The sequence below is a fragment of the Ranitomeya variabilis genome, chromosome 7 (genome assembly GCF_051348905.1).
Source record: "Ranitomeya variabilis isolate aRanVar5 chromosome 7, aRanVar5.hap1, whole genome shotgun sequence".
Lineage (NCBI taxonomy): Eukaryota > Metazoa > Chordata > Amphibia > Anura > Dendrobatidae > Ranitomeya > Ranitomeya variabilis.
This window is the reverse complement of record NC_135238.1, coordinates 237,383,299-237,960,014: the sequence shown is the minus strand read 5'-3', so window position 1 is coordinate 237,960,014 and position 576,716 is coordinate 237,383,299. Positions and strand designations below refer to the sequence as shown.

Sequence of the window (576,716 nt, the reverse complement as noted above, 5' to 3'; positions counted from 1 at the left end):
AAAACATAATGAACACTGATAATCAAAAAATGATCAAACAAAAACTTAGCTTGTCTTGGAGAGACTGGGAGCAAGGTAGACACACGGAATCTGAAGAGCACTGAATACATTGATAGCAGGCAAGGAACTGAGTATCCAGGTGAGCTAAATAGGAAACCAACCAAGGATAACGAACCAGCTGATGCTGCCAACCTGCAGAAAGACAACACTACACAGTACCGCTTTTGGCCACTAGAGGGAGCCCAGAAATAGAGTTCACAACACTCACCTTCATGAAAAACCTCAGCCCATCTTGCCCAAACACACTGCACAAAAAAACTTCAAACGCTTCAAAAAACTATTTGCTTTTTATCTTGTTACTCCTACTGATTTCGGGGGTCATATCCCCAAACCCTGGTCCCCCATCCCCCAACCTCAACCGCTACGCTACCTCATATCAAAACCATACTAACCTTATTAATATTACTTGCACTCCCTCATCTCTCCCTTTCAATTGTGCCCTTTGGAATCCACGGTCTGTATGTAACAAGCTTTCTTTCCTGCACAACTACTTTGTGAACAACTCTCTGAATCTGTTGGCTCTCACTGAAACCTGGATCCAGGACTCTGACACTGTCTCCCCTGCTGCCATTTCCCATGGTGGCTTACAATTCTCCCATTCCCCAAGACCCACAAATAGACCTGGTGGTGGAGTCGGCTTACTCTTGTCCCCCCAATGCACGTTCCAGGTTATACCCCCAGTTTCTTCACTTTAATTCCCTTCTTTTGAGGTCCACACCATCAGGCTCTTCCGTCCCCTCTCCCTCAGAGTAGCGGTCATATACCGGCCCCCAGGCTCACCCACCCACTTCCTGGACCACTTCTCAGCCTGGCTGACGCACTTCATGTCCTCAGAACTACCAACCCTTATCCTGGGAGACTTCAACATTCCCATTAACAGCCCCACTTCCACATCTGCATCCCAGCTTCTATCACTAACCACTTCCCTAGGCCTCTCACAGCTCTCAACCTCTGAAACACACAAAGATGGTAACACCCTGGACCTGGTCTTTGTCCGGCTCTGTTCAATCTCCCACCTAGATAACTCACCACTTCCCCTCTCTGACCACAACATTCTCTCCTTCACACTCACAATCCCTCACCCACCCCAGCACTCTCCTACCTACCACACATTCAGAAATCTACATACCATTAACCCTCACTCCTTACACTCATCACTGTCCCCAATCTCATCTCTTTCTTGTCCTGATCTGGCTGTACATCACTACAATGACACTCTTAGAAGCCCCCTAGACCAAGTAGCTCCCCTCACCCTCAGAACCTCCAAACACAGAGTGAAACAGCCCTGGCTCACATCGCAAACCCGATTTCTCCAGCGATGCTCTAGGAGTGCTGAACGCTTATGGAGGAAAACTCGCACCCCAGAAGACTTCACACACTTCAAATTTATGTTAAGGACCTATAACTCTGCCCTTCACCTCGCCAAACAGACCTACTTCACCACCCTGATCTCCTCACTATCCAACAACCCCAAGAAACTTTTTAACACCTTTCACTCCCTCCTCAGGCCAAAAGCACAAGACCCTATCACAGACATTTGTGCTGATGACCTGGCCTCCAACTTTATAGAGAAAATACACATTATCCGTCAGGAAATCCGCTCCCAGACACCAAGTGCAATGACTCCCATCCCTCCCTGCATCTCCCCTGGCTCAATCTCCACATTCAATCCCATCACAGAAGAAGTCTCAAAGCTCCTCTCCTCTTCTCGTCCGACTACATGCACCACTGACCTCATTCCCTCACACCTCCTCCAGTCACTCCCTCCAGTCGTCACAACTCCCTATCTACAATTTTTAATCTCTCCCTTACCTCTGGCATTTTTCCCTCCTCCTTCAAACACTGTATCATTACTCCATTACTAAAAAAACAAACCCTTGATCCATCCTGCACAAACAACTACAGACCGGTCTCCAATCTCCCCTTCATCTCAAAACTCCTGGAGCGCCTAGTCTACTCCCGCCTTACCCGTTACCTCTCTACTCATTCCCTCCTAGACCCTTCACAGTCCGGGTTCCGCGCCCTACATTCGACAGAAACTGCACTCATCAAGGTGACCAATGACCTTCTGACAGCAAAATGTAACGGTGACCACTCTCTGCTCATTCTCCTCGATCTTTCTGCAGCTTTCGACACTGTTGACCACCCTCTCCTACTCTCTAGGCTCCAGTCACTAGGCATTAAGGACACTGCTCTCTCCTGGTTCTCCTCCTATCTTTCTGACCGCTCCTTCAGTGGTTTGTTTGCTGGCTCCACTTCATCTCCTCTTCCTCTCGCTGTCGGGGTACTTCAGGGCTCAGTCCTTGGCCCCCTTCTCTTCTCCCTCTACACGGCTCCAATTGGACAGACCATCAGCAGATTTGGCTTTCAGTACCATCTTTATGCTGATGACACACAACTATACACGTCATCCCCTGACCTTACCCCCGCTGTACTACAGAACGCCACTGACTGTCTGTCTGCAGTCTCCAACATCATGTCCGCTCTCTATCTGAAACTCAACCTCTCCGAAACTGAACTTCTTCTGCTCCCGCCTTCTACTAACCTCCCTAAATCGGACATTTCCCTCTCCGTGGGTGGCACCATAATAACGCCCCGGCAGCAGGCACGCTGTCTGGGTGTTATGTTTGACTCCGATCTCTCCTTCACCTCCCACATACAATCTCTTGCCCGCTCGTGCCGCTTACACCTAAAGAACATCTCTAGAATCCGCCCTTTTCTCACCATGGAGACAACAAAAACTCTCACTGTCGCCCTAATCCACTCCCGCCTGGATTACTGTAATGCTCTATTAATTGGCCTCCCCCTCACGCGACTTTCCCCTCTCCAGTCTACGTTACACCGCGGCTATGCGCTAAACGGACTGCCCTAACGCAATGTGACCCTAGCCTTAATGCAGCAGCCAGGGTCGTCCATCTGGCTAATGATTACTCGGACGTGTCCGCTCTTCGCCAGTCGTTACACTGGTTGCCCATTCATTACAGGATACAATTCAAAGTACTTGTTCTCACCCACAAAGCTCTCCACAGTGCGGCACCCCCTTACATCTCCTCCCTCATTTCTGTCTATCGGCCTAACCGACCTCTGCGCTCTGCAAATGACTTTCGACTAACCTCTGCACTAATCCGTACCTCCCACTCCCGACTCCAAGACTTCTCCCGTGCTGCGCCAATCCTCTGGAATGCTCTACCCCAAGACATTAGGACCATCCACAACTTGCATAGCTTTAGGCGCTCGCTCAAAACACATTTGTTCAGAGCGGCCTATCACGTTCCCTAATCAAACTCATTTTATGTTTTTGTGCGTGTGTAACCCATTCACTACTTCCATCTACCCCCACCCCCGGAAGATGGCTGGACCATCATTGTAAATACATCACTGTAAATACACACCTGTACTTTGTATCTCCCCACCTCATTGTAGATTGTAAGCTCTCACGAGCAGGGTCGTCTTATTTTGTCTTATTTTTGCTTTATTACTGTATTGTTAACGTTGTTACCTATGACTGTTGTGTTTGAAACTGTTAAACTCTAAAAAGCGCTGCGGAATATGTTGGCGCTATATAAATAAAGATTATTATTATTATTATTATTATTATTATTATTAAGTGGGAGGGGATGGGGTCAAGCGCACAGGTGGTGAGGTGCAATTTGGAAAGGAGGTGAGTAACCTCTCTTTCAGTGATGATGGAGAGGGAGGTTATTAGGGAAGGGCAGAGGTCTGGTATATGGAGTGGTTGGGGTGGTGGACAAGTAAAGGTTTGCCTTGTTTGGTCGATCTTGTTTTTGAAGTAGGTGGCAAAGTCCTCAGAGGAGATGAGGGGAGTTGGAGGTGGCAGTGATGGGCGGAGGAGGGAGATAAATGTGCTGAACAGTTGTTTTGGGTTGTAGGATAGTGAAGATAGAAGGTTAGTGAAATAGGTCTGTTTAGCGGAGTTGAGGGCTAGTTTGAAGTCAAATGTAGCTTGTTTGAAATCTGTGAAGTCGTCTGGCAGGCGTGTTTTCTTCCAAAGTCGCTCTGCAACCCTGGATGCTTGTCAAAGTTTTTATGTGAGATTGTTATGCCAAGGTTGCCTATTGGTTCGTCGCACTTTGCCATGCATGAGAGGGGCGACTGAGTCTATGGCTGTTGTGAGAGTGGAGCTATAGAACGCGGTGGCGCTGTCCGTGTTGTGGAGTGAAGATATGGAGGACAGGGGTAGGAGAGAGTCTGAGAGTCTGTGAATGTCTAGATGTGCGAGGTTTCTGCGTGGATGTGGTAATGGCCTGAAGACCCTTGTCACCTGAAATAAAGTTAAACAAAACAAACAACAATATCCCATACCTTCCGTCGTTCAGTCTTGTCCCACGCTGTAAATCCATCTGAAGGGGTTAAATCATTTTACACCCAGGAGCTCTGCTAATGCAGCTGTGCTCCTGTCTGTAAAACTTGGGGAATGAATGGAATGCAGGGGAATGTACTGAAGTTACCTCGAGTCGCGGTGATGCGCCCTCTGCTGGATGAACTCATATGAACTCGAGCCTGGGAAAACATTCTGAAAAGTTCCCACTTTTTAATAATGTGTGTGTGTTTTATTAACCCTTTCATACAATTGGATTAATAATGGATAGGTGTCATAATTGACGCCTCTCCATTATTAATCTGGCTTAATGTCACCTTACAATAGCAAGGTGACATTAACCCTTCATTACCCCATATCCCACTGCTACACGGGAGTGGGAAGAGAGTGGCCAAGTGCCAGAATAGGCGCATCTTCCAGATGTGCCTTTTCTGGGGTGGCTGGGGGCAGATGTTTGTAGCCACGGGGGGGCCAATAACCATGGTCCCTCTCTAGGCTATTAATATCTGCCCTCAGTTACTGGCTTTACCACTCTGGCGGAGAAAATTGCGCGGGAGCCCACGCCAATTTTTTCCGGGATTTAACCCTTTAATTTAATAGGTAGAGACCCCAAATTTTACACAGAGACACTTGTTACATTAGTAAAAAGGAACATGTAATAACAGAAGGGATGTGAGATGGTTTTCTGTATGTAAACCATGTCTCATATCCTGTCGGGTTTGTGAAGGAGAAATGAAAAGCCGGCAATTGAATTACCGGCTTTTCTGCTATCTAGCGCTGAATTAAATATATATATACGTGTCTCACTGACATATATATATACCCCTATACTATGTGTATACATTTATTCTATCTATTCTATTCTGTCAGTGTGATTTTACTGTACACCGCACTGAATTGCCGGCTTTTCTATAGAACGCCGCTGCGTATTTCTCGCAAGTCACACGCATGGTCCGTGTGTAATCTGTAATTTTCTTGCCCCCATAGACTTTTATTGGCGGATTTTTTGCGCAATACGCTGACAAACGCAGCATGCTGCGATTTTCTACGCCCGTAACATGCCGTATATTACGGATCCGTAATATACGGCAGATAGGAGCTGCCCCATAGAGAATCATTGGGCCGTTGGCATTGTGTATTTTCTGCGCTCATACGTCCGTAAAACTCGCTAGTATGACGCCGGCCTAATTCCGAGTGCGGTGCATAAAGCATCAGCTCTTCTCCCTCTGTTTCATGAGAGCCACGTATATGAGGGCCACTATCCTAATATAAACTGATAAATTTTATTCTCATCAGTTTTTTCATCATTCTTACAATAACAGCGCCACCCCTGACCATGGGCCGTGTGTGGTATTACAGGCTAACTACAGTCGCATAAATGGGGCTGAGCTACAATATCAGACACAGCTCACTGTGAGGGATGGAGATGGAGAGGTCTTGTTATTTAATCAAGCTGCCATGCATTTTTTTTTATCCCTTTAATTAGAAAAAGCACAAAGTAAAAATATTTCCTGCATTTATGACAGAACAGAAAGTTGCAATTTTCAGACTTTACAAAATGTAAAAAGTTACGTTTTGCAATTGACACAAACGACATTAACCTCGTGGTCACTTCAAATAAACCCGTGAGTTCATCCTCATTGACTGTTCTCATTAACATCCTATTATCTCCCTGATATAATAACAGGGTTATGGGATAAAATGAGATATTTCACGTTATTTCTTACACAGACTGGAGAATCGGAAATCATCTCTCCATTAAAGTTCTGCCTCTTCCATATTCATCATTAATAAATAGAAAATGTTTCCATGATGTTGTAGAACAGAAAGGAAATGATAAACTTTATGAAATTAATGTTAAAAAAGTGCGGACATTAAAAAGAAACAAATAATTAACATCCTGGTAAATCCCCATCAACCAGTAAAATCCTCTCAATGGAGATTTTCACTAACATCCCAGTATGACCCATCTTTACGTGTTGTAGACATTCACATTGTGTCTTCATCCTCTTTATCATTTTTATCTTTTCACTTCTTTAGTCTTTTCTTCTTGAACTAAACTGTAAAACAACCAGGAGAACAATTGGAAAATGTCAGAAAGGAATAAGGAGTATTCTTTGTTTGCTTCAGTGTTGTAGTCAGTAAATTGTTACTTTGTTTTTAGTGAGAGTTGACAATTGTTACTTGTGTGAAGCATTTTCCATCCAGCGAGTTCCTGAATCATGGTCTTATCTGTTCATCTCCTGACACTGACACAATCCGATCTTCAGCGTCTCTTATCGTGTCATCTGATATTCCATTTTTTATATTATTTTACTCCTTTCCATTCCATTTTCTGAGATGTCACCGCTGTTATCGCCGCGTCTGGGAATTTATTCAGTAAGCTGCGGAGGTTACCGAGGAGCGGTCATCTCTATAAACAAGGAGAAAAAAAAAAGAATGTGAGTGTAAATGATGATGTGACTCATGTTTGCCATAAAACAGAGCTGGTGTCAAGTCTTCTCACAGATGAGCTTTTAGTAAAGTGTTTGTCTATTTTCCTGGAATTAACTGGAGTGCAGCTGACATCTGTCTGTCGCAGAAGATTGAGGCAGTGAATGGCTTGGGTTATTTATGCTTACTTATGTTCTTGTTTACTTAGGTATTGTTTTATTTGCTTATTTGTAATATTTCTAAAAAATAAATGTATTTGGTCTTTTTCTGTATAGGAATGCACCATATTGTAACCATTAAGGACCATAACAAGCACTTGTGTTAATTATTAGTAAATAGTGAGCAGCACATTTTTACAACGTTTTTAATGGCCTTCGACTCGATCTGGAGACTTGATGGATGAGCGCTCTGTAGGAAGATCGATCCCGAGCAGCTAGATAGGTCACCAGGGTCTTCTCCATAGTTATCTTGTATCAAGCCATCAGGTCGCTGATCTTCCTCTTTGCCTTGTTCCTTTTATTCTTCCGACAATGATGTTCTCCAGTGATTGCTCTTCATATGATGTGTCCACAGTAGACAAGCCGTAGCCTGGTGATCCTTGCTTCCAGTGACATGTCTGGTTTCATTTGGTCCAAGATCGATTTATTTGTTCTTCTTGCCATCCTTCAACAGTTTCAATTTGGCCAGAAAATTCTAATCGCATCAAATTTATTGGATTCAAAATAAATATTTAATTAAACATTCAGAATGCGAAAAATAATAAACGTATGTAAAAATAATATACATCCATACTCACCTGTCTCCTTTGGTCTGCACACTGGTTTGGTCGTCACTGGGCATCTTCAGCGTTTTTGGCATCTTCAGCTGCACTGATGAGATGTGACATCACGACTTGCAGTCTTTTCAGTGTCGGGGGTGCTGAAGATGATGAAGTTGGCCTAGTGATGACAACACCTGTGACCGGTCCAAAGAAGACAACTGGACCGGATCAGGACAGGTGAGTGACGGTGAGACAGGTTAGGGCAGGGGCCAGGGGGCCTAGTGAGTTGTTATTTTTTCTTAACCCCTTTTCAGCAAAATTGTGAACAAACAAAAGTTTGCTGGATTCTCATGAATTAAATTGCATCTGGCAAATCCAATTTTTTTGTGATTCTCAAAGTGAATTCAGTTTGTCTCAAATAAATGTATCGTCTTCTATGTTTGTGATAACAGAATGATCAGAAACCTTCACTGTTCTTACATAAGAGCATTGAGCAAATCTCCGGGAATTTGATTTAATTCAAATTTGCTCAATTAAGGGGGAAATTTAATAATTAGCATTAAATAACTTCAGGGCAAATCAAATCTGCCAAGAAAGGAATAAAATCTATTGCATGGTGGGGGTCATTATGATTAGCAGCTTGCAAAAACTGTCTCTGGCACTATTTGTGGGTGCTGTACTTGGCAGTGTATGGCGGCATTATGTCTGGTGCTGTGATTCCACTGTATGGCGGCATTATGTCTGGTGCTGTGATTCCACTGTATGGCGGCATTATGTCTGGTGCTGTACTTGGCAGTGTATGGTGGCATTATGTCTGGTGCTGTGATTCCACTGTATGGCGGCATTATGTCTGGTGCTGTGATTCCACTGTATGGCGGCATTATGTCTGGTGCTGTGATTCCACTGTATGGTGGCATTATGTCTGGTGCTGTGATTCCACTGTATGGTGGCATTATGTCTGGTGCTGTGATTCCACTGTATGGCGGCATTATGTCTGGTGCTATACTTGGCAGTGTATGGCGGCATTATGTCTGGTGCTGTGATTCCACTGTATGGTGGCATTATGTCTGGTGCTGTGATTCCACTGTATGGCGGCATTATGTCTGGTGCTGTGATTCCACTGTATGGCGGCATTATGTCTGGTGCTGTGATTCCACTGTATGGTGGCATTATGTCTGGTGCTGTGATTCCACTGTATGGCGGCATTATGTCTGGTGCTATACTTGGCAGTGTATGGCGGCATTATGTCTGGTGCTGTGATTCCACTGTATGGTGGCATTATGTCTGGTGCTGTGATTCCACTGTATGGCGGCATTATTTCTGGTGCTGTGATTCCACTGGATGGCGGCATTATTTCTGGTGCTGTGATTCCACTGTATGGCGGCATTATGTCTGGTGCTATACTTAGCAGTGTATGGCGGCATTATGTCTGGTGCTATGCTTGGCAGTGTATGGCGGCATCATACAGGGTCACTGTGGTTTCCAGTGCATTTTGTCTGACACTGCATGGAGTCCCTGGGATTGGCACTGTATGAAGGCCTCATGTGTACTGCCGTGTTTCTGCTGCATGGCGGTATTATATCTCTGCAGTGGTCAGCAGCACTTTGGCCCGGATTGCATGGGGCATTATCTCTGGCATTGTGTGGGGTCACTATGATTTCTAGGGCATTATTTCTGGCACTGTGCCTGATGCTGTATGGGGGGTCTGTATACAATAGGACATCATATAGGACAGTGTGCCTTGCACCATATGGCTCCAATGTGGCTGTTGCTGTCAGTCTTGTATCTGTTACTCTATTGAGTCACCAGTGGGATGAAGTACTGCTACAATGGGGTAATATCATCCACGCCACAGCCCACATACACCCGCCGGGCCTCTTCATTTCTCCTTTTAGGGTTTATATTTATTTCCTTGGAAGCTGCCGAAAGGGAATCGGTCAGAAAAGGCAGAAGCCATATTGGTCCCAGATGAGCACTTTGTACGTCAGTCTTGATGAGGAGTGAGCTGGAATAAGATGCACGGACTTCATTACTATCCGCGCCGCTCGGCATGATCACCTTCCAGCGACTCTCAGCAGCATCACTGCTGCAATACATCGCTTTCATTTTTAGGCCATTTTTCAGATGTAAATGATGATGAATTTATTATCCCTGATTGGCCATGGTCCGTTCACCAATTTTCAAAAAGTTTGTGTAGATGACAGAACAGATGTAAAAACAGCAAAAGTTGCAACATTTTAGCACAACTTCCAGTTGCACTAAACGTTTGACACATTTCAGTTTTAGGGTGAAAACGGACAATGAATTGGGGCATTCAGCAAAACAGGGAGAAATTATAATAATTATATCTTTATAGCACCACACATTGCGCAGCACTTTACAATAAGCACGGACATCTACAGACAATAAATACAACACAAAGTAACACATAGTTCACCTCCAGTTACAGACGTGAGGGTCCTGCTTGTTATGACCCCAATGGCAGAGGGTCTCAGGAATAAATACCAAGTCTGCAAACACAAAAAACCAGCTCATAGGACAGTGGTAACTGGGCTGACCATATATCTAATACTAGCACCACAAATAGAAGCAGCCGGGGAACGTGCCTACGTTGGTTCTAGACGTCTCGCGCCAGCCGGAGAACTAACTAACCCTAGAAGGGAAAAGAAAGACCTTTCTTGCCTCCAGAGAAAAGACCCCAAAAGTTGGATACAAGCCCCCAACAAATAATAACGGTGAGGTAAGAGGAAAAGACAAACATAAGAATGAGCTAGGTATTTAGCAAAGAGAGGCCCACTAGCTAATAGCAGAATATAGTAAGATGACTTATATGGTCAGCAAAAACCCTATTAAAATATCCACGCTGGATATTCAAGAACCCCCGAACCGTCTAACAGCCGGGGGGAGATGTTATGGTTCTCAATGGCAAGAGAACATAGCCCAGCAAACATAAGAACTAGCTCTTGGAAGGATGGAAACTTAAACTGACCATGAACTAAACCTGCCGCACAACTAATAGTAGCCGGGTAGCGTTGCCTGCGTTTTATCCCTAGACGCCCAGCGCCGGCCGGAGGACTAACTAATCCTGGCAGAGGAAAATATAGTCCTGGCTCACCTCTAGAGAAATTTCCCCGAAAGGCAGACAGAGGCCCCCACAAATATTGGCGGTGATTTTAGATGAAATGACAAACGTAGTATGAAAATAGGTTTAGCAAAATTGATGTCCGCTTACTAGATAGCAGGAAGACAGAAAGGGCACTTTCATGGTCAGCTGAAAACCCTATCAAAACACCATCCTGAAATTACTTTAAGACTCTAGTATTAACTCATAACATCAGAGTGGCAATTTCAGATCACAAGAGCTTTCCAGACACAGAAACGAAACTACAGCTGTGAACTGGAACAAAATGCAAAAACAAACAAGGACTAAAGTCCAACTTAGCTGGGAGTTGTCTAGCAGCAGGAACATGCACAGAAAGGCTTCTGATTACAATGTTGACCGGCATGGAAGTGACAGAGGAGCAAGGCTAAATAGCGACTCCCACATCCTGATGGAAACAGGTGAACAGAGAGGATGATGCACACCAGTTCAATTCCACCAGTGGCCACAGGGGGAGCCCAAAATCCAATTTCACAACAGTACCCCCCCCTCAAGGAGGGGGCACCGAACCCTCACCAGAACCACCAGGGCGATCAGGATGAGCCCTATGAAAGGCACGGACCAAATCGGAGGCATGAACATCAGAGGCAGTCACCCAAGAATTATCCTCCTGACCGTATCCCTTCCATTTGACCAGATACTGGAGTTTCCGTCTGGAAACACGGGAGTCCAAGATTTTTTCCACAACGTACTCCAACTCGCCCTCAACCAACACCGGAGCAGGAGGCTCAACGGAAGGCACAACCGGTACCTCATACCTGCGCAATAATGACCGATGAAAAACATTATGAATAGAAAAAGATGCAGGGAGGTCCAAACGGAAGGACACAGGGTTAAGAATCTCCAATATCTTGTACGGGCCGATGAACCGAGGCTTAAACTTGGGAGAAGAAACCCTCATAGGGACAAAACGAGAAGACAACCACACCAAGTCCCCAACACAAAGCCGAGGACCAACCCGACGCCGGCGGTTGGCAAAAAGCTGAGTCTTCTCCTGGGACAACTTCAAATTGTCCACTACCTGCCCCCAAATCTGATGCAACCTCTCCACCACAGCATCCACTCCAGGACAATCCGAAGATTCCACCTGACCAGAAGAAAATCGAGGATGAAACCCCGAATTACAGAAAAAGGGAGACACCAAGGTGGCAGAGCTGGCCCGATTATTGAGGGCAAACTCCGCTAAAGGCAAAAAAGCAACCCAATCATCCTGATCTGCAGACACAAAACACCTCAAATATGTCTCCAAGGTCTGATTCGTCCGCTCGGTCTGGCCATTAGTCTGAGGATGGAAAGCAGACGAGAAAGACAAATCTATGCCCATCCTAGCACAGAATGCTCGCCAAAATCTAGACACGAATTGGGTACCTCTGTCAGAAACGATATTCTCCGGAATACCATGCAAACGGACCACATTTTGAAAAAACAGAGGAACCAACTCGGAAGAAGAAGGCAACTTAGGCAGGGGAACCAAATGGACCATCTTAGAGAAACGATCACACACCACCCAGATGACAGACATCTTCTGAGAAACAGGAAGATCCGAAATAAAATCCATCGAGATGTGCGTCCAGGGCCTCTTCGGGATAGGCAAGGGCAACAACAATCCACTAGCCCGAGAACAACAAGGCTTGGCCCGAGCGCAAACGTCACAAGACTGCACGAAGCCTCGCACATCTCGAGACAGGGAAGGCCACCAGAAGGACCTTGCCACCAAATCCCTGGTACCAAAGATTCCAGGATGACCTGCCAACGCAGAAGAATGAACCTCAGAAATGACTTTACTGGTCCAATCATCAGGAACAAACAGTCTACCAGGTGGGCAACGATCAGGTCTATCCGCCTGAAACTCCTGCAAGGCCCGCCGCAGGTCTGGAGAAACGGCAGACAATATCACTCCATCCTTAAGGATACCTGTAGGTTCAGAATTACCAGGGGAGTCAGGCTCAAAACTCCTAGAAAGGGCATCCGCCTTAACATTCTTAGAACCCGGGAGGTAGGACACCACAAAATTAAACCGAGAGAAAAACAACGACCAGCGCGCCTGTCTAGGATTCAGGCGTCTGGCGGACTCAAGATAAATTAGATTTTTGTGGTCAGTCAATACCACCACCTGATGTCTAGCCCCCTCAAGCCAATGACGCCACTCCTCAAAAGCCCACTTCATGGCCAAAAGCTCCCGATTCCCAACATCATAATTCCGCTCGGCGGGCGAAAATTTACGCGAGAAAAAAGCACAAGGTCTCATCACGGAGCAATCGGAACTTCTCTGCGACAAAACCGCCCCAGCTCCGATTTCAGAAGCGTCGACCTCAACCTGAAAAGGAAGAGCAACATCAGGCTGACGCAACACAGGGGCGGAAGAAAAGCGGCGCTTAAGCTCCCGAAAGGCCTCCACAGCAGCAGGGGACCAATCAGCAACATCAGCACCCTTCTTAGTCAAATCAGTCAATGGCTTAACAACATCAGAAAAACCAGCAATAAATCGACGATAAAAGTTAGCAAAGCCAAAAAATTTCTGAAGACTCTTAAGAGAAGAGGGTTGCGTCCAATCACAAATAGCCTGAACCTTGACAGGATCCATCTCGATGGAAGAGGGGGAAAAAATATATCCCAAAAAGGAAATCTTTTGAACCCCAAAAACGCACTTAGAACCCTTCACACACAAGGAATTAGACCGCAAAACCTGAAAAACCCTCCTGACCTGCTGGACATGAGAGTCCCAGTCATCCGAAAAAATCAAAATATCATCCAGATACACAATCATAAATTTATCCAAATAATCACGGAAAATGTCATGCATAAAGGACTGAAAGACTGAAGGGGCATTTGAAAGACCAAAAGGCATCACCAAATACTCAAAGTGGCCCTCGGGCGTATTAAATGCGGTTTTCCACTCATCCCCCTGCTTAATTCGCACCAAATTATACGCCCCACGGAGATCTATCTTAGAGAACCACTTGGCCCCCTTTATGCGAGCAAACAAATCAGTCAGCAGTGGCAACGGATATTGATATTTAACCGTGATTTTATTCAAAAGCCGATAATCAATGCACGGCCTCAAAGAGCCATCTTTCTTAGCCACAAAGAAAAAAACGGCTCCTAAGGGAGATGATGAAGGACGAATATGTCCCTTTTCCAAGGACTCCTTTATATATTCTCGCATAGCAGCATGCTCAGGCACAGACAGATTAAATAAACGACCCTTAGGGTATTTACTACCCGGAATCAAATCTATGGCACAATCGCACTCCCGGTGCGGAGGTAATGAACCAAGCTTAGGTTCTTCAAAAACGTCACGATATTCAGTCAAGAATTCAGGAATCTCAGAGGGAATAGATGATGAAATGGAAACCACAGGTACGTCCCCATGCGTCCCCTTACATCCCCAGCTTAACACAGACATAGCTTTCCAGTCAAGGACTGGGTTATGAGATTGCAGCCATGGCAATCCAAGCACCAACACATCATGTAGGTTATACAGCACAAGAAAGCGAATAATCTCCTGGTGATCCGGATTAATCCGCATAGTTACTTGTGTCCAGTATTGTGGTTTATTGCTAGCCAATGGGGTGGAGTCAATCCCCTTCAGGGGTATAGGAGTTTCAAGAGGCTCCAAATCATACCCACAGCGTTTGGCAAAGGACCAATCCATAAGACTCAAAGCGGCGCCAGAGTCGACATAGGCATCCGCGGTAATAGATGATAAGGAACAAATCAGGGTCACAGAAAGAATAAACTTAGACTGTAAAGTGCCAATTGAAACAGACTTATCAAGCTTCTTAGTACGCTTAGAGCATGCTGATATAACATGAGTTGAATCACCGCAATAGAAGCACAACCCATTTTTTCATCTAAAATTCTGCCGTTCACTTCTGGACAGAATTCTATCACATTGCATATTCTCTGGCGTCTTCTCAGTAGACACCGCCAAATGGTGCACAGGTTTGCGCTCCCGCAGACGCCTATCGATCTGGATAGCCATTGTCATGGACTCATTCAGACCCGCAGGCACAGGGAACCCCACCAAAACATCCTTAATGGCATCAGAGAGACCCTCTCTGAAATTCGCCGCCAGGGCGCACTCATTCCACTGAGTAAGCACAGCCCATTTACGGAATTTCTGGCAGTATATTTCAGCTTCGTCTTGCCCCTGAGATAGGGACATCAAGGCCTTTTCCGCCTGAAGTTCTAACTGAGGTTCCTCATAAAGCAACCCCAAGGCCAGAAAAAACGCATCCACATTGAGCAACGCAGGATCCCCTAGAGCCAATGCAAAAGCCCAATCCTGAGGGTCGCCCCGGAGCAAGGAAATCACAATCCTGACCTGCTGAGCAGGATCTCCAGCAGAGCGAGATTTCAGGGACAAAAACAACTTGCAATTATTTTTGAAATTTTGAAAGCAAGATCTATTCCCCGAGAAAAATTCAGGCAAAGGAATTCTAGGTTCAGATATAGGAACATGAACAACAAAATCTTGTAAATTTTGAACTTTCGTGGTGAGATTATTCAAACCTGCAGCTAAACTCTGAATATCCATTTTAAACAGGTGAACACAGAGCCATTCCAGGATTAGAAGGAGAGAGAGAGAGAAAGGCTGCAATATAGGCAGACTTGCAAGAGATTCAATTACAAGCACACTCAGAACTGAGGAAAAAAAAAAAAAAAAATCTTCAGCAGACTTCTCCTTTCTCTCCTTTCTCTGTCAATTAATTTAACCCTTTTTGGGCCGGTCAAACTGTTATGGTTCTCAATGGCAAGAGAACATAGCCCAGCAAACATAAGAACTAGCTCTTGGAAGGATGGAAACTTAAACTGACCATGAACTAAACCTGCCGCACAACTAATAGTAGCCGGGTAGCGTTGCCTGCGTTTTATCCCTAGACGCCCAGCGCCGGCCGGAGGACTAACTAATCCTGGCAGAGGAAAATATAGTCCTGGCTCACCTCTAGAGAAATTTCCCCGAAAGGCAGACAGAGGCCCCCACAAATATTGGCGGTGATTTTAGATGAAATGACAAACGTAGTATGAAAATAGGTTTAGCAAAATTGAGGTCCGCTTACTAGATAGCAGGAAGACAGAAAGGGCACTTTCATGGTCAGCTGAAAACCCTATCAAAACACCATCCTGAAATTACTTTAAGACTCTAGTATTAACTCATAACATCAGAGTGGCAATTTCAGATCACAAGAGCTTTCCAGACACAGAAACGAAACTACAGCTGTGAACTGGAACAAAATGCAAAAACAAACAAGGACTAAAGTCCAACTTAGCTGGGAGTTGTCTAGCAGCAGGAACATGCACAGAAAGGCTTCTGATTACAATGTTGACCGGCATGGAAGTGACAGAGGAGCAAGGCTAAATAGCGACTCCCACATCCTGATGGAAACAGGTGAACAGAGAGGATGATGCACACCAGTTCAATTCCACCAGTGGCCACAGGGGGAGCCCAAAATCCAATTTCACAACAGGGAGAACACCAGCCCCCTAGAGCTTCCAGCAAAGTCAGAAATCACATTTAGTACAAGCTGGACAAAAATAGAAGCAAAGCAAGTAACTCAAAAAACAAAGAAGCAGGATTTAGCTTAATTTTGCAAGAGCCAGGAACAGCAGACAGGAGCAACAGAAGGAACTGATAACAACGATGCCAGGCACTGGACTAAGGATCCAGGAAGTTTATATAGCGACACCCCTGGACTAACGACCCAGGTGAGAGCCAAACTGAAGAAAGACAATCCCAGAGTCATATCACTAGTGACCACAAGAGGGAGCCAAAAAGTCTAATTCACAACAGTACCCCCCCCCTTAAGGAGGGGTCACCGAACCCTCACCAAGACCACCAGGACGATCAGGATGAGCAGCGTGAAAGGCACGAACTAAATCGGCCGCATGCACATCAGAGGCAACCACCCAGGAATTATCCTCCTGACCATAGCCCTTCCACTTGACCAGATACTGAAGCCTCCGCCTGGAGAGACGAGAATCCAAGATCTTCTCCACCACGTACTCCAACTCGCCCTCAACCAACACCGGAGCAGGAGGCTCAACAGAAGGAACCACAGGTACAACGTACCGCCGCAACAAAGACCTATGGAACACGTTGTGAATGGCAAACGACACCGGAAGATCCAAGCGAAAGGACACAGGATTAAGGATTTCCAATATCTTGTAAGGACCGATGAAGTGAGGCTTAAATTTAGGAGAGGAGACCTTCATAGGAACAAATCGAGAAGACAGCCATACCAAATCCCCAACACGAAGTCGGGGACCCACACCGCGGCGGCGGTTGGCAAAACGCTGAGCCTTCTCTTGTGACAACTTTAAGTTGTCCACCACATGATTCCAGATCTGCTGCAACCTATCCACCACAGAATCTACCCCAGGACAGTCAGAAGGCTCCACATGTCCCGAGGAAAAACGAGGATGGAAACCAGAGTTGCAGAAAAATGGCGAAACCAATGTAGCGGAACTAGCCCGATTATTAAGGGCAAACTCAGCCAACGGCAAGAAGGTCACCCAATCATCCTGATCCACAGAAACAAAACACCTCAAATAAGCCTCCAGAGTCTGATTAGTTCGCTCCGTTTGTCCATTAGTCTGAGGATGAAAGGCCGACGAAAACGACAACTCAATGCCCATCCTAGCACAAAAGGATCGCCAGAACCTGGAAACAAATTGGGATCCTCTGTCAGACACAATATTCTCAGGAATGCCGTGTAAACGAACCACATTCTGAAAGAACACAGGAACCAGATGGGAAGAGGAAGGCAGCTTAGGCAAAGGCACCAAATGGACCATCTTAGAAAAGCGATCACATACCACCCAGATGACAGACATGCCCTGAGACACCGGGAGATCTGAAATGAAATCCATGGAAATGTGTGTCCAAGGCCTCTTCGGGACAGGCAAGGGCAAGAGCAACCCGCTGGCACGAGAACAGCAAGGCTTAGCTCGAGCACAAGTCCCACAGGACTGCACAAACGACCGCACATCCCGTGACAAGGAAGGCCACCAAAAGGACCTAGCCACCAGATCTCTGGTGCCAAAAATTCCCGGATGCCCTGCCAACACCGAGGAATGAACCTCGGAAATGACTCTGCTGGTCCACTTATCAGGAACAAACAGTCTGTCAGGTGGACAAGAGTCAGGTCTACCAGCCTGAAATCTCTGCAACACACGTCGCAAATCCGGAGAAATGGCTGTCAAGATAACTCCCTCTTTAAGAATACCAACCGGCTCTGCGACTCCCGGAGAGTCAGGCACAAAGCTCCTTGAAAGAGCATCAGCCTTCACATTCTTTGAACCTGGTAAATACGAGACCACAAAGTCAAAACGGGAGAAAAACAATGACCAGCGGGCCTGTCTAGGATTCAAGCGTTTAGCAGACTCGAGATACATCAAATTTTTGTGATCAGTCAAGACCACCACACGATGCTTAGCACCCTCGAGCCAATGACGCCACTCCTCAAATGCCCACTTCATGGCCAACAACTCCCGATTGCCAACATCATAATTCCGCTCAGCAGGCGAAAACTTCCTCGAGAAAAAGGCACAACGTCTCATCACAGAGCAACCAGGGCCTCTCTGTGACAAAACGGCTCCTGCCCCAATCTCAGAAGCATCCACTTCAACCTGAAAGGGAAGTGAGACATCAGGCTGGCACAAAACAGGCGCCGAAGTAAACCGGCGCTTCAACTCCTGGAAAGCCTCCACGGCTGCAGGAGCCCAGTTAGAAACATCAGAACCTTTCTTGGTCATATCCGTCAAAGGTTTAACAATGCTAGAAAAATTAGCAATAAAACGACGGTAGAAGTTAGCAAAACCCAAGAACTTCTGAAGACTCTTAACTGACGTGGGTTGAGTCCAATCATGAATAGCTCGGACCTTGACTGGGTCCATCTCCACCGCAGAAGGGGAAAAAATAAACCCCAAAAAGGGAACCTTCTGTACTCCAAAGAGACACTTTGAGCCCTTAACAAATAAAGCATTCTCACGCAAAACCTGAAACACCATCCTGACCTGCTCTACATGCGAGTCCCAGTCATCAGAAAAAAACAGAATATCATCCAGATAAACGATCATAAATTTATCCAGATACTTCCGGAAAATATCATGCATAAAGGACTGAAACACTGAAGGAGCATTAGAGAGCCCAAAAGGCATCACCAAGTACTCAAAATGACCTTCGGGCGTATTAAACGCAGTTTTCCATTCATCTCCTTGCTTAATGCGCACAAGGTTGTACGCACCACGAAGATCTATCTTGGTGAACCACTTGGCACCTTTAATTCGGGCAAACAAGTCTGACAACAGAGGCAAAGGATACTGAAATTTAACAGTGATTTTATTCAAAAGCCGATAGTCAATACAAGGTCTCAAAGATCCGTCCTTCTTGGCCACAAAAAAGAATCCTGCACCAAGAGGGGAAGAGGAAGGACGGATATGCCCCTTCTCCAGAGATTCCTTGATATACGAACGCATTGCGGTATGCTCAGGTACAGACAGATTAAACAGTCTCCCCTTAGGAAATTTGCTACCTGGAATCAAATCTATGGCACAGTCACAGTCCCTATGAGGAGGCAGAGCACTGGACCTGGACTCGCTGAACACATCCTGATAATCAGACAAATACTCAGGAACTTCCGAAGGAGTAGAGGAAGCAATAGACACCGGCGGGGAATCACCATGAATACCCTGACAGCCCCAACTTGACACAGACATTGCCTTCCAATCCAAGACTGGATTATGAGTCTGTAACCATGGCAAACCCAAAACGACCAAATCATGCATTTTATGCAGAACAAGAAAACGAATCACCTCCCGATGATCAGGAGTCATGCACATGGTTACCTGTGTCCAAAACTGCGGTTTATTTTCCGCCAATGGCGTAGCATCAATACCCCTCAGAGGAATAGGATTAACCAACGGCTCAAGAACAAAACCACAGCGCTTGGCAAATGACAGATCCATAAGACTCAGGGCAGCACCTGAATCCACAAACGCCATAACAGGGTAGGAGGACAATGAGCAAATTAAAGTCACAGACAAAATAAATTTAGGTTGCAAATTACCAATGGCGACAGGACTAACAACCCTTGTTAGGCGTTTAGAGCATGCTGATATAACATGTGTAGAATCACCACAGTAAAAACACAACCCATTCTGACGTCTATGATTTTTCCGCTCATTTCTGGTCTGAATTCTATCACATTGCATCAAATCAGGTGCTTGTTTAGACAACACCACCAGAGGATTAGCGGTTTTGCGCTCCCGCAAACGTCGGTCAATTTGAATAGCCAGCGCCATGGAATCATTCAGACTTGTAGGAATGGAGAAACCCACCATCACATTCTTAATGGCTTCAGAAAGGCCATTTCTGAAATTTGCGGCCAGAGCACACTCATTCCAATGGGTAAGCACGGACCATTTCCGAAATTTTTGGCAATACACTTCAGCTTCATCCTGGCCCTGAGAAATAGCCAGCAAGGCTTTTTCTGCCTGAACCTCAAGATTGGGTTCCTCGTAAAGCAATCCGAGCGCCAGAAAAAACGCATCAATATTTGCCAATGCCGGATCTCCTGGCGCTAGCGAGAAAGCCCAATCCTGGGGGTCGCCCCGCAAAAAAGAGATAACAATTTTAACTTGCTGAGCTGAGTCTCCAGATGAACGGGGTCTTAGAGATAGAAACAATTTACAATTATCCCTGAAATTCCTAAACTTAAATCGGTCTCCAGAAAACAGTTCAGGAATAGGTATTTTAGGTTCAGACATAGGACTACTGGTAACAAAATCTTGTATGCTTTGCACACGAGCAGCAAGCTGATCCACACTTGTAATCAAGGTCTGGACATTCATGTCTGCAGCAAGCACAAGCCACTCAGAGGTAAAGGGGAGGAAGAGAGGAGAAAAAAAAAAAAACTCAGAATTTCCTTTCTTATAATCCCACTTCTGCAATGCATTAAACATTCAATGTGTGCCTGGCATACTGTTATGACCCCAATGGCAGAGGGTCTCAGGAATAAATACCAAGTCTGCAAACACAAAAAACCAGCTCATAGGACAGTGGTAACTGGGCTGACCATATATCTAATACTAGCACCACAAATAGAAGTAGCCGGGGAACGTGCCTACGTTGGTTCTAGACGTCTCGCGCCAGCCGGAGAACTAACTAACCCTAGAAGGGAAAAGAAAGACCTTTCTTGCCTCCAGAGAAAAGACCCCAAAAGTTGGATACAAGCCCCCAACAAATAATAACGGTGAGGTAAGAGGAAAAGACAAACATAAGAATGAGCTAGGTATTTAGCAAAGAGAGGCCCACTAGCTAATAGCAGAATATAGTAAGATGACTTATATGGTCAGCAAAAACCCTATCAAAATATCCACGCTGGATATTCAAGAACCCCCGAACCGTCTAACGGCCGGGGGGAGAACACCAGCCCCCTAGAGCTTCCAGCAAAGTCAGAAATCACATTTAGTACAAGCTGGACAAAAATAGAAGCAAAGCAAGTAACTCAAAAAACAAAGAAGCAGGACTTAGCTTAATTTTGCAAGAGCCAGGAACAGCAGACAGGAGCAACAGAAGGAACTGATAACAATGATGCCAGGCACTGGACTAAGGATCCAGGAAGTTTATATAGCGACACCCCTGGACTAACGACCCAGGTGAGAGCCAAACTGAAGAAAGACAATCCCAGAGTCATATCACTAGTGACCACAAGAGGGAGCCAAAAAGTCTAATTCACAACACCTGCTGCTCACAAGCTACAATCTATGAGGAAATAGAGGGACAATAGGTAGAAAGTGCTGCCAGGTACAGTCCGGCCATCATTATAATAAATAGGGTTCATGTATGATCCGGTCACCGGCCAGCGTCTGTCTGTGTACATGTATGATCCGGTCACCGGCCAGCGTCTGTGTACATGTATGATCCGGTCACCGGCCAGCGTCTGTAAATGTACATGTATGATCCGGTCACCGGCCAGTATCTGTCTGTGTACATGTATGATCCGGTCACCAGCCAGTATCTGTAAATGTACATGTATGATCCGGTCACCAGCCAGCGTCTGTAAATGTACATGTATGATCCGGTCACCGGCCAGTATCTGTCTGTGTACATGTATGATCCAGTCACCGGCCAGTATCTGTAAATGTACATGTATGATCCGGTCACCGGCCAGCGTCTGTCTGTGTACATGTATGATCCGGTCATCGGCCAGCGTCTGTCTGTGTACATGTATGATCCGGTCACCGGCCAGCGTCTGTCTGTGTACTGTTAATAAGAGCTATTGGGTGCAAGGAAGAAGTAGAGACAGATGAATAGGAGGGAGCAAATTCTGATTAACATTTGGAAGGAGGGAACAGGGAAGAGTTCGTTTAGTGAGTTGAGGCGATCGGCTTGTCTAAATAAATGGGCTAAATGTGTTTTTAAAGCATGTTTAAAAACCTATGGGCTAGATGTTAGTCAGATCGTCCATGGTAGTGCATTCCAGAGAACTGGCGCAGCATGAGAGATATCTTGGAGACAGAGGTGGGAGGTTGTTGGAGAGGACAGGTATGGTGATAGATGAGGGAGGAGATGAAAAGTGGTGCAGAACTGTGGAGAGTTTTGTGGGTGAGAGATAAGTTTGCATTGTATTCCGTAGCAAATGGGCAACCACTGCAATGACTGGCACAGGGTGGAGGCATCAGTGTGAGGGCTGGACAGATATATTATTCTGACTGCCACATACAGGTCCGATTGGAGAAAAGAGAGTTTGGTTAGAGGGAGAACAAGGAGGAGACCTAGGACTGAACTCTGAGAAATCATAACAATAAGAGGAGGGATCAAGGACTGAACCCTAAGGAACTGCAGCAGTAAGAGGAGAGGAACTAGGACTGAACTATGAGGAACCCCGACAGTGAGAGGAGGGGACCTAGGACTGAACCCTGAGGAACTGCAGCAGTAAGAGGAGGGGACCATGAACTGAACCCTGAGGAACCCCGACAGTAAGGAGAGGAGACCTAAGACTGAGCCCTGTGGACCCATGACAGTAAGGAGACAGGACCTAGGATGGAGCCCGGAGGAACCCTGACAGTAAAAGGAGGGGACCTAGGACTGAACACTGAGGAACCCTGACAGTAAGAGGAGGAGACCTAGGACTGAGCCCTGAGGAACCCTGACAGGAAGAGAAGGGGACCTAGGTCTGAGCCCTGAGGAATCATGACAGTAAGAGGAGACCTAGGACTGAACCCCGAGGAACCCTGACTGTAAGAGGAGGAGACCTGGACTGAACCCTGACAGTAAGAGGAGGAGACCTAGGATGGAGCCCGGAGGAAACCTGACAGTAAGAGGAGAAGACCTGGACTGAACCCTAACAGTAAGAGGAGGAGACCTGGACTGAACCCTGACAGTAAGAGGAGGAGACCTAGGACTGAGCCCTGAGGAACTGTGACAGTATGAGGAGGGGACCATGAACTGAATGCTGAGGAACTCGGACAGTGAGAGGAGGAGACCTGGACTGAACCCTGACAGTAAGAGGAGGGGACCTGGAGTGAGCCCTGAGGAACTGTGACAGTAAGAGGAGGAGACCTAGAACTTAACCCTGAGGAACCCTGACAGTAAGAGGAGGAGACCTGGAGTGAGCCCTGACAGTAAGAGGAGGGGACCTGGAGTGAGCCCTGAGGAACTCTGACAGTAAGAGGAGGAGACCTAGAACTTAACCCTGAGGAACCCTGACAGTAAGAGGAGGAGACCTGGAGTGAGTCCTGAGGAACTCTGACAGGCAGAGGAGGAGACCTAGAACTTAACCCTGAGGAACCCTGACAGTAAGAGGAGGAGACCTGCAGTGAGCCCTGAGGAACTCTGACAGTGAGAGGAAGAGGAGCCTGAAAAAGATCCAGTGAAGGAGCGGTCAGAGAGGTAGGAGGAGAACCAGGAGAGAACGGTGTCCATGAGGCCGATAGAGCGGAGCACAGTGAGGAGGAGCTGGGTATCTGGTGAGGAACTCTGAGCAAATCATTATAAGGAAAACAGATTTTCTTGTAATCTTTTCAATACCCTCCCTCCAGTAACCCGTCTTTTCCAGTGCCGGGGCCTCCATTTCTGCCACTTACCTTCCTGTGAAACAGAATAGAGTCAGTCTGTATTACTGTGCAGTGAGTTATTTAATGGCCGTGTTTAGCAGATGGTAAATTAAAGATTCCCTCCATCTCGTCCTCCAGAGGACGGCAGTGTATAAGACAATAGCCCTTATACCACCACCATTTGTGCTGCGCTGGAAACAGACGGCAGGTGAAGGAAAATCCTGAAATTTGCTCCATAATTAGATGTAACTCATCAGTGGTCACTGGATGACATCCTGGGGCTGCTCCAGCAATGAGCCCAAGACACGTATCATCTGGATGATTGGAATAAAGGAACGTTTACAATAATGTGGAGGACACTGATCCTTCATTACGGGTCTGCACCCCGCAGATCTGTTATTTGTAATGCTTAAAGTCGGGGCACAGAAGGGAAGGGAACCATCACGGAGAGGCTCTCTGGGCTTCCTGCCCATCGTGGATCTTGTCTTTGTTACCATCCACCTCTCGTGTCTCCCCTTTTCCTCATAGTTTGTAGCTTGCGAGCAGCAGGGCCCTCAGTCCTCCTGGTATCTGTTTTGAACTGTGATTTCTGTTATGCTGTAATGTCTATTGTCTGTACAAGTCCCCTCTATAAGTTGTAAAGCGCTGCGGAATATGTTGGCGCTATATAAATAAAAATTATTATTATTATATTATTATTATTGTCTTATCTCAAGTTCTTGATTGAAATTTCAAAGTGCTTGTAGAAAAAAGCAGCGTGTCAAATCACCGATTATTAAAAAGCCTCTCGTTAATTCTATTGTGTACGTCTTGTTGCGTAGGTTGCACTCCATCTTAGTGTCCGTTTTCATAAACATTTAGGGTCTGTGCACACGTTGAGTATTTGGATGCTGAAATGTCGGCACTATTTCTGCAACTCTTGGCAGGAGAGATGCAGTGGCAAAAACTCATGGTTTTCCCACATTTTTTATGTGTTTTCAATGCGTTTTTTTCACCTGCGCTTTTCTAGTATTTTTGAGCAGCAATGAATGCTATAGAGATAGACAGACATAGAAATATAACCGAACAATGTCCCAACGCATTATAAAGTTGCACTCTGTGGAGCTTATTGGACAGCTTATGATTAAATAAATAAATGAAAAAGATGACATGCGCTGTCCTGCTCATCACCCTCCGTCCTGCTCATCACCCTCCGTCCTGTGCACCACCCTCCGTCCTGTGCACCACCCTCCATCCTGCGCACCACGCCACGTCCTGTGCACCATGCTCCATCCTGCGCACCACCCGCCATCCTGCGCACCAGACTCTGTCCTGCGTACCATGTACTGCATACCTCCCAACTTTTGAAGATGGGAAAGAGGGACAAAGTTTGCATTCACAATTAGTCACACCCATATCCACGTCCCAACCACACCCATTTAGCACTGCTGATCACACTGTTTCATATACAATAATTAAACAAAAAAATATGGCCACACAGTGCTCCATACCGTATAATGGCCACACATGATGCTCAGTACTGTATAATGGCCACACATGATGCTCAATACTGTATAATGGCCACACAGTGCTCCATACTGTATAATGACTGCACATGATGCTCCATATTGTATAATGACCGCACATGATGCTCCATACTGTATAATGGCCACACAGTGCTCCATACTGTATAATGACCGCACATGATGCTCCATACTGTATAATGGCCGCACATGATGCTCCATACTGTATAATGACCGCACATGATGCTCCATACTGTATAATGACCGCACATGATGCTCCATATTGTATAATGACCGCACATGATGCTCCATACTGTATAATGACCGCACATGATGCTCCATACTGTATAATGGCCACACATGATGCTCCATACTGTATAATGACCGCACATGATGCTCCATATTGTATAATGACCGCACATGATGCTCCATACCGTATAATGACTGCACATGATGCTCCATAACGTATAATGACCGCACATGATGCTCCATACTGTATAATGACCGCACATGATGCTCCATACTGTATAATGACCGCACATGATGCTCCATACTGTATAATGACTGCACATGATGCTCCATATTGTATAATGACCACACATGATGCTCCATACTGTATAATGACCGCACATGATGCTCCATACTGTATAGTGACCACACATGATGCTCCATACTGTATAATGACCGCACATGATGCTCCATACTGTATAATGGCCACACATGATGCTCCATACTGTATAATGATCCCACATGATGCTCCATATTGTATAATGACTGCACATGATGCTCCATACCGTATAATGACCGCACATGATGCTCCATACTGTATAATGACCGCACATGATGCTCCATACTGTATAATGACCACATGATGCTCCATACTGTATAATGACCGCACATGATGCTCCATACTGTATAATGACCGCACATGATGCTCCATACTGTATAATGACTGCACATGATGCTCCATATTGTATAATGACCACACATGATGCTCCATACTGTATAATGACCGCACATGATGCTCCATACTGTATAATGACCGCACATGATGCTCCATACTGTATAATGACCGCACATGATGCTCCATACTGTATAATGACCGCACATGATGCTCCATACTGTATAATGGCCACACATGATGCTCCATACTGTATAATGACCGCACATGATGCTCCATATTGTATAATGACCGCACATGATGCTCCATACCGTATAATGACTGCACATGATGCTCCATACCGTATAATGACCGCACATGATGCTCCATACTGTATAATGACCGCACATGATGCTCCATACTGTATAATAACCGCACATGATGCTCCATACTGTATAATGACTGCACATGATGCTCCATATTGTATAATGACCACACATGATGCTCCATACTGTATAATGACTGCACATGATGCTCCATACTGTATAGTGACCACACATGATGCTCCATACTGTATAATGACCGCACATGATGCTCCATACTGTATAATGGCCACACATGATGCTCCATACTGTATAATGATCCCACATGATGCTCCATATTGTATAATGACTGCACATGATGCTCCATACCGTATAATGACCGCACATGATGCTCCATACTGTATAATGACCGCACATGATGCTCCATACTGTATAATGACCACATGATGCTCCATACTGTATAATGACCGCACATGATGCTCCATACTGTATAATGACCGCACATGATGCTCCATACTGTATAATGACTGCACATGATGCTCCATATTGTATAATGACCGCACATGATGCTCCATACTGTATAATGACCGCACATGATGCTCCATACTGTATAGTGACCACACATGATGCTCCATACTGTATAATGGCCACACATGATGCTCCATACTGTATAATGACTGCACATGATGCTCCATATTGTATAATGACCGCACATGATGCTCCATACTGTATAATGGCCACACATGTTGCTCCATACTGTATAACGACCACACATGATGCTCCATACTGTATAATGATCCCACATGATGCTCAATACTGTATAATGACCCCCCCTCCTGTATGCATGGCTCATATTCCCCCCCTGTATACATGGCTCATATTCCCCCCCTGAATGCATGGCTCATATTCCCCCCCTGAATGCATGGCTCATATTCCCCCTTGAATGCATGGCTTATCTCCCCACCCAACCCCCCCCCCCGCTCCCGCCCCCGCTCCCGCTCCCATCCTGCATGGCACGCCGGCTTATGTCCTCCTTCATCCCCCCGTCCCCCCGTCCCCCTGTCCCATACTCACCTGTGCCACACTGCACAGCCGCGCCGACATGCCTCTCTCTCTGTCCCAACTCCCGGCACAGCACCTTCTTCCTGCGTGAGCGGTCACGTGATACCGCTCATTAAGGTCATGAATATGCACATATTCATGACCTTAATGAGCGGAACGACGTGACCGCTCATTCAGGATGAGCTGTGTATGCCGAGACCAGGCATCGCTGGAGCAAGGTGAGTATCGTTTTCAAGGAGGGCGGGTGGGAGGGAGGAAGGCAGGTGGGTGAGCGGCTGGGGGGGGGCGCGGGGGGGGGGGTTGGTCAGTCGGGAGGTGACCCAGGACTTGGCTTAACACAGGGCTGTGGCTTAACACAAGGGGGCATGTCGGTTCGCTTTTCCTGCTGTCTGCGGGATCAGAGCGTCCCGTGCGGGACTGCGGGGCAAAGCATCAAATCCGGGACAGTCCCGCACAATGAGGGATGGTTGGAAGCTATGTGTACCGTCCTGTGCACCATGCTCCGTCCTGCGCACCACGCTCCATCCTGCGCACCACGCCCTGTCCTGTGCATCATGCTCCGTCCTGCGCACCATGCTCTGTCCTGTGCACCATGCTCCGTCCTGTGCACCATGCTCCGTCATGAGCACCACACTCCATCCTGTGCACCACGCTCCGTCCTGCGCTCCATGCTCTGTCCTGCACAACACTCTCTGTCCTGCTCACCATGCTCCGTCCTGCACACCAAGCTCCATCCTGCGCTCCATGCTCAGTCCTGCACACCACACTTGGTCCTGCACACCATGCTCCGTCCTGCACACCACGCTCCGTCCTGCTCACCATTCTCCGTCCTTCACACTGTAAGAGGGTGGTGCTGTTATGGACAGTAAGAAACACACTGTCCCTTTAAGAGACAGCACCCCCTTGTCTGGTGTTATGGAATGTTCTGCTTCTCCCCTGCAATAGATTGTGTGAATGAGCTGGACTGTGTAGATGGCAGTGGTGAAGCCTGAACAGCCTGTGTGAGCTGAAGCTGCTGCAGAGAGAACTTTGTGCTGTTTTCTGCAAGAGAGGACCCCCAGCCTGTAACGGAGTGAACTTGTGAAATTTGACAGACTTTTCCAGGTGCAGCGAGAGTGGCTGTCCTGTGTGAGTTTGAGAAGCCACGAAGATACCGAGAAAGGGATTTACAGTTTCCAGGAGCACCTCCAGGACCCCGAAGCAAGGAGAAGACCACGTTTCACAGAGCTGGCAGAAAGCCGTGCATACCACCGTACTAGACTGTTGGGGGCCCCCTGGGACTGGATCTGAGTCCCCAACATCACCGTGAGTTTGTTCCTGTATTGTGCACATGTTAGGGCCTAGTGTAGGCTGCAATCGTCAGAACACGGGAGCCGCGTGGCCTGCTTAGTAAAGGCCAGGGAGGTTATACGTAGAGTAGCATCACTATTTATTGTTTGCATTTACTTGTGTGACGTATGTTGATTCTGTAACAGTTGGAGCACCGTGCTATTTTACGGACAAGCTAAAGAATATAACTCTTGTAAATTATCTTTTGCCATTGCATACCCGTTTGCATCTTCCTCATCCACTTCATTCCTTGCCTTCCAAAAAATCTACCCATTGTTGTATGCAGCTCGTATTGTGTACGGTAGTCCTCCTGCACCATGGTGGTCCCCCGGCCATCGCTTCAACACCACACTTGGTCCTGCTCACCATGCTCTGTCCTGTGCACCATGCTCCTTCCTGCACACCATGCTCCGTCTTGCTCACCATGCTCCATCCTTCATACCACACTTGGTCCTGCACACCATGCTCCGTCCTGTGCACCATGCTCCGTCCTGCACACCATGCTCCGTCCTGTGCACCATGATCCATCCTGCACACCACGCTCCGTCCTGTAGGGCACCACCAGCTGTACGTCTGCATCTTGGTGTAGTGGAGTAAGAACGTCTCCCCTGTGTGCAGGGGATGAGGACAGAGGGAATCAGATAAGATAACTATAAACATTGTTTTATTTTGGGGTGACACAAGCTTAGCGTTACCCCCTTTTCATTATTAGGGGGCGCATTACGTGCCTTGTCCCAGGCAGCCCCGGCGATGCTGCTTTCTGCTTATGGACGAGCGGCTGCAGCCGTATTTCCCCCCAGATTCATCACCTCTCCGGAACGATCTCTTTATGGCTACAATGTAACAATGTCAGTGGAGATAAGATGAATGCGAAGCGATAAACACATTTTATGGATCTGGGAGGGAAACTCCTGTAATATTGTAATTATAATTTAGCGCCTGTTCATTCTGTTAAATACATAATTGTCTGGATCTATTTCTCCTAGCACAAAGCTTAATATGATGTATCACCCAAGTAAAATCCCCGGCAGGAGCCAGATCAGCGGGGAAGTGCGGAGAGCAAAGCACCAAAGAAAGGAAAATCAGATCTGAGCTCAAACATTTACACCCATTGACAAATTAATGATTTCATTATTACATTTAAAAGTGAATCAGTGATCATTATAATGGTGGCCGCTTTTAATTTGGGCTATTTATGACTTTCTGTAATGACACCTGGCTTAGATTTGTCCATACATTATGTATCCCACACCGATGCCAGATCGTTACTGCTAGATGAGCGGTGGGCGATGGCTCTTCTTGATATGACCCCTGGAATAATGGTATTTATACAAAAACATCATATTCCAAAGCGAATACTGGGCGAAGCGAAGAACAAATGTCATTAAGCTGCAAGTACCGGAGCGCGGCGTCTCCTTCTACCTATCTCATCATAGTTTATACTCCAGTCACATCCAAAGCTGCATTCACTATTCTGGTGGCCAACATTTATTAACATTGTGCAGTGATGGATCGCACTTCTCTATCTGCTTTGTACCCACTGTACAGATGGTGGAGGGGGATAACGCTATGTACTGTTATCAGGGGGGCCGCGGACCCTCAGCTCCAGTGATGCGAAATCTTACTCTTCAGCACAGGACATTGTGGACAATTGTAGCTTCAGCTTTGTGGGAACAGTTTGGGGAAGACCCTTATCTGCCCCCCAAGACTGTGCCCGGTGCACAAGCTCCATACAGTCATGGAGGGGAGAACATGAGCTGCCGCACAGAGCCCGGACCCCCAATTCCATCCTCCACGTATAATGGAGATTGTGAACTCGGTCTCCCCCGAACTTGAGGGTCAAATGAAGGAGCAAAGATCCCCACAGACGCCTCCACAATTTTCTAGAAATCCTTTATCTGCATAGGGGCTGCCTTCATGGATGCGGAGAGGGCACATACTTTCTCTCCATATCTGGTACATATGTAGATAGAAAGACAGAGAACAAGCAAAACTGCAGGAATAGGAGGAACAGGTCCCAACCTACCAACCTATGGCACAAGCATGAAAAGTGGGCATAAGTTTAACGCAAAAAATGGGGCATTTATTGGCCCTTGTGAACAGGTGGCAAGGCTGCGGCTCAATAGTGAATGATTCTTGGTCAAGTTTCTAGATAGATAATAGTTAGGTAGTTCATCTATTCCTCCATCAATTAGTAAGTCAGAAGGGAGTTCCGAGTGCTGTAAGAAGGACAATCTCTGATCCTGTGTGTAACGTCCTTTTTTCTATTCCTGAAGGTTAAGACGTCAAGCTGAATTCTGATCAGAAGTAACAGTGACGCGGGACGACGGAGGATGCAGGGGAGGACGATGAAGGATCAGAGGAGGAAGACGGAGGATCAGGGGAGGACGACGAAGGATCAGGGGAGGACGACGGAGGAATAGGGGAGGACGACAAAGGATCAGAGGAGGAAGACAGAAGATCAGGGGAGGACGACGGAGGATCAGGGGAGGACGACGGAGGATCAGGGGAGGACGATAAAGGATCAGGGGAGGAAGACGGAGGATCAGAGGAGGACGACGAAGGATCAGGGGAGGACGACGGAGGAATAGGGGAGGACAACAAAGGATCAGAGGAGGAAGACAGAAGATCAGGGGAGGACGACGGAGGATCAGGGGAGGACGACGGAGGATCAGGGGAGGACGACGGAGGATCAGAGGAGGAAGACGGAGGATCAGGGGAGGACGACGGAGGATCAGGAGAGGACTAAGGAGGATCAGGGGAGGACGACGGCGGATCAGGGGAGGACGATGGAGGATCAGGGGAGAACAAAGGAGGATCAGAGGAGGACAACGGAGGATCAGGGGAGGACAACGGAGGATCAGGGGAGGAAGACGGAGGATCAGGGGAGGACAACGGAGGATCAGAGGAGGAAGACGGAGGATCAGGGGAGGACGACGGAGGATCAGGTGAGGACAACGGAGGATCAGGGGAGGACAACGGAGGATCAGGGGAGGACAACGGAGGATCAGGGGAGGACGACGGAGGATCAGGGGAGTACGATGGAGGAATAGGGGAGGACGACAAAGGATCAGAGGAGGAAGACAGAAGATCAGGGGAGGACGACAGAGGATCAGGGGAGGACGATGGAGGATCAGAGGAGGAAGACGGAGGATCAGGGGAGGACGACGGAGGATCAGGTGAGGACGACGGAGGATCAGGAGAGGACTAAGGAGGATCAGGGGAGGACGACGGCGGATCAGGGGAGGACGATGGAGGATCAGGGGAGAACAAAGGAGGATCAGAGGAGGACAACGGAGGATCAGGGGAGGACAACGGAGGATCAGGGGAGGAAGACGGAGGATCAGGGGAGGACAACGGAGGATCAGAGGAGGAAGACGGAGGATCAGGGGAGGACGACGGAGGATCAGGGGAGGACAACGGAGGATCAGGGGAGGACAACGGAGGATCAGGGGAGGACGACGGACGATCAGGGGAGTACGATGGAGGAATAGGGGAGGACGACAAAGGATCAGAGGAGGAAGACAGAAGATCAGGGGAGGACGACAGAGGATCAGGGGAGGACGATGGAGGATCAGAGGAGGAAGACGGAGGATCAGGGGGGAACAACGGAGGATCAGGTGAGGACGACGGAGGATCAGGGGAGGACAACGGAGGATCAGGGGAGGATGACGGAGGATCAGAGGAGGACGACGGAGGATGAGGAGAGGACAACGGAGGATCAGGAGAGGACAACAGAGGATCAGGGAGGACAACGGAGAATCAGGTGAGGACGACGGAGGATGAGGAGAGGACGACGGAGGATGAGGGGAGGACGATGGAGGATCAGGGGAGGACGACGGAGGATCAGGGAGGACGACGGAGGATGAGGGGAGGATGACGGAGGATGAGGGGAGGACGATGGAGGATGAGGGGAGGACGACGGAGGATCAGGGAGGACAAAGGAGGATCAGGGGAGGACAAAGGAGGATCAGGGGAGGACAACGGAGGATCAGGGAGGACAACGGGGGATCAGGGGAGGACAATGGAGGATCAGGGGAGGACAACGGAGGATCAGGGGAGGACGACAGAGGATCAGGGGAGGACGACGGAGGATCAGAGGAGGACGACGGAGAATGAGGAGAGGACAACGGAGGATCAGGAGAGGACAACGGAGGATCAGGGAGGACAACGGAGAATCAGGGAGGACAACGGAGAATCAGGGAGGACAATGACTGTGGAAATCTGCATGTTCCCTTCAGGCAGTCATCTTTATAAATCTCATTGGAACGACACCAAACAAAAGTTCCAGCATCATCACCTTGCCCAATGCAGATTCACGACTCATCACTGAATATGACTTTCATCCAGTCATCCACAGTCCACGATTGCTTTTCTTTAGCCCAGTGTAACCTTGTTTTTTTTCTGTTTAGGTGTTAATGATGGCTTTCATTTAGCTTTTCTGTATGTAAATCCCATTTCCTTTAGGCGGTTTCTTACAGTTCGGTCACAGACGTTGACTCCAGTTTCCTCCCATTTGTTCCTCATTTGTTTTGTTGTGCATTTCCTGTTTTGGAGACATATTGCTTTAAGTTTCCGGTCTTGACGCTTTGATGTCTTCCTTGGTCTACCAGTATGTTTGCCTTTAACAACCTTCCCATGTTGTTTGTATTTGGTCCAGATTTTAGACACAGCTGACTGTGAACAACCAACATCTTATGCAACATTGTGTGATGATTTACCCTCTTTTAAGAGTTTCATAATCCTCTCCTTTGTTTCAATTGACATCTCTCCTGTTGGAGCCGTGATTCATGTCAGTCCACTTAGTGCAAAAGCTCTCCAAGGTGTGATCACTCCTTTTTAGATGCAGACTAATGAGCAGATCTAATTTGATGCAGGTGTTAATTTGGGGTATTGGGGTTAATTTGGGGTGAATCCATAATTTTTCCCTATGCTTGGTTAAAAAAACTAACCATTACTGACTACCACATTTTTTGTTCTTGATTTCTTTTAGTGTTTCTTAAAGCCAGAAAGTTGCCATTTGAAATGACTTTAGTTTTGTGCCATGTCTGTGATCTGGTGGTGATTCCATAATTTTTGCCAGGGGTTGTATAATAATCTGTGACCCCAGATGCGTCTCCATAGTCTCACTGCCCTGGAATAGATACATGGAAATCAGTCAGAACGTTCTCTGTATCTGCGGTAAAGTGATTATTACCCATTAATACAAGTGTGCGAAAGACGAAACCTCTGCTGGAACGTTAGAGCAGATGGAGACACACGACAGCAATTTCTAATAGAAATGAGTATGAAAACTAGACAAGACTTAGGCCCCGTTCAGTATTCGGTCAGTATTTCACATCAGTATTTGTAGCTAGCAGTGGGTGATAAATACAGAAGTAGTGACGAGTTTCTATTACACTTTTCCTCTGATCGTTCCTCTCCTGGTTTTGGCTACAAATACTGATATAAAATACTGACCGAATACTGAACGTGTGAACGTGGAGTTAGCAAGTTGTCAGGAAGTCACAGGGGTCACAGAGTTTAAAGAGAACTCAGATTTCCCGATTTATTCTTTTTTCTTGAACGTTGCAGCAGCTTCTTCCATTCTGAATCCGATCATTGAATCCTCTGCTGAGACGCCTCTGTCTGTGGAGCCAAATATAGCAGCTACTACTGCATCTGTGCCGTGTGACAGGCGCCATCGCACCTCATCCCTGCGACTAACGCTGCAATCATCCTGTCAATCATCTTCATCTCTGCTCGGGCTGACAGTTGCTGCGGTTCTTCAGGGGAGACTGCGGCCCGCGCTCCACCGCATCACACTAGATAAAAATGGAACAAAAACTTTCTTTTTCCTTTCAAACTTTAAACTTGCAATATCAGGATTCTGCCAGGAAAATGCTCATTTTTCTCCACTTTTTAACCCTTTCCTGTTCTTTTGTTTTTCCTCCTCTTCATCTAAGAACCATAACTTCTTCTTTATGTGTCCATCACCATCTCCGTACTAGGGCTTGATTCTCACTGGACCAGTTTATGGGTTTTGTTCAATGTGCTGTGATAATGACCTGGTAACATGATTCTGCAATGATCCTCCGGATCTCTATACTTGTGGTGATACATTTTTTATTATTTAATTCCTTAACGACTGCTGATACACATTAAAGCGATGGCTCCTAAGGGGCCTCATTCCCTCATCAAATGGGAATCAGGAATATGTGAAAAATGCCCCCATCCAGAGTCCAAAAATCTCCAGGGTCTCAGCTGCGGGGGGTAGCTGAGACTCCCAAAAACAATCAGGGACAGTTTCTCCGGTCCCCTCCAATAACGTAAAAAAAAAAAGTGTGATCTGCTGTTAAAATAATTTCTCTCTCTTCTGACACGATATAAAATGTCAGAGCAGAGCTAAAGGACGTCCTCGAGCCCCTCCCTGGTACCTTTTCCTTCAGCCCTCCCCCTCCTCTTCATGAAGAAAAATGGTGGGTGCATGTGTAGTGCACTCACAGAGATTTGTCGACAGCAGCAGGGATTAATCTTATTGGTTCCTGACTATTGATCACTGTGACAGATCCTATCACAGTGATCAAAAGCCCAATAATTAGTAAATCAACCCCCATGTCATCCCCTTAGTCAGATTAATATTTTTTATTTTATAATTTTCTTTCTTTCACTTTTTGATGCTAGGATTATAGTTGGGCTTAGGGTTAGGTTTAGGCTTAAAGTTGGGGATGGACTTAGAGTTAGGGTTGGGCTTAGAGTTACGGTTTGGTTTAGGGTTAGGGTTGTGCTTAGAGTTATGGTTTGGTATAGGGTTAGGGTGGTGCTTAGAGTTACAGCTTGGTTTAGGGTTAGGGTTGGGCTTAGAGTTATGGTTTGGCTTAGGGTTTGGGTTGGGCTTAGAGTTATGCTTTGGTTTAGGGTTAGGGTTGGGCTTAGAGTTATGGTTTGGTATAGGTTTAGGGTTGGGCTTAGAGTTATGGTTTGGTTTAGAGTTAGGGTTGGGCTTAGAGTTATGGTTTGGTTTAGGGTTGGGCTTAGAGTTACAGTTTAGTTTAGGGTTAGGGTTGGGCTTAGCGTTATGGTTTCGTTTAGGGTTAGGGTTGTGCTTAGAGTTATGGTTTGGTTTAGGGTTAGGGTTGTGCTTAGAGTTACAGCTTGGTTTAGGGTTAGGGTTGGGCTTAGAGTTATGGTTTGGTTTAGAGTTAGGGTTGGGCTTAGAGTTATGGTTTGGTTTAAGGTTAGGGTTGGGCTTAGAGTTATGGTTTGGTTTAGGGTTAGGGTTGGGCTTAGAGTTACGGTTTGGTTTAGGGTTAGGGTTGGGCTTAGAGTTATGGTTTGGTTTAGGGTTAGGGTTGGGCTTAGAGTTATGGTTTGGTATAGGTTTAGGGTTGGGCTTAGAGTTATGGTTTGGTTTAGAGTTAGGGTTGGGCTTAGAGTTATGGTTTGGTTTAGGGTTAGGGTTGGGCTTAGAGTTATGGTTTGGTTTAGGGTTGGGCTTAGAGTTATGGTTTGGTTTAGGGTTAGGGTTGTGCTTAGAGTTACAGCTTGGTTTAGGGTTAGGGTTGGGCTTAGAGTTATGGTTTGGTTTAGGGTTAGGGTTGGGCTTAGAGTTATGGTTTGGTTTAGGGTTAGGGTTGGGCTTAGAGTTATGGTTTGGTATAGGTTTAGGGTTGGGCTTAGAGTTATGGTTTGGTTTAGGGTTAGGGTTGTGCTTAGAGTTATGGTTTGGTTTAGGGTTAGGGTTGTGCTTAGAGTTATGGTTTGGTATAGGGTTAGGGTGGTGCTTAGATTTACAGCTTGGTTTAGGCTTAGAGTTGGGCTTAGAGTTATGGTTTGGTTTAGGGTTAGTGTTGGGCTTAGAGTTACGGTTTGGTTTAGGGTTAGGGTTGGGCTTAGAGTTATGGTTTGGTTTAGGGTTAGGGTTGTGCTTAGAGTTATGGTTTGGTTTAGGGTTAGGGTTGTGCTTAGAGTTACAGCTTGGTTTAGGGTTAGGGTTGGGCTTAGAGTTATGGTTTGGTTTACGGTTAGGGTTGGGCTTAGAGTTATGGTTTGGTTTAGGGTTAGGGTTGGGCTTAGAGTTATGGTTTGGTTTAGGGTTAGGGTTGGGCTTAGAGTTATGGTTTGGTTTAGGGTTAGGGTTGGGCTTAGAGTTATGGTTTGGTTTAGGGTTAGGGTTGGGCTTAGAGTTATGGTTTGGTTTAGGGTTAGGGTTGGGCTTAGAGTTATGGTTTGGTTTAGGGTTAGGGTTGTGCTTAGAGTTATGGTTTGGTTTAGGGTTAGGGTTGTGCTTAGAGTTACAGCTTGGTTTAGGGTTAGGGTTGGGCTTAGAGTTATGGTTTGGTTTACGGTTAGGGTTGGGCTTAGAGTTATGGTTTGGTTTAGGGTTAGGGTTGGGCTTAGAGTTATGGTTTGGTTTAGGGTTAGGGTTGGGCTTAGAGTTATGGTTTGGTTTAGGGTTAGTGTTGGGCTTAGAGTTACGGTTTGGTTTAGGGTTAGGGTTGGGCTTAGAGTTATGGTTTGGTTTAGGGTTAGGGTTGTGCTTAGAGTTATGGTTTGGTTTAGGGTTAGGGTTGTGCTTAGAGTTACAGCTTGGTTTAGGGTTAGGGTTGGGCTTAGAGTTATGGTTTGGTTTACGGTTAGGGTTGGGCTTAGAGTTATGGTTTGGTTTAGGGTTAGGGTTGGGCTTAGAGTTATGGTTTGGTTTAGGGTTAGGGTTGGGCTTAGAGTTATGGTTTGGTTTAGGGTTAGGGTTGGGCTTAGAGTTATGGTTTGGTTTAGGGTAATGCTTAGAGTTACGGCTCCGCTCCGTTAGGGCGTTAGGACCCACTACGAGGTTTGACGTGAAGGGGCAGTGGGCTTCATACAGTCTGATCAGAATGTTAAACTGAAAACCTCATGTTCAGTATTTAAATTTTTGCCTAGCGGCTTTAGATCAACGTATGATTTTGGGATGTGCGGTTCATGCTCTTTTTTTTCTTTTTGCACATAGCATGTACTTGTCTTTTTTTGGACCAGCACTCCTCCCATTTGGCTCAGGTGATTTTAATTAGCAGGAGACTGCAAAGTAAGGGGTCTAGCCCATTTTTGCTCTCACTGAAAAGCTGGAGGAAGGTGAGTTTAAATGCTCCTTTTCATTTTGGTGCTGGTGCTGTGTGGCGGCCATTGTTGCTGTGGCTTTGTGCTGGTGGGGCGGCGCGGTCTGGAGTCATGGGGGCTCAGTCTCGCAGCATGGGTGCTGTGGGGCAACAGGCCGTCCGCCCTGCTGGTGCATGGCCGCTGCGGCGGTGGTCTGTTGTGGATTCTGTTTTTGGGCTCCCTCTGGTGGTTACGGCTGGTACTGGGTGACTTTGGTGGGTTGCGGTCTCTGGTTTCCACCTGTCCATCAGAGGCTGGGTGTTTCCTATTTAACCTGGCTTTCCTGTCATTCCCTTGCCGGCTATCAATGTACTCAGATGTGCTCAGTTTGGTTCCTGACTACCTGCTCCCAGATCTCTCAGGATAAGCTAAGTTTTGTTTTTCAGTTGTTTGGTTTTTTGTCCAGCTTGCTAATTATGACTCTATGCTAGCTGGTAGCTCTAGTGGGCTGAGGTTCTCCCCATGTGCCATGAGTTGGCACATGGGTTCTTGTAATCTCAGGATGGTTTTTGATTAGGGTTTTTTTTGCTGACCGCTCAGACCCCTTTTGTATCATTCTGCTTTCTAGTTATAGCGGGCCTCATTTTGCTAAATCTATTTTTCATCTCTATGTGCGTGCCTTCCTCTCATTTCACCGTCAATACATGTGGGGGGCAACTATACCTTTTGGGGTTCATTCGTCTGGAGGCAAGCTAGGTCTTTATTTCCTCTGCAGTGCTAGTTAGCTCTTAGGCTGGCGCGTGGCGTCTAGAATCAACGTAGGCACGCTCCCTGGCTATTTCTAGTTGTGTTTGTCAGGAGTAGGGCAGCGGTCAGCCCAGGTTCCATCACCCTAGAGCTCGTCCGTTATTTATGTTATTTTGCTTGTCCAGTGCGATCCCCAGCCATTGGGATCCATGACAGTGGTCGCCGCACGGCTCCGCTCCGTTAGGGCGTTAGGACCCACTACGAGGTTTGCCGTGAAGGGGCAGTGGGCTTCATACAGTCTGATCAGAATGTTAAACTGAAAACCTCATGTTCAGTATTTAAATTTTTGCCTAGCGGCTTTAGATCAATGTATGATTTTGGGATGTGCGGTTCATGCTCTTTTTTTTCTTTTTGCACATAGCATGTACTTGTCTTTTTTTGGACCAGCACTCCTCCCATTTGGCTCAGGTGATTTTAATTAGCAGGAGACTGCAAAGTAAGGGGTCTAGCCCATTTTGGCTCTCACTGAAGAGCTGGAGGAAGGTGAGTTTAAATGCTCCTTTTCATTTTGGTGCTGGTGCTGTGTGGCGGCCATTGTTGCTGTGGCTTTGTGCTGGTGGGGCGGCGCGGTCTGGAGCCATGGGGGCTCAGTCTCGCAGCATGGGTGCTGTGGGGCAACAGGCCGTCCGCCCTGCTGGTGCATGGCCGCTGCGGCGGTGGTCACCGCACGGCTCCGCTCCGTTAGGGCGTTAGGACCCACTACGAGGTTTGCCGTGAAGGGGCAGTGGGCTTCATACAGTCTGATCAGAATGTTAAACTGAAAACCTCATGTTCAGTATTTAAATTTTTGCCTAGCGGCTTTAGATCAACGTATGATTTTGGGATGTGCGGTTCACCAGAGTTATGGTTTGGTTTAGGGTTAGGGTTGTGCTTAGAGTTACAGCTTGGTTTAGGGTTAGGGTTGGGCTTAGAGTTATGGTTTGGTTTAGAGTTAGGGTTGGGCTTAGAGTTATGGTTTGGTTTAGGGTTAGGGTTGGGCTTAGAGTTACGGTTTAGTTTAGGGTTAGGGTTGTGCTTAGAGTTACGGTTTGGTTTAGGATTAGGATTGGGCTTAGAGTTGCGGTTTGGTTTAGGGTTAGGGTTGGGCTTAGAGTTATGGTTTGGTTTAGGATTAGGGTTGGGCTTAGAGTTACGGTTTGGTTTAGGGTTAGGTTTGGGCTTAGAGTTATGGTTTGGTTTAGGGTTAGGGTTGTGCTTAGAGTTACGGTTTGGTTTAGGGTTAGGGTTGGGCTTAGAGTTACACCTTGGTTTAGGGTTAGGGTTGGGCTTAGAGTTATGGTTTGGTATAGGGTTAGGGTTGTGCTTAGAGTTATGGTTTGGTTTAGGGTTAGGGTTGTGCTGAGTTACGGTTTGGTTTAGGGTTAGGGTTGGGCTTAGAGTTATGGTTTGGTTTAGGGTTAGGGTTGTGCTTAGAGTTACAGCTTGGTTTAGGGTTAGGGTTGGGCTTAGAGTTACGGTTTGGTTTAGGGTTAGGGTTGGGCTTAGAGTTATGGTTTGGTTTAGGGTTAGGGTTGGGCTTAGCGTTATGGTTTGGTATAGGTTTAGGGTTGGGCTTAGAGTTATGGTTTGGTTTAGAGTTAGGGTTGGGCTTAGAGTTATGGTTTGGTTTAGGGTTAGGGTTGGGCTTAGAGTTATGGTTTGGTTTAGGGTTAAGGTTGGGCTTAGAGTTATGGTTTGGTTTAGGGTTGTGCTTAGAGTTATGGTTTGGTTTAGGGTTAGGGTTGTGCTTATAGTTATGGTTTGGTATAGGGTTAGAATGGTGCTTAGATTTACAGCTTGGTTTAGGGTTAGAGTTGGGCTTAGAGTTATGGTTTGGTTTAGGGTTAGTGTTGGGCTTAGAGTTACGGTTTGGTTTAGGGTTAGGGTTGGGCTTAGAGTTATGGTTTGGTTTAGGGTTAGGGTTGTGCTTAGAGTTATGGTTTGGTTTAGTGTTAGGGTTGTGCTTAGAGTTACAGCTTGGTTTAGGGTTAGGGTTGGGCTTAGAGTTATGGTTTGGTTTAGGGTTGTGCTTAGAGTTATGGTTTGGTTTAGGGTTAGGGTTTTGCTTAGAGTTACAGCTTGGTTTAGGGTTAGGGTTGGGCTTAGAGTTATGGTTTGGTTTAGAGTTAGGGTTGGGCTTAGAGTTATGGTTTGGTTTAGGGTTAGGGTTGGGCTTAGAGTTATGGTTTGGTTTAGGGTTAGGGTTGGGCTTAGAGTTACGGTTTGGTTTAGGGTTAGGGTTGTGCTTAGAGTTACGGTTTGGTTTAGGATTAGGGTTGGGCTTAGAGTTATGGTTTGGTTTAGGGTTAGGGTTGGGCTTAGAGTTACAGCTTGGTTTAGGGTTAGGGTTGGGCTTAGAGTTATGGTTTGGTATAGGGTTAGGGTTGTGCTTAGAGTTATGGTTTGGTTTAGGGTTAGGGTTGGGCTTAGAGTTACGGTTTGGTTTAGGGTTAGGGTTGGGCTTAGAGTTATGGTTTGGTTTAAGGTTAGGGTTGTGCTAATAGCACCTGTCTCCTGCTCTGCTGTGAGCGTGATCCGAGTGTCAGTGCTCTGATTGTCTCGAATTAGTGAATTGAAGCATAGATGCGAAGGAGAAGGAGAAATTAACTTCTCCATCTCCTTTGCTGCCGGAGTCGGTGGGCATTGCATTGCACTTGGGTGATATCCAAGTGCAGTGTGATATTTCACAAGCACCTATAGACCTATATGGGTGCATGTGAGCCGATTCTTGCAGCCATTCACAGCATGCCAAATAAGCTTTGGGAAATAATCGCAGATGTGCGCTGCCCCATAGAATAACAGTTTTTTATCAGATTTCACTCGTCCGAGTTATTCACTCGGTTAGCAAGCCCTTAGGGCTGGGCTTTTTCCAAAGTTAAGAAATAAAATGATGACAATATGATGACCTAGTGTTATCAAATTCTGCATAGTTTCTTTGGTTTCCAAATCCTCACTAGCCCTGGATAAAATCCTTGAGGGGTATAGTTTCCAAAATAGTGTCATTTGTGGGGGTGTCTGCTGTTAGGCACTGTAGGGGCCCTGCACATATGACATGGTGCCGCCGTCTCTTTCATTCTAATTTGTGTTCCAAAATTCAAATATTGCTCCTTCGGCTCCAAGCCCGGACGATTCTCCAAACAGAACTTTCTTTTTGATTACGTGTGGGGTATTGCTGCCCACGAAAGAAAGTTGGTAACAAATCGTGAGGTCCACTTTTTGGTGTTACCTATTGAAAAAGTGAAAAAATTGGGGCTGAAGCAACATTTTAGAGGTAAAATTTAAATGTATTTTCTTTTATTCCACTTTGCATTAATTCCTGTGTAGCATCTAAAGTGTTAAAAAAAATCCTGAAAACAGTTTTGAAGTATTACAGGGGTGCAGTTTTTAAAATGGTATCACTTTTGGGGAGTTTCTAATATATATCGGCCCTTCAAGGTCCTTTGAAATCTGAATAGGTCCCTAAAAAAACAGGTTTTGTAAACATCTCGAAAAAATGAGAAGTTGCTGCTAATCCTTTAACCCGTCTAACATTCCAACAAAATAAAATAATGTTTGAAAAATGATGCAGATGTAAAACAGACATATGAGAAATGCTATTTATTCATTATTTTGCACAGCATGACTGACTGATCTAAGGATATAAAGATTGAAAGTTTAGAAATTGTGATTTCTTTTTAAATTTTAGCCAAAATTGTGATTTTTTTTTTTCTACAAATAAACTCAAGTCATATTGAACAAATTTCACCACTCTCACAAAGCACAAAATGCCACAAAAACCAGCCTCGGAATCACCGGCAGACGCTGAAGCGTCCCAGAGATATAACCACATAAAGCGACACTGGTAGAATTGTAGCATTTGGCCTGGTCACTAAGGGGTTAGCTTTAAGTATAGAGGAAAAAAGTTATTTTGTGTTGCCATTTTCTGAGATTTGTAACATTTTTTTTCTTTTTTTGGAGTTCTATTAGGGCTGGGTTTTTATTGTCTTACAGATTACAATATTGGGGAATGTAAAAAGTTTTATCTTTTTTATTGTATCTTTGCAGGATGTGGGGCTAAATACAGACGGTCAGGTTTTGTTTTGCTTTGTGGTTTTTATGTATAGGTTAAATAATTTTATATGTTGACAGATTGGACTTTTATGGGAGCAGAAATAAAAAATGTGGTTATTTTTTATGTCCTGTTCTATTTTTAATGTTCCCTTTAATTGTAACTTTTTTATGATATTTGAATTCCTCTCAATTAAGTTATGATGTCATGACTTGAGATGGAGAACTCTATGGGAAAATATACAATGTCCGTAAAGGGTTAATGGGAGCCGGTCAGCACTAATGAGTGCCCAAAGTAATCCCAGTCCCTTGTTAGGGACACAGTAAAGATATAGGAATCTGTCAAAATTTGAATTTTGCAGATTGCTACAATTAGGGAGCTGGATCAACCCGTCCTTTCGTCCACATTTTTTTAACCCTTTTTCCCGGCCCTCTAGAATTTAGCAAAATTATGTAAGGTTGGAGGCAAATTCAGTCCTCGAACCAAATCGCTCATCTCTCGCACGTAGCGCTAATAATATTTGTGCATTTAGTGATTTAATTCATTGCGGGTTTTGCTCCAAATGTTTCTTTATTCAGATATGCTAATGAAGTGCGTGGTGCACCCTGGGCGTGGCCGAGCACTTGCTATAGGTGTGAAGGTGCACGGAGCTGCGAGGGGGCACCGAGCAGATATGGAAAACGTTTCTGAAAGTCATCAGTGGAAGCAGGAATACATTGTAACAACGGCTCGGCGTTCATTATCCTGAGCGCATTACACCCAGAGCGCAGAGATGAGCAATTCTCCATTCTTTGCTCATGAAGAATGACAATGTGATAACGCCGTCGCTTCAGGGAGCAGAACACACCGAGATTTCCAAGGCGGAAAATTGCAGCCACCGTGTCACGAAGGTTAGAATTGTTTGTGCTGGTAACCGCGAGGCGAGATTTACAAGTCTGCACGAATCGCTGAGAAGACTTTATAAATTGGGAACATGAGCTGCGAATATGCGAAGAGCGCAGCGCCGGCACGTGGGTGATCTCCGCTAACGAGATGTTCCGCCATCAATGAGCAAGTCTCACATTGGTTTCCTTCCAGAGTATTATTGTATCATCTGTTCTGAAAAAAGCTGAAGGTCGCACAAGGTCGGCTTTACAGAGAATGGATCTCAGTACAACAGGTATAACATTCACCACACGTTCCGCCATTTTCAGAAATGTTTCTCATTATTCTATCCCAAAAAATGCTACTGAATTATTTGGGTTAGAAAAATAGCCCCCATAATACTGCCATATAGTCCTAATATAACATGGCTATATACAAGATACATAATATTGCCATGTAGTGCTAATATAACACTGACATATACAGCCCACATAATATTGCCATATAGTGCTAATATAACACTGACATATACAGCTCACATAATACTGCCATATAGTGCTAATATAACACTGACATATACAGCCCACATAATACTGCCATATAGTGCTAATATAACATGGCTATATACAAGATACATAATATTGCCATGTAGTGCTAATATAACACTGACATATACAGCCCACATAATATTGCCATATAGTGCTAATATAACACTGACATATACAGCTCACATAATACTGCCATATAGTGCTAATATAACACTGACATATATAGCTCACATAATACTGCCATATAGTGCTAATATAACACTGACATATACAGCCCACATAATACTGCCATATAGTGCTAATATAACATGGATATATAAAACCCACATAATACTGCCATGTAGTGATCAAATAATATACAGTCTCCATATTTTACCCCAATAAAGAGCCCGGACAATAATGCCTATGTGATTTGCCGGTGTAGAGTGACGTCAGTGACATCAGAAGGGGCTGATAACAGAGGACAATAGCTTGCACATCATTTTCCCAGAATGTGGCGCTATACTCAGGGATAATGGTCTAGGACACAGCAGTGCGGATGATCCTGCCGTGAGCCCTTTTCTCTATAAATGCACAGCGGCTTCAAAGCTTTATCTCATTTTCCTTCCATCTGAGAAATCCCCTCGGGACTTTCTCACATAAACAGACGGATTTATTACGGCTTCTAACAAGGAGATTTCCGGAATTCCTTCCATTTTCCATTTCAGTTACACGATTTATTGTTTCAGAGCGGCAGCGACACAAGGTGCGAGCGCCACGGTGCGTTTTACGGGGCGATCGCCGTCTGCGCTGTCACCACTGGGAACATTCATCTGCGTGATGTCGTCAACCACAGACATGGAGGGAACGCTGAGACTTCTGTGCGAGGAGCACGATGTGACGGGCAGCGTCCTGGACTCTCATGTGAAGTCAGGTGGCCTCTGATAAAGTCAACAATAACTTGTTACAAAGTTTTTCTGTTTCTTTGTGAAAGTCTAATTAAATTTGTTACAAAGAAGAAGATGGAAAATCTATAAAATCAAAGAACCGCAGTAGCAGAAAACGCCGCAGAGGTTACTTCTAGACTTCCATCCATCGGGGTCAACTACAGAGGCCACGCAGCCTCACAGGAGCATCACACATTTGTATGATTCATTTAGGAGTATGCATTAAAGGGGTTGTCCCCACATACAATATTAATGACCTACCCTTAGGATCAGGACGCTGGAGGTCCAATGGCAGCCGACTTTACATTTTACTTTTATGGCTATAGAGAAACCAAATCTGATTATTTCTTACGTTTCTACCTACTGTGGCCCATGGGGAAGTACCACACCCTACTTAAACTACTGCTAGTTTCCAGATATTTCCTGCTTATTCCGTGTTCTCTAGTGTTACTTCTACAACCCCTGGCAAAAATGATGGAATCACCGGCCTTGGAGGATGTTCATTCAGTTGTTTAATTTTGTAGAAAAAAAGCAGATCACAGACATGGCACAAAACTAAAGTCATTTCACATGGCAACTTTCTGGCTTTAAGAAACACTAAAATAAATCAAGATCAAAAAATGTGGTCGTCAGTAATGGTTACTTTTTTTAACCAAGCATAGGGAAAAAATTATGGAATCACTCAATTCTGAAGAAAAAATTATGGAATCATGAAAAACAAACAAACAAAAAAAACACTCCAACACATCACCAGTATTTTGTTGCACCACCTCTGGCCTTTATTACAGCTTGCCGTCTCTGAGGCCTGGACGTAATGAGGGTCACACAGGACTCTTCATCAATCTGGCTCCAACTTTCTCTGATTGCTGTTGCAGATCAGCTTTGCAGGTTGGAGCCTTGTCATGGACCATTTTCTTCAACTTCCACCAAAGATTTTCAATTGGATTGAGATCCGGACTATTTTCAGGCCATGACATTGACCTTATGTGTCTATTTTCAAGGAATGTTTGTACAGTTTTTGCTCTATGGCAGGACGCATTATCATCTTGAATAATGATATCATCATCCCCAAACATCCCTTCAATTGATGGGATAAGAAAAGTGTCCAAAATATCAACATAAACTTGTGCATTTATTGAAGATGTAATGACGGCCATCTCCCCAGTGCCTTTACCTGACATGCAGCCCCATATCATCAATGACTGTGGAAATTTGCATGTTCTCTTCAGGCAGTCATCTTTATAAATCTCATTGGAACGGCTCCAAACAAACATTCCAGCATCATCACCTTGCCCAATGCAGATTCACGATTCATCACTGAATATGACTTTCATCCACAGTCCACGATTGCTTTTCCTTAGCCCATTGTAACCTTGTTTTTTTCTGTTTAGGTGTTAATGATGGCTTTCGTTTAGCTTTTCTGTATGTAAATCCCATTTCCTTTAGGCGGTTTCTTACAGTTTGGTCACAGACGTTGACTCCAGTTCATTTGTTTTGTTGTGAATTTCCTGTTTTGGAGACATATTTGTTAGGTGTCAAGTTCCTGCCTCTGCACAGGGGGAATCTCGAGCCATCTCCGCTGCGGTCTCCCATTCTTCTCCAGCTGCAGTGGAGCCTGCTCAGCGGAGACGTCGGTCCCAGCGTCTGGCTCAGGCAGATACTCTGCGCCTGGTTACTGCTGTTCTTCCAGGTTCTGCCATTATAGCCAGTACTGGTCAGCGGCAAGCAGACGTCTCTGGGACTAAGTCCTGCTTTTCCCTTTCTGAGCATGCCCAAGGTAAGACCTCTCATTGGAGGTCAGGGGGTCACATGCTCAGGTACTGCAGCAGCTCCCGTTGGTTCTCTAGGAAGGTCCTGAAGTTGCTACAGCTATAAAAGATTTGCATGGCCGCATGACCATGCGCTAGTATCAAGATGTGTATGAGCTTTGCTATTGTGGTCACGGCTGTATGTGGACAGGGTTTGGCTGAAATAAGCCCCTAGAATACCGGCACCTCTGGTGAGGAGTTTTGTATGAGTGTATTCAGGGCTGGCTCATAGCCTCTAGAATTCCGGTTCCACCGGAGAGGAGTGGGCTTCTCTGAGTGCGAGACCACTGACTGCCATCAGCTCAGCAGTTACCTGTGTTCCCCTGTGACGTTAACAGGGCACAGCGTCTTCTTTCTGTGCGACTCTGTGAAGTAACAGAGTTCGCTTATACCGCCATATAGTGCCATCATTTGCTAGCAGCAGGTTCCTCCGGCACGGTGGACCCCGGGCTGCGCACCAATAATAACATCTATATTTACTCTCTGCGTTCCGCTAGCCCTAACAATATTGCTTTAAGTTTCCGGTCTTGACGCTTTGATGTCTTCCTTGGTCTACCAGTATGTTTGCCTTTAACAACCTTCCCATGTTGTTTGTATTTGGTCCAGATTTTAGACACAGCTGACTGTGAACAACCAACATCTTTTGCAACACTGGGTGATGATTTACCCTCTTTTAAGAGTTTGATAATCCTCTCCTTTGTTTCAATTGACATCTCTCCTGTTGGAGCCGTGATTCATGTCAGTCCACTTGGTGCAACAGCTCTCCAAGGTGTGATCACTCCTTTTTAGATGCAGACTAATGAGCAGATCTAATTTGATGCAGGTGTTAGTTTTAGGTATGAAAATTTACAAGGTGATTCCATAATTTTTCCTCAGCATTGAGTGATTCCATAATTTTTCCCCTATGTTTGGTTAAAAAAAAGTAACCATTACTGACTACCACATTTTATGTTCTTGATTTCTTTTAGTGTTTCTTAAAGCCAGAAAGTTGCCATGTGAAATGACTGTAGTTTTGTGCCATGTCTGTGATCTGCTTTTTTTCTACAAAATTAAACAACTGAATTGAACATCCTCCAAGGCTTGTGATTCCATCATTTTTGCCAGGGGTTGTATATCTACTTCTGATGGGTTTATTAATCAGTGATACTTAGATAAGATGATACAATAGATTTGCTGTAGTCTTGTGATATGGAATCAATGCTACATCTAATATAAACTTATATTTGTTTTCTACTTTGTTTCTTTTTCTTACACTTGGAATCTACAATGTTCGGCTTAATGAACAACTAGTGTAAATCTATGACCTGTTTGCTTCATTCCAAGTCCTAATAATCCACTATCTTCATTTACCATAAGTGTAATAATCTCTTCATCAATGCTGAAATGTGGATGATACTAACACGAGAGCGGAATCAATACCTGAAGTAATCAGCCGCGCAGAAGCTTCGTCCCTTTTACACCCAATAGACCTCAGCCAATTAATACCAACATGTCGGAGATTAGCATCACTTAGAGGAAATGTTCATCTCTGAGGACAAACATGAACCGGACTTAATTAAAAAGTGACAATAATAGATCAGTTGTACATTTACAGCAGCCATAAAGGCATTATCATCAATAACGGGGGGGCATAGCACGGCGTGTAGGGGAGATAAGCAGATAAACGCATGGGAAGTGGAGAACATTGCGCCTCACAGATTTACTGAATATATAAAATATGCAAGAACATAAGAGTTCATTTTCTGTACAAATACCAGTAATATCTGCCACTGCTGGGAGGGAGTCTGGGCTGTGGGACTTTAAAGGGGAACTCCATCTACATTTCCTGCCTAGTGCTGAACCGAAAATCTCTGAGGTTTGACTTCTTACCAGTAATTTTTGCTTATTGCTGATCGCCCATCAGAGTCCCGTCCTGAATGGGGCACATGCTGCACCTCTGCTCCATTTATGGTCTATGGGACGTCCATAGATATCGGACCACTGACGTTCCCCTGCAGGCCAATAGACAATGAGTGCAGAGGAGGATGAGTACCTCCGCGCCCTGATCTCAGGATCGCTGGGGGTCCCAGCAGTCAGACCCCAGTGTTCATCAACTTATTCCATACTTGATGGATAGGGCATAACTTTATATTTCTAGAATAACCCTTAAAGTGTTTGAAACCCTTCTTCACTCCCTAATGAGTTCAATGGCTAAGGATGCATTGCAGAGAAGAAGAAAGAGCCGAGAGCTCACCGTGATAGCAAAAGTTACGTCTCTGGTTAGTTGTATTATTTCTCCTATTTCTGGACAGTTCTTATCTTCCCCATCATGGTAGAGGAAGGAGTAACATTGACTTCAGACTCTTTCCCATCATGTTGATGTGATTGTATACCTAAGAGAGGAAGCATAGGAAGGGGAAACCAAATGTGAGAGGATAAGGATAAACATACAAACCGACTGTACGCAGCAATCTACAGAACCAACTCCAAAACACTGAAATTGGTCTTTCACCACCAAACCAGGAAGTAGAACTATCACTGGCAACTCCCAAGTGTGTTGTGAATTTGGATTCTGGGCTCCCCCGGTGGCCGCTTGTGGAATTGGACTTGTCATCCTCTTTCCTGTTTCACCTGTTTCCATCAGTAGTGGGTGTCGCTATTTAAGCTCATTTCTCTGGTGGTTTCTTGCCGGTCAACAATGTTATCTGATGCCTCTCAGTGCTTGTTCCTGCTTCTGACAACTACTAGATAAGTTGGACTTTTGTCCATGTTTCGTTTTGCCTATTTGTTCCAGTTCACAGCTGAAGTTTTGTTACTGTGTCTGGAAAGCTCTCGTTGATCAGGGATTGCTACTCTGGCGTTATGAGTTAATGCCAGAGTTTAAGGTAATCTCTGGATGGTGTTTTGTTAGTGTTTTTCTGCTGACCATGAAAGTATACTATCTGTCTTCTGCTATCTAGTAAGCGGACCTCAAATTTGCTAAGACTATTTTCCTGCTGCGTTTGTTGTTTCATCTGAACTCACCGTCATTATATGTGGGGGGCTACTGTCTTCTTTGGAATATTTCTCTAGAGGTGAGCCAGGTCTTATATTTCCCTCTGCTAGCTATTTAGGTCTTAGGCCAGAGCTGGGCATCTAGCAATAAATAGGAAATGCTACCTGGCTATTTCTAGTTGCGCGGCAGGCTTAGTTCATGGTCAGTATAGTTCCATCTTCCGAGAGCTTGTCCCTCTATAGGCTTGCTATGATCTCTGCCTGCAGAGATCATGACAGTTTGACCGGCCCATAAAGTGTTAAAGAACCAGGTTGAGAAAGGAGAGTTATAAGAAGTCTGCTGGAATTTTTTTTTTTTTTTTTTTTTTTTTTTCCTCCAGTTTGCCTTGCTGCAGTCTTTTTTCTCTCTCTCCTCCTAATCTCTGTATGGCTCTGTGTGCACCTGACAATAATGGATCTTCAGAGTGTAACTGCGGGTTTGAATAATCTCATCACGAAAGTACAAAATTTACAAGATTTTGTGGTACATGCTCCAGTATCTGAGCCGAGAATTCCTTTGCCGGAGTTCTTCACAGGGAATAGAGCTAGCTTCCAGAATTTCCGAAATAATTGTAAGCTTTATTTGTCCCTGAAGTCTCGTTCAGCTGGAGACCCTGCTCAGCAGGTTAGGATTGTGATTTCCTTGCTCAGGGGTGACCCTCAAGATTGGGCCTTCTCATTGCCAGCAGGGGATCCTGCGTTGCGCGATGTGGATGCGTTTTTTCTGGCCTTGGGCTTGCTTTATGAGGAACCTCATTTGGAACTTCAGGCAGAAAAAACTTTGATGGCACTATCTCAGGGGCAAGACGAAGCTGAGGTTTACTGCCAAAAATTCCGTAAATGGTCTGTGCTTACTCAGTGGAATGAGTGCGCCTTGGCGGCAACTTTCAGAGAAGGTCTCTCTGATGCCGTTAAGGATGTTATGGTGGGGTTCCCTGTGCCTGCAGGTCTGAATGAGTCCATGACAATGGCTATTCAGATTGATAGGCGTCTGCGGGAGCGCAAACCGGTGCACCATCTGGCGGTGTCTATGGAAAAGACGCCAGAAAGTATGCAGTGTGATAGAATTCTGTCCAGGAGCGAGCGACAGAATTTTAGACGGAAGAATGGATTGTGCTTCTATTGTGGGGATTCTACTCATGTTATATCAGCATGCTCTAGGCGTACAAAGAAGCTTGATAAGTCTGTTTCCATTGGCACCATTCAGTCTAAGTTTATTTTGTCTGTAACCCTGATTTGCTCTTTGTCATCCATTGCCACGGACGCCTATGTTGACTCTGGCGCCGCTCTGAGTCTTATGGATTGGTCCTTTGCCAATCGTTGTGGTTTTGATTTAGAGCCTTTGGAGACTCTTATTCCTCTGAAGGGGATTGACTCCACCCCATTGGCTAATAATAAACCACAATACTGGACACAAGTAACCATGCGTATCAATCCGGATCACCAGGAGATTATTCGTTTCCTGGTGCTGTATAATTTACATGACGATTTGGTACTGGGATTGCCATGGTTGCAGTCTCACAATCCAGTCTTGGACTGGAGAGCAATGTCTGTGTTGAGCTGGGGATGTAAGGGTATTCATGGGGACTTACCTTTGGTTTCTATTTCGTCGTCCATTCCCTCTGAAGTCCCTGAGTTCCTCTCTGATTATCAAGACGTCTTTGACGAACCCAAGCTTGGGTCGTTACCTCCGCACCGTGAGTGCGATTGTGCCATAGATTTGATACCGGGTTGCAAATATCCAAAGGGTCGTTTGTTTAATCTGTCTGTGCCGGAACATGCTGCTATGCGGGAATATATAAAGGAGTCTTTGGAAAAGGGACATATTCGTCCATCTTCTTCTCCCTTGGGAGCTGGGTTTTTCTTTGTCTCAAAAAAGGACGGCTCTTTGAGACCATGTATTGATTATCGGCTTCTGAATAAGATCACTGTTAAGTACCAATACCCATTGCCATTGCTTACTGATTTGTTTGCTCGTATAGAGGGTGCTAAGTGGTTCTCTAAAATTGATCTTCGTGGGGCGTATAATTTGGTGCGGATCAGGCAGGGGGATGAGTGGAAGACCGCATTTAATACGCCCGAGGGCCACTTTGAGTATTTGGTCATGCCTTTTGGTCTTTCTAATGCCCCTTCAGTTTTCCAGTCTTTTATGCATGATATTTTCCGCGATTTTCTGGATAAATTTATGATAATATATCTGGATGATATTCTGATTTTTTCTGATGACTGGGACTCTCATGTCCAGCAGGTCAGGAGAGTTTTTCAGGTTCTGCGGTCTAATTCTTTATGTGTGAAGGGGTCTAAGTGCGTTTTTGGGGTCCAGAAAATTTCCTTTTTGGGGTATATTTTTTCTCCCTCTTCCATTGAGATGGATCCCGTCAAGGTGCAAGCTATTTGTGACTGGACTCAGCCCTCCTCTCTTAAGGGTCTTCAGAGATTTTTGGGCTTTGCCAACTTTTACCGCCGATTTATTGCTGGTTTTTCGGATGTCGTTAAACCACTGACTGATTTGACCAGACATGGCGCTGATGTTGCTAATTGGTCCCCTCATGCTGTAGAGGCCTTTCAGGAGCTTAAGCACCGTTTTGCCTCTGCCCCTGTGTTACGTCAGCCTGATGTGAATCTGCCTTTTCAGGTTGAGGTTGACGCTTCGGAGATCGGAGCTGGGGCAGTGTTGTCGCAGAAAGGTTCCGACTGCTCCGTCATTAGGCCTTGTGCCTTCTTTTCTCGCAAATTTTCGCCCGCAGAGCGGAATTATGATGTTGGGAATAGGGAGCTTTTGGCCATGAAGTGGGCGTTTGAGGAGTGGCGCCATTGGCTGGAGGGGGCTAGGCATCAGGTGGTGGTATTGACTGACCACAAAAATTTGATTTATCTTGAGACTGCCAGGCGCCTGAATCCTAGACAGGCGCGCTGGTCTTTATTTTTTTCTCGCTTTAATTTTGTGGTGTCATACCTACCGGGTTCTAAGAATGTTAAGGCAGATGCCCTTTCTAGGAGTTTTGACCCGGACTCTCCTGGTAATACTGAACCCACAGGTATCCTTAGGGAGGGAGTAATTTTGTCGGCCGTTTCTCCTGATCTGCGGCGGTCCTTGCAAGAGTTTCAGGCGGATAGACCGGATCGTTGTCCGCCTGATAGACTGTTTGTTCCGGATGATTGGACCAGTAGAGTCATCTCTGAGGTACATTCTTCTGCATTGGCAGGTCATCCCGGAATTTTTGGTACCAGGGATTTGGTGGCAAGATCCTTCTGGTGGCCTTCCCTGTCACGAGATGTGCGAGTCTTTGTGCAGTCATGTGACATTTGTGCTCGGGCCAAGTCTTGTAGTTCTCGGGCTAGCGGACTGCTGTTGCCCTTGCCTATTCCTAAGAGGCCTTGGACACACATCTCGATGGATTTTATTTCAGATCTGCCTGTTTCCCAGAAGATGTCTGTCATCTGGGTGGTCTGTGACCGTTTCTCTAAAATGGTCCATTTGGTTCCTCTGCCCAAGTTGCCTTCTTCTTCTGAGTTGGTTCCTCTGTTTTTTCAGAATGTTGTCCGATTGCACGGTATTCCTGAGAATATTGTTTCTGACAGAGGTACCCAATTTGTGTCTAGATTTTGGCGGGCATTCTGTGCTAGGATGGGCATAGATTTGTCTTTTTCATCTGCTTTTCACCCTCAGACTAATGGCCAGACCGAGCGGACTAATCAGACCCTGGAGACATATCTGAGGTGTTTTGTCTCTGCTGACCAGGATGATTGGGTTGCTTTTTTGCCATTGGCAGAGTTCGCCCTCAATAATCGGGCCAGCTCTTCCACCTTGGTGTCCCCGTTTTTCTGTAATTCGGGGTTTCACCCTCGATTTTCCTCCGGTCAGGTGGAATCCTCGGATTGTCCTGGAGTGGATGCGGTGGTGGAGAGATTGCATCACATCTGGGGGCAGGTTATGGACAATTTGAAGTTGTCCCAGGAGAAGACTCAGCGTTTTGCCAACCGTCATCGTCGTGTTGGTTCTCGGCTTTGTGTTGGAGATTTGGTGTGGTTGTCTTCTCGTTTTGTCCCTATGAGGGTCTCTTCTCCTAAGTTTAAACCTCGGTTCATCGGCCCTTATAGAATATTGGAGATTCTTAATCCTGTTTCTTTCCGTTTGGACCTCCCTGCGTCCTTTTCCATTCATAACGTTTTTCATCGGTCGTTATTGCGCAGGTATGAGGTACCTGTTGTACCTTCAGTTGAGCCTCCTGCTCCGGTGTTGGTTGAGGGTGAGTTGGAGTACGTTGTGGAGAAAATTTTGGACTCTCGTGTTTCCAGACGGAGACTCCAGTATCTGGTCAACTGGAAGGGTTACGGCCAGGAGGATAATTCTTGGGTCAATGCATCTGATGTTCATGCTTCTGATCTTGTTCGTGCCTTCCATAGGGCTCATCCTGGTCGCCCTGGTGGATCTGGTGAGGGTTCGGTGCCCCCTCCTTGAGGGGGGGGTACTGTTGTGAATTTGGATTCTGGGCTCCCCCGGTGGCCGCTTGTGGAATTGGACTTGTCATCCTCTTTCCTGTTTCACCTGTTTCCATCAGTAGTGGGTGTCGCTATTTAAGCTCATTTCTCTGGTGGTTTCTTGCCGGTCAACAATGTTATCTGATGCCTCTCAGTGCTTGTTCCTGCTTCTGACAACTACTAGATAAGTTGGACTTTTGTCCATGTTTCGTTTTGCCTATTTGTTCCAGTTCACAGCTGAAGTTTTGTTACTGTGTCTGGAAAGCTCTCGTTGATCAGGGATTGCTACTCTGGCGTTATGAGTTAATGCCAGAGTTTAAGGTAATCTCTGGATGGTGTTTTGTTAGTGTTTTTCTGCTGACCATGAAAGTATACTATCTGTCTTCTGCTATCTAGTAAGCGGACCTCAAATTTGCTAAGACTATTTTCCTGCTGCGTTTGTTGTTTCATCTGAACTCACCGTCATTATATGTGGGGGGCTACTGTCTTCTTTGGAATATTTCTCTAGAGGTGAGCCAGGTCTTATATTTCCCTCTGCTAGCTATTTAGGTCTTAGGCCAGAGCTGGGCATCTAGCAATAAATAGGAAATGCTACCTGGCTATTTCTAGTTGCGCGGCAGGCTTAGTTCATGGTCAGTATAGTTCCATCTTCCGAGAGCTTGTCCCTCTATAGGCTTGCTATGATCTCTGCCTGCAGAGATCATGACACAAGTGCCAGTGCTTAACATGTATACCAGAGGGGAGTGACCAACACAGAACAGCTGAGACAATTCAGGATGGAGAACTACAGGAGATCAACTGAAAGGATTAACCCTTTTTATGACAGAGCAAAGGAAAAAAACCTGCACATTTTAATAGGATGGTGAAGCAGTTCTAATCAGTAGGGGAATTTGTGTGACCAGACGCCACAACCTTCTGGCCCCTCTCTGGCGTGGTATCCCTGTGACAGTACCCCCTTCCTAAGAGCGACCTCTGGAAGCTTAGAACAGGTTTATCTGGATGTGAACAGTGAAAAGAAAAGACCAACCTTATTGCATGAGCTTCAGATGCTGGTACCCACATTCTCTCCACAGGACTGTAACCCTTCCAATGTTCAAAATATTGAAGAGACCGGCGTACAAAGCGATAATCGATGATCCTCGCTATCTGGAATTCCAGATTCCCACCAGCAATGACTGAGTAAGGTGGTGGTGGAGATCGTTCAGAGGAAGCAATATATTTTTTGAGAAGTGATTGGTAAAACACTTTATGAAGCTTAAAAGTGGGTGGCAAAGCAAGGCGAAACGCTGCAAGATTAACAACGGCAACTATCTTATAGGGGGCGATGGACCTGGGCCCAGTTTCTAAGAAGGAACAGTGAACTTAATGTTCTTCGAGGACAACCACTCCAAGTCACCAACACACAAGTCCGGACCAGCAAGCGTCTCCGATCAGCCACACTCTTATACTTGGATCCCATCTTTTCAATTTATTAAGAACACCTTGCCACACTCATGTAATGGATGAAGAAAACCTCCTCAGGTACTCCTGAAGAACGAATCCGATTGAAAGAGCAAAATTGTGGATGAAAACTGTAAGTCACGAAGAACAGGGACTTACCAGTAGACTCATGATAACGATTATTCACAGCAAACTCGGCTATAGGTAAATAAGAAACCCAATCCTCCTGATTCTCAGACACAAAGCACCGAAGATAAGTCTCAAGATTCCTGTTCACTCATTCAGTTTGCCCATTAGACTGTGGGTGAAAGGAGGATGAAAATGAAAGATGAATCCCTAAGAGAACACAAAACACCCTCCAAAATTTGGAAATAAATTGATTAGACTTAGCCAGAGAAACATGGTAGGGGTCATAATAGATAAGACCCAGAGCCAGAAAAAAATCCTTGATCGTGTGAAGCGCCTGGGAATCAAAGAGGAGAGAAAATGCCCAGGCTCGAGGGTATGAGGATCTCCACCCATTGTCCCTTGGTACTCGAGGAATGAGGATGTGCTCTAAAATAAAGTTTGCAGGCCTCCCTGAAAACCAAAAACTTAGCACGACCCACAGAGAACCTATCTGGCAAAGCGATGAGGGGCCGAGGTGTATAGGAAAACACTCACCAGACAGACAGGGGTAAACAGACAGGGATAAAAGACAACTACAATCATACAAATACACTCACAAAACAACAGAGTGGGAAACAGGGAAGTTATAGGAAGGGAAAACCAATCGTGAGAGGTTAAGGATAAACACGCAAACCAACTCCACACAGCAATCTCCAGAAAAACTCTTCAACCGGCAACTACAAACACTGAACTTTCTCCTTCCACACCAAACCCGGAAGTAGAACTATCACTGGCAACTCCCAAGTGCCAGAGGCAATCATATATACCAGAGGGGAGCGGCCAAAACAGAACAGCTGAGACAGTTTAGGATGGAGAACTCAAGGAGATCAACTAAACTGATTAACCCTTGCAATGTGAGAGCAAGGAAAAACCTGTACTGTTAAATAGGACGGTGAAGTAGTTCTAATAAGCACAGGCGCTCGTGTAACCAGATGCCTCGATCTTCTGACTCCCTCTGTCGTGGTATCCTCGTGACAATATTGGTTACGACTGTTACCATCTGCTTACCTGTAGACACAAATGGTGAGGACACCAAGGCATTATTAAGGCTGTGTTTGCGTTAAAGAGCTTTACAAGGGTTGGATTCAGTTCTAGGAGACCTCAGAGGGTTACATACGTCGTCAGAGCAATTGGGGGCTAATTCAAATTGCCAAAGTTTTGCTCATCACTAGACGTTATGAAGTAACGGCACATATTAGTATTCATATACAGATGCTTCCTCTGCGCAGAAGTAAATTTTACAAGTCTTCTCGGCACAATTCCGACGCCCTGAGCGCTGATTACACTTGTGCTGCAGATATCGATTTCTGCTTGTTTCAGGAAATTGCGCCTTTCATCATTGATTATAAGACTCTTATAAATTTGGGAAATGAACAATTTACATCGTGAAGAGATTTTACTCCACTTGTTTATTACGTTGTACAATTCCTGGACCCACGGCAGGAAATTACATGTTATTCTAAGGAAGGAATACTGCACATCTACGGTGATGGCGGCTTCCTATGTCTCTGGTCTAATTGAATGACAGTGCATTATAAAGAGAGGCAGATGTAGGGAGCATAGACGTCAGATTTATAGACTGTGGATACAATGGTGGAGCCACGTATTACATGGCCACAGTCAGAGAAATAAGAGGTTGGGAGGAGAATAAGCACAAATCCACATGTCTCTGCATAAACCATCCAGAGACTGGAAAACTGGGTGACATCCCTGATAGGAACTGCGATATCTGTCTCCATATTTGCCTTACAGCATCTATTATCAAACCTAAGAGACCGGAGATATACAGGCAGCTCTGTATGCGGGGCTGGAAAGACGGGTCTCTTGGGTGTGGTTTAGTGATGCCACCCATTTTATCTCTCCTCGTGAGGTGGATTCTCAGTGAGCTTCGGTCTGACTTGGACAGGTGATGGTGCTGCAGATTAGCACAGATGGAACTACGAATACTGTACCAGCGGGACAGCAACAGGAGTAGCAAACATGGAACCATGGAGACCGATGAAGCAGAGTTGTAATCCAGAAGGAGGAAGAGCAGACTCAGCGTTACTCACCTGTCCCAGGTCTGGAGTCTGCTCCCTTCACCCTGGTCCACTAAACTTTATTGTGCTCCACGTCAGGCATTGCAAGTAATCTGGCGTTCTGCTATATGATTATCTGCCTAAGCCTATATAAGCCCAATAAGACACACACCTTTGTCTTGATATTAGGTCTCTTAGTTTGTCGGTGCACCATGACCTGTTTCTGGCTTCCAGTACCTCTGCTGCCTGTCTGTGGTCCCCAGGACGTCTCCTTGAGGCATCCATTACCTATGCTACATGTCTGAATTCTCTAGTTTGCCTGCTACTTCCATTACCACTGCTACTTATTTGCAGTATCCAGTACCTCTGCTGCCTGTCTGCTGAATCCAGGATGTATCATGTCAACCAAGAGGAACTAGGACTTTGAGGATCCACCTAACCTAGCTAGCCTGACTCTCAGTTATGCAGTTGAGCTGTGTTTGCAGAAGAATCCAACGTGGAGCTGAAACCATGGCATAATAGATCAGCAGCAGAGCTCAGTTTGTCACAGAGTCCAATGCATGGCTGATAAGTGGAACAGCAGAGTCCAAGCAGGATAGGTTTGTCACAAGGTCCAAGCAGAGTTGACTACAGGAATAGATGTGATATAACAATGTAGAAGAGCTGGGTTTGTTAGGAAGGTATAATAGTATAGAAAGAAAGTCCATGCAGCGCCCCAGAGTCCTGGTCGTTGCAGTACTGTGGCTCCGCCACTAAGGGGGGCTATGGTACGTCTGACGACACTGAAGGAGTTCATCTGACCAGGTATCACAGACACCAATACATTTCACAGTCGGGCCTCCAGGGGGAGCTAAGGGTGCTATTCATTAGGCCACTCCTCACATACTGGTAAAACTGGGGGTCAGGCAGGAAGTTAGAGAGAAAGCTGACTGGGTTGGAACCAGGCAACACCTTGTGGCAGAGGGTGTTGTAGGGGAAGATTCGGTAGGGTCCCTGTCAGGGGTGGGATCCTGACAGAGGCCTGGCAACTTGAGAGAACGTAACGGGACCGTGCCTGCTCAGTATAGCGGCGGTGCCCAAGGAAGGATTAGAAGCGAGATAGATTGTGCTGAGTGAGAAACGAGATCAAAGCAACAAGGAGAAATACCAGTAGGAGTCGTGCTGTAAGACCGAGGCAACATCCTACTGAGGCGCACAACCGGTGGCCGGAACGCCGAGGAAGTATTTATAAATTCAGCTTCAAGCAATACTTCAAACCAACGGCAGGACAGTCAGTCAAAGGCGGGCTGTCTCATCTAAATCACCTATGCAGTCTTGGGGGGCAACTTGTGGAGAGGGGCGACTCTAGGGTCCCGGAAGAGCTCCGAGCCTACCCGTCAAACGGGTGCCGTCCTAACCGTAACATCAGGGAGGGACGGAGGATTAGTAGAACCTCATCTAATCGAGTTGTGAGGGAACACGAGAAACAGACACAACAGTTGTGGGGACTTTCCGTAAGCACAGCAGGGAAGGACCGCAATACATAGCGCAAGCAGGAAGGCACAGATTTCCACCTGCAAAGAGAACTCTGGAGGTGCCATTGGACCGGCCGGACTTGCGCAGCCTGGGTATCCGGAATCCAGACTGAGGACCCAGAGATCTTCAGTAAAGGTAAAAGAGACTGCACCCCTGTGTCCTCGTTATTTACCCGCGTCCGGCACCGCACTACTGCCACCATCCACATCCATCATATCATTTGACTGTGCGCCCCTCGGCAGGGTCACGGACCGGGGCCTAGCCACCGTGACAACCCCAGAGCAGAGACTCAGAGGCCCGGTACCGGGTACCCCTCGGCCCTGCGGCAGTGGGGGCGCTGCATCCACACCAGCAACTATCTGAATACTCAGGTAGCTGACCATCATCTGAGCCAGCCTCTAAGGTCTGCTGATGTCAAAGTTGCCATGAAAACCCAACTCATTCATAAAAAGTGGGAAAGAGGAGGAGGACAGCGCCAGTGCTAAATTCCAGGAGAGATGGTTAGCATAATTGATAATTCATTTCATGCCTCCAAACATTGGAGTCTCAAAACATCGGAGATAGAACAAATCACCAAACTTTCTAGAAATGGCCCCATTTATGTAAAAGTGTATACATCCCACCTATTTGTTGACCCTTTTATTAGACAGTCCACTCCATGCAAATCTGCCAGTAAAGTAGACTTAGAGATAGACGGCCCCTTCCTAATATCATGCCCCCTCATTCCACCCCAACGTCTATATTATATTTTTATCTGACACTAATGCAGTCTCTATTCTAATAAGTGACCTTGTTCTACAAATTTCTAAATAAGAGGTCAAATATGTTGCTAAAGCATTTTTATATGTTTCACCTTCTTGTAATCACTGCTCATTAGTAGGGTCTAGGTCCTGAGACACCCACCAATTACTGAGGCGAGCAGAGCGGTGTACAGACGTTTATAGGCGATGCACTGAGCCTCTGTAGGAACGCCTCTGACCTATGGTTTCACTGATTAGTGGGGGTCTCAGGACCTGGACCCACAACAATTATTAAAAATGGTTTCAAGGTTTATCTTCATTGATCATGATGTCATCTGCTGTCGGCTGCGCCCGATGCTCGGGGCCGCCCTTCACCCTTGACTGTAGGAAGTTGCTGAACATATAAGCAATTAAATCCTTTACTGAAAGTTACAATGAAACAAGCAATGAACGTTCGTCAACTCCGCTCTTAGCTGTAGGGAAAATAAGAAGGAATAATGTCGAGTGAACGAGCCGGCGATACAGAAGTCATTTCATTCCAGAGCCACAGACGCAATCGTTCCCCAGACCTGGAGGGCGAAACAATGCTAGAGAATTAATATTTAACCCCTGGCATTCAAAAACATTGAAAATAAACAACAATGTATCAAATCCTGCTACATATTGATAATACAGCGACACTTTGCTTTCTGCCGTATCGGTGCAGCATCGCCGTTGGGGGCGTCCTCTATTCTAATGACAGGAATTCCCTGTCGGAGAGCAGATTCACCTCTCGGTGCCAACTCCAGAGCCGACGTATCACTCACGCTCCGGATATGCAAACCGCAGAATGTATAATTCATGCGCTGAATCCTAATAATCCGAGATGGAGCAGCACAAAAGTTTCCAAGTTTTATAAAGTTGTGCAGCGTCCTACTAGCGATTCAGTGTAAACTGGAGGCTGGGAGCAAATAAAAGAATAAAATGTACCACCGGGAACTATTAAAGGCAAAAGTAAATTGTTACAAACTCAGTTTTTCATCTCTCTTCCCTTCTCAGTTCTATGAAGCCGGAGCTGTCAATCAAAGACGAGGGGGGTGGAGGGAAAACAACTAGGTGGGAAGGTGCACTTAAATATCGGCTGCTCCATCATGCACCGAGCGCCTGGGCTTCATTTCAACAGTCATTCCCTTTAAGAGGCATAAAGTAGGTAAAATTGGTTAACAAGAATAAAGGAAAAGGCTGCAAATTTATGTTTCAAATCTACTCACAGCAGAAGTTGTGGCAAAAAAATGCAAAAATTGCCAAAACGATCGCAACTTTGTCACCTTAACATTGTGATATTACTGGATAATAGAACTTAACACGATTACTGTTTCATGAGGATTAATGACTCCAGACTTATTAATTCCTCTGCATATTAAAGTCAGATGTAAAATTAGGCAGCACAGAGGATTGTCAGCAGCTCGCAGTGACCATACATCAGACATAACATCTGGATTAGTACTCGGCAGCACACTGCGACTATGGGATCACTTACAATTCTGCCAGGAGCTGAGATGTTTCTCCATAATGTTCTTCATTTCTACAGAAAGTTGAAATCTTATCTTTAAAATCCTTGATGAAGACTTTAGAAATATCAGTCTTGTCCCTATAGAAACGATATGATTATTGCAATGTAAAGTAGCAGAACCTAAGGACTTGTATATTCGCCATATTAAGTTCCTCCAGAACTTATGAGAACACAGAGCTGCATGTTGTATCAGACAATATAATATGGAGGTCTCGTAGCCTAGAATCTGCTATACATAGACACAATGTAGCCACACATGTGGGGCCGATGACAGAGGTGTATCTAGCTCTTCCTGCACCCGGAGCAAAGGATCAGTTTGCCCCCCCCCCCCCCTCAAATTTCTGCCTCCTATAATGTCCTCAGATTTCTTCTGCCCCATAATGTCCTGATTCCTGCCCCCATCCCCTCCCTTCCCGGGTCCAGTTGCATGTGGTGGAGAAATCTGAGGAACATATGGGGGGATGGGGGCAGAAATCAGGACATAAGGGGGGCAGAAGAAATCTGAGCACATTATGGGGTCAGAAATCAGGACATTGCGCCCATCCAGCCCCCTGGCCTTGCTTCAGTTCTCACATAGTAGTATACTGCACAGCCCACACAGTAGTATACAGCACAGCCCACACAGTAGTATACAGCACAGCCCACACAGTAGTATACAGCACAGCCCACATAGTAGTATATAGCACTGCCCACATAGTACTATACAGCACTGCCCACGTAGTAAATAGCAGCCCACAGAGTATATATCAGCCCACATAGTATATAGCAGCCCACATAGTAAATAGCAGCCCACATAGTATATAGCAGCCCACATAGTATATAGCAGCCCACATAGTAAATAGGCCCCTGGCATAGAACCGATGCGCAGCACTTTCTCTGAGCTGGCTGTCAAATTGACAGCCGGCTCAAAGAACGGAAGAATCTCAGTGTGGGGGCGGCAGAATTCTGCCGACAGGGAGCCTTCTCCTTGGACCGCCGCTGCAACAGGTGGCCTGCTGGCGCCCCCCTGTCGGCTGCGCCCGGGGCACATGCCCCGGCTGCCCCCCCCCTGGATACGCCACTGGCCGATGATTCTGCAATACAGAATCTCATGGATGCCGCATTCAGGCTGCATGAAGAGAGAATTACATGAGCATGAACTGTTAAATAACAAAGGATGGAAACCAAAGTAAGATGTTCCCTATGACTTCCTCCCATCCTTCTGAATAACCCTTATCTTATGCTGACTACATCCTTATATCATCAAAATCAATAAGATCCATCAAAATGCAAATGGCACAATCATGAGAATAATTTGGACTCGTCTGTTACATCTTTGCAAACTACAGTCTCTAACATTCTCTTTTATTCTCTATCCGGCCCTGACCACCATGACGTTTAATTCCAGCAATGGTATAGTTCAGCAGAGGACGTCTTTGGATAGATAAAAAGATATATATAGATAGATAATAGACAGACAATTAGATGAATAGATAGACAATGGACAGATGGAAAAAGGATAATCATGGCAAAAAAAAAAGTTTTCTGCCAATTAAACTTTTCTTCTTTATTTGTCTCAACTTCAGCAATTCCTTTGAAACTTTATTGGACATAAGAACATGAAAGGCGACTTGACAGTAGCAGGTGGAGAGTGTGCACAAACCTGATAAGAGGAAAGGTGTGCTAAATAAAAAATATGCAATTTCTAAAGAAAAATTATGTTTTGCTTAAATTACAAAAATTTTCCAAGTTTTCAATTCTCAGAACATAAATAAATAAATTTACATTATCGCCACAAAACACAGATAAACTAGGAGTAGCAGGAAGACACTACTAATTATACAATAGGTACTACTAAGAACTCTCCTAGAAATTACATGAATCTATAAAAATGCAAAAAGACATAAGTACTGCGCAAGAAAGAAGAAGGAGCTCTTATCACTACTGCTGAAATGCAGAAAAAAAGTATATTTTACTCACCAGAAATATAAGAGACAAAACCAGAGAAAACATTGAAGTATCCAAACACCGATGCAAAGACACCGATACAAAGTATCATAGGATGGCAACCAACATAACCTGAGCGCTTATTTACCAAGATAAGGTGAACACTACAGCCACATATTAGTACATGAATATGACCAAGTGATTAATCTTCAGAGGACATCTCATGTCTAACACCTTCAAGAGCTAAGAAGAGAAAAATAATGATGAGTATTCTTAATCTACACTCCTCAACACTGAAATGATAGAGAATGTGGTGGAATGATGAAATCACAGGGCGAAGACGTCACTGATCGGTAAGTGATGGAAAACATCTCGATTTCTCCAGTCTGGAGTCTGAGCCACGTGCAGAAATCCCGGCACCTCCGGCCTCGTTTGCCATCACCGAGGTTATTAATGGTCATCTGAGGAAGGTTCTGCCGCTGAATGTACAAATCATCAGGATCCGCTGCCGGCAGCTCCTGTGTAAGCACCGACCAATGATGTCCCCGATGTGCCTGATGGAGACAAGTTCGGAGACACTGCCAGCAGCTCCTGTGTAATCACCGACCAATGATGTCCCCAATGTGCCTGATGGAGACAAGTTCGGAGACACTGCCAGCAGCTCCTGTGTAATCACCGACCAATGACGTCCCCGATGCGCCTGATGGAGACAAGTTCGGAGACACTGCCAGCAGCTCCTGTGTAAGCACCGACCAATGACGTCCCCGATGCGCCTGATGGAGACAAGTTCAGAGACACTGCCGGCAGCTCCTGCGTAATCATCGACCAATGACGTCCCCGATGTGCCTGATGGAGAAAAGTCCAGAGACTCTGCCGACAGCTCTGTAGAAATGGAAGCAAGACTGGAAGACGCTGCCAGGCGCTCCTGTGTAATCACCGACCAATGATGTGCCCGATGTGCTAGATGAAGACAAGTCCGGAGACACTGCCATCAGCTCCTGTGTAATCACGACCAGTGACATCCCCAATGTGCTCAATGGAGGCAAGACTGGAAGACGCTGCCAGGAGCTCCTGTGTAATCACCAACCAATGATGTGCCCGATGTGCTAGATGGAGACAAGTCCGGACACACTGCTGGCAGCTCCTGTGTAATCACCGACCAATGATGTGCCTGATGGAGACAAGTCCGGAGACGCTGCCGGCAGCTCCTGTGTAATCATCAACCCATGATGTGCCCGATGTGTTACATGGTGACAAGTCCGAAGATGCTGAAGACAGCTCCTGTGTAATCACCGACCAATGACGTCCCTGATGCGCTTGATGGAGACAAGTTTGGAGACACTGCCAGCAGTGTTGTGAATTCTGTTTTTGGGCTCCCTCTGGTGGCTACTGGTGGTACTGACTGACTTTGGTCTTGCACCTGTTTTCATCAGGAAATTGGGAGTTTCCTATTTAGTCTGGCTTCTCAGTCATTCTAGTGCCGGCAATCAATGTTATCAGAGCACCTCTGTTGCTTGCTACCTGCTCCAAGTCTGCAATTCAGCTAAGTTGAAGCTTTGGCTTTTTTTTGTGTTTGTTTTGTCCAGCATGCATTTATATTTCTCGTGCGGCTGGAAGCTCTAGTGATCTGAAATTACTACTCCTGTGTCATGGGTTGACAACGGAGTCAAGGTAATTTCAGGATGGCTGTTTAGGGTTTTGAGGTAACCGCGAAGTCCTCTTTTGTATTTTCCACTATCTAGTTAGAGGGCCTCGCTTTGCTGAATCTATATTCATACTGCGTTTGTGTTTTCCTCTTGACTAACCGTTATTATATGTGGGGGGCTACTATAACTTTTGGGGTTTCCCTGGAGGCAAGCCAGGTCTGTGTATTCCTCTAATAGGGGTAGTTAGATCTCCGGCTGGCGCGAGGTGTCTAGAGATCAACGTAGGCACACCCCCTGGCTACTTTTAGTTGCGTGTTAGGTTCAGCATCGCGGTTACCTGAGATACCATCTTCCTAGAGCTAGTCCGTTTTTGCCTGTGTCCCTGCCATTGGGAATCATGACAGTATTGCCGGCCTCAATTTATTTAGGTATTGGCTGAAGAAAGAGAGGAAAAAGAAGTTTCTGACACTTTTTTTTTTTTTTTGCTCAGAAGTTCTGTCTAGCCATAATTGCAATCTGCTGACTTTTTTTTTTTTTTTCCTCTCCTCTTAACCCCTGAACGGCAGAATTATAGGCGTAAAAATGGGTTGTGCTTTTACTGTGGTGATTCTGCTCATGTTATATCAGCATGCTCTAAACGCACAAAAAAGGTTGATAAGTCTTTTGCAATTGGCACCTTGCAGTCTAGGTTTATTTTGTCTGTAACTTTGATCTGTTCATTATCAACTATTACTGTGGATGCCTATGTGGATTCTGGCGCTTCCTTGAGTCTTATGGATTGGTCCTTTGCCAGACGATGTGGGTTTAGCCTAGAGCCTTTGGAAGTTCCTATCCCTCTGAAGGGTATCGACTCCACCCCTTTGGCTAGGAATAAACCACAATTCTGGACACAAGTGACTATGTGTATGACTCCTGACCATCGGGAGGTGATTCGCTTCCTTGTGTTGCATAACTTGCATGATGTCTTAGTGCTTGGATTGCCATGGTTGCAAACTCATAATCCAGTCCTTGACTGGAAAACAATGTCTGTGTTAAGCTGGGGATGTCAGGGGGCTCATGGGGAAGTACCTTTGGTTTCCATTGCTTCATCTACTCCCTCTGAAGTTCCGGCATTTTTGTCTGACTATTGTGATGTTTTTGAAGAGCCTAAACTTAGTTCTCTTCCCCCTCACAGGGATTGTGATTGCGCTATAGACTTGATTCCGGGCAGCAAGTTTCCCAAGGGTCGTTTGTTCAATCTGTCTGTGCCTGAGCATGCTGCTATGCGAGAGTATATTAAGGAGTCCTTGGAAAAGGGACATATCCGTCCATCCTCATCCCCTTTAGGAGCAGGGTTTTTTTTCGTGGGTAAAAAAGATGGCTCCCTGAGGCCCTGTATTGATTATCGCCTGTTGAATAAGATTACAGTCAAATACCAGTATCCTTTGCCACTATTGACTGATTTATTTGCTCGTATTAAAGGGGCTAAGTGGTTCTCTAAGGTTGATCTTCGGGGTGCGTATAATTTGGTGCGGATTAAGCAGGGAGATGAGTGGAAAACTGCATTTAATACGCCCGAGGGCCATTTTGAGTATTTGGTAATGCCTTTTGGTCTTTCTAATGCCCCTTCAGTCTTTCAGTCCTTTATGCACGATATTTTCCGTAAATACCTGGATAAATTTATGATTGTGTATTTGGATGATATTTTGATTTTTTCGGATGACTCGGAGTCGCATGTTCAACAGGTTAGGAAGGTTTTTCAGGTATTGCGATCAAATTCTTTGTTTGTAAAGGGTTCAAAGTGTATCTTTGGGGTTCAGAAGATCTCCTTTTTGGGGTACATTTTTTCCCCTTCTTCTGTTGAGATGGATCCTGTCAAGGTTCGGGCTATTTGTGATTGGACGCAGCCTACTTCCCTGAAGAGTCTTCAGAAGTTCTTGGGCTTTGCTAATTTCTATCGTCGATTTATAACTGGGTTTTCAAGTGTTGCTAAACCTCTGACTGATTTGACTAAGAAGGGTGCTGATGTTGCCAACTGGTCCTCTGCGGCTGTGGAGGCCTTTCGGGAGCTTAAGCGCCGCTTTTCTTCTGCTCCTGTGTTGCGCCAGCCTGATGTTTCGCTCCCTTTTCAGGTTGAGGTTGATGCTTCCGAGATTGGAGCGGGGGCGGTTTTGTCACAGAGAAGTCCCGATTGCTCAGTGATGAGACCATGTGCATTCTTCTCTCGAAAATTTTCGCCCGCCGAGCGAAATTATGATGTCGGTAATCGGGAGCTCTTGGCCATGAAGTGGGCATTTGAGGAGTGGCGTCATTGGCTTGAGGGTGCTAGACATCAGGTGGTGGTCTTGACTGATCACAAGAATCTGATTTACCTTGAGTCTGCCAGACGTCTGAATCCTAGACAGGCGCGCTGGTCATTGTTTTTCTCCCGGTTTAATTTTGTGGTTTCATACTTGCCGGGCTCAAAAAATGTGAAGGCAGATGCTCTTTCTAGGAGTTTTGAGCCTGACTCCTCTGGTGATTCTGAGCCTACGGGTATCCTTAAGGATGGAGTGATTTTGTCTGCTGTCTCCCCAGACTTGCGACGTGCTTTGCAGGAGTTTCAGACTGATAGGCCTGATCGTTGTCCGCCTGGGAGATTGTTTGTTCCAGATGAGTGGACCAGTAGAGTCATCTCAGAGGTTCATTCTTCTGTGTTGGCAGGCCACCCTGGAATTTTTGGTACCAGAGATTTGGTGGCCAGGTCCTTCTGGTGGTCTTCCCTGTCCCGGGATGTGCGTACCTTTGTACAGTCTTGTGATGTTTGTGCTCGGGCCAAGCCTTGCTGTTCTCGGGCTAGTGGACTGTTGTTGTCCTTGCCTATTCCGAAGAGGCCGTGGACGCACATCTCTATGGACTTTATCTCGGATCTCCCGGTTTCTCAGCAAATGTCCGTCATTTGGGTGGTGTGTGACCGTTTTTCTAAGATGGTTCATTTGGTACCCTTGCCCAAATTGCCTTCTTCATCGGAGTTGGTTCCTTTATTCTTTCAGAATGTAGTTCGCTTACATGGTATCCCGGAAAACATCGTTTCTGACAGGGGATCTCAATTTGTGTCTAGGTTCTGGCGAGCGTTCTGTGCCAGGATGGGCATTGATTTGTCTTTTTCGTCTGCGTTCCATCCTCAGACTAATGGCCAGACGGAGCGGACTAATCAGACCTTGGAGACTTATTTGAGGTGTTTTGTGTCTGCTGATCAGGATGATTGGGTCGCCTTTTTGCCGTTGGCAGAGTTTGCCCTCAATAATCGGGCCAGCTCTGCCACTCTGGTTTCTCCTTTCTTTTGTAATTCAGGGTTTCACCCTCGTTTTTCATCTGGCCAGGTGGAATCTTCGGATTGTCCTGGAGTGGATACTGTGGTGGATAGAATGCATCGGATTTGGAGTCATGTGGTGGACAATTTGAAGTTGTCTCAGGAGAAGACTCAGCAGTTTGCTAATCGTCATCGTCGTGTGGGTCAGCATCTCCGTGTTGGAGACTTGGTGTGGTTATCTTCTCGTTTTGTCCCTATGAAGGTCTCTTCTCCTAAGTTCAAACCTCGGTTCATAGGTCCTTATAAGATTTTGGAGATTCTTAATCCTGTATCTTTTCGTTTGGACCTTCCAGCATCTTTCACCATTCATAATGTCTTCCATCGGTCGTTGTTGCGGAGGTACGAGGTACCGGTTGTTCCTTCTGTTGAGCCTCCTGCTCCTGTGCTGGTGGAGGGTGAATTGGAGTATGTTGTGGAGAAGATTTTGGACTCTCGCATTTCCAGACGGAGACTTCAATATTTGGTTAAATGGAAGGGATACGGTCAGGAGGATAATTCTTGGGTGACTGCCTCTGATGTTCATGCCTCTGATTTGGTTCGCGCCTTTCATAGGGCGCATCCAGATCGCCCTGGTGGTTCTCATGAGGGTTCGGTGCCCCCTCCTTAAGGGGGGGTACTGTTGTGAATTCTGTTTTTGGGCTCCCTCTGGTGGCTACTGGTGGTACTGACTGACTTTGGTCTTGCACCTGTTTTCATCAGGAAATTGGGAGTTTCCTATTTAGTCTGGCTTCTCAGTCATTCTAGTGCCGGCAATCAATGTTATCAGAGCACCTCTGTTGCTTGCTACCTGCTCCAAGTCTGCAATTCAGCTAAGTTGAAGCTTTGGCTTTTTTTTGTGTTTGTTTTGTCCAGCATGCATTTATATTTCTCGTGCGGCTGGAAGCTCTAGTGATCTGAAATTACTACTCCTGTGTCATGAGTTGACAACGGAGTCAACGTAATTTCAGGATGGCTGTTTAGGGTTTTGAGGTAACCGCGAAGTCCTCTTTTGTATTTTCCACTATCTAGTTAGAGGGCCTCGCTTTGCTGAATCTATATTCATACTGCGTTTGTGTTTTCCTCTTGACTAACCGTTATTATATGTGGGGGGCTACTATAACTTTTGGGGTTTCCCTGGAGGCAAGCCAGGTCTGTGTATTCCTCTAATAGGGGTAGTTAGATCTCCGGCTGGCGCGAGGTGTCTAGAGATCAACGTAGGCACACCCCCTGGCTACTTTTAGTTGCGTGTTAGGTTCAGCATCGCGGTTACCTGAGATACCATCTTCCTAGAGCTAGTCCGTTTTTGCCTGTGTCCCTGCCATTGGGAATCATGACACAGCAGCTCCTGTATAATCACCGACCAATGACGTCCCTGATGCGCCTGATGGAGACAAGTCCAGAGACACTGCCGGCAGCTCCTGCGTAATCATCGACCAATGAAGTCCCCAATGTGCCTGATGGAGAAAAGTCCAGAGACTCTGCCGACAGCTCCTGTGTAATTATTGACCAATGACGTCCCCGATGTGCCTGATGGAGACAAGACCGGAGACGCTGCCGGCAGCTCCTGTGTAATCACCGACCAATGGCGTCCACGATGTGCCAGATGGAGACAAGTCCGGAGACGCTGCCATCAGCTCCTGTGTAATCACCGACCAGTGACATCCCCAATGTGCTCGATGGAAGGAAGACTGGAAGACGCTGCCAGGAGCTCCTGTGTAATCACCGACCAATGATGTGCCCGATGTGCTAGATGAAGACAAGTCCGGAGACACTGCCATCAGCTCCTGTGTAATCATGACCAGTGACATCCCCAATGTGCCCAATGAAGACAAGTCCGGAGACGCTGCCGGCAGCTCCTGTGTAATCATCAACCCATGATGTGCCTGATGTGTTACATGGAGACAAGTCTGAAGATGCTGAAGACAGCTCCTGTGTAATCACCGACCAATGACGTCCCTGATGCGCTTGATGGAGACAAGTTTGGAGACACTGCCAGCAGCTCCTGTATAATCACCGACCAATGACGTCCCTGATGCGCCTGATGGAGACAAGTCCGGAGACACTGCCGGCAGCTCCTGCGTAATCATCGACCAATGACGTCCCCAATGTACCTGATGGAGAAAAGTCCAGAGACTCTGCCGACAGCTCCTGTGTAATTATTGACCAATGACGTCCCCGATGTGCCTGATGGAGACAAGTCCGGAGACTCTGCCGGCAGCTCCTGTGTAATCACCGACCAATGGCGTCCCCGATGTGCCTGATGGAGACAAGTCCGGAGACACTGCCATCAGCTCCTGTGTAATCACCGACCAGTGACATTCCCAATGTGCTCGATGGAAGCAAGACTGGAAGACGCTGCCAGGAGCTCCTGTGTAATCACCGACCAATGATGTGCCCGATGTGCTAGATGAAGACAAGTCCGGAGACACTGCCATCAGCTCCTGTGTAATCACGACCAGTGACATTCCCAATGTGCTCGATGGAGGCAAGACTGGAAGACGCTGCCAGGAGCTCCTTTGTAATTACCAACCTATGATGTGCACGATGTGTTACATGGAGACAAGTCCGAAGATGCTGAAGACAGCTCCTGTGTAATCACCGACCAATGATGTCCCCAATGTGCCCGATGGGAAATATGTCCATAGATGCTGCAGCCTCAGGAGCAGGTCCAGGCCAAGCAGATGGCTTATAGTAGTATAAAGAACATGCACCCTGGTGATATCATATGGAAAAATAAAGCTCTTGGGACATGTTGGAGAAATGGCTGCACTGCTGGTTCTGAGGGTCAGAGAAGACTGAAAAAAATGGGAAAAAATATTTTACCTCCTTATTCCTCTGTTGTTGGTCTCCTGTTTCATTGTTATAGCTTCTCTCCTCTTCCTTCCCAGCTGACAATATTGCCATTCTTCCATAGGTCCTATGATATCCCGTGGGGCGCGGTGCAGGTCAATGATGTTCGTCCGTCACATGTGCCGTTTAGGGCCTAATGAAGGATGTCACCATTTAGACCTGGAAAAAAGAAGACAGAAGAGCTGATTGGAGGCCTGGCGGAGGCAAGGGATGATGAGGGGCGAGTATAAAGGTATGTGCACACGTTGCGGATTTCTTGCAGAAATTTCCTGAAGAAAACCGGAAATTTTCTGCAAGAAATCCGCATTTTTTTTTTTGCTTTTTTTTGCGGTTTTTTTGCGTTTTTTTTAGCATTCTGCAAGCGTAATTAGCTTGCAGAATGCTAAAGTTTTCCAAGCGATCTGTAGCATCGCTTGGAAAACTGACTGACAGGTTGGTCACACTTGTCAAACATAGCGTTTGACAAGTGTGACCAACTTGTTACTATAGATGCAGCTTATGCAGCATCTATAGTAAAAGATAGAATGTTTAAAAATAATAAAAAAAATGCTTATACTCACCCGCAGACATCAGATCTCCTCACCGGCGTCCGTTCCTATAGCTGATGTGTGCGCGCAGGGCCTTCCACGACGTCACGGTCACGTGAGCGGTCTCGGCCAATCACAGGACAGTGACGTCATTCGGCAAGGTCCTTCACCGCACACCAGCTACAGGAACCGAAGCCAGCGTGCAGCGGAGAGGCGGGAAGACATCGGGGGCCATCAGAGGGTGAGTATAGGACTATTTTTTATTTTAATTCTTATTTTTTGACCACTTATATGGTGCCCAGTGCGTGGAGGAGAGTCTCCTCTCCTCCACCCTGGGTACCAACCGCACATAATCTGCTTACTTCCCGCATCGTGGGCACAGCCCCGTGCGGGAAGTAAGCAGATCAATGGACTCCTAGGTGTGCGGAATCCCCTGCAATTCCGCATTTTAATGAACATGTTGCTTTTTTTTCCGCGATGCGATTTTTTCGCGGAAAAAAAGGCTACATTTGCACAAAAAATGCGGAATACACTGAAAATAATGGGAGGCATATGTAAGCGTTTTTTTCGCGTTTTTATCACGTTTTTATAGCGAAAAAACGCGAAAAAAACGCGAAAAATACTGAACGTGTGCACATGGCCTAAGATTTGTTTTAAACCCTTCCAAGCAGATTTTATTCTTGCTGAATTTATTCAATATGAATCTAATTTTCTGGCCAATTTCTTGTGAATCTGCTAAATTATAATTTCATCAAATTCACTCATTAGTCTAGTACCAAAGACCAACAGAAATGATAAAAATCTGTGATTACAGGGGAAAATAGAGCAACGTGAAAAGATGTGTAGTTACAGACATGCAGGAAGAGATCACAAAGACGAAGCCAAGGAGGGTGGGAAGAACAAAAACCCCTGAGGAAGCCAGATAAGTTCTGGGGATACACATGGGGCCCTGTCCACTATGGAACTGTAGAAATCGCTCTGAACTTTAGCTTTAAATGGATTGGTATCAGTATCGATTTTACATCCTGCATTCTGTATACCAGGAGCCCGGGGTCCTCGGAGGGGTCTGGCCTTCTGTAATCAGCTGTGACTGCTGGTCTTACGGAAAGTCACCAAATCAGGTCAATGAAACATTTTTTTTCACTACATATAAATTTCAAGGCCACTTGATCTGATGATAAATGTTTCTTCATATCTGCCCCGAACATAACAAAGAATCCACATCTATAGAAGTAAAAGACAAGTGACATTACAGATATGAAGTACTAAGATACAAAGTGTCTCTGTTGCTATAGAAACTGTATATAAATATATATATATATATATATATATATATATATATATATATATATATATATATATAGTATATAAAGTTAGATCTGGTTTTCAAGTGAACAGAAGGCAATATAATTACTAAGTAAATGCCAAGGAGCTAGGACAAGGAAAAAGGAGGAGAATAAATGAAAGATAAAACAACAAGAGATAGCATAAAAGACATGAATGAAGGAGGAACAAAAGAAAGGGCAAAATGAAGGATGGAAGGAAGGGAAGGGATGGAGGAAGAAAGGAAAAACAGAAGGAAAGGAGTAAGTTAGGGAAGGATGAAGAAACAAGGACGGAAAGGGGGAATGAAAAATGGAAGGAAAGAAAGGAAGGAAAGAGGAATAAGGTGAAAAAACGAGAGGGTGGAAAAATGGAGGAGGGGAGGGAGGAAGGACGGAGGAAGGAAGGAAGGAAGGAAGGAAGGAAGGAGGGAGGGGCAAAGGAATTATGGAAGGGAAGAGGGGCAGCAGAATGGAGGAATGAAAGAAGGAAAGAGGGAAGGAAAGGAGAGACAGAGGTAGAGAGGAAGAAAGAGAGGAACAATGGGAGGGAAGAAGGAAAAGAGAAACAAAGGAAAAAACAAAGAAGGAAGGGACCAAAGGCGAAAGGAAGGAAGGACAGAAAGTAGGAAAAAATTAAGAAAAGAAAGCAGGAAAGAATATAGGAAAGAACAGAATAAAACTCAACTTAATATTTGGTTGCACTCCTTGTGAATAAATAAATGCAATCAATCGCTTCCTATAACTATCACAAGCACCTGTTACTTTCCACAGGTGAGTGTGAACGAGCATCACATGCTGGAAACAAAGCTGTTACCCATAATTGTGGAAAAGTGCCAACAATTGTCATGCCCATTTTGGGGGTTTTGTGTGAAATTATGTCCAATTAGCCTTTTTTCTCTGTTTTTTTCTGTTGTTACAATACACACAAAGAAAATAAACTTGGGTGTAACAAAACATTTGTAATTGGGATAACTAGAGATGGGCGAACCCGAACAGTAAAGTTCAGTGTAAGTACCGAGCACCTACTGTTTGGAATCGGACACCAAACATGGAATTCTCCAAAAGGTCAGTGTTACTGTTTGGGTTTGGCCCCCGAACACCAGGTTGTTATGATTTTCCCAATGGCAGGGAAATCAAAATAACAACGGACTAGCTCTCGGGTGATGGGAACTAAAGTGACCGTGACCTGAACCTGACACGACACTGGAAGTAGCCGGGGAGTGTTTCCTACGATGCCCTAGACACCACGCGCCAGCCGGAGATCTAACTACCCCTATCAGAGGAATATACAGGCCTGCCTTACCTTCAAAGATGAACCCCAAAAGGAGATAGCAGCCCCCCACAGATATTGACGGTGAGTCAAGAGGAAAAGACATACGTAGGATGAACAGCAGATTTAGCACAGTGAGGTCCGCTTACTAGATAGCAGAAGTACAGGAAAGAGTAACTTCACGGTCAACTTCAAAACACTACTCAAAAACACCATCCTGAAATTACTTTAAAACTCCAGTGACAACTCATGCCACTGGAGTGGCAATTCCAGTCCACGAGAGCTTCCAGCTACAGAGAGTCACATTGCAAATAGCTGGACAAAAATAGAATAAACTAGAAACAAAATTCAACTTAGCTGAACAGGATCTTGAGGCAGGAGAATGCAACAGAATGCTACTGATACATTGTTGGCCGGCATCAGACCAGCAGCCAAGCAGCCTTAAATAGGAAACTCCCCTAATGGGTGTCAACAGGTGATCAAGGATAGAAGAAGGCAAATAAGTGGCACTACCATAAAACACCACCGGGGGAGCCCACAAACAGAATTCACAACAGTACCCCCCCCTTAAGGAGGGGGCACCGAACCCTCACCAGAACCACCAGGGCGATCTGGATGAGCACTATGAAATGCACGAACCAAATCAGGAGCATGAACATCAGATGCTGTCACCCAAGAATTATCCTCCTGACCATAGCCTTTCCACTTAACCAGATACTGAAGTTTCCGTCTGGAAACACGGGAGTCCAAGATCTTTTCCACCACATACTCCAACTCACCCTCAACCAGCACAGGAGCAGGAGGATCAGCAGACGGAACAACCGGCACCTCATACCTCCGCAACAATGACCGATGAAAAACATTATGAATAGTAAAAGATGCTGGGAGGTCCAAACGAAAGGACACAGGATTGAGAACCTCCAGAATCCTATAAGGGCCGATAAACCGAGGCTTAAACTTAGGAGACGAGACCTTCATAGGAACAAATCGAGAAGACAACCAAACCAGGTCCCCAACACAAAGACGAGGACCGACACGCCGATGACGATTAGTGAACTGTTGAGTCTTCTCCTGGGACAACTTCAGATTGTCCACAACCTGTCCCCAAATCTGATGCATTCTATCAACCACAGCATCTACTCCAGGACAATCCGAAGACTCCAATTGACCGGACGAAAAGCGAGGGTGAAACCCTGAATTACAAAAAAATGGAGAAACCAAAGTGACAGAACTGGCCCGATTGTTAAGGGCAAACTCTGCCAATGGCAAAAAATCAAGCCAATCGTCCTGATCAGCGGACACAAAACACCTCAAGTAAGTCTCCAAGGTCTGATTAGTACGCTCAGTCTGGCCATTAGTCTGAGGATGGAATGCAGACGAAAAAGACAAGTCGATGCCCATCCTGGCACAGAACGCCCGCCAAAATCTAGACACAAACTGAGTACCCCTGTCAGACACTATATTCTCAGGAATACCATGCAAACGCACAACATTCTGAAAAAATAGAGGGACCAGCTCAGAGGAGGAGGGCAATTTGGGCAAAGGTACCAAGTGAACCATCTTGGAAAAACGGTCACACACCACCCAGATGACGGACATCCTACGAGAAACAGGAAGGTCAGAAATAAAGTCCATAGAGATGTGCGTCCAAGGCCTCTTAGGAATCGGCAAGGGCAACAACAACCCGCTGGCCCGGGAACAGCAGGGCTTAGCCCGAGCACAAACATCACAAGACTGCACAAAAATACGTACATCTCGAGACAAGGAAGGCCACCAGAAGGACCTAGACACCAGATCCCTGGTGCCAAAAATTCCAGGATGACCTGCCAACGCGGAAGAGTGAACCTCCGAAATAACTCTACTGGTCCAGTCATCAGGGACAAACAATCTACCAGGCGGACAGCGATCAGGCCTATCCACCTGAAACTCCTGCAAAGAGCGCCGCAGGTCTGGGGAGACAGCTGACAATATCACCCCATCCTTCAGGATGCCAGTAGGTTCGGAATCACCAGGCGAGTCAGGCTCAAAACTCCTAGAGAGGGCATCCGCCCTCACATTCTTAGACCCAGGCAGATATGAAACCACAAAGTTAAATCGAGAGAAAAACAACGACCAGCGCACCTGTCTAGGATTCAGACGCCTGGCTGACTCAAGATAAATTAGATTTTTGTGGTCAGTCAAGACCACCACCTGGTGTCTAGCACCCTCAAGCCAATGACGCCACTCCTCAAATGCCCACTTCATGGCCAAGAGCTCCCGATTTCCAACATCATAATTTCGCTCAGCGGGCGAAAACTTTCGAGAGAAAAACGCACATGGTCTCATCACAGAGCAGTCAGGACCTTTCTGCGACAAAACTGCACCTGCTCCGATCTCGGAAGCATCTACTTCAACCTGGAACGGGAGCGAAACATCAGGCTGGCGCAACACAGGAGCAGAAGAAAAGCGGCGCTTAAGCTCCCGAAAGGCCTCCACAGCCGCAGAGGACCAATTAGCAACATCAGCACCCTTCTTGGTCAAATCAGTCAAAGGTTTAGCAATGGCAGAAAAACCCGCTATGAATCGGCGATAGAAATTAGCAAATCCCAAGAATTTCTGAAGACTCTTTAGAGAAGTAGGTTGTACCCAATCACAAATAGCCTGAACCTTAACAGGGTCCATCTCCATAGATGAAGGGGAAAAAATATATCCCAAAAAGAAAATTCTCTGAACCCCAAAAATACACTTTGAGCCCTTCACAAATAGAGAATTAGCTCGTAAAACCTGAAAAACTCTCCTGACCTGTTGAACATGAGATTCCCAGTCCTCCGAAAAAATCAAAATATCATCCAAATACACAATCATAAATTTATCCAGATATTCACGGAAAATATCGTGCATAAAGGACTGAAAAACGGAAGGGGCATTCGCGAGACCGAAAGGCATTACCAAATACTCAAAATGGCCTTCAGGCGTATTAAATGCGGTCTTCCACTCATCCCCCTGCTTAATCCGCACCAAATTATACGCACCACGTAGATCGATCTTAGTGAACCACTTCGCCCCCTTTATGCGAGCAAAAAGATCAGTCAGTAAAGGTAACGGATACTGGTATTTAACTGTAATCTTATTCAGAAGTCGATAGTCGATACAAGGTCTCAATGAACCATCCTTTTTACCCACAAAGAAAAACCCTGCCCCCAGTGGAGACAAAGAGGGGCGAATATGACCCTTTTCCAAAGATTCTCTGATATACTCCCGCATAGCAGTATGTTCAGGTACAGACAAATTAAACAAGCGACCCTTAGGAAATTTACTACCGGGAATCAACTCAATAGCGCAGTCACACTCTGTGAGGAGGGAGAGAATCAGTTTTAGGCTCCTGAAAGACATCATAAAAATCTGACAGAAATGCTGGGATCTCAGAGGGAATAGATGAAGAAATGGGAACCAAAGGTGCATCCCCATGAATCCCCTGACATCCCCAGCTCAGCACAGACATTGATCTCCAGTCCAAGACTGGATTATGAATTTGTAACCATGGTAATCCAAGTACTAATACGTCATGTAGATTATATAACACAAGGAAACGAATAATCTCCTGATGGTCTGGGGACAGATGCATAGTCACTTGTGTCCAATATTGTGGTTTATTGCTAGCCAAAGGTGTAGAATCAATACCCTTTAAGGGAATAGAAACCTCCAGAGGCTCTAAATCAAACCCACAACGCATGGCAAAGGACCAATCCATGAGACTCAGAGCGGCGCCAGAATCCACATAAGCATCCACAGTAACAGATGATAAAGTACAAATCAATGTCACGGACAAAAGAAATTTAGACTGCAAGGTACCCATAGAAAAAGATTTATCAACCTTTTTATCAACCTTCTTTATGCGTTTAGAGCATGCTGATATAACATGAGCTGGATCTCCACAATAGAAGCACAACCCATTTTTGCGCCTGTAATTCTGTCGTTCGCCTCTAGACAATACACTATCGCATTGCATATGCTCTGGTGCCTTTTCAGAGGTCACCGCCAAATGATGCACAGGTTTTTGCTCAGAAGATACCGCCATATGGTGCACAGGTTTTTGCTCAGAAGATACCGCCATATGGTGCACAGGTTTTTGCTCAAAAGATACCGCCATATGGTGCACAGATTTTTGCTCAGAAGATACCGCCATATGGTGCACAGATTTGCGCTCCCGTAAACGCCGATCAATCTGGATAGCCAATTTCATGGCATCATTCAGACCTGTAGGCACAGGGAACCCCACCATGACATCCTTCACGGCATCAGAGAGACCTTCTCTGAAATTAGCTGCTAGAGCGCACTCATTCCATTTAGTAAGCACCGACCATTTACGAAATTTTTGGCAGTATATCTCAGCTTCATCTTGCCCTTGAGAAAGAGCTATCAAGGCTTTCTCAGCCAAAATCTCTAAATTAGGTTCTTCATAAAGCAACCCCAAAGCCAGAAAAAACGCATCTACATTTAATAACGCAGGATCCCCTGGCGACAATGCAAATGCCCAACTTTGTGGGTCACCCCGCAATAGAGAAATAACAATTTTAACCTGTTGCGCAGGATCACCAGCAGAGTGAGATTTCAGAGACAAAAACAATTTACAATTCTCTCTGAAATTCAAAAAACGGGATCTGTCTCCGGTAAAAAATTCAGGCATAGGGATCTTAGGTTCAGACATTGGAGCACGTATAACAAAATCTTGTAAGTTCTGGACCTTTGAAGCCAGGTTATTCAGACCTGCAACCAAACTCTGTGGATCCATGATTCAAACAGGTGTAACCAAAGCCATTCAGAGATTAAGAGGAGAGGAAAAAAAAAAAGGCTGAAGACTGCAGTTTAAGCAAGGAGTACAAATAAGCACTAAGGTGCACTTTCCAAACACAGAAGGAAAAAAAAACCTTTTCATATCCTTTCCTGCTTTAGTGCATAGTTTTAACACATGTTGGCCGGCCAAACTGTTATGATTTTCCCAATGGCAGGGAAATCAAAATAACAACGGACTAGCTCTCGGGTGATGGGAACTAAAGTGACCGTGACCTGAACCTGACACGACACTGGAAGTAGCCGGGGAGTGTTTCCTACGATGCCCTAGACACCACGCGCCAGCCGGAGATCTAACTACCCCTATCAGAGGAATATACAGGCCTGCCTTACCTCCAAAGATGAACCCCAAAAGGAGATAGCAGCCCCCCACAGATATTGACGGTGAGTCAAGAGGAAAAGACATACGTAGGATGAACAGCAGATTTAGCACAGTGAGGTCCGCTTACTAGATAGCAGAAGTACAGGAAAGAGTAACTTCACGGTCAACTTCAAAACACTACTCAAAAACACCATCCTGAAATTACTTTAAAACTCCAGTGACAACTCATGCCACTGGAGTGGCAATTCCAGTCCACGAGAGCTTCCAGCTACAGAGAGTCACATTGCAAATAGCTGGACAAAAATAGAATAAACTAGAAACAAAATTCAACTTAGCTGAACAGGATCTTGAGGCAGGAGAATGCAACAGAATGCTACTGATACATTGTTGGCCGGCATCAGACCAGCAGCCAAGCAGCCTTAAATAGGAAACTCCCCTAATGGGTGTCAACAGGTGATCAAGGATAGAAGAAGGCAAATAAGTGGCACTACCATAAAACACCACCGGGGGAGCCCACAAACAGAATTCACAACACCAGGTGTTTTTCTCGCTGTCATGTGCATCGTGGCGTGGCAAACACTGCTTCTGATTAGTGGGACAATCATCCCCGCCGGTCAGAGAGCCGCGGTTCACACTCAGTCAAATGACAATGTGAGAGCTCAGCTGTGATCGGAGGTATAAAGTTTATCTCCGGTCACTGGTGTCGGCTCATGGGACTACTGCTCCCAGCTCATGGGACTACTGCTTCCGGCTCATGGGACTACTGCTCCCGGCTCATGGGACTACTGCTCCCGGCTCATGGGACTACTGCTCCCGGCTCATGGGACTACTGCTCCCGGCTCATGGGACTACTGCTCCCAGCTCATGGGACTACTGCTCCCATCAGCCGACGCCTGCTGCTGCTAATAACAGTGAGAGAAGCCAACGGCTGATGGGAGAATTCATCAGTCAGTGCCAATGCTGTAAATAAATGAAAAAAAAAGACGGGTTTCCCTGTATATTTGATAACCAGCCAGGCAAAAACTCCCAGCTGGGGGCTGCAACCCTCAACTGTCAGCTTCAGCAAGGCTGGTTATCAAGAATAGAGGAGTTCCCATGCTGTTTTTTTTAACTATTTAAATAAGTAATTTAAAAAAAACGGCGTGAGGTCTCCCAATTTTTCACAACCACCCTTGCTAAAGCAGACACCTGGGGGCTGGAGTCTTTAACCCCACGTGTGCCTGTGTCTACCTCAAGGAGCAGCTAAGCGAGCCGACCTTCCGCAGTGCTTATAGTGCAGTACCAGGAGGAGCAGCTGACAACCTCTTAGACATAATGAAGAGGCTGGTTGCCAGCAGTAATAGGTGATGAGCTTGTACTGTAGGATAAGGTGTGTGGTCACATGTCATTATATCAGTGATGTCTTCACCAGAGGCTGACAACCTCTCACATAGGATAAACAAGCCAGTTGTCAGAAACCGAGAACAAAGCTGTGACAGCCTCTCCGACATGTCCAATATGTTCTCCCTTCTTGTTTTCCTGTTTTTCTCCTGAGGTTAATTACTTTGAACAGTAAGATGTGAATGATACATTTCAGGAGCTCGTCCTCCGTCAGAGTCCGGGGTGAGAGTGAAGGACAAGCAGCGGAGATAATGAAGGTTCAGTGAGGAGCACTGAGGATGCGCTGGGACTTTCCTGAGGAAATGTTTAGAATTCATGAAGAGCAATACAGAAAATATTTCTTACCGCGCAAGTCCAGGGAGCGGCGCGAGTCTGAACGAATGTTTGTTTCTCGGTAATTTCCATCCTCGGCCTTCTGATACTGTAACAGTGGAAGAGAAACAGCAGCAGGACATTCTCACTTCTTATCGTTCCAGCCCTATAGTGAATATTTTATGTTTCTTTCTTTAATTATAAAATAAACTCCAATTTTATTTACTTTTTATAAGTCAGATGGGAAACATGAACGTTCACAACACAAACATTAAACATGTTCAGAACTTGGCTTTGATCGTCTTTGATTTTGGTTCCTTCGCTGCAGATAAACATCACATTTTCTTTCCAATATTTTTGCTTCTGATCATAGTCAAACGCTTCTTTTGTTAGATGTAAAATACACGGCATACACTTATACCATGTCCTTTGTAATCCCTTCGGCCACGTTCACACTAGCAGTATTTGGTCAGTATTTCACATCAGTATTTGTAGCCAAAACCAGGAGTGATAAATACAGAAGTGATGACGAGTTTCTACTCTACTGTTCCACTGATCGTTCCTCTCCTGGTGTTGGTTACAAATACTGATGTAAAATACTGACCGAATACTGAATGTGTGAACGTGGCATTTTGCTTTAAACAGGTTGCCTAACCACAACATCCCTTTCTCATATGGCTTGGGGGATCATCACACAGAGGGTGTCCCCTTTATAAAAGTGTCGAGTTAGTAACGAAAATAGTCTCCAAAAACCCAGAACCCGGAACCAACCTGCAGTAAATATATTCAGTATATATAGACATTCTGGACGTACACATATCCTAACGATGGACTATTATTGTGTGGTCATGGGAAATAACCCCAATTAGTAGGACTAATTAATTACATCACCATTAATTGAGAACAAAAGGATGCAGGAGGACGGTGTGGATAGTCATAGATTCTTCTAAAAATGTTAGGCACACGGCCATGGTTGTCTAGCAGCTGCACATGGAAAATGCAGATGTGGTCGTTTTCTTGGGACAGGTGGTAATTCCTGTGGTCGGACCCTCACAGATTAGGAAAAGACAGCAAATTCCTATATTGCTCTATGATATAACTGATCGACACTTTTTGTGTTAGAAAATTGTAAAATTAGTTCTGTTTCATTATATCTTGTACATTACACATTGTATCACTCTACAGCAGGACCGGAGCAGTCATCCTACATTACATCCTCTGACTCCATCTTTCGACCTTTCTTCTTCTATAAATTTATATAACTAATTATGGAACACAAACCTGGAACAGTGAAGACTATGGGAAGAAATGTGTAAGTAATGAAAGTGCAAGGTTATACATTATACCGGGGTCACCGACACCAGGAGCATCGCTGGAAGCGGCAACGGAGCCGACACTTGTGCCGTTATACCTCATTACATGTGTTAAATGGATAAGGCAAGAAATTATGAATCTAGAGCCGGGGCAGGAAGAATGATCACGACCTCTGTGACCGCATGAAGATGTGACTGCACACTGTGGAAGCCAGAAATACATGGCTCTGAGCAGATAATATGTATCGTTTTCAAATAAAATCGCTACAACTATTGTCTTAATCAATATACTCTACAACTTACCCAAATATCAGAGAGGAACATTTCCATTAATATTTCAAATAAATCCACCCTGAAATCCATGTAAGCGCTCAATCACTTACAGCAGCATTTATATTTTTCACTGTGTTTGTTTGAAAGAAATGCAATGTTTCTAAAATCTCATTCAGAGTTCGTATTTTTCTTTCCGTTTTCATCCTAATGTGTTTTCATTTAAATATAGCATGTGACATATTTTAGCATTTTACGGCATGAACTCCCCATTGAGATCACAATGGCTCAGCACCATAAAAGATGCATTAAAACTGCATGACAAACACTACATACAAAGCAGCTCTTACGTGGATTTAAACAAGCATCTATATTGCAAATTAATGTAAATTATTGACCTTCATTGATATTTTATATTCCCAGGAAGCGGTTTTACAAACTTAAAAAAAGGGGCAGTGTTAAACAAGTAGCAAAAAAGAGAAACTTCGCCGGCTCACCTGAAACACAGGTGCATGGATCCGGTGTGGCACCACTGACATGCAAAAAAAGGGAAAAAATACAGCACTCTGGAAGGGGAACACAGGTGAATAAAAAACAAAACCAAACTGACAAATACAGCACAAGAAAATACCAATCTGATGCGTTTCAAATGCAGACTGTACTCTTAATCGTAGCAGTATTAGGGTAAGCTCACACAGGGCGTTTTGCTGCTTTTTTATCTGCAGCAAAACCTGATTTCTTGGCAGCAAAGAAGCTGTGTCAAAAACGCAGATTTTGGTGCATCTTTTTTTGGTGCGTTTTTTGGGCTAACTCGTGTCTCTTTGTGCATAGTGCCCCCATGACTTTTCTGCAGAAAAAACTCTGCAAATAAAATTATACCTGCATTTTTGCAGCGTTTTTTCAACAACCATTCAAGCCAATGAGTGAAAAACGCTGCAAAAAATGCTGAAAGAAGTGACACGCTCTATGTCCAAAAAAAGCAGCAAAGCACAAAATCCTGGTGACACAAAAAAACAATGTGTGTGCATGAGATTTCTGAAATCTCATAGGCTTTGCTGGTACTGAAAAAAGCAGCTGAAAATTAACATTAAAAAACGGAGAAAAAAATGCAGCAAAAACGCCCTGTGTGAACTTACCCTTATACTGTCACGATCCATTTTTGGATTTGTGATAGCTCTGGTTCCACTTTGTTTAAGTGTAGCTTTTTTCCTTTCAGTCGATCAGGGGTTAATGTCAGTTCTCCCCCCTGCTGGCAATCTGGTGTAACTGCAGTGTTGCTAGGTCAGCTGATGTGGTGGTGACGACTCCCACCATCCTTTAAATGGTCACCTGATGCATCAGCTGACTGTTGGTGACAGAGTTTATCCTTGGAGACCAGCCTAGCAGGAGCAGCTCTCTGGTGTCAGCCACTTATGGTGTTTGAAGTCCTGTTGCTGTGCTATCTGCGGTGTGGCGCTTGGCAGCGGTGTCTGGAAGCTAAGTGCTGTATTTTCACCTTGTCCCTTTGGTGTTTGTCACTGTCCCCTGTGTGGTATTATATGCAGTGGTGAGACTAGTGCTCCTTGCCGGCCAGTGCACTAACCAGAGCAGTATTAAGTGACAGCGAGGGACTTAGGTTCATGATGGCGGCGGGGGGAAGGACCCGACTAGGGTGTTAGGGAAGTGCAGGGACAGGCTCATGTTTGAGCTCAGGTGGTGACCATCTCCCATTTCCCTATCGGTAGGGCCTTCCTCCAATAGCATCCCATTTTGTGTGTGTTGCACCGTCCGCTGACCGACCACCCGTTGGGTCACAATACATATTGTGACATATACTAGTCATATTCTTGTACTTAGGAGCAGTATTATAGTAGTTATATTCTTGTACATAGGAGCAGTATTATAGTAGTTATATTCTTGTACATAGGGGCAGTATTATAGTAGTTATATTCTTGTATATAGAGGGCAGTATTATAGTAGTTATATTCTTGTATATAGGGGCAGTATTATAGTAGTTATATTCTTGTACATAGAGAGCAGTATTATAGTAGTTATATTCTTGTTCATAGGAGCAGTATTATAGTAGTTATATTCTTGTATATAGGGGCAGTATTATAGTAGTTATATTCTTGTATATAGGAGCAGTATTATAGTAGTTATATTCTTGTACATAGGAGCAGTATTATAGTAGTTATATTTTTGTACATAGGAGCACTGTTATAGTAGTTATATTCTTGTACTTAGGAGCAGTATTATAGTAGTTATATTCTTGTACATAGGAGCAGTATTATAGTAGTTATATTCTTGTACATAGGAGCACTGTTATAGTAGTTATATTCTTGTACTTAGGAGCAGTATTATAGCAGTTATATTCTTGTACATAGGGGGCAGTATTATAGTAGTTATATTCTTGTACATAGGAGCAGTATTATAGTAGTTATATTCTTGTACATAGGGGCAGTATTATAGTAGTTATATTCTTGTACATAGGAGCACTGTTATAGTAGTTATATTCTTGTACATAGGAGCAGTATTATAGTAGTTATATTCTTGTACATAGGAGCAGTATTATAGTAGTTATATTCTTGTATATAGGGACAGTATTATAGTAGTTATATTCTTGTACTTAGGAGCAGTATTATAGTAGTTATATTCTTGTACATAGGAGCAGTATTATAGTAGTTATATTCTTGTACATAGGAGCAGTATTATAGTAGTTATATTCTTGTATATAGGGACAGTATTATAGTAGTTATATTCATGTACTTAGGAGCAGTATTATAGTAGTTATATTCTTGTACATAGGAGCAGTATTATAGTAGTTATATTCTTGTACATAGGGGCAGTAATATAGTAGTTATTTTCTTGTATATAGAGGGCAGTATTATAGTAGTTATATTCTTGTACATAGAGAGCAGTATTATAGTAGTTATATTCCTGTTCATAGGAGCAGTATTATAGTAGTTATATTCTTGTACATAGGAGCAGTATTATAGTAGTTATATTCTTGTACATAGGGAGCAGTATTATAGTAGTTATATTCTTGTACATAGGAGCAGTATTATAGTAGTTATATTCTTGTACATAGGGAGCAGTATTATAGTAGTTATATTCTTGTACTTAGGAGCAGTATTATAGTAGTTATATTCCTGTACATAGGAGCAGTATTATAGTAGTTATATTCTTGTATATAGGAGCAGTATGATAATAGTTATATTCTTGTACATAGGGGCAGTATTATAGTAGTTATATTCTTGCACATAGGAGCAGTATTATAGTAGTTATATTCTTGTACATAGGAGCAGTATTATAATAGTTATATTCTTGTACATAGGGGCAGTTTTATAGTAGTTATATTCTTGTACATAGGGGCAGTATTATAGTAGTTATATTCTTGTACATAGGAGCAGTATTACAGTAGTGTCAGGACTCTGAACATTTTTTACCTTTTGTGCATTACTGCCCCTTTCCAAGATGGCGTCTTTGGTCTCATGTGCACTGTGTCTCCTGCTATAAAACTCCACCCCAGCCTTCAGTCTGTGCTAGAGTATTCTGCCTTGCATCCAGCTCCTGACCTCTGGTGACTCCCTGGCTGTACACCTGCTCTTGTGAACCTGTGTGGTGATCCTGCTACTCTGCTCTGAGTTCCTGCTGCATACACTAGTTTCCAGTAATCCTCCTTCATCTGCTGCTCGTGTTACTTCCATCTGCATTTGCTGGACATGTAAGCTGTTTCTGCTCTGCAAAACCTGAGACTATTAACCCCTTCATGACCCAGCCTATTTTGGCCTTAATGACCTTGCCGTTTTTTGCAATTCTGACCAGTGTCCCTTTATGAGGTAATAACTCCGGAACGCTTCAACGGATCCTAGCGATTCTGAGATTGTTTTTTCGTGACATATTGGGCTTCATGTTAGTGGTAAACTTAGGTCGATAATTTCTGAGTTTATTTGTGAAAAAAATGGAAATTTGGCGAAAAGTTTGAAAATTTCGCAATTTTCACATTTTGAATTTTTATTCTGTTAAACCAGAGAGTTATGTGACACAAAATAGTTAATAAATAACCTTTCCCACATGTCTACTTTACATCAGCACAATTTTGGAAACACATTTTTTTTTTGCTAGGAAGTTATAAGGGTTAAAATTTGACCAGTGATTTCTCATTTTTACAACAAAATTTACAAAACCATTTTTTTTAGGGACCACCTCACATTTGAAGTCAGTTTGAGGGTTCTATATGGCTGAAAATACCCAAAAGTGACACCATTCTAAAAACTGCACCCCTCAAGGTGCTCAAAACCACATTCAAGAAGTTTATTAACCCTTCAGGTGTTTCACAGCAGCAGAAGCAACATGGAAGGAAAAAATGAACATTTAACTTTTTAGTCACAAAAATGATCTTTTAGCAACAATTTTTTTATTTTCCCAAGGGTAAAAGGAGAAACTGAACCATGGACGTTGTTGTCCAATTTGTCCTGAGTACGCTGATACCTCATATGTGGGGGTAAACCACTGTTTGGGCGCACGGCAGGGCTCGGAAGGGAAGGAGCGCCATTTGACTTTTTCAATGAAAAATTGGCTCCAATCTTTAGCGGACACCATGTCGCGTTTGGAGAGCCCCCGTGTGCCTAAACTTTGGAGCTCCCCCACAAGTGACCCCATTTTGGAAACTAGACCCCCAAAGGAACTTATCTAGAAGCATAGTGAGCACTTTAAACCTCCAGGTGCTTCACAAATTGTTCCGTAAAAATGAAAAAGTACTTTTTTTTCACAAAAAAATTATTTTAGCCTCAATTTTTTCATTTTCACATGGGCAACAGGATAAAATGGATCCTAAAATTTGTTGCACAATTTCTCCTGAGTACAGTGATACCTCACATGTGGGGGTAAACCACTGTTTGGGCACATGGTAAGGCTCGGAAGGGAAGGAGCGCCATTTGACTTTTTGAATGAAAAATTATCTCCATCGTTAGCGGACACCATGTCGCGTTTGGAAAGCCCCTGTGTGCCTAAACATTGGAGCTCCTCCACAAGTGACCCCATTTTGGAAACTAGACCCCCCAAGAAACTTATCTAGAGGCATAGTGAGCACTTTAAACCCCCAGGTACTTCACAAATTGATCCGCAAAAATGAAAAAGTACTTTTTTTTCACACAAAATTTCTTTTAGCCTCAATTCTTTCATTTTCACATGGGCAACAGGATAAAATGGATCCTAAAATTTGTTGGGCAATTTCTCCTGAGTACGCCGATACCTCATATGTGGGGGTAAACCACTGTTTGGGTGCACGGCAAGGCTCGGAAGGGGAGGCGTGCCATTTGACTTTTTGAATGGAAAATTAGCTCCAATCGTTAGCGGACACCATGTCGCGTTTGGAGAGCCCCTGTGTGCCTAAACATTGGAGCTCCCGCACAAGTGACCCCATTTTGGAAACTAGACCCCCCAAGGAACTTATCTAGATGCATAGTGAGCACTTATAACCCCCAGGTGCTTCACAGAAGTTTATAACGCAGAGCCGTGAAAATAAAAAATAATTTTTCTTTCCTCAAAAATGAATTTAAGCCCAGAATTTTTTATTTTCCCAAGGGTAATAGGAGAAATTGGACCCCAAATGTTGTTTTCCAGTTTGTCCTGAGTACGATGATACCCCATATGTGGGGGTAAACCACTGTTTGGGCGCACGGCAGGGCTCGGAAGGGAAGGCACGCCATTTGGCTTTTTGAATGGAAAATTAGCTCCAATCATTAGCGGACACCATGTCACGTTTGGAGAGCCCCTGTGTGCCTAAACATTGGAGCTCCCGCACAAGTGACCCCATTTTGGAAACTAGACCTCCCAAGGAACTAATCTAGATGTGTGGTGAGCACTTTGAACCCCCAAGTGCTTCACAGAAGTTTATAACGCAGAGCCATGAAAATAAAAAATAATTTTTCTTTTCTCAAAAATGATTTTTTAGCCCAGAATTTTTTATTTTCCTAAGGGTAACAGGAGAAATTGGATCCCAAAAGTTGTTGTCCAGTTTCTCCTGAGTACGCTGATACCCCATATGTGGGGGTAAACCACTGTTTGGGCATATGCCGGGGCTCGGAAGGGAAGTAGTGACGTTTTGGAATGCAGACTTTGATGGAATGGTCTGCGGGCATCATGTTACGTTTGCAGAGCCCCTGATATGCCTAAACAGTAGAAACCCCCCACAGTTGACCCCATTTTGGAAACTAGACCCCCCAAGGAACTTATCTAGATGTGTGGTGAGCACATTCAACCCCCAAGTGCTTCACAGAAGTTTACAACGCAGAGCCGTGAAAATAAAAAATCATTTTTCTTTCCTCAAAAAAGATGTTTTAGCAAGCAATTTTTTATTTTCACAAGGGTAACAGGAGAAATTGGACCCCAATATTTGTTGCCCAGTTTGTTGTGAGTGTGCTGGTACCCCATATGTGGGGGTAAACCACTGTTTGGGCGCATGTCAGGGCTCGGAAGGGAAGTAGTGACATTTGAAATGCAGACTTTGATGGAATGGTCTGCGGGCATCACGTTGCATTTGCAGAGCCCCTGATGTGCCTAAACAGTAGAAACACCCCACAAGTGACCCCATTTTGGAAACTAGACCCCCCAAGGAACTTATCTAGATGTGTGGTGAGCACGTTCAAGCCCCAAGTGCTTCACAGAAGTTTACAACGCAGAGCCGTGAAAATAAAAAAATCATTTTTCTTTCCTCAAAAAAGATGTTTTAGCAAGCAATTTTTTATTTTCACAAGGGTAACAGGAGAAATTGGACCCAAATATTTGTTGCCCAGTTTGTTGTGAGTGTGCTGGTACCCCATATGTGGGGGTAAACCACTGTTTGGGCGCATGTCAGGGCTCGGAAGGGAAGTAGTGACATTTGAAATGCAGACTTTGATGGAATGGTCTGCGGGCATCACGTTGCATTTGCAGAGCCCCTGATGTGCCTAAACAGTAGAAACACCCCACAAGTGACCCCATTTTGGAAACTAGACCCCCGATGGAACTTATCTAGATGTGTGGTGAGCACTTTCAACCCCCAAGTGCTTCACAGAAGTTTATAACGCAGAGCCCTGAAAATAAAAAATAATTGTTCTTTCCTCAAAAATTATGTTTTAGCAAGTAATTTTTTATTTTTGCAAGGGTAGCAGGAGAAATTGGACCCCAACAGTTGTTGCCCAGTTTGTCCTGAGTACGCTGGTACCCCAAATGTGGGGGTAAACCACTGTTTGGGCGCACGTTGGGGCTTGGAAGGGAGGGAGCACCATTTGACTTTTTGAACGCAAGATTGGCTGGAATCAATGGTGGCGCCATGTTGCGTTTGGAGACCCCTGATGTGCCTAAACAGTGGAAACCCCTCAATTCTAACTTCAACACTAACCCCAACACACCCAACTGTAGCCATAACCCTAATCACAACCCTAACCCCAACACACCCCTAACCACAACCCTAACCGCAACACACCCGTAACCCTAATTCCAACCCTAACCCTAATCCTAACCCTAATCCCAACCCTAACCCTAATCCCAACCCTAACCACAACTGTAACCCCAACACACCCCTAACCCTATCCGTAACCCTAACCACAAGCCTAATCTTAACCCTATTTCCAACCCTAGCCCTATTTCCAACCCTAACTCTAATTCCAACCCTAACCCTAAGGCTATGTGCCCACGTTGCGGATTTGTGTGAGATTTTTCCGCACGATTTTTGAAAAATCTGCAGGTAAAAGGCACTGCGTTTTACCTGCAGATTTACAGCAGATTTCCAGTGTTTTTTTGTGCGGATTTCACCTGCGGATTCCTATTGAGGAACAGGTGTAAAACGCTGCGGAATCCGCACAAAGAATTGACATGCTGCGGAAAATACAACGCAGCGTTTCTGCACGGAATTTTCCGCACCATGGGCACAGCGGATTTGGTTTTCCATAGGTGTACATGGTACTGTAAACCTGATGGAAAACTGCAACGAATTCGCAGCGGCCAATCCGCTGCGGATCCGCGGCCAATCCGCTGCGGATCCGCAGCCAAATCCGCACATGCCATAACCCTAACCCTAACCCTAACCCTACCCGTAACCCTAACCCTACCCCTAACCCTACCCCTAGTTCTAACCCTAACCCTAGTGGAAAACGAAAAAAAAAAAAATAAATATTTTCTTTATTTTATTATTGTCCCTACCTATGGGGGTGATAAAGGGGGGGGTTATTTATTATTTTTTTTTATTTTGATCGCTGTGATAGAACCTATCACAGCGATCAAAATGTACTTGTAAGGAATCTGCCGGCTGGCAGATTCGGCGGGCGCACTGAGCATGCGCCCGCCATATTGGAAGATGGCGGCGCCCAGCGAGGAGACGTGCGGACACCGGGAGGATCGCTAAGTATGAAGGGGTGGTGGGGTGGTGGATTGGAGCACAGGGGGGGTGGTCGGACCACAGGGGGGGTGAATACAAACAAGGAGGGAGCGGACAGGAGGACGGGGGAGCCGGCAGGCGGACGAAGGGGACCGGACCCCATAACGGAGGACTGGGGGGGCGATCGGTGGGTGTGGGGGGGGTCACTTAAGTATTTCCAGCCATGGCCGATGATATTGCAGCATCGGCCATGGCTGGATTGTAATATTTCACCAGTTTTTTAGGTGAAATATTACAAATCGCTCTGATTGGCAGTTTCACTTTCAACAGCCAATCAGAGCGATCGTAGCCACGGGGGGGGTGAAGCCACCCCCCCTGGGCTGAAGCACCACTCCCCCTGTTCCTGCAGATCGGGTAAAATGGGAGTTAACCCCTTCACCCGATCTGCAGGGACGCGATCATTCCATGACGCATACGCTGCGTCATAGGTCGGATTGGCACAGACTTTCATGACGCAGCGTATGCGTCAAAGGTCGGGAGGGGGTTAACCAGGCCTCCCTGGTTGAGCTAAGATATGATTTGAACTGCCTAATAGCATATATATCTGTGTCTGGACTAAGTCAAGGATCTATTCGTGTCAAGTTTCCTCAAGAATAATTGTGCTTCATAGACTTTCTGCTTGATTCCTCTGAAGTTTCCTATAGACTTTTAAGCTGCGTTTAGTATTTGCACCAAGTGCTGTGGACTTGAGTTTCTCTCTGCACCTGTATGAATCACCGTGTGATAATATAGACTTTACCACTTATAAAACTGTGTCCTGTAGTTGTCTTGTTCCACGCAAAGAGTCTCCTGAGTTATCCCCTATAATTATTACAAGTAGTTATATTCCTGTACATAGGGGAGGTATTATAGTAGTTATATTCTTGTACATAGGGGCAGTATTATAGTAGTTATATTCTTGTACATAGGGGCAGTATTATAGCAGTTATATTCTTGTACATAGGGGGCAGTATTATAGTAGTTATATTCTTGTACATAGGGGCAGTATTATAGTAGTTATATTCTTGTACATAGGGAGCAGTATTATAGTAGTTATATTCCTGTACATAGGAGCAGTATTATAGTAGTTATATTCTTGTACATAGGGGCAGTATTATAGTAGTTATATTCTTGTACATAGGAGCAGTATTATAGTAGTTATATTATTGTACATAGGGGCAGTATTATAGTAGTTATATTCTTGTACATAGGGGCAGTATTATAGTAGTTATATTCCTGTACATAGGAGCAGTATTATAGTAGTTATATTCTTGTACATAGGGGCAGTATTATAGCAGTTATATTCTTGTACATAGGGGGCAGTATTATAGTAGTTATATTCTTGTACATAGGGGCAGTATTATAGTAGTTATATTCTTGTACATAGGGAGCAGTATTATAGTAGTTATATTCCTGTACATAGGAGCAGTATTATAGTAGTTATATTCTTGTACATAGGGGCAGTATTATAGTAGTTATATTCTTGTACATAGGAGCAGTATTATAGTAGTTATATTATTGTATATAGGGGCAGTATTATAGTAGTTATATTCTTGTACATAGGGGCAGTATTATAGTAGTTATATTCCTGTACATAGGAGCAGTATTATAGTAGTTATATTCTTGTACATAGGGACAGTATTATAGTAGTTATATTCTTGTACATAGGGGCAGTATTATAGTAGTTATATTCCTGTACATAGGAGCAGTATTATAGTAGTTATATTCTTGTACATAGGAGCAGTATTATAGCAGTTATATTCTTGTACATAGGGGGCAGTATTATAGTAGTTATATTCTTGTACATAGGGGCAGTATTATAGTAGTTATATTCTTGTACATAGGGAGCAGTATTATAGTAGTTATATTCCTGTACATAGGAGCAGTATTATAGTAGTTATAATCTTGTACATAGGGGCAGTATTATAGTAGTTATATTCTTGTAAATAGGAGCAGTATTATAGTAGTTATATTATTGTACATAGGGGCAGTATTATAGTAGTTATATTCTTGTACATAGAGAGCAGTATTATAGTAGTTATATTCCTGTACATAGGAGCAGTATTATAGTAGTTATATTCTTGTACATAGGGGCAGTATTATAGTAGTTATATTCCTGTACATAGGAGCAGTATTATAGTAGTTATATTCTTGTACATAGGAGCAGTATTATAGCAGTTATATTCTTGTACATAGGGGGCAGTATTATAGTAGTTATATTCTTGTACATAGGGGCAGTATTATAGTAGTTATATTCTTGTACATAGGGAGCAGTATTATAGTAGTTATATTCCTGTACATAGGAGCAGTATTATAGTAGTTATAATCTTGTACATAGGGGCAGTATTATAGTAGTTATATTCTTGTAAATAGGAGCAGTATTATAGTAGTTATATTATTGTACATAGGGGCAGTATTATAGTAGTTATATTCTTGTACATAGGGAGCAGTATTATAGTAGTTATATTCCTGTACATAGGAGCAGTATTATAGTAGTTATATTCTTGTACATAGGGGCAGTATTATAGTAGCTATGTTCTTGTACATAGGGAGCAGTATTATAGTAGTTATATTCTTGTACATAGGAGCAGTATTATAGTAGTTATATTCTTGTACATATGGGGCAGTATTATAGTAGTTATATTCCTATACATAAGAGCAGTATTATAGTAGTTATATTCTTCTATATATATAGGGGGCAGTATTATAGTAGTTATATTCTTGTACATAAAGGGCAGTATTATAGTAGTTATATTCTTGTATATAGGGGCAGTATTATATTAGTTATATTCTTGTACATAGGAGCAGTATTATAGCAGTTATATTCTTATACATAGGGGGCAGTATTATAGTAGTTATATTCTTGTACATAGGGGCAGTATTATAGTAGTTATATTCTTGTACATATGAGCAGTATTATAGTAGTTACATTCTTGTACATAGTGGCAGTATTATAGTGTTTATATTCTTGTACATAGGAGCAGTATTATAGTAGTGATATTCTTGTACATAGGAGCAGTATTATAGTAGTTATATTCTTGTACATAGGGAGCAGTATTATAGTAGTTATATTCTTGTACATAGGAGCAGTATTATAGTAGTTATATTCTTGTACATAGGGAGCAGTATTATAGTAGTTATATTCTTGTACATAGGGGGCAGTATTATAGTAGTTATATTCTTATACATAGGAGCAGTATTATAGTAGTTATATTCTTGTACATAGGGGCAGTATTATAGTAGTTATATTCTTATACATAGGAGCAGTATTATAGTAGTTATATTCTTGTACATAGGGAGCAGTATTATTGTAGTTATATTCTTGTACATAGGAGCAGTATTATAGTAGTTATATTCTTGTACATAGGGAGCAGTATTATAGTAGTTATATTCTTGTACATAGGGGCAGTGTTATAGTAGTTATATTCCTATACATAGGAGCAGTATTATAGTAGTTATATTCTTGTACATAGGGGCAGTATTATAGTTTTTATATTCTTGTAAATAGGAGGAGTATTATAGTAGTTATATTATTGTACATAGGGGCAGTATTATAGTAGTTATATTCTTGTACATAGGGAGCAGTATTATAGTAGTTATATTCCTGTACATAGGAGCAGTATTATAGTAGTTATATTCTTCTATATATATAGGGGGCAGTATTATAGTAGTTATATTCTTGTACATAAGGGGCAGTATTATAGTAGTTATATTCTTGTATATAGGGGCAGTATTATATTAGTTATATTCTTGTACATAGGAGCAGTATTATAGCAGTTATATTCTTATACATAGGGGGCAGTATTATAGTAGTTATATTCTTGTACATAGGGGCAGTATTATAGTAGTTATATTCTTGTACATATGAGCAGTATTATAGTAGTTACATTCTTGTACATAGTGGCAGTATTATAGTGTTTATATTCTTGTACATAGGAGCAGTATTATAGTAGTTATATTCTTGTACATAGGGGCAGTATTATAGTAGTTATATTCTTGTACATATGAGCAGTATTATAGTAGTTACATTCTTGTACATAGTGGCAGTATTATAGTGTTTATATTCTTGTACATAGGAGCAGTATTATAGTAGTTATATTCTTGTACATAGGGAGCAGTATTATAGTAGTTATATTCTTGTACATAGGAGCAGTATTATAGTAGTTATATTCTTGTACATAGGGAGCAGTATTATAGTAGTTATATTCTTGTACATAGGGGGCAGTATTATAGTAGTTATATTCTTATACATAGGAGCAGTATTATAGTAGTTATATTCTTGTACATAGGGGCAGTATTATAGTAGTTATATTCTTATACATAGGAGCAGTATTATAGTAGTTATATTCTTGTACATAGGGAGCAGTATTATTGTAGTTATATTCTTGTACATAGGAGCAGTATTATAGTAGTTATATTCTTGTACATAGGGAGCAGTATTATAGTAGTTATATTCTTGTACATAGGGGCAGTGTTATATTCCTATACATAGGAGTAGTATTATAGTAGTTATATTCTTGTACATAGGGGCAGTATTATAGTTTTTATATTCTTGTAAATAGGAGGAGTATTATAGTAGTTATATTATTGTACATAGGGGCAGTATTATATTAGTTATATTCTTGTACATAGGGAGCAGTATTATAGTAGTTATATTCCTGTACATAGGAGCAGTATTATAGTAGTTATATTCTTGTACATAGGGGCAGTATTATAGTAGCTATATTCTTGTACATAGGGAGCAGTATTATAGTAGTTATATTCTTGTACATAGGAGCAGTATTATAGTAGTTATATTCTTGTACATATGGGGCAGTATTATAGTAGTTATATTCCTATACATAGGAGCAGTATTATAGTAGTTATATTCTTGTATATAGGGGGCAGTATTATAGTAGTTATATTCTTGTACATAAGGGGCAGTATTATAGTAGTTATATTCTTCTATATAGGGGCAGTATTATATTAGTTATAACCTTGTACATATGAGCAGTATTATAGTAGTTACGTTCTTGTACATAGTGGCAGTATTATAGTAGTTATATTCTTGTACATAGGAGCAGTATTATAGTAGTTATATTCTTGTACATAGGGAGCAGTATTATAGTAGTTATATTCTTATACATATGAGCAGTATTATAGTAGTTATATTCTTGTACATAGGGAGCAGTATTATAGTAGTTATATTCTTATACATATGAGCAGTATTATAGTAGTTATATTCTTGTACATAGGAGCAGTATTATAGTAGTTATATTCTTGTACATAGGGAGCAGTATTATAGTAGTTATATTCTTGTACATAGGAGCAGTATTATAGTAGTTATATTCTTGTACATAGGGAGCAGTATTACAGTAGTTATATTCTTGTACATAGGGGCAGTATTATAGTAGTTATATTCCTATACATAGGAGCAGTATTATAGTAGTTATATTCTTGTACATAGGGGCAGTATTATAGTAGTTATATTCTTGTATATAGGAGCAGTATTATAGTAGTTATATTCTTGTACATAGGAGCAGTATTATAGTAGTTATATTCTTGTACATAGGAGCAGTATTATAGTAGTTATATTCTTGTTCATAGGGAGCAGTATTATAGTAGTTATATTCTTGTACATAGGGGCAGTATTATAGTAGTTATATTCTTGTACATAGGGGCAGTATTATAGTAGTTATATTCTTGTACATAGGAGCAGTATTATAGTAGTTATATTCTTGTACATAGGAGCAGTATTATAGTAGTTATATTCTTGTACATAGGGAGCAGTATTATAGTAGTTATATTCTTGTACATAGGGAGCAGTATTATAGTAGTTATATTCTTGTACATAGGAGCAGTATTATAGTAGTTATATTCTTGTACATAGGGAGCAGTATTATAGTAGTTATATTCTTGTACATAGGGAGCAGTATTATAGTAGTTATATTCTTGTATATAGGAGCAGTATTATAGTAGTTATATTCTTGTACATAGGGAGCAGTATTATAGTAGTTATAGTATTGTACATAGGAGCAGTATTATAGTAGTTATATTCTTGTACATAGGGGCAGTATTATAGTAGTTATATTCTTGTATATTGAGGGCAGTATTATAGTAGTTTTGTTCTTGTACATAGGGGCAGTATTATAGTAGTTATATTCTTATACATAGGAGCAGTATTATACTGTTATTTTTCTTATACATATGTGGCAGTATTAGGGTATGGGTATGTGTCCACGATCAGGATGGCCGGCGGTATCGTCGGAGCGGCAAACCTGCTCCGCCCTAAGCCCCGCCCCCTTCTGGGACGCGATGATGCCGGATGTGTTCATTGTATACATCCGGGATCATCGCACCCCTCGCATAGGGCCCTGTGTTATTCCTTGCGGCGGCGCAGCGTCGCCGCAGGTAGCCCGGACATGCTGCGATCTTAAAAGACGCGCAGCATGTCCGGAGTCGCAGGGCCGACGGATGCGTGTTTCCACGCAAAGTGGACACGGTATTTCAAAAAATCCTCTCCACTATGCTGGAACATCTGGACGCTGCGTGTTTGACGCTGCAGCTCTGCGCAGCGTCAAACACGCAGCGTTTCCTGAACGTGGACACATACCCTATGTGTCCACGTTCAGGTAACGGTGCGTTTTTGACGCAGCGTTGAGCAGCATGCATAAAAAATGCAGCGTCCAGATGTTACAGCATAGTGGATGGGATTTCATGAAATCCTGTCTCCACTATGCAGTAAAAGACGCATGCGGCAGACCCGAGAAAACTCACATGCGGCGCGTCTTTTAAGAACTCAGCATGTTCTTACATTGCAGAAAAAACTGAAGGACAACGCAGGTGACCTGCCAGTGACCTCAGGTGCATTTTTGGTCAGGATTTTACCTGCATAAAATCCTGACCAAATCCTGATGCAATCCTGAACGTGGACACATACCCTTAGGGTATGTTTCCACGGTCAGGTTTGCTTTAGGCTTTGGTCAGGATTTTATGCAGGTAAAATCCTGACCAAAACTGCACCTGAGGTCACTGGCAGGTCACCTGCGGTGTACCTGCGTGTTTTGCTCATAGGTGCAACATGCTGCGTTTCGAAAAAACGCACCACGCATGCGTTTTCGCGGCAAAAACGCATGCGTTTTTTAACGCATAGTGGAGTCTGGATTTCATGAAATCCCATCCACTATGCTGTAACATCTGGACGCTGCCTTTTTGACGCTGCGGAAAAACGCAGCGTCAAAAACGCAGCGTTTCCTGAACGTGGAAACATACCCTAAGGGTATGTGTCCACGTTCAGGATTGCATCAGGATTTGGTCAGGATTTTTCAGGAAAAAAGGAGAAGATCCAGCTCAACGATATAGTGAAAAGTCCATAGTTTTATTTCACCTCGAAAATAGCATGGTGTAAGGACAAAACATCAGCATACAAAAGGGTTAAAAAACAAGATCAACGCGTTTCCGGTGACTAAGCACCCTTAATCATGATACCTGGCACATGTCATGTCTCGTACTTTTATACTGGTATCCGGTCGGCACACCACAAATTTAATTTATATTTAAAAATAGTATTTTTTTCATATTGTCATTAGAATATATTTTATTATATATCATATAAATAATTTTTTCTATATATTTTAGGTTATTTAATTACAATTATAATTAAACTTTGTATAGATCTATTTATTTAATTAATTATTTCAGTGTTAAATTTTGTATGTAGTTTTTCTATGCTTTTTCTGTATTCCTTTTTCCGTAATTCCATCCAATTAGAACATTTGCCTTAGTTCTATTACCATGCTTGTTTTGTGCTTATTTTTCATGTGTGTCCACTCTATTGGATTGATTAATTGTCATGCCGGTGTGCCGACCGGATACCAGTATAAAAGTACGAGACATGACATGTGCCAGGTATCATGATTAAGGGTGCTTAGTCACCGGAAACGCGTTGATCTTGGTTTTTAACCCTTTTGTATGCTGATGTTTTGTCCTTACACCATGCTATTTTCGAGGTGAAATAAAACTATGGACTTTTCACTATACCGTTGAGCTGGATCTTCTCCTTTTTTCCTGTTTGTTCACGCCCTGACACAGCGGTTCCGTGCTCCGAGACCTGGGGAATGTCGGTATGGTGAGCTGGACTTTGTTCCTTTACTCAGGATTTTTCATCAGTATTTGTAAGCCAAAACCAGGAGTGGGTGATAAATGCAAAAGCGGAGCATATGTTTCTATTAGGCCGGCGTCACACTTGGCGTAAGACAATACGGTCCGTATTTTACGGCCGTAATACGGCCGTAATACGGACAAATGTTCCCAAAATAGTGATCCGTAGTCAGGGTGTGTCAGCGTATTTTGCGCATGGCATCCTCCGTATGTAATCGGTATGGCATCCGTACTGCGATATTTTCTCGCAGGCTTGCAAAACCGACATCTAATGGATTTATGTGCTCAAATGTTCAGGAAAACATATATACAGTGTGTATATATATATATATATATATATGTCATTGAGACACATATATATATATATAGTCTGTATTTATATTTACTTCAGCGCGATATCTGTGAAAAGTCGGTAATTCAATTGCCGGCTTTTCATTTCTCCTGCACAAACCCGACAGGATATGAGACATGATTACATACAGTAAACCATCTCATATCCCCCTTTTTTTGCATATTCCACACTACTAATGTTAGTAGTGTGTATGTGCAAAATTTGGGCGCTGTAGCTGCTAAAATAAAGGGTTAAATGGCGGAAAAAATTGGCGTGGGCTCCCGCGCAATTTTCTCCGCCAGAGTGATAAAGCCAGTGACTGAGGGCAGATATTAATAGCCAGGAGAGGGTCCATGGTTATTGGCCCCCCCGTGGCTACAAACATCTGCCCCCAGCCACCCCAGAAAAGGCACATCTGGAAGATGCGCCTATTCTGGCACTTGGCCACTCTCTTCCCACTCCCGTGTAGCGGTGGGATATGGGGTAATGAAGGGTTAATGCCACCTTGCTATTGTAAGGTGACATTAAGCCAGATTAATAATGGAGAGGCGTCAATTATGTCACCTATCCATTATTAATCCAATTGTATGAAAGGGTTAAAAAACACACACACATGATTTAAAAGTATTTTAATGAAATAAACACAGCGGTTGTTTTAATATTTTATTGCTCTCTCAATCCATTTGCAGGCCCTCGCTTGGCAAAACAATTAATGCACAAGATACATACCCTCTGTTGAACCGTCACGTCCCACGAGGTAATCCATCTGAAGGGGTTAAAATAATTTACAAGCAGGAGCCCTGCAAATGCAGCTGTGCTCGTGCTTGTAATTCCCCGGCGAATGAAGGAAATGTAGGTCATTGACCTACATTTCCTTCAGTCGTGGTGATGCGCCCCCTGGTGGATGTCCTCATATGACCTGGAGCGTGGGAAAAAGTTCCCAGGCTGCAGTTCATGAGAACATCCAGCAGGGGCGCATCACCGCGACTGAATGTAAGTATAGATCACTCTGCTTTCCTTTCAGCACCCGGGGATTACAGGCACGAGTGAGTGGTTTATCGCAGCTCGTGCCTGTAATATTAGTTAACCCCTTCAGATGGATTACCTCGTGGGACGTGATAGGACATCAGAAGGTATGTATATTGTGTGTTTATTATTTTGCCAAGCGAGTGTGACGCCCGGGAGACCGAGGTACCCAGCACCAGATCAATGAGGTCCGTCTCTTGAGGGGGATGTCACTAGTGGCTTGACCCGGTGCTGTGGCCTCAGGCGATGCACAGTATAAGGGGTATCATGAAGGAACAGACACTTACTTGATCAGCAGCAGGTCCTCTCAGCTGTGATGACCCCGATCCTGGATTGATGGCTATTGTCCAAATGAAAGACTGAGGCGCTGAAACGTTTAACCAGTTTACTTCAACAAAAAGGGATTTGCAACCAATACTGTCACCGGAGTCTGTATAAGAACTCTGAATTACTTTGACCCTCTCAGGATTTCCACCTCTTATTATGCGCAGTTTCTGTATGGCCCTGCTGCTGTTTGTGAACTGGCTGCCGACCCAATCTGTTTCTTCTGTGCTCTGGTTCGACGGACAACCTGAGTCCTTTTTGTCGGCTTACCCCCTCTGGGAGTACTGCTGAACTCTGTGTCTGTTGCTGCGTCTTACCCTGATGAAGCTGATATCACCTCACTTTCTTCCGGTTGCTGTATTATATATAATGAATATAGCCACGGATCCGGTATCCGTCTCTGCGCCTATTCTGGGTAGAGGTTATTGCTACCCGGTTCTCACAATGTCCTTTTTCTCTATTCCTCTTTTCCTACTATGGATATTACGGGCCTATAATCCGTCATAGAGCTATTAGGAGTTCAGTTATACGACCTCTCACTTTCAGCTCCTCAACCCAACTGCCAGTCCTTTTCTCAGACCAGAATAGATCAAGGGGAGTCTCTGGAGCTCCCCCTTCTGGTCGGAGATGGTAGTGCAGTCTTGCTATGTTAATATTTGTATTTGGTGTCAATAACTATTTTTGTGGCAAATACGCCTAGGGGCGCCACATTCCCCCTTAGTTAAGAACAGTACTCCGGGACTGTGGGATGATAACATTTTGAAATAACAATTGATATGTACAGACTCTTAAAAATGAAAAGTTACAAAAACCACTCAAAGAAACAAAAAAAATGGAATTCTGTAAAAAGTCACTTCAAATAGCGTCCATTAATACAGTTCTATCCTTGAAGGTACTAGGAAGCAAAGTTCACAAAGCAGTCTTTCCGGAGCTTTGATTTAGTGTTTCCGGGCTGATAAAAAGTTCAAGAATATGCAAGAAGTTCATACAGGTTAGTCTCTGTAGGTACTGGGCTTAAACGTTACAGAACGATAACAATGACTATAGTCTTATAGTTGGTAATCCGCATACCTGGCCGGTAATTGACCCTGGGTACTACGCTGGGATCTACGTAATAGCGGTGTCTCTTTATGTGGTGTACTACTGTCTACTGCGGATATAGTATCTGCCCTCTCTGCTAAAGATAATTCCACCACTATGGGGTTGGCAAGTCCACCGTGAATGGGATCACTCTGATCAGGAATCTGTTCTTCCTGACCTGGAACCTCTTGTAGTACGGGGTCAGCCTCTTCCTGTCCTGGGACTTCTAATATTGGATTCGGTGTTGGATAAAAGGCCACCATGGGAACCACTACTGCACCATGGTATGTTAGTAGGGTTTTGGGAAAGTCTCCTATACAGGTGTGATACATTTCCTCCTCTTTTTCCTTTACTGGTTGAACCTGTATAGGTTGAATAACTTCTGATTCCGGCTGGACAACTTCTGGCTCTTTCAATGTTTCCGGACATAATTTAAGATTGTCTCTTGACACTAGTACAGATGTTAAACCTCCGTTTTTGCTAATGAGACACATTTTAGGATTATCCATTCTTGTTGGTAAAACTGTGTAGGGTACGGCTTCCCATTGATTATCCAGTTTATTGGTTCGACGATTCCTCTTGAGTACTTGGTCACCCGGTCTTAATGGAGTTGCTAGAGCATTCTGGTTGAAAGTTCGCTCTTGTCTTTCTCTGGTTTGCTGGAGGCTTCTTTCCACACTCTCTTGCACTTGGCGATACTGCTTTTGTCGTACGACATCCCAATTGGAGTCTTGAACTTCTGCGTCTGGTTTCATAATTCCCATTTCTAGATCGATTGGCAATTGGCCGGGTCTTGCACGCATAAGATAAGCTGGGGTGCAGTTGGTAGAGCTCACCGGGACATGATTATACAGATCCACCAAGTCAGGCAATTTCTCTGGCCATTGATTCCTTTCCGTTTCAGGTAAAGTCTTTAGTAGGTCTATCACAATATGGTTCATCTTCTCACATAAACCGTTTGTTTGCGGATGATAGGCCGTCGTCCGGATCTTTTTACAACCATACATATTACAGAATTCTCTGAAGATCTCTGATTCAAAGGCTGTACCCTGGTCAGTGAGAACCTGTTCCGGATATCCATGGGGTCTACAAAAGTACGTTTGGAACGCTTTGGCTGCTGTTTTTGCAGTCAGATCTTTTACAGGTACTACTACCAAGAAACGCGAATAATGGTCCACGATGGTCAAGGCATAGACGTAACCGGACCGGCTCGGTGTCAACTTCACGTGGTCCATGGCTACCAGTTCGAGTGGTTGTTTGGTGATTATGGGCTGCAGTGGTGCTCTTTGGCTCTTTTGATCGTTCCTTCTGAGTTTGCACGGGCCACAGTTTCTACACCACTGTTCGATTGATTTTCTCATCCCGACCCAATAAAATCTTTCTCTCAGAAGTACTTCTAGCTTTTTCCAACCAAAGTGACCAGCACCATTGTGGTAAGCCTCGAGGACCATCCTAACATCTTGTTTAGGCACGATAATCTGCCAGACCAATTCATGTGTCTTCGGATTGGTGTATCTTCTACAGAGTTTCCCTTGATACAGGAACATTTTGCCTCTCTCTTTCCAGAGTTGATGCGTCTCTTCTGGGGCATCCTCATCGGGATATGCACTTTGCTCAGTCAATAATTCCTTCACTAGCTTCACAGCCGGATTGCTATCTTGGGTGTCAGCCCATCTATGGTGTGCTAACGGATTAAAATTCACTTCTTGTTGTTTCTGATAGGTATTTGACTGACGATGTTTTGCCTTGGGCTGATGAAAGGCTGGTAGTTCAATTTCTTCAAGCTCCCCTGTTTCTTCTTCTACATCTCTCAAGTGTGGCATCCGGGATAGGGCATCGGCATTTCCATTCTTGTGACCTGCTCGATACTTGATCACGAAGTTGTAATTAGATAACCGGGCTATCCATCGCTGTTCTAACGCACCTAATTTAGCCGTGTCTAGGTGGGTCAATGGATTATTGTCAGTATAGACAATAAATTCTGCACCGGTCAAATAGTGTTTGAAACGTTCAGTCACAGCCCAAACTACTGCCAGTAGCTCCAATTTGAAGGAGCTATAATTTTCAGAATTTCTTTCAGTAGGCCGGAGTTTTCTACTTGCAAAGGCGATGACTTTCTCCCGACCTTCTTGCTTTTGTGACAGCACCGCTCCCAATCCCACATTACTGGCATCGGTGTAGAGGATGAAAGGTTGATGGTAATCCGGGTACGCCAGAACTTCTTCTCCGGTTAGTGCCTTCTTTAGTTGTTCAAAGGAGTCTTCTCTTTCGTCGTTCCACTGAAAAGGAGGGTTTCGGTTTGAAGGTTTCTTCGTCTGCCCTATCAAAGCATCTTGCAAGGGCGCTGCCAATTTGGTAAATCCTTTTATAAATCTACGATAGTAACCCACTAATCCCAAGAATTGCCTCACTTCTTTTGCGTTGGTAGGTCTCGGCCAATCCCTTATGGCAGTTATTTTCTCGGGATCCGGTGCTACTCCCTCCGAACTCACGATGTGCCCTAAGTATTGTACCTTTGGCTTGAGAAGGTGACATTTGGATGGTTTGATTTTCATACCATACTTGGATAAGGCTTCGAACACCTCTGCCAGGTCTGTTAAGTGCTGTTCGTAAGTCTTTGAGTAGACGATCACATCATCTAGGTACAGGAGGACGGTCTCGAAGTTCTTGTGTCCGAGGCAACATTCCATCAGTCGCTGGAAAGTATCGGATGCGTTGCAGAGTCCGATTAAATTCGCTTAGACCCATTGGTGTGGTGAATGCCGTTTTTTCTTTATCTCTCTCAGCCACAGGGACTTGCCAATACCCGCTTATTAAGTCTAAGGTGGAAAAATAATTAGCAGATTTTAAAGCAGTCAAGGACTCTTCTATCCTAGGCAAGGGATAGGCGTCTTTATGGGTGATGTTATTAATCCGCCGGTAGTCTACGCACATTCTCATGGTTCCGTCCTTTTTTTTGACAATCACCAAAGGGGCCGCCCAAGGGCTACAACTATCTCTTATTACCCCGGCCTGTTTCATCTCTCTCAGCATGTCCTTCGCGCATTGATAGTGAGCGGGCGGTATGGGTCTATATCTTTCTTTTATCGGGGGATGGTCACCGGTGGGGATTGTATGTTCCACCCCTTCTATCCGTCCGAAGTCCAATGGGTGTTTACTGAAGACCTGTTCATATTCCGTCACTAATCTATACACCCCTTGTCTTTGATGAATAGGTGTTGAATCTACACCCACGTCTAGCTGTTGGCACCAATCCTCCGATTCTCCATCTGAGCCGTTATCTTCCAACTGACAGGTTGATTCTAAGGGCTCAACGGTTGTGATGGCATTGTTGTCAACAGTATATAACTTTGCCACTGTAGCGTACCTTGGCAAAGTGACCTCTTCCTCTCCACAGTTCAAAAGTCGTACCGGCACCCGTCCCCGGTGTACCTCGACCACCCCTCGTGCCGTGAGTATAGTGGGCCTGCTGTCGGTGTACGCTGGTTCTATTAAGGCTTGATAGTCTCATCCTTTAGTACCAATGGCCGCTCTACACCATACCAGCATTTCTGTTTTTGGTGGGATTACAATAGACGTTGGATCACTCACCCTCACACTGCCGATTTCTCCACCTGCAACTTCTATCTGTTGCCTTAACATCAACACTTTTATTTCCCTCCGGAGAACTCTCTGCTGGCAGGATCGGGCAGTTTCAGCAATTTGTTGTAAGACAGAAATAACTTCGGAAAAGCAGTTCTCTAACACATTCATTCCTATCAAAACAGTTCACAGTTCTGTCGGTCAACATCAACGACAATTATACCCTGTTTCTTCAATTCTGCTTTACCAATCTTTATGGTCATCTCCCTGAATCCTAGTTTCGGTACCAACTTACCATTACTGGCCCATATATCTAGTTCAACATCAGAGGGTCCTTTATCAATATCTACCTCAGCCCAGTACCTCTTATAAAGGATATACGGTATAGATGAAATCTGGGAACCTGTATCCAGCAAAGCGTTGAGGGGAATTCCGTCCAGCACGATAGGGATGATGGGTCGTCCTCCGATGTACCTGTCGTGCCAGGGTGTTGGGCCTTGAAAATTCATTCCTGCGAAGCGACCCGCATTCCCAGGGGATTCCCGTTTAAATCACAATCTCGTGCAAAGTGGCCTGGCTGTTGGCAACGGCGGCAAATGGGCTGTCCATCCGGTTGGTAGCGGTCAAGGGGTCGTCCTCTCCATGTCGGGTATCTCCGGGACCTCATCCATGGAACATCCTCTCTACGGTTTGCCACCTCCATCTTGGGTTCTCTCATCTCCTGCATGGTTTTAGCCATTGAAGCAACAACATCAGTTAAAGAGTCAAGCTTTTGCTGAAGAGCCTCATTAGTAATGGGCCCCAGGGACTTAGCACTGGCACCGGACGTAGCTGATGTCACTGGCATTCCCCGTTGCTGAAGTGCATCTGCCATGGGTTGTGTGAGATCCTGATCCCGAGGTGCCTCTGCCAGCTGGAGACGTATAGCGCTCTCCTTTAATTGGGCAAATGTCAATTCAGGGTTCTTAAAAACAAGCATGCTCACATGCCCCCGGTGAGAAGGGGTGTAGAGTCCCTCAATAAATTGGTCTCTTAGCAGTTTATCGGCTCCTGTGTTAAAAATGGGTTCAGCCAGTGTAAGTGATTTCAGGGCTTCCTGCAGGTTTAAGGCAAAATCTCTCACGCCCTCATTAGCTTTTTGTTTGCAATTAAAGAATCGTACTTTAGCTTTGCTGCTGGCAGTGGTTTCAAATGTAGCTTTTAATCCAGCAAATATGCGTTCAACAGTACCTTTTAGATCAGTTGCCCATGCCGTGACTTCTCGCTTAGCATGGCCACTTAACTGCATCATCAGGAGACTAGATTTAGTCTAGTGCCACCAATCAGTTCAAAAAGTGAAAAATAGCAAGGTAGGGCTGTAGTTACATAAATAATAAATAATAAAATATAACTTTTAATCTTATCTATTTAAAATGAGCTGTCATATCTCATAAAATCCATATAATACACAACAAACAACATTTAAATACTCCTTAGTGCTTCAATCATGCACTATATTCTCCAGCACAATGCACTTTTTATCAATATATGGGATATTGCTTCCCCCAAAGAGAAAAAAAAAAATGCTTCTTAAAGTGGTCCAATCTATGTCTGAATATGCCACTTATATTAACCGTTGAAATACAGGAACAATCTCACCAAATAAAGTCCCTTGTTTCACGGTCTGAGTCAGGGTAGGTTGCGATGCTTCTATTCATGAGGGGGCTCTCCACTTGCCCTTTTCGAGACCTCATTACTCTAAGTCTCATCCAACTCTCCCGACGTCCTCCTTCATAACAGAATCTCCCGACGCGTTTCTTATTTCCCAGTCATCAGGGGAGAGGTCATTCAATATAGCGGCAAGTGTGCCATACAACATACAGGCATGCACACTTAGGAGGGTAGGTCACCGCGCGTCTCATCAGGAGACTAACACGCTGAGCTTCACCCACGGGGAACATATCAAAATGAGCCAGCATCTTTTCCCTGAAACCGTCAAGGGTATTAGGTTCACCTTCATACATTGGAAGCCACGGGCCACCCGGGGTATAAGGCATCAACACCGGCATGATGGGCGCCACTCCTTGCACTGCTGCGCTGCCAGGCTCTCTATAGACACTCTGTCTTTCAGCTGCATTAGCGTCGCCGGGTGCTGCGGCGTCTCCGTGCTGCGACATACTGTACCCCCTTAGTTAATCCAGACCCCTCCGGTCCCAGCTTCCGTCTAGATAATGTAGGTTCGTTCCTCTGTGCAGCAGGATGACGATGACATGCCCCCTGCTGCCTCTAACTGCCGCACGCTCTGTGATGGTGGATTTTGAAGTTTTTCAGTTAGACTGGGGCTTGGGTAATGACGTAGCTCGATTAACAGTTTTGTGCCTAACGGTTATGAGATGATTACATCAGGGGATGGCGGCCATTTTTACCCCATTATAACCAATGGAGAAAAGTCACTTTCAATAGTTTTCAATGGGGAACGGGATTTTCTTTAACAAAGTCAATCTCCAAGTTTTTTCATCCAAATTTTCACAGTTTCAGACTCCAATTACGGCACACAATACCCGGTGTACGGACTGGCCCGATCCTGTTCGTGACGCCAGTTGTGACGCCCGGGAGACCGAGGTACCCAGCACCAGATCAATGAGGTCCGTCTCTTGAGGGGGATGTCACTAGTGGCTTGACCCGGTGCTGTGGCCTCAGGCGATGCACAATGTAAGGGGATATCATGAAGGAACAGACACTTACTTGATCAGCAGCAGGTCCTCTCAGCTGTGATGACCCCGATCCTGGATCGATGGCTATTGTCCAAATGAAAGACTGAGGCGTTGAAACGTTTAACCAATTTACTTCAACAAAAAGGGATTTGCCACCAATACTGTCACCGGAGTCTGTATAAGAACCCTGAATTACTTTGACCCTGTCAGGATTTCCACCTCTTATTATGCGCAGTTTCTGTATGGCCCTGCTGCTGTTTGTGAACTGGCTGCCGACCCAATCTGTCTCTTCTGTGCTCTGGTTTGACGGACAACCCGAGTCCTTTTTGTCGGCTTACCCCCTCTGGGAGTACCGCTGAACTCTGTGTCTGTTGCTGCGTCTTACCCTGGTGAAGCTGATATCACCTCACTTCCTTCCGGTTGCTGTATTATATCTAATGAATATAGCCACGGATCCGGTATCCGTCTCTGCGCCTATTCTGGGTAGAGGTTATTGCTACCCGGTTCTCACAATGTCCTTTTTCTCTATTCCTCTTTTCCTACTACCGGTATTACGAGCCTATAATCCGTCATAGGGCTGTTAGGAGTTCAGTTATACGACCTCTCACTTTCAACTCCTCAACCCAACTGCCAGTCCTTTTCTCAGACCAGAATAGATCAAGGGGAGTCTCTGGAGCTCCCCCTTCTGGCCGGAGATGGTAGTGCAGTCTTGCTATTTTAATATTTATATTTGGTGTCAATAACTATTTTTGTGGCAAATACCCCTAGGGGCGCCACACGAGGGTGTTCCTGATGGATTGAGAGAACAATAAAATACTAAAACAACCTGTTTGTTTCTTTCATTAAAATACTTTTAAATCATGTGTGTGTGTGTTTTTTAACCCTTTCAGACAAATGGATTAATAATTGACGCCTCTCCATTATTAATCTGGCTTAATGTCACCTTCCAATAGCAAGGTGGCATTAACCCTTCATTACCCCATATCCCACCGCTACAGGGAGTGGGAAGAGAGTGGCCAAGTGCCAGAATAGGCGCATCTTCCAGATGTGCCTTTTCTGGGGTGGCTGGGGGCAGATGTTTTTAGCCACGGGGGGGGGCCAATAACCATGGACCCTCTCCTGGCTATTAATATCTGCCCTCAGTCACTGGCTTTACCACTCTGGCGGAGAAAATTGCGCGGGAGCCCACGCCAATTTTTTCCGCCAGTTAACCCTTTATTTTAGCAGCTACAGCACCCAAATTTTGCACATACACACTACTAACATTAGTAGTGTGGAATATGCAAAAAAAAAGGGATATGAGATGGTTTACTGTATGTAATCATGTCTCATATCCTGTCGGGTTTGTGCAGGAGAAATGAAAAGCCGGCAATTGAATTACCGGCTTTTCACTAACACCGGTGCGTATTTCTCGCAAGTCACACTGCTGGTCCGTGTGGAATCCGTATTTTTCTCGCCCCATAGACTTTCATTGGCGATTTTTTTGCGCAATACGCTGACAAACGCAGCATGCTGCGATTTTGTACGGCCGTAGAACGCCGTATATTACGGATCCGTAATATACGGCTGATAGGACTAGACCCATTGAGAATCATTGGGCCGTGTGTTATGCGAGTTTTACGCACGTAGTTTCTGCGCTCTTACGTCCGTAAAACTCGCATGTGTGACGCCGGCCTAATACTTTTCCTCTAATTGTCCCACTCCTGGTTTTGGCTTACAAACACTGATGAAAAATCCTGACCAAATCCTGATGCAATCCTGAACGTGGACACATACCCTTAGGGTATGTTTCCACGTTCAGTTTTGCTTCAGGCTTTGGTCAGGATTTTATGCAGGTAAAATCCTGACCAAAACTGCACCTGAGGTCACTGGCAGGTCACCTGCGGTGTACCTGCGTGTTTTGCTCATAGTAGCAACAAGCTGCGTTTCGAAAAAACGCACCATGCATGCGTTTTTGCGGCAAAAACGCATGCGTTTTTTAAACCATAGTGGAGTCTGGATTTCATGAAATCCCATCCACTATGCTGTAACATCTGGACGCTGCGTTTTTGATGCTGCGGAAAAACGCAGCGTCAAAAATGCAGCGTTTCCTGAACGTGGAAACATACCCTTATACTATTATATTCCGGTATCCTGAAATGACAATACTGAAGGGCACTTTTCTCTCACAATTATTAAGTTTCATCACAGTACTAAGTTACTATTCTGCTGCCCTAATATAGTAACTTAGGACTGTGTTGTAACTTTATTATATGCCCCTCAGTGGTGGCCTTATATGATTCCTCTACTTTGTGGTAACTCAAACACAACTTTATAGCAATCAGCACAGTGTTAAACTGACCTGATAAGAGAATATATTACTAAATACTATATTTTTACTCTGGAATAATAATAGTCAAAATATATTTATGTAAAATAGCAAATTCTATGTTTGCAAATGTCTGAGGACTGTTACTTTTGATGATAGACATTCATCTTTCATTTGCAGTACACAGCCTTCTCTTTAGCAATTTTCGTCTTATGGTGCATTGAACAATTTTTTTTCTGAAAAAAAAAATCTTAAAAAGAGAAAAATTGAGCTGTAAGTATTTATACCAAACTTTTCACAATGCTGTTTTGCTTTTTTTCCTTTTAAGCTTTCATCATGTTTCAAAAGAACAATTTGCTAAAAGCTGTCACGTAACCATATGGAGGCCTCGATTAGGAACTATGTAACGGCATCACGTTTCTGTCACAGACAATACAGCTTATCTCCTTTTTTTCTGTTCCGTTGATACCTGGAACTTCTGTATTTGTAAGGACCCCATGCACGTTAGATTAAAGTCTGTCAAAAAGGTTAAAATCTTAGAGATTATATGAGAATCTGTTGTGTATGGGGCCTCCTGACTCTTTCCTGTCTCGCAATGTTAGTGAGAAGAAGAATACGGCTTGTTGGATTTCCAGTAGCTGATCCTTTTGTTCTCTTAGAAATATTCCAATGCCAAGAGAGGGACACGTGAGTATAGAAGAGTAAAGATCAGAGTGGAGGGGGACAGAAGAGCCTGGAGGAGGACAGAAGAGGCTGGAGGAGCACAGACGAACCTGGAGGAGGACAGAAGAGGCTGGAGGAGCACAGACGAACCTGGAGGAGGACAGAAGAGGCTGGAGGAATAAAGATGCTGATGGAGGTTAAAAGAGCCTGGATGAGTAAAACAGAAGAGCCTGAGGGAGTTAGGAAGAGGTTGGTGGAGGACAAAAGAGCCTGGAGGAGTGAAAAAGAGGCTAGAGGAGGACAGAAGAACATGGAGGAGTAAAGAGGAGGCTGGAGGAGGACAGAAACGCCTGGAGGAGTACAGAAGAGAAGAGGCTGGTGGAGGAGAGAAGAGCCTGGAGGAGTAAAGAAGAGGCTGGAGGAGGACTGAAGATCATGGAGTAGTAAAGGAGAGGCTGGAGGAGGACAGAAGACCCTGGATGAGTAAAGAAGAGGTTGTAGGAGGACAGAAGATGCTGGAGGAGTAAAGAAAAGACTTAGGCTGCGTGTCCACGCTCAGGATGGCCGGCGGTATCGCCGCAGCGGCGAAGCCGCTCGGCGCTAAGCCCCGCCCCCTTTCTGGGACGCGATCATGCCGGATGTGTACTGTACACATCCGGGATCATCGCACCCCTCGCCATAGGGCCCTGTGATATTACCTGCGGCGACGCAGCGTCGCCGCAGGTAGCACGGACATGCTGCGATCTGAAAAGACGCGCAGCATGTCCGGAGTCGCAGGGCCGCCGCGTGCGGGTTTCCACGCATAGTGGACACGGGATTTCATAAAATCACCTCCACTATGCTGGAACATCTGGACACTGCGTGTTTGACGCTGCAGCTCTGCGCGGCGTCAAACAAGCAGCGTTTACTGACTGTGGACACATACCCTTAGAGAAGGGAGAAGCTTGGGCGAGAACAAAGGAGTGTGGAAGAGGGGACAACATTGTCTGGGGGAGAACATAAGAGGCTTGAGGGGACTGAAGAGTCTTGGAGAGACATGGGAGTTTGGAGGAGGACAAATAACAATGGAGGAGGACAGGGGACTCTGGAGGAGAATAGGACAGAGGAGACTAACATCAGCTCTGGCAGAGAACAGAGGAGGGCTGAGCCGGGTATTCCTGTGCATGGAGGAGGCCGGGGAGGTAGTGTCTGCCGGACGAATCGTTGTGTAACAGCTATGTACATGGATGGCAGCTTTAGTCCTAATTTCAAAAATATCTCCATATATTGGAGTTAGGAGCCTCCCGAGAAGCCTCAGGGTACATTCTACCCATTTGTTTCCTCTGCTTTTTCCTGTGAAGTTAGCAATCTGTTATTCAGCCAACCTGGGCTATTTCGGTGAACTCCCCGAGGAGGCTGCCACCGATCACCACAGGGCTAATTGTAGACCAAGCACTTGGTTACAGGCAGCATCTCCCTCCCAGGTATCATCACAGAAATGATGTTGAATTCAATGGTCAAGAATAAGATAGAGATGTGATAGAGACGAGCAAATTAATTTGACGAAAACTGAGCAGGTGCCGGCTGCTATGCTGCGTTCCCACGATGAGTAGTGATGAGCGAGTGTACCCATTGCTGGGGTTTTCCTGAGCAGTCTCGGGTGACCTCCGAGTATTTGTTATTGCTCGGAGATACAGTTTTCCTCACCTCAGTTGCATGATTTACGGCTTCCAGATACGCTGAATACATGTGGGGGATACCTATTTGTTAGGGAATTCCCACATGTATTCAGCGTATCTGGAACCCGTAAATCATGCAACTGAGGCCATGAAACTATATCTCCGAGCAATAACAAATACTCGGAGGTCACCGAGCACCGAGTACACTCGCTCATCACTACCGATGAGTATCGGGAGTTATTTTCTGCCCCTTCAGGTATAGGCCGGGGTCACACTTGCGAGTGCAGCGCGAGTCTCTCGCATTAATACCCGGCGCTCCGCTGGCACTCGGGACCGGAGCATAGAAATACATGCAACCGTACGCTCTGGTCCCGAGTGCCAGTACCGGTAGTGGCAGTGCCGGGTATTAATGCGAGAGACTCGCGCTGCACTCGCACGTGTGACCCCGGCCATATCTGTATACTTGCATCTTTTCTTTACGTGTTTTCATCAAAGTTTTTGTATATTTTACTGTAAAGTACTGTACATGTGCGTTTTTTACCTGCAGAATTTTTGCATCCACTACAAGTCTATGGGGAAAATCTGCACGTAAAACTCTGCATCCGCATGAGATATTGACATGTTGTGGATTTCAGACATGCACCAGAACTGACTATACGCTGCATAAAACATAACACAGTGGCCAGGAGATTTCTATAAATCCCATTCACTTTGCCGGAACGGTAAGATGCAGGTTGTTTGCTCAGCAAAAATATGCAAGATGAAAAACTCACCAAAAACTGATTGTGGGTGTTGAGTCCTCATCCGTCCCCGGCTTTCTGATGTAGAGAGATCCAAGTAATAACACACAGCACAAGAGATGTGTATTCATATGCAGGGATCGCTCAGGAGCTCGCCTCTGACTCACTGGGCTCACCCCCTTCTTTTTATATAGGAAAAGAGATAAGGATTACAGACATGCGTACAAGGGCTCATATTCTCTAACAAAAGAATATCTATTCTGCTGGTCACGTCCAACTTCTGGAATGTAGGTCAAAGGTCACAATAACAAGAAGGAATGCTTCCATAAAAGGAAATGTCTATTTGGCTCAAGTCTTCCTCATATTAAGCCAGACGTCTCTGTAAAGGTAGGGAAGACAAAATGGATTCTTCAGTCTGATCTCTACAATTCCCCCCTTTGACATATTCCTTTTATGATCTATCACAAATCCCCCTTTAGCATATCCATATTTTAGATTACCACAGGGCCAAAGACAAAGCCTTTATTTTTGGTATTACACATGTACACGCTTGTATTCAATAAGAGAATCAAATCTACTATCAATTCTTCCGTTTAACTCTCACAACCTTTTCTTTGTTTTGCAATAAGTATACTAAAATATAAAAACAAAAATTAGTACAGTAATATTAATTAGAATCACTAGAGGATAACATAAGAATAAAGAAGAAAATTTATACTCTTGCATCTATTACACAAAATTTATCTGTGCATACTGAGATACTCTTGAGCACAATCTGGAATAGTACGTATATGACTACAATAATCATAACTATATGTATTATGCTCTGCATAATCCCAGCAACCCACCCGCCGATTCCTCTGAACCAGTTGGCTGGGTTAAGAAAAGAAAAAGTATCAGACCACCAGCTATCCTTATTCTGGTCATTATCTTTGTCATACTGATCTCTGAGTCGTTGTACGTCCTTTAATTTAAATGTCATACTCATAGTACTATTCGGGTCTATATAATGACAGCAGGTGGGTCCGATGATTTGACACATACCTCCTTGTGAGGCAGTTAGGTAATCCAATACCAGGGTATGTTGGTTGACGACTATTATGAGCTGATTCTGTACAGCTATACTAGTGTTTAATATATCCAATATATCCCAGATCTGATCATCTAGATAATCCGTGGCTCTAACTAATTTATCCCACATTTGTGTTAACATAGGGTAAATAAAAATAGAACTGACAATTTTATTGGCTATACCCATTTGCACTATGTGTGGTCTCCCTGAGGGACGTGGTGAGTTATCTGCAGCTCTTTTATACAGTGTGTGCTTGGGCACGGCTTGCATATTCACTTGTTTATTCGAAATTATGAAAGTAGCCGGGGTTAGGCGTCCTAATGTACAAGTACCCTTTATACCTACGGGAAGCCATTTATATGCTCCTTCTCCGCATATCCAAAATGTACCTTCAGGCAGATCCCATAGTGCTGAGTGCTGCAATACCAATCTGTGAGCCAAATCCACAAATCTAGATACATTCTGAAGCATACACCAAGAGGGTTTTTGTCCCAAGGGGCTACAGTACCCGGCTGCGGGATTCCCACATAAAGGCATTCCTCTGATATACTCATCGGATTCATTACAAACCAGGTTCCCCGGTTTGCTTGTACAACTGTTTGCATCACCTTGGGGGAACAACGCAGAATGTTCCCATTTTCTATTATGTATGTACCTTTCCAACATTGTAGGTTTGAAAGCATAAGAAGAGTCGGTGGTTGTACTGAAACTGAGCTGTAGATTTTCAGTGGGGACCTGTCCTAAATCAGTTAATCCAGTCTTATTTCTAGGTACCCATTTTCCTCCCCTGAATGCAAAATATTGTAAGTTGCCTATTCTTCCTGTAAGATTACCCTGCCACCAAGGAAATTCTACCCATCCCACAACTGGTATGGCGATTGTAGTATTCCACAGCCTAGTATTACCAATTTGGTTGTTGGCCAGGTTGTCTGAACAATTAGGCCAAGCGAATATTTCTTCAACTGACACGGGAACTGCTAGAAAAGGTATACTTGTGGCTGATACTGGTGAATGGGTACAGATCCAACAATCTGCTAGGGGTTGTGTATTATTTAACAAGTCATGTACTAATTTTCTATGATGTTGTACGAATCTATTGTTCAAAGGGGTTAAAGAATTCAGTTTATCCCATGCCTCCGTTGAGGTTAATACTATTAACATCAATGTTATGAGTTTTATACTGCTCTTTTGCAATGGCTTGCATGTATCCATGATGCCTTTCCTTCAAGCTTGACTGATGTAGGTGTTGTCAACAGGACTTGGAAGGGTCCGTCAAACCTTGGTTCAAGAGCCTTTCTGGTGTGTCTTTTTACATAGACTTGATCACCTGGTTCCAACTTGTGACTTCCTTCAATGTTGTCAGGATCTGGAAGAGAAGCAAAAACTTGTGCATGCACCTTAGTTAATTGTTTCTGAAGATTTTGCACATAAGAAGTCAATGACTCAATATTTAACACAAGTTGTTGTGGAAAATAACATCCTAAATTGGCAGTCCTGCCAAACAAAATTTCATATGGAGACAGTTTAGTCTTACCCCTTGGGGTATTGCGTATTGAGTAAAGGGCCAGTGGAAGGCATTCTGTCCAAGGCTTTCCTGTTTCAGCCATGGCTTTCTGTATTTTTAATTTTAAAGTTCCATTCATGCGTTCCACCTTACCAGAACTTTGAGGATGATACGGAGTGTGTAACTGACTTTCAACACCCAACATTTTCAGTACATTTTGAAATATTTCTCCAGTGAAATGAGTACCCCTATCTGACTCGATCACTTCAGGGAGACCGTAACGGGGTACCAGTTCGGCAACTAGCTTTACAGCAGTGTTTTTAGCTGAAGCCTTCCGAACTGGATAGGCCTCTGGCCACCCTGAGAACATGTCCACACACACCAACACATACTCATACCCATTACTTTTTGGCAGCTGGATAAAGTCTATTTGTAATCGCTGAAACGGATAGAGAGGTCGGACGTGGTGCTTCATAGGGGTCTTTGTTGTCTGTCCGGGATTATGTGCCAGGCATATAGCGCATGTTGCACAATAGTCTCTTGCGTAGTTGCCAAAACCTGGAGCCAACCAGACTTGCTTTGCCAGTAGTGTCATTGCATTTGCAGACACATGAGTAGGGTGGTGCAGTCCACCAACTACAATCGGGTACCAGGCTCTAGGTAGACATATTAGTCCATCTTTCTTCCAAATTCCTGCTTGTTCTTCTGCCCCTTCCTTTTTCCACCTGTCCCTCTCCTCTTCTCCTGCATCTTCCTGTGCTTGTCTCAGTCTATCTTCAGTATTTTCTGTGGGGTTTACAGTATGAACCTGCTGTAAGGGTTTGACCGCTGCTGCCTTGGCTGCTTTATCAGCCCTATCATTTCCCCTAGATTCCCTAGTGTCGAGTCTCACATGTGCAGCTACCTTAATTACTGCTACTTCTTTTGTTTCTTGTGCAGCCTCTAAGATCTGTTTGATCAAAGAAGCATGTTTTACAGGTTGGCCTGACGCTGTCATATAACCTCTAGCTCTCCAGATTACTCCAAAGTCAAACACAATACCATATGCATACCTAGAATCAGTGTATATATTAGCTGTCTGATTCTCAGCTATTTTTAGCGCTTCAATCAATGCTGTTAGTTCTGCTTCTTGTGCAGACTGTTTCGGTGGAAGTGGCTCTGCTTTGAGAGTTTCAGATTCTGACACAACTGCATACCCTGTATGGAAGTTACCTGTGTCATCTGCAAACCTACTACCATCTATAAACAGCTCTAAATCTGGATTTTGAAGTGGTGTTTCGGATACATTGGGTAAGCCTACCGTCTCTTGTAAAATGAGCTCTGTACAATCATGTGTGTCTGTAGGGAAAAAATTTGCGTGTGGATCAGTGTCCTTATTCCCCCCTTCAGACTCGAGAGGTAGCAATGTAGCTAAATTGAGAGTCTGAAGCCTTGCAAATGTGATAGTAGAGGGGAGCAGCAAAGAACACTGTAGCCGCAAATGTCTGGCCATGGAAATGTGTTTTGGCTGGACCTGGTTTAATATCCCATAAACATCATGCGTAGTTTGAACTGTGAGTGGATGCTCTAGGACAATTTCTGATGCTTTGTCCAACAATAGTGAGACAGCAACAACCACACGTACACAGGTTGGCGCTGCTCTAGCTACGGGATCTAACCTTGCTGAAAGATATGCAATTGGTCTTTGTTTCCCTGCATGCTTCTGGGTAAGAACTCCTGTAGCATGGGAATCAACTTCTGCAGCCATAAGCTGAAATGGTTTGGTGTAGTCTGGTAGCCCTAACGCTGGAGCTGAAACAAGAGCATCTTTTAATTGTTGAAACGAAATCTGACCTTCTTTTGTCAACAAATAAGGTTCACTTTTTACACAGTCATACAGTGGTTGCATTAGTTGACTGGCATGAATAATCCATTGTCTACAATGAGACACTATTCCTAAAAATGCTCGTAGCTGTTTATGATTTCTAGGCTCATTCATCTGTCTTATTGCTTCAGTTCTTTGAGGTGTAAGATGCTTTTTACCTTGAGAAATGCAATGACCTAGAAAGACCACTTTGATCTGACAAACTTGTAGCTTTTGTCTATTCACTTTACACCCTTCTTTTTCTAGAAAACATAGTAAACTCACAGTGGACCTTTCTGCAGTTTCTAGATCTGGGCAGCAAAGTAGTATGTCATCCACATACTGCAAAATTACTACCTGTGATTCAGGTTCAAACCTTTGAAGAACTGTTTGTAGGGCATTTGAATAAAGAGTAGGGGAGTGTATCATTCCCTGTGGAAGGCGTGTCCACGCCAACTGTTTGCCCTTAAATGTAAATGCAAACAAATGCCAACTATCTTGGTGTAAAGGAACCGAGAAAAATGCATTTGAAAGATCTATTACAGTAAACACTTGAGAACTGGCTGGTATCTGTGATAGTAACGTATGAGGATTGGGTACAACTGGGGTGATTGGATCTAGAACTTTGTTTATTTCTCTTAGATCATGTACCATACGATATTTGGGCATGGAACCCTTATCAAGAGTTCTCTTCTTGACTGGATACAGAGGAGTGTTAGCAGGTGATTGTATCTCTACCAGAACTCCTCTCTCTCTATATCCCTCTATCTGTTTTGTGATCGCTAGTTCCTGCTGGGCACTCACAGGGTATTGTCTGAGCTGTGGGAGAACAGTTCCTGGTTGCACAGATAGTTTTACAGGAGAGATATGCAATAATCCCACATCAGTGTCACCCTGTGCCCACAGTGTTTCTGGGACCATTGAGAGATCTAGATCTGTGTTGTACTCTTTTTCTTCAGTATAATCCTCAAAAGCCTGAATTCTGACATATTGTTCTAATGTTTCTGCATCATCAGGGATAGTCAACATAACTGTGCCATCGTCCCTAAAATTGATGTTAGCTTCTAATTTCTTTAGTACATCAGTTCCTAACAGACATGTTGGGGCACCTCTGGCATACAAAAATCTGGATGCAAAACATTTAGGTCCTAATGAGACCTCTAGGGGCACAGTATATGGCAGTGTTCGAATTACCCCATCATAACCCTCAGCAAAAGTTGTTTGTTCTGAAATATCTTCCGGATTCGGAAGAAAATCTTGATTCAAAATTGAGGAAGTTGCACCTGTATCTATCAAAAATGGAATCTCTCTCCCCCCCACATTCACCTGTATCATAGGTCTTCTAGCTGGTAGGGAAGTTTGTAACACATCGAGTCAATCTGAATCTGGTATGGGACCATCTATGATGGTAGATTTCTGCTGGTTGTCCGTTTGGGGAGGGTTATTTCTGGGAACAAATTTGCCTGACTTTATATCTGCCAACTTCTTCCTGCACTCTCTTTGGAAATGACCTGGCTTTTTACAGTAGTGACAAGGAAAATTGTGTCTCATTCTTCCTCCTGTATTAGCTTGTGCTATTCTAACAGGCTTATGATTCTCTCTCATATCCATGGCTATTCCTAAACATCGTTGTTTCACAATATTTGGTTGTTCAATTGTTCTCCAATCTGGAGTAGAGGATTTAAATTTTTCTCTGATTTTCGGATCTAGCCCCTCTATTAATTGTTTTGTAAAAAGTCTCCTTACTGAAGCATCAGTCAAATCCAATCCTTCATCCCTAAAGCTATTTTCTAGTTCCTGACTATATTCTTCAATACTTTGCCCAAATTTCTGCATAATCACACCTGTAGACCCCCTTTCCCTCTGTTTTCCTCTCATGAAAATTATTAATGCCTCTGTGAACTGGGTACCTGATGCTTCTGTCTGTAAGGCACCCCCTTCTGCCACTGGTCTATTGGGCTGTAGGTGTGTCAATAATTCCTGAAAAAGTCCGGGGGACATTTTCATTCTACATAATTCTTCCCCGTCCGCCCAGACCCCAGCATGAGTCTGCATGATTTGTTGTATATACTGTGCAAATCTAACTGGAAACTGGATAGGATCTGGTGCGTTATGTAAGAGGGACATACCCTCAGCAGGGGACCAAGGGAAGTATTGTCTGGTCTGATGATATCTGGTGTTCATTACCCCGTCAGCACCAGCTTCTCTAAAAGGTCTTGGTACTACCCTAACAGGGGCAAGTACAGCGCCATATCTAGGTGTACCACAGGCTAGGCAATCATTTCTCCAATCTGGATTTTGTTGTCCACAGTGTGAACATTCCCATCCTCCTACCCCACCAAGATTGGGATACAAGGCTGGAAATTGTTTTCCTCCTTCTGCTCTTCCAGATGGTACAAATGATTGGGCTTTTGGATCTAGGTAAGGTGGTGGGATTATATCACAACTTTTTCCCTTTCCCATGATCCATTTGGAAGTGTCTGGATCATACTTCCAATTCTCCTCTTTAGCTGTTTTTGAGACCTCTATCATACAGTGTATGATTTCTTCCCACCCATTGTCTTTGATAATTCCACCTCGTTCTTTACTCAGTCTTTCCCATTCTGTACTGAACATAAGTGCTTCTGAAATTCCCAATTTTCCTCTTACTCTTCTAATCTGTTTTCTGACTATCTTTCCACATCTTTCCTGTATGATATCTGCTGCTTCCACTTGTCCTAAGACGGTTTTGGTCTGTTTATTTCCCATTTTTCTTTTCAATATTAGCTATGACTACCCTAGGTGACGTTTGGACAATCACTTACTCTATGGTGATGTCTCGTTGCCTTCTCTCCTAGGGAGCTAAAATATTGAAGGGCTTGTCTGCTCCGTTTCTTCTAATATGCAGGACGTACCTAAGTGCTATTATGCACACAGACCCAGCAACACCATACAGATCACAAAACTTTCTGTGTCAGTTAGCATACTTGTCCCAGGCTCATGGACCCGCGTCCTGGGCTCATTCTATCACACCTTATCCAGGGAATGTAGAAACAAGTTCTATAGGAGAGTCAAGCATGGGCGGAGGTCTCCCAGAAGGACGCTACCTCATAACCCAGTTAGGCTGACTTCACCAATAACCTTGTTCTAACAATCGTGGCTTATTGTTCTACGCACTTCTATTCTTCTTTCACAACATGTCACAACCTTCACACTGCTCACACACTGTTCACACACTGCTCACACACTGCCAGGGACTAGACTCATAAATCTATACAATATGGTAACCCGAGTTTTATAGGTATCTACTCACTACTAGACTAACCCAGCGTGACACGGCTCATAGAGATCTTTCGGATAATACAGGGCAGATAAAAGAGAACTAATAATGTCTCTTACCTGGCCAGGTTTTTCAGTTCATTTGCCATCCATTATCCGAGATCTCCGTTGTCCATATCCGCAGGTAAATCTCGAGCAAACACTCTCTCCTCAGGTCCCTGTTCAGGCGCCAGAATTGTTGAGTCCTCATCCGTCCCCGGCTTTCTGATGTAGAGAGATCCAAGTAATAACACACAGCACAAGAGATGTGTATTCATATGCAGGGATCGCTCAGGAGCTCGCCTCTGACTCACTGGGCTCACCCCCTTCTTTTTATATAGGAAAAGAGATAAGGATTACAGACATGCGTACAAGGGCTCATATTCTCTAACAAAAGAATATCTATTCTGCTGGTCACGTCCAACTTCTGGAATGTAGGTCAAAGGTCACAATAACAAGAAGGAATGCTTCCATAAAAGGAAATGTCTATTTGGCTCAAGTCTTCCTCATATTAAGCCAGACGTCTCTGTAAAGGTAGGGAAGACAAAATGGATTCTTCAGTCTGATCTCTACATGGGAACTGAACCATGAACAGCTCACAGCTGCCGCTAACATCAGCGATCAGAGCGACCTCCAAACCATCCCGTGTAACCATCAAAATGGCTTGTAAGGCTATGTGCACACGTTCCGGATTTTTAGCGTTTTTGTCGCTGTTTTCCACTGCGGAAACACTGAGAAAACTCTAAAAAAAAAGCATCCCATTAATTTTAATGGCATTCCGCAATTGTTGTGCCCATGCTGCGTTTTTTTCTGCAGCGGAAACGCATTGCGGAAAAAACACAGCATTTTCATTAATTTTGCGGAATCGCGGCGATTCCGCTCCCATAGACTTGTATTGGAACACTTGAAATCAGCAAATATTAAAAATGTTTGCGGATTTCAAGCGCATTTTCTGGGGTAAAAACCGCAGCAAACAGGAAGTGACATCATGGCCATCCCATCATGGCCATCCCATCATGCCATGCCAAGAGCATCCCATAATCCATAAATATGACAGCACAGAATGACTGATCAAACAGAAAAAATAACCAAAGGACCAAAAATGAAAATTTGCCACGATATTACTGGATTATAATATAAACAACTTTCCAATATTTTTCTGTTATAATTCCTCGCCATTTTTAAGCTTTCCGCTTTAAGGGAATGGAAAAATATTGTTTACACTGAGAAGTTGATTGTCCCCTTCTTACCTAGTCCGGAAGATACAGACGCTTGCTTTACTGCATTGTATCCGTGTAGAGAAAAGACAGGAGGAATAATCCGGGCTATGCTACATTTCACCTACCAAAGATGGCTTAGTCTTCTACATAATTACATTGTAACAAACCCGCAGCTTTAGATACAATTGGCTTAGGATCGGGCTCCAATATTTCTCATATAAACCAGAATTCCTGACAACAGGGATGAACTTGAAAAAGTCCAAAGACATTTAAGAAAAAAGTTGTGGAACTTTTCCACGATTATCTTTACTGCCTGAATTAAATCATTAATAAAAAGCCATAACTAGATGACATTAAACAAAAAAAGCTGTGGAGGAAAAACAGATACCAGGAATGCAAATTCCCACATGTGGCAGAAAACAAATTTTTGATTGCTAAATTATAATCACATTTTTCACGGTCATTAAAAAGTTTTTCTTAAAAAATAAACAAATAAAAATTACGTGGATAACAAGAATGTATATTCACACAGATCAGCAATTTTATCCTGACATCTGAGACTCACATATCTAATAATGAGGTTCTCACCGAAATCCTATTGCCAGTCTTTACCCACGAGCCCTTGTGAGAAAATTCTTCTTCATGTGACTATTGAAATCCATAATAATGACATCAAATTCACAGGAAAATAAATCCGACTATACAATGTGTTATATTAGATACAGAAGGAAATCATTCTATGGGAACCAGAAAATAAATCCACCATCTCTGAGATAAAGAGAAAATATGATAAAGACGAGTTATATAAGGAATGGCGTTCATTCTAATAATGCCAAACATATTCAAGTAAAATAATAAAAAAAATTCTTAAAAACATGTAACAATCCATACTTTGTACAAAAATGCGTACTGTCATTTTTTATGTTTAAAAATATAACTACTATAACACTGCCCCATGTACAAGAATATAACTACTATAATACTGCCCCTATGTACAAGAATATAACTACTATAATACTGCCCCTATGCACAAGAATATAACTACTATAATACTGCTCCTATGTACAAGAATATAACTACTATAATACTGCCCCTATGTACAAGAATATATCTACTATAATACTGCCCCTATGTACAAGAATATAACTACTATAATACTGCTCCTATATACAAGACTATAACTACTATAATACTGCCCCTATGTACAAGAATATAACTACTATAATACTGCCCCTATGTACAAGAATATAACTACTATAATACTGCCCCTATGTACAAGAATAAAACTACTATAATACTGCTCCTATGTACAAGAATATAATTACTATAATACTGCCCCTATGTACAAGAATATAACTACTATAATACTGCTCCTATGTACAAGAATATAACTACTATAATACTGCCCCTATGTACAAGAATATAACTACTATAATACTGCTCCCTATGTACAAGAATATAACTACTATAATACTGCCCCTATGTACAAGAATATAACTACTATAATACTGCCCCTATGTACAAGAATATAACTACTATAATACTGCTCCCTATGTACAAGAATATAACTACTATAATACTGCTCCCTATGTACAAGAATATAACTACTATAATACTGCTCCTATGTACAAGAATATAACTACTATAATACTGCTCCTATGTACAAGAATATAACTACTGTAATACTGCCCCTATGTACAAGAATATAACTACTATAATACTGCTCCCTATGTACAAGAATATAACTACTATAATACTGCCCCTATGTACAAGAATATAACTACTATAATACTGCCCCTATGTACAAGAATATAACTACTATAATACTGCCCCTATGTACAAGAATAAAACTACTATAATACTGCTCCTATATACAAGAATAAAACTACTATAATACTGCTCCTATGTACAAGAATATAATTACTATAATACTGCCCCTATGTACAAGAATATAACTACTATAATACTGCTCCTATGTACAAGAATATAACTACTATAATACTGCCCCTATGTACAAGAATATAACTACTATAATACTGCTCCCTATGTACAAGAATATAACTACTATAATACTGCCCCTATGTACAAGAATATAACTACTATAATACTGCCCCTATGTACAAGAATATAACTACTATAATACTGCTCCCTATGTACAAGAATATAACTACTATAATACTGCTCCCTATGTACAAGAATATAACTACTATAATACTGCTCCTATGTACAAGAATATAACTACTATAATACTGCTCCTATGTACAAGAATATAACTACTGTAATACTGCCCCTATGTACAAGAATATAACTACTATAATACTGCTCCCTATGTACAAGAATATAACTACTATAATACTGCTCCTATGTACAAGAATATAACTACTATAATACTGCCCCTATGTACAGGAATATAACTACTATAATACTGCCCCTATATACAAGAATATAACTACTATAATACTGCCCCTATGTACAAGAATATAACTACTATAATACTGCTCCTATATACAAGAATATAACTACTATAATACTGCTCCTATGTACAAGACTATAAGCCGTTTATTACTCGTGTTCATGTATGGATTCTCTCCTTTATGTTAGTGTAACATACATTTATTATATTCTCTTATAACTCTTCTCGGGGTTTTCTGATATTTTGTACGGAACGTTATTTTATACATAATTGATGTTTTCTTTCCTTTATATAATGTGTGTTCTTTCTTGGTGAACTGGTGACATAAGGTCGGCCGTCAATCACGGTGATTATAGCGGCAGAATCGCTGAGCCGGGCACAAAGCTCTTACCTGTCCTATGAGTAAATGGCTTCACATAAAACATTCAGTGAGTTTATAGGTAAACCTCGTCCGCTGAGCTTTCCCTGTAGGACATTGGAGGACGGTGCCGGGTCCTCGCTTGTTTCTTTCCTCGGCACACAGAACAGCTCCTGTGTATTCTCAGTGCAGATGTGTCTTCATTGCTCCTCTGTCATCCTTCACTATCAGACCTGAGAGGGGACAGCGCTCATCGGTGTCTTACATAAGTCGCTTACATTCAGTGACTGAGACAAGGAGATCCGCTTTCTCCGCTGTCTGCACAATTCCCCAGTATCTCAACCAAGAAGAAGTGATTTTTTATATAATGTAACTAATCATCACCAGAAATGTCTTTATTATTATAGAAACAGTGCGAGGAGAATTTCAGAAATGGTCTTCATTAGTAATATCCTATAAATAATAATAATAATAATAATAATAATAATGTTGTGTATGCAGCTCCTGTGTAATCATATGTGACTTCACAGTCATAAACTAACACCAGGCCTTGCATGTGGTCCGATCATCCTTGTGTTTCTTATTCCCTGGCTTCTTGTCGTCTTCCTATCTGCAGCAGCTTTTATGGACATGTTATGTCAATTATAAACAAGCAATGTATCAGGTTCTACCATCTGAAGACGTTTTTTAGTTGTGTTCTATTACAATCTAATTAGTTGAAGACGGAGGCGTATCTAGGGAAGGCAGCCAGGGCATGTGCAAAGGGCACAGCTGGCTGGGGGGCACAGTCGGACGCCTGATGCGGTAGTCCAAATTTTCTCCCCCAGCTGCTGCATTCTGACTAACAGATGTGAGTACAATTGAAGCTCTGCCCGCTGTGTGATCAGGTCATGTGATCAGGTCATGTGATCATACTGCTGACGTCACTTGCCGGCACTCCAGAGGCGCACACTGGTGGTAAGTGCTCCACACTGGAACTGAAGGCACCGAAGATATAGAGAGGTGTATTTACTGCTCGGAGGGGTATTTCATTCCTAGGAGCGTATTTACTGTGTGAAAAGGGTAGTTACCGTGTGTGTGTGTGGGGGGGGTATTTACTGTGTGGGGGGTATTTGCTGTGTGTGTTGGGGGTATTTACTGTGTTTTCTGGGGGTATTTACTGTGTGTTTGGGGGTATTTACTGTGTGTTTGGGGGGGTATTTACTGTGTGTTGTGGGGGTATTAACTGTGTGTGTGGGGGTATTTACTGTGTGTTTGGGGGGGTATTTACTGTGTGTGGGGGTATTTACTGTGTGGGGGTATTTACTGTGTGGGGGTATTTACTGTGTGTGTATTTACTGTGTGTTGTGGGGGTATATTTACTGTGTGTTGTGGGGGTATTTACTGTGTGTTGTGGGGGTATTTACTGTGTGTTTGGGGGGTACTTACTATGTGTGTGGGGGTATTTACTGTGTTTGGGGAGGTATTTACTGTGTTTGGGGGGGTATTTGCTGTGTGTTTGGGGGTATTTACTGTGTGGAGAAGATTTACTGTAATGGAGCTGAGGGAGATTTACTGTGATGGGGTATTTAGTGTAATGTGCCTGGATTAGATTTCGTATAACAGAGGATGATTTGAGGACAAGTTTGGGGTGAAATTAACGGACAGCTGCAGACACAATATGGGGAGCGGGAGAAATTTGAAGACACAATATGAGGAAGGAATGAGATAGGGGCATGTATGGGGGATGGGTGCAGGCACAGTATGAGGAGCGAGGGGAAGTTGTATGAGGACACAGTATGGGGAGCGATCGTGATGGGATGTGTGCGGACACAGTATGGGGAGTCTGAGGGATGTGTGAGGAGGCAGTATGGAAAGTGAGAGGGTAAATATATGTGGACATTTTTTGCATTGAAGAACTGAAATAAATTAACTTTTTGATCATATTCTAATTTTGTGAGACGCACCTGTAGTTGTGCAAGGGAGACTCTTAAAAGTGTGCAGTGCATGCGCTGCGAGAATACTGAAGCCTGCAGCTGCCTTTAGTGACTTCAGACTTTGATCTCAAACCTGGACGCACCCTTTAATTATAAAGTGAAGCCCTGCGGTCAATCCTAACAGCCGGAAATATCCTCACTGTCAGGATTCGGCTCTGCTTGCCATGGACGCCTCCCTCACCGGCAATATTCATACTTACGCTGTGACGTGATAACGAGCTTCTCTTCTGTTTCTCTCAGTTTTTCACTGAATATTGAATTAGAAGTTTGTTTTTTTTTTCATCAGAAAGTTACACATTAATATTTACACATATTGGTGGATTTTTCGGGAGATGAGATTTCTTTGTGATTCTTTTTCCCCACTGTGATCCCAATGTTTACAGTGTATCTAGTACAGTCATTTTATAGAGCTTTTTCCCCTAAAAGAATACGGTGCTGTACAAGTTGTGTTATTAGTTTGGACCCTCTGAGATCCTAAACATAACATCACTTATTGGCCGTAGTCTTTCCCTGCTTTTCTCACCTGCCCTGTAGTGTGTACGCCATTCTCACAGGCACCTGATGGTAACCTGCACCTGGTAAATGAGCGCACAGGGTGGGTATTTGGGGGCACACACAGTGTGGGGGCAGAGGTAGGAGTAATATCTGTGGGGTTCTGGCTGAAGTAATCCATGTAAGACGTCACTAACAGATGGGGGCAGGTGTCCGCTATAGATATTACATTGTGGCAGAGGAGCCGTCAGCCCTATACTGGTCCTCCTCCCTCCTTCCTCCTCCCCTATATATGAGGTTACTAATGTTAGAAGTGAATGCGGAGCACTGTGGCCCCTTCATGCATGCAGGAGCCCAATATCCGAACGTAGAAGACTCTCGGTGCACTGTCCCTTTAAGATTACTGGTAACAGTTGCAGGAAGCTCAAGGACACAAAGTTACAAATTGTTGCCCCTTCTATTTATCAATAGTTCTATTTCTGGTGGTTACAGGAGAGCAGGTAATGGACATGTACTTGTATTAAGAAGCCTTTAGAGGGGAAATTAGGACTAATTAAGACTGTGCGGAGCTAAAAGTCCTGCGCACAATTAACAAACTAATCAACTAATTGCAGAAATTACCGCAGTTATTCTTCCATAGTCTAAGCCATGAAGGAAAGTAAGTGCCAAGAAGGGATCGCGATAAAGCTGTTGACTCATTATAACGTCATGTAATAATGTGATAATCGTCGGCCCTACTTATCCCGCTCGGTAAATTCATGCGTCCTGCTGTAGTCACATCCAGAGCTGCAGTCACAGAATTCCCACTATGTAGAATAACATTCATGTCCTAAACATCTAAAAGGCAGTTTGTCAGCACAAAATGACTGCTCAAACCAAGCACAGGTGCTCGTTGCAGCATTGGAGTGGCCATGCTACTTGTTTTCCATCTATCTGATGGTGATATCAAACATTAACTTTCTGTAAAAACCTGTTTGCCCCACTGCAGGGCATGCTTTGTACAGACACTGCACCAGTAGGGGGCAGCAGTGAGAAGCCAAGTCCTGTAAACTGGGAGCAAGTAGGAAATCAGAATTGCAAATGCAGCTCTGGAGTCACTGCACAAACAACATTCATAACGTCAACAAAGAGAACAGATCGTGAGAGCTGATACATTATTCTAGCATTTTACATCACATTATTATTGTGAATTCAATCAAAGTGATTCATCAAGTCCCTAAAAGAGAATATCCAGCTTTTACCGCAATGTTAATTTTAGACTCTAAATTCTAAAGGTTTTTTTTAGATATCAACATATCTGTCAAAGCTCAATGTTTCTGATACAAAGCACAAAATCCTATGGGATAAATTGTGCACAACCATAGCCACCACTAGGGGGAGCACATGAGGCTACTGCAGACTGTGTTGTTATTGATTTCTGTGTATGAGCAGTATGCAGTGAGCTCCCCCTAGTGGTGGCTGCAGATATACTTTTTTTTCAGCTGTGTCTGTGCAGCTGGTTTGGAGCTCTGTATCAGGCAAAACAGTGCAAGAGTGCAAACATTCACTGCATGAAGTGAAGATAAATGTAACTCATATCGACAATACAGATCATCAGGATGCGCATTCTCCCCAGACCTTAAAGGGGGCAATGTATCCAATTATTTTGAGTTAAAGGGATTTTCCTGTTTCTCTTTATTTTAAACAACGAGATGGTGAAATTATGTTGCTAATATTTAATCATAAAAATGAAAATAATCCAGCTTCACTAACTGTGAATAAGATTTGTTCACACAAAATGCATAGCAGAGGATGAGATCAGCAGCACGGCTAAATGAAAGGCGCCATCAGCGCGTTCTGGGTGACAGTCCACCCTTAGTCGTGCTATATAATTATTCCAAGTTCTCCTCCTCCCCCACAGACTGCACAGCGCTCCCCTCCATAACATTGGCTGCTGATGGAGGAGGATGTGACTCCATTGGAGGAGGCTGGTGGACGGGAAATAAAGACCACGCGAGGCTGATCGATGCGCTGTCATTAGATATTTGGGGACAGTGGTGCTACCCCAAGACTGTCAAAAGATCATGGCAACCTGATCATCAAAAGTGTTTGGCCAACTTAAAGGGGTTGTCTGGTGGCAATTAGATAGGTAATAACTTGGTGATCGGTGGAGGTCTGACTACTTTGACCTATTCCCGTAAGATTGGAGGTACAATGCGCCTCCATTCATTCCCTAGGGGGCTGTTAAGCTCAGAGTTCGACTTTTTGTGGCAGCTCCATAGGGAATTATTGGAGAGAAAATCGGGCGTCCAAGCTGCGGGGTCCTGGGGGTCAGAAACCCACCAATCATCAAGGTTTCACCCCTCCTCTCCCTGGACAACCCCTTTAACGTGACCCCCATCTTACATTACGAGGACGTCTATAAGGGTATGTGCACACGTTGCGGATTCTGCTGCGGATTTTTCCGCAGCGGATTTGGAAAATCCGCAGTGCAAAACCACTGCAGTTTTCACTGCGGATTTTCACGCGGTTTCTTCTGCGGATTCCTCTGCGGGTTTTCAACTGCACTTTCCTATTGGTGCTGGTTGAAAACCGCTGCGGAATCCGCAGAAAGAAGTGACGTTCTACTTCTTTTAATCCGCAGCGTTTCTGCGCGGAATTTTCCACAGCATGTGCACTGCGGCTTTTGTTTTCCATAGGTTAACATTGTACTGTACACCGCATGGAAAACTGCTGCGGATCCGCAGCAAAAACCGCAACGTGTGAACATAGCCTAAATGTTTTCATCTGTGAGCATCCTCCCAGGTTTCCATGAGAAAGTGGCGTCAGAATTGTTACTTTGTTCCTTCTTAGAAGTTTCTGTTCCTTTAATCATTTCATCGAGATAAGAATTCAGACAAATGGTAGAAAGTGAATCCAGAAGCCGAGCGCAGGAGGAATTCATCACTGCAAGAAATTTATATTAAAAATGTGAATTCCACAAACTCCGCCGCCTCCCAGATTTACTGAAAACACCTCTGTTATCACAGAAAACACCGGAGGTAACGAGAGGAACAAGAGAAACAATATCCGCACTGTGACACGGCGACGGAGGCGTGGAAATTAACTGCTTCACCACGAGCGTGCAAGGTGGCCGCAGTGTCCAGGAGAGAAGACGTGCAACCGCCAGACGTTAACCTGCAAAAATAAAATCATATTTGATACATTTTCTAATATATTTTGCAGTTGTTTTTTTCATGATTTCAGCTTCTCATAAGTGACTGGAAATATTATCATTTACCTCCTAAGGCTACTTTCACACTAGCGTTAACTGCAAACCGTCTCAAATCGTCTTTTTTGCAAAAAAAACGGATGCGTCAAAAAAGTGAAAAACGTATGCAACGCATACAGCATTTCGACGGATCCGTCGCAAATCCGCAAAACGTTTCTGTCGAAATACTGGATGCATTGCATCCGTTGCATCCGTTTTTACCATCCGTTGCATCCGTTTTTACGACGGATCCGTTTTTAAAATGGGAGGCTCCCAAATTTGATTGGCTACTGGAAAATATGGAAAACTATATAGTTACTGTTTTTACAGCCCATCTTTGAGGGTTTTAGTTTTGTGGCAGCGATGGAAGGTGTTCTTGGGAGGATTGCTAGTTTGGTTACCGACGTTATCTTTGAGACGAATTGCCTGGATATCATAGTGCGGGAGAAGGAGGCGGCAGCGGAAAGGCGTAGGATGCTTCTGCAGCAACGGAGACGGAGACGACTGTGGATCCATCCGATTAATGAACTGCGGATGACCCGGGGTGTCCAGTCCACTTTGTACCTGGAGTTGCGGCACAATCCACACAAATTCTACAATTACGTGCGGATGAGGATGGAACATTTTGACTTTTTGCTTGAAAAACTGGAGGATGTCATCCGAAGGCAGGACACAAGGATGAGGCTTGCCATCACAGCGGCGGAGCGGCTGATGGTGACCCTGCGGTAAGCCTCTATTTTTTATGTCATTGCTCATATTGAATGTTATATTACATGCTGCAGACAATACTGCGCTGACATATTGCGCACTATTTTCTGCAGCATGTAATGTTTGTTTTGTTTGCGGCCATTCCACTATTTTACACCGGTTTCATGCAGGTTTTATTGTGTGTCCCGTCCTAAAAAAATTTTTCACAGTGCCATTTATTGAAACTTTTTGGTCTGTGCAATTTTTTCTAACATTTTTTTTATTTTTTTCAGCTTCCTAGCTACTGGTGAATCTATGACTTCGCTCCATTACCAATTCCGGCTGGGCATTTCCACTATTTCCGGAATAGTGAAGGACACATGTCGGGCTGTTTGGACCACTTTACAGCCAGAGTATATCCCCCAACCATCCATGGAAATCTGGTTGAGAAGTGCAGAACAGTTTCATCAAATTTGCAATTTCCCAAATTGTGTGGGTGCAGTTGACGGGAAACACATACGGATTGCGAAACCGGCAGGAACAGGATCGGAGTATTATAATTATAAGAAGTATTTCTCCATCGTCCTTATGGCTATTGCAGATGCCAACTGCAGGTTCCTTGCCGTGGACATCGGAGCGTATGGACGGTCCAACGATTCGCAAGTGTTTAAAAACTCACCAATGGGTCGTTGCCTTTATGGAGAGAGCTACGATTTCCCGCCAGCCAGACCACTGCCAGGAACAACTGACCCAGCCCTGGAATATGTCTGTGTAGGTGAACTTAACCCGTACCAAGCGGGTCTTTAATTACCGGCTTACTAGAGCACGAAGAGTCGTGGAGTGTTCTTTCGGTATATTGACGGCGAAGTGGCGAGTTCTGCTGACGGCTATCAAACTGCAAACCACAACTATAGACGAGGTGGTTAAAGCCTGTGTGGTGCTCCACAACTTTGCCCTTTCAAAGGAGCCCGTTTCCTTGGGTGACGAAGAGTTGGAGACCACCTTGTGGGATTACCGCAGCAGCTCGGTTCGCTCTACAAGTTCAGTTACAAGAATGAGGGACCAGTTTGCGGATTATTTTGTGTCACCTGTCGGGCGGATCCCATGGCAAGACATCATTGTGTGACCTGTTTTCCATGTGTTTTGTTTATGTAAAAAATGTGTTTATCCCCCCCCCCCCAAAAAAAAAGCCCAAAAGCGTGGTTTTCTTGCTACTAAAATCAATATGTTATACCTTTCACACGTCTGGTGTTTTTATTTTACCTTTTTTATTAGTTACCATTACCTTAATAATTCCACACACACAAAGAGTAGAATTTAAATCAGACAGAATTTTATTTTAACTCTTTTTAAAAAAAAAAAAAAAAAAAAAAATTTTCTTTGCAAAAAAAGTAGAGATTTTTTATTTTCTGGGTTTGGTAATGGGGCTGGTGTGGGTATTGGGGCTGGGTTTGGTAATGGGGGGTATGGTGTGGAAATGGGGCCTGGGGTGGGGCATGGTGTGGAAATGGGGCCTGGGGTGGAATTGTAGTGGATGTGTGGGTAGATTCGGGTTCGTTAATGGCCTGCAGTGCAGCATTATGGCAGGTATTCATTACTCGCATCTGTTGCTGAAGAGAAAGCTTCTCCATGCTCATGAGCATGGATTGGAAAAAAATATTGGCCGGATCAGCACTTACAGCTGAATGCAGCCTATCCAAGCGACTGCTGGTTTCCTGGCTTGTTTCACTGATGCGTGACTGCACCATGTTGAAACCAGCAGTCACTTGCTCTCCCAAAATTTTGAAAGAGCCTTGGAAGGATGCATTCAGGTGTGAGAACTCAGGAGCATAGCTCCTTTCCTGACCCCTCTGTCGCTGACGCCACGAACCTAATGGTGGTCTCGAGGTGGCAGGATCAGAGGGGTGGGGTAAAGGGAACGCTAACTGTTCAGCATCAGATGCGAGCAATGAAAGCTGCAATAATGCTCCACTGCTTGGGACGGATGAAGTGGAGGGGACAGAGGGGTCAGAGGAGAGGACAGAGGGGTCAGAGGAGGGGACAGAGGTGTGGGGCCTACCGACGTGGCCCTCAGTGGCGGACTCAGGAGGGATCGCTCCAGAGGGCGCAGAGGAAGATGCAGGCGCCCGGTGGCTGGAGAAGGTGCTGTGAAAGAACAAAAACAATTAATACATTGATATGAAAAAGCCCTGACTGAAAGCAAACTAAGTAGACAGGTTAACATGGTTATTAGTGGGCTGTAGAATACTTACACTCTGCTTAGCATGGTTCGCCTCAGGAAGGAGAGGGCCGGGCCATATTTATATTTGCTCCTCCTCCTTCCTGCAGAGCCACTCGGGGCCTTCATCTCATCGTTGAATTCCCTCTTAAAGTGATCCCTCAGTGACCGCCACCACTTCCTAACCTTTCCACCTGTGAAGACAAGAATAAAAAGAAAAAAAAAGAAAAATTGGTAAATGCAATACATTACAGTCAGCTCAAAACATCACTGGAAAGTGAATACTTACCTAGTTTGCTCAGCTGCTGAGGATGAAGGTCCTCCCGCCTTGGAAACAGGTTGCGACACACTTCGTCCCAGAGCCGACGGGTGACACCGGTATCAGCATGCCTGCGGTCAGCCATGTTCCACAGCGGCTCCCGCTCGCGAACCTCCTCAATTAGATTATCGATGTCGATGTCATCGTCTTCATCGTCATCTACTGCGGGAGCACGCTGTGAAGCCTGTGCCAAAAAAAAGGAAGAAGAAAAACAAACTTATTAGTACACTGAAACACTAAGTACCAATAGAATCCCCCTCCCAAAAAAAAAACCTCACTGATGGCCGACCGCGGCGACGATTCCGCCGACTCTGGGAGCGGCTGGGAGAGCCTTCACGGTTTGCTGACTGGTCAGCAGCAGCAGGAGACTGAAATGAAGGAAACAAATTCTCAGTAATGTAGGCATGTGTTTTCTGTGTTTAGTTATGTATGAAAATCTGTTTTGTGTATGGTGCAGTGTGATGTGCGAAGCAACTGTTTCACCACTACTTACACTTGGTTCCTCCTCCACTTGCATCTCTCCACCCGTCTCGCCCCCTTCTGACAGCTCCTCATCTGATTCAGCTTCCTGTTGAAACATAATTTATGCATGCAGTGATCAACAAAAGTGTAAATTAAAAAAACTAAAAAACAACAACATTTTTTGTGTTAACTTACCGATACACGCTGTTGCTCTGGAGGAGGGCTGTCAGAAGAGGACATTGTTGCTGTAGCAAGGCCGGCGGCTGTGGTCCTGGTGGGCTGGTCCTGGTTGGGACTAGAGGCGGCGGCTTGCTGCGGCTGTGGTCCTGGTGTATCTGTAAGTTAAAAGACACTTGCAATCTGCTCTACACCTTGAAGTAGCAGATTTGGGGTCTTCAAAACTTACTTTAAAAGATTGGTGGCTGTGGTCCTGTGGGATGACCGGTAGCTGTGGTCCTGGATGGGACTAGAGGCGGCGGCTGTGGTCCTGGTCCCTGGTGTCTCTGTAATAAGTATAATGGATTTATAGTTAGACCACCCCCTGAACTAGGTAATGTTTAACGATAAACACCCTGCTGAATTGATGTGAGAAATGTTCATTACAGGTGAACACCAAAACCCAAAAACAGGTGCACGTTACACCATTCATTTCCATGTGCCAAAAAAATATTTTTAAATGTGAACCCACCATGTAAAAATATATTTACCACATTTTATTTTCAAAAATCACCTCCCCCCAAAAACCTTTAAAGTATAACCTTTATTAAAAAATGAGATGTCAACCAACTCTGTATTGCATGTGTAACCATTGGTACATACACCAGTTTTAAATTTACCTTTCTGAAATGAAACTACGGACATTTTTTTTAAAAAACATTTTATTCTTTTTTTTTTTTCTTCACATCACAATTGGGAGCTGAAATGCTCTTTATTTTAAATACAAGTACGGTACATCAACTGCGAATGGTTTCAACAGAAAATCAACACTTTGAAATAGAAAAAAAAAAAAACAAAACACTCACACATTCAAACCACAAGCTGCAGACTACACTTTGCAAAAATACATCCGATTTAAAAAAAAAAAAAAAAAATAAATAATATAAGATAAAAAAAAAAATACACAACATTTAAACCACATGCTGCACAGACCACTATACTTAGTAAATCCATCAGAAAAAGGCAATTAACCAATTAGGCATGGACAAATGCACATGCAATCAACATGATGCGCACAAACATGCATGGTATGTGTCCACGTTCAGGATTGCATCAGGATTTGGTCAGGATTTTCCATCAGTATTTGTAATCCAAAACCAGGAGTGGAACAATTAGGGCTTGTTTCCACTTGCGAGAAACACGTCCGTGTCTCGCATGTTGGAACCAAGCTCTGGTGCCGGGACTCCAGAGCGGAGCGTGCAGCCGCATAGGAACACATGGAGCTGCACGCTCCGCTCCAAAGTGCCGGCGCCAGAGGTTGGTTTCCACATGCGAGATACGGACGTGTTTCTCGCAAGTGGAAACAAGCCCTAATTGTTCCACTCCTGGTTTTGGATTACAAATACTGATGGAAAATCCTGACCAAATCCTGATGCAATCCTGAACGTGGACACATACCCTCCCACATGAACAGGCATAAGATTGGCGAAGGCATAATAAGGTGCAGGCACATGAAGACATACTTACAAAAGCACACAGCCGTACAAAAATACACACACACACACACACACACACACACACACACACACACACACACACACACATACACACACACACATAAGCTTTATGCAAATACACATATGTACAACAAAGGCAGAAAGGTGAACCCAATCAGAAGACACATACACACACACACATTACACACACACGTAAAAAAGGCTGACAATCCTTTGGCTGGAGCTGCAGGTCTTCACAGTGGCTGGCATCAGGGTGGATCTGGACTCTAGCATGGCACTGGCTGGTGCAGGACGATGGCAGGCCTCAGGTTCTCTTCAGGTTTTAAGCTCTTGCTGTAGTCAGTACCTCATACACACACAAATGCACAGGCACACAGATGCACACAAAAATGGCAATACTCACACTGCCTCTATGGTGGCTGGAGTCTTGTGGCTGACTTCCTGGAGTCTTGTGGCTGGCTCCTGTGGCAGGCTGGGGTCTTGTGGCTGGCTGGGGTCTTGTGGCAGGCTGGGGTCTTGTGGCTGGGGTCTTGTGGCTGGCTAGGGTCTTGTGGCAGGCTGGGGTCTTGTGGCTGGGGTCTTGTGACTGGCTGGCTGGGGTCTTGTGGCAGGCTGGGGTCTTGTGGCTGGGGTCTTGTGGCTGGCTGGGGTCTTGTGGCAGGCTGGGGTCTTGTGGCTGGGGTCTTGTGGCTGGCTGGGGTCTTGTGGCAGGCTGGGGTCTTGTGGCTGGGGTCTTGTGGCTGGCTGGGGTCTTGTGGCAGGCTGGGGTCTTGTGGCTGGCTGGGGTCTTGTGGCTGGCTGGGGTCTTGCTGGCAGTCTTCTCCTCTCTGGGTCTTGCTGGCATATGTGGGGTTGAAGGCCCAGGCCAGGTTTATATAGATTTGGGGGTGTCTGGCCAATTGGCAACAAAATCCTTCTTCTGAGCATGCTCAGTGTAAAAAAAAGTATTGCAGCGCTGCATTGCGTCGTACGACGTGTCCCGACGCATCCGTCGCTCATAGGCTTCCATTGTAGCCAACGACGCATGCCGCAGGATGCGTCGCGACACGTTTCTTAGGCGGAGACAAAAAACGTTACAATCAATGTTTTTTGCCGACGACGTGTCGCCAAATTTCAACGCATCCGTCGTAAAACGTACACGACGTATGCCAATCCGTCGCAATACAAGTCTATGGGGAAAAAACACATCCTGCAAACACTTTTGCAGAATGCGTTTTTTCTGAAAAAAGACAATTTGCGACGTAATGCAGTTAACGCTAGTGTGAAAGTAGCCTTAAAGCAAAAATCGTGTTGACCCAACACTTCTCACAGCTGGTCGTTTGTTACAGTGTATTCAATCTGCACAATCCTCTGGTAGATACATTGATTAGCGGAATTTTATCCCTCTCCATGAGTTACAATGTATCAATTCAGATCAGGTTAAAATAAATGTATCAGGCTGGAGGCCGGAGTTTGTACCCCAGGAGATTATTATCTAATCTTCCAGGGCCGACAATAAGGACGACGTTGTACAGATTTTAGCTGTCATTCTTGTTGGCTCCAATCTTGAAATAAATTGTACCACACTCGATTCGTAACATCATACAGACCGGCTTCTCTCCTGCTGCCGTCCGCAAGAGTATTATTAATGTTATGATTAATATCTCGGGGGTTTTCTTACATTTTGTTACATTAGGTTGAAAGTAAGTGGCACTAGAAGCAATTGGAATATAGGAATAGCTCTTGGGATGAGACACCCTATTTAAAAATTGATATACCTAGTAAAGTATAATAGTTTTATGTTTTTCATTAGAATTTTATAATCAGTGGGTGAAATCAATGAGAATATATGATGCACAATGTATAAATCCTCACAGTCACCACTAGGGGGCGATGAGGAGGTCACTGAAGACAGATCCATGAGCTCAGCAGGATGGGTATAAGGTCATCTTTAAATTTCCTGAACAAAACCGGACATTTTCTGCAAGTAATTCGCATGCGGATTTTTCACGTTTTTTTCCGCGTATGTCTCACGTTTTTTGCACTTTTTTTTGCAGATTTTTTGCGCTTTTTTCCGGAGGTTCTGGGATGCAATAATATAATGGGAAATCCACAAAAAAATCTGCAAAATTAATGAGCATGCTGCGTTTTTTCCGCGATGCGTTTTTTTTGCGGAAAAAAACGCAACATATGCACAAAAATTGCGGAATGCATTAGAAATGATGCGATGCATATGTATTCATATTTTTTGCGTTCTTATTGCATTTTTATAGCAAAAAAAGTGAAAAAATGTGAAAAATCCTGAACGTGTCCACACAGCCTAATAATATATGTGACTCGTGACAAGCACATGTCCATCTAATCAATATAGAGAGAATATGGAGACTTGTTAAATTCATAGGTAAATATTGTCATCTCTGCACATTACTGGATGTCCCTTCCTGGCTTTATGTTTGTGACTATAATATTGTAAACATTTATTTTATAATAAAAGTCAATGCATCTCTATAAATCCATCCTGAGTCCCAGGACACCAGTGTGAGGGCTGCCGATTACTATATCCAAGACATTTTCTGGCAAATAATGAGCATTTCATGTCTGGGCAGCAGCTGGCAGCCTCAGTGTCAGAGCCCACCTCATGTAATAAAGCCATTCAGTGATGATGGGCATTCTCTCACATCTGGAATGTTCTGTTACTTTGTGTTCTTGTTGGTGAAACAATGTATCGTCCTGTGCTTTACATTTGTATCAGCATAAAACAAGGAGGATCATCCTCTGATCCGACCATCAGGTGGACGTCCTGCGAGGAGCCGTCGTGCACGGAGATGAGGAAATCAAATTCACTTTTAATTTAAAAAAAAATCACACTCACCAGAACTCAACTGTATTTTGTTTTCGATTTGCTTGAATCAAGTAAAATGCAGCGTGAGTGGGGAAAAATCTGCACCAAAAATCTGCACCAAAACGCAAATTAAAAAATCAGCAAAAATGCATGTTTTTACCGTTAAGTTTTTCCTGCCAAAAGATGCAGAAATGGTGCAGAAATGTCTGCACCAAATACTTAACGTGTGCACAGACCCTAAAGATGTAAGAGAAAACCACTGCGGGAGAGAGGAAGCGAAACCACGGTGATCCAGGGTGAAATCAGTATAAGGCCGGTTTCACACGTCAGTGGCTCCGGTACGTGAGGTGACAGTTTCCTCACGTACCGGAGACACTGACACACGTAGACCCATAAAAATCAATGCATCTGTGCAGATGTCATTGATTTTTTGCGGACCGTGTCTCCGTGTGCCAAACACGGAGACATGTCAGTGTTCGTGGGAGCGCACGTATTACACGGACCCATTAAAGTCAATGGGTCAGTGTAAAACACGGACCACACACGGACGGTCTCCGTGTGCAGTCCCTGTGGTGTGCAGGAGACAGCGCTACAGTAAGCGCTGTCCCCCCACATGGTGCTGAAGCCGCCATTCATATCTTCTCTGCAGCAGCGTTTGCTGCAGAGAAAATATGAATAATAGTGTTTAAATGAAAGATCTACCTGTCCGCCGCCCCCCCACCCCCTGTGCGCCCCCCCGCTGTTCAGGAAATACTCACCCGCTCCCACGTTGGCTGTCGCTGCTTCCTGGTCTGGCCGCGGCTTCTACTGTATACGGTCACGTGGGGCCGCTCATTTACAATCATGAATAGTCGGCTCCGCCCCTATGGGAGGTGGAGCCGCATATTCATCAACTGTAATGAGCGGCACCACGTGACCGCTCATACAGGAGACGCTGCGGGGCGGAGAGCAAGCGTCGAGGGAGGTGGGTGAGTATTTTAATTCCGGCGGCCGGGCACACAGGGGGTGGGAGCGGGGACGATGCCCTAAAGTTTATTTTAAACACAAAAAAACAAACAAAAAAAAGATTTTTCATCCCTTCTCCCCAGCGAGCGCTGGAGAGAACGGATGAATGGCGGCTTCAGCACCATGCTGGGGGGACAGCGCTTACTGTAGCGCTGTCTCTCCTGCACGGTCCGTGTGGTACCCAGGCGGCACACGGCTGCCGCACGTGTGCCACACGGATGGCCTACGTGAGCTCACGGACACACGGACACGGATAACTCCGGTACCGATTTTTCCGTAATTATCTGGACGTGTGAGACTGGCCTTATGAAGGGTGGAGTCAGTATAATATGTATTACTTTTTAGCCCTCCGTTTATTAACCTCTGGGGTCTAGGGAAACCTCACAGCATAATAAACAGCGTTTACCATCGATCTGATTTATATACAATAAGTTTGATGCAAATTGAATTTCCAAACCGAATTGAAGCAAATCTGAAGAATCGAATGTCATCACGATTTACTGTTCTATGAATTTTTTTTATGTTTCTACTTATTGTCTTCCAGATATTTTATGCATTTTGTTTATGCTCTTATTATTTTATTCTATGTGTTCATATATTTATGTGTTTTTGTACCTGTATTATCTTAGCCATTAGAGACATGAAAAGAAGAGTCCCCCATGATCTGGTAACAAGGGGCACGTACCCGAGAGGCAGCCTGTGCACTTGTGTTTGGGTATCTTCAGAGAATTTGGGGGGTGTCGGGGTGTAGACCCGCATGAGGGCCCCATATTAATGGTAGTAATGTGCCGCCATTACCTCTAGGCCTTGATGCCACTCAGACATTTCACAGAATGACACTTCCAGCCATCATGGATGCTACAGATATCAGAAAGCAGGACCTTCAATGATGCATGGAAACTGGCCGACCGTGGAGTGGGGGCTTACAGTATGTAAGGATGCAGCATATGGCGGTATACTTGGAACCTGATGTAGATGTGCAGTAATAAACAATGTTTTGGTCTCTTGTTCAGCTTCTCCATTGATAATCCATCTCCAGGATTTACAGGGTGCACTCATCCGAAATACGTCAGCCATCTACACTGACCGTGTCACCCATTTTGTTTCTATATTTACTTCTTCCAGTGCTCCCTGCAGATGCTAAGGGCAGTGACGGCCTCATGGGGGTGACGCACATTAATGGCAACAATAACATTTGTTGCACCCCCCATGTGACAATGGAGGTGAGTGGATGGTATATTATTATCTATAACCCCTTCCTTCCCCCCATTCATTATGCATTGGAGTCTGGAGAGACTTTAGGGCATAAAACTATCTTTTGCACTCAGAGCGAATTTATTTGGACCATAGAATAATAGAATTCTAGAATGCTAGAGTTGGACGGGACCTCCAGGGTCCTCGTGTGAAACCCCCTGCTCAATGCAGGAGTCACTAAACCATCTCAGCCTCTGAAGACTTCCATTGAAGGAGAACTCACCACCTCTCGTGGCCGCCTGTTCCACTCATTGATTGCCCTCACTGTCAAAATGTTTCTTCTAATATCTAATCTGTATCTTCTCCCTTTCAGTTTCATCCCATTGCTTCTCGTGTTTCCATGTGCAAATGAGAATAATGATGATCCCGCTACACTGTGACAGCCCTTCAGATATTTGTAGACAGATATTAAGTCTCCTCTCAGTCTTCTTATTTGCAGATAAACATTCACAGATCCTTTAACCGTTCCTCGTAGGACATACTTTGCTGTCCGATCACCATCCTGGTCGCTCTTCTCTGAACTTGCTCCAGTTTTTCAATGTCTTTTTTTAAAAGGTGGTGCCCAGAACTGGACCCAGTATTCCAGATGAGTCCTGACCAAGGAGGAGTAGAGGGGGATAATGACTGCACATGATCTAGACTCTGTGCTTCTTAATACATCCTAGAACTGTGTTTGCCTTTTTGCTGCTGCATCACACTATTGACTCATGTGCAGTCTGTGATCTATTAGTATACCTAAGTCTTTTTCACATGTGCTGTTGCTTAGCCCTATTCCTCCCATTCTATAGATGCAATTTTCATTTTTCTTGCCCAGATGTAGAATCTTGCATTTCGTTAAATACCATTTTATTAGTCGCCGCTCATTGTTCAAGCTTCTCTAGATCCTTCTGAATCCTTTCTCTGTCCTGTCTTGTGTTAGCTATCCCTTCTAGATTTGCATCGTCTGCGAATTTGATTAGTTTATCCTCAGTTCACTTATCTAGATCATTTATAAAAAATGCTGAACAACACTGAGGCCAGGACAGAGCCTTGTGGTCCCCACTTACAACACTGGGGCAGGACAGAGACTTGTGGTCCCCACTTGAAAAACTCTTCCAATTGGATGTGTAACCATTTATTACCACTCTTTGAGTACGATCACAGAGTCAGTTATGAATCCACCTAACCGTAACCTTGTCAATCCCATACTTGGTCATTTTTTCAATAAGTATAGTATGAGGTACTTTATCAAATGCTTTGCTGAAGTCAAGATATACTATATCTTCCGCATTTCTCTGATCCACCCAGTCAGTGATTCCATCATAGAAGGAAATTAGATTAGTCTGCCATGACTCCTTTGCTACAAACCCATGCTGGCTCTGGATAATTACTGTATTCTAATCCAAGTACTTATATACATGCTGTGTAATATTTTGGTCACAGATCTTTCCTGGTATGGAAGTAAGGCTCACTGGCCTGTGATTTCCTGGTTCCGTTTTCTTTCCTTTCTTGAAGATAGGGACATCACTTGCCCTTCTATCTTATGGGACTTCTGTTCTCCAGGATTTTTCAAAGATTCTGGCCAATGGTTCTGCAATTTCCTCTTCAGTCCCCTAGGATGTAATTCACCTGGACCAGGAGATGTAAATTCATGTGACTTAGCTCAGTGTGCCCTCACCATCTCTTTGTTTATGGATAGTGTGGAAACTTTTATTCCTTCGATGGCACCGTGAAGATCAGGTGATAGATTAAAGATTCTACTGGTCAAATCAAACAAATATGGAGAATTTCACCGCAAATCTGTGACCTTTTCTGAACGTTCATGCACCTGACCAGTGGCTGAAAAGAAGAAAATGACTATTTTGTGGATTTCACATCCAGACCAGACAGGATCGACCCTAACATTATTGTGAGCGAGTTCTTTATTTCTGTGACTTTCTTGTCACCATAATGTTTCCTAATGTTAATTCTGAACAGAGATGATAGATTTGAGAAACATCAAAGTTCAGCCCCAGATTCTCAAATCCTGACGTGATGCCTATTTATTGTGCTTTGCGTCCGCCACCAAAGAAAAGATGAAAGAAAAATGATGAATAAGATGAATAATTGTGTCCTGGTCGCCTGGAATCTGTTCCAGGACAAAATGTGTGATAAAAAACTGCAGCCACATACAAGTATTCCCCACAATGACATGAAGCCGAATGTCTCCTGGAAGAGCAGGAATGTGGCCACGATTGTGTACTAGTCCTCAGATGTGGCCACGATTGTGTACTAGTCCTCAGATGTGGCCACTATTGTGTACCAGTTCTCGGAAGTGGCCACTATTGCATACTAGTCTTCAAATGTGATCACCATTGTGTGATGTGGCCACTATTGTGTACTAGTCCTCAGATGTGGCCACTTGTGTACTAGTCCTCAGATGTGGCCACTGTTATGTAATAGTCCTTATATGTGGCCACCATTGTGTACTAGTCCTCAGATGTGGCCACTATTGTGTACTAGTCCTCAAATGTGGCCACCATTGTGTTCAAGTCCTCAGATGTGGCCACTATTGTCTACTAGTCTTCAAATGTGACTACCATTGTGTACTAGTCCTCAGATTTGGCCACCATTGTGTACTAGTCCTCAATGTGGACACATTTGTGTACTAGTCCTCAGATGTGGCCACTATTGTGTACTAGTCCTCAGATGTGGCCACCTTTGTGTACTAGCCCTCAGATGTGGCCACTATTGTGTACTAGTCCTCAAATAAGGCCACCATGGTGTACTAGTCCTCAGATGTGGCCACTATTGTGTACCAGTCCTCAGAAGTGGCCACTATTGTGTAATAGTCTTCAAATGTGATCACCATTGTGTACTAGTCCTCAGATATGGCCACCATTGTGTACTATGCCTCAGATGTGGCCACTGTTCAGTACTAGTCCTCAATGTTGCCACCCTTGTGTACTAGTCCTCAGATGTGGCCACCATTGTGTGCAAGTCCTCAGATGTGGCCACCATTGTGCACTAGTCCTTAGATGTGGCCACTATTGTGAACTAGTCCTCAAATGTGGCCACCATCGTGTACAAGTCCTCAGATGTTGCCACTATTGTGTACTAGTCTTCAAATGTGACTACCGGTGTGTACTAGTCGTCAGATGTGGCCACCAGTGTGTACTATGCCTCAGATGTGGCCACCATTGTGTACTAGACCTCAGATGTGGCCACTATTGTGTACTAGTCCTTAAATGTGGCCACCATTGTGTACTAGTCCTCAGATATGGCCACCATTGTGTACTAGTCCTCAGATGTGGCCACTATTGTGTACTAGTCCTCAGATATGGCCACCATTGTGTACTAGTCCTCAGATGTGGCCACTATTGTGTACTAGTCTTCAAATGTTGCCACCATTGTGTACTAGTCTTGAGATGTGGCCACCATTGTGTACCGGTGGGTGCCAAGGGAGCAAAATATCTTTTTTTTACTTTATCATCCTTTTCATGGTTCTCTGCAATATGGTGAAATGGAGGCCACCTATAAGAAAAGAAATCAAATTTGGTAAATTCAGATTTTTTTTTTACAAAATTCGAAGCAAATTCCACTGACTTTGAACTGATTTGCTGATCTTTAATAAATGTATCAAAAATCAACCAAACACTGTAAAGAAGAACTCCGAGACGCAGATAACTCATCCGCCCTGTGCATCCTCCTAAAGCAGATTAATAAACAATAAAGCCAACGGGTGCATAGTTGATTTCAATAGAATGAGTCATCTGGAAAAATAAGCCTAAACCGTAACACGTCTACATATAATAGATAACACAAGACCCAACATTCATAATAGGTGATGTCACAGCTCACCTCCTCCACCTGTACAATGACTGACAACATCTCTATATACAGTAGATAACACAGGATCCACCATTCACAATAGGTGATGCATACCTCCCAACCGTCCCGATTTCAGCGGGACAGTCCCGCTTTGGCACCGGGGTCCCGCTGTCCCGCTTCGGGCATTTAAAATCCCGAATTTGCGGCCGCCGGTGAAGCCCCGCCCACTTCCGGGACGTAGAGAGAGCCAGCCTGTTTTTTTTTTATTTTTATAAAAGCTGCCTCCTGACCGCCCGCGCAACACCCCCCCCCCCCTCCCGCCCCCTGTGCGGCGCTGCCACGCTGAAGGAGAGAGCCTGCAGCAATCAAGAAGAAAGGTCAGCGATTCACTACCTCTGGCTGTGTGTGCACAGAGCTCCGGCTTCTTCTGCTCTTAGCTGCTATCCCGGCAGAGAAGGAGAGACGGGGGAGGTGCCGGGATAGTGCAGAGCTGTGAGCAGGAGACTGAAGACTTCAGCAGAGAGCTGCACATGGACATCAGCCGCCCCTGCATCACAGAGGAGATTGTGTGTGTGTGATGTGTGTGATGGCTGCGTGTGTGTGTGTGATGGCTGCGTGTGTGTGTGTGATGGCTGGGTGTGTGTGTGTGATGGCTGGGTGTGTGTGTGTGATGGCTGTGTGTGTGTGATGGCTGTGTGTGTGTGATGGCTGCGTGTGTGTGTGTGATGGCTGTGTGTGTGTGATGGCTGCGTGTGTGTGATGGCTGCGTGTGTGTGTGTGTGATGGCTGCGTGTGTGTGTGTGATGGCTGTGTGTGTGTGATGGCTGTGTGTGTGTGATGGCTGCGTGTGTGTGTGTGTGATGGCTGGGTGTGTGTGTGTGATGGCTGTGTGTGTGTGATGGCTGTGTGTGTGTGATGGCTGCGTGTGTGTGTGTGTGATGGCTGCGTGTGTGTGTGTGATGGCTGGGTGTGTGTGTGTGATGGCTGGGTGTGTGTGTGTGATGGCTGTGTGTGTGTGATGGCTGCGTGTGTGTGTGTGTGATGGCTGCGTGTGTGTGTGTGTGATGGCTGCGTGTGTGTGTGATGGCTGTGTGTGTGTGATGGCTGTGTGTGTGTGTGATGGCTGTGTGTGTGTGATGGCTGTGTGTGTGTGATGGCTGTGTGTGTGTGATGGCTGTGTGTGTGTGATGGCTGTGTGTGTGTGATGGCTGCGTGTGTGTGTGTGTGTGATGGCTGCGTGTGTGTGTGTGTGATGGCTGCGTGTGTGTGTGATGGCTGCGTGTGTGTGTGATGGCTGTGTGTGTGTGTGATGGCTGCGTGTGTGTGTGATGGCTGCGTGTGTGTGTGATGGCTGCGTGTGTGTGTGATGGCTGCGTGTGTGTGTGATGGCTGCGTGTGTGTGTGTGTGATGGCTGCGTGTGTGTGATGGCTGTGTGTGTGTGTGTGATGGCTGCGTGTGTGTGATGGCTGTGTGTGTGTGTGTGATGGCTGTGTGTGTGTGATGGCTGCGTGTGTGTGATGGCTGCGTGTGTGTGATGGCTGCGTGTGTGTGATGGCTGCGTGTGTGTGATGGCTGCGTGTGTGTGATGGCTGCGTGTGTGTGTGTGATGGCTGCGTGTGTGTGTGTGATGGCTGTGTGTGTGTGTGTGTGTGTGTGTGTGATGGCTGCGTGTGTGTGTGTGTGATGGCTGCGTGTGTGTGTGTGATGGCTGCGTGTGTGTGTGATGGCTGCGTGTGTGTGTGTGATGGCTGCGTGTGTGTGTGTGATGGCTGCGTGTGTGTGTGATGGCTGCGTGTGTGTGTGATGGCTGCGTGTGTGTGTGATGGCTGCGTGTGTGTGTGTGTGTGATGGCTGCGTGTGTGTGTGTGATGGCTGCGTGTGTGTGTGATGGCTGCGTGTGTGATGCATTTGTGTCAAAGCTGCATGTGTTTGTGAGCTGCGTGCGTGTGTGAGCTGCGTGCGTGAGCTGCGTGCGTGTGAGCTGCGTGCCTGTGTGTGAGCTGCGTGCCTGTATGTCATTATACAGTATGGAGCATCATGTGTGGCCATTATACAGTATGGAGCATCATGTGCGGTCATTATACAGTCTGGAGCATCATTTGCGGTCATACAGTATGGAGCATCATGTGCAGTCATTATACAGTATGGAGCATCATGTGCGGCCATTATACAGTATGGAGCATCATGTGCGGTCATTATACAGTCTGGAGCATCATTTGCGGTCATACAGTATGGAGCATCATGTGCGGTCATTATACAGTCTGGAGCATCATGTGCGGTCATTATACAGTCTGGAGCATCATGTGCGGTCATTATACAGTCTGGAGCATCATGTGCGGTCATTATACAGTCTGGAGCATCATGTGCGGTCATTATACAGTCTGGAGCATCATGTGCGGTCATTATACAGTCTGGAGCATCATGTGCGGTCATTATACAGTATGGAGCATCATGTGCGGTCATTATACAGTCTGGAGCATCATTTGCGGTCATACAGTATGGAGCATCATGTGCGGTCATTATACAGTCTGGAGCATCATGTGCGGTCATTATACAGTCTGGAGCATCATGTGCGGTCATTATACAGTCTGGAGCATCATGTGCGGTCATTATACAGTCTGGAGCATCATGTGCGGTCATTATACAGTATGGAGCATCATGTGCGGTCATTATACAGTCTGGAGCATCATTTGCGGTCATACAGTATGGAGCATCATGTGCGGTCATTATACAGTCTGGAGCATCATGTGCGGTCATTATACAGTCTGGAGCATCATGTGCGGTCATACAGTATGGAGCATCATGTGCGGTCATTATACACTATGGAGCATCATGTGCGGTCATACAGTATGGAGCATCATGTGTGTTCATTATACAGTATGGAGCATCATGTGCGGTCATTATACAGTCTGGAGCATCATGTGCGGTCATTATACACTATGGAGCATCATGTGCGGTCATACAGTATGGAGCATCATGTGTGTTCATTATACAGTATGGAGCGTCATGTGTGTTCATTATATATTATGGAGCGTCATGTGTGGTCATTATATATTATGGAGCGTCATGTGTGGTCATCGTACAGTATGGAGCATCATGTGTGGCCATTATACAGTATGGGGCACTGTGTGGCCATATTTTTTTGTTTATAATTATTGTATATGAAACTGTGATCGGCAGTGCTAAATGGGTGTGGTTGGGATGTGGATATGGGTGTGACTAATTATGAATGGGTGTGGTCAGAGGCGTGGCCTAAAATTTGCCGCGGCGCGCAAAGCGCGCCGCAAACTTTGTCCCTCTTTCCCATCTTCAAAAGTTGGGAGGTATGGGTGATGTCACAGTGTAAGGAGGTTGCTTTCCCTGCTCCTTGCCTGGAACCACATAGTCAGACAGCTGGGTTGTTGGGGGGAAGACTTTCTGCCCTGGACAGAGGGGACGAGGTGACTGCTGGGAAGAGAGAGGTGTGGTCAGAAAAGAGCGGGAGAGCAGAGAGAAGGCAGCGCGCCAAAGAGAGGGCAGGCTGCAGCGCCGCGCTCCCCTAAAAGTAGTGCTCCCCATGAGGGCACTGAGGCTGAGATACCCACCAGAGTGAAGGCTGGATGTGGGGGTGTAGATTTGGAAGCCTCCTGAATCAGAGACAGTGACTGTGCAGCCCTGGTGACCGCAGTGACAAGCAAAGATCCCTGAGTGTGATAAGTAACTGCCCAGTGTGTGTGTGACACCGTTACTACAGAGAGACTGTCAGCCTGGTACACAGAGGCTCCTGCAGCAGCGATGGAGGCTGTGCTATTTCCTGGTTCCAGTTTCACTTTGAGAAGAACAGGCTGCAAAAGTTTAACCCCGGAGTCTCCAGGAGTCTCCAGTTCTCAGAAGACAGCAAAGACTTCAGACTCTTCAAGTGCTGCTGGTGACTGTACCCACATTGGAATAAGGACCCTTCAGTCAGGACCTCCCTGGACTGATAAGTTACAAGAACACTCGTTAACCCTTTCGTTTCCGTTTAACTGTTTACTATTGATTTACCTCTATTAACCCCCTGTTTACTCCCTGCGAGGAGAATCTACTGTTAATAAATTCCCCTCAACAGTTGGTCTGTCTGTTCCGTGGTGACATACGCAACCCTGCACTCTATTACAACAGCTCACCTCCTCCTCCTCCTGTACAATGACTGATAACACCTCTATATACAGTAGATAACACAGGATCCACCATTCACAATAGGTGATGTCACAGCTCACCTCCTCCTCCTGTACAATGACTGATAACACCTCTATATGCAGTAGATAACACAGGATCCACCATTCACAATAGGTGATGTCACAGCTCACCTCCTTCTCCTGTACAATGACTGATAACACCTCTATATACAGTAGATAACACAGGATCCACCATTCACAATAGGTGATGTCACTGCTCACCTCCTCCTCCTGTACAATGACTGATAATACCTTTATATACAGCTGATAACACAGGATCCACCATTCACAAAAGGTGATATCACAGCTCACCTCCTCCTGTACAATGACTGATAACACCTCTATATACAGTAGATAACACAGGATCCACCATTCACAATAGGTGATGTCACAGCTCACCTCCTCCTCCTGTACAATGACTGATGACACCTCTATATACAGTAGATAACACAGGATCCACCATTCACAATAGGTGATGTCACAGCTCACCTCCTCCTGTACAATGACTGATAACACCTCTATATACAGTAGATAACACTGGATCCACCATTCACAATAGGTGATGTCACAGCTCACCTCCTCCTCCTGTACAATGACTTATAACATCTCTATATACAGTAGATAACACAGGGTCTACCATTCACAATGGGTGATGTCACAGCTCACCTCCTCCTCCTGTACAATGACTGATAACACCTCTATATACAGGAGATAACACAGGATCCACCATTCACAATAGGTGATGTCACAGCTCACCTCCTCCTCCTGTACAATGACTGATAATACCTTTATATACAGCTGATAACACAGGATCCACCATTCACAAAAGGTGATATCACAGCTCACCTCCTCCTCCTGTACAATGACTGATAACACCTCTATATACAGTAGATAACACAGGATCCACCATTCACAATAGGTGATGTCACAGCTCACCTCCTCCTCCTGTACAATGACTGATAACATGTCTATATACAGTAGATAACACAGGATCCACCCTTCACAATAGGTGATGTCACAGCTCACCTCCTCCTCCTCCTGTACAATGACTGATGACTCCTCTATATACAGTAGATAACACAGGACCCACCATTCACAATAGGTGATGTCACAGCTCACCTCCCCCTCCTCCTGTATAATGACTGATAACACCTCTATATACAGCTTATAACACAGGATCCACCATTCACAATAGGTGATGTCACAGCTCACCTCCTCCTCCTGTACAATGACTGATAACACCTCTATATAGAGTAGATAACACAGGATCCACCATTCACAATAGGTGATGTCACAGCTCACCTCCTTCTCCTGTACAATGACTGATAACACCTCTATATACAGTAGATAACACTGGATCCACCATTCACAATAGGTGATGTCACAGCTCACCTCCTCCTCCTGTACAATGACTTATAACATCTCTATGAACAGTAGATAACACAGGGTCTACCATTCACAATGGGTGATGTCACAGCTCACCTCCTCCTCCTGTACAATGACTGATAACACCTCTATATACAGGAGATAACACAGGATCCACCATTCACAATAGGTGATGTCACAGCTCACCTCCTCCTCCTGTACAATGACTGATAATACCTTTATATACAGCTGATAACACAGGATCCACCATTCACAAAAGGTGATATCACAGCTCACCTCCTCCTCCTGTACAATGACTGATAACATCTCTATATACAGTAGATAACACAGGATCCACCATTCACAATAGGTGATGTCACAGCTCACCTCCTCCTCCTGTACAATGACTGATAAGATGTCTATATACAGTAGATAACACAGGATCCACCCTTCACAATAGGTGATGTCACAGCTCACCTCCTCCTCCTCCTGTACAATGACTGATGACTCCTCTATATACAGTAGATAACACAGGACCCACCATTCAAAATACATGATGTCACAGCTCACCTCCCCCTCCTCCTGTATAATGACTGATAACACCTCTATATACATCTTATAACACAGGATCCACCATTCACAATAGGTGATGTCACAGCTCACCTCCTCCTCCTGTACAATGACTGATAACACGTCTATATACAGCAAATAACACAGGATCCACCATTCACAATAGGTGATGTCACAGCTCACCTCCTCCTCCTGTACAATGACTGATAACACCTCTATATACAGAAGATAACATAGGATCCACCATTCACAATAGGTGATGTCACAGCTCACCTCCTCCTCCTCCTATACAATGACTGATAACACCTCTATATACAGTAGATATTGTGAATGGTGGATCCTGTATTATCTACTGTATATAGAGGTGTTATCAGTCATTGTATAGGAGGAGGAGGTGAGCTGTGACATCACCTATTGTGAATGGTGGATCCTCTGTTATCTCCTGTATATAGAGGTGTTATCAGTCATTGTACAGGAGGAGAAGGTGAGCTCTGACATCACCTATTGTGAATGGTGGATCCTGTATTATCTACTGTATATAGAGGTGTTATCAGTCATTGTATAGGGGGAGGAGGAGGTGAGCTGTGATATCACCTATTGTGAATGGTGGATCCTGTGTTATCAGCTGCATATAAAGGTGTTATCAGTCATTGTACAGGAGGAGGAGGTGAGCTCTGACATCACTTATTGTGAATGGTGGATCCTGTATTAAGTGATGTCAGAGCTCACCTCCTCCTCCTGTACAATGACTGATAACACCTTTATATACAGCTGATAACACAGGATCCACCATTCACAATAGGTGATATCACAGCTCACCACCTCCTCCTCCTATACAATGACTGATAACACCTCTATATACAGTAGATAATACAGGATCCACCATTCACAATAGGTGATGTCAGAGCTCACCTTCTCCTCCTGTACAATGACTGATAACACCTCTATATACAGGAGATAACAGAGGATCCACCATTCACAATAGGTGATGTCACAGCTCACCTCCTCCTCCTGTACAATGACTGATAACACCTCTATATACAGGAGATAACAGAGGATCCACCATTCACAATAGGTGATGTCTGTTGTGAATTCTGCTCTTGGGCTCCCTCCGGTGGTTATAAGTGGTAGCGCTGCTGTCTTTGGATCGCTGCATTTATCAGGTGTGTCCACTTATTGCAATTCTGACTGGGCTATTTAGTCTTGCTTGACCCTTTAGTCAGTGCCAGTTTTCCATTGTTCCTGGAGGATTCACATCCCTTCCTGGTCTCTCCTGCTTTGCTGTTCATTTCAACAAAGATAAGTTCTGGCCTTGTTTTTTGCAGTCCACATGCTGTGGGCCTTATTGTTCAGTTCTTTTCCATGTTTTGTCTTGTCCAGCTTGGTCTGTATAAGGATTTGTTCAGCCAAGCTGGTATCTCTGGAGATGCAGATATACCCTCCATATCTTTAGTCAGATGTGGAGATTCTGTATTTTCTGTGGTGGATATTTTCTAGTGTTTTAATACTGACCGCATAGTACTATGTCCTATCCTTTCTATTTAGCTAGATCGGCCTCCTTTGCTAAATCCTGATTTCAGTCTGCGTATGTTATTTCCCTCTCCTCTCACAGTCAATATTTGTGGGGGGCTGTCTATCCTTTGGGGATTTTCTCTGAGGCAAGATAGTTTTCCCTTTTCTATCTCTAGGGGTATTTAGTCCTCCGGCTGTGTCGAGATGTCTAGGGAGTGTTAGGTATATTCCACGGCTACTTCTAGTTACGGTGTTAGGTTCAGGGTCTGCGGTCAGTACAGGTACCCCCTTCTCCAGAGTACGTCTCATGCTGCTCCTAGGCCACCAGATCATAACAGTACAACTGACCAACAATGAGTTAATCGCATCTCAGAAGAAGGGAAGGAAAGTGCTGAGCCATTTTTTTTCTGTAGTCTGTTGTGTCTTTTTTTCCCTCTTTACCTCTGGGTGGCTCAGGAGTTTGGCGCTGGCATGGATGTTCAGGGATTGGCTTCTCGTGTGGATCAACTTGCTGCTAGAGTACAGGGTATTTCCGAGATTATATCATTCAGACTCCGGTTTTAGAGCCTAGAATTCCTACTCCTGATTTGTTTTTTGGGGACAGGTCCAAATTTTTGAGCTTTAAAAATAACTGTAAACTGTTTTTTGCTCTGAAACCCCGTTCCTCTGGTGATCCCACCTAGCAGGTTAAAATTGTCATCTCTCTGCTGCGTGGTGATCCTCAGGATTGGGCATTTGCCCTGGAATCTGGGAATCCGGCTTTGCTTAATGTAGACACCTTCTTTCAGGCGCTAGGGTTATTGTATGATGAACCTAATTCAGTGGATCATGCTGAGAAGACCTTGTTGGCCCTGTGTCAGGGTCAAGAAGCGGCAGAATCGTATTGCCAGAAATTTAGAAAATGGTCTGTGCTGACTAAATGGAATGAGGATGCTTTGGCGGCAATTTTCAGAAAGGGTCTTTCTGAATCCGTTAAAGATGTTATGGTGGGGTTCCCCACGCCTGCTGGTCTGAGTGACTCTATGTCTCTGGCCATTCAGATTGATCGGCGCTTGCGCGAGCGCAGAGTTGTGCACACTATGGCGTTGTCTTCCGAGCGGTCCTGAGCCTATGCAGTGTGATAGGATTGTGTCTAGAGCTGAACGACAAGGATTCAGACGTCAGAATAGGTTGTGTTTTTACTGCGGCGATTCTGCTCATGTTATTTCTGATTGCCCTAAGCGTACCAAGAGAATCGCTAGTTCTGTTACCATCAGTACTGTACAGCCTAAATTTCTGTTATCTGTGACCCTGATCTGCTCATTATCATCATTTTCTGTCACGGCATTTGTGGATTCAGGCGCCGCTCTAAACTTAATGGACTTAGAATTTGCCAGACGTTTTGGTTTCCCCTTGCAGCCTTTGCAGAACCCTATTCCTTTGAGGGGCATTGATGCTACACCGTTGGCTAAAAATAAACCTCAGTTTTGGACACAGCTGACCATGTGCATGGCGCCAGCCCATCAGGAAGATTGTCGTTTTCTGGTGTTGCATAATTTGCATGATGCTATTGTACTGGGTTTCCCATGGTTACAGGTGCATAATCTGGTATTAGATTGGAAATCTATGTCTGTGACTATTTGGGGTTGTCAGGGGGTTCATGGTGACGTTCCTTTGATGTCAATTTCCTCCTCCCCCTCTTCTGAAATTCCTGAGTTTTTGTCAGATTTCCAGGATGTATTCGATGAGCCCAAGTCCAGTTCCCTTCCACCGCATAGGGACTGTGATTGTGCTATTGACTTGATTCCAGGCTGTAAGTTCCCTAAGGGCCGACTTTTCAACCTGTCTGTGCCTGAACATACCGCCATGCGGAGCTATGTTAAGGAGTCCTTGGAGAAGGGGCATATTTGGCCATCTTCTTCACCATTGGGAGCAGGGGTTTTTTTGTTGCCAAGAAGGATGGCTCCTTGAGACCCTGTATTGATTATCGCCTCTTGAATAAGATCACGGTCAAATTCCAATACCCTTTGCCTTTGCTTTCAGATTTGTTTGCTCGGATTAAGGGGGCTAGTTGGTTTACTAAGATTGACCTTCGAGGGGCATATAATCTTGTTCGTATTAAGCAGGGTGATGAATGGAAAACTGCGTTTAATACGCCCGAAGGCCATTTTGAATACCTTGTGATGCCATTCGGACTCTCTAATGCTCCATCTGTGTTTCAGTCATTCATGCATGATATATTTCGGAATTATCTTGATAAATTCATGATTGTATATTTGGATGATATTTTGATTTTTTCAGATGATTGGGAGTCTCATGTGAAGCAAGTCAGGATGGTATTTCAGATCCTTCGTGATAATGCCTTGTTTGTGAAGGGGTCTAAGTGCCTCTTCGGAGTACAGAAGGTTTCTTTTTTGGGCTTCATTTTTTCTCCCTCATCTATAGAAATGGATCCGGTTAAGGTTCAGGCCATTCATGATTGGATCCAGCCCACATCCGTGAAGAGCCTTCAGAACTTTTTGGGCTTTGCTAATTTTTATCGCCGTTTCATTGCCAACTTCTCCAGTGTGGTTAAACCCCTGACCGATTTGACGAAGAAAGGCGCTGATATGACGAATTGGTCCTCTACGGCTGTTTCTGCCTTTCAGGAGCTTAAACGCCGATTTACTTCTGCCCCTGTGTTGCGTAAGCCGGATGTTTCTCTTCCATTTCAGGTTGAGGTTGACGCTTCTGAGATTGGGGCAGGGGCCGTTTTGTCTCAGAGGAATTCTGATGGTTCCTTGATGAAACCGTGTGCCTTCTTTTATCGAAAGTTTTCACCTGCGGAACGCAATTATGATGTCGGCAATCGTGAGTTGTTGGCTATGAAGTGGGCATTTGAGGAGTGGCGACATTGGCTTGAGGGGGCCAAGCACCGTATTGTGGTCTTGACCGATCATAAGAATCTGATTTACCTCGAGTCTGCCAAGCGGCTGAATCCTAGACAGGCCCGATGGTCCCTGTTTTTCTCCCGTTTTGATTTTGTGGTCTCGTATCTTCAGGGTTCTAAGAATGTTAAGGCTGATGCCCTCTCTAGGAGCTTTTTGCCTGATTCTCCTGGGGTCCTTGAGCCGGTCGGCATTTTGAAGGAAGGGGTGGTTCTTTCTGCCATCTCCCCTGATTTACGACAGGTTCTTCAGGAATTTCAGGCTGATAAACCTGACCGCTGTCCAGTGGGAAAACTGTTTGTTCCTGACAGATGGACTAGTAAAGTGATTTCTGAGATTCATTGTTCTGTGTTGGCTGGCCATCCTGGGATTTTTGGTACCAGAGATTTGGTTGGTAGGTCCTTTTGGTGGCCTTCTTTGTCACGGGATGTGCGTTCTTTTGTGCAGTCCTGTGGGACTTGTGCGCGGGCCAAACCTTGCTGTTCCCGCGCTAGTGGGTTGCTTTTGCCTTTGCCAGTCCCTGAGAGGCCCTGGACGCATATTTCTATGGATTTTATTTCTGATCTTCCGGTTTCCCAGAGGATGTCGGTTATCTGGGTGGTTTGTGACCGGTTTTCTAAGATGGTTCATTTGGTACCTTTGCCTAAATTGCCTTCCTCTTCTGATTTGGTTCCATTGTTTTTTCAACATGTGGTTCGTTTGCATGGCATTCCGGAGAATATTGTGTCCGATAGAGGTTCCCAGTTTGTTTCTAGGTTTTGGCGGGCCTTTTGTGCTAGGCTGGGCATTGATTTGTCTTTTTCTTCCGCGTTTCATCCTCAGACAAATGGCCAAACCGAGCGAACTAATCAGACTTTGGAAACTTATTTGAGATGCTTTGTGTCTGCTGATCAGGACGATTGGGTGGCTTTCTTGCCATTGGCTGAGTTTGCCCTTAATAGTCGGGCTAGTTCTGCTACTTTGGTTTCGCCCTTCTTTTGTAATTCTGGTTTTCATCCTCGTTTTTCTTCAGGGCAGGTTGAGCCTTCTGATTGTCCTGGGGTGGACTCTGTGGTTGACAGGTTGCAACAAATTTGGGCTCATGTTGTGGACAATTTGGTGTTGTCTCAGGAGGAGGCTCAGCGTTTTGCTAACCGTCGTCGGTGTGTTGGTTCCCGGCTTCGGGTTGGGGATTTGATCTGGTTGTCTTCCCGTCATGTTCCTATGAAGGTTTCTTCCCCTAAGGTCAAGCCTCGGTTTATTGGTCCTTATAGGATTTCTGAGATTATCAATCCAGTGTCTTTTCGTTTGGCCCTTCCAGCCTCTTTTTCCATCCATAATGTTTTTCATAGATCTTTGTTGCGGAAATATGTTGTGCCCGTTGTTCCCTCTGTTGATCCTCCTGCCCCGGTGTTGATTGATGGGGAGTTGGAGTATGTGGTTGAGAAGATTTTGGATTCTCGTTTTTCGAGGCCGAAGCTTCAGTATCTTGTCAAATGGAAGGGTTATGGCCAGGAGGATAATTCTTGGGTTGTTGCCTCCGATGTTCATGCTGACGATTTGGTTCGTTCCTTTCATTTGGCTCGTCCTGATCGGCCTGGGGGCTCTGGTGAGGGTTCGGTGACCCCTCCTCAAGGGGGGGGGGTACTGTTGTGAATTCTGCTCTTGGACTCCCTCCGGTGGTTATAAGTGGTAGCGCTGCTGTCTTTGGATCGCTGCATTTATCAGGTGTGTCCACTTATTGCAATTCTGACTGGGCTATTTAGTCTTGCTTGACCCTTTAGTCAGTGCCAGTTGTCCATTGTTCCTGGAGGATTCACATCCCTGCCTGCTCTCTCCTGCTTTGCTGTTCATTTCAACAAAGATAAGTTCTGGCCTTGTTTTTTGCAGTCCACATGCTGTGGGCCTTATTGTTCAGTTCTTTTCCATGTTTTGTCTTGTCCAGCTTGGTCTGTATAAGGATTTGTTCAGCCAAGCTGGTATCTCTGGAGATGCAGATATACCCTCCATATCTTTAGTTAGATGTGGAGATTCTGTATTTTCTGTGGTGGATATTTTCTAGTGTTTTAATACTGACCGCATAGTACTCTGTCCTATCCTTTCTATTTAGCTAGAGCGGCCTCCTTTGCTAAATCCTGATTTCAGTCTGCGTATGTTATTTCCCTCTCCTCTCACAGTCAATATTTGTGGGGGGCTGTCTATCCTTTGGGGATTTTCTCTGAGGCAAGATAGTTTTCCCTTTTCTATCTCTAGGGGTATTTAGTCCTCCGGCTGTGTCGAGATGTCTAGGGAGTGTTAGGTACATTCCACGGCAATTTCTAGTTGCGGTGTTAGGTTCAGGGTCTGCGGTCAGTACAGGTACCACCTTCTCCAGAGTACGTCTCATGCTGCTCCTAGGCCACCAGATCATAACAGATGTCACAGCTCACCTCCTCCTCCTCCTCCTGTACAATGACTGATAACACGTCTATATACAGCAAATAACACAGGATCCACCATTCACAATAGGTGATGTCACAGCTCACCTCCTCCTCCTGTATAATGACTGATAACACCTCTATATACAGTAGATAACACAAGATCCACCATTCACAATAGGTGATGTCACAGCTCACCTCCTCCTCCTCATTTTGCTACAATATAGAGCACAGGGTCTGAGTCTGATCACTGCTGCTAATTTACTTGTAGATTTCCTGAAACAATAGGAAGTTGGAATGTAAAAAAGCCTCAGGACAAGATGTGGAAATTGCAAGATTTCTATTTTTTCACTTTCAATACAGATTGTAATATGAAAAAAATTCAATGCAAATTAAAAAAAAATCCATTTTACACAAGAACCTAATTTCAGCAATAGGTCATTTTCTGGTGACACGTCCCTTTATATTCTAAAACCCATGGCATAACCTCCTCCACTTTCCAGCATTACACAAGGTTCCTTGGTGCCAGCTCTGAAATTTCTTCCCTGCCTCAGTCAACCCTAATTTAAGTTGGAAGAAAATCAAGTAACAAAGTAACTTTAATTAAAACTTCTATGAATAGAGCAAGTTTCAGAGCTGAAAGAATTTCACGGCTTTCATGCTGCATTAGAAAATAGCCTTTGTCAATTAAAACCATAAGCATTAACCAGTGGAACAATGTAACCAGGCGAGCGGCGGCTCCCTCGTCTTCCGCAGCATTAGAAGTCGCTTTTAAAGTCCTTTTTGTATGGATTATTAAAGTGAATAAAAGATTTTTACACTTCGCAGTCATCACTCTCGTCAGTAGTTTGTTACTACATTCGTGCTGAAAATACAGAAAGTTTGTATCACGCTCATACATAATTTGTGTCTTTCTAAATTGCTATTTTCATCTATTTTACTGTCTTATGTTTATTTGAAATTATTAAATAAAAAACTTTGTATTTACTTCCCAGAAATTATAACATTATTGTAACTTACAGGATATTAAAAGCTTCAGAGGCTTTTTTTTTATTAAATGCACAGGTTTTGGCCTAAATATAAAGCCTTTTTGCAATTGTGTTTCATTAAAAATGTTGCTCAGTTCACTTTCTTTCCCCTCTATGTTGCTGGCTGCAGAATGATGCAAAAGGAGCCCTACTAAGTATTGAGGGCATTTACTGAACATACGTTTGAGTAGGACAACATTTTGGATTCTAAAATCATTTTTCAAATTGGTGTTATAAAGTATTCTAATTTACTGAGATAATGACTTTTGGGTTTTCATTGGCTGTAAGCCATAATCATCAACATTAACAGAAATAAACACGTGAAATAGATCACTCTGTGTGTAATGACTCTATAGAATATAGGAGATTCACTTTTTGTATTGAAGAACTGAAATAAATTAACTTTTTGATGATATTCTAATTTTGTGAGAAGCACTTGTGCATGTTGAAGTTACTTTAACATTATAAACTCTGTATTTGCGTTAAAGATCTTGGAAGAGGTTGGATACAGTCCTTTGGCGGCTTTACAGAATTAATATTTATTTATTATTTATATATTTGCAACTAAGATGAAGTTTTTTTTATATTTTGGGATGAGCAAATTGATTTGAATTTTATCAAATTTATTTAAAATTTCCCAAAATTCACAAACTGACATTTAAAAAAAAAAAAAAAAAAATTGATTCTGCACCAATCCAGCAAAATGTCACCTGGTTGGCCATTTTTCCTGCCTCCTATGGGCCGTTAGTGAGTTTAAGATGCACTTTATGGTGTTGTGATGTCAGATCGTTCATTGTGTCTTGGCCAACACCCAACATTGAAAAGTGAAGAGAAGATTGACACCGGAGTGGAGGCATAATAAACCAGCGGAGGACCAGCGTGGAGGACCAGAGCAGAATTGCGGCAGTAGGGACAGCTGAGGGGCTATGTGTGTATTATGTTTGATTGATTTTCAATTATTATTTGGCATTGCGAGATCTCAAAACATAATAAACAGCATTTTTTGGCAGCAGTCAGGCTGGATGAAATAAATTCAAGAAAAACTAATTCTAATTAGAATTTTGTCTGATTCGCTCATCTCTATTTACTTTCTTAAGGATTTATTTGTAGTTCTGGATCAGGAAATGTCTCAAGTAATAATACAATTAGGCAAAGACATGGTGCGAAGATCCAAGATGAACTTGCATTCAACGAGGGAAAAAAGGTAAAACAAAATGATTAGACAGAATGTGACAGATACATTGCTCTTCGCGATCGAGTCCTTTTTTCTTTGTCATCATATTTATTGTACTAAGAAATGGCTCTAAAATAAGAAAAATATCAATAAGGTAAAAGTGAAAGTTCCGTCTGTGATTATTGCCTTGCTGTCAGCCAGGTAATATATTTCAGAGGTTGAAGAGTTTCTATATTCTTATTACTAATATGAAGCTTTATATAGGGATTGATACATTATATTAAATACAAAAAATAGAAAAGGTCATGAGCAGAAAGGGAAACAATGTAGCAAAATGAGGTATAGAAGGTCTCTTCAATCCAACAAGTCCTTTATTATTCCTTATTAACTTCTAATCAAACATTGTCCACCCATATAGCTCCAGTACCTAACAGGACCACAGACCTTCAGCAGCACAAAGTATTTCGGGAGTATGTTGATCTTTTGGTTGGTCCCAAGCTTAGAATCACTGAGCCTTAGACACTTTTGTTTCTGTTACGCCTTCTTATAACCGGTGTACATCTGCACCAAAATGGCATGATCGTTTAACTTTGCCCCTTTATCAAGACACTGCCCAAACTGGAAGGTGCAGAAAGCGCAACAAATGCAAAGGTAATTAAACATAGTAAGGACACACAACAACAGGGCTCTGAAGAGAGAGGTTTCACTTCTCCCATCCTCCTTGTTTTAGGGGGAACATATAGGCATTAATAGACAATTGACTGAAAGATCATGGAAAGAACAAGGATTGCCTCATTCAAATATTATGAACAAAGTGTAGTTGTGGTCCTCCCCACACTCAAAAAGGCTTTGCCCCAAGTGCAAAGACAGGAAAAAATTATAAGTTGGGTCATCCTTTGACCCTAGAAGGCATCATTTGGGGGGCCTCATTCAAATACAGAACATTAAAAACACTTTATATGCTGCTATCATCTTCTGTAAATGTCGTGTCTAAGTCAGGCTTGGTTCATTGATATCAGAGAGAGCCTGTCAGCCCTTTCTGTTGACAGGCGAAAGCGTCTGTCTGTTATGACCCCCTGTAGCACTAAATATCCGCTTAAACAAGATGCTAGCAGCAGGGCAGCACAACACCTCCAAGGCATAGAGTGAAAGCTCATGCCAGGTGTGCAGCTTTGAGACCCAATAGCTGAAGGTCGCACAGGAATTAGGGAATACACTGGTTTTGTTGGCCAGGTACTGCTTGACCATCTTTTAAAACTTTTCCCACCTTGTAAAAAATACCCGGTCATGAAGTCATGGACGCGGGGAGGTTGTCATGAAATTGACCTACGCCTTTGACAGTGTTCCCCTGCCTCTTCTGTGTGTCTCCCTCACCTCTCCTCCTTGGCTGGGCAAGGAAGCTTGACCTTATCGCTAGTGTTGTAGGATGGGAATTGTTTCAACATATTTTGCACAATGGCCTTCTGGTATAGCACCATTATAGAACCCCTTTCAGCCTCAGGAAGAAGAGATGCAAAGTTCTCCTTGTAGTGTGGGCCTAGCAGGGTGAACAAACAGTACTCTTTTTTTGCCAAGATGAATGTAACGCGGGAGTCAGGGAAAGACAGCGGTACATAAAGTCTGCTATATGTGCAAGGTCCCCAGAGCCAACACCTTCCTGTCTACACAATGATGACTACTCTCACGTAGGAGAGATGGTGGTGAAACTTATGTGGCTACTATCCTCTTTTGCGCTCAGCCAGCTGCTGTTTCTCCTCCTCTTCCACAGCCTCCACCTCCTCATTGTTACCCAATCTGCACTGACCCTGTGAGATGAGACTGTATAGTATCTCCCTGTCTCATGTCTTCCTCCTTCTCCACCTGGTACACATGCAAAGCTTCATGTTTAACTGTGAGCAATGACTGTTTAAGTAGGCACAGAAGTGGGATCCTTGCTTTAATGATGGCATCATCGCTGCTCACCATCTTTGTTGAGTCCTCAAAGTCTTGGAGAACCGCACAAATGTTAAACATCCATGCCCACTCTTCAGTTGTTATAGGCTGACCAAAATACCATCTTGGAGTTGGTATTCCACAACTGGCCTCTGCTGCTTACAAAGCCTTGCCAGCATGTGCAGTGTGGAGTTCCAGCGTGTGGACACGTTCCACACCATGTTCCAAAGCCTGGGATAGGGACAACTGAATGCTGTGCTGGGTGTTGTGAATTTGGATTCTGGGCTCCCCCGGTGGCCGCTTGTGGAATTGGACTTGTCATCCTCTTTCCTGTTTCACCTGTTTCCATCAGTAGTGGGTGTCGCTATTTAAGCTCATTTCTCTGGTGGTTTCTTGCCGGTCAACAATGTTATCTGATGCCTCTCAGTGCTTGTTCCTGCTTCTGACAACTACTAGATAAGTTGGACTTTTGTCCATGTTTCGTTTTGCCTATTTGTTCCAGTTCACAGCTGAAGTTTTGTTACTGTGTCTGGAAAGCTCTCGTTGATCAGGGATTGCTACTCTGGTGTTATGAGTTAATGCCAGAGTTTAAGGTAATCTCTGGATGGTGTTTTGTTAGTGTTTTTCTGCTGACCATGAAAGTATACTATCTGTCTTCTGCTATCTAGTAAGCGGACCTCAAATTTGCTAAAGACTATTTTCCTGCTGCGTTTGTTGTTTCATCTGAACTCACCGTCATTATATGTGGGGGGCTACTGTCTTCTTTGGAATATTTCTCTAGAGGTGAGCCAGGTCTTATATTTCCCTCTGCTAGCTATTTAGGTCTTAGGCCAGAGCTGGGCATCTAGCAATAAATAGGAAATGCTACCTGGCTATTTCTAGTTGCGCGGCAGGCTTAGTTCATGGTCAGTATAGTTCCGTCTTCCGAGAGCTTGTCCCTCTATAGGCTTGCTATGATCTCTGCTTGCAGAGATCATGACAGTTTGACCGGCCAATAAAGTGTTAAAGACCCAGGTTGAGAAAGGAGAGTTATAAGAAGTCTGCTGGAATTTTTTTTTTTTTTTTTTTTTTTTTGTCCTCCAGTTTGCCTTGCTGCAGTCTTTTTTCTCTCTCTCCTCCTAATCTCTGTATGGCTCTGTGTGCACCTGATAATAATGGATCTTCAGAGTGTAACTGCGGGTTTGAATAATCTCATCACGAAAGTACAAAATTTACAAGATTTTGTGGTACATGCTCCAGTATCTGAGCCGAGAATTCCTTTGCCGGAGTTCTTCACAGGGAATAGAGCTAGCTTCCAGAATTTCCGAAATAATTGTAAGCTGTATTTGTCCCTGAAGTCTCGTTCAGCTGGAGACCCTGCTCTGCAGGTTAGGATTGTGATTTCCTTGCTCAGGGGTGACCCTCAAGATTGGGCCTTCTCATTGCCAGCAGGGGATCCTGCGTTGCGCGATGTGGATGCGTTTTTTCTGGCCTTGGGTTTGCTTTATGAGGAACCTCATTTGGAACTTCAGGCAGAAAAAACTTTGATGGCACTATCTCAGGGGCAAGACGAAGCTGAGGTTTACTGCCAAAAATTCCGTAAATGGTCTGTGCTTACTCAGTGGAATGAGTGCGCCTTGGCGGCAACTTTCAGAGAAGGTCTCTCTGATGCCGTTAAGGATGTTATGGTGGGGTTCCCTGTGCCTGCAGGTCTGAATGAGTCCATGACAATGGCTATTCAGATTGATAGGCGTCTGCGGGAGCGCAAACCGGTGCACCATCTGGCGGTGTCTATGGAAAAGACGCCAGAAAGTATGCAGTGTGATAGAATTCTGTCCAGGAGCGAGCGACAGAATTTTAGACGGAAGAATGGATTGTGCTTCTATTGTGGGGATTCTACTCATGTTATATCAGCATGCTCTAGGCGTACAAAGAAGCTTGATAAGTCTGTTTCCATTGGCACCATTCAGTCTAAGTTTATTTTGTCTGTAACCCTGATTTGCTCTTTGTCATCCATTGCCACGGACGCCTATGTTGACTCTGGCGCCGCTCTGAGTCTTATGGATTGGTCCTTTGCCAATCGTTGTGGTTTTGATTTAGAGCCTTTGGAGACTCTTATTCCTCTGAAGGGGATTGACTCCACCCCATTGGCTAATAATAAACCACAATACTGGACACAAGTAACCATGCGTATCAATCCGGATCACCAGGAGATTATTCGTTTCCTGGTGCTGTATAATTTACATGACGATTTGGTACTGGGATTGCCATGGTTGCAGTCTCACAATCCAGTCTTGGACTGGAGAGCTATGTCTGTGTTGAGCTGGGGATGTAAGGGTATTCATGGGGACTTACCTTTGGTTTCTATTTCGTCGTCCATTCCCTCTGAAGTCCCTGAGTTCCTCTCTGATTATCAAGACGTCTTTGACGAACCCAAGCTTGGGTCGTTACCTCCGCACCGTGAGTGCGATTGTGCCATAGATTTGATACCGGGTTGCAAATATCCAAAGGGTCGTTTGTTTAATCTGTCTGTGCCGGAACATGCTGCTATGCGGGAATATATAAAGGAGTCTTTGGAAAAGGGACATATTCGTCCATCTTCTTCTCCCTTGGGAGCTGGGTTTTTCTTTGTCTCAAAGAAGGACGGCTCTTTGAGACCATGTATTGATTATCGGCTTCTGAATAAGATCACTGTTAAGTACCAATACCCATTGCCATTGCTTACTGATTTGTTTGCTCGTATAGAGGGTGCTAAGTGGTTCTCTAAAATTGATCTTCGTGGGGCGTATAATTTGGTGCGGATCAGGCAGGGGGATGAGTGGAAGACCGCATTTAATACGCCCGAGGGCCACTTTGAGTATTTGGTCATGCCTTTTGGTCTTTCTAATGCCCCTTCAGTTTTCCAGTCTTTTATGCATGATATTTTCCGCGATTTTCTGGATAAATTTATGATAATATATCTGGATGATATTCTGATTTTTTCTGATGACTGGGACTCTCATGTCCAGCAGGTCAGGAGAGTTTTTCAGGTTCTGCGGTCTAATTCTTTATGTGTGAAGGGGTCTAAGTGCGTTTTTGGGGTCCAGAAAATTTCCTTTTTGGGGTATATTTTTTCTCCCTCTTCCATTGAGATGGATCCCGTCAAGGTGCAAGCTATTTGTGACTGGACTCAGCCCTCCTCTCTTAAGGGTCTTCAGAGATTTTTGGGCTTTGCCAACTTTTACCGCCGATTTATTGCTGGTTTTTCGGATGTCGTTAAACCACTGACTGATTTGACCAGACATGGCGCTGATGTTGCTAATTGGTCCCCTCATGCTGTAGAGGCCTTTCAGGAGCTTAAGCACCGTTTTGCCTCTGCCCCTGTGTTACGTCAGCCTGATGTGAATCTGCCTTTTCAGGTTGAGGTTGACGCTTCGGAGATCGGAGCTGGGGCAGTGTTGTCGCAGAAAGGTTCCGACTGCTCCGTCATTAGGCCTTGTGCCTTCTTTTCTCGCAAATTTTCGCCCGCAGAGCGGAATTATGATGTTGGGAATAGGGAGCTTTTGGCCATGAAGTGGGCGTTTGAGGAGTGGCGCCATTGGCTAGAGGGGGCTAAGCATCAGGTGGTGGTATTGACTGACCACAAAAATTTGATTTATCTTGAGACTGCCAGGCGCCTGAATCCTAGACAGGCGCGCTGGTCTTTATTTTTTTCTCGCTTTAATTTTGTGGTGTCATACCTACCGGGTTCTAAGAATGTTAAGGCAGATGCCCTTTCTAGGAGTTTTGACCCGGACTCTCCTGGTAATGCTGAACCCACAGGTATCCTTAGGGAGGGAGTAATTTTGTCGGCCGTTTCTCCTGATCTGCGGCGGTCCTTGCAAGAGTTTCAGGCGGATAGACCGGATCGTTGTCCGCCTGATAGACTGTTTGTTCCGGATGATTGGACCAGTAGAGTCATCTCTGAGGTACATTCTTCTGCATTGGCAGGTCATCCCGGAATTTTTGGTACCAGGGATTTGGTGGCAAGATCCTTCTGGTGGCCTTCCCTGTCACGAGATGTGCGAGTCTTTGTGCAGTCATGTGACATTTGTGCTCGGGCCAAGTCTTGTAGTTCTCGGGCTAGCGGACTGCTGTTGCCCTTGCCTATTCCTAAGAGGCCTTGGACACACATCTCGATGGATTTTATTTCAGATCTGCCTGTTTCCCAGAAGATGTCTGTCATCTGGGTGGTCTGTGACCGTTTCTCTAAAATGGTCCATTTGGTTCCTCTGCCCAAGTTGCCTTCTTCTTCTGAGTTGGTTCCTCTGTTTTTTCAGAATGTTGTCCGATTGCACGGTATTCCTGAGAATATTGTTTCTGACAGAGGTACCCAATTTGTGTCTAGATTTTGGCGGGCATTCTGTGCTAGGATGGGCATAGATTTGTCGTTTTCATCTGCTTTTCACCCTCAGACTAATGGCCAGACCGAGCGGACTAATCAGACCCTGGAGACATATCTGAGGTGTTTTGTCTCTGCTGACCAGGATGATTGGGTTGCTTTTTTGCCATTGGCAGAGTTCGCCCTCAATAATCGGGCCAGCTCTTCCACCTTGGTGTCCCCGTTTTTCTGTAATTCGGGGTTTCACCCTCGATTTTCCTCCGGTCAGGTGGAATCCTCGGATTGTCCTGGAGTGGATGCGGTGGTGGAGAGATTGCATCACATCTGGGGGCAGGTTATGGACAATTTGAAGTTGTCCCAGGAGAAGACTCAGCGTTTTGCCAACCGTCATCGTCGTGTTGGTTCTCGGCTTTGTGTTGGAGATTTGGTGTGGTTGTCTTCTCGTTTTGTCCCTATGAGGGTCTCTTCTCCTAAGTTTAAACCTCGGTTCATCGGCCCTTATAGAATATTGGAGATTCTTAATCCTGTTTCTTTCCGTTTGGACCTCCCTGCGTCCTTTTCCATTCATAACGTTTTTCATCGGTCGTTATTGCGCAGGTATGAGGTACCTGTTGTACCTTCAGTTGAGCCTCCTGCTCCGGTGTTGGTGGAGGGTGAGTTGGAGTACGTTGTGGAGAAAATTTTGGACTCTCGTGTTTCCAGACGGAGACTCCAGTATCTGGTCAATTGGAAGGGTTACGGCCAGGAGGATAATTCTTGGGTCAATGCATCTGATGTTCATGCTTCTGATCTTGTTCGTGCCTTCCATAGGGCTCATCCTGGTCGCCCTGGTGGATCTGGTGAGGGTTCGGTGCCCCCTCCTTGAGGGGGGGGTACTGTTGTGAATTTGGATTCTGGGCTCCCCCGGTGGCCGCTTGTGGAATTGGACTTGTCATCCTCTTTCCTGTTTCACCTGTTTCCATCAGTAGTGGGTGTCGCTATTTAAGCTCATTTCTCTGGTGGTTTCTTGCCGGTCAACAATGTTATCTGATGCCTCTCAGTGCTTGTTCCTGCTTCTGACAACTACTAGATAAGTTGGACTTTTGTCCATGTTTCGTTTTGCCTATTTGTTCCAGTTCACAGCTGAAGTTTTGTTACTGTGTCTGGAAAGCTCTCGTTGATCAGGGATTGCTACTCTGGTGTTATGAGTTAATGCCAGAGTTTAAGGTAATCTCTGGATGGTGTTTTGTTAGTGTTTTTCTGCTGACCATGAAAGTATACTATCTGTCTTCTGCTATCTAGTAAGCGGACCTCAAATTTGCTAAAGACTATTTTCCTGCTGCGTTTGTTGTTTCATCTGAACTCACCGTCATTATATGTGGGGGGCTACTGTCTTCTTTGGAATATTTCTCTAGAGGTGAGCCAGGTCTTATATTTCCCTCTGCTAGCTATTTAGGTCTTAGGCCAGAGCTGGGCATCTAGCAATAAATAGGAAATGCTACCTGGCTATTTCTAGTTGCGCGGCAGGCTTAGTTCATGGTCAGTATAGTTCCGTCTTCCGAGAGCTTGTCCCTCTATAGGCTTGCTATGATCTCTGCTTGCAGAGATCATGACAGCTGGGATAGAATCTGCAAGGATAGATGCAGGGCAGGAGGCATCTATGCCAGTGTAATGGACAGGGGATTGGGAAGCACCTAGCACAGGGGAAGAGGCAGTGGTGTTACACCACATGATGGCACCAATCGTGGACCTAGGTGTTTGGCCCACCGAGCCAGATGCTTAGATTACATGTACCTTATCATGCTGGTGATGGTTAGGCTATTAGTGGTCAGGCCCCTGCCGATCTTGACATGGCACATGTTGCAAATGGCCATTTTGATGATCTCAGAACTCTCTTTAAAAAAGTTCCAAACTGGGGAACACCTAACTCTTTGACAGAGAAATTCACAAGTGTCCGTACTCTGTTAAACAGTTTCCCGCTTTCTCCCTCTGGTCATGCCACTTCCTCTTCCTGTCTATTTCCGTGCTGCTGATCCTTGCCCCTCGCTCTGCAAGGATGGGTTGGTGACTTCATCATCTACCACCTTGTTTTCCACCCCACACCCTGGTTTTCCTGACTTCGTGATTTGATGTTGTTGTAAAGGCCTAGTGTCTCCTGGAACTCAACATGGTGGGAGGAAGGAGAGTCAGGTTGAGGATTCTGTGATCCACACTGTAGGCTGGTGAGACAGGACCATGTGGAAGACTGGGTGGTGCTGCCAAGCGTGCTGGAAGCATCATCTACTATCCAACCGACTAACTCTTCGCACTGCTCTGGCTTCAGAAGTGGTGTACCATGCCTCCATGGAAAGTGGGACAGGCACCTATGTGTCATGGATGGGCGTGTTTCTTGTGCTCCAGGAACAGGTGTAGTCGCACTTGCCCCACGTCTTCATCTCTGCTTGTAACATCATCAGCACTTCCACTTTCCCGTCTCTTCCAGCACACCTTACTCATTTTGTAATTGCTAAGTCTCTTGAAGCCAAGTTTATCTTTAATAAAATAAAAAAATTGGTCATCTGCCGCAGTTAAAAATGTTTTTGGGAGTTTAATACCACCGTAATGTAACAGAACACAAAAGTGTATGGATGACAATCAAATTCAATAAAGAAAAATGTTTCAATAATTTTTTGGAGTGTCATGTGTCACATAAATGTACCACATATCACGTAATACTGTCTGGCTGAGAAGTTTAACAATGAAAAACTTTTTATCAGTTTTATAGATCACAGAAATGTACTCCAGACCATGAAGTAGTCTATGGGTGACAAATGTAAGCCCGCCAATTGTTTTAACGCATTTTTCGAGTGTTAGATATCACAGAAATATACCACAGACCATGGAATACTGTATGACTGAGAAATTTAAACCTGACAAATTATTTAAAGCTTATTTGGAGTGTTATAAGAAAAATTTACCCCGGAACACAGAATAGTGTATGAGTAAGAAATTTAACCCAGGAAAATGTTCAACTATGTTTTGCAGTGTTATATAGCACAACAAAGTAACACAAATCATGTAATACTAGATGGATATTTAATTTTTTCACCCCCCCCCCCAAAAAAAAAAAATGCAGCTATATATTTTACCAGGGACTGCACAGGAAATCCCCATCTGTGTCACTAAGTACTCTACTCTGAGAGAGAAGTGGCCATAAATGCACAAGAGAATAAATCTAATAAAAAAAATAATTTGATTAAATATCAACACAAAATTAGACATAAGGTAATTATTATTATTATTATTTATTATTATAGCGCCATTTATTCCATGGCGCTTTACATGTGAGGAGGGGTATACATAATAAAAACAAGTACAATAATCTTGACCGATACAAGTCACAACTGGAACAGGAGGAGAGAGGACCCTGCCCGCGAGGGCTCACAATCTACAAGGGATGGGTGAGGATACAGTAGGTGAGGATTGAGCTGGTCATGCAGCGGTTTGGTTGATCGGTGGTTACTGCAGGTTGTAGGCTTGTCGGAAGAGGTGGGTCTTCAGGTTCTTTTTGAAGGTTTCGATGGTGGGCGAGAGTCTGATGTGTTGTGGTAGAGAGTTCCAGAGTAGGGGGGATGCACGAGAGAAATCTTGTATGCGATTGTGTGAAGAGGAGATAAGAGGGGAGTAGAGAAGGAGGTCTTGTGAGGATCGGAGGTTGCGTGCAGGAAAGTACCGGGAGACGAGGTCACAGATGTATGGAGGAGACAGGTTGTGGATGGCTTTGTACGTCATGGTTAGGGTTTTGTACTGGAGTCTCTGGGTAATGGGGAGCCAGTGAAGGGATTGACAGAGGGGAGAGGCCGGGGAATAGCGGGGGGACAGGTGGATTAGTCGGGCAGCAGAGTTTAGAATAGATTGGAGGGGTGCGAGAGTGTTAGAGGGGAGGCCACAGAGCAGGAGGTTACAGTAGTCGAGGCGGGAGATGATGAGGGCATGGACTAGGGTTTTTGCAGATTCTTGGTTTAGGAATGTACGGATCCGTGAAATATTTTTGAGTTGGAGGCGGCAGGAAGTGGAAAGGGTTTGGATATGTGGTTTGAAGGAGAGATCAGTGTCAAGGATTACCCCAAGACAGCGGGCTTGTGGGACTGGGGAGAGTGGGCAGCCGTTTACTGTAATGGATAGGTTCGTTGGGGAGGTCGCGTGAGATGGGGGGAAAGATAATGAATTCTGTTTTGTCCACGTTAAGTTTTAGAAATCTAGCGGAGAAGAATGATGAAATAGCGGATAGACATTGAGGGATTCTGGCTAGAAGGTAATGAATAAGATAAAACAAAGGTGTCTAATGGGAGGGATGGTGCTGACTAGGGACACCATTAAATGCACAACTTGTAATAATAAATACACATAAATCCAAAGAATATCCCACTCTTAAGTGCAGTAGATGCAGCTTGCCTATAATGGCCAGTATAAAATGCCTCAAATGAAAAGTAATGCCTAAAGTGCTAGTGCTTGAATAGGTTTATAATGGTTATTGGCATGTGTTAGAATGCATGCGGATGTATCAAGACAAAAAGCTTTAAATGTCCTGAGACTTTATTTGCTAAAGGAACGTGCCACCATTACAAGCTCAAATAAGGCAATATGTCTGGAAAGCATGCTGCTACTCAACATGTACAAAAGGGTTAAGAGTCCTTATATATTACCTTCAGTGTGTGCGGTGTCCGAGCCGCGTCCTTCCACCCCTAAGGGACTGCACAGGCCTAATCCCTGCCTGCAGACTGGATTCTGTCACTGTCCCTGCTCCTGTGACTCTCTCCCTTCCTAGGCTAAATTCACATTGTATGTCAAAGATGAGTTGCGGGGATTTGAGTATTACGTAGAGCACCGCCCAATACTCGCCGAGTAACGACTACATCCGAGCACCGTGATACCGAGTGATAACTGAGCACCGAGCACGCTCGCTCATCCCTAATAAATATACATTTTATTCTCGATGTTATCTTAGGTTTTCTCTTCATTATTATCCTCAGCCAAGACTCAGGTTTATATCTGGATCATTTCAGGACATGTCAGATGTCAGCCCTTCATGTTTGATTTCATTTTATTAATGTAACTTCTTGGCAATATCAATCTCTTTCTCCTCTCTTTTGCCCAGGATTAAGGTTCAATATTCTGCACCAAAATCTTCAGATGATTTTATATAAAAACAGGTCATTACCCAAAGCCAAGGATGAAATGTCAAAAAAGTCCAGAACCGGAGGAAGGAATGAAAGTCCTAACAAGTACTGAGAAGTCTGAGATTTTGTAAGGTTAAATATATTCAGAAACTGTGATGTGAGAAGAGCAGAATCTCCTGATAGACATCCAGGGGTCAGTGGTTATAATGATCGTCCTTATAGGTTCAGAATCTCCAGAAAAATCAATTAAACTAAACTTTATTTAAAGAACATTCCTGTAAAACTATAAAGTTAAAACTTTGACACTTTGGAGACAATTCTTCTCTATTGTTACATTTCTGACTGATACTTTCTCTGTCGCAGGATGGATTACCATGGTGACATTGGCGATGGCTCGGACGTCTCCCTGGCAGATGCACAGACGCGGCTCTGACAGTCAATGCGATGCTGGAGCTTTACACTGACCTGAAGGAGATTTATGAAGAATTTCAGGGTCAAATAATCATTTTCCTTTGTGAATTTACTAATGTGTCCTTGTCAGTTCTCTGGTATCACAAACAACACATTGTGATTGTGCATTCAAAAGACACAAATGTAATCGTATTTACAGTTCAGTTTTGTCATACGGATTCAAGCCCCTGACATAGATACAATGTGTCATTTTAGTTTTCAGATTTCACTCCTGTTTGTTTGCAGTTTCTCATGCACAAAAACTGCAGCTCCATCCCCCTCCTTCCCTCTTCCTACTTTATACTATAGCATTACATCACATCCAAAAAGTAAGAAAAGATCTTCAACAGAATGTTCAGCTTGTGGTTATATAGTAGCCCCTGTCTACTGAGTGTAATTGCCTTTTCTGTTTTATTTTTAAAAACCTTTTAGGTCTCATCTGGTGAGATGAATCCTCAAAGCTACTGGTCCTTATGTGCAGATTTTGAGCAAAATAGACAGATCACACTGGTGAGGAAAGAAGCTGGAACAGCAATGACTGATGTTGCTGAACTGAAACAGTGATAACTGATATGGCTGAACGTCAGCCACAATAACTCATTTAGCTGAGCTGGAACAGCGATGACTGATGTAGCTGAGCTAGAACATCATTGACTGATGTAGCTGAGCTGCAAAAGCAATGACTCATTTAGCTGAGCTGGTACATTGATGACTGATGTAGCTGATCTGGAACAGTGATGACTACCGTAGATGAGCTGGAACAGCGATGAATGATGTAGCTGAGTTAGAACAGTCATAACGTATGTATCTGACCTGGAACAGCAATGACTGATGTAGCAGAGCTGGAACAGTGATGATAGATCTAGCTGATCTGAAACAGTGATAATTGATGTAGCGGATTTGGAACAGCGATGACTGATGTAGCAGAGCTGGAACAGTGATGACTGATGTAGCTGATCTGGAACAGTGATAACTGATGAAGCGGATCTGGAACAGCGATGACTGATATAGCAGAGCTGGAACAGTGATGATTGATGTAGCTGATCTGGAACAGTGATAATTGATGTAGCGGATCTGGAACAGCGATGACTGATGTAGCTGAGCTAGAACAGCGAAGACTGATGCAGCTGAGCTAGAACAGTGATGACTGAGGTAGCTGACTACAAAAAACTTGACTAGCACCTCCATATAGTGTGAACAGATGCAAGCTGCAATGAATGCACAATATACAAAAAGAGAGCACAGCAGCACTCTGTAAGGGCCAAAGTACATGCAAACACTGAATATATGAGATCTGAAATGCATTACTGCTAAATAAAATGTACTTATAAAATTGAAGGTTCTGAGCTCATAAATTGGCCAATTCATGTATGCCCATCAACCACAGCAAGGTGACGCTTCCCTGATGGGTACGTACTTTAATTGTTATCAAACGTGCCTCTCCCGGGCTATAAGCCTACATTTTAAATGCAGCTGAGCTAGAACAGTGATGACTGATGTAGCTGAGCTTGAATTAGTGAAATTTCATGTACCAGAGCTGGAGCAGCTATGCCTGATGTAGCAGAGCTGTAACATTGATGACTGATGTAGCAGGGCTGGAACAGTGATGACCAATGTAGCATAGCTGGCACACCGATAAATGATATAGCAGAGCTAGAACAGTGATGTCTAATGTAGCAGAAGTGGAATTAGTGATGTTTTATGTAGAAGAGCAGGAACAGCAATGGATGATGTAGCAGATCTAGAACAGTGATGACTGATATAGCTGAGCTGAAACAGTCATGATTGATGTAGCTGATCTGGAATTAGCGATATTTCATGTAGGAGAGCAGGAACAGTGGTGGCTGATGTAGCAGAGCTAGAACAGTGATGGCTGATGTAGCAAAGCTGGAATTAGTGGTTTCATGTAGCAGAGCTGGAACAGTGATGGATGATGTAACAGAGCTAGAACAGTGATAACTGATGTACCTGTAGCAGATCTGGAGCATCGATAGCTGATGTAGCAGAGCTAGAACAGCAATGACGTATGCATGAGCTGAAATTAGTGATGTTTCGTGTAGCAGAGCTGGAACAGCGATGGCTGATGTAGCAGAGATAGAGCAGTAATGACAGATTTAGCAGAGCTAGAACAGCAATGACTGATATAGCAGAGCTGAAACAGCAATGATTGATGTAGCTGAGCTGGAATTAGCGGTATTTCATGTAGTAGAGTTGGAACAGTGGTGGCTGATGTAGCAGAGCTAGACCAGTGATGGCTGATGTAGGAGAGCTAGAACAGTAATGACTGATGTTGCAGAGCAAGGATTTAATGATGTTTCATGTAGCAGAGCTAGAACAGCGATGACTGATGTAGCAGAGCTGGAATTAGTGATGTTTAATGTAGCAGAGATGGAACAGTGATGGATGATATAGCAGAGCTAGAACAGCAATGACTGATGTAACAGAGCTAGGACAGTGAAAACTGATGTATCTAAGCTGGAAGTAGTGATGTTTCATGTAGCAGAGCTGGAGCAGTGGTGGCTGATGTAGAGAGATAGAACAGTGATGACTGATGTAGCAGCGCTAGAACAGCGATGACTGAAATAGTAGAGCTGAAACAGCAATGATTGATATAGCTGAGCTGAAATTAGTGATATTTCATGCAGAAGAGTTGGAACAGTGATGGCTGATGTAGGAGAGCTAGAACAGTAATGACTGATGTTGCAGAGCAAGGATTTAATGATGTTTCATGTAGCAGGGTTGGAACAGTGATGGCTGATATAGCAGAGCTAGAAGAGTGATGACTGATGTAGTTGAGCTGGAATTAGTGATGTTTTATGTAGCACAGTAGGAAGAATGATGACTGATGTAGCAGAGCTAGAACAGTGATGAATGATAAAGCAGAGCTGGAAAAGTGATGGCTGATGTAGCTGACCTGGAATTAGTAATTTTTCATGTAGCAGAGCTGGAACAGTAATGGCTGATGTAGCAGAGCTGGAACAGTAATGGCTGATGTAGCAGACCCAGCACAATAAGGTCTGAGTTGCAGTGCTGGAACAACTTTCGAGAACTGGAAACAGGAAGGTATACAAAAGATGCAAAAGCACAATAGGGTCTTATCCAGGTAAATAGGTTATAACGATAAAGTAGAACCACTCACCTTATAGGGTAGTGCGAGACACAACACTTAAAAACTCCTCAATCCAGATGCAGCAGCTTCCATGAATTTGTCAGAATTAAATATTAGGAGAATGGCAATAATTCTGCGCTCTCTGGAGTCACGACAATCCAATAATAACGTAATATTTCGGTTTATTGTCAATGCCTTTCCGAGTCACACCAAGTCCTTCTTCAGGAAAACCATACAGGAGCCGGTGTGACTTTGAAACACATTGACAATAAACCAAAATATTACTTTCTTATTGGATTGCCGTGACTCCAGAGAGCGCAGAATTATCTCTATTCTGCCGACATTTAATGGAAACGAGAAGGGGCAGATTTCGCAGATTGATGTAGCAGAGAAAAATCTCAAAGTATCAGAATTGAGGCGGCAAAAGTCTTTCACCTCATAGTGGCAGGACTCAGTGACTTGAATACTCAGGTTTGGCACTTGACCTGGGACATGTGAGTAGCAATAAGACCTTAAAATATTTATTTATAATTTTATTTTTTGTATCTCTTTTTTATTGACCTTTTTATCACAAAGTTGTAACGATTCCACCCTTCAGTGTGTCTGGGATGCAGCTACTGACAGCTCAGATGTCCAATCTGGTCCTGGGGCGTGAGGAATCTGTCACTACTTTGACAGTCAGCCAGTCTGGCGATGGGTGTGTTGAGCTGTCGGTGTGTTGATTGACAGATCAGACGTCCAGTCGGAAACTGGGAGGCGTTGCCTGTCTCCAGGTGTTCATTGTCCCAGGGGATTGCCAGGCTATTTAACTTGGCTGTTACTCCCATCCATACAGTAACAGTACAGAGATCACAACTGTGTCTTGTAATGAGCATCGGTGTGATCACTGCCCCTCAGGACAGATTTCCAACCTCTCGGAATACAGAACGATGGTCCCCATTCATTGACAGCAAGCAGACGTTGTGTAAATCATGAGGCATGCATATAGAAATTACATGGGAAAACTGCAGAACTTTACAATAAGTCAGCAATGTTTATTCTAATATTTATTTCTATCATCTCTCACAGATTATGATTTATGAATAAGCAAAAACGTTCTGAAAAATGTGGAAAACGTGTTATTAATTATAATCAGCAGCGTAGCGCGGTGGAAAGAAAGCTTGTCTGGCTCCAAGATGGATGGAAGGAAAAAAAACTCTTCTGTGTTCAGAATACAAATAAACAGCAAAGCAGAAGAGTGAGAGGAGGGCGAAGATGGATGGAGCCGTGAGCAGCAGCCAACAGTTCTGCAGGATAGATCTGCATGTCCGGCTCCAGCACCTTCATCATACAAGACGGGTTTATGTCACCAGTGCAATGTCTAAGTATATGCCCCCAAAAGCACCAAACTGTCCATAACAATACCCACATAGTAGCAAATAGCAAAGAACTGGCCTCTGATACTTCGCACAGATCAGTGGATACAATCCGCGCATGCGTCTGAGCTGCTGGAGCTGCAGCCACGTCTTTGTTCACATTTCTGCAGCTTTTGGCATCAGGTTCTGGGTCTGTTGGAGGAATTCTCTGTATTTGCAGCTATTCCATTGTGTATTGGATGTAGCCTCTGCCGCCTCCGCCCTCCTGCCGCTGTCACACCGCGCTGCCGCCCTGGTCTGGCTCCGCTAGTCTAATGGCTGACGTACAGTCTACAAGTAATTAAAAAGCCAAATTAATCTTGATTAATGAACAAAGCAGCAGAAAGGCCAAAGATGTGCGAGAAATTGTAATAAATGCCAACTAAAAGCCAAATAAAAGCCACGTCCCTCCCTGATGTGTGTCTGCAGAAGTGACGGGGACGGCTGTAATAAGAGGCTGCGCACGCCGGTCAGCCATCATCTGCGTCCTGGGGGAGAATGGATGAGATCCTGGAGATGATTATTCCACTCCGCATTGTCCGGTAACGTGGACATGAGATGTAAGACACGGATCGTGTAAGGCGTGGGCAGGACCGTGACCCAATCTGGGAGTATGGTCCGGGTCAGAGATCAGAAGGGTCCAGTTTTAGCAGATATTTATTCCCGCTGCTCCCCCGGATTATTCTAATTTTATTTTTTTATTTGTGATTTTTTTTTTTTTTATAAATCCTCCATACTGCCCCAGAGATTTGGTCCTTTTCTCTGCAGCCCCATCCTGAACGCAGTGGACGTTTTAGGGGCTTCAGTGCCCAGTTCTCAGGGTCCCTGAGCCCCATCTTTGGGATCACTGAGGGTCCGAGTGGTCGATCAGAACGTTATCCCCTGTCTTCTGAAGAGGGGATAACTTTGTGCTTTATTTTTTTTTTTAGGGGGGGGAATATCCCTTCAATGAATACAATCAGACAACGATTTAGCTACTTTGTATCTGTGTGAAATTACTTTGCTCTATTTTATTTTTATGTCAGAGTCCGGTCCATTTATCTTCCTGTTTTCCTTACTGATAGACTGAAGAGTTACGTTTATTTGGATTGCGGTTCCCATAAAGATAAATTCTTTTCATTGCGTATTTGGAGAGCCGGATTACTTTTTATTCCTTTAATGAATGTCTCATCCTTGTGATGACACATATATTTGTGACCCTGGGGGTCCCACACACAGTGCCCCCTGCAGCTCATCCGCTGCCATCCATCTGTTGGGTCTCCCGGGGGTCGGACCCCTGTGACTATATACTGGTAGGATGCTTGCTGAAGGAATGCATTCATCATCAAATCCAGGAAAAACTTTTAAAAATACCTGAAAACTCCAGGAAGTTCAGGAATTAATTCTACCATTTTTTTTCCTGCTCGTTCATTTTCATAATTTTGACTATTTTGCAGGGAAACATGACAGATTTCTCATGGTTATTCACCACTGGGAGAGGAGACACGTCTCTCCAGCATCATTAGCCGCCATGATGAGTGCAGAGCGCGGCGCTTTCTCAATTCTGCTTTTCTTCAACTCAATTTTGACAGGAAAATATTGAAATGCGAAAAAAGTGAATTACCTGCAATTTGTGCTCATGTCCTCAGGTTTCGCGGCTTCCACATATGTTTTGTTTGTGAATCCTCATTATGTCTCTTTATTATAATGAGAATTTGTGAGATGATGATTTCTGGACAGTTCGGGGTGAAGCCGATGCAACAGCAGCTGGAGGCTGAGATTATAGAGGGGACGATTAACAAAATGATTAGAAACATAAACATTTGTAACAATTTGTAACTCGCTTATTTGATTTTTTTGTCTAAGCTCCTTCTGTGCTGATTTATGACCACAAACCTCATAAGAGTTCAGCAGAACTTTGATGTGGTCATAAATCAGCACAGAAGGAGCTCAGTAAAGCTGGGTTCACATTAGTGTTTCTGTGCGCAGCGTATGATCCGCATAGATCCGCATGCGTCATGCATACACATCTTTAACATGGTGTATGCAGGGACACGCGTTCGCATGCGTCATTTTGCGGTGTCCGGTGATCGCAACATGTTGAATTTTTTTGAGGCGTCAAATATTGTGCGATCATGCGCATGCTGATAATTGCGGATGAGTGCGTAAAAAAAAACATTACTGTCTATGGTAGAGCATTGGTACGCAAGGACATGCGTAAGCATGCGCTCGGTACGCATGTGTACTTCAGACTGCACATGTCCAGGAAATGATGTCACCACCTACCTCCACCATGCGCATAAACAACGCAAACGCTTGCCAAAACGAAGTTAAACGCATGCACACAGTGTTTTTTTTTTGCGCCATGTGTAAGATGATGCGGACGAGTAAGCATGCGTTTGCGCATGCAGAACAAGTTTAAAGGGGTTGTGCAGTGAAGACACGTTATCACTAGTGATGAGCGAGTAGCATTGTTGCTCGGGTTTTCTCGAACTCGCTCTGGTGACCTCCGAGTATTTGTTATTGCTCGGAGAATTAGTTTTCATTGCCTCAGCAGCATGATTTACAGCTTCTGGACAGCCTGAATACATGCGGGAATTCCCTAACAAACAGCCATTCCTCACATGTACTCAGCCTGTCTAGCAGCCATAAATCATGCAGCTGAGGCGAGGAAAACTAATTCTCCGAGCACTAACAAATACTCGGAGATCACCCGAGCACCGAGTATACTCTCTCATCACTACTTATCACCTATCCATAGGGCAGAGCACAGTTATCCTCTTTAATATGGAATGTCACAGTGCCGCCGCCCCATTCATTCCCTATGATGCTTTTGAGCTTTCTCCTACCTTCCCCTGGAGAATGAATATAGCAGCGGTTGGGCCCTATATTCCCTATATTCTAACAGGGATAAAAGTTTCCTGTTCTGATGATTGGTTCAGGTCCCAAAACAGCACATCTATAAGTTATCACCCGCCCTGCGGATGGCTGATGGACATTTGAGTCGCCTGCCTGGGCCGTGGGGTACTCGGTACCGGGTCCTGACTTCACAGGGGGATGTCACAGTGGCAACTTGGTCCGTGGCCCAGGGCGCCCATGTAAAAGGGAAAGGTCTTTAAAGGGAATAAAGTTTATGTTTGTGACACCACCTGTGGTATTCGGTCAGGGTGACTGACGCTGCTTTAAGGGGTCCGCTGAGGTGATGTTATGGCAGCTAGATGGTATAACTTCCCACAGGTGAAGTATGTCCCCAGGGCTGCCGGTGTGTCGATGGAAGATGGTGAATGGTGCAGTAAGGAACGAGGACACAGGGTTGCAGTCTCTTTACCAGGTTTACTGAAGACTTCAGGCAGCTACAGTCGAGGGCACCAGATAACAGGGCAGGCAGAGTCCAGCCGGCTTGGAGGCAAGTGATGTTATGCTTGAAGGCAAGAAGGGATAACTGCAACCAGGTACCACAAACATGCAACACATTCACACTCCAGGCCACCAGGGGGAGCTTTTGATCCTACTTACTAGGTGACTCCCCATATATATATATATAACTGGTAGTCTGTAGGGAAAGTTAGGGAGTTCCAGGAAGGTCCAGTTAGGAGACGGACTGGATCAGTCTGAGGCAGCAACAGGTTTTACGGAGCTGTGCCGCCGCAGTACAGCAGCTCCTGGAAAGAGACATTGAGGAAGCCGAATACATTGCAGAGAGCGTGCAGGAGAGCAAAGCGCAGGAGAGAATACCAGGAGGAGACCAGCCCTGAGCAGGCTGCCTCCTTCTGAAGCGCAGAGACTGGTAGCCAGAACACCGAGGTTGTAAGGACCTCTATGACTTACATCAGAGACCGGCAGGACAGCGTCGGTCCCCACTGAACAAATATCACAGGTGGCGTCACAAACATAAACTTTATTCCCTTTAAAGACCTTTCCCTTTTACATGGGTGCCTAGGGCCACAGACCGGGTCTCAGCCACCGTGACATTCCCCTGTTAACTCAGGACCCAGTACCGAGTACCCCACAGCCCAGGCGGGGCGATCCATTTCTTGGTGTCACGAACAGGATGGAGTGACCCAGCAAATTGGGTCATGTGCACCTAAAAGACTGTGCCTTAACTGTGGTATATTGAGAGACTGTTTACTGTGAAAGACCGCTAAAATTGCCTTCAAAATCGCCACCATTACAGCACCATGTGGCGTGCAGGAGGAGTGGGGAGTGTTGTCATGGGCGGAGCTTGGAAAATCGGTGCGAAAGTAGTAGCCGCCCCTACAGATACTATTATGTCCACAAGATATGCCCATCAACAAAAGAGATCCACCTCCTAGTCTGGGATGGAGGGGGAAGGAAGAGAGACCAGAACAGGAAGACGCCGAAGCAGACCTGGTTGGCAAGATGGCGAGCGGAGGTCACCCGGAGGAGGGGGAGGAAGCCCGCAGCTACTTTGACCAATTAGAGAAGGAAGAGGCCCCATCGTCACCAATGGACCCAGAGGTCCTCGGCGCAGAGGTGGAGGAGTTGTGCCGTCAGCTCCGGTGGTCTTGGTACCGTGCAGCCGCAAACATAAGTGAGCAGCAGCGCAGTCAACCCCAGGAGCCTAAACCTGCAGTGGAAGGGACCAGCACCGGAGACGCCGCGGTGGCAGGTAGGACCACCGACCCTGCCCCGGTAGCCGTGGAAACCCTCTTGGTGCCCATAGACTCTCCGCCACCACCCGGCCGGTGGGAGCGACCCTGGGAGACTTTGCAGGCCCCTTAAACCCAACGATGTAACAAAATCCCAGCAAAATGGAGTATAATAGTAGCCTTTCATCTAAAAAAAGGTTGGGTTTCATTCAGGAGTTGGGACTACCGACAAAGGTCTATGTCACCCGCCTTGATGTGGGATCTCATCTACGAGAAGGACATCCAGACAGGGACCTGTACCGAGGGGATCAAGTGACCTCCACCCGTCATTGGGGTGAAAAAGGCTGGTACGCTAAGAACATTAAGAAATGCATACCCACAACAGCGCCACCTAGTGTCAAAGTTGATACCATCACTATCTCTCCAGTCACAGAGTCAGTAACTCCTCAAACCGTCACTACTACCACTGTGTGTATCATCACCACCACTGAAACAACCGTGGCAGCTGCACCAGTAGACATGCATACTCAGGACACGCAAACTCTAATTACAGCCTGTGATCTGCCCATATATTGGACAATACCAGGGGCTACCTTGGACAATGCCACAGCTAAAGTAAAAGAAGAATCTGAAAATAACTGTAAATAGTTAAGCTAACTCTTTGCTACAAGTTCCAAAAATGACTGTTATAAAAAGTTTGTTAAACCTGACCAGGGTTTCTACTTAAAGGAGTCTCATGTTAAAAGGGATCCTCTGTTGCAGAGTTCGTCCATTTAAAGACAATCGAGTAATGGACAGTGAATACCTCAAAAACTTTCCATTGTAATTAGTTTTGCACCTTCTTACAGGTGCTTCCTACTGGTTTTACAAAGAAGTTTTAAAAAGACTGCTTCTAACGTTACTGCGAAAGTTGCTTTGTTTTACAGAGACCTGAAGAAAAACCCGTTTGGCGCGGCAGGATTCCAGGTCTGGATACACGCCTTGTAGCCCGCCCAAGCCAAACGTTGAGGGTTAATGACGGGTCCCTCGCATCGTTGCTGCTGTTCTAAAGTTAATGATTGACTTCAGTATTAATTGCACTACCTCCGTATTGAAAGACTTGAATGTTGACTTGTTGTACTTTGCTAGTTAGAATTGGCTGTTGCATGATAGAAAGTTAATATATTAAAGAGTTAATATAGTGAATAAAAATAAAATTGAGATTTGAACTTAGATAGTATTGTATACAGATAGTTATGAAGATATCTCATGATGCACTTTGAAATAAAATGAATAAGATATAGTGAGCCCGTGGGGGTTGATTGAAAGTTTTGCACTTGAGTAAAGAAAGCAGTTGTTTTGCACTTTGAAGCCTTAAGATAGTATACCCATAACGGGTCATTGCATTTCATAGTTAGTTATCTTTCTGTTTTCTATTCTCAAAAATATGCATACAATGTAAATAGTTATTGTAACGTTCAAGTGTACTCACCTCCCATAAAGGGAAGCTCTAATATTAACTTGTTTCATAAGTTTATAGCATTCCAAAAATTGTTGTCTTTTTGCTAATCTGTATTGTTGTTCTTCTTTTCCTAGTCCGGGAGTACTGGATTTAATGGGGGGGGGGGGAGTGTGGCGCCCCAGGGTCCTGGTTGTCACAGTAGCATTGCTTTCCTCACGGGGAGAGTAATGTTACGCTTGAAGGCAAGAAGGGATAACTGCAACCAGGTACCATAAACATGCAACACATTCACACTCCAGGCCACCAGGGGGAGCTTTTGATCCTATTTACTAGGTGACTCCCCATATACAGTATAAGGTAGTTTTGGAGTTTTAATTTTAGATACTCAGTACCTTTGTCTTAAATTAGGTGGTGTGTGGTGTTATTTGCCAATACACATTGTGCATTTAATGGCTACTGTGCCCTTTCTTACTTCTGGGAATTTCCATGAAAATGTACTACTAGATGAACTTTTGAGGGGCTGCATCTCAACCTTCATTCTGTCATATTAGGAAATTTCTCCGTTTTTGTCTAATTTTCCACTGATGAATGAAAGGCTTAAATGAAAAATTCTGGAAAATTACACATAGATTCTTTATAGAAAAGAATACGTGGATTATATGAAATTAATAAAGTTACCGTATTTATTCTTCTTGCGTTGTCATCTTTGCTCCCTAACTCTGAAGGATCTGGATACAATGTTTCTCATCGGCATTCCCATCCCTGATACTTTCATCAAATTTTCTGATGACATTTTCAGACATTTGAAAAGAAAAAGATATTCATTATTTTATCTGCATTTATGATAATAATGGACTGATACATTTATTAATGAACTGATACATTTAGAGGATATGTCTTCCTTCAGCCAAACCTCTCATTAGACCTAAAATCAAAATGAACGTGAAACACATAAAAATCACCATCTGCAGATTAGGAAAGGCTCAAGAACAATTACTGTTCGAGAGAAGTGTCAATCATACTGTCAGATGAAGTTCTGGAGAAGCTTTCACATAAATCAGTGCACAAAGAAGCACAAAGCAGACGGCAACATTCAGATACTGTTAAATATACATAATGTGAAATATAAGCCAATTATCTAATAAACCCATATGCCGGTAATTAGCACGGGATAGGAGCTGGGGAAGTTGTCAATTTTGATTGACTGTATCCCGAAAAAAAGACCAAAACACAGAAACAAAAAAAAAAGTTTTCAAATTTAAAGCTACACTCCACTCAAAATGAGCAATATAAAGTTGACTTCACTAAACGGCCGTGCGCATCTCTATCCTCTGCAAAATGCTGCTAAATGGATTGCTTATACATATGAAGATTATATATATATATATATATATATATATATATATATATATATATATATATATATATATATATATATATATATATATATATATATATACACGCACCACACGTTGTCCAGGCACCAAATTCCCTGCCTGAGGGTCAGGAAGAAATAAGGCAGATGGTAAAGCATAACACATGAAGATTTGTACTTTTCTATTTCTAAGTTTGTTATGAGGTGTGAAGACTTTAGCTCCTTTTTTTGATTGAATTAAGGAAAAAAAAGAAGATCCATAAATCATTTGGATTAAACATTTTTAAAGATCTCTTGCCGTTTCCTGTTTACAGCTCCAATGCTCACCTATGTGCCTGTATGGTTACAGACAAACCCTCTGTCATTTCTTAGTCTCTAATTTTTCTAATGTTGGATGCAAATGAAGTGAAGTAACAGCTGACTATAAGATGAGACTTCACCGGGCTTATATGCAGTCTGTAAGCATGGACACATATAACTTTGCATAAGAGCTGTGCACACTAAACGTTAAAGGATTTTTTAATCAATACAAAATGCAAGTTTCCTTCTTTTCTTTTTCAAGTTACATTGGAGCATTAAAAAGTTTTTAAAGCATGCACACTAGTGTTGAGCGATACCTTCCGATATCGGAAAGTATCGGTATCGGAAAGTATCGGCCGATACCGTCAAAGTATCGGATCTAATCCGATACCGATACCCGATCCCAATGCAAGTCAATGGGACGAAAATATCGGAATTAAAATAAACCCTTTCTTTCCTTGTAGGTTAATTGTACATGAAGGAAAACAACTAAGAATAATGTAGGATGTATTGGGGCAGGTGGCGGAGACATTAAAGGCACAGAGGTTTAGCCCAATCAAATAGAATAGCAGGATTTTTATTTTTTTTTTATGACGTTCGTCCTTAGAAATATTTTGACTATGTTAATTTTTTACTTATTTTGTCAGATATTGATGTTTCACTACTTCCACGCCCTTCACCTTCTTTTTTACTTCTCCCACACTTTCTTCTTCATTATCCTCATCATCAGCTTCTTTGACATCAACTTCTTCGCCTTATTCATCTTCTTCTTCATCTTCTACCTATTTTTTCTTTTTGTTACATTGTTCATATTCTTTTTATTTAACTATTATCTTCTTCATATTCAACTTCTTCATCATATTCTTATTTGTGACAGGCATTCCCGTAGTTGTTATCTATAAAAGTTTGAAGATTACACCTTCCGTTCGGCCTGTCACAAAAGAGTTACATTTTTCCGCGTTCAGTTTGACCTGCAGCATCAGGCTTTATCCAGGGGCACCACGAGGAGGAACGGACTCACCCCCATACACTGCTTAGTCTTCTTCTGCTTATAATTTAGATAATATCTTTTGCTCTGATATTTAGTGTTATGCTTAATGTTCTTCTGCTCTTTGTTCTGCAGCCTCTTGTTCTTCTGCTTCTCGGTCTTCCAGGTTGTCGTCGTCGTCTCCAGGGTCGTCGTCTCCGGGGTCGTCGTCATCGGGGTCGTCTTCAGGGTCATCGTCTCCAGGGTCGTCGTCATCTCGGTGGTTGTCGTCTCTGGTGTCGTCATCATCTTAGGGGAGGTCTTCCGGGTCATCGTCTTTAGGGTCTTGAACTTGGAAATGTAGCAGAAGGTACAAGAAGGCTGAGAAAATGCCGAGAAACAGCTGATGGAACTGGAACTCGGATGGCTACCCGAAGGTCCAAGAGCCAATGGAACTACCGTGGACCAGCTGACGTTACTGGAACCCGGTTACTAAGCAGGAGGTACCCGTGCCTGAAAGCACTACCAAGGACCACCTGACGTTGGTGGAACTCGGATACCCAGAGGGAGGCACCTAAGCCAAAGGCTCTGCCTGGAACCAGCTGACGGTACTGGAACCAGGATGGGGACCTATTCAAGCTTGTCTTCCTAGAGCCCCAACTGGCGGTGTTAGAGCCCAGGGTCAGCAGAAGGAGGAGCAAGGGGAGGGGAGTGTAGGCCGAAGCCTGCACTGGCGGCAGCTTTGGGTCTGTTGTGTCTGCGTGGCGGTCGCAGGACACGTTGCCGGCTACACAGCAGGGGAACAGCTGGCGGTGCTGGACCCCACTGACACATTGGCGAGGTGTTTGGCTCTGTGCAGCCAGCACTTCCGGACAGCAACTAGCGTTGTTGGAGCCCGGGCTCTGCAGGTGGAGCAGAGTGTAGGCCGAAGCCTAATTGAACCGATTTTAAAAGTAACCTTTAACCCCCCCTCAGGGGTTACAAAGTAGAAGAGCCACAGCTTATGCAGCAGTAGTGCTGCACAAGTCAAAGGTTGCTCTTTTAATTTTTCTCCTTGCACACGCTGAATGAAACACGTATAACATTTAGCCCTTTATACAGTCAAACTGTGTTGGAGGCGAGAGTTCCCTTCGTAATGAGACGCAGCACTGATGTCAAGAATCCCACCTTGGTGCTGAGCGCAGCCTCCTGAGCGTTGTTATTTGCTGTACAGGAGTCTGCGCTGTCGTGTTATCCCTTGGCCTTGCGCTGTTAGCGCTGCCCATCTTCTGACATCATTTAATGTCGGCCGTTGCGCTTTGCGATGACCATGAATCCCAGCCCCGCAGTGTCTTTACATAGTTAAAACACTGCGGGGCTGGGATTCATGGCCTGGCGCAGTACATATGTTCGCCTCTCACACTCGGGTCCTTACACCCGCTTCAGACTGTGCGGCGTCAGCTGATCCCTTATCGCATGCCACGGCCATGAAGCCGCACAGTCTGAAGAAGGCGGAAGGAGATGAGGGACAGGCAAACATAGGCACTGCTCAGGCCCATCAATCACACCCTCGCAGTCCAAATAAATAAGACACCGAGGGGCGTTGTGTGGGTCAGGGCGGCCGCAGAGGCGCAGCCAGCCAAACAATGATGCCAGAAGACGGGCAGCGCTACCAAGGGGGTTGCAGCGTGTCATTACAAAGGAAAGTCACACCTCCGGGACGGTTAAATGGTCACAGAGGACACATTTTAGACGTGTTCAGTTCCCCATGGGCAAGGAGAATAAGTTTCCGAGCCACCTTGCTCCTCCTCCTGCTCCTCCTCCTGCTGACCCTGGGCTCTAACACCGCCAGTTGGGGCCCAGATGTGCTAGCTGCACAGAGAAAAACACCAGCCAATGTGTCAGTGGGGTCCAGCACCGCCAGCTGTTCCCCTGCTGTGTAGCCGGCAACTGTATAACAGCGCAGGCTCCGTGACGGAATCAAACAACGCTGAGGAGCCGGGGCACGGCGCCGAGGGGGTAGGAATGATAGCTGTGCTGCGTCATATTACGAAGGAAAGTCCCACCTCCGGGACGGTTTTACGGTATCAGTGGACACATTTTATAAGTGTTAAGTTCTGCGTGTGCAAGGAGCATAATGAAAATAGCTACCTTTTCCTTGTGCAGCATTACTGCTGCACAAGGTGGCTCTTTCAGTAACAAACGCCTTGGGGGGGGGGGACAGATTCCCTTACATTTCAGTTGTTGTGTCAGCGTGGCGGTCGCAGGACACATTGCCGGCTACACAGCTGGGGATCAGCTGACGTTACTGAAACCCAATAACACTGGGTCGTATGTTTTGACTGTGCAGACGGCACTTCTGAGCCTCAACTGGCGGTGTTGGAGCCCAGGAATTTAAGTTCAGGTGGTAGAAAGATGAACACAACAGGAGACCTGGATAACGTATACAGTGACCTAATTATTTAATCAGGAGGAGGAGTGGCAAATTCCTGCGAGATCCAGGCCTTGTTCATTTTCAGGAAAGTAAGCCGGTCAACGTTATCGGAGGATAGTCGCATGCGACGGTCAGTTAGTACACCACCTGCAGCACTAAAGACGCGTTCCGATAATACACTAGCCGCAGGGCAAGCCAGCACCTCCAATGCATACTGGCTTAGCTCTGGCCATGTATCCAGCTTTGAGACCCAAAACTTGAAAGGGGAAGAGCCGTCTGGGAGTACAGCAAGAGGGCAAGACATGTAGTCTGTCACCATCTGACGGAACCGTTGCCTCCTGCTGCCTGGAGCCGTCTGTGATGGTGTAGACTTTTGTGGCGGGCACAGAAAACTGTGCCACAGTTGGGCCATACTGGTCTTGCCTTGGGCAGAGGCACTGCTTCTGCTCCCTCTTTGTGCAGAGCCTCCACCACTGCCTGGACGCACTGAGCTGCTTTGGAATGCACTAGCAGCACTTCTCTCAGTTGGAATGGAGAAGATGATGGAATTCACCAGTGTGTCTTGGTACTCCCGCATTTTTCGCTCCCGGTTCAACGGTGTGATGAGGCTTTCTACGTTGTCCCGGTAGTGAGGATCGAGGAGGGTGAACACCCAATAATCAGACATGTTGAGAATGTGGGCGATGCGGCGGTCGTTTCTCAGGCACTGCAGCATGTAATCCACCATGTGCTGCAGATTGCCAACTGCCCAAGAAACGCTGTCCCCTGCTGGAGGCGTGATCTCTGCCCGCTCGTCATCACCCCACCCTCGCTGTACACACTGAGTACTGGACAATTGTGTAACTCCCTCCTCTGGACGGATGTCTTCCTCCTCCATTGACTCCTCCTCATCCTCCTCACAAACTGTCCCCTGCCTACGCGTTTGTGAGGAACCACGTGGCGCTGACTGTCCAGAAGATGATGGAAGTGGTGAATCCTCATCCTCCACCTCTTCCACAACATCATCCCTTAGCGCTTGCAGTGATTTTTCAAGCAGGCAGATAAGGGGGACAGTCATGCTGACTAGTGCATCAACTGCACTCGCCATCCGCGTGGAATAATCAAAGGGACGCAAAACCTGGCAGACGTCATTCATAGTGGCCCACTCTGTGGTTGTGAAGTCTGTACGGCGCTGAGTGCGACTTCTTTGCGCCTGAAGCAGCTGGTACTCCATTACAGCTTGCTGCTGCTCACACAACCGCTCCAACATATGTAACGTGGAATTCCACCTGGTAGGTAGGTCACATATGATGCGATGTTCCGGCAGGTGGTGTCGGCGCTGCAGAGCCGCAATGCGCGCTTTTGCCGTGCTGGAACGCCGCAAGTGAGCACACTGTAGGCGGAACTTGTGCAGCAGCGCATCAAGATCCGGATAGTCCCTCAAAAAACTCTGCACGACCAAATTGAGCACATGTGCCAGACATGGGATGTGAGTGAGGTTGCCGAGGCCCAGAGCTGCCACCAGATTTCGGCCATTATCACACACTACCATGCCTGGTTGGAGATTCGCTGGCACAAACCACACATCGCTCTCCTGCTTGATGGCATTCCAGAGCTCCTGCGCTGTGTGGCTTCGATTCCCCAAAGAAATTAATTTCAAGACTGCCTGTTGACGTTTGGCCACGGCTGTGCTCATGTCGGTCGTAACAGGTAGGCGTTCATCACGGGTCCATGTGGAGGTGGACTGTGACGGCTCCTGCAGCGATGATTCTGAGGAACTGGTGTAAGAGGAGGAGTCAATGCGTACAGAATGGATTCCTGCAATCCTTGGAGTGGGCAGGACACGTCCTGCACCACTCGCACGATCTGTACCCGGCTCAACGACATTAACCCAATGGGCAGTGAGGGAAAGGTATCGCCCCTGTCCATGTTGACTGGTCCACGCATCGGTGGTGAGGTGGACCTTGCTACTGACGGCGTTCAGTAGCGCGTGTTTTATGTGTCCCTCCACATGCTTGTGCAGGGCAGGGACGGCTTGCCTGCTGAAGTAAAAGCGGCTGGGCACATTGTACTGGGGGACTGCCAATGACATCAAGTCACGGAAGCTGTCAGTCTCCACCAGCCTGAATGACAGCATTTCCAGTGACAGAAGTTTGGCAATGCCTGCAGTCAGAGCCTGTGCTCGTGGGTGGTTTGACGAGAAAGGCCGCCTTTTCTCCCATGCCTGTACTACCGATGGCTGTAGACTGGGCTGGGAGTGTGTGGATGACTGGGAAAGTGGTGCTGCGGGTGAAATTACAGCGGGTCTCTGGACAACAGGGCCAGAGGTTCTTCCACGGTGATCCTGGGAGGAAGCCGAACCAGCTGCGTGTGAGCTGGAGGAAGAGGCAACACGAGCTGAAGAGTTGGTAGCTGCCGCTGTTGGTTGGCCTAGCTCTTCAGTGTGTTTTTCTAACTCCGCCGTGTGCCTGGTGCGCACATGTTTCCACATGTTGGAGGTATTGAGGTTGCTGACATTTCGACCTCTTTTGACTTTGTGATGACACACCTTGCATTTGACATAGCAAATGTCATCTGCAACTGTGTCAAAAAAGGACCAGGCACTGCAAGTCTTGGGAGCGCCCTTTTTGGCTTTTGGAAGAGACATGCTCCTAACGGGTGCCAAAACGGAGGCTGCAGGATCCGCAGTCTTCCCCCTCCCTCTCCCTCTTTGGGCCGTACGGGGAATCTCTTCCTCAGAGCTGCTCCCACCACCTTCCTGTCCCTCACGCCAAGATGGGTCAAGGACCTCATCATCTACACTACCCTCTGCCCCCAACTGCTCCTCCTGGGTAGTCTCAGCAGCAGAGCACGCACCAGAAAGTGGCACCTGAGTGTCATCAGCGGATGCGGCCTGCGATGTGGTGACCGGAGGCACTGGCCCACCCGCCTCTTCAGAGGAAGAGAGAAAAAGCTGTTGGGCATCACTGCACCCTGCCTCTTCTTCCATTTCTCCAATGCTGCTTGGCTGGCCCCCTGTTTCCAAGCCAAGAGATGATTCAGAGAACAGAAGTAGAGACGGCTCCTGTCCTGGGATCTCTGTCTGCCTGGGCAATTTGGCAGGTGGTGAAGAGACAGATGGCTGCTCTCCAGTGCTCTGTGTCTGAGAGGATGTGGCACTAATTGAAGTCGATGCATTAGCTGCCATCCATCCGACAATGGATTCAATTTGGTCTTCACGCAGCAGCGGTGTACGGTGCTCTGTGACAAAGCTGCGCATGAACGACTGTTCCCTGGTGAAAGTGGGTGCTGATGAGTAACCGGTACCCGCAGCAGGCACAGAATCCCCACGTCCTCTCCCTGCTCCGCGCCCACGCCCACGTGCCTTACTCACTGCCTTCTTCATCGTGGTTGACTGATAAAGATAAGCAGAAAAGTACTAACGGCTTTGTGTGCTTAGTCCTGAAGAGCTCCTAACAGGTATAAGAAACACTAATTTTCTAAAGTGTGGACTAGACTTTAATATGAGCTAATGTGGCCTACACAAATGTAAAGTGGTGTCACTGGTGTGTTTGGTGAACTTTATTATTTATTTATTTTTTTGGGGCTGAACTGACAACAGAGAGAGCTGCAGTCACACGGAGACCGTGCAGACAGCCGTAAACGGCGCTGCAAGGCCCAAAAACCCTCCTCTACTTTATCCTATGTAGTGTTTTTCCACAAGTTAGCTGGAGACGGGTGGAAAGTCACTAATAGGAATTTTTTGAAAAAATGTGCAGCAGCCTGCACTACTTAAAACAAAAGGAAAATGGATTTTACGGTATGACGCAGTGAAGAACCCTGAGCTGGAGACAACCAGGCTATGGCTGCTCACAGACTACAGGGCGAGCTGCAGTCACACGGAGACCGTGCAGACAGCCGTAAACGGCGCTGCAAAGCCCAAAAACCCTCCTCTACGTTATCCTATGTAGTGTTTTTCCACAAGTTAGCTGGAGACGGGTGGAAAGACACTAATAGGAATTAATTGAAAAAATGTGCAGCAGCCTGCACTACTTCAAAAAAAAAAAACAAAAAACAAACAAAGAACAGTATGAGGCAATGAACCACCCTCCCTGAACTGAATACAACCAGCTATGGATGGCCTATGGCTGCACTCAGACTAGAGAGTGGGCTGCACTCACACACACACACACACACACACACACAGAGACCTTGCAGATCGCTGTGAAAACAGCGCTACAAGGCAAAAGCAAGGTGATTAGCAGGTGAACACAGCGGTTGCTAAATTAGACTTGGAAAAGAACAATTAAGCAAATCGCTATCTCAAAACTGGCCCTCAGTCAGCAAACAGCGTCCTGTCACTAACTGAATTCACAGCAGAGTGAGCGCAAAATGGCGCCAGTGACTTTTAAACTGCATCATGACATCATTTCAGCAGCCAATCACAGCCTTGCCAGTAGTTTCATGCCCTCCATGCTAAACAGGATGTGCCCACACTTGGAATCATTCTCATTGGCTGATTTCGTACAAATTTGTGCAGTTTGAATCCTGGGAACTTCCGATTCCGGTATCCCATACGCGGCAAGTATCGGATCTCGGTATCGGAATTCCGATACCGCTAAGTATCGGCCGATACCCGATACTTGCGGTATCGGAATGCTCAACACTAATGCACACCCTTCAAGGAACAAATGATCAAATATCTTGCTTGCTCGGTAGTCGCAAGTGATAAGTGAATTCATTCAAGCAGAATAGAATTCACTTCAAATTTAACAAAAATTTCCCAGCAATCCAACGTGCTGCCATTTTCCTGGTTAATTTTCATTGCCAGAAAGAGGTTAACAAATTATTTAAAAATAATATATATTTGCCTTGTCCCTCAGCTGTCCTGGTGCCACATCTCCAACGTGGTCCTCCTTGTCTCTGGGCTTTTAATCAGCTCTTAGCTCCACTGTTTGGGGCCAATGGTGCTGATTTGAGCAAAGCTATTCCTTCCTGACATAAGGGAGCGAGGTACGACATAATAATAATTTTATTTATATAGCGCCAACATATTCTGCAGCACTTTACATTTTAGAGAGAACTTGTACAGACAATATAAATTACAGAATAACATTCCCAGCTCATGCTCCTTTAGAAGCTGCTTTCAACTGCAGATGGGTAAGCTGTAGGCAGTCTAAGTATGGGAGTTCCCTCTTCTGAGTAAGGGGTCGAGGAGCAGAGAGGCTCAGACATAAAAAGTCTCTTATTCTGATTTTATGAATATACTGTACAGATCTTGACAAGCAGAAGATGAAAGGAGCTTCTAAAAGAACATGAACTGGGCATCTCAGCTTCAATGCAGCATAGCATTTGGGAGAGAAAAAAGCAAAATAAGACGATGAAGCCAATTACAAAAAATCATAACTTTACAATGTTTGGAGGGTAATTAAAGAAAGAACAGAAAGTTTACTTACTGCTTAATGTCTTATATGATACATTTATAAATAACGAAACAAGTATAAGAGACAGTAAAGAAACTCTGATTTCATATCACCTCGCAATGACTTATCAGCTAGAACTGTCTAAAAAATGAGTCACATAAAAGAAAATTTCTTCCAGTTCTTCTTCATTAGTCCTTCTGATCCAAGTATATTTGCACATATCATAAATAATGTTTTTTTTTACTTAAAGTTCTATATTTAATGAAATATCTGCAGTAATTACTTCCACTCTTCTTGTCTTGTGTTGTGGTTGTGTTATCTGTTAATGCGCCAATTACTTGCACATTCATGTAAAGAACAAAGCTGCAACCCGGAGACTCTGAATCTATTATGTTCAGGAGGAAAATTTACATCTCGGGCGTCGGCACTAATATCACACAGAGGCTTCGTACCCTGCAAATTATTAGCAGTCAGACACTGGTAGGAAGAACAGAGGTGCAGATCGGTTAGGCTAAATTCAGACACCAGTGATACATGAGCCGTGTCCGGTGACTTCTGCACTGTCCATAAGTCTCCTGACCACAGCCCCACAACCAGAGGCGTAGCTAGGGTTTTGGTCCAGGGGGGGCGAAGCTTCTGAGTGGGCCCCTAACCAGGTAACCTTCATTACAATTCAGTGATGCGCCCTAATAGTGGAGGAGAACCTCAGCAGATGACCGCGCTGTTACTGAAGATAATCTCTATATAAAGACCAACACTGATATTACCGCCATATGGTCAGTGGTAGATACCAGTCCTACAGAACATATAACAGATCACTGCACAGTTACAGATAATGACTTACCTCTGACGTTCTTTCTGATAGAATTGTTCATTTTTCCCGTCTTTTCCATCTGGCCCAGACCGACATGACAACTTCTTCCAGCTACAACTCATCTGCAGAGAATACAACAAAGACACGTTTCACTTCTCACATTCCAGCCCCATCACCATCTATTCCCAACCTGCACAAACTCCTCATCCTGCTGATACCCCAATACTGAGCCGCTGCTGCCGTATGTGTCCCTATTACTGCACCTGATACCCCAATACTGAGCCTCTGCTGCCGTATGTGTCCCTATTACTGAACCTGATACCCCAATACTGAGCCGCTGCTGCCGTATGTGTCCCTATTACTGCACCTGATACTCCAATACTGAGCCGCTGCTGCCGTATGTGTCCCTATTACTGCCCCTGATACCCCAATACTGAGCCGCAGCTGCCGTATGTGTCCCTATTACTGCCCCTGATACCCCAATACTGAGCTGCTGCTGCTGTATGTGTCCCTATTACTGCCCCTGATACTCCAATACTGAGCCGCTGCTGCGTATGTGCCCCTATTACTGCCCCTGATACCCCAATACTGAGCCGCTGCTGCCGTATGTGTCCCTATTACTGACCCCGATACCCCAATACTGAGCCACTGCTGCCGTATGTGTCCCTACTACTGCCCCTGATACCCCAATACTGAGCCGCTGCTGCCGTATGTGTCCCTATTACTGCACCTGATACCCGAATACTGAGCCGCTGCTGCCGTATGTGTCCCTATTACTGACCCTGATACCCCAATACTGAGCCGCTGCTGCCGTATGTGTCCCTATTACTGCACCTGCTGTGTGGTTCTCTGTGCCATCTAAATTCTAAAGCACCCCTCTATAATATAGTAATGCCAGGTGCATGTGCCCTAGAAAACAGTGCCCACATTTTGTCCCCTAGAAAGTAATAATACCCTCTGTGTGTGCCCCTTTGATAGTCACAGTAACCTGAGTTCCCCTGTAAGAATAAGTGCCCACTTTACATTTAATAAAGTCCCGAGTCTCCCCCACTGTACAGCTCCCCTATACACAGTATGATGCCCCCTCACTGTATATACTGACCCCTTAATATCCCCCAAACTGGCTCCAACACTGTATGATAGCCCCGTCGCTGTAATCTCCACACTGAATGATGGCCCTCTAGATAGCCTCCATATAGCATAATACACCAGATAGTCCTCAATATGGTATAATACATTCCCCATAGGCCTCCATATAGTATCATGCACTCCCCATAGGCAGACTCTATAGTATAATGCCCTTCACATAGGAAGACTGTATAGTATAATGCAGCTCGCCATAGGCAGCCTCTATAAGGAAGGCTGTAAATGTGTCCCCAATCCACTCCGCAAGGCATAAAAATGACCTCTCACTATACTCACCAATGGCGCTCACCAAGGCATAGCTGGTCTTGACTTAAGATCGCCATCCTCCATTACTGCTTCATCTGGATGACACATCCTACGTCATCCACACCGTGTCACCCATCGCGCTCCTGTGCAGGCGCACTTCTCTGTGGGCTGCTGAAAGCAGAGCCAAGTACTGTAGTGCGTATGCGCTGGGAAAGGCCAAAGGGCGCTGATTACCTGGAAATAAAGCTGGCGCATGTGCACTACAATACTGTGCTCTGACTTCAGCAGGGCAAAGAGAAGTGCACCTGTATGTGAGTGCGATAGAGGACACTGAATGCAGGATGTAGGACGCATCTTCCACACGAAGAGGGACAGCGATCACAGGAAGAGGGTCGGCGCCGGATCAAGACTAGTGATGCCCGGACTGCGCCATCCGTGATTATAATAAAAGCTCTTTTTTGTGCCTTGCATAGAGGATTGGGGACATAGAGAGCGTTCTAGAACACTATGTGAGGGCGTACAGATGCTGGCCGGACCTTATATGGTGACAGGCTCCCACATGTAAAAGCCGTCCTGCAAGATTCCAGCCACTCGCAAACTTAAGAAAATAATCATTCTCCTTCTCATAAGCTAATCAGCAGTAAATACATTATGTGCAAGACACTTATCGATCACATGTCAGTGTTCAGTGTCTGTCCAGATTGCAGGATAAACAAGACATACAAGTTTAAAGGGAACCTGTCACCCCGTTTTTTAAAGATGAGATAAAAATAGCGTTAAATAGGGGCAGAGCTGGGCGTTACATTAGTGTCTTTTTTGTGCCTTTATTCCCCAGCTATGCTGCCGAAATACCTTTGTAAAGTCGCCATTTTGGGCTGTCACTCACGCTGGTCTGGTCCTATGGGCGTGGTGACAGCGCTGTTTCTCCCCCAGATCTTGCTTATCTGTCCGTTGGTGGCGTAGTGGTGTGCGCATGTCCAGCTGCCGAATCCACTGCGCAGGTGAAGGAAAAGAGTGCGATCTGCGCTATTCAGCGGTTTATCAGTGGGCGCGGCCATCTTCCTGAGGCCGCACGTGCGCAGATGGAGTGCTCGGCTTCCCGGGGCTTCAGGAAAATGGCCGCCGCGATCTCCATCTGCGCACGCGCGGCATCCCGCGGCCATTTTCCTGAAGCCCCGTGCAGCAGAGCCCTCCATCTGCGCACGTGCGGCCTCAGGAAGATGGCCGCCCCCACCGATCACCAGGGGAACAGCGCAGATCGCGCTCTTTTCCTTCACCTGCGCAGTGGATTTGGCAGCTGGACATGTGCAAACCACTACGCCACCAACGGGCAGATAAGCAAGATCTGGGGGAAGAAACAGCGATGTCACCACGCCCATATGACCAGACCAGCGTGACAGCCCAAAATGGCGACTTTACAAAGGTATTTCGGCAGCATAGCTGGGGAATAAAGGCACAAAAAAGACGCTAATGTAAAGCACAGCTCTGCCCCTATTTAACGCTATTTTTATCTCATCTTTAAAAAACGGGGTGACAGGTTCCCTTTAAGAACCTTCATTGCTTTATATACTGTGCCTGTATGTATGTATTCAAGGCAACAGATCAGACATATCAAATAGCAAATGACATGTGCCAAGATACTCATCATGCTGTGTGGAGAGTGTCCCCTGGTCCTGGGGGCTGCTCCTCAGGCTCCTCCAAGTCAGATGCTGCAGACATCATGTGCAGGCAGTGAGCTCAGCTCACAGTCAGAGGCAGAGTCCCCCTGTGTCCCCGGCTGCTGCTGCTGGAGCTGGAGCTGATCACTTCTCTGCAGCACAGGAGCTTTGAGCAGAGCGCGCTCAGCCGGGATTGGGTGAGTGACCTCCCTTCCCCCTCTCCTCCACAGACTGCAGAAGAGCGATCACATGACTCACTCCCTGCACTCTGATTGGAGGCCTTCTCTTCTCTCTGCTGACTCCCTGTGAGCGTTTGTACCGTGCATGTAAGGCTACGTTCACATTTGCGGTCAGCGCCGCAGCGTCGGGCGCCGCAGCGGCGCCGCATGCGTCATGCGCCCCTATATTTAACATGGGGGCGCATGGACATGCGTTGTGCTGCGTTTTGCGCCGCATGGGCGCAAGCGTTGGACGCAAGAAACGCATCAAGTTGCATTTTTTTTGCGTCCAACTTTCGGCCAAAAACGACGCATGCGGCGCAAAACGCAGCGTTTTAGCGTGCGTTTTGCCGCGTTTTTGTTTGCGTTGTGCGCTGCGGCGCCGACGCTGCGGCGCACAACGCAAATGTGAACGTAGCCTTACTTTAGCTACATACACAGTACAAACGCAGGGGAAATTAAAGATAAACATTGCCCGGAGGCAGGGGCCCCTAATGCCGGCCCTAACAGTAGCGTAGCTCCGGGTGGGCCCCCTCAGAGCACAGGGCCCGGGGCGACCGCCCCCTCTGCCCCCCTGGTAGCTACGCTACTGCCCACAACCATACATAATGCTGATTAGCTGAGGTCAGGAGACTAGTGGTCAGTCCACACAGTCAGCCCTATCATCAGAAAATACAGACCTCTAACTTTAACCATCAATGTTTATTCTGGTCTGGAGGGCTATGCTATGCATCAGGCTGAACACCCAAGGCTTATTGGCCTGTAGGGATTACTAGCCATCGGTTTTATTTTTCGTTCAATGCTGACGAATTGTTACCTGTGTCCCAAGTTTCCAGTGTTTGAAAGCACTTAGGAATATTGCAAACTCTGTACAAATTAGAAATGGTGATATTACAAAAAATGTTGGTTCTTCTGAAATTGAATTATTTTGAGATTCTTCCATCCATGTTTTATCTTTACACTTATACAATATACCATCTACAGAGCTCCTGTGTATAATGGCACTGGGGATCACTCTATTACCTGTATACTATATACTATATTCAGAGCTCCTGTGTATAATGTCACTGGTGATCACTGTATTACCTCTACACTGACACTATATATAGAGCTCCTGTGTATAATGTCACTGGTGATCACTGTATTACCTGTACATTATACACTATATACAGAGCTCCTGTGTATAATGGCACTGGGATAACTGTATTACCTGTATACTATATACTATACACTATATACAGAGCTCCTGTGTATAATGGCACTGGGATAACTGTATTACCTGTACACTGACACTATATACTGTACAGACCAAAAGTTTGGACACACTTTCTCATTTAAAGATTTTTCTGTATTTTCATGACTGTGAAAATTGTACATTCACACTGAAGGCATCAAAACTATGAATTATCACATGTGGAATTATATACTTAACAAAAAAGTGTGAAACGGCTGAAATTATGTCTTATATTCTAGGTTCTTCAAAGTAGCCACCTTTTGCTTTGATGACTGCTTTGCACACTCTTGGCATTCTCTTGATGAGCTTCAAGAGGTAGTCACCGGGAATAGTCTTCCAACAATCTTGAACGAGTTCCCAGAGATTCTTAGCACTTGTTGGCCCTTTTGCCTTCACTCTGCGGTCCAGCTCACCCCAAACCATCTCGATTGGGTTCAGGTCTGGTGACTGTGGAGGCCAGGTCATCTGGCGTAGCCCCCATCACTCTCATTCTTGGTCAAATAGCCCTTACACAGCCTGGAGGTGTGTTTGGGGTCATTGTCCTGTTGAAAAATAAAGGATGGTCCAACTAAACGCAAACCGGATGGAATAGCATGCCGCTGCAAGATGCTGTGGTAGCCATGCTGGTTCAGTATGCCTTCAATTTTGAATAAATCCCCCACAGTGTCACCAGCAAAGCCCCCCCACACCATCACACCTCCTCCTCCATGCTTCACGGTGGGAACCAGGCATGTAGAGTCCATCCGTTCACCTTTTCTGCGTCGCACAAAGACACGGTGGTTGGAGCAAAAGATCTCACATTTGGACTCATCAGACCAAAGCACAGATTTCCACTGGTCTAATGTCCATTCCTTGTGTTCTTTAGCCCAAGCAAGTCTCTTCTGCTTGTTGCCTGTCCTTAGCAGTGGTTTCCTAGCAGCTATTTTACCATGAAGGCCTGCTGCACAAAGTCTCCTTAACAGTTGTTGTAGAGATGTGTCTGCTGCTAGTACTCTGTGTGGCATTGACCTGGTCTCTAATCTGAGCTGCTGTTAACCTGCGATTTCTGAGGCTGGTGACTCGGATAAACTTATCCTCAGAAGCAGAGGTGACTCTTGGTCTTCCTTTCTTGGGGCGGTCCTCATGTGAGCCAGTTTCTTTGTAGTGCTTGATGGTTTTTGCCACTGCACTTGGGGACACTTTCAAAGTTTGCCCAATTTTTCGTACTGACTGACCTTCATTTCTTAAAGTAATGATGGCCACTCGGTTTTCTTTACTTAGCTGCTTTTTTCTTGCCATAATACAAATTCTAACAGTCTTATTCAGTAGGACTATCAGCTGTGTATCCACCAGACTTCTGCACAACACAACTGATGGTCCCAACCCCATTTATAAGGCAAGAAATCCCACTTATTAAACCTGACAGGGCACACCTGTGAAGTGAAAACCATTCCCGGTGACTACCTCTTGTAGCTCATCAAGAGAATGCCAAGAGTGTGCAAAACAGTCATCAAAGCAAAAGGTGGCTACTGTGAAGAACCTAGAATATAAGACATAACAAAAAAGTGTGAAACAACTGAAATTAAGTATATAATTCCACATGTGTTAATTCATAGTTTTGATGCCTTCAGTGTGAATGTACAATTTTCATAGTCATGAAAATACAGAAAAATCTTTAAATGAGAAGGTGTGTCCAAACTTTTGCTCTGTACTGTATTTACACACATTCATATTTATATACATGTACTTGATATAACATATTACATATACATATAATAGACATAATATACTACATACACATATCTCTATATATAAGAGTGTCAATATAAACATACAGAATTTTGTGTATGTATAGTACTGTGCATAAGGTTTAGGCAGTTGTTGAAAAAGTGCTGGAAAGGTAAAAATGGAGTAAAGAACAGAAGTTGTTTTTTTGTCAATCAACAAAATGCAAAGTGAATGAAGAAAAGAGAAACATAAATTCTTTCTGTAGCTGTTGAGTGCCTGTCGTCTCCATCATCAGTATCTGGTGACCGCCCGTCTCCTCCATCATCAGTATCTGGTGACCACCCGCCTCCTCCATCATCAGTATCTGGTGACCGCCCGTCTCCTCCATCATCAGTATCTGGTGACCGCCCGTCTCCTCCATCATCAGTATCTGGTGACCGCCCGTCTCCTCCATCATCAGTATCTGGTGACCGCCCGTCTCCTCCATCATCAGTATCTGGTGACCGCCCGTCTCCTCCATCATCAGTATTTGGTGACCGCCCGTCACCTCCATCATCAGCATCTGGTGACCACCTGTCGCCTCCATCATCAGTATCTGGTGACCGCCCGTCTCCTCCATCATCAGTATCTGGTGACCACCTGTCGCCTCCATCATCAGTATCTGGTGACCGCCCGGCTCCTCCATCATCAGTATCTGGTGACCACCTGTCGCCTCCATCATCAGTATCTGGTGACCGCCTGTCGTATCCATCATCAGCATCTGGTGACCGCCTGTCTCCTCCATCATCAGTATCTGGTGACCGCCCGTCTCCTCCATCATCAGTATCTGGTGACCGCCCGTCTTCTCCATCATCAGTATCTGGTGATCGCCCGTCTCCTCCATCATCAGTATCTGGTGATCGCCCGTCTCCTCCATCATCAGTATCTGGTGACCGCCTGTCGCCTCCATCATCAGTATCTGGTGACCGCCCGTCTTCTCCATCATCAGTATCTGGTGACCGCCCGTCTTCTCCATCATCAGTATCTGGTGATCGCCCGTCTCCTCCATCATCAGTATCTGGTGACCGCCCGTCTCCTCCATCATCAGTATCTGGTGACCGCCCGTCTTCTCCATCATCAGTATCTGGTGATCGCCCGTCTCCTCCATCATCAGTATCTGGTGACTGCCTGTCGCCTCCATCATCAGTATCTGGTGACCGCCCGTCTCCTCCATCATCAGTATCTGGTGACCGCCTGTCGCCTCCATCATCAGTATCTGGTGACCTCCCATCTCCTCCATCATCAGCATCTGGTGACCGCCCCTCTCCTCCATCATCAGTATCTGGTGACTACCTGTCGCCTCCATCATCAGTATCTGGTGACCGCCCATCACCTCCATCATCAGTATCTAGTGACCGCCCGTCTCCTCCATCATCAGTATCTGGTGACCACCCATCACCTCCATCATCAGTATCTGGTGACCGCCCGTCTCCTCCATCATCAGTATCTGGTAACCGCCTATCACCTCCATAATCAGTATCTGGTGACCGCCTATCTCCTCCATCATCAGCATCTGGTGACCGCACGTCGTCTCCATCATCAGTATCTGGTGACCACCTGTCGCCTCCATCATCAGTATCTGGTGACCGCCCGTCTCCTCCATCATCAGTATCTGGTGACCACCCATCACCTCCATCATCAGTATCTGGTGACCGCCCGTCTCCTCCATCATCAGTATCTGGTAACCGCCTATCACCTCCATAATCAGTATCTGGTGACCGCCTATCTCCTCCATCATCAGCATCTGGTGACCGCACGTCGTCTCCATCATCAGTATCTGGTGACCACCTGTCACCTCCATCATCAGTATCTGGTGACCTCCCATCTCCTCCATCATCAGCATCTGGTGACCGCCCCTCTCCTCCATCATCAGTATCTGGTGACCGCCTGTCACCTCCATCATCAGTATCTGGTGACCGCCCATCACCTCCATCATCAGTATCTGGTGACCGCCCGTCTCCTCCATCATCAGTATCTGGTGACCACCCATCACCTCCATCATCAGTATCTGGTGACCGCCCGTCTCCTCCATCATCAGTATCTGGTGACCGCCCGTTACCTCCATCATCAGTATCTGGTGACCGCCCATCACCTCCATCATCAGTATCTGGTGACCGCCCGTCTCCTCCATCAACAGTATCTGGTGACCGCCCGTTACCTCCATCATCAGTATCTGGTGACCGCCCGTCTCCTCCATCATCAGTATCTGGTGACCGTCCGTCACCTCCATCATCAGTATCTGGTGACCGCCCGTCTCCTCCATCATCAGTATCTGGTGACCGCCCGTCTCCTCCATCAACAGTATCTGGTGACCGCCCGTTACCTCCATCATCAGTATCTGGTGACCGCCCGTCTCCTCCATCATCAGTATCTGGTGACCGCCCGTCACCTCCATCATCAGTATCTGGTGCCTGCCTATCACCTCCATCACTTCTTCTCGTCACTTGAACGCAGGTTATGGAGGATCTCGGCAGGAGGTTGTGCCAAACATCATGGAGAACCTCCCCCAGATCTCCTGTGTATGAGACTTGTGCGGATCCTTCTGTCTCTTCATGTGATCCCTGACAGACGGGATGATGAGACATGAAGGATCTGTGTGGCCGGATCATTACCTGCTGGACTCCTTGTTCTTAGTGACATTGGCTGGATGATGGGGGTCGTTATCTGGCTGCAGAATAAATTTGGAGCCAATCAGACGCCTCCTGATGGTATCACGTGTTAGAGAAGTATCTGAAGGATTTCTCAGTATTGAGGACACCAAGAAATTGGCAATGTTGAGGAGTGTAGACGCAGCTGTTGGCTGAGGAAACTTAGTGCAGCAGATGAGATACATCAGGTTACTTCCCTCCTATACCAGTAGATGTTCAGCAGTGCCATCAGTTCAGATCTGGCTGCGTCCAGGGGGCTGGCTACACCCATCTACTTTGCAGACAAGTCCGTCCAGATGTCGTCTTTATGGCAGAATTGCAGCTAAATATCAAACCTTCTACAAGAAAACAAGGACAAGCGACTCAACTGTGCACGAAAACAGGAACCGAGCGCGGAACAACGTCATCGTGTCTCCGGACGGAGGAGCAGAATATGGAATGTTCGGCTGTAGCAGAAGCAGATTGTCCCTGGAGGGTCGGAGAGTGGCACAATGAGGGTCTGCAGGAGCAGTGACGCACGGTGAAGGGTCCGGCAAGTCGGGGGCTGAATTATAGCCAATGGAGTTGTGGATTTGATCAGGATTAATGGTCTCCTGAATGCCGAGAAACCCAGAAGACTCTTCCCCATCATGTAACCAAGAACTGTGACAGTGTAACATTGTAACTCATTGGTTCTTTACAGCACAAGTTGTGTGACCATGTGAAATCCGTGAGATAACAGAGGGGTCGGCGGCGGCACTGATGGTTGGAAGAGGCAGATAACATGAAACACGAGCGCCTGAGCGGCTGCGGCCGCCGCTTTGTATCAAACATCATGTAAAGTTTCACACTAAGTGTAGAAAATATAAAGAGTTTTCGATCCTCCAGAGCTTTCAGTGCAATCACATTCATGTTTATATGTTTCTGTAATAAAGCAATTCCAAGCAATGCGGAGAAATGGGAATTCGTGAGATTTGTTGGAAATCTTTGCATCCAGCCCTGGGAATAGCAGCCAATGTAATAAGCGCTGCGCTGTGTTCACTGCGCCCTGAACATTACCCGCTGCTCAGCCGCGCGTCACTGATTCATTCTGACCCGAGCCCGTGTCTCGCACCGCCAACAGCCCGTGACTTATAGAAAGATTATTCCTGCATTTGCATAATCCGTTTATTTGTGAGGAAAAGACGGAGAAATAAACAAGAAACTTGTCAATTAATTCTGCAAAGGGTTTCAGCAATTATAAATAGAGTGATAGGTGTAAGCCTCGGAGCCGAGAGACAGGAATGGGTTTACGGAAATCCGACATCGACAGACTGCAGAGAATTGTAGAGAATGAACGCGGCTAATATGTGTCCGATAACCCATCACTGATACTGGGAGGAGGGAACCGTCCGAGGCGCAGACGTCCACAGTACCATCAAGAAGATCATTACACAGGATGGAGGCCTCACCTATATTACACAGGATGGAGGCCTCTCCTATATTACACAGGATAGAGACCTCTCCTATATTACACAGGATGGAGGCCTCTCCTATATTACACAGGATAGAGGCCTCTCCTATATTACACAGGATGGAGGCCTCTCCTATATTACACAGAATGGAGGCCTCTCCTATATTACACAAGATGGAGGCCTCTCCTATATCACACAGGATGGAGGCCTCTCCTATATTACACGGGATGGAGGCCTCTCCTATATTACACGGGATGGAGACCTCTCCTATATTACACAGGATGGAGGCCTCTCCTATATTACACGGGATGGAGGCCTCTCCTATATTACACGGGATGGAGACCTCTCCTATATTACACAGGATGGAGATCTCTCCTCTATTACACAGGATAGAGACCTCTCCTATATTACACAGGATGGAGGCCTCTCCTATATTACACAGGATGGAGGCCTCTCCTATATTACACAAGATGGAGGCCTCTCCTATATTACACAGGATGGAGGCCTCTCCTATATTACACAAGATGGAGGCCTCTCCTATATTACACAAGATGGAGGCCTCTCCTATATTACACAGGATGGAGGCCTCTCCTATATTACACAGGATGGAGGCCTCTCCTATATTACACAGGATAGAGACCTCTCCTATATTACACAGGATGGAGGCCTCTCCTATATTACACAGGATGGAGGCCTCTCCTATATTACACAGGATGGAGGCCTCTCCTATATTACACAGGATGGAGGCCTCTCCTATATTACACAAGATGGAGGCCTCTCCTATATCACAGAGGATGGAGGCCTCTCCTATATTACACAGGATGGAGGCCTCTCCTATATTACACAGGATAGAGACCTCTCCTATATTACACAGGATGGAGGCCTCTCCTATATTACACAGGATGGAGACCTCTCCTATATTACACAGGATGGAGGCCTCTCCTATATTACACAGGATAGAGGCCTCTCCTATATTACACAGGATGGAGGCCTCTCCTATATTACACAGGATGGAGGCCTCTCCTATATTACACAGGATGGAGGCCTCTCCTATATTACTCAGGATGGAGGCCTCTCCTATATTACACAAGATGGAGGCCTCTCCTATATCACACAGGATGGAGGCCTCTCCTATATTACACAGGATGGAGGCCTCTCCTATATCACACAAGATGGAGGCCTCTCCTATATTACACAGGATGGAGGCCTCTCCTATATTACACAGGATGGAGGCCTCTCCTATATTACACAGGATAGAGACCTCTCCTATATTACACAGGATGGAGGCCTCTCCTATATTACACAGGATGGAGGCCTCTCCTATATTACACAGGATGGAGGCCTCTCCTATATTACACAGGATGGAGGCCTCTCCTATATTACACAAGATGGAGGCCTCTCCTATATCACACAGGATGGAGGCCTCTCCTATATTACACAGGATGGAGGCCTCTCCTATATTACACAGGATAGAGACCTCTCCTATATTACACAGGATGGAGGCCTCTCCTATATTACACAGGATGGAGGCCTCTCCTATATTACACAGGATAGAGACCTCTCCTATATTACACAGGATAGAGACCTCTCCTATATTACACAGGATGGAGGCCTCTCCTATATTACACAGGATAGAAACCTCTCCTATATTACACAGGATGGAGGCCTCTCCTATATTACACAGGATAGAGGCCTCTCCTATATTACACAGGATGGAGGCCTCTCCTATATTACACAGAATGGAGGCCTCTCCTATATTACACAAGATGGAGGCCTCTCCTATATCACACAGGATGGAGGCCTCTCCTATATTACACAGGATGGAGGCCTCTCCTATATTACACAGGATGGAGACCTCTCCTATATTACACAGGATGGAGATCTCTCCTCTATTACACGGGATGGAGACCTCTCCTATATTACACAGGATGGAGGCCTCTCCTATATTACACAGGATAGAGACCTCTCCTATATTACACAGGATGGAGGCCTTTCCTATATTACACAGGATGGAGGCCTCTCCTATATTACACAAGATGGAGGCCTCTCCTATATTACACAGGATGGAGGCCTCTCCTATATTACACAAGATGGAGGCCTTTCCTATATTACACAGGATGGAGGCCTCTCCTATATTACACAGGATAGAGACCTCTCCTATATTACACAGGATGGAGGCCTCTCCTATATTACACAGGATGGAGGCCTCTCCTATATTACACAGGATGGAGGCCTCTCCTATATTACACAGGATGGAGACCTCTCCTATATTACACAGGATGGAGACCTCTCCTATATTACACAGGATGGAGGCCTCTCCTATATTACACAAGATGGAGGCCTCTCCTATATTACACAGGATGGAGGCCTCTCCTATATTACACAGGATAGAGACCTCTCCTATATTACACAGGATGGAGGCCTCTCCTATATTACACAGGATGGAGGCCTCTCCTATATTACACAGGATGGAGGCCTCTCCTATATTACACAGGATGGAGGCCTCTCCTATATTACACAGGATGGAGGCCTCTCCTATATCACACAGGATGGAGGCCTCTCCTATATTACACAGGATGGAGGCCTCTCCTATATTACACAGGATGGAGGCCTCTCCTATATTACACAGGATAGAGACCTCTCCTATATTACACAGGATGGAGGCCTCTCCTATATTACACAGGATGGAGACCTCTCCTATATTACACAGGATGGAGGCCTCTCCTATATTACACAGGATAGAGACCTCTCCTATATTACACAGGATGGAGGCCTCTCCTATATTACACAGGATGGAGGCCTCTCCTATATTACACAGGATGGAGGCCTCTCCTATATTACACAGGATGGAGGCCTCTCCTATATCACACAGGATGGAGGCCTCTCCTATATTACACAGGATGGAGGCCTCTCCTATATTACACAAGATGGAGGCCTCTCCTATATTACTCAGGATGGAGGCCTCTCCTATATTACACAAGATGGAGGCCTCTCCTATATCACACAGGATGGAGGCCTCTCCTATATTACACAGGATAGAGACCTCTCCTATATCACACAAGATGGAGGCCTCTCCTATATCACACAGGATGGAGGCCTCTCCTATATTACACAGGATGGAGGCCTCTCCTATATCACACAAGATGGAGGCCTCTCCTATATTACACAGGATGGAGGCCTCTCCTATATTACACAGGATGGAGGCCTCTCCTATATTACACAGGATAGAGACCTCTCCTATATTACACAGGATGGAGGCCTCTCCTATATTACACAGGATGGAGGCCTCTCCTATATTACACAGGATGGAGGCCTCTCCTATATTACACAGGATGGAGGCCTCTCCTATATTACACAAGATGGAGGCCTCTCCTATATCACACAGGATGGAGGCCTCTCCTATATTACACAGGATGGAGGCCTCTCCTATATTACACAGGATAGAGACCTCTCCTATATTACACAGGATGGAGGCCTCTCCTATATTACACAGGATGGAGGCCTCTCCTATATTACACAGGATAGAGACCTCTCCTATATTACACAGGATAGAGACCTCTCCTATATTACACAGGATGGAGGCCTCTCCTATATTACACAGGATAGAGACCTCTCCTATATTACACAGGATGGAGGCCTCTCCTATATTACACAGGATAGAGGCCTCTCCTATATTACACAGGATGGAGGCCTCTCCTATATTACACAGAATGGAGGCCTCTCCTATATTACACAAGATGGAGGCCTCTCCTATATCACACAGGATGGAGGCCTCTCCTATATTACACAGGATGGAGGCCTCTCCTATATTACACAGGATGGAGACCTCTCCTATATTACACAGGATGGAGATCTCTCCTCTATTACACGGGATGGAGACCTCTCCTATATTACACAGGATGGAGGCCTCTCCTATATTACACAGGATAGAGACCTCTCCTATATTACACAGGATGGAGGCCTCTCCTATATTACACAGGATGGAGGCCTCTCCTATATTACACAAGATGGAGGCCTCTCCTATATTACACAGGATGGAGGCCTCTCCTATATTACACAAGATGGAGGCCTTTCCTATATTACACAGGATGGAGGCCTCTCCTATATTACACAGGATAGAGACCTCTCCTATATTACACAGGATGGAGGCCTCTCCTATATTACACAGGATGGAGGCCTCTCCTATATTACACAGGATGGAGGCCTCTCCTATATTACACAGGATGGAGACCTCTCCTATATTACACAGGATGGAGACCTCTCCTATATTACACAGGATGGAGGCCTCTCCTATATTACACAAGATGGAGGCCTCTCCTATATTACACAGGATGGAGGCCTCTCCTATATTACACAGGATAGAGACCTCTCCTATATTACACAGGATGGAGGCCTCTCCTATATTACACAGGATGGAGGCCTCTCCTATATTACACAGGATGGAGGCCTCTCCTATATTACACAGGATGGAGGCCTCTCCTATATTACACAGGATGGAGGCCTCTCCTATATCACACAGGATGGAGGCCTCTCCTATATTACACAGGATGGAGACCTCTCCTATATTACACAGGATGGAGGCCTCTCCTATATTACACAGGATAGAGACCTCTCCTATATTACACAGGATGGAGGCCTCTCCTATATTACACAGGATGGAGACCTCTCCTATATTACACAGGATGGAGGCCTCTCCTATATTACACAGGATAGAGACCTCTCCTATATTACACAGGATGGAGGCCTCTCCTATATTACACAGGATGGAGGCCTCTCCTATATTACACAGGATGGAGGCCTCTCCTATATTACACAGGATGGAGGCCTCTCCTATATCACACAGGATGGAGGCCTCTCCTATATTACACAGGATGGAGGCCTCTCCTATATTACACAAGATGGAGGCCTCTCCTATATTACACGGGATGGAGGCCTCTCCTATATTACACGGGATGGAGACCTCTCCTATATTACACAGGATGGAGGCCTCTCCTATATTACACGGGATGGAGGCCTCTCCTATATTACACGGGATGGAGACCTCTCCTATATTACACAGGATGGAGATCTCTCCTCTATTACACAGGATAGAGACCTCTCCTATATTACACAGGATGGAGGCCTCTCCTATATTACACAGGATGGAGGCCTCTCCTATATTACACAAGATGGAGGCCTCTCCTATATTACACAGGATGGAGGCCTCTCCTATATTACACAAGATGGAGGCCTCTCCTATATTACACAAGATGGAGGCCTCTCCTATATTACACAGGATGGAGGCCTCTCCTATATTACACAGGATGGAGGCCTCTCCTATATTACACAGGATAGAGACCTCTCCTATATTACACAGGATGGAGGCCTCTCCTATATTACACAGGATGGAGGCCTCTCCTATATTACACAGGATGGAGGCCTCTCCTATATTACACAGGATGGAGGCCTCTCCTATATTACACAAGATGGAGGCCTCTCCTATATCACAGAGGATGGAGGCCTCTCCTATATTACACAGGATGGAGGCCTCTCCTATATTACACAGGATAGAGACCTCTCCTATATTACACAGGATGGAGGCCTCTCCTATATTACACAGGATGGAGACCTCTCCTATATTACACAGGATGGAGGCCTCTCCTATATTACACAGGATAGAGACCTCTCCTATATTACACAGGATGGAGGCCTCTCCTATATTACACAGGATGGAGACCTCTCCTATATTACACAGGATGGAGGCCTCTCCTATATTACACAGGATAGAGACCTCTCCTATATTACACAGGATGGAGGCCTCTCCTATATTACACAGGATGGAGGCCTCTCCTATATTACACAGGATGGAGGCCTCTCCTATATTACACAGGATGGAGGCCTCTCCTATATTACACAGGATGGAGGCCTCTCCTATATCACACAGGATGGAGGCCTCTCCTATATTACACAGGATGGAGGCCTCTCCTATATTACACAAGATGGAGGCCTCTCCTATATTACACAGGATGGAGGCCTCTCCTATATTACACAGGATGGAGGCCTCTCCTATATTACACAGGATGGAGGCCTCTCCTATATTACACAGGATGGAGATCTCTCCTCTATTACACGGGATGGAGACCTCTCCTATATTACACAGGATGGAGGCCTCTCCTATATTACACAGGATGGAGGCCTCTCCTATATTACACAGGATGGAGATCTCTCCTCTATTACACGGGATGGAGACCTCTCCTATATTACACAGGATGGAGGCCTCTCCTATATTACACAGGATGGAGGCCTCTCCTATATTACACAGGATGGAGATCTCTCCTCTATTACACGGGATGGAGACCTCTCCTATATTACACAGGATGGAGACCTCTCCTATATTACACAGGATGGAGGCCTCTCCTATATTACACAGGATGGAGGCCTCTCCTATATTACACAGGATGGAGATCTCTCATATATTAAACCAAAATAGAGAGAAAGCGATGACATCAGATCACTGATGAGGGTAGATGTTCCTGGATGGATTCAGTGCAAGAAAGTCCTGAGTCCGGTTTCCAGGTGGGGCAAGGTATGTACAAGTATAAAATAAGGGGAATCGTGGTCCTGTTCTGCGCTGCGGAATCGTTTCTGACATCCTTGTGGTATCTCCTGATGAAGGAGTTCAGTGAAACTCTGAAATGTGCTGAATAGAAACCAGGAATATTAATACGTCCGGACTTCAGTGATTCCAGCGCAGAACAGGACCAGGATTTCCCTTATTTTATACTTACCGGCCGGTCGTCACTGGACCCCTGGATCTGCTGCAGCGAATCTTCCCAATGCCGGAGTTCAGCTACGGTCGGCGAGTGCAATCCTTTGTATTAACCCTTTATCTCTCAGATAAAAGCCTATCTATTGCTCTATTTCCTTCAACAGTTTTCAAGGTATGTATAAGGAATGAAAGATCCGGCTACCGCCAGGGATTATATTATTACTACAAATATACACAGCTCTGGCAAAAATGAAGAGACCCCCACATCAGATCCCTGTTATGGCCGCCCAGTCTCCAGACCTGAACCCCATTGAAAACCTCTGGAATGTGATAAAGAGGAAGATGAATAGTCACAAGCCATCAAAGAAGAACTGCTGACATTATTGTACCAGGAGCAGAGCGAGAGACTGGAGGAAAGCTGCCAAGACGCAGGAAAGCTGGGATTAACAGTCATGGTTATTCCACCAAATATTGATTTCTGAGTTAAACCATCAGTATTGTTGTTTCTAAATGATTATGAACTTTGCATTATTTGAGGTCTGAAAGCACTGGATTTATAAAAAAAAAAATTTGACCATTTTTCTTTTTTAGAAAAAAAATACACAAAATGTATTGCTTGGAACTTCGGAGACTTGTTGTCAGAAGTTTATAGAATAAAAGAACAATTTACATTTTACTCAAAAATATAAAGAGAAAAATCTGACAAACTGAACATTTTGCAGCGGTCTGTTAATTTTTGCCAGAGCTGCATATGCTTTATAGACACACGTTTAAAAATGGTTAAAAACATTGGAAACATTATTCCTACACGTTTCAAGCAAAACTAAGATCTTGACCAACAGCGTTTTTGGTTGAAATGCATAGAGTGTTTCGGTTACTTATGTTTTTAATCATTTTGTAAAATATGTCCATAAAGTTTATATATTTTGTAGCAATAATACAATATAATAACTGGATGGTTCATTCCTCATTCGTGCCCTCTAATATATGACACGTGATGGAGGCCTCTCCTATAAGTCACTTTTCTATTTTTCTTTTCTTTTTTCTTTGATTTGCTCAAAATCAATAATCCTCTTTTATTTTTGTCTTTTACCTGTTTTTTTTTTTTGCAAAATTTGAATAAAAGTCTCAATCATAAATGAAATAACTCTGGTAAATGGATTGGAGTAAAAGTATTTACAATTGTAACAACTTCTTATAGAGTTAAAAATGATGAATTGGACACAAACACCAGGAAAAGAAAAATCAAATCGCGCCCACAAACCTAAACAAGCAAACACAAATCAAAGACTTTAAAAAAGGAGCCCATTAAGAGTAGACTTTAGCCCAAATCAAAAACAGGCTAAAAACACTAAAAGCTAGAGAAATATAATAGGGAGTGCTGGATGCAATAATGAATTTATTAGAGTTTAATCCTAGTTTAAAAAGAAAAAAATAAGTATGTGAACTTGCGGTTCTCATTTTCACCAATAGGTGTCACTACAACAGACACATCATTCATTATCATGGGCAACGCCAGTTAAAGAGGAAATCTGAAAGAGAGGGAATTTGTTTTGTTTTCTTTACTATTTAAGAAAGAAGTATAAAATGAAGAAAATACACAAAAATGCCAAAAAAATACAACCCTTTGTATTTCCTGCTGAGTCTGTTCTGCAATTTTGTAACTAATAAATACAGCGATAAAAACATTTTCAGCAATTCTTCATGTTCCATGAGATCTGCTCAACCCCAAATCTGATTTAAATGAAAAAAAAACTTGTATCCATTTGGCTTTGAATGTAAGACAAGTGATTGATACGGATCCCCCTCCCCCCGCTATGTCTTATTTGGAAGAGCAGACACAAGCTCGTCCTCCCCTCTATTAAGTCCCGCTGTATTTATTCATTTTTGCATGTTTAGAATTTATAGCTTTCCTGCATTGTCCATGATTGTATCGGTCATACAGGCAGGGATGCGCGCGCCCAGTGGCTGCCGCGGAGCTGCACTCACCCTATGCCGATTTCCCAGGAGCCCATAAGGCCATGTTTTCCCTATTCTGTATGAAGTCCATATATCAGCGCCTCTCTGCTGAGGACTCAATCCTACTCAGGGGGCAGATCTGTTCTCAAACTGTCATGTGTGGATTTATTTTTACGATAATATTTTTTCCTGTGTAATAAAAGTTGTGAAGATTTAGAAAGAAGTTTGTGCCGGAGAAACATTGTGTTTGGGGAGAGAACATTGTATTCCTCTAAGGTTTAGAAAGATGATACAGAAGTGATAGTTGAGTCAGCAGACAAGGAACAAGTGATCTGAGAGATTTGGCAAAGAGGCTGGAAAAAAAAGACAAGATGAAATATAAAGAAGTCTTCCGTGAAATCAAACCATGAGCAAGATAATAACAAGCGCGTAACAATGCACAACCCCAATTCCAAAAAAGTCGTGCCGCTGCGTAAAATGTGAAGAAAGTAAGAACGCGATGATCTGGAAATCTCCTCCTGCCGCATTTTATTCACACAGAACACAGAACCGAACGTCGGACGTTTCTCGATTTAATTTGGAAGAAATTACCTAATTTAGAAATTGTATCTTTCTGTCTCTTCCTGCAGAAAGGTCCTGGTATTCGGTAATCCCGTGTTGAGCAATGTTTTTAGGATCCCCAGTTATAAGATGTGGTGTTTCCATTCCCATCTCGCTCTGTTATATTTCTACAGGATGTAATAAAATCCCATTTTCTGAGGGAAATTTTCTTCTCTTGGTGAGAACCAAAGCTGGAGTCGGAATTCTTCCCAAACAATCCTAAACTATCCTCCCCTTCGACGTCATGTACGGAGGCGACTCGTTCTGTGTCTGGTCTCCACACTGGATATTATATCATATATTATAAACTCCGGGACTATATAGACTTCTCTAATTAAAAACGATGTATACATTATAATTGATGCTATTCACTGTTCTAAAAGAGAATAATTCAGCAATATTTATGTATTTATTTGCTGAGTCCATGTATTATTTCTAGCATCGTACAGAGATGAGAGAATCTTTTGAAATTCGAATTCGCCAGATTTGACAACTCTGTTGATTGGCTATGAATTGCAAATACTGCAAAGCCTCTAGCTGCTCCGGACAGACATATGTAACACTCTGGGGTCTCCTAGGACTGTATACAAACCCTTTCAAGCTCTTTAATACAAACTTATTAATTACATTTCTGGTGAGGGGAAATTGAATGATAAATGACGATAGCCCACATCCTGTTTAATAATATACCGCAGTATCAGATTTTTTTTTAAATGGAAAAACGATCCCTTTTGGGGACAGATACCTGCTGTGCTGGTGATTATACACAGGTGGTGCACAGATGAAGCCATGCCTTTTCATAAGCAGTGGTCCAAAAATTATCCCTGTTTGGGGAGTAGCAACAGAATTATTGTTTGCTAGATGGAGACTCAATAGCTTTTTTTTATAAGCCATCCAAAAGTTATCCCTTTTATGGAATAAGTAGTAACAGGTTTGTTGTTTGGAAAATACTGAAACAATGGTTGTTTTTTTTTATCACCAAGCCATCCAAAAATTATCCCTTTTTATGGGGACAGCAAAAAGTTGTTTGGAAAATAAAGAAGCAATGTGTTTTTTACCAAGTCATCTAAACAAATTATTTTTGGGGGGAACAGCAATACGTTTGCTGTTTTAAAGTTATGAAACAATGGTTTCTTAAAAGTCCATAGAAAAATATCATATTTTTAGGAGCATTGAGGAGGGATAGTAGCAAGGAAGAGGGACACAGAGGAGCCATCAATCAAGCTAGGTGGGTGCAGATCCATCAGTAATAGGGAGTAATAGGCCTAATTATTTGTAAAGCCCGGAAAAACAAATCAAACATCCATGAAAGTCTACAGTGGAAATTAGAAACCACAAACCCTTCATGGTGGAGTTTACAAATCATTTATTTACTGTGGAGATCATTTATGAGCGGAGTAACACATTTAAACAAACAAAGAAGAAAGTAGAGGTCAGACACATGGGGATCACCACACAATGGATTCAGCAAAAATAGACATAATTTTATTAATATACTACAGTACATATGAAACAAGCTATAGAGAAAACACACATTTAAAAACAATTAAAAAGGGAACATTCTCGTTCCTTAGGAACATAGCCCATAATGAGGCTGACACCTGCGCCAGTAGGGAAATGCCTATATGGACACCACTGTGCTGCATACACATACAATACAGTAGGGTAAACCCATAGATATTTGTTCAGAGTAAACAGGGTGAAAGATAATCCTATCAATATAAAGCATATGCACAGTTTATACCAAGAGTGTTTTTTCCTTTGTGTATACCTAAGTTATGGACATGCCTTTAGTAGGGTTAGCATTCAGGGCTGCATTTGCGGCAGCACTCTTGGTATAAACTGTGCATATGCTTTATATTGATAGGATTATCTTTCACCCTGTTTACTCTGAACAAATATCTATGGGTTTACCCTACTGTATTGTATGTGTATGCAGCACAGTGGTGTCCATATAGGCATTTCCCTACTGGCGCAGGTGTCAGCCTCATTATGGGCTATGTTCCTAAGGAACGAGAATGTTCCCTTTTTAATTGTTTTTAAATGTGTGTTTTCTCTATAGCTTGTTTCATATGTACTGTAGTATATTAATAAAATTATGTCTATTTTTGCTGAATCCATTGTGTGGTGATCCCCATGTGTCTGACCTCTACTTTCTTCTTTGTTTGTTTGGGTTTACAATTGTTGTAGGTCAGGGTGATCCCACTGTTGCGTCCGTGGTGCCCCCTCTATTCATATGTTCGGAGTAACACATTTACAACAATTTCTTCTCCTGTTTTACAGAAGGAAACCCCCGGGGATGAACGTCCAGGTTGCGCAATGTTCATTCATTCTAAGGCCACGTTCACACTTTGCGGGTGACCTCTGCGGGTTCTCCCACAGCGGAATTGATAAATCTGCAGGGCAAAACCGCTGCGGTTATCCCTGCAGATTTATCGCGGTTTGTTCCGCGGTTTCCGCTGCGGGATTACTCCTATACTATTGATGCTGCATATGCAGCAATATGCAGCATCAGTAGTAATGTTAAAAATAATAAAAATTGGCTATACTCACCCTCTGATGTCCGGATCTCCTCGGCGCTGCACGCGGCGCTCCGGTTCCAAAGATGCTGTGCGAGAAGGACCTTCGTGACGTCACGGTCATGTGACCCGGGCGTCATCACGGTCATGTGACCGCGACGTCACCACAGGTCCTGTTCGCACAGCAACTCTGACCGGCCGGCTGCGTGCAGCGCTGAGAGGTGAGTATAACATGATTTTTTATTTTTATTCTTTTTTTTACCCCAAATATGGTTCCCAGGGCCTGGAGGAGAGTCTCCTCTCCTCCACCCCGGGTACCACCCGCACATTATCCGCTTACTTCCCGCAACGTGGGCACAGCCCCATGCGGGAAGTAAGCGGTTCAATGCATTCCTATGGGTGCAGAACCGCAGCGATTCTGCACAAAGAAGTGACATGCTGCGGGTTTTAAACCGCTGCGTTTCTGCACGGTTTTTCCCGCAGCATGTGCACAGCGGTTTGCGGTTTCCATAGGGTTTACATGTAAATGGAAACGCTATGGAAACTGCTGCGGACCCGCAGCATCAAAATCGCGGCGGTTCCGCGGTAAAAACCGCAAAGTGTGAACATGGCCTAATGGTTAATCTTACACAATGTGACAGATACAGTAACAGAAATTGTTACATTTCCAAAGGAATCAGCAGAACCGGAGCTGACAGCAACGTCCACTGTCTGGTGACGGCCACTGCTTATATTGGAAAGTTTGACTAATGGAAGTTATAGAAAACTTTCTGCAAAGAGTTTTTCTGTTATATTCAGATTAGATTTCAAATTCTTTGTTTTATAAATGTTAATAATAAGAAAGAAAGATTTGTGCGATAAACGAGAGGAGCACCGCGAGGGAAAACTACTTTATTGTTAATTTAATTAAAAAATAGATAAAACTGAAGGTACAAAGATAGGAGGAATTAATGTTCTCATCATAAATGATCAGAATAAATAATTAACCCTTTCATGACTGGCAATTATTTATTTATTCTTGTTCTTGTGTGTTTGTTTATTCCTACTCTTTTCCCGAGAGATGTAATTTTTTTTTCCATCCACAGCGTCGTACCAGAGCTTGTTTTTTGCTGGATGAATTGTAGTTTTTATATCATTATACTATAATATAATACATTAAACAACAAGAAAAGTTCAAGTGATGTGAAGTTGTGAGCAAAAAAAAAAGAAGGAATTTCAGACAGAAATATTTGTGTTTAGCTTTTCTGTAAAAATGACTTGGCGACATGATGATGCGATGAGTACGATTACCGCAATGTCAGGGGTTTTTTTAAAAAAGATTTTAGTGGTAAATAAAAATTCAGAATTTTATAGAGACAAAAAACTGTTGTTTCGTCTTTTTCTGGATCCCGTGACTTTTTTATCCATCGATTGCTACATGAGAACTTTGTTTTTTACAAGTGAGAGGTAATTTTTATTGAAATTGATCTGAGGTACATTATGTTGCTTTGATCACTTTCTATAACATTTTTGGATGGAGGTTTGGTGACAGAAAAAGTGTCCACCCTGAAATTTGATTTTTAATTCTATGGTTTAATACATTTTATATGTCCATCGATCAGACTTCTACAGATGCATCACTTCTCAATGAGATTTTTTTTCCATTTTTTTAAATATTAGAAAGGAGGTGAGTGCAAGAATGGTGGCAACAACCCATGAGCACCACACGACAGCGATGCACGGAGAAAGGGGGCGATGGGCGCCAGAACAGGCAGAGCGGCATTTAAGAGGTTTCATCTAGTGCCTGCTGCTAGATGAAGATGCCGGCTGTATAACCGCTCCTTACACCGGCACCCAATGTGCGACATCACAGGTCAGGACGGGGTTAAACGGCACGGAGCGATACATTGTATTTACACAAGGAGTCCAAGTGAGCAAGTGATACTATGTAATATTTCATACTGTTTAATACTCTGTAAATCCTCAGGAACCCAAAATGTTTTCTACTGCAGAGATGCACAGTCTGCAGACACAAGAAGCCCACAGTCTTCTTTGTGGTCCCCCTGGGACCCCATAATTGAGGCCCCTTTTGTTTTTTCCCCACATGCATCACTCTCCTTTGCAATTTATGGAAGTTGCCGTTTGCTATTTGTGTAATTCCTATAAACTACACTAATTGTCAGGACTTATGGGCCACGGCGACTGCTCTCTGGAGAGTTCAGTATGGCAACAGAGGACCCTAATTCTTCCAGAAAGCGTGTCCCAGATGATGAACTTCAATATATCAACCGCTTATAATGTTAAGTTGGGTGCCTTTTGGGGTGATGCCATCTGATACAGCGGCTCTAGTTAGACCAAGAATGTTTGTGTATCACTGGTGTATTGTATTGAAGTGAATGGTAGGAGGGGGATGCGGCTGCAGCTTTACTCTAACAGCAATTATGATGGGAGTGCTGGGGAGGAGGGAGCAGGACACAAATTGCAGGAACAATCTGACACTGCAGGGTATTGCACACTGATCACTGATAAGGCTACATGAGCTGACGGACCTTCAGTTCCCCAGATGTAGCATTTCCCACCATAACTCACCATGAAGTTCCCCTGCTCCGTAACTTGCTTTATGTTAAGTGTAACACCCCAGATTCCTGGTTGTTACAGTGGCACTGCTATCCTCATTGGGAGAGTGATGCCATGCTTGGAAGCGAGGAAGGGTTCCTTTTATCAGGTATTCACAAATATGCAACATGTTCTTACTCCAGGCCAGAAGGGGGAGCTCTGATCCAGATTGTGGGTGGCTCCCCTATATATATTCTGGCTGAAGCGAAAGTAGTTAGTCTGTCACAGAGGAGTCAGTGAGAGACAGTCTGTCAGAGGGACAGAAGAGAGAAGAAAGGAGGGGCCGTGCAGCCACGTGAGGTGCTGCAGCTCCTGGAAAAGAGAGAGAAAAAGACGGAACAAGCTGTAGAGAGCGTGAAGGAGGAAAAGGAGCACAGGACAGTGAAGAGCTGGAGGGAAGCTGCGACTGGGCTTCCTCCATGCTGAAGCGCAGCTATTGGTAGCCGAAAGACCGAGGTTGTTGGGGTAACTCTATACTCCACGGCAGAAACTGGCGGACAGCCAATTTCAAGTCACCTGTCCACCACAGACCACCGAAGATACTATAGCAGATAGAGCCTGGGTGGTGATAGAGATCCTGTAAAAAGGCTCGAGCTACCTGTCATGCGGGTTAGTGTTCTACCTTTATGGAGGACAGAGAGAACTGTGAGGACCTTGTGAGAGGCCTTAGGCAGCAAGGGACTACAACACAGCGCTAGAAGGAAGGCTTTCAACTCCACCTGGTTATGGAGGATTCCCAATTCGCTTCCAAGCTGGCCGGACCATATCTGTGCCTGTGATCCGGTACCCTGGACTGTGGCTGCCTGAATCCTACAGTAAAGAGGAAAAGAGACTGCAAACCTTTGTCCTCCGTTTCTTACTACACCACCTATCACTATCTTCATCTATTACTCCGGGAGCCCTGGGGACCCAGCTTCACCTGTGGGAAGCCATACCATCCCTGCTGCCACAACATCACCCCAGAGGACCCCTTTAAGCAGCGTCGTCATCCCTGACCGAACACCACAGGTGGCGTCACGAACACAAACTTTATTTTCCATTTCAAATCCCCTTTTATTGGACGCCCAGGGCCACGGACCGGGTCACTGCCACCGTGACACATCCCTTTAAGAACCGGCCTGGTACCAAGTACCCCACGGCCCTGGCGGGCATTCCACAAGTTTCAATGTTCTCCAACCAGGTATCTTTCTGTAACTTGCAGCCTGGTGTCTCAGGATAGAGATGGCTACATCTGTGCATGACTCAGGAGACCTGAGCAGAAGATTGCTTTTAATATAAATTTGATAAATCTCCCCCAATCTTATTAAAAAAATAATGTATGGAACGTAATACTTTTTAGAAACTTTACCGTAATACATTTCTCTGAGGCTTTGCCAGCTGGTCTGCAAATACAGCATTAACCTACCTTCCTAAAGCGCTCATCAAAAAATAGGATTACCCTATATATTTCTACATAGCCGCAGCCTGTGGATCCACTTAAGAAAGGAATCCCCAAACGTCCGGAGACTTTACAGAACAATCTCTGGTGCTACAAAGTATCCATCCCACAAACCTGCTATGGCGGCTCGCGAGGACGGTAAAATGAGTATTTGTGCAAAAAACAATATGGCAGATGAATAAAGAAGCCTTTGTCGTCGGCAATCCTATTAAAGTGAGGAATGTTCTTACGAGCCTCCTTGTCGCCCTCCTGTCTGGTAAGGATAAAATCCCCGGCGGGACGTTCTCTGAAATCAGTCGCTGACCGCGGCGCGGAATCGGCAAAGCGAATCCTGCAATGTTTAACTAGTATTAAAAGGCAACAAGACGCGGAGGAATCATCTCCACACACTAAATATCTGCTGCTGTGACCTTGGGAAGCGATAATCCTTCGTCTCCCCGGCGAGATTTACAAAGTGCCGCATCGTAATTTGCTCCTCAGTTTATAATGGCGCTCTGAGGGGCGGCCGAGGACTGGAGCGGCTCTGAAGATCCTCCAGACGAAGCAGCGCACTTAAGAAAGCATGCAATTATGGCGAGCTCCGTCCGATGACTGCAGGAATTCCGGTACGAGCAGGAAAGGATGGAACACGTTAGAAATTTTGGTAATTTTTAGATTTTATATGCAGGGATAGTGCAGGTTAGAAAACGCCTATTAGATCCCATAGTAAGGAATTCTGGAATAATAGTGGGGTGTCCTCAGGTCAGGATCGTCGGCCCTTAGTTACTCCGAGCATCTCTTGGTGCGGAGGATCCGTCCAGCCTTATATCACACATCAGAGATGAGAAAATTGATTCAAAGTGAACTGAATTTGATCAAATGTTACAAAAATAATCAGATTCGCTCAAAAGTTTTTCTTGTTTGGGTAAAATGTCAGCTGACTGATCGCGACTTTGATGGATTCCTATAAGCTGGAAAAGGCTTAAAAAGAGTTATATTTACCTGCTGCTCCCCTGTCCCAACCGCGCAGCTCCTCACCCCATCATCCAGTCTCTCCCTGCGGCTCCAGTGTCTCCTTTTCTCCAGATCTGGAGTCAAAGTCCACATCCTCCGTCTTCACTAGCGGTGCCGGCACTGACCAGACCTCAGGCATTATACTACATGACGTCACAATGTTACCATGTGCATTCCCGGAGGCATTATACTACATGACGTCACAATGTTACCATGTGCATTCCCGAAGGCGTTACACTACATGAAGTCACAATGTTACCATGTGCATTCCCGGAGGTGTTATACTACATGACGTCACAATGTTACCATGTGCATTCCCGGAGGCGTTACACTATATGACATCACAATGTTACCATGTGCATTCCCGGAGGCGTTATACTACATGAAGTCACAATGTTACCATGTGCATTCCCGGAGGTGTTATACTACATGACGTCACAATGTTACCATGTGCATTCCTGGAGGCGTTACACTATACTACATGACGTCGCAATGTTACCATGTGCATTCCCGGAGATGTTATACTACATGACGTCACAATGTTACCATGTGCATTCGCGGAGGTGTTACACTATATGACATCACAATGTTACCATGTGCATTCCTGGAGGTGTTATAATACATGACGTCACAATGTTACCATGTGGATTCCTGGAGGCGTTATACTACATGACGTCACAATGTTACCATGTGCATTCCCAGAGGTGTTACACTATATGACATCACAATGTTACCATGTGCATTCCTGGAGGTGTTATAATACATGACGTCACAATGTTACCATGTGCATTCCCGGAGGCGTTATACTACATGATGTCACAATGTTACCATGTGCATTCCCGGAGGCGTTATACTACATGACGCCACAATGTTACCATGTGCATTCCTGGAGGCGTTATACTACATGACGTCACAATGTTACCGTGTGCATTCCCGGAGGCGTTACACTATATGACATCACAATGTTACCATGTGCATTCCCGGAGGTGTTGCACTATATGACATCACAATGTTACCGTGTGCATTCCCGGAGGCGTTACACTATATGACATTACAATGTTACCATGTGCATTCCCGGAGGCGTTATACTACATGACGTCACAATGTTACCATGTGCATTCCCGGAAGCGTTACACTATATGACATTACAATGTTACCATGTGCATTCCCGGAGGTGTTACACTATATGACATTACAATGTTACCGTGTGCATTCCCGGAGGTGTTACACTATATGACATTACAATGTTACCATGTGCATTCCCGGAGGCATTATACTACATGACATCACAATGTTACCATGTGCATTCCCGAAGGCGTTACACTATATGACGTCACAATGTTATGTGCATTTGAGTCGCCCACTAGGGCTGTGGGGTACTCGGTACCAGGTCCGGTGTTCACAGGGGGATGTCACAGTGGCGACCCGGTCCGTGGCCCTGGGCGCCCATGTAAAAGGGGAAAGTCTTTAAAGGGATTTGTTGAATAGAGTTTATGTTTGTGTCGCCAACTGTGGTATTCGGTAAGTGGGGACCGACGCTGCTTTAAGGGGTCCACTGGGGTGATGTTATGGCAGCTAGATGGTATAACTCCCCACAGGTGAAGTATATTCCCAGGGCTCCCGCTGTGTAGATGGAAGATGGTGAATGGTGCAGTAAAGAACGAAGACACAGGTTTGCAGTCTCTTTACCTGGTTTACTGAAGACTTCAGGCAGCCACAGTCCAGGGCACCAGATCACAGGGCAGGCAGGGTCCGACCGGCTTGGAAGCGAATCCAGAGTTCCCCTTTACCAGGTGGAGATGAAAGCCTTCCTCTAGCGCTGTGGTGTTGTAGAATCTTACTGCCTATGGCTTCACATAAGGTCCTCACAGTTGTTCTCTCTGTCCCCCATATAGGATAGGATATAACCCGTATGACTGGTGAGTCGTGACTTGAGCCTTTTTACAGGGACTCTAGCACTTTCCGGGCTCTATAGGTGTCACTGTGCCTCCTGGGTATTAAGGCGGACAGGTAACTTGCAGTTCAGCTGACCTGCCGGTTTCTGCTGTAAGTCGTAGAGTCCCTTACAACCTCGGTGGTCCGGCTACCGGTTATCTGCACCTCAGAGGGAGGCAGCCTGCTCTTAGCTGGTCTCCCTGATTTTACTCTCCTGTGCTTCGCTCTCCTGCACGCTCACTGAACAATGTTCGGCTTTGTGTGTGTATTTTTCCAGGAGCTGTAGTGCTTCAGACTACACGGCCCCTTCAGACCTTCTGACACTCTATGTCGGTCTGCTTTCTTCCCTGTCTCTCACTTTCTGGACTCTCCTTTCCCTCCAGAACAGAATGTCTTTATAAGGGAATTCACCTTAAACAGGTTTAGAGCTCCCCCTTCTGGCCTGGAGTGTGAACATGTTGTATGCCCTGTGGTTACCTGATAAAAGATCTCCTTCATCGCTTCCAAATGTAACATCACACTCCCCTGGATGAAAGCAATGCTACTGTGATGACCAGGACCCTGGGGTGCCACACTCCCCCCCCCCCCCCCCCGTTAAATGCAGTACTCCTGGACTGGGAAAAGAAGAACAAAAATTACTGGTTAAATAATGCAAACATTTTGAATAACATTTGAACAATTATAAACTTTGGCTTCCTTTTATGGGAGGTACTGTATATTTGAACGTTGCAAAAACAAGTTTATAAATGTACATCTGGTCTTATACCAGGGTCTCCTTGTTTATAAATGAAAGTACCGATGCGAGGGACTCATCATAAACCCCCAACGTAGGACTTGGGCGGGCAACAAGGCATATCCAGACCCAGGGTTCACCACGCCAGACGGATTTGCTTCGGGTCTGTGAAGAAACAAGCAAACAAGGCCCTACCCACGTTGGCAATGTGGGTAGAACCAAGGTGCACCTTGAGGGTGCCAACTATGTACAAATACAGTTTTTGAGTAATTCACTGTCCATTACCCTATTGTCCATTTTAAACCTGTAACAAAGATAAGCAAGCAATTCAAACAATTAAGAGTAATTGACATTTTTAGTCCCTGTAACGAGCTGGAATTTGGCCCTTGGTGCTACGGGTAGACCTACGCAGTACAGGGGTTGCTAGTGACCTAGAGAGGTTTACTGTCCTCGCTACAACTGATGTAGTGCTCTCGCTAAACTTCTGGTGAGTCTACGTAGTACTGGTATACTGGACCTTCGGGGACTACTTCTATTCACTGTTGGCATGGCAGACTCACCGATAGCAGATGGTGGATTTTCTGGTTCCACTGCTGGTGTGACGTTTTCTGCTTGAACCCGCTGTTGTAGAGTCTCTTCTGGTTCAGGATGTTCTGAGTCACTTCTGCTTCTGGCATCTCCAACTGGGGAAAAGTGAAGACAGGTACCACTATGGCCTGATGTATTTGAGTCCAAGATTGGGGAAAATCTCCAAGGATGGTGTGGATTTTCTTTTCTTCTTCCTCCAATGGTTGAGAAGTACTTAGGTCTTTTTCTTGGTTTCTCAGTTTGTCAGGGCAGACTTTAAGGTGATCCCTGGATGCTGCAGTTGAAGTTTCTCCTCCATCTTTACTTATAAGGCATACTTTTGTATTGTCGAAGTTTGAAAGTAGGATAGTATACGGTTCTGCTTCCCACTGGCCATCAAGTTTGTGCAATCTCCTTTTATGTTTGAGCACTTGTTCACTTGGTGACAAGGGAATTGCAGGGGCACGTTGGTTATATTCTCTTTCTTGTTTTTGTCTCGCCTGTGATAGATTTCTTTCAATGCACTTTTGTACTTGGCGGTACCTTTGTTGTCTCTCGGTATCCCAATCTGCATCAGATGAGGTATTTTCTGGGGTTAGGACTCCCATGTCTAGATCAACAGGTAGTTTGCTGGATCTTCCTCTCATCATGCTGGAGTACAGTTGGTGGAATTCACTGGAATGTGGTTGTACAAGTCTACTAAGTCTGGTAACTTTTCTGGCCATAAGTTTCTTTCATGTAGAGGCAAGGTCTTCAGTAAGTCAATCACTACTTGGTTCATCTTTTCACACATATCGTTGGTTTGTGGGTGGTACGGTGTGGTTCTGATCTTTTTACATCCGTAGAGGTTGCAGAATTCTTGAAACACTTCCGCTTCGAAGGCTGGTCCTTGATCAGTAAGTACCTTCTCAGGATATCCATGTGGTCTACAGAAGTTATGTTGGAAGGCTCTGGCTGCCATCTTTGCTGTTTGATCCTTGACAGGTTTGACTACCAGGAATCTGGAGTAGTGATCCACAATAGTCAAAGCGTAGACATAGCATGACCGGCTTGGAGTTAGCTTCACATGGTCTAAGGCCACTAGTTCAAGTGGCTGTTTGGTGACTATGGGCTGTAGGGGAGCCCTCTGGCTGTCACGGCCCTTTTTGCGCAAGCTACACAGGCCACACTCTTGGCACCACTTTTAGATAGCTTTTCTAATGCCAATTCAGTGGTGGCAATATGGGGCCTGCAGGTGCATCTGCGGCAGGGCCCGGGGGTGCCAGGAGTCTGGCGGCTGCATCCACCCCGAGGTCTTGGGGCATCACAGGGGCTGCGGCTGCGTCCGCCGCCATTTCTCCCCCCCTGGTCCGACATAGCTTCTCCCCTTTGCTAACCTTATAGGGGCCAGGGTCTCTCCTCCAGAGTTTGCAGCGGTTCCTCCGGTGCGTCGCTCGGCAGCATCCTCACTTCTGGCTCCACTGTACGGCATCTTCACTTCCGACGTTCCTCTCGCAGTGCAGCACCCATTTCCTTCTCAGCGCTCTTTCCGGCTGGCTCCGCCCATGAAGGTATGTCTCCTCCTCCATATGACGAGCAGTTTAGGCAGCGAAAAGCAGTTCATCCAGTGATTAGATGGGATCAGAAGGACATAGGTTTGTGGCTGCATGTTATGGCACTGACAAAATTTGGTAATTCCTTTCAAGGTGGGGCCGGAACTGCCGGCCAAGCCACTTCGCAAGGAAGTTCTTCGGGATCAGGGGGTCAGTCCAAGACAATCAGGAGGTCAAAAACACGGTTTATGCTAGCAGTTTAATGAAGGCCAGTGCAAGTTCGGAACCACTTGTATGTTCAAGCACATGTGCTCGTATTGCAATGGGTCTTCCCATGGCGCTGCCAAGTGTTTTAAGAAAAAAGGGAAGCCAAAGGGCAATTCAAAAGGGGGTGACGCCAGTGAGTCTAGACGCGATGGTCCCCTATCTAAATAGGTTCCCGGATAGGGAAAAAGCAGAGTTATTGTTGTTGGGTTTCCGTGATAGTTTTCGTATACCTGCTCCTACTTTTGTTATCCTTAAGGTTTTGAAGAATCTTAGATCAGCTGAGTTGCATGCTGCTGTGGTTTCGGAAAAGTTGAATAAGGAGGTTTCTTTAGGTAGGATATCCGGACCTTTCCCTGTTCCGCCGTTAGAGGATTTAGTAGTATTGCTATTGGGTGTGGTTCCGAAGAAGGAACCAAACAAGTTTAGGCTGATTCAGCATTTGTCCTATCCTCGGGGGAGGTCCATGGATGACAGGATAGACCCGGAGCTTTGTTCCGTTGTTTATACGTCTTTTGATGAGGCAACATGCTGGGTGCGTAGTTGTGGTAGGGGTGCGCTGTTGGCCAAGACCGATATTGAGTCTGCTTTTCGTTTGCTACCTGTTCACCCCGATAGCGTGCGGTTGTTGGGTTGTTATTGGAACGGGGGTTTTTATGTTGATAGATGTTTGCCGATGGGTTGCTCGGTGTCTTGCGCATATTTTGAGGCTTTTAGTTCTTTTTTTGAGTGGGTCATTCGGGATGTGTCTGGTTTGGATTCCGTGATACATTATTTGGACGACTTTTTGTGCATTGGGCCGGGTCAGTCCGGGTGTTGTAGCGTTGTTTTAAAGACAGTGATCTGGGTAGCTGAACAATTTGGTGTCCCGTTAGCGCCGGGAAAAACCGAGGGGCCTCGCATGAGTCTTTCTTTCCTGGGCATTGTTATTGATTCAGTTAATTGGGAGTTTAGGTTGCCTGAAAGAAAGTGGTTGGATTGAGAAGTGAAGTGGCTCGAGCGAGACGTTTAAAAAAGCTGCCACTCTGTGAGGTTGTCCCTTCTCGGAAAATTGAATTTTGCTTGTAGGATCATCCCGATGGGGAGGGTGTTTCAACGTAGGTTGGCTAGTGCCATGGCGGGGGTTAAGGCCCCGCATCATTTTGCTCGCTTGTCAAGCGAGCACAAGGCCGATTTAGAGGTTTGGGACAGTTTTTTGGCACGGTACAATAGCCGTTCGTTGCTGGTGGAGGAAGTGGTGGGTAATGCTGATGTGGATTTGTTCACTGATGCTTCAGGCGGTGTTGGTTTTGGTGCCTTTTTCGGTGACCGGTGGTGTGCCGCTAGGTGGCCCGATGACTGGTTCGCTGCTGGGTTAGTGAAGAACGTCACCTTGCTGGAAATCTTTCCTATCCTGGTTGCGGTTTATCTGTGGAAGGAGGATTTTCGCAATATAAGGGTCCGCTTTAATTGTGACAATATGGCGGTTGTGTGTGTCATCAACAGTTTAACAGCAGCTTCCCCCCAGTTATCAGGGTTCTTCATCAGTTGGTGTTGCTTGTCTATTAATGCTTATATTACGGCGTCTCATGTGCCTGGAGTTAAGAATTCTATTTCTGACTCTTTGTCTAGATTTCAGTGAGAGCGTTTTCAGTTATTGGCCCCGGACGCGGAGGAGGCGGGTCTCGACTGCCCAATGGAGCTTTGGAGCGTGGTATCCGGGCTGCAGAACCTTTGATTCATGCATCTTTGGCACCCAGCACGTGGTCTGCGTATAGGTCGGTATGTTGTGATTGGGAGACCTGGTTGGGGTCATGCGGGGCTACTGACACGGGTGATGATCAAGTGGGTGCCTTGTTATTGTGGTTGAGTTTGAGACGTGGTGTTGATGAAGGGTGGTTGGCAACGAAGGTAGATAGAATTAGGGTGGCTTTGGCTTTTGGTTTTCGGCTTCGAGGCCTGTGGGATTTGACAAAATTGTTTCTGGTACAGCAAGCGGTAAAAGGGTTTAGGAGAAAGGTGAGGCAGGGGGATCGCACGCGCCCAGTCTCTTTTGGTGTGTTGGAGCTTTTAGGCGTGCGTTTTGGTGAAATTTGTATATCTAATTTTGAGGTGGTTCTTTTTCGTTTGGCCCTTTCCCTTGCCTTTTTTGGAGCTTTGAGGGTTGGGGAGATTGTGTCTCCCACTACGTACAGACAAGGGGGGCTTTGGGCTAGGGACGTGTTGCTTATTGGGGGTCATTTACATTTCTGGATACGGCGGTCTAAGTCGGACCAGGAGGGAAAGGGTAAAAGGGTAGTTTTGGGCGCTGTTCCAGGTTCACTTATGTGTCCCATTCGTTGTTGGCAGGTTTTTAATAGCTTTCAGCCGACGAAAAATGGACCTTTGTTGTGTAATGAGGATGGATCTTTCCTATCTAGATTCCAGTTTGTTGCGATTTTTAGGCGAGCCTTGTCGGTGCTGGGTTTAGATGCTTCTCGTTTTGCATCTCATTTGTTTCGTATCGGGGCCGCGACTGAAGCGGCTTTGGGAGGTTTGGCCCCTGAAGTGGTTCAGAGGATAGGGAGATGGGAGTCCGGGTGTTACAAGAGTTATATTAGACCTTGAAGGCGTTGGAGTTTTCTTGTAGGTCTGTATTTTCTATTTGATTGGTGTGGACTCTCAGTTGTTTGTATTTTTCTAGGTCACAATCCTCTGTAGGTTTGGATCGTCGGCCACTCCTATGTTTATTGGGGTGCGAGGCGTGCGGATGTTCGGCATGAAGGACGTCAACTCGGTTTTTCCAAGGAAGTTGCTATGGTCAGGTGGTTGGGTTTTCAGGGTTTGTGTTGGAACAGGGTCATGCAGGAAGTACATAATGGTGCTCAGTTAGTTAAACCTTCTAACATTTTGGTGTTGCATGTCGGGAGAAATGATTTGGGGGTTCGCCCATTTTGTGAGTTAAAACGGGATATTAAGCACGATCTGCTCAGGTTATGGGTGTCTTTTCAAGATTTGCTCGTAGTGTGGTCGGATATCGTCCCGAGGAGATGCTGGAGGCATGCTAGATCGGTGGACAAGATTAATAAAGCTAGAATTAAGGTAAATTGGGCGGTATCTAGTTCTGTCGTCAGGAACGAAGGCTTGTCTATCCATCATTTTGATTTGGAGAATAGGGGTGAAGAATTTCTCCTGGGAGATGGTGTACATTTGAACGCGGTGGGCGTTGATTTGTGGGTCCCCGGGTTACAGAACGGTATTGAGAGGGCCATAGCGGTTAGGTGTGGGGGGGTCTCGGGTATTTGAGGTGTTCAATTACCCTCGTTGTGGCAGTGGGAGGGGTCCTTGGAGTTGGTGCTAAATTAGCCTGGGGGATCCGTCGGGATACGGATTCTTCAGTTGGTGTAAAGTTTGGTTTCGGGTCTGGTGGTTTGGGGGAATCTTGGCAACGGTGGGCTGGATTCCCAAGTTTTAAGTGGACAATGATAACCCTTCGGGGTACTTTGGTGCTCCCGAGCCAGTGTGGTAACGGCTGGGAGTAAATTATGGTCTGTTTTTCTGTCCACTTTCTCTTATGGTTTACCACCAGATTTTGAGCTTCAAGGACCCTCCCCACGTTACTTTACTGTTATGTGTTTTTGTATGTTTTATAATAAAGGCCGCTGTGGCCAATTATTATCCAAGTTTAGAATTCTGTCATTATTTGGGATGTGGTTTTTTCCTTTGGGAAATGGGGGGAGCTTAAAGGTGAGAGAGTCCTACCGGGCTATCGACAATACCAATGTCAAGAAGACACGAGAACCACAGGAAGAAATTGGGTGACTGGATGCGAAGCTGCAGCAGCGGGACAGGTGAGCGGTGAGGTAAGGATACTTTTTTCAGATGCATAAGATTATTAACTCTGCAGTCAGGAGAGTACAATAAGTTACATTCAATTCAAAATGTTCCTCTCGATTTTTACATGTGTGCGAACATTTCTGGGGCACAAATATATCACTCCGGATGGGGCCTGGAAGACATTGACCGCAAATATGCAGTCCCACACTTGTTTTTTGCTTGGCTTTTTTGCTAGGTTCACTAAATGCTAAACCTGACCTGCCATTATGATTCTCCAGGTCAGTACGAGTTCATAGACACCAAACATGACTAGGTGATTTTTTATTTAAGTGGTGAAAAAAAATTCCAAACTTTGCTAAAAAAGAAAAAAAAATTGCGCCATTTTCCGATACCCATAACGTCTCCATTTTTCATGATCTGGGGTTGAGTGAGGGCTTATTTTTTGCGTGCCGAGCTGGCGTTTTTAATGATTCCAATTCGGTGCAGATACATTCTTTTGATCGCCCGTTATTGCATTTTAATGCAATGTCGCGACGACCAAAAAAACGTAATTCTGGCGTTTCGAATTTTTTTCTCATTACGCTGTTTAGCGATCAGGTTAATGCTTTTTTTTATTGACAGATCGGGCGATTCTGAACACGGCAATACCAAATATGTGTAGGTTTGATTATTTTTTTATTGATTTATTTTGAATGGGGCGAAAGGGGGGTGATTTAAACTTTTATATTTTTTTTATTTTGTTCACATTTTTTTTTACTTTTTGTTTTAACTTTTGCCATGCTTCAATAGCCTCCATAGGAGGCTAGAAGCTGGCACAACGCGATCGGCTCTGCTACATAGCAGCGATCTGATGTTCGCTGCTATGTAGCAGAAATGCAGGTGTGCTGTGAGTGCCGACCACAGGGTGGCGCTCACAGCTGCCGGGGATCAGTAACCATAAAGGTCTCAAGGACCTCTATGGTTACAATGTAGAAGCATCGGCGACCTCCTATCATGTGACGGGGGTCGGCGATGCGCTCATTTCCGGCCGCCCAGCCGGAAGCGCCGGTTAAATGCCGCTGTCAGCGTTTGACAGTGGCATTTAACTAGTTAATAGCGGCGGGTGAATCGTGATTTCACCCGCCGCTATCGCGGGCACATGTCAGCTGTTCAAAACAGCTGACATGTCCCGGCTTTGATGCGGGCTCACCGCCGGAGCCCGCATCAAAGAGGGGCTTCTGACCTCGGATGTACTATCCCGTCCGAGGTCAGAAAGGGGTTAATATTATGTGCAACAGGGGTAGAAATGCTCCAAAGACAAAAAAAAAGAAATTGTAGAAAAAGCAGAGGAAGAAAAGCAAATACAGTGACAGAAAAAGATGAAGGCTTCTTATTATTCCAAACAATGAATCATCTCCCCACTGATCAGATGTAACGGGATTTACATCATCTTGCAGATGTAATCCGCTTACACTCGCACACACTTGTCATTTTCCAAACTATTAATCATTTTGTGGCATCACGAGAGGAAACATTGTATCTCTGCTTCTTGGTGTCACTTTTAAGATTAATCTGCAATTATTATATTTTTATATAGAAACAATGTCATTATTCTAAAGAGCGGAGAATCCGGCTCTGATTATTCAGTCTTAGCTGTAATATTTGGAGTTCCTTGTCTCAGGAACAATCACGATTGTAAATTTACTGCTGACACATTTCATTAACTGGATGTGAGGTCCTTGTGTGTCCAGGTTTCTGCTGCCTTCATTAGCTCATACATCAGCACAGCTTCCATACTGCGCTTATTTCCTCTTCATGTCTTTTTATCTACAGTGTAATTTCTCTGCCCTCCCTGACACTGTACATGCTTTTCCCTCTTTGTTCACTGCAGAGGTCTTTTTTGGTATCTCCTTTTCCTGACAGTCACCTGGTTGTGATGGCGTATGTAATTAGTATGAGCGATCTAGGACTGTGTTTGGACACTGGTCTTGTTAAAGATGACAACATCTGATGCAAACCGCATAAAGAACAAATCACATTAATGCTGAATACTATTATTGTTTTGTGTAATTTCATGTTAAGATTTTCGATCATGCATCAGCTCAATTTTTTGTCGTTTTCTTACATATTTTATTTATATCATGTCGGAGATCTTTATGTGCGTACACACCTGTCCCCGCCCGGCGTCCTCATTCTCCATGGTGTCTATGTGGTGTGGCACGCATGTCCGGGAGCTATGGTAACTCATACACGCAACCGCGCATGTGCGCAGCGCCTGACATCAGTGCAGATAGATAGTGACGCAGCTGTCGTTCCGACCAATTCTCATTGGTCAATTATCCAGTCACATGACCATGGCAATTTAAGGTCCTGTTAGGGAGGATGTTAACCAATCCCAATGATGAAGCTGCACCACTAAAGAAGCTAAACGTGCGTAGGGGATGCAGGGGACTTTGTTTTCTGGGCTGACCTGTCTTTGGTGCTATATACTTTTTGGAATGTTATGCTGTGTATTAATTTAGCACATTATTGCACTTTATTGTTGTTTTTTATTGTTCACCTGTCATGTTTTATATATATATATATATATATATATATATATATATATATATATATATATATATATATATTGTGAGGCTGTGGCCCCTGACACAGCTAGGGGGCACTGTTTGTTCTCCCCAGAATGTGCATGCAGACGGATGAAGTCCATAGGTGTGCATGAGAGTCATGGATTTCCGGTCCAGGTTTTCCAGGTGGCAGAAGGCCACAGGTTTGTGTGTGTTTAAAAGCCCTGCAGTAAGGGGTATGGGTGTGTCAGGCCGTGTCTGGCGTCTGGCCAGGTGTGTGAGGTGCACGTCAGTGTCAGTCTGGTGTGTGCTGGTCTGCAGAGTGCATGGAGGCCAGCAGAGCCAGCACCCAGGGCAGCTGAATAGCCTGGCACCCGCAGTGTACACAGAGATGCAAGTCGTCCATGGTACTGGTCTCGGAGGTGGACAGTCCTGTGCCCGGAGGTGGACAGTCCTGTGCCCGTAGGAGTCGGATGTGGACAGTCCTGTGCCCGGAGGTGGATGTCCTGTGCCCGAAAGAGGACTAGCATGTGCAACGATTGCAAACAGGTGGATATGGTGCCCGGCTGCTATCCGGAGGATATCCTGAACTGTGTACGACTGTGTGAGTAAAGAGTATGTAAGAGACTTTGTCTTATTTGTACCCGGCTGCACTCCAGAGGATAAAGAGTGCAGTGCGCTGAGTGAGTACAGAGACTGTGATACAGCGATGCAGGACACCCACGAGAACTAGTCAGAGGAGGGCTGGCGTGAGTAGTGTCTGCAACATATTATTATTATTTATTTATATAGCACCATTGATTCGATGGTGCTGTACATGAGAAGGGGTTACATACAGATTACAGATATCACTTACAGAAGACAGACTAACAATGACAGACTGATACAGAGGGGCGAGGACCCTGCCCTTGCGGGCTTACATTCTACAGGGTTATGGGGAAGGAGACAGTAGGTTGAGGGTTGTAGGTGCTCCGGTGTTGGTGAGGCGGTAGCTTCGGTAGTGATGAGGAGGCAGCGAGGTCAGTGCAGGCTGTAGGCTTTCCTGAAGAGATGAGTTTTCAGGTTCCGTCTGAAGGATCCGAATGTGGTTGATAGTCGGACGTGTTGGGGCACAGAATTCCAGAGGATGGGGGATATTCGGGAGAAGTCTTGGAGGTGATTGGATGAGGAGCGAATAAGTGTGGAGGAGAGAAGGAGGTCTTGGGAGGACCAGAGATTACGTGAGGGAAGATATCAGGAGATTAGGTCAGAGATATATGGAGGAGACAGGTTATGGATGGCTTTGTAGGTCAGTATTAGTAATTTGAACTGGATACGCTGAGGGAATAGGAGCCAGTGAAGAGATTTGCAGAGGGGGGAAGCGGAGGAGTAGCGAGGAGAGAGATGGATTAGTCGGGCAGCAGAGTTAAGGATGGACTGGAGAGGTGCAAGGGTGTTAGCAGGGAGGCCACAGAAAAGGATGTTGCAGTAGTCAAGGCGGGAGATGATGAGGGCATGCACAAGCATTTTAGTAGATTGAGGGTTGAGGAAAGGACGGATTCTGGAGATATTTTTGAGCTGGAGGCGACAGGAGGTGGAGAGAGCTTGGATGTGCGGTTTGAAGGACAGGGCAGAGTCGAAGGTTACTCTGAGGCAGCGGACTTCGGGTACGGGGGAAAGCATGATGTCGTTGATTGCGATAGATAGGTCAGGTAAGGAAGATTTGTGGGATGGAGGAAAGGTGATGAGTTCAGATTTGTCCACATGGAGTTTGAGGAAGCGAGAGGAGAAGAAGGAGGATATGGCTGATAGGCACTCTGGGATTCTGGACAGCAGAGCGGTGGCGTCTGGGCCAGAGAGGTAGATCTGAGTGTCATCAGCATAGAGGTGGTACTGGAATCCATGGGACTTTATGAGTTGTCCCAAGCCAAGTGTATAGATTGAGCAGAGAAGGGGTCCTAGAACAGAGCCTTGGGGGACTCCAACAGAGAGAGGGTGAGATGAGGAGGTAGTGTGGGAGTGGGAGACGCTGAATGTGCGGTTGGTGAGGTATGAGGAGATCCAGGATAGGGCGAGGTCTTTGATGCCAAAGGAGGAGAGGATCTGTAGTATGAGGCAGTGGTCAACTGTGTCAAAAGCAGAGGACCGGTCTAGAAGGAGGACTACAGAGTATTGTCCAGTAGCTTTGGCGGTAAGTAGGTCGTTAGTGATTATGGTCAGGGCAGTCTCAGTTGAGTGATGGGGGCGGAAACCAGATTGTAGATTGTCGAACAACAAGTTAGATGAGAGGTGGGAGGAGAGTTCAGCATGGACGTGCTGCTCCAGGAGTTTGGAAGCGAATGGGAGCAGCGATATTGGGCGATAGCTGGACATAGCAGTTGGATCGAGGGTTGGCTTTTTAAGGATAGGTGTGATTGTGGCATGTTTGAACGCAGAGGGGAAGGTGCCAGAAGTTAGTGATAGGTTGAAGAGGAGGGATTAGTGTGGTGGTGAGGTTGAGGAGGAGGTGGGATGGGATGGGGTCGAGTGCACAGGTGGTGAGGTGTGATTTGGAGAGGAGACAATTAAGCCCCCCTTCAGTGATGTTGGATAGGGAGGTTATGGGGTTTGGGCATTGGTCTGGTATACAAAGGGGTTGTGGTGGTTGAACAATAAAGACTTGCATTGTTTGGTCGATCTTATTTTTAAAGTGTGTGGCAAAGTCCTCAGCAGAGATGAGGGAGGTTGGAGGGGGCAGTGGTGGGTGGAGGAGGGAGTTAAAGGTTTTGAATAACTGTTTAGGGTTGTAGGATAGGGAAGATACGAGGGTTGTGAAGCAGGCCTGTTTAGCAGAGGTGAGTGCAGATTTAAAAACGAGCGTTGCTTGTTTGAATACAGTGAAGTCATGTTGCGAGTGTGTTTTCTTCCAACGCCGCTCTGCAACCCTGGACACTTGCCGGAGCTTTTTGGTGGTGTTATTGTGCCAAGGTTGTCTATTGATACGTCGCACTCTGCCATGGACGAGAGGGGCAACCGTGTCAATAGCTGATGTAAGAGTGGCATTGTAGAAAACAGTGGCAGTGTCTGTGTCGTGGAGTGAGGATATGGATGCCAGTGGTAGGATGGAGTCAGAGAGTGTGTGGGTGTCTAGGTGTGCGAGGTTCCTGCGTGGGTGTGCATGTTGCTGGACATGGATGACCGGTGAGGAGGACAGGGATGAGAAGGTGAGCAGATGGTGGTCGGATAGAGGGAGAGGGGAGGTGGTGAAGTTAGATAGAGAGCAGAGACGGGTGAATACCAGGTCTAGTGTATGCCCGTCTGTGTGGGTGGCTGCGGAGGACCATTGAGTAAGTCCAAAGGACGAAGTAAGGGACAGAAGTTTGGAGGCTGTTGACTGAAGGATATCAATGGGGATGTTGACGTCACCCATGATGATGGTGGGAATGTCAGCAGAGTGAAAGTGAAGAAGCCAGGTGGAGAATTGGTCAATAAAGGCAGTGGCCGGGCCTGGAGGTCGGTATATGACGGCCACTTGGAGGTTGGAGGGAGAGTAGATGCGGACAGAATGGACTTCAAAAGAGGGGAGGATAAGGGAGGGTAGAGGTGGGATTGGGTTAAAGTTGCAGTTAGGAGAAAGGAGAAGACCCACTCCTCCACCATGTTTGTTGCCGGGTCGAGCAGTGTGGGTGAAGTGGAGGCCTCCGTAACACAACGCAGCAGGGGAGGCGGTGTCAGAGGGTGTTAGCCATGTTTCTGTGAGGCCAAGGAAGGCAAGATTGTGGGAGAGAAAAAGGTCGTGAATCACATGAAGCTTATTGCAGATTGAGCGGGCATTCCAGAGTGCTCCAGAGAGAGGGAGCAGGGGGGTGGGCGTCAGGGGCACGGGTTTTATGTTGGAAAGATTGCGGTAGTTCATGTTGGATAGGGAGCGGTAGGAGGGGGTAGTAATGGGAGGTATGAGCTGTGGGGGTCCAGGGATGGGAGATATGTCTCCAGCAGTGAGGAGAAGCAGATAGAGAGTGAGAGAGAGCAGGTGGGAGAAAGAGAGTGGTCAACTTGTTTTATGTGTTCTTAGGACAGATTTGAGGTGGAGGAGCAGGTCAGCAGAGGAGGACAGGTGGGGAGGTAAGAGGGAAGGGGAGAGGATTACTAGGTTAGAGAGTGCTGTGTGTATGGAGACGTATAGAGTCTGTGAGATGGCGTGCGGTCGCCCAGGGAAACTGGACAAGGGAAGTCTGGCCTGTTTAGGGACCGCAAATCTAAAGCCATGTGATATGTATTGCTTTGAACTGGTGTAAACTGATCACTGAAGTTATATGCATTTATGTGAACTGGACTTTAATGCTGTGAAGAAACACATTAAAAGAGACTTTTGTGTTTGAATTTGTGGGTCACTGCTTCTTCACTGCATACGATGCTACTACAGCTTTACAGTATATATATATATATATATATATATATATATATATATATGAGAAAAAAAGGAAAACAGCACAAAAAAAGTAACAAAAAAGTGGGTCTTTAATGCCTGGACGGCGTGGCAACGTTTCGGATTTTCCAATCCTTTTTCAAGCTTGAAAAAGGATTGGAAAATCCGAAACGTTGCCACGCCGTCCAGGCATTAAAGACCCACTTTTTTGTTACTTTTTTTGTGCTGTTTTCCTTTTTTTCTCATATTATTGGAACCACCTGAACATTGGTCTGGAAAGCTTTGCACTGCAAGTGTGGTAATATGATGCTGTTCTAATTTTTTCAATATATATATATATATATATATATACACATACACACACACATTTGAAGCACTTTAGACTCCAATTTTTCTGCTATATATACTGCATGCGCATGGAGTTACTTTTAGGATCAATTAGAATTAGTGATGAGCGAGTGTGCTCGTTACTTGAGATTTCTGAGCATGCTCAGGTGATCTCCGAGTATTTTGGGCGTACTCGGAGATTATGTTTGTGTCACTGCAGCTGCATGATTTGCGGCTGCTAGACAGCCTGAATACATGTGGGCGTTGCCTGTTTGTTAGGGAATCCCCACATGTATTCAGGTTGTCTAGAAGCCACAAATCAAGCAGCTGCGGTGACTCAAACATAATCTACGAGCACGCCCGAAATACTCGGCGATCACCCGAGCATGCTCGGAAATCTCGAGTAACGAGCACACTCGCTCATCACTAATTAGGATGCACTCTCTTTCCTATATGATCCGGTCATTATGTATTTGTTGATCTTTGTGGTTTTTGGTATAAAAAGAGATCTGCACACAACACCCATCCCCTACCTGCTGCTATCACTGCCACTGAGAGAAGGGAAGAAGAGCAGAGAGAACTGTCAGTACGAGGATCGCGAGCCCCAATGGACACAATTGTAACCATTTTTGCAAAGCACTTTACTGGTAGACAGCCTTTAAGAGAGAGGTCGCTTCTAACTACGGCCATGAAAAGAAGCTTCTTAAAAATTGATAATGAAGAACATGGAGCATAAACCGAAGGATGACTATTGATCAGGATACCGACATGTGAAACTCATCCCTGATATCTTATTGATAAAGTGATTGACGTAAAGCCGCTGTCCCAGAATTTATGACTAATCCTTTCTAAGTGTGTAATCTTAATATACTGTCAGCTCCGTCTTCTTCCCGTGACTGCTCTTCAGCTTTGCCCACTCACACAGGTCTACCTTGTAACTTGTGAAGTGGTGGCAGCTTTCTAGCATTGAGTACAACAATTTACAGGACCCCGATCAGGTGCCTATGTTGGTACTCGATGGCAGCCGGAACAGAGCCCTGCAATCTTCCTGGGATCCTCCTCTAGGATCAGTGGATACATGTGACACTATGGCCACGTCATGACATGAATTATACTGTGACATTATTTAGAAGGTGAGTCTAGGATTCCGGCAGGTGGGAAAGTTGTGATGCTCTGGTCCGGCTGCTATAGAGTAACATTGTCACCAGTGGACCAGGGTCCTGCAATCCTCCTCCTCTAGGATTTGTGGCTACCAATTACACCATGACCACGCCATGATGTGACTTGTGCTGTGACATCATAGAGTGCAGTAATTAGAAGCGGCATCTAGGGTTCAGGCAGGTGGGAAGGTTGAGATGCTCTGGTCCGGCTGCTATAGAGTAACATTGTCACCAGTGGACAAGGGTCCTGTAATCTTCCTACGACCTGGGATCCACCTCTAGGATTTGTGGCTCCCCGTGACACCATGACCATGTCATGATGTGAATTGTACTGTGACATTATTTAGAAGGGGCATCTAGGATACTGGCAGGCGGGAAGGTTGCGATGCTCTGGTCCGGCTGCTGCGGGGTAACATGGTCACCAGTGGACCAGGGTCCTGAAAATCACTTTACTAAACTCTCCTTCTACTTCCCAATATCAGTCTTTGAAACTCATATATTTACATGGAGAAAGTGACTTCAGTTCCTGCATCTGATTTGAGATTGTGGCCCAGAAGAGAAGTGGAGCGGTGTGAGGAGCCAGACCAGACAATGGGAAGACTTATCACGCTGACATTACACTACAGACACATGTACAAAGGACTTAGGGAAACTGTTATCACAATGATATTGGTAGTAATGGAAATGCGTTGGATACTGGGGTGACGCAGCATGAGACGCTCACCCCGGACTTGTGCTCACATTATCCTCCTATTTAGAACCCCGCAGAGGAAAAGACTCTGAGACTAAAGCATCCATTCATACAGAACGCCAGAAAAGAACGTCCTCGAACGTGGAGATTTACCGCATGTATTCTGCAGCGCATCAACCCAGAAGGCACCGGCTGACGCAATGGCGGGGGACGGGCTGTGAATAATGGATGGATGCCGCGCTGCACCGACTAATTGCAGCCATCTTTGACAAGCAGAATACAGCTGCTCCACTACATGTTCACATCTGTGGGATCAAGGAGTCTGAGATGAGAGGGGATCTGCTCTCTCTGTACATGATGTTATGTACCTGGAGCCTTTCATGTTTGGTGATATCACATGATGACAAGTTGTCGTAATTAGGGGCCGCTGTGAATATTTAGCGATAACGATGAAGAATACTAAAGGCAATGATCTTATACGGAAGAGAGAACATGGGAAGTCACATCCAACGTCCCCGAGGGGCCACGCGGAGAGACCCCGCAAGTTGTAGATCTCTGCCCTAGAAAAGCCGATATCATAGGGGCCACAACCTAAAGATTCAGGATCCTCCTAGTACTGAGAGGTCTTGGCTGTTCTTAAGAAATGGGAAGATGCATTCACCACACAGGTGCATTTAATTTCAGCCTCCTGATCAATTCTTAAAGGGATTGTCTCAACTTACTAAGTGGGTACAATGGCTTGTAAAATAGGCGACCTTGTTAATTATCTGCTTTTAGAAATAATCTCTGATTTAAAGGACAGAGGGATTTTTTTTAACTCTATAGTTTACTGCTCATTGCCACCTCTGCAATGGTGTCCTAGGGAAGGAGCACAGCACATACAAGCTCCTTGCTGTGGAGCTTGTAATTGCTGCTTTGAAGATGTGCCCAGATTCACTGTCCCTTCCCTCTTTCTGGCATTGGAGAGTGCACAGTGTGAGCGAGCTTGGGGCAATGCCGCTGGTCCAAACTGTCAATCAGCAGCAGCGCTCCGCCCCCTGACAAGGAGGAAGCAAGCAGGAGGCAGAGGAGCAGCAGTGCGCTCCTGAAGAATGAACATGAGAACAGACTTTTATGTGTTGAAATGTTTTTCTTTCTGTAATATAATTGCAGAAAAATGTGTTATTTGGGAATCTAACATAGAGAAAGTACAAAGAAGCTGAGAGGGCGTGCGGCTCTTGAAGCTCACGTCGGGGGAGTGTGCACCTCTATGTTGTCAGAAGTAGCGAGCGCTGTCGATGCGAGCCTGGCCGGGGATCATCTCCACTTATTGTGGACAGGAATTGTAGCCCTGTAGGAAAAACGGGCTGATTTTCTGGCGCAACTCACATCGGAGAGAGAAGATTTCAAAGCCATAGATGGTTTTTATTCTTATATTTTTGGAGTTCAGTGGATCCGCTCTTCAGCTCAGAGAGAATTTTACCCTGAAACGAGTTATCTGTTCTGAAAGAATAAAAGAAATAAAAGAATAAAAATAATCTACGGCTTCAAAACCTGCTGCATCCTATGCGAGTTGTGCTTTTTTGGTTTTTCTCTTCCCGTCCTTCAGTGTCATGAGTCAGATGAAAACTTCTCATAATACTAAAACAAGCTCCGTGCAGACACTGAACAAGCAGGGAATGTATATAGATTATTAACAATCTAAGCAGTAAGACGCCTTCAAGAATCGAAACTTTAAGAAGTTGTAATTCTAATCTAAACTTAATCCCTTCATGGCTTTGTGATTTCTTATTTTCTAACCTTTCATTATTTCCTCCCTTTTTTCTAAGACCCATAACGTTGTCACTTTTCCATTGAAGGACGGATGACGACAATTTTTGAGGAACAACTTGTAATCTTGAATGACACCATTCTCAAACAAAATGCAAAGTCCAACATTCTTCATCTTTGTGGGGTAATAATGATCTTGAGCTCAGTGCGATCATGGTGAGACTAAACTTGCTCAACTTTTTTTTTTTTAATCGAAAATTTGCAAAAAATAAATGTTGTTATTTGTGTCATCATGTTCTGACAGCCGTAATTTTTACACTTTTTCCTTCGGAGCGGTGTGAGAGCTTGTTTGTTTGTGCTCTGAGCAGATGTTTTTATTGATAGCACATTATTAGCACTTTTTATTGCATTTTTTGGAAGCGTATAACCAGATAAACGGCAATTCTGGAGTTTTGATTTCTTTTTTATTTTTGATTCTTAATGCATGGTTTAACAATTTAATATTTTGATTGATTCAACTATTTTGTACATCACAGTAGCAAATATGTTTATTTCATTTTTTATTTATTACATTTTGAACGTGTAAAAGGAAATGATCTAATCTTTTATTGGCTTTTTAAAATAGTTTAAAACTTATTGTTTAATTAGTATCTTATTTTCTAGTTCCTTTAGTGAACCCGATACATTCAGATGCCGGCTATGTAACACAGCCTGGAAGGAACCACGATCAGTTCTTGAGTCGTCTTCATACTTTCCTTAGCAACCTGTGATGAAAATTTACAGTGCGAGTTATGGAGTCAATATGGTTTTATTGTATTTTTCTGTAATAAAATTCTGTGAGCAACAAACAGTAATTTTGCTTTTTCAACTTTTCTTTACCATTTACCTTATGGATTGACATATCGTATATATTAATATGTTGGATGCAGTGAAATTAAATGTTATTTCTATTCCTTTCATATTAAAAACCAACATTGATTATTAATTTTTACTTAATTATTACCCCTCCTCTTAGGTAACATGAACCTTTAATATGGATACATATAATTCAGAACTGCAGTTTTGCAGTGTACAGCAGACATTATATCTTGTAGTGCAAATATTATGGTTACAGGGGTCCTCAGTGGGTGCCAGGTTGCCATGGTAACCCTCTCCCTTCAAGATCAAGGCAATGGTTGTGTTACGTATTCGCCCCACTTAATTTCAGCAACTTAGGTCAAACATCAGTGGCCGTTGCCATCCGTGTGACGTCACAGGTCAGGAAAGGGTTAATATTTCTTGTATCAACAATAAAAATTTCTACTTGATATTTTAAAGAAGAAATCTGATAATGAAGAAACCTACAAGGAGATGAAATCTGACGTAATTCACCCGGAGTTGGTAAAATGTCAGAATGTTGACCTTTCTCTGTCCTATGGGACAGCAGAGATACAATGTATCACACAGGATGACATGAAGTCCTATGGTTCCCAGCAGACGGCTGCTCCCACCTGTTACATGTTTGCTGGCAGATCATGTGTCATATCTCCGCCGCTGACATTTTACCTTCGCGTCCAGCATGGAGCCAGATCACTATCGCTCTCGGCTTTACTCATCATCCGATCAAGAACGTTTTGTTTCATTGCTCCAAAGTGTGACAATTTGTTGCAGGATAGCGAGTTGTATCATACATGGCGGCAACGCTACCGAGAAAATGAGAGGCTCATCCTTCACATTGATCACAGTAAACAGAGAAGTGATTGTCACTAATGAGATATGGCAGCGGTGACACATTGTATCACCAACCCAGCTCCTTTCTGCAGCGTGGATAGAAGCACCATCGCGATCAACTCAAGGAGGATTCAAAGATGGAGCTGACGTCTAATTAAATATCTACAGTCAGAACATGGAACGAGGCGCGAAACGGGCAGAAAGAAATCCTATGTACAGACACAGATGCTGTCACTTTCCTCCCCACATGCCTGATGTACAAGATCCCCATATACGTTTTAATTCTTGGAGTGATCTTCTTGTAAGTAATATGGATTCCTCATCTGCTTGAATGTTGGATAGAGAATTGTAACCTACAAGTCACAGCCACTCAATATCAATAGAGAAATCATCTACTCAGTGGAGAGAACTGAAGCTTTTTAAATCAAATTTACAAGACTTGCAAAACTCTCCCAGGAAAATTGATGTATAACAAATATCAAGTATTCCAAAGCCTCCAATTGTTCTGAAAAATGTGGATCACACTGTTCTATCACTCTAAAATACTAGTCTTTTTCACTGCTGTCATTTTATGCACTAAGAACTAACTAACCAATTAACAACCTGTACAGTTACTTCAGTGAGTAAGCTGTATGTACTGTAGATATGCATAGTTACCACTAGAGGGAGCTCACTACATACAAATGCATACAGGCACCACTAGATGGAGCTCACTGAATAGAGATACATTAGACCACCACAGGGTAAAGCTTACTACATACAGATTTATACAGCTTCCACTAGAGGGAGCTCACTGTATACATATTTATACAGTCACCACTAGAGGAGCTCACTACATACATATTTATACAGTCACCACTAGGAGCAGCTCAATATATACAGATTTATACAGTCACCACTACAAGGAGCTCACTACATACAGATTTATACAGTCACCACTAGGGGGAGCTCACTACATACAGATTTATACAGTCATCACTAGGGGGAGCTCACTACATACAGATTTATACAGTCATCACTAGAGGGAGCTCACTACATACAGATTTATACAGTCACCACTGGGGGGAGCTCACTACATACAGATTTATAGAGCCACCACTAGAGGGAGCTCACTACATACAGATTTATACAGTCACCACTGGGGGGAGCTCACTACATACAGATTTATACACCCACCACTAGGGGGAGCTCACTACATACAGATTTCTACAGCCACCACTAGGAGCCTGTAGTCTGTGGAGGAAGGTGTGCTGGTTTGTTTGCTCCAGGAGAGTCACTAGTTTTTTTCACCCAGGAATTCCCCCCCTCTCTGACTCAGGAAAGAGAGGGGTGTAGTGGATGGACTGTGGGGCTGAGTCCCCGTCTCCCACCCCTCGGTCTAAGCCGGCGAGGGGTGGGAGCTCATTGCTACCGGCAAAGAGGGTCACCAGATCTGGCAAGGCCCAAAACATGGAGGAGCCCAGGAAAACCCAGGAGGGCTGCAAAGCCCCTAAGGCTGAGGCGAGGGCCACTGCGGTGTCTCCTCCCAGAGGTGAGCGGAGCACTCGCAGAGGTGCAGCGGCGGCGGTGCCGAAGGATTGGGGCACTATGGCCACACGGGAGCCGGTTACCAGCTATGGCTCCCGCGTCCATGCGTACCTCAGCGATTATGAGGAGGCTGGGAAGACCATCAGGAGACTCCGGGAGGAGCTGAAGGAGGTGAGGCAAGCTGTAAGCAGAGCCTCTCGCACAGAGAAGTCGGCCCTAACAGCCAGGATATCCAGCCTGGGGATCTGCATTGAGGGCATGGAAGCCCGGAGAGCGGCTATATTGGACAACAGCGGGCCCTTCCGGGAAAAACTGGAAAATGAGGACCGATTCCACAACATGGCTGCTGCAAAGGAGCCAGAGGCGTCTCGGCGTCCGACCCAGGTGGAGGAGGTGGACCATGAGGAGATGGAGGAGGCACCATACCCACCTGGGGGCTTGGTAAGTGATCTCCAGGCCACACACAGCGGGATAGATCCAGTGCAGGTCCCACTCCCATCAGACAATAGCATTTCAGAGGATGATGGGGGTGATGCGGATGATAGCAGCAGCGATAACAGCAGTAGTGGGGGTGGCCTCGTCTTGCAGCAGATCCGTCAGCTAGAGTCCCCAGTAAATTATGCCCACCTGAAGTTTGGGGATGAGGTCTGCGAGGATGAGGCAACCAGGAGGGGGAAAAAGAAAAGGAAAAAAAGGAAGAAAACATCGGAGGAGAGGTTGGTGTTTGTCCCCCTTCCTGGGACCCCCCGGTCCCGCTGTGTGGAGCCCGCTACCCACCCTGGCCCGGGACCTGCAGTGGGTCCGGTGCGAGGGAGCGGGGAGAGTACAAGTCGTATGGCGCAGGTCGCCGTCTCTGCTGGCGGTAGCAGAGGGGGCGAGAGTGGGCATGCGGCTGCAGAGCCGGACAGTGTGCATGGTCTGGAGTGTGGCCCTGTGGCGGGCGGTAATAAAATCTGTGGAGGTGTCCAGGCCCGATCCTCTGTGGAAATGGGGGACGGCCTGGCGCTTGCTGCACCCGCTGACGCTCGGGGGGTGGAGGCTGTGGGTACCTTACCGGTGGTCGCCGCTCCCCGCAGTGTTGGCGGTGCGCTGTCAGCCGGGGCCGCATCATCGGCGGCGTGTGCTGTGGTGTCGGGGTCCCCCACATGCAGATCCGATGCTGGGTCAAAGTCCGGGACCCCGGCACCAGTTATCATCTCGGGTGCAGCTGTAATGGCTGCGGTAATGCCGGCCCGGATCGCACCCTCACCGGAGGGGGTCGCACCGCCGGGGTCCTCTGCATGTGTGTCTTCTGTATCTGTGGGGGACCCGGCGGTGAAGTGCACACAGGAGCGTGGAGATGGTCTGCAGGAGAGGCTGGAGCAACTGTCTGCAGCTGCCAGCACATGCTCTGCTGAAAAGCAGGGTGTGGTAATCAAACCCTGCAGTATGGATCTTAAAGGGGCAGCTGCACTGCAAATAGTAACAACCCCAGCAGAAAGCAGAAAAAAAAAATGCAGGAAAAAATGTAAATAAGAATGGAATTGGTGCAAGTGGTGTGAATAGTGTCTGTGATAATGGTGACGGGTCAGGGGTGGTTTCTGCTGGAGGTATGGTTGGTGTGAATGGTGCCAGTGCGGTGATTTCTACCAGTGAAAATGGTGAGTCTGAGGTAAGTGAGGTGGAGATGGTTGACTGTGAGGTTGAGGGTTCAGGGAATATAGGGGCTGGTCCATCGTCCCCCTCACCTGCAGCCGCCATTAGTTATGCGGCTGCTGCCAGTGTGGTTCCACAGGGGTCTTCCTCTTCTCCGGACCCAGGGAATGAGGCTTTTCACCGCCGTTTTCTGGAGGCCCTCAAAAAAGGGGAGCGGATGATCAATGTAGAGGGAAGAGAGGTGGCGTTGTCCTACTGGCTAGATAAGTTTGGTCTAGCTGCCTTCCAAGAGAAAAGGGGGGGGAGACCGTGTGGTCCCTCCCGACAGCCGGGCAGGGGGTCTCCAGGAGAAATGTGGTTCGTCTTCGCTGGAGGGGCGATGAGGCGTGTCCGTCCAGGACAAATGTAGTGAAGCTCCTCATGAAGATGGACTTCAGGGCTATTGACATCTTTGCTCTGATACATCCTTTTGGGACCTCCACCTTTGATATCAGCTTTGTTCGGCCGGAGGGCTTGGAGCTCTTTTGGTCGAATTATGAGCTGGTAAAAGAGGAGCCCGGCTGGCGAGGGTTTGCCGTGGAAGCAATTTCTCGCCAAAGTGGGCCGAATAAAGTGACCATTTTAACATGTAATGAGTCTCTTTCTGGCGTTGACATAATGACCTGGTTGAGCCGGTACGGCAAGGTTGTGGAGGTCCCTAAGAAGAACCGGGACGATTTTGATATCTGGTCAGGAGGCTGGACCTTCATGGTAAAGTTGAAGCGTTCAGGTGGCACTGTCACCCACATCCCTTCCTCGGCTTTCCTGGGAAGGGATCGGATTCTGGTCTTCTACCAGGGGCAGCCGAAGGTATGCCACAGGTGCGGTGATCCTCGCCACTTCAGTGCGGGCTGCAAGGTGCAGAAATGTGCCTTGTGTGGCGAGGTGGGTCACCTCGCCGCATCCTGTGGTGTCATTCGATGTCACCTGTGTGGTGATCTAGGTCACCCGTTCAGCCGCTGCCCTCGTTCCTTCTCTAATGCCATGGCCAGCCGGGCGGAGGGGAGCCGCGAGGAAGTTCCTGGCGGTGCAACTTCTGCAGAGGTTGGAGGTGGCAGCGGGGGAGGAGCTGAGGGGCCCATGAGGAATGGCAGGGCTAGGGGCCCCTCTTACCAGTGGAGGCAGGCAAGGCGTCAGGAGGGCAGGGGGCAGGAGGAGCCTCGGGAAACTGGGGTAATGGCTGCCCCCTCCTCCGAGGCGACAGTTCATGTCACTGAGGCCCCGGGGGAGGAAGCGGTGAATGAGGAGATCAGACGGATGGAGAATGAGGAAGTGGCTGATCTCTCAGATGCCTCTCAATATGAAAGTTTTGATGAGGATGGAGGGGAACAGCCAAAAGAAATGGGTGACAAGGGTACCAAGAGTGCCAAAAGTAAAAAAAAAGAAGAAAAAAGGTGGAAAATCTTCTTCCCTGACCAAGGTGCCTAAGGAGGGTCCCACCGACTCCCCTCTGATCCCCCTCTCCAACCGGTTCCAAGCCCTTGACGATCCTGCTGAGATGGGAGTCGGGGGTGAGGTTCCGGTGGTAACATCGGGAGGGCCTTTAGGAGGCGGGGGAGTCCCTTCTCCAGGGGGTGTGTCTTCCTCGGGAGGTGGGGACGACCCTGGGTCCGGAGATGAGAAAGAGGTGGGAGGGATGGATACCTCTGTCTCTCTGAAAAGAAGAGGGGGGCTTCATCGTCCGGAGATGAGCGGGCTAAGAAAAAGGGTGGGGGGAAGAAAAAGGCCATCTAACTTGATCACTCATGATGGCGGCACCCACCCCGTTGACTCTAGTGACCATTAATGTCACTAGTATAAAGTCTGATGCGGCTAGATTTGCGGCCTTTGATTTTCTCACCCAATTTGAGGCTGAAATTTTGTTTTTGCAGGTGACCAGGCTTACCGATATGGGGGCCATACGCAAGGCGGAGAGCGAGTGGAGGTGCGGGTCTTCGTACTGGTCTCTTGCGGCCGAGCTGTGTAGCGAGGTGGCAGTCCTTTTTAAGACTGCATCGGTTGAATGCCGGAGAGTTATCGAGGTAGAAATGGGGAGGTGCCTGGTCTTGGACGTCTTCATGAGGGGACAGGAGCTTCGGCTCATTAACATCTATGGTCCGCAGTCAAAGTGGGACCGTAAATGTCTCTTCCTGAAGATTAAGCCCTATCTTTTTACGAGTCGGCAGGTGGTCTTTGGAGGTGACTTTAACACTGTCACAAGGCTTTGTGATAGGGGAGGCTCCATTGACCGGCTGGCTTATGATAATAATACTCTTAATAGCATAGCTAGTGACGCTCGCCTGGTGGATGTCCACATCCGGCACACCCCAGGTCACTGTGGTTTCACCTTTCATAGAGGTAATTGTAGGTCTAGGATAGACAGGTTTTTTTTAAAGGAGGAAGCCATCTCTTCAGCAGTGTCCGTTGTTGAGGTGGAGTTCTCCGATCACTGTCTGATTTCTTTTTCTCTGAATGTTTCAGAAACCCCTCGGATGGGAAGGGGACTATGGAAGCTGAATTCGTCCCTCTTGGAAGAAGCAGAGATAAGACAATCCTTTGAGGACTTTCTTCAGAGCCAGGTACCTCTTTTGGATCTCTGTAGCGATAAGTCAGAGTGGTGGAAGATGTTCAAGGATCGGGTTGCGAGTTTCTTCCGCCAGCTCTCGAGCCTCAGGAGCCTGAGCAGGTACAGCCTGTATCAGGAACTGAGGAGGAAACTCGAACATCTCGTCTCGGCTGGAGGTGACCGTGAGGAGATCTCCAGAGTGAAGTCTTTACTCAAGAGGTGTCAGTACGATAGGCACACATCTTTGGTTTTTGAGAGGGATTTCGGGAGGTACCGCTCGCCTGACCCCTACAGAAACTGTAAGATGTCAGTGAGTTGTAAGGTTTGGTCGACGATACGGGTTCCCTGAACAGATCCAAATCAGGGATCCTGGAGGTGATCAGATCTTTCTACTCACACCTCTTGGGGAAGAGGGATCTGGATCGGAACGTGATGTCGGCTTTCCTTGCCGAGGCCATCCCTGAGCCAGGGGATGACCCCTCGCTTCACGTTTTGACAGAACCAATCAGGGAAGAGGAAGTGCGACTGGCCATTGATGGGCTTCGGCCTAAGAAATCGCCAGGTCCGGATGGCTTAACATCCGAGTTTTATAAGACCTTTAGGGACTCCTTGGTCCCTCTCTTGACTGAGGTGTTTATCGAGTGTCTCTCCTCGGGCGCTCTTTCCTGGTCAATGAGGCAGTCTGCCCTGATTATCCTGTCAAAAGGTAAGGACCCGTCCTGTATTGAGAATTGGCGACCCATAGCGCTTCTCAATACGGACCGGAAGGTTCTGGCAAAGGTGCTGTTCAAACGGCTGGTGAAGTTTGCACCCCGGCTCCTTTCGGGAGCCCAGCACTGCTCTGTTCCAGGCCGCAGTATTTTTAGTGCTGTGCTCGGTGTCCGAGAGGCAGTGGAGCAGGGCAGGGCAGGTCACTGGAAGGGGTACTTGCTGTCCTTAGACCAGGCAAAGACTTTTGATCGGGTTAACCATGAGTACTGTTATACGTGTTCGCGATAGATCCCCTTTTAAGGAGGATTGAGCGTGGGCCGTTGGCGGGAGTCAGGATGGACCAGGTGGCCCCGGAAGCCACTCTGAGGGTGGTAGCGTATGCCGATGATGTCTCCCTTTTTGTGTCCTCGGGTGAGGAGGCGGAGTGGGTCATGTCTGAGGTTGATCGCTACTCGGAGGCTTCTGGGTCCAGAATTAATCAGGAAAAGTTTGAGAGTCTCTGGCTGGGAGGGGGAGATCCTAGTTTTGGTCTCCCGGACACTCTTCCAGAGCCCCAGGCATCAGCAAAAATCCTAGGCATCGAATTTGGCCCTGGGGACTACCCCCAGCAAAATTGGGAGGGCAGACTTAAGATCGCCGCCCAGAAGGTGGACCAATGGAAGGGTTGGTCTTTGACCCTGAGGGAAAGGGTTAGCCTGGTTAAGGGTTTTTTGCTACCCTTGTTAATATACCTGGGCAGTGTCTGCATGTTGCCAGAGCCGCTCTGGACACGGGTCTACAGCCTGTTTTTCCAGATGTTATGGGGAAATAGGCTGAACCTAGGCAAGCGGGAGGTCACATATCGCACAAGGAGACTAGGAGGGTTGGGTATGGTCAACCCAGTGGTGTTTCTAATAAACACTTTTGTCAAGACTAACATCGCCAACCTCTGGTCAGAGAGGGCTCCTCCGTGGGTATTCTCCTGCAGGGGATGGCTTCGACCCTTCTTCCAGGAATGGGAGACAGGAGGGCAAGTGAAGGACCTGCACACACCGCACGGGCATCTCCCGGCTTACGCTACCCCGGTTCTGAAGGTGATCCGCCGGTGGGGTCTGGGAATGTGGGAGATCAGGACCATGTCGAGGAAATTCCTTGACAGGAGGGTCCTGTTGACCCATTTCCAGAAGCCTCTCGTGCTCAAAGATTGCCCAAGTAGGGATCTGGAGGGTGGGCTGAGGTTATTGAATTCTACACGGGTCCCCTTGAAGTTTTGGGACTTGGCTTGGCGTTGCTTCCATGGGAAACTGTATGTAAGGGACAACCTGAAGTGTAGTAACTCCGATGATCGGGGTTGTCCCCGTGAGGGGTGTTGCGACACGCTGGAAAGCATGGAGCACTTCCTCCTTCAGTGTCCTTTTAATACAGGGGTCTACAACAGGGTGGGTGCTTCCATAGGCTGGCCTCGGCTGGCACACCTTTCCTATGCGGAGTGGGCGTATGGGGCATTCGGATCCCTGGGTGGCCGAGATCGGGGCACTTTATTTCTAGTCAGTTTAGTCGTCAGGTTTTACACGTGGAACGCACGGTGCTTAGTGTCAACTCAGCAGAAAATCCTCCCCCGGGACGAGGTTGTTAGGAACATTCTGGGTGGCCTGGTGAAGGTGCGCTCTCTGGAGTATGACAGGCTGGGTGCAGCGAGGGCCTCTCTTCTCTGGAGAGGGTTCTCATTTAATGTACCTAGGGCTTAGATAAGCAGATAAATGATAGGGACAGGTAGATAGCTTCAGTAGGGACAGGTAGATAGTTAGGGACAGGATAGGGACAGCCTAGGGACAGTTAGGTAGGCAGGCGGTGAGTTAGGTAGGGTAGTAGGGTCAGGCAGAGAGAGACAGGGAAAGGTAAGTAGATGAATAGGGGCAGATGTCTAGACAGGTAGGGACGGCTGGTAGGGTAAGGATTGTTAGGGTAGAAGCCTGTCATCTCCGGTTTCCCGGTGGCGGGCTGGGGCTTTTCACTATCAGATTTTTGTTTTTCAGAAGTGAATTACTGATATAGGGCTTACAGGCACCAATCCTGGCTCTGGGTAAGTGTTGTATATAGAGAGTTATGTAGCATTGTATTGTACGGTGATGATCCTGTGGCTTACGGGGTTAATGCACCTGTCTTGTAAGCAAGAGGATATGAGTTCCTCAGTGAATTTATTTTTGTATTGTGTGGGTTTGGTGGTAGGTTGTTTATAGTTGTGTTTGCTGTGTAAAAAAAAAATAAAAAAAAAAATAATAATAATAATAATTAAAAAAAAATAATAATAAAAAAAAAAGAATAAATTAAAAAAAAATATATATATTTTTTTGTGATTTAGATAGATGTGTTTAAGCCAGGTGGCTATAATGTTTCTTTTTGGGCGATGGACCAGAGTTTTCTTTATCAGGTTTGGTATGAAGTGTGTATGTGCACGTTTATTAATAAAATGTTTCTTCTCTCCTTGGGTGACGTAACCTGGGGAGGAGGAGATCTGGATGGATCAAAAAGTGAAAAGACGAGTAAAGGACAGAAAACAACATAAGAATGAAAGATGGAGGAAGCTTCTCTGAGAAAGAAGAAGGCAGTTTGTTTTCTTTTGCGGGGTTGCTTTGACTGGGGGCAGTTATGCTGGACTCGGACTTTGCTTTGGACTGGGGGGGGTAATGTTGGACTCGGACAGTTGCTTTTGCTGGGGTTTTGATTTTTGCTATTTATTGATTGTAAGTTTTGTATTTTTATAATAAAAGAGTTCACTACATACAGATTTATACAGCCACCACTAGGGGGAGCTCACTGCATACAGATTTGTACAGCCACCACTAGGGGGAGCTCACTGCATACAGATTTGTACAGCCACCACTAGGGGGAGCTCACTGCATACAGATTTATACAGCCACCACTAGAGGGAGCTCACTACATACAGATTATACAGCCACCAGTAGATGGAGCTCACTACATACAGATTATACAGCCATCACTAGAGGGAGCTCACTATATATAATTTTATACGGCCACCTCTAGAGGGAGCTCAGCATATACAAATGTATGTTGCCACCACTCGGTTAAGTTCAGTGCGAATGGATTTATACATCTAGTGTTGACCTCACTTGAAAATCTGTATGCAGTGAACTTCCCCCTGTGGTGACTTCAGATACATACAAATTTATACAGCCACCACTAGGGTGAGCTCAACACATACAGATTTATACAGTCACCACTAGAGGAGCTCACTACATACAGATTTGTACAGCCACCACTAGGGGGAGCTCACTACATACAGATTTATACAGCTACCACTAGGGGGAGCTTACAACATACAGATTTATACAGCCACCGGTAGAGAGAGCTCAGTACATATAGATTTATACAGCCCCACTAGGAAGAGCTCAGTACAGATTTATATAGCCACCACTAGGGGGAGCTCACTACATACAGATTTATACAGTCACCACTAGAGGGAGCTCAGTACTTAGATTTATATAGACACCACTAGGGGGAGCTCACTACATACAGATTTATACAGTAACCACTAGGGGGGCTGTATAAATCTGTATGTAGTGAGCTCCTTCTACTGGTGGCTGTATAATCTGTATATAGTGAGCTCCTTCTACTGGTGGCTGTATAATCTGTATATAGTGAGCTCCTTCTACTGGTGGCTGTATAATCTGTATACAGTGAGCTCCCCCTAGTGGTGGCTATACCTGCTATGACAATGGCATGATAAGCAATTAAGTGTTGGGTCTTTCTATCATGGGCCATGTAATGATACTGTGAATGTGTAGTAAGCATACCTTTGTGTCCCAGCATTGGGAATGAAGCGGATAATCACTGGCGACATCTTAGTTAAGGTCCGCTCATCATTGTAAGTAAAGGACTCTGACTAATGACATCCTTCATCTTATCACAATGCAGGAGCCACAGCTTTGCCATCCGTTAGACTCATACTGGACTCATACTGGAGACTTCCGTCCTAAATTCAGAACATCCTGACAATGAAGACACATTCAGCCACTCAATTCTTCCACAATTCCAAAGTTAACAATAGGAAAGTGCAGAGGATTGTCCTCACAGAAACCTCAGAAGGTTATTAAATCTGTCATTCTTCTGTGGATACAATGTGATCTTTATAAAGAGGAATAAACAATACACAATGCATGCTTAGCTGTTTACCGGATTGTACGCCGTCATACAGTAGCACTGATTATTCCTATATCATTCCATGGCGACTCTTTGTTGTGCAGCATTCTATGCTCAGGCCATTATTTCTCCTAATATTCCCCCGATTATTGCATTCTGCAGTGCTGAGAACAATCCGCCTATTGTCAGTGCAGACTGTGTATTCAGGGATTTTAGTGAAAAGATGGCACAGGGTATAAAGTGAGAACTATGCTGAGTATATCCAGACATTCTGCAGAGTAGTATACACAGACATTCCATCTTCAGACGGATACATGCAGATCAGATACAGCTGTAGTCAGACTCTCCTCCACCCAGGAAGGGACTAGAGTACAGGTCTGATATAAGTTATGTCATTAATGTGATGTAGATTTTGAAGAATTTACCAAAGAATTCTTCTCCATGCCACGTCCTGCACCATTTCTGGCTATTCTGGGAGACGTGGCCAGGATTCGCATAAAAACACCAAAAGTGGCAACAATTTGCAACTATTGAAGATGTCTTACTTTAATTCTGGCAAAAACACCTTCCTGAATCGTCCCCTAAGTCCCGCGTCGTGCTCATATCACCAAGGTTCCCAGCTGGTGACTTCCCACCTCCTTATGTTACTATTAATCCACATTTCCAGCATCTTTGGATGGTGAAGAATGCGGAATCCTTACCGCCATATGATCGCTGGTCACTGATCGCCTTCCAGTGTCGGAGCTCCTATTGTCATCTATCAGAGAGAATCACGTTAGACGGCAGAGCGGCAGGAACTGAGGAACCTGGGAGCTTAAGATCATTTCTATTAGCACCAACGCGTTTCAGAGCCGGACCGCCATCTTTCTCAAGGTCAAAGAACCAAAGTGATTCATGGTCATCTAATCATTCTGAGCTATTTTGTGCACTGCTGGCTGACAACCACTAGTGGCGCCATTCCAGTACACCTAGGGATGGCCGGGGTCGCCCTGTCTTTGCGGTAAACTGAAGCATCTTCTCTTCCCCAGCGGTGTCTGTAGTGGAAATGGCGCTAACGCTGTGGGATCAGCGGACTTGTACACGGGTACAGTGTGGGGTGGTGAGAACATTCGGAGAGGTCACATGCGGTGTTGTAATGCTGAGCGTGCACTTGGGGAGATCTGTGACACTACAGCTCAATAACAGTGTCCATAATAACGCTCGGTCTATATCTGTCTTAAAGGGGTTGTCCGGTGTAAAACATCAAGTCTGCAGTCACTCTATGTCACTCTATGTGACTGCAGACTTGTGACTCCTCGCATCGCGCACTGTGAGCTGTGAGGATTCTCCGATGTCAGCGGAGGGAACGGCGGTCACGAGACCACAAGTCTACGATGTGCCATACTCCCGGCCACAATCCAACTAGACCGTTTTCAGCATGCTCAATACAAGTGTATTGCTGACTCGTTGTTTTACACCGGACAACCCCTTTAATGAGCTCATGTCATTCTTTAGGTCATGTTTTTACATTTTTTGTTTTCATATTATGGGGGGTCTATAGACTTGTGGACACTTACTAAGTCCTAACTACACATCGCTCTATATCAAGTGTTAAAGGGAGCGTCGGTGTCCAGAAGTAATAAGTCCATGAGGATGGAGGAAACAGAGAATTCAAGAAGCAACAATTGTATCATTGTATCATTCTTCCTTTTTGTATCTATGATGTTTTCTTTCGGCCGTGTCCTGCCTCTTCCTCTGTGTCGTCACCGCAGGATTTCGAGCTCATTAATGTAACATTTACAGTCGGCACATACACGGCGCTCCGCCGCCACAACCCACCAGCTGCCGGCTTTCATTACAAGACCTTCATGAGACAAGACATCGCTATTCCTTCCAATTAATTTTCATTACCCTCAGGATAGACACAGCATTAGCATCTGAGAATCAATAATTTGTGTGATGTTGTGTCCTTTATTACCCAGAATAAACATTTGTTACATCAGGGAGTTGAGCGCCACCATCCGGCTCATTCCTGGGAGACCTCATTGTCACAAAGTATTTCTGGCTGGACTATAAGTAACTACAAAGGGAGTAATTAGCGCTAATTAAGTCTGTAGCTAAAATAAACTTTCCATTGTATCCTCCCATGTAAAACTCATTCATCACGTGGCTTTGACATCAGAAATAAAGCAATTTTCATCGCCCCTTCCTGATACTTAACTAATATTAGTAATTTTCAGTAGTTTTGTAAAATTGGGACCAGAATGCGAGATCCGGGTGGTTAAAATCCGCCGGGGTCACAGAACCGTAGAAAACGGGCGAGTGCTATGCGAGAAAACATCGCAGCGCTCGGCCCAGTGTTAATCTATGGAGCGGCCCACATCAGCCTTTATTTTCTTTAATGTTCTTTAATCTTGTCTAAGATCTTTGCAAAACCCATATAGAATGTAAAAAACAGCAACTGCTCGCCTCCCGGCTCACTCACATGACATAATACTGTGATGTCACAACGTGCGCCATGACGGCTGAAAGCGCATGATGGGGGAACGGGGGAAACAGCGCAGAGGACCAGAAGTGAGGCCGCATGGACGCCGGCGGGACAGGAGAGAGGGGAAGGGAGCACTTTTCTTTAACTGTTTGCCTGACCACCATTTTGCTTTATTTTTGTGGAGCGAATTACAAAATAAATCCATATTACAGAGAATGCAAATGTTTGTAAAATTCAAGGAGAATTCAATTTAACCCAAATAAATGTGCTCATCTCTAATCATTACTTACCCTGATATTCCATAATTAGGAGAATGATCTATGATACTACCATGCACTTTGTGATTAAACACCACTGGATCAAATATAATATAACTCTATATTCATCATAACACCACAACCCCTTATTGTATATTAATCACATGAGGTAAAGAGTTTTTTTTCCAAAACAATATTTATTTATTTATTTATACCAGACAATTCATTAATATAGAACTAGAGTACCACAAACCAAGCAGGTTTAATGGAGGAATATAACCAGGTATATTTATAAATAGCACTTACAATATAGACAAAATGTAAAAACTACCATAGTAGATGTCGTGTATATCCTTATATTATATCATATTTTCCATACCAATTGTTGTATATAATAGACTAAACAGGATAACTGACCCTCCAGGTAGAAAGCAAGCAAAACTAACAAGGGCCCACTCCAATACATACTTACATTAATAGATGAATTTAGCCTGGTATCTCCACCTGCCGCCCCGACGCGCGTTTCGTTGTTTTCTCTTCTTCAGGAGGCGCCCCCTGAAGAAGAGAAAACAACGAAACGCGCGTCGGGGCGGCAGGTGGAGATACCAGGCTAAATTCATCTATTAATGTAAGTTATTGCTGACATAGGTCCCCTAACTTTGGTTTAAATATAACGCCCTTTTTCCTTGGTAGGACTGTTTTTGTATGGCACTGGCCGGTTTTTTATAAATCTGTATACTAGTCCTAATGATTACCCAGGGTAAATTGGTCTTTTGTATTGGAGTGGGCCCTTGTTAGTTTTGCTTGCTTTCTACCTGGAGGGTCAGTTATCCTGTTTAGTCTATTATATACAACAATTGGTATGGAAAATATGATATAATATAAGGATATACACGACATCTACTATGGTAGTTTTTACATTTTGTCTATATTGTAAGTGCTATTTATAAATATACCTGGTTATATTCCTCCATTAAACCTGCTTGGTTTGTGGTACTCTAGTTCTATATTAATGAATTGTTTGGTATAAATAAATAAATAAATATTGTTTTGGAAAAAAAACTCTTTACCTCATGTGATTAATATACAATAAGGGGTTGTGGTGTTATCATGCACTTTGTGAGAATGACCTGGGTGTGATCATTTCACTAGGGGCTATGTTACTGGTTCTACTTTGTCACAATAACTCAGATCTATTTAGATTAGTATGAGAATGACCTGATGTGATTGGCCAATACTGCGAGTGCAACTAATTTACTTGGAGCAAGGTGAGCATGATCTAGGGTAACCCAAAACCCGAGCCTTACTGGTCCTGCATTCTGATAATGGCGCAGGTTTCCTGCCATTAGGATAGTCGTAAGATTGCCTGAAGCTTGGGTGAGAATGACCTGCGGTAACTGGAAGCTCAAGCCGCACTGTTCTCACATTGTAAAAAGAAATGATTTCACCAGAAATAGTGTGAGAATGACCCAGAGTTGGGGCTTACTGATCCACCGATGTGACAAGAGATACATTAAAAGTATGAGAATGACCTTGTCTTTACTGATCCAACAATGTGAGAATGACCTGGAGTAACCTAAAATCTCCACCTGGTTCTACTGTGTCCAAATAACCCAGGTTTATTCAGATTAGTCTGAGAATTACCTTATTTTTACTTGTCCCATAGTGGGAGAACGAAACGGGAACAGTGAGAGGATGATGACAAATGACTCTTTGATACATTGTTTCCACTATGTGAAAATTCCTTCGCCTTACTGGAAACAATGAAAGAAGACAATAGACGATCCCCGTCATCCTTCTATATTCTTTGTGACCTTATAACAGGGTAAGAATGGTGGAGGCTGCTCCTTATCTCTCCTGCAACTTTTCTTTGCTCCCTGTGGATCTGCTGCAAGAAGTCTAATATTTTAGTGAATCATCTCAGATCAGATCAATGTCGAATTATTAAGAATGATTAGAAATGTGTCTGTCATTGCAGGATTAAAGTTATTAATATGCAGAATGTCTCAGAAATATTTCTTCACATTTTGATTTGACTTTTGCAACTTTTGCCACATTAACATATTAGCACAAGTTAGAAGTTAAAAGGCCACGATATAGAAAACAAACAGATATTTCTCTAATATAAATAGGAGTAATGTTATGTGACCAAAGAATTCAATTTCATCTCTGACTGTAGACATGAAAGGAGAAAGCGGAAGAGGTAAAGAGGAAAGATACCAGCCCCGATTGTCTCATCAGGAGTGAATGATGGAAGGACGGAGTTTCCACTGATTCCTCAATGATTGAGTGACTGCAGCTCTCGCATGTCAAGTCCTCTCCACATTGAAGGAGCGATGGCTTCCAGCATCCATGAAAAGCAAACTTAGCTTTCTGATCCAAGTGAATGGAGGAACCCAAGAAGAGGTGCGAAACCGGCAAAATAAGATTAAAATAGATAAATTTCCGGGTCCGGATGGCATACACCCACGAGTACTAAGAGAACTAAGTAATGTAATAGACAAACCATTATTTCTTATATTTAGGGACTCTATAGCGACGGGGTCTGTTCCGCAGGACTGGCGCATAGCAAATATGGTACCAATATTGAAGAAGGGCTCTAAAAGTGACCCTGGAAATTATAGGCCAGTAAGTCTAACCTTTATTGTTGGTAGAATATGTGAAGGGTTTCTGAGGGATTTTATTCTGGATTATCTCAGAGAATAACTGTGTAACTCCATATCAGCATGGGATTATGAGGAATCTCTCCTGTCAATCCAATCTAATCAGTTTTTATGAGGAGGTAAGCTATAGACTGGACCAAGGTGAGTCATTGGACGTGGTAGATCTTGATTTTTCCAGTGTTTGATACCGTTCCACACAAGAGGTTGGTGCACAAAATGAGAATGCTTGGTCTGGGGGAAAATGTGTGTAAATGGGTAAGTAACTGGCTGATAGAAAGCAGAGCGTGGATATAAATGGTAGATTCTCTAACTGGGTCGCTGTGACCAGTGGGGAACGCAGGGGTCGGTGTTGGGACCTCTTCTCTTCAGCATATTTATTGACGATCTGGTAGAAGGTTTACACAGTAAAATATTGATATTTGCAGATGATACAAAACTATGTAAAGCAGTTAATACAAGAGAAGATAGTATTCTGCTACAGATGGATCCGGATAAGTTGGAAACTTTGGCCGAGAGGTGGCAGATGAGGTGTAACAATGATAAATGTAAGATTATACACATGGGAAGAAGGAATCAATATCACCATTACACACTGAACAGGAAACCACTGGGTAAATCTGGCATGGAGAAGGACTTGTGGATCCCAATTAATGATAAACTTACCTGGAGCAGCCAGTGCCAGGCAGCGGCCGCCAAGGCAAACAGGATCATGGGGTGCATTAACAGAGGTCTGGATACACATGATGAGAGCATTATACTGCCTCTGTACAAATCCCTGGTTAGACCGCACATGGAGTACTGTGTACAGTTTTGGGCACCGGTGCTCAGGAAGGATATAATGGAACTAGAGCGAGTACAAAGGAGATAAACAAAATTAATAAAGGGGATGGGGGAACTACAATACCCAGATAGATTAGCGAAATTAGGATTATTTAGTGTAGAAAAAAGACGACTGAGGGGCGATCTAATAACCATGTATAAATATATAAGGGGACAATACAAATATCTCTCCGAGGATCTGTTTGTACCAAGGAAGGTGACGGTCACAAGGGGGCATTCTCTGCGTCTGGAGAAGTTTTTCCATCAACATAGAAAATGATTCTTTACTGTTAGGGCAGTGAGAATCTGGAATTCCTCGTCTGAGGAGGTGGAGATGGCGAACTCAGTTGAGGGGTTCAGGAGAGTCCTGGATGTCTTCCTGGAGCAGAACAATATTGTATCTTACAGTTATTAGGTTCTGTAGAAGGACGTAGATCTGTGGCTGAACTGGATGGACACATGGCTTTTTTTGGCCTTGCTAACTATGTTACTATGTAAATTCAGGGAAAGTAAAAGAAGGAATAGATAAAAGGAAAAGGAGAAATGGAGGGAGGAAAGAAGAATGGATAGAGGGAGGGAAGTAAGAAAGAAAGACAAAGGGAGGAAAGGAGAAAGGGAGGAAGAAAGGTGGAAGGAAAGAAGGTAAGAAACCAAAGGAAAGTAAAAAGAAGAAGAATGAATCACCAGGAAAGAAGAAAACATGGAGAAAAAGAAGTAAGAAAGTAAAAAAGAAGAAAGGAAAGGTGGAATGAACTAGGGTAAGAATGATAAAAAAGGACAAGGGAAATGAAAGAGGGGGACAAAGAAAGAATGAAATGTAGAAAAAGGGAATGATAGAAACAAGAAGAGAAGGCTACAGTCGCACAATCAGTATTTGGTCAGTATTTTACATCAGTATTTGTAGCCAAAACCAGAAGTGGAACAACCAGAGGAAAAGTATAATAGAAACATCTGCACCACTTCTGTATTTATCACCCACTCCTGGTTACAAATACTGATGTAAAATACTGACCACATACTGAACATGAGACAGGAGGGAAACTCATATGTTTCTTCCACTCCTCCCTTCCTCCTTTTTCTTCTTCTTATTTTCCTTCTCTCCCTATCTCACTTTTCTTCCAATAACATAAATTACATCCCTACAATCATACATTATGGAGAACATTTTGAAGCGCAGTACATGGATATTATTTTGAGAAATGATAAAAGTGCTTGGAAGCTTTTACCCACATTCCTCCTATTAGGTAGTAAATGTTTAAGGAACCAGCACCAGACACAACGTCGAGTAACCTGAATGTACACGCTAAAATCTTGTTATATCTGAAATATATTATTAATGCTACAGTAACATGTACCCAGTGATCCATGGAAGATCCGATGGAAATATCCGGCTCATGACTGGAGTAGTGCGGAAACACTCACCTTCTTTTACCTTAATGTTCCTCTTGGGATCCATGCATGGAAATTATTTACATCTTGCACATAATGTATCTCACAGGTCACCCTTCAGCCATACAGAGTATGGGGTCACTGGGAAAGGGGGTCGCGTCCACCAGTATATCATGGGCACGATGCAGTCAGTGGAGAAGTCGGCAAAATAACAAATCAGCAGCGAAAATACTGGAAGATCAAACATGTAAAAGAACCAAAATGAAACATACAATCTCCATATAGTAAATAGAAGGAAGGTAATAAAAGATTCCACAACATGGCACAACGCACAGCCGGATAGATTTGTCCAATGGCGAATAGGAGGTGGATGGCACAAATTGTATAATTCATAGACAGCTTGTAACAATGTATCAGCTCAAGTGCAGACTATGGAATGTATACAAACTGAGCAGTGTACTAGAAAGTTCTGCAGCAGCTGTGATGTGCATAATGAGGTTCTGCAGCAGCTGAGGTGTATACTGTAAGGACCTGCAAGCAGCTGTGTGCATGATGAGGTTCTGCAGCAGCTGAAGTGAGTTGTATGATGTTCTGCAGCAGCCATGATGTGTATTATGAGGTTCTGCAGCAGCTGAGGTGTGTAAGATGAGGTTATATAGCACCTAAGTTTTGTATCAGGCTATGTCTCCACGTTCAGGATGGTCGGCGGTATCGCCGCAGCGGCGAAGCCGCTCGGCGCTAAGCCCCGCCCCCTTTCTGGGACGCGATCATGCCGGATGTGTTAACTCTTCACATCCGGGATGATCGCTCTGTCCCATAGGGCCCTGTGATATGCCTTGCGGGGACGCTGCGTCCCCGCAAGGTGTACAGACATGCTGCGATCTGAATAGACGCGCAGCATGTCCGGAGTCGCAGGGCCGCCGCGTGCGGGTTTCCACGCATAGTGGAGACGGGATTTCATAAAATCCCCTCCACTATGCTGGAACATCTAGACGCTGCTTGTTTGACGCTGCAGCTCTGCGCAGCGTCAAAAAAGCAGCGTTTCCTGACCGTGGAAACATACCCTTATGAAGTTCTGCAGCAGCTAAGGCAATAAAAGATAGGAGCTAACCAGTGACTATGTAGTTCCGGTGTTCTCGATCTATTGAGGTTGTTTCAGCAGAATGTGGTGATCATACGAGTGTCACTTCCAAACGTTTCATATTATTAGTGTCAGTGATGTACATTCTACGATAATTATATATTTCTATAGCCCTAGATGGGTTCTGTACCCACTGAGCCAGCGCAGAGAACTGCAGATCATTCCAATTCTCCATCTCAGTCTAACACTCCTGAATCCTCTGACACTTTCCCAGTAAACTGATACAAAATAACCTTCTTACACCCATCAGTGTTACTTCTGTCTCATCGCGCCATCAGCGCTGCATGTCATTTGCGCATTGTGTGGATATTTCATAATGTGTATATATATACACACATCCATTTATCATGTTTTAGCTGAATACTTGTTATTTAGAAAACTCGGTAAATGTGACATTTCTGGAAGGAAGAAAGACTGAATGTGGAGAAGCTCCGTATCGTAGAGCTGCCGAGTGTTTTATTGTGGAGACCCAGAAAGCAGCCAAAAAAAAAGGTCACATCCTCAGCGGCTGAGAAGACATTTCATAAAGTCAGAGATAATGTGCAGGAAATGTCTCCGAGTCCCATAAATGGCTGTGAAGCCCTATGATAATCCACACGCCACATGTTTTATTGCAATTGCTTTTCCACTGCCTGAAATTGAACTTACAGATTGTGAAAGTGCGAGAGAGACAGAGAAGAGGAACGCCTGCTCCGAAGCATTTATCAATACTGAGGCCAAAAGTGCATAAAAGTCACATTAATCAGCAAAAGTTCATTATGAGACAAGTTTATCTCCAAGCAGAAGTCCAGATAGTGCAAAAACTGAGGGCCAAGGAGAGAACACGGAACATCTGTCACAGAATGGATATGGGACAAAATATTATAGATAAAGCACCGTTATTGGAACAATGGGTGGATACATGTTAAAGGGGTTGTCCACTACTTTCAGTTAACCCCCCAATGTATCCCCCCGGGGCCCCTAATGAATTGTGCAAATATCTTCCGTTGCCGTTTTCGCCTGTGAGCGGCGCTATTCTGGCGGCTGAGTCCGGGTCACGTGACCCCCAGGCTGCAGTCGCCGCTTATTTCTGCCGACGTCACATCAATTTCCAGACTCTGGAAATTGACGTGACGTCAGCAGCAGGAGTGACCCGGCCTCCACAGACAGCCGTCACTCATCAAGAGTGACTGGGCGGTGGGCGGGGCTGGGGCTGCCTGCGGGGCTGTGCTGGGGGCTGCCTGCGGGGCTGTGCTGGGGGCGGGTGGGGCTAGGCAGGGATGTGTACGTCCGATCACGATGTGATGTGCGAGCGCGGGGGTCTGCGTGCTGGCGCCAGGATGTGCGGGCGGAGCTGGGGTCTGTTGCGGGGGGGTCATTGCTGTGTGTCTCTGTGTGCAGGCATCGTCCGATGGGACTACAAGTCCCATCGGGCTATGCCTGCTACAGTGACAGTGAGTGACACATGACAGTAGTAGTCCCATCATCTGGCTAATGTGTTTAATGTAAAAAAAAAAAACACACACACATATACAGTACATACATACATACAACACACACCATGTGACATGTAACATGTGACATGCAACATGTGACAACATGCGACTTGCGACATACAACATACGACATGCGATGACATGCAACATGTGACATGCGCCATGCAACAACATGCGGCGACATGCAACATACGACATGCGGCATGTGACAACATGCAACGACATGCACCATGCGATGACATGCAACATGCGACATGCAACATGCGATGACATGTAACATGCGACGACATGCAACATGTGACATGCGATGACATGCAACATGCGATTACATGCGACATGTGACAACATGCACCATGTGACGACATGCAACTTGTGACATGCACCATGCGAAATGCACCATGCAATGACGTGCAACATGCGGCGACATGCAACATACGACATGCAACGACATGCAACATGCACCATGCGATGTCATGCACCATGCGACGACATGCAACATGCGATGACATGCACCATGAGACATCATGCAACATGCGACATATGACATGCAACATGCGATGACATGCAACAAGCGATGACATGCACCATGCGACATGCACCATGCGATGACGTGCAACATGCGGTGTCATGCAACATACGACATGCAACGACATGCAACATGTGACATGCACCATGTGATGTCATGCGACATGTGACAACATGCGATGACATGCACCATGCGACGACATGCAACATGCGATGACATGCACCATGCGACATGCACCATGCGACGACATGCAACATGCGACATATGACATGCAACATGCGATGACATGCACCAAGCGACGACATGCAACATGCGACATATGACATGCAACATGCAATGACATGCAGCATGCAACATGCGATGACATGCGACATGCAACATGCGACGACATGCAACATGCGATGACATGCACCAAGCGACGACATGCAACATGCGACATATGACATGCAACATGCAATGACATGCAGCATGCAACATGCGATGACATGCGACATGCAACATGCGACGACATGCAACATGCGATGACATGCAGCATGTGACATGCGATAACATGCAACATGCGACATGCGATGATATGCATCATGCAATGACATGCACCATGCGACATGCAACATACGACATGCGGCATGCTGCATGCGATGACGTGCGATATGCAACATGCGACGACATGCAACATGTGACATGCGACATGCAACATGCCACATACAGTACATACATACAGTACATATAACAGAGTACATACTCACCATCACTTGTCACCTTGATCCACGAAGCCAGTGTCATCTGTAAAAAATATTAAAATAATAAACAAACACTATACTCCCTGATCCGCAGAAATCCAATTAAAACGAGTGTCCCTCGACGATCTCCCGTGGAGAGCAGAAGCATCAGCGATGCGACTGCTCTCCAGGGGCTCCAGGAACACAATGATGGAAGGTATCCTTCCACAATGTATTCCTCACAATGTATTCCTACGCCCCTATGAGAAAATAGTCCCTAGTCTCACTTTTGGCATTGCTGTGTGAGAAATTTTCACCCGATGTCACTGTTCTATAGGGGAGGTCGTCGTGGGACACTCGTTATTAGTTGGACTACGGCGGACAGGTAGTATACGGTTTATTATTTTACGTTTTTAGCAGGTGCTGAAGTATGGTAAGTATGGTTAAATGAAGAATATTAAAATACTTTTTTCCTAATGTGTGTGTTTTATTAACCCTTTATTAGTATTGGATTAATAATGGATAGGAGTCTTATTGACGCCTCTTCGTTATTAACCCGGCTTAATGTCACCTTACAATAGCAAGGTGACATTAACCCCTTATTACCCCATATCCCACCACTACACGGGAGTGGGAAGAGAGGGGCTAAGTGCCAGAATTGGCGCATCTTACAGATGCGCCATTTCCGGGGCGGCTGCGGACTGGTATTTGTAGCCGGGGGGGCCAATATCCAAGGCCCCTCTCTAGGCTATGAATATCAGCCCGCAGCTGTCTGCGTAGCCTTTCTGGCTATAAAATATAGGGGGACCCCACGTCATTTTTTTGGGGGGTCCCCCTATTTTAATAGCCAGTAAAGGCTACGCAGACAGCTGCGGACTGATATTCATAGCAGGCTACAAATATTGGCCCCCGGCCATCAGCTTTCCCCCTCTGGTGCAGAAAATTGCACGGGAGCCCATGCCTTTTTTTCCGCTTTTTTAATTAAATTAAACGCTCATTAAGGCCTCTTTCACACTTGCGTCGGTACGGGTCGGTCGCTATGCATCGGGCCTACGTACCGACGCGCGTTGTGAAATTTGTGCACGATGTGGGCAGCGGATGCAGTTTTTCAACGCATCCGCTGCCCATTCTGAAGTCCGGGGAGGAGGGGGCGGAGTTTTGGCCGCGTATGCGCGGTAGAAAATGGCGGACGCGACGGACAAAAAAAGTTCACTTGAACGTTTTTTCATGCCAACGGTCCGCCAAAACACGACGGATCCGTTGCACGACGGACGCTGTTATGACCCCAGTGAACAGGGTCTCAGAGGAACGTGTAAGTCTGCAAGATACAAAAATCCAGCTCATAGGGCTGTGGTAACTGGGTTGACCAAATAGCTACTCCTAACGCCAACACTAGAAGTAGCCGGGGATCATGCCTACGGTGATCGCTAGATGACTCGCGCCAGCCGGAGAATCTAACTACCCCTAGGAGAAGAAAACAAAGACCTCTCTTGCCTCCAGAGAAAGGGACCCCAAAGCAAGATACAAGCCCCCCCACAAATAATAACGGTGAGGTAAGAGGAAATGACAAACACAGAAATGAACCAGGTTCAGCAAAGAGAGGCCAGCTTACTAATAGCAGAATATAGCAAGATAACTTATCTGGTCAACAAAAACCCTATAAAAATCCACGCTGGAGATTCAAGAACCCCCGAACCGTCTAACGGTCCGGGGGGAGAACACCAGCCCCCTAGAGCTTCCAGCAAAGGTCAGGATACAGATAGGAACAAGCTGGACAAAAATACCAAACAAAACAAAAGCAAAAAGCAAAGAAGCAGACTTAGCTTGAAAAACAGGAACCAGGATCAGAGGACAAGAGCACAACAGATTAGCTCTGATTTCAACGATGCCAGGCATTGAACTGAAGGTCCAGGGAGCTTATATAGCAACGCCCCTGAACTAACGGCCCAGGTGAGGATATAGGAAAAGACAGACGCTCCAGAGTCAAATCACTAATGACCACTAGAGGGAGCAAAAAGCAAAATCACAACAGGACGCGACATGTGGCCATCAGTTGCGATCCGTCAGTAATACAAGTCTATGGGTAAAAAACGCATCCTGCGAGCACATTTGCAAGATCCGTTTTTTTCCCAAAAAGACAGATTGCGACGGATTGCTAAAAACGCAGTTGTGAAAGTAGCCTTAGAAACATCGGCCTTTCTATTATATATCTATGGATATATCTATCTATAGATATATTTATAGATAGATATAGCTATAGATACATAGATGTACCTATCCAGATATCAAGCTGCTTTCACACATCAGGTTTTTGCCGTCAGGCACAACCCGGCGAGTTTTGAAAAAAACGGATCCTTTTTTCCAGCCGGCTCCGTTTTTTCTCATAGAATTGTATTAGCGCCGGACTGCGCCTGATGGCCACACGTTTCATTCGTTTTTTGCCGGATCCGTCAAAAAAGCTGTTTCCGCCGGACGGAAAACACATACAGAGGAACGGTTTTTCTGTCTGGCGAAAAAACCCACAGCGATGGATTCGGCGAAAAACGTATGAAACTGAGATGTGAAATGATGAATCCGGCCTCAGAATCCATTTTTTTCATGCATGTTTCCATTCAAATCATGCACATTTTACGTTAATTTATTTCCAAAAACTGCATCAAAACAGTGCAAAAAAACGCACCAAAAACAGCATCAAAACTGCACCAAAAACTGCATCAAAACCTGGTGCAGTTTTGGTGCTGTTTTGATGCAGTTTTTGGTGCGGTTTTGATGCAGTTTTAGTTGCGATTTTTTTGCGGTTTTTGTTGCGGTTTTGATGCAGTTTTTGGTGCAGTTTTGATGCAGTTTTTGTTGCGGTTTTGATGCAGTCTTTGGTGCGGCTTTGATACAGTTTTTGGTGCAGTTTTGATGCGTTTTTGATGCAGTTTTTTGTGCGGTTTTGATGCAGTTCTTGGTGCGGTTTTGATGCAGTTTTTGGTGCAGTTTTTGATGCTGTTTTTGGTGCGTTTTTGATGCAGTTCTTGGTGCGGTTTTGATGCAGTTTTTGGTGCGGTTTTGATGCAGTTTTTGGTGCAGTTTTGATGCGTTTTTATGCAGTTTTTGGTGCGGTTTTTTATGCAGTTTTTGGTGCGGTTTTGATGCAGTTTTTGGTGCAGTTTTGATGCACTTGGTGCGGTTTTTATGCTTATTGGTGCGTTTTTGAAAGCTAAATAAAGATGTATTATTGAACAAAAAAAAAAAAGATTTGTGATGTCATTATTGTCCAACCTCCTCTTTTACATTTGTACAACCCACACTCCATTACACACAGATAGACAGATAGATGATAGATGAAATGGATAGACAGATCTACATATAGATAAATCTATAGATGCATACATCTATCTATTCATATATCTATCTATAGATATATCTGGATAGATATATCTATTTATAGATGTATGGATAACGTAGGGTGTGTGTCCACTGTCCAGATTACATCCGAATTAGCTGCAGATTGGATGCTGCGTGCTTGTAGTCCCATCGGATGATGCCTGCACACACACCCCAAAAGACCCCCCGCACACACCCGAACAGCCCCGCACACACCCGAACAGCCAGGCACCCACCCGAAAAGCCCCTCACACACCCGAACAGTCCCGCACACACCCGAACAGCCCCGCACACACACGAACAGCCCGCAGACCCACGTACACATACACGCACACAGTCACCGCCCACATTCTGCCCACACACTTCCCTCCTCCCGAACTGCAGCGTTTCTCGGACCCACATCAGCAGCAAAACTGCAGATCTTTTTTACATCTGCGGTTTTGCTGCGGATGTGCCCGACTCAATGAAAGTCTAAAGGTGCAGAAACGCTGCACAAAAGAAGTGACATGCTGCGGGAAAAAAAAGCTGCGTTTCGGTGCGGCTTTTTCCGCAGCATGTGCACAACAAGTCTGCGGCTCCCATAGACTTACATTGGTTGTGCACTAAGAAGGGGAGCGATAAACGAAAAAAGCTCCAGGGGTGAAGGGGTTTAGAAACATGGATATGGACATATATATAGAAATAGACATAGATATATCTGTATGTATTCATTTATCTATCTATTTGTTATCTATCCATCCATCTATCTGTGTGTAATGGAGTGTGGGTTGGACAAATGTAAAAGAGGAGGTTGGACAGAAATGACATCACAAATCTTTTTGAAGATAGAGGGGGGAGAGGAGGGAGGGGTTGGGGTGTGTTTTGGAGTGGGTGTGGTAGGTTCGTGCTTAGTAGCAGTGCAATGCATCATGGAACTTGTAGTATTAGAGCACAATAACTCAGGAGAAAGGAAGTTGTCGATTAACCCCATGAGAGCTGGATCCAGCACTAAAGATGTGCTGCTACAGCATGATAAAAGGTAATATTGCTAAAATAAACACAGTAGATGTTTTCAGTGGCACATAATATAGCAAGATTTATGAAAAAAAAGTTATAGTAGTGGACAACTTCTTTAAGATTTTGCCTGCAGCCACCACTATAGGGAGCTCCCTGTATACAGAGATACATGATAAGATCCTGTCTGCAGCCACCACTAGGGAGAGCTCCCTGTATACAGAGATACATGATAAGATCCTGTCTGCAGTCACCACTAGGGGGAGCTCCCTGTATACAGAGATACATGATAAGATCCTGTCTGCAGTCACCACTAGGGGGAGCTCCCTGTATACAGAGATACATGATAAGATCCTGTCTGCAGTCACCACTAGGGGGAGCTCCCTGTATACAGAGATACATGATAAGATCCTGTCTGCAGTCACCACTAGGGGGAGCTCCCTGTATACAGAGATACATGATAAGATCCTGTCTGCAGCCACCACTAGGAGGAGCTCCCTGTATACAGAGATACATGATAAGATCCTGTCTGCAGTCACCACTAGGGGGAGCTCCCTGTATACAGAGATACATAATAAGATCGTGTCTGCAGCCACCACTAGGGGGAGCTCCATGTATACAGAGAAGTGATAAGATCCTGTCTGCAGCCACCACTAGGGGGAGCTCCCTGTATACAGAGATACATGATAAGATCCTGTCTGCAGCCACCACTAGGGGGAGCTCCCTGTATACAGAGATACATAATAAGATCCTGTCTGCAGCCACCACTAGGGGGAGCTCCCTGTATATAGAGATACATGATAAGATTCTGTCTGCAGCCACCACTAGGGGGAGCTCCTTGTATATAGAGATACATGATAAGATCCTGTCTGCAGCCACCACTAGGGGGAGCTCCCTGTATATAGAGATACATGATAAGATTCTGTCTGCAGCCACCACTAGGGGGAGCTCCCTGTATATAGAGATACATGATCAGATTCTGTCTGCAGCCACCACTAGGGGGAGCTCCTTGTATATAGAGATACATGATAAGATCCTGTCTGCAGTTACCACTAGGGGGAGCTCCCTGTATACAGAGATACATGATAAGATTCTGTCTGCAGCCACCACTAGGGGGAGCTCCCTGTATACAGAGATACATGATAAGATCCTGTCTGCAGTCACCACTAGGGGGAGCTCCCTGGATATAGAGATACATGATAAGATTCTGTTTGCAGCCACCACTAGGGGGAGCTCCTTGTATATAGAGATACATGATAAGATCCTGTCTGCAGCCACCACTAGGGGGAGCTCCCTGTATATAGAGATACATGATAAGATCCTGTCTGCAGTCACCACTAGGGGGAGCTCCTTGTATATAGAGATACATGATAAGATCCTGTCTGCAGTCACCACTAGGGGAAGCTCCCTGTATACAGAGATACATGATAACTTCCTGTCTGCAGTCACCACTAGGGGGAGCTCCCAGTATGCAGAGATACATGATAAGATCCTGTCTGCAGCCACCACTAGGGGGAGCTCCCTGTGTACAGAGACACATGATACGGTCCTGTCTGCAGTCACCACTAGGGGGAGCTCCCTGTATACAGAGATACATAAGATCCTGTCTGCAGACACCACTAGGGGGAGCTCCCTGTATACAGAGATACATGATAAGATCCTGTCTGCAGTCACCACTAGGGGGAGCTCCCTGTATACAGAGATACATGATAAGATCCTGTCTGCAGTCACCACTAGGGGGAGCTCCCTGTATACAGAGATACGTGATAAGATCCCATTTGCAGTCACCACTAAGGGGAGCTCCCTGTATACAGAGATACAGGACAAGATTCTGTCCGCAGGCACCACTAGGGGGAGCTCCTTGTATACAGAGAAACAGGATAAGATCATGTCTGCAGCCACCACTAGGGGGAGCTCCCTGTATACAGAGATGCATGATAAGATCCTGTCTGCAGCCACCACTAGGGGGAGCTCCCAGTATGCAGAGATACATGAGAAGATCCTGTCTGCAGTCACCACTAGGCGGAGCTCCCTGTATGCAGAGATACATAAGATCCTGTCTGCAGTCACCACTAGGGGGAGCTCCCTGTATACAGAGATTCATGATAAGATCCTGTCTGCAGCCACCACTAGGGGGAGCTCCCTGTATGCAGAGATACATAAGATCCTGTCTGCAGTCACCACTAGGGGGAGCTCCCTGTATACAGAGAAACAGGATAAGATCATGTCTGCAGCCACCACTAGGGGGAGCTCCCTGCATACAGAGATGCATGATAAGATCCTGTCTGCAGCCACCACTAGGGGGAGCTCCCTGTATACAGAGATACATGATAAGATCCTGTCTGCAGCCACCACTAGGCGGAGCTCCCTGTATGCAGAGATACATAAGATCCTGTCTGCAGCCACCACTAGGGGGAGCTCCCTGTATACAGAGATACATGATAAGATCCTGCCTGCAGCCACCACTAGGGGGAGCTCCCTGTATACAGAGATACATGATAAGATCCTGTCTGCAGTCACCACTAGGGGGAGCTCCCTGTATACAAAGATACATGATAAGATCCTGTCTGCAGTCACCACTAGGGGGAGCTCCCTGTATACAAAGATACATGATAAGATCCTGTCTGCAGTCACCACTAGGGGGAGCTCCCTGTATACAGAGATACATGATAAGATCCTGTCTGCAGTCACCACTAGGGGGAGCTCCCTGTATACAAAGATACATGATAAGATCCTGTCTGCAGTCACCACTAGGGGGAGCTCCCTGTATACAGAGATACATGATAAGATCCTGTCTGCAGTCACCACTAGGGGGAGCTCCCTGTATACAAAGATACATGATAAGATCCTGTCTGCAGTCACCACTAGAGGGAGCTCCCTGTATACAGAGATACATGATAAGATCCTGTCTGCAGTCACCACTAGGGGGAGCTCCCTGTATACAGAGATATATGATAAGATCCTGTCTGCAGCCACCACATCTTATCATGTATCTCTGCTTAGAATTAGAAGAATCAGAGCTTAGATCACTAGAAAGAAATGTTTTGAATATAAGATTTACAGAACTTTGAAGCTTATAACAAGATATTAACAAATACATTTTCCTAAATCACATGAAGTACAGTACATTACTCCTCTTCCACCTGACACGTTTTTCTAATCAGTCCTTCTGATCCTCGACGTCTTGCAAACATCTGCACAGAATTAATCCTCATTTATTACAGTTCAGTATTTATGGTAATAATTAATGAGTCACATTGATAGAGTTTATTTCACTGGATGTAGAGAAGAAAACATTGGTGCACTTTTATCAGGTTCATGTTTATCCACCTTTTAAGTTATTATTATTATTATTATTATTATTAATTGTGGAGCTCTAATGTGTGTATGTACACAGTGACTGCACCAGCAGAATAGTGAGTGCAGCTCTGGAGTATAATACAGGATGTAACTCAGCATCAGTAATGTAATGTATGTACACAGTGACTGCACCAGCAGAATAGTGAGTGCAGCTCTGGGGTATAATACATGATGTAACTCAGGATCAGTAATGTAATGTATGTACACAGTGACTGCTCCAGCAGAATAGTGAGTGCAGCTCTGGAGTATAATACAGGATGTAACTCAGGATCAGTAATGTAATGTATGTACACAGTGACTGCACCAGCAGAATAGTGAGTGCAGCTCTGGAGTATAATACAGGATGTAACTCAGGATCAGTAATGTATGTACACAGTGACTGCACCAGCAGAATAGTGAGTGCAGCTCTGGGGTATAATACAGGATGTAACACAGGATCAGTAATGTAATGTATGTACACAGTGACTGCACCAGCAGAATAGTGAGTGCAGCTCTGGAGTATAATACAGGATGTAACTCAGCATCAGTAATGTAATGTATGTACACAGTGACTGCACCAGCAGAATAGTGAGTGCAGCTCTGGGGTATAATACAGGATGTAACTCAGGATCAGTAATGTAATGTATGTACACAGTGACTGCACCAGCAGAATAGTGAGTGCAGCTCTGGGGTATAATACAGGATGTAACTCAGGATCAGTAATGTAATGTATGTACACAGTGACTGCACCAGCAGAATAGTGAGTGCAGCTCTGGGGTATAATACAGGATGTAACTCAGGATCAGTAATGTAATGTATGTACACAGTGACTGCTCCAGCAGAATAGTGAGTGCAGCTCTGGGGGTGTAATACAGGAGGTAACTCAGGATCAGTAATGTAATGTATGTACACTGTGACTGCACCAGCAGAATAGTGAGTGCAGCTCTGGGGTATAATACAGGAGGTAACTCAGGATCAGTAATGTAATGTATGTACACAGTGACTGCACCAGCAGAATAGTGAGTGCAGCTCTGGAGTATAATACAGGATGTAACTCAGGATCAGTAATGTATGTACACAGTGACTGCACCAGCAGAATAGTGAGTGCAGCTCTGGGGTATAATACAGGATGTAACACAGGATCAGTAATGTAATGTATGTACACAGTGACTGCTCCAGCAGAATAGTGAGTGCAGCTCTGGGGGTGTAATACAGGAGGTAACTCAGGATCAGTAATGTAATGTATGTACACTGTGACTGCACCAGCAGAATAGTGAGTGCAGCTCTGGGGTATAATACAGGAGGTAACTCAGGATCAGTAATGTAATGTATGTACACAGTGACTGCACCAGCAGAATAGTGAGTGCAGCTCTGGGGTATAATACAGGATGTGACTCAGGATCAGTAATGTACTGTATGTACACAGTGACTGCACCAGCAGAATAGTGAGTGCAGCTCTGGGGGTGTAATACAGGAGGTTACTCAGGATCAGTAATGTCTGTACACAGTGACTGCACCAGCAGAATAGTGAGTGCAGCTCTGGGGTATAATACAGGATGTAACTCAGGATCAGTAATGCAATGTATGTACACAGTGACTGCACCAGCAGAATAGTGAGTGCAGCTCTGGGGTATAATACAGGATGTAACTCAGGATCAGTAATGTAATGTATGTACACAGTGACTGCACCAGCAGAATAGTGAGTGCAGCTCTGGGGTATAATACAGGATGTAACTCAGGATCAGTAATGTAATGTATGTACACAGTGCCTGCACCAGCAGAATAGTGAGCTCAGCTCTGGATTAGAACACTAGATGTAACTCTGATACTTATGTGGCTGTGTTTATTAAATATTAACAGTCTGTGTTACATTTCCTCATCCCGGAGCTTTTCTCTGTGTAATATGACCTGTGTCTGTAACACATCACGTATCTCGTCCATCTCCCGCAGGTTATAAGCCATGAGCAGTGAGGATCTGCGTTCCGCTGACTGACGGATATTATAGACCCGGCCGCGGCGTTTTGTGTCTCCAGTGATGCATTTCTCTCTTGTACATACAAGTCTGTCTGTGATAATAGAAAATCACTAATGTTTTTCTCCGTCGCCTCTTTACACAGGATCTGCCAATACTCGGTGCTTTATAAATTGCACACGAGGCGAGATGCGGAGGGCTCCTGGACGTTATCCAGATGCAGGATTGATTCTTCACCATGACGGCCGGTTCTCCCCTTTTATCCCATTAGATGGATATTTCCCGGCTCAGGTAATGTCACTTTCTTCCAGCAGGTTGGGTGGAGCAGCCGTTCCGTGCGCCGGTCTCTTCGCCACAGACGCTTCGCCCCTATTATTACAGACGTCCTGCTGTCGCCTTCAGCTCTGAAATTACTGCAAGATTAAAACTGTCATAATGATTGTGTTGCTTGTCGCGGCTCTTGCTCGATGCTGCCGTGCGCAGCGGGGCGCAGTGAATGGAAGAAAGGAGCAGGTTACAGGGCGAGCAGTGAACGGATTCATAATGGAAGGTGCATTCCTGATCTGTCACATGTACAGATGAGCAATGGGATTTGTGCTTCCCTGGTTCTGCGTCCAGTCCTGTCCCCCACGGCGGCCGCTCTTCACTGCTGTGCCTGGCATCCATGGCCTCATAAAGTCCTGTAGCCTGGTAAATGCCCGAGGCGCCCAGGATGCCGGGCACAGAGGTGAGAGACGGCTGCCATGGAGGACCGGACTGGAAATCAAGATTTGCTCTTCCCTAGTTAGTAAAGAGCAGCTGAGTAAACAGATTAAAGATATTAAAGATCAGAAAGTCAGTTCTAAAAGAATTGATCTTCCAAATTTTGGGGAATTGATTTGCAGAAAAGACCTAAAATTCCTCTGCTATTTCTCAGGAGTTTAAAACCTGAACATGGCTTTAAAAAAAACCCTCAATAACCTCTTATTCTTCCCTTTCCTCTGCCCTCCCCATACCTGTCCCACCATAGTCGCTCCCCTCTGGCTCCGCAGCTGATCGCACTCCATTTGGTCGATCTCACGGGGAGTCGCATGTATATGACGTCAGCCGGGAGCCAGGGGCGTACATAGATTTCACAGGGCCCCATAGCAAAATTGAGCAAAGGGCCCCCCCCCCCCCGAAGAAGGGAGGGGAACAGGTGGCGCGCGTAGCGCGTCGAAAATTTGCATGTTAAGCCACGCCCCCTCCACAGCCACACCCCCTCCACAGCCACACCCTCTCCACAGCCACACCCCCCCAATTACTAATTTATATGGCGAAGGCAATAAAAAATAGACTTACCAGAAAGCAGCATTGCAGGAGAAAGCAGCATTGCATTGCAGTAATAGATAAAATGAATTCAACCTAAAAAAGTGAAACTATTATTATTTGCCATCCCCAATACAGTGTGATCCTAAACATTTATTCACTTTAGTATGATAAACATTACCTGGAACTTTGAACAACAGAGAATGGTGGTGTTCCCAGCAAAAACTCCCAAACTTGAAAATAACAGAAAAACTTGGAAACATTCTAAACTTCTGAAACTTGAACTCAAAACCAAAACTGTGGCCAAACATTCCGCAAATATTGAGATGTGGCAACCTATAATGTAAATAACACAAATTAGAGGGGCTTTATAGAACCCCTAATATGTTCTCTTAGGGCATCTACATGTAGGTGAGGGTCCTAGAGGGGCTTTATAGGACCCCTAATATGTTCTCTTAGGGCATGTACATGTAGGTGAGGGTCCTAGAGGGGCTTTATAGGACCCCTTATATGTTCTCTTAGGGCATCTACATGTAGGTGAGGGTCCCAGAGGGGCTGCCTGTCTTATAGGACCCCCTTATATTCTCTCTTAGGGCATCTACATGTAGGTGAGGGTCCTAGAGGGGCTTTATAGGACCCCTTATATGTTCTCTTAGGGCATCTACATGTAGGTGAGGGTCCCAGAGGGGCTGCCTGTCTTATAGGACCCCCTTATATTCTCTCTTAGGGCATCTACATGTAGGTGAGGGTCCTAGAGGGGCTTTATAGGACCCCCTTATATTCTCTCTTATGGCATGTACATGTGGGTGAGGGTCCTAGAGGGGCTGTCTGCCTTATAGGACCCCTTATATTCTCTCTTATGGCATGTACATGTAGGTGAGGGTCCCAGAGGGGCTGCCTGCCTTATAGGACCCCTTATATTCTCTCTTATGGCATGTACATGTGGGCGAGGGTCCTAGAGGGGACCCCTTATAACCTCTTATAGCACCTACTTGTCAGCCAACTAGGAGCTAGGATAATGCAGAGTACAATGTCTCTCTCAGCTGCTGTGGCGTAGTACAATCATCCATTGGAGCAGACTGGTTGTGCAGACTCATGCTTCCCACACTTCTCCCCCGGTAATGCAGCACAGTTCTCCTGATGCACCGAGCTCCCAGTGATCCCAGCACTCCCAGCTCTGCTACATACTGGGACATAGTTTGCTCATCTTTACAACAAGTGACAACTTCCTAAGTGTTCCCACCGGCGCAGCGGAGAGATCAGAGGTCACTGCCAGAGATGGCGCAAGGAGGGATCCCAGCAGATCCCACAGGGAGGAAGAGGGATCCAGGAAGAGAGGTCCAGGCAGGATCAGAGGGAGGAGAATGCGCTGGGAGAGGGGAGGATAATCAGCAGAGAGCGGAGCCGCTACTCACCCACTGTGCTCCGCTGCACGGACACCAGGCCGTGGACCCAGACACGCAGAGCCGCCCCGCTGACACTCTCCAGGAGCGAGCAGCCGTCGGTCGCAAAGGGTGCACGGTGACGTCACTTCCGGTCGCTCGGAAATGAGATCACCGCGCCCCCTATGTGACCTTCCCCCTCCAACTGCAGCGCAGCACCGTGGGGAAGCTTCCTGCTTCCCCACACGCTCATCTCCGACAGGGCCCGACAGCAAAGCCCTGTCGCCTCGCCGCGCGCGCGCCCTCCCCGACCCGAGCAAAAAAAAAAATTAACACAAAAAAAAAAAAAAAAAAAAAAATAGGTGGCGTACACACCATGGGGCCGGGCAGCACCGGGCCCCCCCGGCCGTGGGGCCCGGATGCGGCGGCACCCGTCGCATACATGGTGTGTACGCCACTGCCGGGAGCTGCAGGGGGCACAGACATGGGGAGGACCAAAAACAGGTGAGAATAATAGTTTATTGCTTTTATTTTAATCCCGTCAGATTTTATTTGCGGCGAATTTAGTAGATGTTAATTGAATCTTCTCTTCTGAATTTAGAAAATGTATCAGACGCAAAAGTTGTCAGATCCATGTAACTATATTCTTTGTGTTTGCCATTGTCCGCGCCGCGTGGCTTCTACGAGAGGAACGTCCTTTACCGACAGCTGGAATTTCACTTTGCTTTTTCTACAACAATCTACTGATAAAAATGATAAACTTTTTATTAACTTCTTCGTAGTTTTTAATTTTCTCCAAATCTTATGCGCCAACTTGCTAATAGATCTTCCATTCTGGGCAGATTATTATTTTTATTTATTATTATAGCGCCATTTATTCCATGGCGCTTTACAAGTGAGGAGGGGTGTACATAATAAAAACAAGTACAATAATCTTAAACAATACAAGTCATAATTGGTATTTATTTGTGATAAAGCAGAGCCGGCGATATTAAATGTGAAGTTTCCTTAGAAAAAAGAATGTAAGTCTACAAGGACAGGGTCCTCTCCCCTCTGTACCAGTCTGTCACTGTAAACGTGTTTACTGTAAATGATATTTATAACCCTGTATATAACCCCTTCTCATGTACAGCACCATGGAATTAATGGTGCTATATAAATAAATAATAATAATAATAATAATAATAAATAATAAAAAACAAAACAAACACATTTTTACCTGAAATTAATTGTAGTGGAATAGGAGAAATATCTATTTCTAATGTTACATTAAAGGGTTATTCTCACTTTCTTATTGTTGTATGCAAAAATATGATGAGTGGGGGTCTGGCCTAAGGGACCCCTAATAATCACAAAATGAAAAGTACCAAGGTCCCCTGGGTCACAGATGGCCAGACCCCTCCCTGTGCAGTTAATTCTCACACCTCCCTGGTCACATTGTCTGCTGAGCAGTGCTAATTATACTATATGGGATCCTTCGGTGCAATGTTTCTTCAACTGCATGAACTTTGGATAACAAATATTTAACTTTTGAGTTTCATTAAATATTTTTCATCATTTGGCTTTTTACAGGCTCTTTTTTTCTTTGCATATTGCTGGCTGTGGAATGAGTTAACTGGGAATTTGTCAGTGAGCTATTTCTGCAGGGGAGTTTGTAACTCTTCTACTTGTTTTTTTTTTTTTCTGAACACTTCATATCAGATATGTGACCACATAAGGCCTGAACTTTGATCTGGTCGGTGGTCATAATTCAACACAGTTAAGGTCAGAAATAGAAAGACAAAAAAGTTATAAACTCTCCGGCACAAAGTGTTCACAGATGGATTCTTATTTGAATTGTTCTAAAATTCTAAAATTATTATTAACCAAGATACATATGATTAAATAATTGAAAAAATTAGTCCCGAAAGTGTCCACTGGGAAATTTGACACACTAGGCGTTTTTTCAGTGTGTTTTTTTTTTCTGAAGCAAAACCTGCTCACTTGGTAGGAAAGAAGCTACAGAGAAAAAAGCAGATTTTCTTTGTTGGTTTTCTTGCTTTTTTGCTGGATTTTTTGTGCGTTTTTTGCTGCAGTTTTGGCATGCTAGATTTGTCTCTTCTTCATGCTGATAAAGTTTAGTATTAAAAAAAAAGTCCTATTCTATAAAATCAGGTTTTGACACAAAAAAACGCAGCAAAACCTGATACCTGCGATTTTGGTGCGTTTTTATTGTTTCTCAGCACCAATTAATTTCAATGGGTGAAAAAAGCTGAAAAAACGCTGAAAGAAGTGGCATGCTCCATTGTACAAAAAAACATGCAAAGAACAAAATCCCGAGAACAAAAAACAATGTGTGTGCAGGAGATTTCTGAAATCTCATAGACTTTGCCGATACTGTAAAACACAGCTGAAAGTTTGCATAAAAAAAGTATAAAAAAAAAAATGCTGCCAAAACACCCAGTGTGAACCTAGCCTAAAAACTAAAGCCAAAGCCGGTAATGCTGCAGCCATTTTAGGGTGATAGCAAGAGGATGTCACAGGTCACAGCTCAGCAATAGAGATGAGAGAAAGCCAGAAAACACTGAATAAACATTACACATAGTGTGTGTCAGCACAGCAGTGATGAAAAGCTTCCATCCATTTGCCCATAGTCATACATGAACATTACTGAGGCTGTGTGTGCATTAATAAAGGGTTTGATTACAGTCCTAGGAGACTCCAGAGTGTTAGGGTACGTCTCCACGGTACAGATGGGCGGCGGTATCACCGCAGCGGCGAAGCCGCTCGGCGCTAAGCCCCGCCCCCTTAATGGGACGCGATCATGCCAGATGTGTTAACTCTTCACATCCGGGATGATCGCTCTCTCCCATAGCGCCCTGTGATATGCCTTGCGGGGACGCTGCGTCCCCGCAAGGTGTACGGACATGCTGCGATCTGAAAAGACGCGCAGCATGTCCGGAGTCGCAGGGCCGCCGCGTGCAGGTTTCCACGCATAGTGGAGACGGGATTTCATAAAATCCCCTCCACTATGCTGGAACATCTGGACGCTGCTTGTTTGACGCTGCAGCTCTGCGCAGCGTCAAACAAGCAGCGTTTCCTGAACGTGGAAACATACCCTTAGGGTATGTGTCCACGTTCAGGATTGCTTCAGGCTTTGGTCAGGATTTTATGCAGGTAAAATCCTGACCAAAAATGCACCTGAGGTCACTGGGAGGTCACCTGCGGTGTTCCTGCGTGTTTTGCTCATTGTAGCAACATGCTGCGTTCTGAAAAAACGCAACGCATGTGCGTTTTTGCGAGAAAAACGCATGCGTTTTTTAATGCACAGTGGAGACGGGATTTCATTAAATCCCCTCCACTATGCTGTAACATTTGGACGCTGCGTTTTTGACGCTGCGGCTCAACACTGCGTCAGAAATGCAGCGTTTCCTGAACGTGGACACATACCCTTACACTGGTCTTTCAAGGCTGTTGGAGAACTTGCAATTTGCAGTGAATACATTTGCTGCAAATACAATTTTGGGGAAAAATGTGCTGAAGATGGTGAATTTAAGCCTGCGGTCACACTATCAGTATTTTTAAGCCAAAACCAGGAGAGGAACGATCAGAGGAGAAGTATTAAAGAAACATATGCTCCACAATTCTGCATTTATCACCCACTCCTGGTTTTCGCTTCCAAATACTGATGTAAAATACTGACCAAATACTGAACGTGTGACCGCAGCCTTAGGCCAGTTTCACACATCAGTGGCTCCGGTACGTGAGGTGACAGTTTCCTCACGTACCGGAGACACTGACACACGTAGACACATTAAAATCAATGCATCTGTGCAGATGTCATTGATTTTTTGCGGACCGTGTCTCCGTGTGCCAAACACGGAGACATGTCAGTGATCGTGGGAGCGCACGTATTACACGGACCCTTTAAAGTCAATGGGTCCGTGTAAAACACGTACCGCACACGGACGTTGTCCGTGTGCAGTCCGTGTGCCGTGCAGGAGACAGCGCTACAGTAAGCGCTGTCCCCCCCACGTGGTGCTGAAGCCGCCATTCATATCTTCTCTCCAGCAGCGTTTGCTGCAGAGAAGATATGAATAATCCTTTTTTTTTTTGTTTCTCATGTTTAACATAAAGATCCATGTCCCCACCCCCTGTGCGCCCGCCCACTGTTATTAAAATACTCACCCGCCTCCCTCGCAGTGTCCTGTCCTGGCCACAGCTTCTCCTGTATGCGGTCACGTGGGGCCGTCCATTACAGAAATGAATATGCGGCTCCACCCCTATGGGAGGTGGAGCCGCATATTCATGACTGTAATCGGCGGCCCCACGTGACCGCTCATACAGTAGAAGGTGCAGCCAGGACAGGACACTGCGAGGGAGGAGGGTGAGTATTTTAATAACAGCGGGCGGGCGCACAGGGGGTGGGGACATGGATCTTTATGTTAAACACGAGAAACAAAAAAAAAAAGGATTATTCATATCTTCTCTACAGCAAACGCTGCTGGAGAGAAGATATGAATGGCGGCTTCAGCACCATGTGGGGGGGACAGCGCTTATCTCTAGCGCTGTCTCCTGCACGGTGCGTGTGGTACCCAGTCGGCACACGTGTGCCGCACGTGTGCCACACTGATGTGCCACAGAAACGCACGGGCACACGGACAATTCCGGTACCGATTTTTCCGGTACCGGAATTATCTGGACGTGTGAGACTGGCCTTAAACTGTGAAAAGATTCGCTCATCTCCAGGTTTTGCTGTAATTCAGCATATTTCTATTCTACTAACGCCGGTCAGCAGAATGCCATAAAGTGCACACCTCTATGCAGTCATCACTGCGCCCTACACAATCGATAGTTTCATAGTACATTATGTATTTACCTCTCGTGCAGCGCAGAATGTGAATATTTTATGCAGGGAACCTCTTTGCTCTGCTCTTTAACATCATATAAGTGATTTTCTCTTTTGAAACCATGAAATTAATGATCAATGTGGCAGCTTCACACTTAAGACTTTTCTGCAAATTGACCTTTGAAACGATCTGTAATGTGTCCAGAGAACTAATATCCGCTGGAGGAAGCGATGGAGATTGTGCTCCGTGGTGCCGTTATCCTCTCAGCCACAATGTATATATAACCACGCAGTTTATAGGAAGATCATCTGCAAACAATGGCATCTAGCTGACAAAACTGTGATCATAATATTGAAAGAAAGGAAAATCCCTGTGAAATCCACATTTTAAGGTCAGCTCCATACATTTACACTGCCGTCATTGGCACAATATGACATTTTCCCTAGAAAATCCCTTCTATTCTGCTGCACATTGACACAGCTGTCATGGACATATTGTCAAAGCTGTTGTGTTAATGAGTAGATGGTATAACAATTAGCACAAGAAAAGCCAATAATGAGCCTTGTGCATGTAAGAAACATTTGTAGCCACAATCACCAAATCATCCAAACACAGAAACATCATAAAGCAAACAAATGCTCAACATAAACAAACAGATACAAAGTGTGCAACAATGTATCTGCTCCTGCAACCGGAGGCCTCATGATGAGAGAGGACTGCACTGCACTCCCTTTTACATTCACCTTCCGCAATCACATGCATTTATGGATGGATATATACATATATTAATTTTAATTTAATCTTTTTTTTACAGGCTCCTTTTTCACTGCACATTGTTGGCTGCCAAAATAAGTCCACAATCACTCAGTGAACTCTTTCTGAAGTTTGTAATTCTGTGGTATCATTTCCTCAACACCCCTCATCTAACATATGACCACATGAACGTAGAGCTGAACTTAGAAGTGGTTTAGAGTAAAAAGAAATCTGCACAAATTAGCTCAGGAAAAATACAAACAAAAGATTTTGTTCCAAGCTCTCCATCAGAACGAGTTCACTGAAGGATTCCAAGTTTACTCATTCTGACTTATTAGACAGTGTAACTTGGAGTTAATAGAAAGCAAATGGTGCAACATTATTTTTTTATTTCTCAAAATACAAGCATTTAAGCAGAAAATGAACCTGAAATATGTCCATATGCTTCAATGTTTGGGACCCCGAGTTACATAATCTCACAGCTGCACCCTGTGATACAATGCATTCTCCCTGTCTGCGGACTGGTTGTGACATGCACAGTGCACCCCTACCCTGGTACATAGAGGAAGACCGTTGCCCTGGAGTCTGACCAGCTGCATGACCCTTCAGTCTCTGCACACAATGTGTCTTCTGCTCCTCTGCAGCCCTGCTCTGGAGTCTGACCTGCTCCATGACCCTTCAGTCTCTGCACACAGCAGTGTATCTGCTGCTCCTCTGCAGCCCTGCTCTGAAGCCTGACCTGCTCCATGACCCTTTAGTCTCTGCACACAGCATTGTCTGCTACTCTTCTGCAGCCCTGCTCTGGAGTCTGACCTGCTCCATGACACTTCAGTCTCTGCACACAGCAATGTATCTGCTGCTTCTCTGCAGCCCTGCTCTGGAGTCTGACCTGCTCCATGACCCTTCAGTCTCTGCACACAGCAATGTGTCTGCAGCTCCTCTGCTGCCCTGCTCTGGAGTCTGACCTGCTCCATGACCCCGCAGTCTCTGCACTCAGCAGTGTCTGCTGGTCCTCTGCAGCCCTGCTCTGGAGTCTGACCAGCTCCATGACCCTTCAGTCTCTGCACACAGCAGTGTCTGCTTCTCCTCTGCAGCCCTGCTCTGGAGTCTGATCAGCTCCATGACCCTTCAGTCTCTGCACACAGCAGTGTCTGCTGCTCCTCTGCAGCCCTGCTCTGGAGTCTGACCTGCTCCATGACCCCTCAGTCTCTGCACACAGCAGTGTCTGCTGCTCCTCTGCAGCCCTGCTCTGGAGTCTGACCTGCTCCATGACCCCTCAAGTCTCTGCACACAGCAGTGCCTGCTCTGGAGTCTGATCAGCTCCATGACCCTTCATTCTCTGCACACAGCAGTGTCTGCTGCTCCACTGCAGCTCTGCTCTGGAGTCTGACCTGCTCCATGACCCTTCAGTCTCTGCACACAGCAGTGTCTGCTGCTCCTCTGCAGCTCTGCTCTGGAGTCTGACCTGCTCTATGGCCCTTCGGTCTCTGCACACAGCAGTGTCTGCTGCTCCTCTGCAGCTCTGATCTGGAGTCTGACCTGCTCCATGGCCCTTCATTCTCTGCACACAGCAGTGTCTGCTGCTCCTCTGCAGCTCTGCTCTGGAGTCTGACCTGCTCCATGGCCCTTCGGTCTCTGCACACAGCAGTGTCTGCTGCTCCTCTGCAGCCCTGCTCTGGAGTCTGACCTGCTCCATGACCCTTCAGTCTCTGCACACAGCAGTGTATCTGCTGCTCCTCTGCAGCCCTGCTCTGGAGTCTGACCTGCTCCATGACCCCTCAGTCTCTGCACACAACAGTGTCTGCTGCTCCTCTGCAGCCCTGCTCTGGAGTCTGACCTGCTCCATGGCCCTTCATTCTCTGCACACAGCAGTGTCTGCTGCTCCTCTGCAGCCCTGCTCTGGAGTTTGACCTGCTCCATGACCCTTCAGTCTCTGCACACAGCAGTGTCTGCTGCTCCTCTGCAGCCCTGCTCTGGAGTCTGACCTGCTCCATGACTCTTCAGGCTCTGCACACAGCAGTGTCTGCTGCTCCTCTGCAGCCCTGCTCTGGAGTCTGACCTGCTCCATGACCCTTCATTCTCTGCACACAGCAGTGTCTGCTGCTCCTCTGCAGCCCTGCTCTGGAGTTTGACCTGCTCCATGACCCTTCAGTCTCTGCACACAGCAGTGTCTGCTGCTCCTCTGCAGCCCTGCTCTGGAGTCTGACCTGCTCCATGGCCCTTCAGTCTCTGCACACAGCAGTGTATCTGCTGCTCCTCTGCAGCCCTGCTCTGGAGTTTGACCTGCTCCATGACCCTTCAGTCTCTGCACACAGCAGTGTCTGCTGCTCCTCTGCAGCCCTGCTCTGGAGTCTGACCTGCTCCATGGCCCTTCATTCTCTGCACACAGCAGTGTCTGCTGCTCCTCTGCAGCTCTGCTCTGGAGTTTGACCTGCTCCATGACCCTTCAGTCTCTGCACACAGCAGTGTCTGCTGCTCCTCTGCAGCCCTGCTCTGGAGTTTGACCTGCTCCATGACCCTTCAGTCTCTGCACACAGCAGTGTCTGCTGCTCCTCTGCAGCCCTGCTCTGGTTGCTGGGGCTGTGCACTGCTCTGGGGGTGTAGCCTGCTCTGGGCTGTGGGTGGAGAGCAGAGTGTTTGCCTATAAGGAGCTGTCCTCCATCTCTGGTGCTGATTCTGCCTCCTGCTCAGTCACCTGCACGTCTCAGCAGTGGATCTCATTGCCTTTGGATGTGTCTCCCTCTAAGGAGTCAGTGCCAGGGATGTCTGCAGCTCAGGTTGGGCTCTGTGGATGATGCTGACAGTCAAGGCTTTGTCTGAGCATCCACCACACACAGACCTGGGGATAATACACATAAACTGCTCCATTCACAGCCAGTGACATGGATTCGGATATAAAAGTGTTTTGTGCCTGCCTGTGCCTGCTGCCTGCTCTGTGTCACCTGGGATCAGCTGCAAACTGTAAGTAGGCAGAGACATAATGGGGGCTACACTTGTGCGGAGGGTCTGGGGCTATTGGGGGAAAGTTACTTGTGTGGAAGGCTGTGATGCAATGTGATTATCAGCAGGAGGGATTTGCCTTCTGATACTTTCTGTGGGGGTCTCCAACCAATAGTTAACCCTTGAGAACCCTCTGATCCATAAGCTATCAGGTCAGTCCACTCCAGCTGTTGTGCAATTCTGAGAAAGGAGACTTCTTGTAGCTGCAGATTTCAGGGGTGCAGACTAACAAGGCTTCAAGGAGACCCTCAGATCTGCACCCTGAGGATAGAAGCATTGCTGCCCAGGATGAAGATATGTGATGTGGATGTGACTGGACAGGACATTGTGATGTGGATGTGGCTGGACAGGACATTGTGATGTGGATGTGGCTGGACAGGACATTGTGATGTGGATGTAACTGGACAGGACATTGTGATGTGGATGTAGCTGGACAGAACATTGTGATGTGGATGTAGCTGGACAGAACATTGTGATGTGGATGTAACTGGACAGGACATTGTGATGTGGATGTAGCTGGACAGAACACTGTGATGTGGATGTAGCTGGACAGGACAGAACATTGTGATGTGAATGTGGCTGGACAGGACATTGTGATGAGGATGTGGCTGGACAGGACATTGTGATGTGGATGTGGCTGGACAAGACATTGTGATGAAGATGTGGCTGGACAGGACTTTGTGAGAAGGATGTGGCTGGACAGGACATTGTGATGTGGATGTAGCTGGACAGGACTTTGTGATGTGAATGTGGCTGGACAGGACTTTGTGAGAAGGATGTGGCAGGACAGGACATTGTGATGAGGATGTAGCTGGACAGGACTTTGTGATGTGAATGTGGCTGGACAGGACTTTGTGAGAAGGATGTGGCTGGACAGGACTTTGTGAGAAGGATGTGGCTGGACAGGACATTGTGATGTGGATGTAGCTGGACAGGACTTTGTGATGTGAATGTGGCTGGACAGGACATTGTGATGTGGATGTGGCTGGACAGGACATTGTGCTGTGAATGTGGTTGGACAGGACTTTATGAGAAGGATGTGGCTGGACAGGACATTGTCATGTGGATGTGGCTGGACAGGACATTGTGATGTGGCTGGACAGGACATTGTGATGAGGATGTGGCTGGACAGGACTTTGTGAGAAGGATGTGGCTGGACAGGACATTGTGATGTGGATGTAGCTGGACAGGACTTTGTGATGTGAATGTGGCTGGACAAGACTTTGTGATGAGGATGTGGCTGGACAGGACATTGTGATGTGGATGTGGCTGGACAGGACTTTGTGAGAAGGATGTGGCTGGACAGGACATTGTGATGTGGATGTAGCTGGACAGGACTTTGTGATGTGAATGTGGCTGGACAGGACTTTGTGAGAAGGATGTGGCTGGACAGGACATTGTGATGAGGATGTAGCTGGACAGGACTTTGTGATGTGAATGTGGCTGGACAGGACTTTGTGAGAAGGATGTGGCTGGACAGGACTTTGTGAGAAGGATGTGGCTGGACAGGACATTGTGATGTGGATGTAGCTGGACAGGACATTGTGATGTGGATGTGGCTGGACAGGACATCAGTCATGGTGATGGCAGGAAATTGATTTATGTCCAAGAGAAAGGACACAGTGTATCCAACTCTGCAAAGTTGCCATCTTCTAGTTGCCATGTCTCTTGCAGCCATTGCTGCTGTGGATTGAGCCAGTGGAGATTGCTCCTCTCTGTAGGAATCTTTATATTTTAGGTCAATGCCTTAAGGCTTTTTAGTGATACAAATTTGTTAGCTTTACTAGACTGCAGCAAAATAAGAATATAGCTCTATAGCAAATATAGATTTACATCCAGGGTTTAACTTGAAATTTACGGGCTCCAATGCAAAATCTCACACAGGAGCCCCCAACTACCAGGGGTCTTTAATAGTATTGATCTTCTCATATGGGCCGAAGGACCATTTGCTCCCCCCATGGGGTGCAGCTGAAACCTCTGCACTCCCTTTTTTTACACCCCTGGACTTGATATCATTATATGTGGGTTTGTAGTCATTGCTTCCTAGAGAAGATGCTAAACTGCAAACATCAGCCAGCACAGGGTTAAACGTCACTCATGGACACCATAGATGATGCAGCGCAGGTGACCAATGAGACACAAAGTGCGCAATGAAGAGGCGACGCAGCGCTGTGGATTGTTCTAGTTCTGAGCATTTTGCACCTGACAGAAGGGACCAGATTCTCCCCCTTGTTGTGCTGTGGACTGAACACTAGAGGTCACTGCTGCTCTTCATCTACAATTCAGCAAGTGGAAAGGAAAACAGAAGAGATTGGATAAAATCTGAACAGCAGAGGAAGGAACGACAGAAGAGATAGATCAAAAGTCGCAACCAGCGGAGACACAATCCGGGCAAAAAACATAACCGGGCTGTGAAAATATCATCATTGCACCAAGTATCACCAATAATGCAATAAAAGATCTCCGGGATTGTAGGGAGCACTGCAGCCAACAGCCACCCCTGGAGGCCTGGGCAGGGGGTGGCAGGCCCTATGGGCCACCGTCCGATAAGTGGGGGCCTATGGAATGTCAACGTCAACACCTCGGAAAGCTCCAGGCAGACTCTGTTTGGACAAATGCGTGCGCTCACTCCTAATTGCTTTTTTCATCAGATCTAGAATTGATCGGATCTCGAGAAATTTGATTTGGGAATTTCTGCTCAATTCTGTGGGGAAATTAGATTCACATTGAATATATTAGATGCAAATTAAAATCAGCTGGAAAAGTGATTAAAAAAACAAATTACACCTCTCCTTGCCGATCCCAGTGCCTGTCCCACCGCTGCCACCAGTCTTCCGATTGGTTCTTCTTTTATCTTCCTTTCATTTTGTTCCCGGCCGGGTCTTCTGTTCATGAAGTCCCATGTAAATAAAGGGCATCGCGAAAATGTGAGAAAGGAGATAGATGGTAAAAGAGAGAGAAGAGCTGATCGGAGGGCTGACGGCAACAAGACAGGTACAGAGATGGCCGACGAGACATTAGAAGTCATATTTTATTTGTGAAACCATTTTTTTTTCAGCTTCAAATTGAATTTGATTTGTCTCATTCACATTGTGCGGTTTTTCTTTATTGTACAGATTTATGCCGCTCCGGTATTTAATGAGCTCCTGAGCTCCCTCTAGTGGCGGCTGCAGGAAGTCTCTTTTACCATTACATTGACCCTAATCTAGACGGAGGATTTGGGGCTCTGGTTCAGAAAAAACTCTGATATTCATCTTAAAATGGTTCAGAACATGATGTCAATATTAGACATTCACTTTGAAGTTGTGACAGGCTCATTATGTTTATGCAAAATGGCAATCGATTTAGATACATTAGTGCTTGGTGCCACTCGGCCCCCAATGATGTATAGGAGGGTCCCCTACATCAGTCAGGTACTGTATGGGGCCCTGCTATCTTGTTATAAGAGGTGCAGCCACAATCTGGTCTTGCACCATATTCATTATGTGCTTTAGACACTTCCAGGGGCTCCTTGGACAAGATTGCACGGCCAAAAGGACAAGGGCAAAAATGCCGACACAAACAACAAAAGTTTGGTGCATAACAAATTCTAAACTAACTAAAAAAGTGGTGTAAAGTTAGAAAGAAGCATCTACAGATCTTCCTGCAGGGGGCGCCATCATAGACCCGACACAAATCAGGACGGTCCAGTCTAAGTTCATTCTTAGGGGGGTGTAAAAGGCATCCGGTACCCGGCAGCTCTCACTCTTCAAAAGTCTCAAAAACTGTTGTACCCCCTGTATATGGGAGAGATACAATATCTATCTAGAGATCATTTTACATTCTTCGTATCATTTGGTTCTTTGAAGCCTCTGTGGTTACTTGACTCGATGTGACCCTGTGGACACTATGTTGCTCAGCAGATATTTAATTTGATACAGAACTTTCCAGTGTGTGACATTTTGTGCATCTTCAATAATTAATGGAGCCATAAAAAGAATCCCAAAAAGCACAAAACTCTGCACAGACGGGTCCCTCCTGTATGAGCGCACGATTGCCCGGCGCTGGCCGCTCTGGCGGTACTGTACATTACATGTGTGGTGTCGGCCCTACATCACACCGGGACCCTCAATAATGGTTCTTACAAACACACTGGAGTCTCCCGGACGTGCGAGCCTCATGGCGCTTCTGTACGTTCTTTCTTTTTAGACTTGGGATTAATCCGCCCACAGTTTACTGCAGGAACATTGTTCATTAACATTAAGCAAATGTTTTATTATCTGTCTGGTATCGGTCTACAGAGGACTAAAGATAAGTAGAGATGAGGAAATCTCCAGAAATTTAATTCTGCCAGATTCTCTATAGATCGGCCATCAGATTCCGTTCCACCCAAATCCAAACTGCCCTGATTGCTATGATGGAAGGAAATTAGTTACAAAATGATATATTATATATGTATGTATATATATATATATATATATATATATATATATATATATATATCTATATATATATATATATATATATATATATATATATATATATATATATATATATATATATATATATATATATATATACGGTCAGTGGCGTAACTACAAAGTTATGGGCCCTGGTGCTAACTTCCAAATGGGCCCCCCCCCCTGCAGCCCTGCCATACAACTCAATGTAACCCCCATAGAATACAACACAGCCCCCCCATAGTATAATGTAGCCCCTCCATACAGGGGCAGTGAGAAAGACACGAGCAAATGGTGACGAGGGGGCAGGGGAGAGGGCACAAGGGGGCTAGGGGAGACAGGCACAAGGGTAACATAGGGGGGCTAGGGAGCAAGGAAGACAGGCACAAGGGGACACATGGGGGCTAGGACGCAGGGGAGAAGGTTACAAGGGGACTAGTGGGCAAGGGAGACTGACACAAGGGGACAAGGGAGACTGACACAAGGGGACTAGTGGGCAAGGGAGCCTGACACAAGGGGCACACGGGGACAAGGGAGACTGACACAAGGGGCACACGGGGACTAGTGGACAAGGGATACAAGCACAAGGGGACACGGACAAGTGGGAAAGGGAGACTGACACACAGGGACTAGTGGGCAAGGGAGACTGACACAAGCACAAGGGGACAAAGGAGACAGGCACATGGGGACAGACAGTGACTAATGGGCAAGGGAGACTGGCACACGGGGACAAGGGACACAAGCATAAGGGGACAAGGGAGACAGGCTCAAGGGGACACACGGGCCCCTGACCTGCCAGAGCCGCTTGTAGCGGCGACCGCTGCGACTGTGGTAATTACGCCCCTGCCTCACACACACTACAGATATCACACACATACACTACAGATATCACACACACACACACACTACAGATATCACACACACACACACTACAGATATCACACACATACACACACTACGATATCACACACACACACTACAGATATCACACTACAGATATCACACACACACACACTAAAGATATCACACACATACAAACACACTACAGATATCACACACACACACACTACAGATATCACACACACTAGATATCACACACACACACACTACAGATATCACACACACTACAGATATCACACACATACACACACACTACAGATATCACACACACACACACTACAGATATCACACACACACACACACACACTACAGATATCACACACATACAAACACACTAAAGATATCACACACACACACACACTACAGATATCACACACATACACACACACTACAGATATCACACACACACACTACAGATATCACACACACACACTACAGATATCACACACACACACACACACTACAGATATCACACACACACACACTACAGATATCACACACACACTACAGATATCACACACACTAGATATCTCACACACACTACAGATATCACACACACACACACACTACAGATATCACACACACACACACTACAGATATCACACACACTACAGATATCACACACACACACTACAGATATCACACACACTACAGATATCACACACTACAGATATCACACACACACACACTACAGATATCACACACACACTACAGATATCACACACACACACACACTACAGATATCACACACACTACAGATATCACACACACACACTACAGATATCACACACACACACACTACAGATATCACACACACTACAGATATCACACACACACACACTACAGATATCACACACACTACAGATATCACACACACACACTACAGATATCACACACACACACACACACACTACAGATATCACACACACACACACACACACACTACAGATATCACACACACACACACACACACACACACTACAGATAACACACACACTACAGATATCACACACACTACAGATATCACACACACACACTACAGATATCACACACACACACACACTACAGATATCACACACACACACACACACACTACAGATAACACACACACACACTACAGATATCACACACACTACAGATATCACACACACACACTACAGATATCACACACACACACACACACACCAGATACCAGCTCATATACACAACTCACAATCTTCTCTCTGTTACAGGGGTGGCTGATGTAAATCGGCTGCAGCTTCTCCTGACTGCGGCTCTGTCCCGCACCTACCCCTACTCTTGCCTTCTGTCCCAGGGCTGCAGAGCAGAAGCTGACAGTCTCACCATGACTGGAGCTGCTTCCTGTCTCTCATGTGCCCCGGCTGCCCCCTCCCCCTAGATACTGTTGCCGTGCAGGAGGAATCTCCTGCACTGCAACATGGTGTTGGGTGCCTCTGACCTGCCGGGCCCCTGACCTGCCGGGCCCGGTCGCACTGGCGACCCTTGCGACCGCGGTAGTTACGCCCCTGTATACGGTATATACATTTATATTCACCCTTCGTCACTGGTTCTTCTGCCGCCTCCTCCACAGTTGCCGCAGCTCACTCTTCCATTCTCCATCTTCTGACTCTTCTGTTTTGCCACTGAGGCCAATCTGAGGCCTGTGACTGGTCACACACGGTCACTTACAGGGGCTGACGCTGCGCACCATAAACAGGTAATCTGAACAGGTGAGTAAAGGTGAGTATAAGCCCCTTCCCAACCCATGAAGGTGTCCAGGACAGCGGTGGACAATCATCCTGCATTCGAGCAGATAAAATCCTAAAAAGTTTGGATTTGTTACAAATCATTTGACTGGTGTCTGTAAGTGAAGGGCAGACGCATTAACGTCTTATAAAAAGGCTGAACTGGATGGATAAATGTATTTTTTCAGCCTTGCTAACTATGTTACTATGTGGGTGAAGGGGAAGAAGTCACTGTGTAGCAATCTTGCCTTACGCAGGCGTGTACTATGGAGGACAGAGAATGAACTTCAATCCAATATTGCAGCCAGCATGCAGCCAGCGGGTAAGGAAAGGGTGAATCAAACACCCAAAAACCCCGCCCCTATGGCTGAAAATTGTTCCCTCCAAATTCAGGTGACAGAGTCCCTTTACTTTTGTAGAAAAAAAGCCGATCACAGACATGGCACAAAACTAAAGTCATTTAAAATGGCAACTTTCTGGCTTTAATAAACACTAAAAGAAATCAAGGACAAAACATGTGGTAGTCAGTAATGGTTACTTTTTTTAACCAAGCATAGGGGAAAACTTATGGAATCACTCAATTCTGAGGAAAAAATTATGGAATCTTGAAAAACAAACAAACAAAAAAACCCTCCAACACATCACTAGTACTTTGTTGCACCACCTCTGGCTTTTATAACAGCTTGCAGTCTCTGAGGCCTGGACTTATTGAGGGTCACACAGGATTCTTCATCAATCTGCCTCCAGCTTTCTCCGATTGCTGTTGCCAGATCAGCTTTGCAGGTTGGAGCCTTGTCATGGACCATTTTCTTCAACTTCCACCAAAGATTTTCAATTGGATTGCGATCCGGACTATTTGCAGGCCATGACATTGACCTTATGGGTCTTTTTTCAAGGAATGTTTGCACAGTTTTTGCTCTATGGCAGGATGCATTATCATCTTGAAAAATGATTTCATCCCCAAACATCCTTTCAATTGATGGGATAAGAAATGTGTCCAAAATATCAACAAAAACTTGTGCATTTATTGAAGATGTAATGACAGCCATCTCCCCAGTGCCTTTACCTGACATGCAGCCCCATATCATCAATGACTGGGGAAATTTGCATGTTCTCTTCAGGCAGTCATCTTTATAAATCTCATTGGAACGGCACCAAACAAAAGTTCCAGCATCATCACCTTGCCCAACGCAGATTCACGATTCATCACTGAATATGACTTTCATCCAGTCATCCACAGTCCACGATTGCTTTTCCTGAGCCTATTGTAACCTTGTTTTTTTCGGTTTAGGTGTTAATGATGGCTTTCGTTTAGCTTTTCTGTATGTAAATCCCATTTCCTTTAGGCGGTTTCTTACAGTTTGGTCAGAGATGTTGACTCCAGTTTCCACCCATTAGTTCCTCATTTGTTTTGTTGTGCATTTCCTGTTTTGGAGACATATTGCTTTAAGTTTCCGGTCTTGACGCTTTGATGTCTTCCTTGGTTTACCAGTATGTTTGCCTTTAACAACCTTCCCATGTTGTTTGTATTTAATCCAGATTTTAGACACAGCTGACTGTGAACAACCAACATCTTTTGCAACATTGTGTGATGATTTACCCTCTTTTAAGAGTTTGATAATCCTCTCCTTTGTTTCAATTGACATCTCTCATGTTGGAGCCATGGTTCATGTCAGTCCACTTGGTGCAACAGTTGTCCAAGGTGTGATCACTCCTTTTTAGATGCAGACTAACGAGCAGATCTAATTTGATGCAGGTGTGTTAGTTTTGGGAATGAACATTTACAGGGTGATTCCACAATTTTTTCCTCAGAATTGAGTGATTCCATAATTTTTCCCCTACGCTTGGTTAAAAAAAGTAACCTTTACTGACTACTACATTTTTTATTCTTGATTTTAGTGTTTCTTAAAGCCTGAAAGTTGCCATTTGAAATGACTTTAGCTTCGTGCCATGTCTGTGATCTGCTTTTTTTTTCGACAAAATTAAACAACTGAATGAACATCCCCCAAGGCCGGTGATTCCATAATTTTTGCCAGGGGTTGTATGTATCCAGCGCATTGATCAGAACACTTCATGCCGAAGTGGCCAAAATAAAGATCTGTAAGAAGATACATCCATCCTGTGGAGGAATGATTGACAAGGATAAGATGGAAGATGTGTGGAGGGAGATTGCTGTAAACCTTTATGTGAGGAGCATTTATGGAGACTTCGCAAATATCCTTATTTCTCTCCTTGATGAAATTTTGCAAATAAATCACAGCCTTTATATTTCTGTCCTCATTGGATGAAGGAAGTGAGAATTTAGACAAGTAGAGTTGATCCCAAGGATCCTCGCTGGCTGATCTGGGTGCCAGTCTGGTGCGGACCAGCGCAGTGTTCGCCTCTACGGACGGCATCCTGCTCATCTCTATGGACAAGGTGTTAGTGATGACCTTCATCTGCTACTTTCCGATCACAGCAGCTTGGCTCCTTCCCGGACGTTGCTTGGTGCTTCAGAGCGGCGCTCGCCGGTTGTTTTGCCTTGTGGTTGGTTTCGCAGCATTTCGGTGATTCCTGCTGGTTGTGATGGAGGATCAGTAATCCATCTCAGACTTTGCTCTGCTGGGAACGCTCCATATGCAGATGGCAGCTTGCAGTAAAGCAAGTGTTAGTAACACATGTTCAGATATGATATTAACAGCTAATTAATGGCTAAAAATACTTTCACACAATTAGGAGGAAACAAAACAAAAACATGAGTGGAAGGAAAATACAAGTTCTGGAGTCAGGATCTGATCCGCTGCATGATGACATCTCAGCAAACCTCCTCAGAACCCACCGGACCCTGTAATGAGTCAGTGGGGTCTCGCTGGTGCTGCTGGTGTGCATTCTATGCTGGGGCTGTGCGTCCTGGCTTCCATTATATATGAGCTAAGACTAAAGAGCTGATAAGAGCGAGCAATGGTGATGGTGACGACACAGACATTGGTGCACAGGTAGCGAGATCATTCTCAGTTCTGCCATAATTTGTGCAAAATAAAACTTTCTTTCATAAATTGCACCATATTTATTGGGGGTTTCACAGATGTTCGGTGTCTGGTCTGATAAGTGGGTGTGGCTTTCACAAAAAGGGTGTGGTTTATATAGGAAAGGGCGTGGCCACACATGTGATATTGGTGCACAAAGTAAACAATATATTAAGTGGAGTAAACTGCGGCTGTGCAGTGTGAGGAAGAATCATCAGTCACTGGAATAAATGGGCTTCACTAAGAATGATACATTAATGCTGGACACAATGACACATTAATGCTGGACACAATGACACATTAATGCTGGACACAATAATGCTGGACACAATGATACATTAATGCTGGACACAATGACACATTAATGGTGGACACAATAATGCTGGACACAATGATACATTAATGCTGGACACAATGACACATTAATGCTGGACACAATAATGCTGGACACAATGATACATTAATGCTGGGCACAATGATACATTAATGCTGGACACAATGACACATTAATGCTGAACACAATGACACATTAATGCTGGACACAATGACGCATTAATGCTGGACACAATGACGCATTAATGCTGGACACAATGACGCATTAATGCTGGACACAATGACGCATTAATGCTGGACACAATGACACATTAATGGTGGACACAATGACACATTAATGGTGGACACAATGACGCATTAATGCTGGACACAATGACGCATTAATGCTGGACACAATGACGCATTAATGCTGGACACAATGACACATTAATGGTGGACACTGACACATTAATGCTGGACACAATGACACATTAATGCTGGACACAATGACACATTAATGCTGGACACAATGACACATTAATGTTGGACACAATGACGCATTAATGCTGGACACAATGACACATTAATGCTGGACACAATGACACATTAATGGTGGACACAATGACACATTAATGGTGGACACAATGACACATTAATGCTGGACACAATGACACATTAATGCTGGACACAATGACACATTAATGCTGGACACAATAATGCTGGACACAATGACACATTAATGCTGGACACAATGACACATTAATGCTGGACACAATAATGCTGGACACAATGACACATTAATGCTGGACACAATGACGCATTAATGCTGGACACAATGACGCATTAATGCTGGACACAATAATGCTGGACACAATGACATTAATGCTGGACATGTCCCAATACCCCACAGTCACATGTTGGAGAGTTCAGTGAATTTCCCAAAATTTGCTTCCGGCAAAATCCTTCAATTCATGGAGGGGTGAGAGGGGGACAGAGGGGTGAGGAGGTGAGTGGGGGTGAGAATTGAGTCTGCCCTAAAAGGGGTTAACAATGATAAACTCTTGCACCCGTCACTCTGCAGCCTCCCTGTATCTGCACCAACTCCACCGAAGACTCCGCTTCATCTTCTTTTCCCTCTGGGTTATCTGTGAGTGCTGCTGACACTGTTCTGATATGGTCACATGGGAGGCGGCACATGATACGGGGTCAGCAGGTTGGCTCAGTGGTTAGCATTATGCTTTATGAATTGGGCAGCTCAGTGGATAGCATTGTGCTATATATATTGGGTAGTGCGGTGGCTCAGTATGCTTTATGAATTGGGCAGCGCAGTGGCTCAGTGGTTAGTATTGTGCTATATATAGGGCAGCGTGTTGGCTCAGTGGACTGTGATTGCTGTACAGCGCTGGGGAATATGGTGGCGCTAGTGGAAGCGCACGTCAGAAGAGAATTCTTCACAAATTTTGGGACATTTTAGATGAAGTCGATCCCCCTCATCTCTAATATAGAGATTTTCTTTATTTTCCATGGATCCCTGAGGATCTGATCAGTGCAGATTTCCGCAGCTTTTAGGGGTGTTATAGTTATAATATACCCATAGGCACGTGACGCTTCATTCGACTGTGATTACCTACATATATTTAGTATCACAGAACCTTAGAGTATTTGTGCCCTTTGTTCACATATGACAGACAAATAATTATATGTTTTGATGCTTTAGCCAACATCTGCATTGCATCTTTGTATCACTCACTTCTGTTGAATGTCACTTAGTTTTAAATGTCTTTTTGTCACTTGTAGTCCGCGCACTACACTATGTTCTTCGCATTGACCATGAGCGCATGCGCAGGATTGTCTCCTGCCTGGATCTTCGGCTCGGCCAGGCGCCTCATACAGAAGCGTGCTTGTGTCTCCCATGAAACAGTTCCCCTAATGATGCCGCACATGTTGGTCTGTAGTCCTGGTGGGCGGAAGCTCCCCTCGGGGCGGACATCAGCTGTGCAGGCGCCACACGCGTGGTCTTTGTTGTTGGCAACAACCCCAACGCACCATTGGAAAAGTGTTGCAAGGTTCTTTTCTTCTCTTCCTTCACCAAGGCGTGTATGCATATTCGTCAGCTGTCTGTGGCTCTTTTCAACTTCCTGGTCACATGATTCGGCTTCCAGTCCATTAGAAGTCCTCTGACTGGCTACATTTTTATACATTTTTGGGGCACATTACACTATTGGCTCCAATAAGACGACATTTTTATATTCACCATTGGTTTATTGGATGTATGTATCCTGTTAGTCTATTACTCATACTAATTTCTTCCTCTATAAATACCCACACTTTTCCCATAGACAAGCCCCTGATGAAGCTTGGGTGAAACGCGTCTAGGGACTTGGTATCCACACTTCATGGAAGTACTTTGCTTGTTACTATTTTTGAATACTATTCTCATTGCAATAATCACAGACGCATTTGGATTAGTTTTTCTTTGCATCTTCTGCATTTTTTAAATACAGTTGAAACCAGAAGTTTCCATCCACTATATAAAAAGACACATCTGCAGGTTTTTCCCAATATCTGACATGAAATCAGAATCTTTCCCGTTTTAGGTCAATGAGGATGAAATTCCAACCAACTATTGTGAGAAGCTTGTGAAAGGAGAACCCAAAAGTCTGACCCAAGTCATTCAGGTTTAGGGCAATGGGACCAAATACTAATAACATGGATGGAAACTTTTGACTTTGCAGAAAGTAATAAAAATGTCTTAAAACATTCTCTGAGTCTCATTATTCTGGAGCTTAGCAAATATTAATTATTATGGTAATCCTAATTGTCCTAAAACGGGAAAGGTTTATTCTGATTTCATGTCAGATATTGAGAAAAACCTGCAGATGTGTCTTTTTATATATAGTATCAATTGTATATATATATATATATATATATATATATATATATATATATATATATATATATATATATATATATATATATATATATATATACACAGGTCCTTCTCAAAAAATTAGCATATAGTGTTAAATTTCATTATTTACCATAATGTAATGATTACAATTAAACTTTCATATATTATAGATTCATTATCCACCAACTGAAATTTGTCAGGTCTTTTATTGTTTTAATACTGATGATTTTGGCATACAACTCCTGATAACCCAAAAAACCTGTCTCAATAAATTAGCATATTTCACCCGTCCAATCAAATAAAAGTGTTTTTTAATAACAAACAAAAAAACCATCAAATAATAATGTTCAGTTATGCACTCAATACTTGGTCGGGAATCCTTTGGCAGAAATGACTGCTTCAATGCGGCGTGGCATGGAGGCAATCAGCCTGTGACACTGCTGAGATGTTATGGAGGCCCAGGATGCTTCAATAGCGGCCTTAAGCTCATCCAGAGTGTTGGGTCTTGCGTCTCTCAACTTTCTCTTCACAATATCCCACAGATTCTCTATGGGGTTCAGGTCAGGAGAGTTGGCAGGCCAATTGAGCACAGTAATACCATGGTCAGTAAACCATTTACCAGTGGTTTTGGCGCTGTGAGCAGGTGCCAGGTCGTGCTGAAAAATGAAATCTTCATCTCCATAAAGCATTTCAGCCGATGGAAGCATGAAGTGCTCCAAAATCTCCTGATAGCTAGCTGCATTGACCCTGCCCTTGATGAAACACAGTGGACCAACACCAGCAGCTGACATGGCACCCCACACCATCACTGACTGTGGGTACTTGACACTGGACTTCAGGCATTTTGGCATTTCCTTCTCCCCAGTCTTCCTCCAGACTCTGGCACCTTGATTTCCGAATGACATGCAAAATTTGCTTTCATCAGAAAAAAGTACTTGGGACCACTTAGCAACAGTCCAGTGCTGCTTCTCTGTAGCCCAGGTCAGGCGCTTCTGCCGCTGTTTACCTGGGGAATGCGGCACCTGTAGCCCATTTCCTGCACACGCCTGTGCACGGTGGCTCTGGATGTTTCCACACCAGACTCAGTCCACTGCTTCCTCAGGTTCCCCAAGGTCTGGAATCGGTCCTTCTCCACAATCTTCCTCAGGGTCCGGTCACCTCTTCTCGTTGTACAGCGTTTTCTGCCACATTGTTTCCTTCCAACAGACTTACCATTGAGGTGCCTTGATACAGCACTCTGGGAACAGCCTATTTGTTGAGAAATTTCTTTCGGGGTCTTACCCTCTTGCTTGAGGGTGTCAATGATGGCCTTCTTGACATCTGTCAGGTCGCTAGTCTTACCCATGATGGGGGTTTTGAGTAATGAACCAGGCAGGGAGTTTTTAAAAGCCTCAGGTATCTTTTGCATGTGTTTAGAGTTAATTAGTTGATTCAGAAGATTAGGGTAATAGGTCGTTTAGAGAACCTTTTCTTGATATGCTAATTTATTGAGACAGGTTTTTTGGGTTATCAGGAGTTGTATGCCAAAATCATCAGTATTAAAACAATAAAAGACCTGACAAATTTCAGTTGGTGGATAATGAATCTATAATATATGAAAGTTTAATTGTAATCATTACATTATGGTAAATAATGAAATTTAACACTATATGCTAATTTTTTGAGAAGGACCTGTATATATATATATATATATATATATATATATATATATATATATATATATATATATATACAGTTCAGACCAAAAGTTTGGACACATCTCATTTAAAGATTTGTCTGTATTTTCATGACTCTGAAAATTGTACATTCACACTGAAGGCATCAAAACTATGAATTAACACATGTGGAATTATATACTTAACAGAAAAGTGTGAAACAACTGAAAATACGGTATGTCTTATATTCTAGGTTCTTCAAAGTAGCCACCTTTTGCGTTGATGACTGCTTTGCACACTCTTGTCATGAAAATACAGAAAAATCTTTAAATGAGAAGGTGTGTCCAAACTTTTGGTCTGTACTATATATATATATATATATATATATATATATATATATATATATATATATATATATATATATAAGTTGTGGTCCAATTTTGGGCACTATGCATTTACTGAATTATTATTTTTCCATTATTTGCAATAAAATGTATATTTTGTGAGACTTATTAGCGCCTCTTTTTTCTTCTGTTGGTCTTCCTTATCTAGTTGTGCGTCTCCGTATGTGGTTTGCACACATGCTCACTGCCGTGTTGGTATTAATCAGTTTTCCTCTGTAGTTGAGTTTCCAGGTCTCATCAATAGTGACCTCATGCTTTAGTATCACCGATGATACATAGGATTGAGTCCTTCTCTATGGAAAAAGTAGATTTAAGTCATCAGGGCGAAGAAGGTTTGTGATGGATTGGTGGATTCCACCTCCTGGATGATCTAGGGAAGAAGCTTTATAAAGATTTTTTTATCTCTAGTTATTTTACAGAAGGTCAAAAGAGACATGAGAATGAAGCACTGCGGCTCTTTGACACAATGTAACAAGGCTTTTCAGAGATAACTGGGCGAAGCCTACTATCACTGCACGCAGGAAGAATCGGAGGAGGTGGAGGACGAAAGATCAATTATTTACCCGACTTCTGTATCAGAATGCAGAACAGACTTCAGTATCTTGTTAGACAAGTAAAGAAAATCTCCTAATGTACAATGAAGAAGAAATGAGAGTAATGGTGGAAGAGGAGTGAATTGATAGATTGTCTGAGGGGCTGATCAGCAGTTACTGGTGGAAGGGGAGTGATACATTGTCTGAGGGGCTGATCAGCAGTTACATCATATTAGTAAATTCAGATGTTTCTTTATCTTCACTCTTTGCTAGAATGTCACATTATCAAATTGGTTAGAAACTGGAACCATTAAAGGGATCCTGTCACATCCAAAAATGTGATTTACCTGCAGATATAGGAGAACATGCAGGAAAATACCATTTAAACCATTTGGAGCAAATGAAGTTTATTCTTCTTGTAGCCTCTGGATTTTGGTTATCAGGGCAGTGCAGGGAGAGGTTACAGTCATCATCACTCCACTCGACAGCCTTCTCTATGAACCAGCTGCACACACTCAATGCTCAGACATGCTGCACATATCTTTGCAAACACATTGCTGCCTACACACTCTGCAAACACATGCTACACACATCACTGCACACACTTGCTGCAAACACATGCTGCGCACTCGCTGCACAGGCAAGCTGCACACACATGCTACATACTCGCTGCAAACACATTCTGTGCACACTCACTGCGAACACATGCTACGCATATCAATGCACACACTCGATGCACACACATGCTATACACGATGCCCATACATGCTATACACAATGCACACACTTGCCGCACACACTCGATGCACACACATGCTATACATGATGCACACACATGCTGCACACACATGCTATACACGATGCACACATGCTATACACGATTCACACACGCTATACATGATGCACACACATGCTATACATGATGCACACACTTGCTGCACACACTCGATGCAGACACATGCTATACACAATGCACACACATGCTATACACGATGCACACACATGCTATACACGATGCACACACACGCTATACATGATGCACACACTTGCTGCACACACTCGATGCAGACACATGCTATACACGATGCACACACATGCTATACACGATGCACACACATGCTATACATGATGCACACACTTGCTGCACACACATGCTATACACGATGCACACACGCTATACACGATGCACACATGCTATACACGATGCACACATGCTATGCACGATGCACACACGCTGCACACACTCGATGCAGACACATGCTATACACGATGCAGACACATGCTATACACGACGCACACACATGCTATACATGATGCACACACTTGCTGCACACACTCGATGACTCGATGCACACACATGCTATACATGATGCACACACTTGCTGCACACACTCGATGACTCGATGCAGACACATGCTATACACGATGCACACACATGCTATACACAATGCACACACTTGCTGCACAGGCGAGCTGCAGAACAGGTTGTCAATCACTTATGGTAGGGAGTGATTACATCGGCACTCACTGTACGAATAATGACTGTAGCCGCTTCTTGCGCCACCGCAATGGCTGGATGCAAATAGATGCAGGAAGACTAAAACGTCATTTTCTCCCTGTAGCTTCCAGTAAGCCCGTTACATTGAAAATTGCCCCTAATTCTGCAAGCAAATCGCTGTTTGGAAGGGGATATGCTTTATTTAAAGGGGTTGTCTCGTCTTATTAAAAGAGTAACATTGCAAAATGTTTGCAAAACATTTGTTTTTTAATGTAGCCAGAGTTCTACTTTAAATATTTGCCTAAAGTCCATTTTTTGCAGCAGTTTTAGGACAACGGGCCCATTTCCTTAAGATTGCCATTGTGCAGACCAGTCTTAATTGAGGCACCGCTGGAGTGAGATTCGTCTAATTCCTTTTCCTCCAGTCAGGGACTAAAGTCGTATAAATTTTGATAAATTCGTGAATTTTGTAAGTTGTTTTATATCAGAATTCCGGAGTAAACACCTTGATGAACGGGACGGATGCTTGTGCCTGATTGGGTTGTGAGCAAAGGTGGCCTCAGATTTAGTGTCTAATAAGTCAAATACTAAACCGCGGAGAAAGACGCTATTATTAATCCTGAACGGTAATTACTTCCCAGAGAGAAATATCATTAATGTGGAAATAAATCTAGAAGTAATTTACACCAAAATAAGTGAATTATTACACAGGAGACGCCTGTCCCAGAGTCGCTTATGAGCCTCTTACATTGCTGGGTGTAATCACTATTGACCTCCATCATGGTGCCTAAAGATTACACAGGAGCAAAAATAACATTTCAAGAGCTGCTTTGGATATTCCATGTAATCTTTATGTGTTTTGGTGCGCTGAATCCGAAAATGACTTCCATTTTGTCATAGGACATCATGCAACTATGTTAAATAAGGCAATACCTTGAAATAAACGAAAATATAGTCTTATAAAACTAATTTTTTGTTACAAATTTTTCATGAAAATCATTTTTGAACTGAAATGAGCTCACTAATATCGATGTTTGTACCCTGTGAGGCTCCTCTTGGTACATTTACGGTTGTGAGGAGCATCTGGAATGTCTCCCTGAAGCATCGTACAGTAGTCTGCCATCATTGTAATGCTCCATTTTCCCTGGTATCTTTTTTCCATCTCTTTAATGTCCTGGAGGAATCGTTCACCTTGCTCTTCACTCACAGCTCTCAAATTTTCAGGAAAGTAGTCAACGTGGGAATGGAGGAACTTTCAACCTCATCAGGCAACCTAAAGCTTGAACTGTTTTCAGCATTCATCCGACGATCGTTTTGTAGTCAGGATCTTTTTTATTGCCTAAAAGTTTATCTACGACCTCTTTAAATGCAATCCAGCCTTCTTTTTCAGGATCCGTCATGGTATTGACAAACTCTTTATCAGCTATAAGCCTTCTAATGTCTGGTCTGACGAACACACCTTCCTACAATTTTGCCTCCGAGAGGCTTGGAAACTTGGTCAACACTTGGACCTCATCTCTTGGAAGTGATTTTATGAATTGCTTCATGAAGCCCACGTTTATGTGGAGAGATGGTAGAAAAATTTTATAGGCAGGTATCAAAGTTTCTCGGAGGATATTTTTTTCAGCCACTGTGAGCACCCTCAGCTGCCATCTCTTCTTGGTCCAGTGATTTTGTTGCTCTCGACTGTCCCACAGATAAAGAGAACAAGGGTATTTGGTATACCCAGCTTGTTACCCGAGCAGCATGCACAAGACCTTCACATCCCCACACACTTGCCAACCATGGTCTTCATATTTAAGCTTACGAAGAACCAATTCCAAGTTCTCGTAGGTTTCCTTCAAGTGTACGGAATGATCTACAGGAATGATCTACAGGGATGGAAGCGTAAAAAACGCCGCTGTTGTGGAGTAAAACAGCTTTGAGACTTCTTTTTGAAGAATCTATAACAAGACGCCATTGCGCTGAATCATATTGGATTTTGAATTGAACCATCAAACCTTCGACATCGATGCAATAAACAAACTTGTGTTCCTGGGCAAAGTAAGGAACAAACTCCATTTCTGAACCATGAAAAAGACGCTCCTGGTAACATTAAATTCCTACTTTTGAGCCTTGATCCGAGTAACTCAGCGGCACCTTTGGGAGGATTCAAGTCTCTTACTAAATCCTTCATCTCCTCCTGGGAAAATATGTTGGTCTTGTATCATCTTCAGTCAGAACTTGATTCGTCATCTGGTTGCGGAATGATTCCACCTTCATCGGAGCTCGGTATCTCTTCCAAGGTGGCAGGGGCCTTTTGTACTGGGATATCTGTGCCATGGGGGATGGAACGCAGTGAAGATTGGGGTATGACATGGAATGCTTCCATTTGGAATTATACCCTTTCACGTTGCATGATAAAAAAGTAACTGTCGTCACTATGGTTCTTCTGCTCTCGTCATACCATAGGAATCCAATAATGGAAGCTTTTTTCTTACCCTTGAACCAGTTTGAGGTCCTCACCACACCGTTTGTACTTTACGAGGCGCCCACACTCTATCTTGATCTCCAAGTTTTAGTCCGAAGTATGTGAAGTATACTTTTATCACAAAGTCTGTAATATTCAGCTGTTGATTCAAAACAACAGAAACGGTCAGGACAATTAATAAACTTCCACAAAGCCATGACACTAATTTGGAGAAACACTGTTGATGAATGAAATTCCAATGCAAGGTTCTTGAAAGCGTAAGGACCTTTAATTATGTCACTAACACCTGACTGCCACCAGCCAATCACACACTTGATGTTAATGGGGAAATAAGCCACCTGCCGAGGATTCACACCAGAGTTTGCAGAAGAGCCTGTAGGTTTGTGGCAAGTCCTGACGTTTTAGGATTTTTTTCAATATTTTTTTTCATTATCAAAACACCAAAATTCATGGAAATTATATGAAAATAATCAAACAGTTTTTTAGCTGCAGAGCTGTGTCATTATTGACGCATTGTTTCCTTCCTCCCTTTCCATGTGTCGGTCCTTACTGTAGTTTTGGCATGATATTCCTGGACATGGAAGCCCTGGATGAGCAATACTGGAAGTGTCTTGCAGATGGGAGGTTGGTGACTGCTAGGAAAGCTCTGACAGTTATGGATCGGCCATACAGACTGCGAGCAGCTACATTTATCTAAAATGTGATACATTGTATAATTAAAGGGATCCTCCGGGTATAAGATATCGACGGCTTCCCCTCAGGACAGATCATCAGTATCAGATTGGTGGGGGTCCGACACCCAGCACAACCCACCAATCAGCTCCTAGCTGGTCCGTTGGTGGCTGGATGTACGTACTGGACGGAGCCAATGAGAGCTGATCGGAGGGATGTGTCGGTGCCGGACCCCACCAATCTGATACTGATGATCTATCCTAAGGAGACGCCATCGATATCTTACGCCCAGAGAGCCCCTGTAAGTATCTGATTATAAGGACGGATCTTACTGTGGATGCACTGAGTGATCACGTATACATTGCAGATGGGGCTGAGGATAGGATTAGATCTCTCCTGGTGACCGACCAAGGCCCCACATCCTATAATATCATTACTTTCTCTCCGGATTTCACTGTCAGATCAGGATTTTAGCAAATGGAAAAAGGCGTCAATAATACAAAGTGAGGAGCCTGATCTGAGCGCCATCATGTCCGCCTGCTCCTCGCCACCACTTTCATTGGGAGCTAACTGGATTTTACTTTTTCTACCAGTCCCAAAATGTGTAAAAACTTCTCCCTGTACAAGAAGTGCGTCCGCCGCCTCCGTGTGATACTTCACTGCCAAGATTGTGTCAGGACATGTCAGGGAGATGAGATTACTCAGGAGAAAAGTGTGTTATCTCTACACAAGTGTTCAGTGCTAGAAGGAAGGATGGAAAAGCTCTGCACCTCTTAAAGGGAAATGGTCAGCAAGCTATGGTTCTTTACTCAAAATTACCAGTTTTCTGGAAGATCATGACACTACTTGTTTCTTTCTACTGAGCAGAGAGCAACTTTCCCTGAAGAATCTCACAATGATCAAAGGTAACTAAGAGCAGCTGAGCCAGAGTCAGAACTTAATGCCTTGTGGTTAGAGATGACCAGTGAGGGATCACCTGGCGAGGTGGATTCCATAAGCCATAGGTCAGGATGAACAGCTCGGACCAGAGGCATTGGTGCAACAAGATACATCAGAGCTGCATACCCTGGATGGCGCATGGAACAGCAGAGCTGGGTTAGCAGGTCAGCACACGGAGCAGCAGGAATAGTGGAGCTGGATGTGCTGGACAGGGAGCGCTGGCATTGGCACAGCAGAGCTCGGAACTGCAGAGTCGGGTTTGCAGACAAGGACCTTGGAATAGTAGAGCTGTATTTGTCAGGTGGCACAAGAAGTGCCAAAAAAAATCAGCAATTTGGTATCAGCTTGGATTTCCAATCACCTGAATACTCAGGCGGCGTGAAGCTGCCTGATCCAGCCTTACAAAGCCTCGGAGAATCACATCAGAAGTTGTCTGACATATTTCTATCCTGAAAAATTTAAAAATTAAACTTTCTATTAAATGAGAACAAGCAAAAATCTGGAAAATGTGAGAACATGCACAAGAATAAACTTTACTTACTAAATACGGACTATATCCCTTTATCTATGTGTTCACACAGTGCATCGCAATGAGATTTTTATGCAAATTCTGGACAGAAAATCCACATATAATCTGCAGAGTGTGCACATAACCTAAAAATCCGCGGGAAACACTTTTTCTACAATTTCTTGATATACAGATCTCATTATTTGTCCGTCCATCACACGACCAGGACAGATTTTCAGTCATTAGAAGTTTACTGCAGACTGACAGCAAGCGGAGATCTTCCCATCTGACAGCAAGCAGAGATCTTCACATCTGATAGCAAGAGGAGATCTTCACATCTGACAGCAAGCAGAGATCTTCACATCTGACAGCAAGCAGAGATCTTCACATCTGACAGCAAGCGGGGATCTTCACATCTGAACGCAAGCGGAGATCTTCACATCTGACAGCAAGCGGAGATCTTCACATCTGACAGCAAGCAGAGATCTTCACACCTGAGAGCAAGCAGAGATCTTCACATCTGACAGCAAGCGGGGATCTTCACATCTGACAGCAAGCGGAGATCTTCACATCTGACAGCAAGCGGAGATCTTCACATCTGTTGCTCCTGGTTAGGGTGGAATGTCTCCTGTATATAATTGTGTGATAATTAGTGAATCCCACCCAATGGTACGAGTGTCTGACATTTACTGATAAAGGTCACAGAGGACAATTATCCACAGTGAATCATTAGGAAGCTTTGACATCAGACGTCTGTGAAGCCTCGTACGGACGTGCCGGACCCGGGATTCCCTCCGACATGGAGGACTCAGAAGAACAAGTATAACAATTCATTTTTATGTCGTAATTAAATATTATTGCTATTATCATTAATGAGTGAATCTCCATAACTTTGTTGCGGCCGGATGAGCTCGAGTTCATTGTGCCTCTGCCAGTTATAAGCTCTGCGGCCTCCATAACATAAGAAATGGAGGGATGTGGTTACAAAATAATAAAACCTTTAGATTCTCCTGTCCTTGGCCCTGTCTTGTCTTATGGAGCTGCCCCAGGTCAGTGCTAATCAATGACCTTCAAATAAATCTAGCAAAATGACATCCAACTGGCCACCACCTGGATGGACGAGTGAGAGCCGAATGATGGAAAACTGTGAACATTTGGTTTCCCCGAGATTCTATGAAAGTTAGTGACAAATTAGTTCCCAATCTCTGATTCTTCATATTACTTCTAAATCACCTGCTGGTTTGTTAGATTACAGCATAAATCACAGCAGGATTGAACAAAGTAAATGTGGCCTTCCTGACCTAATGGCAAAACAAAACAAAAATAAAGTTCAATAGAGTCCATTTTTTCTGCAGGATTCACCCACAGGTAACACACAAAGTCCTCAGCTCCTCCTGGAGCCACGTCTGGAGACTTTCCTCTCCAAACACACAAGAGAGAAAAGAAAAACAGCAAATCAACATTTACCTCTTCAGCTGCTGCCTTGAGGTGATGATATGGTGAGTAGGAGTCCAGCCCATCTCTGACCTATTCACCTAAAAACCCCCATCCCTTATGGCTGATTTAACCCTTCAACACATAGCAAGCTGGAGAGAAACCTACGGGTTTCTACATCACGGAATCTGTCATCTAGCAGTCTCCGTGATGCATATCTCCCCTCACAAGCAGCACCAGTGATCTGTCACAACACGCCCCTGATCTCCTATCGCCGTGATTGCCCTCATTTCATATCGCTGTGATCGCCCCGATCTCCTATCTCTGTGATCGCCCCTGATCTCCTATCTCTGTGATCGCCCCTGATCTCCTATCTATGTGATCGCCCCTGATCTCCTATCTATGTGATCGCCCTGATCACCTATCACTGGTGACTGCATTTTAATACATTTTCATGGTGTCAGGATCGTGACAGGATCACTCTGTAATTGTTTGATGGATAAAACCACATAAACAATGTATCAATCTGCCTAATTCATCCAGAAGACTAGCTCCTGGTGGATTGGGGAACAAGTCAGATCAATTTGCTCATCTCTACATGGAACATTAATATATCATGGAGGTCGTCCCGGAGAATCCTCCGAGCTCTGAAAATTGTAAGAATAAATGTATCTGCGCGGAAACGTTTTAATGGAAATGTCACTATTGGATTTAGCAATTTCATGTTTGCACTTAAATCTCCAGAGAATCCATGAAAGACAATGACACTGTTTTATTTCATGCCCTCTCCCTGTCTCACAGATTCCGCACCAGTGGATATTTTTTAGTAATGAGCTTCTCTATGGGACGGTGGAAATTGCCATTTTATTACTATTCAAATAGTCATGTTAAGGGCAACGGCTGAAACAATTAAATTCTGATGTGATCCTTCCACTGTAATTTCTCCATCAGTTCAGGCGGATCAAGCTGTTGATTCTCCATAGTGTCCAGCTCGTATGTTTACCCACCATGTGGAGATTTTCCCTTCTGCACAGATATAATGTTCTTCCTTTCTTTAGGGCTGAAATGGAGAACTCCCTGACATATAGCACTAATTACTTAGATTGCTTGGATCTACCAATGGGAAACATCAGATCCTTGGTTTCTGTCATAACGATCATTATACGTATCTCATTATTTGTTATTTATCAATGTTTGGAGATTGTCAGACTGTCACATTGTATATTCATTACAGCTGTGAGGAGCACAGTCACATTGTATCCTCATAACGACTGTAGATTCAGTCACATTGTATCCTCATCATGGCTGTAGTCATCACAGTCCCATTGTATCCTCATCATGGCTGTATACATCACAGTCACATTGTATCCTCATCATAGCTGTAGATAACAGTCACATTGTATCCTCATCATGGCTGTATACATCACAGTCACATTGTATCCTCATCACGGCTGTAGATAACAGTCACATTGTATCCTCATCATGGCTGTAGTCATCACAGTCCCATTGTATCCTCATCATGGCTGTATACATCACAGTCACATTGTATCCTCATCATAGCTGTAGATAACAGTCACATTGTATCCTCATCATGGCTGTATACATCACAGTCACATTGTATCCTCATCACGGCTGTAGATAACAGTCACATTGTATCCTCATCATGGCTGTAGACAACAGTCACATTGTATCCTCATCATGGCTGTAGATAACAGTCACATTGTATCCTCATCATGACTGTAGATAACAGTCACATTGTATCCTCATCATGGCTGTAGATAATACAGTCACATTGTATCCTCATCATGGCTGTAGATAACAGTCACATTGTATCCTCATCATAGCTGTAGATAACAGTCACATTGTATCCTCATCACGGCTGTAGATAACAGTCACATTGTATCCTCATCATGGCTGTAGACAACAGTCACATTGTATCCTCATCATGGCTGTAGATAACAGTCACATTGTATCCTCATCATGACTGTAGATAACAGTCACATTGTATCCTCATCATGGCTGTAGATAACAGTCACATTGTATCCTCATCATAGCTGTAGATAACAGTCACATTGTATCCTCATCACGGCTGTAGATAATACAGTCACATTGTGTCCTCATCATGGCTGTAGATAACAGTCACATTGTATCCTCATCATGGCTGTAGATAACAGTCACATTGTATCCTCATCATGACTGTAGATAACAGTCACATTGTATCCTCATCATGGCTGTAGATAACAGTCACATTGTATCCTCATCATAGCTGTAGATAACAGTCACATTGTATCCTCATCACGGCTGTAGATAACACAGTCATATTGTATCCTCATCACGGCTGTAGATAACACAGTCATATTGTATCCTCATCATAGCTGTAGATAACAGTCACATTGTATCCTCATCACGGCTGTAGATAATACAGTCACATTGTGTCCTCATCATGGCTGTAGATAACAGTCACATTGTATCCTCATCATGGCTGTAGATAACAGTCACATTGTATCCTCATCATGACTGTAGATAACAGTCACATTGTATCCTCATCATGGCTGTAGATAACAGTCACATTGTATCCTCATCATAGCTGTAGATAACAGTCACATTGTATCCTCATCACGGCTGTAGATAACACAGTCATATTGTATCCTCATCACGGCTGTAGATAACAGTCACATTGTATCCTCATCATGGCTGTAGATAACAGTCACATTGTATCCTCATCATGGCTGTAGATAACACAGTCACATTGTATCCTCATCATGGCTGTAGATAACACAGTCACATTGTATCCTCATCACGGCTGTAGATAACAGTCACATTGTATCCTCATCATGGCTGTAGATAACAGTTACATTGTATCCTCATCATGGCTGTACATAACAGTCACATTGTATCCTCATCATGGCTGTAGATAACAGTTACATTGTATCCTCATCATGGCTGTAGATAACAGTTACATTGTATCCTCATCATGGCTGTAGATAACAGTCACATTGTATCCTCATCATGGCTGTAGATAACAGTCACATTGTATCCTCATCATGGCTGTAGATAACAGTTACATTGTATCCTCATCATGGCTGTAGATAACAGTTACATTGTATCCTCATCATGGCTGTAGATAATACAGTCACATTGTGTCCTCATCATGGCTGTAGATAACAGTCACATTGTATCCTCATCTTGGCTGTAGATAACAGTCACATTGTATCCTCATCATGGCTGTAGATAATACAGTCACATTGTGTCCTCATCATGGCTGTAGATAACAGTCACATTGTATCCTCATCATGGCTGTAGATAACAGTCACATTGTATCCTCATCATGGCTGTAGATAATAGTCACATTGTGTCCTCATCATGGCTGTAGATAACAGTCACATTGTATCCTCATCATAGCTGTAGATAACAGTCACACTGTATCCTCATCATAGCTGTAGATAATACAGTCACATTGTGTCCTCATCATGGCTGTAGATAACAGTCACATTGTATCCTCATCTTGGCTGTAGATAACAGTCACATTGTATCCTCATCATGGCTGTAGATAATACAGTCACATTGTATCCTCATCATGGCTGTAGATAATACAGTCACATTGTGTCCTCATCTTGGCTGTAGATAACAGTCACATTGTATCCTCATCATGGCTGTAGATAACAGTCACATTGTATCCTCATCATGGCTGTAGATAACAGTCACATTGTATCCTCATCATGGCTGTAGATAACAGTCACATTGTATCCTCGTCACGGCTGTAGATAACAGTCATATTGTATCCTCATCATGGCTGTAGATGACACAGTCACATTGTATCCTCATCATGGCTGTAGATAATACAGTCACATTGTGTCCTCATCTTGGCTGTAGATAACAGTCACATTGTATCCTCATCATGGCTGTAGATAACAGTCACATTGTATCCTCGTCACGGCTGTAGATAACAGTCATATTGTATCCTCATCATGGCTGTAGATGACACAGTCACATTGTATCCTCATCATGGCTGTAGATAATACAGTCACATTGTGTCCTCATCTTGGCTGTAGATAACAGTCACATTGTATCCTCATCATGGCTGTAGATAACAGTCACATTGTATCCTCGTCACGGCTGTAGATAACAGTCATATTGTATCCTCATCATGGCTGTAGATGACACAGTCATATTGTATCCTCATCATGGCTGTAGATGACACAGTCACATTGTATCCTCGTCACGGCTGTAGATATCAGTCATATTGTATCCTCATCATGGCTGTAGATGACACAGTCACATTGTATCCTCATCATGGCTGTAGATAATACAGTCACATTGTATCCTCATCTTGGCTGTAGACAGCCCAAGGATTGATAGAGCTGCATCCTGGGTGTCCATGTTTGGGGAGTCCCACCCCTGTACTCTAGACCTCCTTGACCCATATGCAATGAACATAGCTTATACATCTGATGAAGGGTCTTCACCCGAAACAATGCATAATACATTACTTTCTGGGTGTAATAGATATGAAATACTGTCAAATACAAGTCACCACCGTAGGCAACAGAGGTGCAGAAATGTTTACAAAAATGATGCAGAAAAAAAGAAAAACTTATGATCTTATCAGGCACGAGAAAACTGCTCAAAATGTAATTAGGACAGCAGAACTTGTAAATGATTGACACGTTGGTTAAATGAAGGAATGTGATCATTAACCATACGTCATGCTTGTAATGATCCCTCATTTATGTTCTCTGCCGTTTATCATCGTCAAAGGATAATTATGGTTTTCTTTTTTAAAGGACGCTCCATTTACACTAATCAACATAAGAATTTAGTTTAGCTTTAATAATAAAGACTCATCTGCATGAAGAAAGGTTAGAGTTCAGATTTTCTGAAACAAAGTTCCAATTTTTTTGCCTTGACACAAAGTAAAATGATTCACCTTTGTCTTCCTGCAGCCATCACTAGGGGGCGCTCAGGAGCTCACTGCCTGCTGGTATTGTGCTCATTGCATAGATGCTTGCAGTGAGCTCCCTCTAGTGGCTGCAGGTAGGAGAATTTTTATATGTACATGTGTGTCTATGCAGGGGAGGTAGAGCAATGTTATTCTATATTAAGAAACTATTAAAGATAAAGAATTTGAACCTAAGGAAAAAAAAAATATTTCCAGAGTTTGAGGAACTAAAAAGAATATTATATTAGACATCTCATTTTGTAAGCTTTCATTGACCTTAGGATATGAAAATTAAATATAAAAGTACATTTGATACAATGTATCCTGTCCAAGTAATTGCAGCTCTACAATACTGGATAAGCAGCCACAGTATAATTGTTTCTAATGTTTCCTGTGTATACAGTATATGCAGAACACCCTGTGTGGATTCAGGGATGCGCTCCTCTTCAGTCTCTACTTGCAGAAGTTGGTTGGATTTAATGGACAAAGCTTAAAAATCTTCATAAAACATCATAAGAACAATCCCTCTCTCCGGCTACCAGCAGCAAATGTCTCCTCTGTAGAGAGATGTTGGCTGGGGTAGAGGTCAGTCCAATGACAGAGGACGAATTATCCGCAGAACTTCTCTCCCAGCTCATCTGGAGTCTCTGAAAATATACTTTACTATTGCTCTGCAATTTTAGCCATAGGAACTTGTATTTGCTTGTTTCCAAATCGTCATACCAGGCGTGCGGGATCTGGGAAGCGGTGAGAGAAGTAAATGAGGGCATTTTACTGTGATTTTATGCTGTAATGGCCCAGGGCCTCATATCATCACCTCCTCGTCTAAATGTCTCTTTACACAACCATGAGGACCATTGTATCTCACCTTCAAGGACACCACACAAGCGACTACAAAGTGCTACATACAGATGATCACAATGGACAGTACATCTCTGAGCATTGCTGAAGCCTTAAATCACAGAGGAGGCGACTATGGATTTCACAAAGAAGCATTGTGTACAGGACAGGCTTTGGACGCCCCTGATATAGAAGGAATGATTATTACACATGTTAATAGTAATCTTTACTTTGTAAGCACTGAATATCAGGCTGAAGTTTCATTCCTTCGTTAATTTTCAGACCTACTAATATGCAGGTCACAACCTGATCCTGGTGTCAGACTTTTCTGTTTTGGGTAGAAGAGCTGTGAGGTCTGTGTGTTTCTCCCAGTAATATAGGCTGGATGTGAGGTCTGTGTCTCTCCTAGTAATATAGGCTGGATGTGAGGTCTGTGTGTTTCTCCCAGTAATATAGGCTGGATGTGAGGTCTGTGTCTCTCCCAGTAATATAGGCTGGATGTGAGGTCTGTGTGTTTCTCCCAGTAATATAGGCTGGATGTGAGGTCTGTGTCTCTCCTAGTAATATAGGCTGGATGTGAGGTCTGTGTGTTTCTCCCAGTAATATAGGCTGGATGTGACCTCTGTGTCTCTCCCAGTAATATAGGCTGGATGTGAGGTCTGTGTGTCTCTCCCAGTAATATAGGCTGGATGTGAGGTCTGTGTGTCACTCCCAGTAATATAGGCTGGATGTGAGGTCTGTGTGTCTCTCCCAGTAATATAGGCTGGATGTGAGGTCTGTGAGTTTCTCCCAGTAATATAGGCTGGATGTGAGGTCTGTGTCTCTCCCAGTAACATAGGCTGGATGTGAGGTCTGTGTCTCTCCCAGTAATATAGTCTGGATGTGAGGTCTGTGTGTTTCTCCCAGTAATATAGGCTGGATGTGATGTCTGTGTGTCTCTCCTAGTAATATAGGCTGGATGTGAGGTCTGTGTCTCTCCCAGTAATATAGGCTGGATGTGAGGTCTGTGTGTTTCTCCCAGTAATATAGGCTGGATGTGATGTCTGTGTGTCTCTCCTAGTAATATAGGCTGGATGTGAGGTCTGTGTGTCTATCCCAGTAATATAGGCTGGATGTGATGTCTGTGTGTCTCTCCTAGTAATATAGGCTGGATGTGAGGTCTGTGTCTCTCCCAGTAATATAGGCTGGATGTGAGGTCTGTGTGTCTATCCCAGTAATATAGGCTGGATGTGAGCTCTGTGTGTCTCTCCTAGTAATATAGGCTGGATGTGAGGTCTGTGTGTCTCCCAGTAATATAGGCTGGATGTGAGGTCTGTGTCTCTCCCAGTAATATAGGCTGGATGTGAGGTCTGTGTGTCTCTCCTAGTAATATAGGCTGGATGTGAGGTCTGTGTGTCTCTCCTAGTAATATAGGCTGGATGTGAGGTCTGTGTGTCTCTCCTAGTAATATAGGCTGGATGTGAGGTCTGTGTGTCTCTCCTAGTAATATAGGCTGGATGTGAGGTCTGTGTCTCTCCCAGTAATATAGGCTGGATGTGAGGTCTGTGTGTTTCTCCCAGTAATATAGGCTGGATGTGATGTCTGTGTGTCTCTCCTAGTAATATAGGCTGGATGTGAGGTCTGTGTGTCTCTCCCAGTAATATAGGCTGGATGTGATGTCTGTGTGTCTCTCCTAGTAATATAGGCTGGATGTGAGGTCTGTGTCTCTCCCAGTAATATAGGCTGGATGTGAGCTCTGTGTGTCTCTCCTAGTAATATAGGCTGGATGTGAGGTCTGTGTGTCTCCCAGTAATATAGGCTGGATGTGAGGTCTGTGTCTCTCCCAGTAATATAGGCTGGATGTGAGGTCTGTGTTTCTCTCCCAGTAATATAGGCTGGATGTGAGCTCTGTGTCTCTCCCAGTAATATAGGCTGGATGTGAGGTCTGTGTGTCTCTCCCAGTAATATAGGCTGGATATGAGCTCTGTGTGTGTTTCCCAGTAATACTGTACAGGTTGAATATGACAGTCTGCGCAGTAATATAAATAGCCTTTAATACAAGTCAAGAAAGGTTTAGATTGAACAGATCGCTATTTAGAGATATTTTTTTTTCTTGAATGAAGCTGCTGCAATATGGAAGAAAAAAAGATACAAAGAGATACAAAGTGTAAAGAATAAGAGGAGAGGCTAAGGGTGCAGGGACACGGGGAATGCCCACTGAGCTCTGAACTCGCAGCTCCACAAGCAGACACGTCAGAGAAGCCAAACAGAAATCATCCTATAGTACAGAATAAGCGGAACCTCTCCACACATACATGTAGAATAAGTCACCTTCCATTTTTGATAATACGGTCTACAAGTTGTGCTGCTGTGAAAAGCATAAATAACACAAGAACGCAATCTGGAAATCTCTTACCATATGTTATTCACACAGAACATAGAGCAGATCAGAGGGCGAGTGTAGGACATTTTCTGTTTCATTTGGAAAAATGATTCCATTTAGAAATTACTGTAATCTCAGAACAGTTGGGTCAGTGAACAAAAGGCTGTAAAAGGAATGAAGAATATACAGCACATAATATCAGAAGATTCTGGAGAAGTCCTGGGCACGAGGGACGAGACCGACAGTCAGTAATGGAGGCTCGTGACCTCCGGGCCCTCAGCACTGCATTAATTACAGGCAGGATCCAGTAGTGCAAATCACTGCATGGGCGCAGGAAAGCTTCCGGAAATCACTGACTGATCACATGGCACATATGACAAATGTAAGATAAAGCTCTCTCATGGAAAGAAGAAGCCGCACAATCTAGAAACACTGCCGTCTTCTTGGGCCACGGACAATTAATAATAGAAAATGGAAAACTGCTCTATGGTTGGATGAATCAGAAGTGAAATTCTTTATGGAAAACTTGGACGCTGCGTACTGCGGAGTCAGGAAGAGAGGGACCATCCAGCTTGTCATGGGGGAGAGGGACCATCCAGCTTGTTATGGGGGAGAGGGGACGCTTCACAACGCTGGACACAGCTGGAGCACAACGGGGGAAGCAACCAAGGCACAATGGGGGATATGGCCCAGGGAAAATGGTGGACGCAACAATGGCACAATGGGGTACGCGACCCGTACACAATGGTGAACATGACCCAGGCACAATGGGGGACGTGGCTCGGGCACAATTGTGGACTAGACTCAGGCGCAATGGGGGATGCATCCCAGGCAGAATGATGGACAAGACCTAGGCACCATGGTGGACGTGGCTCATGCACAATGGTAGACAATACCCATGCACAATGGAAGACGCGGCCCGGGCACAATGGGAGATGCGGCCCGGGCACAATGGGACATGCGGCCCGTGCACAATGGTGGACATGACCAGGGCACAATGGGGGATGCGGCCCAGGCAGAATGATGGACAAGACCTAGGCACAATGGTGGACGTGGCTCAGGCACAATGGTAGACAATACCCAGGCACAATGGGAGATGCGGCCAGAGAACAATGGTGGACAAGACCCAGGCAAAATGGGGGAAGCGACTTGAGCACACCTGTATTGAGATGTGTCACTGACATCAATTTTGAAGAGATAAAATGTCCAATGTCAAACAGCTGATTTGTTCTATGCTCAGTGTGATAAAATAAGGCGATAAAAGATTTGTGTTTTCTGTACATTTCACATAGCAGCATACATTTTTTGGAATTGCACTTTTAGGTCACAAAACTTAGATTTGCTACACCAAACAGACTCAGCTCTGCTGCAACTACCATGCATTTCATAAAGTGAACAGGTCCAGCATTACTGCGATACCGGACCTTCAGGTGGACCGGTGTCAGGGTCAATGGAATATAATGTAACCGTTCTGTGGCTTTTTCTGGTTATTCTGATAATGAATGTCTGACGGATGAACCTTACCCAGGAATGGAATGAGCGGCTGCGACAGATCCCATTTATCTGAAACTATACGAAATGTGTGTGACGATGTGACATTGGGAACGTTTGTGCGTCATCTCAGCCTCGAAGCTTCAGGATGTGAATGAACAGGATTGTCATTTATAGAAATCCCCACTGGACCAAATGAATGTGGAATAAGTGGCTCCGGGTGCCGGCGCTGCCTGCATTGTGCTGCGCTCAGATATGGCGGACACTTTGTGTTTCCATCATCCCCCTGATTATTGCTGATTCAGACGATTGAATGGGAAAGTAGTTCAGGGACCGGCAAATGAATAAACCAAAAACACAACAAAAGGGTTAATATTAAGTATGAGTGAGGGTCGCTTTTCCTGGTACCTGACCGGGCTGCGTCCTACTGCAGATAATGCGTGAAATCAGTCGTGACAATGTGTCAGGTGAGATGTGGAAGGAGACGACCGCCGAGATCACTTTGTGATGTGACTCCATGGAGCTGCAATGGTCACTGCTACATTGTGATTATTTCTGATAAACCCCCTAACATTACTGTAAAACTGTTTACATGATAGAAAACAATGAGAGAACGAGGCGTAAATACCTAATATTAAATAATTAGAGGACGATCACACTGACTGGAGAGCGGAGCTTCTCGTCTCCAGGCGTTGCTTTCTGGTTAGGTCTTTTGTAACCTTCTTGCTTCAGGTTTTAATCCAGCAGCCAAAGCAGATGGGATCTAATATCCCTTATAAAGTAATGTTACCAGCTGACACAATGCAGGGAACATAGGAGAGAAGATTAATAATATTCTCAGCCATCGCCTCGGACATTGGGTCACACCGGCCTCGTTATACAATCTGTAACAATGTTGTAGTTTTATCTCGTTGCTATAGAGCGACCTGTTGGATATCATATAATGTGTCAAAAATTATGGATTTTGCTCCTATCATTCAGTTTGTCTAACCTATTGTCAGACCCAGCAGTCTCTCAAGGAAACCGGCTGTCTAAGCCGCTGGGAGACAGAATTAAACTGCTCCATAAATTCTCCATTTATTGTAAAGCCCAAGAAACAATAAGAGCACAAAAGAGACAAACTATGCAGGGTTGTTCCATCTCTGCCAGCACAGAGGTCCATGGCTCATAGATGGCAGGAAGGTCCAGCCCTTCATGCTACATTGTATGCTTTACACATTGATATTGCAGAGGGGGTCTATTGCTTTCCCAAAAAATATTTGCCTTCTCTTCCCTAATCAACCATGAAACGGGTAGGGGACAATGTAGGACTACAAAGCTCCAACGATTGAAATAAAACGTTAGATATATTTTTCTTTTGATTTTTTTTTACTGTATTTTCAATGTAATTGTAATTCCGCGGCTCTGCTTTGTCTGCCTCTATTAGTGGGCACGACTGGTTAGAATAATGGGGCGACCATTGGTAGTAATGCAAATTGTCTCTTCAGAGAGGAAGAGGTCTATCTAGCGCCACCTACAGGAAGTAGTGATCCTAACGGTCATTGTCGACCCTCTAACGAGCCTTATCACATGACTTAGGATAAAAACCAAAATCTCAATCTTGGCAGCAATGACAGTTTGTTTGGTCGCACTTCTTTTCAGGCAATGGAAAGTGCATTCATCATCTACTGCCATGAATGGGGGTGAAGATCGGCGGGATATAAAGTATCTGTATTTAGTGTGCAGCCTGACTGTTTCATTAATTAATCCATCAGTGAAATGAGGACAATTCATCATTTTCTGCAGTAATGAGGAGTTTTCTTGTTATGGTCTGCCATGCTTTACATAGTAAGACATCACAGGCAGCTATAGCTCTCACTTGTAGACACTGCGACCTCCATCGCTCCATCATGGAGTCAGTGGAACGGTGCAGAAGATGGGTCCACATTGTCCAGTGATTCGTACAATGGAGGGAGGGGGTTGTAGGACACAACAGGAGGAAGTTGCCGCTGCATTTTGCAACGATATACATTTTACTAGGTCTCTTTATTTGACCTAGTAACTTGTTGTATCATTTTTGTTACAATGTTTCAGTTGTTAGAAAAAGTTATCAAAGAAATTGTGGTTATATCCAAACATCTAAGGAATCCAACAGTATGACCTAGATCAATTGCATTACCAGGAACATACAACAATAACCGCAAGTTCCGTTAATCCTTTACCTATAAAAGTGTCAGCTGTGCCGGGGTGCAGCCCGGCGTCCCCGCAGCCATCTTACATGTGATCCTGCAATAGACACTAATAACATGAGGGCGTCCGGTCACCTCCCCAACGGCTCCTTAGATCTAAAAATACCTTCATATTAGGATCCTCATTTACTGAAGAAGAACAATAAAATGTCTCTGAACTGGAAAAGTGACAGATCCCTCCTGAAAACAGACAATAAATCCTCAGTGACTTGTTACATCCAGCAACAGCGAGAAACAGAACATTCTGTATATCAGAGGCACAGAGAACCTGCGCGGCCGCAGCGCTGCTCACATGCAAAGAAAGGGATATTAAGATGTCTGACATTATTTGATGCTTTAAGAAATATGAGGATATGTCTGACTGAGGGTCCTCGGTGACACATCGAGCCCCCCGAGTGCTGTGCTGCTAATATTACTCTTTGCTCTATATATAGACAGGATTATTGAGCCCAAATTATAGAGAAACACAAAAGTGATGCCATACAGTAACATATAAATACTGAACAATATCTCGCTCTCTCTCTCTCTATATATATACTTCCTTCTCACCCCCAATGAGGGGGGTCTTTTTTTTGTCCTTTTTCATTCTGGGGTCCTCGGGAGTTTGAGGGTTCTGCGCAGGATCTTAATCGGTCCCAGCATTGTGCCTTTCTGGGCAGAGAGTTCAGATGTTGCTCCTGGGATCTGTTGAAGCCATTTTCCCAACTTAGGGGTCACTGCTCCCTGTGCTCCTATCACCACTGGAATCACTGCGGCCTCCACATCTTCTCCAGTTCTCCTTTGAGGCCCTGGTGTTTCTCCAGCTTCTCATATTCCTTCCTTGTGATGTTGCTGTCACTCGGCACGGCCACATCCATTATCATTATCTATTACCATTGCTGTCTTCTGAATCCTCTTTTGAAAACGTTACTACACGAAAAGCGCATGAAGGGGCCACAGGGAGCGGTGTGGGAGCCGCCATTTTACGATGGGTAAGCAGGTTTGATTTTCTGCAATCTGTGGGTCTGGTGTTTCTGATCTCTTCCTTACCAGCACACATACGATTTATGCTGCATATATTGGTTATACACCTGATCCTGCCTCCCCTGGTTACATTATGTCACCCACCCGCCCCTAGCCTGCCAGCATGTCTCCTCTGTATTTTTCTCCATGTTTTGTATTGTTTGATAGTGTTAGCAGCGGGTTAATCAGCGTGATGTCCACAACGAGCAACAGAGAATGTTCATTTATTGAGAATTAAGAACATCCTGCATTACAACATGAGAACAGGATCAATCTGGTTTCTGAGAGAGAGATATGCTGTGACTTTCAGTTTCAGTTGCACACACAAGACAATGTGCTCACAGGGAAGGGGGAGGAGGAACATCCTGTCTGTAAATGAGGACTCCTTTTTTTTTTTTTTTTTTTAACTTTGTTGACATGTGAACAATATGCATGCAGATATATATAAATCACATCATATTAAACAAACAATAGTTGTTGCAATACATACAGATCAATATGCATTAGGCCAACAGATAGACAATGAATTTATAGGTGATGACTGAATACAATCTCTTTATCTATTTGGTGGATTGTTGTATATACTCAGTTTTCTAGTTTGCTCTGGGAGTTCTCCACTGCATTGGATGGACAGAGATACCCGTCTACTGCGGCCACAGTGTTACATTGTGCTTTATGATTATTGCTAAAAATGTCTTCTGATCCTTGTGTACTGTCACATATGCACATACCTGCACCGCAGCGTTCTTCTGTCACACTGGGACCTTCAGCTCTATTCAACCTAATGTGCAGCGCGGCTCACACTGATGTACAGCAGCTGATAGCAAAAAACAAACAGAAAAAATATGTATAGCGAGCAATGTGGCTCAGTGGTTAGCAATGTATGCATATACAGTAACAGGGGGGCTCAGTGGTTAGTAATGTACAGTGCCTTGCGAAAGTATTCGGCCCCTGGAACTTTTCAACCTTTTCCCACATATCATAAAGACACCAAATGTAAATTTTTGGTGAAGAATCAACAACAAGTGGAGCACAATTGTGAAGTTGAACGAAATTTATTGGTTATTTTAAATTTTTGTGGAAATTCAAAAACTGAAAAGTGGGGCGTGTAATATTATTCGGCCCCTGTAACGTAATACTTTGTTGCGCCACCTTTTGCTGCGATTACAAGTCTCTTGGGGTTTGTCTCTATCAGTTTTGTACATGGAGAGACTGAACTTCTCGCCCATTCTTCCTTGGCAAACAGCTCGAGCTCAGTGAGGTTTGATGGAGATCGTTTGTGAACAGCAGTTTTCAGCTCTTTCCACAGATTCTCGATTGGATTGAGGTCTGGACTCTGACTTGGCCATTCTAACACCTGGATACGTTTATTTGTGAACCATTCCATTGTAGATTTTGCTTTATGTTTGGGATCATTGTCTTGTTGGAAGACAAATCTCCGTCCCAGTCTCAGGTTTTTTGCAGACTCCAACAGGTTTTCTTCAGGAATGGTCCTGTATTTGGCTCCATCCATCTTCCCATCAATTTTAACCATCTTCCCTGTCCCTGCTGAAGAAAAGCAGGCCCAAACCATGATGCTGCCACCACGTTTGACAGTGGGGATGGTGTGTTCAGGGTGATGAGCGGTGTTGCCTTTACGCCAAACATATCGTTTGGCATTGTTGCCAAAAAGTTCGATTTTGGTTTAATCTGACCAGAGCACCTTCTTCCACATGTTTGGTGTCTCCCAGGTGGCTTGTTGCAAACTTTAAACAACACTTTTTATGGATATCTTTGAGAAATGGCTTTCTTCTTGCCACTCTTCCATAAAGGCCAGATTTGTGCAGTGTACGACTGATTGTTGTCCTATGGACAGACTGTCCCACCTCAGCTGTAGATCTCTGCAGTTCATCCAGAGTGATCATGGGCCTCTTGGCTGCATCTCTGATCAGTCTTCTCCTTGTTTGAGATGAAAGTTTAGAGGGACGGCCGGGTCTTGGTAGATTTGCAGTGGTATGATGCTCCTTCCATTTCAATATGATCGCTTGCACAGTGCTCCTTGGGATGTTTAAAGTTTTGGAAATCATTTTTTATCCAAATCCGGCTATAAACTTGTCCACAACTGTATCACGGACCTGCCTGTTGTGTTCCTTGGTCTTCATGATGCTCTCTGTGCTTCACACAGAACCCTGAGACTATCACAGAGCAGGTGCATTTATACGGAGACTTGATTACACACAGGTGGATTATATTTATCGTCATTAGGCATTTAGATCATTGGATCATTCAGAGATCCACAATGAACTTCTGGAGGGAGTTTGCTGCACTGAAAGTAAAGGGGCCGAATAATATTGCACGCCCCACTTTTCAGTTTTTGAATTTCCGCAAAAATTTAAAATACTGTATATACTCGAGTATAAGTCGAGATTTTCAGCCCACTTTTTGGGGCTGAAAGTGACCCTCTCGGCTTATACTCGAGTCAGTGTTGGCGGGGGGGGTCGGCGCGGTGACATACTCACCTGCTTCTGGCGCAGTCCCTGCATATCCGATGGTCTCCGGGCAGCTCTTCCTGTGTTCAGCGGTCAAGTGGTACCGCTCATTAAAGTAATGAATATGCACGCATATTCATTACTGTAATGAGCGGTACGTGACCGCTGAACATAGGAAGATGCCGCCGGCTCCCGGAGACCATCTGACAGTGAGATGCTGCCAGGGACCGCGCCGGGAGCAGGTGAGTATATCAGGGGAGGTGAGCATTGCGTGATAGTCACCTTCCTCGTTCCATCGCTGCGCGCTGCTCTGTCTTCCATCCTCTGCACCGTTCAGGTCAGAGGGCGCGATGACGTGATTAGTGTGCGCGCCGCCCTCTGCCTGAACAGTCAGTGCAGAAGATGGAAGATAGAGCAGCACGCAGCGATGGAACGAGGAAGGTGACTATCGCAAGTGCCAGGGGCCTGAGCGAAGAGAGGTGAGTATGTGATTTTTTTTTAACAGCATATGGGGCAAATGTATGGAGCATCTTATGTGGCCACAATGTATGAAGAATCTCATGGGGCCACAATGTGTGGAGCATCTCATGGGGCCACAATGTGTGGAGCATCTCATGGGGCCACAATGTGTGGAGCATCTCATGGGGCCACAATGTGTGGAGCATCTCATGGGGCCACAATGTGTGGAGCATCTCATGGGGCCACAATGTGTGGAGCATCTCATGGGGCCACAATGTGTGGAGCATCTCATGGGGCCACAATGTGTGGAGCATCTCATGGGGCCACAATGTGTGGAGCATCTCATGGGGCCACAATGTGTGGAGCATCTCATGGGGCCACAATGTGTGGAGCATCTCATGGGGCCACAATGTGTGGAGCATCTCATGGGGCCACAATGTGTGGAGCATCTCATGGGGCCACAATGTGTGGAGCATCTCATGGGGCCACAATGTGTGGAGCATCTCATGGGGCCACAATGTGTGGAGCATCTCATGGGGCCACAATGTGTGGCGCATCTCATGGGGCCACAATGTGTGGCGCATCTCATGGGGCCACAATGTGTGGCGCATCTCATGGGGCCACAATGTGTGGCGCATCTCATGGGGCCACAATGTGTGGCGCATCTCATGGGGCCACAATGTGTGGCGCATCTCATGGGGCCACAATGTGTGGCGCATCTCATGGGGCCACAATGTGTGGCGCATCTCATGGGGCCACAATGTGTGGCGCATCTCATGGGGCCACAATGTGTGGCGCATCTCATGGGGCCACAATGTGTGGCGCATCTCATGGGGCCACAATGTGTGGAGCATCTCATGGGGCCACAATGTGTGGCGCATCTCATGGGGCCACAATGTGTGGCGCATCTCATGGGGCCACAATGTGTGGCGCATCTCATGGGGCCACAATGTGTGGCGCATCTCATGGGGCCACAATGTGTGGCGCATCTCATGGGGCCACAATGTGTGGAGCATCTCATGGGGCCACAATGTGTGAAGCATCTCATGGGGCCATAATGTGTGGAGCATCTCATGGGGCCATAATGTATGGAGCAACTCATGGGGCCATAATGTGTGGAGCATCTCATGGGGCCACAATGTATGGAGCATCTCATGGGGCAACAATGTGTGGAGCATCTCATGGGGCCACAATGTGTGGAGCATCTCATGGGGCCATAATGTGTGGAGCATCTTATGGGGCCATAATGTGTGGAGCATCTTATTGGGCCATAATGTGTGGAGCATCTTATGGGGCCATCAACCTTTATGCAGCATTGTATGGGGCAAATGTTTCTATGGAGCAACTTATGGGGCCATTATTAACCTTTGTGCAGCATTATATGGGGCATATTTTAATATGGAGCATTATATGGGGCGTATTTTGTATGGAGCATCTTATGGGGCCATCATGAACTGTATGGAGCATATACGGTAACCAATAAATTTCGTTCAACTTCACAATTGTGTTCCACGTGTTGTTGATTCTTCACCAAAAATATACATTTGGTATCGTTATGTTTGAAGCATGATATGTGGGAAAAGGTTGAAAAGTTCCAGGGGGCCGAATACTTTCGCAAGGCACTGTATGTATATACTGTAACAGGGGGCTCAGTGGCTAGCAATGTATGCATATACAGTCAGGGCCGGTTTTAGACAAAGTGGGGCCCTAGGCAAAAAATTAAAATAAAGCCCCCAATGCTCACATATTGCACCATGACACTCAAACATTTCGGTTGTATTGACATGCGCTGAGTTCAGGCCGTTCAGTGAGTGCGATTGACAATATTGACGTCGTTTGGCGCTTGTTTCTCGGACACTTTACTCCGGCTAATGAAGAACGATGGGGACAGAACACTAGTAGCTCAATCTAACCCCATACAGGATCATGTTATCAGCAGCAGGGCTGGTGAGTCGGAGTCAGTGTCCATTTTGGTGCAGTCGGTATCAAATGAACAGACTCTGACTCCTTAAATACAGTATATAACTAGAGATGGGCGGACACCTGGATGTTCGGGTCTGGGGGGTTAGGCCAAACAGTTACAAAAAGTTCAGGTTCGGGTACCAGAACAGAACCTGATTCACTTGAATGGGGGGCCTGAACATCCAGTGTTTGCCAAGCTGTAATGTGCATGACAGTGCGGCAAACACCGCTTCTGATTGGTGGTGAAATCATCCGGCTGGCCAGAGAGCCGCGGTTCTCACGCTGTCAAAAGAGAGTGGGGAGCGCTCAGCTGTGATTGGAGGTTTATATGTAAACTCTTGTCTGTGCAGCCGGTATTCAAAAATGTGCATGACACACACACACACACACACAAACACACACACACACACACACAACACTGCCACTGTGTGTCTATACCCGGCCATCTACATATACTAATAACATATATTCAAGTTATTTATTTTTCAATTCTTAAAATGACCAATAATATCACATACAAGGGATAAATACCACCGCACCATGACCAGATCACATATTACCACCACATAGTGACCTATAATACCACATACAGGGAACAAATGCCACCACACCATGACTAGACCACATATTACCACCACAGTGACCGAATAATAGCACATACAAGGGACAAATACCACCGCACCATCTCCAGATCACATATTACCACCACATAGTGACTGAATACTGCAATACTGATCATTAATAAAAAAAAAAACACAATACCATCACCATAAGTGCCATTATACACAGAAGATCTGTACTTAGTATGCAGTGTCTGTGTACAGGTAACACACTGACTCACCACTGACGTCTTTAGATGAAGTCCTTCAGCCTTGCTTTCCATCTTCATCCAGCACAGACCGTCATCACGTCTTCCAGCCAGGACTTGTCTCTGCAGGAAATAACACAGTTATCTAGAGCTCCTCTTGCAGAACACATTACTTAATTTTTCCCAACTTCTACACTACACCAGATGAAGAAAAAAAGGCGACATAGTGTCACTCTGCAGAGTAACAGGACCACCTCCCCCCATTTAAAACAGTATCCTCAAAAAATAAAATAAATACATCACTGCAGTAATAATATCCCTTAATTAGCCCCTATGGTAATAATATCCCCCATCCTGGCCCTGTGTGTCTCATTCCTGGCTCCAGCCATATGTTCTCACATCCTGCCCTCATGAGTATCCATCCTACCCCATATGATCTCCCCATCCTGCCCCATCTGTCCCATGATACTGACCCATCTGCCCCATGATCCTGCCGCCCCATCTGTCTCCATCCTGCCCCATGATCCTGCCCCATCTGTCTCCATCCTGCCCCATCTGTCTCCATCCTGCCTCATATTCCTGCCCCATGTCTCCATCCTCCATCCTGTCCCTTGTCTCCCAGCCTGCCCCCGTGTCTCACATCCTGCCCAGTGTCTCACATTGAGCCCCATGTCTCACATTCTGCCCCATGTCTCACATTCTGCATCCTGAGTCTCACATTCTTCCCCTTTGTCACACATTCTGCCCCGTGTTGTTTCCATTCCTGCCCCGTGTCTCACATTCCTGCCCCCTGTGTTATTTCATTCCTGCTCCGTGTCTCACATTCCTGCCCCGTGTCTCACATTCCTGCCCCATGTGTCACATTCCTGCCCTGTGTTGTTTTCATTCCTGCCCCGTGTTGTTTTCATTCCTGCCCCGTGTCTCACATTCCTGCCCCGTGTTTTCATTCCTGCCCCATGCTTCACATTCCTGCCCCGTGTTGTTTTCATTCCTGCCCTGTGTCTCACATTCCTGCCCCGTGTCTCACATTCCTGCCCTCTGTGTTGTTTTCATTCCTGCCCTGTGTCTCACATTCCTACCCCCGTGTTGTTTTCATTCCTGCCCCGTGTCACCATCAAGCCCCTGTGTCTTCATCATGCCCCGGGCTTGCCGCATTGAGTAAAAATTTAAAAAAACAAAAAACCTTTCTTACATGGCCACTGTCCAGCGCCGACGTCCATCCCAGGCATTTCAGAGCGGACTCGTCGGCGAACGACAATGAGGTCATACGCCGGCGACGTGCGCACTGACGTCAGATGCCAGCCTCCGATTGGCTGGCGGCTTTAACTACTGCCTTGCGGGCCCGTCAGATGCCTGCCACTGAGACCCGGTGCGGGCCCCCTCTGCCCACCGGGCCCCATACGCCAGTCAGAGCAGTAATGCCCTGATGGCGGCCCTGGATACATGTGCTCCATATAAACACATAGCTCACAGACAGCACACACTACACACTGTACACCCCTCCTCTGATACACAGGCTGCTTTATGCTGCAGGGAATGAGATGTTCCCCACTATGAGCTGCAGCTCCTCCTGCTCCCAGCAGCACTGTCCCAGCAGACACCTCCCTGCCCTCTCCTGTGCTGGGACTGCAGACAAGAGCAGGAGTTGCTGACAGCAGGCCAGGAACCCTTTTCGCTAGGAACCATGTTCCCCAGGAGCAGTGCACACAGCGGGTGCTGCACTACTTACCTCACAGCCCGGGTCGGTGGGGGCGGGGTCTGTAGTTCTCTTCCCTCAGAGGCTCCGTGCAGGACAGGAGCACTGACCAATGAGTACACGGCCTGTGGTGACATCACAGTCACATGGCTGGTCACATGATCATGATGTCACTACAGGTCCTCAACCAGTCTCTACATGGGAAGCTTCACTGATTAGGATCTTCTGCTGTAGACGCTGTAGACGCTGGGCCCAGGAAGCTCTGCCGTGCTCTAACGTCGGCCCTGTATATAGTAGCACGGGGGCTCAGTGGTTAGCACTGTGTATATACATATATAGAGACCAGCAAAATGACTCAGTGGTTAGAAGCCCGGACATGACAGGAGTTAGAAAGTAGGAGGGATGGAAGGGTTAACTGGTAGAGTTGCACCTAGGCATATAGAGGTGGGAAAAGGGGGAGTGGGTTGAGGATCGGTCACACCAGGGCATGTGGGTTTGATTGGCTAAAAGTTATAGGGGGAGGAGTCATGTAGGGTACCTGTATAAGAAGAGGAGGACCCCCGGAGCAGTGAATGGTCCTCCCACCCGCCCTTAATGTTTGTTACTTATCATTGACCCAATTCGGTGGTGTGGGATTCCTTCCTTATGTTTGTCTTGTCATGGAGGTCAGGAATGGCCTTGGTTAATTGGGGTCTGGGCACCTCCGAGGGATGGGACCCTTAATCGGTCGGTGTGGCTTGTGTGGGGAGCCCTATGTTGGAGCCGTGTGACTGGGGAGTGTTGGGGTTTGTACGGCCCAGTGTTTCTGGTCGGCCATCCAGGATCTCATCAGGAAACAAGCGATTTAAGTTTTTGATCTATTTATATTGTGATCAATAAAGGCGGCTGCGGCCGTTATTCTCCATTGTCACTTAGCGTCAGGTCATTTAACGCCAGATACAATGTTTGCGGACCCTAGTCACGCCCCAGTCAGTGTCTACCTGTGACCTTGGCTGCGGCGATGAATGTCTTCCTTCGTACCTTCAGTCTTCGCTGACACTTCCCTCGTTGGCTCGGCCTCAGCAATGCACCTTGTGATGTGAGTTGTTTGAGGATGAGCAACAAAGTTGCCAGCAAAAACTAAGGATCCAAAAGAAGACAAAGACACAAAAGTAACAAAGAAAGATCACGGAACCGGACACTTTTGAGCTGCAGCGGAGGAAAGATTCAGGCTATGTGCACACGATGCAGATTTTTCTGCGGATCCGCAGCAGTTTCCCAGGAGTTTACAGTACAATGTAAACCTATGGGAAACCGAAAACGCTGTGCCCATGCTGCGGAAAAAAACGCATGGAAACGTAGCAGTTTACATTCCGCAGCATGTCAATTCTTTGTGCGGAATCCGCAGCGGTTTTACACCTGCTCCAATAGAAAACCGCACGTGTAAAACCGCAGTGGAATCCGCACAAAACCCACGGTAAATCTGCAGGAAAAATGCAGTGTTTTTGCCCTGCCGATTTATCAAATCTGCTGCGGAAAAATCCGTAGAGGACCATTCTACGTGTGCACATACCCTCAAGTGAATCTGCCAAACTCTGATTTTCGCAGATTCGCTCATCACTAATTAATGAAAACATTTTGGCACAAAGAGGAAAATGTGATGATCAGGAATGGAGACAATGTGACTTATTGTTAGATGGAATCTCCCACGTCTCCTCTCGGTGTAGTGATATTGTTCTGTCCCTTCACTCTTCTCCAGATAATTGTGACGATCCACTGGTGTCTCCGCTTCCACAGACGGCATTTGACAGCTCCTCGGGAAGCCTCCCCAGCAATGCAAAGCTGAACAGTCGAGACGGTAAGATCACGGCACATTGAAATCTGTTGTGATTGACTGATGCGAAAATGAAGCCCCCGAGTGCACACATCGCGTAATGCTGTGGATTTGTATGCAGAAAATCTACAGTAACGCCTGCCCTTCCTACCTGCAGATTTTGTGTTAGATTTTGTTGCAGAATTTGCTCCACACTTCACGTTTCCATTACAAATAATGTAATCTGCACACAGAGATCTCACATGATGCGGATGTTTTACATTGTATCTAAAGTTTGCTTTGAATTTTTGAGAACTGTGTAGATGACGTCTTTTCAAATCTGTCTCATGTAGCAGTTTTTGGATTTGGAGGGAAAGTCCTATATAAATACACAATGCATGAACATGCCCTAAATCAGAAAAATGAGTGTTCTAATAAAATTGTCATTAACACGTTAAATTAGCAGACAATTGTAGAAGATTCGTTCTCTGCCATAGTTGGGAAATATTGAGGTTTTCCTGACAACTTTTCAGTTCATTTTTTTTTCTCCAAATTCATTTAGGAATAATCATGTCAACGTAGCCTCTTATGGGGTAAAATGTGTCTCCTCGGCCAAAAGATTAGTGACAATATTACTGCTAAGGCTCCATTCAGCAGAGCTGTAGACAGACCTTCCTACCCACTGACCAAAAGCCGCAATTCACTGCCCTCATCTGAAATCTAAATGCCCTAGTCTAAGCAAGGTAGCATTGTTTGCCCTTCTCTTGGGTCCCTTACCATAGACAAATGCCTTTGCCCTGCACTGCACCAGCAGAATAGTGAGTGCAGCTCTGGAGTATAATGCAGGAGGTAACTCAGGATCAGTAATGTAATGTATGTACACAGTGATTGCACCAGCAGAATAGTGAGTGCAGCTCTGGGGTATAATACAGGATGTAACTCAGGATCAGTAATGTAATGTATGTACACAGTGACTGCACCAGCAGAATAGTGAGTGCAGCTCTGGAGTATAATACAGGATGTAACTCAAGATCAGTAATGTAATGTATGTACACAGTGACTGCACCAGCAGAATAGTGAGTGCAGCTCTGGGGTATAATACAGGATGTAACTCAGGATCAGTAATGTAATGTATGTACACAGTGACTGCACCAGCAGAATAGTGAGTGCAGCTCTGGAGTATAATACAGGATGTCACTCAGGATCAGTAATGTAATGTATGTACACAGTGACTGCACCAGCAGAATAGTGAGTGCAGCTCTGGGGTATAATACAGGATGTAACTCAGGATCAGTAATGTAATGTATGTACACAGTGACTGCACCAGCAGAATAGTGAGTGCAGCTCTGGAGTATAATACAGGATGTAACTCAGGATCAGTAATGTAATGTATGTACACAGTGACTGCACCAGCAGAATAGTGAGTGCAGCTCTGGAGAATAACACTGGATGTAACTCAGGATCAGTAATGTATGTACACAGTGACTGCACCAGCAGAATAGTGAGTGCAGCTCTGGAGTATAATACAGGAGGTAACTCAGGATCAGTAATGTATGTACACAGTGACTGCACCAGCAGAATAGTGAGCGCAGCTCTGGAGTATAATACAGAATGTAACTCAGGATCAGTAATGTAATGTATGTACACAGTGACTGCACCAGCAGAATAGTGAGTGCAGCTCTGGAGTATAATACAGGAGGTAACTCAGGATCAGTAATGTAATGTATGTACACAGTGACTGCACCAGCAGAATAGTGAGTGCAGCTCTGGAGTATAATGCAGGAGGTAACTCAGGATCAGTAATGTAATGTATGTACACAGTGACTACACCAGCAGAATAGTGAGTGCAGCTCTGGAGTATAATACAGGAGGTAACTCAGGATCAGTAATGTATGTACACAGTGACTGCACCAGCAGAATAGTGAGCGCAGCTCTGGAGTATAATACAGGATGTAACTCAGGATCAGTAATGTAATGTATGTACACAGTGACTGCACCAGCAGAATAGTGAGCACAGCTCTGGAGTATAATACAGGATGTAACTCAGGATCAGTAATGTATGTACACAGTGACTGCACCAGCAGAATAGTGAGCGCAGCTCTGCACTGTCTTTGTGTTCACTGCCTCCCTGTGATGCCCCGTTACACGTCTGTGTCTCTGAGTGATGTAGATGTAATGTTCATGTTAATTCTTTGTGAAGAGAGCGGATCCGAGGTTTCCATTACGTTGCTGTCACTTTATGCTTAATTGGATAATTGTTTGTTTCTTGTAGTAAATTACGCCTCAGAATAATGTGGTGATTGCAGACGATCTCTTGGATTTAGCTTCTGTGTCTTCTGTCTCGCAGGAGTCGGTGGTTGGTCCCCACTGGAATCTAATGTGAAGCAATGGCTGCAGATTGACTTGGGAGGACGATTTGACATCACAGGTGCGGCCACACAAGGGAGACATGGCAGCGCGGACTGGGTGACACACTTCAGCGTTATGTTTAGCGATACTGGGCGCAACTGGAAACCGTATCATCACGACAGCACCATCTGGGTAGGCTTCCGGCTTCTGCTATTTATGTGCTCGTCTGCTCCTACACAGATTGGTGATACCAGGGGGAGCGTCTGATATAGAGGAGCGGCTGCAGGGCGCAGAGCAGTCAGGATTCTATTTCATTATTATATTTATTTATTTGCTTTATCAGAATAATATTCTATTAAAAGTATTGAAGGCTTTAACTTTGTTAAAGGGACAGTAACATATAAAAGAAGAATATTATACCTCTAACACTGCAGTTACTACTCTTATTCTACATTCACATGTTCAGAACTTGGTCAGTATTTTATATCAGTATTTATAGGCAAAAACCAGCGATTGAACAGGAGGGTGGGCAATGGTTGGAGAGGATTTCGGCTGGAGAAGGCGGCCTCCTGCCAGGGTTTGATTCCATCTGTTGCACTTTGTTTGTGAAATATTCTACAGTTATGATGGAGTTGTAGGTTGAAAATTGGTGGAGATTGATCAGATTTTTTTGATTGGACATAGGATAAAAGGGATTTTACTGTATACAGTTTTATTTTTTATGGACTCACTAACATATGGCTGTAAAGACAAGATGACGACTTCTGGGCGCAACGTTACTGCAGGGTCCTATAATGCATTACTGTCTAATGCCGGAGACTTACAGATAAGAGTCAGCAGTTACAATGTATCTCATGGTGTCCGCTACTATTCCCTGGTGTCCCCTACTATCCTCTTATGTCCTCTGCTATTCCCCGGTGTCCCCTACTATCCTCTTATGTCCCCTGCTATTTCCCGGTGCCTCCTACTATCCTCTTATGTCCTCTGCTATTCCCCGGTGTCCCCTACTATCCTCTTATGTCCCCTGCTAATCCCTGGTGTCAACTACTATCTTCTTATGTCCTCTGCTATTTCCCGGTGCCTCCTACTATCCTCTTATGTCCTCTGCTATTCCCCGGTGTCCCCTACTATCTTCTTATGTCCCCTGCTATTTCCCGGTGTCCCCTACTATCCTCTTGTGTCCCCTGATATTCCCCGGTGTCCCCTACTATCCTCTTATGTCCCCTGCTATTCCCCGGTGTCCCCCACTATCCTCCTATGTCCCCTGCTATTCCCCGGTGCCCCTACTTATCCTCTTATGTCCCCTGCTATTCCCCGGTGCCCCTACTATCCTCTTGTGTCCCCGCTGTCTGATGGTGTCCAGGCTCGATCTGTTCCATTCTGACATGTTTGATTCGCTGTATAACTAGAACCTTTCAGTGGTGGCCGCTGATCATTGCTGGTTCCCTGCACTGCTCCCTGTTCTGACATCTTATCCCATCCCCCTCCCCCTGCTCATCACCATCAGACCCTCCTGAAGGTCCACCTGCTCTGGCTACCCCTACAGTTGGTGATCTGAGATATTTTTGCTGCATATAAATCTAATTTATTTATTTATTTTTTTATAATTGTCAATTTTTATTGAAAATAAACATTTCCAACGTGATTAACATATAACATGAATGTCGACATTCTCTTATAGAAAACAGGGTCAAACAATAAATTATCAAATCAATGCACCAGTAGGATGTTGCGGACATTATATTAGGTGGCATTATAATGAATGATATACCAGCAGAATGTTCAAGCATTGTATACATGAAGCGGTGTACTCCAAAGTGGAGGACCAACCAAGCAGACAAGACAGGACGTTAACAAGGGGGAGTTATCTGAAAATCAGAAAGGGGAGACCGGGAGAGGCCAAATAGTCTAGAGATTTTTTTTATTTAAACAAGAGTGAGTGGTGCATAATAAGACACTCATGGAGACGAAATAATGACCACACCCACTTGGCTAAAAATACTAGATTTATGGACAGTGAAGGAGCAGTCATATCCCAGGAAAAGGTGCAGAAACAAAATAAAAATAATGACCAATTCAGGAGAACGTTGTCTTTAACAGCAGGTAAAGGAATGATGTATTGACGGTGACAGGTCCCCTTTAAATAAAGAGTGCAGATGCCACTAACGCTCCTCCCATGAGGACCAAAGGTGAGGAATTATTCCCATGAGATCTCACAGCCAATCAGATCTCCAGGAACAATCACTGTCAATTCCATGGGGGTCCCAGTTATGGGAGGTCAGGGTGAAACATTGGCAGTGTCACCCCCTATAGATGGCGCCAGAGACAGTTTTGTATGCTTTATCCCAGAGTGCATTGCTCTGGAGCCTTTCTCCCCACCGGATCCCCACAAGGCGCATCGGTGCCAGGCTCTCTTGCAATGTTGTATCATTTGTACCAGATTTATTTTTCTTTAGGGCAAATCAGGACAATCTAATATCTGCATGAAATAAATAGGAAATATGAAGGTTGTGGCCACCGCCTAAACGCTGCACATTATCTGCAAGAAGATCAGCTGGAGCATGATCACTAGATGAGATCTGCGGGAATATTGGATGCGGCTTATATTATGGCATCAAAATGGATGTGAAAGGCGAATAGTATCAATTATGTAGCATCAAGTCTCTACGGACATGGTGTCAGGATGCATCTCCCACGGTAGGAGAGGAGCTCAGCCGCACACTTGGCTCCTGGAGATCTGAAGGATTTCCATCCTGTCACTGTGCGGCTCCCAATCCACCGGTCATAATATTCTGTATAGACCTGAGCCAGTCAGTCCTCAATTACTAGAATCCTCGTTAAAGGGTTGATTGTGACTTGTAGGATCGCTACTTCCAACAGGTGGCGCTATATAGTTTAAGTCCTCTTTTTCTCTGAAGAGGCAATTTGCATATTAGAATCCTCCAGGAACTGATGGAGAATGTCGAATTCTATCAAATCTGAATTTTGGGGACTGAATTTGTGAGTATTTAGTAAAATGGGGTCCAGCCTGAAAGAGGCTAAAAAGCCCAATAAACTACTATCCTCACCTGTCCTCCGCCCTGGCCGGACCTGTCCTGCGGCTTCTCTGTCTTCCTCTGATCGGCTCTTCTTCCTTTTTCTACATTTCCTTCTGGTCTTACGGTGAGACTTCCGCCATCAATGATGTATGCTGCATCCAATGGAACCTCATGTCAGGGCAAGACCGGAGGGAGAAGAAGGGAAGAAGGAAGAGCATGGGAACGGACGAAGGCAGGACGTATAAAGGTTAAACACTTCCTTAGATTTGCACCAAATTTATTTGTTGCGAATCGAGTCTTCTCCAAAATTGAGCAAATAAGTCCGAATTTCGGAAGATTCACTCTCCTCTTCTGGCTGATACTGGTGGATTCTAGAACATCAGCGCTCGTTAGTCTTGTCTAAAATTTGCCACAATTGTCCTTCAGCTATGCGATCTGGTAGATCGAGTTTGTTTCCATCATTTGAATGGAAATATTGTTTCAAGTAAGCAGAGATCTTGAAAATGTTGAGGATGTGGAGCACAAAGGGGGGAATCCAACAAGATATGGAGTGAGATGTGCCAAACTGATGAAGAGGTGCACAACTGGCGCTAGCTACATACCTTTAGACAACTGTTTATCATGGCAATGAGTGTCTTATCTGTCACCTGCTTATTATCAGCAGCTGCTTTCTTCCTGTCATATGAGTTGATAGCAGTAATATCAGACACAGTGGGACCATACAACACCTGCTGTATTTGTACAGAGCATTTTTTTTCTATATTATTCCTATTTTCCACCAGACTAGAGACGACATTTTATTATTTGCTGAATTCATAGTAACATTAATGACGTCTCCCCAGGAGCGGCCTCCATAAATGTGATTCATGAGTGACCTGAGATACATTAAAAGCTCATTTTCCTTGGTGCATTTCTCATAGTATTACCATCATGTATCCCTGGGATATTCTGCATGTTACGCTCCTGTCTTCCATTTTCCTCTGTTATATATTGTTGCACATTTTCTGCATGTTTTGTACAATTACGCGCCATAAACCTCTGGGATTTCTGTATGTCAGGGCTCTGTCACACCTCCGGTGCTTTTTGTAACGGTGATATCTTTTGTGGATAGATCATGGACCCATTACAATGAATATGTATATATGTGTGTGTGTGTATATATGTGTGTGTATGTATATATGTGTGTATATATCTATATATATAATTGTCTAAGGGTTTTTCTGTCTGTCTGTCTGTCCGGGAAATCTCGCGTCTCTGATTGGTCGAGGCCGCCAGGCCTCGACCAATCAGCGATGGGCACAGTCTGCCGTGAATTCGCCTCGACCAATCAGCGACGGGCACAGTATCGACGTAGATGTCATAATGGTTGCCATGGCGACGATGATGTCATAAAGGTTGCCTCGACCAATCAGCGACGGGCACAGTCTGCCGCGAATTCTGGAATCATCATTGTCCATATACTACGGGGACATGCATATTCTAGAATACCCGATGCTTTAGAATCGGGCCACAATCTAGTATATACAGTGGGGCAAAAAATTATTTAGTCAGTCAGCAATAGTGCAATTTCCACCACTTAAAAAGATGAGAGGCGTCTGTAATTTACATCATAGTTAGACCTCAACTATGGGAGACAAACTGAGAAAAAAAAATCCAGAAAATCACATTGTCTGTTTTTTTATCATTTTATTTGCATATTATGGTGGAAAATAAGTATTTGGTCAGAAACAAACAATCCAGATTTCTGGCTCTCACAGACCTGTAACTTCTTCTTTAAGAGGCTCCTCTGTCCTCCACTCATTACCTGTAATAATGGCTCCTGTTTAAACTTGTTATCAGTATAAAAAGACACCTGTGCACACCCTCAAACAGTCTGACTCCAAACTCCACTATGGTGAAGACCAAAGAGCTGTCAAAGGACACCAGAAACAAAATTGTAGCCCTGCACCAGGCTGGGAAGACTGAATCTGCAATAGCCAACCAGCTTGGAGTGAAGAAATCAACAGTGGGAGCAATAATTAGAAAATGGAAGACATTCAAGACCACTGATAATCTCCCTCGATCTGGGGCTCCACACAAAATCCCACCCCGTGGGGTCAGAATGATCACAAGAACGGTGAGCAAAAATCCCAGAACCACGCGGGGGGACCTAGTGAATGAACTGCAGAGAGCTGGGACCAATGTAACAAGGCCTACCATAAGTAACACACTACGCCACCATGGACTCAGATCCTGCAGTGCCAGACGTGTCCCACTGCTTAAGCCAGTACATGTCCGGGCCCGTCTGAAGTTTGCTAGAGAGCATTTGGATGATCCAGAGGAGTTTTGGGAGAATGTCCTATGGTCTGATGAAACCAAACTGGAACTGTTTGGTAGAAACACAACTTGTCGTGTTTGGAGGAAAAAGAATACTGAGTTGCATCCATCAAACACCATACCTACTGTAAAGCATGGTGGTGGAAACATCATGCTTTGGGGCTGTTTCTCTGCAAAGGGGCCAGGACGACTGATCCGGGTACATGAAAGAATGAATGGGGCCATGTATCGTGAGATTTTGAGTGCAAACCTCCTTCCATCAGCAAGGGCATTGAAGATGAAACGTGGCTGGGTCTTTCAACATGACAATGATCCAAAGCACACCACCAGGGCAACGAAGGAGTGGCTTCGTAAGAAGCATTTCAAGGTCCTGGAGTGGCCTAGCCAGTCTCCAGATCTCAACCCTATAGAAAACCTTTGGAGGGAGTTGAAAGTCCGTGTTGCCAAGCGAAAAGCCAAAAACATCACTGCTCTAGAGGAGATCTGCATGGAGGAATGGGACAACATACCAACAACAGTGTGTGGCAACCTTGTGAAGACTTACAGAAAACGTTTGACCTCTGTCATTGCCAACAAAGGATATATTACAAAGTATTGAGATGAAATTTTGTTTCTGACCAAATACTTATTTTCCACCATAATATGCAAATTAAATGTTAAAAAAACACACATTGTGATTTTCTGGATTTTTTTTCTCAGTTTGTCTCCCATAGTTGAGGTCTACCTATGATGTAAATTACAGACGCCTCTCATCTTTTTAAGTGGTGGAACTTGCACTATTGCTGACTGACTAAATACTTTTTTGCCCCACTGCATATACTGTGTGTGTGTATGTATGTATGTATGTATGTATATATATATATATATATATATATATATATATATAATATATATATTATATACACACGGTAAGTCCGCACGGTCGATTCTTTTCTTTTCATCAGCTCCACCATTGATGTGAACATTAAAACATAAGGTACTTTGCGTTTTTGAACAAATGGCCCCTCAGCCTCCAACCACACCAAGCTATCAGTATAATGAGTGTCCCCGTTCTCCGCTCTTCATTTATTTGGGTAACAATTGTCCACAAAAAACAAAAGACACCGTAATTTGATCCGTATTTTGGACTCAATGCAAGTCAACGGCACCGTGAAGAAATACTGAAAGGACAAGAATGTCATCTGTTCACTTTCTATGTTTTACTGTTTAATAAGCAGGAGACACTAAAAATGCAAGAAGAGATATGTGACACACGGACTGAAAATGGCACACAGATTGCACAAAAATCCATGGTCCATTTTTATGTATGAGATAAAACGAATGCGTGAATCTGGCCTTAGGACGTGTGCACACGGCGCAGATTCTGCCCAGAACCTGCACAGTAATGTAGGAGCGACATTGTGCTCATGTTCCATCTTTTACCTTCTTCCCGGTTTAGAAGCTCTGCAGCCATTAGGAGCTGTGACATTCTCAGTCTTCTTTTCCTAGCAGAAGCCGCCCTCGCTGTGCTTCACAATGTACAGAAAGATGCCGGTGCTGGAGAATGATGCAAAGCCACTGTAGGAAAGGGACCGCCGGCGTTTTCATCAAGTGGCCTCCTCTGCTGCCCCAGTGTCTGGATGACACAGAGAAGAGCTACCAGAATCATAGATTGTTTGTTAGAGTTAGAAGGGACCTCCGGGGTCCTCGTGTCCAACCCCCGGCTCAATGCACTAAACCATCTCAGACAGATGTCTGTCCAGCCTCTGAAGGCTTCCATTGAAGGAGACCTCACCACCTCTCGTGGCCGCCTGTTCCACTCATTGATCGCCCTCACTGTCACAACGTTTTTTCTAATATCTAATCTGTGTCTTCTCCCTTTCAGTTTCATCCCGTTACTTCTCATGTTTCCAAGTGGAAATGAGAATAAGGGCTCATTCTCACTTGCGATGAAATCAGACGAATGACGTCAGAAAGATGAAGTGAGTTCAGTGGACCTTTCTGATGGCACTGCGAGCTCTAGAACTTTCTCACGCTTGTGGTGCAGTCAGACAGGTAGTAGGAGTTCACAGGGAGACACTGAGCAGAGGAAGCAGGACGCTGCTCAGTGTCTCTGCTGGATGACAGGCTGTATGGTCGCATCATGTAACCATGCAGCCTGCCATCTAGATGTAGCAGAGCTAGACCCATCGTGGGACAAATAGATTATCGTCTTCTCTGCGGAATGGTGAGGAATATTGTTGTTTGTTATTTTAACTCTTTTGCCAGAGACAATGGCGTCGGTGGAATGAGCGATGTATAGTTTAACTAAGATTTTTAAAGGAGTCTGTGTCATTCTTTCAATTAAAGGACTTTATTCTTTGTGTCTGTGTTTTTATACAATATGTCTATGGGGTTAGTAATGGGAGCGTCTTATTGGCGCCTCTCCATTACTAACCTCAGGGCTTGATGTCACCTGACAATAGAGAGGTGACATCAAGCCCCCAACTATCACCCCACTTGCCACCACTACAAGGGAAGTGGGAAGATCGAGGATAAGTGCCAGAATTGGGAAGCTCCATGGGTGTTACCCCCTTCCCAGGCTATTAGCATCTGCCCCCAGCTGTTGGCTTTCCCTCTGCTGGTTAAGATAATTACACTGGAGCCCTCGCCTTTTTTCCAGAATAACAATCTTTTATTAATTAAATACATGTACAGTAAGCTGCACACAATGTGCTAATTGTATATGTCACTGACATCGGACTATCTATATATTCTATGTGTATATACTGTATATAACCCATCTATTCTATCTGTCTACTATTAATGTACCTATCTATTATATGTATATATGTGTGTGTTTTGAAGAATATTTCCTTTGAAAATAATGTGTAAATGACATAGAGCAATTATCTAAGTATAATCTCATGTTAAAATTACATTGCAGTCAGATAGCAATCACACTCCTACAAAAAACCTTCATGAACTTTTGTTCACATATTCATGCATTTCAGCATTTTTTTAAAGCTTCAGGTTTCTAAACATGCCAAGCAATAACAAGAAGTGAGGACGTATTTAGGGGTTTTCTGCTTTGAAGCCCCTCTATAGTTTGTAATAGACGTCAATGGGAAAACTTTTTATAAGCCCTTTGTAAGCATTTTCAAGGCATTTTTGCCTTAAAAAAAAAAAAAGCTAGTACTGTAATTTCCACTTTGCCTAATGGATTTAAAAAAATTTTGGAGAAAATTGCCCACCCTCCCAAAAAATAAAAATAATTAAAAAAAAAAAAATAAGCTAACAATGCTCCAAAAAAGAATTACAGAAGGATCCAAGAAAAAATAGCTTGCTCAAGTAAAAGAAAACATCAAGAAAATAGTTTCTGGTTTAAAAAAAATCATATAATTATAGCCAGCAAAGTGTGAAGAATTTTGATTGCAGCTCTGGATGTGACTAGAGTCTAAAAAAAAAGTAACACATTTAAAGTTTTATGCAGAATGTAACTAGTGAAAATATAGATTTAAAGATTTTAAAAAAGGCATAAAACCAAGCAATATATTTATATAAAATCGTATTTATGTATTTCCTGCATATTAGAATGCAAACTAAAAAAAAAATAAAATAAGATCGCATTGGTATGGTATGAACAAGATAAAATAAATGCAAATCAGTGCTTAGATATTATATGTCCTTTCCATAAGGAAATCCCTGAGAAGATGTCGGTGATTTCAGCTATTTATTTCTATATATTTGCTATAAACCTCCAAGCAAATTATTTATGAATTCTCTGAGTCCTTCCCATATTACGCCGCAGTAGGGTCTAATGTACGAAGACGTTTGCAGATACTCAGCCACGTCTTGTATAATGAAATCTTACTTTAAATATTGCTACATAATAATGGAAAAGATACAATTCAGTGTCATAAGCTGCCAAATCGCATAACGTAATATTAAAATATATTGCAGGAGATGGAGATGTAAAGCCGGAGTGTTGATAGGATCTGTATTAATAATCATCATCATAATCCACATCCCGACGCCGCTCAGCTTTGTGAATACCGACAGCTGCACAGTTCACAAAGAAAGCTGCCAAAGGAGAAGACAAATCCTGCACATATTATTACTGACGCCAGAAAAATAAGTCTGATCGTCAAAATGTGGCATAAAGTCACCATATGCTGCAACAGCGGGGAAATGTACGAAAAATATGGAAACCGTGTGATGTTAGTATTCAGAGCTGAACGGCTCTATAGCTTGTACTTTCTCTGTATGTCGGAGTTTTCTGTAACTTACAAAAATAAGTATAGGAAAAGTATGTTTTCTGCATTCTTAGTTAAAATAGATAAACTTGATAGTAAAGTTTTTACATAAAATATGCATTTAGATTTTACATTTTATATGCAGTTTATTATGCAAAATTTCCATTTTAAATATTTTTCTTACATGAAAAGTGTAATATTCATGTGTATCAAGGTTAAAGAGACAAAGATATTATCACCATCACTGCTAATTTGTTAGTGACCGGCCATGTTGCCACCATGTTTCCAAAATACACATTAGTACTCTGCTCTAAAGACCACTTTTTTTTAATAATTTCCCCCGTTTTATGCGTTTTCTAGTACAGATCTGATGCAACATTTTTAAATGCATTTTTTATTGCAGAAACAATGGAAATCTGCACCTAAAAAAAAAACGATTGCATTTTTTTACATGTATTCTTCAGGCTCCTTAGGATACATTCCCATGATGAGTTTTTGGTGAGTTTTTTACGTTGTGTATTTTTTTAAATGAATTCAAATAGACTATTTTACTTAATGAGAGAAGAAATGGTGCAGAAAATCAGCAACATAAAAAACTTAACAAAAGCTCTTCGTGGGAACGCTGCCTGATAGGGGAAAAACGCACTAAGCGCATAATTCTACAATGTCTTTATAGGCACAGATTTTTCATGAAATCACATCCAATTTGCTTGTAGCAGTTTTTTGAGCAAAATAATGGAAAAACAGAAAAAAAATAGTGTTTCCTCTACATGGGAACATGGCCTTTGGTAACATTACAACTTTTAGTTGCCCAACTGTTGCATGTAGTAAATGGGGTTACACTATGCAGCTTAACACTCTTGAAGCAATTGAGGTCACTGCTGCATTCCGCATATCTAATTCTCGCCTGTGGGTAAGTTTGTTTAATCTGGGTTTTTAAATATAATCCCCAAGAACACCTGTAAACAGCCCGAAGAAACCTTCTGCAAAAAAAGTCCTCCCTGTGTGCACTTGTAACAAGGTGGCACGGGGTGGTAGTCGTGGGCGAGTTTACTAGGTCACAGTCAGTGAGTACCCCGGCACCTTGTACATGGAAAGACAGGTGAAGTCCCAGTCCTGCGGTACAGTCAGTTACAATTAGCACTCAGTCACTCTGGTTGCAGGGGACGAGGTCTCAAAAACACACCACAAGCCAAAGTTCTGTTCCAACGGCAAAACTTTACTGAACACGGTGCCCGGGCTCTGCTATAAGAGCAGGAAGTCCTTTCCCTAAGTTCAGAGAGTTTTCACTGCCCCCTTTTAACTCCTCACAACTGTTTAACCCTTAGTTCTCTATCTCTAAGCTAAACATGTACAAATGCATTCACATTACAGTGTAAAATATTAAGAGAACATATACAACACATTAAACCGCACATTATATTCATAAAATATTAGGAAGCCGCACATGACACGGGTACTCGATATTCAGGAGAGGGAAGGCAGTCGAGGGTCCCCGCCACCTCCTTACACACTAATGCACAGGATAGTCCTCACAGCCTCGGGACTGCTGTTAGAATTCTGATTCAAGGTGATACAATTGTTGCACGCTACGTTTACTGTCAATGGAAATATTGTAACAAAACAAGAAAAAATTACAGTTTCAAGCGTTTGTGTCATCTTAGCAAATGAGTGAAATTGCAAAGTTCTTGTAAAAATAAGCAACTTATTAAAATTCTTCTCCGTTCTCAAGAATAGAGAGATCTTTAATTCTAAAGTTCGCTGCTTGTCACCAAAGTTATCGGCCACCTCTGAAGTGGCTGGATTCCTAGAAAGAAAAAGTCCTGTTGTATTGGTTGCTGCTCTGAAGTCGGCCAGATATCTGGATTTGGCAGCTCCTTGGCTCCTTCCTTTCTGCTAAGGCAAAGTTGCCCATACTGAACCGGAAAGGGAGCAGTTCGGACCAGCGGTGCAACTATGTCACTGATTCGTACTGTCAGTCTTCAGGATCGCACCGCCCCAACAAGCAGGAAGCGGGGAAGCAGAGGAGCGGCGCACTCCAGAAGATAAGAACTCGCACTCACATCTTCTAGATTCAATGACGCCAATTTCCTAACATTTGTACAGTTACATTAGCCAGATGTCATAAGTCAGTTCTTTGGTTTTTTTTCAATCATGCTGCCAATTAATGTATCACTTATGGAAATATTTACATTTGACCGTTATAATATTTTATGGCGAGGAGAAGATAATAGTAATAATAAAAATGATACATGGCATAAAACATGAAAAACAAGTCCGTCTATTTTTTATTACATTTATTTTTTATTCGGCCCAGTTTACAAAGCATTGAGGCGGCAGCAGCCGATAACGGAGGGTCCCTCAAACCCCCGAGAAGTAAATAATAAGGAGAGAGAGCCCGAGTATTAGTATTCTCCACAGAGCCGCCGCTATTTCATTATTCATCTCACCCATCAAATTAATGCTAATTGATAATAATTAACCAGAGCTGTAACGTCGAGCTCTGCTCTATTAACACAAATTTACGGAGTCCCTGAGCCTAAATAAATGATGGCAACGTCTATATTAGACGGCTATTAGCTTTCATATCGTTTGTATGTGAAAAGTTCCAGGAAAATGCATTTCCTAAAGGTGGAAAGTCAGAGAGTAAATAGGAAAAAAAACAAATGTGAAAAATAAAATGGCCTAGTTACTAAGTGTGACGGTAACAGTGGGATACGGGGAGAGAATAGGGAGAGTATAAATGGTGAAACGGGTCGTCTTACGCTGAATATTGTGGATGATCCATTGCTATTTCAGAGGTTAAAGGGGTTTTCTGTCTTCAGGAAAGTCATACATATACAGCGTTCCTCTCTCTATCGCGACTCTCAGCCATTCCTCAGCGCTGCCTTCTGTCTACAGCAATCCGAAATACTGACACAGGTCCATGCGACCGAAACGTTTGTTTTCTTTCTATTGTCTGCACCTAATAAAGTCTCTTCATACACATCCTCGAGTACCAGGATCTCTACAATTTGATTCACGCTGTATAACGGCCCCCAGATTAGCTCCCACACTGTATGAGGGGCCCCCAAAATAGCCCCCACCTGGTATGAGCGGCCCCCATACTTTATGATGCCCCTATAGTCCTACCAAACATTTTAAATAAAATAAAAAACATCCTACGCTCACCTGCTCCAGGATCCTGATGAGTCCTCCTGGAAAGGTCGGGCCGATCGATGTACAGCCATCGCACGCACAGGACATCAGAGTCCAATGAGGTCACAACACTGGGACTCTGACCTCCTGTGCGTGCACTGGCGCATTGCCTGCTCCTCTGTAGATCGCAGGCTTCAAGACCTTTAGTCTACAGAACAAAGAGCGGTAGTGCATGTGCCAATATAGTTAGCTGAAGCAGTAGCTCTGGGTGGGCTTCTCTGAGCACAGGGAGACTGCAACCTCCGCCCCCAATAGCCATTCTACTGTTTCTAAGCAATTTACTGAGTTCTCATAAATGTTCACACCTGGCCTCTGCAATCAAGGTAACAGATCTCCAGTTAGTCAAGAGTTCATTGCATTCCTGCGATTAATCCTTGTCTTGCTGGAAGATATCAGACTGTATTTAATTCTCTGTTACATTGCTGCTGTTTACCATTGCCCTGCTGCATGATAATAGACTGATTACCTGATGGAAGAAACCATTTTCTTATACTGATACTGTTCCTGTGTATTGACACAACTGGTAATGATTTATTTATGCCACTTGGTTGCTGTCCTGCATACCATGCTGTCCTGGTCCTCGCTGATCCACGTGTAATAATTGAAGACCCGCTTAACTGCATTATTGCCTCTGGTCCGTGCGGATCAATGAAACCTGCATCTTAAAGAATCCATCTCACCAGGGAAGCCTGGTTCTTGTGTAACCACATCACTCATTGACCACTGACAGTCTACAGACGGCCATTATAAGCTCCTTGTTCTGGTCGCTGAGATACTTGTCTAGTCTTGTGTTATTAACTAACATGCTTCTATGTCTATTGGTCTTGTATCAATTCCATGATGACAAATAATTAATCCATGAAAGATAAGAACAAAGCAGAAGGCGTCTGACAGCTGCTCCTTTTTCTTTTCAATCCGGCCCCATTACTCCCTGGAAATAGAAATCCACTCTTGTAAAAGTTTGTGAACATCCAACTTTGGCCACTTCTGAAAACACTTTATAAACATCTTTGGAACAAAACAACGTTTCACAAAATTGCAATCAATAAATAACACCACATTAATTTCATTAAACATTGACTAAACCGTCTCATTAAATCCATTAGAAGAGCAGATGAGATGTTGTGTCCGGATCTCTCCTCTAATCTGCTGTGACAGCCGCCATCTTCTTGTCCATGTTCAGAATAAATGGCAAACATGAAGAGCTTCATATAAAAATTCACACTGACAGAAGTGATACGATGAAGGAACAGGGTACAAAGCTGCGAAACAAAAAAATAAAAAGCAAAAAATAATAATCCATGTTTAATTAAATCCTCGACAATGGTATATTCAGAGTAGACGATGTATTTAATGAGATTTCTCAATTCGCTCTTTGACTTCTCACACTCATACACTGCAATAGTTATGGCGTTTGGGGAAAACATCTGTGTCAGGGTCAACGCTATAGTCCTTCCTCTATATCACCGCAATACTACTACCTCTATACTCCTACCTCTATATCACCGCAATACTCCTACCTCTATACTCCTGCCTCTATATCACCGCTATAATCCTACCTCTATATCCCTGCTATTTTCCTACCTCTATATTCCTACCTCTATATCACTACTATACTCCTACCTCTATATCACCGCTATACTCCTACTTCTATATCACCGCAATACTACTACCTCTATATCACTGCTATACTCCTACCTCTATATCAGCGCTATACTCCTACCTCTATATCAGCGCTATACTCCTACCTCTATATCAGCGCTATACTGCTACCTCTATATCACCGCTATACTCCTACCTCTATATCACCGCTATACTCCTACCTCTATATCACCGCTATACTCCTACCTCTATATCACCGCTATACTCCTACCTCTATATCACCGCTATACTTCTACCTCCATATCACCGCTCTACTCCTGCCTCTATATCACTGCTATACTCCTACCTCTATATCAGTGCTATACTCCTACCTCTATATCACTACTATACTCCTACCTCTATATCACCGCTATACACCTACTTCTATATCACCGCAATACTACTACCTCTATATCAGCGCTATACTCCTACCTCTATATCAGCGCTATACTCCTACCTCTATATCAGCGCTATACTGCTACCTCTATATCACCGCTATACTCCTACCTGTATATCACCGCTATACTTCTACCTCTATATCACCGCTATACTTCTACCTCTATATCACCGCTATACTCCTACCTCTATATCACCGCTATACTCCTACTTCTATATCACCGCTATACTTCTACCTCCATATCACCGCTATAGTTCTACCTCCATATCACCGCTCTACTCCTGCCTCTATATCACCGCTATACTCCTACCTCTATATCAGCGCTATACTGCTACCTCTATATCACCGCTATACTCCTACCTCTATATCACCGCTATACTCCTACCTCTATATCACCGCTATACTCCTACCTCTATATCACCGCTATACTTCTACCTCCATATCACCGCTATACTTCTACCTCTATATCACTGCTATACTCCTACCTCTATATCAGCGCTATACTCCTACCTCTATATCACCGCTATACTCCTACTTCTATATCACCGCAATACTACTACCTCTATATCACTGCTATACTGCTACCTCTATATCACCGCTATACTCCTACCTGTATATCACCGCTATACTTCTACCTCTATATCACCGCTATACTGCTACCTCTATATCACCGCTATACTCCTACCTCTATATCACCGCTATACTCCTACCTCTATATCACCGCTATACTCCTACCTCTATATCACCGCTATACTTCTACCTCCATATCACCGCTATACTTCTACCTCCATATCACCGCTCTACTCCTGCCTCTATATCACTGCTATACTCCTACCTCTATATCAGTGCTATACTCCTACCTCTATATCACTACTATACTCCTACCTCTATATCACCGCTATACACCTACTTCTATATCACCGCAATACTACTACCTCTATATCAGCGCTATACTCCTACCTCTATATCAGCGCTATACTCCTACCTCTATATCAGCGCTATACTGCTACCTCTATATCACCGCTATACTCCTACCTGTATATCACCGCTATACTTCTACCTCTATATCACCGCTATACTTCTACCTCTATATCACCGCTATACTCCTACCTCTATATCACCGCTATACTCCTACTTCTATATCACCGCTATACTTCTACCTCCATATCACCGCTATAGTTCTACCTCCATATCACCGCTCTACTCCTGCCTCTATATCACCGCTATACTCCTACCTCTATATCAGCGCTATATTCCTACCTCCATATCACCGCTATACTTCTACCTCTATATCACTGCTATACTCCTACCTCTATATCAGCGCTATACTTCTACCTCTATATCACCGCTATACTCCTACCTCTATATCACCGCTATACTTCTACCTCTGTATCACTGCTATACTCCTACCTCTATATCACCGCTATACTCCTACCTCTATATCACTGCTATACTCCTACCTCTATATCAGCGCTATACTCCTACCTCTATATCAGCGCTATACTCCTACCTCTATATCACCGCTGTACTCCTACCTCTATATCACCGCTATACTTCTACCTCTATATCACCGCTATACTTCTACCTCTATATCACCGCTGTACTCCTACCTCTATATCACCGCTATACTCCTACCTCTATATCACTGCTATACTCCTACCTCTATATCAGCGCTATACTCCTACCTCTATATCAGCGCTATACTCCTACCTCTATATCACCGCTATACTCCTACCTGTATATCACCGCTATACTTCTACCTCTATATCACCGCTATACTTCTACCTCTATATCAGCGCTATACTCCTACCTCTATATCACTACTATACTCCTACCTCTATATCACTACTATACTCCTACCTCTATATCACTGCTATACTCCTACCTCTATATCACCGCTGTACTCCTACCTCTATATCACTGCTATACTCCTACCTCTATATCAGCGCTATACTTCTACCTCTATATCACCGCTATACTCCTACCTGTATATCACCGCTATACTTCTACCTCTATATCACCACTATACTTCTACCTCTATATCACCGCTATACTCCTACCTCTATATCACCGCTATACTCCTACCTCTATATCACCGCTATACTCCTACCTCTATATCACCGCTATACTCCTACCTGTATATCACCGCTATACTCCTACCTGTATATCACCGCTATACTTCTACCTCTATATCACCGCTATACTTCTACCTCTATATCACCGCTATACTCCTACCTCTATATCACCGCTATACTCCTACCTCTATATCAGCGCTATACTCCTACCTCTATATCACCGCTATACTCCTACCTGTATATCACCGCTATACTTCTACCTCTATATCACCGCTATACTTCTACCTCTATATCAGCGCTATACTCCTACCTCTATATCACTACTATACTCCTACCTCTATATCACTACTATACTCCTACTTCTATATCACTGCTATACTCCTACCTCTATATCACCGCTGTACTCCTACCTCTATATCACTGCTATACTCCTACCTCTATATCAGCGCTATACTTCTACCTCTATATCACCGCTATACTCCTACCTGTATATCACCGCTATACTTCTACCTCTATATCACCGCTATACTTCTACCTCTATATCACCGCTATACTCCTACCTCTATATCACCGCTATACTCCTACCTCTATATCACCGCTATACTCCTACCTCTATATCACCGCTATACTCCTACCTCTATATCACCGCTATACTCCTACCTGTATATCACCGCTATACTCCTACCTGTATATCACCGCTATACTTCTACCTCTATATCACCGCTATACTTCTACCTCTATATCACCGCTATACTCCTACCTCTATATCACCGCTATACTCCTACCTGTATATCACCGCTATACTCCTACCTGTATATCACCGCTATACTCCTACCTGTATATCACCGCTATACTTCTACCTCTATATCACCGCTATACTTCTACCTCTATATCACCGCTATACTCCTACCTCTATATCACCGCTATACTCCTACCTCTATATCACTGCTATAGTACTACCTGTATATCACCGCTGTACTTCAAGCTCCGCTTTCCCAACATAATGGGTCCTCAGAGATCTTGATGAGGAAATCCAGACCTCATCCATTTCTATAATGACTCCTTGGGATGAGATTCTGTTGTATTTAGGACATTTTAACAACATTTCCATTTGTGAGCTGCCAAAGCTCCCGCAGAGACGATTTATGGGCTCCTTCATAAAGAAACATGAAGCTGAATCTCAAGGACGTGCCTGGCTGTCTTATGTGTTGTGTCTTTTGTCATTCTGCATATTCCTCCTGAAGGATTTGATATTTTTAGTATAATTATAATGGTTGTTTTCACGTTCTTTTCAGCTAGAATAATAAACGTCTAGAATCTTGTATGTGACAAGGGCTGGATCACTGCGCATCCATTTCACGGGTCAAAACTTTGTGCAGTCAGCAATCATGTAATACATGGTTACAGTAAGAATTAAGCTACGGAATTTGGATCTCTCCCAATATGATAATTATATACCTCTTTAGAACATTTGGGGTTGTCCGTTTTGGACAGACCCATGTTTTATGCATCTTTTGAGTTACTTACCTGTTCTTCAGCTCCAGGGAGGGAGGAGCAGCGTAAATCTTCCCGGCCTTGCAGGAGATATGCCAAGGAAGCAAAACTCTGCAGGGTACAGCTGGTTAAATTGCTTCAGAGTCTAGCTGTGCCTTCCTATAGCCAGGTGTAGACTCTCCAGCCACATGAGGATGCAACAGTGCTGTGGGTTCTGCAAGAGGCAGTTTAGAGTGATGGTCTTACACTGGGAGGAGCAGAGCAGTGAACTCAGTTATTAGGACGGCGCTGAGAAAGCTTGCAAGTTACCTGTGTGACATTGTATATATCAACAGATTGTAGTACCATAAGTTGTTTTTTTGACTGATCTCTTCTTCATGTCAGTGTTTGGACCCTGCTGATCAGATTTTTATGGCATATTGATATGTAATATACAGCAGTACGTCGTACAAAGGGATTGACCGCTCAGCTCTGTGGCTCCTCAGGATATTCATAGATTGAGAGAAATACACATCCTACATTTGTGTCAACATGAGTAAATACCCTGCAGAAGTAAATCAATAGCAATAGTGTATGAAAATAACATAAGGGACTAAGTTAAAATTGTTGTGATTAAAAAAAATGTAAAAGCCATCCCACCACGTCAAGGTGACCCTACTCAGGACGGTCCTAACCTCTAGTATTAAAACCACCTTACCATATGTCAAATGATATAAATGTGAATAAGGGCCGAGCAGGACTGCGGCCCCAAGTAATAGTCCTGGTCGGCCCTTATTCATATTTACGTCATTTGACATATGATAAGGTTTTAATGCTTGAGGTTAGGACTGTCCCGAGTAGGGTCACCTTGACGTGTTCGGATGGCTTTTACATTTCTTTAATCAAAACAATGTTATTTTGATGCACTGTTGCTATTTATTTACTTGCTGCAGGGTTTTGTTCATTTTGTTTTTATTGAAGGTGTTGTCGGTTTACAGTAGTTGCCAGTGTGAACATGCGTCTACACATTGTATTTATACCAGCTGATATTCCAGTTCCAATGTATCAATCTGTCAGAGACAATGTTTGTTTTACAGCATTTCTTCACCTCAGACCCCATAGGGACGGCATTTATAGTGTACATAATGTATGTACTGTACATATGCACATTAATATTCATGTAGAGCAGCTCAGCAGTAACACAAGTGAAGGAAATCTCCCAGGAAATGGCGCCGCTAATCACTGTTAAAGTTCCCGGGATGAAGCGCAATAGAACAGAGCAGAATCGGAGCTGACAGCTTCTCTTCAAAGCACAACCTCTTTGTATGTATTTTATGATTTTATGTATCAACCGCTCGTGGCCACAGACAAATAACAGAAGGCGGAATGGTCCGCTCAGCGGGAGCCGAGCTAATAAATGTGTAAAAGGGTCCGGATAACAAGATCTGATCTGATGGGAAGACACAGAGTGAGGTCATTACGCCGACATGAAGCTCCTACTGATGTCTGGAGCAATAACCACGCGGTAATTCAGGGTTATTATGTAACCAGAGAAGATACAGGGAGGAATTAGCATTCTGCATTCATTGCAAAGTGCAGCTTCTGCTTTTGTGCAGTAAACCTTTGCAGGTAACTCTGCGGATCACTATTAGGTCATAGACACATTTTATTCTCGGTATGAAACAGCAAAAAAAGATTTAATAATAAGTGAATAAGATTTGGCCACGCCGTATTCACACTATGCAGATAACAGACAATTGGGTAATTTGCCAACTGCTTCTCCACTTTCCATGGCGCCCAATTGTTGGTTTGCACTTTTTGTTTTTTTACTGCCCTTTTCCCAATAGACATAGCTTGATTTTTCTATCGCCGTGCTTTGCTTTTTATGGGATAAGCTGTAGTTTTATTTTACCTTATAATATTCTGTAAAATGGGGGAAAAATTCAAATGATTTAAAAATGAAAATTCCATTTGGTTTTTATGTTATGTTTTGTAATGTAAAACCAATAAAATCTGAATAAACTAAAAATGAAAATTCCAGCTCTGTTTTTTGAGGATTTGGATTTTACGGTGTTCAGTTTGTGGCAAATATTGACATCATTCTCCGGGTCAGTACAATTACAGACACAGAAAACTTATTGTTTTTGTTTGTTTTTATATTTTAATGGATACAAAAATTCAGAACTTTAAAAAGCAAATTTAGTTTTTGTCTACATATCCGGGATGCATAACTTTTTTTTAGTTTTCCGTCTATTGAGACTTATAACTGGGCCTGTTTTTTGTATGACAAGCTGAAAAATGAATTGGCGCCTTTTTGGGGTGTAATCTGTCGGCTCGATGAGGAGATGGAGTCAGACGCCCCTGACTTGTGAAGAGGAGCACGCTCAGATGCAGCTTCATGTTGTTTTGGATCTATAGTTACATAGTTAATACGGTTGAAGAAAGACACAAGTTCGTCCAAGGGATGAGAAGGATAAAGGGAAGGCTGCAACCAGCGGAGATGGTGGATCAGATGGACTGGGGAATTCTCTACACGCAGTAGGAAGGAAAGACCTGGACTTTACCTTTTGCTATTGGCTCTATAGTTGGTACCGATGAGTCTGTGGATCTTTAGTAGCCCTGTGGCTGCTACTGTGGGTTGGCTTTGGCAGCAGTATTACTGGCATTGACGACCTTGTGGCCCATTGTCGGCACGCTCATGGCAGCACGGGGAAATGTTTTGGTCATCCCATTGCCTTGGATGGTGCTGATGAATTTTGGCCGTCAACACGGTTGGGTTGTGAAATCGTAAAGGGAAAAGTTATAGAAGTTCTTAAGTAACGAGCAGAACTTGGGGTCTTGGACCTTGCCTGCTCTTGTTATAGCACAGAGGACACGTTTATGGGGATGACCTTTAGGTTAGAGCTGATGAGTTCTGTCACTGTGAATGAAGGAGAATGATATAATGTATCCAGTGTAAATCTGTCGTGATACAGGAGAGGTGAGACATCCGTCATCTTCTCTACGTTTCTGGAGCGATCAGCAGAAAATATTCTTTAACGTTTCACTATTCTTTGCTCCAGCGTTTACAGTAAAGTGTTTAATTATTGTGATTTCCTTCCGTTCCCGGAGTCAGTATGTGGAGGGAAGGTTAACGATGTGAATAGGGATAATATTCAACGATTGCATCTTGCAGTGATTTCTAATAAAAGGAACATCTGGAGGTATTTGCTCATAAATTATGACCCTGACACGGGGCCAACTAGGTATAAATATTCCTCCAGGCTTTTCATTGTTTTCTTATATTCCTGATTCTGCTGATCTCAAGGACATCTTCTGTTTATTCTGTAGGTCATACAGATTAAAGGGAATGTGTCAGCAGGTTGCTGCTATGCAATCTGACAGCAGCATGACGTAGGAGCAGAGACCTTGATTCCAGCGATGCAACACTTACTGAACTGCTCCGTGCCATTTTGATACAATCACTGTTTTTTCTCCTGTAGATGTAGCAGTGCTCAGAATGCTTTGCTGTGTATAACTCTGCCCACACTACTGATTGGCAGCTTCCTGTATACACTGTGCATTGTCAGCAGCCAATCAGTGGTGACGGCAGGATTACACTGATTAGCTGGACTGGTTTGCACAGAACACCTAGTCCTGCATTGATAAACTCCTGCTAATAAAACACTGATTGTATGAAGCGTGTTGTTCTTGGCATGATCTTAGCATCTCGTGTATTGCTTGGATTTAGTTTTTCCTTAGATGCAGACATAACCGGAAGAATCATAACTCTGGTCATGTTTATGTTTTGACCACAGTGGGTTAATCTACCTTGTATATTAGGAAGTAGGAGGTGAGTTCCGGCATTTATCCTCTGGATGAAAATAAGAAGTTGCTCATTCACTTCCAGGAGATCTTGAAAATGTTGAGAAACTTCAAAGTAATGAAATGATCTTGACTAAAACAATCATATCTTCATTACATGAAATATTATCAATTCTGATTGTTCATGAGCGAAGCTTTGAACATTTGCTTTGTTGCCATCAGACACATCATTGTATTACAAGTTTTTTATTTTAGCATTTTCCTATTGAAAATATTTTAGGTCCTCCAATAGGTTCTCTGCGTCTTTGACTCGAGGGAAAAATGTAAAATGTTATTATAATCCTTTTTGTTACAGAATACTTTCACCTATTAGCAGCACCACACGGATTCTGTGCGATTACAATGTGGCTGATATTATCACAAATGAATTTCCTCTGTGTTGTGTGAAAGCTTATAATGGGGGAAGTATCGATAAATCATTTAGTGGTGTGCAAGATACAAGAGACTAATGTGTATGTGGGTTTTCATCCATTAACAACTGTTATGGCTGCTCTCCAACAATAATATAGGAAAGAAAGAAGCTCTTATGTCTGCGGCAAATGTACCTTTCATTCAACCATATTTGCCATAATATCAACCTAAAGTCACGCTGTGACGGTCTTCAGTATGGGAGAACTGTCCCTGGAGCTGGGACACTAACTATCCCGGGGGTACTCTTGAAGGTAGAGAGGCCTGGGTCTCTGACCTTACTGTGCTCCTGTTATACCCTGAGCTCTCCCCTCCCCAGCCCTTGAGGATGGGACAGAAAAGTGAGATAAAAAGACACAGACAAAATGGGGATAACAGAAAACCTCTATCATACAAAAGCACTAGCCAACAATAGGGAAGAGTCTAGGGACAGGGAGGAATAAACTACATGGGAACAGGGACCAGGAGTTAAACACACACGGACTACAGCAAACCACAGAACACCACTACAACCACTTAGCTTTACCATACTGCACGGGAAGACAAATCTTTCACCAGCAGGGACTAACCGTCCAGCGCCAATTTATATAGAGGGAGTAAATGATAAGCAGTTGCAGCTGAGAACAACCAGGCTGTATGGTGTCAGCCAGCATGGAAAGAGTCAGCACCGAAGGAAACAAATCCTTTAACAAAACCAAAATAGGACATGAATCACACCATCTATAAAGAAGAACCGCGATTCATTACCCAAGTGACCGTTTAACTCCAGGTCTTCCAGGGCGATGTGACACCTAAACGTGCAAGAATTGTGCAAGAACGTTTATCAGGAAACCCCATAGGGAAGTTAAATACATACAACTGGAGGGGACCTAACAGGACATTCGTGGAGTCAGAACAATTCTTTATTTCAGCCATGTGCCTTTTACACTGATACACTGCGGCATTTCACGGATAACCATAAGATGGCCGCTAACTATGTGTCTCATCTGACTAGTCCAATGTGGCCGCCGGCAGCTCCTGCCTGACTCTCTCCTCTAGACTGACAGGTCCAGGCTTGGATCAGCCCCAGGAGAATCCACCGGAAGGCCCCTGTGAAGAAGTGCTAAAGAGGAATGCAAAAAAAGTATCATCTTATCATTAAACAAGCAAAAGTACATTTGTGGGCTGGGGCAGGATATTTTTCCATGTAGCTGAACAGTGGGACCCGAGAATCAATGTTACTGGTGGGCCTGAACCATCCCACTCCAACACTGGACAGGTCTCTCCCTTTACGTGTGTCTAGTTTATTGATAGATGTATCATCCTCTGGCGACTTTTACAAGTAAGACATTTTCTGAAGCTCCACATCATCTTGTAAGAGGGTGGTGCTGTTATGGACAGTAATACGCTGCCACTTTAAGAGACAGCACCCCCTTGTCTAGTGTGATGGAATGTCCTGCTTCCCCCTGCTATAGGCTGTGAAGATGAACTGCCCTAGAATGAGGGGAGGAGTTGAGCCTGAACTGTGTGTGAGCTGAAGCTGCTAGAGAGAACTGTGTGCTGTTTGCTACAAGAAAGGTCCCACAGCCTGGGATGGACTGTACTTGTGAAATTTGCAAGCCTTTTCCAGGTACAGCAAAGGTGACTGTTCTGTGCTAGTTTGTGAAGCCACGAAGATACTGAGAAAGGGACTTACAGTATCCAGGAGCATCCCTAGGACCCAGAAGCAATGAGAAGACCACGTTTCCCAGAGCTGACAGAAAGCCGTGCGCACCGCCATATTAGACTTCTGGGGGCCCCCTGGGACTGGACCTGAGTCCCCAACATCACCGTGAGTCTGTTCCTGTTTGGTGCACCTGTTAGGGCCTAGTGTAGGCTTCAATAGTCAGTACATGGCAGCCGTGTGGCCTGCTTAGTAAGGGCCAGGGAGGTTATACGTAGAGTAGCATCGTTATTTGTGTATTGTTTAAAGTTGCTTGTGAGACATATTCTGAGTCTGTAATAGCTGGAGCACTGTGCTATTTTACGGACAAGATAAAGTTTATAATGGAGCGGCCCCCAGACGCAGGACAACGGGGTACTCGGATCCGGGTCTCTCGGTTCTGAGGATGTCACGGTGGCCCGACCCGGTCCTTGGTCCTGCTAAGGGGCGCCCAATAAAAGGTGTAGGTGGTGGTGCAGGTCGCAGTAAATAACGAGGACACAGGGTTGCCGTCTCTTTACCTTTTTACTGAAGGCTTCGGCATCCACAATCCAGAGCACTGCTAACAGGGCTGGCTGAGACCGGCCGGTCCGAAGGCACATCCAGAGTTCCCTTTGCAGGTGGAAATCAGTGCCTACCTACTAGCGCCTGGGTGTTGTAGTACTTCCCTGCTGAGCACCACGGGATAGTCCTCACAACTGTCGTGTATGTTTCTGTTCTTTCTCTCCGTCCCCCAGATGATATGGATAGGACGCACCCGTATGACGGGGTAGGCCTGGAGTTATTTTATATGGACCCTAGAGACGCCCCTCTCCCACAATTGCCTCCGTTGTCTTCATTAGGTGATTTAGGTGAGACAGCCAACCTAAAATTAACTGCCTGGCCGTTGGTTTGAAGTAATGCGTAGAGCCCAATACTTCCTCGGCGTTCCGGCCGCCGGCTACGCGCCTCAGTAGGATGTTGCCGATCTCGGGGCACGACTCCTACTGGTTCTATTGCCTTTGTGCTGTGATCTCGTTTCTCACTTCTCCGCAATATACTTCGCTTCATGTCCTTTCTTAAGATGCCGCCACAATGAAGTGCAGATGCGGCTCCGTAACGATCTGTCCTGTGCTAGGCCTCTGTCAGGATCCCACCCCTGACAGGGACCCCCCTGGATCTTCCCAAGCAACGCTCTCCTCTCACTAGGTGTTACCTGGGCAAAACCCAGTCAGCTTCTCCCTAACTTCCTATCCAACCCCCAGTTTTACCAGAGTGTGAGGAGTGGCCTAATACATAGAACCCTTTGCTCCCCCTGGTGGCCGGAGTGTGAAGTGTAATGTGTGACTGTGATACCTGGTCAGGCCGGTTTCACACGTCAGTGGCTCCGGTATGTGAGGTGACAGTTTCCTCACGTACCGGAGCCACTGACACACGTAGACCCATTAAAATCAATGCATCTGTGCAGATGTCATTGATTTTTTGCGGACCGTGTCTCCGTGTGCCAAACACAGAGACATGTCAGTGTTCGTGGGAGCGCACATATTACACGGACCCATTAAAGTCAATAGGTCCGTGTAAAACACGGACCACACACGGACCTTCTCCGTGTGCAGTCCGTGTGGCGTGCAGGAGACAGCGCTACAGTAAGCGCTGTCCCCCCCACATGGTGCTGAAGCCGCCATTCATGTCTTCTCTGCAGCAGCGTTTGCTGCATAGAAGATATGAATAATAGTGTTTAAAAGATCTATGTGTCCGCCGCCCTCCCACCCCCTGTGCGCCCCCCCGCTGTTCTGAAAATACTCACCCGCCTCCCTCGCAGTGTTCTGTGCTGGCCGCCCCTTCTACTGTATGCGGTCACGTGGGGCCGCCGATTAGAGTCATGAATAGGTGGCTCCACCTCCCATAGGGGTGGAGCCGCCTATTCATGACTGTAAATGAGCGGCCCCATGTGACCGCATACAGGAGAAGATGGAGCCAGACCAGGAAGCAGCGACAGCCAACGAGGGAGCGGGTGAGTATTTTCAGAACAGCGGGGGGGCGCACAGGGGGTGGGAGGGCGGCGGACAGGTAGATCTTTCTTTTAAACACTATTATTCATATCTTCTATGCAGCAAACGCTGCTGCACAGAAGATATGAATCGCGGCTTCAGCACGATGCAGTGTACCACACGCGTGGGTACCACACGCTCCGTGTGGTACCCACTCGGCACATGGGCGGCACACGTGTGCCGCACGTATGGCCTACGTGAGCTCACGGGCACACGGACACGGATAACTCCGGTACCGATTTTTTCCGGTACCGGAATTATCTGGACGTGTGGGACAGCCCTCAGGTGAACTCCTTTAGTGCAATCAGACATAACATCACTCCCCTTAGTGGCGGAGCGACAGTACTGCAACAACCAAGACTCTGGGGCGCTGCACTAACTCTTGTAAAGTGTCTCTTGCCATTGCATACCCCTGTTTGCATCTTCCTCACCCACTTTATTCCTTGCCTCCCAATAAATCTACCCTTTGTTGTTTGTGCCTCATCTTGTGTACAGTAGTCTTCCTGCACCGTGGTTGTCCCCCGGCCATCGCTTCAATCTCATAATAGAACATACGAAGCTGTGAATACACAGCCACAGTTCACGGTGCCTGGCGTCCAGGCTCCAAGGCTCCAACTCTCTGTAACTGGTGGTTTCTGGCATCCTTGCTCCTTATTATCAATGAATAACCTTGGTCTTCATTGGGAATGTAGGAACATGGTCTTTATGGTGGATGAGGAGCAATGGCCCTCGTGGTGGATGTAAAAAAAATGGCGGATGTAGGAACATGGTCTTTATTATGGATGTAGAGATTGTGCCATAATTAAATTGGGTGTCAAGGATTTTAACATTGGTGGTCTACGTCCTTAGGTGATCAATGTCTGATCAGTAGGGGGGCGACACTTTGCACCCCGTCAATCAGCTGTTCCTGGGGTCGGCCAGAATCGCTCCCTTACAGAGAAGCACAGCTCTGTGAACTGTACACTGGCCGGTGCTGCACATCCGCCCCCAATTGATTTGTACTGGGGGCAGTTACGTAATATCCAGCCACGGGCATTATAGTGTTCACAGAGCTTTGCAGCTCCAGAACTGAGCGTTTCCATCCGCCTCTGACAGCGGTAACAGCTGATTGGGGGTGCAGGGTGTCGCACCCCCACTGATCAGACATTGATAACCTAGTCTAAGGATAGGCCATCAATGTTAAAGACCCGGACAACTCCCTTTAAAGGGAACCTGTCACCCCGTTTTTTGAAGATGAGCTAAAAAAAGCGTTAAATAGGGGCAGAGCTGGGCGTTACATTAGTGTCTTTGTGTGCCTTTATTACCCACTTATGCTGCTGAAATACCTTTGTAAAGTCGCCGTTTTCTGCTGTCACTCACGCCGGTCTGGTCCTATGGGCGTGGTGACAGCGCTGTTTCTCCCCCAGATCAGGCTCATCATTCCGTTGGTGGCGTAGTGTTGTGCGCATGTCCAACAGAGAATATCCAGTGCCCAGGAGATGAAAAAGAGCGCGATCTGCGCTATTCAGCCGTTTACCGGTGGGCGCGGCCATCTTTCTGTGGCAGCGTGTGCGCAGATGGAGCTCTCTGCTGCCCGGGGCTTCAGGAAAATGGCCGCGGGATTCCGCGCAAGCGCAGATGGAGATTGCGGCGCCCATTTTCCTGAAGCCCCGGGCAGCAGAGCGCTCCATCTGCGCACACGTGGCCACAGAAAGATGGCCGCGCCCACCGGTAAATGGCTGAATAGCGCAGATCGCGCTGTTTTTCATCACCTGGGCGCTGGATTCGCCTTTTGGACATGCGCACACCACTACGCCACCAACGTAATGATGAGCAGGATTCTGGGGGAGAAACAGCACTGTCACCACGCCCATAGGACCAGACCAGCGTGAGTGACAGCAGAAAACGGCGACTTTACAAAGGTATTTCAGCAGCATAGGTGGGTAATAACGGCACACAAAGACACTAATGTAACGCCCAGCTCTGCCCCTATTTAACGCTTTTTTTTAGCTCATCTTCAAAAAACGGGGTGACAGGTTCCCTTTAAGAACAAGATAATTTGAAACATGTAGGTGATGTCACTGTACTGTACCATACAACTGTCGTCATGATTTTAAATAATTTTTGAATAATGAAGCTTTTTACATTCAGAAGTGCTGGAGTGATTAAGAAGATCTCTGGTTCTTATGGATGTTGAGCAAAGCTCCTTGTATTGGGTGAAGAAGAGCAATGGCGGCTCTGACCAATTTTACAGTTTCTTTAAAAAAAATCTTTTTGACAAAGCCTCCTCTGAAGCCTCCAGTCACTCAACAACCACATTACAAAGTAAATGTCTAAAACAATCCATGATTCCCTGGACAGCTATTTCCCACCTCTCCACAACCCACCATCATTTCACGTAACATTACAGATCCCAGAAGAGATTCAGTGCTGTCTCCATATTTGTACAGAATAAAATCCGCTGCTAACCACTGAGCCAACGTGGCTCCCATCCAGCCTGATTATAATTACAGATACTGTTTCCCCACAATTTCCCAGGAAGAAAGATAACAATCAGGAGAAGAGCTTGGCTCCTCGTCTTCAGAATCCAGAGAAGTTTTTGTATCCAGCATTTAATTGCAATTCTTGGTAAAACACTCGTCCCTTGAAAAGATTAATCACAATCAATAGATTGCAACAAATGTTTCCATCGCTGACATTCTTCTCACTTCCAGCAGCTTCTGTGCATAAATATTTTGTCTCCCGCATGCTTTGCATTGAATTAGAGGGATTAGAAGATTTTCGGAATATTTGGAAGCTGCTGAGCGAGCTGGAAGCACCTTGTACCCGGCTTCATCAGAAGCTCCTCGAGAGCTGTCTGCTCTGTATGCATCTCCTGTGGTAATGTAAGTGACAGATGCAGTACCGCAGGATCCGGGCCCATCATCCCGACTCTCAATCAGTGCGGCCTTTACACACGATTCTAGGGCTGCGCACAAATATTCACAAACGCTCACATCTGTCTTCAAAGCTCTGATCAAAGGACACCAGGAGAATATACCGTAATTTCTACACACAAGTCTTTGAAGACTTTGTAATAAACATGGAGAAAATAGCAAATATTGCTGTAACCTGCATAACACAGGTCAATAATGCCTGGTGCTGATATAATGGGGCAGATTTACTGTCATAGCGGTTCATGATAAATCCGGCGGATCACGTCACAGTATTTGATGTCACTTTATAGACTATTGGTGAAGAAAGAAAAAGAACACAAAAATTGAGCTTGACTTGAGTTGGTACACATGAACAGTATAAACGCATTTTCACATTGGCCACAAAACATATAAAACCTACAAGAGAAAAAGTGAGCAAAAACCCTGCTGTAACCAAGTAAATAAAAAGCAAAAAAGTGCATTTAAATAACAGAGTTTTTAGTAAAAAATTTTAAATAAAAAAATAGCACCAAAGCCGTCCCACTGCGTCGAGGTAACTCTGATCGGGACAGTCCTACACTGTCTAATATTAAAACCTTACCATGCATCAATGTCGACCTCAGTGTGAATGAGGGCAGACAACAGGACTGTCCTGATCAGAGTTACCTTGACGCGGTGGGACGGCTTTTGTGCTATTTTTTTTATCAAAAAAAGTGTTACTAAAAACTCTGTGTTATTTAAATGCACTTTTTTGCTTTTTATTTACTTGGTTACAGCAGGGTTTTTGCTCACTTTTTCTCTTGTAGGTTTTTTATTGGTGAGAAAGGTTGAACTTGAAGGACTTAAGTCTGTTTTCAACCGATGAAACAATGTAACTACTGTGACTATGATTAGAGATGTTAAGTATTCATCTGAGTTGAGTTTGCCCATGAATACACATTCTTTAGGCTTCTCAGGACCCCAGAAAAGAGGGTCCGAAGAGCAAAGAGTGACTAGAGGGAGGAAGTGGAGCTCTCGACAGTTAGTTGCCACCGCAGGACAGCAGAGTATAAGCTTTTATTATTTTATACGCTTCATAGACCTACAAAGAGTGATGCAAAGTAGTAGCCGGCTGGTCGCCATTTTCAAGGATTTGGGCTTTTCCAAATTCCCCCCAGAAAAATCAGATTCTGGAAAACCTTTTAGATCAATTGATATCAATTTCAGTTTGTTGTGAATCCATTTGTTGATGTTTTATTGTAACAGATGAACGTTCTGTATTTGTGTCACTATTTGTTCCATATTTAGTGCTGTCTGTGCAGTAAGTCTGACTTGTGATATTTGCGGGGGTTTTACACCTTGTACTCGATCTTATCATGAATCCCCCAATATGTGACATTTTTATACATCTAATAGGATGTTACATTCATTGACTTCTTTGTTCTGTGACGTTTTTGTTCTCTGTTTTGCATTATGTAATATGTTGTATTTTTCTAGTTTTTTTTTCAGCTTTGTTACTTTCTTTGACTTGTTTTGCTTATCACCTTTTATTGAAATCATGTTGCTCCTCCATAATTGGTGTCATACAGGAATCCTCTCCTCTGATAACAATGTATCCGGCTCCTGTGTCTTGCACTGTTTGCAGGTCACTATCCTTTACCTCCAGATTCTTCTCTACTTTGCTCCTTATGTGTCTTAAGAAGCTTTTTTATTATTATTATTATGGAGCTCATTTGTGTGCAACCGAAAATCTTGTGCCGCACATTTATCTCAGCTCCTTCACGTTTCATACGGTGAGATGTTAAAATATGTGCACCCAACTTAGCACCGAGCCAAATCGGGAGAGAAAGGGGCTTCATGGTGGAATAATAGATCCCAGTATAGCAGCAAAGGTGACTAGTCTGAAGAATATCAACCACATGTAAAAAAAAAAATCTGACACGATCAATGATAATTGAAAATCATTGCAGCTTTTCCTCAATTCTGATGCAATGTTTTATATGTTCTAGTGAATCTTCAGATTTTATCTCCATTTTTTTAATTTTTTAATTCATTGATCTATATATCAGTTATAGCTTGTTTTACACAAAGCTCCAAATTCCCTACAAAGAGAATAACATGAGCACATTCTGACTTCCGGCAGCCACCAGTAGAGGGAGCTTAGGAGCTTGCTGCATACTGTGCACTCATTGGCTTCTTTTATGCATCAGTACACCGTGAGTTCTATAGCTCCCTCTAGTGGCAGCTTTAGGCAACTAGAATATTATTGTTTTTCTATGGCTCAGCAGGGGATTCTGAGCTTTGTAGATAAAAAAAAAATGTGCCGTAGATGTGATAGGAGGCACTTTCTTTCCACACAAGCTTTGGGAAGTCGATTCCATTACACTGGTCCATTAGAGGATCACATTAATGCTCTAACATAAAGTGGTCTATCACAATGATGGGTTATAAAATGAAAAATAAAAGATTAAGCCAAACTTTAATAATGCTCCTTGCACCTTTGATGAGGCTGTTAGATTACTAATATTGCGGTAAGTTCAGGATTCTGATTCTAGACTAAACTGCAATCACAGTAAATTCCATTAATATCCATTAAGCAGCATGGGGCTGTCACAGCACAGAAAATTGATGCCTTTTCACAGCAATTGCCCTGAATTAATTATTTTAATTTGCATAAATAGAGGAATGTTAACTCCGTGACTTATTTGTATAAATGCAAATAGATTTTATCATTGCATAGCCTATCGATTCAACGTCCTGAGAATATGGGGGGTCATTACTCCAAAAATACAAAAGAATTCATTCTTACATTCCACAAATTACATAGTAACATAGTTAGTAAGGCCGAAAAAAGACATTTGTCCATCCAGTTCAGCCTATATTCCTATATTCCATCATAATAAATCCCCAGATCTACGTCCTTCTAAAGATCCTAATAATTGTATGATACAATATTGTTCTGCTCCAGGAAGACATCCAGGCCTCTCTTGAACCCCTCGACTGAGTTCGCCATCACCACCTCCTCAGGCAAGGAATTCCAGATTCTCACTGCCCTAACAGTAAAGAATCCTCTTCTATGTTGGTGGAAAAACCTTCTCTCCTCCAGACGCAAAGAATGCCCCCTTGTGCCCGTCACCTTCCTTGGTATAAACAGATCCTCAGCGAGATATTTGTATTGTCCCCTTATATACTTATACATGGTTATTAGATCGCCCCTCAGTCATCTTTTTTCTAGACTAAATAATCCTAATTTCGCTACTCTATCTGGGTATTGTAGTTCTCCCATCCCCTTTATTAATTTTGTTGCCCTCCTTTGTACTCTCTCTAGTTCCATTATATCCTTCCTGAGCACCGGTGCCCAAAACTGGACACAGTGCTCCATGTGCGGTCTAACTAGGGATTTGTACAGAGGCAGTATAATGCTCTCATCATGTGTATCCAGACCTCTTTTAATGCACCCCATGATCCTGTTTGCCTTGGCAGCTGCTGCCTGGCACTGGCTGCTCCAGGTAAGTTTATCATTAACTAGGATCCCCAAGTCCTTCTCCCTGTCAGATTTACCCAGTGGTTTCCCGTTCAGTGTGTAATGGTGATATTGATTCCTTCTTCCCATGTGTATAACCTTACATTTATCATTGTTAAACCTCATCTGCCACCTTTCAGCCCAAGTTTCCAACTTATCCAGATCCATCTGTAGCAGAATACTATCTTCTCTTGTATTAACTGCTTTACATAGTTTTGTATCATCTGCAAATATCAATATTTTACTGTGTAAACCTTCTACCAGATCATTAATGAATATGTTGAAGAGAACAGGTCCCAATACCGACCCCTGTGGTACCCCACTGGTCACAGTGACCCAGTTAGAGAATAAACCATTTATAACCACCCTCTGCTTTCTATCACTAAGCCAGTTACTAACCCATTTACACACATTTTCCCCCAGACCAAGCATTCTCATTTTGTGTACCAACCTCTTGTGCGGCACGGTATCAAACGCTTTGGAAAAATCGAGATATACCACGTCCAATGACTCACCGTGGTCCAGCCTATAGCTTACCTCTTCATAAAAACTGATTAGATTGGTGACAGGAGCGATTTCTCATAAACCCATGCTGATATGGAGTTACACAGTTATTCTCATTGAGATGAGATGATGCATCGCATGATTGATGATGCATTGGCTGAAGGGTTTGTAGACTTTTGCAAACTACAAATGTTTTTGCAGCTCAAATAAAATATGAAATGGTTTTTCAGATATGAAAATGTGCATGAGACCTGGAAGGCTGAGTTTACTCAGTTTTTTTCCAGGAGTTTTTGTAATTATAAAATGCTTGGAAATCTCATCCTGTTCACTTTTATAGGAAACCCATTTTGCTATTCATATGCAGAGGTTTTTTTTCCTGGAGAGGTAATGAAAAACACATTGTGGAAAATAAAAATACATTTCACTTCTTCTAAGGAATTTGTTTCAAACAGTGAACTGTCCAATAAAAAGTCTGCAAAAAACTGTTCTGGGAAAAAAAAACATTTCCAAAAACGACACAAAGAAGACGCGTTTCCTGAAGCTCGTTGTTTCTGATTGTCTGAAAAGATGTGAACATTTCCTAAAATTTCAATTCATATAAGAATGAGCTAAAGGAAGAATGAACAAAAGAATTCACAAGACCCTCGTCTCTACTCCGTGACCACCGGACCAGAGCCCCGTGACTTTCCTCCAACCTGCCGGTATCCTCCTATCCTGATAGTAAGCCCCTGAATCTTATCTTTGCGCCATGATGGATCCTTGAAGTTGTGCTGAACCTTTGAATTGGAAAAAGTGCTGGGGACAGAGGAGTAAAAAAGGGACTAAGGGGTCTGGAGGAGGGACAGAGAAGTCTGGAAGAGAAGACAGAGGGGTATGGAGGATCGGGCGGTCAAGATTAGTCAAGATAAGGGGTTTGGAAGAGACGGTAGGGGAGTCTGGAGGAGAACAGTGAGGTCTGGAGGTGTGGGCAGAGCAGTCTGGAAAAGGAGAAAGGAATCTGAATGGGGACACAAGACTGGAGGAAGATGGAGAATGGAGAAAAGGGATCTGAACGAGCGGGCATGGGATCCTGGAGAAGGACAGTGAAGTATGGAGGAGAAGAACACTGGAGTCTGGAGGATGACAGAGGAGACAGGACAAGGACAAAGGAGTCTGGAGAAAAGCGCACAAGAGTCTGAAAGAGATGGCCTAAGAGCATGGAGAAGGACCAAGGAGTCTGGAGGAGGAGGACACAGCAGTCTGCAAGAGAAGGACAGATGAGTCTTGAGGAGGACACGACTGAAAAAAGACAGAGCAGTGTGGAGGAAGAGAAGAGAGGAGTCTGGAGGAAGAGGACAAAGGAGTTTGGAGGAAAAGGATGGAGGAGTCTGGAGGAGGACGGAGGAGGACGGAGGAGTGTGGAGGAAGAGTACATAGGAGTCTGGAGAAGAGAGTAGAAGAGTCTAAAAGCGGGTACATGGGAGCCTGAAGAAGGGCAGTGAAGTCTGGAGGAGAACAAAGGAGTCTGGATGAAGACAGAAGTCTGGAAGAGGACAAAGGATTCTGGAGGAAGCCAAGGCGGTGAAACGCGCGTCGAGGCCTTTATCCTGACAGCACGCCTGCACTCCTGCTAAGATTTCCCAAGGTATGAGCCATGATTAGCAGAGATTGATGATTTATTACTTTGGATCGCAGTCCTGCTTTCTGTCAGCTACTATCAGAAGCACTAGTGGACTATCGGTAGGCGATTTAGCCCAGTTATTTCCTGAGCACGTCCTCCCTATATATTATCGTCCCATATATGACGGGTTAGCTCAGTGCATTGCAGGTGTTGCAGCAGGATAATCAGGTTTGTTACCAGTGTACCTATACCACCTTGATAACAGCTATGGACACTGCTTATTTTTTAGCTGCTATCATTCATCCACTGTATATTTTGTTTATGTGAATGTAGATTTTTTTAAATAAAATTTGTTATACTTTATCATTAACCCCCATTCTGGCATGGATTTTGTGCACAATGACATTGTGAACAACGGTATATTGTTCTGACATTATTTATTGATCCACTACCTTGCCCGTTTTGTAGGTTTATAAGAGGACAAAGGAGTCTGCAGGAGGATGACGGAGGAGGAAGACGGAGGAGGATGGAGGAATCTGGAGGAGTCTGGAGGAGGAGGACAGAGGAGTCTGGAGAAGGAGGATGGAGGATTCTGGATGAGGAGGATGAAGGAGGAGGATGGAGGAGTATGGAGGAGGAGGACGAAGGAGTCTGGAGGAGGAAGACGGAGGAGGACTAAGGAGTCTGGTGGAAGAGGACAGAGAAGTCTGGAGGAGGAGGACAGAGGAGTCTGGAGCAAGAGGACAGAGGAGTCGGAAGGAGGAGGACAGAGGAGTCTGGAGAAGGAGGATGGAGGAGTCTGGATGAGGAGGATGGAGGAAGAGGATGGAGGAGGAGGACGAAGGAGTCTGGAGGAGGACGGAGGAGGTCTAAGGAGTCTGGAGGAAGAGGACAGAGGATTATGGAGGAGGATGACAGAGGAGTCTGGAGGAGGATAGAGGAGTCTGGAGGAGGAGAATGGAGGAGGAGGAGGACGGAGGAGTATGGAGGAGGAGTATGGAGAAGGAGGACGGAGGAGTATGGAGGAGGAAGACAGGAGTCTGGAGGAGGAGGACAGAAGAGTATGGAGGAGGAGGAAGAAGGAGTATGGAGGAGGAAGATGGAGGAGTCTGGAGGAGGAGGACAGAGGAGTATGGAGGAGGACGAAGGAGTATGGAGGAGGACAGAGGAGTATGGAGGAGGAGGACAGAGGAGTATGGAGGAGGAGGGCAAAGGAGTATGGAGAAGGAAGACAAAGGAGTCTGGTGGAGGAGGATGGAGGAGTATGGAGGAGGAGGAGGAGGACGAAGGAGTATGGAGGAGGACAGAGGAGTCTGGAGGAGGAGGATGGAGGAGTCTGGAGGAGGAAGACCGAGGAGTCTGGAGGAGGAGGACAGAGGAGGATGGAGGAGTATGGAGGAGGAAGAGGAAGAAAGAGTATGGAGGAGGAAGACGGAGGAGTCTGGAGGAGGAGGACAGAGGAGTATGGAGGAGGAGGATGGAGGAGTATGGAGGAGGAGGATAAGGGAGTCTGGAGGAGACTGAGTAGTCTGTCAGCGTCCCTCCCATAGTGAAGACATGAATGAAGTCCTGGGAAGGAGAGGATGGGGGAAAGCGAGGAGAGCGCTATCGAAGTATAATAAATGAGTAGATGTAACTTGGTGAGGAACGTGCAGCTGGAATCTTGCTCACCTGGTGTGATTGTACAAGGAGGCACAACACTGGGAAAAGTGTGCAGACAAGGGTGATCCTTCCCCGGTATGCTGCCCGTCTGTAATAACGTGGGGATGATCTTCCTCTCCTAGAAAAAATTTCCCTCCACGTGGATGTAGTGAATGATGAGGTTTCAGGCGCTTCCTCCAGAGGATCCTTAACCCAACGGCTATATAACCCTCTTATTCCCAGTTGGGACAAGGATCCTCTGAAGGAAGCGCCTGGAACCTCGTTATTCACAATGCAGAAGACATGAGCATTGGTCCGGGCGTTCCCATGGATGGAGGAGTTGGGGGAGACGGTTGTTGGACGAGAGCTTGTTCTTCCGGCGGCGGTCTGATGTATATGGCGGCTTTACTCTTCGCTTTCTACCCTTCTATATTGGCAGGCGGCCTACAGACAGTAGAAAAGATGAATGCTTCACCCCACAAGGGTTCCCTCTGTCCTTCCATTTTCTCCAACTTTAGAAACTTTTTCCTTTCCTATAATGATTTCTTCTACATTCTCATTACTATGTAAGAGTCAATGATACGTCCAGCGATAGATAAACACATAAAGACGTCTAGACTCTTCTAATCTGTTACGTGAGACGTTCTGCGGTTTTACGACTCGATGAATAAATGGAAATTCTCGTAGATGTGGCTTCTGCAATGTTAAATTGGATGTTTTATTGTCTGATGACTTCTAATTGCAGCGATAGACTCTGATTAATGTGGTGAAACCAATGAAAAAAATCACTAAATAACACATTAAATAAAGAAAAGTTACATTAATCTAACGGAATATCACATGGAAAGGACCATTATTATTCATCTGTAGTGATTGTCGTGGCACCGGAGCTCTGGTTGTACTCGGCTTAGGTTGTAGCAGAGTACAAAGGTGTATGGGGGAATCGGAAGCAGAACGCAACATGTGTAACAAGACCTGCAAATACTAACAGGAGCGGTCTCCTCACATGGGCCAAAGGCATTCTCCAGGACACTTCTGACTACTTACTGCTTGAAAGCTCTGTGCTTCCTTTACCTCCTGCAAATTTTAGCTTCTCTTTATGTGCCCCCTAGTGGTGGCTGTGGGCAGCCAGGATTTTATTGTGTGACTCTATGTAAAAAAGAGCAGGAGATTTGGAGCAATTTACCAGGAGAGCAGGGGCGGACACTGACAGCTTGGGGCCCCGAGCAAGAAATGTGTCTGGGCCCCCCTCCTTTTACTAAGGGACTGTGCTATACATAATAAGTGAGTACACTATATACTAAGGGACTGTGCTATACATAATAAGTGAGTACACTATATACTAAGGGACTGTGCTATACATAATAAGTGAGTACACTAGATACTAAGGGACTGTGCTATACATAATAAGTGAGTACACTAGATACTAAGGGACTGTGCTATACATAATAAGTGAGTACACTAGATACTAAGGGACTGTGCTATACATAATAAGTGAGTACACTATATACTAAGGGACTGTGCTATACATAATAAGTGAGTACACTATATACTAAGGGACTGTGCTATACATAATAAGTGATTACACTAGATACTAAGGGACTGTGCTATACATAATAAGTGAGTACACTATATACTAAGGGACTGTGCTATACATAATAAGTGAGTACACTATATACTAAGGGACTGTGCTATACATAATAAGTGAGTACACTAGATACTAAGGGACTGTGCTATACATAATAAGTGAGTACACTAGATACTAAGGGACTGTGCTATACATAATAAGTGAGTACACTAGATACTAAGGGACTGTGCTATACATAATAAGTGAGTACACTAGATACTAAGGGACTGTGCTATACATAATAAGTGAGTACACTATATGCTAAAACACTGTGCATCCAAGACCGATAAAAATAAGAAATACAGTGGCCTTCACCAGTTTGAAAGCAAATATTCAGTCCTTTATTACACCCTTCACGGTGTGTTCAAGGTGATCACTGCTGCTTCTCATGTCATCACTTGTTTTGTGTGTATTTTGTTAAACACATTGTTCACACTAAACACAACTATGCATTTCGAATAAATCTACTTATCCTGTACTGATCCTCAGTTGCATCCTGTATTATACTCCAGAGCTGCACTCACTATTCTGCTGGTGCAGTCACTGTGTACATACATTACATTACTGATCCTGAGTTACCTCCTGTATTATACTCCAGAGCTGCACTCACTATTCTGCTGGTGCAGTCACTGTGTACATACATTACATTACTGATCCTGAGTTACATCCTGTATTTTACTCCAGAGCTGCACTCACTATTCTGCTGGTGCAGTCACTGTGTACATACATTACATTACTGATCCTGAGTTACATCCTGTATTATACCCCAGAGCTGCACTCACTATTCTGCTGGTGCAGTCACTGTGTACATACATTACATTACTGATCCTGAGTTACATCCTGTATTATACCCCAGAGCTGCACTCACTATTCTGCTGGTGCAGTCACTGTGTACATACATTACATTACTGATCCTGAGTTACATCCTGTATTATACCCCAGAGCTGCACTCACTGTTCTGCTGGTGCAGTCATTGTGTACATACATTACATTACTGATCCTGAGTTACATCCTGCATTAGGCTGTGTGCACACGTTGCTGATTTATCGCGTTTTGTTCGCCTTTTTTTGTGATAAAAAGGCTATAAAACCGCAAAAAAACAGCATACAATATGCATCCCATCATTTAGAATGAATTCCGCATGTTTTGTGCACATGATGCGTTTTTTTACGTGAAAGGAGAAATCCTGACGTGTGCACATAGCCTTATATTCCAGGGCTGCACTCACTATTCTGCTGGTGCAGTCACTGTGTACATACATTACATTACTGATCCTGAGTTACCTCCTGTATTATACTCCAGAGCTGCACTCACTATTCTGCTGGTGCAGTCACTGTGTACATACATTACATTACTGATCCTGAGTTACATCCTGTATTTTACTCCAGAGCTGCACTCACTATTCTGCTGGTGCAGTCACTGTGTACATACATTACATTACTGATCCTGAGTTACTTCCTGTATTATACCCCAGAGCTGCACTCACTATTCTGCTGGTGCAGTCACTGTGTACATACATTACATTACTGATCCTGAGTTACATCCTGTATTATACTCCAGAGCTGCACTCACTATTCTGCTGGTGCAGTCACTGTGTACATACATTACATTACTGATCCTGAGTTACATCCTGTATTATACCCCAGAGCTGCACTCACTATTCTGCTGGTGCAGTCACTGTGTACATACATTACATTACTGATCCTGCGTTATATCCTGTATTATACCCCAGAGCTGCACTCACTATTCTGCTGGTGCAGTCACTGTGTACATACATTACATTACTGATCCTGAGTTACATCCAGTGTTATTCTCCAGAGCTGTACTCACTATTCTGCTGGTGCAGTCACTGTGTACATACATTACATTACTGATCCTGAGTTACATCCAGTGTTATTCTCCAGAGCTGTACTCACTATTCTGCTGGTGCAGTCACTGTGTACATACATTACTGATCCTGAGTTACTCCGGGATTATTCTCCAGAGTATAATAGTAGTTATATTCTTGTACATAGGGGCAGTATTATAGTAGTTATATTCTTGTACATAGGAGCAGTATTATAGTAGTTATACTCTTGTAAAATGGCAGTATTATAGTAGTTTTATTCTTGTGCATAGAGGCAGTATTATAGTAGTTATATTCTTGTACATAGGAGCAGTATTATAGTAGTTATATTCTTGTACATAGGGGCAGTATTATAGTAGTTATATTCTTGTACATAGGAGCAGTATTATAGTAGTTATAATCTTGTACATAGGAGCAGTATTATAGTAGTTATATTCTTGTACATAGGGGCTGTATTATAGTAGTTATATTCTTGTGCATTGGAGCAGTATTATAGTAGTTATATTCTTGTACATAGGGGCTGTATTATAGTAGTTATATTCTTGTACATTGGAGCAGTATTATAGTAGTTATATTCTTGTACGTCGGAGCAGTATTATAGTAGTTATATTCTTGTACATAAGGGGCAGTATTATAGTAGTTATATTCTTGTATATAGGAGCAGTATTATAATAGTTATATTCTTGTGCATAGGGGGCAGTATTATAGTAGTTATATTCTTGTATATAGGAGCAGTATTACATCTATAATATAACGCTGGGAGCATCACTCTGTCCGAAGCCTTTATAGACTGCGCAAGCGCAAGCGCCGGTGCAGTCTGGACCCCACAGAGTGACCCTCCCAGGAGATCGCGGTATGCGTAAGCGCTGAACGCACACCGCGATCTCCAACGGAGAAGCAGGGACGAGCCAGGAGGGTGAGTATGCAATACTTACCTGTCCCGTTCCACCGACGCAATTCCGGGCCATGAATGTCCCCCTGCTCCCGGAATCGGCGCCTGCGCAGTCCGCGCTTTCCGGCGCCATTTTCTTGAAGACACACTGCGTGTCTTCAAGAAAATGGCGCCGGAAAGCGCGGATGTCTGTGACGTTCAGTTCAGAGGGCGCGATGACGCGCTTAATGCGCGCCGCCCTCTGACTGAACAGTCACAGCCAGAGGACCCGGAAGACGGAGCGGTGGAACGGGGGACAGGTAAATATAGCAAGTGCCGGGGGCCTGAGCTAGCGGCGACTCCGGCACCTGACCCCCACAGCGCGCCGGTGTCCCCGCCTGCTCAGGCCCCCAGCACAGCCGCCCGCACTCTCAGCACCGCCACGCACAGCCGCCCGCACTCACCACTGCCACGCACAGCCGCTCGCACTCACCACAGCCACGCACAGCCGCCTGCACTCACCACCGCCACGCACAGCCGCCCGCACTCACCACCGCCACGCACAGCCGCCCGCACTCACCACCGCCACGCACAGCCGCCCGCACTCACCACCGCCACGCACAGCTGCCCGCACTCACCACCGCCACGCACAGCCGCCCGCACTCACCACCGCCACGCACAGCCGCCCGCACTCACCACAGCCACGCACAGCCGCCCGCACTCACCACTGCCACGCACAGCCGCCCGCACTCACCACCGCCACGCACAGCCGCCCGCACTCACCACCGCCACGCACAGCCGCCCGCACTCAGCACAGCCGCCCGCACTCAGCACAGCCGCATGCACTCACCACAGCCACGCACAGCCGCCCGCACTCACTACCGCCACGCACAGCCGCCCGCACTCACCACCGCCACGCACAGCCATCCGCACTCACCACAGCCACCCACAGCCGCCTGCACTGAGCACAGCCACGCACAGCCGCCCGCACTGAGCACAGCCGCCCGCACTGAGCACAGACGCTCCCACTGAGCACAGACGCTCCCACTGAGCACAGCCGCCCACACTGAGCACAGCCGCCCGCACTCAGCACAGCCGCCCGCACTCAGCACAGCCGCCCCCACTGAGCACAGCCGCCCACACTGAGCACAGCCGCCCACACTGAGCACAGCCGCCCACACTGAGCACAGCCGCCCACACTGAGCACAGCCGCCCACACTCAGCACAGCCGCCCGCACTCACCACCGCCACGCACAGCCGCCCGCACTCACCACCGCCACGCACAGCTGCCCGCACTCACCACAGCCACGCACAGCCGCCCGCACTCACCACCGCCACGCACAGCCGCCCACACTCACCACCGCCAAGCACAGCCGCCCACACTCAGCACAGCCGCCCGCACTCAGCACAGCCGCCCGCACTCAGCACAGCCGCACTCGGGCAGTAGAGCCGGAGAGAGAAAGATGGGAGCAACATATGGCAGAATGGAAACAGGAACAGGCAGAATGGGTGCAGCACATTACAACAGAATGGGGGCACAGGATGGGAGCAGCACATGACAGAATGGGGGCGCAGGATGGGAGCAGCACATGACAGAATGGGGGCACAGGATGCGAGCAGCACATGACAGAATGATTGCGCACGATGGGAGCAGCACATGACAGGATGGGGGTGCAGGATGGGAGCACATGACAGGATGGGGCGCAGGATGGGAGCAGCACATGACAGGATGGGGGGCACACATGACAGGATGGGGGAGTAGGATGGAGCAGCATATGACAGGATTGGGGCGCAGGATGGGAGCACATGACAGGATGGGGATGCAGGATGGAGCAGCACATGACAGGATGGGGGCGCAGGATGGGAGCACATGACAGGATGAGGATGCAGGATGGAGCAGCACATGACAGGATGGGGGCGCAGGATGGAGCAGCACATGACAGGATGGGGGCGCAGGATGGGAGCACATGACAGGATGGGGATGCAGGATGGAGCAGCACATGACAGGATGGGGATGCAGGATGGAGCAGCACATGACAGGATGGGAGAGCAAGATGAGAGCAGCACATACCAGGATGGAGGCCATATACCAATATAAATGCTCGCCACCCGGGCGTAGAACGGGTTCAATAGCTAGTTAGCTATATTCTTGTACATAAGGGGCAGTATTATAGTAGTTATATTCTTGTACATAGGGGCAGTATTATAGTAGTTATATTCTTGTACATAAGGGGCAGTATTATAGTAGTTATATTCTTGTATATAGGAGCAGTATTATAGTAGTTATATTCTTGTACATAGGGGCAGTATTATAGTAGTTATATTCTTGTGCATAGGGGGCAGTATTATAGTAGTTATATTCTTGTGCATAGGGGGCAGTATTATAGTAGTTATATTCCTGTATATAGGAGCAGTATTACATTAGCTATATTCTTGTACATAAGGGGCAGTATTATAGTAGTTATATTCTTGTATATAGGAGCAATATTATAGTAGTTATATTCTTGTATATAGGAGCAGTATTATAGTAGTTATATTCTTGCGCATAGGGGGCAGTATTATAGTAGTTATATTCTTGTGCATAGGGGGCAGTATTATAGTAGTTATATTCTTGTATATAGGAGCAGTATTATAGTAGTTATATTCTTGTATATAGGAGCAGTATTACATTAGCTATATTCTTGTACATAAGGGGCAGTATTGTAGTAGTTATATTCTTGTTCATAGGGCAGTATTATAGTAGTTATATTCTTGTACATAAGGGCAGTATTATGTAGTTATATACTTGTACATAGGAGCAGTATTATAGTAGTTATATTCTTGTACATAGGAGCAGTATTATAGTAGTTATATTCTTGTACATAGGGGGCAGTATTATAGTAGTTATATTCTTGTACATAGGGGCAGTATTATAGTAGTTATATTCCTGTACATAGGGGCAGTATTATAGTAGTTATAGTCTTGTACCTAGGGGGCAGTATTATAGTAGTTATATTCTTGTACATAGGGGCAGTATTATAGTAGTTATATTCTTGTACATAGGAGCAGTATTATAGCAGTTATATTCTTGTACATAGGGGCAGTATTATAGTAGTTATATTCCTGTACATAGGGGCAGTATTATAGTAGTTATATTCTTGTACATAGGAGCAGTATTATAGTAGTTATATTCTTGTATATAGGAGCAGTATTATAGTAGTTATATTCTTGTACATAGGGGCAGTACTATAGTAATCATATTCTTGTACATAAGGGCAGTATTATAGTAGTTATATTCTTGTACGTAGGGGCAGTGTGATAGTAGTTCATAAGGGGCAGTATTATATTAGTTATATTCCTGCAAATAGAAGCAATATAAGAGTCGGTATTATATGTTATATTCTTGTCCATATTAATTACATTTTTGTACGTAGAAAGCATTGCTATTATAGTAGTTATAACCTCATACAGGATAAACAGTTTGCAGTTTTTTCAGCATTTTGTGGCGTAATGTGAAGGACATTTAGAATTGAAGGCTTTTTTGTGCTATCAGCTGTGTACACTTTTCTCACCACTTAACCCAGAAACGTTTATTATGTTACTGAAATAACTATCATGTGTGACAGGAATTTCTCTACAATTATTGCACACTTTCCTGCCTGAATAGATTCTGAACACATCAGAATGGAGTTTTTAAAGGTCATTCTAAATTAACCGGCTGAAGCGTGTTGGCAATTTAAATTCTGTAAATTCCTTTCATTCTCTCATTTTCTAATTTGTTCTCGAAATCAGATCAATGATCAGGAGAATAGTTTAATCTCCAACTACTTTCTAGCCTTCTTATGCTGCAGACGTTATCTATTTATAAAGTCATAACTTGGTTTTTAATTGTTACATTGTATCAACAGGAGTTTCCAGGAAATACTAATGCCGATAGTGTGGTCACTCACAAGTTCCAGCATTCCATTAAAGCCAGATTTCTACGATTTATTCCCTTGGAGTGGAATCCTAGTGGTAGTATTGGAATGAGGATCGAGGTGTATGGCTGCTCATACAGTAAGTTTTCTAATTTTTGAAAGCTATTAAAAGAAGGGTAAATATTATAGAATTATATGCAATCTAAGGCTTCTTAAAGGATTTCTCCAATGCAGGTGAAAATTAATGCCTAGTGCCGTTCTCGCAATAATAGTGTTGTCTTATGGGCCAAATGTAATATAATAACATTTATTAATGCAATGTCAAAGATTGCTAGCGTGATTTAAGCACAAGTCTTCAAAATATAGTCCATAGATTGATTTTCTCTATCTCGCACTCTTCAGAGGTGGAGCCAAACATTTTTAGTTTTCATAGATGAAGTATCCATATGCAGTACTCTTCATTGGTGGAGCCTTCCTATCTCCTACTCTTCACAGGAGGAGTTAGCTATCTTGTTCTCTTCATCGGTGAAGCCTTTGCATCCTGTACTCCACATAAGGGCTCCTTCTCACTTGCATGAAATACGGCCGAGTCTCATAGGTTAAAACCCGGCTCTGCCGCTGGCACTTGGGAGTGGAGCGTGCACACTCTTCATAGTTGAAGCCTCCTTATTCTGTACTGTTCATTGGTGGATCCTCCCTTTTCTGTACTATTCATAGTAGTAGCCTCGCTGGAACCTTCTCATTCTGTAGTCTTCATAGCTGGAGCCTCTTTGCCCTGTATTATTCATAGGTGGAGCCTCTTTGTCCTGTACTATTCATAGGTGGAGCCTCTTTGTCCTGTATTATTCATAGGTGGAGCCTCTTTGTCCTGTATTATTCATAGGTGTAACCTCTTTGTCCTGTATTATTCATAGGTGTAACCTCTTTGTCCTGTATTATTCATAGGTGGAGCCTCTTTGTCCTGTATTATTCATAGGTGGAGCCTATTTGCCCTGTATTATTCATAGGTGGAGCCTCTTTGTCCTGTATTATTCATAGGTGGAGCCTCTTTGTCCTGTATTATTCATAGGTGGAGCCTCTTTGTCCTGTACTATTCATAGTTGGAGCCTCTTTGTTCTGTACTATTCATAGGTGGAACCTCTTTGTCCTGTACTATTCATAGTTGGAGCCTCTTTGTCCTGTATTATTCATAGGTGGCACCTCTTTGTTCTGTATTATTCATAGGTGGAGCCTCTTTGCCCTGTATTATTCATAGGTGGAGCCTCTTTATCCTGTATTATTCATAGGTGGAGCCTCTTTGTGCTGTATTATTCAAAGATGAAGTCTCTTTGTCCTGCATTATTCATAGGTGGAGCCTCTTTGTCATGTACTATTCATAGTTGGAGCCTCTTTGTCCTGTATTATTCATAGTTGGAGCTTCCTTGTCCTGTACTATTCATAGGTGGAGCCTATTTGTCCTGTACTATTCATAGGCTGAGCCTCTTTGTCCTGTATTATTCATAGGTGTAGCCTTTTTGTCCTGTATTATTCATAGGTGGAGCCTCTTTGTCCTGTATTATTCATAGGTGGAGCCTCTTTGTCCTGTATTATTCATAGGTGGAGCCTCTTTGTCCTGTATTATTTATAGGTGGAGCCTCTTTGTCCTGTATTATTCACAGTTTGCGCCTCTTTGTCCTGTATTATTCATAGGTTAGGCCTCTTTGTCCTGTATTATTTATAGGTGGAGCCTCTTTGTCCTGTATTATTCATAGGTGGAGCCTCTTTGTGCTGTATTATTCAAAGATGAAACCTCTTTGTCCTGTATTATTCATAGGTGGAGCCTCTTTGTCCTGTATTATTCATAGGTGTATCCTCTTTGTCCTGTATTATTTATAGGTGGAGCCTCTTTGTCCTGTATTATTTATAGGTGTAAACTCTTTGTCCTGTATTATTCATAGGTGGAGCCTCTTTGTCCTGTATTATTTATAGGTGTAACCTCTTTGTCCTGTATTATTCATAGGTGGAGCCTCTTTATCCTGTATTATTCATAGGTGGAGCCTCTTTATCCTGTATTATTCATAGGTGGCACCTCTTTGTCCTGTGTTATTCATAGGTGGAGCCTCTTTATCCTGTATTATTCATAGGTGGAGCCTCTTTATCCTGTATTATTCATAGGTGGCACCTCTTTGTCCTGTATTATTTATAGGTGGAACCTCTTTGTCCTGTGTTATTCATAGGTGGAGCCTCTTTGTCCTGTATTATTTATAGATGGAGCCTCTTTGTCCTGTATTATTCATAGGTGGAACCTCTTTGTCCTGTGTTATTCATAGGTGGAGCCTCTTTGCCCTGTATTATTCATAGGTGGAGCCTCTTTGTCCTGCATTATTCATAGGTGGAGCCTCTTTGTCCTGTATTATTCATAGGTGGCACCTCTTTGTCCTGTATTATTTATAGGTGGAGCCTCTTTGTCCTGTATTATTCATAGGTGGAGCCTCTTTGTCCTCTATTATTCATAGGTGGAGCCTCTTTGTCCTGTATTATTCATAGGTGGAGCCTCTTTGTCCTGTATTTTTCATAGATGGAGCCTCTTTGTCCTGTATTATTTATAGGTGGAGCCTCTTTGTCCTGTATTATTAATAGGTGGCACCTCTTTATCCTGTATTATTCATTGGACGGAGACTCTTTGTCCTGTATTATTCATAGATGGAGCCTCTTTGTCCTGTATTATTCATTGGACGGAGACTCTTTGTCCTGTAGTATTCATAAATGGAGCCTCTTTGTCATGTATTATTCATAGGTGGCTGTTATGAACTGGTGGTTTAGGAGCAACATGGGACGAGCTCTGGAGGAGGTGGTACCTGTACTAACCGCAGTTCCTGAGCTTATCACAACACTAGAAGTAGCCGTGGGATGTTCCTGTCACTCCCTAGACACCTCGTCACAGCCGGAGGACTAACTGTTGTGAACTCTGTTTCTGGACTCCCTCTTGTGGTCACAAGTGGTACTGTGTGAGTGCTGTCTTTCTGCAGGTTTGTGACTGGCATCAGCTGTCTCGTTATCTGTGGGCTGGTTTTCTATTTAAACTCACTTGGACTCTCAGTCTATGCCTGCTGTCGTTGTATTCAGTGCTATTCTGATTGCTCCTGTCTACATCCGTTATCAGTCTCTCCATGAGAAGCTAAGTTCTGTTTGCTTATTCTTGCTCATCTATGTTCAATATGTTTCCTAGAATATTATGAGTTTTGTCCAGCTTGCTAATATGTGATTTCTCTGCTTGCTGGTAGCTCTGGGGTGCTTAGTTGCTCCCCCCACATCGTTAGTTGGTGTGGGGGTTCTCGCATTCTCTGCGTGGATATTTTTGTATAGGGTTTTTTACTGACCGCACAGATCCCTTGCTATTTTCTGCTATCTAGTGTTAGCGGGCCTCATTTGCTTAACCTGTTTCATCTCTGCGTTTGTCTTTTCCTCTTAACTCACCGTTATTATTTGTGGGGGACTGTTCTATATCTTTGGGGTTATTTCTCTGAGGCAAGTGAGGTCTTACTTTATCTCTAGGGGTAGTCAGTTTCTCAGGCCGTGAAGAGACGTCTAGGATTTCAGGAAACGTTCCACGGCTACCTTTAGTGTGTTTGGTTAGGATCAGGTTTCGCGGTCAGTCCAGTTACCATGTCCCCAGAGTTGTCCTATTATCTCTGACTTAGCTGGTTAGATTTGTGATCCTAAGCCACTGGGATCATAACAGTACAGCAGGCCTGAAAAGTGTTTAATGCATCGCAGAAGTGGGATAAGAGAAGTCCTGAGTACAATTTTTTTTTTTTTTTCCCCTCTCCCTTTGCGGCAGTCTGTCCAGCTTCTCTCATCCCCTTAATCTCTGGGTGGCTTTGAGTTCAGCTGCAGACATGGATATTCAGAGTCTGACTTCTAGTGTGGATCATCTTGCTGCAAGGGTGCAAAGCATTCAGGATTTTGTTGTTCACAGTCCTATGTCTGAGCCAAAAGTACCTATTCCTGAGTTTTTTTCTGGAGATAGATCTCGGTTTCTGAATTTTAAGAATAATTGTAAATTATTTCTTTCTTTGAGACCTCGTTCCTCTGGTGATTCCGCTCAGCAAGTTAGAATTGTTATCTCCCTGTTACGTGGCGACCCTCAAGATTGGGCCTTCTCCCTGGCGCCGGGAGATCCTGCATTGCTGAATGTGGATGCGTTTTTTCTGGCGCTTGGATTGCTTTATGAGGAACCTAATCTTGAGAACCAGGCAGAAAAGGCCTTGCTGGCTCTCTCTCAGGGCCAGGATGAAGCTGAGGTGTATTGTCAAAAATTTCGGAAATGGTCGGTGCTTACTCAATGGAATGAGTGTGCCCTGGCTGCAAATTTCAGAGAAGGTCTTTCTGAAGCCATTAAGAATGTTATGGTGGGGTTCCCCACGCCTGCAAGTCTGAATGACTCAATGGCTTTGGCCATTCAGATTGATCGGCGTTTGCGGGAGCGCAAATCTGCGCACCATCTGGCGGTGTTTTCTGAACAGAGACCTGAGTCTATGCAATGTGACCGAATTCTGACCAGAATTGAGCGGCAAAATCATAGACGTCAAAATGGGTTGTGCTTTTACTGTGGTGATTCAACTCATGTTATCTCAGCATGCTCTAAGCGCGTAAAAAAAGATCGCTAAATCTGTCACCGTTGGTACTATACAGCCTAAATTCATTTTGTCTGTTACTTTAATTTGTTCTTTGTCATCCTACTCGGTTATGGCTTTTGTGGATTCAGGTGCTGCCCTGAACCTGATGGATTTGTCGTTTCCCAGGCGCTGTGGTTTTGTCCTGGAGCCTTTGGAATTCCCTATTCCACTGAGGGGTATTGATGCTACACCATTGGCTGAGAATAAGCCTCAGTATTGGACTCAAGTGACCATGTGCATGACTCCTGTACATCAGGAGGTGATTCGCTTTCTTGTGCTGCATAATCTGCATGATGTTGTCGTTTTGGGTCTGCCATGGCTGCAGGCCCATAATCTAGTTCTGGATTGGAAAGCTATGTCTGTTTCAAGTTGGGGTTGCCAGGGGATTCATGGCGATGCTCCTTTGGTGTCAATTGCTTCTTCCACTCCTTCTGAGGTCCCTGAGTTTTTGTCGGGCTACCAGGATGTATTTGATGAGCCCAGATCCGGTGCCCTGCCTCCTCACAGGGATTGTGATTGTGCTATAAATTTGATTCCTGGTAGTAAGTTCCCTAAGGGACGACTTTTTAATTTGTCTGTACCAGAACATGCCGCAATGCGGAGTTATATAAAGGAGTCTTTAGAGAAGGGACATATTCGCCCGTCCTCCTCCCCTCTTAGTGCAGGATTCTTTTTTGTGGCTAAGAAGGATGGTTCTCTGAGACCTTGTATAGAATATCGTCTTCTAAATAAAATCACGGTCAAATTTCAGTATCCTTTGCCATTATTATCTGATCTGTTTGCTCGGATTAAGGGGTCCAGTTGGTTCACCAAGATAGATCTTCGTGGTGCGTATAACCTTGTGCGTATTAAGCAGGGGGATGAATGGAAAACAGCATTTAATACGCCCGAGGGACATTTTGAGTACTTGGTGATGCCTTTTGGACTCTCTAATGCTCCTTCTGTGTTCCAGTCCTTCATGCATGACATCTTCCGAGAATATCTGGATAAATTTATGATTGTGTATCTGGATGACATTTTGGTCTTTTCTGACGACTGGGAGTCCCATGTGAAGCAGGTCAGGATGGTATTTCAGGTCCTGCGTGCTAATGCCTTATTTGTGAAGGGCTCAAAATGTCTCTTCGGAGTACAGAAGGTTTCCTTTTTGGGTTTAATTTTTTCTCTTTCTACTATTGAGATGGACCCAGTCAAGGTCCAGGCTATTCATGACTGGACTCAGCCTACATCTGTTAAGAGTCTTCAGAAGTTCTTGGGTTTTGCTAATTTTTACCGTCGCTTCATCGCTAATTTTTCTGGCGTGGTTAAGCCCTTGACGGATTTGACCAAGAAAGGTTCTGATGTGACTAATTGGTCTCCTGCGGCAGTGGAAGCCTTTCGGGAGCTGAAGCGCCGGTTTTCTTCAGCTCCAGTATTATGTCAGCCTGATATCTCTCTTCCTTTCCAGGTCGAGGTGGATGCTTCTGAGATTGGAGCAGGGGCTGTTTTGTCGCAGAGAAGCTCTGATGGCTCTGTGATGAAGCCTTGTGCCTTCTTTTCAAGAAAGTTTTCGCCTGCCGAGCGGAATTATGATGTTGGTAATCGGGAATTGTTGGCTATGAAGTGGGCATTTGAGGAGTGGCGACATTGGCTCGAAGGAGCTAAACATCGTGTGGTGGTCTTGACTGATCACAAAAATCTGATTTATCTCGAGTCTGCCAAGCGCATGAATCCTAGACAGGCTCGTTGGTCGTTGTTTTTCTCCCGTTTCGATTTCGTGGTCTCGTACCTGCCTGGTTCGAAGAACGTGAAGGCTGATGCCCTTTCTAGGAGTTTTGTGCCTGACTCTCCGGGAGTTTCGGAGCCGGCTGGTATCCTCAAAGAGGGAGTGATTTTGTCTGCCATTTCCCCAGATTTGCGACGAGTGCTGCAGAAATTTCAGGCTGAGAGACCTGACCGTTGCCCACCAGAGAGACTGTTTGTCCCAGATAGATGGACCAGCAGAGTTATTTCCGAGGTTCATTCTTCGGTGTTGGCAGGTCATCCTGGGATTTTTGGTACCAGAGATTTGGTGGCTAGGTCCTTCTGGTGGCCTTCCTTGTCGCGGGATGTGCGTTCCTTTGTGCAGTCCTGTGGGATTTGTGCTCGGGCTAAGCCTTGCTGTTCTCGTGCCAGCGGTTTGCTTTTGCCTTTGCCTGTCCCGAAGAGGCCTTGGACGCACATTTCCATGGATTTTATTTCAGATCTTCCAGTATCTCAGAGAATGTCTGTCATCTGGGTGGTGTGTGATCGTTTTTCCAAAATGGTCCATTTGGTGCCCTTGCCTAAGTTGCCTTCCTCCTCCGATTTGGTTCCTTTATTTTTTCAGAATGTGGTTCGCTTGCACGGCATCCCTGAAAATATTGTGTCTGACAGAGGATCCCAGTTTGTGTCCAGATTTTGGCGGATTTTTTGTGCTAAGATGGGCATTGATTTGTCTTTTTCGTCGGCCTTCCATCCTCAGACGAATGGCCAAACCGAGCAAACTAATCAGATGTTGGAAACTTATTTGAGATGTTTTGTTTCTGCTGATCAGGATGATTGGGTGACTTTTTTGCCATTGGCCGAGTTTGCCCTTAATAATCGGGCTAGTTCTGCTACTTTGGTTTCGCCTTTTTTCTGCAATTCTGGTTTTCATCCTCGTTTTTCCTCGGGTCAGGTTGAGCCTTCTGACTGTCCGGGGGTGGATTCTGTGGTGGATAGGTTGCAGCAGATTTGGAACCATGTGGTGGACAATTTGAAGTTGTCACAGGAGAAGGCTCAGCGCTTTGCCAACCGCCGTCGCAGTGTTGGTCCCCGACTTCGTGTTGGGGATTTGGTATGGCTGTCTTCTCGGTATGTTCCTATGAAGGTTTCCTCTCCTAAATTCAAGCCTCGCTTCATCGGTCCTTATAAGATTTTGGAAATCCTTAACCCGGTGTCTTTTCGTTTGGACCTCCCAGCATCATTTGCCATTCATAATGTGTTCCATAGGTCTTTGTTGCGGAGGTATGTGGTGCCTGTGGTTCCTTCTGTTGAGCCTCCTGCTCCGGTGCTGGTTGAGGGCGAATTGGAGTACGTGATGGAGAAGATCTTGGATTCTCATATTTCCAGACGGAGGCTTCAGTATTTAGTTAAGTGGAAGGGCTATGGTCAGGAGGATAATTCCTGGGTTGTCGCCTCTGATGTTCATGCGGCCGATTTGGTTCGTGCCTTCCATGCGGCTCATCCTGATCGCCCTGGGGGTCTTGATGAGGGTTCGGTGACCCCTCCTCAAGGGGGGGGGGTACTGTTGTGAACTCTATTTCTGGGCTCCCTCTTGTGGTCACAAGTGGTACTGTGTGAGTGCTGTCTTTCTGCAGGTTTGTGACTGGCATCAGCTGTCTCGTTATCTGTGGGCTGGTTTTCTATTTAAGCTCACTTGGACTCTCAGTCTATGCCTGCTGTCGTTGTATTCAGTGCTATTCTGATTGCTCCTGTCTACATCCGTTATCAGTCTCTCCATGAGAAGCTAAGTTCTGTTTGCTTATTCTTGCTCATCTATGTTCAATATGTTTCCTAGAATATTATGAGTTTTGTCCAGCTTGCTAATATGTGATTTCTCTGCTTGCTGGTAGCTCTGGGGTGCTTAGTTGCTCCCCCCACATCGTTAGTTGGTGTGGGGGTTCTCGCATTCTCTGCGTGGATATTTTTGTATAGGGTTTTTTACTGACCGCACAGATCCCTTGCTATTTTCTGCTATCTAGTGTTAGCGGGCCTCATTTGCTTAACCTGTTTCATCTCTGCGTTTGTCTTTTCCTCTTAACTCACCGTTATTATTTGTGGGGGGCTGTTCTATATCTTTGGGGTTATTTCTCTGAGGCAAGTGAGGTCTTACTTTATCTCTAGGGGTAGTCAGTTTCTCAGGCCGTGAAGAGACGTCTAGGATTTCAGGAAACGTTCCACGGCTACCTTTAGTGTGTTTGGTTAGGATCAGGTTTCGCGGTCAGTCCAGTTACCACGTCCCCAGAGCTTGTCCTATTATCTCTGACTTAGCTGGTTAGATTTGTGATCCTAAGCCACTGGGATCATAACAACTAACTACCCCTTAAGATGGAAACAGGAAAGCTATCTTGCCTCAGAGAAAATCCCCAAAGGAAAGGCAGCCCCCCACAAATATTGACTGTGAGTGGAGAGGGAAATGACATATGCAGAATTAAATCAGAATGTAGCAAAGGAGGCCAGTCTAGCTATATAGATAGAACAGGACAGAATACTGTGCGGTCAGTATAAAAAAACTAGAAAAATCCACCACAGAGTTTACAAAAATCTCCACACCTGACTAAAGGTGTGGAGGGTAAATCTGCTTCCCAGAGCTTCCAGCTTAACTGAATAAATCCATATTGACAAGCTGGACAAGAAAAAACATAGAAAGAGCTGAACGATAAAGTCCACAATATGTGGACAGCAAAATAACAAGCAAGGACTTATCTTTGCTGAACTGGTCAGAATATCCGGGAAATCCAAGCAGAGATGTGAATCCAACCAGGAACCATTGACAACTGGCCCAGGCTGAAGGATAGAGCCAGGATAAATAGCCGAGACAGAAAGACGATCAGTGGAAGCAGCTGCGACTGCTAAATCCAAGGAGCAGCAGTTCCACTCAAAACCACCGGAGGGAGCCCAAGAGCAGAACTTACAAAAGTGCCACTTACAACCACCAGAGGGAGCCCAAGAGTGGAATTCACAACAGGTGGCGCCTCTTTGTCCTGTATTATTCATAGGTGTAGCCTCTTTGTCCTGTATTATTCATAGGTGTAACCTCTTTGTCCTGTATTATTCATAGGTGGCACCTCTTTGTCCTGTATTATTTATAGGTGTAGCCTCTTTGCCCTGTGTTATTCATAGGTGGAGCCTCTTTGTCCTGTATTATTCATAGGTGTAGCCTCTTTGCCCTGTATTATTCATAGGTGGAGCCTCTTTGCCCTGTATTATTCATAGATGAAGCCTCTTTGTCCTGTATAATTCATAGGTGGAGCCTCTTTGTCCTGTACTATTCATAGGTGGAGCCTATTTGTCCTGTACTATTCATAGGTGGAGCCTCTTTGTCCTGTATTATTCATAGGTGGCACCTCTTTGTCCTGTATTATTTATAGGTGGAGCCTCTTTGTCCTGTATTATTCACAGGTGGAGCCTCTTTGTCCTCTATTATTCATAGGTGGAGCCTCTTTGTCCTGTACTATTCATAGGTGGAGCCTATTTGTCCTGTACTATTCATAGGTGGAGCCTCTTTGTCCTGTATTATTCATAGGTGGCACCTCTTTATCCTGTATTATTCATAGGTTGAGCCTCTTTGTCCTGTATTATTCATTGGTGGAGCCACTTTGTCCTTTATTATTCATAGGTGTAACCTCTTTGTCCTGTATTATTCATAGGTGGCACCTCTTTGTTCTGTATTATTTATAGTGTAACCTCTTTGTCCTGTATTATTCATAGGTGTAGCCTCTTTTCCCTGTGTTATTCATAGGTGGAGCCTCTTTGTCCTGTATTATTCATAGGTGGAGCCTCTTTATCCTGTATTATTCATAGGTGGCACCTCTTTGTCCTGTATTATTCATAGGTAGAGCATCTTTGTCCTGTATTATTCATAGGTGGAGCCTGTTTGTCCTGTATTATTCATAGGTGGAGCCTCTTTATCCTGTATTATTCATAGGTGGCACCTCTTTGTCCTGTATTATTCATAGGTGGAGCATCTTTGTCCTGTATTATTCATAGGTGGAGCCTGTTTGTCCTGTATTATTCATAGGTGGAGCCTCTTTATCCTGTATTATTCATAGGTGGCACCTCTTTGTCCTGTATTATTCATAGGTGGAGCATCTTTGTCCTGTATTATTCATAGGTGGGGTGTTGTGAATTCCGCTCTTGGGCTCCCTCCGGTGGTTGTAAGTGGCACTTTTGTGAGTTCTGCTCTTGGGCTCCCTCCGGTGGAATTAAGTGGAACTGCTGCTCCTTGGATTTAGCAGTCAGCAGCTGCTTCCACTGATCGTCTATTCTGGCTCGGCTATTTATCCTGGCTCTATCCTTCAGCCAGTGCCAGTTGTCAAGGGTTCCTGCTTGGATTCACATCTCTCTTGGATTTCCCTGATATTCTGACCAGTTCAGCAAAGATAAGTCCTTGCTTTGTTCTTTTGCTTTCCACTTTTTGTGGACTTAATCGTTCAGCACATTCTATGTTTTTTCTAGTCCAGCTTGTTAGTATGGATTTATTCAGTTAGGCTGGAAGCTCTGGGAAGCAGATTTACCCTCCACAACTTTAGTCAGGTGTGGAGATTTTTGTAAACTCTGTGGTGGATTTTTCTAGTTTTTAATACTGACCGCACAGTATTCTGTCCTGTTCTATCTATCTAGCTAGATTGGCCTCCTTTGCTACATCCTAGTTTCATTCTGTGTATGTAATTTCCCTCTCCACTCACAGTCAATATTTGTGGGGGGCTGTCTGTCCTTTGGGAATTTTCTCTAAGGCAAGATAGCTTTCCTGTTTCTATCTTTAGGGGTAGTTAGCTCTCCGGCTGTGACGAGGTGTCTAGGGAGTGACAGGAACATCCCACGGCTACTTCTAGTGTTGTGTTAAGCTCAGGAACTGCGGTCAGTACCGGTACCGCCTCCTCCAGAGCACATCCCATGTTGCTCCTAAACCACCAGTTCATAACAGTGGAGCCTCTTTGTCCTGTATTATTAATAGGTGGAGCCTCTTTGTCCTGTATTATTCATAGTTGGAGCCTCTTTGTTCTCTATTATTATTCATAGGTGGAGCCTCTTTGTCCTGTATTATTCATAGGTGGAGCCTCTTTGTCCTGTATTATTCATAGTTGGAGCCTCTTTGTCCTGTATTATTCATAGGTGGAGCCTCTTTATCCTGTACTATTCATAGGTGGAGCCTCTTTGTTCTGTATTATTCATAGTTGGAGCCTCTTTGTTCTGTATTATTCATAGCTGAAGCCTCTTTGTCCTGTATTATTCATAGGTGGAGCCTCTTTGTCCTGTATTATTCATTGGACGGAGACTCTTTGTCCTGTATTATTCATAGGTTTATCCTCTTTGTCCTGTACTATTCATAGGTGGAGCCTATTTGTCCTGTACTATTCATAGGTGGAGCCTCTTTGTCCTGTATTATTCATAGATGGAGCCTCTTTGTCCTGTATTATTCATAGGTGGAGCCTCTTTGTCCTGTACTATGCATAGGTGGAGCCTCTTTGTCCTGTATTATTCATAGGTGGAGCCTCTTTGTCCTGTACTATTTATAGGTGGAGCCTCTTTGTCCTGTACTATTCATAGGTGGAGCCTCTTTGTCCTGTATTATTCATAGGTGGAGCCTATTTGTCCTGTACTATTCATAGGTGGAGCCTCTTTTTCCTGTATTATTCATAGGTGGAGCCTCTTTGTTCTGTATTATTTATAGGTGGAGCCTCTTTGTCCTGTATTATTCATAGGTGTAGCCTCTTTGTCCTGTATTATTCATAGGTGGCACCTCTTTGTCCTGTATTATTTATAGGTGGAGCCTCTTTGTCCTGTATTATTCATAGGTGTAGCCTCTTTGCCCTGTATTATTCATAGGTGGAGCCTCTTTGCCCTGTATTATTCATAGGTGGAGCCTCTTTGCCATGTATTATTCATAGATGAAGCCTCTTTGTCCTGTACTATTCATAGGTGGAGCCTCTTTGTCCTGTACTATTCATAGGTGGAGCCTCTTTGTCCTGTATTATTCATAGGTGGAGCCTCTTTGTCCTGTATTATTCATAGGTGGAACCTCTTTGTCCTGTATTATTCATAGGTGGAGCCTCTTTGTCCTGTATTATTCATAGGTGGAGCCTCTTTGCCCTGTATTATTCATAGTTGGAGCATATTTGCCCTGTATTATTCATAGGTGGAGCCTATTTGTCCTGTACTATTCATAGGTGGAGCCTCTTTGTCCTGCATTATTCATAGTTGGAGCCTCTTTGTCCTGTATTATTCATAGGTGGAGCCTCTTTGTCCTGTATTATTCATAGGTGGAGCCTCTTTGTCCTGTATTATTCATAGGTGTAGCCTCTTTGTCCTGTATTATTCACAGTTGGAGCCTCTTTGTTCTGTATTATTCATAGGTGGAGCCTCTTTGTCCTGTATTATTCATAGGTGGAGCCTCTTTGTCCTGTATTATTCATAGTTGGAGCCTCTTTGTCCTGTATTATTCATAGGTGGAGCCTCTTTATCCTGTACTATTCATAGGTGGAGCCTCTTTGTTCTGTATTATTCATAGCTGAAGCCTCTTTGTCCTGTATTATTCATAGGTGGAGCCTCTTTGTCCTGTATTATTCATTGGACGGAGACTCTTTGTCCTGTATTATTCATAGGTTTATCCTCTTTGTCCTGTACTATTCATAGGTGGAGCCTATTTGTCCTGTACTATTCATAGGTGGAGCCCGTTTGTCCTGTATTATTCATAGGTGGAGCGTCTTTGTCCTGTATTATTCATAGGTGGCACCTCTTTGTCCTGTATTATTTATAGGTGGAGCCTATTTATCCTGTACTATTCATAGGTTTATCCTCTTTGTCCTGTATTATTCATAGGTGGAGCCTCTTTGTCCTGTATTATTCATAGGTGGAGCCTCTTTGTCCTGTATTATTCATAGTTGGAGCCTCTTTGTTCTGTATTATTCATAGGTGGAGCCTCTTTGTCCTGTATTATTCATAGTTGGAGCCTCTTTGTCCTGTATTATTCATAGGTGGAGCCTCTTTATCCTGTACTATTCATAGGTGGAGCCTCTTTGTTCTGTATTATTCATAGTTGGAGCCTCTTTGTTCTGTATTATTCATAGCTGAAGCCTCTTTGTCCTGTATTATTCATAGGTGGAGCCTCTTTGTCCTGTATTATTCATTGGACGGAGACTCTTTGTCCTGTATTATTCATAGGTTTATCCTCTTTGTCCTGTACTATTCATAGGTGGAGCCTATTTGTCCTGTACTATTCATAGGTGGAGCCCGTTTGTCCTGTATTATTCATAGGTGGAGCCTATTTGTCCTGTACTATTCATAGGTGGAGCCCGTTTGTCCTGTATTATTCATAGGTGGAGCCTCTTTGTCCTGTATTATTCATAGGTGGCACCTCTTTGTCCTGTATTATTTATAGGTGGAGCCTATTTATCCTGTACTATTCATAGGTTTATCCTCTTTGTCCTGTATTATTCATAGGTGGAGCCTCTTTGTCCTGTATTATTCATAGGTGGAGCCTACCTACCCTCTAATCATCATGGGTGGAGCTCTTTCTAACCTGTCATCTTCATAGATTGTCTTCATAGGTGGAGCTTCATATCCTGTGTTCTTCATAGGGTGGAGCTTTGGAGAAATTCTTTACCAGTGTTAATTCTCTTTCTCGATCTCTACTTTGTTCTTTTTCTAGCAGAGAAATTGTTTTTATGGTCATCCAAGCTAGGTCTTTAAGAAGGCGAGACCTTACAGTCACTGAAACCATTTGAGTCAGACGAAGACATCACTTAATACAATGTCTGCAATTTCATCACAGAAGAAGCATATAACACACAATGCATTGCCTCTACCATGTCACCGAAAAATATCTTGTTGCAGGAACCTGTATCTTGAAATATTAGCCCAGCATGAGCCAATGAACACGACACATTAAGACTTAGTTGCAAAGTTCTTTATCATGATCTCTTGTTGTATCATGTTCCTCTGGGAAATTAAATATATAATTGACTCTTATACTGAGTCATGTGACAAGGCTTGTTAAAGGGTCGATATTGACTTTTAGACTGCTACTTCCATTAGGGAAGAGGCAATTTGCATATTTAATTTCCCAGAGGAGCATGCATGGCTTATAAGCCTCCTCACTCTGACATGGCAGGCCTGGCTTGTCACTCTCCACAAAGAGAAACATTACCCCTTAGATCCCAGTCTTAAGCCTCTCACCCAGACAAATCAGAGCTCATATTTTGCAATGATGAGGGGCAACATCCCAAAACATCGTGTCTGCAAATTGAGATTCTAACTTGGCTGTTATCCTAAGTCATGTTACAAGGGTCGATAATGACTTTTAGCCTGCTACCTCCAATAGGGGGCACTAGAGTTCTAGTCTTCTTCTGCTATGAAGAGGCACTTTGCAAAGATTAAAGTATAACTGAAAGAAAAGACTAGCGAGTCTATTTTTAGGACCCTGGTCAATATTCTGTGTCGGCTGGACTGGAGCCTTGTGAACTAGCCCCATATCGGGCTCCTCTTTTGATTTGCCAGTATAATACACATGCCACATTGCGCTAGTGCAGCGCCCCAGAGTCCTGGTTGTTGCAGTAATGTCATTCTTCCACCAGGGGGAGTGATATTACATCTGAAGGCAATAAAGGAGATCTTCCTACCAGGTATCACAAACCACACACCACACTTCACACTCCAGTCCACCAGGGGGAGCTATGCTCCTATCTATTAGGGCACTCCTCACAATTAGGTAAAACTGGTGGTCTGGATAGGAAGTTAGGCAGAAGCGAGCTGGGCTTCACCCAGTAAGCTGCTATCTGAGCTCCTCTCAGGTAGTGGGTCCCTGACAGGGGTGGGATCCTGTCAGAGGCCTAGGCAGAAGGCCACGGAGTTGCACCTGCCCCACGTGCGGCAGCATCCTAAGGAAGAGATATTAGTAGGGAATTGTAGCGAGTGAGAAACAAAGTCATAGCAAAAGGAGAGGAATCCAGAGGGAGTTCTGCCCTGCAAAAGGCTGCCTCCTTTCTGAGGCGCAAGTATCCGGTAGCCGGAACACCGAGGGAGTCATCGTCTCCAAGCCTGGCTCCAGAGACCGGCAGGACAGTTAATTCCACGTTAGCTGCCCGACCTATACCCAGGAGGCACGGTGGCAACTTGTGGGGGCCGGGGCGTGATAGAGTCCCTGTGAAAAGCCTCAGGCCATCAGTCATACGGGTTTGTCCTATCCTTTCATCAGGGGGACAGAGAGAGAAAGAGACACTAACAACAGTTGTGAGAACCTTACCGAGAAGCTCAGCAGGGAGGTACTACAACATCCAGGCACTAGAGGAAGGCTACTGATTTCCACCTGGATAAGGGGACTCTGGATTTGCCTTCAGACCGGCCGGACTCTGCCTGCCCTGTGGTCGGTACCCTGGACTGTGGACGCTGAAGTCTTCAGTAAAAGTAAAGAGACTGCAACCTTGTGTCCTCGTTATTCACTGCGCCTTACATCATCCACCATCTACACTCTGGGAAGCCCTGGGGACACACTTCACCTGTGGAAAGGTATACCATCTAGCTGCCATAACATCACCCCAGCGGACCCCTGACAGCAGCGTCGGTCACCCTGACCGAATACCACAGGTGGCGTCACGAACATTATCCCTTTAAAGACCTTTGCCCCATTTAAATACGGACGCCCCTAGGGCCACGGACCGGGTCAGCCACCATGACATCCCGGCTGAGAACCGAAGGACCCGGTACCAAGTACCCCACTACCTTACTGGGGGTGATCCACTAGCCTAGCTATTCGGACTGGCTATTGGCCACACTTGGTCCTTCTTCCAAAATGGCCGCTATGTCCGCCCATGCTTGCCAGATCTCCGTATCACCCACATCTCCCAAGGCAACCAAACAATACAAACAATACAACTCGGGCAAAGGACTTCGCAGGAAACTTTTTTCTTCGACCCGCACCGTCATCAGGATGGCCGGAAGTGACGCGATCGTGGCCGGGGACCCACCTGCCATGCGGTCATCACATCAAAGCTGTAAATCCATTTTCTTGGGTATAAATTACATCATAGTACTAGCCAGCTCACACAGCCCCCCCAGGGAAGCCTAATGCGAAACGCGCGTCGGGGTGATGAACGTATACCTGGGTCACTACCCACATGGGTAAGCACTATATTGCACTTCATCGTGTTTGAGGACAAAACATGTTTTGGCTGGTTATACATACTGATATATATTTGTTTTCATGCCTGACTTTGAAGCTTGATTTAGTTTGTGGAAACACCATTTCTGTACTTTGATGCCACTTTGTGGCTCTACCTCATTATTGTCAATCTTGTTTCTTGTCCAGGACTGGTTTTGCTCTATACCTCTGGGCTGTTCTTTCGTGATATATGATGCTATTATTCAGAGTATTCAGAATTTATATCTTGAAAATTACTGTCTGTCATTTAATTGATTTTGTATTGCTTGCTTAATAAAAAAAAAATTTCAGTATTTTTCATGACTGATATCTTAGAGTTGCTTCTCCTTGAAGCATTTCGCTTCATCAACTTGTATGATTTATTCATTTAGGGAGTTGCCCCTTTCCCCATAGGGATTATGCTTTTCGTGTATACCCATTTTCTCATTTTTCTCATCTATTCGGGGGTGATGGCAAAAAGGCGGTGATTTGCACGCCTGGAACACTGAGACGGACAGGGGGCCTGAAAACTAATTCACTCATCTACATTAACAAATATTCAGAGTTGTTTCATTAATCCAAATGACATTTGTTTTTTATAAAGCGACTAGTGTTTTACACATTGCATAGTTTTTTGGCATTTGGTCAGGGTCACAAGTGAGGAGGTTGGACATTTTGATTAGAAAGGTGGTTGTATCTATAATGTCTACATGCACAAAATTTAATAAAAAGATGTTTAAAAGAAAAGAAAGGTGGCGTCGTCACGTCCTTCTGTCCATCAAGATGCAGACCAGGAGCTGCTCATTACTTGTTATTGGTCTACCAGGCCTCAATGATTTCATTCTCTGATCAGATCACTAAGGGTCTAACAGCCGGGTCCTCACCATTCCTCAGAATGAGCGCCTCTTGTCTCGCCTGTCTCACATATCTCATGTCACTTTACTGTATGGATACAATTTATGGAAACCATCTCAAACAATATGGAGGTCTACCGAATTTACTTCCATTTGCTTGGTGGCACAAAGGACTGGGACCTGTTTTTTCTTGGAGTTTAGTTGTACTGAATACTAGGGGTGTAGTTGTAGAAGGAGCCAAAGTTACATTCTCACCTGGTCCTGGTGTCCGAGGGGTCTGAAGATCGTCCCAGCGAGAAAAGATGCTACAATTATAAATAACACGATTGCAAATATCCATAAGGAGTGTTATCAATTCTGTATTGGAGCCATGGAAGTTTAAGATTTATCAATATGTCTAAATGATATATAAAAAAGAACAATAACTGGGGGTTTGGTATCTGAGACCCAATATATTATATCAATAGAGCGCTCTATTGTTATTTCAAAGAAAGTCCTGAAAAAAAAAAACTATTTTAGTTTGCTGTCAGCTGCACATATTTTTCACTAAAAAGAAAATTTCCTCTTTTGGAAATGTTGTTGGTCCCATCTACTGGACCCCGATATTACATACGGTATATCGGGAGCATTACATAACTTTAATCATTTTGTTCCCGTGGACATTATCCATTCTTCTGTCCGGAATTTATAGGCAGTTATGTTTCCTGAATCTGTAAGATCCGTTGTTGCGGACTCGCCAGCATTTTAAGTGACATTGATCAGAAGTGATCAGAATGAATTACTTGTGTTCTGTCTTTGTGCAGGAGTCAGACATGTAATCAGCGATTATTCAGGCGTACACATATGAACATACATCTATCAAGCGGACATGTGCTCATTATGGAGATATTTTCTACTCCTGATACAACAAGAACCGTTCGCTCTGATGTTTATCTTCCCGACAGATAATGATTTGTAAATTAAAACGTTTTCCTTTTATTTAATGCATCAGCGTCATTCCTGGTAATAAGATCAGTGGGATGTGAGGCAGGTGGAAATATTACTATCTGCACAGAGGATTGCTGCTCATAGCGTATGTACAACGTGGAGAGCAGTCAGGTGTAAACGGTCACTTATAATAGTGCACTTATAATGGAGAGAGCACGTAATAACCCCTCCGGGGAAGGATGAGAGAGGAGGAACGAGCCAGATACTGGTGGGAAGACCACAGCGGGGTTCAGATGTGATTTTAGGATTTCTGTTACATTTTATTACATCTAAACTTCTATTTAAATTGACTTTCTTCTGTGTCTATTATCATCTACATCCTCTATTAAAGCTTATCATAGGGAATTAGAAAATTGCAATTTCCTACTGTTTTATCCAAAAAGAACATCAACTACAAGTGCAACACTTGTTCTTAAGCAGCTTGAGACTTATCCTCAATTATAGCAGCGACTAATCTAATCCAGAGCTGCAATCACAAATCTGCTGTTTGATACTGGAACTAATCTGCAAACATGTGAGCAAACACGCTTCACATTAGCTAGACTTCCGTAAAGAGAGAACATAGATAATGTTTTTTTCTATAAAGGATTAGTACTTAGTGTAAAAATGACAATTACCAGAATAGAAAATAAATGATACTGCAGTAGAATTCAGGATCAGTAATGTAATGTATGTACACAGTGACTGCACCAGCAGAATAGTGAGTGCAGCTCTGGAGTATAATACAGGATGTAACTCAGGATCAGTAATGTAATGTATGTACACAGTGACTGCACCAGCAGAATAGTGAGTGCAGCTCTGGAGTATAATACAGGATGTAACTCAGGATCAGTAATGTAATGTATGTACACAGTGACTGCACCAGCAGAATAGTGAGTGCAGCTCTGGAGTATAATACAGGAGGTAACTCAGGATCAGTAATGTAATGTATGTACACAGTGACTGCACCAGCAGAATAGTGAGTGCAGCTCTGGGGTATAATACAGGAGGTAACTCAGGATCAGTAATGTATGTACACAGTGACTGCACCAGCAGAATAGTGAGTGCAGCTCTGGAGTATAATAAAGGATGTAACTCAGGATCAGTAATGTAATGTATGTACACAGTGACTGCACCAGCAGAATAGTGAGTGCAGCTCTGGGGTATAATACAGGATGTAACTCAGGATCAGTAATGTATGTACACAGTGACTGCACCAGCAGAATAGTGAGTGCAGCTCTGGAGTATAATACAGGATGTAACTCAGGATCAGTAATGTAATAATAATAATAATAATAATAATAATAATAATCTTTATTTATATAGCGCCAACATATTCCGCAGCGCTTTACAGTTTAACAGTTTCAAACAACAATCATAGGTAACAATGTTAACAATACAGCAATAAAGCAAAATAAGCCGCCCCTGCTCATGAGAGCTTACAATCTACAATGAGGTGGGGAGATACAAAGTACAGGTGTGTATTTACAATGATGGTCCAGCCATCTTCAGGGGGTGGGGGGTAGATGAGATAGTGAATGTAATATATCTGCACAGTGACTGCACCAGCAGAATAGTGAGTGCAGCTCTGGAGTATAATACAGGATGTAACTCAGGATCAGTAATGTAATGCATGTACACAGTGACTGCACCAGCAGAATAGTGAGTGCAGCTCTGGGGTATAATACAGGATGTAACTCAGGATCAGTAATGTAATGTATGTTCACAGTGACTGCACCAGCAGAATAGTGAGTGCAGCTCTGGAGTATTATACAGGAGGTAAGTCAGGATCAGTAATGTATGTACACAGTGACTGCACCAGCAGAATAGTGAGTGCAGCTCTGGAGTATAATACAGGATGTAACTCAGGATCAGTAATGTAATGTATGTACACAGTGACTGCACCAGCAGAATAGTAAGTGCAGCTCTGGAGTATAATAGAGGATGTAACTCAGGAACAGTAATGTAATGTATGTACACAGTGAATGCACCAGCAGAATAGTGAGTGCAGCTCTGGAGTATAATACAGGAGGTAACTCAGGATCAGTAATGTAATGTATGTACACAGTGACTGCACCAGCAGAATAGTGAGTGCAGCTCTGGAGTATAATAGAGGATGTAACTCAGGAACAGTAATGTAATGTATGTACACAGTGAATGCACCAGCAGAATAGTGAGTGCAGCTCTGGAGTATAATACAGGAGGTAACTCAGGATCAGTAATGTAATGTATGTACACAGTGACTGCACCAGCAGAATAGTAAGTGCAGCTCTGGAGTATAATAGAGGATGTAACTCAGGAACAGTAATGTAATGTATGTACACAGTGAATGCACCAGCAGAATAGTGAGTGCAGCTCTGGAGTATAATACAGGAGGTAACTCAGGATCAGTAATGTAATGTATGTACACAGTGACTGCACCAGCAGAATAGTAAGTGCAGCTCTGGAGTATAATAGAGGATGTAACTCAGGAACAGTAATGTAATGTATGTACACAGTGACTGCACCAGCAGAATAGTGAGTGCAGCTCTGGGGTATAATACAGGAGGTAACTCAGGATCAGTAATGTAATGTATGTACACAGTGACTGCACCAGCAGAATAGTGAGTGCAGCTCTGTGGTATAATACAGGATATAACTCAGGATCAGTAATGTAATGTATGTACACAGTGAGCGCAGCTCTGGAGTATAATACAGGCTGTAAGTCAGGATCAGTAATGTAATGTATGTACACAGTGACTGCACCAGCAGAATAGTGAGAGCCGCTCTGGAGTATAATACAGGATGTAACTCAGGATCAGTAATGTAATGTATGTACACAGTGACTGCACCAGCAGAATAGTGAGTGCAGCTCTGGAGTATAATACAGGATGTAACTCAGGATCAGTAATGTATGTACACAGTGACTGCACCAGCAGAATAGTGAGTGCAGCTCTGGGGTATAATACAGGATGTAACTCAGGATCAGTAATGTAATGTATGTACACAGTGACTACACCAGCAGAATAGTGAGTGCAGCTCTGGAGTATAATACAGGATGTAACTCAGGATCAGTAATGTAATGTATGTACACAGTGACTGCACCAGCAGAATAGTGAGTGCAGCTCTGGAGTATAACACAGGATGTAACTCAGGAACAGTATTGTAATGTATGTACACAGTGACTGCACCAGCAGAATAGTGAGTGCAGCTCTGGGGTATAATACAGAATGTAGCTCAGGATCAGTAATGTAATGTGTGTACACAGTGGCTGCACCAGCAGAATAGTGAGTGCAGCTCTGGGGTATAATACAGGATGTAACTCAGGATCAGTAATGTAATGTATGTACACAGTGACTGCACCAGCAGAATAGTGAGTGCAGCTCTGGAGTATAATACAGGAGGTAACTCAGGATCAGTAATGTATGTACACAGTGACTGCACCAGCAGAATAGTGAGTGCAGCTCTGGAGTATAATACAGGATGTAACTCAGGATCAGTAATGTAATGTATGTACACAGTGACTGCACCAGCAGAATAGTGAGTTCAGCTCTGGAGTATAATACAGGATGTAACTCAGGAACAGTAATGTATGTACAGAGTGACTGCACCAGCAGAATAGTGAGTGCAGCTCTGGAGTATAATACAGGATGTAACTCAGGATCAGTAATGTAATGTATGTACACAGTGACTGCACCAGCAGAATAGTGAGTGCAGCTCTGGGGTATAATACAGGATGTAACTCAGGATCAGTAATGTAATGTATGTACACAGTGACTGCACCAGCAGAATAGTGAGTTCAGCTCTGGGGTATAATACAGGATGTAACTCAGGATCAGTAATGTAATGTATGTACACAGTGACTGCACCAGCAGAATAGTGAGTGCAGCTCTGGGGTATAATACAGGATGTAACTCAGGATCAGTAATGTAATGTATTTACACAGTGACTGCACCAGCAGATTAGTGAGTGCAGCTCTGGAGTATAATACAGGATTTAACTCAGGATCAGTAATGTATGTACACAGTGACTGCACTAGCAGAATAGTGAGTGCAGCTCTGGAGTATAATACAGGATGTAACTCAGGATCAGTAATGTAATGTATGTATACAGTGACTGCACCAGCAGAATAGTGAGTGCAGCTCTGGGGTATAATACAGGATGTAACTCAGGATCAGTAATGTAATGTATGTACACAGTGACTGCACCAGCAGAATAGTGAGTGCAGCTCTGGAGTATAATACAGGATATAACTCAGGATCAGTAATGTAATGTATGTATACAGTGACTGCACCAGCAGAATAGTGAGTGCAGCTCTGGGGTATAATACAGGATTTAACTCAGGATCAGTAATGTAATGTATGTACACAGTGACTGAACCAGCAGATTAGTGAGTGCAGCTCTGGAGTATAATACAGGATTTAACTCAGGATCAGTAATGTAATGTATGTACACTGTGACTGCACCAGCAGAATAGTGAGTGCAGCTCTGGGGTATAATACAGGATATAACTCAGGATCAGTAACGTAATGTATGTACACAGTGACTGCACCAGCAGATTAGTGAGTGCAGCTCTGGGGTATAATACAGGAGGTAACTCAGGATCAGTGATGTAATGTATGTACACAGTGACTGCACCAGCAGAATAGTGAGCGCAGCTCTGGGGTATAATACAGGATGTAACTCAGGATCAGTAATGTAATGTATGTACACAGTGACTGCACCAGCAGATTAGTGAGTGCAGCTCTGGAGTATAATACAGGATTTAACTCAGGATCAGTAATGTAATGTATGTACACAGTGACCGCACCAGCAGAATAGTGAGTGCGGCTCTGGAGTATAATACAGGATATAACTCAGGATCAGTAATGTAATGTGTGTACACAGTGACTGCACCAGCAGAATAGTGAGTGCAGCTCTGGGGTATAATACAGGATGTAACTCAGGATCAGTAATGTAATGTATGTACACAGTGACTGCACCAGCAGAATAGTGAGTGCAGCTCTGGAGTATAATACAGGATGTAACTCAGGATCAGTAATGTAATGTATGTATACAGTGACTGCACCAGCAGAATAGTGAGTGCAGCTCTGGGGTATAATACAGGATGTAACTCAGGATCAGTAATGTAATGTATGTACACAGTGACTGCACCAGCAGAATAGTGAGTGCAGCTCTGGGGTATAATACAGGATGTAACTCAGGATCAGTAATGTAATGTATGTACACAGTGACTGCACCAGCAGAATAGTGAGTGCAGCTCTGGGGTATAATACAGGATGTAACTCAGGATCAGTAATGTAATGTATGTACACAGTGACTGCACCAGCAGATTAGTGAGTGCAGCTCTGGAGTATAATACAGGATTTAACTCAGGATCAGTAATGTAATGTATGTACACAGTGACTGCACCAGCAGAATAGTGAGTGCAGCTCTGGGGTATAATACAGGATATAACTCAGGATCAGTAATGTAATGTATGTACACGGTTACTGCACCAGCAGAATAGTGAGTGCAGCTCTGGGGGATAATACAGGATATAACTCAGGATCAGTAATGTAATGTATGTACACAGTGACTGCACCAGCAGAATAGCGAGTGCAGCTCTGGAATATAAGAAGGGGCCAGTATTATAGGAATATTTCTCTTTTTATCTTTGTGTTCTCTTAGGCACAATATATGTTCAGCATGATCCTTTATCTTTGGGAAACATGTTATTATTATTTTTCAGGCTTCGGTAGGATTACATTCCTTGTATTGTGCATGTAGTGAATGTTCACTGTGTATAGATTTTGCAGTAAAGCTGAGCAGGCGGTAGGAGACTTTCATCCTTTTCTTCATAATGATATACAATCAGGGCAATACTTTGAGATCATCAACAATTTCTTTCTATACAAAAACACCAATGTCCGTTTGAAAGAAGAACGGATACAGTGAATCCTCAGCGTCTTTCCATTGTGTGTGGCGCATGGAGATTATGAGTAATGTCAGTATCTCCGCTCTCTGCAGATGCCAGCGATGAGCCATCTTTTCCTTTATCGCTGGATCTTTCCATTGTTTGGACTTCAGTGAACTCACTACTAGAAATTCCTACTGAAATCTCTTTTTCATTCACCGTGACCTTCTACTAAATGACAGATTTTATATTTGGAGTTTACATTAAACTGCAGCCGCCACTTATCTATAATCAAAATGGTTCCATTTGTTGTAAAGTATTAGTCTTACTGATATTTCATTCATGTCGGCACTCTGGGCGTTTATTATCTGCGACGCCATTATTATTCCATCTCCACAGCCGAGCCAAGAAGTGTAAATTACTTATGAAAGTGTTTTCTAAAAGATTAATGAAGCTTTCATCATGAAGAAGAAATTCACTGAATATTCAGCAATGTCAGAGGGAATTCTATAGAAATAGGGACAGTTTAGATGGATCAATAGTTATTAGATAGATAATAAATAGATAATCGATAGATAGATTGATTGATAGATAATCACCAAATCTTTTTCCCCACTCGTGGTTAGTGGTTGGGTGAAGCCATTTATTGTCAGACTACTGTGTTTTCTCTTTTTAAATCATAATGATGACCCAAAACATCCAAATGACCCTGATCAGAAGTTCACATACCCTGGTGATTTGGGGCTGATAACATGCACAGGAGTTGACACAAATGGGTTTGAATGGCTCCTAAAGGTAACATCCTCACCTGTGACCTGTTTGCTTGTAATCAGTGTGTGCATAAAAGTTGAGTGAGTTTCTGGGATCCAGACAGACTCTTGCATCTTTCATCCAGCCACTGACGTTTCTAGATTGTGAGTCATGGAGAAAGCAAACGAATTACCATTGGATCTACGGGAAAAGGTAGCTGAACTGTATAAAACAGGTAAGGGATACAAAAAGATATCCAAGGAATTGATAATGCCAGTCAGCAGCGTTCACACTGCGATTAACAAATGGAAAATCAGGGGCTCTGTAAAAACAAAACTACAGTCAGGTAGACCAACAAAACTGTCATCCACAACTGCCAGGAAAATTGTTCGGGATGCAAAGAAAACTCCACAAATAGCATCAGCTGAAACACTGGATGCTCTGAAAACTAGCGGTGTGGATGTTTCAAGATGCACAATAAGGAGGCTCTTGAAAAAAACAGGGCTGCATGGTCGAGTCGCCAGAAGAAAGCCATTACTGTGCAAATGCCACAAAGTATCTCACCTACAATATGCAAAACCACACAGAGACAAGCCTCAAAACTTCTGGAAGAAGGTAATTTGGAGTGATGAAACCAAAATTGAACTTTTTGGCCACAATTATAAACGTTACATTTGGAGAGAGGTCAACAAGGCCTATGATGAAAGGAACACCATTCCTACTGTAAAGAATGGAGGTGGATCGCTGATGTTTTGGGGATGTGTAAGCTACAAAGGCACAGGAAACGGTCAAAATTGAAGGAAAATGACTGCAGCATGTTATCAGCAAATACTGGAGGCAAATTTGCAATCATCAGCCTGGAAGCTGCACATGGGACGTTCCAACATGACAATGATCCAAAACTCAAGGCTAAGTCGACCTGTCATTAGCTACAGCAGAACAAAGTGAAGGTTCTGGAGTGGCCATCTCAGTCTCCTGACCTCAATATCATTGAGCCACTCTAGGGAGATCTCAAGCACACAGTTCATGCTAGACAGCCCAGGAATTTACCGGAACTGGAGGCTTTTTGCCAAGAAGAGTGGGCAGCTTTACCATCTGAGAAAATAAAGAACCTCACCCACAACTACCACAAAAGACTTCAAGCTGTCATTGATGTTAGAGGGGGCAATACACGTTATTAAGAAATGGGGGATGTGAACTTTTGATCAGGGTCATTTGGATGTTTTCGGTTGTCATTATGATTTAAAAAGAGAAGACACAGTAGTTTGACAGTAAATGGCTTCACCCAACCACTAACCATGAGTGGAGGAAAAGTTTTGGTGTTATCATTCATATTCTCTGAAAAAAGGCCAAGAAAGCAAAAATTCTGAAGGGGTATGTAAACCTTTGAGCACAACTGTAGATATATAATAGATGTATAACAGATAGATGATAGATAGAAGATAGATAGATGACAAAAGATAGATAGATAAATAGATAGATAGATAGATAGATAGATAGATAGATAGATAGATAGATAGATAGAAAAAGTATTAGAGCAGCACAAAAAAACACAAAAGTGAAAATAGAAAAATAGAGTCGGGTGCAGAGCCCCCCAGACATAGACCAAACCTCAAATGTAGGAATCCAAAAAACGGAGGCAGCACACAGTAGTGAAAAAAGCAGGAGCTACTTTTATTAGCCCATCTTAGCAACGTTTCGGTTCTGGTAGATGTGAACCTTTTTCAAGCTTGAAATTCATGTAATACATCACAAAAGTATTAATTGATAACCAGCTCACAGCTGTATCTCATTTCCGTGTAATGACCCGCCCCATCATATGTTTCAAAACTGCCCCGATATCGGCGTCCTAGAGTCCAGGGTGCGCATGTCCATAGAGGACCACTAGAATCAGCGTCTTTTAGTGCATGCGCCATAGCAGAAAATGTCTCGATGCGAAATGCACATGTCTGTAAAGGAGCAATAAAATCAATGTCTCTACTAATTAAATTATGTGGACTCTGAACTTGGAATTTGTTTTCATAGGTGCCTTTATTAGAAATTTGATTTTTTATATTTGCATATATGGAGAATATGAACCTTTAAAAATTTATTTCAGTTGTTAAAGCATTGCACCCTTAAAAAAGATGGCGCCTAAATGTCCAAATAGCTTTGGCGCCTGCGCAAAGTAACTTGTACCATGTGATTTTGCCATCACACCATAGTGCGTGCGCTTATGGCATCTCCTCCTGTGCCAAGATGGCGCCGTTGCTTCAGAACGTGATTGCGCATGCGCGGTGCTGCTCTTTTTCTTGTATTTTTTTTTTTTTACTTCCTGGACCACTATGTGCCTGGGAGGCTCAGCACCCAATTTTCCTGGTGCTGCTCTTGTCTTTTTCTTTTAGATAGATAGATATTAGAAATCAGATTTTTAGAACAGCTCCACAATTTCTACTGACGGTTCGAGCGAAGCCTCCAACCTGAAGTCCAGTCCGTCCTGTAGTATATACCATAAAAATAGAAGGCAGCCTCCAAATTAGCAGCAAAAAGTGGACTTTATTACGCCCAAAGGCAACGTTTCGGTTTACAGAACTTTTCTCAAGCAAAGTAAAGTTGCAAATGGTGGAGTATAAATAGTAACAAACATTAACTGTGCAATGACATCTTTTTAACATTGTTCATACTTCCCTAAATTCTTTATAGAAAATATCATTGTGTGATCCATTTCATAGTGAATATATAGTGTAAATACAGATATTATACTATATCATATACAGCAGATCAGTGTAGATTCATACATTGTGTCCAGAAACAGTCACACGCGGAAACATTAGAGATGTGACTCACATAGTACTAATTACATCTAGAACCCTCAAAAAGTTGTTTAATTGCCATTTTCGTCATCCTATAGTATTTTCTCTGCTATGACAAGAGCTTGGTTTGTGAATTGTGATTCTGACCAATGGGAATGCTTACTGACGTCACCTTTCAGTTGCGCATGCGCACAGTGTTACGGCCGCCATCTTGGAGTTGGGAATCCGCATTCCTTCCATTGTTGCCTTGTGTTCTATGACTTCTGATGCCACCGATGATATATTATAAATGGATACTCTACGGTCATAGTTCTGGCACATCTTTCTTCTGCAAATGGGGATTCATGGTCATTTCTCATTTTCTCCATTCAAACCCACACTGAGACTCCATGGGTTTCCCTATTTCTAGGTACGTCCATGGATTAATGGTACGGGTCAGAGTCGCGTCCTCCTTCCATACACTATACAGTGTCGGGTTAACACAAGACCTCCCCTTCCTTGTTGTTAGAGACATAGAGAAAAGAGATATCTATATCTATATTATAATCAATATTGTATAAGAATAACTTATGTTCTTTTACAGAAAAATATTAATTATTTCCTTGATTCTATTATTAGAGTATTGTGCATATGGTGATCTGTAAATAGAAAAAAATAAAATGTTTCTATAACGAATTTTAATGATAAAAACACTTAAAATTCCTTATATAATCAAGTCATTGGAGAGGAGTTTCTATAATACACATATACAATTGAAGTTATTTTAACCCCTTCACCCCCAAGGGTGGTTTGCACGTAAATGACCGGGCCAATTTTTACAATTCTGACCACTGTCCCTTTATGAGGTTATAACTCTGGAACGCTTCAACAGATCCTGATGATTCTGACATTGTTTTCTCATGACATATTGTACTTCATGATAGTGGTAAAATTTCTTTGATATTACCTGCGTTTATTTGCAAAGAAAAACAGAAATTTGGCGAAAATTTAGAAAATTTTGCAATTTTCCAACTTTGCATTTTTATGCCCTTAAATCACAGAGATATGTCACACAAAATACTTAATAAGTAACATTTCCCACATGTCTACTTTACATCAGCACAATTTTGGAACCAACATTTTTTTTGTTAGGGAGTTATAAGGGTTTAAAGTTGACCAGCAATTTCTCATTTTAACAACACCATTTTTTTTTAGGGACCACATCTCATTTGAAGTCATTTTGAGGGGTCTATATGATAGAAAATACCCAAGTGTGACACCATTCTAAAAGCTGCACCCGTCAAGGTGCTCAAAACCACATTCAAGAAGTTTATTAACCCTTCAGGTGTTTCACAGGAATTTTTGAAATGTTTAAAAGAAAAAAACGAACATTTAACTTTTTTTCACAAAAAATTTACTTCAGCTCCAATTTGTTTTTCCCAAGGGTATCAGGAGAAATTGGACCCCAAATGTTGTTGTACAATTTGTCCTGAGTACGCTGATACCCCATATGTGGGAGTAAACCACTGTTTGGGCGCATGGCAGAGCTCGGAGGGGAAGGAGCGCCGTTTGACTTTTCAATGCAAAATTGACTGGAATTGAGATGGGACGCCATGTTGCGTTTGGAGAGCCCCTGATGTGCCTAAACATTGAAACCCCCCACAAGTGACACCATTTTGGAAAGTAGAACCCCTAAGGAACTTATCTAGATGTGTGGTGAGCACTTTGACCCACCAAGTGCTTCACAGAAGCTTATAATGTAGAGCCGTAAAAATTAAAAATCATATTTTTTCATAAAAATGATTTTTCGCCCCAAATTTTTTATTTTCCCAAGGGTAAGAGAAGAAATTGGACCCCAAAAGTTGTTGTGCAATTTGTCTTGAGTATGATGATACCTGATATGTGGGGGTAAACCACTGTTTGGGTGCATGGCTGAGTTTGGAAGGGAAGGAGCGACTTTTCAATGCAAAATTGACTGGAATTGAGATGGGACACCATGTCGCGTTTGGAGAGCCCCTGATGTGCCTAAACATTGAAACCCCCTACAAGTGACCCCATATTGGAAACTAGACCCCCTAAGGAACTTATCTAGATGTGTTGTGAGAGCTTTGAACCCCCATGTGTTTCACTGCAGTTTGTAACGCAGAGCCGTGAAAATAATTTTTTTTTTCACAAAAATTATTATTTAGCCCCCAGTTTTATGTTTTCCCAAGGGTAAAAGGAGAAATTGGACCTCAAAAGTTGCTGTTCAATTTGTCTTGAGTACGCTGATACCCCATATGTGGGGGGAACCACCGTTTGGGCGCATGGCAGAGCTTGGAAGGGAAGGAGCACCATTTGGAATGCAGACTTATATGGATTGGTCTGCAGGCGTCACATTGCATTTGCAGAGCCCCTGATGTACCTAAACAGTAGAACCCCCCAACAAAGTGACCCCATATTGGAAACTAGACCCCAAGGAACTTATCTAGATGTGTTGTGAGAATTTTGAACCCCCAAGTGTTTCACTACAGTTTATAACGCAGAGCCGTGAAAATAAAAAAATATTTTTTTCCCATAAAAATGTTTATTTAGCCCCCCAAATTTTTATTTTCCCAATGGTAACAAGAGAAATTGGACCACAAAAGTTGTTGTCAAATTTGTCCTGAGTACGCTGATACCCCACTTGTTAGGGTAAACCCCTGTTTGGGCGCACGGGAGAGCTCGTAAGGGTAGGAGCACTGTTTTACTTTTTCAACGCAGAATTGGCTGGAATTGAGATCGGACGCCATGTCGCGTTTGGAGAGCCCTTGATGTGCCTAAACAGTGGAAGCCCCCAATTCTAACTGAAACCCTATCCCAAACACACCCCTAACCCTAATCCCAACTCTACCCATAACTCTAACCACATCCCTAACCCGAATATGCTCCTAACCCTAACCCCAACAGACTCCTAACCCTAATCCCAACCCTAGCCACACACCTAACTCCAACGCACCCCTAACCCTAATCCCAACCATAACCCTAACCACACCCCTAACCCTGACACACCCCAAACCCTAATCCCAACCATAAATGTAATCCAAACCCTAACTTTAGCCCCAACCCTTACCCTAACTTTAGCCCCAACCCTAACCTTAACTTTAGCCCCAACCCTAACTGTAGCCCTAACCCCAACCCAAGCCCCAACCGTAAGGGTACCGTCACACAGTGCCATTTTCATCGCTACGACGGCACGATTCGTGACGTTCTAGCGATATTGTTACGATATCGTAGTGTCTGACACGCTACTGCGATCCGGAACCCCGCTGAGAATCGTACGTCGTAGCAGATCGTTTGAAACTTTCTTTCGTCGTCTAGTGTCCCGCTGTGGCGGCATGATTGCATCGTGTGACACAGGTTATATACGATGTGCGCACAGTAACCAACGGCTTCTACATCGCAAATACGTCATGAAATTATCGCTCCAGCGCCGTGTATTGCAACGTGTGACCGCAGTCTACGACGCTGGAGCGATAATCATACGACGCTGCAACGTCACGAATCGTGCCGTTGTAGCGATGAAAATGGCACTGTGTGACGGTACCCTTACCCTAGCCCCAACCCTAGCCCTAACCCTAGCCCCAACCCTAACCTTAGCCCCAACCCTAACCCTATCCCTAATAGGAAAATGGAAATAAATACATTTTTTTATTTTATTATCTTTCCCTAACTAAGGGGGTCATGAAGGGGGATTTGATTTACTTTTATAGTGGATTTTTTAGCGGATTTTTATGATTGGCAACTGTCACACACTAAAAGACGCTTTTTATTGCAAAAAATAGTTTTTGCGTCTCCACATTTTGAGAGCTATAATTTTTCAATAATTCGGTCCACAGAGTCATGTGAGGTCTTGTTTTTTGCGGGACGAGTTGTCTTTTTATTGGTACCATTTTCGGGCATGTGACATTTTTTGATCGCTTTTTATTCCGATTTTTGTGAGGCAGAATTACCAAAAACCAGCTATTCATGAATTTCTTTTTTGGGGGTGCGTTTATACCGTTCCACGTTTGGTAAAATTGATAAAGCAGTTTTATTCTTCGGGTCAGTATGATTACAGCGATACCTCATACTGTAATTTTTGTTTTTTGTTTTGGTGCTTTTATACGATAAAAACAATTTTATAGAAAAAAAAATTATTTTTCCATCTCTTTATTCTGAGGACTATAACTTTTTTATTTTTTTGCTGATGATGCTGTATGGTGGCTCGTTTTTTGCGGGACAAGATGACGATTTCAGCGGTACCATGGTTATTTATATCCGTCTTTTTTATATTGCGTGTTATTCCACTTTTTGTTCGGCGGTATGATAATAAAGTGTTGTTTTTTGCCTCTTTTTTTACGGTGATCATTGAAGGGGTTAACTAGTGGGACAGTTTTATAGGTCAGGTCGTTACGGACGCGGCGATACTAAATATGTGTACTTTTATTGTTTGTTTTTTTTAGATAAAGAAATGTATTTATGGGAACAATATTTATTTATTTTTTTCTTTATTTAGGATTTTTTTTTTTTACATGTGTGAATATATCATGTCATCATGTTATAGGGTCAGATCGCTGATCTGACACTTTGCAGAGCACTGTGTCAGATCAGCGATCTGACACAGTGCAGGGACGCTTGCAAGCGCTTGCTCTGAGCAGGCGCTTGCAAGCCACCTCCCTGCAGGACCCGGAAGCAGCCCCGCGGCCATATTGGATCCGGACCTGCAGGGAGGAGGAGGTAGGAGACCCTCGGAGCAACGCGATCACATCGCGCTGCTCCGAGGGTCTCAGGGAAGCACGCAGGGAGCCCCCTCCCTGTACGATGCTTCCCTATACCGCCGGAACACTGCGATCATCTGCTGTCCATGACTGCTCCTGGCACATAGTGCCGGATGTCAGCTGTGATAGTCAGCTGACACCCGGCCGCAATTGGCCGCGCTTCCACCTTGAGCGCGGCCGATCGCATATGATGTAGTATCCCGTCACTGGGAATTAAGTCCCAGGTCACCTCGACGGGATAGTACGTCATATGGGATTAAGGGGTTAAATCCCACATTCAACTCATTTGGTTATAGAGATGTTCATCCTGTGAGTCCACTCTAGTTCTTTCCGTCTCCGTATCTTCACCCGGTCTCCACCTCTTACCTCTGTAAAATGTTTAGACACAGGAAGGTCTATTCTTTTTTCCAAATGGTGTATCTATGATTTATGCAAGTTTTAAAATTACAAGTGGTGTCACGGGTTTACCACAACAGAGAGAGGCCAGAAGACTGCGGTGTCTGATTTCTCTGACTCCTGCACTGATTAGAAGCACCTCACCATCATATTAAACAGTGCAGGTTTCTGCTAGCAGTGCAGGGGTTAAACTGTTCATTTGAGAGCTCCTGCAGCTTTCCTGCTTTTATCTCTAAGCTATTCAGGGTTGGCCACTCCTATCATATATGTATATATATATACTTGCCTCTGACTATCAGGGATTGCCAGTGTTAGTTTCATACTGCCTGGTTCTGCAGTAGGAAGTGTTGGTTGTTAGGAGACTGTTGCTTGGTGATTTGTCTGTGTGCATATTCTCATCCTCTCCTTTTTGATTTTTCCTTCCTTTACTTCCTGGTGTTCCATTTTGCAGTTTGTGAGTGCTTATTCGTGATGATGATTGGTATTTTCGTTCATCACTGTCCGTCTTTCTGGTTAGTCTAGTTTTTGTCTATCTATTATATATAAATTATCTATCTATCTATTTATTATCTACATATCTTTCCATCTATTATCCTTGTATCTATATATTTATCTATCATCTATCTATTATCTATCTATTATTTCTCTATTATCTATCGATCATCTATTTATTTATTATTAATAGATAAATAGATAATTGATAGATAGTTAGATAGATAATAGACGATAGATAAATTGAGAGATTAATAGAGGATAGATGATAGAGAGATAGATAATTGATAGATAAGAGATAATAGATGGATAATCAATAGATGATAGGTAATAAATGGATACATATGTAGATAATAAATAGATAATAGATCGATAATAGATGGATAGATGATAGGTAAAAGATATATAATAGATATAAAGATAAAAGGATTATAGATAGATAATATGAGATAGATAATAGAAAGATTATAGATAATAGATAGATGATAGATAGATATTAGATATATAGATAATAGATAGATGTGAGATATTCTCCTTTCCAGCAGGTTGCTCTACACTATCTCTTCTTTTGGATCTGATGGGATGAGTTGGCCTTTGCCTTTGCTCCCTACTTGCATCCTTGAGGCTCGGGACCCCATGATCCCATTGCTGGATTTCTGCCTTTCTGTAATAAAAGTGCAGTCGTGATGGAGAAATAGGAAATAAAAGAAATCCGAGCTCCTGGATATTTCCGTCTTGTCGTACATGTACAATACAAGAACATTAATGAAATGTGGATTTCTCTTGCAGGGATATAAAAGGCAGATGGTCAAGTGTTTGTTTGTTTTCTTTGCTTCATCATTTATACGGAAGATCCTCTTGAGACCGTCAGGCTTGTCATAGTCTCAGATTGAAAATGTTTTGTATCTATTTCTCTCTATAATCAGTTTTTCCCTTAGAAGCCAAGGCATATTGTTCAATTACCCAGACTATAGAGCGCGCAGAAGTCGGCAGACGATCCTTCTTTTATGTCTGCGCCTCTTCTTACACAATGTTTTCTGAGCACTTACAGCATCAAAGACGCAGAATCCACTCTCAGCGCGTGGATAAATCATCGACCATCCCGTCCCTTATTTACTTTGCTCATTCTTATACATCTTATCTCATTCTATGATTTGATACATTTCTTTACTGAAATAATAAATATGATATTAAATGCATTACATAGTAACATTTTATATTGCTATTAATTATTATTATTGTTATATTTCTCTAGTTTTTCCTCTTTTAAGACGCAGCGTAATGTAGGGACAGGGAGCCTGATTCCAGCGGTGCTTCATTTAATAGGCTGTGTGCTGTAGTTTTAATCAGTGTTTTATCAGCAGGAGATTATCACTGCAGGACTAGGTGTCTTGTGCCAGGCAGTTCAGCTAGTCTGTGTAACCCCACCCCCCACCACTGATTGGCAGCTTGCTGACAATACATAGTGTACACAGGAAGCTGTTAGTTGGGCATGTGTGGGTAGGTTTATATACAGCACAGCAGCGTGAGCACTGCTACATCTACAGGGGAGAAAACAGGGATTGTATCACAAACTTTGCCTTAGATTTTAGGGTAGAGATCAGAACCTGCTTTTTGGCCATCGTGCAATATTTTTTTCTTATAACTTTTTTGCCTTGAGCACCATAGTGTGTGGGAGTGGAAAATGTCCATAGTACGCTGGCCCTTCCCCATGCAGCTCTCACTGTGAAGTGATTGGCGCCTACATGAGCGTACTAACTTACAAGTATCACATCACATGATAAAGAACAACCAATCAGGAGAGACTGTCAGAGCCTGTATAAAAGCTGAGGCAGGGAAGGCAGCAGATATATTGTGGTGAATCTGGAGAGTGAGAGGACGTCACAGCTCAGCCATAGAGATAAGAATGCTTTCACTCTGCATTCTGCCACCCGTTCATTGGTCCTGCTGTGGCTTATGTCTGAACCCCCCCAAAACGGGATTTGGACGTATGCGCCGACAGGGCCATAGACTATAATGAAGCTGATAAACCAAACATGTTCTTTGTTGTGCATCATTCTGGGTCGTGCATGTCTACTGTAGGCGAATATTCAGACCTAGTAGACTGCGCCTGGGTGTCCATGTCCAGAAGGTGTATAAGCCCGAAAATGAAGCACGACAGAACGCACGTTCGCTCTATTGCCACCATTTTAGTCTATGGCTCATGAGCCGGAATCCCATTTTGTGGGGTCCTCGGAGACCTCAGGGTGTTATATGTTCAGTCCAGTATTTGTGATTCACTGTGAATTAAATTAGCTGCAAATCACATAAAACTTGTAATTGATGTTAGATCATTCTAAAGTCCAAAGATTTGCTGCTCCCTAGTGAGAAGTCTCCTGAATATACAAGGTGCATGTTCTGGAGACGCCCTGGGGACACTTTGTAAGCAATCTTCTGCCTACATTGTATCCAGCTACAAGGGAGAAGATTTCTAAGAAAGACACTAAACCTTTGAGGAAACTGTGTGATAATTGAGAACATTGAGAAGATGATGACTGTACCCGATATGTGCCAATGATGCCACCGCTCACATTCTCGGCATTATCATGGTCGTGTGCTTCCACCGCCGCTTGTCAACTGCCTCTTTGTTTGTTCCTATCTAGAATCCGATGTGGCCGACTTCGATGGCAGAAGTTCCCTCCTGTACAGGTTCAATCAGAAACTGATGACCACGTATAAAGATGTCATCTCCCTCAAGTTCAAGAGCCTGCAGAGCGAAGGCGTGTTATTCCACGGAGAAGGACAGCGCGGCGATTATATCACTCTGGAGCTGCAGAAAGGGCGGTTGTCGCTCTACATTAACCTGGGTATGCTGCCGTATTCCATTCATTCCTGAAAATCGCTATTGGGGCTTTATATAAATAATAATAATCTTTATTTTTATATAGCGCTAACATATTCCGCAGCGCTTTACAGTTTTGCACACATTATCATCGCTGTCCCCGATGGGGCTCACAGTCTGTTTATATCGGGTTTAGCCTCTAATGTTTGCCATATTGCGCCCCCCGAACTATAGTAACTGTTGGATCAAGTAGATTCTAGACTGAGAAAAGTGAACAATCATTAATGGTGATAATAGAGGTAATAATATGGGGGATAATTAGGAATGGTATAGCCAGTCATGGTGGTCATCTCCTTCCTCGGCTCGTCTGCTGCTTTCCATCCGATACACAAGGAGGCTTCACTTCTCTGATGGTAAATGTGGCTCTGACGATACAGGATGTGCAGGACCGGGAGCGGGCACATCACCAATACTGTCACCGGGATAGAGCGTGAAGGACGTTCTGCAGGGGACGGAGGATGACCGATATACTGATGGCCGAGCGCTGCAAAACGGATATAGAGACAATATTATACACACTCCTCAACATTGAAATTGTAACAACAAGAAAAGTGGTGGAATCGCAGGATGGAGACGTCACTGATCTGCACGAGACGGGAAAATGGAAGTCTGAGCGTCGTGCAGAAATCCCGGCACCTCCAACCTCGGCTGCTGTCACTGAGGTTATTAATGGTCATCTGGGGAAGGTTTTGTTGCTGAATCCACTGGTGCAAATCATCAGGATCCGCTGCCAGCCGCTCCTGTGTAATCACCGACCAATGACATCCCCAATGTGCTTGATGGAGACAAGACCGGAGACACTGCTGGCAGCTCCTGTGTAATCACTGACCAATGGCGTTCCCAATGTGCTTGATGGAGACAAGACCGGAGACACTGCTGGCAGCTCCTGTGTAATCACCGACCAATGACCTCCCCGATGTGCCAGATAGAGACAAGTCCAGAAACTCTTCCAGCAGCTCCTGTGTAATCACTGACCAATGGCATTCCCAATGTGCTTGATGGAGACAACACCAGAGATGCTTCCGGCAGCTCCTGTGTAATCACCGACTAATGACATCCCCAATGTGCTTGATGGAGACAAGACCGGAGACACTACTGGCAGCTCCTGTGTAATCACCGATCAATGACATCCCCAATGTGCTTGATGGAGACAAGACCGGAGACACTACTGGCAGCTCCTGTGTAATCACTGTCCAATGACCTTCCCGATGTGCCAGATAGAGACAAGTCCAGAAACTCTTCTGGCAGCTCCTGTGTAATCACTGACCAATGGCGTCCCCAATGTGCTTGATGGAGACAAGACCGGAGACGCTGCTGGCAGCTCCTGTGTAATCACCAACCAATGACATCCCCAATGTGCTTGATGGAGACAAGTCCAAAATCGCTGCCGGCAGCTCCTGTGTAATCACTGACCAATGACATCCCCAATGTGCTTGATGGAGACAATGTCTGCACAACATTGGGCTGCAAAGCAAACATCCGTCGACAGGCGTCCACTGGCCTCACGGCACCGCCCTCAAAGGTGATCATGGTGCAGAGTAAGAAGGGCTGGAATGGAGATCTGTCCCCTTCAGTGAGTCCCACTTTTGTCTTCGATGATGATAGATTTGTCGTTACGGTATTTTGGTGTCGGAGAGGAGGAGCACAATATATGGTAACCAGAGCCCTCTAGTCTTCATTCCAGGTGCAAGAGGTTGGTAATTCATTGATTTGTGTGGAACCAGTGTTGTGACTATTTCTCCAAGGTGTCACAGGAGGCATTTTTCAACAATATTCTTTTTACTGGGGGGGATTTTTTAACAATTTCTGGGAAGGGGATTATAGTTATAGTCAATATGGTGAGTAATAAAACATAACAGAGTGATCTAAAACTTGTTCTATTAAACAAGTAAGTAAGAAAATATATTCAAAGAAGAATCAACAGAGAAGAAAAGGTTAAAGCAAGAGGAAAAGAATGCGCAAGGAAAAGTTAGGAAAGAAAGATTGGAAGGGGAAGAAAAGGGCATAGGAGAAGGTTGGGTCAGATAAACGTGGAGAGTAGGGACAGGAGGCATTTTTCAACAGGACATCCTCAGATCGCCGGTTTAGCAAGCAGAGGCACATTTGCCTTTCCAGCATCAGAGGAGCTCGGGGGACTGAGGCCGCCTGGATCCAGCGAATCAGCCAGCTTCAGAGGATTGCGTATGAGCTCTATAGCAAACAGACTGCTATGACTGCCCTGCTGTGCAAGGAAACCATCCACCTCTGAGACACTGCAGAGTCGGCCGAGAACCTGGCATCAAGCAGAAAACTATAGAATTTAAAATCTTGACAAAAGAGTGGATTCTAGAGAAGGGGTAATGTTTTTTTTTAACAAGCACTTTGCAATTGTGTCCATTAATGATGGTGAGAAAACTCTTTTAGCGCATAAATCCAGTGATGCCCAAGAAAAAAAGATCTTGCAAAAAAGACTCAGGATGCAGCACATGTCCCGGCAAAAGCATCAACACTTTTACCTCCTGACTTTCGCGGGACTTTGCATGTTCCTCACTATTCAGAGAGACTTCAGAGGAAATGGAGAAGAAAATGACCATAAATCCTGAGCGGTAAGGAATGAAATGTCGCAGTCATTAGCGCCTACATTGGGGGAGTCTGCGGCTCCTACACATCTGTTACATTCATGTATTCCAGACTCTCCGTCATAAACACGAAACCTCCAAATGTCAGAAATTACCATTGAATTCAGCAGGAAAATCTGTTGTTACATTTCCTATTTTGTATCTTCTCTCCGGCTCCAGTCTTCAGACCTCCTATGGGGGTGGATTCAATGTATCTGCCGGAAATTAATCATCTTGTAAACTCTGATTTTGTTTTTTAATTTAAAGTTGTAACATTGCTATTATTTTTTATTGATCATTTCCGGCATTATATTTGGTGGAGGAGCATCATTAGATGAGACAAGGAGCGGGGATATCTGTGGAAGTGATGCCACGCTCGCGGACCCCCCCAGTGACTTATTCATCCCGATGGTCATGAAGTTGGTCGATTTCATTATTACTAATTCTGGGTTTGATTTTGTGACCTTGCGTTGTTTTCTCAGGGGACGCCAAGCTCCGTTTCGGGAACACTCACACAGCGGTGACGTTGGGGAGCCTCCTGGACGACCAGCAGTGGCATTCTGTCCTAATAGACCGCTTCAACAAACAAGTCAACTTCACGGTGGATAAATATACCCAACATTTCCGCACCAAGGGGGAGTCTGATGACTTGGACATAGATTATGAGGTGCGTACATCAATCTGAGCTGTAATATATATGCGATATTATACCGTGGTAATATATGCAAATCGGTACCATAAAGTCCAACATTCTGAACTAATTAATTTACTATTGTGCTGATGTGGCAGTCAAAGCTCCATATCACTTATATAAAATTCCAAATTTCCTGCATAGCCATAGTTATTAAGGGCGATAATAAAATTCTCTGCCTGCAGCCACCAGAAGGGGGTGCTAAAGAATTTACTGAAGACAGTAATATCATTGGATTCAATGTATGAGATGTATGCAGTAAGCTCATGAGCTCCCTCTAGTGGTGGCTGCAAACTTACACTATGTAGCATGATTTACGGCTCTGATTATAGCAATAAGGAATTTAGGTCATTTGTGAAGTGGATGTGACAGTACCACTCTTTCATGATACCGTACCATGCAGTTGATTTATCCTTTTAGATTTAATATTTTTTTTATTGCTTATTTAATTTTTCCGCTCCTACAGACTCAGCAGCATGGCTGCGATTCATCAAGACTTGCAGTTTGCATATCAGCTGTGATGAACGATGCGCTGGAGTAAGATGCACCAACGAGTGCACATATTAATGAATGTGACACATATTCCATCTGCCGGGTACCACCGCAATATGCAATCCTTGATGAATTTGCTGCCCTCGCTTCGCTATGACCCCTCCTAACAATGCTCCCTACACTTTTCATAAAGGCGGCAGATCTGGCCGAGATCGGTGTGAAAAAAACAATAGAATTTTTGCACAACTATAATCTGTGTAAAAATGTTGCAACTTTTCAAACGTTTTGTGTCAGCGTTCTGGTGAAAACTGATGAGTCGGGAGCTATTATTTTATAATCTGGACACTATCTGTAATCATATCTGTAACGTCACCTCAGGTCATCAATATTTTGTTGATACTCATAAATTTCTAGTTGAATTTTGCAATAAACCAAACTCTCAGCTCATTATGGCAGCCATTAAATTATACGACAGTGAAAATCATCAGAAATATTGCTATTTATTAGGTCATTAGAAGTTTTACAGAACAATGAGAGAGGAAATCGCTGGAATGGAGAAAATGGGCGGGGGGCGCGGAAATGGAAATGAGGTTTAACCAGTAATTGTAGCTCTTTAGGATGTATAATTATAGCGGTACTAGATGTGACAGAGCCGCAATTATCACTGAGGACAAAATTAGACCGTTGGTAACTAGATATAAATATATTACCAGATAATTAACTCTGCAAGGTGTAATCGTCTAGAACGTTACAATCTATTCAGTTATTGTTTATTTATTCCTTTTGATACATTTTAAGCACTTACTAGGTTTTGTGCCCGTTCTTCCTATTTATAGTGGTAAAATCTGACTAATTCTGAAGTCAGTAGGAGTCATGGGGCAGCCGTGTGCATGGAGCCTGTACAGAGGCACATAGTCCCTATAGGTCCTCAGCATGTCACTATATACTGCCCCCATACAGTTATATATCACATGGACAGCCTCCCCTATACACGATGCTCTATACCAGAGATGGGCAATGTGCGGCTATGTGGGGTTCATACTGTATATAGGAAGCTATGTATGGGTATCATGTGGTGTATATATAGGAGGTTGTGTGTGTGCTCATAGTGTATATGGGGGGCTGTGTGCGGGCTCATGGTATATAGGGGCTGTGTGAGGGCTCATAGGGTATATGGGGGGACTGTGTGAGGGCTCATAGGGTATATGGGGGGACTGTGTGAGGGCTCATACGGTGTGTAGGGGGACTGTGTGAGGGCTCATACTGTACATATATAGGGGTCTGTGTGCAGGCTCATACCATATATAGAGGGGCTGTGTGCAGGCTCATACGGTATATGGGGGGCTGTGTGTTGGTTCATACGGTATATGGGGGGCTGTGTGAGGGCTCATATGGTATAGGGGGCTGTGTGAGGGCTCATATGGTATAGGGGGCTGTGTGAGGGCTCATATGGTATAGGGGGCTGTGTGAGGGCTCCTACTGTGTATGTATATATATATATATATATATATATAGGGGGCTGTGTGAGGGCTCATACAGTACATAAGGGGGGCTATGTGTGGGCTCATACAGCATATACGGTATATAGGAGGACTGTGTGTGGACTAAAGAGGTATATAGAGGGCTGTGTGCGGGCTCTTACGGTATATAGGGGGCTGTCAGCATATTTAATTCTGCTCAATACTAAGTAATACAATTAATATTAATATAAATAATTATAATTAATATGTTAATATTAATATTGAGCTGATTTTATTTCAGCCTATTGTTTCGGCCTCCACAATATTCATAATCTCTCAAGTGGCCCCTCTGGAAAATGAATTGCCCACCTCTGGTCTATACCTATCCTTTCGATGGACCATGGTGCTGTGTATACCTCCATATAACACGGACACATCTTGCGGCCCTTCAGGAACGTTCGCGTCTCCCTTGTGCGCTCACAATACAGGGGAGTCCTGTGCCGGCTGAGTCCAGTAGTGTCGGAGATGGAGGTCCTCACCATCGGCCCCTTCCCTTATAGAGCCCGCGCAGCCCCCACAATGCCGATATGTTAGAGACTGCCATGGTTTCTCCCCAGCCCCCCATCATTGGCTGACATCAGAGCGGTCACTAGCAGCGGACATGTGACTGTCACCTCCCAATAACACCGGTGATAATCCACGTGATGTCTCCATCCGCCGCACACAATCATGGAGTCAGACCTTCGCAGACGTCTTGTTTGGTTCAGGTCGTTGTTGCAGATTTCTCAGCTTTCAGTTCTTTATTCTTGACTTTATGATGATGTAACAAGAACAATGAGCCAAGTTTTGATTTTCTTATTTCCCGAAGTTCAGCTTTGGAGGGATTCCAGTACCGGGAAAACCCGGAACGTTTCTGAAGAGGAATTTCCACGGCTGCATCGAGAACCTTTATTATAATGGAGTGAATGTTATTGATTTGGCCAAGAGACGTAAACCTCAGATCTACATTGTGGTAAGAAACATTTCACCGAGTAATTATTCTACTTCTCTTTATCATTTACTTTTTAAAGAGACAGTCTCCTAATTGTCAGTCTGTATATGTATGTGTGCGTATGTATGTGGGTATACAGTATATGTGCATATGTGCAGTAAGCGTGTATATGTGATTGTATGTGGGTATATATGTGTGTATGTACAGTATGTAATTGTCTATATGTGATTGTATGTGGGTATATATGTGTGTATGTACAGTATGTAATTGTCTATATGTGATTGTATGTGGGTATATATGTGTGTATGTACAGTATGTAATTGTCTATATGTGATTGTATGTGTGCATGTCTGTATGTGTGTGTATATACACTCACCGGCCACTTTATTAGGTACACCATGCTAGTAACGGGTTGGACCCCCTTTTGCCTTCAGAACTGCCTCAATTCTTCGTGGCATAGATTCAACAAGGTGCTGGAAGCATTCCTCAGAGATTTTGGTCCATATTGACATGATGGCATCACACAGTTGCCGCAGATTTGTCGGCTGCACATCCCAAAGATGCTCCATACAAGGCAGGATGGATCCATGCTTTCATGTTGTTTACGCCAAATTCTGACCCTACCATCCGAATGTCGCAGCAGAAATCGAGACTCATCAGACCAAGCAACGTTTTTCCAATCTTCTACTGTCCAATTTCGATGAGCTTGTGCAAATTGTAGCCTCAGTTTCCTGTTCTTAGCTGAAAGGAGTGGTACCCGGTGTGGTCTTCTGCTGCTGTAGCCCATCTGCCTCAAAGTTCGACGCACTGTGCGTTCAGAGATGCTCTTAGGCCTACCTTGGTTGTAACGGGTGGCGATTTGAGTCACTGTTGCCTTTCTATCAGCTCGAACCAGTCTGCCCATTCTCCTCTGACCTCTGGCATCAACAAGGCATTTCCGCCCACAGAACTGCCGCTCACTGGATTTTTTTCCTTTTTCGGACCATTCTCTGTAAACCCTAGAGATGGTTGTGCGTGAAAATCCCAGTAGATCAGCAGTTTCTGAAATACTCAGACCAGCCCTTCTGGCACCAACAACCATGCCACGTTCAAAGGCGCTCAAATCACCTTTCTTCCCCATACTGATGCTCGGTTTGAACTGCAGGAGATTGTCTTGACCATGTCTACATGCCTAAATGCACTGAGTTGCCGCCATGTGATTGGCTGATTAGAAATTAAGTGTTAACAAGAAGTTGGACAGGTGGACCTAATAAAGTGGCCAGTGAGTGTATGTGTGGCTGTATGTTTGTGTGTCTATATGTGAGTATATATGTGTGTCTCTGTATGTGACTATATACAGTATGTGTCTGTATAAATTCCTGCATGCACAGTATGTATATATGTGTGTACAGTATGTATGTGTATATGTGTATGTACAGTTTGTATGCTTGTATGTGTGTCTGTATGTATGTGTGTGTACATATGTGTGTATGTACAGTATGTTTGTATGTCTGAATGTACGCGTGCATGTTTGTCTATGTGAGTATGTGCATCTGTATGTCTGCATGTATGTGTCTGTATGTGTATGTACAGTGTGTGTGTACATGTGTGTATGTACAGTATATATGTCTATATGTCTGTGTGTCTGCATGTATGTGTATATGTAGCTGTGTCTGTATATATGTATGTACTATATTACTATATGGCATATGCACAGGATTTGCAATAATGTCTGATAGGTGGGAATCCTGTTACATTCAGGTGGAGAACCTGAGTATGGAAGGATAGAAGCAGAAAGCGGGTGGGAGCCGAATAAAACAGCATATTCCTTAGTGCAAAAAAGACCTTTTCTTGCAGTGTCTGCACCAAAATACCCAATAGCAATTTACTGATTATTGCGGTTTTGATGCATTTTCACCTTTTTTATGCAGTCTTGGTGCACATTTGACACATTTTTAATACAGGTGTTTATGTGCATTATTCAGGCTCCCCATAGAAATATTAAGAAAAAAATGTATCACAAACATGCAACTCAAAAGCGTCTTAAAATATCCCATATCTTTAGACGTCTCAGTATTATTCCTCTGCCTTCATGCTTTTTGGTGCACCGATGGCACATCTAAGCCCCCACATGCCGCGTCTGGTGCCCACAAGTCCTGCCAACTTCACAAGGGATTGGGTTGTTTTGAAAGTTTGAATTTAAAGTGACTCAACTGGATACTTTGTAGCAGAGAAGTTCTCGTGTTCCATGAGCTGCAGAGATTTCCTGCTCTCCTGCTGAGCCTTAGATTGGCTGCCGTCCTGGAGAATACAAACCCATTTCTCTACACCTTAGTGATAGGATCCCATCTTGTATCCAGGATTATTTATTTTCTGTAATAGGACGCCGACGCTCGTCCGAGTTGTACAGGGGCAGATTTAGACTGGATCTGGCACAGAGAGGACATTGTATCACTCGATTTTCATTATATTTACCATTTGGTTCTGTCCTTCCTCGTGCTTTAGATTCAGTCTGTATTCAGTAAGATCAATATGTGAAAAAGATTTGCCCTACAAAACAGAAACCAGAATTAAATTGTACCTATGTTGTTTTATTTTGGCAAATGTTTTTACTGGAGAATACATTTTCATTCACATGGCTGCATTACCGCTGTATTGAGCCCACCCATAGAAATCTAAAGGGACCGGCTGCACCTCCATACGCCACACTCTGTACCACCAAATGACTCTGATTTCGTACACAGCTTTTTTTTCAGATTTAAACAGAATACGTCAGGAAAAATTTTCACCATATGTATTTGTATAATTTATATTTGGGCTGCAACAATCACGCACATCCACCGTTCTTGCACAAATTCTTTGCACTCCATCCATATCAGCCCCTCTCTCCTCTCCTCTCCTTTACACAGCGCTCATGCTCTTTTCACAAACCTAAACTGCTCAGATCCATTCACTCCCACCATACAACACAAGAGACGCTCTCACAAATCACTTAGTCATGTGCTCACTCGCTATTTTCCTTCTCCTACTCACAGGAGATATCTCACCCAATCTTGGCCCTTCTTGTAATAGTAAGTCGAACCCCTCCCCTACTACACTCAGAAACCCTGCAAAGCTCATTAATATTCCCTGCATGCCTTCTGTCTCTTTTAACTGCGCCCTCTGGAATTCACGCTCAGCATGTAACAAACTCTCCTACATCCATGACTTTTGCTTTTCAAATTCCCTTAACATTCTGGCTCTTACTGAAACCTGGATCCAGCAGTCAGACACCACCGCCACTTCTGCTGTTTAATATGGTGGCCTACATTTTTCACATACCCCCAGACCTGAGCGCAGACAAGGTGGAGTTGTTGGTCTGCTCCTATCAACCAAATTTACCTTTCAGGTTATCTCTCCAGTACCCTCACTTATTTTCCCATCTTTTGAGGTCCATGCTGTCAGACACTACATCCCCTTCTCCCTGTGATTGGAAGTTGTGGATCACCCTCCAGCCTCCTCCGGTCAGTTCCTTGATCACTTTGCCACCTGGCTTCTACATTTTCTCTCCTGTGACATCCCCACCCTCATCATGAGGTACTGTAACATCCCCATTGGTTTTCCCCTCTCCCCATCTGCCACTCACTTTTTATCTCTAACCTCCTCCTTTGGCCTTTCACAGCTTACTAACTCTCCTACTTATGAAGACGGGAATACACTGGACCTGATCTTCTCCCTTATCTGCTCAGTAAATGATTTTACTAACTCCCCTCTCCCGCTCTCTGACCACAACCTTCTCTCATTCTCTGTCAAGAACTGTCATCCTGCTCAGAACACCCCCCCACTTTCCACACTTATAGAAATATCATGTCCTTACTCTGCACTGAAACTTAGTAATGAAACATTGCAATGTGCCCTGGATGAAGCTGCACCTCCTACACATAGATCAAGTTAGCACAGAAGGTGACAACCCTGGCACATGCTGCAAACACTTTTCCTACAGCAGTGCTCCAGGTGCGCTGAACATCTGTAGAGAAAATCCAATGTGTGCGAAGATTTCACCCATTATAAGTTTATGCTTAAAACATACAACTCCATCCTTCACCTCTCCAAACAAGATGAATAGAGAAAAAAAAACATAATACATGTTTTATGGAGAACACATACCCGGATAACTCAAAAGAGGTGCTAATGCGCAGATCTATTCCGAGTAATAAACTATATATATATATATATATATATATATATATATATATATATAAACATAAAAATAGAAATAAAGATAAATATAAAGGACCGACCGATGTCAATGTGCCATGAATAGGCAGCAAAAGGAATAGGTATGGAGAAAGCATATAGATTGTGACAACCCCCTAATAGAAGATATTTACTACAGATTTGTCGTGGTCTGCAAGGACCGATATAACTTGCCAAAAGTTTTAGACTCCTGGAACTCTACACAATTTTATATAAAGCTAATGAAGCCAAGTTGTTCATTTAAAGCCCCTGGACTCATGGACTCGAACCAGAAAATTCATCTGCTTTCTCTCTGGATGACTTTTTTGTCCCAATCTCTTGGACTGTGGAATACTTAGTATTTGCTCCTGTTTTATAGGGACCCGCTATAAATATCACACATACTGTAAACCATTGACTTCATAACTTCAGCGCATTGCACATCTTATTATTTATTATTCTAGCACCATTTATTTCACACGTGAAGGCGGTAGACATAATAAAAACAAGCACAGTAATCATGAACAATACAAGTCGCTCCGCATTTAGTTGTGAACTTTTGTGCTTGCAGAAGACTCTGCTTTTCTTTATTTTCGGATCATTTGACTTTGATTAAATGCAACTTATTACATTAACAAGAGATTTGTAAAATAACGTGAAAATAAAACGTTGAGTCTCGGCCGCCTTTTACCACATTTTGTCACCCAAGTGCTAACAAGTCCTTTACATGGAGAATGTTCTTGGGTTTGGGGTTATTTCTCGTGCAATTAACCTACTTTCATTTTTTTCCAGGGGAATATAACGTTTTCGTGCTCCGAGCCCCATGTGGTTCCTGTGACCTTCATGAGCTCCAGCAGCAGTTATCTGCTCCTCCCGGGCGCTCCGCACATGGACGACCTCTCCCTGAGCTTCCACTTCCGCACATGGAACAGTGATGGTCTCCTGCTTTCTTCGAATCTTTCCGGAGACTCTGGTCTTCTCATTCTTCAGCTGTTTTCTGGGAAATTGCTCCTGATGATTGAGGAGATGGGGAATGTGCAGCCCATAAGCGCAGGTAACGTTTTCATGCCTCAGTCCTGTGCTTGTTTTTCCTAAAGTGTGAGAATCCCTGAGATCCCCTGACAAGTGTCCTCCCAGGGGTGACCTAACGCAGGCATCATGCTGAGCATCTTCTTGTTTCATGCTCCATCACCTCATGAGCCCCGATTCCTGTACTCGGGCGAGCGGAGGGACCACCGATGTTCTCTGCAGATGTGATGTCTGTATGGAGCATTCTCACTGATATTTGTAGCAACCACTGGACACTTCTTCTCTATTCGATCTGGTCTAGGTGGACAATATCCAGGGTCCTAAATCATTATTTGCTATTTTTATGTTTTTATGTCTCTTTTCTATTTTTACTTGTGTTTTTTTGTTGCCGTTTTTTGCTCCAAATTCATTGAAATGATGCACTCCATTCAAGAATGTTGTGCAAAATCCAATGTTGCAAAATGTTGCACAAAAAGTGACAAAATTCCTCTGAGTTTGATGGGGGGGGGGGGGAGTCATATTTAATGATTTTATGTAAAGCACATGGAAAAGTCACATGAAAATCAGACAACTAATTATAAAAGACAACTTGGCGCAAATCGTTTGGTGACTTTTTGATTTGAGACCAATTCACCAATTGAGAGAAATTCAAGCCCAAAAGCTGTCAGAGAAGTGATGATGGATGTGGCCATGGGTTTATAGTCTTACTAACCAAGTGCTGGGCATGAAGACAGAGAAGGCGCCGAGCACTAGCTGGTCCTCAGCCTTTAATTGGGGTCATACAACATCTTACACAAAGACATTATAGGATGAACCCAAAGGAGATGCATCGTCCTTCTGATCTGGTTCCCCAGTCTTCTCTTATGAGGGTTCTGCATAATATCCTTTTTATCATAATTATACACAATGTATCCATAAATCAGATGCAACTAAGAAATATACCAGCAAATTAAGCAGCTTTGCAACTGCCATGGATTTACAAAGTCTTGTGCCGTTTTATGTATGCAGCTTCTGTGCAGACCAATATGCCTGAGGGTTATTATAGGACATTGTAGACGTGCATGACTCAGCCCTCTCGTCTTCTTCTCTGTAACACACAGGCATGAAGAAGAGTAAAATATTCCCCGGGCTTTATTTATCATCTGTAACCATGGGAACACAGAAAGATTGAACGTGTTTTCAGAATTTTCCCTTCATACATCAGATTTCAATTTATGCCGCACTCACATAATCTTCAGCAGTTCGTTACAAAATGTTGAAGGAAAGATTGATTGTAAAGCATTTAACAATATCGAGCCAGTTAAGAAGAAATCTGAAACCAGGTTTTTGCTCCCCAATTTGCTCCCCATATTTCCCTTATTTCCCGTATTAGCATAATACAGGGGTAGAGACCCTGATTCCAGCAATGTGTCACTTTATCTGCTGCTGATCTACCAGCTCTCTCTGTAAGCTGTGTTTAACCCTGACCACACCTGTGTGCACTGTGCGTAGGCAGAAAGTTGCCAATCAGTGGTATGGGCAGGGTTATACAGCTCTCATGAATATGGAGGACTACATGGCAGCAGATATACTAGTCCTCTAGTGATAATCTCCTGCTGTGACATGTAATAAGCAATTCATTCAGATTTTATCTTCTTCAAAAGAGGGCACAATCACATGGAAATATATTTGCCAAAAAGAAAAATATCTAAAAAAGTATTAATTTTCTTAAGCAAAAAATCTTATCTGTACACGATAAAATAATTACTATAATACTGCCCCTATGTACAAGAATATAACTACTATAATACTGCCCCTATGTACAAGATTATAACTACTATAATACTGCTGCTATGTACAAGATTATAACTACTATAATACTGCCCCTATATACAAGAATATAACTACTATAATACTGCCCCTATGTACAAGAATATAACTACTATAATACTGCCCCCTATGTACAAGAATATAACTACTATAATACTGCCCCTATGTACAAGAATATAACTACTATAATACTGCCCCTATGTACAGGAATATAACTACTATAATACTGCCCCTATATACAAGAATATAACTACTATAATACTGCTCCTATGTACAAGAATATAACTACTATAATACTGCCCCTATGTACAAGAATATAACTACTATAATACTGCCCCTATGTACAAGAATATAACTACTATAATACTGCCCCTATGTACAAGAATATAACTACTATAATACTGCCCCTATGTACAGGAATATAACTACTATAATACTGCCCCTATATACAAGAATATAACTACTATAATACTGCTCCTATGTACAAGAATATAACTACTATAATACTGCCCCTATGTACAAGAATATAACTACTATAATACTGCCCCTATATACAAGAATATAACTACTATAATACTGCCCCCTATGTACAAGAATATAACTACTATAATACTGCCCCTATGTACAAGAATATAACTACTATAATACTGCTCCTATATACAAGAATATAACTACTATAATACTGCTCCTATGTACAAGAATATAACCACTATGATACTGCTCCTATGTACAAGAATATAACTACTATAATACTGCTCCTATGTACAAGAATATAACTACTATAATACTGCCCCCTATGTACAAGAATATAACTACTATAATACTGCTCCTATGTACAAGAATATAACTACTATAATACTGCCCCTATGTACAAGAATATAACTACTATAATACTGCTCCTATGTACAAGAATATAACCACTATGATACTGCTCCTATGTACAAGAATATAACTACTATAATACTGCTCCCTATATACAAGAATATAACTGCTATAATACTGCTCCTATGTACAAGAATATAACTACTATAATACTGCCCCTATGTACAAGAATATAACTACTATAATACTGCCCCTATGTACAAGATTATAATTACTATAATACTGCCCCTATGTACAAGAATATAACTGCTATTATAGTCATTTCATTCTGTGTTTTGCCCATTATGGTTGTCAGTATTACACAGATAGTTTTTGTACCTAGTAACAATGTAGCACACCTTGAGGTCCCTCTCGGGGCAGCTGCCAATGTCAAGGATTTATCCTGTTTTTCTCGATTTTTGAAGGGACTTTGTTGCTCCATCAAGATAAACATGTAATTTGTTATGTTCAAGAATAAATCTAACAATATATTAATAAACAGTTACTGGACAGGGGGAGAAGCACAAGCTGCAGCTTTCTTACGACTTCGCGAGCTGTGCTATTATCCAGAAGCCGGCGACATATGATGATATCTCACGGCTGCTCCCAAGGCTCCAGTTGGTATTTCAGCTATTGGCAATCACAATAGGGGCCTCGCACTAATTGGTTTCAAAGTGATAGATTCAAGGCTGAGATGATAATAGGAACTTTATATCTTAAAAAAAATCAATATTAAAAATAGAAATTCTAGAAAAAAAAGAAGTAGAGGCACTTGCATACGGCTAGGTGTGCATAAAATAGTGGTAAAATCTACCATCTGTAATTATTCCCTATGGGGAAGAGTCCTATATGTCTATGACTGTTGCAGAAGGTCCAATTGTGCGGTTTGTTACTGGTTAGTGATGAAATTGTTTTCAAGTCAGGATAGATTTACTGAAGGTCCTACATGGATGCATGGATTAACCCTGTACTAAAGTTCCCTCTCTATCTGTATCCAGGTATTGTTAAAGTCTTGCAATCTCCCTAAACATTGTAACAAAATGCTTTCTACTTTGTATCAGTTAATGACTTTATCACACATATTCTCGGATACACTTAGTGACGAGGCCGCACTTTTCATATCTGACCAGTGTCACTTTATGTGGCAATAACTCTGCAATGTTTCAGCACATCCCGGTAATTTTGAGAATGTTTTTTCGGGACACATTATGCCTTATTTGAGTGGCAAATTTAGGTCGATATGTTTTGTGATATGAAAATATCAGAAATTTGACAAAAATGTAGAAAAATTATTAATTTTCAAACTGTGAATGTTTCTCCCTATAATCCAGATAGTCATACAACATAGCTAATACATGACGTTGCCCCAATGTCTACCGAACATCAGCATCACTGCTGATTTGGATGCTAGAAAGGTTAAAAATTTGTAGCAATTTTTCAGTTTTGCAAGGAAATTTACAGAACGTATTTTTTAGGGCTCTATTAAATTTTAAAGTGACTTTGAGGGACTGACATATTGGAAAACAAAACAAAGTGATGTCATTTTAAAAACAACAACCCTCAACATATTATCAACTGCTGTCAGGTTGTTGATTAACTCTTCCAGCGCTTTTCAGGAATTAATGCAAAGTGCAATGACAGGAATAAAAAGTTTTGTTTAACCACTAAAATGTTGATAAGTCCTGAACAGACCGCTATAGCCGGCAGACTCTAGGGCCTTTATTTGTCCGTGAATTGCAATGACAACCGTCAGAACTGCAGAGTCACAATCTCAGTGTGCAAATGGGGCTAAAGAGGGAGACCCCGCATTCTGTTAACCATTTAGATGCCATAGTCACTATTGACAGCAGCGTCTAAGGGGTTAAGCAGCCATAATCGGTGCCAACACTGATCGCGGCTGATGCAGCAGGGTGGCGGCTGTAGGGGACCGCTCACAGCTGCTGCGTTTTCACCCTTCATTCTCTTTCATCTCAGGTCAGTAAAAAGACGACCGAGTGGTCACTAAGGGGTTAACATTAGACCCTTTGTTGTTCTTTAGTAATTGATTTTCTGACATTTGACTGCTGTTACCGTAAAGAGTCCTTCTTTATAATGCGCTATACTTTATATAGGAGTTTATAATAGAGGTTCACATAATAAATCATTGGATACTTGTGGATGTTTTTATATGACACAAATATGAAGAAATATGTTACACGACACAAGAACAAGTTGCGGCTCCACATAGGAGCAGACTTCTCTACTTCTGTCACCACAGACGGCTGAGCGGCCTCGTCTTGGGCCATGTTCATCCCTGACTCTTCAGATACAAAGGTTATGACAAGATTTTACTTAGTGATTGGCATCACCGGTGAGATCTGGTGTTTCCTCCTGTGCATGATTAGAGGCTGCGCAACATTGTAACAATCAAACACTCCAGTTATTAAATAGAAGGTTATTATTAAAAAGAAACAATGCCAGATAATAAATCTGGAGAATGGAGGAAGATCAGAGGACACAGAAGAGAAAGTGGCGAGACCTCAGACATGAACGCTCTAATATTTCACCTCTTCCATCTTTACTCATCTTCTGCTCATATTCACAGTTAATAAAACCTTCAGGAATAATTTACGATTCATTTTCTAGGCAGTGATTTGAATGACGGTTTATGGCACTCAGTCGCCATCAATGCGAGAAGACATCGCATCTCACTAACTCTGGATAATGGGGCTGCTTCCTCCGTCCGAGCCACCCTCCCAGTACAGATCTCTACTGGGCACCAGTATTTCTTTGGAGGTGAGATTTTCAGTTGTGATGGGGATGAGTGGGTGGATAGACAGATGTTATTAATGTTATCGACAGAAGTGTAAAGTGTAACATCAGGCTACATTGCAAATCTGCCTGCATGCCTGTCTACTTTTGTGCAGTCTCTTCTGCCTTTATAATCAGTATGCCATCTCTTCTGTCTGTGCAGTCACTATGTGCATCTCTCATGTGCAGTCATTGTCTCATCCCCCTGTGCACTTACTATGTGTTTCTCATCCCATCCTCCTGTTACTATATGCAATTCGCTCTCCTTCAATCACTGCTTGCAGTCACTATGTGCAGTCTCATCTTCCTGTGCAGTCTCATCCTCCTGTGCAGTCAGATGACAACATGTGAGCTAGCAGCCGTGACCGGCAGTAAAAAGGTTACCGCTTGTCTCAGGCGTCGGCTGATGAGACTACTACTCTCATCATCCTACACCTGCTCTCGCTGGTAGCAGTCAGAGTGGTCAAGGCTTATGAGAGTATTTATCAGGCAGCGCCTTTGCTGTAAATAAATAAAAAAAATAATAAAAATAAATGACGTGGGGTTTCTTCTATTTTTGATAACCAGCACAGGCAAAACTGACAGCAGCGAGCTACAATCCTCAGCTGTCACCTTTTTATTGGCTGGTTATCAAGAATGGAGAGGTCCCCATGAAATTTATTTTAAATGATTTAAATAAATAAGTTGTTTTTACAAAAAAAATGGCATGGGGACCATACCCATTTTTGACAACCAGCCAAGCTAAAGCAGACAGGTGGGGGCTGGTATTCTCAGACTGGGAGGGGTCCATGGATATTGGCCCTCCCCAGCCACAAAATAGCAGCCCACAGCCACCACAGAAAAGGCACATCTATTAGATGCGCCAATTCTGGCGCTTTGCCTGGCTCTTCCCACTTGCCCTGGTGCAGTGGTAAATTGGGTAATAGGTTTGGAGTTGATGTCAGCAGTTTTATGGCCGCTGACATCAAGCCCACAAGGCAGTAATAGAGAGGCATCTATAAGTCACCCCCATTACTAACCCCCTAGAAAGATTGTAATAAAGACATAGCCAAAATAAAATACTTTAGTTGAAGTAAAAAAGCAAAGTAGACTCACCTTATGCTTATGCCATTGATGCCCATGTCCCCTGTAAAAGCGAAAAAATAAAAAAACACCATGTTCCTCACCTGTTCTATGAGAAGATAATCCAGTGAAACCCATGTCCCTCATAAAAGACAAAAATAATAAAACAACATATTCTTTACCTGTCTGATGATAATCCATTAATGAGCCATGTTCCACGATGATCCGGATGATTTTGATAGTGGTCTCATCAGTGATGCAACCGCTATCCATGTCAGCCAGAATATACTGAGACAGGAGCGTGATTACCTTCCTGCAAGGGACGTGAGAAAGGTCACCAGAATTCACAACTGACGAACTCCCGTCACCCAACTTACAGGACCACTCACTGTGTGAAAAAGTTCTCACTCGCACTATCGTCAGGTAGGTGACCGGGGTTCATCACCTATATGACCTTTCTCATGTCACTGATGAGACTGATGAGACTGCTATACAAATCATCCGGATTGTCGTGGGACATGGCCCATTAATGGATCATCGTAGGACAGTGGAGGAATATGGTGTTTTATTATTTTTTTATCTTTTACAGGTGACATGGGCTACACTGTGCGCAGTCTCATCCTCCTGTGCAGTCACTGTGCGCAGTCTCATCCTCCTGTGTAGTCACTGTGCACAGTCTCACCCTCCTGTGTAGTCACTGTGTGCAGTCTCATCCTCCTGTGTAGTCACTGTGTGCAGTCTCATCCTCCTGTGCAGTCACTCTGCGCAGTCTCATCCTCCTGTGCAGTCACTGTGCGCAGTCTCATCCTCCTGTGTAGTCACTGTGTGCAGCCCCATCCCATAGCTCCCAACCGTCCCTCATTGTGCGGGATTGTCCCGGATTTCATGCTGTGCCCCGCTGTCCAGCGCAGGACGCTGTGGTCCCGGACACAGAGCAGGAGAAACTCCGCCACGCCCCCTTTTGTTAGGCCACGCCCCTTCCCCTGTATGTTCCTGAGTCTCCCAGCGTCACTGTTCAGAGAGGGAGAGAGAGGGGACACTTCTAGTTTGAGGTATGTAACAGCAGAGCCTGAGTGCCGGCGGCAATATAAGCAGCTGCCAGCAGACCAGTGTGGACTGCTGATAATGCCTGCTAGTATAAATCGTGCGTGGAATGAGTCTGGGGCTGAGCAGGGAGGGATGGACACTCACAGCCTCCCTGTTTGCCTCCAGTGCTCACAGATCGATGACTCACTGACACTCCAGTCAGTGCATTTCAGAGGAGGAGAGGGTGACGACGCTATTGTGGCTGCTTTTTTTCCCCACGCAAAAAAGGGCAAAGCCAAAGCCCCTGTGACAGTCTGACACTATCATAATGTGCTATAATGAGACAGCAAATCCTGGCACAATTAAGGTGTGTGTGCAAGGTGTATTTAGTGGAGCTGTGTGTGTGTGAGGTGTACAGAATGGAGCCGTGTGTGTAAGAGGTGTACGGAGCGGAGCCGTGTGTGTACGAGGTGTAAGGAGTGGAGCCGTGTGTGTGCGAGGTGTATTTAGCGGAGCCGTGTGTGTGTGAGGTGTACAGAATGGAGCCGTGTGTGTACGAGGTGTATGGAGAGGAGCCGTGTGTGTACGAGGTGTACGGAGCGGAGCCGTGTGTGTGTGAGGTGTACAGAATGTAGCCGTGTGTGTACGAGGTGTAAGGAGAGGAGCCGTGTGTGTGCGAGGTGTATTTAGCGGAGCCATGTGTGTGCGAGGTGTATGGAGCGGAGCCGTGTCTGTGCGAGGTGTATGGAGAGGAGCCGTGTGTGCAAATTGTAAGGAGCGCAGCCGCGTGTGTAGGAGTAGCTATGTGTGGCCATTATATGGTACAAAGTATCATGTGCAGCCAATATACAGTATGGAGCATCATGTGCAGCCAATATACAGTATGGAGCATCATGTGCAGCCAATATACAGTATGGAGCATCATGTGCGGCCAATATACAGTATGGAGCATCATGTGCGGCCAATATACAGTATGGAGCATCATGTGCGGTCATTTTACAGTATGGAGCATCATGTGCGGTCATTATACAGTATGGAGCATCATGTGCGGGCATTATACAGTATGGAGCATCATGTGTGGCCATTATACAGTATGGAGCATCATGTGCGGCCATTATACAGTATGGAGCATCATGTGCGGGCATTATACAGTATGGAGCATCATGTGTGGTCATTATACAGTATGGAGCATCATGTGCGGGCATTATACAGTATGGAGCATCATGTGCGGGCATTATACAGTATGGAGCATCATGTGTGGCCATTATACAGTATGGAGCATCATGTGCGGTCATTATACAGTATGGATCATCATGTGCGGTCATTATACAGTATGGAGCATCATGTGTGGTCATTATACAGTATGGAGCATCATGTGCGGGCATTATACAGTATGGAGCATCATGTGTTGTCATTATACAGTATGGAGCATCATGTGCGGTCATTATACAGTATGGAGCATCATGTGCGGTCATTATACAGTATGGAGCATCATGTGGGGTCATTATACAGTATGGAGCATCATGTGGGGTCATTATACAGTATGGAGCATCATGTGTGGCCATTATACAGTATGGAGCATCATGTGGGGTCATTATACAGTATGGAGCATCATGTGGGGTCATTATACAGTATGGAGCATCATGTGCGGTCATTATACAGTATGGAGCATCATGTGTGGCCATTATACAGTATGGAGCACTGTGTGGCCATATTTTTTTGTTTATAATTATTGTATATGAAACAGTGTGATCAGCAGTGCTAAATGGGTGTGGTTGGGACGTGGATATGGGTGTGACTAGTTATGAATGGGTGTGGTCAGAGGCGTGGCCTAAAATTTGCCGCAATTTAACTTTGTCCCTCTTTCCCATCTTCAAAAGTTGGGAGGTATGCCCATCCTCCTGTGTAGTCACTGTGTGCAGTCTCATCCTCCTGTGCAGTCACTCTGCGCAGTCTCATCCTCCTGTGTAGTCACTGTGCGCAGTCTAATCCTCCTGTGTAGTCACTGTGTGCAGTCTCATCCTCCTGTGCAGTCATTGTGCTCAGTCTCATCCTCCTGTGCAGTCACTGTGTGCAGTCTCATCCTCCTGTGCAGTCTCATCCTCCTGTGCAGTCATTGTGCTCAGTCTCATCCTCCTGTGCAGTCACTGTGTGCAGTCTCATCCTCCTGTGCAGTCTCATCCTCCTGTGCAGTCACTGTGCGCAGTTTCATTCTTCTGTGTAGTCACTGTGCGCAGTCTCATCCTCCTGTGCAGTCACTGTGTGCAGTCTCATCCTTCTGAGTAGTCACTGTGTGCAGTCTTATCCTCCTGTGCAGTCACTGTGTGCAGTCTCATCCTTCTGAGTAGTCACTGTGTGCAGTCTCATCCTCCTGTGTAGGCACTGTGCGCAGTTTCGTCCTTCTGTGTAGTCACTGTGCGCAGTCTCATCCTCCTGTGCAGTCACTGTGCACAGTCTCATCCTCCTGTGTAGTCACTGTGCGCAGTCTCATCCTCCTGTGTAGTCACTGTGCGCAGTCTCATCCTCCTGTGTAGTCACTGTGTGCAGTCTCATCCTCCTGTGTAGGCACTGTGCACAGTTTCACCCTCCGGTGCAGTCACTGTGTGTAGTCTCATCCTCCTGTGCAGTCACTGTGTGCAGTCTCATCCTCCTGTGCAGTCACTGTGTGCAGTCTCATCCTCCTGTGTAGTCACTGTGTGCAGTCTCATCCTCCTGTGCAGTCTCATCCTCCTGTGTAGTCACTATGCGCAGTCTCATCCTCCTGTGTAGTCACTGTGTGCAGTCTCATCCTTCTGTGTAGTCACTGTGTGCAGTCTCATCCTCCTGTGCAGTCACTGTGTGCAGTCTAATCCTCCTGTGTAGTCACTGTGTGCAGTCTCATCCTCCTGTGCAGTCATTGTGCTCTGTCTCATCCTCCTGTGCAGTCACTGTGCAGTCTCATCCTCCTGTGTAGTCACTGTGTGCAGTCTCATCCTTCTGTGCAGTCACTGTGCACAGTCTCATCCTCCTGTGTATTCACTGTGCCCAGTCTCATCCTCCTGTGCAGTCACTGTGTGCAGTCTCATCCTCCTGTGCAGTTCACTGTGCTCTGTCTCATCCTCCTGTGCAGTCACTGTGTGCAGTCTCATCCTCCTGTGCAGTTCACTGTGTGCAGTCTCATCCTCCTGTGCAGTCACTGTGCGCAGTCTCATCCTCCTGTGCAGTCACTGTGTGCAGTCTCATCCTCCTGTGCAGTCACTGTGCAGTCTCATCCTTCTGTGTAGTCACTGTGTGCAGTCTCATCCTCCTGTGCAGTCACTGTGTGCAGTCTCATCCTCCTGTGCAGTCACTGTGTGCAGTCTCATCCTTCTGTGTAGTCACTGTGTGCAGTCTCATCCTTCTGTGTAGTCACTGTGTGCAGTCTCATCCTCCTGTGTAGTCACTGTGTGCAGTCTCATCCTTCTGTGTAGTCACTGTGTGCAGTCTCATCCTTCTGTGTAGTCACTGTGTGCAGTCTCATCCTTCTGTGTAGTCACTGTGTGCAGTCTCATCCTCCTGTGCAGTCACTGTGTGCAGTCTCATCCTCCTGTGTAGTCACTGTGCGCAGTCTCATCCTCCTGTGCAGTCACTGTGCGCAGTCTCATCCTCCTGTGCAGTCACTGTGCGCAGTCTCATCCTCCTGTGCAGTCACTGTGCGCAGTCTCATCCTCCTGTGCAGTCACTGTGTGCAGTCTCATCCTCCTGTGCAGTCATTGTGCTCTGTCTCATCCTCCTATGCAGTCACTGTGTGCAGTCTCATCCTCCTGTGCAGTCAGTGTGCAGTCTCATCCTCCTGTGTATTCACTGTGCCCAGTCTCATCCTCCTGTGCAGTCACTGTGTGCAGTCTCATCCTCCTGTGCAGTTCACTGTGCTCTGTCTCATCCTCCTGTGCAGTCACTGTGTGCAGTCTCATCCTCCTGTGCAGTTCACTGTGTGCAGTCTCATCCTCCTGTGCAGTCACTGTGCGCAGTCTCATCCTCCTGTGCAGTCACTGTGCAGTCTCATCCTTCTGTGTAGTCACTGTGTGCAGTCTCATCCTCCTGTGCAGTCACTGTGTGCAGTCTCATCCTCCTGTGCAGTCAGTGTGCAGTCTCATCCTCCTGTGTAGTCACTGTGCTCTGTCTCATCCTCCTGTGCAGTCACTGTGTGCAGTCTCATCCTCCTGTGCAGTTCACTGTGCGCAGTCTCATCCTCCTGTGTAGTCACTGTGCGCAGTCTCATCCTCCTGTGCAGTCACTGTGCGCAGTCTCATCCTCCTGTGCAGTCACTGTGCGCAGTCTCATCCTCCTGTGCAGTCACTGTGCGCAGTCTCATCCTCCTGTGCAGTCACTGTGCGCAGTCTCATCCTCCTGTGCAGTCACTGTGCGCAGTCTCATCCTCCTGTGCAGTCACTGTGCGCAGTCTCATCCTTCTGTAACATTTGATGTGTGTCTCTTTCCCAGTGAAGAAACAATTTATTAACATTTAATAAACCCATAAAGGAATAATCTTTAATTCCTTTTCTAGAGACCCGAGCTTCTGATATGTTATGATAAAGCTTATGTGATATAGGAAATGTGGGAAATATTGGGAAATCAGGGACATTCGGCAATGGCTGATATAAAATCAATGCGTTATCCAAGCTGTGCTGACATGCCGAGCCTTTGTCTCTCGCTGCGCAGGTTGTCCGGATCCGCTGACAGATTCCTCCTGCACAAATCCCATTTCTTCATTTCAAGGATGCATGAGGCTCATATTTATTGATAATCAGCCCAAGGACCTGATCTCGGTGCAGCGCGGAGCCCTGGGGAACTTCTCCGATCTGCAGATCGATATGTGCGCCATTAAGGACAGGTAATTCCCAGAATTCCCATTATCACTGGTGGACTGGTATTTTATAATAAATAAATATAACAGAAAACAGAATATATAGGAGACCTTATACAATGGATATAAAGTATATACACTCCTGTTAAAATGCTAGTTTTTTGTCATTTAAAAAAAATCCTACCAAGAAGAATCATTTCATGTGTGAGCACCTTCTTATAATTGGGGCATGGTTTTGTTCAGAATCAGCCAATCAAGTTTACGCTCATGTTACACAGTAGTCAGTGCTCAGTCGTCGTCATTTACAGTGATTCTGATTAACCCCATAGAAAGTGTCGCAGTTCTGGGAGGATTTTCCAGACATTTTCTGGTCTGTAAACAGCTGACAACCCAGCAAAGGATCTCACTGTGAGATTTTATCAGGAGAAGATACAAAACATTTCTGAGCTCTTAGATACCGTGGACATTATGAAAACATCACAAGGAAGGAGCTGAAATTTGGCAAAAAAGTGACATTATGTAGAACTGGATATTCCTCAAAAATTGATTAAAAGACAAGAAGAAAATTGGTGGTGGTGGTGGTGGCCAAGAGGCCGACAGCAACATTAAAGAATCTTCAGAAATTTCTGGCCAGTCCTGGTTGTGTCCTGCATGTGACAACAATCTTCGGTATTCTTTATATGTCCAGCCTGTGTGATTGGGGGCAAGATGAAAGACTTTTCTTACAAATAAGTTCACCCAAGCCCAGCTATGTTTTGCCTAAATTTCCTTCAAGTCTGCAAAGAAATAAAGTGTTATGTCAGACTAGATGGTGGCCTGATTCTAACGCATCGGGTATTCTAGAATATAGTATATTGTATAGTATAGTATATTGCCCAGCCACATAATATACTGCCAAGCCACGTAGTATATTGCCCAGCCACGTAGTATATTGCCCAGTGACGTAGTATATTGCCCAGCCACGTAGTATATTGCCCAGCCACGTAGTATATTGCCCAACCACGTAGTATATTGCCCAGCCACGTAGTATATTGCCCAGCCACGTAGTATATTGCCCAGCCACGTAGTATATTGCCCAGCCACGTAGTATATTGCCCAGCCATGTAGTATATTGCCTAGCCACATAGTATATTGCCCAGCCACGTAGTATATTGCCCAGCCACGTAGTATATTGCCCAGCCATGTAGTATATTGCCCAGCCACGTAGTATATTGCCCAGCCACGTAGTATATTGCCCAGCCACGTAGTATATTGCCCAGCCACGTAATATATTGCCCAGCCACGTAGTATATTGCCCAGCCACGTAGTATATTGCCCAGCCACGTAGTATATTGCCCAGCCACGTAGTATATTGCCCAGCCACGTAGTATATTGCCCAGCCATGTAGTATATTGCCCAGCCACGTAGTATATTGCCCAGCGACGTAGTATATTGCCCAGCCACGTAGTATATTGCCCAGCCACGTAGTATATTGCCCAGTGACGTAGTATACAGCACAGAGCCATGTAGTATATTGCCCAGCCACGTAGTATATTGCCCAGCCACGTAGTATATTGCCCAGCCACTTAGTATATTGCCCAGCCACGTAGTATATTGCCCAGTGACGTAGTATACAGCACAGAGCCACATAGTATATTGCACAGCGACGTAGTATACAGCACAGAGCCATGTAGTATATTGCCCAGCCACGTAGTATATTGGCCAGTCATGTACTATATTGCCCAGCTACGTAGTATATTGCCCAGCCACGTAGTATATTGCCCAGCCACGTAATATATTGCCCAGCCACGTAGTATATTGCCCAGCCACGTAGTATATTGCCCAGCCACGTAGTATATTGCCCAGCCACGTAGTATATTGCCCAGCCACGTAGTATATTGCCCAGCCATGTAGTATATTGCCCAGCCACGTAGTATATTGCCCAGCGACGTAGTATATTGCCCAGCCACGTAGTATATTGCCCAGCCACGTAGTATATTGCCCAGTGACGTAGTATACAGCACAGAGCCATGTAGTATATTGCCCAGCCACGTAGTATATTGCCCAGCCACGTAGTATATTGCCCAGCCACTTAGTATATTGCCCAGCCACGTAGTATATTGCCCAGTGACGTAGTATACAGCACAGAGCCACATAGTATATTGCACAGCGACGTAGTATACAGCACAGAGCCATGTAGTATATTGCCCAGCCACGTAGTATATTGGCCAGTCATGTACTATATTGCCCAGCTACGTAGTATATTGCCCAGCCACGTAGTATATTGCCCAGCTACGTACTATATTGCCCAGCCACGTATGTCACAGGTTAAAAAATAAAAAATAAACATATACTCACCTTCCAAGGGCCCCTTGTAGTTCTGTCGCCTGTGTGCGGTGCAGGCGGCAGCTTCCGGTCCCAGGGTGTGATGACGTCGCGGTCACATGACCGTGACGTCATGGCAGGTCCTTCTCGCATACCATCCTTGCCACCGGAACCTGCCGCTTGCATGGAGCAGTCACCGGAGCGTCGCGAGGACCTGGAAAGGCGGCGGAAGGTGAGTATATAATGATTTTTTATTTTTTTTATTATTTTTAACATTAGATGTTTTTACTATTGACACTGCATAGGCAGCATCAATAGTAAAAACTTGGTCACACAGGGTTAATAGCGGCGGTAACGGAGTGAGTTACCCGCGGCATAAAGTGGTCCATTACCGCTGGCATTAACCCTGTGTGAGTGGTGACTGTGGGGAGTATGGAGCGGGCGCCGGGCACTGACTGCAGGGGAGTAGGGAGGGACTAATCGGACTGTGGCCGTCGCTGATTGGTCACGGCAGCCATGACAGGCAGCTGGCGAGACCAATCAGCGATTCCATTGGATTCCATGACAGACAGAGGCCGCGACCAATGAATATCCGTGACAGACAGACAGACAGAAAGACGGAAGTGACCCTTAGACAATTATATAGTAGATGAGACCAAAGGTGACTTTTTGACCATAATTCTAAAAGGAGCGAAGATGACATTGCACAACACAGAATCTCACCATCCCCACAGTTAGGCATGGTGGAGGCAGCATTTTCCTTTGGGGCTGTTCTTTAGTATCTGGAACTTGGACTTTAGCGAAGACGGAGAAAATTTTGAACAGTAACAAATATCAGTAAATTTTACATCAGAAGATGCGGAGATGAGGAGGAATTTCACCTTTTAGCATTTCAATGACCCTAAGTGACCTCCAAATCAGCAATAGAATGGCTTCTTCACAAGAAAATGGAAGTTTAGTAATGGCCCAGACCTGATCTGTGGTGACCTGAAGAGGACGCTGCACACAGGAGATGTCCCCGCTATCTGTGGTGACCTGAAGAGGACGCTGTACACAGGAGATGTCCCCGCAATCTGTGGTGACCTGAAGAGGGGGCTGTACACAGGAGATGCCCCCACAATCTGTGGTGACCTGAAGAGGGCACTGTACACAGGAGATGCCCCCGCAATCTGTGGTGACCTGAAGAGGACGCTGTACACAGGAGATGCCCCCGCAATCTGTGGTGACCTGAAGAGGACGCTGTACACAGGAGATGCCCCCGCAATCTGTGGTGACTTGAAGAGGGCGCTGTACACAGGAGATGTCCCCGCAATCTGTGGTGACCTGAAGAGGACGCTGTACACAGGAGATGCCCCCGCAATCTGTGGTGACCTGAAGAGGGCGCTGTACACAGGAGGTGCCCCCGCAATCTGTGGTGACCTGAAGAGGGCGCTGTACACAGGAGATGTCCCCGCAATCTGTGGTGACCTGAAGAGGGCGCTGTACACAGGAGATGTCCCCGCAATCTGTGGTGACCTGAAGAGGGCGCTGTACACAGGAGATGTCCCCGCAATCTGTGGTGACCTGAAGAGGACGCTGTACACAGGAGATGTCCCCGCAATCTGTGGTGACCTGAAGAGGACGCTGTATACAGGAGATGTCCCCACAATCTGTGGTGACCTGAAGAGGGCGCTGTACACAGGAGATGTCCCCGCAATCTGTGGTGACCTGAAGAGGGCGCTGTACACAGGAGATGTCCCCGCAATCTGTGGTGACCTGAAGAGGGGGCTGTACACAGGAGATGTCCCCACAATCTATGGTGACCTGAAGAGGGCGCTGTACACAGGAGATGTCCCGCAATCTGTGGTGACCTGAAGAGGGCACTGTACACAGGAGATGTCCCCGCAATCTGTGGTGACCTGAAGAGGGCGCTGTACACAGGAGATGTCCCGCAATCTGTGGTGACCTGAAGAGGGCGCTGTACACAGGAGATGTCCCCACAATCTGTGGTGACCTGAAGAGGGCGCTGTACACAGGAGATGTCCCCACAATCTGTGGTGACCTGAAGAGGGCGCTGTACACAGGAGATGTCCCCGCAATCTGTGGTGACCTGAAGAGGGCGCTGTACACAGGAGATGTCCCCGCTAACTGTGGTGACCTGAAGAGGGTGCTGTACAGAGGAGATGCCCCCGCAATCTGTGGTGACCTGAAGAGGATGCTGTACACAGGAGATGCCCCCGCAATCTCTGGTGACCTGAAGAGGGCGCTGTACACAGGAGATGCCCCGCAATCTGTGGTGACCTGAAGAGGATGCTGTACACAGGAGATGCCCCCGCAATCTCTGGTGACCTGAAGAGGGCGCTGTACACAGGAGATGCCCCGCAATCTGTGGTGACCTGAAGAGGGCACTGTACACAGGAGATGTCCCGCAATCTGTGGTGACCTGAAGAGGACGCTGTACACAGGAGATGTCCCCGCAATCTGTGGTGATCTGAAGAGGACGCTGTACACAGGAGATGTCCCCGCAATCTGTGGTGACCTGAAGAGGACGCTGTACACAGGAGATGTCCCCGCTAACTGTGGTGACCTGAAGAGGGCGCTGTACACAGGAGATGTCCCCGCAATCTGTGGTGACCTGAAGAGGGCGTTGTACACAGGAGATGTCCCCGCAATCTGTGGTGACCTGAAGAGGGCGCTGTACACAGGAGATGTCCCCGCAATCTGTGGTGACCTGAAGAGGGCGCTGTACACAGGAGATGTCCCGCAATCTGTGGTGACCTGAAGAGGGCGCTGTACACAGGAGATGTCCCCGCAATCTGTGGTGACCTGAAGAGGACGCTGTACACAGGAGATGCCCCCGCAATCTGTGGTGACCTGAAGAGGTCGCTGTACACAGGAGATGTCCCCGCTAACTGTGGTGACCTGAAGAGGGTGCTGTACAGAGGAGATGCCCCCGCAATCTGTGGTGACCTGAAGAGGATGCTGTACACAGGAGATGCCCCCGCAATCTCTGGTGACCTGAAGAGGGCGCTGTACACAGGAGATGCCCCGCAATCTGTGGTGACCTGAAGAGGATGCTGTACACAGGAGATGCCCCCGCAATCTCTGGTGACCTGAAGAGGGCGCTGTACACAGGAGATGCCCCGCAATCTGTGGTGACCTGAAGAGGGCACTGTACACAGGAGATGTCCCGCAATCTGTGGTGACCTGAAGAGGACGCTGTACACAGGAGATGTCCCCGCAATCTGTGGTGATCTGAAGAGGACGCTGTACACAGGAGATGTCCCCGCAATCTGTGGTGACCTGAAGAGGACGCTGTACACAGGAGATGTCCCCGCTAACTGTGGTGACCTGAAGAGGGCGCTGTACACAGGAGATGTCCCCGCAATCTGTGGTGACCTGAAGAGGGCGTTGTACACAGGAGATGTCCCCGCAATCTGTGGTGACCTGAAGAGGGCGCTGTACACAGGAGATGTCCCCGCAATCTGTGGTGACCTGAAGAGGGCGCTGTACACAGGAGATGTCCCGCAATCTGTGGTGACCTGAAGAGGGCGCTGTACACAGGAGATGTCCCCGCAATCTGTGGTGACCTGAAGAGGACGCTGTACACAGGAGATGCCCCCGCAATCTGTGGTGACCTGAAGAGGGCGTTGTACACAGGAGATGTCCCCGCAATCTGTGGTGACCTGAAGAGGGCGCTGTACACAGGAGATGTCCCCGCAATCTGTGGTGACCTGAAGAGGGCGCTGTACACAGGAGATGTCCCGCAATCTGTGGTGACCTGAAGAGGGCGCTGTACACAGGAGATGTCCCCGCAATCTGTGGTGACCTGAAGAGGACGCTGTACACAGGAGATGCCCCCGCAATCTGTGGTGACCTGAAGAGGTCGCTGTACACAGGAGATGTCCCCGCAATCTGTGGTGACCTGAAGAGGACGCTGTACACAGGAGATGTCCCCGCAATCTGTGGTGACCTGAAGAGGGCGCTGTACACAGGAGATGTCCCCGCAATCTGTGGTGACCTGAAGAGGAGGCTGTACACAGGAGATGTCCCGCAATCTGTGGTGACCTGAAGAGGACACCGTACACAGAAGATGCCCCCACAATCTGTGGTGACCTGAAGAGGGCGCTGTACACAGGAGATGTCCCCGCAATCTGTGGTGACCTGAAGAGGACGCTGTACACAGGAGATGTCCCCGCAATCTGTGGTGACCTGAAGAGGACGCTGTACACAGGAGATGTCCCCGCAATCTGTGGTGACCTGAAGAGGACGCTGTACACAGGAGATGTCCCCGCAATCTGTGGTGACCTGAAGAGGGCGCTGTACACAGGAGATGTCCCCGCAATCTGTGGTGACCTGAAGAGGGCGCTGTACACAGGAGATGTCCCCGCAATCTGTGGTGACCTGAAGAGGACGCTGTACACAGGAGATGCCCCCGCAATCTGTGGTGACCTGAAGAGGACGCTGTACACAGGAGATGTCCCCGCAATCTGTGGTGACCTGAAGAGGGCGCTGTACACAGGAGATGTCCCCGCTATCTGTGGTGACCTGAAGAGGACGCTGTACACAGGAGATGTCCCCGCTATCTGTGGTGACCTGAAGAGGGCGCTGTACACAGGAGATGTCCCCACAATCTGTGGTGACCTGAGGAGGGCGCTGTACACAGGAGATGTCCCCGCAATCTGTGGTGACCTGAAGAGGGGGCTGTACACAGGAGATGTCCCCACAATCTGTGGTGACCTGAAGAGGGCGCTGTACACAGGAGATGCCCCCGCAATCTGTGGTGACCTGAAGAGGGCGCTGTACACAGGAGATGCCCCCGCAATCTGTGGTGACCTGAAGAGGGCGCTGTACACAGGAGATGTCCCCGCAATCTGTGGTGACCTGAAGAGGAGGCTGTACACAGGAGATGTCCCGCAATCTGTGGTGACCTGAAGAGGGCGCTGTACACAGGAGATGTCCCGCAATCTGTGGTGACCTGAAGAGGACGCTGTACACAGGAGATGCCCCCGCAATCTGTGGTGACCTGAAGAGGGCGCTGTACACAGGAGATGCCCCCGCAATCTGTGGTGACCTGAAGAGGGCGCTGTACACAGGAGATGCCCCCGCAATCTGTGGTGACCTGAAGAGGGCGCTGTACACAGGAGATGCCCCGCAATCTGACAGATGTGGAGCTGCTTCAAGTAGGAGCCGGCAAACATCACCAATTCTAGATGTGCCGCACTGATAAACCCCGACCCAAAAAGACTGAACTCTGTCAGAAATTCACAGGTATTAGTGTAAGGGTGTGAAGATTTATGCAACCACAATATTTTAGTTCTTTAATTTTTTTTTTCCAGCTGAAAAGATTTTAGTTTGTTTGTCACTGGATTTGTACAGATTATGGGCGACATGAAAGGAGGGAAACGTTCTGAAATGATTCTTCTTGGAAGGATTATTTTACATAACAAAACCTGGGATTTGAACAGGGGTGTGTAGACTTTTATTGTACACATAAATGGAGAATATGTAGAGGTTCATGTGATTGCAGCTGTGGATTGTATCCAGTGTAGTGCGGGTTTAGTGCTCTGTGTATGGAGGACATAGGTCTGTGGTTGTGGGCAGAAGTCGCGTCCTGGTCCTTCATGTTCGGGTGACGTTTCCATGGATTTAGGAGACCTAATAACACAGACGTCCAGCGGGTGCTCCGTGCTGTCACCTTCTTATCTGCAGATTTAGAAGTTTCCTATTTGCAGATTAACAAATGCAGAATTTGGTGAAATGTCGACAGGACAATCCCTGCGAGTCATAAAGGGGCACAGTCACCCCGGCTTCCGCACCAACTCCGAGCAAGGCGGGGAATGGAACTTAATTAGCGAATTTGTGAATTTCCAGCTCTGGATGAATAAACCTCTGATTGGAGCTTTTCTGTGAATGGTGAAATCCTGAAGGAAAGAAATAAACGTCGTAGTTACAATCAATGACAGGGCGGATTACAGCTGATCCACGGGCGGCCATTCATGTAGGTGTCGCAGATCTATTATTGGACTTTCTGGTAAATCACAAGCTGCTCCCGACAATTCAATGAAGGAGTTTATGGAACCTACAACTAGTAACGTAATTGTTGGTATAGACCAAGATATGAGCGCCAACAGCAGCTGTCACACAGTACGAGACCAGCATGGGGCCACAGGGGCCCAGCTATACCTCCTGCAGACCAGTGGTCCAGCTATACCTCCTGCAGACCAGGGGCCCAGCTATACCTCCTGCAGACCAGGGGCCCAGCTATACCTCCTGCAGACCAGGGGCCCAGCTATACCTCCTGCAGACCAGTGGTCCAGCTATACCTCCTGCAGACCAGGGGCCCAGCTATACCTCCTGCAGACCAGGGGCCCAGCTATACCTCCTGCAGACCAGGGGCCCAGCTATACCTCCTGCAGACCAGGGGCCCAGCTATACCTCCTGCAGACCAGGGGCCCAGCTATACCTCCTGCAGACCAGGGGCCCAGCTATACCTCCTGCAGTCCAGGGGTCCAGCTATACCTCCTGCAGACCAGGGGTCCAGCTATACCTCCTGCAGACCAGGGGCCCAGCTATACCTCCTGCAGACCAGTGGTCCAGGTATACCTCCTGCAGAACAGGGGCCCAGCTATACCTCCTGCAGACCAGGGGCCCAGCTATACCTCCTGCAGACCAGTGGTCCAGCTATACCTCCTGCAGACCAGGGGCCCAGCTATACCTCCTGCAGACCAGGGGCCCAGCTATACCTCCTGCAGATCAGGGGCCCAGCTATACCTCCTGCAGTCCAGGGGTCCAGCTATTCCTCCTGCAGACCAGGGGTCCAGCTATACCTCCTGCAGACCAGGGGCCCAGCTATACCTCCTGCAGACCAGGGGCCCAGCTATACCTCCTGCAGACCAGGGGCCCAGCTATACCTCCTGCAGACCAGGGGTCCAGCTATACCTCCTGCAGATCAGGGGCCCAGCTATACCTCCTGCAGTCCAGGGGTCCAGCTATTCCTCCTGCAGACCAGGGGTCCAGCTATACCTCCTGCAGACCAGGGGCCCAGCTATACCTCCTGCAGACCAGGGGCCCAGCTATACCTCCTGCAGACCAGGGGCCCAGCTATACCTCCTGCAGACCAGGGGCCCAGCTATACCTCCTGCAGACCAGGGGCCCAGCTATACCTCCTGCAGACCAGGGGCCCAGCTATACCTCCTGCAGACCAGGGGCCCAGCTATACCTCCTGCAGACCAGGGGTCCAGCTTGGCCCCTTCCCAAACCTGCTGTACATTGCACCCTTCCCTGCTCCACCATATGTCTTATGAGGCTCCTCCGACATCACAAAATGTCACTGATTTCCAGACTTTTCTCTCTTCTCATTGTCTCTCCTGAAGGAAGTGAGTGAGGAATAATTCCCAAGAGGAGAAAGCAGTACTGAAGAAATAAAGATCAATAATCATAATGTGTGCTCCCAGCCTCCATTTTGGCAGTGTTACTGAAGTGGGCGTTCGGTGCGGTTGAGCTATTGTGTCGCCTCAGTAAGGGGGATATTCCAGAAATGTGGTCAGACGGAGCCTCCATCCGGTGACTTGGGCTCGTTATGTTTCCATTGCTTTCTCCTACTGTATTATATGCATCATTACAGTGAATGGATCCATCAGACGCTAAAATCCTGATTGTTACAAAGTTATTATGTGTATTTCCTTGTTAATCACTTTTCTCATGTGAAATAATTTGTGTCAATAATACCAGTCATCACATATTCTTCACAGAGAACGGTATTCCAATCTTTATCAAGTATAAAGAACAATTTTTCAACCTTCTTTTTTTCCTTCTTTCTTTCTCTTCTTCTTCTTCCCCTTCTTTTTCTTCTTCCTCATCTTTTTACCTCTTACTCATCCTCTTCATTTTCCCTCTTCCTCTTGTTCATCATCTTCCTTTTCCTTCGCTTCTTCCTATCCCTTTTTCTCTTCCTTTTCCTCTTCCCTTTCCTCTTCTTCATCTTCTTCTTTTTTTCCAATTCTCGATTTTCTTACTTTTTCCTTCACCTCCTCTTCTTCTTTTCCCTACTCTTCATCTTCCTCCTCTTCTTCTACTTACACTTCTCTTTCCTCCACTTCCTCTTCTTCTTTTCCCTATTCTTCATCTTCCTCTTCTTCTACTTACACTTCTTTTTCCTCCACTTCCTCTTCTTCTTTTCCCTATTCTTCATCTTCCTCCTCTTCTTCTACTTACACTTCTCTTTCCTCCACTTCCTCTTCTTCTTTTCCCTATTCTTCATCTTCCTCCTCTTCTTCTACTTACACTTTTTTCCTCGACTTCCTCTTCCTATTTCTCTTCCTCTTCTTCCTTTGATTATTCTTCATCCTCTTCTTCCTCTGCTTCTTCTCCCTATTTGTTTTCCTCCTCATCTTCCTCTTGGTCCTCCTCTTCTTCTTCTTCTTCCTCCTCATCTTCCTCTTGGTCCTCCTCTTCTTCCTCTTCTTCTTCTTCATCATGTCTTGCTATTGCTCAGATGCTTCTCCGACCTGTCCTATTAATCATTATTGTGAGGTTACAGTAAATACAGAGAATATTTGCAGCTTTGTTGCCCCTGGACTCAGCAGGAAGTAAATATCTGGAGGATTTTGCAGAAAACAGAATAATTTTGGTCATTTGGGGATTTGTCTGCTGTTTGGCAAAATTCAATTTCTGATCCACAGTGTGAAGAGCGCAGACTAAGAAGGGACACAAAAAGGAACCGTTAAACCTAATTGCACCTCCTGTGCTTTTTCTCTGATAGTTTTTGATCCCTCTGTGAGAGTGCCGAGCTTCCATATAACGCCGTACATGGAGGGGGCATTACCGGAAATTCGGAGAGTAACTTCCATTCCTCCATGACATGCAGAAGTCGGTCTCTGTCTGGGAGATACATAGACGTTTGCCACGTATTCCGATTTTTGGGGCTGTTCTTTCAGTGCTACGCCCCAGGTCAGCGGGAAGCGCCGCCGTGCTTTCCATATGTTCAGTGTCATTATGTTTTATAGACTTTGTGACTTTTTATATCTGTTCTTACATGAACTGGCGGAGACGAGCTTTGTGCAGCCGCCGCTTTTCTCCTGTCTCGCCCTCATTTCAGGACATTAGGGAACATGTACAGACACTTTGTCCCCGATTCATCGTCACCTTTGCGCTGGAGTAACAATGGTTCTGATGGTCATTTTTATGATCTGCTTTATTCATTATTTCATCTGCTTCTCTCTTTACGTCGCCTTTACTTGGTTTCATCTGCTTTTATCTTGTTATGGGCGCAGTCTCCATTATCCAGATGCTTTAGCTAATTTTATCATTTGAGACTTTTCAAAATCTGCAATTCTTTGTGCAATCTCGCTCCAATGTTCTACCGGAGAACAAAATCGGAATAATTTTATTTTTAATTGAAAACTAATGTGCAATATTTTAAAGAATCAAGCAGCTGTTTGCTCTAAAATGGTGTAAATAAGATAAAAGCCAAATAGGAACATCTTTGATTTTGCGCAAAATTTATCAACCCGAGCGTGCCTTGTTGAAGAATTTGGTGCAAACAAACTGCAAGTAATACCTCGAGACAAAAAAGAAAAATCATCTAAAACATAAAAAATATATGTAAATGATGAATCGGGAGTCGTGGTCTGCTTAGATTATTTAGAGACATGAAAATGTGGTGGAAGCTCCAGGATCTTCTGTTCTGGGTGGTTAGAAGCGTCTCTGTGTCCTGATCTCCAGATAGCAGCTCTAGACGTAGCTTTAATCGTGCAATGTTAGCAGTCGCCCCCTGGTACCGGGTCCTAAAGACTCGAAGGCCTCCGCACATCATTGCCTTTGCACTTGTTTTTGGTCTAGTTTTGTGTGCTTTGCGCCTCTTTTTTCTTTGCACCCAATTCTTTATTCTATTTGTGTCTTTTTTTAGTCTATTTTATGTCTGCTCACCTGTTTGTTTTTTCTGCTTTAATGATTTCAGATGTTTTTGCTTAATTCATCAATTCCAACTTTTTTAAAAAGTTGTAAGATTTGGCGCAACTCCACTCTATCCCCCCTGGTGTTTTTGTTTTGAGTATCCTAGTATTTTGGTGCAATTTTTACACCATTTTGCAAATTGTGCAACTTTTGGAGGCAAAAAGTCAGACAGTTCAAGTTCAGGAAAAAAAGACAGTTTTTATGCTGAACTCATGAATTTCGTGCAATATTTTGAAGACTTTGGTGCCAAAAACGGCAACTAATGCCACAAGAAAAAAAGAAGGAAAGTGGCTTAAAAAGACATAAATGATGAATCGGGGCCAAAGACTTCCCCACCTACAAAGCAGCAGTGGTAGAGGTAGCACATGGAAGATGGGGTCCTATCTTTGCTTTGTGGCCTAGAATTTTCAATCTCAAGTCTTTGTCCCTCATACTTTTGAAAGCGGTCATCCGCGAGAGGACGATACTTGCAGTGCATATAGTGGACCATCAAACATTTTTTGGCCATCGCCATAGACATGCCCGATTTACAGACTTTGCCATTCCTTGCCTTTTCTCTACCTATTCCACACACATTTTTGTATCTAGTTCTCGCCTTTCTTGACACTCTGGACCAAAAGAAACTTTCCGAAACCAATAATTTCCAGAAGGTTTCGTTGGGACGTTGGAGATTTGCTGACTCTTCCAGGAATCTAAGCGATCTCCTCATTTTCCATGTTTTTTTGGGACGTCCCAGGGAAGTTTGGCAACTTTGTCCTCCAAGTCTTTAGTGATCTTATACTTGTATCCATTCACTTTCCCCATAAGCCTGGAACTAATCGTCGACCAAACATTGGAGCATACAAGTGACGACGAGTCTAAGAGAGGCACAAACCAAATAATTCTAATGGATGTAATCCAGAAAACACTTTGTAATGGCAATGTTCCTGAGACATCCGGCCGTTCCCTCCGTTCCTCTATGATGTGTGATGCTTTAGTGACGTTAGATCCAACTCAGGTAGTAATGGATTTTGTCTGAGTTCTTGTGACTTTATGTTCATAATTTCGGCTCATCACTCTCCAGAGAATCCACCGTGTGAAACTATTGATTTGCTTGGATCTTTCAGTCTCTCGGCAGCGAATTACCTGCCATCATCATATGGAATCATTGTTACATGTAGATTCTGAAGAGCGACACAAATCAGACTCTGTGGACTTCTTGTTCCCTGCAGATGCCTGCCCAATCCCTGCGAACACGGAGGAGAATGTTCTCAGACGTGGAGCACGCTGCACTGCGACTGTGGGGACGGGGGCTACGTGGACGCCACGTGCCATAGCTGTAAGTAGTCCTGCACCTCTCTATGGGGGGCTCGGGGGAGTTAATGGTGGTTATTGGTCCTATCTGATACTATTGTCAAGTACAAGCCTCCATGAATAGAGAAGTAGCGTAGACTCAGCGGGTTAGAATATCATTGTGGTTAAGAACATTGTGTAGATTCCTGAAGGGGTAAACCAATAAATCCCTGAGGATTTCCCAGAAAGTGACATAAAACATGGAGGAGGAGGTTCATTTCGTCAATGGGATTCTGCCCTGTGTCTATATGGTGTCCATTATAGGAAGTCACATATGAAAAGGTTACTGGTAGCTGTCTGGATAATCTTCACTCTTTTGGCACCTCCTGACCCTCCATAATCCAAAAACATGCCAATCGCAAAAAAAACTCAGATTCTGGTGAATATAAAAGTTTAGTAAAAAGTCCAGTTGAATGTATACATCTCCTCTCCAACGTATCTCCTGAACATGTGTGCGAATACATGGACTTTTATCAGTGACCTGGATGTTTGTGCCCCAGGTCCAGTATTTTTTAGGACTGCTCGGTGATTATTCTCAATGTTGGCAGGAGGAGTGCGTATGGTGAGAAACATCAAATGGTCCAAATGGTCATTATCAAGGAGATGACTATTGTAGAAAATCCCTCTGGCTACACCTGATCCCCGGCAATGCTCACATGACTCAAGGGGCCGACTACCAGGATACTTTCCGATAACACGTAATATACGACCACTTTCTTTGAAGCTTTATGGCTTCGGCCTGTACATGGCAGCACTCAATATAAAGTTGTCTGTTGTCTTATCACTTAATTTTTAGTTCTCACTTGTGCCGGAGATGAGAACCATCCAGACTCCTGACTTTCTCTTCCTATGGGCCCAAATCAATGTATCACATCAGATCCATGTAGACAGAAAAGATAAAAAAAGTGGCAAATTGTTTGTGATAAAAAGTAACAATTTTGGTTGTTTCCTTTTCTTCTTTGTCCTTTCCCAGCGTTGTATGAACCGTCCTGCGAAGCCTACAGGCACAAGGGCTACCCGTCCGATTACTACTACATCGACTCTGATGGGAGCGGGCCTCTTGGACCTGTCCGTGTCTACTGTAACATAACCGGTAAGAATCGCGGCCGCTCGGTTGGATTTAGCATTTCACATCTCTTCCTCAGTAAAGGGACTCGAGCTAATGGAAGCCGCAGGAGCCCGATATCCGCAGTCAGGATGATCGGCTCAGGGCTTTCTATTATGGATGAGTGAATTGAATGCGCCTTAAATTTCACAAAGGATTCGGATTCCTCTGAACACAAATTTGGTGCAAATTGCTATTTGAGAATGTTGCAAAATAGTGACCCCGGCACCACTGCCCCAGCCCGGTACACTGCCAGCCGCCTCCGGCACCGTGCAAATGATGAAATGGAGGGAGGTGCACAGAGGACCGGCAAGCGGCAGCTCTTTTACTCTTTATATTTTCATTATGCTATGGCGTTATTTATTTTCATTGCTTATGTTATGTAATTGATACAGACATAATCACTGTCCCCATTGGGGATCACAGTCTGCATTCCCTCTCAGTATGTCTTTTGAGTGTGGGAGGAAACCTGCGCAAAATGGGGAGAATATACAGACTCATTGCAGATGTTGTCCTTGGTGGGATTTGAATCCAGGACCCCAGGGCTTCAAGGCTGCAGTGCTAACCACTGAGCCACCGTGCTGCTAACCACTGAGCCACTGTTCTGTTAACCATTGAGCCACCGTATTTCCAGCTGGTTTTATAGCAACTGGTGGCACAAATATCATTTTTTCTTCCTTCTGTACCTGGGTCTCTCGGATTGTCTCCTGGGCACTGTCTTTCTTGGTGGGCTCATGTCACTGAGATATACAGGTCCTTCTCAAAAAATTAGCATATAGTGTTAAATGTCATTATTTACCATAATGTAATGATTACAATTAAACTTTCATATATTATAGATTAATTATCCACCAACTGAAATTTGTCAGGTCTTTTATTGTTTTAATACTGATGATTTTGGCATACAACTCCTGATAACCCCAAAAACCTGTCTCAATAAATTAGCATATTTCACCCGACCAATCAAATAAAAGTGTTTTTTAATACCAAACAAAAAAACCATCAAATAATAATGTTCAGTTATGCACTCAATACTTGGTCGGGAATCCTTTGGCAGAAATGACTGCTTCAATGCGGCGTGGCATGGAGGCAATCAGCCTGTGACACTGCTGAGATGTTATGGAGGCCCAGGATGCTTCAATAGCGGCCTTAAGCTCATCCAGAGTGTTGGGTCTTGCGTCTCTCAACTTTCTCTTCACAATATCCCACAGATTCTCTATGGGGTTCAGGTCAGGAGAGTTGGCAGGCCAATTGAGCACAGTAATACCATGGTCAGTAAACCATTTACCAGTGGTTTTGGCACTGTGAGCAGGTGCCAGGTCGTGCTGAAAAATGAAATCTTCATCTCCATAAAGCATTTCAGCCGATGGAAGCATGAAGTGCTCCAAAATCTCCTGATAGCTAGCTGCATTGACCCTGCCCTTGATGAAACACAGTGGACCAACACCAGCAGCTGACATGGCACCCCACACCATCACTGACTGTGGGTACTTGACACTGGACTTCAGGCATTTTGGCATTTCCTTCTCCCCAGTCTTCCTCCAGACTCTGGCACCTTGATTTCCGAATGACATGCAAAATTTGCTTTCATCAGAAAAAAGTACTTGGGACCACTTAGCAACAGTCCAGTGCTGCTTCTCTGTAGCCCAGGTCAGGCGCTTCTGCCGCTGTTTACCTGGGGAATGCGGCACCTGTAGCCCATTTCCTGCACACGCCTGTGCACGGTGGCTCTGGATGTTTCCACACCAGACTCAGTCCACTGCTTCCTCAGGTTCCCCAAGGTCTGGAATCGGTCCTTCTCCACAATCTTCCTCAGGGTCCGGTCACCTCTTCTCGTTGTACAGCGTTTTCTGCCACATTGTTTCCTTCCAACAGACTTACCATTGAGGTGCCTTGATACAGCACTCTGGGAACAGCCTATTTGTTGAGAAATTTCTTTCTGGGTCTTACCCTCTTGCTTGAGGGTGTCAATGATGGCCTTCTTGACATCTGTCAGGTCGCTAGTCTTACCCATGATGGGGGTTTTGAGTAATGAACCAGGCAGGGAGTTTTTAAAAGCCTCAGGTATCTTTTGCATGTGTTTAGAGTTAATTAGTTGATTCAGAAGATTAGGGTAATAGGTCGTTTAGAGAACCTTTTCTTGATATGCTAATTTATTGAGACAGGTTTTTTGGGTTATCAGGAGTTGTATGCCAAAATCATCAGTATTAAAACAATAAAAGACCTGACAAATTTCAGTTGGTGGATAATGAATCTATAATATATGAAAGTTTAATTGTAATCATTACATTATGGTAAATAATGAAATTTAACACTATATGCTAATTTTTTGAGAAGGACCTGTATGTGGCGCATTTATCATATAGCCTCCAGATATATTGTTGTCTTAGTGACACATCTATAGGTGCAGACTTAGTGGTGCCGGGCGTAGCGGGTGCCAGGGATCTCCGGGGTTGGCTCTGCAGCACTGGGTGGTTTTTGGATGCGATGTTGAAATTTATATTCTTGTGTTTGGTTCTTTCGACTCATCAGATACAATGTTACACTGACAGCAATCAGCCGGGCGCCTGGCGACATCTAGGAGACATTTGATGGCTGTATGTACAGTATATGTCTAACAGAGGGTGCGACACTGATTTATAAGTGTTCTTCATCCAGCTCCTACTGCACCTGCAGAATGCTCCAGTGTAAAATGTGGTATTAATTAGAGACCTGTGGTTTCAGAATAAGTCGCCCTGTGTGTACGTGAGGAATAACACTATTCCTGGCCATTATATGACCTATATTTTGCATTTTCACTACTTTTCCCCTCTACAGGCTCTGTCTATAACTACAGTTGTCCCTGAGCTGGTGGGTGGAGACCGGCTGTTATTATGTCTCCCATCCACACTACACACAGACATGAAGGATTTCTGCTCACCTGTCTCTGTAACACATGTACAGAGCTGATATCAAGGAGGACATTATACTGCAGCACTGAGCAGTGTAGCTGTCTATCCAGTGGCACAAAACACCTACTAGAAAGCTTCAGTCATTTGGACGGTAGTATACAACAGTAATGAGCAATGTGACTGTGAATCCAGCACTGCGGCAAGATAAGACACTAGACAGAAAGCTGTAGCAGCATAGAGAACACTATACAGCAATATTGAGCAGTGTATCTGAGATTCCAGTACTGGGGTGAGATAACTCACTTATTGGAAGCAAAAGCAACGTGGAGGAAATGATACAGAAGTACTGGACAGTGTTGCTGTGAATGCAGTTGAGTGAGAGAGATAAAACACATACTGGAAAGTAACAGCATGAGTCTGAGTGTCTGAGCTTCTCTCGATTCCTTCCTCTTCTTCCTCCTTACTTTTCCAAGACAGACTTTAACACTTTACAGTTTGAATGATGAATTCAGGACATGGCGTGTAGCTCATAAATGGAGAAAGAGGCAGATTTCTTTGACAAGTTCACATGTAATATTGATTTATACTGTGTGATGGAATGACAGCGACCAGCTAAGTGCCTGATGTTCTTCAGCTTCGGCCCCTTACTGGGCAGCAGACACCTTCCATATGTGATAAAACCTTTATCTGACACCTGCTGGTCATTCTGCTCCGGACTTGGCAGCAAATATAACCCAGATTCATGCAGTGTCGGCATCTGCAGAGCTGGGAGAGGAGCAGGCACCTGCCTAGGGCGTCATTGAGTAATGGGGCCACAATTTCTGCTGTGTCCTATGCTGGGACATAGTGAGAGCCTGTCCTGCCCCGGGGCATCTGACACCTGCTGTATCTGTGTCCTGTCTGTGGATGGTGAATACCCTGCTGTATCGATGGTTGTGCCATGGACGAGGCAGTGCAGGTACTGCGCTCCTGATGTAGGTGGTACATTGCTGTGTATCCTGCACAACTCTCCCCATCACCGAGGTCCTTTGTTACAGGGTGAATGTATCATTTCTAACCCTATTTGTGAGGATTGTGACTATTTTATACTAAATGGTGGCCATCTGTTATTCGCCTCTGCGCCGTCCCTGCGTCTCTTCTCTGCAGCATTAACCTCACACTTTTCAGCTGTAATCACGGCTGCATTATCTCTATGTATTCCCTCCAGGGAAATTCAGCTCCTGATAATGACCAGGAGGTTAGAAAGTTACCAGGGAGCTGAAATCATGGAGCTGCTGAGCCGCGCTGATGACGGCTGCAGCCAAGAATTAATATGTAGCTGCAGGGAGAAGATCACACGTGGGAAATCCCTGCGTGACCTGATGTGGAGACGAGTCCGTACTGTCACAGATAATCCTGACCCCGTGCAAGAACCGCGACACTGCGGAGAGTGCAGAAAGTCCTTCAGATGAGCGGAAAAGTCATTATATCAAGTCACAGAAATATAGAGAGATAGGTAAGAAAACATCCGAGAAATGTCAGTGCACCTGGAGTGGGAAATATTAGCGCAACGGAGGAAATATGGAGACTATATATCTATTATCTATCTATCATCTATCTATCATTAATCTATTATCTATTATCTATCTATAATCTATCTATCTTCTGTCTATCATCAATCTATTATCATCTATTATCTATCTATCTATTAACTATCTATCTATTATCCATCTATCTATTAACTATCTATCTATTATCCATCTATCTATTATATGTCTATCTTTCTACCAGTCTCTCCCTGTTGCCCATCCACTGCCTGCCTTCTGTTTCTGACTGACAGATTTTAGGCAGGGGAGGCAGGTCACTAACACAGGAATGACAGAAAGGAGGCGATGGGCAGGGAATATGGAGAGAGGCAGGAGAGTTGTAAGTGCAACGTCCACTTTGGATTTCTCTAAAATATCAAACAGATTTCTACAAGCAAAAAAGGGTTTACTCAGTATTACATTGCCTTTTCAAGTCCTCTTCCTCTCTGAAGACACAATGTGCATATTTGCCTTCCTAGAGGAGCACTGCTTGGCCTGTAAGTCTCCTCACCCTGACATGTCAGGCATGTCACTCTCCAGAAGGAGGAACATTCCCCTTAGCGCCCTTACTTACATGCCATTAGTTTGGGGTATAAAATCCTAATGACAGGTTGCCTTGAACTAATAAGTTTTCTCGTTCCACTTGCAGTACCTCTCCTGACCACAGGGAGTGCTGTGAGGAATGGTCACATTCCCCGCGTGTCGCGCAGCGTTGTGCTGCATATATTTAGCGCAGCTTCCATTGCAGCGCACGCACATAAGGCGCATTATGTAGAGGTTATAAATGCTGATGCTCCGATGACAGAGTAATGGGGGCGACGTCTCTGCGCCTCTATCACAACATGTGCGGAGCAGATTGTCCCCCGGAGTCCCCTGTGTCTCTGCAGCAGCCGACTCCATTCCTTCTCCTCTTACTTGGATCATTTTTATCACTTATTGCTCCTCGTCTTCTCATCACTGCGGGATTTTATTATCCGCACTTGGGAGCAGCTGCCGGAGGTTTCGGGATTGATTTCTTCTAACATGGGTCGTCCTTCTCACCAGATGGCTCTTTAAGAAGTGATTGTTAGCCAGGCTGTGAAGAGCCTGAAGTTACATTGTAACAAGCTGAAGTTTTCTCACTTCACCTCCTCTGCACTCACAGAGCTTTTATCTGAGAATTTACAGGAGCCGTTCATGTGGGGGCCACACTCGGGGGCCCTGACGTGACCCCTCTCACCAGCCCACAGACACATGCACTGGGAACAAACCCTAAAAGCTGCCCACAATGGGGGAAATCCTCTGTGTTTGTTTTTAAATTGCAGAAATGATGACAATGAAATATTTACAGTAGAATGTTACAATCCGCCGGCTCGTGTTCTGCAATCTATAATGTGTCATATGGTTACATTGTAGCTTCACATAATCCTCCCTGTGCTCTGCATATAATATGCGGCTGGATCGCTCTTCAGTCCTAACTGTAGGGCAGATGATTGCAGTCTATTGTTCTCTGGTATCAGCTGGTTGGGTTAATGGTATGATGTACAATCTATTCCTCTCTGTTATCAGCCATTGCACCCTGGGTGGAGCAGGCCGCAGTGTTCTGCCCCATGGCCGCGGTCTTACATCACGTGTCCGCAGCGCTGAGATCTGTGGAGACATGGGCATTTCATGTGACTGATATCCCTGTTAGGGCCTGTGCACATGTTGCAGATTTGTCACAAATCCTGAAGACTTTCCTGATGCCAGCGAAGTGACTGGGAATCCTGAAGTCTCGTGCCCACGCTGCTTATTTTTCTGTGCAGATTTTAATCTTAAGGGTCAATTCTTTCAGCGTAGACTTTAGATTTCACCCTTAATAATGAGTGAAGAAAAATCTGCATAAGAAATAAAAAACACAAAAAAAATGCATCAAAACGCAGCACAACCGAGCCTATTTTATGGAGCGTTTTTCCTGCCAGGAGATGCAGAAATGTCTGCACCAAATGCTTCACGTGTGCACGGACCCTTATAACGCTGCCGTGGTGTAATAACCTGACAACTCTCGGATTTGTGTCTCTGCAAATTTCTGCATTCACAACGACATAATAATTATGGAACAAAAACTCTGAATCTACCTTGGAGATAGTTGTCATAGGGACAACTTAGCGCCATAGCGCGGCGCCTTTATGTGGGTCCTGGATGCTTCTCTCAGGAATGTTCCTTGTGTCGGAGGTAACATTGCGCTGATGAAAAGAGCAGGGGGCAATATCAAATCCAAGATAAATCCGAGAAGAAGAGCCACTTGGAATAAATATAAGACTTAACTTTTATTAAATATAGAGATAAAATAAATATCCCACAAATATACAAACAACAAATAAAGTGCAAATGTGCCAGTGGTATAAAAAACACCAAGAACAATAGGTCACGGTAACAATTGGTCACTGTCCGATTTCCATGAAAAAAACAAGACTGTTTTTAGCAGGTAGCTTAAAAAGAAACACAAACTACTTTCCCAATAATAGAAACACTAATTGCAGATACAATTGCCTAAAGCACAGGGAAACATTGTCTCTTTGCATAATCCTGCCTGGTAGAGATGACTGGAGAAATGTAGACAATATCTCATGCACAACAAGATCAAACGAGTGATATTCAATGTCATAGCATCATAACTGTAAGAATAATCACTGCTGATGACCCTGTGTCTATTCATAAGGCGGAAAGACAATGCTTAGCGTCAACGTGTTTATCCCACCGAGCAGAAATAAGCATAGAGCAGACCAGCAATCCTGCAGTAATGAAGTATCATTTTGTGGTTGTATCCTGAATCTGAGAACCATGGAAATAAAGGGACGTAGGTGTAACTAGAAATGTAAGGAATAAGAGGATATCATTATCCCAGAGAAGTTGTAGCCTATAATACCAATCAAGTGATACCAGACCATTCATATCCCATCAAATATGATTCATCAGGGGAGTGGGGCATGTGTCTCGTATTGTGGTGTTTTTTATACCACTGGCACATTTGCACTTTATTAGTTGTTTGTATATTTGTGATATATTTATTTTATCTCTAAATTTAATAAAAGTTAGGTCAAATATTGCACTGAAGGCATAATGCAGAGACAGACTGTGGGGTCAGAGGAAGCTAGGAACACACATAATCCCACTCCCCTTATATTTAGGGTCCTCTACACCTCTAGCCTGCACAGGTCCTCACCTCCTATAGCCTGCACAGGTCCTCTCCTCCTATAACCTCACAGGTCCTCTTCTCCTATAACCTTCATCAGGTCCTCTCCTCCTATAGCCTGCACAGGTCCTCTCCTCCTATAGCCTGCACAGGTCCTCTCCTCCTATAGCCTGCCAAGGTCTTCTCCTCCTATAGCCTGCACAAGTCCTCTCCTCCTATAGCCTGCACAGGTCGGCTCCTCCTATAGCCTGCACAGGTCCTCTCCTCCTATAGCCTGCACAGGTCCTCTTCTCCTATAGCCTGCACAGGTCCTCTTCTCCTATAGCCTTCATCAGGTCATCTTCTCCTATAGCCTGCACAGATCCTCTTCTCCTATAGCCTGCACAGGTCCTCTTCTCCTATAGCCTCACACGTCCTCTCCTCCTATAGGCTGCACAGGTCCTCTCCTCCTATAGCCTGCACAGGTCCTCTCCTCCTAAAAATTGCCCCTAGGCTCTATCAATCACTGCAACATGAAGCACTGGCTGGATGATGCAGGATGCAGAACCCGCAGGACCTGTGACGGCCACTTCTCTTACTTTACAATTAGAGCAATATACACTCACTGGCCACTTTATTAGGTACACCTGTCCAACTTCTTGTTAACACTTAATTTCTAATCAGCCAATCACATGGCGGCAACTCAGTGCATTTAGGCATGTAGACATGGTCAAGACAATCTCCTGCAGTTCAAACCGAGCATCAGTATGGGGAAGAAAGGTGATTTGAGTGCCTTTGAACGTGGCATGGTTGTTGGTGCCAGAAGGGCTGGTCTGAGTATTTCAGAAACTGCTGATCTACTGGGATTTTCACGCACAACCATCTCTAGGGTTTACAGAGAATGGTCCGAAAAAGAAAAAAAATCCAGTGAGCGGCAGTTCTGTGGGCGGAAATGCCTTGTTGATGCCAGAGGTCAGAGGAGAATGGGCAGACTGGTTCGAGCTGATAGAAAGGCAACAGTGACTCAAATCGCCACCCGTTACAACCAAGGTAGGCCTAAGAGCATCTCTGAACGCACAGTGCGTCGAACTTTGAGGCAGATGGGCTACAGCAGCAGAAGACCACACCGGGTACCACTCCTTTCAGCTAAGAACAGGAAACTGAGGCTACAATTTGTACAAGCTCATCGAAATTGGACAGTAGAAGATTGGAAAAATGTTGCTTGGTCTGATGAGTCTCGATTTCTGCTGCGACATTCGGATGGTAGGGTCAGAATTTGGCGTAAACAACATGAAAGCATGGATCCATCCTGCCTTGTATGGAGCATCTTTGGGATGTGCAGCCGACAAATCTGCGGCAACTGTGTGATGCCATCATGTCAATATGGACCAAAATCTCTGAGGAATGCTTCCAGCACCTTGTTGAATCTATGCCACGAAGAATTGAGGCAGTTCTGAAGGCAAAAGGGGGTCCAACCCGTTACTAGCATGGTGTACCTAATAAAGTGGCCGGTGAGTGTAAGTGACAATGAGGATTATTATTATAATTATTATTATTGATTAGTGAACATTCTCGGATAAGGTGTTATGATTCTCGGGTGCTGAGTGTTATCGGCGTTGCCAAATAATAAGTTCAGGTCCCCGCAGCTGCATCTCTCGCGGCTCTTCAGTAGCCACAACACAAGCAGGGACTGTCTGACAAACCGGCAATCCCCGTATGTATTCAGGCTGTCTAACAACCACGAGACATGCAGCCGTGGGGACTAGAGCATGTTCGGATAGCACCTTATTGGAGCATCATCACTATTAATCTGCAATGTATCTTTAAGAATTGCAATTAATTGCTGTCATTACTGCAGTTTTACAGAAATGTTGCAAAAACCATGACACTTTTGGGTAATCAGAGAGTAAACAAAAATGACAGCAATCTGTGATTATACCCAAAGCTGCACAGCTTTATGACAATCTATGGGGCTGTAATAGGGCCCCAGTGCTGCAGGACTATATGGGCCCTTGGCAACAGACGGTCAGTGGCTCCTCTTTGCTTTGGATTTTTCCTTTTCATCTTCCCAGTGTGATACCTTTTTTACGTTCTGGTTGATACAGTTGCACCAAAGCTTCATTTTCACAGGACCAGCCGCAGTTTTTATTGGCCCCATTGGGGTCACATGACTTTTTATTCTCTTTTTGTTCAATATTTTTGGGGTTCAAAGTGACAAACAACCAGCAGTTCAGTCATTTAGGCATTTTTTTGTTTCGACATTCGCTGTATGGGATTAAATATGATCATTTATTAGTTCGCACAGTCACACACGCCACGTTACTAGATATGCTATTTTTTTAGATTTACAAAAGTTTTTAGATTTTTAGAAGTTGAAGAGGTGTATTAAACTTTTAAAACTTAAATTGTTCGATGTTTTTATCCATTTTTAATTAGACCTTCAAGGAGACTTGAACTGGCGATTTCTCGTGTACAAAGCACCGTAATGTCTCCTATGTAGCCCAAAACGTGTGAGGAACATGGCCGGTGAGACGAACCTGACGGATGTAGCGATGGACACGTCGTCCTCATTGCCAACCTCTTTAATGATTCTGTCTTGGCAGTGGCATCTTGGCATTAACCTTTTTTTTTCTAATTTGCATTTTTGATATTTTGTTGATTTTTTTGCATCAATCGCACCTTTGCTGCTAATTACATGTACAGCCGACGAGCTGGAAATCTAATGTCTTGCAGTCAGAAACAATAGAGCTGATGGGATTCGGCGGAGTCAGTGGTTATTTACATACGATGCGAGTACAGAGCGGCGTAATGAGCAGAATATTAATCAGCTGCAAAATTCTGCACTTTTCTGACATTCCCAGGATAAATATAGTCGGTTATTATGTACCGAGTCCATCCACGGACTAGAGGTATAATAATAAAGCATATATATTATTCATTCTATCACCTTGATGTCAAACAACCGCTATTCATTCATTCATTTTTTTTTTAGGAAATGATCAGTAAAACATTAATTGTGTTTTATAAACATGCATAAAAGGCTGCGCTGTTCTGTTCCTTTACTGCAGAGCATCGCTCTTCTGTCCCCCTCCCCCACACAAATTCCAGAAATCTTCATTGCTCATTATTGCCACTAGGGGGCGATGTATAAGCAATTATCTACAGATCGCCCCCTAGTGGTAACTGAAGACAGGCGAGGCTTATACAAAGATGTGTGCGGGGAGATGAAGATTCGGCGGTCTACCCCTTGTAAATGGTCTCTGATTGTATTTATCATCCTATGTGGAGGAGAGCAGGTATGTGGCCCCTCTAACCCTGTGGACCCTCCATGTACCCTACATGCACCATTGTATGGTAATTATTTCTCTATTTTTGGGATCTACTGGATTACCAGCCATAACGTAAGGATGAATTATTGCATAGATGTTCAGAAGAGTGTGAGCCCATTGTACCAGGAGTTCCCCTCTCGTTTTCCTCTGTTCCTGCAGAGAGGAATATAAGCACCATACAATCCTCCTTGTAACCCGTCACATAGTAAAAGGAGTAGAGCGGATAAATACAGCATATATCTGTGTGGGGAACGATCCAGTATAATGTGGTGAGATAAAAGAGTTACTAGAAAGAAGAAGCCTGGATGATGGGGATGACAATACTCACCAGTACTGAGCAGTGTAGCTGTGAATCTTACTTTGTGTTTCACTTCATCCTGTAGAGCAGTTCATTATGGAGGTGTATATATACAGTGCCTTGCGAAAGTATTCGGCCCCCTGGAACTTTTCAACCTTTTCCCACATATCATGCTTCAAACATAAAGATACCAAATGTAAATTTTTGGTGAAGAATCAACAACAAGTGGAACACAATTGTGAAGTTGAACGAAATTTATTGGTTATTTTACATTTTTGTGGAAATTCAAAAACTGAAAAGTGGGGCGTGCAATATTATTCGGCCCCTTTACTTTCACTGCAGAAGTTCATTGTGGATCTCTGAATGATCCAATGTTGTCCTAAATGCCTAATGATGATAAATATAATCCACCTGTGTGTAATCAAGTCTCCGTATAAATGCACCTGCTCTGTGATAGTCTCAGGGTTCTGTGTGAAGCACAGAGAGCATCATGAAGACCAAGGAACACAACAGGCAGGTCCGTGATACTGTTGTGGAGAAGTTTAAAGCCGGATTTGGATACAAAATGATTTCCAAAACTTTAAACATCCCAAGGAGCACTGTGCAAGCGATCATATTGTAATGGAAGGAGTATCATACCACTGCAAATCTACCAAGACCCGGCCGTCCCTCTAAACTTTCATCTCAAACAAGGAGAAGACTGATCAGAGATGCAGCCAAGAGGCCCATGATCACTCTGGATGAATTGCAGAAATCTACAGCTGAGGTGGGACAGTCTGTCCATAGGACAACAATCAGTCGTACACTGCACAAATCTGGCCTTTATGGAAGAGTGGCAAGAAGAAAGCCATTTCTCAAAGATATCCATAAAAAGTGTTGTTTAAAGTTTGCAACAAGCCACCTGGGAGACACCAAACATGTGGAATAAAGTGCTCTGGTCAAATGAAACCAAAATCAAACTTTTTGGCAACAATGCCAAATAATATGTTTGGCGTAAAGGCAACACAGCTCATCACCCTGAACACACCATCCCCACTGTCAAACATGGTGGTGGCAGCATCATGGTTTGGGCCTGCTTTTCTTCAGCAGGGACAGGGAAGATGGTTAAAATTGATGGGAAGATGGATGGAGCCAAATACAGGACCATTCTTGAAGAAAACCTGTTGGAGTCTGCAAAAGACCTGAGACCGGGACAGAGAATTGTCTTCCAACAAGACAATGATCCCAAACATAAAGCAAAATCTACAATGGAATGGTTCACAAATAAACGTATCCAGGTGTTAGAATGGCCAAGTCACAGTCCAGACCTCAATCCAATCGAGAATCTGTGGAAAGAGCTGAAAACTGCTGTTCACAAACGATCTCCATCAAACCTCACTGAGCTCGAGCTGTTTGCCAAGGAACAATGGGCAAGAATTTCAGTCTCTCGATGTACAAAACTGATAGAGACAAACCCCAAGCGACTTGTAATCGCAGCAAAAGGTGGCGCAACAAAGTATTAAGTTACAGGGGACAAATAATATTGCACGCCCCACTTTTCAGTTTTTGAATTTCCACAAAAATGTAAAATAACCAATAAATTTCGTTCAACTTCACAATTGTGTTCCACTTGTTGTTGATTCTTCACCAAAAATTTACATTTGGTGTCTTTATGTTTGAAGCATGATATGTGGGAAAAGGTTGAAAAGCTCCAGGGGGCCGAATACTTTCGCAAGGCACTGTGAATATATATACAGTTAGGTCCATATATATTTGGACAGAGACAACATTTTTCTAATTTTGCTTATAGACATTACCACAATGAATTTTAAACAAAACAATTCAGATGCAGTTGAAGTTCAGACTTTCAGCTTTCATTTGAGGGGATCCACATTAAAATCGGATGAAGGGTTTAGGAGTTTCAGCTCCTTAACATGTGCCACCCTGTTTTTAAAGGGACCAAAAGTAATTGGACAATTGACTCCAAGGCTATTTCATGGACAGGTGTGGGTAATCCCTTCGTTATATCATTCTCAATTAAGCAGATAAAAGGCCTGGAGCTGATTTGAGATGTGGTGCTGCATTTGGAAGGTTTTGCTGTGAAGTAAACTTGCGGTCAAAAGCGCTCTCCATGCAGGTGAAACAAGCCATCCTTGAGCTGCGAAAACAGAAAAAACCCATCTGAGAAATTGCTACAATATTAGGAGCGGCAAAATCTACAGTTTGGTACATCCTGAGAAAGAAAGAAAGCACTGGTGAACTCATCAATGCAAAAAGACCTGGGCGCCCACGGAAGACAACAGTGGTGGATGATCGCAGAATAATCTCCATGGTGAAGAGAAACCCCTTCACAACAGCCAACCAAGTGACCGACACTCTCCAGGAGGTCGGCGCATCAATATCCAAATCTATCATAAAGAGAAGACTGCATGAAAGTAACTGCAGAGGGTTCACTGCACGGTGCAGCCACTCATAAGCATCAAGAAGAAAAAGGCTAAAAACATCTAAAAAAGCCGGCACAGTTCTGGAAGAACATTCCATGGACAGATGAAACCAAGATCAACCTCTACCAGAATGATGGAAAGAGAAAAGTATGGCGAAGGTGCGGTACAGCTCATGATCCAAAGCCTACCACATCATCTGTAAACCACGGCGGAGGCAGTGTGATGGCTTGGGCATGCATGGCTGCCAGTGGCACTGGGTCACTAGTGTTTATTGATGATGTGACACAGGAATGAATTCTGAGGTCTTCAGAGCCGCCATACTGTGTGCTCAGATCCAGCCAAATGCAGCCAAACTGATTGGTCGTCGTTTCATACTACAGATGGACAATGACCCAAAACATAAAGCCAAAGCAACCCAGGAGTTAATTAAATCAAAGAAGTGGAATATTCTTGTATGGCCAAGTCAGTCACCTGATCTCAACCCAATTGAGCAGCATTTCACTTGTTAAAGACTAAACTTCAGACAGAAAGGCCACAAACAAACAGCAACTGAAAACCACCGCAGTGAAGGCCTGGGGAGCATCAAAAAGGAGGAAACAGCGTCTGGTGATGGCCATGAGTTCAAGACTTCCGGCAGTCATTGCCAGCCAAGGGTTTTCAACCAAGTACTAAAAATGAACATTTTATCTAAAATTATTGAATCTGTCCAATTACTTTTGGTCCCTTTAAAAACAGGGTGGCACATGTTAAGGAGCTGAAACTCCTAAACCCTTCATCCAATTTTAATGTGGATACCCTCAAATGAAAGCTGAAAGTCTGAACTTCAACTGCATCTGAATTGTTTTGTTTAAAATTCATTGTGGTAATGTCTATAACCAAAACTAGAAAAATGTTGTCTCTGTCCAAATATATATGGACCTAACTGTATATATATATACAGTATATAGTATACAATATATAGATAGATACATACAGTATACATATATCCCTTTTGACTGTCTATAGATAAAAGACAATTAGTTTTTTACATTCTTCTTTTACGCAGAGATCAAATAACACAATTTCTGACCTAGAAAAGCAGCAGAATAAAAAAACAATTCTCCTTTGAAGTTGTCAAAGAGCGGAGCGCAGCCTCATTTATGGGGTCACAAACTAAAATCCCCTGTATGGCGGCACTGGAGCCAGGTCTTGCTCTCTCCGTGTCTGAGGATGGCGCTGTACACGTGTTTATTCACTGCTGGACACATTGTGCATTGTTGATCCAACACCAGAAGTTACACTAGTGATGCCGTATTATTACTTCAAAGGTCTTGTCCAGTAATATCTTCAGAAAATACCTTTAAGGCTTTGTGCACACGTTGCGGATTTTTCAGAATCTGGAGTTAAAATGACCTGCGGATTTTGTGCAGTTTTTGTGTGGATTTCACCTGCGGATTCCTATAATGATACAGGTGTAAAACGCTGCGGAATCCACACAAAGAATTGACATGCTGCAGAAAATAAACCGCAGCGTTTGTGCAGATTCAGCGGATTTGGTTTTCCATAGGTTAACATGGTACTGTACACCACATGGAAAACTCCTGCGGATCCGCAGGAAATCCACAACGTGTGTACAGACCCTGAGGGATATATTGGAGGTAAAATATTGCTGACCGGTTCTTAGTATGGGTCAATAATAGCAGATCACGGGGTCCATCTCCACAGGTCAGCTGACTAAGGATACAAAGACACTTTGCCCCTTTAATTGTTCACCAGCACAGCGCCGTACACTTGGTTGTGGCTGTGCCTGGTACTGCAGCCCACTAACGCCTGACGTTAATGGGACTTGGCTGCAATATGAGACGCAAGTGTGATGCGGCTGCAGTGCAGTTTAGTGCCACTTCCACCAGGGGGTGCTGGTGAGGGAAGAGAGACCGCACACTAAGGCTGGAGTCACACTTGGCATAAGACAATACGCCACGTATTATACGTCCGTACTACGGCCGTAATACGGAGAAATGTTCCCAAAATATTGTTCCGTAGTCAGGGTGTGTCAGCATATTTTGCGCATGGCATCCTCCGTATGTAATCCGTATGGCATCCGTACTGCGAGATTTTCGCGCAGGCTTGCAAAACCGACATCTAATGGATTTATGTGCTCAAATGTTCGGGAAAACATATATACAGTATATATATATATATGTCATTGAGACACATATATATATATTCTGTATTTAGATTTCATTCAGCGCGATATCTGTGAACAGCCGGTAATTCAATTGCCGGCTTTTTATTTCTCCTGCACAAACCCGACAGGATATGAGACATGATTACATACAGTAAACCATCTCATATCCCCTTTTTTTTGCATATTCCACACTACTAATGTTAGTAGTGTGTATGTGCAAAATTTCAGCGCTGTAGCTGCTGAAATAAAGGGTTAAATGGCGGAAAAAACTGGCGTGGGCTCCCGCGCAATTTTCTCCGCCAGAGTGGTAAAGCCAGTGACTGAGGGCAGATATTAATAGCCAGGAGAGGGTCCATGGTTATTGGCCCCCCCGTGGCTAAAAACATCTGCCCCCAGCCACCCCAGAAAAGGCACATCTGGAAGATGCGCCTATTCTGGCACTTGGCCACTCTCTTCCCACTCCCTGTAGCGGTGGGATATGGGGTAATGAAGGGTTAATGCCACCTTGCTATTGGAAGGTGACATTAAGCCAGATTAATAATGGAGAGGCGTCAATTATGACACCTATCCATTATTAATCCAATTGTAGGAAAGGGTTAAAAAACACACATGATTAAAAAGGATTTTAATAAAATAAACACAGCGGTTGTTGTAATAATTTATTGTTCTCTCAATCCATCAGGAACACCCTCGCTTGGAAAAATAATAAACGCACAAGATACATACCTTCTGGTGAACCGTCTCGTCCCACGATGTAATCCATCTGAAGGGGTTAACTAATATTACAGGCAGGAGCCCTGCTAAATGCAGCGGTGCTCGTGCCTGTAATTCCCCGGCGAATGAATGAAATGTAGGTCATTGACCTACATTTCCTTCAGTCGCGGTGATGCGCCCCCTGGTGGATGTCCTCATATGACCTGGAGTGTGGGAAAAAGTTCCCAGGCTGCAGTTCATGAGAACATCCAGCAGAGGGCGCATCACCGCGACTGAATGTAAGTATAGATCCTGCTTTCCTTTCAGCACCCGGGGATTACAGGCACGAGCGAGTGGTTTATCGCAGCTCGTGCCTGTAATATTAGTTAACCCCTTCAGATGGATTACTTCGTGGGACGAGACGGTTCACCAGAAGGTATGTATCTTGTGCGTTTATTATTTTTCCAAGCGAGGGTGTTCCTGATGGATTGAGAGAACAATAAATTATTACAACAACCGCTGTGTTTATTTCATTAAACTACTTTTAAATCATGTGTGTGTGTGATTTTTAACCCTTTCCAACAATTGGATTAATAATGGATAGGTGACATAATTGACGCCTCTCCATTATTAATCTGGCTTAATGTCACCTTACAATAGCAAGGTGACATTAACCCTTCATTACCCCATATCCCACCGCTACACGGGAGTGGGAAGAGAGTGGCCAAGTGCCGGAATAGGCGCATCTTCCAGATGTGCCTTTTCTGGGGTGGCTGGGGGCAGATGTTTGTAGCCACGGGGGGGCCAATAACCATGGACCCTCTCCTGGCTATTAATATCTGCCCTCAGTTACTGGCTTTACCGCTCTGGCGGAGAAAATTGCGCGGGAGCCCACGCCAATTTTTTCCGCCATTTAACCCTTTATTTTAGCAGCTACAGCACCCAAATTTTGCACATAGACACTACTAACATTAGTAGTGTGGAATATGCAAAAAAATGGGGATATGAGATGGTTTACTGTATGTAAACCATGTCTCATATCCTGTCGGGTTTGTGCAGGAGAAATGAAAAGCCGGCAATTGAATTACCGACTTTTCACTAACAGCGCTGCGTATTTCTCGCAAGTCACACTGCTGGTCAGTGTGGAATCCGTATTTTTCTCGCCACCATAGACTTTCATTGGCGTATTATTTGCGCAATACGCTGACAAACGCAGCATGCTGCGATTTTGTACGGCCGTAGAAAGCCGTATAATACTGAACCGTAATATACGGCTAATAGGAGCAGCCCCATTGAGAAGCATTGTGCCGTATGTAATGCGAGTTTTACGTACGTAGTTTTTGCGCTCTTACGTACGTAAAACACGCATGTGTGACCCCGGCCTAACAGTGTAGCAACTTTGAGCAGCTGCACAAGTGTCACAGGTAATGAAAGTGTGGTCAGACGAGCAGAGTTAGAAACTGTCAAAAGCAGAGGTACCAGAGGTCACAGCATGCACGAAGTAAGAGACAAGCCAGAAGTCAGAGCCAAATGGAAGCACAGTATCCAAAATGTGAGATGCAAGACGAAGTCGGGGTACAAGCCAGAAGTCAAAGCCGGTCGGGGAATGAGGTATCAGAGATGGAAAGCAAGAGGCGGGGTACAGAGGTCAGGCCGAGTCATACACTGTAAGGAAAACCACCAGACGAACACTACGTCAGGGACAGGGAACGGGTCTCACACAAATACGGGAAGTCAGAAGCAGGAGGATCCCCAGGGTATACGGGTCAGCTGCTCTAGCCTGGAAGCATGAACTATCACTGATGCTGGCCAGCACACTGCAGAGGACTGAAAAAGCCCAGCCAGCTCCAAAATGAGGCAGAGGGTGTTAACCCCCACATGACCAGTCAAGAGAGGGAATTAGCAGAAAACAAACTCCGGACTGGATCATGACAGCAAGCAAATGTGTGACCCAGATAATCCATGTATGAATTGTGTAATGAGATCATTTACATCGTTTTCAAGTTCTCTCTTTCTCTTGTTAAATGAGAGCTTTCCTGCTCACAAAGTGTGAAAACCGAGACACCGAATACTTGTCACAGCTGAGGGTTTGTTACAATTATATCCCGTTTAGACAATCCTCCTGGAGCCGAGTACATCAGCAGCAGCACAAGTCTCTCTCTTGTTACAATGTATCCGTACAGACACTATGTGTCTATGTGGTGTCTAGACTGTGAAGCTCACAGAGGATTGTCATCCACACTGGATACATTGTAGCAAACCCTCTGTTGGGAGAAATATTAGATTTCATTCAGATGTGGCAGATTTGTTGCAGATTTTCTATATGAATGCAAGTGAATTGGGTTTTACAAAACTCTGTCCAAATCCTGCAGTAAAAGAACAAAGCAGCAGAGACTAACGCAGTCGCCGGATTGTCAAATCCAACACCTACCCTTTTTGGTGAAGAAATTCTTCTACATTGTTGCAATGCAGATGGAAAAATCACACTATATATAATATATATTCAATGTTTTATGATATTTCCTCTCTATCTCTATGTCTGAGCTGTGACGTCCTTTCACTATCCAGATTCATTCTAAAATGGCTGCTGTATTCCCTGCCTCAGCTTTTATATAGGCTCTGAAATCCTTCTTGATTGGCTGTGCTATACCATGTGATGTGATAGCTGCAAGGCATTATGGTACGGCTGCCTGGCCACATTTGAGGTCATGTGAGACTTCTCTGTCTGATGCAATCTTTTGCAAAGTGTAATAGGGCAGCAACAATCATTTTGGCAATTCACACAGAGGGAATTGCAAATTGTTGGACAGGTGCAGAACATTTCAGAAAATTCACTACAGATTTGATTTAATCTCTACTAGAAAACTGAAGCAAAGACCTTACAGGGAGCAGGGCGCAGGTGTGGGGAAGGAGGGATAAAAGAGAGCAGTCCTCCCCGAGGGGTTACATGAAGAGAGCAGGTTCTCTTTATTGTTCCCCGCTGCACAACTGTTTGGATATTGATACATTGTAGTTAATTGTGGTTTTATAATTGTCTCTTACAGAGGAGAAGACCTGGACGGTTGTTCGGCACAACATTACGGAGGTGACGCCGGTGCCGCCATCATCATCCTCCGGGAGAGCGTATTCTATGTCATTGAACTACAGCTCCGGAGCGGATCAGCTGGTGGCCATGATGAACAATGCGGAGTACTGCGAGCAGGAGGTGGCGTATTACTGCAGACATTCCCGCCTGCTGAATTCTCCCAGTAAGTGAGCCCCGTCATGTCTTGTCTTACATCCGTCCATCTGTGTCCTCCTCGTACAAAGTGCAACATTGTCGCCGTCCTGCCGCATCCGGAGACTTTGGAGACCTGTCAGTATGGCATCAGGGGGTAAAATCTGATTTTCCCAGCACTGCATTATTGAGTTTTCTATGTGACGCCCTTCTCAGTATAAATATACAACATTTACCTAAATATCTTCTGCCTTCGCTTACAAATATTTTGCCTCCTTCTTTCCAGTTTCCTGCGGCGTCAGTAAAGCCTCATTAGGAAGAGAAAACATAATGATAGAAATCGACATATAATGAGGGTTTGCTCCTCGTCCCCTGATTTATATTCGGGCTCCTTAGTGGGTATGAGACCTCCGCTGCTATTAAATCCCAGCAGGACTGCAAGGGTTAATTTACCGTGTTATGTGCCGGGAATATCTAGAGTTTTGCTTGTTCTATTACGGATGTAGATACTAAGTTGCAGTATGAAATGGTCCAATATATGAATCTGGCTCTAAGGGTCTGCCTCTATATAGGATTGGGCTGATTAACAGGGGATCCTGTTGCCTTATGATGGGGCTGATCAAGGTTGCTGTCCATCACTCTGCAGGAATCATTGCTCTGTATACAGCCTGCTTTACCCATCAAATATGGTGGAATCTGCGATGGAGCCTTAGGGGAAAGATGAAAAAGTCTAAGACGTTCTAAGCCAAAAATTTCCATGGTGGATTTTGGAGAGATGAGGAAATTAATCTGATGGAAACTAGATTTGTGTGATTTTTTTTTAGAAACGTACTGGACCCATTAAAGTCAAATAATTTGTCATCTGATTCATTTAAAATGCCCAGTGCAAGTTTTTTTTTACTAAGAAGTCGATTGCATTCGCTGAACAAGGCTCCCATGACCACAAGCTTGCAGCTATCACATGTTACAATATAGTGAATGAGGAGGGAGCCTGTATAAAAGCTGAGGCAGAGAATGCAGCAGATGTTTTGTAGTGAATCTTGATAGTGGGAGGCAATGGAGATAGGAAGAGAAAGCTATAAAACACTGACAGCACAGCAGTGATACATTGTTACCATCTGTTTAGCCATAGCCGTCTGTGTTGAGGACACTTGGACATTACTGAAGCTGTGTTTGTGCTAATCTTCCTGAAAAGTGTGGAGTACTGTCCTAGGAATCGTCAGAGGGTTACACTCCTCTTTTCAGGACATTTGGAGGTTGTGCAGCTCTTGAGACTTGTGACAAATTGATTTGCTACAAATCATTTTTTTTTCAATTTCTCAAGATTTGCTCATGTCCAGCAGTTTTACATTGTTTCCTTAGTTTGTCTTCATTTATTTGAATTTACAACTTTTCAGAATGCTGTGCACTATTTCTGTAAAAGTGAAAGGTAATGGAGAAATATTATACTGCTGAAACGGGTGCAGCTTGGAGGCTGTGCCATATCCATTGTAAAAGGGATAGTTGATACGTCCCTGACGGCTGGGACCCCACCAATCCCAAGAACTGGCGCTCTACTGAGCCCTGGGGGAATGGAGCAGTGGATGACCATGTGCACTGCTGCTCCAATCATTCTCCATGAGACCGCTGTGCTCGACTAGTCTTCGGCACTCCCATAACAATGAGTGTAGTGCCATTGCAAATGATCATCCACCGCTCCATTCACACAGGCCCTGTTCTTGGGATTGGTTGGTTCACATGTGGTACAGGAGGCACCGGACGTCCAGGCCACAGGAGGTTTAGAAAGTATAAGGGGGCACAGGAGGTCCAGGGGAAAGCTAAGTGCAGGAGGTAAAAGAGGAAAGAAGAAACATGAGGAACACTGGTGCTGCAAGAAGCTCAGGATGTAGAGAAAGCTGAAGGGGCACATGAAGACCCGGGGGTATGAGAGACACAAAGCCGGCAGAAGAGGAACAAAAGACATGGGGGGGGGGGCACAGGAGGAGCACAAATTCACAAATTACAGGAGGTACAGGACGTGCACAGGAAACCTGAAGGGCGCAGGCGGTGTAGAGATGCAGGATGTACAGGGGGTGCAGGAATTCAAGAGGTACAAAGATGACAGGGGGCAAAGGATGTACAGAAGACATAGGGGGCACAAGGTGTACTAGAGGCACATGAGGTACAGAAGTAGGAGTGGACTACTAAAATCCCACATCCTAGATATCACTGAATGAAATATTCCAGTTGGAGATCTTTATTCATTGCATAGTGGAATGTGTTGAGAACAATAAAACATAAAAATGATCAATGTAAATCACAGTTAATATCTCATGGAGGTCTGTATGTGGAATCTTCTTCAAAATCAAAGTGGAAAATCAGATTACAGGCTGATCCTACTTCAGTTGAAAAGCCTCAAAGTAGGGAAATGATGCTCAGTAGTGTGTGTGGCCTCCACGTGCCTGTATGATCTCCCTACAATGCCTGGGCATGCTCCTGATGAGGCGGCGGATGGTCTCCTGAGGGATATCCTCCCAGACCTGGACTAAAGCATCCGCCAACTCCTGGACAGACTGTGGGGCAACGTGACGTTGGTGGATGGTGCGAAACATGATGTCCCAGATGTGTTCAATCGGATTCAGGTCTGGGGAACGGGCAGCCAGTCCATCGCTTCAATGCCTTCATCTTGCAGGAACTGCTGACACACTTCAGCCACATAAGACCTAGCATTGTCATCTATCAAAAGGAACCCAGGGCCCAGTGTATCTACATATGGTCTCACAATGGGTCTAAGGATCTTATTCTGGTAACTAGTGGCAGTCAGGCTACCTCTGGCGAGCACATGGGGGGCTGTGCGGCCCTCCAAAGAAATGACTTCCCTCAACATTACTGACCCACTGCCTAACTGGTCATGCTGGAGGATGTTGCAGGCAGCAGATCGCTCTCCACGAGGTCTCCAGACTCTGTCATGTCTGTCACATGTGTTCAGTGTGAACCTGCTTTCATCTGTGAAGAGCACAAGGTGCCAATGTCGAATCTGCCAATCTTGATGTTCTCTGGCAAATGCCAATCACACTGCACAATGTTGGGCTGTAAACACAACACCCACTTATGGATGTCGGGCCCTCATGCCACCTTCATGGAGTCTGTTTCTGACAGTTTGAGCAGACACATGGATGTTAGTGGTGGCTGGAGGTCATTGTGCAAGGCTCTGGCAGTGCGCCTCCTGTTCCTCCTTGCACAATGCCTCCATTTGGTAGCAGTCCTGCTGCTGGGTTGTTACCCTCCTATATACCCTTCCATGTCTCCTTGTGTACTGGCCTGTCTCCTAGTATCCATGCTCTGGACACTGTGCTGATTGACATAGCTAATCTTCTTGCCACAGCTCACATTGATGTGCCATCCTGGATGAGCTGCACTACCTGAGCAACTTCTGTGAGTTGTAGACACTGCCTCATGTTACTGTAACTCTGGAGGGGAGAGCAATGATAAAATGCCAAAGGGACCAAAACAACCAAAAAGGATGAGAACAGAGAAATGGTCTGTGGTCACCCCCTGCAGAACTGCTCCTTTATAGGAGTTGTCTTGCTAATTGCTGATCATTTCTACCTGTTGACTGTTCCATTTGCACAATAGGAGGAGAAATTGATTCACAATTAGTGTTGCATCATAACTGGACAGGGCGATTTCACAGACATGTGATTGATTTGGAGTTACACTGTGTTGTTTAATCGTTCCCTTTATTTTTTTGAACAGTGTATTAGCAGTGGCGTTTTAAAGGGAAACTTTAGTCATTGAGCATCACATTGTGTAGTAAATGGATTAACAAACAAACAAAGTGTAGATATTCCATAGCAAATCAGTAATAAGTTACTAGATCCAGGTGTTCTAGGATTACACACCTTTCTTTTTCTCCCATGATTCAACCTTTGCCGGCGCAGATCCTTGTTCTTACATTGCTGCGAGCACCTGAAAATGACATAAATGACTGAAGTGAGACAAATGGGGGGGATAATTGTGATGGAGAAAACAGTTGCAGGCTGCTACAATGTCAGATCCATAAGGTAACAGTGAATCCAGAGAGCACAACGTCTTTATACTCCGCGGGGGACGGACTTGTACAGACCCTATAGGGCGGAGGTTTACCTCCTAACTACCTCTCAGACTGCAGTATCCATAAAAGCTGGGATCTCATTGGCTGCTTTGAGCCACGCCCTTGCAGATACATTTTTGCTTATAGGAGAGAGTCATTCATTCCATTTCCTCTAATAATTCCGGTTCATGGAGAGTTTTGCTCTTGTATCTGTGTAATATTGATATAATATCAGCTTTATTACAGGAATTCTATTGATTAACTACAAATTTGCGTCTCCCCCCAGGAGCAGCCACATAAAGACGCTGAAGCTCCTGTATAATTAGGCGTCTGTGTGTTGCGGAGCGCTGCGCGGTAATGATTTTACATTTAGCGCAGATTTGTATAATATGTTTTGATATAAGACGTCGTCGCCTCCCGCTGCCTCCATGTAATCAGCACCGGTATCACTATGATTATCCCGGGAACCATTGATCTGTGGCTTTCTGTAGCCGGAGACGTTCTGCTTTATATTCCGGAGGATCTCGCCCTGCAGATGAATCTTCGCCGTTGAGAGCGGTGATAGATAAATGAGCTGGGAGCGAGTGGCGCTGAGGGGGCGGCTGTGACTTCTGCTGCTCCATGTGGTTTTCAGAGAAAATGTCTGCAAGGAGAATAAAACTAAAAAAAACAAAAGCAATGAGAAGATTCCACCTCCTCCCGGCCCGATAGATCATTCTGCATGCAGAGATGCCATTATATCGGCCAATAGGGGGCAGCACATGCGCAGTTCTGCTCACCATCTCCCGCCATGTTCAATGTGGGAAATGGGGGGAAATGTTGACAAGTTTGGAATCATTCTGACCATTATCAGGCGCTCATGTTTCGTTCCCTGTAGAGCAGTTTCCCAAGAACGTCCGGACAATTGTAGGTTCCCTTTAACATGTCCTTGTTTGCGGGTCTCAGAGACGCTTTTACTTTGATTGCAGCGTTAATATTTAGTAAATTAAAGTACCGTATATTAATTTTGGATAACGCATCTGCTTTTATTCTGTGAGTCGTGACTCGTGAGACATTCAGCGAGACACCAGAATCCATTATCAGGGATTTCAGCAATTACCCAGATTACACCCCTGACATCCGGTCCTGGAGGGTCGTGTGATGCTTCATAACCCACATCTTGGCTGAAGGTTATTACTGCACCTTCGCTAGGAAAACTCACTTTGACCTTTTCTGATGTGGAGTCCTGCGGTCGTGCTCGACCACACACCCGTCCTCTGCTGGGCGACAGTGACATAAGAGGCAGACACTTTAATTAAAGGGTTCTTCAAGGATTATTCACATCTTTACATATAGGTATAGTTGGTTTCTGCTTGTAAAATTAAGAACTTTTGTAATTTACTGTTTATTAAAATTAGCAGCTGTTCTTGAGATGGTAACCCTTTTCTTTTGTTTCCAGCCTACCTAGGAGACCGACCACCGCTGCTGTCTAGCTTGTGTTGAGTCCTCATCCGTCCCTGGCTTTCTGATGTAGAGAGATCCAAGTAATAACACACAGCACAAGAGATGTGTATTCATATGCAGGGATCGCCCAGGAGCTCGCCTCTGACTCTCTGGGCTCACCCCTCCTGTTTATATAGGAATGAGATAAGCATTTACAGACATGCGTACAAGGGCTCATATTCTCTAACAAAGAGTATCTATTCTACTGATAACGTTCACTTCTGGAATGCAGGTTACAATATGGCAAAGGAATGCGTCCATAAAAGGAAATGTCTACCTTGCTCAAGTTTCTTCATATACGTCTCTGAGTAGAGGAAGACAAAATGGATTCTTCAATCTGATCTCTACAATTCCCCCTTTGACATATTCCTTTTATAATCTATCACAAATCCCCCTTTAACATATCCATATTTTAGATTACCACAGGGCCAAAGACAAAGCCTTTATTTTTGGTATTACACATGTACACGCTTGTATTCAATAAGAGAATCAAATCTACTATCAATTCTTCCGTTTAACTCTCACAACCTTTTCTTTGTTCTGCAATAAGTATACTAAAATATAAAAACAAAAATTAGTACAGTAATATTAATTAGAATCACTAGAGGATAACATAAGAATGAAGAAGAAAATTTATACTCTTGCATCTATTACACAAAATTTATCTGTGCATACTGAGATACCCTTGAGCACAATCTGGAATAGTACGTATATGACTACAATAATCATAACTATATGTATTATGCTCTGCATGATCCCAGCAACCCACCCACCGATTCCTCTGAACCAGTTGGCTGGGTTGAGAAAAGAGAAAGTATCAGACCACCAGCTATCCTTATTCTGGTCATTGTCTTTATCATACTGATCTCTGAGTCGTTGTACGTCCTTTAATTTAAATGTCATGTACTAATTTTCTATGATGTTGCACGAATCTATTATTCAAAGGGGTTAGAGAATTCAGTTTATCCCATGCCTCCGTTGAGGTTAATACTATTAACATCAATGTTATGAGTTTTATACTGCTCTTTTGCAATGGCTTGCATGTATCCATGATGCCTTTCCTTCAAGCTTGACTGATGTAGGTGTTGTCAACAGGACTTGGAAGGGTCTGTCAAATCTTGGTTCAAGAGCCTTTCTGGTGTGTCTTTTTACATAGACTTGATCACCTGGTTCCAACTTGTGACTTCCTTCAATGTTGTCAGGATCTGGAAGAGAAGCAAAAACTTGTGCATGCACCTTAGTTAATTGTTTCTGAAGATTTTGCACATAAGAAGTCAATGATTCAATATTTAACACAAGTTGTGGAAAATAACATCCTAAATTGGCAGTCCTGCCAAACAAAATTTCATATGGAGACAGTTTAGTCTTACCCCTTGGGGTATTGCGTATTGAGTAAAGGGCCAGTGGAAGGCATTCTGTCCAAGGCTTTCCTGTTTCAGCCATGGCTTTCTGTATTTTTAATTTTAAAGTTCCATTCATGCGTTCCACCTTACCAGAACTTTGAGGATGGTACGGAGTGTGTAACTGACTTTCAACACCCAACATTTTCAGTACATTTTGAAATATTTCTCCAGTGAAATGAGTACCCCTATCTGACTCGATCACTTCAGGGAGACCGTAACGGGGCACCAGTTCGGCAACTAGCTTTACAGCAGTGTTTTTAGCTGAAGCCTTCCGAACTGGATAGGCCTCTGGCCACCCTGAGAACATGTCCACACACACCAACACATACTCATACCCATTACTTTTTGGCAGCTGGATAAAGTCTATTTGTAATCGCTGAAACGGATAGAGAGGTCGGACGTGGTGCTTCATAGGGGTCTTTGTTGTCTGTCCGGGATTATGTGCCAGGCATATAACGCATGTTGCACAATAGTCTCTTGCGTAGTTGCCAAAACCTGGAGCCAACCAGACTTGCTTTGCCAGTAGTGTCATTGCATTTGCAGACACATGAGTAGGGTGGTGGAGTCCACCAACTACAATCGGGTACCAGGCTCTAGGTAGACATATTAGTCCATCTTTCTTCCAAATTCCTGCTTGTTCTTCTGCCCCTTCCTTTTTCCACCTGTCCCTCTCCTCTTCTCCTGCATCTTCCTGTGCTTGTCTCAGTCTATCTTCAGTATTTTCTGTGGGGTTTACAGTATGAACCTGCTGTAAGGGTTTGACCGCTGCTGCCTTGGCTGCTTTATCAGCCCTATCATTTCCCCTAGATTCCCTAGTGTCGAGTCTCACATGTGCAGCTACCTTAATTACTGCTACTTCTTTTGTTTCTTGTGCAGCCTCTAAGATCTGTTTGATCAAAGAAGCATGTTTTACAGGTTGGCCTGACGCTGTCATGTAACCTCTAGCTCTCCAGATTACTCCAAAATCAAACACAATACCATGTGCATACCTAGAATCAGTGTATATATTAGCTGTCTGATTCTCAGCTATTTTTAGCGCTTCAATCAATGCTGTTAGTTCTGCTTCTTGTGCAGACTGTTTCGGTGGAAGAGGTTCTGCTTTGAGAGTTTCAGATTCTGACACAACTGCATACCCTGTATGGAAGTTACCTGTGTCATCTGCAAACCTACTACCATCTATAAACAGCTCTAAATCTGGATTTTGAAGTGGTGTTTCGGATACATTGGGTAAGCCTACCGTTTCTTGTAAAATGAGCTCTGTACAATCATGTGTGTCTGTAGGGAAAAAATTTGCGTGTGGATCAGTGTCCTTATTCCCCCCTTCAGACTCGAGAGGTAGCAGTGTAGCTAAATTGAGAGTCTGAAGCCTTGCAAATGTGATAGTAGAGGGGAGCAGCAAAGAACACTGTAGCCGCAAATGTCTGGTAGCCCTAACGCTGGAGCTGAAACAAGGGCATCTTTTAATTGTTGGAACGAAATCTGACCTTCTTTTGTCAACAAATAAGGTTCACTTTTTACACAGTCATACAGTGGTTGCATTAGTTGACTGGCATATATAATCCATTGTCTACAATGAGACACTATTCCTAAAAATGCTCGTAGCTGTTTATGATTTCTAGGCTCATTCATCTGTCTTATTGCTTCAGTTCTTTGAGGTGTAAGATGCTTTTTACCTTGAGAAATGCAATGACCTAGAAAGACCACTTTGATCTGACAAACTTGTAGCTTTTGTCTATTCACTTTACACCCTTCTTTTTCTAGAAAACATAGTAAACTCACAGTGGACCTTTCTGCAGTTTCTAGATCTGGGCAGCAAAGTAGTATGTCATCCACATACTGTAAAATTACTACCTGTGGTTCGGGTTCAAACCTCTGAAGAACTGTTTGTAGGGCATTTGAATAAAGAGTAGGGGAGTGTATCATTCCCTGTGGAAGGCGTGTCCACGCCAACTGTTTGCCCTTAAATGTAAATGCAAACAAATGCCAACTATCTTGGTGTAAAGGAACCGAGAAGAATGCATTTGAAAGATCTATTACAGTAAACACTTGAGAACTGGCTGGTATCTGTGATAGTAACGTATGAGGATTGGGTACAACTGGGGTGATTGGATCTAGAACTTTGTTTATTTCTCTTAGATCATGTACCATACGATATTTGGGCATAGAACCCTTATCAAGAGTTCTCTTCTTGACTGGATACAGAGGAGTGTTAGCAGGTGATTGTATCTCTACCAAAACTCCTTTCTCTCTATATTCCTCTATCTGTTTTGTAATCGCTAATTCCTGCTGGGCACTCACAGGGTATTGTCTGAGCTGTGGGAGAACAGCTCCTGGTTGCACAGATAATTTTACAGGAGAAATATGCAATAATCCCACATCAGTGTCACCCTGTGCCCACAGTGTTTCTGGGACCATTGAGAGATCTAGATCTATGGTGTACTCTTTTTCTTCAGCATAATCCTCAAAAGCCTGAATTCTGACATATTGTTCTAATGTTTCTGCATCATCAGGGATAGTCAACATAACTGTGCCATCGTCCCTAAAATGGATGTTAGCTTCTAATTTCTTTAGGACATCAGTTCCTAACAAACATGTTGGGGCACCTCTGGCATACAAAAATCTGGATGCAAAACATTTAGGTCCTAATGAGACCTCTAGGGGCACAGTATATGGCAGTGTTCGAATTACCCCATCATAACCCTCAGCAAAAGTTGTTTGTTCTGAAATATCTTCCGGATTCGGAAGAAAATCTTGATTCAAAATTGAGGAAGTTGCACCTGTATCTATCAAAAATGGAATCTCTCTCCCCCCCACATTCACCTGAATCATAGGTCTTCTAGCTGTTAGGGAAGTTTGTAACACATCGAGTCAATCTGAATCTGGTATGGGACCATCTATGATGGTAGATTTCTGCTGATTGGCCGTTTGGGGAGGGTTATTTCTGGGAACAAATTTGCCTGACTTTATATCTGCCAACTTCTTCCTGCACTCTCTTTGGAAATGACCTGGCTTTTTACAGTAGTGGCAAGGAAAATTGTGTCTCACTCTTCCTCCTGTATTAGCTTGTGCTATTCTAACAGGCTTACGATTCTCTCTCATATCCATGGCTATTCCTAAACATCGTTGTTTCACAATATTTGGTTGTTCAATTGTTCTCCAATCTGGAGTAGAGGATTTAAATTTTTCTCTGATTTTCGGATCTAGCCCCTCTATTAATTGTTTTGTAAAAAGTCTCCTTACTGAAGCATCAGTCAAATCCAATCCTTCATCCCTAAAGCTATTTTCTAGTTCCTGACTATATTCTTCAATACTTTGCCCAAATTTCTGCATAATCACACCCGTAGATCCCCTTTCCCTCTGTTTTCCTCCTTCTGTTCTTCCAGATGGTACAAATGATTGGGCTTTTGGATCTAGGTAAGGTGGTGGGATTATATTACAACTTTTTCCCTTTCCCATGATCCATTTGGAAGTGTCTGGATCATACTTCCAATTCTCCTCTTTAGCTGTTTTTGAGACCTCTATCATACAATGTATGATTTCTTCCCACCCATTGTCTTTAATAATTCCACCTCGTTCTTTACTCAGTCTTTCCCATTCTGTACTGAACATAAGTGCTTCTGAAATTCCCAATTTTCCTCTCACTCTTCTAATCTGACTTCTGACTGCCTTTCCACATCTTTCCTGTATGATATCTGCTGCTTCCACTTGTCCTAAGACAGTTTTGGTCTGTTTATTTCTCATTTTAGCTATTTCTACCCCAGGTGACGTTTGGACAATCACTGTGGTGATGTCTCGTTGCCTTCTCTCCTAGGGAGCTAAAATATCCTTTCAATATTTGCTATTTCTACCCCAGGTGACGTTTGGACAACCACTTCCTCTGTTGGTGGCGTCTCGTTGCCTTCTCTCCTAGGGAGCTAAAATATTGAAGGGCTTGTCTGCTCTGTTTCTTCTAATATGCAGGACGTACTTAAGTGCTATTATGCACACAGACCCAGCAACACCATACAGATCACAAAACTTTCTGTGTCAGTTAGCATACTTGTCCCAGGCTCATGAAAACCGCGTCCTGGGCTCATTCTATCACACCTTATCCAGGGAATGTAGAAACAAGTTCTATAGGAGAGTCAAGCATGGGCGGAGGTCTCCCAGAAGGACGCTACCTCATAACCCAGTTAGGCTGACTTCACCAATAACCTTGTTCTAACAATCGTGGCTTATTGTTCTACGTACTTCTATTCTTCTTTCACAACATGTCACAACCTTCACACTGCTCACACACTGTTCACACACTGCTCACACACTGCCAGGGACTAGACTCATAAATCTATACAATATGGTAACCCGAGTTTTATAGGTATCTACTCACTACTAGACTAACCCAGCGTGACACGGCTCATAGAGATCTTTCGGATAATACAGGGCAGATAAAAGAGAACTAATAATGTCTCTTACCTGGCCAGGTTTTTTCATTTGCCGTCCATTATCCCAGATCTCCGTTGTCCGTATCCGCAGGTAAATCTCGAGCAAACACTCTCTCCTCAGGTCCCTGTTCAGGCGCCAGAATTGTTGAGTCCTCATCCGTCCCTGGCTTTCTGATGTAGAGAGATCCAAGTAATAACACACAGCACAAGAGATGTGTATTCATATGCAGGGATCGCCCAGGAGCTCGCCTCTGACTCTCTGGGCTCACCCCTCCTGTTTATATAGGAATGAGATAAGCATTTACAGACATGCGTACAAGGGCTCATATTCTCTAACAAAGAGTATCTATTCTACTGATAACGTTCACTTCTGGAATGCAGGTTACAATATGGCAAAGGAATGCGTCCATAAAAGGAAATGTCTACCTTGCTCAAGTTTCTTCATATACGTCTCTGAGTAGAGGAAGACAAAATGGATTCTTCAATCTGATCTCTACACTTGTAAGCACTGCACTGACACTGCCCGAGATAAGGAGCTAACACTGCTTTCTGGCAATCCTAGACAGTGTTACAAACTAATAAAAAAGGCGACTGTAATCACTGCACATGCTTGCTTACTATTACTAGGCACCTATGGAGGTCGGTCTCCAAGGCAACAACCTGTAAACAAAAGAAAATGAAATTGTTAATATTTGAAGAACAGCTTAACATTTTTATAAGCAGTAAATTGCAAAAGTGCTTGTTTTTTTTCAAGCACTTTCTAACAATACCTACCCTAATGATGGATATAATCCTTAATGTCTTTTTATTTATTTTTTGTAACTTAAATTGGAAGCCTCAAGATGAAGATGAATAAAAAAATAAACTTACCAGCAAAACCAGACCTCACTCCAAAATGCATTTATGAAGTTACCCCAGGACAAAATCTATTAGAAAATTGTAGAACTTTTAAGAAAACAAAGATAAACACAAACATAAATGAATAAGCAACTACAAAGTGAAGAAAATCACTAATAAATGCACATTAGTTCTATGAATATTCACTCTTAAATATCATTACTACTCAAAGAAGGTGAACAGACATGAAAATATTCAGAAAACATGCATAATTCTATGAAATACATAAAAATGAAATCCATATAATGTATAAAACAATGAAAGAACACGAGGGGATGAAAAATTCCTATACAGGGAAGTCACAGGAAAACATATAAAGGGTGGATATAATCAATAGATAGCATTAAACTTCCACAATATAACCATATGGCCAGACTAATAATAGTAATAAAGTCCATAAAACCAAATATAGCTTTTACACAGTAATTCCCAGTGGATGCAAATATCATAGAAAAGTGAAATAATGTGGAAAAGTTCAGCTACCAATTACAAGTACCCAACGTACGTTTCGCCAGGTGGCTTTCTCAGGGAGTACTCCTCAGTTCCACAATGGCTGTAAAATGAATCAACATGTTTGTTTCCTTTATTGTTTAGAAATCCTTCAGTTGTTGCTACAGATCCCCGTCCACCTGTCTGTGCTGTGTGAGCCTGGCTCTGCTGATACCTTGTGCACAGCCTCATACTATAGTGGTTTCCTTATTAACCAAGTGTTCATTTAAATGTCAAATATGATGACTGATCCTGTGTACGCTGCGCTCATGCCATCAGATATTGTCTCAATGATGCAGAGAAGGAGCCTTACTTTTTATATAAAGCTGAATCATTATGTATTGAAATCTTCTGCAACTTTCTAAAGTACTTTGTGTTTTATTTTACTTCCTTTTGACAGATTACAGTTGTATCTGATCTAGACAATCCACTAGGAGCAAAACTGTGCGATCTCCAGACTGATACACAACATCTGCACTGATACATTGTAGCCAACTGTGAGGGCAGGAAAATGTGTGAATCTTTACTCATCACAGCTCATAAAGGATTGTCTACACTCCCTACACTGGGAGGAATCTGTTAGTGAAAAGCAAACAAAAACATTTCTAATAATAATTCTACTAGAGGAAAGAAGGATTCTAAACGGGGAGATAAATAGTGAAAGTTATAAAATCATAAAGGCCGCACTATTCATTATTGTCTTTGCGCCTTTTTCTGGAGTAAAAATAGATCTAATAGTGACACTTTTTATTTGTACCTTTATTCATTTTTACATTTGTGCTTTTTTTAAGTCACCTTTACTTGATTTTGTGTTTGTTTTTCCTTTGCTTTTTTGGACATGGTTTTAATTCTCCAAATATTTTAGCCTAAGTTATTATTTGTTTCTCGGAATGTGGCATTATTTTTGTGTAATTTTACTCCAGTAACCTAGAGGAGGAGAAAATCTGCCTAATTTTATTTATTTTTTGGCACCAGTTTAATACAAATGTGCAATGTTTCAATGGGTCATGCAACTGTTTGCGCGAAAAAGATGCAAAAAAAAAAAGTTAAATATAAAAAGCGTTTGTTTGGTTTTGTGCAAAATTCATCAAGCTGACTGCGATCTTTTGAGGAACTCAATGAAAAAATAGCAAACGACAAAAAAAAAAGAAACCAAAGTAATGAAACAGACAATAAAGTATCTGACTGCAGCACAGACCGTACGTTGTGCTTTTCCTGCACTTATGGGAATTGGAGTTTGTGTTCTCAGAAGTAGTAATGGTTCCTCTGGTTACAAGGTGGGAGTCACTGACACAGAAACTGCAAACACAAAACTGAAGATTAGAATCGAGTTAATCAAGGAGACCTCATTTTATATTAAGGATCCATGGAAGGTATAAGAGCGTGAACGCACCCTAGATTTCCACTGATTGTAGGTGTTGTGTGTTCTTTGGCTTCTTCTATGTAAAACTAACAAGGTCATCTGTTCTCACCCCCTGCAGCTCCAGCACTGACTCTCTGCGGTTTCTCCCAGTCATCATTGACTGGCTGCAGTGGTGACATCAGAACATCATGTGACCACTGCAGCCAATCACTAGGCTCAATGATAGTCACAATGTAACCTGATAACACTTATGTTACAGTCTGTGGGTAATAAATGGACATGTGTAGCAGAATAGCACCCCCCACTGTTGTCCAGAGGGCACATATGGCGGTCACCGGTGGGTTTACCTCGGCCATAATCTGATTATAATGGAATATCTCCAATCTCGCTATGTGACCTCGCATATTCCTGTAACCTCCAGGCTCAGTAATATGGCTTTGTGCTGGGTGTTTGCAGATGGCGCCCCCTTTACCTGGTGGATCGGAAGAGGCAATGCGAAGCACACGTACTGGGGAGGGTCGTTACCTGGGCAGTGCACCTGTGGCTTGGAGGAAAACTGCATTGATATGAAGCATTACTGCAACTGTGACGCCGACAGGAGCGACTGGTAAGAAAGAAGCCCCTGATATCACTGCAGGGGTGCGGCCCTCTAAATATGGATGTAGCAGAGCTGGGTCTGTCACTTGGCAGGTGTGCGACGTGGAGATATCACATGAGTTTTCTTTGTCTTATTAGGACACGTTCACACGGTCAGTGTTCGGTCAGTATTTTACATCAGTGTTTGTAGCCAAAACCAGGAGTGGGTGATAAATCCAGAAGTGGAGAATATGTTTCCATTATACTTCTCCTCTGATTGTTCCTCTCCTGGCTTTGGCTACAAATACTGATGTAAAATACTGACCAAATACTGAATGTGGCCGTATTAGTGTTCATTTCTGATTCTGCACTCACTAAGGAAGCTGCTGCCATTTTCCTGCTGATCGTAGTTCAGCCTCTGTGCCGGCCCTGCAGGTACAAGTTCTAAAAAGGATACAATGGAAATGATCCCTCAGATCTGTAGATTTTTGTTACTTTTAGCCTCTTGATGTTTTTTTTGTTTAGTGCATTTCGTCGAAAAACACTTAAAACTCTTCCTAGTGATTTCGATGAGAAAACAACTTTGTTGTTCAGAATAGACATTTTTTGAGCAATTTCATTTTTTTGTAAGAGGTTTTGAAAAACGTTTGGTGAAATGGAAAGAGAGTTTGCCACTTCTTTATACTGAATCCTGTTGGAATCTGCTCCAAAATAGGAACTACCCGATCAAAAGAGTGCAAAAAACCACTTCAAGAAAAGAAAAACTCCAACAATGAAGAATCCCGTGATCTGGTTTCTGCTTGAAAAAAAAACTGTGTGTTAACAAAGTCTAAATGAATATTGCAATTCACTGACAACAAGCAGAAATCTTGGAAATATTTAAACTTTTAATGTTTGAGTAAACTCCGTGTTGTGATTCTTGTTGACGTATTTTGCAGAATTTGAGTGACAGGAAATGTTCTGTGTCCAGCAGGAGAAAAAGAAGCCACATTTTCTGTTTTAAGAGAAACTGGCTTCATATTTGCTCAGCGGCTGCAGTGAATTTGTTCCATTTGACCCCTTGATATAAAATGTCTTCTGGATTTTGTGCCACGCTGAGATGTGAAATATGGAGTTTGCCCGCTAACTGGAAGAGTTGAGTACAGCGCGGACGTGCGCAGGATTTTATGTCGTCTCTTGTAGGCATTGCTATAAATCAAAGCAGAATAGCCGAAATCACTTTTTTTCCTGATAAGACCATGAACCTCCGGGAATTAAGGGGGCAGTGAATGCAGGATTGAGGTTTTGGAAGGAAGTTTTCTGAGTTCAGCACAACATTGTGAACTTGAAGCTTCCCAGTCTAATAGGAGCCATAAGAGGCGAAACTCAGCTGTGACTTGTATTTTACTGAAGTTATAGTTGCAGGTTTTAAAAGTAACGATAAGCCGAGAATTGATACAATTACACAGGAGACACATTTGCCTCCGCTTTATATCATTCCGCAGGGTCTTTAAATGTTCTGGAAACAAACTGACTTGTAGATATTCTGCAGAGAAGACAGGGGTAATCTCCATCTGAGAAGACAGGGGTAATCTCCTGCAGAGAAGACAGGGGTAATCTCCTGCAGAGAAGACAGGGGTAATCTCCTGCAGAGAAGACAGGGGTAATCTCCTGCAGAGAAGACAGGGGTAATCTCCGGCCAAGAAGACGAGTAATCTCCGGCCGAGAAGACATGGGTAATCCCCTGCAGAGAAGACAGGGGTAATCTCCGGCCGAGAAGACAGGGGTAATCTCCGGCCGAGAAGACGAGTAATCTCCAGCCGAGAAGACATGGGTAATCCCCTGCAGAGAAGACAGGGGTAATCTCCAGCCGAGAAGACAGGGGTAGTCTCCAGCCGAGAAGACAGGGGTAATCTCCAGCCGAGAAGACAGCGGTAGTCTCCAGCCGAGAAGACATGGGTAATCTCCGGCAGAGAAGACAGGGGTAATCTCTGACAGAGAAGACAGGAGTAATCTCCGGCAGAGAAGACCGGGGTAATCTCTGGCAGAGAAGACAGGAGTAATCTCTGGCAGAGAAGACAGGGGTAATCTCTGGCAGAGAAGAAGGGGTAATCTCCAGCCGAGAAGACAGGGGTAATCTCCTGCAGAGAGGACAGGGGTAATCTCTGACAGAGAAGACAGGAGTAATCTCCGGCAGAGAAGACAGGGGTAATCTCCAGCCGAGAAGACGGGTAATCTCCTGCAGAGCTGTTCCCTTTTTTGGTTGTGGAACAGAATCTGTCAAAGTAGTAGGGCTTAAAAATCCGTGAACAGAGCAGAGGGGAGAGGCTCCTGCTGCAGCAGTTTTCTTATAGCCAGACCTCAGGACAGTACAGAGGAGGAGGGGAACCTGGCCAAGCTCCTGGGATACGCAGATTTCTTTTGTGCATTTTCTATGATTAGTTTCATATTTTACACAATTTAAGGTCTTTAGTGAAATATTCTGATGAGATTGATACAACTGTTAGATACTTTGTTGCATACAGTAACTTTCAGGGAGCAGCTCTTATACGTTTGTAGCTGTCGTAGGATACCCGAGTCCATCACTGATCGCCACAGCTGTTCATGGGAGAATAGCGTCTAATATACTCATTACATGGACAGGAATTAGGATTTGTTGTAGTTCTGCTCCATGATCATTTCTATGAATAAACCATGGAAAGGCAGAAATAAAGTCCTCGTGTTGTTTTATTCATCACATCAGCTGCATTTACTCTAACACAAGATCTCTGCTCTCCGGGCCCCGAACCTGATAAATATGGAAAGATCCATCTGTGATCAGACAAGAGGAGCAAATGAAGAAAATGAGGAATAAGAAGACGACAATGTGATGAGAGCAGCGGAGGCGTCACTTCCAGGCTGCCGTCACGTCTTGTCTCCTCTATTACCAGGCTCAGCCTCACATCACAGGTCACCATTCTGTATCTATCAGGAAAAGTTGCTCATTTTCTCAGTAATTTCACATTTTTAAATGTAAATCCCCAGTTATTATCAATTACAAGTTATAGGACATGAATTGAGGCAGTGTGATTGCAAGCTCTGGGGATCATCAGCATTGCTGCAGGAGGATTACTGGAAAGCCTCACCAGGTGATACGACAATCTCAGCTCTGCTTCATCTTTCAGAAACGGAAGTAAATTTTTGTTGTGTTTTTTTTTTTACATAACTCTGACAGAATGACTCATGAGTCATACAGCTGTGTGAAAAAATGTTCACCCCCTTATTGGTTTCCTATTCTTTGCATGTTTGTTACACTTAAATGTTTCCAATCACCAAACAAATGTAAATTATAGACAACAATGACACAAGTAATCACAAAATGCAGTTTATAAATGAAGGTTTTTATTATTAAGGGAAAAAGAAATCCAAACCTGCAGGGCCCTGTGTGAAAAAGTGATTGCCCCATAAACCTAATGTCATGATACCCGGGTTTTAATGCTGCAGGGGAAACTGCACCCAGCAGCAACGGAGCTGGACCAGACACCGGGTAACTAACGTGATCACCAACGGGACCTCCCACATGAGACCGAGTGATCAGGTAAAGCAAAAGGACCTAAGATCATGTGACAGAGTGGGAGGCGGTCAGGGGCGGAGCCAGACGCTGGGGAAACAGAGAAGGAACAAGCATAAAAGAATAGTGAAACAAGCAGAGGTCGTAGCCAGGAGATTAAAAGATACCAACAGGGAATAGTCAGAAGCCAAGCCAGGGGTCAGTAATCCAGGAAAACGAATAAAGCAGGTGACAGCAAGACAGAAAGCAAGCCAGCACACACTTCAGAGGTCAAGCATACATGCTGCAGAAAAACCAATAGCTGACAAGGATACCAGGTTAGGAGCGAGTATAAATAGCCCTCCCATCTTGAAAGAGAGGCTAAAAACATTAACCCTGAGAGCACAGGACATTAACCTTGTTCTAACCATGACACCTAAGAACTGGTTGGGCCGCCCTTAGCAGCAACAACTGCAGTCAAGCGTCTGTAATAACTGACAATGAGTATTTTACAATGATCTGGAGGAATTTTGGCTACTTACCTTTGTAGAATTGTTGTAATTCAGCCACATTTGAGGTTTCCGAGCATGAATCGCCTTTTTAAGGTCATGCGACAGCATCACAATCAGGTTAAGATGAGGACTTTGACTAGGCCACTCCAAAGTCTTAATTTGGTTGTGTTTTGGATCATCATCCTGCTGCATAACACAAATGTGCTTCAGCTTGAGGTCATGAACAGATGACCGGACATTCTCCTTCAGGATTTTATAGTAGACAGCAGAATTAATGGCTCCATTTACCACATCAAGCCTTTCAGTTCCTGAAGCAGCAAAACAGCCCCACACCATCACACCACCACCATATTTTACTGTTGGTATGATGTTCCTTTTCTGAAATGCTGTGTTACTTCTATGCCAGATGTAATGGGACATTCACCATCCAAAAAGTTCAACTTTTTTCTCGTCAGTCCACAGAGTATTCTCCCAAAAGTCTTGGGGATCATCAAGATGTTTTCTGGCAAAGCTGAGATGAGCATTTATGTTCTTATTCCTCAGCAGTGATTTCCGTCTTGGAGCTCTGCCATGGAGGCCATTTTCACCTAGTCTCTTTCTTATGTTGGAGTCATGAACAAGGACCTGAACTGAGGAAAGTGAGGTCTGCAGTTCTTTGGATGTTGTTGTGGGGTCTTTTGTGACTTCTTGGATGAATCATAGCTTTGATTTTGGGGTAATTTTGGTTGGTCGGTCACCCCTGGGTAGGGTAGGTTCACCACATTTGTGGATATTGGCTATCACTGTGGTTTGCTGGAGTCCCAAAGCTTTAGAAATGGCTTTATAACCTTTTTTCAGACTGAGAGATCTCAATTACTTTGTTTCTCATTTGTTCCAGAATTGCACATTGTCAGGAAGGTCCTATTTAAGAGATTTCTTGATTGAGCACAGGTGTGGCAGTAATCAGGCCTGCGTGTGGCTAGGGAATGTGAACTCAGCTTCCCAAACATGGGATAAAGTACGGTGAATTTATGTTTTAAGGGTGGGAGGGCAATCACTTTTTCACACAGGGCCCTGCAGTTTGGAATTTCTTTTTCCTTTAATAATAAAGACCTTCGTTTATAAACTGCATTTTGTGATTACTTGTGTTATATTTGTCTAATATTTACATTTGTTTGGTGATCAGAAACATTTAAGTGTAACAAACATGCAAAAGAATAGGAAATCAGGAAGGGGGTGAACACTTTTTCACACAACTTTATGTTGTCATAAACGGTCTATAAATCTATGCATATGAACCATGCTGCACACGAGACTTGATGACCAGTGCTGCACGCGATCCTCGATGACCAGTGCTGCACGCGATCCTCGATGACCAGTGCTGCATGCAATCCTCGATGACCAGTGCTGCACGCGATCCTCGATGACCAGTGCTGCACTCGATCCTCGATGACCAGTGCTGCACGCGATCCTCGATGACCAGTGCTGCACGCGATCCTCGATGACCAGTGCTGCACGCGATCCTCGATGACCAGTGCTGCACGCGATCCTCGATGACCAGTGCTGCACTCGATCCTCGATGACCAGTGCTGCACGCGATCCTCGATGACCAGTGCTGCACGCGATCCTCGATGACCAGTGCTGCACGCGATCCTCGATGACCAGTGCTGCACGCGATCCTCGATCACCAGTGCTGCACGCGATCCTCGATGACCAGTGCTGCACTCGATCCTCGATGACCAGTGCTGCACGCGATCCTCGATGACCAGTGCTGCACGCGATCCTCGATGACCAGTGCTGCACGCCATTTTTCTGCCCTCATTTTTCTTCTTGTTATCCTCTTTCTCCTCATCTGTTTCATTTCTCTATGACTTCTCATCCATTTTCCCATTCTCAATCCTCTTCCTCTTTTTCTTCTTTCCTTTTCCATGTTTTTTAATGCTTCTTCATCATCTCTTTCCATCTCTTCATTCTGCATTTTCCTCTTTCTCATATGTCATGCGTCTTCCTTAATATTGTCCCTTTTCTCCACTTTCTACCTTTTTCCGCCTTCCTCTCCTTCATATTCTTATTGTCCTCCTCCATCATTGTCTTTGTCTCCTTCCCACAATTTTTCTATCCTCACTTTCTTTTCTTATTGTTTTTATTTTTTTTTTCTCTTGCTATTTTCTTCCACTTTCCATTTCATTTCTCGCTCTTTTTTATCAATTTCTTCTTTATTCTTTACTTCTTCTCATTTTTTTCTTCTCTTCATGTTCTCGTACTCACTATTTCTTCTCGTTCTTTCCTATCTCAATCTTTTTCTGCTTTGGCATCTCACTATTTTATTCACATTTCCCTTTCTCTGTCTCCTATTTGACTTCTTCCTTTTTCTCATCTTTTTTCTTCCACGCTGTTTTCCATTCCTATTTCCATTTCCTCTTCCTTTTCCTTCTTTTCCCTTCTCTTCTCCCCTTTTCATCCTCTTCTTTTTTAATCGTTATACTTTTTTCCTTCCTCTTTTTTATCTTCTGTGTTCTAACATGCTCTTTCTCGTCTTCCTGTGTTTCGCCCTTTTCCCACCTCCTTTTCTCTTCTTTTTTCTTCTTCACCTCTTTTTTGCCTTCCTTCTTTTTCTTCTTTTTTCTCCTTCTCCTTATTCACTGTATTCCCTTCCCTTTTTCCATGTTCTTCTCCTCTTTCCTTCTATCACTCCTTCTTGATCCTCTTCTTTTCCTCCTCCTTCCCTTTCCTTATCCTCTTGTCCCCCCTTTTATTCCTCCGTACAGGACAAGTGATATTGGATTTCTAACCTTTAAAGATCACTTACCAGTGTCCCAGATTGTAATCAGTGACACCAACAGATCGGGATCTGAAGCCGCCTGGAGGGTGGGAGCGCTGCGCTGTTATGGTGACCGTGAGTGCACACTTCTGTATCTTCTTGTGCTTCCAGCATATTCCGTGCAGTTACAGCATTATGAATAGTAACTTATTTTTTATTTCCCAGGAAGCCTTTGGAATTCGGCCTCTTTCACCTCCGGGACGTCTTATCTCTATTTTCCCACTTTCTTATTGGATTTCAGCATTGACATCTCATTCTTCTTTAAGACCACAAGCTCATCCGGAGTCTTCTTGGAAAATCTCGGTGTTAAAGACTTCATAAGAATCGAGTTAGTCTGTAAGTCCTGAAATGTGCTGTATCTCTGAGCTTATAAAGAGGAGCCAATGTATAATATGTGAATAGCTGAGGAGCTGTGATGTCATCATGGACAGGGGCGAGCGATGACATCACACTGGGGTTACAGGTGTTTCTCTTCCTGATTGGTCATTTATGATGTCGTTTCTATATATTGGGGCTTTGTGTCATTTTTACACCGTCATTGGGGTCTGTGCAGTCACTATACGCAGAGCTGTCACTATGGGGGGAGCAGAAGACGCATCTAAGGTGCAAAGACAAAGAGTCACACAAACGGCTTTCATGTCTCAATTGTGTCCAGAATTCCACAATGTGTCAATTTCAAACCATTCCGGTGTTTTTCATAAGATCTGACAACTTTTTGAAAATTGTGAGGAGCATAATGAGGAGAGAGCGTGGCTGACAAATTGATCATGATTTATGCCACAAAATTGACGCTGACACATTTGACAGCGGCGCATGCAGCAGAGCGATGCAGCAGATGCATTAGGAGGCGCATGCAGCAGAGCGATGTAGCAGATGCATTAGGAGGTGCATGTTTTCATGAACGTGGCGCCTCTTACACCGGCAAACTCCAATCGGCCCATTGATCTGTAAAAATAAAGTTCATTCCTGTAAAATCCTGGAGCACCGGACGTGATAAACGGGTCCCCGGCCCGGAACTCATCACCTGTGATAGATTTGTGCAATCTGATGATCTGTTCTCTAATACCGCCTCTGACTGGGACCAGCAGGGGCCGGGTACCACACCAGTCACCCAACCATTGATGTCATTCCTGCCTTATCTCATGTTCTGCCCTGGCAGTTCCTGATGGTACAGGTGACTTTGTCTCTGGGGGGCGTCCTGTGATCACTACTGTCTCGGGTGGATTATATATATTATCGGAGCCTCTATTATCGGTCTGTGTCAGTGGAGGGCGCGTCACCAGAACTGCTGAGATTATTTTTCACACATTGGAAGATGAGAAATGGCCTCAGATTGTGAAACTGTCGAGAAAGGCTGGCGCCGGCTGACGTGAGCAGCACTGATATTAGAGGTGACATGTTCGGTCTGCGCAGCTTCACACCTTCTGCACCAGCAGCCGCAGCGTTACTGGATCAGCAATGAAAAGTACAGGGAAAACAATGCAACTGAGTTGTTAACACAATGTAGCAGAATTGCACTACAATGTAGCAGTGTTGTTTCAATGATGCAGCAGATTTTACTCAGTGAGGCAGCAGAGTTGATACAGCAATAGAAAACCGATTCAGCAGAGTTTACTTTACAGTAGTGGTGAGTAGCAGAACATGCACAGACATGTAGCAGAGTTGAGTTTTCTGTGGTGGTGCTGTGTAGCAGAGCTGGCAAAGTGATGTGGCTGACGCAAATATTGGCAGACCACTAGTAAATGACTCAAGTTAAGCATGTTAAATGGCTGAGCAGAGGGAGGCCATGGTGACCCAATACACAGGATAGGAGACAGGACCGGCCGAGCAGCGGAGGTGGTGCAGTGTCCAGTGCTGGAGCCGGGACACATTATTAGAGAGAACCTTTCACCAAACTGTCCACATCATGCAACAGGGGCAGCACAGCTGAGGAAAGTGCAGTGTATGCTTTTAATGCTTCTCCTCTGCACTTGCTTGTAAAGTTTATATCATAGTGTTTGAGCCGGCACACAGCTCTGCCCTCCTCCCCTGCTGCTAATCACAGTAGATCCCGGCAGTGAGATCCGTGATGAGGGCAGGGTTGTCTGACATTACATGTCTCACACAGAGAATGACGGTCCTGCTATTCTCCAGGGGCGTGCTCTTTATTTCCCCTCTCTGATGCCCCCTGTTTATGATTGGTCAATGTCACACAGGGAGAAAAGTAAATGCCCTCCCATGAAAATATATAGATGGCGTTCTTCTCAGCTCTGCAGCCATTATTACAAAACTTTGCCGTGTAACCTGCTCACACTGGTGATCAATCTCCTGTAACACATGACGTGGCCGTGTAACCTGCTCACACCAGTGATCGGTCCCATGTAACACACAACGTGGCATGTAACCTGCTCACACCAGTGATCGGTCCCATGAAACACACAACGTGGCATGTAACCTGCTCACACTGGTGATCGGTCTCCTGTAACACATGACGTGGCCGTGTAACCTGCTCACACCGGTGATTGGTCTCCTGTAACACACCGACGTGGCCGTGTAACCTGCTCACACCAGTGATCGGTCTCCTGTAACACATGACGTGGCCGTGTAACCTGCTCACACCGGTGATCGGTCTCCTGTAACACATGACGTGGCTGTGTAACCTGCTCACACCGGCGATTAGTCTCCTGTAAACAATGACGTGGCCGTGTAACCTGCTCACACCGGCGATTAGTCTCCTGTAACACATGACGTGGCCGTGTACCCTGCTCACACCGGTGATTAGTCTCCTGTAACACACGACGTGGCCGTGTAATGTGCTCACACTGGTGATCGGTCTCCTGTAACACATGACGTGGCCGTTATCCTGCTCACACCGGTGATCAGTCTCCTATAACACACGACGTGGCTGTGTAACCTGCTCACACCGGTGATCAGTCTCCTATAACACACGACGTGGCCGTGTAACCTGCTCACACCGGTGATCGGTCTCCTGTAACACATGACGTGGCCATGTATCCTGCTCACACCGGTGATCAGTCTCCTATAACACATGACGTGGCCATGTAACCTGCTCACACCAGTGATCGGTCTCCTGTAACACCGGTGATCAGTCTCCTATAACACATGACGTGGCCGTGTAATGTGCTCACACCAGTGATCAGTCTCCTGTAACACATGACCTGGCCGTGTAACCTGCTCACACCGGTGATCAGTCTCCTATAACACACGACGTGACCGTGTAACCTGCTCACACCGGTGATCGGTCTCCTGTAACACATGACGTGGCCATGTAACCTGCTCACACCAGTGATCAGTCTCCTGTAACACATGACGTGGCCGTGTAACCTGCTCACACCAGTGATCAGTCTCCTGTAACACATGACGTGGCCGTGTAATGTGCTCACACCAGTGATCAGTCTCCTGTAACACATGATGTGGCCGTGTAACCTGCTCACACCGGTGATCAGTCTCCTATAACACACGACGTGACCGTGTAACCTGCTCACAGCGGTGATCGGTCTCCTGTAACACATGACGTGGCCGTGTAACCTGCTCACACCAGTGATCAGTCTCCTATAACACACGACGTGGCCGTGTAACCTGCTCACACCGGTGATCAGTCTCCTGTAACACATGACGTGGCCGTGTAACCTGCTCACACCGGTGATCAGTCTCCTGTAACACATGACGTGGCCGTGTATCCTGCTCACACCGGTGATCGGTCTCCTATAACACATGACGTGGCCGTGTAACCTGCTCACACTGGTGATCGGTCTCCTGTAACACATGACGTGGCCGTGTAACCTGCTCACACCGGTGATCGGTCTCCTATAACACACGACGTGGCCGTGTAACCTGCTCACACCGGTGATCGGTCTCCTATAACACATGACGTGGCCGTGTAACATGCTCACACCGGTGATCGGTCTCCTATAACACACGACGTGGCCGTGTAACCTGCTCACACCGGTGATCGGTCTCCTATAACACACGACGTGGCCGTGTAACCTGCTCACACCGGTGATCAGTCTCCTATAACACACGACGTGGCCGTGTAACCTGCTCACACCAGTGATCGGTCTCCTGTAACACATGACGTGGCCGTGTAACCTGCTCACACCGGTGATCAGTCTCCTATAACACACGACGTGGCCGTGTAACCTGCTCACACCGGTGATCGGTCTCCTATAACACACGACGTGGCCGTGTAACCTGCTCACACCGGCGATCAGTCTCCTATAACACACGACGTGGCCGTGTAACCTGCTCACACCGGTGATCGGTCTCCTATAACACATGACGTGGCCGTGTAATGTGCTCACACCGGTGATCGGTCTCCTGTAACACACGACGTGGCCGTGTAACCTGCTCACACCAGTGATCGGTCTCCTGTAACACCGGTGATCAGTCTCCTGTAACACATGACTTGGCCGTGTAATGTGCTCACACCAGTGATCGGTCTCCTGTAACACATGACTTGGCCGTGTAATGTGCTCACACCGGTGATCGGTCTCCTATAACACACGACGTGGCCGTGTAACCTGCTCACACCGGTGATCAGTCTCCTGTAACACATGACGTGGCCGTGTAACCTGCTCACACCGGTGATCGGTCTCCTGTAACACATGACGTGGCCGTGTATCCTGCTCACACCGGTGATCGGTCTCCTATAACACATGACGTGGCCGTGTAACCTGCTCACACTGGTGATCGGTCTCCTGTAACACATGACGTGGCCGTGTAACCTGCTCACACCGGTGATCGGTCTCCTATAACACACGACGTGGCCGTGTAACCTGCTCACACCGGTGATCGGTCTCCTATAACACACGACGTGGCCGTGTAACATGCTCACACCGGTGATCGGTCTCCTATAACACACGACGTGGCCGTGTAACCTGCTCACACCGGTGATCGGTCTCCTATAACACACGACGTGGCCGTGTAACCTGCTCACACCGGTGATCAGTCTCCTATAACACACGACGTGGCCGTGTAACCTGCTCACACCAGTGATCGGTCTCCTGTAACACATGACGTGGCCGTGTAACCTGCTCACACCGGTGATCAGTCTCCTATAACACACGACGTGGCCGTGTAACCTGCTCACACCGGTGATCGGTCTCCTATAACACACGACGTGGCCGTGTAACCTGCTCACACCGGTGATCAGTCTCCTATAACACACGACGTGGCCGTGTAACCTGCTCACACCGGTGATCGGTCTCCTATAACACATGACGTGGCCGTGTAATGTGCTCACACCGGTGATCGGTCTCCTGTAACACACGACGTGGCCGTGTAACCTGCTCACACCAGTGATCGGTCTCCTGTAACACCGGTGATCAGTCTCCTGTAACACATGACTTGGCCGTGTAATGTGCTCACACCAGTGATCGGTCTCCTGTAACACATGACTTGGCCGTGTAATGTGCTCACACCGGTGATCGGTCTCCTATAACACACGACGTGGCCGTGTAACCTGCTCACACCGGTGATCGGTCTCCTGTAACACATGACGTGGCCGTGTATCCTGCTCACACCGGTGATCGGTCTCCTATAACACATGACGTGTCCGTGTAACCTGCTCACACCGGTGATCAGTCTCCTATAACACATGACGTGGCCGTGTAACCTGCTCACACCGGTGATCAGTCTCCTATAACACACGACGTGGCCGTGTAACCTGCTCACACCAGTGATCGGTCTCCTGTAACACATGACGTGGCCGTGTAACCTGCTCACACCGGTGATCAGTCTCCTATAACACACGACGTGGCCGTGTAACCTGCTCACACCGGTGATCGGTCTCCTGTAACACACGACGTGGCCGTGTAACCTGCTCACACCGGTGATCAGTCTCCTATAACACACGACGTGGCCGTGTAACCTGCTCACACCGGTGATCGGTCTCCTATAACACATGACGTGGCCGTGTAACCTGCTCACACCGGTGATCGGTCTCCTATAACACACGACGTGGCCGTGTAACCTGCTCACACCGGTGATCGGTCTCCTGTAACACATGACGTGGCCGTGTATCCTGCTCACACCGGCGATCGGTCTCCTGCACCACACGACGTGGCCGTGTAACCTGCTCACACCAGTGATCAGTCTCCTGTAACACACGACGTGGCCGTGTAATGTGCTCACACTGGTGATCGGTCTCCTGTAACACATGACGTGGCCGTGTATCCTGCTCACACCGGTGATCAGTCTCCTATAACACACGACGTGGCTGTGTAACCTGCTCACACCTGTGATCAGTCTCCTATAACACACGACGTGGCCGTGTAACCTGCTCACACCGGTGATCGGTCTCCTGTAACACATGACGTGGCCGTGTATCCTGCTCACACTGGTGATCGGTCTCCTGTAACACACGACGTGGCCGTGTAACCTGCTCACACCGGCGATCGGTCTCCTGCACCACACGACGTGGCCGTGTAACCTGCTCACACCGGTGATCGGTCTCCTATAACACACGACGTGGCCGTGTAACCTGCTCACACCGGTGATCGGTCTCCTATAACACATAAGATCATTTTGCCGCATTTGAGTAATAACCTTTCAGAAGTGGCCGGATAATAATGAGCACATTTTACCTGTGACTGACGTCTCCAGTGGATTCTTCTGCTGGTTCTTTCTGTGTGGGAAGAAGGAAAATTATTCACACATAAATATTTCTAGATTTAATGCTGAAACAAGTTGATCTTTGAGTCCGGACAATATTTTATTCCCATCTGTCTCCTTATGGGAGAGAAATGTCAGTTAGTAAAGAGACCGATGATAATAAACATTGATTACTGATTGTTTCCACTTTACAGCTCCCTACCAGGTCACGTTTTCTTTTGATGTGGGCAGCGGACCTTTGGATGTCTCTTTGCAGTCGATTGCGGCTTTGAATGATGGTCAGTGGCATCACATCACGGCTGAAAGGAATATTAAAGAGTCCAGTTTGGTCTTAGACAACCAGCCAAGAAAACTAGTGCCGAGTCCGCCTGATGGACGAGTCCGTGTCCAGCCCAGCTCTCAGCTGTATGTAGGTGAGCGGGGTCTCTAGAGGTCCACTTATTTCCTGCATAGTGACATCTCAAGTCTCACTTTCAGACTGGAGATACATAGTTTCCTTACACATTTTAGATGCATTTTCACAGTTTTCTACTGCTTTGAAATATAGAAATATTTTTCTTAAGCTAAATGCATTTATTTTGGGCTAAATTATTTTTTTCAAATAGGAATCATAAATTATTTTGCATCTTTTGCCTTCTATAGCCAGTTAGCCACCGTTAACTGAGTATCTGCCAGTGAGCTCCGTATGACAGAGCATAACTCTTACCTTTCTTTTCTGCCTTTTATTCTGAGCTGCTCTCCACTGATTTATGACAACATCAAAACGTCATCTTAGTGTTTGAAGTGGTCTGTGGTCATAAGTCAGCTGAGAAGTGCTCAGAAAAAGACAGGTAACAGTTACAGACTACAGAAGCAGGTAAACTCATCATAAGACAGCAATGTGTCAGAAAAGAACGAGCTTGGAAAAAACAAATAGTGAAAAATGTTTTCAGTTATCTCATTACAAAATTGATTTTCAACCAAAAATACAGAAATGTCTTTGAAGTTTTTTACAAACCAACTGCAAAAATTCTGTGCAGCGCATAGTAATTGCAGAACATGAGTGTATGTGTAGTTCAATGTTATTTTCTTACATCCTGAACTGATACATTCGATAAACACATAATAATGTAAATACTACAATGTTACAAAGTTGCTCTGTTTCCTCCAGGAGGGACTTCATCCCGGCAGAAAGGCATTGTGGGTTGTCTCCGTTCCCTCAAAGTGAATGGTCAAACTGTAGACCTGGAGGAAAAGGCCAGGGTGACCGCGGGGATTAGGCCGGGATGCCCGGGTCACTGTAGTAGCTATGGAAGCTTGTGTCACAACAACGGGAAATGCGTGGAGAAACGTAACGGATACACCTGCGACTGCACCAACTCCGCCTATGAAGGACCTTACTGTACGAAAGGTGAGCGGCTTCCTGGCAGGAACGACTGAGAGCTAAACTTTCTATAAATTCTCACCTGTCTATATAATTCCTTCTTGTTGGAGGGAACAGCAGGTGATAAAATGCTACAGAGGAAGAGGCTGACACCCGTAGTCCCCAGGATCAGTGGTTACACAATGAGGGGTGTCATGTAAAGTAGTTGGAAAAGTTTTAATAAACTTTGAAAAGTTTTCATTCACTGTCATTTTCAAATGTTCTGCTTTCTGTGACTTGTTGCTTGCAAGTCACTGTTATTTGGAGGCGATAACCCTGGACATATTGAGTCCTGAGAAGTAAATACAATTGTATCTGGTCTATGTGATGCTCTGTGAGCTGAACGTATCTCTGCTGCTGTCCTACATTGTATAAGGATGTTTTGTTACATACTATGGATTAAACGAGACACACACTTGTCCATCTCCCAGGATAGAGCAGGACTAGATACTCGGGGGCTGCACTACATTGTGCTCACTCACTGACAGCAAGCACAGATCTTGACACATAAAGGACCCGATTCATTATTTTATTTTTTTTTAAACTCACTTTATTATTTTTGTCTTGAGATATTTATTAACATTTTTTGTGACAAATTGTTCAAATTCACAGTAGCGGTTCATGAATTTTGAGCAAAATTTATTTTTATCTTTAACCTTTTTGGTGACTTGTTAGCGCAAAAAGTTGAATGTTCCAATAAAATGTCACAGATCTGTGCAAAAGTTACAGGCATATATAAATCACTTCAGGGGGAGACTGGAGCACATTTGCACAAATGTTTTGAATTGGAATAACATCTTAATATCTCAGACCTCACCAACAATGATGAAGTTAAAAAGCAAAGTAGGTGAACGCACTAAAATAGACTTTACCAACTGTGCAAATTAAATGCAGATATAATATATATATATATAATTTTTTTTTTTTTTTTTTAAGACAGTGCTCAAAATACAATGCTGAATCAGGCCCAATGTATGGCAGAAAACAACTCTAATGGTTTACTTTTACAAAACCGTAAAAGATTATGTTTTCTCCTTTCTGTTGCATTTATAGAAATTTCTGCTATGTTTGAAGCTGGAACATCGGTCACATATATTTTCCAGGAGCCGTATCCAGTGTCCAAGAATAGCAGCACGTCAGCTTCAGCCATATATGCGGATACCATGGTATCAAAGGACAATATTGCCTTCAGCTTTCTGACAGCCCAAGCACCAAGTCTACTGCTCTACGTGACCTCAGTGTATCAGGATTACCTCGCTGTAATACTCTGCAGAAATGGTGAGACCCTACAAGCCTTTTATAATACATGACAATATATGTAAATTACATTCCTTATCCTGTACTGATCCTGAGTTACCTCCTGCATTATACTCCAGAGCTGCACTCACTATTCTGCTGGTGCAGTCACTGTGTACATACAGTACATTACTGATCCTGAGTTACATCCTGTATTATGCTCCAGAGCTGCACTCACTATTCTGCCGGTGCAGTCACTGTGTACATACATTACATTACTGATCCTGAGTTACATCCTGTATTATACTCCAGAGCTGCACTCACTATTCTGCTGGTGCAGTCACTGTGTACATACATTACTGATCCTGAGTCACATCCTGTATTATACTCTAGAGCTGCACTCACTATTCTGCTGGTGCAGTCACTGTGTTCATACATTACATTACTGATCCTGAGTTACATCCTGTATTATACTCCAGAGCTGCACTCACTATTCTGCTGGTGCAGTCACTGTGTACATACATTACATTACTGATCCTGAGTTACATCCTGCATTATACTCCAGAGCTGCACTCACTATTCTGCTGGTGCAGTTACTGTGTACATACATTACATTACTGATCCTGAGTTACATCCTGTATTATACTCCAGAGCTGCACTCACTATTCTGCTGGTGCAGTCACTGTGTACATACATTACTGATCCTGAGTCACATCCTGTATTATACTCTAGAGCTGCACTCACTATTCTGCTGGTGCAGTCACTGTGTTCATACATTACATTACTGATCCTGAGTTACATCCTGTATTATACTCCAGAGCTGCACTCACTATTCTGCTGGTGCAGTCACTGTGTACATACATTACATTACTGATCCTGAGTTACATCCTGCATTATACTCCAGAGCTGCACTCACTATTCTGCTGGTGCAGTCACTGTGTACATACATTACATTACTGATCCTGAGTTACATCCTGTATTATACTCCAGAGCTGCACTCACTATTCTGCTGGTGCAGTCACTGTGTACATACATTACTGATCCTGAGTCACATCCTGTATTATACTCTAGAGCTGCACTCACTATTCTGCTGGTGCAGTCACTGTGTTCATACATTACATTACTGATCCTGAGTTACATCCTGTATTATACTCCAGAGCTGCACTCACTATTCTGCTGGTGCAGTCACTGTGTACATACATTACATTACTGATCCTGAGTTACATCCTGCATTATACTCCAGAGCTGCACTCACTATTCTGCTGGTGCAGTTACTGTGTACATACATTACATTACTGATCCTGAGTTACATCCTGTATTATACTCCAGAGCTGCACTCACTATTCTGCTGGTGCAGTCACTGTGTACATACATTACATTACTGATCCTGAGTTACATCCTGCATTATACTCCAGAGCTGCACTCACTATTCTGCTGGTGCAGTCACTGTGTACATACATTACTGATCCTGAGTTACATCCTGTATTATACCCCAGAGCTGCACTCACTATTCTGCTGGTGCAGTCACTGTGTACATACATTACATTACTGATCCTGAGTTACGTCCTGTATTATACCCCAGAGCTGCACTCACTATTCTGCTGGTGCAGTCACTGTGTTACATACATTACATTACTGATCCTGAGTTACATCCTGTATTATACCCCAGAGCTGCACTCACTATTCTGCTGGTGCAGTCACTGTGTACATACATTACATTACATTACTGATCCTGAGTTACATCCTGTATTATACTCCAGAGCTGCACTCACTATTCTGCTGGTGCAGTCACTGTGTATATACATTACATTACTGATCCTGAGTTACATCCTGTATTATACCCCAGAGCTGCACTCACTATTCTGCTGGTGCAGTCACTGTGTACATACATTACATTACTGATCCTGAGTTACATCTTGTATTATACTCCAGAGCTGAGCTCACTATTCTGCTCGTGCAGTCACTGTGTACATACATTACATTACTGATCCTGAGTTACATCCTGTATTATACTCCAGAGCTGCACTCACTATTCTGCTGGTGCAGTCACTGTGTACATACATTACATTACTGATCCTGAGTTACATCCTGTATTATACTCCAGAGCTGGGCTCACTATTCTGCTGGTGCAGTCACTGTGTACATACATTACATTACTGATCCTGAGTTACATCCTGTATTATACCCCAGAGCTGCACTCACTATTCTGCTGGTGCAGTCACTGTGTACATACATTACATTACTGATCCTGAGTTACCTCCTGTATTATACTCCAGAGCTGCACTCACTATTCTGCTGGTGCAGACACTGTGTACATACATTACATTACTGATCCTGAGTTACATCCTGTATTATCCTCCAGAGCTGCACTCACTATTCTGCTGGTGCAGTCACTGTGTACATACATTACATTACTGATCCTGAGTTACATCCTGTATTATACCCCAGAGCTGCACTCACTATTCTGCTGGTGCAGTCACTGTGTACATACATTAAATTACTGATCCTGACTTACCTCCTGTATTATACTCCAGAGCTGCACTCACTATTCTGCTGGTGCAGACACTGTGTACATACATTACAATACTGATCCTGAGTTACCTCCTGTGTTATACCCCAGAGCTGCACTCACTATTCTGCTGGTGCAGTCACTGTGTACATACATTACAATACTGATCCTGAGTTACCTCCTGTATTATACTCCAGAGCTGCACTCACTATTCTGTTAATTGAGGCATGATTATCATACCGTCGATTCTTCTCCTATAAAGAGACAGATGTGTGAGATGTTTTGTGCAGCGGATGCTGAAGACCTCTGGCTTTGTATGAGATAAACAGATTAGTGGAGAAGTTCATTGTCCCATTTTCCGGTCACTCTCAGTTTTTTCTCATGGTCGGTTAAATTATCGGCTCATTTTATTGGTTTTGGCAGAATTTACTCAGTTTTTGAGTCAGAATTACAATGCAGTGGACGAGCTGCAGATCTGCGGTTTTATCTCCACTGCTGCTGATCCGACCAGCAAGTGTAAGAAATTCAGGTCCTTTGGGGGAAAGTGCTAATTAGGCAGCAGGATTCCTTCCGGCTGTGCAGATGGCGGCTCTTCTTACTTTACTCCTTTATTTTCATTTCACCAATGAAGCTGCAGCGCTGCGATCTCAGGTTTCCTGCACATTAGCGCTACAGCCGTGCATTACAGAGAAGTAACATGAAACAACCAACCTTCTCATGTAGAAGAGGCACCCTGGCGCTCCTGAGCAGCAGGGCGGGGGTGCAACGGCTTCTCTGCACCCACTACTATGTATCCGTACTATGTTCTTTTTGAGGAGTGGAATTCTGCAGGGAGCAGAACACAACAGGGATTGCAGAAAGCCTGATGAACATTCTCACTCCATTGTAGAAGTTCTCTCCCATGGATCTTGGCTTGGAGTTGAGGAGGAACCTACAGTTGTCCGTATGCCTCACAATCCTCTCCATTGCCCTATGTCGCACTGACTCACTCCCACCTCCATGCTGCTGCTGTTTTCCAGCCAATATTTTATCTCACCACATGCTGGATTCACAGTTACACTGCTCAGTACTGCTGTATAATGTCCTCCATGCTGCTGTTGTCTGCTTCACTTCAGCACTGGATTCACAGCTATACTGTTGAGTACTGCTATATTATCTCCAACATGCTGCTACTATTTCTAACCAGTGTTTCATCTCATCCCAGTGCTGGATTTACAGCTACACTGCTCAGTACTGGTATATTGGTGTATAATGTCTCAATATTTCTGCACTTTTCTAGCAAGTGATTTATCTCACCCTTGTGTTGCTGCTTTCTAGTATTGGTTTTATCTTACTGTGTATCAGATTACCAGCTGCATTCCAGTTCAGTATTGGAACAATAAATATATATATATGACACGGCAGCCCTTCTACAGCATTTCCAATCTCTCTGTGTTAGCGCTTTTCTCTGGTCTTTCCCTCCCGGCAGTCAGTTCTGATGAAGGTCTAAATAGACCGAAACATTAATTGTGGATGACCAATAAATCTGTTATATGTTTAAACTATCCTGAGTGCCAGGTTTATTGCTACTATTGACATGGCAGAAATTCATGGCTGTCACATTGCTGGGCAGCAAAACACAGCGGAGGCTTCTAGTATCGACTGTCTGTAATATCTGGAGCAATTTTCAAACATCTTACAGGCTACTCTATGCTTTGTATCCTAGCCTCACAATGATTTCTATATTTTCCCGGCTATTCTTTGTATATTAGCTAGGCTATGTTTAAGTAGTAAAAAAATCCAGCACCAAGAGGTTGCACTCCAGTAAGCTTTATTCCAAAATCATATTGGAGTGCAACCTCTTGGTGCTGGATTTTTTACTACTCGTTGGATTTTCCTGGTATGGCAGCCATGCACAGAGTGGACAGGTGAGCTGAAAAAGACTTTTTTGCTTACTAGGCTATGTATACTAGCCACTTTGTATACTGTCTAGGGTTGAACGAAACGGATCGGACAATTTCAAAAATCGCCGACTTTCGGCAGAGTCGGGTTTCATGAAACCCGACCCGATTCCAGTGTGGGATCGGCCATGCTGTCGGCGATCTGCGTGCCAAAGTCGCGTTTCGTATGACATGTTCAGTGCCATTTCTCAGCCAATGAAGGAGGACGCAGAGTGTGGGCCGCGTGATGACATAGGTCTCGGTCCCCACCATCTTAGAGAAGGGCACGACAGTGATTGGCTTGCTTTCTGCCGCGTCACAGGGGCTATAAAGGGGCGTGCACGCCGACCGCCATCTTACTTCTGCCGATCTGAGCATAGGGAGAGGTTGCTGCAGCTTCATCAGAAGAAGGGATATAGTTAGGGAGGGAAGATTAACCCCCAAACCGCTTGTGCTGTAGCGATTTCCACTGTCCAACACCACCTTTCCTTTGCAGGGACAGTGGAGGCTAGATTTCTGTGCATCAGCTCTGTAGCTTCTAAGGCTCCCTGATAGCTGCATTGCTGTTTGTACGCCGCTGTGCAAACCAACTGCTTTTTTAAAAGCAAAAGTTCTGTTGCTCCTTTCTGCAGTTATCTTGTTTCTTTGTCTTTGTTCTTTTGTGTGCAGCAGTCCTTTCTATTGCTGCCATACTTGTCCTGAGATCATTGTGGGGAGATTGTTATTGTAGTACAGTCCCTTTTTATATATATATATATCTCTGCCAGCCCCTTTCTGCCACTTATACTGTGTAGTGTAATACAGTGGGCCTGATTTTTGCAGCACTCTCCCACACAAAAAAGAAAGATTTTAATTGCCAGTAAGTGGATCTGCGTCAGTTCTGTTTGTCGTATATCTTGCAGACACTTTCTGCCACTTACATTGTGTTGTGTTATACACTGGGCCTGAGTTTTGGTTCAGTCTCCCACATAATAAAAAGGGAGATTTAAATTCACAACAAGTTTATATACACCTTCTACCTTGTTTTGCCGTACTATATAACGGGTGTTATTTTGGTTACATTTTCCCAAAAATGAGGAAGTCTGGTGGAAGAGGCCGTGGGCGGTCGTTGCCAGCTGGTAATGATGGTGGTGGAGGTGGTGCTGCATCTGGTGGTAGTGGGAAAAGCACAATAGCGCCTAAGGCTCGAGTTGTTGAGCCAGCGTCATCGTCTGGCTACACAAGGCCTCGAATGCTCCCTTTTCTGGGAGTAGGAAAACCGCTTTTAAAGCCGGAGCAGCAGGAACAAGCTTTGGCTTTCCTTGCTGACTCTGCCTCTAGCTCTTTCGCCTCCTCTTCCGAAAGTTCCAAATTTAAAAGCAGCGAGTCGTCAGTGGATGCTCCCGGTCAGGAACAAGTCGCTTCCTTGTGTCCTTCACCCAAAGCAAAAGTGAAGGATGCGTCAGGCGACACTACAGGTTACTCCATGGAGCTCTTTACACATACCGTGCCTGGGTTAGAAAGGGAAATAGTTAACAGGCCATTACAAGATGAATCGGACATGGAGTGCACTGATGCACAGCCACAGCTAGATTATTATCCTGTTCCATTGACTCAGATCACTACATTGCCCTCGCAGTGTACTGAGCCAGAATCTGACCCTGATGAGACTATGGTGCCCCGTCCCGAACGCTATAGCACCTTACACGGTGACACAGAGGAAGGTGCACAGGACATTGAAGAGGAGGTGATAGATGACCCAGTTGTTGACCCAGATTGGCAGCCACTGGGGGAACAGGGTGCCGCTGGCAGTAGCTCTGAAGCGGAGGAGGATGAGCCGCAGCAGGCATTAACATCGCAACAGCTGTCCTCTAGCAGGCCCGTATCAGGCCAAAAACGTGTGTCAAAAACAAAAACAGTTTTAGGAGAGCGTGGCCATCCGATGAAAGTAGCACAGCGTGCAATGCCTGAAAAGGTTTTCGATAGTAGGAAGAGTGTAGTGTGGGAATTTTTTAACCAAGATCCGAATGATCAGTCAAAAGTTATCTGTAAGAAATGCTCAAAGACCTTTAGCAGAGGGAAGAATTCCCTAAATTTAAATACAACGTGCATGCGTAGACATTTAACCAGCATGCACTTGCAAGCCTGGACTAACTACCAAACGTCCTGTTCTGTTGGTGCACCCGCTCAGAATGAAGGTAGTCTGCAACGCTACATTGCTTCCCTCACTGTAAGCCCACCGGTTAGGACAACACCAGCAGCAAATGTGGAGGTATCGTCGCAAGGCCAAAGCAGTCAGGGAATCACAAGGTTCTTGGTAGGAAACACTGTAGGTAGGCCAACATCAAGAATACCATAACCAACCCTCTCTCAATCCGCCATGTCCACCACCACCACCACCACCGCTAGTTCCACCATATGCTGCTCTCCAGTCCAGCTCACCCTACAAGAGACTCTCGTTAGGAAAAGGAAGTACTCATCCTCTCATCCGCGTACACAGGGTTTGAACACCCACATTGCTAGACTAATCTCGTTAGAGATGATGCCCTACCGGTTGGTTGAAAGCGAAGCTTTCAAAGCCCTGATGGCCTACGCAGTACCACGCTATGACCTACCCAGTCGACACTTCTTTGTGAGAAAAGCCATCCCAGCCCTCCACCAGCATGTCAAAGACCGCATTGTCCATGCACCCAGGCAATCAGTCAGTAGAAAGGTGCACCTCACAACAGATGCATGGACCAGTAGGCATGGCCAGGGACATTACGTGTCCATCACGGCGCACTGGGTTAATGTGGTGGATGCAGGGTACACAGGGGACAGCCATAGTGGGACAGTTCTGCCTAGCCCACGGTCTAGGAAACAGTTGGCAGTAGGCGTTCGCCACCCCTCCTCCTCCTCCTCCTCCAGAAGCGAAAGCTCGTCCACAGAGCGCAGTCGCCCTACCACTCCATCCGCAGCTGCCAGTGTTGCACACAAGGTGTCCCATTATGGAACAGCTAGTGGTAAGCGTCAGCAGGCTGTGTTGGAAATGAAGTGTTTGGGCAACAACAGACACACCGCGGAAGTTCTGGCCGAGTTCTTGCAGCAAGAAACTCAGTCATGGCTGGGCAGTGTACACCTTGAGGCAGACAAGGTAGTCAGTGATAACGGAAGGAATTTTATGACTGCCATAGCCCTTTCAGAACTGAAACACATTCCTTGCCTGGCTCACACCTTGAACCTGATGGTGCAGTGCTTCCTGAAAAGTAATCCGGGGTTACCATCCCTGCTCCTGAAGGTGCGAAGACTTTGCTCGCACATCCGCCGGTCGCCCGTACACTCCAGCCGTATGCTGAACCATCAGCGAACACTGAAGCTTCCCCAGTACCGCCTAATAATCGACGTTGCAACAAGGTGGAACTCCACACTGCACATGCTTCAGAGGCTGTGCGAACAGAGGTGTGCTGTAATGTATTAGTACAAACTACTTTTCCGCCCTTATCGATGTTCTCCCTCACACGTCATTCCCATTTGATTACTGGGCATCCAAATTAGACACCTGGCCTGAATTGGCAGAATATGCGTTGCAGGAGCTTGCTTGCCCAGCAGCTAGTGTGCTATCAGAAAGAGTATTCAGTGCTGCTGGTTCAATACTGACCGAAAAAAGGACTCGTCTGGCGACCCAAAATGTTGATGATCTAACCTTCATGAAAATGAACCAATCATGGATTTCTAATTATTTTGCCCCACCTTCCCCTGCTGACACGTAGCTTTCCTGAAAAATGTCTTGCTTTTGGCCTCCTCTTACCGACTGCTCCAATTCCTCCATTTGTTGCTGCTGAATGTCCACCGTAGGCCATTTTTTTACCTCCCTAAATGGGCTGACTCCCCCGCACAGGGCCGTGGTCACCACTTGGCGCAAGCACCCGTGCGAGTGCCGTTTGTCTGGACAGGTGGGTGTGCCCACTCTTGGCCGACGGCACTGGCACAGGGTCCCTCATAGTACAATGAACTGTCTCTGGCGGTGGTGGTGCACACCCAACGTCAGACACACCGTCGTAATATGAGGGGCCCTGTGCCAGTACCGCCGCCCACGAGAGAGTGTTCCCCCCCCTGGTCGAACAGTGCTCTACCACTTGCAATACTTACCTCTCCCTGCTCCACCACTGTGTAGTCTGTGCTGATAAATCCTTCAATGGCACTGCCAATAAAAATGTGTTGAAATTATAGATGATAGTAAAAATATACAGGGGCCCTGTCCTACATTTACACCAGTTAATACTTTGCGCCTACTACCACTGTCTGCTAATCAGCAGAGGAGCCCACCCCTGTACCTAGCTATGCCACCTGTTTACTTATGAACAATTTTTTTGGCAGACATTTACCTCACTTTATTATTTTGGCCTACTAACTGTGTCATCCACTCCTTACAGCTGTCCTCCACTGAACAAAGCTATGCCGCCAGTTTACTCCTGTTACCAGTTTTGAACTGCATCTAGCCTACTTTTTTATTTTAGGCCTACTAAGTGTGTCTGCGCCACTCATTACAATCGTCCTCCGCTGAACAAACCAATGCCGCCTGTGTACCCCTGTAACCTATTTTAAACTGCATTTAGCCTACTTTTTTTTATTTTAGGCCTACTACCTGTGTCTGTCTGCGCCACTCAATACAGCTGTCCTCCACTGAACAAAGCTGTGCTTCAATTTTCAGGCTTTCAGCCTATATCAGATATGAAACTGCATTTGGCCTACTTGTTTGGCCTACTGACGGTGTCTGCCACTAGTTGTTGTTCTCCTCCACTGAACAAAGCTGTGCTTCAATTTTCAGGCTTTCAGCCTATATCAGATATTTGGCCTACTTGTTTGCTTGGGCCTACTAACAGTGTCTGCCGCTCCTTGCTTTTCTCCTCCACTGAACAAAGCTGTGCTTCAATTTTCAGGCTTTCAGCCTATATCAGATATGAAACTGCATTTGGCCTACTTGTTTGCTTGGGCCTACTGACGGTGTCTGCTGCTGGTTGTTGTTCTCCTCCACTGAACAAAGCTGTGCTTCAATTTTCAGGCTTTCAGCCTATATCAGATATGAAACTGCATTTGGCCCACTTGTTTGCTTGGGCCTACTAACGGTGTCTGTCGCTCCTTGCTTTTCTCCTCCACTGAACAAAGCTGAGCGTCAATTTTCAGGCTTTCAGCCTATATGAAATATGAAACTGCATTTGGCCTACTTGTTTGGTTGGGCCTACTAACGGTGTCTGCCGCTGCTTGTTGTTCTCCTCCACTGAACAAAGCAGTGCTGCCTGTTTACTCCTGTTACCAATTTTGAACTTCATTTGGCCCACTTTATTACTTGGGCCTACTAACTGTGTCTGCCACTCATTACAGTTTTCCTCCACTGAACAAAGCAATGCCGCCTGTTTAGTCCTGTTACCAATTTTGAACTGCATTTAGCCTACTTTATTCTTTGGGCCTATATCTGTGTTTCCTCCTCATCCTGCCCATTGCCCAGACACTGCTAGATGAGTCTGCTGGTACATTGACCCAGACCACTACATTCCCCTTGCACTCTACACAGCCAGAATCTGACCCTGCTGAAAGTCTGGTTCCCCTTCCCGCATACTATACCACCTTACGTGGGGACAAAGAGGAAGGTGCAGATGAAAGTGCAGGTTCCTTCATCAGGTGGCAGGGGCATACTCGTTGGCGACGTCACTGGCACAGGGCCCCTCATAGTACGCAAAAGTGGCTCTGCCGGTGGGAGGCGCCCCCGCCATCAAACACCGCCGTACTTTGAGGGGCCCTGTGCCAGTGCCAATGCGAACGAGTGGGCCCCCCCCTGCTTGCACAGGATCACAGCACTTGCAAAGTTGAAATACTTACCTCTCCCTGCTCCACCGCCGTGACGTAGTCTGCGTTTCCTGGGCCCACGAAAAACTTGAGCCAGCCCTACCCCCCCCCACAACTTTAGCCAAATGACCCCCAATTTTCAATGCCTAACTATTATTATAAAGTAAATTAAGATTGACAAGCTTGAGTAACAAGAATGGATGTTTTTGGCATTAAAATGGGCACTGTAGTTGTTTTCCTGTCCTCCACTCACTGCCGACTTTGCTTCCCCATTGACTTGCATTGGGTTTCGTGTTTCAGTCGGATCCCCGACTTTTTGCAATAATCGGCCGATTTGACCCGACCCGACTTTTGACAGTCGGGTTTCGCGAAATCCGACTCGATCCTAAAAAAGTAAAAAAAGTAGGAAAAGTCGCTCAACTCTAATACTGTCCAGACAATGCTTTTTGTTTTCTCTTTAGACTATGCTTTACAGTGCTTTGTATACTGGCCGGACTATGCTTTGTATAATCTTCAGGTTATGCATAGTAGTATTAATAATAATAATAATAATAATAATATTAATAATAATAATATGCTTTGTGTATTCTCCAGGCTATGCTTTGTATATACACCAGGCTATGCTTTGTATATGCTCCAGGCTATGCTTTGTATATACTCCAGGCTATGCTTTGTATATACTACAGGCTATGCTTTGTATATATTAAATAAGAAAAGGTGCTAGATCTCCAACCAATTGGCCATGCACAAAATACACACCTATCAGAAAGGTACGACAGTGTTTCACATGCAGATACTCTCAGTGCTAAATGCACAACATGGGGAATGAGAACAAATTGCCCCTAACCATTAAACTAAGTTTAAGCTACGATAGTGTGCTCCATTATAGTAAAGGAAACAAGGCATGAACATAAAACCCCTAAGATGATATATAGCGCATTTGAATGCTATGCCGTAGTAGAGTAGTATAACATTACCTAGTGTCAGCTGTATGGAGATCCTTGGCGTCCCTCTGCCTCGACGCGCGTTTCGCAATGCTTCTTCGGGAGGAGTCTATGCTTTGTATTTTCTCCAGACTATGCTTTGTATATTCTCCAGGCTATGCTTTGTATATACTCCAGGCTATGCTTTGTATATTCTCCAGGCTATGCTTTGTATATTCTCCAGAATATGCTTTGTATATTCTCCAGGCTGTGCTTTGTATATTCTCCAGGCTATGCTTTGTATATACTCCAGGCTGTGCTTTGTATATTCTCCAGGCTGTGCTTTGTATATTCTCCAGGCTATGCTTTGTATATACTCCAGGCTGTGCTTTGTATATTCTCCAGGCTGTGCTTTGTATATTCTCCAGGCTGTGCTTTGTATATTCTCCAGGCTGTGCTTTGTATATTCTCCAGGCTGTGCTTTGTATATTCTCCAGGCTATGCTTTGTATATACTCCTGACTATGCTTTGTATATTCTCCAGGCTGTGCTTTGTATATTCTCCAGGCTATGCTTTGTATATACTCCTGACTATGCTTTGTATATTCTCCAGGCTATGCTTTGTATATACTCCTGGCTATGCTTTGTATATTCTCCAGGATATGCTTTGTATATTCTCCAGGCTGTGCTTTGTATATTCTCCAGGCTGTGCTTTGTATATTCTCCAGGCTGTGCTTTGTATATACTCCAGGCTGTGCTTTGTATATTCTCCAGGCTGTGCTTTGTATATTCTCCAGGCTGTGCTTTGTATATTCTCCAGGCTGTGCTTTGTATATTCTCCAGGCTATGCTTTGTATATACTCCTGACTATGCTTTGTATATTCTCCAGGCTATGCTTTGTATATACTCCTGGCTATGCTTTGTATATTCTCCAGGATATGCTTTGTATATTCTCCAGGATATGCTTTGTATATTCTCCAGGCTGTGCTTTGTATATACTCCAGGCTGTGCTTTGTATATTCTCCAGGCTGTGCTTTGTATATTCTCCAGGCTGTGCTTTGTATATTCTCCAGGCTGTGCTTTGTATATTCTCCAGGCTGTGCTTTGTATATTCTCCAGGCTATGCTTTGTATATACTCCTGGCTATGCTTTGTATATACTCCTGGCTATGCTTTGTATATACTCCTGGCTATGCTTTGTATATACTCCTGGCTATGCTTTGTATATACACCTGCCTATGCTTTGTATATACTCCAGGCTATGCTTTGTATATTCTCCAGGCTATGCTTTGTATATTCTCCAGGCTATGCTTTGTATATTCTCCAGGCTATGCTTTGTATATTCTCCAGGCTATGCTTTGTATATTCTCCAGGCTATGCTTTGTATATTCTCCAGGCTATGCTTTGTATATACTCCAGGCTATGGTTTGTATATTCTCCAGGCTATGCTTTGTACACTGCTCAAAAAAATAAAAGGAACACTTAAACAACAGAATAAAACTCCAGGTAAATCAAACTTCTGTGAAATCAAACTGTTGTCAGGACTCTGAACATTTTTTACCTTTTGTGCATTACTGCCCTTTTCCAAGATGGCGTCTTTGGTCTCATGTGCACTGTGTCTTCCTGCTATAAAACTCCACCCCAGCCTTCAGTCTGTGCTAGAGTATTCTGCCTTGCATCCAGCTCCTGACCTCTGATTACTCCCTGGCTATATACCTGCTCCTGTGAACCTGTGTGGTGATCCTGCTACTCTGCTCTGAGTTCCTGCTGCATACACCAGTTCCAGTTATCCTCCTTCATCTGCTGCTCGTATTTACTTCCATCTGCATTTGCTGGACATGTAAGCTTTTGCTGCTCTGCAAAAACCTGAGACTATTAACCAGGCCTCCCTGGTTGAGCTAAGATATTATTTGAACTGCCTTATAAGCTTATCTATCTGTGTTTGGACTAAGACAAGGATTTATTTGTGTCAAGTATCCTCAAGAATAACTGTGCTTCATAGACTTTCTGCTTGATTGCATTTTCCTCTGAAGTTTCCTATAGACTGCTAAGCTGCGTTTAATATTTACACCAAGTGTTGTGGACTTGAGTTTCTCTCTGCACCTGTTTGAATCACCGTGTGATAATATAGACTTTACCACTTATAAAACTGTGTCCTGTAGTTGTCTTGTTCCACGCAAAGAGTCTCCTGAGTTATCCCCTATAATTATTACAACTGTCCACTTAGGAAGCAACACTGTTTGGCAATCAATTTCACATGCTGTTGTGCAAATGGAATAGACAGCAGCTCATCCAGGATGGCACATCAATGCAAGCTGTGGCAAGAAGGTTTGCTGTGTCGGTCAGCATAGTGTCCAGAGGCGCTACCAGAAGACAGGCCAGTGCACCAGGACACGTGGAGGGGGCCATAGGAGGGCAACAACCCAGCAGCAGGACCGCTACCTCAGCCTTTGTGCAAGGAGGAACAGAAGGAGCACTGCCAAAATGACCTCCAGCAGGCCACAAATGTGCATGTGTCTGCACAAACGGTTAGAAACCGACTCCATGAGGATGGTCTGAGTGCCCGACGTCCACAGATGAGGGTTGTGCTCATAGCCGAACACCGTGCAGGATGCTTGGCATTTGCCACAGAACACCAGGATTGGCAAATTCGCCACTGGGCCCTGTGCTCTTCACAGATGAAAGCAGGTTCACACTGAGCACATGTGACAGACGTGACAGAGTCTGGAGACGCCGTGGAGAGCGATCTGCTGCCTGCAACATCCTTCAGCATGACCGGTTTGGCAGTTAGTCAGTAATGGTATGGGGTGGCATTTCTTTGGAGGGCTGTACAGCCCTCCGTGTGCTCGCCAGAGGTAGCCTGATTGCCATTAGGTACCGAGATGAGATCCTCAGACCCCTTGTGAGACCATAAGCTGGTGCGGTTGGCCATGGGTTCCTCCTAATGCAGGACAATGCCAGACCTCATGTGGCTGGAGTGTATCAGCAGTTCGTGCAAGATGAAGGCATTGAAGCTATGGACTGGCCCGCCCGTTCCCCAGACCTTAAACTGATTGAACACATCTGGGACATCATGTCTCGCACCATCCACCAACATCACGTTGCACCACAGACTGTCCAGGAGTTGGCGGATGCTTTAGTCCAGGTCTGGGAGGAGATCCCTCAGGAGACCATCCGCCGCCTCATCAAGAGCATGCCCAGGCATTGTAGGGAGGTCATACAGGCACGTGGAGGCCACACACACTACTGAGCATCATTTCCTTGTCTTGAGGCATTTCCACTGAAGTTGGATTAGCCTGTAACTTAATTTTCCACTTTGATTTTGAGCATCATTCCAAATCCAGACCTCCGTGGGATATTAGTTGCGATTTACGTTGATAATTTTTAGGTTTTATTGTTCTCAACTAGTGATGAGCGAATATACTCGTTACTCGAGATTTCCTCCGAGGGTGTCTTTTAGTGCTCGGAGATTTAGTTTTCTTCACCGCAGCTGAATGATTAACAGCTATTAGCCAGCTTGATTACATGTGGGGATTCCCTAGCAACTAGGCAACCCCCACATGTACTTAGCCTGGCTAACAGATGTAAATCATTCAGCTGCGGTGAAGAAAACTAAATCTCCGAGCACTAAAAAACACTCGGAGGACACCCAAGCTGGCTCGGGAAATCTCGAGTAATGAGTATATTCGCTCATCACTATTCTCAACACATTCCACTATGTAATGAATAAAGATTTACAGCTGGAATATTTCATTCAGTGATATCTAGGATGTGCGATTTTAGTGTTCCCTTTATTTTTTTGAGCAGTGTATATACTCCAGGCTATGGTTTGTATATACTCCTGGCTATGCTTTGTATATTCTCCAGGCTAAGCTTTGTATATTCTCCAGGCTATGCTTTGTATATTCTCCAGGCTATACTTTGTATATACTCATTGCTATGATTTGTATATTCTCCAGGCTATGCTTTGTATATACTCCTTGCTATGCTTTGTATATTCTCTAGGCTATGCTTTGTATATGCTCCAGGCTATGCTTTGTATATGCTCCAGGCTATGCTTTGGATATGCTCCAGGCTATGCTTTGCATATACTCCAGGCTATGCTTTGCATATGCTCCAGGCTATGCTTTGCATATGCTCCAGGCTATGCTTTGTATATACTCCAGGCTATGCTTTGTATATTCTCCAGGCTGTGGTTTGTATTTTCTCCAGGCTATGCTTTGTATTTTCTCCAGGCTTTGCATATTCTCCAGTCTATGCTTTGAATATACTCCAGGCTATGCTTTGCATATACTCCAGGCTATGCTTTGCACATACTCCTGACTATGCTTTGTATATACTCCTGACTATGCTTTGCATATACTCCTGACTATGCTTTGTATATTCTCCAGGCTAAGCTTTGACCACTATTCAGACTATGTGCTCTGACTTGTACAGTGTGTACGTTTTTTTCTTTCCATGCCTATAAATATACAAATAATCAGGACTGATTTTACAGTTTCTCTCCGGTACAACCACTACTGGTGAAGATGTAGCAAACCAATTTACTTGCAGCATAGAAAATATTAGTTTACTTCTGGGGTCTTATAACTCTCCTCTCCCTGGTGTCAGCAGAGTAGTCAGATGTTTGAGTGATGGGAGCAGAATGCGGCCCTGAGAGTCCAATTGTGACTGCTACAATATTAGTTTATTTGGATCCCATAAAACTATTCAGTATATACGGTATTACTGTTGTGCTGGAGACGACTTCATTTGATTATATCGCCCCAGGAATGAAATCTCACATAAAAAATTAATTTCATTTATTTTGGAAAAAGACAAAGTTTCATTCACCGGCTGTAAGAAATCTAAGTCTTTTAAATCTGAGTTGCAACTGTGCGCTAAAAAATGTTATTATCTTTCGCTGACAACACTGCAGAGGGAACCAGTTATTTGTGATTAACTCTGATACATTGTGTGAACACATTATTCCATTCCTTATAGGGCACATCCTGAAAATTGTTTCAAATCTAATATATATATATATATATATACATACATATACACACACACAACCCCTGGCAAAAAAATGTTGTCCTTGATTTCTTTTAGTGTTTGTTAAAGCCAGAAAGTTGCCATTTGAAATGACTTTAGTTTTGTGCCATGTCTGTGATCTGCTTTTTTTCTACAAAATTAAGCAACTGAATGAACATCCTCCAAGGCCAGTGATTACACAATATTTGCCAGGGGTTGTGTGTATATATATATATATATATATATATATATATATATATATATATATATATATATATATATATATATATATATATATATATATATATATATATATTGTAGCGTTTCCCTTACTTCGGGTCTTGGGGGACACTCGCTTGGCACAGGATTAACGCATACAGGCATGGTTTTTCACACATAATGGTCCATTTGGTTTATCAGAATATCACATACGGCTTTACATAGCCTTCAGTGGTCACACTGGTATCTCTCTCCAGACACCAGATGACTACGCAGTTCAGCAACTGCCCTATGTTAGCGCACACAGTTCTTTTCCCCATACCAGGGGTTACCTCTCAGGAGCTCCTGCTCCACAGGTTGACTCCACGTCAGTCCCAGGTCCTCAACACGGACTGTCCAGGTCAACAGTCTCACAGTGCTTCCAGGACGACTCCACTCCCAGGAGCCTCCAACACTGACCGTCCAGGACCTACAGCACACAGGCTACTCAGTGCCAAAGCCCAACCATATGCTATTCAGGAATTCCCAGGATTTCCAACACAGGCTTCCAGGGCCTTGCACTTGGACCATTCAGATCCAAACACAGGAACCATGTGACCCACACCCTGGTCACATTACATACCTGTAACCACTCCCCTGGGTGGGAGTGTGGGTGTGTGTGGCTAGTCTGACCCTCCCATCTCTCACAACTAGCCCTGCCAATCTCCCATTAGAACTACACAATTACTTGTGGGACTACAGGTCCCAGAACACAACATAACTTTAGACTGACAGCGCAGAGTGTCCTCCTCTGCGACACACATACCGGCCATTTATAATGCTGCCGGACTTTCTCCCACCACCACACTTATACATCCAAGCGCATCCTGCAGCGCACACACACAGCGCCCCCTGGCTGTAAGATTGGTCACTGCACCACAATATATATATATATCAAAACGCCAGAATTAAGTTTTTTTGGGTCACAGCAACATTGCATTAAAATCCATTAACGGGTGATCAAAATTTTGTATCAACAACAAAATGGTGTCAATAAAAACAACAGTACGGCACACACAAAAAAAGCCCTCATCCAGCCCCAAATCATGAAAAATGGAGACGCTACGGGTCTCGGAAAATGGCAACTTTTGTTACTTTTTTTTTTTTTAAAGAAATTTTGGATTTTGTTTTCACCACTTAAATAAAAAAGAAGCTATACATGTTTGGTATCCACAAACTTGTAATGACCTGAAGAATCATAATGACAGGTCAGTTTAGCATTTAGTGGACATAGTAAAATATCAAAACACAAAACAATTGTGGAATTGCACTTTTTTTGCAATTTCACCGTACTGTGAATTTTTTTACCATTTTGCAGTAAACTACATGGCAAAACCAATGGTGTCTTTGAAAAGTACAACTCGTCCCACAAAAAACAGCCCACACATGGCCATATTGATGGAAAAATAAAAAAGTTGTGGCTCTGGTAAGAAGGGGAGCGAAAAACAGAAACTCAAACATGGAAAAGTCTAAGGTGGTTAAGGGACTGAGCAGATTTTTGACCATTTCAAGCTCCTCGCCATCTGCAGTAGTAAAATAAAATAATCATACAGAATTAACAAGTGGATCTGAAATTTTGGGACTATCTTTGGAATGTGGGAGGAAACCGGAGAACCTGGAGGAAACCCTCGCAAACACGGGGAGAACATACAAACTCCTGGCAGATGTTGTCCTTGGTGGGATTTGATCCCAGGACCCCAGCGCTGCAAGGCTGCAATGTTAACCTCCAAGCCACCGTGCCGCCCAACATCTGTCCTAATTTTGCTACTGAAGATAAATCCAGAAATCTAGACTTGTGTGTCACTTTGAGAACAGAAAACCTGCTGCAAATTCCAAAAAAAGAAATAATTTTTTTCACTACTAGTTGAGTAGCCGATTTGGGAGAGGGAGAAGGTTGGAGCTGTTCACCCTGGTAGTATAGATGGATCCGTTGCTGTAATTAGAAACCAGTGAGTGCCGTACCTACTGGTGATTGCATTGACAGAGAAAAAAATGAGAGTAGTTTCCAGCACAACCAACGGCATAAACACTGTAAGTTTAATGAATCACGTTAAAATTCCAGAAAACTTAAAAACCTCAACAGGTGTTCAGTTTTAAACCTTTATGGATTTTTAACTTGATTCAATAAACTTACAGTTTTTATCCAGTTGATTGTGCCAGAAACTACCCTTCTTTTTTCCTGTTAGATGAGAAGCTTCTTTCATTTCAAAACATCACACCTGTTTTGTCACCCTAAATAAAAGAATAATTTTTGGATGTCTTGTGAAAAGCAATCTCTTATACATCCTCAGATAGGGATAGTTTTGGAATCCTTGTGTGAGAAAGCCATGGCTTCTTCCGTTTGCACCATGTATAGCACCAGTACGGCAGGCATTTCAAAGCAAAAAGGGATAATTTTTGGACCATTTTTACAAGTAGCCCAAGAAGTCTGATACCGCAGAGTGTTGTTAAGTGGGTTGTCGTTTACCACCGGTTACCGTCCCTTTTTACTTAGCTAAATAGGTTGAGGTCATTTAGACATTAATAAAGCGGTGCTTGCGTTAGATAGATGAAAAGTAGTTTTATATTGTCACTGGAGACCTTAGAGTGTTATACGTGTAATATAATTAAATACTTTGAGGTTATGAGATTTACTGCAAATTTATTAGCAAACTTTGGGAAAAAAATGATTCAAAACTATTGAATTTAAATTTCAAAAGAATTGCTCGTTTCTCCTATTGAGTCTTGAATGTCTGCAGAAAACTGTGTAGAGACAAAAGAGCCTAATGCAGCGTGACTGGGGCAGAAATCCTCTGTACTATGATGGGGTCCTGTATAAATCAATTAGAAAAATCAAATTCCAACTTATACTTCTTACACAGGAATCCTTTCCATGAAGCCTTGGTCATGTTGTCACCGAAAGTGGCAAAGAGTGTTTATATGACCCATATGGATCTTCTGCTGAAAGTTGTCGGTGCATGTGGCTGAGCCTGTACCCAAAGACTGTGGGACAGGAACATAAGAACACACAAACGCCTCCAAGATTTCTCCCGAATATCCCCCATCCTCTGGAATTCCACGCCTCAACACGTCCGATTATCCACCACCCTCGGATCCTTCAGACGGAACCTGAAAACCCATCTCTTCAGGAAAGCCTACAGCCTGCAATAACCATTCTGCCGCATCACCACCACCCGAGCTGCCGCCTCACCAACAACCCGAGCTGCCGCTTCACCACCACCAGAGCTGCCGCCTCACCACCACCAGAGCTGCCGCCTCACCACATCTGAGCTGCTGTCTCACCACCACCAGAGCTGCCGCCTCACCACCACCAGAGCTGCCGCCTCACCACCACCTGAGCTGCCGCCTCACCAACAACCCGAGCTGCCATCTCACCACCCTCCGAGCTGTTGCCCCACCACCACCAGAGCTGCCGCCTCACCACCACCTGAGCTGCAGTCTCCCCACCACCAGAGCTGCCGTCTCACCACCACCAGAGCAGCCGCCTCACCACCACCAGAGCTGCCGTCTCACCACCACCAGAGCTGCTGTCTCACCACCACCCGAGCTGCCGCCTCACCACCACCACCCGAGCTGCCGCCTCACCACCACCAGAGCTGCCGTCTCACCACCACCAGATCTGCCGCACCCCCGACTTTGTCTCTTCCCCATTATCCCGTAGAATGTAGTCTGCAAGGGCAGGGTCCTCTCCCCTCTGCACCCGTCTGTCATTGTAAATTTGTTTACTGTAAACGATATCTATAACCCTGTATGTAACCCCTTTCTCATGTACAGCACCATGGAATTAATGGTGCTATATAAATAAATAATAATAATAAGAGCATTGAGGGTTGTGGGCTCTTTACCAATTACTGTGGCCATTATACTCTTGGTTTGGAGAAAATTAAGTTCCCATCACTTGCATTTGTCCTGCTGATGCCCGTGCAACCAACTAATGGTCCATGGATCATGAACATGACATTTAAGGCTCATTGTATGCTTTTTAAAAAAATAAAAGGGAAGGGATGCAGCTGTATGCCACATATATGTTCAAAGATGTACAAATGCGGTGAATATGAGGCATTGGGCATTATGGTCTGTCCATGGACCGCACGGCCTGCACTATAGAGGAAGAAAAGGGCTCTGGAGACCCGATGTGTCCTGCGGGCACGGCGCTCTCCATAAGACGGGATCTCAGGTTGGTGAGAGCCACACAGAGGTGCAGCATGGAAAACCCAAGTTCTGCCATGTGTACAAAATAAAATAACAAAACCTAAACTAAAGCCAACAGGAACACACAGTAAAATGAACAAAGTAATTTATAAGGGAAATTCACACAAGCTGTAAACCATAATTACATCACTACAATGCGGAGACCTCATGTGGTAAATACGACCGGCTCAGATATAAATTAATTAGGAAACATTAAAATCTCAAAAATAACCCAAAAACCTCTTTTTATTGGGAGTTTTTGGACGCCCCTCTGCACGCAGCGGAGGCAAATGAGACAAGCGGTGATTTAACTGCAACAATAAGGACGGAGCGAATACAGCGATACAGTAACGGATAATTACATCATGGCGTCTCTGTGATCCAATGATTGATCGTCACCCGTGGAAATCACTGGAGAACGTAAATCACCTGCAGACGTGTAATTACGGAGAAATACAACCCGCAAATGTAAATCACACAATTCAATCTACAGTAAATCTCAGAAGATGAAACATTTTCCTGCTTTTTATTTCTTCCTCAAAGTTGATGAGAAAAGGAAATTAATAAATAAAAACAATGAGTTTTATATAATATTACCGCATTTCTATATTTGAGCCTCATAAAAATAGAGTCCGGGACGACTGGATCATCATGTGCACAAAAAACATCCAAAACTGCCCATTATAGATCCCAGGACCTTCTCTGCATTAATGAATGGATTCCTATTGATATGCAAGAAGAACAAACCGGTGACCTCCAGAGCTTCATTCACAGTTCTGAGAATTACATTGTCACATAGGTGACTCTACAAATAAGGTCCAGTGATCTGAGGGCCAGCAACACGAAGCACTGAGGAGAAATGATTGTAATCGTAAATGCAGAAACTGAGGTGAACGGAGCAAGAAACACAACATAATTATAAAATGTAAATCACTGTAAACATCTAGAGGATCCGCAGGATAATTCATGGAGGAGTCACAGACCGAAAATGAGTCAGTGCCATGCTTACATTATATTACTGATCCTGATCCTGAGTTACCCTAATTACTATTCTCCAGAGCTGCACTCACTATTCTGCTGGTGCAGTCACTGTGTACATACATTACATTACTGATCCTGAGTTACATCCTGTATTATACCCCAGAGCTGCACTCACTATTCTGCTGGTGCAGTCACTGTGTACATACATTACATTGCTGATCCTGAGTTATATCCTGTATTATACCCCAGAGCTGCACTCACTATTCTGCTGGTGCAGTCACTGTGTACATACATTACATTACTGATCCTGAGTTACATCCTGTATTATACTCCAGAGCTGCACTCACTATTCTGCTGGTGCAGTCACTGTGTACATACATTACATTACTGATCCTGAGATACATCCTGTATTATACCCCAGAGCTGCACTCACTATTCTGCTGGTGCAGTCACTGTGTACATACATTACTGATCCTGAGTTACACCCTGTATTATACCCCAGAGCTGCACTCACTATTCTGCTGGTGCAATCACTGTGTACATACATTACTGATCCTGAGTTACACCCTGTATTATACCCCAGAGCTGCACTCACTATTCTGCTGGTGCAATCACTGTGTACATACATTACTGATCCTGAGTTACACCCTGTATTATACCCCAGAGCTGCACTCACTATTCTGCTGGTGCAATCACTGTGTACATACATTACATTACTGATCCTGAGATACATCCTGTATTATACTCCAGAGCTGCACTCACTATTCTGCTGGTGCAGTCACTGTGTACATACATTACATTACTGATCCTGAGTTACATCCTGTATTATACCCCAGAGCTGCACTTACTATTCTGCTGGTGCAGTCACTGTGTACATACATTACATTACTGATCCTGAGTTACCTCCTGTATTATACCCCAGAGCTGCACTCACCATTCTCCTGGTGCAGTCACTGTGTACATACATTACATTACTGATCCTGAGATACATCCTGTATTATACCCCAGAGCTGCACTCACTATTCTGCTGGTGCAGTCACTGTGTACATACATTACATTACTGATCCTGAGTTACATCCTGTATTATACTCCAGAGCTGCACTCACTATTCTACTGGTGTAGTCACTATGTACATACATTACATTACTGATCCTGAGTTACATCCTGTATTATACCCCAGAGCTGCACTCACTATTCTGCTGGTGCAGTTACTGTGTACATACATTACATTACTGATCCTGAGTTACATCCTGTATTATACCCCAGAGCTGCACTCACTATTCTGCTGGTGCAGTCACTGTGTACATACATTACATTACTGATCCTGAGTTACCTCCTGTATTATACACCAGAGCTGCACTCACTATTCTGCTGGTGCAGTCACTGTGTACATACATTACATTACTGATCCTGAGTTACATCCTGTATTATACCCCAGAGCTGCACTCACTATTCTGCTGGTGCTGTCACTGTGTACATACATTACATTACTGATCCTGAGTTACCTCCTGTATTATACCCCAGAGCTGCACTCACTATTCTGCTGGTGCAGTCACTGTGTACATACATTACATTACTGATCCTGAGTTACATCCTGTAATATACTCCAGAGCTGCACTCACTATTCTGCTGGTGGATGGATTCAGTATGTATGTATTATTTTGCTAGGATTTTCATGACTTTCTTTTTCTTTTGTTTTCCAGGAAGTTTACAAGTTAAATACAAATTCAGCAGAGAAGGATCTTTTGCTTTCACCGTAGACTCTGAGAGACTGAACAATCGAAGACTTCACCAGGTGAAGATCAGCAGAGAAGGACGTGAATTAACCATTCAGGTACAGTCACCGTTCACAAGTGCCGATGTCTGAAGAACATGAGAAGATTCTTCTCATTAGATGGAAACATTTTCTTTTGTGCTAATTTCTTTACTTTTGTATAAACGTCTAATAATCCAGATCATCCAGTAACTCAGCGCATGTTATTCACTGTGTGCCTAGAATCAAAGGAATTCTTACTGGGAATGTGAAAAAAGCGAATTATCTTCCCTGTTGGTAAAGAAATGACATAATAATATTAGATCTTTGCTCCCTTTATATAATCCTAGTAAAACATTGCAGTGGTTATTCCTCAGGCGTCTCGCACTGTTGCAGTGTTGCTCCGCTGTGTGCGAGGTTTTATTAATCTGCACAATGTTGCTCATTATATGATGTTATTGCAGTGTCTGACCCAATTATAATGAAACTCAAACACTTTCTTATAGAGGTTTGTACTAGAGATGATCGAATCCATTTGATTTGCGCAAATCGCCCCCCCAAAATCTTGTTTTTCACACATTACAGAAGATTACATCAGCCACACAAGGCTGACATGAACCTAGGGTCATCTACATGGGCTGCCTCATAACGCCTTCAGCTATCACATCATGTCGTATAGTGCAGTCAATCAGGAAAATTATTGGAGCCAGTATAAAAGCCGAGGCAGGGATTGCAGCATCCATTTTAGCTTGATTCAGGATGGGGAGAGGCTGTCACTGTTCAGCAATAAAGAGAAGATGAGAAAGACCTAAAACAGTGGAAAAATTCTCCAGCTATATAACTGCAGCAATGAAGAAGATGAAAGTAGCATTCTGGGAATAATACACAGATTCAATGCCTAGGGTGAGAGATTGGAGAGGTGCTAGGAGCAGTACTAGACTCATTGTCATTTATCAGTGATATAGTGAAGCTGCATCTGTCCTGCTACACTGGAATTACACATTTTGTTCTGCCTTAATGCAGTGGAAAGCAGAAGCAAGATAGCACAATAGTTTTTACATAAAAAAAAATAATCTAATCTCTGTTTCAGATGAAGACATTGTGCTTGCTTGTCAGAAGTAATTTTTGCATTTCTTGATTGTGCAATCTTTTATTTTTTTTTATAAAGGAAAGGAATAATTGATTTTTAATAAAGTAAAACAAAATGTTCCCAAATCTTGACATTAACTTGCCACTGCGTACCTTACAAATGTGTATGTCTCTAAAAATGTATTTATTTTTTTGCACATTTGTTTTACTAGTCAAATTTACGTCCATACACATCACACTAATACAGAAAACTGTTTGGCTTTTTGGACGTTTTTTCCTACCTGGCATTTCTTATTTTGTGATTTTTGGGATGGTCGTTGCTGTTTTTTAGTATATAAAGAAAAACATAACTATCTAGACATTTATTTGTGCAAGTTAGTATTTGCACTACGGTTTTACTAGTCTTATTTGACAATTGTTCTTGCCATATCTATACTGCAGCCTTCCTGTACATTTTGCTTTCAGTACATGGACCTACCTATCTAGCATTTAATATGTCCTTTTTAGCAAGAGTTAAATAATTTGGGTTGAAAGATTGCTAAAAGTTAATTTTAATGTACAAATTCTATGGTAACAGAAAAAGTGGCAAAGACAAATGGAAAGTGTGGTGCAAGAGAGAAAAAAGCTAGAAAAAAAAATGTGGAAGTCACTAGTAGCAGCAGAAGTATCACCACCAGTGGCATCAGCCCTCCGCCAGTAGTACTAACAAGCATTTGCCACATTTGACCTTGTTTGCTTACGTAATGAGGGCATTGGAATATTTGTGTTATTACAAGTCTCAGTTATAGCAGGATGATGTTACCTCTGACAGCGACACTGTCAGTTTGAGTCGGTGTTCTGCACAAAATGGTATGACTGATCATAAATAGCTAAGAGTGATCATTTTTGGACCATTTTTTAATTTTAAAAGCATAAAAAGTATGCCAGTTCACTGTGATATTGAAAGTATTATCCCGTAAATGTTTTATATCATCTGTTTCTATGGTGAGTTTGCATTGACATTACTAAAACTGTTTTTGCATTTTAAGTATTGAAAGGGGCTGTATACAGTCCTAGGAGTGCTCAGGGTGTTACACACATCTTGTAAGAGCAATTAGAGTATCCGCCACGAATAGAGCGCTCAGAAAAAATTCACCAAACCTGTCAAATTCGAAAACATTCGATCATCTCTAGTTTATACTGTAGGTGTGAATGGCAGAACGGCAGATTATACTCTGCAAACTCCATGATTGAAGATGAAACTAAAGACTGAATTCCTGATTCATCACGTGCTTGTTTTTTTTTTACGTTAATCTTCTTATCATCTTGTATTCGTTGCCATTTATTGTAGCAAATTCTTCAAAATGATGCACACATGTTCATGAATTTAACGCAAAACTTAAAGAGCCATTTATTTTTTTTAATTTTTTTACACATTTACAGCGAAGAGTCACTTTATCTTTTACAAAATTGCGCGCAACTTTAACATTTCCACAAATATTTCTGCTGCACAAGAAATCTCTCCAGGCGGTAAATTTGCACACAAAAAATCAGCCACTTTTTAAAAAGTCTCTTTGAATGAAACTGCAGCAAACATCTGGGTTACAAAAAAACACAGTCACAGTAACGAAGAAAAAAAAGACAGAGCAACAAGTAATAAATTCACTTCAAAATAGGCTCAACTTAAAAGAAGGATTTAGTGCAAAGCACAAAACGGAACAGCCTGAACCCTGGAACAATGAAACAAAAAGAGAACACATGCAATAATGAATCAGGCCTTGAGATAGAATAAAGCTCTAAAAACAAAGAGAAAGAAAAGTCATTGTTGCTCAAACCTAAGATGTCTTTTTTTTTATTTTAGATTGACAAGACAATTAAGAAAAAGCAAAACTTCTCATCAGACGTTTACTTCAGAGCCATTAAGTCTCTGACATTGGGGAAGGTTCGAGGTGAGACATTGTATCAATAATTTTTCTTTTTCTTTTATAGATGGTAGAAATGTTTTATCCTGTAAGATCGGGTTCAGGATCATCGGGTTCACGATCTGCTCTCAGATTACTGCTCTCATTTCTGTTGACTTGCTGCTCTCTGTATCGTGCCCCTAAATAATATATTACAATCTTGTAATTGGTTCTCATGGACATTGTGGGTAAACGAGAAGCGACGTTTTATTCTCCTCGGCCTATTTTAGGTCTCAAAATGCAGATTTTCTGCCATCTGTATGGGAAGTTTCCACGAGAAAACAAATATCTCGGAATTAGCAGCGTCTTACGGGACGTCCTCGCCACACACATTGCACTATCTTCCTACCGATCATTCTTTACTTCTGTAATATCCAGCCATATCACCTCTACAGCGGTGCATGAAAAAGTTTGTGAACCTTTCAAAATTTCCCATACTTCTGCCTAAATTTGACCTAAAATTACATCAGATTTTCACACAAGTCGTAAAAGTTGATAAAGAACCAAAAAGAAGCAAACAAGGTAAAAAATATTTGACTTTGTCACTTTCTAAATGAGGAAAACAATACATCACATGTTTATGAATGGCAAAAGTATGTGAAGCTTTATGATTAGCAGATAATTTAAAGGTGAAATTAAAGTCCATTTTTTTCAATCAATGGGACGGCAATCAGGTGTGAGTGGGTGACCTGTTTCATTTCCAAACAGGGATCTATCAACGTCTGATCTTTGCAACACTTTTGTGGAAATGTAACAATGGAAATTTCCAAGCCATTCAGAAGAGTTGGGGGATGTCTATCAGGCTTGAAAAAGTTACAAACAAAAAATTCACAGTCAGACAGATAGTGTACAAATGGAGAAAATTCAAGACCATGAATACCTTCCCCAGTGGTCAACCAACAAAGATCACTCCAAAAGCAAGGTGTATAATAGTCTGCAAGGTTACAAAGGAACCCAAGTTAACCTCTAGGCAACTAAAGGCTTCTCTTACGTTAGCTAATGTTAATGTTCTTGAGTTCACCTTCAGGAAGTCATTGAACAACACTGGCATGAAAAGCAGAATTGCAAAGAGAAAGACATTGCTCTCCAAAAACAACATTGCTACCCATCTGTAGTTTGCTAAAGATCAGCTGGACAGACCAGAAGGCTACTGGGACAATGTTTTGTGAATGGATGATACCAACATAGAGCTTTTTGTTTTAAACGAGAAGCTTGATGTTTGGAGAAAGGAAAATTATATTCAAGCGTAAAAACCTCAAACATCTGTGAAGCATGGTGGGAGTAGCATCATGGTTTGGGTGTAGTTTCCGCATCTGGGCAAGAAAGCCGCTATCATTAATGGACCAACACGTTATGAATTATACCAGCAAATTTGAAGGAAAATGTCCAAACATTGATCAATGAGCCGAATCTCAATAGAACGAGAGTCATGCAGCAAGACAACAACCCAAAACCACAAGTTGTTCTGCAAAGGAATGGTTAAAGAAGAATTAAGGTGAAGCTCGGGGATCTCTTGCTTGTTCTTGGGTTCATGGATCTTTCACTTATTTTCTGGGCTCAAGATCTCTTACTTGTTTCTCTGGGCTTGGGGATTTTTCGCTTGTGCACCAGCCTTGGAGTTCTCTCGATTGTTCTCTGGACTCGGGATCTCTCACTTGTTCTCTGGACTCGGGATCATTTGTTCCCTGGGCTTGAGGATCTCTCACTTGTTCTCTAAACTCTGGATCTCTCACTTGTCCTCTGGGCTTGGAAATCTCTTGCTTGTCCTCTGGGCTTGTGAATGTCGCACTTTTTCTCTGGACTCAGGATCTCTCACTCGTCCTCTGGGCTTGGAAATCTCTTGCTTGTCCTCTGGGCTTGTGAATGTCGCACTTTTTCTCTGGACTCAGGATCTCTCACTTGTTCCCTGGGCTTGAGGATCTCTCGCTTGTTCTCTGGACTCAGGATCTCTCACTTGTTCCCTGGGCTTGAGGATCTCTCGCTTGTTCTCTGGACTCAGGATCTCTCACTTGTTCCCTGGGCTTGAGGATCTCTCGCTTTTCCTCTGGACTAAGGATCTCTTTCTCTATTATTCTTTCCTGTGTTATATTTTTATTTTGTTAGACATTTCACAATAACGTTGATTACAATAGGATTTCATCAGAGAGCAGTAGAGAGGTGGCCGATAATCGAACAGAAGGATTGTGTGAGACAGGAGGGGTTCTCCATGGTTCGAGTGAGCATTCAGATATGAGTGGATACCATCCGCCATCATTATTACCGCCATCTAATCTGTGTTATTCTACCTGCAGATAGTCCAGGGCTTGATCCAGAAATCTTCAGCATGAACTCGATGGGCTTTCTTGGATGTCTGTCTTCTGTCCAGTACAACCAAGTGGCTCCCCTTAAAGCAGCGCTGCGACACTCCAGTCTGGCCCCAGTTACGGTCACTGGTTCTCTGACAGAATGTAGCTGTAGATCCATCTCTGAAAGTGACCTCAGTACCATCACCACCACCTACTCCTCTTCAGGTAAGTGGTCAGCTCTGTGGGTCGCATACAGAACAAAAAGAACAAAACTCTTAAAGTATTTCCCCCTCGTTATGTTTGAATGTTTTCTGCGAGAGTCCTCTGTTCTCCATCCATTTTGTGACTGTAGCAGCTTCCTCCTCCCATCATGATCGACAATGAGCAGACGGATGTGTCTGCATTCTGCAGTGACTATTAGTTCTGTGTCCAGATTGTGAATGGAGCAGCTCCTTCTCCTCCTCTCGCAGCAGAATTGTATCCAGTCAATCATTTCCACCTACTCAAACATTTTCAATCTTTCTTTTCGTGAATCTTTTCCTGAATCTACAAATTTTGTTCCTCCAGACCCCTTTGGGAAGAAAGATGATCGGGAGCCTCTGACTAATGAAATGAGAAGTGGTCCTGCCGTTATCGGAGGTAATGGGAGACTACGGGGGGCCATGTCCACAGATATCGCAAATGACCCCGTCTGGACCCACCGCTCTCCAGTTCTGGCTCATTTTAAGTGATTTGGGAATAGAAATGATTCAATATTTAAACCTGCTCCATTATATACGGGATGACGTCCCAACTAGAGAGGAGCGGATACGGTACTGTTCTAATTCATTTGTTCACATGGATTTTTGCAGGGAAATTTGATTTGCGGATAGAAGTTATTCTCTGCACATTTGATGTCCCCTATTATTGTCTGTAGTTTCTCCTGATCTCAGAGACTGTCTAGACTGGAGTTAATTGCAGCAGACCCTCAGCTGTGAGAAGTAGGGTATAAGCCATCACTAAGTCATTACTTCAGTTGTATTTTTTGTCAACTGCATCAAAGGGGTTGTCACAATATCAGTAATGGCCCCGCTCCATCATCAAGATCAGAGGGATTTGAATCCTATAGTTGAATGCTCATTGTCTATGTTAACGGCCACCGCAGCAGTCTAGAGTCATGGCCAAATATGCGCAGTGCCTACGAATAGGAATGGGCGGCCCCGGGGATGTTCAGGTTCAACTGGACTTCTGTCCAAAGTTCCTTTCGAGTGCCAAAACTCTACCTGAAAAATCCAATTTAATTCAATGGGGACAAGAACTTTGTTGCAGTAAAATAGTCATTAAAATGGTCGTAGTAAAGGCAAGGGAGTCTCTCTCCCCCTCTCTACTCTCCTCTCCCTCTCGCACCTTGCCCCTCTCTGGCCTTCTACCCCTTCTCACCTCCTTCCCTCTCCCCACCCCCTATCTTCCTCCCTCTGCCTCTCTCACACTCTCCCTCCCCTCTCCACCCCCCTCTTCCCCTCTTCTCCCCTCTCTCTCTGCCCTCTCTCCTCCTCTATCGCCCCTTGCCCCACTTCTCCCCTCATCTCACCTCCTTCCCCCTCTCTCTTCTCCCTTCTTCTCCCCCCTCTTCTCCCTCTTTCTCCACCTCTCTCACCCCTTGCCCCACCTTTCTCCATTCCCCTCTCTCTGCCCCCTCTTCTCATCTCCTCCCCCTTGCCTCCCCTCTCTCCCTTCTTCTCCCCATCACCCACCTCCTCTCTCCCCCCTTCTCCTCCCTCTCCCACTCTCCCTCCCCCTCTCTCTGCCCCCTCTCCCTTCCCTTCTCGCTCCGCCCCCTCTGCCACTCTCCCTCTCTACGCCCCCTATCTCCTCCTCTCCCACTCTCCCTCCCCCTCTTTCCCTCTCCGCCCCCTCTCTCCGCCCTCTCCTACTCTCACTCTCTACGCCCTCCTCCTCTCCCACTCTCCCCCTCTCTCTCCGCCCCCTCTCCTCCTCTCCCCCTTCTTCTCTTCTCCCTCTCTCCACCCCTCTTTCTCCTTCTCATCCTTCCCCCCTCTATTTCAGCCTCCCCCCTCTCTCCCGGAACTCTGAACACTAAACCGGGTTCTTTCAACTCTTCTTACAAGTTCATGTGTCTATAATTGTAAACCAAGAAAAAAGCAAGAAAATGGACTTCAAAATAGTATCAATATAATGAAATTAGAACAAAACAAAAAAATCACCTGCAAAAAAACTGGAAAAATCAGACAAAAAATAGACACCAATGAAATAATGGATCAGACCCAAAAAGTCATATAAAAAAGGATGCAAATGATGTATCGGGCCCGACTTAGCTAAAGAGCCGTGCGGGAAGGTCGTTCAGATACAATTACCAAATGTTTCCACATTGCATAAGTTTTAGCACCCGGGTGAAGCTCGCAGTTGTGGAGTGACCTGTTCATCGTCTGTTTCTCTCTAGGTGTCATCGCTGTTACAATATTCATCATTTTTTGCATTGCGGCGATAATGATAAAAATTCTTCGCCAACACAAAAAAAGTCATGGAAAAAGTCAAAGCAAAGAGAAGGAATATCCGGGCGGCATGGACTATCCCTTCCGGAAGGAGATGGACGCACAGAACACGGTCAGCGAGTGCAGGAGGGAATATTTTATCTGACAGACTCGCTTTCTATATCATCTGGTTCCTATTTTCACGTTTTTTGCAGTTTTTTATTTCCTTCTTTTTTCCAGTTTTGTAAATGTTTTTCACTCCTTGCAGGGGGGGAGAGAACCCTCCAGCGCAATCACGAGGCATCGACCCTGATGCCGCCTTGTAGCTCCCGGGAGAATAACGGACACTGATGGCGGAGGATTCTTTGTAACATTGATACATTCCGGATAACGTGTTTCCTCTTCCCCATCGCTGGTTACATTGTGCATTATCCGACCATTATTCCTCACTGTTACATGACGGACTCTCCGTATAAAGACGAGCTGCTTAGGCCAGGATCAGAAGTAAAAGAGAATGTTCTTATATTAAGAATCAATTCTATAGAAGATCATGGTCTGCAGCATATGGGATCATGCCGATCACGGAGGAGGGGATCCAGTGCTTTATTAGCTCCCCCCGAGATGAGGAGCGCGTCTACAATGTTACTCACATGCTTTGTGCAGACACTGAACAAGCAGGGACTGCAATATTTCGTAGTGCACCCCCGGGTCTAGGGATATCCGGACTTGATCTTTAAGGAATTGTATTTTATGCAATTGATATTATATTGCAGGAGTGGAAATCCCACTCTAGGAGGAATCCACCCAGTCCTTGAGCCCTCGAGTTACCCCTTCTGTCCGGCTGAGACACTTTTGGCTTCTATGTGTATGTGTTTAGCTGAAAGCCAATATGGTCGCCATTATAAATTCCAATCTGGTTGTCACCCAACTTTCCTGGACTCCTGAATGACAGATCTACTCAGAAATGCACTAACACCTCCCGTAGTAATACACAGAGATACATGTGCCCCACGGGGCCATGAAGGGCCGAGCGTCAGCCCCTTTAGGAGCATTTATGGTCCCTGATTTGGATTAACTCCCATCTATCCTAGAAACATATAACAAATATGGAAGATTTATCAGAGTAGGAGACTCTCGTCCAGGAATTTATTGGGACGAGGCGGAAATGATTTGTATCGGGTCACTAGATTCGCCTTCCAGGTACATTGTATATGGAGTATTACTGGTTTCCAGTATGTGCAGGAAACTGGAGTGGTAGAATAAGAAATATATGTTATTTTTGATGGACAATGTCCTCTGTGGTCGCGTCTATTCCCTGCACAGAGGCGGCAGCTTGGATTTTTGCATAGAAGAATGACATACTCTTTGGTATCACTGTACTCCTGGAGACTGCAGTCATGGACGACACCGGCTCCACCACTGCCCATGGGGTGAGGCTGATCGCACTGGTGGGTGCAAACACCAATGGCCCCCGTAACCCCTTTGCTTTAAAAGACATATATGGCATTGGGGACTATTTTTTTTACTTAAAATACTACATGTATTTTGGGCTAAAGTTATTTTTTTTATTAAGATTTCATTTTTGGCTTTTATAGAATCTTTGTTTCCATTCACTCTGCAGGATGAGTTAATAACTATCAGAGCTCGTTCTGCCAGGGAGATAATAACTTTTTATTTTCTGTGTTTTTCAGAGCTGCTCTCAGCTGATTTATGATCGCAGAGCACTAACCTTGGGCTGAACTGTGACGTGGGCATAAATCAGTTTATTTCTAAGCTGAACGATAGCATTGGAGAGTGGTAAATCTGAGAGCAACTCAGAAAGAGCTCACTGATGGATTCTCACTGAACTCCTTCTACATCCAGCAATGTCCAATTTTAAAGAACCTGATTTAGTCAAAAGTCAAACAACAAGTCCCCGAAGGTGTCAATATCCTTTAAGCCACAACAGTGAATTGATCTGAATACTCCTCTAGAGGAGCGGAGATCTGACAATCCATCCTGGTGAAAAAATGTATCAATTATATCACACACGTAGCAAAATGGAAACAAGTTGTTACAATCGCAAAACTCGGGAGGGGAAAGGAATGATGCTGAAATCACAGACAGAGAGGAGCCGTATGGATAAATGTATATGGCATGTATATGTGTGCACAGATGTGTGTGTATAGGGTGTGCGTATGTAAATAGTCCTGTATATATGTAGGTGTATATACTGTAGATAGGTGGTTTTCATAATGTATATAGACGTGTGTGAGTGTATATGTTGTGTATGTCTGCACATATGCTAATATATCTGTATATGAGGGTCTGTATGAAGTGTGTATTATGTGATTGTGTATTATATGTTTATTTCATTTCACTGTGCAGTTTGTATAAATATTTATTTTTATGTATATATTTGTAACTATTTTTACGCAGACATAAAATAGCTAGATTCGTGCACATGAACCTGGGAGCCTGCTAAAGTATATATATACGGTATATATGTGTGTGTGTGTGCCTGTGTTTGAGTGTGTATATATATATATATATATATATATATATATATATATATATATATATATATATATATATATATATATATATATAATGTATATGTGTGTGTATGAAGCTACTTTTCAACAGCCAATGTAAACCTCGGGCCGCTCACGTCTGCAGATTGTGTTCATCCGGATCATTCCCTCTCTCTGAGTCCAGCCCACATTGCTTATATTAGTTTCTGGAATCTTCTAGAAGTTTCTGGTAAATATCCTTATGACCCCTTTAGCTGTGTGCAGATAACACGCAGCGACCGGTCAGCACAGACCCTTTAATGTGGCTCCAGAACCCGCTATTTGCATTATCATTCTAAACACCATAAATCACAGATGAAAGTGAATCAATCAGGATCAATCGGCTTCCTAATCACTGCAGGTACCGGCACAATCTCCTCCCCAGACTCATCCTTTGTTGTTCTTCTTCATACTGCCTGTAAATAACTGACAGAGAAAAAGCTTCAACTTTCCATAGATGTAGTAAGGGAAAAGTTTTCAGAATGATTCCTATAAACCGACAAAAGGCATATCCCCATTTCTATCTGATACAGAGCTCCAAACCCACTGCACAGAGGTAGAGTTAATCCATAAAACTCTGGCTGCCAGCTGGCACCACTAGGGGGCGCTCACTGCATATTGTGTTAAGTTCTCGAGCTCCCCCTAGTGGTGTTTGCAGGTAGTGCACATGCCAGAAATAAAAGCACAATCTCCTGCCCAGACTTATCTCTCTGTTCTGTCACAATAATTCTTTACACTTGTTTCATTCTTTTTGGTAATAATTTACAGAGAAAAATCTTCAACTTTTCATAGAAGTTGTAAAAGAAAAGTTTTCAGAACGTTTCCTACAAACAGTGAAAAGACAAATTCCCATTTCTATCTGTTCCAGAACCCCAAATCTACTGCAGAGATGTAGAGTTAATGATTAAAATTCTAAAATGCTGGTTACCAGCTGCCACCACTAGGGGGAGCTCACTGCATTTTGAATTCCTCAGCTCCCCCTAGTGGTGAGTACAGGTAGTGAGCAAGTTAATTTTTAAATCTACTATATGTCTTTGCAGGGGATTTGGATCTTTGGATCAGAAATGCAGAAAAGAGAAATTAATTGGCAGAATATTTTGTAACCTTTATTTCCATAAAGAGTAAAGCATGGAAGCTGAATGATGGCTTTTAACCAATCTAAGCTGTCAAGTAATGGCATCGCTGTGATGTCATCAGTCGAGGTGCATGATGTCACCTATTGTGCTGCAGTTTGTTTGGTTTTGCACGTTATGTTTTTCTCAGTGTTGGTGTAATCCAGATGTGTTCAGCTTATGGTCCTAAAGCTGTTGAAAAGCTCCAACTCCCATCAGGCTGGAGAGCTACTAGTGGGGGCCGACTGGTGTGGACCTCGTAAGGTTGGAGAATCTGCCTTAGAGTCACTTCACTCTTCTCTTTGAGCAATTAGTGGGGCGTCCAGGACTTTTATATTGATTCCTTGTCCTCGTAGAATTAGATAGGTCATCAATAGAAGATTGTGGGGTCCGAACCCGGCACCTCTGCCAATCAGCTGTTTGCAGCATATGCACAGCGTACAGAGCAGGAACAGTACAGCGCCACACTCTGTGTAGTGGCCATTCTAGGTACTGCAGCTCCTTTGGATGTGAGTGGGATCTGAACTGCAGTACCCGAGAACAGCCACTATATGGCGTATTGAGCTGTACTATATAGGAGTGTCAGACCCCCACAAATCTGGTGAAGATCTATCCTAGGTATAGATAATCAATACATATATAGGTCCTGGAATACCCCTTAAAGTGCCAAACCATCGTGTCGAGAACTGGAGAGGTGTGATGCCATGAAATAGCACCAGGAAAGGTCGGCTTGATGATTCCTGCCATAGACGCCCGCCTTCGTCTTCTAGATGCACCTCTTATACCGTATCACAGCATTAGTATGTGCGCCCGCTGCAATGAGAACCATGTTTTAGTATCCCCAATATTGTAATGTGATCTCTCAGTGGTATCAGATTAGGGCTTTATCTCCTCTCACTACGTCCAATGATCGCTCTCTATGTGGACGCCTGGAGATTTCTTTACTTCCACATTATCTTCTAATAAAGGGTTTTCAACACTCGGTGCAAAAAGAGCTTTATATCATCCGCTGTAAGATGCCGGTGCACAGGACGATTCTCTTTATTTTCTATTCTTACTGTTGTACAGATATGAGCAGCTGTAAATAATGGATATTTAATAAAGACGGCTTTTTCTAGGATTCCGTGTGTAAGGAACGCAGAGTGCGCAGTCTTTTCTTACTCCGCTCGATATCACTAATCTCCAGCTCGTCTATTGGCGAGTGATGAAATCTAGAAAAGGCGAGAATGCCTCCAAGGACCAGACGCTAAAGGTCAAGTAGGAGCAGGAGAAGCATTGACTCCCCTCCGTAAGCAATTTACGCCTGCATAATACAGCGCTGTGTGTCCACATCATTGACCAGCTGGGTCCAAAAAGATTTACCTCCAAAAACAAAGGCTGATTCCTCCCCTGAAAGTTCCGATATCGCTATATTACAAGTCACATTACAGGTGTTTACTCATTTACAGGACATCGAGATCATTGCGCACTTTCACTTCAATCTGCCGGACCATTGAATTGTCCAACATGTCGCTTTGCAACTGTTATAAATAATGCAAGTCCCAGGATATATTACGATGTAGAAATACCTGGCCCTCGTATAGGTGTATTCAAGAACTTATTCATTGAATGAAGAAATTCCTGAAAATTAAGAGACGTTTCGGTCAATACCTGACCTTCATCAGACTTATGGATAGAGGAGATCTGTGTGGAGGCGCACGGTGTGAGAGTCTGCAGTGTCCACTGCTAAGACAGGAAGCGCTCACTGCAGACTTTCACTCAGCACGCTTCCACACAGATCTCCTCTATCCAGATGACTGATGAAGGTCAGGTATTGACCTAAACGTCTCTTAATTTTCTGGAATTTCTTCATTCAATAAATAAGTTCTTGAATACACCTATATGAAGATTGTCAGGAGAAGTCCCAGATGATTAGAGAACATCAAAATGTTGTCCTTATCTTCAAAAAGGAAAGAAGACAGAGACAGGAAATTACAGGCCAGTGAGCCTTACTTCTTTACCAGGAAAGATATGTGAAAAAATTATTACACAGCATGTATGTAAGTACTTGGATAGTAATACAGTAAGTAACCAGAGCCAGCATGGGTTTGTAGCAAACAAGTCTTGTCAGACTAATCTAATTTCCTTCTATAATGGAATCACTGACTAGGAGGATCAGGGAAATGCGGTAGATATAATATATCTCGACTTCAGCAAAGTATTTGATAAAGTATCTCATACAATCCATCCTTATTAAAAAAAAATGACCAAGTATGGGATTGACAAGGCTAAGGTTATAGACAAAGGCAGGGAGCCAGCACACCGAGGAAATGCAGAAAGCACGGATCTCCGTCCTGACGTGACGTAGCAAATATCCAAAATGAAGAGATGATCCAGCTTCCATATAAAATGTAAAAGTTTAATCGAACATATTAAAATGAGGAGACGACTCCTGGGACGGCATCATACACATAGTAAGGCGAGCGACGCGTTTCGACCTAGCGGTCTTTATCACAGCTGTGATAAACAAGGCTAAGGTTAGGTTGATTCATAAGTGGCTCTGTGATCGTACTCAAAGAGTGGTGATAAATGGCTGCACATCCAATTGGAAAAGTGTTTCAAGTGGGGGACCACAAGGCTCTATCCTGGCCCTCGTGGTTCAAGTGGGGTCCACAAGGCTCTGTCCTGGCCCCAGTGTTGTTCAACATTTTTATAAATGATCTAGATAAGGGAACTGAAGGTAAACTGATGAAATCTGGAGACGATGCAAAGCTAGGAGGGACAGCTAACACTAGAGAAGACAGAGAAAGGGTTCAAATGGATCTAGATAAGCTTGAACACTGGGCAGTGACTAATAGAATGATATTTAACGGAGAAATGCAAGATTCTACATCTGGGCAAGAAAAACGAAAAATATCTATAGAATAGGAGGAATAAAACTAAGTAACATGTGTGAAAATGACTTAGGTATGCTATTAGATCACAGACTGCACATGAGTCAACAGTGTGATGCAGCAGCAAAAAAGGCAAACACAGTTCTAGGATGTAGTAAGGGAAGCATAGAGTCTAGATCACGTGAAGTCATTATCCCCCTCTACTCCTCCTTGGTCAGGCCTCATCTGGAATACTGGGTCCAGTTCTGGGCTCCACATTTTAAAAAAGACATTGAAAAACTGGAGAAAGTTCTGAGAAGAGCGACCAGAATGGTGAGCGGTCTGCAGAGTATGTCCTACGAGGAACGGTTAAAGGATCTGGGAATGTTTAGCAAAAAAGAAGGTTAAGAGGAGACTTAATAGCTGTCTATAAATATCTAAAGGGCTGTCACAGTGTAGAGGGATCATCATTATTCTCATCTACACATGGAAACATGAGAAGCAATGGAATGAAACTGAAAGGGAGAAGATACAGATTAGATAGTAGAAAAAACTTTTCAACAGTGAGGGTGATTAATGAGTGGAACAGGCGGCCACGAGAGGTGGTGAGTTCTAATTTAATGGAAGTCTTCAGAGACTGGACATACATCTGTCTGAGATGGTTTAGTGACTCCTGCATTGAGCAGGGGGCTGGACATGAAGACCCCGGGGGTCCCAATGACCCTGGAGGTGCCTTCCAACTCTAACATTCTAGGACTCTATGATCCATGTAGTGGACACAACTATCTCATCAAACATTGGCCGAGCTGTGCTTTGTCTACTAGGGTATGAAATCCATGTCCGGTCCATCAGTCTTCCTCTTTCAGGTGTCATTCATATTTGCTGCTCTGTAGAAGCACAAGCTCAGGAGAATCTGCAGAATCTTCATTGTTTCCTGCATGTTAATTTTCTTCCTTCCTGTTGAGCAGGGGCCGACAAATCATTGGTGCAACCTGTGCAGCCACACAGGGACCCAAGAGGTAAAGGGGCCACTACTACCTTCAAAACAGGTGCAATTTTGCATTCTTAGGAGCTCTTTGGCTGCAAAGGGCCCATATATTGTTCTTGCACAGAGGCCATTTTCTGTCTGTGTCCGCCAGTGCTAGTGACATATAAGAGCTGTGTTGTTTGCTTATATGCTCCATATGTTTTTCCTTACTGTTCCTTTCCTCTCTTTCGGCATAAGCCTCCCTCATACTCAGGATGAGATGGTGCAGCTGCATCTCCCTCCTCTCATCCTCTTTCCTCCTCACCACTCTGCTCATCTCAACTCCGTTCCTTCTTTTCACTCACCTATTCTCCTCTCCTGATCTAAACTCTGCTCCTGTCCACAAATTTCTTCTCTTCACTCCTCTTCTCTCTGGCTCTCCACCCTTCCTCTCCTACTCCTCTCCTTTCCTCTACTCTTCTGCTTTTTTCCTCTCCTTTCATCTTATCTGCTCCTCAGCTTTCATCCTCTACTTTACTCTTCTCTGCTCCTCTGATTTTTTGCTCTCCTTTACTCCTCTATTCCTCCTCTTTACTCCTCTCCTTTCCTTGTCTCCACTCTCTTATTCTTCATTTTTCCTTTCCTTTTCTCTTCTCCTTTTCTTTCCATGTCTCCTTTTCTCTCCTCTCCTCTTTTATTCTTTCCTCCTCTCCTTTCCTCTTTTCTTCTCGTGTCCGCTTCCTCTCCTCCTCTGCTTTCCTCCTCTCAGCTTCTCTCCTTTCTTCCTCTCGTCTTCTTTGCTTTCTTCCTTTCCTCTTCTCGTCTACTTCCTCTCTCTTCTCTCCTTCCCCTTCTCTTCTCTCCTCCTCTGCTCTGAGTGCTTTCCTCCTCCTGTTCGCTTCCTCCCCTCCTCTCCACATCTTTTTTCCCCTCTGTTTCCTCAGTTACTGTGTACAGAAGACAAGGTGTTCATAATTGAGAACTTTTCCACCCAGTAACAGAGATAAAGGCAAGAAGAGACGATCTGGAGACTGCTGGAAGGTGAAGAAATCTCTCAGCCCGGCCTCCATGCAGCTGACTGGACTCAGTGGTGAGAACCCATGTCGGCCTCGTTCGTTTCACAATACTCTGAGTCTAGGACGTCTTCACGTGTTCTCAATATTAGCAGCTAACCTGGGGTCTTTGCTGCCCCTCCGTCTGGGAACGTGAGGGTTGGCCGAGCCGCAGACCTACTGTCTTTACTGAGGGAAGCTGGTTGGTTGTACTGACATGAGTCTGACCCAACAAGTGGCCTCCTCTGTGTTCTACATTCTGCGACTCCGAGCCCAATCCTTTCTTTCCTCCTCAATTTTGGGTTTTACTTCATGAATAAACCTGAGACAGAAACTTATTTTACTGTTCCACAAACAGGAGAATAAACGCAGAAATGACTGCTCGGGCAATTACTGCATGGTAGTAAACGTGAAGCATTGCACTGAGCCGCACGCTCCGATATGGAGAGACATTTACAACAATGGCGGCTGTGCGGGGAGCGGACCTCACCCGACCGCAGCGTCATAAACATCATCTGAAAGACGCTGAAATTAAGAGCTGCACATTCCCAGCTGCTAAACGCTTTAGATCGACGGTAAATCCGACTTGTGAGCGCGGCGGCGGCACAGTGACAAGTCGCGGTAATATATTCACAATACAATAAAGGTAAAATCATAGATAATAAATCGTCACCTCCTGCATCCGTCATATTTACCAGCAAGGACCAGGATTTATGGAAGAGGGGGAAATAGCAGAAATACAGGAGGGTTTTATTTATTTCTAGCAATTTTTCTGCCAGCGCCATTTATAGTGAGGATAAATAATGGATAAATTAAAAATAAATAAAATACAGCAAATCTGGAACAACAATATCAATATAAAACTTCTTTTTATCTTTCTGTAGTGATGCAGCCAATAAACTTCTGTTGAGGGTCGTACAGATAAGAAGTGAAATGGACTCTGTGTATAGGGCATGCTGCGAGGGCCTCAATGAGTTGGACAGAGGGTCACCTATAATATTAAATGGCAATTACAGTTTATTGTATCAATACTGCTGAGAATTATTTAATAATATGTCTTGGTAGGGGTCAGAATTTTTTTGGATAGAGCTACAAATTTACCGCAAAAGACACATAAATTAAATAATTCTTCCTTCAGCCACCACTAGGGGGAGCTCCCTGTATACAGAGATACATGATGAGATCCTGTCTGCAGCCACCACTAGGGGGAGCTCCCTGTATACAGAGATACATGATAAGATCCCGTCTGCAGTCACCACTAGGGGGAGCTCCCTGTATACAGAAATACATGATAAGATCCTGTCTGCAGTCACCACTAGGGGGAGCTCCCTGTATACAGATATACATGATAAGATCCTGTCTGCAGTCACCACTAGGGGGAGCTCCCTGTATACAGAGATACATGATAAAATCCTGTCTGCAGTCACCACTAGGGCGAGCTCCCTGTATACAGATATACATGATAAGATCCTGTCTGCAGTCACCACTAGGGGGAGCTCCCTGTATACAGAGATACATGATAAGATCCTGTCTGCGGCCACCACTAGGGGGAGCTACCTGTATACAGAGGTACATGATAAGATCCTGTCTGCGGTCACCACTAGGGGGAGCTCCCTGTATACAGAGATACATGATAAGATCCTGTCTGCAGCCACCACTAGGGGGAGCTCCCTGTATACAGAGATACATGATGAGATCCTGTCTGCAGTCACCACTAGGGGGAGCTCCCTGTATACAGAGATACATGATGAGATCCTGTCTGCAGTCACCACTAGGGGGAGCTCCCTGTATACAGAGATACATGATGAGATCCTGTCTGCAGTCACCACTAGGGGGAGCTCCCTGTATACAGAGATACATGATAAGATCCTGTCTGCAGCCACCACTAGGGGGAGCTCCCTGTATACAGAGATACATGATAAGATCCTGTCTGCAGCCACCACTAGGGGGAGCTCCCTGTATACAGAGATACATGATAAGATCCCGTCTTCAGTCACCACTAGGGGGAGCTCCCTGTATACAGAGATACATGATAAGATTCTCTCTGCAGTCACCACTAGGGGGAGCTCCCCGTATACAGAGATACATGATAAGATCCTGTCTGCAGCCACCAGTAGGGGGAGCTCTCTGTATACAGAGATACATGATAAGATCCTGTCTGCAGCCACCACTAGGGGGAGCTCCCTGTATACAGAGGTACATGATAAGATCCTGTCTGCAGCCAACACTAGGGGGAGCTCCCTGTATACAGAGGTACATGATAAGATCCTGTCTGCAGCCACCACTAGGGGGAGCTCCCTGTATACAGAGATACATGATAAGATCCTGTCTGCAGCCACCACTAGGGGGAGCTCCCTGTATACAGAGATACATGATAAGATCCTGTCTGCAGCCACCACTAGGGGGAGCTCCCTATATACAGAGATACATGATAAGATCCTGTCTGCAGCCACCACTAGGGGGAGCTCCCTGTATACAGAGATACATGATAAGATTCTGTCTGCAGCCACCACTAGGGGGAGCTCCCTGTATACAGAGATACATGATAAGATCCTGTCTGCAGCCACCACTAGGGGGAGCTCCCTGTATACAGAGATACATGATAAGATCCTGTCTGCAGCCACCACTAGGGGGAGCTCCCTGTATACAGAGGTACATGATAAGATCCTGTCTGCAGTCACCACTAGGGGGAGCTCCCTGTATACAGAGATACATGATAAGATCCTGTCTGCAGCCACCACTAGGGGGAGCTCCCTGTATACAGAGATACATGATAAGATCCTGTCTGCAGCCACCACTAGGGGGAGCTCCCTGTATACAGAGATACATGATAAGATCCTGTCTGCAGCCACCACTAGGGGGAGCTCCCTGTATACAGAGATACATGATAAGATTCTGTCTGCAGCCACCACTAGGGGGAGCTCCCTGTATACAGAGATACATAAGATCCTGTCTGCAGCCACCACTAGGGAGAGCTCCCTGTATACAGAGATACATGATAAGATCCTGTCTGCAGTTACCACTAGGGGGAGCTCCTTGTATACAGAGATACATGATAAGATCCTGTCTGCAGCCACCACTAGGGGGAGCTCCCTGTATACAGAGGTACATGATAAGATCCTGTCTGCAGTCACCACTAGGGGGAGCTCCCTGTATACAGAGATACATGATAAGATCCTGTCTGCAGCCACCACTAGGGGGAGCTCCCTGTATACAGAGATACATGATAAGATCCTGTCTGCAGCCACCACTAGGGGGAGCTCCCTGTATACAGAGGTACATGATAAGATCCTGTCTGCAGCCACCACTAGGGGGAGCTCCCTGTATACAGAGGTACATGATAAGATCCTGTCTGCAGTCACCACTAGGGGGAGCTCCCTGTATACAGAGATACATGATAAAATCCTGTCTGCAGCCACCACTAGGGGGAGCTCCCTGTATACAGAGATACATGATAAGATCCTGTCTGCAGCCACCACTAGGGGGAGCTCCTTGTATACAGAGATACATGATAAGATCCTGTCTGCAGCCACCACTAGGGGGAGCTCCCTGTATACAGAGATACATGATAAGATCCTGTCTGCAACCACCACTAGGGGGAGCTCCCTGTATACAGAGATACATGATAAGATCCTGTCTGCAGTCACCACTAGGGGGAGCTCCCTGTATACAGAGATAGATGATAAGATCCTGTCTGCAGCCACCACTAGCGGGAGCTCCCTGTATACAGAGATACATGATAAGATCCTGTCTGCAGCCACCACTATGGGGAGCTCCCTGTATACAGAGATACATGATAAGATCCTGTCTGCAGCCACCGTAAGGGGGAGCTCCCTGTATACAGAGATACATGATAAGATCCTGTCTGCAGTCACCACTAGGGGGAGCTCCCTGTATACAGAGATAGATGATAAGATCCTGTCTGCAGCCACCACTAGGGGGAGCTCCCTGTATACAGAGATACATGATAAGATCCTGTCTGCAGCCACCACTAGGGGGAGCTCCCTGTATACAGAGATACATAAGATCCTGTCTGCAGCCACCACTAGGGAGAGCTCCCTGTATACAGAGATACATGATAAGATCCTGTCTGCAGTTACCACTAGGGGGAGCTCCTTGTATACAGAGATACATGATAAGATCCTGTCTGCAGCCACCACTAGGGGGAGCTCCCTGTATACAGAGATACATGATAAGATTCTGTCTACAGCCACCACTAGGGGGAGCTCCCTGTATACAGAGATACATAAGATCCTGTCTGCAGCCACCACTAGGGAGAGCTCCCTGTATACAGAGATACATGATAAGATCCTGTCTGCAGTTACCACTAGGGGGAGCTCCTTGTATACAGAGATACATGATAAGATCCTGTCTGCAGCCACCACTAGGGGGAGCTCCCTGTATACAGAGATACATGATAAGATCCTGTCTGCAACCACCACTAGGGGGAGCTCCCTGTATACAGAGATACATGATAAGATCCTGTCTGCAGTCACCACTAGGGGGAGCTCCCTGTATACAGAGATAGATGATAAGATCCTGTCTGCAGCCACCACTAGCGGGAGCTCCCTGTATACAGAGATACATGATAAGATCCTGTCTGCAGCCACCACTATGGGGAGCTCCCTGTATACAGAGATACATGATAAGATCCTGTCTGCAGTCACCACTAGGGGGAGCTCCCTGTATACAGAGATAGATGATAAGATCCTGTCTGCAGCCACCACTAGCGGGAGCTCCCTGTATACAGAGATACATGATAAGATCCTGTCTGCAGCCACCACTATGGGGAGCTCCCTGTATACAGAGATACATGATAAGATCCTGTCTGCAGCCACCACTAGGGGGAGCTCCCTGTATACAGAGATAGATGATAAGATCCTGTCTGCAGCCACCACTAGGGGGAGCTCCCTGTATACAGAGGTACAGGATAAGATCCTGTCTGCAGCCACCACTAGGGGGAGCTCCCTGTATACAGAGATACATGATAAGATCCTGTCTGCAGCCACCACTAGGGGGAGCTCCCTGTATACAGAGATACATGATAAGATCCTGTCTGCAGCCACCACTAGGGGGAGCTCCCTGTATACAGAGATACATGATAAGATCCTGTCTGCAGTCACCACTAGGGGGAGCTCCCTGTATACAGAGATACATGATAAGATCCTGTCTGCAGTCACCACTAGGGGGAGCTCCCTGTATACAGAGATACATGATAAGATCCTGTCTGCAGTCACCACTAGGGGGAGCTCCCTGTATACAGAGATACATGATAAGATCCTGTCTGCAGCCACCACTAGGGGGAGCTCCCTGTATACAGAGATACATGATAAGATCCTGTCTGCAGCCACCACTAGGGGGAGCTCACTTGTTGAGAATGTATAAAGCTCCCATTCACCTTCAGTAAGTTCCTATATCTCTCTAGTGATGACTGCAGAAAGTTACAATTGTGTCATTAAACTTCATACGCAAATACTGACAGATCACGTAGACAACATGTAACACCGTGCTTGTCTTCCTCTTCTGCAGCGGTGGTCGGACTCCAAGACTACAAGCTGTAAAAAATAGAAAATATTAATACTTCAAGAACAGGTGAAAATTTTAATAAGCAGCACATTGCAATATTGCCTGTATTTGTAAGCACTATCCAATAATACCCAATTATGAAGATGGCAATAACCCTCTCATAACAATAAGTTATCAGATTATTATTAATATTGCCCTTTGATCCAGAATGAATGAGATTTAATATGATTATCAAATATGCATATGTTCAAAATTATTGTCGTGCTAAGACTTCTTGTTCCAAACTTCCACATCTGAGCGGTTGAAGAATCCTCACAATAAAGGGAATTTACAAAGAGGATCTAATAACATTATTATTTTCTCCATTTATTAATTTATCCAGAATATTTGATAACCTGGCTCTTATTAGAGAATGTAAGGGGGTTGACTAAAGCCATGAAATATGCTATGTATATTTAATGATTATTTATGCTTTTAAATATTGTATTGTTTCTAATATTTATAGGAAGAGCGTAGTACCCTAGTTGGCCTGCTAGATGGGGGTGGAGTGATACTCAGCTTGCAAATAGTTAAGTGGGAGGAGCTAACGGCCGTTAAGGCTGCTTTCACACTTCCGTCGGTACGGGGCCGTCGCCATGCGTTGGCCCGACGTACCGACGGACGTTGTGACATAAATGAACAATGGGGGCAGCGGATGCAGTTTTTCAACGCGTCCGCTGCCCCATTGTAATGTCCGAGGAGGAGGGGGCGGAGTTCCAGACGCGCATGCGCGGTCGGAAATGGCGGACACGACGCACAAAAAATGTTACATGGAACATTTTTTTGTGCCGACGGTCCGCCAAAACACGACGGATGTGACGTGTGGCACTGCGTCGCAATGCATCGCTAATGCAAGTCTATGGAGAAAAAAACGCATCCTGCGGGCAACTTTGCAGGATGCGTTTTTTCACCAAAACGACGCATAGTGACGTGCACCATAAGACGGAAGTGCGAATGTAACCTAACCTGGGAAACATCTGGAATTTGAATCAGTTTGTTTTGAAAACATTTTTAAATATAAACAAATAAATAAATCTGTATATGATAATATCTGTAAAGCGCTGTGGAAATAATAGCGCTTTATAAGCAAGCAAAATAAATAGATATATTACATATGCCGGATTAATGAACATTCAGAGATAATTGCATTGTTATGGATTCTATAGAATAACCTGGCCGGACCCCAATAACTCACACCTTGATGTCTATCAGGTTGGACCCCACCTCACTAGAATATTATTTTATAATCATCATATTTAGGAATTTTGCTCTAACGCAATCTGCTGCGATTATTTCCTTCTGAAATTCCCACTTTCTTTAATGAGCTGAATTATCAGATTTTCTGGATTAAGAGATGCCAGATATAGATAATTTAATTTAGAATTAATAAAGTGCTGAAATTAAATTAACATTTTAATATTTATTTATTTTTCCTGCTGATTTAAAGGTTCGTGCACATTTTTGGGACCTTCCCCATCACTGAAGAACAAAGCTACATCCAATTAATGGCGGCGCTGTGTATTTTTCATACTTTTCATCAGATCTCTGACACTGGAGAATTAGTCACTAATGATAATGCTGTAACTAATATCTCAGTGCCCGCGTCCTCCGCCCCGCAGCTCCGTCTGGGCGGCTGCAGCCATCAACCGCTGTAATTATGAATAAACGAATGAATTCCTGACCCGCATTATTAATTACTAAGTATCTAAAATCCGGATCTGCTCTTACCTTTGGGTGTCTCGTCTCCACAACCCGCTCACTGGTCCTCGATGTCACTCGCGGTCTATTAGTGATACCGCGATGAAGAGGACAATGAGCATTAGACCTGTCCTCTGGGTCAGCGGCCGGGGCTCTGCCTCCATGTTACTCCTCATCACATTGCTCTAGCACAACCTGACCAGACACACAGTTAAAACATTGAAGGGCAAAAACTCATTTTTGTATTTTCTACACCGTCTGCAGAATTTTTAGGCAAGTTGTATGTTAGAGGATTATTTTTGTTATTGATCAACAAGTATGTTCTCAATGAACCCAAAAGACTCATAAATATCAAAGCGTAATATTTTTGGAAGTTGGAGTGTTTTTTTTTAGATTTGGCTCTCTTAGGAGGATATCTGTGTGTGCAGGTAACTATTACTGTGCAGAATTATTAGGCAACTTAATAAAAACCAAACATATTCCCATCTCACTTGTTTATTTTCACCAGGTAAACCAATATACCTGCACAAAATTTAGAATTAAGGATTTCTGACATGCAAATACAAACCCCCCCCCCAAAATTAGTGACCAATATAGCCCCCTTTCTTTATGATGACACTCAGGAGCCTCCATCCATAGATTCTGTCAGTGGCTTGATCTGTTTACGACCAACATTGTGTGCAGCAGCCACCACAGCCTCCAGACACTGTTCCGAGAGGTGGACTGTTTTCCCTCCCTGTAGATCTCACATTTTATGAGGGACCACAGGTTCTCTATGGGGTTCAGATCAGGTGAACAAGGGGGCCATGTCATTATTTATTCTTCTGTGAGACCTTTACTGGCCAGCCACGCTGTGGAGTAGTTGGAGGCATGTGATGGAGCATTGTCCTGCATGGAAATCATGTTTTTAATGAACGACACCGACTTCTTCCTGTACCACTGCTTGATGAAGTTGTCTTCCAGAAACTGGCAGTAGCTCAGGGAGTTGAGCTTCACTCCATCCTCAACCCGAAAAGGTCCCACAAGTTCATCTTTGATGATCCCAGCCCATACCAGTCACCCACCTCCACCTTGCTGGCGTCTGAGTCGGAGTGGAGCTCTCTGCCCTTTACTGATCCAGCCTCTGGCCCATCAAGAGTCACTCTCATTTCATCAGTCCAGAAAACCTTAGAAAAGTCAGTCTTAAGATATTTCTTGGCCCAGTCTTGACGTTTTATCTTATGTTGTGGTCGTTTTTCAGCCTTCCGTACCTTGGCCATGTCCCTGAGTATCGCACACCTTGTGCTTTTTGTTACTCCAGTAACGTTGCAGCTCTGAAATATGGCAAAACTGGTGGCAAATGGCATCTTGGCAGCTTCACGCTTGATTTTTCTCAATTCATGGGCAGTTATTTTGCGCCTTTTTTGCCCAACACGCTTCTTGCGACCCTGTTGGCTATTTGCCATGAAACGCTTGATTGTTCGGTGATCACACTTCAAGTTTGGCAATTTCAAGACTGCTGCCTCCCTCTGCAAGACATCTCACAATTCTGGACTTTTCAGAGCCGTCAAATCTCTCTTCTGACCCATTTTGCCAAAGGAAAGGAAGTTGCCTAATAATTAAGCACACCTTATATAGGGTTCTGATGTCATTAGACAACACCCCTCCTCATTACAGAGATGCACATCACCTGAGTTACTGAACTGGTAGTTGGCTCTCAGCCTGAACAGCTTGGAGTAGGACAACATGTATGAAAAGGATCATGTGATCAACATACAACTTGCCTAATAATTCTGCACACAGTGTATTGTCTTTTATTGACAAATAATTGTTATTATGTTTTGTGGCTCTTTACTGTTTCTATGGCTCGTTAAATTTAGAAATCTTGTTACTTCTCACCTGGCAAAGTTGCTCTTCAAAGCCGTTGTCCAGATGAGTGGGACACGGACCAGTGGCGCTGGTGCAGCAGGATGATTGAGTCTGGGTGAAGTGATGATGTAACAGACTATAGAGGAGATGCCAAACTGGTGTAACAGAGCTGGAGGAGCAGTGATAAATGTAGCAAAGCTGAAACAGTGGTGACACATGTATCAGTACTAGGTCAATGTTGATTGATGTAGCAGAGCTGGAACAGTAAAGACTGATTTAAAAGAGCTGTCACAACCAGATGTGGACATATCAATGGTGCCACCTGTGCACCCGTAAATGGGCCCAAGTGGTAAGGCGGCCACTTCTGTGTCCTAACTGGGTGGAATTGTGCATTTTGATGAGATATTGGACTGAAAATGGCCCAAATCTGTTTATGTACAGGGGTCCTCTAATGTCTGTGACCGCCCCTGGTCACAATGATGGTTCTTGTAGAGCAGCTTGATCTGCAATGACTGATGTCACAGATCTGGAACGGCTATGACTGATGCAAAAGAGTTGGAACAGCAGTGGCTGATGTAGCAGAGCTGGAACAGCAGTGGCTGATGTAGCAGAGCTGGAACAGCAGTGGCTGATGTAGCAGAGCTGGAACAGCAGTGGCTGATGTAGCAGAGCTGGAAGAGCAATGGTTGATGTAGCAGAGTTGGCACACCACAACGATTGAGACTCTGAGTAGAAGAGTAGAGCAAAGAAATAAATGTAGTGATGTCCATCTGAACTAGGATAAACAGCCCAATAGAATGACTTCACGGGAGCGCATAGGGTTTTAGAAGAACAGAGGAGACTGAGCGATTGAGAGAGGGGATGCAGAACTCAGTGACACAGACCGGAATGCTAGCTTTACTCAAGATTGTAATTACATGTGATAGGTTTCCAGAGAGACGCTGAAGGCGCCACACAACTATGGTGGTGCAGCCTTACCGGACCTTTACACAGATTACCTCCTCACCCAGCTGATGGATGTGGCCTGATGGATCGGAGCAGACACTAATAATCCAGCAGCTGGCAGTAGGCTTGAATAAAGGAGTAAACTATCCCTCCAGATACTTCGCCACAAACATGGCGGCTACTATGGCAGGCGAGATCTCCATTGCTGATATTAGGGGTGAAGGAGAAGCAGGGAGTCTCCTTCCTACATTCCTCTATGGAGAAACCTGGTCTCCAGGAACGCCTTCCTGTCCTTAATTTCCAGTTTTGGCCTCAGGTATTGGATATTATTTGTATTTGGAGGGAGCTTTAGTCTCCCACAGACAAGTGTGAGTAACTCTGTAGTGTAGACTGGACATGAGATGTGGCAGGAGAGACTGGCCGGACACAACCTGCGGCGGTGAATGTCCAACACTTCATTCTACAAAGCAACATGGCGCCACAATCTTCACCACTAGAAGGAGGGGAGATCTCCGGGATTAGAGGACCCCACTCGATGGGAGTCACCCCCGCGAGGAGATCACTGCGTCCTCTGTAATTAGGGCTAGAGAGCAACTCACTGAGATTAAATGGATTAATGGCGTCTACTGACTCATAACGACTTGTAACTAATGCAAAATCTCTCCATTCTTGTGTGTACCAGCTAGGTATTATGTGGTTTTCTAAATACTGGGATTTCCAGGGAATATAGCGGTGACAATGGGGTCTGGAATTAATGATGACCCATCCCCCACCCAGGTAAGATAACCCCACCCCCACAATGTGACATCAACTCCACTCCGTAGATAACTCCACCCCTCACAGTGACATCACCACTGCTCCCTAGATAACTCCACCCCTCACAGTGACATCAACACTGCTCCCTAGATAACTCCACCCCTCGCAGTGACATCACCACTGCTCCCTAGATAACTCCACCCCTCGCAGTGACATCAACACTGCTCCCTAGATAACTCCACCCCTCACAATGACATCACCACTGCTCACTGGATGACTCTACCCCTCTTAATGACATGACCACTGACCAATGGATAACTCCACCCCTCACAATGACATCATCATTGCTACTTGGATGACTCCATCCCTCACAGTGACATCACCACTGCTCCCTGTATGACTCCACCCCTCAGAGTGACATCATCACTGCTCCCTGGATGACTCCACCCCTGAAAGTGACATCACTACCACTCCCTGGATAACTCCACCCCTCACAGTGACATCATCAGCCCTTCACACATAACTCCAAACCTCCCCCTGCTCTGTCTCCCATCTGCTGTGCAGTAGACCCATAATCATTCTGTCATTAATCCCTACCTATTAATAATAATAAAGTATTAGTCTACATCAATATTTCCAAGTTAATAGCCCATTTGGTCATTCTAGCCGTCAGCACAAAGTTGTTACATTATAGAATTTACTTTTACCTGGAAAGACATGACAAGCAAACTTATATGTGCTTCATTTAAAGAGCATCCATCACTTGCCAGAAGTCTGTCATATGTTTGCGTGATATAAATGCCGCTGTTCTCCTGAATCCAGCGCTGTTTCTACATTTATCCTGCGTCTCTCCGTTCCAGAGATATGGCCCCATCTTCTATGTCATGTGGTCTTTGTAACCAAGGTGATGTGATCAGGAATACACCCACAGACAAAGGACTATAAAAAAAAATGTCTGCATGTAGACATGGAGGAGGCCATATCTCAGGAACGGAGAGGAGCAGGAACAAAAGAGAAACATCGTCAGATTCAGGAAAATAGCGGCACTTACACAAGGTAATAAGATGACATGTTTATGGGAAGTGATGAGACCCCTTTAAATTAATCTTCTGACACTTTGATGTGAATCAGTCAGTGACACTCCTCCTGCAGCTGCCGGATATTGCTGCCGTTCGTCCGGTTTTTATTTCAGGCTCTCGCTGCTCAGGAGAAATCACACAGAAGATTTATTCAGTGTCCTCTGTTCCCGAAACTTCAGTGAATGTAATGTAATGTCTGCTCCCCCCAGGAGGAACGGGTCATTCATCACAGCGAGAGCCCTCAGCCCATTCCTCATCGCTCCCACCACTAATAGCTTTGTGTTCTGTGGGAGCCTCTGTCAGATCTCGCTCCATCCCATGTTTCCTATAACATTAATGAAGAATTGAGAGAGAAAATATCAACCTGATCAGTGACCGGGCGTGAGAAAGCCTCTGGGTGAAGGACATCACCATAGGATAGTTATGTCGTGTCTAGAGTTGAGCGACTTTTACTTTTTTCGGATCGAGTTGGGTTTCGCGAAACCCGACTTTGTCAAAAGTCGGGTCGGGTCGGGTGAAATTGGCCGATTATTGCGTAAAGTCGGGGGCCAACTGAAACACGAAACCCAATGCAAGTCAATGGGGAAGCAAAGTCGGCAGTGAGTGGAGGACAGGAAAACACCATTTTAATGCCAAAAACATCAATTCTTGTTTCTGAAGCTTGTCAATCTTAATTCACTTTATAATAATAGTTAGGCATTGAAAATTGGGGGTCATTTGGCAAAAGTTGTGGGGGGTAGGGCTGGTTCAAGTTTTTCGTGGGCCCAGGAAACGCGGACTACGTCATGGCGGTGGAGCAGGGAGAGGTCAGTATTTCAACTTTGCAACTGCTGTGATCCTGAGCAAGCAGGAGGGGCCCACTCGTTGGCACTGGCACAGGGCCCCTCAAAGTACGGCGGTGTTTGACGGCGGGGGCGCCTCCCACCAGCAGAGACAACTTTGCGTACTATGAGGGGCCCTGTGCCAGTGATGTCGCCAACGAGTATGCCCCCCCACCTGATGTAGGAACCTGCACTTTCATCTGCACCTTCCTCTTTGTCTCCGTGTAAGGTGGTATAACATGCGGGAAGGGGAACCTGACTTTCAGCAGGGTCAGATTCTGGCTGTGTAGAGTGCAAGGGGAATGCAGTGGTCTAGGTCAATGTACCAGCAGACTCATCTAGCAGTGGCTGGGCAATGGGCAGGATGAGGAGGAAACACAGATATAGGCCCAAATAATAAAGTGGGCTAAATGCAGTTCAAAGTTGGTAACAGGACTAAACAGGCGGCATTGCTTTGTTCAGTGGAGGAAAACTGTAAGGACTGGCTGACACAGTTAGTAGGCCCAAGTAATAAAGTGGCTAAATGTCTGCCAAAAAATTGATCATAATTAACCAGGTGGCATAGCTAGGTACAGGGGTGGGCTCCTGTGCTGAGTAGCAGACAGTGGTAGTTGGCGCAAAGTATTAACTGGTCTAAATGGAGGCCAGGGCCCCTGTATATTTTTACTATCATCTATCATTTCCACAAATTTGTATTGGCAGTGCCATTGAAGGATTTAACAGCACAGACTACACTGTGGTGGAGCAGGGAGAGGTGAGTATTGCAAGTGGTAGAGCACTGTTCGACAAGAGGGGGAACACTCTCTCGTGGGTGGCGGTACTGGCCCAGGGCCCCTCATATTACGACGGTGTGTCTGACGTTGGTTGTGCACCACCACCGTCAGAGAGACTTCATTGTACTATGAGGGACCCTGTGCCTGTGCCGTCGCCCAAGAGTGGGCACACCCACCTGTCCAGGCAAACGGCACTCGCACGGGTGCTTGCACCAGGTGGTGACCACGGCCCTGTGGGGGGAGTCAGCCCATTTAGGGAGGTATAAAAATGGCCTATGGCGGACATTCAGCAGCTGCAAATGGCAGAATTGGAGCAGTCAGTAAGAGGAGGCCAAAAGCAAGACATTTTTCAGGAAAGCTACGTGTCAGCAGGGGAAGGTGGGGCAAAATAATTAGAAATCCATAATCATTTTAATGAAGGTTAGATCAACATTTTGGGTAGCCAGACGAGTCCTTTTTTCGGTCAGTATTGAACCAGCAGCACTGAAGACTCTTTCTGATAGCACACTAGCAGCAGGGCAAGCGAGCTCCTGTAATGCATATTCTGCCAATTCTGGCCAGGTGTCTATTTTAGATGCCCAGTAATCAAAGGGGAATGACCTGTGAGGGAGAACATCGATAAGGGAGGAAAAATAGTTCGTAACCATACTGGACAAATGCTGTCTCCTGTCACTTTGAATAGATGCTGCAGTACCTGTCGTGTCAGCGGTCATTGCGAAATCACTCCACAACCTGGTCATAAAACCCCTCTGTCCAACGCCACTTCTGATTTGTGCCCCTCTAACACCTCTGCCATGTTGCCCCCTGCAGCTCGTGTGAGAACCATCACCGCCGCTGTGTGCTGGGAATGCCTGAACCAAACGGTCTACAAGAGTTGCTTGTTTGGTAGCCAATATTTGCTCAAGGTTCTCATGTGGCATGATATTTTGTAATTTCCCTTTATAGCGAGGATCAAGGAGGCAAGCCAACCAGTAATCGTCATCGGTCATCATTTTGATAATGCAGGGATCCCTTTTCAGGATACGCAAGGCATACTCAGCCATGTGGGCCAATGTGCCAGGTGTCATTTCACTGCTTGTGCTGGGTTGAGGAGCAATTTCTTGCAAATCAACATCACTTGTCTCCCGCAAAAACCCTGTACCTGACCTCGCAACGCCACCAGTTTCTATTGCCCCTGAGAAGCTTCCTCCTCCCATAAATATTCATCCCCATCATCCACCTCCTCCTCCTCTTCGTCCGCCACCTCGTCCTGGAGAGTTCCCTGAGCAGAAAATGGCTGACTGTCATCAAGGCTCCCCTCCTCCTCGGCCGCAGACGCCTGCTCCTTAATGTGCGTCAAACTTTGCATCAGCAGACGCATTAGGGGGATGCTCATGCTTATGATGGCGTCATCTGCACTAACCAGGCATGTGCATTCCTCAAAACACTAAAGGACTTGACAGAGGTCTTGTAGCTTCGACCACTGCACACCTGACAACTCCATGTCTGCCATCCAACTGCCTGCCCGTGTATCTGTATCCTCCCACAAAAAGATAACAGCACGCCTCTGTTCGCACAGCCTCTGAAGCATGTGCAGTGTAGAGTTCCACCTTGTTGCAACGTCGATTATTAGGCGGTGCTGGGGAAGCTTTAAAGATCGCTGATGGTTCTGCACACGGCTGGAGTGTACGGGTGTTGTGAACTCTGTTTTTGGGCTCCCTCTTGTGGTCACAACTGGTACTGTGTGAGTGCTGTCTTTGGGCTCCCTCTGGTGGTTCTTTGTGTCATTCTGCAGGTCTGAGGCAGGATCAGCTTTCTCGTTATCTCTTAGCTGGTTTCCTATTTAGTTCACCTGGACTCTCAGTTGTTGCCTGCTGTCAATGTCTTCAGTGCTATTTTGGAGCTCTCCTGCAGTCCTTCATTATCAGTCTCTTCAAGAGAAGCTAAGTTTTGCTTGGTTCATTTTTTGACCATCAGTGGTCATATGTTTCTTGGTTTATTTTTGTTTTCTTGTCCAGCTTGCTAATATGTGATTTCCTTGCTTGCTGGTCGCTCTAGGGGGCTGAGTTTCTCCCCTCACACCGTTAGTTGGTGTGGGGGTTCTTGAATTCTCAGCGTGGATATTTTGCATAGGGTTTTTTACTGACCGCACAGTTCCCTATCTGTCTTCTGCTATCTAGTATTAGTGGGCCTCTTTTGCTTAATCTGTTTTCATTTCTACGTTTGTGTTTTCCCCTTACCTCACCGTTATTATTTGTTGGGGGCTTCCTATATCTTTGGGGTGATTCCTCTTGAGGCAAGTGAGGTCTTACTTTCCCTCCAGGAGTAGATAGTTTCTCAGGGTGCGTCGAGACGTCCAGGATTTTAGGCACGTTCACCGGCTTCCTTTAGTGTGTTGGTTAGGATCAGGTTTGCGGTCAGTCCAGTTACCACCTCCCTAGAGCTTGTGTCTATTTTCATAAACTTAGCTAGTCCGTTTTGTGATCCTCAGCCACTAGGATCATAACACACGGGCGACCGGCGGATGTGCGAGCAAAGTCTTCGCACCTTGAGGAGCAGGGCTGGTAACTCCGGATAACTTTTCAGGAAGCAGTGCACCACCAGGTTCAAGGTGTGAGCGCCAGGCAAGGTATGTGATTCAGTTCTGAAAGGGCTATGGCAGCCATAAAATTCCTCCCGTTATCACTGACTACCTTACCTGCCTCAAGATGTACACTGCCCAGCCATGAATGAGTTTCTTGCTGCAAGTACTCGGCCAGAACTTCCACGGTGTGTCTGTTGTCGCCCAAGCACTTCATTTCCAACACAACCTGCTGACGCTTACCACTAGCTGTTCCATAATGGGACACCTCGTATGCAAGACTGGCAGCTGCGGATGGAGTGGTCGCGTGACCGTGCTCTGTGGACGAGCTCTTGCTTCTGGAGGAGGAGGAGGAGGAAGAGGAGGGGCGAACGCCTACAGCCAACTGTTTCCTAGACCGTGGGCTAGGCAGAACTGTCCCACTATGGCTGTCCCCATGTTCTGTGGACCCTGCATCCACCACATTAACCCAGTGTGCCGTGATGGACACGTAACATCCCTGGCCATGCCTACTGGTCCATGCATCTGTTGTGAGGTGCACCTTTCTACTGACTGATTGCCTGAGTGCATGGACAATGCGGTCTTTGACATGCTGGTGGAGGGCTGGGATGGCTTTTCTCGCAAAGAAGTGTCGACTGGGTAGGTCATAGCGTGGTACTGCGTAGGCCATCAGGGCTTTGAAAGCTTCGCTTTCAACCAACCGGTAGGGCATCATCTCTAACGAGATTAGTCTAGCAATGTGGGCGTTCAAACCCTGTGTACGCGGATGAGAGGATGAGTACTTCCTTTTCCTAACGAGAGTCTCTTGTAGGGTGAGCTGGACTGGAGAGCTGCATATGGTGGAACTAGCGGTGGTGGTGGTGGACATGGCGGATTGAGAGAGGGTTGGTGATGGTATTCTTGCTGTTGGCCTAAATACAGTGTTTCCTACCAACAACCTGGTGATTCCCTGACTGCTTTGGCCTTGCGACCATACCTCCACATTTGCTGCTGGTGGTGTCCTAACCAGTGGGCTTACAGTGAGGGAAGGGATGTAGCGTTGCTGACTACCTTCATTCTGAGCGGGTGCACCAATGGTACGGGACATTTGGTAGTTAGTCCAGGCTTGCAAGTGCATGCTGGTTAAATGTCTACGCATGCACGTTGTATTTAAATTTTGGAGATTCTTCCCTCTGCTAAAGGTCTTTGAGCATTTCTTACATATAACTTTTGACTGATCATTCGGATCTTGGTTAAAAAATTCCCACACTGCACTCTTCCTACTATGGAATACCTTTTCAGGCATTGCACACTGTGCTACTTTCACCGGATGGCCACGCTGTCCTAAAACTGTTTTTGTTTTTGACAAACGTTTTTGGCCAGATACGGGCCTGCTAGAGGACAGCTGTTGCGATATAGATGGCTGCTGCGGCTCATACTCCTCCGCTTCTGAGCTACTGCCAGCGGCACCCTCTTCCCCCAATGGCTGCCAATCTGGGTCAGCAACTGGGTCATCTATCACCTCCTCGTCAATGTCATGTGCACCTTCCTCTGTGAACTTTTTCAAACTTTTTTGAACTTTCCGAAGAGGAGGCGAAAGAGCTAGAGGCTGAGTCAGCAAGGAAAGCCAACACTTGTTCCTGCTGGTCCGGCTTTAAAAGCGGTTTTCCTACTCCAAGATAAGGGAGCCTTCGAGGCCTTGTGTAGCCAGACGATGACGCTGGCTCAACACCTCCAGCCTTAGGTGCTACTGTGCTTTTGCCACTACCACCAGATGCTCCACCACCATCATTACCAGCTGGCAACGACCGCCCACGGCCTCTTCCACCAGACTTCCTGATTTTTGGGAAAATGTAACCAAACTAACAACCGTTATATGGTACTGTAAAACAAGGTAGAAAGTGTATATAAACTTGTTGAAAATTTAAATCTCCCTTTTTTTGGGGGGAGCCTGAACCCAAACTCAGGCCCACTGTATTACACTACACAATGTAAGTGGCAGAAAGTGGCTGGCTGATATATGAAAAAATCCAAGGACTGTAGTACAATTTCAATCTCCGTACAATGATCTCAGGACAAGTATGGCAGCAACAAAAAGGACTGCTGCACACAAAAGTGTGAACAAATAAACAAGATAACTGCAGAAAGGAGCAACAGGATTTTTGCTTTTAAGGATATGTGCACACGTCAGGATTTCTTGCAGAAATTTTCCTGACAAAATCCGGACATTTCTGCCAGATATCCGCATGCGTTTTTTTCATGCATTTTTGACTCGCTTTTGATGCGTTTTTTGTGCGTTTTTTCACAAATGCATAGAATTGCGGGAAAAACGCGAAAAATCCGCAAGATTATTGAACACGCTGCTTTTTTTACCACGATGCGTTTTTTTCGCGGAAAAGAACGCACCATGTGCACAAAACATGCAGAATGCATTCTAAATGATAGGATGCATAATGTATGCGTTTTTAATGAGTTTTTATAGCGTTTTAATCGCAAAAAACGAGAAAAAACCTGAATGTGTGCACATACCCTAATAAAGCAGTTGGTTTGCACAGCAGCGTACAAACAGCAATGCAGCTATCAGGGAGCCTTATAAGCTACAGAGCTGATGCACAGAAATCTAGCCTCCACTGTCCCTGCAAAGAAAAGGTGGTGTTGGACAGTGGAAATCGCTACAGCACAAGCGGTTTGGGGGTTAATCTTCCCTCCCTAACTATATCCCTTCTTCTGATGAAGCTGCAGCAACCTCTCCCTATGCTCAGATCGGCAGCAGTAAGATGGCGGTCGGCGTGCACGCCCCTTTATAGCCCCTGTGACGCCGCAGAAAGCAAGCCAATCACTGTCATGCCCTTCTCTAAGATGGTGGGGACCGAGACCTATGTCATCACGCTGCCCACACTCTGCTTCCTCCTTCATTGGCTGAGAAATGGCGCCGAACGCATCATACGAAACGCGACTTTGGCACGAAGATCGCCGACCTCATGGCCGATCCCACACTAGGATCGGGTCGGGTTTCATGAAACCCGACTTTGCCGAAAGTTGGCGATTTTTTAATTTGTCCGATCCGTTTCGCTCAACCCTAGTCGTGTCCTCTCGGATGAGCCTCCAATGTCATACACTGCTTTATACATGATGAGAACTGATCTGAGGTGTCTGTACGATCAATCAGGTCAGCACAAAAGAGCCCAGACCTTCCACCAGATGGGGAAAAATGACGCCCTAGGCTTGGGAGTCCAGTGGGCGGTATTACTTAGCGAATGACAACTTTTGCACATGGATGATGACGTCGGTAACTTATTGGGAGCGCCCAATGGACTTCTAATGGTGCACCTTCACCAAATAGTTATTCAACTCAAAACTTTTCCTCCATTACTTGCTACTCGTGCACAATAGATCCAGTTGAGTATTTGTGCTATGTACAAAGTAAATGGAGGAAAGTTACTATTCTGGAGAAGACTCTGGACTCCAGCATGCATGAGCCTCCATTTCACAATATTGTCTATTAAGGAAGAGTCAGGAAGCCCCTTGCATTAGATGGTTGACCGACTCAGATGAAATTGCAAAATATTTGACCAATTACATATAAATCTATACTTATACATGTACATTAGGAATCTGCTCTGCGCATTCTGCTGTAATAGTGACAACAGGTGGCATTGGTTTATTGCGTTTTCAAACTGACAGGTACTTTGTAATGAAAAAATTGCAAACTAATTCAGTGTTTGCGGAAAAAAAGCAATGTCTGCTGCTTTTTCTTCTCAAATTCATGCATTTTGGACTAAAAATATGTGGGACATCATGCAGACATCAGATAGGTGAAGTGAGTTCATTGGCTGTGAACTCCTGGGACCTTTCTGAGGGCATCGCGAGCAGGAGAACATTCTCATGCTCGCAGTGACATCAGACAGGTAGGAGTTCACTGCGAAATACTGGACAGTGATAGCAGACGCTGCTCAGTGTCTCTGCTGGATGACAGGCTGTATGGTCGTATCATGCAACCATGCAGCCTGCCATCTAGATGTAGCAGATCTAGACCCATCATGGGACAAATGGATTGGCAGTATCTGTGCGGAAAGGTGAGGAATATGGCTTGTTATTTTCATTCTCTTGCAGATGACAAGTGCGTCGTTGGTATGGGCAAGGTTGTAACCATGGTTTGAATAAGATTTATTAAAGGAGTCTGTGTCATTCTTTCAATTAAATGACTTTTGTGGGTGTCTGTGTTTTCATACAATATGACTATGAGGTTAGTAACGGATAGGTGTCTTATAGACGTCTCTCTATTACTAACCTTGGGGTTGATACCACCGGACAATACAAAGGTGACATCAACCCCCCAACTATCACCCCACTTGCCACCGCTAAAGGGCAAGGTTAAGTGCGAGAATTGGCACATCTTATAGATGGGGAGGCTGAGTGCTGATGTTTTTAGCCTGGAGGGGGCAATATCCATGGCCCCTTCCTAGGCTATTAATATTAGTTTGTAGCTGTTTGCATAGTCTTTGCTAGTTGTTAATTCTAGGGGGACCCTACGTAATTTCTTTGGGGGTACTTCATTTTAATAGCCACTAAAGGCTAAGTATACAGCTGTGAGCTGATATTAATAGCCTGGGAAGTTTCATGGGTATTACCCTCTTCCCAGGCTATAAACATCGGCACTCAGCTGTCGGCTTTCCCTTTGCTGGTTAAGCAAATTACGCGGAAGCCCACGACTTTTTTTTTCAGAAAAATAATCTTTTAATAATAAAATACATGTACAGTAAGCTGCACACACACTGTACTAACTGCATATGTCACAGACATATATATATCTACCTATTCTATGTGTATTTACAGTATGTAATCCATCTATTCTATGCTCTCGGGTCCTGCTGTGATTTTATAGTACGCGGCAGATGAATTGATGGCTTTTCATCTATCATCTATTATTTGTCTATCTAATCTATATCTATACATATATATGTGTGTTTTGAAAAATATTTCCCTGAAAACTATGTGCCAATTACATAGATAATTGCTGTATGTAAAAGTTCATGTTAAAAATCGCACTGCAATCAGATGCTAGGTGTTAAATTGGATTGTACTCGCATAGCATGGCACTCATATGACTTTGCAGGAGCAAAGTTGGGCCAATTTAATAATCTCTAGTGTGTCTCCGGCCTTACGGGGTGCAGCAATCGTGATAGAATCACAGGTTTTCTGCTGCAGATCTAGCAGAGCTCAAATGCTGAGCCTCTGCTGACCCCAAACACACCAATGATTGACAGCTTTCTGTGTACAATGTATAGTGACAGTAAGCTTCTAATCAGTGCTGGGGGCAGGGTTGGACTAGGAGGCAAGAGGCAGATTATTTTCAAGTTAATCTCCTGCCGATTAAACTGTAATTTTATTGAAACAGTAAAATACAGCACAGTAAGTGACACATCTCTACAATCAGGGAATCTGCCCCTACATCATGTTGCTCTCACATTACATATACATTAACTAGATTGGTGGCAATGAGAACAAATTTATTTTGCAAAAATAGCGAAAACCTTTATACATAGGCTGTAGATGGTATTGCAGCTTGGATCAATTCATTTATATAGTCACTGTATATAAGAAAGAATTCTAGTTATATGTAAGAAATATATATATATATGGTAAGTCTAAGCTGCAATTCCAGCTATAACTTAAGAACATAGGGGGCGCTGTTTCTGCAAAATAAATTTTATTTTTTCTCATTGCAACCAATCTACTTTATATATACTGTATATATGCATCTGCACATATGAGGTGTAACTATAAGAATTCAATTTATGTCTAAAAGACTAGAATTTGTAGAAACTTTTTGAAAATCAGACATGAATGAAAATTCATCTAAAGGCAAAATAATATCTATTGAGAGCCATAACCGCATTAGTGAGGAGTAGGACGTGTTGTGTCACTTTATCACTTTGCATTGAGCTCCCAACAATAAGGTTTCTACCAAGTAACAATATTGTTTCAAATAAAACAGATGAAAGAAAAACCTTTTGACTGGAACAGAAAAGATGAAAGTCACCAAGTCCAATAATGGCAGTGAAAGAAGTGTTTTTTCCAGTATTGTCCACACAGTCAATAATTTAAAGGGGTAAAATGTGTAAAGTAAATGTCAAAACAAACAACTGTGCAATTTACTTGTTATAAAAAGAAATCCTTTATTTTCTGAAGAAGGGGGGGGGATTCTATATTTTATTATTATATTTCTTAGTTGCCGCTCGTGTTCCGTCTTCTTGTTTTTATTGATAATTGCAATCTTTTCCAGGGAATATTCGGTGACATCTGCCGGCAGATGAAACCAGACTCTTATCTCTATGTGGATATCATGTTTTCTTCCAGCACCAATAATAAGAGCGGCGTCTGTACAGAACGCATCAGCATCCAGGAGAGGCGCGGCGTTCACAGCAGTGTCTACATTGCGGCAGTTTTCTTCCAGTTGTTACATATGTAGCGACACGAGAGATAATATTATGTCATTAGGATGTAATAATAATGTGGAATGGAAGCAGAGCAGATCTCTCTCTGTTTCACGTTTAGTCTCTTCTTCTTCCGAGTATCCCACGCATTTCGGTGCTCAGATACAATAGAGGAGGCTTTGTGCCATTAAATATAAATAAGAACCTGTGGGCTACAAGCGAGAAGATAAAAAATATGAAACAAACTCCGAACCCTGATCTGTACAAAGTCTCTTCTCTCATCTTATTTACTACAGTAATAAAGTGTTTACAATTTATGAAGGTAAAATATGTAAGAAAAGATATAAAATGTATACAAATGTTCTAATAGAACAGCATTGGGTGACTCCTGGCACTGCAGATATTCAGGACACTCTGAATGTATCTTTTTGCAGCGCCATGCTGGGATATGTAGTACCACAGGTGGTCGGTTGGGTAAAATATCTACATTTTTGTGCATTGACAGTTCTGTTACCACAAGAAGATCCTACTAAAGTGTCATGGCATCCACCTTATGTCAATTGAAAATCAATGGTGTAAGGTTTTATGCAAGTGGTCGTATGTTTTTCACAGGGGAAATAACAGAACTCTCCTCTACCCTTGTAGAAAGGGCGGACACAAACAGAAGAGGCCCCTGACTGGCTACAATATATGGGCCCTTTGAGGTTCCTTAGCACATCATAGAGTACGTGCTTTGGAGCTAGATGTGGCCCCCTGACCTCTTAGGCCCCTGTGTAGCTGCACACATTTCACCTACAGTATGTCCGCTCTGCTCGTAGGCATCATAGAATCCTAGAATGTTAGAGTTGGAAGGGACCTCCAGGTCGGGACCTCCAGGGTCCTCATGTCCAACCCCCGGCTCAATGCAGGAGTCACTAAACCATCTCAGACAGATATCTGTCCAGACCCTGAAGACTTCCGTTGAAGGAGAACTCACCACCTCTCACGGCCGCCTGTTCCACTCATTGATCGCCCTCACTGTCAAAACGTTTTTTTCTAATATCTAATCTGTATCTTCTCCCTTTCAGTTTTGTTCCATTGCTTCTCGTGTTTCCAAGTGCAAATGAGAATAATGATGATCCTTCTACAATGTGACGGCCCTTCAGATATTTGTAGACAGCTATTAGGTCTCCTCTTAGTCATATTTTTTCAACTGTACTGTAACATCATAACACAGCAAGGCTGAAAAAAGCCATGTGTCCATCCAGTTCAGCCTATATTCAGTCACAGATCTACATCCTTCTACAGAACCTAATCACTGTAAGATACAATATTGTTCTGCTCCAGGAAGACATCCAGGCCTCTCCTGAACCCCTCGGTTGAGTTCACCATCACCACCTCCTCAGACGAGGAATTCCAGATTGTCACTGCCCTAACAGTAAAGAATCCTCTTCTATGTCGGTGGAAAAACTTCTCCAGACGCAGAGAATGCCCCTTGTGCCCGTCACCTTCCTTGGTATAAACAGATCCTCGGAGAGATATTTGTATTGTCCCCTTATATACTTATACATGGTTATTAGATCGCCCCTCAGGCGTCTTTTTACTAGACTAAATAATCCTAATTTTGCTAATCTCTCTGGGTATTGTAGTTCCCCATCCCATTTATTAGTTTTGTTGCCCTTCTTTGTACTCTCTCTAGTTCCATTATATCCTTCCTGAGCACCGGTGCTCACAACTGTACACAGTCGTCCATGTGTGGTCTAACTAGGGATTTGTACAGAGGCAGTATAATGTTCTCATCATGTGTATCCAGACCTCTTATAATGCACCCCATGATCCTGTTTGCCTTGGCGGCCGCTGCCTGGCACTGGCTGCTCCAGGTAAGTTTATCATTAACTAGGATCCCCAAGTCCTTCTCCCTGTCAGATTTACCCAGAGGTTTCCTGTTCAGTGTGTAATGGTGATATTGATTCCTTCTTCCCATGTGTATAACCTTACATTTATCATTGTTAAACCTCATCTGCCACCTTTCAGCCCAAGTTTCCAACTTATCCAGATCCATCTGTAGCAGAATACTATCTTCTCTTGTACTGACTGCTTTACATAGTTTTGTATCATGTGTAAATATCGATATTTTACTGTGTAGACCTTCTACCAGATCATTAATGAATATGTTGAAGAAAAGAGGTCCCAATACCGACCCCTGCGGTCCCCACTGGTCACAGCGACCCAGTTAGAGAATCTACCATTTATAACCACCCTGGACTGTAACAGGAAGATGGCCCAGGCAAGGAATTACCTAGATTATGGTATTTTCAATAGCTACAAAATCAGCGGACCTCAAAGAGCAAAAAACTCTTATCATATAAACAACCATAACATAAAAAAAAACATTATGTAAACAATGCTATAAGCAAATGTACAATTTTTGTTACATATCACGTGTCAGAAAGTTTTTTTTATTTTACAGGAAATCAGATGTATGTTTCTTTTTAACCATCACTTTATTTATTCTTATATCAACTGCCATAAAATGTGTAAAAAAAAAATGTTTCACTCCGAGATGGAGGCAAGAATGTTATTCGAATTTTATTTATACAGGTAATCCACTGTCTATAATAAGGGTGATGTGTCAGCCAATCACGGGTCCTTCATAAAGACAAATAACAACAAAAAATATTTTAGAACAGATAAATGGAAAATCACACAGAATATTCTGAATACATAGATAATGAGTGCATAGCAACAAATATATGTTAGAACAAAAAGGTCAGAGGATGGAATTAATTACTAGTTACATTAGTATTTCTAATCTGTCACATTGATTAATGAACTTTACTATGTAAAGAAAGCACATAATGAAATACAGTGAATAAAATATACAGCACAGGGTGAAAACGGAGCAGCCCCACAGCTGTATGGAGGTGAGGGGCAGTGGGTACATGTGGGGGCTCCGCTGACTCTAGAAATGCCCAGTGGATTAGTACACAGACTGGTGAGATAGAGATTAATGAATATAAGCACAATGTAAAAAAGAAGAACTGACCGGACTCCAGAGGAGGGGTAAAATGGGGTTTACTAACTTTACAGCTCTGGGAAAAATGAAGAGACCCCCACATCAGATTCCTGTCATGGCCGCCCAATCTCCAGACCTGAACCCCATTGAAAACCTCTGGAATGTAATCAAGAGGAAGACGGATCGTCACAAGCCATCAAACAGAAGAACTGCTGACATTATTGTACCCGGAGCGGCATAAGGTCACCCAGGAGCAGAGCGAGAGACTGGAGGAAAGCTGCCGAGACGCAGGAAAGCTGGGATTAACAATCATGGTTATTCCACACAATATTGATCTCTGAACTCTTCCTGAGATAAAACATTAGTATTGTTGTTTCTAAATGATTATGTACTTGTTTTTTTTTTGCATTATTTGAGGTCTGCATTTTTTTTTTAATTTTGACCATTTCTCATTTTCCGGAAAAAAAAAAAAAAAATGTATTGCTTGGAACTTCGGAGACACGTTGTCAGAAGTTTATAGAATAAAAGAACAATTTACATTTTACTCAAAAATATAAAAAGAAAAATCAGACAAAGTGAACATTTTGCAGCGGTCTCTTCATTTTTGCCAGAGCTGTAGCAATAGTCTGCAGCACAGCATCTCAGAACATACAGTAAACTGTTAGGCCGGCGTCACACTAGGCGTATGAAAATACGGTCCGTTTTTTACGGCCGTAATACACAGAAATGTTCCCAAAATAGTAAAACCTCCATATGGCATCCGTACTGCGAGATTTTCTCGACGGCTTGCAAAACGGACATACAATGGATCCATGGGCTGAAATATTCATGAAAAAATATATATATATATATATATATATATATATATATATATATATATATATATATATATATATATATATATATATATATATATATACATACACAGCGCTAGATAGCAGAAAAGCCGGTAATTCAATTGCTGCTGTGATTTTCTACGCCCGTAACATACCGTATATTACGGATGCGTAATATATGGCAAATAGGAGCTGCCCCATAGAGAATCATTGGGCCGTGTGCAATGCGTATTTTCTGGATGTATTTTCTGCGCTCATACGTCCGTAAAACTCGCTAGTGTGACGCCGGCCTTAGAGAACGGCATTAACTCACCAGGGATAACTTTATGCTAATGGGATCCTGCTTGTGCCCCCAAACAACAGGAGTGTGGCACAGACTATTTACCCCGCCATAAAATAGTCATGGCCTGTATCAACAGAAAATGAAAAAAAAACAAACAAGTTTTTGTGTTACATGTATTTTATTTATTTATTTATTTTTTCACGTTACTATCTATCTTTACAATCTATATTGTCTATACAATGACTGGTAACCCCTCTATATACAGTAGATAACACAGGATCCACCATTCACAATAGGTGATGTCACAGCTCACCTCCTCCTGTACAATGACTGATATCACCTCTATATACAGTAGATAACACAGGATCCACCATTCACAATAGGTGATGTCACAGGTCACCTCCTCCTGTACAATGACTGATAACACCTCTATATACAGTAGATAACACAGGATCTACCATTCACAATAGGTGATGTCACAGCTCACCTCCTCCTCCTGTACAATGACTGATAACACCTCTATATACAGTAGATAACACAGGATCCACCTTTCACAATAGCTGATATCACAGCTCACCTCCTCCTCCTGTACAATGACTGATAACACCTCTATATACAGTAGATAACACAGGATCCACCATTCACAATAGGTGATGTCACAGCTCACCTCCTCCTCCTGTACAATGACTGATAACACCTCTATATACAGTAGATAACACAGGATCCACCATTCACAATAGGTTATGTCACAGCTCACCTCCTCCTGTACAATGACTGATAACACCTCTATATACAGTAGATAACACAGGATCTACCATTCACAATAGGTGATGTCACAGCTCACCTCCTCCTCCTGTACAATGACTGATAACACCTCTATATACAGTAGATAACACAGGATCCACCATTCACAATAGGTGATGTCACAGCTCACCTCCTCCTCCTGTACAATGACTGATAACACCTCTATATACAGTAGATAACACAGGATCCACCATTCACAATAGGTTATGTCACAGCTCACCTCCTCCTGTACAATGACTGATAACACCTCTATATACAGTAGATAACACAGGATCTACCATTCACAATAGGTGATGTCACAGCTCACCTCCTCCTCCTGTACAATGACTGATAACACCTCTATATACAATAGATAACACAGGATCCACCTTTCACAATAGCTGATATCACAGCTCACCTCCTCCTCCTGTACAATGACTGATAACACCTCTATATACAGTAGATAACACAGGATCCACCATTCACAATAGGTGATGTCACAGCACACCTCCTCCTCCTGTACAATGACTGATAACACCTCTATACAGTAGATAGCACAGTATCCACCATTCACAATAGGCGATGTCACAGCTCACCTCCTCCTCCTGTATAATGACTGATAACACCTCTATATACAGTAGATAACACAGGATCCACCATTCACAATAGGTGATGTCACAGCTCACCTCCTCCTCCTGTACAATGACTGATAACACCTCTATATACAATAGATAACACAGGATCCACCTTTCACAATAGCTGATATCACAGCTCACCTCCTCCTCCTGTACAATGACTGATAACACCTCTATATACAGTAGATAACACAGGATCCACCATTCACAATAGGTGATGTCACAGCACACCTCCTCCTCCTGTACAATGACTGATAACACCTCTATACAGTAGATAGCACAGTATCCACCATTCACAATAGGCGATGTCACAGCTCACCTCCTCCTCCTGTATAATGACTGATAACACCTCTATATACAGTAGATAACACAGGATCCACCATTCACAATAGGTGATGTCACAGCTCACCTCCTCCTCCTGTACAATGACTGATAACACCTCTATATACAGTAGATAACACAAGATCCACCATTCACAATAGGTGATATCACAGCGGACTGCTCACCTTTCCTTCACAATGATTTTTGCACACACTCTGCAGACTAACACATAATAAAGGGTCACAGTCTGACCATTGTGGCTGATGTCCAGTATATGGGATGTTTACTAAAACAAAGAGGAACAAACAAAAGTGACCAAGCTCATTTTTTGTGTTAAAACAAAAGGAAGTAAAGAAGCCCCAGTGGCCACTGTGAAATCGCAAGATTTCTATTTTATTTTTGCCTTTTTTCAATACAGATCGCGTGACTAGTGTTGAGCATTCCGATACCGCAAGTATCGGGTATCGGCCAATATTTGCTGTATCGGAATTCCGATACCGAGATCCGATATTTTTGTGATATCGGGTATCGGTATTGAAACAACATTAATGTAAAAATGTGTAAAAGAGAGAATTAAAATAAAAAATATTGCTATACTCACCTCTCCGACGCAGCCTGCACCTTACCGAGGGAAGCGGCAGCGTTCTTTGTTTAAAATTCGCGCTTTTCTTTCCTTACGTGAAGTCCCGGCTTTGTGATTGGTTGCGTCGCAGTCACATGGGCGACGCAACCAATCACAGCAAGCCGTGACGTAATTTCAGGTCCTTAAGGATTTTAAAATTACGTCCCGGCTTTGTGATTGGTTGCGTCGCAGTCACATGGGCGACGCAACCAATCACAAGCCGGGACTTCACGTAAGGAAAGAAAAGCGCGAATTTTAAACAAAGAACGCTGCCGGTTCCCTCGGTGAGGTCCAGGCTGCGTCGGAGAGGTGAGTATAGCAATATTTTTTATTTTAATTCTCTCTTTTACACATTAATATGGATCCCAGGGCCTGAAGGAGAGTTTCCTCTCCTTCAGACCCTGAGAACCATCAGGAATACCGTCCGATACTTGAGTCCCATTGACTTGTATTGGTATCGGTATCGGATTGGATCCGATACTTTGCCGGTATCGGCCGATACTTTCCGATACCGATACTTTCAAGTATCGGACGGTATCGCTCAACACTAATCGTGACATATAAAAAAAAAAGTTAAACAAAAAAATAAATAGCTGTAACACAAAATCATGATTTCAGTAACAGGTGATTTTCTAACGACATTCCCTGTAACTCAGCCTTTCTAGTGCCTAAAGTTACTGATGATCGCTCTGAATTATTAATCACATTATAGGCGAGTGGCAAATTGAATCGCTGAGTTTGACCTGAGAATCAATTTTCACCAGCAATTGTTAACAATCTCATCAATCTGCTCACGACCGACCTGGAGACAGAAACTTGAGGTGATGACTAATTGTAAGGTGCAGAACATAAAACGCTGCAGACTGCGACTCCCATCAGGTTTATAAGTGGCTAATCATAAGCCCCAATGGGCAAGTGAAGGGAAAACACGAACCCACAGTAGTGTCCTCCCGTGTCCGGCAGCGCTGACAGATGGAGCCGCTGTTATATTCGCTACATTGTAGCATCTACTTCAGTATCACACCCAGCAGAACAGTGTAATGTAACAGAGCAATAGTGATTCCCAATGTTGTGACACACGACAAGCCCAATACAGAGAATGCTGCTGGATTCATATTATAGGTTTGTGGATTTGCTGCTGAATTCTATCCTGAGGTTTTCATAGGAAAATATTTATAGTAAATAGTTAAAAGACAATGCAAGAAACTGATATCTGGGTTTACTGGATCAATTTGCTGAAAGCTACATATGGAAAAGGAAATGAGTAAAACCCCGTATAAATGAGCTGATTGACGAACTATATACAAGTAAATTTTGGCGCTCGTTATCTGGACCGTTCACACAAACTGAAACAAACTTTATGTCCTCATACAGCAGCACATCCATTACTTATAGGGAGTAAAGTGCTGCAATTCGAGATTATTTTATTTTTGGAAAAATTATCTGTCAACTAACGGGATGTTTACATAAGACATTCTGACAAATGCTTTTTCACCCATTATCAACATGTGTAAAAAGGGTCATAAAAGGCTCCTACTTTCTCCAGTGCAGTCAGTTTGGGGACAGGTAACAATTGGTTGTATGGAAGCACAAAAAGACAAATGTCTGAAGCAGGCAGATAATGGTAGCGCAATGATTTCACCAGGAAGGTACAGCACTCACCAATAATTGTTAATGGTCGACACTAGGGTTGAGCGACCTTGACTTTTTTAGGGTCGAGTCATGTTTCGCGAAACCCGACTTTTGGAAAAGTCGAGTCGGGCGAAATCGGCCGATTACTGCGCAAAGTCGAGGATCGGCCGGAACACGAAACCCTATGCACGTCAATGGAGATTTTTTTTTTTTCTTCTCTCTCTCTCTCTCTCTCCCCTCCGTCCCAGAACAGAAAATTTCGTTTTGCACATTCCAAATCGCTACTGCGCACAAGCGATAAAATGGTGATAGGCGTGCACGCCCCTAACCCCTATGTCATCACTCTGCCCACGCTCCTTCATTGGCTGAAAAAATGGCGCTAAATGCGTCATACGAAACGCGACTTTGGCGCCAAGATCGCGTACCGCATGGCCGACCCCACACAGGGATCGGGTCGGGTTTCATGAGACGCCGACTTTACCAAAAGTCGGCGACTTATGAAAATGAACGATCCGTTTCGCTCAACCCTAGTCGACACTAGATTCAGGTTAAATTTAAACCTAAGCAGTTATACAGTGGCATGTAAAAGTTTGGGCACCCCTGGCCAAAATTACGGTTATTGTGATCAGATAAGCAAATTGAAATGATCTCTAAAAGGGCTAAGGTTACAGATGACACATTTCATTTGTATTTTAGGCAAAAAAAAATGTAATCTTTTACTTTTTAAAACTAACAAAAAAGAAAATGGGTCTATGCAAATGTTTGGGCACCCTGCATGCTTAGTACCTAGTAGCACCCCCTTTTTCAAGTATCACAGCTTGTAAACAATTTTGTAGCCAGACAAGTCTCGTTTGATGAATTTTCCTCTATTTTTCCTTGGAGAATTCCTCCCGTTCTGTGATATTCCAGGGGCGTCTTGCTTCCTCTGCTATTTTGACGTCTCGTCACAGATTTTCAATGATGCTCAGATCAGGGGACTGTGAGGACCATTGTAGAACCTTCATCTTGCGCCTTTTGAGGTCATCTATTGTGGATTATGGCATGTGTTTAGGATCATTATCGATTTGCAGAAGCCATCTTCTTCCTCTTCCTCTTTTCACCTTCAGCTTTTTTTTTTTACGTAACGTGTTATGTTTGTATCAAGAATTTGTTGAAATTTCATTGGATCCATTCTTCTCTCTACCCGTGAAATGTTCCCCGTGCCATTGGCTTCAACACAACCCGAAAGCCTGATGGTTCCACCCCCATGCTTATTCCCTTTACGCCCTATGACATATAGGTACATCATATGTCTCCTCCTTCCCTCCCTGACTCAATCATTCAAGTCTATGGGTGCAAGAAAAAAATTGGATGCTGAATGGAGCCACAGAATAACCTCCGATTTTTAGATGCATTTCAGTTCTGTAACATTGGAAACTGTAGACGGTCGTGTAATTGATTTACAGCCGCTGCTATAAAAATCTATTTGTATGTGTGTGAGATGTGTGTCTGCTCACCACGGTGGTATAATGTGTATGCCGATGTCACTAGAATACTGTAACCGTGCATGCGCCACACTGTGTCCTGCTACCAAAACACTCCCGGCTGGGGTAGAGGCTATAGTTCGGTAGATAGGCATATGGACTGTTTCAGGCCACGTTTATTGCCAAAATCAGGGTCCGGAACGTCCAGATTTGCTGCTACGTTTCCTGTTTGTTCCGTAATTTTTAAGAATCCTAATCCACCGCTAGATGCCGACACGGCACGCAACGGACTTCAGACCAAAGGTGAACTAATTTTGTTTCAGGAGACAGTTTCTGTGGAACATTATAGTATGGGACAATTGTTCAGCTTGGATAGACTTCGTTCACAGCTAAATAGCCGTTGCAGCTTTACAACTTTTAGAGCATTTTCGATATAGTTGAGGACGGACTGTTCCTCTGAGTTCATTGTTGTCACATCGGGATGTTAGAGGACTATTTGGTTGGGGATAGAGGTAATTGATAGGAAGATTGTAAACTGTTGTGCTGTACTGCAGGTGAGGCTGTACGTTACACCCATGTTATTATTGTCGTAGTTCTCAGGGGGTAAACAGGTAACAGGCAACCAGTTTAGACAGGCACACCAGTAGAAAGTGCAGTAGGTGCAGGTTGTTGGGTGCCATGCTGCACAGCACAAGGGTCTCAGCCTCCTGGCTGAATGTCTGTACAATATTATTAACGTTTTCTATTTTCTGCTTTCATCATCCACGTAACTAAGTGAAATAATTACGGTGAGTGAACTGTGTAGGAGTCGGTTTTCTAACCTGGGACTTTGCTGTATCCTGAAGAACACATCCCGGAACACGACTTAGTGACGACAGGTAAAGAAAAAAAATCATCCCACTTTTCTGGAAGAATTTTTTTTTTTTTATACACTCATATGAGCCTACCGTAATAGATCCAGATCCGCAACATGAGGGGCATTATGTGTCACCTCTTCACTATTGACTGTACATTTTCCTAATATGGTATTAATAAAACTGATTTTCTAAAATGAATTAACCCCTTTAAATAAACAGCAATTGTTTGTTCTAAATGTGAGGGCCCTTACTCTTTCCTCCC

At 44.5% G+C, this 576,716-nt stretch overlaps 1 protein-coding gene and 2 long non-coding RNA genes across 3 annotated transcripts; 1 reads left to right on the top strand and 2 right to left on the bottom strand.

Annotated features, from left to right (window-relative positions):
• Nucleotides 1–274,789: 274,789 nt before the first annotated feature.
• On the bottom strand, nucleotides 274,790–329,870 carry LOC143784716 (uncharacterized). The gene is made up of 6 exons (XR_013217877.1): nucleotides 329,766–329,870; nucleotides 328,070–328,159; nucleotides 323,071–323,156; nucleotides 321,444–321,517; nucleotides 321,311–321,374; nucleotides 274,790–275,214 (listed from the first exon to the last, which is right to left on the bottom strand). It is a non-coding gene; the product is annotated as an uncharacterized LOC143784716 (long non-coding RNA).
• Nucleotides 276,116–277,612, bottom strand: LOC143786050 (uncharacterized). Its single transcript, XR_013218224.1, has 3 exons — nucleotides 277,504–277,612; nucleotides 276,270–276,424; nucleotides 276,116–276,184 (listed from the first exon to the last, which is right to left on the bottom strand). It is a non-coding gene; the product is annotated as an uncharacterized LOC143786050 (long non-coding RNA).
• Nucleotides 285,729–537,530, top strand: CNTNAP5 (contactin associated protein family member 5). Its single transcript, XM_077273262.1, has 24 exons — nucleotides 285,729–286,013; nucleotides 331,471–331,569; nucleotides 333,872–334,065; nucleotides 378,581–378,728; nucleotides 414,668–414,871; nucleotides 417,986–418,170; nucleotides 421,015–421,158; nucleotides 426,124–426,385; nucleotides 431,656–431,805; nucleotides 438,589–438,760; nucleotides 452,185–452,291; nucleotides 453,279–453,398; nucleotides 472,954–473,157; nucleotides 487,710–487,860; nucleotides 494,597–494,724; nucleotides 494,815–494,985; nucleotides 501,456–501,674; nucleotides 502,412–502,651; nucleotides 503,717–503,941; nucleotides 527,197–527,327; nucleotides 530,176–530,263; nucleotides 532,567–532,785; nucleotides 533,128–533,199; nucleotides 535,001–537,530. Exons 1-24 carry the CDS (start codon nucleotides 285,935–285,937, stop codon nucleotides 535,195–535,197), a joined length of 3,909 nt encoding a protein of 1,302 aa, XP_077129377.1. The 5' UTR covers nucleotides 285,729–285,934; the 3' UTR covers nucleotides 535,198–537,530.
• Nucleotides 537,531–576,716: the final 39,186 nt, after the last annotated feature.

What these genes read in the sequence shown, in the direction of transcription:
- CNTNAP5 (XM_077273262.1), top strand. Translation starts at nt 285,935, where the DNA reads ATGGATTCGGATATAAAAGTGTTTTGTGCCTGCCTGTGCCTGCTGCCT. An exon ending in AAAGCTGAACAGTCGAGACG is followed by an intron (nt 331,570 to 333,871) that starts GTAAGATCACGG and finishes TCTGTCTCGCAG; the next exon opens with GAGTCGGTGGTTGGTCCCCA. An exon ending in GCACCAGTATTTCTTTGGAG is followed by an intron (nt 431,806 to 438,588) that starts GTGAGATTTTCA and finishes CTCGCTGCGCAG; the next exon opens with GTTGTCCGGATCCGCTGACA.